This window comes from Melanerpes formicivorus, unplaced genomic scaffold, assembly GCF_026170545.1.
Source record: "Melanerpes formicivorus ecotype bairdi unplaced genomic scaffold, bMelFor1.0.p_v2 SCAF_23, whole genome shotgun sequence".
Taxonomy (NCBI): domain Eukaryota; kingdom Metazoa; phylum Chordata; class Aves; order Piciformes; family Picidae; genus Melanerpes; species Melanerpes formicivorus.
The window spans coordinates 12,297,616-12,874,331 of NW_027142375.1; the positions used below are offsets into that span (position 1 = coordinate 12,297,616).

At 39.4% G+C, this 576,716-nt stretch overlaps 3 protein-coding genes across 8 annotated transcripts; 2 read left to right on the top strand and 1 right to left on the bottom strand.

The window, feature by feature from the left end:
- Window positions 1–15,613: 15,613 nt before the first annotated feature.
- Window positions 15,614–323,495, top strand: THSD7A (thrombospondin type 1 domain containing 7A). The gene is made up of 32 exons (XM_068152522.1): window positions 15,614–15,716; window positions 15,926–16,574; window positions 55,873–56,036; window positions 68,688–68,806; window positions 107,105–107,622; window positions 186,799–187,624; window positions 206,229–206,477; window positions 208,235–208,416; window positions 214,793–214,948; window positions 218,835–219,038; window positions 241,443–241,634; window positions 250,480–250,714; window positions 254,191–254,306; window positions 258,233–258,365; window positions 261,721–261,824; window positions 271,319–271,513; window positions 274,536–274,799; window positions 290,169–290,347; window positions 293,896–293,901; window positions 294,575–294,708; window positions 296,908–297,061; window positions 297,860–298,001; window positions 298,431–298,546; window positions 303,120–303,237; window positions 304,685–304,830; window positions 305,389–305,563; window positions 308,134–308,307; window positions 311,192–311,287; window positions 314,570–314,652; window positions 314,956–315,166; window positions 318,423–318,510; window positions 320,042–323,495. Exons 5-32 carry the CDS (start codon window positions 107,463–107,465, stop codon window positions 320,124–320,126), a joined length of 4,923 nt encoding a protein of 1,640 aa, XP_068008623.1. The 5' UTR covers window positions 15,614–15,716; window positions 15,926–16,574; window positions 55,873–56,036; window positions 68,688–68,806; window positions 107,105–107,462; the 3' UTR covers window positions 320,127–323,495.
- Window positions 323,496–384,845: 61,350 nt separating this feature from the next.
- Window positions 384,846–541,508, bottom strand: PHF14 (PHD finger protein 14). 6 transcript variants are annotated; one of them, XM_068152523.1, is made up of 19 exons: window positions 541,346–541,508; window positions 540,638–540,748; window positions 530,557–531,206; window positions 525,555–525,699; window positions 519,464–519,623; window positions 513,460–513,571; window positions 511,009–511,146; window positions 508,817–508,963; window positions 504,639–504,909; window positions 503,956–504,062; window positions 501,967–502,062; window positions 500,359–500,462; window positions 499,244–499,375; window positions 486,825–486,993; window positions 480,669–480,719; window positions 480,369–480,490; window positions 446,736–446,853; window positions 423,026–423,139; window positions 384,846–385,020 (listed from the first exon to the last, which is right to left on the bottom strand). In XM_068152523.1, coding segments are annotated over exons 1-19 (2,823 nt in total). In that variant the 5' UTR covers window positions 541,347–541,508; the 3' UTR covers window positions 384,846–384,945. The 6 variants fall into 6 exon arrangements, with proteins under 6 accessions (XP_068008624.1, XP_068008625.1, XP_068008629.1 ...); XM_068152524.1 differs by lacking the exon at window positions 423,026–423,139 and having other exon boundaries at window positions 384,847–385,020; XM_068152528.1 differs by lacking the exons at window positions 384,846–385,020; window positions 423,026–423,139 and adding an exon at window positions 423,790–423,807.
- A 15,287-nt stretch (window positions 541,509–556,795) lies between these two features.
- Window positions 556,796–560,442, top strand: NDUFA4 (NDUFA4 mitochondrial complex associated). The gene is made up of 4 exons (XM_068152530.1): window positions 556,796–556,928; window positions 557,586–557,674; window positions 558,364–558,424; window positions 560,222–560,442. The coding sequence occupies exons 1-4, from the start codon at window positions 556,887–556,889 to the stop codon at window positions 560,276–560,278; spliced, it is 249 nt and encodes an 82-aa protein (XP_068008631.1). The 5' UTR covers window positions 556,796–556,886; the 3' UTR covers window positions 560,279–560,442.
- Window positions 560,443–576,716: the final 16,274 nt, after the last annotated feature.

The following is a 576,716-nucleotide window of genomic DNA, read 5'->3' on the forward strand; positions in this document are numbered from 1 at the left end:
TAGAATTGATCAGGTTTGTATCAGTAAAATGAGTGAGTCATAGCACTGCCTAAAATTATGGGAAACTCTACTTCTGTTTCCTGCTAATTAACAGAGCATCTGTCCCCTTATCTCCTTTCACAAACAAAATTTACTTTGAACAACTTGTTCCAGAGATGCACATGTTGTGTTTATTATACTTTTAAAATGACAAAATGCAACAGATGTTTTCCACTTCTGGGAGGGAAAAGTAATAAATCCATTATAATGAGGTAAAGAATCCAGTTATGGCAAAAGCTTAAGATAAATTTAAGTGGAAAGATTTTTTTGAGAGATTTAGCATCTCATAGTTCTTCAGAGTGGGAAGTTTTCTAGTTACATTTCCACCTCTCTATTCCAAAGACAAACATCTGTATTGTATCAGTTTCCAGTTTTCTCTTATTTTAGAGTAAGATTTTGCTGATGCCTACATCAGTGGTTGCCGCACATCAGTGACCCTGCTGGGTAAGTCTGTCTGTGCAGCATTCCTTCTGGGGAAGCAGCAACCTCAGCTGGCAGCTTTCTGTGTGTTTTAATAAACTATTAGTCTGCTTGTAATGCAAAGAGCAATAGAAAGCTGTAGTACCAGGCTCTGGTGGATGAAGTGCCAGTATTGCGCATTGGCAGATCCTTTTCTGTAAGCTAGATATTTCTCTCCAAACAGACAACTTAACTCTCATGTTTTGCAGAGCTTCCATTCTTTACCTTAGCTTCGTATGCATTGCACAGAGATATTTTAATATCTATGTACATAGAGTGCTCTCTGTGAAATAACTGAGATCTCTTGTGAAAGCAAATAATGAAAGTGATCAGATTAAGCTATATAAGCGTAGTCAGCAAACTTCTTTGGTAGAATATGAATTAGTCAAAGCCAAGTCAACCCACTGCCAGAGGAAGAAATAGTGAAGTTATACCTATGATAACAGCATGACCTCTTGCTTGAAATGAGCGGTCATCAGAATGAATATGGCAGGAGTTAACTCTGGGATTTGTTAAACTAATATTCCAGCACCTACGATTGGTTTGAGTAGATCTCTACACTTTCTCCTTAGTCACTAAATTAGTGGAGGTGTTCAGGAAGAGACTAGATAGGGTGCTTGGTTGCATGGTTTAGTTGATTAGATAGCGTTGGGCGATAGGTTGGACTCGATCTCAAAGGTCTATTCTATTCTATTCTATTCTATTCTATTCTATTCTATCATCTTGCCTTCCACTTGACTAAGACTAGAACAGGCTGCCCAGGGAGGGAGTTGAGTCACCACCCTTAGATGTGTTTGAAAGCCATGAAGATGCAGTGCTTGGGGCTTAGTGGTGGACTTGGTAGAGTACAGTTAATGATTGCACTTGATCTTGAAAGTCTTTTCCAATCTAAATGAGTCTATGTTTCTATGATTCTATAGGATTGATGTGAAGGAAAAAAGGTGAGCAACCTTGCCTGGTCCAGTTACACTGGGACCATGAAGGTAACAGAGCCAGTCCTTGGGCCTGATGTAAGGGTGAGGGAATTTCCAGAGAATTTTTTAAGACCCCTTGCACTGCTTATGTTATCTTCAGGTGTAAAATCCTAACAGGAATATTTGACATAGTGTAATTCCCTCCCCTCCCCACATCTCTGGAAAAGGAGAGTGACTTGGAGCTTAGAGGTCAAAGGGGAGCCACCTTTGAAAGGAACTTGCACACCACTGCAACTAGTTTTGCTGTATTCATAAGCCAGCATCTGTTCTCACAAATTGGCTAATTGTGTGTGCAAGCAGGTATTCACTAATTAGGTGCTCAATTATCCGTTTTGCTCAAACAATGGACATTTGCATGTATAAAATTAAAGGTTTTATGGACAGCTAACGCTTCCCCTGGTAATGAGCATTAGGCAGGGTCCATCTTAAAGACATCCATCAACATTTCAAGGCTTCAGGGAAGTCAAAGGGGCTGAAATTCTCTTATGAATAAGCACTGTATAGGACTGCCTAACAATTAAAGTATGTATGTAGCAATATGAATATCAGAAAGTAGCAGAACCCAATATAAATGATAATTAGGAGAAGTGACAGCTCAGCAGAAAGGAGCGATGGCATCATTAGTGCCACTAGGGGCTTTCTGAAGCATGCTCTTCACAGGACGGCTATGGAAAAGGGAAGGGGATGGGAAACCACAGCTTTTCATTAGGCCAGATAGTTCTCTGGAAAGTCAAACCATTACCAAGACAGATTGCAATAATTTTCTAATTTTCAGAAGGGCCTAAATATGACCTTTCAAAGGGTTTTCAGTTAGCCACCATAAGTGCTTTCTGAAAACAAGGCTTAAGTTTGATTCCAGAGCCTTTTACCTTTGCTCCATATTGTGTTGAGCTAATTACTCGAGTGACAAACTGAGAGCCCTGAAGGCTTTTAAAACTACATTAAAACCTAAAGCATACTGAACCATATTTTGTGGACTAGAAGATAGGATTCCAGATATTATTTAACATTTCGTTCTGCCTCTTGCATGAGAATTTTGTCTGCTTTGTAGGGATGATGTCAGTTTTATTCATGTTCATAAAACAGCTGCCTAAGGTGTGAGGTTATTATAAGAGGGGAAAAGAACTAAGAAAAAGCAACACATACATTTGAAAACTGTTGTTATTTTCTAGGTAATATCATATTCAAAATTTTGAAACCATAACTCTAGTGCCTTTTGTCGCATCAAAATTGAATGAAAGTTTTAACCTTTTTTTTTTACAATAGATATCTCTCATTTGTCTTTTCACCTTACAGTACAAAAACCATAAATTAAAAATCAATGTAGAAGTCTCTGTGTACTTGAGAGCCTGTAGGCAAGCTTCTGATCATGTCTGTCAATCTTGTCAGTAGGTCTCTTTCCAGTGGAAGAAAAATAAAAGGCTGTCACTGAAATCCCAAATGCAGCAGCTCTCAGGGGCTGAAACAATCTTTTGCTTTGATTCAATGTAACTTTCAAACAGGTGTAATTTGTTTCTGAGCAGGTGATCACTGTTCAGTTTGCAGAAAATTAGAAGCCATGAAGAAAGCAATGTTGTCATAGGGTTGGAAGGGTAAGGCCCAAAAGCCTCCTCCCTCCCCCCTGTAAATTAAAGGGAAAGAAAATTGAAGGGAAAGGGAAAAAAAACTCACAGCTGAATTAGCAAAGCAGTGGAGCTGTATATTTACAAAGCAATGTAGGATATGCAGGGGAATATATACAAATTTACAATATTTACAATAGATACAAAGATATACAACAGAGTAGCACAGAAATGAGAGTTCCCTCCTCTGCTGAGGGGGTTCCCCACCTCCGCTTCCCCCTCTCTCCCCTTTTCCCCAGAGCAGGTTAGAAAGAGAGAGAAAAGAGAAAAAAAAATTAGAAACAGTTATGTGTTAATTGGAAAGCAGTTAATACAGGCCTTTGCAGGTTTATCAGTTTCAAGCCCAAAGCCTTGGCCGAAAGCCCAGCACAGAGAGCTGCTGCTGCTCGTTGGAGGAGCAGAAGCAAGACTAAAGATAAAAGTGCCGGAGTGCCCAGGATACCCTCCTGCACTCCCAGTTCAGAAGGTGCTTCCTCCCACTCTACCAATGAAATTAGTTTAGATCCTTCTTTTCATTTACCAACTTCCATCCACCATATTCCCTTTCTTAAAGGCACAGCCTCAAACGGTCACAAATGTTTAGAATAGAATAGGATAAACCAGGTTGGAAGAGACCTTCAAGATCTTCGCGTCCAACCTATCATCCAACACCATCTAATCAACTAAACTATGAAACCAAGCACCCTCTCAAGTCTCCTTCTAAACACCTCCAATGATGGTGACTCCACCACCTCCCTGGGCAGCCCATTCCAATGGGCAATCACTCTCTCTGTGTAGAACTTCTTCCTAACCTCCAGCCTAAACCTCCCCTGGTGCAGCTTGAGACTGTGTCTGGTGCTGGTTGCCTGGGAGAAGAAACCAGCCCCCGCCTGTCTACAACCTCCCTTCAGGTAGTTGTAGAGAACAATAAGGTCTCCCCTGAGCCTCCTCTTCTCCAGGCTAAGCAACCCCAGCTCCCTCAGCCTCTCCTCATAGGGCTTGTGTTCCAAACCCCTCCCCAGCTTTGTTGCCCTTCTCTGGACACGTTCCAGCAAGTCAACATTCTTCCTGAACTGAAGGGCCCAGGTTTGTCCCAAGCCTTCTCTAACCTAGGAGTCTTGCAGCCTTTTGAGTCCAGAGGACTCAACCATTAGTGTTTAAAAAAGGACGAGTATCCAACTCTTTAATCCTTAACTCTAGTTTTGGTCTTTAGTTTTGCTTTTGAAATCAGCTAGAAAAATCCAAAACTACATCCCCCTCCCCTATCCACCTTATGCTGATTAAATAATTAGGTTTCTCAATTCAGAATTTAGCTCAAAAATGAAACTTGTGTTATTTACATATTTAAGAGTTTTAATACATATCAATCATAGAATAATAGAATCATATAATGGTCTGGGTTGGAAGTGACCTCCAAAAGTATTCGAGCCATGGCAGCAAGAAAATAATATCCTCATCAAAGTGACAGGAAGCCTTGCATTCAGTCTCAAAGATGAGAATTGGGCTGCCTAGTCTTTTTGTTTGTTTTTCAAATCCTCTTTTTGATAGTTTCCCTCAAGTAAGATAAGGCTACTGATTTCAGCTGTAGTCCTTCTGTGGTAATGGTGGCAATGAGCAGTGTGAGCAATCTGGCAGTGTAGGCCTAGAGCCTGACACGGTGGTAGGCCATGTCCAGCATGGGTGCGGAAGTGGCTAGCAGTGTAGCAGAATAGTGCTGTGCCTGCACCGTGTAACCAAAGCAGGGCACTGGTAGCTATAAACACAGAGAGTTATCTTGGAATAACAGGACGCACACGTGCATCAACAATCTCTCCTGTTATTACTAGTTTAACCAACAATCAGTAGTAGTACGGTGTGTGGTCACTCGTGAGGAACCAGCGAAGCTATGCCAGCAATGCTCTCTGAGTTTATATAAGTTGTAAAGGTTTTCTTAATACACACTTCTTCTACGCACTCCTTACTAGCCTGTCAGCTCTACTGTCCGCTCTGTACTATGCTTGCATTATAATCAAACAACACTGAAGCAATAAAGGAACAATATAGATCATATTGATCAGCTGTATTGATTTCCAATCTCCATCGTCTGTATCCTTCTAGATAGAATTATGTGTGAGAAAACCAGATAGTTATTCCTCTTTTTCCTCTCAGCTACACCTCTCCATTCACTAGATGTTGAGAGCTTATTCCCTCATTTAAAACCAACCAAACCAAAAACTCGGACTCTTGTCTGACTAAAATCTGAAATCAACTCAAACCCAGGAAATATTTTCACAGCCAGGAGAAAAAACATTCCCTAAGGTGTCAGGAGACCAAATCCGATGAACAGGCATGTATATTTATTTCCCCTGAAGGGAGTTTTAGGAGCCACAAACAGCTCTGCAACCATTTCTGCTGGGTAGTTTGTATTATGATCATCTTCTCCTGGTAATGCTTATGTCATACCAGTTTAAAGAATGTCAGTACTCTGTGTCACAGTGAAATGTCTTTGAAGACTATCACAACGAAGTATTTGCACATTCTGCATACTCAAAAATGTGCTAAGTAGTCTATATTCACTTGTCCTGGTTTGAGCTAGAACAAAACTAATTCTGTTCAGTGATTTCACTTTTCAGCTCACTCTTTTCTCAGTAACTGCACTTTCTGAAGTTAATGGCATGTTTTTGCAGGCAGTGTCTGCTCCTGGAAGTGACAGCTCGTCATGTTTAAAGTTGCTACCAAGAACTGGTATATAGAAAGGCTTTTGCTTTTGCTTCCTCTTACAGAGACTAAGGTCATTCCTAAATCTTATGTACCACACTAGGATGCTGCAAAGTAAGAGGCTGCACCTGTGGGAAGGAGTGGATAATTCAGGTGACCCTAGGCCGACCAACAAGGAATTCCATTCTATTCCATATACATCATATTTGATATGAAGATGAGGGATCAAGAGGGTCAGGCTCTCCTCTTCAATGGTCAGCATCTGTGGAGGACTTTGTTTTGTCTTTGATCCCAACCTCTGCACTCACTACTGAGTCCAGCTGCAGAATCCATCTCCTGCATCTGGTTCCTTTCTGCTGCCGAGTCCAGTCTGGGACTTCTCCAGTGCCTGTCAATGGTGACAGTGATACGATTGCAATCAGGTGGGTTGGGTTTGATATTAGTTTTGTATCTATTTGTGTATATTTAACTTTATTGTTATTATTTCTATTTGTTTAGTTTTCTAATCCATAGATTTCTCTCCCTTATTTCCTTTCTCTTCCTTCTTTGGGACGGGAGAGGAGTTGAATCTCCATCCCTGGAGGTGTTTAAAAGATGCAGAGATGTGATGCTAAGGAACATGGTTTAGCACCAGAATTGGTAGAGTTATATAATGGTTGAACTCAATGATCTTAAAGGTGTTTTCCACCTGAAAGGATACTGAGTTAATAGAAAGCATCACTCGTTTGTACAGTGGCTAGCCCAGCCCTAGTGCCTGGCACCACATTTCCTCCAGTAATCCTCCAGGGACCATTCTGTACCATGCAGAGTTCATGTTCTATCACTGATCAAGTTGGCTTAGACAATGTGACATCTCTCTGAGGTATTTGAATGCTGCTTTAGTAAAAAGTTCTGGAATTAGTATTTGTGTGTGCTAGGCAATGTTCCAGTCCAACAGAAAATTCTCATCTTTTGTAAAAAGAAATCTCATCACAGTAAAACTGATGACAAGGAGCAAGTGGAAAACTGACTGCAAAGTAATTCCTGTGTTTGACAGGCATACCATCTCTTGCCTGACTAGTGGAATGGTGATGCTTCCATTGTTTGTTTGTTTTTCTGGTGGATGAGAAGCTGGACATGAGCCAGCAGGGTGCACTTGCAGCCCAGAATGCCAATTGCATCCTGGGCTGCATCAAAAGAAGCATGGTCAGCAGCTTGAGAGAGGCGATTCTGGCACTGTACTCTGCTCTGGTGAGACCTCACCTGGAGTACTGCATCCAGCTCTGAAACCCTCAACACAGGAAGGAAATAGACCTGATGGAGCGGGTCCAGAGGTGGCCATGAAGATGTCTGGGGGGCTGGAACACCTCTGCTACGAGGACAGGCTGAATGAGCTGGGGTTGTTCAGCCTGGAGAAGAGAAGGCTCTGGGCAGACCTAATAACAGCCTTTCAGTACCTGAAGGGGGCCTACAAGAAGATTGCAGAACTGTTTCTAAAAGCCTGCAGTGATAGGACAAAGGACAATGGTTTGAAATGAGAGAAAAGCAGATTTACAGTGAATGTTAGGAACAAGTTCTTTACCATGAGGGTGGTGGAACACAGGAACAGGTTGCCCAAGGAGGTAGTTGAGGCCCCATTCCTGGAGATAGTCAAGGTCAGGCTTGACAAGGCTCTGGGCAGCCTGGTCTAGTTGAGGATGCCCCTGCTGACTGCAGGGGCATTGGAATAGATGCCCTTTAGAGGTCCCTTCCAACTCAAACCATTTCATGATTCTATGATTTTTCTGAGCCAGAATCCCAGGGAGGTGCAGCCTGCATCTGGCTAAGCAATCCAACATAGAAAAGGACATTCCATGTTTAAAACTGAAAATGGTGTTTAGATTCTAGTGCATTAAAAAATGACCATTTCTAGTGGTCATATTAAGTTTGTGTGTGTTAGTGATAGGATGACCTGGTACCTGCTTCAATTAATGAAAATTAATAAAACAAGAAACCTTTATGTTGTCACACCAAATCCTATAAATCTTTGATGTAAAAGAAATGCTACTTCTACAGTGTCTGCTTAGACATAATGCACTCGTTCTGCTTGAAAAAACTCGTTGCAGCTATGTGGCTACAAGTTGAACCAAATGAAAGCCTAGGAGATGTTTTTCTCACCAGGCTGCTTTTCTTCCCAGGGCCAAGGAGGATGATCTCACTCCATACACCTATGTAAGGGGTCCCCTGGAGAGAGAAGCTGTGCACTAGTAGGGCTGGAATGAGTGATACTTATTCTTACTATTGAATCAGTGTTTTCTTGCAACACACTTAAGGAATATAGTTTTGGATCTCCACAGGCAAATGTGGGAATGTCTCCCCAGTCTTCTTCAACCAGACTGAATTTTCAGTTCCTGAGTCAGCTATGAACCAAGACCCTTTGTACCTTTGATATGTGTCCCTTTGTAGCAGTCAAGCCTTGTTCGTTCTGCCTAAATTTAAGCTATGCTATGTGCTTGAAACAGGATTATCTACATCTTTCCTAAGGGATGATGAGAGTAATGAGCAATTAGTCCACAGTGGGCCAGCTTTTCATAAAAATTCCTTCCTTTTATGTATATTCTGCTTTTGTTAACAGAAACTGACCTTTATATTTTGAATTACCAGCTCCCTGGAGTTTCTCTAATCTCCAAACTATGGAGAAAATAAAGTAAAATTTGAAAGTAAGCTATCCTGTGTCACTTTAATTCTGGCAAGATAATATTCCTCTATTTAATAGTAAACCAAGGTTAAGAAGGCTCATTGTAATTAATAAAGGTAATAGCCAACTGGGGTTTTATATAGGCATGACAAGTATAATAATGATGTGCAACAAAGGTTCTTGTTTTCATAAATCAGCTTTTATAATGCTACAGCTGATCTGCTTTTTTTATATTGGATGGGCAGTGAATGATAAGAGGTTCAACTTTCCAGGTAAGTACTTGTGAAAGAAAAGCAGGGAGTCCAGTGCACAGCATGTTGCAGGAGCATGAAGCCCAGTCTGGAATCTTCTCTTGACGCTTCTTGTGCCTTTGGCTTAAAGCAAGGGAGAGGTGGGTTAAAATACTTGGGATGAAACAATCCATTTTCTATGTCCTGTGGAATATAGAAGACCAGGGAAATAGATGGGATTTTTAAATGAAATTAATAAAATTCCTCTAAAAGTTAAAAAACCTCTGTCAGTAATTCCTGTTTCAGAAAGAACTAGGTGCATTGCCTAAAATTACACACACACACACACACACACACACAAGAGCTTGTATGCTTTGGAAGTAATTGCTATTAGAAAACTCTACTAAGGAAAATAGAAGTATCCTTAGGTACATCTAGATTAGGAGAACTCACCAAGAAGAATAAATGGATGCCTTGCAATCTTCTGCACAGGGACTTCCATACTCCCTATACCCTACCCTACTATAAGATAGGGTAGACTTTGATCTGCCATGCTTTGTTACTAATAATTGACATTCCTATGGGTCTACAGCAACAAGCTGTGTGCCATCCTGCCCTGTTGATGGGAAAATAACCAAACCACTTTGCCATGAGTGACAGTAAAATAGCAAGATTTCCTTCAAGAGACCACGTGGGCTTATTGACATGGCCAGCACAGAGGAGCACAGATATAAATTGAAGTGGATCATTGTAACTTTATTTCCTCCTTCAGTTTCTTGAAGTGTTGGGATGGTCCCACTAACCTAATTGGTCTGAATTACATTTTCACTGCTTGGTGCACAAAGCTTTTAACAGCCATGCTTGCAGGCTTTGGGCAGAATAAGTTCACCTGAGATGCAAAATCCCTGTGTGGAATTAAAGGAAAAAAAAAGCTACTTTGGGCCTGAAAACATTTTCTTGCTTTAGTTACATAGATGTCATTCTCATCTCCCAGCAGCCATTTTTCACATGTCATCACCCTTCTGCTGTTGTGCCTGTTCCTGTGTGGTTTCAGGGTCTTCTTACACCCTTTCTCTCCAGGTGCTCTCCAATCTTTCCACCTATAAAGCTCTCCAAATTCCTTACTCTTGAGAGCTGGAATTATTTATGGCTCTGATCTTCACAGCATTGCTGGAGTTAGTGGTAGATATGAAATGCCATGATATCCCTCTTAAAACCCTATTTGAGTATCAGTTTTTTCAAAGCAAGCCTTTGTGGGATGGCAAAATTTTCCTCAATAAGCAATTTATATTGCAGTGCTTTCCAAGGATTCTGTTTTCAGGGAATACACAGAAAAAAGGATCTGGAGAGGAAAGGAATGTCCAATATCTGCCTCCATTCAAGTATCATTTTTTAACTATATTTCTAGTAGGTGAAATTCAATGGGTGTTCTAGGGAAAAAAAAACCCAACCCACACATTACTCAGCCTTTTCCAAGATGTGAATCTGTTAGGAAAATTGAACTTCCCGTTTGGAGCTTTCAGAGCTGACACAGGACAGTTTTGTTTCTGAGTCAAAAGCAGAGGTATCCCTAAACAGATGGGGAATTAAGTGGGTTTTTAAACATTTCTTCTGTTTTATGAGGAGAGGCTGAGGGAGCTGGGATTGCTTAGCTTGGCGAAGAGGAGACTCAGAGGAGACCTTATTGCTGTCTACAACTACCTGAAGGGAGGTTGTAGCCAGGTAGGGGTTAGTCTCTTCTCCCAGGCAACCAGAACAAGAGGACACAGTCTCAAGCTGCACCAGGGGAGGTTTGGGCTGGATGTTAGGAAGAAGTTCTTCACAGAAAGAGTGATTGGCCATTGGAATGTGCTGCCCAGCGAGGTGGTGGAGTCACCATCACTGAAGGTGCTTAAGAAGAGACTGGATGGGGTGCTTGGTGCCATGGTTTAGTTGACTAGATAGCATTGGATGATTGGTTGGACTCGATGATCTCAAAGGTCTCTTCCAACCTGGTTAATTCTAACAAATTCTAACAATTCCAATCAATTTATTCAATGATAACTTATCTTGAAACACACTAGAAGACAGTGGCTTGGAAAAGAGTAGGTAAGTGCTGAGTTGTGTCACAAGCATGGGCAATGTAAGTCTGTCTGCTCTTCACCACAGTTTGTGCCTTAAACCTTTCAGTGTAATCAGTGTGTAGTTGTGTGTGCTTTCCATGTCCACACGGTGCTAGTAAATTAATGTTTTCTACATAGACTGAACAGGAAGGCCAATTAGGGTCTGCTGTGCTGGTGGTTTCTTGGGTAGACTTCTGCTCACTGAAATAACTAATTAATGTCAAATAAGGCTCAGAATATGTAAAATAGTAACCACACAGTCAATTTATTGCAGCTTTGTTGAACTGAGGTGAAAGCTTCCTTATCCCACACCAATTTGTTGACTTGCTTAGCTCCTTGAATATGAACATGGTTTTTTCTTGTCAAGTCCCTAGGGAAAAAAATTTTCCCTTGTATTTTATTCGCATCATTACAAAACCTCTGGAAAGATCTCACAAGTTCTTAACAGATCTAAGAAGATATTGTCTGCTTGTTTCTTTAAATACTGTCTCCTGGAGCACTTGAACCAATTTCTTTTCAGTGCTCACCCTTGCTTTGTTCTAAAGGCCCTGAAAAAAACCCCACAGAAACCAGTTTGCAAACCCACCTTGCAAGGCTGCTAGGTTTGCCTGCAGTATGGTGGCAATTCTGCAGTATAGCAGAGTATTAGGTTTCAGATATAGCTGCCTGTTTGTTACTGGTATGAAATGGGTGTTCTTTAAAACAGGAATGTATCTATAAGGTGCTTGAGATAATATACCTTACAAGTATGCATTTTTTGATAAATTATATGTATGATATGAATGTAGAGAGGAAAAGCACATGATTCATATCATGGAAGATAAGTTAAAATACACATAGAATTAATGGGAGTACTGGTAAACAATTCACAGAATCACAGAATGAACTAGGTTGGAAATGACCTCTAGAGGACATCTAGTCCCACCACCCCATCTGTAAGCAGGGACATTCCCAACTAGATCAGGTTGCTCAGAGCCTCATCAAACCTGACTTTGGATGCCTCCAGGGATGGGGCCTCAACTACCTCCCTGGGCAACTTATTCCAGTGTCATACCATCATCATAGTACAGAACCTCTTCATAAAGTCCAATCTAAATCTACCTTGTATTCAAACCATTATCCCTCATCCTATCCCTACAGGCCTTTGTAAACAGTCCCTCTCCATTCTTGTAGGCTGCCTTCAGTTACTGGAAGGCTGCTAATAGGTCTGCCCTGAGCCTTCTCTTCTGGAGTATGAATAACCCCAGCTCCCTCAGCCTGTCTTCACAGGAGAGGTGGTCCAGCCCTCTGATCATTTTTGTGACCCTCCTCTAGACCTTCTCTATCAGGTCCATGTCCTTCTTGAGTTGAGGGCCGCAGAGTTTGGCACAGTACTCAGGTAAGGTCTCATCAGAGTTTAAGAAGGATACTGTGGCTAGAAGTTCTAGATTTTTTTTTTCTAAGATGGCAGACAAACCAGAGCTTGCATGAACAAAAGGGAAAGCAATTTCAGCCTAGGGTACCCTTTTTACCGCTTCTTTGCTTTCCCAACCTCACTCTGAGCCATTCTCCCTCACACCTTCACTTCACTGTGTATCTCAACATAGACCACATGCATAAAAATCTATACTAGCTTCAAGTATGCCCAAGAACTGAATCTCAGGCAAATGTCATTACTGTTAGTGGGAAAACCTAACATCCAGCATTGAACTTGGCTTGGAAAAACTCTCTGCTTTCTAGGTGCTGCTCATACCCTTAAAGTTACTGTATGACCAACTTGTATGGCCAAATGGGATATAAATTCACCCAAATCTTTGCTCTTTCTGACAGAAATAGAAACTCAGGAGGAAGTTTTATTTTGACCATGATGTTTAGTGTAGGTTTCAGCATGAGCACCTCTTTTAGAAGATGGATGAGTCATTTTAGCTGCCCATTTTTAATACTTTGAGTCATAGGGAAAACCCCACATAAATAACAGTTTTATTTTATAGTATTAAAATCCTTGAGATTTATTAAAAGCAATAGGACAGAGTAGTGAGTTTGTGAGGAGTTGGTGATATTTCTGAGAGGTCTGAAGAAAAGCAGGCTAAGGGGGAGAATCTCATTGCCATCGTCATCTGTGGAGGGAGTGCCTACAAGGAAGACAGAACCACACTCTTCTCGGGCACCCAGAGGAAGGATGAGCAGCAACACACACAAGCTGCAGCAAGGGAAACTTTTTAGTAAAAAAAAAAGTAAAAGAAGTAAAAAAAAGCAGTAAAAAAAGCAGTAGTCAGAGGTGCTGAGGAACTTGATCTGGCTTTGAAGTTGCACTACCTTGCGCAGGAGGTGGAACTATATCATCTCTAGAGGTCCTCCCCAGCCTAAATTATTCTGATTGTACAGAGTGATACTTCCAAGTCATAATAATGACCTGGCTCTCCACCTGAACTGTTAGTATTGTCATTGTGATTTCAAAAGTAAATGATTTAAAGATGATCTTTCCCTAGACTTTGCACCAAATTTAGGAAGGGTGATACTTGTGCCCGAGTCTGTGTCAGACACTGCAGGAATTTACTGAGGCAGGGTACAGTGGCCAGCAGGAGCAGGGAGGTCATTCTGCCCCTGTACACTGCACTGGTTAGGCTGCACCTCGAGTACTGTGTCCAGTTCTGGGCCCCTCAGTTTAGGAAGGATGTTGACTTGCTGGAACGAGTCCAGAGAAGGGCAACGAAGTTGGTGAGGGGTTTGGAACACAAGCCCTGTGAGGAAAGACTGAGGGAGCTGGGGCTGCTTAGCCTGGAGAAGAGGAGACTCAGGGGTGACCTTATCACTCTCTACAACTACCTGAAGGGAGGTTGTAGACAGGCGGATGATGGTCTCCTCTCCCAAGCAGCGAGTACCAGAACAAGAGGACACAGTCTCAGGCTGCGCCAGGGGAGGTTTAGGTTGGATGTTAGGAAGAAGTTCTACACAGAGAGAGTGATTGCCCATTGGAGTGCGCTGCCCGGGGAGGTGGTGGAGTCGCCGTCATTGGAGGTGTTCAGGAGGAGACTTGATGGGGTGCTTGGTGCCATGGGTTAGCTGTTTAGATGGGTTGGATTGGTTGATGGGTTAGACGCAATGATCTTGAAGGTCTCTTCCAACCTTGTATATTCTAAATCCTAAATTATAAATCCAAGTGCTGAAAGCAGGTTAACAGCACTTTTGATACCTTGTGCATTACTTTTCTTAAATCTAACAAAAAACAACACACATTTTCCTAAAAGAAGTCTTTAATAACAAAAATCAAGCTGGTTAAGCATGATAAACATTTAGTTTTGAATATATTTTTTAATAACTGTGGTAAACTGTGTTTTGGACTGTGGTTCCTTTTGTGTGATAGTACTGATGCTGTTACTGAATCTACAGAGCAGGTGTCCAGAAATTCTGGATGTTGCTAGAGATTGATCACGTTATTACAGGAGATGAAATCAAGCTCACAATTACTCAGTCTTAGATACTGATGCTAAGCTTATATTTAGACAAGCATTTGACATATTAATCAATGTGATATTATGAAGGCCTGATTGAAGTTGATCATACCATAACTCATTTTTTTGCTATGTGGAAAAAATAAATAAATTAGGGGATACTAATGAAAAAAAAGGTCTTTTCTCCACCAGGAATATTTAGATTGCACTGAATGTCTAATGTTCTTTTAGAAGTAGTAAGTAAAAGTGACATTGAGTCACTGCTTTCCTCAAAGTGAATGAAAATAATTACAACTTGAAAAAAAAAAAAGAATTATTTTGCTACAGCAGTTACTGCAAGTAAAGATAAATCTACTGGAGCCAGCAGGACAAACCTATTAACTCACAACTTTGCCTGTTTAATTCTGAAAGGGCATTAAAGCAATGATTGGGATACTAATGGTGTTTGCCTGGCTTTGCTTCTTATCCATGTCTGAAAGCTGATCTGCTTGGTTTCTTCTTCAGGTTTGAAGTTTGTGACATCCAGGAAGGAAAACACAGTACTTTCATTATTTAGAAAGGGAAATGTAGCGGCGCTGGGAAGCACCCTTTCATAACATGAAGTGAATATTCATCTTCCTAAGAAATGTTTCTCTTTAAGGAAACGTATGGGATTCTGTCACTGGCTGTTTAATAATTCCAGAAGTTGAGTGATTTATGCCCGAGCTGGAGAGTGCCCTGTTTGTCTGCCATCTGTCCCAGCTAATCTCTGAATTCCATCTACAAACGTGGATGACTTACAGCTTTCCTGATTAATGACATCTATCATTTTCTTCACAACACACTGCAATTAATCTCACCCTGTCCCAAGGGTCCGCTGTGGTAATAGGGTTGGGGGGGGGGGGGGGGGGGGGGGGGAAGGGGGAGGGGAGAAGCAGCCTGAAAAAGTCCTTTTGGAAGTAACAGCCTCTTCGTCTTCCCTCCCTTCCCTCCCTCCCCGCCCCCCCCCCCCCCCCCCTTTTTTTTTCTCTCCTTGTTTTTTATGTACGTATTTATTTACTTTTGACGCACAAACATACTGTCCGTCCCCCGTCCCCCCCTTTCTTTTCTTTCCTTATTATTTTTTTTCTTTACGTTTTCCCCCCCTCTCCCGTCTGCTCTTGTTCCACACTCCTGTCAGTGCAGGAGCGTCAGCTCCCTGACCCGGCTCTGGCCGTGTGCCCAAGCGCGGTGCCCCCGCTCCGCCCGCGGGGCCGCGCTGCGCAGGGGGTAAGCTCGGTCCCGAGGGTGCGGCGGGCAGGTGCCCGCTGAGAGTAAGAGGAGGAGAAGGAGAAGAGGGCAGCCGCAGCTGCATTGCGGATGGAGCCGCTGGTCATGGGGGGGAGGGCGCGGGGGGGCCGCGTGATGCCAGGGGGCGGGTAAACGCCCGCGGAAGGGAGCGTGGGCGGTGCGGGGCACCGGGCGGGCGCGGAGCCTCCGCCCCGCCGCAGCAGGGAGTTGCTGCCGCCGCGGGCCGGGCAGCGGAGTGGAGTGGAGCGGAGCGGGGAGGTGAGTGCTAGCGGGCGCGGAGGAGTGCGCGGTGCTGTCCCGGACTTCCCTCTCCACCGCTCCACGGGAGCATCAGCCCCAGGGTCTGTCTGCCCCAGGTGCGGGGTAGGCGCGCAACAGCCCCCGGCGCTGGGGTGGGAAGTTGCGGGTGGTCTCGGAGCTGGGATTATACCTGAGTCGTTCTTTTCGTTCTCTCCCGGGTCTCACAGCGGGAGTGCCCCGGGCTGCCCCGGCTCAGCCGTAAGAGGGTCAGGAATTGGCTCTGGAGTCGGTGCGGTCACTGCTTGCGGAGTTGCAAAGGCAGCCGGGCGTCCGGCTGCGAAAACCGGTCGGGATGTTTGAGCTGTTCTAGGGAATTTAACCATCCGAGAAGCGGCTCCTCAGCCCTGCTTCCACTCTTCGTGGGGCCAAAGCGAAAAACGGCGACCTGACGTCGCGTCTTTACAAAGCAAAGGCTATGCTGGGCTCGGATCAGCCGGGCTCCCCATACACAAGCCTGCGGGTCCAGACTGAAACTTTTTGTATTGTGAAAGTCAATACTTGCTGCCACTGAAAGATATAGAAAACCCCCGAAAAAACATCAGGAAGAAGCCCTCATTTGTGAGGTATTTAATTTGTGCGTGTTATAGCAGTTCGATTGTGGTGGTTCCCTTCATACACCCGCAGAAGGACAACTCTCAGCCTAGAAGTGCTCAGAGCTATTACATGGTCATGAAGCATTTTGTGACAGGACTGGTGGAGCTGATACTGAAGAAGTAGCTGAGGCGTATGAGGAGACAGAGAGGGAGTGGGAAGAGGCTTATAGCCCACACATTGAGAGTTCTGGAGCACTCAACCAAAAAGAAAGTAAAGAAAAAGGTATAGTTAACCCCCCACCCCCCCAATCCTGTAGTAAATGCTGTTGTCATAAAGGTAAAATCAAGTTGATGATGTTCTGATAACTCATCTGAACTAAGACAAAATCTGTGGTACTCTGGAAGCTGGAAAAGAAAAATGAAAGGGTCTGTCTTCTAGAGGAAGTTTTGTGTGTAGTAAACGTTATAATGTGTAACACTGAGGTTGGCCTGCTCAGTTCAGAGTTACAATTCTGATGTGGCTATGTTGAACAGTTTATAAATCAGCACTAAGTTTGAGGGAGCTGCGCTGGAGAAAGTTATTTCAACAAACTCTTGTACCTCATTAAAAATGTCCACTTTTAAAACAAATTACCCTTTAATTGTAGGACAGTATATTAAAATTATTTGCCACATATGTATAGGTCCCAGGACATTCCTTGTCCTTTAGTCCTCTTTTCCAAAGATCCTATTGAGAAAGCCTTTGTTGATGAGAGGTCTCTTGGAGGGCACCTGGAAGGCAGTGGGAGGTGAATGTTATGGAAGTTGCTTGAGAACAGCATGCTGGGCTTTGGAAGCAGGTGATTTGTCGTTTCTTTTTTTAGGTACACATTGTCCATGATGTGTTATTGTTTTGGCCTCACCATTGGATTTATTTTGGAATGATGTGGTTTGTGTTAAGGCCATTGGTATAACATTAGGTCACCTCAATATCTTGGAAACGTCTGAAATGGATGCTACTGGTTCATTTGCTAAGCCCTGTCCTGACTTGTCATTCAGCAGGACTTAGCTAAAGTTGTCAGAAGTTTCACTGGTTTTATGGCACTACTCTGCAGATGCCAGTTTTCTGGTGGCACTTGCTTTGCTTTGCTTTGCCAGTTATTTTTTTTTCTCCTTGGAATGGATTGGGACTTCATATTGTCAATGACTTGTCTTTATAAACTGAGGAATTTAGGGCATCTTTAGCAGCTATCACTTTATTCCTGGTGTTTTACAATTTGTTTTACTGGGCAGCACAACATACCAGAAATTCCAGCAGTGGTTAGGCACTTGGATCCACATTTATCTTCCCACACTGTGCATTTTACAACAAGAGGGAATAGTGGGAAGCTGACAAAGTGGCAGTGTTCTGACATAGTAATTCTGTAGGTTGTATATCATGTCAGTGCACCATATTACAGCAGTTGTACGTAGCTTATTTGTCACAGCTGGCTAGAAGAGAGGGGGAAGGGAACTAGAATTGCCTCGGGCTTTCCTCCAAATCCACATGAGAACAGCAAAGTTTTTATTTGGATCCTATTGAAACATAGGATAATTTTAGTGAGCAGTTTGTATTTGATACTAGAAATCTTGTTGGACTAACAAATTCAGCTGAAGTAACCAAATCCTACGCTTTCTATTCTCAGTAGTTCCTTTAGTTACTACTCAGTGTGAGTAGGGTGAAATGCCTTGTCATTTATCTCTCCCTGACCACTCTGAAATCTGAAGGTGCAAGTCATTGCTTTATTGCACTTAATAAATAGTTAATCAATGTATCCAAAATGTATTCAGAATGCAACCAGGAAGACAAAGCATGTTAGTATAGAGCTCCAAACTGTATTAAATTCCTTCTTATCCATGGCATAGTCTACTTCCTCCAGTTCTGTTCCATGAGAGTGAAAAGGCAGTGTGTAGATAACACAAGGATTTGTTTCTTTAAAAATACAAACAAAATTATTTATTTTCTCAGGTACTTGTGACTTCTACTTGACAGGGTTTGAAGCCAGGATTAAATGCATGCTGAAGGAGATGCAGGGAAAGATGGGCTAGAATGCTAATATGTATCAAACGTTTCAGTCTGCTACTCTGCGCTGTTCTGATCTAATTGCTCCTCTTGCTTCCAAGATGTAGAACTATTAATGAGCTAAATATATTCAGTATCTTCTTTGAGCTGTTAGCTTTATTTATCACGAGCATAGAGCACCTGTCAGAAGTGTGCCCTGTCCTCAAAACTACCATGTGCAAGGAAGATACCCAAATAGCACAAGAAGTGGGTTTGAAATGTATTTCATTTTGCAGACCATTAACAATTTTGCAGTGGAATCAATTTTGCATTTAAATCTTGCTGTCAGTAGGCCTGTTCTTTTTCATCATGTATTCTATACCTCATGGAAATTATCTGCGTATTACAGGTTGAAAATTGCAGGTAAAATATTTGAGAATCCACTTGAACTTTTGGATGGTTGACTGATGGTGTGTGGATGTGTAGCAACTTCCCTGGAAGTTGTGAATGAAAACCAAGCCTCTCTTTTCACAGTTGGCCTTTTCTCCTCTGTTGCATATTTGACAAATATGTTGATATGACAAGTTAATTTCATGGTTAATTAATTAGTGCTAAGATTCATATGTAGGTATATAATATATAAAGATCTATTCTGTGATAGAAACTTAGGAAATAAAGGAAATATTCACCTGGACTGCCAATGTAATGTGGCAGTGGAAAAGACAAAAAAACCGTCACCTTAAGATGATGTGTGAGTAGGGAGGGTTCTGAAAGATCCAATAAAACTATTGGTGTCCTCTCACAGTAACTTATGATGAGATGGAATGTTCAGATCCCTCATCTTCAAGAAGAAATAACAAATTGGACCAGGTGGTAAGAAGAGCTGTCAGGATGCTTGAATATATAGCAAGCCTGCCTTGTCAAAAAGAGATAGGAGAGATCCTGACTTGTTTCGCCAAGTGAAATGAAAGCTATGTAGGGCATGGACTCCATCTACAAAACTGGAAAGTGGTCAAGAGAAGAGAAGTAGAACCTTGTCATAAAGAATATTACTGGCACAAGACTATCTACTACCCCAATGACATTTTTTGCAGAACTTTAGGGAACATCCCCCTGTTTGAGAACATGGACTCTGAAACACCCAGTGGCAGCAGAGGGGCATGGGGAAATGCTGCAGAAGTTTTGAGATGGAGTTTGCCCAGAATGTTCCAGAAGGAATTGCATACTTAGCAGTGGTATGAACCCAGGGAAATGATTGCATTTAGCTTCTGTCAAAGCTTTAAATGTCATGCCATGCAACATGCCAATCCAGTTCCTCTTCGGGCTGTTTAAAAGGCAGCTTCAGAAACCCTTCTTTATTATTTGGCACTCGCCAGCGTTTAACCCCTCTGGAGGGACTTCTTTTCTACGTCAAGTTTAAGCTGCTTGTCTGTGCCTTAGCAGGCTAAAGCCGCATTGTGTACAGCCTGTCTCTCTGTTCTTGCTGCTTCTGCTTTTCCTTCAGCAGCCCTCTGGGCTGCCTGAAGTGGGAGATTAATCTTTCCTGCTCTCTTGTTCTTCAGCCTGTGCTTAGGATTGGCTCCAGCTCTGTATAGCCTGACACACTCTTCTAAATTCCCCCTAAAAACATCTAATATTTCAGATGACTTCCAATCATAGCCCTTTCAGAAAAGAAATATGAAAAATGGGCAATGTGGATGTTTCTAGATATTCTTCTTTCACCTTAAAACATCAAGGGCAGCAAAGAAACTGTCCACAGTCATTTATGGAGCTGAAAATTTGCTAACAACGACACAAAGTTTTGAATGAAGACAAGTTTAGAAGCGGTTTGGTCAAGAGAATAGAATAGAATAAACCAGGTTGGAAGAGACCTTCAAGATCATTGCATCCAACCTATCATCCAACACCACCCAACCAACTAAACCATGCAACCAAGCACCCTGTCAAGTCTCCTCCTGAATCAATCTTGTTCTTTTTCTCCTTCTGTTTGTTTAGCGCATAAGAAAATGTTATTGTGCTCTCATGTGGCATGCCAGCATCTTCAGCAGAACTATTCATGTTTCAGAGAATAGCACAGGCTTCTATTTAGCTCTCAGTTCTTCCTTAGAGATGTCTTTTAGATTAATCCATTAGCAGCCATTTTGGAGGATGTGCTGTACTCTTTCTGGTTGAAATCAGGATGCCAAAGTTTGGGAAACACTGCTTTGTTGCTTGGTGGAAACATGGGTACTTTGTAAGCTTTGGGATTAGTTGTCTGTCTGGGTAGAAATGAGTTTACTTCTAAAACAATTTTATTTTGTAGAAAGATGCTTGACATGGGGAATTCTAAAAGTCATAGCTTACAAATGCGGCAGGGTAAGTGACACCAGCCCTTCTCTTTCATCGTGTTGTGGCCGGGAAGGGGTTGGTCTCTTCTCCCAGGCAACCAGCATCAGAACAAGGGGACACAGTCTCAAGCTGCACCAGGGGAGGTTTAGACTCGAGGTGAGGAGGAAGTTCTTCACCGAGCGAGTCATTCGGCATTGGAACGGGTTGCCCAGGGAGGTGGTTGAGTCACCATCCCTGGAGGCATTCAAGAGGAGATTGGACGTGGCACTTGGTGCCATGGTCTAGTCATGGGGTCTGTGTTGATAGGTTGGACTAGATGATCCTCGAGGTCCTTTCTAACCTAAGTTATACTGCGATACTGTGGTGCATTAGAAGATCAGCAGTGGCTGTAGTGTTACAGAGGTAGAAGTCCAAAAGGCATCAAATGGTTGAGTTTGGAGTGTGGACATCTTTGCTCCGGCCAGTGGGAAAAGACCCAAGAGAGACATGTTGAAGCCATTATTAGGAAACTTGAATGATTTTGGGAAATACCCAAGTATGTTTATGAAATTATTTACCTCTTCTCTGACTCTGTATTTCCTCTTGATTACTATCCACTTCTTGTTTTTAGCATCTTTTCCTCCTGTTTGGTTACTAATCTCTTTATTCTGCCTACTCCTAGGTCTTAATATCTGCATCCCCAAAGTAAGGCAACAGAAAGTTTAAAGCTACATTTTAAACAAGTCTTTAGTGTTGCATTTAAGTGTCTATGGGTAACTGTCTTGTTTGTTTGGCATTTGGGTTGTGTGTTTTTGGGTGGTTTTTTAAAGTATATTATCAATGTTTTTGTATTGGTGTTTATTATGTTAAGACTTCTGGACAGACATTTCATGGAGTGTTTCGTATTACTCTTGCTTAATAAAATTTCAGCTAGATTGTAAAATTAATTTAGGGTAAGTTGCCTGAGGGAGAGAATAAACACATAATTATTGCCTCAATTTACAATATGGGGTCTTTACTCTGCAGAAAGTAAATTGTCTTACCTATCTGAAATGCAAATCATGCTATTGAAATCTACAATGTCATAGGGAGGCAGCGTTACAATTTGTAACAAGAACAAAAAAAGGCATTAAATGAACTTAACAATTTTAATTTAAAGAAATTATGAATTATATTTATTGATATTTCCCTCTTTTTTTGTGTTCCATTCCTTCCCCCCAGGTTTGAGCCTTGCTTTCCACAGAATAACAGAATTGTCACGGTTGGAGGGGACCCCTAGGATCATCTAGGTCCAACTGCCCTGCCATAGGCAGGGACACCCTCCACTTGATCAGGTTGCCCAGAGCCACATCCAACCTGACCTTAAAAACATCCAGGGATGGGGCTTCTACCACCACCCTGGGCAACCTGTTCCAGTGTCTCACCACCCTCATGGTGAAGAACTACTTCACAATATCTAATCTAAATCTACCTTCGTCTAGCTTGGATCCATTCCCCTTAGTCCTCTCACTACCCAACACCCTAAAAAGTCCATCATCAGCTTTCTTGTAGGCCCCCTTCAGATATTGGAAGGCCACAATAAGGTCTTCTCAGAGACCTTACTGTTTTGTTTGAGGAAAAAGAATAGAAGTGATGAGAACCCAGTGATGAGAACAGATGAGGCAGTAACAATTTTACCGTAACATTATCACCTGCTTTAATGCATGTATGTTTTATGGTCCTGTTTTGAATTAGGCAACATAATGCAAAAGCTAATCAGAAATCTGTCTTTTTCAAACCCGAGCATTATATAAATATGATTCTGTGTGCTGTGATTCCTGTTGTAAAAATGTGCTGGTCAAAGTCCTTTGATTGGAAAGAATTCTCCCACTTTGCTTTCAGAGAGTATTAAAAACTAAACACAGTATCTTAGACATCTCCTGGTCTTTAAGTGCTCTGTCATTGAAGGGGAGAAGTTTACTCCCTTTGACTTCTATATGTGTAAGGCTGGGTTCTGATAGTCCAGTGACTGCATAATAGAGTGGTATTCCATTTAGATGCATACAAAAAAGAGGCAGATCAAGACATTTTGAGAAATCCATTGCAGTGACTGTGATTGTGTGAATTATCAGTTGCATGTAAATCTCACTAAGGATGATGGGTAAAAATCCCAGATAGAAATGCTTGTAACAATGCACCTTTTGTGGTCTGTGTAATTAATTTAATACATGTTTTGGAGGTTGACTAATATACATATAATGACCCTTTTGTTTAGGTCAATGTAAAGTTTAATATATCTTGGAGATTAGTATTGATCAAAGTAAGGCCAAAATCAATCCTGGATTTTGAGGGTCATTACACTTGGAAATAGGATACAATATGGGAGATACTGCAAATGTTAGATTATGGAAGACATTTAGTTATGGGAAAATAATAAAACCAACAATATTGCTTAGTTGTAGTGGCTAATGGCAAAAAAAAAGTTCAACCTGATAAAAGATTGGTTATTCAAATAAGTAATGTTAAACGTCTTATCACTTTCCTTAGTTTGACAGATGACCTTCTGGAAGTCAATATTGAAGTTCCCTTTGCTTCAGTGGTGGAGGGATTTTGTCCTCCATATTTAAGGCATGAGCTGAGGGAGAGGGTTTCTTTAGAAATACAATTTTTAAATGTTAGATTTTTTTTCTGTCTTGCCTCTCTTCCTTGGATGTTTTGGTCATATTCACTCTGCACAGTTGAAGAGGTACATGTGTAGAGAAATGAAAGAGGAAATTACAATACAGTGTACCCTTTGAATACTGCATGGCAAGCGTAGTTGATTCCTCTGGAGGTGGCCTAGTGATGCTTGCTAAATAAGATACATTTGAACAGAACATTTTAGTTTATTTTTTTATATCATGATTTTTTGTTTTCTTTTGCTTGTCTCTGACCTGGGTACTCCATTTAAAAATAACTTGGTTGTAATTTTGAAGATCTTGGATGAGAGTTTTCAACAGAAGTAAATGTTCCTGGAACTGTGACTTGACTGGAGTTCTGTGTGAACTGAAGTAGCAGTACTTTAGCCAAGATTCCTCTGTGAAAGTTCTCTTACTTTCTCCTCATGTTTTTCAGAAGCTATTAAAATAAATGAAGGTTATTCTATTTATGTTCTGCACAAAAGTCATCCTCTGATAGAACTTTTTCTGCAGAGAGCACTGGATGATGTTCTCCACAATTAGTTATTATAATTCCATTGATGTTTACAATTATACTTTGGTCTGTCACCTAGTCTTATATGTTATACTCTCACAAACTGTAGTTGAGACGAATAATTATGTATTTAAATTTATGAATGGATACTTGTTTATAATCCTAATGATGTGTTTGAATGTGAATGGCAGTTTTATATATATGCACATGTATGTTGGATTCAGAGGGGCCCTGCGTAGCACTGCCTTGAAAATCAAAGCCTTGTATAAATGCAGGCTGTTGATATTGGAAGTGATCTTCAAAGCTGCTCCATTTAAAGATACTTAATTGTGAGTAATGAGCTACATCCCAGATACAGCTTTGGTTTGTATTCTCAGAGATCAAAGCACCAAGATTATACTTAGTCTATGAAAGTCGTTCTACCTGAGCACCTCTTCTTATCAATGGACTTTTATATTCACACTTGCTTATTAAACAAACCACAAAGAACTAATCTGCCTTGAGCTAAGTAATCAGCCTCAGATGCATGAGCGTTCTTCACAGCAGTCTTTTCTTCATATTATAGAGTGCCAATGCTAATGTATTTTGTAAGTGTCAAGGAGACACTTCTTTACAGTGAGGGTGATGGAGCACTGGAGGAGGCTGCAAGGAGAGATTGTGGAGTCGTCTTTGCTAGAGACTTTCAAAACCCCACTGGATTCATTCCTGTGTGGCCTGCCTGAGGTGATCCTGCTCTGGCAGGGGGATTGGACTCAATGATCTCAGGAGGTCCCTTCCAACCCCTAACATTCCATGATTCTTTAATGCAGAAAAAAAAGGTATTGTGAAAAGTGATGCAGCCACTTAATTTATTTATATAGTTTTGAAAAGCCCACTCAAAATGGGTCATGCTTGCACTGTGTGAGCTGACATTGAGAAAGTTTGGAGACGGTTTGAAACTTGACCTATATTTTTGAACTGGGGCTGCAGTAACTGGGCTGAAGGAGAGATCAAGCTTTATAGGTTGTGTTTTTTTTCTATGCATAGAAAGGTTGATATTTGGAGAGTGATTTAATCCAGTTATAACTGTGTTTGTATTAAATACACATCTGAGTTGGGGACTTTTATTTCTTCATCAGGGAGGCTCAGTTGCTAAGGGAAGTTAAATTATTATGTATACCCATATGAGAGCAGAGGAGGCTGAAATTGTGTTTAGCCAGGCACATGTCTAAAAAAGATAATATATGTCTGAAAAGCAATTCCTTATAATTTTTTAATGCTTTATTGCTTTGCAGTAATGAAATTATGTACATTTGGAGTAAATCGCTATTTTACTTCTAAAAACCCAAGATTATTATAGCACTGATAATGTCTTGGAAAGCAATGCTGCTTTGATTGGTGCCAGAGGTCTTCAACAGTGTTAGCTTGATCTCTGCTTCCAAATATAGAACCACAGAATTGTTGTAGTTGGAAAAGACCTCTAAGATGATACAGTCCAGCCACTGACCTAACACCACCATGCCTTCTTAAAGCATGTCCCAAAGTGCCATGTCTACATGATTTTTGAACACCTCCAGACAGTGACTCCACCACCTCCTTGGGCAGCCTGTTCCAGTGCCTGGTCACTCTTTCAGGAAAGAAATTTTTCCTAATATCAAACCTAAACCTCCCCTGGTGATTTGAGGTGATATCCTCTCACTCTATTGCCAGTTACTTGGGGAAAAGAGATCAGCACCTACCTCACTTCATCCTCCTTTGAGGTATTTGTAAGGAGGAATAAAATCTCCCCTCGGCCTCCTTGTCTCCAGGATTAACAATCCCAGTTCCCTCAGATGTTCCTCATAAAACTTGTTCTCCAGACCTTTCACCAGGTTTGTTGTCTTTGTCTAGACAAGCTCCATCACCTCAATGTCCTATGTTGATACGCTGCAGTTTCTCAGAGAAAAATCACAGCCAGATATTCTGCCTCTTGTGATACTGACTGTTCACCTTGGGATGCTGAAATGGTCTGCCTCTAAGCCTGAAAATTGTACACAAATTTCAATCTGTTCTGGCTTGGAAAAAAAAAGAGAAGGAATAGCATTAGTGAAAGCATGACATGGGGGACGCCTGTTTGTAGTGTGACTTGCTGTGTAGCTTTTTGTGATTTATTATCATAACTCTACTTTTCCAAAGTAGAACAGTGGCCACCAGAATACAGAAAAACTCAGTGGAAGTGTAGATGTTTGCTCTTAGTTTTTGCCAGGTTTCTTCAGCTGATCTAGGTTATTGTCTCCTTTCTGCATTTCTCCAGACCTTTCAAAATCCTCTAGTAAGTCCCAACAGCTGTTTTGCTAAAGTCTCTGCATTAAAAGGATGGCTGTGCTTTCTTTGTCCTGCAGACGAGAACCTGAAGAGATAAAAAAAGAGACTGATACTTGTAGTAATCGGATCTTTGGCACTGCAACTGACACTACTATTTTGTTGTAGTTCAGTATTAACATTTTGGTCTTGTTGCTTAACAAGCTTCCTGTGAGAAGTATAAAGTCCTCTGTAATAATAAGGAAAGTGAGTGTAAGAATCATCAACTGATACCAAGGACAATGCAAAGACTTTAATTAGATGGGATACTCTTGGACCACTATTATGTGGGTGTCAAGATGAAGGCACCAGTCTCTTTTCGCTAGTGCCCAGTGATGGGACAAGGAAGCTTATACTGGAACACAGGAGGTTCCACCTCAACATGAGGAGACAGTTCTTTAAAGTGAGGGTGATGGAGCACTGGAGCAGACTGCCCAGAGAGGTGGTGGAGTCTTCTTTTCTGGAGACCTTCAAAACCCACCTAGATGCATTCCTGTGCAGCCTGCCCTAGGTGATCCTGCTTTGGCAGGGGGGTTGGACTCGATGATCTCTGGAGGTCCCTTCCAACCCCTAACATTCTGTGATTCTGTATACTTTAGACCATTTCTGATGCATTAACAAATGTAGTTTTGTCATTCTGTGTTACAAAAGTTTAGTGATTTTTCAGATACAATTTTACCTGCCTTATGAACCTTCAGTTTGTTATTTTCGCTTCTGATTTCAGAAAGAAGGTTGTGAAGATGTGAGCCGAGCATCTTAGGTCTTTGTTATGATGGTAGCAGTTTTGGTAACCTAGCTGCTTAGTCAACTTGCAGAATCAATAAAAGCTAACATATTTTGGGAAAAGAACAGGTATTATTTTATACAGTTTTACTGCATTCAACTTTCTACTATGAATTTGTTGTATAGGAGAAGTTTTACTCAAGGGAAGCAGTGGCATTACATGCATCCTGTCTCAGTGCCACAGCTCTTTGCATATGTTCAAAGCATAACATGACATAAAAGTGCTACTGAAAAAACAAAGACCCTTTTCTATTACTTTTTGTCCTGCTTTTTAAAACAAAACAACACACACACACAAAAAGACAAGACTAACACCACTTTATGTAGTTATGTAAAAGTAAAATTGAGCTATTCAACTGCAATAATTAGAATGTTATTTTGCTTGACTTCTGTGTGGTTTTTTCCTCCATTTCCCCCCCCCCCCCCGCCCCCCTTTTTTTTTTCCTTTTCTTTTTCCCACCTTCCTTTTATAGGTTGTTCTGTGTAATCCTGGGTTTAGCCCTATAAGCAGTTTGATGATGTAATGTCATTCTGTGGACTGAACCACAGCTAAAGCCTTACAGGCCATTGCCATTCAGTGCACGTGGTGTAGGAAGAATGGCTTTGGGTAAAATTGCTTTGTAAAAATGAATTTTTGTTGGTTTTGTTTGCTTCTATCTCATGAACAAAGGAGACTCTTTCTCCCAGAAAAAAAAAAAAAAACCCAAATGGAAAAGTATGCTAATGAGTAGAAAATTCCTTCATGTACTCTAAAAGAGGGCTACAGTACCAAGAAGAACTGAGGTTCTGATTTCAGGCTTCATCAATCAAAGGATGCAATTTGGAAGAAAGTCTGCCTGAAGTCATGGCTGAAACATTTATTTAACTAGTCTTGTTGTAAAGCTTTATAGACTTCCAGAAGAAATTAATAATCCAAAAAAGACATCTGTTAGTAAATAGTTTAAATAACTGTTTTAAAGCTAATTAGTTACCTATGTAATATTTCTGAACAACAATTCTCTAATGAAAAATGACAATGAAAGGAAGACAACAATAGCAGAATAAATTACAAGTCTTCAAGATGTGAAATGCATCCTGCTACTTGCCTGCTGCCATTACTTCTCCTAACTAAGTGTAGAAACTTAAGTACTTTCAGTATTTAACACTGAGCATGGACACAAGCTTGGACACAGAAGGATGTAAATGACAGAAGGGACGAGGCTGCAGTTGAAGTTATATAGACATGTACAGTGTGACCAGTTCTTAGTGAGTAATCATTTGGGTGGTGAGTTCAGGGGACTGTTTTGTTCAATGTCCTCATTACAATTAGGTAACTTTCCTTCTTGAAGCCATTTAGAAAATGGCTTCATCACATAGTTTAAAAGGAATTCTGCTATGAAGTTTGGATAGTGATGATGCGTCTGCAAGGATACATGTGATGACATTTGGAGCTTTCAGGGTTTCCTCGGTGTTTAGAGACCTTTTACCGTGGCTTAAATCTGGATATATATTTTTCATATTGGCAGCAGAAACCTGTATGGCCCATTATGGTTTTATTTTCCTGTTTGCAGTTTCTTATTCACCAGGACTGCCATTCTGAGTCAATGAAAACAAAAACCTGTCATCTTGGCCTTAGCTGAAGTCCTCAGTTTATGCACAAACACATTTAACTGAATTGCTGAATTCAGTGGTGATATACACATTAGAATATGAAAAAAAAAATGTAGCAATGGTCATAACATTTGGGGTTGGAGTGGCTGCAGAGCTGCCAAACAGAAAGGGACCTGGGGGTACTGATTGACAGCCACCTGAACATGATCCAGCAGTGTGCCCAGGGGGTCAAGAAGGCCAATGGCATTCTGACCTGCATTAGGAATAGTGTGGCCAACAGGAGCAGGGCCCTTGTGCCCCTGTACTCAGCACTGGTTAGGCCACACCTTGAGTACTGTGTCAGTTCTGGGCCCCTCAATTTAAGAAGGACATTGAGACTCTTGACATGCCCAGAGAAGGGCAACAAGGCTGGTGAGGGATTTGGAGCACAAGCCCTATAAGGAGAGGCTGAAGGAGCTGGGATTGTTTAGCCTGAAGAAGAGGAGGTTCAGAGGAGACCTTATTGCTGTCTATAACTACCTGAATGGAGGTTGTAGACAGGTGGGAGCTGGTCTCTTCTTTCAGGCAACCAGCACCAGAACAAGAGGACACAGTCTCAAGCTGCACCAGGGGAAGTTTAGGCTTGAGGTGAGGAGAAAGTTCTTCACAGAGAGAGTTGTTAGCTGTTGGAATGGGCTGCCCGGGGAGGTGGTGGAGTCCCCATCCCTAGAGGAGTTCAAGAGGGAACTGGACGTGACACTTGGTGCCATGGTCTAGTAGTCATGAGGTCTTGGGTGATAGGTTGGACTTGATGATCTTTGAGGTCTTTTCCAACCTTGTTGATTCTATGATAACATCAGCACATTTTAGTTAGTTTGTTTTAGTTTCATGATGCTATTGTAGTAATTTCTAAATAGCTTACTGGAAATGAAAAAATTCTTCAAGGTCTTGATACATTACAAAGAAAATTCCTTCAGTTCTTCCCACCTTGAAAAAATAATTAGATGATTTTGTTGTAAATATGAAGCAGATTTTAATGTTTGCTGGTTTAGTGCTGTTCATTTGCTAGATTATTAGCAATAAATATATATGAAGATGTTAACTTAAATACATGCTATACTAAAAAGTGAAATCTAAGTAGTTTTTGCCTGTGTTGGGGAATGGAAAGGAAGTTATGAGTGCCTTTACTGGATCAGAATGAAGTTGACATTTTTTGACACTGGTAGATAATTGATTCTCAAGAAGGAACATAAGTAGAGGTAGCATAAAGTAGTCTTTCACTTGGAAGAGACTCTGCTTCTGCTGTTCAGCAGTTTGGTGTAGAGCCACAAAAATGATTAAGGGAGTAGAACATCTTCCTTATGAGGAGAGGCTGAGGGAGCTGGGGCTTTTTAGCTTGGAGAGGAGGAGACTTAAGGGGGTGACCTCATTAATGTTTATATGTAAAGGGTAAGTGCCAAGAGGATGGAGCCAGGCTCTTCTCAGTGATGCCCAAGAGGCAATTGTGAAAGTTGAGGCATAGGAAGTTCCATGGAAACACAAGGAAAAAAAATTTCCCCTGTGAGGGTGGCAGAACACTGGAACAGGCTGCCCAGGGGGCTTGTGGACTCATGTTCTCTGGAGATGTTCAAAACCCACCTGGATGTGTTCCTGTGTGGTATGGTAGAGGTGATCCTGCTCTTGCATCAGGGTTGGACTAGATGATCTTTCAAGGTCACTTCCAACCCCTAACATTGTGTGATTCTGTGTATTCCAAATCTAGATCTCTGTGTGCTCATCGTGTTCACCAATTTTTTGTTTGCTTCCTTTTTTAATCCTTGTTAGCATTTGACCTTCAGAGTATGTTGTGACAAAGAACTCTGCAAAACTGTTAAGCACCTTTGAAATAACTCTTCCTTGTGTTTGAAGAATGCCAAGAATTTTATTAAATGGCCTCAGGTTTGTGACCCTCAATTTTTCTTTCATACCCCCTTTGCTTTTATGGACCTCTCTTCTAGCCACTCTGTATGCATCTGTCTTCCATGAAGAAAAATGCTTTTCTTACAAAAGTCACTGTATAACCCCTGAGGATCCATGCTGTTATGCCCTACATCCTTTCTAGTTCTTCTGTAGCTCTGTGGTGAAGCAGAGGGAACAGCAGCCGTAATTTGAGCTACCAGGGAGCTGTGTGTTTTTATAAAGTCACATTATGATGATTCATGGTTTGCTATTGAAATCTTTCCAATTAAGCCTCCTTCCACTCTGTCCCATTGCCAAAACTAATAGATTTTAATCTACTGCTAGACATCAAGGTGGCATTTGCAGACGGCTGTCCTTGTTGACTCTAAAATGTCATCCGTATAAGATGGCATACATCCCATCTTTGTTTATATGTCATTGGGGTTGTGTGTGTGTGGGTTTTGTAATGTGTTGCTTTGAGGGCAGTGAGTTGCACCTGTAATGCAGTATTCCACACTTGTGGTTGAGAGATCTTTGTGATACTGTGACCATTCTTAATTACTAGCAGGTGTTTTTCTATTGCTTTCACTTCTGGAAGATACCTTTTCTTCTTGTAGGAGTAAAAGTGTGTGTAGAAATACCTCTATAGACAGGTTATATGTTTTAGAAGTTCTATATCCATATTATATGTTTGCAGATACATTTATACTTACATTTTAGTGAATATTGTTCCTTTGTAGATGTAACCTCTCCTCTCATTCTTGCATCATTTGTTCTGTTATATTCTTTCTCTGGTCACTACAAATATGCAATAGATACTTCTTAACAGATACTTATATTTTATTCAGCTAACATTAGTAATTTTACAGGCAACTGTGTGTATATGCACCTACACAGACATATACGAATTCACATACTCCTTCTTTGGTTTTATTGATGATCTGGATGAGGGCATTGAGTCCATCATCAGTAAATTTGCAGATGACACCAAGCTGGAGGCAGGTGTTGATCTGTTAGAGGGTAGGAGAGCTCTGCAGAGGGACCTTGACAGGCTGGACGGATGGGCAGAGTCCAAGGGCATGAGATTTAACACATCCAAGTGCCGGGTTCTACACGTTGGCCACAGCAATCCCATGCAGTACTACAGGCTAGGGTCAGAGTGACTGTAGAGTGGCCAGGCAGAAAGGGACCTGGGGGTATTGGTTGACAGTGAGCTGAACATGAGCCAGCAGTGTGCCCACAAGGACAAGAAAGCCAATGGCATCCTGGCCTGTATCAGGAATAATGTGGCCAGCAGGAGCAGGGAGGTCATTGTGCCCCTGTACTCAGCACTGGTTAGGCCACACCTTGAGTCTTGCGTCCAGTTCTGGGGCCCTCAGTTTAGGAAAGATGTTGAATTGCTGGAATGTGTCCAGAGAAGGGCAAGAAGGCTGGTGAGGGATTTGGAGCACAAGCCTTATGAGGAGAGGCTGAGGGAGCTGGGGTTACTTAGCCTGGAGAAAAGGAGGCTCAGGGCAGACCTTATTGCTCTCTACAACTACCTGAAGGGAGGTTGTAGCCAGATGGGGGTTGGTCTCTTCTCCCAGGTAACCAGCACCAGAACAAGAGGACACAGTCTCAAACTGTGCCAGGGGAGGTTTAGGCTGGATGTTAGGTAGAAATTCTTCATAGAGAGAGTGATTGCCCATTGGAATGGGCTGCCTGGGGAGGTGGTGGAGTCACCATCATTGGAGGTGTTTAGGTGGAGACTTGATGGGGTACTTGGTGCCATGTTTTAGCTGATTAGATGGTGTTGGATGATAGGTTGGACACGATGATCTCGAAGGTCTCTTCCAACCTGGTTTATTCTATTCTAAAAGCACAGACACTTAGCACTATTGCTAATTTTTCTATCTCCTATTTAATCCTTACACTGCCAGCTTTGTAAAATTGTCACAGACTTTCTGATCTAATTTCATAGCCATTCTTCTGCCTGTTAAAATTATGGCAGTGCTGAGTGAGAGTTCATTCTGGGCTCACCTAAGCTGAGATATATACCAAGATGCTTAAAAATAGCAACTGGCATCAAAAGTAGTTTTTAATAGTGCCATATCCACCTAAACTAATCTGCAGTGCAACTTCACCTGGAGAAAGGGATTTTTTTTGGGGGGGAGGATCCTGGAATACATTTATTTTTATGAAATATAAACTTTGCAGGGCTCTGGCTCTTTGGTTTTCACCTCCACTTCCGTGGTGTGGAACGGCTGTTGTTTACAAATGATTCACTGTAATTTTGGCAGGTTTTGGAGATACTTGTCTGTTAGAGAAGTTCCACAGTTGGGAAGTTAACTGAAACCCAGTTTGCACAACTCAGTGAAATTCATGTCTTCTCCAGTGCACCTGGCTCTTGTGGCTCTCTCTGCAATAGCTGTTGTGTCTTGGGAAGTTTTACTCAAAGAAAAGCCGGATGTGTTCATAGCTTCTGGAAGCAGTTCCCCCGGTACAAAAATTGCATATGGAGGTGCTGTATCGAGGTGTGTTTGAGAGAGCTGGCATGTTGTCTGCATACTATACTAATACCACTTTTTGTCATACATAGAGATATTTGGGTGCTCACTTCAGGTATTCAGAGGGCTGTACTGATACTTTGTGTGACTGTTCCTTGGTGATTATGTTTAGATGTCCATCCCCACTGAATTTATAGGCATGTTTAAAATATGGCTCTTAGCCTGTGGTGGGCAAGAATATTCCTGTTGTTTTCCTCACACTCAAGTATGATAAAAGAGCCTCTGTTTGCTGACTGAACTTCAGTAAGGAGTTAGGCTGTGTCTCAACAGCAGTCTTAAGGAATATTGGACTTTCCAAACAAACCAGAAAGGATTGAACCAATTTCTTTTGTGTCTGAGAGGCTGTGTTAACAGAATAAAAATCCAAGGAGAACAATGACCTCCTTATTTAAGTAAAGCAGAAGAGTTTAAAAAATGTGTTTGAAATCTGGATGTCACTTTTCTTTTGTAATATAATTAGATCTGAAGAGACGTGCATGAGATTGAGCCAATGTCACCTGGGCAGCCCTGCACTGCAGTGCTTCCAGCAGGAAGCTGTTGCAGAGGAGAAGTAAGGTTTGGATAGGTTTCTCTTGTGGTTTGGTTTTGTTTGTTTGGGTTTTGTTTCTTTTTGTTTATTTGGTGTGGGGCTTTGTTGTGGTTGATTGTTTTTCCTACGTGTTTGCTGGGTTTTTAACTAAAAAAATGCTCCTTAAATACCCTGTATTTGTTTGCTGTGCCCTCCTGTGTGATATTGACTGCAATTAATGTTGAACTAGGGTATATCTGCATTCCATTTTTAAAAGAATGAACTGGGAAACATTGCTTAGGCTCATTAAGTAACTGTGCTTTGTTTTCACACTGAGAAAAGTTGCTTCTTGTTAGGACATGAACCAAATGTTTGCATATTTCCTGGAATCATCCCATTTACTGGATGTGAGTGCTTTTATCTGAGTTCCAGTTCAAAGAGTGATGGCAAGACTTACTCTCAGGGCTTTTAATAACAGAAGTAGTACATGTAGGTGTTATTGTTGCTCAATTTAATCTCAGCCATCAAGATTTGTGCTTCTTGGTTTGCTGCCTGTTAATTGGCTTTTGTGTGGCCAGCACAGGATGAAAAGCTTCTCTTGTAGGCAACCAAAGTCAAAAGCTTGATGGGTCTGAGGTTAGTGCCATTTCTTACCATCAGCCTTAGAAGGAGCCAGGATTAATATTGCTTCTGTTCCTTGTGGATGCAAAATTGGTGGGGAAGGTAGAGACACGAATGGAAGTTTTTGTTGTTTCACTTGTCCTGGAATCTGATTCGTGTGAGAATATTTTTTACTTGCTGATGTTAGGAGCACCTCTCCTATGAGGACAGACTGAAGGAGTTGGGGCTGATCAGTCTGCAGAAGAGAAGGCTCCGAGGTGACCTCATTGTGGCCTTCCAGTATCTGAAGGGGGCCTACAGGAAGGCTGGGGAAGGACTTCTCAGGATCTCAGGTAGTGATAGGACTAGGGGGAATGGAATGAAGCTGGAGGTGGGGAGATTCAGACTGGATGTGAGGAGGAGGTTCTTCCCCATGAGAGTGGTGAAACCCTGGAATGGGTTGTCCAGGGAGGTGGTCGAGGCCCCGTCCCTGGAGGTGTTTAAGAGCAGGCTGGATGAGGCTCTGTCCAGCCTGATCTAGTGTGGGGTGTCCCTGCCCATGGCAGGGGGGTTGGAACTAGATGATCCTTGTGGTCCCTTCCAACCCTGACTGATACAAATTATCAAAATAATTAAGATGGAGAAATGAGAGAGACTTTGACTGTTTATCTTGTGAGAGTTAATTAAAAACTAAAGCCATGGTTAATAATTTAGTATTTATTACATTACACTGAACTGGGGTTTCAGAAAAGGAAAGATGTAGCATTTTCATTTCCAAGAGAGAAAAGGTTAAAAAAAAAAAGGAATATTTTTATTTTATGGATGGATGTTTTTCTGCAAGATGTGGTTGTTTTCCTGCATTCTATACTGTATCCACTGAAACCCTCTCGCTTTTCTGGGTACTCCTGCCTCTTTTAGATGTATAAAAGTGAAAGTGTTGCTTGAAGATACAGTGTGGCATATGCTTAAAGGTCTCTTGTAGCCCTTTGTGCATAATCATAGTATCATAGTATCAGTCAGGGTTGGAAGGGACCACAAGGATCATCTAGGTCCAACCCCCCTGCCATGGGCAGGGACACCCCACACTAGATCAGGCTGGACAGAGCCTCATCCAGCCTGGCCTTAAACACCACCAGGGACAGGGCCTCGACCACCTCCCTGGACAACCCATTCCAGGGCTTCACCACTCTCATGGTGAAGAACCTCCTCCTCACGTCCAGCCTGAATCTCCCCACCTCCAGCTTCATTCCATTCCCCCTAGTCCTATCACTACTTGAGATCCTGAGAAGTCCCTCCCCAGCCTTCCTGTAGGCCCCCTTCAGATACTGGAAGGCCACAATGAGGTCACCTTGGAGCCTTCTCTTCTCCAGGCTGAACAGCCTCAACTCCTTCAGTCTGTCCTCATAGGAGAGGTGCTCCAGCCCTCTGATCATCCTCGTGGCCCTTCTCTGGACACGCTCCAGCACCTCCACATCCCTCTTGTAATAGGGGCTCCAGAACTGGACACAGTACTCCAGGTGGGGTCTCACGAGAGCTGAGTAGAGGGGGAGAGTCACCTCCCTCGACCTGCTGGCCACACTTCTCCTGATGCAGCCCAGGATCTGATTGGCTTTGCAGGCTGCAAGTGCACGTTGAGAGCTCATGTTGAGCTTTTTGTCCACCAGCACCCCCAAGTCTCTCTCCTCAGGGCTACTTTCCAGCCAGTCACTGCCCAGCCTGTATTTGTGCCTGGAATTGCCTTCCCTTTAAGCCAACTACAAGTTGTATGCAAAATACTGAGCACTTGTTAAACTCTAGATGAGACCTGAACTACTTTCCATTAGTAGATTGTTCTTGCCACAGGTTTCTCCCTGGCTTTAATACAAAATAGGATTATAAACTGTTGAACTTTAATCCTGTTCTAGCATTTTGTTATCTCGTATGATTAGCTGACTTCAACTTAAGCAATGTGTGGCACGTTTGCCAAATTGGTTCATGCCTGGCATCTTGCAGAGGCTGGTGCATGCCACTGGTCCCCCTTCAGCCCCTTCCTGAGAAAAATGCTTCACTTTGTTGATTGTTCTTGATAATAACATCTTGATTTTAGCTTTTCTTCCCCGCCCCCCGCCCTGTTTGCCCTGTTGTTCATGACCGTACAGGAAGTTTCTGGGGGCAGTACATTACCCGTGGGCTGTGTGTCAGAAAGCTGATCTGTTCCAACGTTGTATCCCTGTTGCTGTAGGGCAGAGCTGGAAGCTGGGACAGGAACCCTCGTCAAGAGACTGTGGTGACCAGAGCTGCAGCTCTGTTAAAGCTCAGAGTCACCTGAGCAGTGTAGACACATCTCTGTCAGCTTTCACACCAGCTGAGGAAACCCCCAAGATGAATCTGGTCATTGCACACTGAAAGGTGAAAAGCAGCGGCATGTGGTCTGGCCATGCCGTCCTCCCTGCATCTGCCTGAGGTGGGGGGCCAGGACCCTTCAGGGCTGCCTGTGCCCCTCTGGCAGGCTGGAATCCTGCTGCCATTTAATTGGTATCCCACATCCCCTGGGAGCCATGGTCTGCTCCCTCACCACCTCCTCCCTCCCATGCCTGTAATCCACAGCATGTCCCTCTGCAGTGCCATGCTGCCACTGACTTGTCATGTTGGTTTTCTAGCACAGACTGTGTCCCTCTGGGGCTCCTATCAGCAATGCTGTCCTCAGGATTGTTTTTCAAGACATGGTTATCAGTTTAATTTGCTTAAAATTTGCCATAAGGAGAAACAGGCCATGAGGTCTTTCTTCCTGGGAGGAATTTGTGCCAGGCCAAGTCTGTCACAGAGCATTAGCTGCACACAGTCATGCTGTGCTGCTAAGAAAAGAGCAAGTGAGATGAACATAGTTTGAAATCAGTTTATTTCTCTTAAAATTTCATTGCCTTACTCCTATACACTATGTGTGCTATTAGGAAGACAGGATGTTTTAGGAACCAGGCTGCTCTCATCAGAACTTTAAATCCTGAAATCTCATCAGTCTGACACTTTTTTTCCCTCTGCTGTAAATAGTTCTGATGTTGCATGGAGTTACAAATTTTGATGGGGAGTAAGGAGCAAATGAACTCTAAGCTTTTGAAGAGCCTTGCCCACCATGTGGGAAACCATGGACTAGATGGTTTTAATACACCAGGATGAACTCACTGACCCTGATAGAGATATAGACTACTGCTGAGCCTTTGAAGTTGTCTTAAATGACATGATCAGTCTTCATACTTAGTGGTGGTTATACAAATATAGAGATTGAAAAAAAGCATGTTTAGAAGATCTAGATCCACTGTATGTAATGCTTTGGACTAGATTTGGCATGAGAGAAAGTTTGCATGCTTGAATTCTCTAGAGGCATTTTTTTTCCCCTTTCTGCTTTCAAAATGAGAAGCACTGACAACAGCCATGCAGTCCTTAGTTTTCCTCTGAAATCTCTGAAATTAGGTGTTCTTGCATCAGGTTTGTATCTTCATATTTGCAGCAAAGAGTTTGTGTTTTCATTCTAAAGGGCAGATACGTAGGTTTGAACTTGTCTCTTTCTGAGGCATTTTCCTCTAATACTCAATGCAGACTTAATGACAAAGCCCTGGTTTATCTGAACAGACATTCAGACCAAAAGATTAGCATAGATTACCAGTTACTGGTGTTTGATAGGAGGAAGAGTACAACAGAGTGAGTCTATAAGGCTCGGATTTTTTTTGTTTCCTTTTTCAAATCCATGATAAAATTCTTTCAATGAAGCTTTTTTTGGTGTTTTGGTTTTTTTAACCCCTCCCTAATGGAGCATGATCCTAATGGATTTTTGTTTGTTTGTTTTTTAATAACCTTATCAGTCCCTATTACTGTCTACCATAAAGACACTTCTTTATAACTGGCAAATATTATAAGTGATTAGAAATAATTGCTTTGTTTGCTTATGGTTTATGAAAGGTCAAGAGTTGCAAAAGGCTAAGACCCAAAGGGTCATTTGCTGCTTCTTAAAGCTAAAGAAAACCATCACCACCACCACCAGAACTCTATCCAGCAGTATTGCTTAGCAGTTGTTTGAAGTTCTCTTTCATTTATAATTTAATCAGTTCTTAATCCTATGCAGCCCAATGCAGTGCTACAGGCTGGGGTCAGAGTGGCTGGAGAGCAGCCAGGCAGAGAGGGACCGGGGGGTACGGGTCAATGGTAGGCTGAACATGAGCAAGCAATGTGCTGGGGGGGGGGGGGGGTGGGGAGGGGCAAGAAGGACAGTGGCATCCTGGTTTGGATCAGGAACAGTGTGGCCAGCAGGAGCGAGGAAGTCATCCTGCTCCTGTACACTGCAATGGTTAGGCCACACCATGAGTCCTGTGTCCAGCTCTGGGCTCCTCAGTTTAGGAAGGATGTTGACTTGCTGGAACGTGTCCAGAGAAGGGCAACAAAGTTGGTGAGGGGCTTGGAACACAAGCCCTATGAGGAGAGGCTGAATAGCCTGGAGAAGAGGAGGCTCAGGACAGACCTTATTGCTCTCTACAACTACCTGAAGGGAGGTTGTAGCCAGGTGGGGCCTGGTCTCTTCTCCCAGGCAACCAGCACCAGAACAAGAGGACACAGTCTCAAGCTGTGCCAGGGGAGGTTTAGGCTGGAGGTTAAGAAGAAGTTCTACACAGAGAGAGTGATTGCCCTTTGGAATGGGCTGCCCAGGGAGGTGGTGGAGTCACCATCATTGAAGGTGTTTAGGAGGAGACTTGACAGGGTGCTTGGTTGCATGGTTTAGTTGATTAGGTGGTGTTGGTTTATAGGTTGGATGTGATGATCTTGAAGGTCTCTTCCAACCTAGTTTATTCTATTCTATTCTATTGTTATCTATTTTAGGATAAGTGTTATGCATGACTTGTTTTCTTCAAAGAGAAACAAACATATTTGTTGCCACTTTTTTTCATTAAACAATCTTGTATCTCATTTTAATAATGAATCAATCTTTAAACCACAGTTATTTGTGTTAGGGATATTAGTTTTGTGGTTTGTTTTCTTTAAATATATGATTGCATGTATTGTTGACTTTCCTATGACATTCACAAGGTTAGTAGCACAATAGGTATAACTCTGTGGGCCATCTTTTTTGATTTGATTTGGTTTGTTTCTTGCACTATGGTACTTCGTCATGTCATGGACCTTACTTTTGCTGAAGCAACATTCAAGACTCAGAGAGCTCTGCTGAGTTGTTTTAATACTTTAGGATGCATGCTTTCTTCTCCTGGATATTAAAAAATATTACTTCGGACAGTTATACTTTTTTGTTTCATTAAATACAGTAAATAGAATAGAATAAATAGAATAAACCAGGTTGGAAGAGACCTTCAGGATCATTGCATCCAAGCCATCAACCAATCCAACCCACCTAAACAAATAAACCATGGCACCAAGCACCCCATCAAGTCTCCTCCTGAACACCTCCAATGATGGTGACTCCACCACCTCCCCGGGCAGCCCATTCCAATGGGCAATCACTCTCTCTGTATAGAACTTCTTCCTAACATCCAGCCTAAACCTCCCCTGGTGCAGCTTGAGGCTGTCCTCTTGTTCTGATGCTGGCTGCCTGGGAGAAGAGACCAACCTCCTCCTGTCTACAACCTCCCTTAAAACAACATAAAGAGAACTTCATTGTCGCTGTAAAACACTGATAAATCTTTCTTCTTCCATAATATACAGGACAAATAGCTTTTGAACTCTTCTCCTTTTTGTGTCTAAAAGAACATCAAAAAGTACAAAGCTTTTAACTCTGAGCTCATTGCTTGGTTACTCAGGTGTTCCTTTCCATATAAAACCACAAAATCATCAACAGATCTTGTCAATTTCTGAAAGGTGGTTTTGTGACCAGACTAGCCAAGCTAGTTTCAACCACAGCCCTAACAATTCCTGGGTTTTGTGTTCCTAATAGATTTTGTTTGTTTATTTCTTTGAAGTGTAAATTGAGCTATGATTTAATTTATCTCTCTCTCCAGTCTGTGTTAGATAGGAAGTGGAATAGGGTAAGAGCGTAACAAAGTGTTTGGGGATCTGCTCTGTGAATTCCCTTTGAGCTGATTGAAACAGACAGCTCCTGGCCCTGAAATCAACATCATTACAGAAGTGATTTTGATTGCTAAGGAATGTCACAGCAATCCAAGTGTTTCATTTGGAAAATAGATTATCTCATCTTAGTTGAGGTGAATTTCTTTTAAACACACTTTTTATTTAAGAAGACATGAGCTGTTGCAGCTTCTACACTTGTGTGTTGGAAACTGTACCCTTCTTATGCTTCTCTGTTAGTAAAGGAGCAGTTTGCATCTGGGTAGCTATAACTTGCCTAAATTCTTCAGCTCCTCATTAGCCTATGCTGCCACAATCTCATTGACCCTAGTTTCTCATCGATGTGTTGATGTCCCAAGGTCAAGATTTTAGTTGTCACACACGGACTAGCCCTCTGATGGTTAGTGCATATCTAGGAGCATCTGGAAGGCAACCAGATGGCAAGGGTTTGTTCATACTGTTGTGGGAGCTCTTACCATGGGGATATGTGGTGGGTTGAGAACTGACCCCCGACATTAAATTTGCCAATCCAGCTCAGTTGGAAGCAAATGAAAGTTGTATTTACAAGCAAAACTACAATCTACAATGGAGTGCAATGAATAGGTAGAAAATATACAGTATTTACATTTAATGAACATCACAAGGACGCCCCTGGTGAAAGACCAGGGGAAGCTAGTAGCTTCTCCCTTCCCACCCCCTCCTTTACCCTCTGTACATAAAAGGGACAAGAGACAGGGCAGAGAAGTTAATGCCAGTCACAACAAAAGTGATGCAGCTGAGGTCAAGCAGAAGCCAGTTAGTACCTCACAGCCCGAAGAAGCAAAAAGAGAGAGAAATTGTTTTCATTACTAGCTGAAGTGCGTTATCTTTTCAATGGGATTGTTTAGAACGATCATTATTTTCCTTTTTACACCCAGTAGTGATCGATTTACATTTTACCACTTTCTGTTCAAGATCTGTGGAAAAAAAAATGTAAAGGCATAGCCTAAAACTGCCACAGGATAGTATTTGTATTTCTGGATTAAAATGGAACAGCTTTGTAACCTTTCATAAAAATCATTACTGATTTAAGGGCCTGGAACACCTCTCCTATGAGGACAGGCTGAGGGAAGTGAGGTTGCTCAAGATTCTATGGTCCTGCTCTGGCACGGGCATTGGACTCAATGATCTTAGGAGGTCCCTTCCAACCCCTAACATCCTGTGATCCTGTGAGCCTGGAGGTTCCAGGGAGACCAAATAGTGCCCTTCCAGTATCAGGTGGCCTACAAGAAAGCTGCAGAGGGACTGTTTCCAAAGGCCTGGAGTGACAGGACAAGGGGCAATGGTTTGAAGTTAGAGAAGAGTAGATTTAGATTAGATGTTAAGAACAAGTTCTTTACCATGAGGGTGGTGGAACATTGGAAGAGGTTCCCCAGAGAGGTAATTGAGGCCCCATCCCTGGAGATACTCAAGGTGAGGCTTGACAGAGCTCTGGGTACCTCTAATGGAGGATGTCCCTTCTGACTGTTGGACTAGGTGTCCCTTGGAAGTCCCTTTCAACGCAAACCATGCTATGATTATTTCCAGCACCAAGTTTCATGCACTATAAATCATCTGTAGGCCACAAACCATTTAAACTTACTTACATCTTACTGATAGCATTTTAAATGCTGTAAGAGCCTATCCTTGAATTCAGATTCTACTTGCCTTGACTTCCATCTCCTGAGTAACTAACTGCATAAAATGATACCTTTTAAACAACTGAAAGCCTTTCAAGTTAGCTTAGATGTTATTATTAAATCCTTTAATATGTTCAATTTATTGTTTTGTTGCTTTAACTAAATAATTTAATCAGAGGTGTAAAAACCTGGATTGATATGAACTCTTCCAGGGATTCTCATAGTATCATTGAATCTCCCACGATTGCCAAAAAGCTGAAAGAATGAGATCCTGGTGATAAAACCTAAAGAAAACCAAATGAGCTGATACTGTAGCACTTAAATATTCAGCAAAATGGCTCTTCATAAGTTTTGAATGCCCAGCTTGTAGCCAGGACATTGAGCCCATTTCTCTTCAGACTCGCAGCTGTTAGATGCACATCACCAGCAGGACCACTGCTGTTAGCACTGCTGTTACTTCAGAAGTGGCACTACCCTGCTTTCAGTACTGTATCTCTGGATGCCACTTTTGGAATGTTTTTGTTGTTTTAATTTTAAATTTCAATTTTTTTTTTTTCTTAATACACAACTTCATCCAGGCTAAATTCTGTCAAACAGGGCTTTTCATAGTCTCATAGTTTCATAGTTTCATTCGGGGTTGGAAGGGACCACAAGGATCATCTAGTTCCAACACCCCGCACTACATCAGGCTGGACAGAGCCTCATCCAGCCTGCTCTTAAACACCCGCAGGGACAGGGACTCGACCACCTCCCTGGACAACCCATTCCAGGGTCTCACCACTCTCATGGTGAAGAACCTCCTCCTCACATCTAGCCTGAATCTCCCCACCTCCAGCTTCATTCCATTCCCCCTAGTCCTATCACTACCTGAGATCCTGAGAAGTCCTTCCCCAGCCTTCCTGTAGGCCCCCTTCAGATACTGGAAGGCCACAATGAGGTCACCTGGGAGCCTTCTCTTCTGCAGACTGAACAGCCCCAACTCCTTCAGTCTGTCCTCATAGGAGAGGTGCTCCAGCCCTCTGATCATCCTTGTGGCCCTTCTCTGGACACGCTCCAGCACCTCCACATCCCTCTTGTAATAGGGGCTCCAGAACTGGACACAGCACTCCAGGTGGGGTCTCACGAGAGCTGAGTAGAGGGGGAGGATCACCTCCCTCGACCTGCTGGCCACACTTCTCCTGATGCAGCCCAGGATCTGATTGGCTTTGTGGGCTGCAAGTGCACATTGAGAGCTCATGTTGAGCTTTTTGTCCACCAGCACCCCCAAGTCTCTCTCCTCAGGGCTACTTTCCAGCCAGTCACTGCCCAGCCTGTATTTGTGCCTGGGATTGCCTCGACCCAGATGCAGGACCCTGCACTTGCTCTTATTGAACTTCATGAGGTTGGCTTGTGCCCACCTCTGCAGCCTGTCAAGGTCCCTCTGGATGGCCTCCCTTGCCTCCAGCGTGTCTGCTGCACCACACAGCTGGGTGTCATCAGCAAACTTGCTGAGGGTGCACTCAATACTACTGTCCATGTCACCCACTCTATTACTCTCTGCCAGTAAATATTGCTATGGTTTTCTCGAAGGTCACAAAGAGAAAACAAAAAGTTTATCTAAGTTGTGAGAGGGTTTTTGTTGTTGTTGTTGGTTTTGCTTTTTTTATTTTGCTACAGTATATATTCTCTGCTCACTGTGGCTGGAGTTCAGCTATAGAAACTTTTCAAGGAAGCTTTGTTGCAGCCTTAAAATGAGTGCGAAGTGTGGAAGCTGCCCCATGATTCCTCTGTTGAAACTGTGGCATTTCTTTCTATTGACACTCAGGAGCAACATGATTTTGCAGGCCTCACATATAGCTGAAATTGGGAAGTGTAATTGGTATTCTAGTGTTTGTCAATTCCATAGACAGCATCTGGAATTTCTGTAAGATGGTGAATTGTTCTTACATAATAAATGAATTTAGAAGCTCTCACTCAGCTACCAAAAGAAAAAAAAGAAGTTAAATTTGAATCTTTTAAAAGTGGGCCACTGAAAATGAATTTAATGAGGACACGCTGGCCCAGAAAAGCTCCTGCTTGACTTTGAATATCTGGAACAAAAGTTGTCATTAGACAACAGCTGACTACAGGAGAGAACAAGTAGCAGATTTTTTTAGTTGTGGGGTTTTTTTCTTTCCTTTCTTTTTTTTTTTTTTTGTTGTTTAAACTGCTGTGTTTACTCTTTTTTGCTTACTGTATGTTGGCATATCAGTTCGAAATATAGCACAGCTACAAGAGTCTAAAACTTCATTAAAATGATGGAAAGTCAGGCAGTTGTTGAATGTAGTGCTAGCAACACTGCACTAATAAGTGTTATTAATGTGCAAGTTAATTTCTCAATTCTTTGTCCCCTCTATCCTTCCCACTTCCATTTTCCCTTTCAGTAACATCTGTTTGAAGGAGAATTATCAGATAGCATGCAAGTTCTCCTGAATTGTACTTAATCAGAAAAAGTACTGTGTCTTCCCTAGTGCCTTACCTGTCAGTGTGGGCATACATTTTGCACTATATATATATGCTATCTAACAATAAATATCATTTTTTATTCCTGTTTCAGAAGATAAACAGATCCCACCCTGACTTCCATTAGGTGTCATTCACTGGTGTGTATTAAAATCCACTGCTCTCCATGCTGTGGCCATGAAGAGTTTTTCACAAGACAAGAATATGAAATCAGGCGTGTCTAATTGAAGCAAAGTGCTCTTAGACATGCTTAGATGTCATCAAGTACATACTGTTTATCTTGGTTTGCCCTCTAAACCCAATTGTTTCATGAAGATGCACATTTCACAGTGCAAATAACTGGATAGTCAGCCAACCAATTGTCCTCGCAAATATAAGGCTTCAAGCCCTATTATAGAGATGATAATGAAAGTATCTTGTTTGTAGTTGATCAAATGTTTACTCAGCTAATTACATTTATCCAAGAGTGAGAATAAACTGTACTTTTTTCTTTTCATTACTTCTAAAATGGGACTTGCTGCTTCTCCTGCCAGCACAGGGGCTTTGGGAGAAGCTCTTATTCTCTAAAGAGATGCTCCTCTTGTAGTAAGAGCCACATGAGCTGACCACAAACTAAATCATTAGTGGCTCCCTCTTTGTAATGTCTCTTGACTAGCTAAGGCAACAAAGCTTTGGTGGTTGGATTGGGAGATGTACCAAAAAATACCCCACAACTTTTCTATGCCTTCTTGATCTGCTTGCTTCTAAGTACAGTCTTCTGCCTTACGGGCTCTGCTCAGAAGAAACTGAGCTAGTTTTAATCTCCTTCAGCACCCTGTCAAACAGGCTTCAAGAGATTGTGTATCATGTACTGGACAGCTTTCCTCAAAAGTCCTGCTTCTTTTAAATGCTAATGGTAAATGGTTGCTTTATGAATTGAGCTGCTGAAATTAATTATGAGAGATCAGAGTTAGCCTCAAAGGGCTCTTTTAACGGAGACTTTCAAGATGTTCCTATGAGTAGATTATTTTATCCTTTTAATACCATAAAATGCTTATATTCAGTCAAAACCATCTAATTAGATTTCTCCTTGTAGCCTGTTTTTTTTCTCATTTAAAAAAAAAAAAAAAAAGTATTGACTTTTATTGCAGTCTGGCCTATTTCATAGAATTTAGCTAGCCTTCAGTAGAAACAGGGCTTAACTGCGTAGAAGCCAAGCTTTGTTTCCTACTTGTGTTGATAAACTAGTAATATTTCACTAAACAGGCCTCATGAGAGGATGAGATCAAAGTGCAGAAGGAATAATCCTGTTGGGATTTAAGATTAAACATGTATAGCTTTTACACAAAGGTGGACACTGTGAATGTTTGTAATAGAGAGGCTGGGGGGAGTCTGAAAGTGTAAATGCTTGTAGCAGACCTTGCAAAGACTTACCTGCACTGCTGTATAGGTATAAGGGCACCTTATACAGATCAATCCATGCTGCCCTTGGTTTTAATTTTGTTAGGAGTGTTTATTTGTTGCAGCCTGAAAGTCACTGTCAGGTGTGGAAGTTGTGCCAGGACCCTGCCTGATCCATGCAGCCAGTGGTGCTCACAGGGTTTGCAGCCGTGGAGCTGGGCTGCTTGCTTAGGCTTGTGACACTGAGCTGCAGGCAAAGCCTCCCTGAAAACTACTGGGATGGGCACTGTTGACACTGTTAGCACTGCTTGCTTGTTTTCACACTGAAGCTGTGTTTTGGTTTGGTTGTCTTTGTTTGTTTGTTTTGTTTTGGTGTGTAGCTTTGGTCTTTTTTTTTCTTTTGGTCTGTTTGCTTTTTTCTTTTGGCCTCTGTTGTTTTGTTGTTGGTTTTTCTTTGTTTGGCCTCCTCCCCCTTACAATAACCTACTTTTTATTTGCTTTCTGTTTCAAAGGACTGAGTAGGCCTGTATTGTACAGCAGTTTTCTTTCAGTCCTTTATGAACAAATTTTTCTCCAGCTTGAGACAAAAATGCAGGTTTTAAAATTTCCTGTTATATAAGTAGTTCTTAACTACTTACATCTGTTCTTTAAATAGCATCTCTTGTGTCATTTATATTCTTCATGACTTTGAAATGACTGAAAGGTGTATTCCAACAATTCACAACTAGTCTGTCACTCAGCAGGGTTTAGTCCTTTCTGGGCTTCATATATCAGGTAGCTATTGAAGAAATCTCAGATAATAAGACTTGGATTTCCTTCATATGTAGGATCTGTGACCTAAATCAGTGTTGCTGTGATTTGTTATGTGATAGATTAATTAATTTATTGTTACAGATGCATTAACAGCTGTATTGGTTTTGTGTAATTTCTTGTTCTTGTGTACAATTTCTTGGTAATTCTTTTGTGTAATTTCTATCAAGCACAAGGCTGATGTGCAAACATTTACAGTAGTCAACTGGCTTGATTTAGAAAAGTAATTTCCAAACTCTACTATTCATAAGCCCAGAAGATCACTAATTATTTCTCTCTTTGAACCATAATGTTGCATAACAGGGCACGGATACTGAAAGTATTAAGTTTTTTTTTCTCTCTGTTGTGGTTAAACAACGACACCAGAATATTTTTCCAGATCAAGACTGTAAATTCTATACTTCATAATTGATTTGTGTTTTCAAATATCTTTGTTCAAGAGTTTAAAATAAAGGATCACGGAATGGTAGGGGTTGGAAGTGATCTCTGGAGACCATCTGGTCCAATCCCTCTGCTAAAGCAGCTTTGCCTACAAGAATGATTTGGTTATGGAAAGAACAGTTTGGTTGCAAAGAAGAAAAATGTCGTTGTGAGGTTCACATATCTTTTATGTTAATACATAGTGGCAGGAATTGGTTAGTGTGCTTCACACACAAAGCTTTGTTGTTTTTACCACTCACACAATGTGTCCAGCTCATGTGTTTCAGTTGCTGTAGATCAAATTATCCCTTGAAGTTCCCACTGCTGCTCTTGAGTGTGGCACCTTTTGTTAGTGCTTTGATCTCTGTCTTGCTGAGCGCTGTTCTGAAGAGCTGTTCGAGTTGCTCTAGATTCTGATTGCAGTGGTACTTTGCACTGGCATGTATGCCCTGAAGTTAGTGTTGTGCTTGTGGACTGGAGGCAAGATTCCACCCCCCTCCCAGCTTGTGTTCCTACATGTTTCAGAATTACAGGTACAGTCCAGTGTTTCTGTGGGCACCTGTTCTGAGTCTGGATTGAGCTATTTCTATACCTGTTCTGAGTCTGGGATTAACTATTTCTATATCTGTTCTGAATGTGGATTGAGCTATTTCTGTAAGACTATATACACTGAATACAGAACTAGAATGATTAAGATTTCCAGAGCCCAAGGCAGGAATTTGTAACCAATTTAGTGATGCTGACCAGGAGCTGAAACCTGTACAGAGACCTGGGTTATATCAGCGTAGCCTGTCTCATTTTCTTGGCACCTGCATCAGTAATACCACCAAATGATAATTATCTGTATAAACAAGCTGAGTTAAAAAAACCCAAACCATTATACACATGGTGTTCAGAACAAGAAAACAAGACTGCTAACTTGATTTTTCTGTTAGAGTAATGGCATCATTTTAATTGTTGACTAGAGTACCTTCAGCAGGGTTTTGTATTCACTGGAGCAAGAAGTGACTTAGTGATCATGCACTGTTCAGTACGTGGAGCTGGTGGGTGTTCAGGAAGTTGTCTGGTATCAGCTGACAAATACAGGATTTTCAAACTGGCAAAGCTTCTTACCTTAATGAGGAGCATTATGCACATATCACCCCCAAACCATTTTTGTAATTAAAGTTTTTATTAAATCTTTTCTGAGGTGTAGCAAAAGAAACATATTTTGATATGTCACAGAGTATTTTTTAATCTACCAGTGTGAAAGGATGTGTATAACACAACTCTATTTTGTAAGCCTTAGATGAAGTTGTTTGCTCCTGCTAGCTATTAGAGAGACTAAAGCAAAAACATACAAGAAAAAACTTTCTTGTGATCCTAATGCTTTTATACAACCAGCCTTAAGACAAGAAGGTGGATATTTGTGTTTCCTACCTAACTAAGCAGTTTACTGGCAAGTTTTAATTCCTTGTTCTATGTCTGGACTTAGTTTTATAAAACTCAAGTGGAGAGAGCAAGCAGTTCTGTGTATGGCATCAAGTTAATAGTAGTTTGTGAGTTATTGCCTTAGTAGTGTAGAGTTTTATAATCCAACCCAGATGATTGGTCATATGATAAATACACATCAGTGATGGACTGCATTTGAGTCACTGCATGTGACTCAAGAATAACTTCATAAAGATTACTGCTACTGAGGGTGTACAACTAGTTTCCAGTACGCTTTAAATAAATCACAGCCTTTCCAACTTGAAAATTGTTGTTGGCCCTGCAGGTGTGTCTGGGCCAATGATTGCTGACCTTGGGCAGTGTAGGTGGAAGCCACCTGGGGCTTGGAGGTGACACTGGAGCAAGAGGCTCCACCTAGGGGCACTGAACGAAGGCCAAGGCACTGGTGACTGCAAAAGCCATGTCATCACCTCTCATCTCTACCCAGCTGTGACTGGGTAGCCATGTCATGGCAGCCTTCCAGAATGCACAGCAGTGCTGTGTCTGAACAGCTGTGGGCTTCCTATAGTTTCACTGTGCCTGGCCACAGCCATCTCATCTGGATGTGGTCCTTGCTCTGCTCTCTGATGGCTTGTCATGTCAAAGGTGTTCTCTGACCCCTCAGTTAGAAAGCCAGAGATCTACGCAGATAAACACATTTCTGAATGGAATATATGACACTTAGCAGTGTTGCACTGTGTTTGCTTCCCTGGTTATGTCTGTGATGTAATATCCCATAAATAACATGAAGGAACTGAATTATGTAGCTGGCTTTGATATCAATTCCTTCCTTGATCAAGATAGTGGAAGGATGGTGAAATTGAGTTAAATGCAGTATATATATATAGTACCACGTGCCACTGGTACAGTAACTCAAAACATTTTGTTATTCAGTTGTCATTAGTTGCCTATCAGATGGGAAGAAGATTAACTTGGAGTCTCATGTTCAGCAGTGCCAGTGCTCTCAGTGAGTAGGTTAAACTTAGGCAGCTTTTTCTGTGAATTGTGTACATTGGCAGTGGTAGGCAGTCTGTAGAAGAAAAACAAATAAAGCATTTGGCTTTGTAAAAATGTTTTCCTATTATTTTAAAAATGACTTTGATGTTTATATGAAGATACTGTCTTCAGTAATGATTCCATTTAATAGAGAAGTAACGTAAGGATACATCATGCTGTGGGGTATTTGAAAATTGCCTCGAGTTTTCTAAGTAGCCAGAGGCATTTTGACCAGACAGGTCCAGGGCTGTAGCAAACCATGTGACAAATTCATGTCACGTTTTTTGTGACATTTTGTAAGCTTGAGTTTGCTGTTTCCCCCTGTTAGACAATCCATGTGAATAGGAGGTGCCTGTCATTTAGGAGATTACTGAGTGGCTATCTGTGAATAAAATTTGTTTTTCCACTGCCTCTGAAGTATTTGTGTGTCGTGGTATGGGGTTATAGTTTACAAGGATGACAAAACCAAATAGACATCACAATCATTCCTGTGAAATAAAAGTAGGTCAAATCCAAGCATTCTACCTTGTCATTGAAACTGGTGATTTTATTTGAGGTTTGATTTCACACAAAACTGTTGAAGTAATAGAGTAGTGTGTCTGAATCTGGGGCCCTCAGCACAAGAATGACATGCACCTGATGGCAAGGGTCCAGGAGAGGGCCACAAAAATGATCAAAGGGCTGGAGCACCTGTCTTGTGAAGACAGGCTGAGAGAGTTGGGGTTGTTCAGCCTGGAGAAGGCTCCAAGGAGACCTTACAGCAGCCTTCCAGTACCTGAAAGGAGCCTACAAGAAAGCTGGGGAGAAACTGTTTACAAGGGCATGTAGCACTAGGATGAGGGGCAATGATTTTAAACTAAGGAAAGGGTATATTTAGGTTGGATATTAGGAAGAAGTTCTTTGCTATGAAGGTGGTGGAGCCCTTGGAACAGGTTGCCCAGGGAGGTGATGGAGGCTCCATCCCTGGAGACATTCAAGGTCAGGCTTGATAGAGCTCTGATCAACCTGCTCTAGTTGAGAATGTCCCTACTTACTGCTGGGGGATTGGACTAGACGACTTCTAGAAGTCCCTTCCAACACAGTGTATCCTGTGATTCTGATGTCATCTTACAGGCATATTTATGTTAGCTAATATTTTTTTGTTGTGATCTTTATGTATGTAATTTCCACACCACCCCCACCCTCCCTCCCTGCCTCCACTATGATTTTTGGGAGCTATTCACATCACCTACTCACCTACATCTCATATTTACTTTAGCTACCATGTTTGAAATCAATAACCTAATTTTTAATGGAGTTACTCTTGGCTTGCACCCTAGAGGAGATTTACTTATATTATGTGTCTTAGCTAGGCAGTGTGAATACTCTCTGTGAGCCAAACTGATGTCTATGGATGTTCAGTCAGCTTCAGTGGACTCAGCAGGATTGCATGGGTACAGTAGAGATCAGAATTTGTTTAGAGTGCTGTATTAGCATATATTCTTTCATTGAGAATAACAGTCTCATATATTATTCACTCCTTTCATGGAACTGCAAGGATGTTTGGCATGAAAATGACCATTATGGTTTAGGGTTGGTTTTTTTTGGGTGTTTTTTTCCCCCCATGTGTGGTGAATTGTTTATAAAAGTCCGTTGTACACTGAAACAAAAAGCGCTCTCACTGGAAGAATTGGTTCTGGTGAGCATGTTAATTCTGTAACCAGAGTAAGACTGCATGCTTGTACTAATCAGTTAATTCTTGAAAAGGATTTCAGTGAAGTAATTAATCTAGGCCAAATATCTGAGCAGTACTAGGTAGCCACCATAATAGAAGCAAATTGCTATGGGCTAAATTTTGTAGAGGAAAATGGGACAGTAAGCATTTCTAAACCTTCCCTACGGAGAGGAAAAGAAGACCTTTGGCCTAAATTTACATTCTGACAAAGAGAAAATACATTTTAATTCCTTGCATTTTAAGCTAATGTTACTTTTCCAGTGGTTGGTTGGAACCCCTCTTGGAATTAGCAGTTAAGAAACTAAGAAACTGTAAAAACAGTAGATTCACTGGACATGGTAGCATTCTCCCACCCGAATGTCGAAGTACTAATGAGTCTTTCAGACTTCTATTTTTTTTTTTACTAATACTTGTTCTGTGTGGGTTTAGATGTAAATGCCTGCTTTTCTGTGCTTTTCCCATACCCCAGAGTTCCACACACCCATGCTGTTACATAGTATTTCTTGCAGAAGATCCTAATTCAAGAATGTTAAACAAAAAGTATGACTGTTGTGTAAGTAAAAAAATATTGCAAAGGTGGGCATTAAAATACGTGTGCTGAAGCCTAATTTGAAGATATGTTGTGTGAAATATTTGTGCAGCAGTTTCTCTGCTTTCTGAGAGGTAATTACCATGGCAATTTGTTTTTAGGCCACTTGCAATGCATATGTGAAGTCACTGTTGGAAGACATTTAAAAAACCCTGCTAGAACAAATGAGGCTGTGTTGAAGGAGGGAATCTGGAAGAATGATTCCAGTGTCGACGAGACCTACTTGGTATCAGATTTGTCTTTGTGCACAATGATTGTGGGATGAAAGCCTCCATGTTTTCTGGGTTTCCTGGCCAGCAATTCAATGCAAGAGAACTGAGCTGTGATGCAAGTAGTTTGATAATAATGTCTTTGTTGCAAATAGCAGCAAAACAAGACCATGGTTTGGCTGAGATGGGTGGTAGAAGCTGGAAGCTTCTTGACATTTGGGTCTTAGTTCAGGAGTGGTTTTGAAGAAATGAAATTTCTGGTTCCTGTTTAAAGCTCATTAAATGATTTTTTTTTCTGGGTCATAGTGCTTTTTGATTGAAATGGTATTTTAGGACAGCCCAAATAATTTTTAATTACATGTTTGCTTTGTGGATTTATCAAAAGCATAAATGACATCATCTGTTAGATTAGTACACTTCTTAGAGATGTCAGGAAACTGAAGAGCTAGAGGAACATCTGTTCTTGCTTTCAAGTTTATCAGGTAGACCAGTGGCTTAGACATTTTCTTTAGTAATAAGACTAATATTTATCTTCTCTTGTTCAGATGACTTGGATCTGTAGTTCTTATTGCATAGACTAGGGAGAAAAGCATTTTCTGCCTTTATTGAAGTATTCAGCAGCACAAGATACTACATTTTAAGAGGCTAGTTAATTGCAACTGGGATAGTGATTCCTGACCTTTCCTCTAGTGAATATTCAGTATCATCTTAACTGGCCAATCTCCTTGAGCATGCTTTCATATGAATCACTCTGGACCCATTGTTCCAGGGAATACAACTCTTATTGTAGCTCATAAAACACAATCTGGCATTTTGTATGGTTGATTCTGAATGTTAGTGCCAAGGTCTTAATGGATTAGAGACCTCCAGGGAGGCATTAATAATCTTGTGACAGGAATTTCCTTTGCAGAAGATAGCTCCACTTTAGGAGATGCTAGGTAGGTGCCTCAGTGTATCTAGAGCTTCTCTGCTGTCCCTTCTTTTACTGTGCATCATCTGTGTAGTAGCCAGTAAAAAGCTACATGGATTTCTGTGAGATGGCCTTCCTGTGAAGGGAACAGCTGAGAGACCTTAGGAGACCCAGTGTTGTCTTTCTAGGCTTAGTGATTCCTGTCTGGGATTTGAAGATGGAACTAGAAATATCCAGTATATTCTACATGGTACAGAGGGAAATGCCTGTGTAAATGCCATGGAGCATAATCAGATATAAAAACTTGACAGTAAGTAAGGTATGTGATGAACTCGTCATGCATAAGAACTACTTCAGGCTTTATTTATTTGAAGTAGCTAAACGTTTTTATTATTTCCAGGGATATTATATGTACCTAATTTGTCATGACAAGCTTTCTGTTTTGGTTTTTTGGACTCTCAATTAAATCAAACATTTCTTTACAAAGAAAGTGGTCAAACACTGGAATAGGCTCCTTAGAATGGCAGTTGATGCCCCAAGCTTGTCAGTGTTTGAGAGGAATTTGGACAATGGCATTAATAACATACTTTAAGTTGGTCAGGCAGTTGGACTGGATGGTTGTAGGCCTCTTCCAACTGAAACAGTCTATTGTATTCAAGCAGGGACACTTTCCGCTTGATCAGGTTGCCCAGAGCCACATCCAACCTGGCCTTAAAAAAAACACCAGGGATGGGGCTTCCACCACCTCCCTGGGCAACCTATTCCAGTGTCTCACCACCCTTATGATGAAGAACTTCTTCCTGACATCTAATCTAAATCTACCCTCCTGTAGCTTGGATCTATTCCCCCTAGTCCTATTAATACCTGACACCCTAAAAAGTCCTTTACCAGCTTTCCTCCATGGTTGCATAGAAATTGTGTATCTCAAAGAACAGTGCACCAAGGTGAATGTGTGGGGCATAAGATTTAATACACTCTGTGGTGAGTGTATATCATGTGTCCTAGCCATGCTTCAGAAGGGCTTTCCCTGTGAAGCTCAGATAATACCCAGGGTATTTCTGCCAAAGGGTTTTGTTTGGTTTGTTTGTGCTGTTTTGGTGTGCTTTTGTGTGTGTGTGGTTTCCCCCTGTCTTCCTCCCTTGTAGTAGTCAATCACAGTGACATGAGGTAAGGTTTTGCCCTTATTTATACCATTTCTAGGCTTATTTAGCTCCAGGGATTCAGTATCACTAAGGTTGGAAGAGACCTCAAAGATCATCAAGTCCAACCTGTCACCACAGACCTCATGATTAGAGTAGGGAGGACACTACTGCCCACTGCAGGCTTGAACTCACAACCTTCCCATTAAGGGTCTGATGTGCTACCAACTGAGCCACGACTGCCCCCCAAAATCATAAGACAGAGACATTAAAAGAGAAATATCCTTGCAATATCTTCCTGGGCAATTTTGCTTTTGCCAGTGAAAACATGCACGGGTGTGCAGAAGTCATTTAGCCTGAGCATTTGCACAGATTATGGGATGTAGCTTCAACAGTTGTTTCTTTTAATGGAACAATAGAACCAAATGACCCTTGATCAACAATTTTTGGTAATTGTTCTATTTTGCATATCCCACAGTAACCAGCTTCCAGATGCACATCAAACTGTTAGAGTCTGTTGTTGAGGCACATTCAAAGAGAGTTCCATATTTTACTTACTTTTGTATAAATAGAACACAACATTATATGAAGTTTAATGACTTTCAAAAATAGAATTTCTGCAAGCTCAGCTAGCATCTGGTCTAAATGTTCACTTAGAGCAGTCAATTCATTTAGCAAGTTCATATTTTGGGGCTTAATTGAAGTGAGCATATATCCTGAGAAATACGAGCTGATGTCCTACACAGGTGTAAAATAATTCTTTTAAATATCATTTTTGGGGACATTTTAGGGAAAAAAATAGTTTGTGAGCTTGTCCTTCATTAGGTTACATTAAAAAAAGTTTATTTGCTTGATTCAAAAGTGAAGCTAAATATTGTCTTTGAGCATGGAATGGACTACAGGAACAAGCATGTTATTCCCTCTTCAAACTGTGTGTGGGGGGGGAAAGTGTTTATTCTTGTCTTTCTCCACTTGGAAGGATTTTTGAACTAATAAAACCTTTTTATTTATAGATAAATTGATCTTCAGACACTGTTGGTTTTCATACAATCAATAAGGTTGGAAAAGACCTCAGAGGTCATCCAGTCCAACCTATCATCTAACACCTCATGACTAAACTATGACTTCAAGTGCCACATCCAATCCTCTTTTGAACACCTCCGGGGACCGTGACTCCACCACCTCCCTGGGCAGCCCATTCCAATGGCCAATCACTCTTTCTGTGTAGAACTTTTTCCTCACCTCGAGCCTAAAACTTCCCCTAGCGCAGCTTGAGACTGTGTCCTCTTGTTCTGTTGCTGGTTATCTGGGAGAAGAGACCAACTCCCACCTGCCTACAACTTCCTTTTAGGTAGCTGTAGAGAGCAATAAGACCTCCTGTGAGCCTCCTGTTCTCCAGGCTAAGCAACCCCAGCTCCCTCAGTCTCTCCTCATAGGGCTTGTGTTCCAAACCTCTCCCCAGCTTTGTTGCCCTTCTCCAGACACACTCCAGCAACTCAACATCTTTCCTAAACTGAGGGGCCCAGAACTGGACACAGTACTCAAGGTGTGGCCTAACCAGTGCTGAGTACAGGGGCAGAACGACTTCCCTGCTCCTGCTGGCCACACTATTCCTGATAAAGACCAGGATGCCATTGGGCTTTTTGGCCTCCCAGTTCTTCTTTTGCTAGTCTGTGCTTTGTTCCTTTGCCATAACAGGGCTCAGCACAGTAAATATTAGGCTTCTAAGAAGAGAATTCCATATAAGTGAGTTTGAAATGGCTACACAGGCAAAAACTAACAGTGGTGACAGCCCCCTGCTTTTCTCCAATTGGTAGAAAGAGGTTTTTTGGGCCTTGTTTTCTATAACCTAATAGCACAGACAAGTGTATAATTAAAGATCACTACATAAACAGAAATGCCTTCCTAAAACAATATACTCCAAAGTTTACTGCATCTTTGTCTGATAAAGGACTGATTTTTATTATTTGTGGGTTTTTTTTCTTTCTTTTTATCTCTCCAGCCAGTTTTAAGGGAAGAAAATACTGCCTGTACTGCCAACCTTGCCTCATGTAATTCTTCAGGCCATCATAACGCTAGAAGGATACATTTAGCACTACCTAGAACAAGCCTCCATTGCCTGTGTTTCTTTTCCATTGGAAGAGGACAAAGGAACAAAGATAACAGGTGGGTTTCATATACTGTACTATGGGGAGTTGCTTTGAGACTCTGATGATGAGAGGGGTAAGGAAACTTAACAAATTCTGAAAGGAACAATGATCAACAATTAAACAAAAAAAACCCAAAACCAAACAAACAAAACTTTTAAGTAAGTGGTGCCTCTTTTAAACGCAACTGCACTTAATCCCAAGCAACACAGATCTCAGATCATTGAATATATATACATGTATTTTTCAAATATCAGCTGCTGAACAAATAAGTTGAAAATGAGACCTTTATGTTCATTTTGTTGTTTTTTAGAGATGATCTCAGACAGTACTTAAGGCTTTGGGAGTTGGGGAAACAACAAGAAGGAAGCATTTTGTTTTTCAAGTATAAGAATCATTGAGGCTGGAAAAGTCTGTGTGTCAACCCAACACTACTGTGCCACTAAACCATGTCCTGAAGTGCCATGTCTACACACCTATGTTAAAAATAACATCTCTAGGGATGGGGACTCCAGCACTTCCTTCAGCAGCCTGTTCCAGTGCTTGACTGCTTTTCCAGGAAAGAAATTTTCCTGATATCCAAACTACACCCCCCACGCCCCACCCCCCGTGTGAAATTTAAGGCAATTTCCTTTTGTCCTATTGCTAGTTACTTGCAAGAAGTGACCAATGTTCACCTCGCTTTCAAGTAGTTGTAGAGAGCTATAAGGGCCTTACTGCAGAAAAACAGTGCCTGGAATTTAAAAGTAATAGTTCTGCTTTTTCTTTTCTTTTTTGTTCTTCAAGAAATTGTAGGAATTTGCTGTAAATGACAATTTCTCTGAAAGTCCTTTTGAGACTAGACTTCAGTACTTCATAGTCTAAACTCAAATGCATTTAATTGGAACTGTGCATGATAGTATTTACAGATCACTTATTTGTCTGTCTCAGTGCTGGTTGATTCTTTTTTGTCTTTCCAGTGCTATGTCCCATTACTGCTTCTGTAGTCTTAAATTTTCCTCCAGCTCCTGCTGGATTTCTGGGCACTCAGAGCTCTTGGCTATTCTTACATTGCTCAAATGTCTTCATGTAACTCATGTACTTCCATTTCCAGTCTAGCCCTTGGTCTTTTGAAGATTATTTCTTTTAATTCTTACTGTTGGATTTACATGGGAAGCCTGCATAGGCTTCTTAAATGAACTTAGTTGACCTTGACATTTCCCTGCCCACTGATATCTTCCAAGTTTTCTTTCTATCTGCATTTCTATTTATACCTCCTATCACATTTTCTTTTAGCCTGATGTTATTTCACCTTACTGGCACATTTACTTTATTTCAGTTTTAATGTTTTAAAATGCATTTTTTTTTTCCTCTGGAGATAAGTGATTGTCTCCCGCTTCCGTAGGAAAGAATAAGCCATAAAATGGTCTTGTACATCTGAAATTGGTCTTTCTCAATAGCTGCTGGAAGCTTAAAGAATGCGATTTAGCCTTTTTTTTCTTCATCACTGTTTTAAGGCTTAATGTTCCTTTGCATCTCAGTGTTCGGATGCATTGGCATTCATGGTTATCAAGTTTAGCTGGGTAGTTTAAGAAAATTCTTGTCAGGCTACAAGGGTGTATTTGGCTTATCTTGACTAATCTTAAGTCCCATTTCTCGGTGGTAGGCTGAACATGAGCCTGCAGTGTGCCCAAGCAGCCAAGAGGGCCAATGGCATCCTGGCCTGCATCAAGAACAGTGCGGCCAGCAGGAGCAGGGAGGTCATTCTCGCCCTGTATGCTGCACTGGTTAGGCCACACCTTGAGTCCCATGTCTAGTTCTGGGCCCCTCAGTTTAGGAAGGATGTTGACTTGCTGGAACGTGTCCAGAGAAGGGCAACAAAGTTGGTGAGGAGTTTGGAACACAAGCCCTATGAGGAGAGGCTGAGGGAGCTGGGGTTGCTTAGCCTGGAGAAGAGGAGACTCAGGGGTGACCTTATCACTCTCTACAACTACCTGAAGGGAGGTTGTAGACAGGCAGATGATGGTCTCTTCTCCCAGGCATCCAGTACAAGAACAAGAGGACACAGTCTCAGGCTGCACCAGGGGAGGTTTAGGCTGGATGTTAGGAAGAAGTTCTACACAGAGAGAGTGATTGCCCATTGGAATGGGCTGCCCAGGGAGGTGGTGGAGTCACCATCATTGGAGGTGTTCAGGAGGAGACTTGATGGGGTGCTTGGTGCCATGGTTTAGTTATTTAGGTGGGTTGGATTGGTTGATAGGTTGGACACGATGATCTTGAAGGTCTCTTCTGGTCTATTCTATTCTATTCTATTCTATTCTATTCTATTCTATTCTGTTCTGTTCTGTTCTGTTCTATTCTATTCTATTCTATTCTTCAGACATCATGATCTCTATCGTGTGTTCCTGCTTTCTGGTAGAGTTATCAGTATATCGAAAAAAGTTGCTACAGGCCCATCCTGCAAACTCTACAGCAGTGACACTGGGTTCCCTGAACAACCATGGGAAGCTGTAGGGATCCAACTGTAGGGAGCCATGTATCTCCTTGCCTCAGTCCTTTAAGATCAAATGGGCCATGGACTTCACTCAGTATTAGTCCTCTTATTTATTGAACCAGAAAGACTCCATTGTATCACCATAATAATTTTGTAAGGATTGCAGCCCAGAGGCCATCTCATGCTGTGCAATGATTATATGCTCTCTTTAAATCTGCTGTGTACTCTGATCGTATTTCTTTTATCTCCCTTTCATTATCAACGGTGTGACTTGAAATATTTGAAACCTCATGGACCTATCTTTACTTATTTCCTCAGATATTTAAAATAATTAGATGGGAAAGTTAACAACATTGTTAAAGCTGGTAATTTGTAAAAAAAAAAAAAATGCTGTGCTGCAATGGATATTCTTCTTTCCCTTTAACTTTTCACTTGACTAACACAATTGCCAACACAATTAGTCTTAAACATCACAAAAACATATTAGTTGATAACTCTTCAGTAGGATTAAATACTGAGTTTAGAAAACAGCAAGAAATGCAGCAGGTGAGGCTCCAGCAAAACATACCCCCATGGTTAAATCACAATGTATACTGGTCAGTCTGATTCATAAACTTACACAAGCTGGGGCATGTGGTATAGTTTGGTTGGTTGTTTTTCTTATTTTTTGATTACAATAAACTGCAATAGTTTCATCACTATCAACACCATACCTGGGCTGGAACAATCCTTATTATCAATACAGGTTGGGGGGATGAGATGGTAGAAAGCAGCCCTGCAGACAAGGACTTGGGAGTGCTAATGGGTGAGAAAGTGGACGTGAGCAGATAGTGTGTACTTGCAGCCCAGAAGGCCAATAGCATCCTGGGTTTCACCAGAAGAAGTGTGGGCAGCAGATCAAGAGAGGTGATTCTGCCATTTTGCTCTGATACGACCTCGCCTGGAGTATTGTGTCCAGGTCTGGAGCCTTCAATGCAGGAAGGTTGTTCAGCCTGGAGAAGAGAAGATTCTGGGGAGACCTAATAGCAGCCTTCCAGTACCTGAAGGAGGCCTACGAGAAGGCTGGAGAGGGACTGTTTACAAAGGCCTGCATTGATAGGGTGAGGGGCAAAGGTTTGAAATTAGAGAAGAGTAGATTTAGATCGGATGTAGGGAGTAAGTTCTGCACCATGAGGGTGCTGGAACACTGCAACAAGTTGCCCAGGGAGGTGGTTGCGGTCCCATCCCTGGAAATATTCAAAGTGAGGCCTGACAGGGCTCTGAGCAACCTGATCTACTTGATGATGTCCCTGCTTACTACAGAGGGGGTTGGACTGGATGACATTTGGAGATCCCTTCCGACCCAGACCATTTTATGATCATTGTGGAAAGCAGTAGTTACTACACATTTCTCCTGGGTGATTTATGGAACTTACTTTGGGAAGAATGGCATAAAACTAAATCTTCCCATAGTCATCCCAATAAGCAGTCTCTTTAATTCTTTATCTCCCTGGAATTTCAGTGCCATTTCCTAAAGTCCAGGCATCCTGAACCACCACTGACCTGCTGAAATGCAGAAACTAAAGCTGAGGCCAACAGTTTGACCAAATTATAATGCTGTCCATGCAAGTGTCTTCCCTGCTTGCTTGTAATTCCTGAATCTGAGTATCTGTGAATAGTTTGTTCTAGGTAATAAGAAATATTAATCTGTAAATGACCCCCTGAGATGCAAATAGAATGTGCTGAATAAATACAAATTATTATTCATTAAAATGCAAATGTGGATAGGTGCTTTAGAGACAGTTTAGGTAGTCAAAACAAATGAAATAAATGAAATGACACAACATCAGTAACTGGGCACTTAAAAGATGCGGCAGATGTATAACCATGATTGCAGGCCACAAGCATCATAAAGCTCTGTGTTTATCCTGCAGCTTTATACTGCAGACCAGCACCAATTTTTGTCTCCAATGACTATATAAAATATTCAGGTACCACAGCTCATATTTAAATTTTATTAGCTGTGTTCTAAAGGTAACTTTTTCTATGACAGTAAATTTTAGCTGTGTGCCTTGCACCCGCTTTAATGAATTCTGTAGTTAAATCCCCATATGCGGCTTTAAGAAGCCCACTCTCAGTTTAGGGAGCATGGCGAGTTGGAAGATTTTAGTTTATCACTTAATGAGCATGTGTTTTCCAAGTTTACATATGTTTTATACTTTCAGTTCAGTGCACAGGAAAAACTTCAAGCCCTCTGCACAGATATCAGTTAAATGACTAAGAAAAGGAACAAAACTTTCAGGATTATAAGGAGGGCTTGTTGAAGTAAGGACTCAGAAGGGCAATGCTGGACTTAAGATTGGTTTGTGGTGACTCTTTTGGTTTTAAAGTGTTATCCCAAAAATGGGGATTCAGCAACAAATGGACAGGGACTCTTGTGACATGGGCACAATTATAATATGGTGCTAAATTTTAAATGTCCTTTGAGGTTATAAATTTGCAGCAATCTATTAATGGCTCTATGATAAAAGAGATTACCCATGGTCTGATAACAATGAAGGTAGGAGAATGCTTCATTAAGCTGTGTCTGTGCGTATACTGCACATGTACCTAATTAATGCCAATTATGACCACATGTCAACATTTAACCCTTCATTATCTCTTTAGTTAGATCTTAAGAAGATCAAGTAACATACAAATAATTGTAGGTAGTGTGAATTTGTAATCTGTTGAATCCCTTAAATCCAGAAGAAAACGGGATCCTAATATAAATTGAGTAACGGTACCCTCTCTACTTATAACCACATCTTAAAGCCAGATGTGTTTTAAGTATTATTGAGAACATGACTTTGTGTATTTAAAATCTGATTCATTTTTTTAGTGAGTTCAAGTGACTGATTGTCGTGGCCAACAGAAGAGATTGTTTCGATCTTTCTACTTGTGGAATGTTATTGTGAAATTTAACCATGTAAGATCCTTTTATAAGTACTGTGAAATAAAATCTAGAAAGAGTGAATTCCTTTTATTTATTGTTGTTTGCCATATGAAAATGGGATGTGATTTTTTAATGTCATTAGAATTAATTAACATATATTGGGCAAATATAAATTATGGTTCGAGTCCTCAGTGATTTCCAAATTACATTCAAATTGCAATGCAATGAGTGGTATTTTACAGAGGACTGTCTCCAAGACTTTTTCCATTTGTGTCAATCCCTGAAGTATAATATGAAAGAGTCATTAGGCAAAGTCCCACAGGATTTGTTTCGCTCTTTCCCAAAGCCAGACATTCAGTGGCATCAAAACCAGATACAAAACAGACTAGATAGTGAACTGGATTGGTAATGTTGTGAGGAAATGAAAAGATATGAGAATGAAATATTTCATATCTTCATTCTGGTTAAGTGCAGCAAAGGCAGAGGAAGAGAAGAATGGCAATAAAATTCTTTGTGCAAGTGCTGAAGCAGGAGTCGGGTGATTGCCCTTTTCCTTTATGTGTGTTGACCCTTAAAATGATTGGGATGGTGATGTTTCTAAATTTTCACACTAGTGCCATTCACTGTTTGTCCTTCTGCCAGCTATGAATTTCTCCAAATAATAAAAATTCAGATCTCATTTTCATACAGGGAAGTATTTTACTCATTTTCTTTAAACAAGCAGACAAAGGGTACAGTAAATGATAGAAATGGAAAATCTCTGCATACGGGCAGGAGTGAAATAATACCACTATGAATGCTAGAAAGAAAAACCTCTTTCCCATGTGCTGAACACAGACAAAACCTCATTTCTTCTTTTGAGTTCACATCCAGGAACTGCATCAGGACTTTGCAATACTTGTAAAAGAGCATTCAATTTATATTGCCTTTTCCTCATTCACCTAACACCTTCAGTCATTTACCCTTCTCTCTGTTATTATTCCTATACTGCAGAGATATCAGTTCATCTAAACAGACTATTTCATAATGGGTTTTTACAAATTTACATCATTTTTCAATCTAATATCATTTAAAGATGCTTGGCTGTGGCAGGAGCTATATCTGTATAAAAGCCTGCTTGGGCCCAAGGAGTCACAGATCGTGTAAATAAATCCACCTTCCAGTGGCAAAGTGTTTATAGCTGTGGTGGGAATTCTGTGATTTGTTTATTTAATGTAATCTTTGTAAAATTGGTATCTTCAAGCTTGTTATTATTCTGTTCAGATGTATGGATGACTTATAAAATGTACAGTTGTAAAAGGATTCCTTCATCCTGTGTTATGGCAAAATGTGTATTTGTAGATAGGGGACTATTAGATCCAAGTAAATGTCAGAAAAGACACAATAAGGAGAGAAAACCATTCTGGGGGCAGAAGTTGATCTGCTGGAGGGTAGAGGGGCTTTGCAGAGGGACCTCGACAGGCTGGACAGATGGATGTGTTAAATCTCATGCCATTGGACCCCACCCAAGTGCCGGGTTTTGCACATTGACCACAGCAACCCCATGCAGTGCTACAGGCTGGGGTCTGAGTGGCTGGAGAGTGGTCCCAGAGAGGGACCTGGGGGTACTGGTTGATGGTAGGCTGAACATGAGCCTGCAGTGTGCCCAGGCAGCCAAGAGGGCCAATGGCATCCTGGCCTGCATCAGGAACAGTGTGGCCAGCAGGAGCAGAGAGGTCATTCTCCCCCTGTATGCTGCACTGGTTAGGCCACACCTTGAGTACTGTGTCCAGTTCTGGGCTCCTCAGTTTAGGAAGGATGTTGACTTGCTGTAATGTGCCCAGAGAAGGGCAACAAAGTTGGTGAGGTATTTGGAACACAGGCCCTATGAGGAGAGGCTGAGGGAGCTGGGATTGCTTAGCCTGGAGAGGAGGACACTCAGGGATGACCTTATTGCTCTCTACAACTACCTTAAGGGAGGTTGTAGACAGGCGGATGTTGGTCTCTTCTCCCAGGCAGCCAGCACCAGAACAAGAGGACACAGTCTCAAGCTGCGCCAGGGGAGGTTTAGGCTGGAGGTTAGGAAGAAGTTCTATACAGAAGGAGTGATTGCCCATTGGAATGGGCTGCCTGGGGAGGTGGTGGAGTCACCGTCACTGGAGGTGTTCAGGAGGAGACTTGATGGGGTGCTTGGTGCCATGGTTTAGTTGTTTAGGTGGGTTGGGTGATAGGTTGGACACGATGATCTTGAAGGTCTCTTCCAACCTGGTCTATTCTATTCTATTCTAAAAGATGCAAAGTGGATTTGGACTACTAACATATCTGAGACAATTTCAAGACAGGTCTACATACGCAAAATAAAGTGTTTACTATTTTACTTAATACTTCAATTTGGGTTTAATTGCATAATTATTCCCATGAGCTTCTAAGATCTATCATATAGAAGCTTTATGTTCTGACATTCATGCTATTTTTGTTCCTTTTTCTGTGTGCTGTTTATATTTCCAAAGGCTTGGGAGTTTCTCCCATAGTAAACCCAGATGTAATAAAAAAATTCCAAGTCGGTTACACCCATAGGAGGAAAAAGAAGAAGTGAGCTAACAAAAATGTCCTGTGTTCACTCTCTGGTGATATTTTATATTAGAAAATTGTGATTTCTTTCAGGAGGGCCTAGTTATCTGGAAATGACTTCTTGAACAGTTCAACTCCACAGAAGGTAGAGCTGCTATTACAGATCAGGATAGATATTTTAATTAGATCTATATAATTAGCTGTTGTAATTAGAATAGATGTTATCATTTAGGCCTATTTAATGGATCTCCATAGAAATTAGAGTGCAAAAATGTGCCGTTTGTAGTATTACCCATTGTGATTGAATGAGGTATTCGGAAAACAAATATTTTCTGAATTGAAGTGTACAGGGTGAAGAAAAACATCTGTATGGAAAAGAACTACCTAGTAGTGACCACTTTGTTTTTTGTTGTTTGGTTTTGTTTTGTTTTGGAAATGTGCAGCTATACCTGAAAACAATGCTGAAGCACTAATGTTCTTACTGAGTAGGAGGCTTATCAAATGATGGTTTTAAGAAAAAGAAAACAAATTGAAAACAGCCAAACTCATGGTAGTTTCACAGTCTATCAACTGTCAGCAAAATACTGTGAAGAAATGTTTTTCCAGTTTACAGGGAACTTCATACAAAACCATCACAAAGTGGGCACAACTATAACAAAGCAATGACACTTTTGCTTTATGCTGGCTGTGCCTTTTTTGCCAAGGAGTGAGAAAAATAAACCTGTGGTGAACAGGAGATCATCACATCAAGACTACTTTAAAAGAAATTTAAGGAAGATCCCTGTTTCCTGGGTTTATATTTTTTAGTTACTGAAATTAGGTCAGAAAACTGTTGTTTAGGTCCCCTTTTTAAAACATTCATTTCAGTTCATGAGCTATGTATTAGAATAGTAAACTGAGCTACTTCTGCCATTCTGATTTTAATAGTCAGGTTTCTATTTGCAAGTCAGATAACAGGACTGATATTCATGGTCCTAAGTTCTGGTTGCTGGACTGGTGTCAGATGTTTCCTTGTGCAATCTGTTGCAGAGTCTTGTGGTAAATGATATGCAATGGTAGCCCTTGAACGCAAATATATTCTTCTGAATGCTGTTTGTGGTACCACCATTTATTGGTGGAAGGTTTAGAACTAGCTTTGTTTTTTTAATAAACTCATTATGTGACAGAAGAAAGTAGAACATCTGTAAGCAACTCTGTTGCATTAAATCATTGGAGCTGCACTTAAACCATAAGGGTTGGAAGGAGCCACAGGAAGATGTCTTTCTGTTTTGCAAAGCATACTTTTTAAAACACTGCTGTCATGCAAGGCTTGATAGACCTAATTTGCCTTAGGGTTGAAGTCTGACGCATTTCAACTTTGAACTTAAGAAGGGAGAAGAATCTGAACTTTGTCTTGTTGCTCTTTATTTCACATCTGTCAAACAGAAAAAATCAACAGCTACCAAATATGAACTGTCTCTGATTCCTTAAATGTAAATTCATTTATTTTCAAATGTCAGGAACAGGCAATGCACCCTCTAGCAGGAACTATTTTGTATGTTAAGGGCTTGTCAGCATTTTGTTATAATTCTCTGTTCTTCAGGCTATAAAAATTTGCTTCAAGCTGAGAGCTGAATGTGGAATACCAGCCCCATAATAAACTTGCTTTAGCAAATTTGGATGAAACTGGCCTCACTTTAAATATTTCAGAGGTTCAACTAAAAAGAAATGTGTTGCTTTTGACCATTCTACTGGCTATATTACTCCACTTCTTTGCATGCAATCCGCTGTTTTGTGCTGCTTGTGTGAAACTCTTGGAGAGTTTTCTCTAAATGGGGGCCAAAAAAATTAACATTAATATGTGGATGAGATTTCCCTCTCTTGCCTCACTTGAATATAGAATCATTTTGATTGGAAAAGACATATAAGATCACTGAGTCCAACCATTATTTAACTCTATCAAGTTTGGCTTGAAACCATATCCCTCAGGACCACATCTCTGCACCACTATCTCCAGGGCTGGTGATCTGCATATTAGAGTTCCTAACTGCACCCACAGAGCTTGATCTAAAGTTCCCTGAATTAGAGTGAATGTGCATCATGGTTTAAACCCAGCGGGCAGCTCTGACCTGCACAACTGCTTTCTTGCTCTCCCCAGGGAGAAAGAGAATCAGAAGGGCAAAAGTTAGGAAAGTCATGGGTTGAGATAAAGACAGTTTAATAGGTAAAACAAAAGCTCTGTGCATGAGCAAAGCAAGATTAATTCACTAATCTCGACCAGCAGACAGGTGAAATGCCATTTCCAGAAAAGGAGGGCTCCATCATGCCTAACAGCTGGAGCAAATATCACTCTGGATGTCCCCCATTCCTCTCTCTGTCCCCAGCTTTTATTGCTGAGCATGATGTCACGGTACGGTCACTTGGGGACATCTGTTCTAACTCTGTCCACTCCTGGCTTTCTTGTGCACCTTCAGCCTGCTCACTGGTGGGGCAGTGTGAGAAATAGGAAAGGTCTGGATGCTGTGTGAGCACATCTCACAATAACTAAAGCATCTCACATTATCAACACTGTTTACTTCTCAGATCCAAAACATAGCCTCAGGTGAGCTGCTGTGAAGAAAATTTAACTGTCCCATCCAAAACCAGTACAATGTGTTAGTTCAAAGAAGCTTCAAACTTATTTGAACTTAGTGTAAAAGTCCAGGAAGATCAATTACCACTTTCTTGGTGTTACTGAGAGATTTATTGCTGAACCTAACTCATATTACCAATAAGGTAAAATAAAACACCAAATGCTATTTTGTTCTGCTTTGCAATAGATTTCTTTCCCCAAGTCCCCACCTTGGACATGGTGGCATGTGAATATACACACCACTGTTGCTTGCTGATAACTCATAGATTGCATCAAGGTGGAAAGGACCCTGAAAGGTCATCTTGACCAACCCCCTGAAGTGAGCTGGGACACCTCCAACTACATCAGGCTGCCCAGGGCCACATCAAGTCTGATCTTGAATGTCTTCAATGGCAGGGCCTCAACCACACCTCTGAGCAACCTCTTCCTGTGTTTCACCTCTCTTATTGTGAAGAACTTTTTCCTTTTATCTAACTTACATCTACACTGCTTCAGTTTAAAACCATTGCCCTCCTTTTGCTACAAGTCCTTCTAAACAGTCCTTCACCAGCCTTCCTGTAGCCCCCCCCAGATATTGAAATGTGGCTATAAGATCTCCCCAGAACCTTTTGTCCTTTGGTTTGAACAGCCCCAATTCTTTCAGCCTGTCTTCAGAGAAGTGCTTCAGTCTTCTGATCATCTTCATAGCCATCCTCTGGACCCACTCCAGCAAGTCCACGTCTCTCTTGTGTTGGGGACCCCCATAGCTGGACACTGACAGCTCCTTATTTTAAACTTTCCTAATGAAGAAAAAACCCCAAATGATTTTAGATTGAGTGATTTCACGTAAAATAGTCTTATCTATTACCACGAAGGTGCAAAGGACAGCTGTCTCATGTTACTGCAGCTCTTTCAAAGTAGTCAATATAAATCCATCATGTTACAGCTGAAATGTGGAGTGAAACATTTTGCACAGTAGAATCTAGATTATGTTAAAACTTATTTTCATGAAGTTTTCTGACCCTGATTTGTCTCTCTCTCTTTTTTCTTTACATAATAGTAGAAGCTAAAATAGGGTAGGAAAATCTGAAATGAGATTAGATATAATCCTACAATTTTCTCAGTGTAGGCAAACAAGGGTACAAGTAAGGAACGAGTGGTCTTTGTTGCAGTCCATCTTTTTGTATTCCATTTAGCTTGTTCTTTAGTGTCCTTCATTAGAGAGAAGAGGAAAGTTGTATTAGCAACAAGGCTGAGGATTTTCCTGAACTCCAAAAAGTGAGTTGGGACATAGAGCAAATGGAGCAGAAGAGAATGGCTGAGTTATGGATTTTGGTTGGTTTTGGTTTTTTTTCCTGTTTAGCTGGCATGTTTAACCTAGCTCAGGAAACCTGGAGGTGTGATTTTATAACTGCAGAATCATTCTACCTGTCCTTTTCATTACTTGGTGCTGTGCGTGATATATTTGGTCATGTTTGTATCAGTTGATTGCCTGGGCCAATTAATTTGTCAAAAGGTTTAGATTTCAAGATGGATGTAAAGATTTAAATTTGAATCATTTGGGACAGTAATGGCTGGCAGGTAGCATAATGCTTAAATTAAAAATCGAATAGCTTCAGATTGCAAATAAAGATCTCTTTCAGTGTATTTGGAAAAGTACAGGCAAGTCTAAGCCATGATTCAGAAGAATGTCCTCTTCAATTAGAACTTTGAGATTGATGTAAGTAATGTGATCAGATGGCATAAATGGAAAAAAAAAAGAATGGGAGGAGAAAAGGTTCAAAACAGATGCCTGGCAGCAGTTTTAACACAGAACCAAAAATGTGTGGAATGACCTTCCAGACATGATAATGCTATGGAGAGTTAAATATTGGGCTATTTGGGGAAATTAGAAATGATCTAGTGGCATGGGAAGCACAGTGGGAACCATTAAAATACACTTATTTTTGCGTGTCCTTGGATATGTAGAGATATTAATGCTGAGTTTACTATTGGTTGTGTGCAGTTTAGATATTGCAACACACTGTCCATCAGTGCTTTCTCCTTGGTGAATCACAGGGGGAACTGGCATGATTTTGTTTATTTCTTTTGGGTTTAATTTATTTAACTTTTGCCTTCTGAGTTTTTACCTACTTATTTACAGGTTTCTTCTGAACGTGCTGCATCCTGTCCTCATGGTATTACTTTAGCGGGCCGTGGAGCCACGATGATTGTGAAGTCCCTCACCAGCACTGGACCTTAAATGTTTGCTGAGGCAGAAAGGTGTGTATGGTTACTACTACTTATGACAGATGGAGGAATTCCATCTGGAGTATTAGTTTGTTTCTCTGCTGTCAGCTTTTTGATGCTTCTTACAGAAAATTTGAAATGCTCTTTTACATCAGCAGCAATTACCTTTGCTTAATTGAGACAAGATTTACAGATAGAGCTCCAGTGCTACTTGTAGGACTACTGCCGAGTCCGACAAGTAGGCTATGAAAGCAGACATGATTTGTATGTGGGTAAAATAAACTGCAGTTAGTCTAAATTAAATGCAGAGCTTCAGATTTGTATTTTCAGTCCAGTTATAAATATGTCTGAGGTAATAATAGCTAAATTGCTGTTGTGCACTTAGAGTGTCTCTCACGTCAAAAATTGATTGTAAAACTGTACAGATCATAATCAGTGACTCTATCTTTGAGTAACTTAGCTTTGACTAAAAAGTAATCATAGTCATGGGAAAATGTTTTCCTGTTCTGCAGTTTATGGGTGTATATATAGTTTGAGCATAAATCCTACAGTGATCAAAGTTGGAAAGATTAATTTCTGACCAAGGCAGAATAGATTCTTTTCTATTAAATGGTATAATTTTTAGTCAGTTTGTGATCTTTGGGGACAAAAGCAGGAGTGTGGACCCACAATTTCTACAGAATCAATAGTCTGACCAGTTTTGTATTAGTTGTGTTTCATTGACTGAAATCCTATACAAGTTGCTTTTACTTACTCAGTTCTCATTGATTTTCCTTTTCACTGTATGTGACAGATCTGACCTCACAATAACTTGGATGCTTCATAATCAGAAGGTTGGGGGAAAAAAAAATAACAAATTTGGTTTAATATAGCAACTATTGATCAAATTTCTATGAAAGGTACAATAATGAAAGGCCAAAAATCCTTTGGAAGGTGGATATGCCTGGATTGTCTCCAAGCTGCTACAGAAAAACCTTACAACCTCTCAAACATTCCTAACACTGTTTTTGTATAAAATATGCAGTGCATATGACTGTGTTGCTGTTGCATTATTGACAGTTAGTTGTCCTAACAGACAGCTGTGCTGTCATTCAGAGTACATACCAATAAATCCTGTAAAACAGGATTGCAGATAATAAGATATTTGGGTTTTATCTTAAATAAATTACAGATCTTGCATGCTGTTGCAGCTATTCTTAGACTTCACTGTTTTCCATTGCTAATTATTTTGTATTTTAGAAATAAGATATAAAAACTAAGTAAAATGCTAATGGTAATGATTGGACATGGGTAATTGAAGAAGGAATAAACCCAGAGTGTTCAGGTATTAGCATGAGAAAAGGGAGGGAAGCATAGTCATTCTGATTGTTATATTGTATAAAAATAATTGGTTAATTATCATAATTACATTCTTGTTCATAATATCAAGGTCAAATGAAATAATGGTAGCAGTAGAGGAATGTCATTGTACTGATTCTGGCAGATACTCATTGAGAAAATGAGTTTGGTAGTGTTGAAAAGAGATAGGTGAATATCAAACCCAGAGGACTTTGCTGTATTTCATATTCTGCTGGGAATTCCAAGTTCAGCCATGGACTGGGAAAGGATGGAAGGTTTCAGCTCCTCTTTTTCCTTTTCACTCCTTAAGAAGTGCTGTTTTGAAGATAATGTTACAGTGGAATATATGTATTTTTAATAGTAACTTAAAAGTTTATCTTTTTTAACAAAGGAACATTATGTTCTGGGTTAGGTGTTTGTGGTTAGAAATACTGAACAAATTGTTCTGGTTTCACCATTTTTCATTGGTCATTAATGAAGGTTATGAATGTTTTCATCATACGGGTGTTGGCTGTTTTTCTCCCTCATTCCAGAAATCATTAATAGTAAGAGGAACCATTTATTTTGGGCTGGTGGGTGGTAGAAATGAAATAGAATTAGAATGGTTTGCGTTGGAAGGGACCTCTAACCCTAGTCTAATCCTCCCCTGCAGTCAGCAGGGACATCCTTCATTAGATCAGGTTGCTCAGAGCCTTACCAAGCCTGACCTTGAATGTCTCCAGGGATGGGGCCTCAACTACCTCCCTGGGCAGCCTGTTCCAGTGTTCCACCACCGTCATGGTACAGAACTTGTTCCCAACATTTGATCTGAATTTCCTCTTCTCTAATTTCAAATCACTGCCCCTTGTCCTATCACTACAGGCCTTTGGAAACAGTTCCTCTGCAGCCTTCTTGCCAAGTACCCTTCAGGTACTTGGAATGCACTATTAGGTTTCATTGGAGCCGCCTTCTCTCCAGGCTGAGCAACCCCAGCTCCCTCAGCCTGTCCTTGTAGGAGAGGTATTCCAGCCCTCTGATCATCCCAAGCAGCCAAGAGGGCCAATGGCATCCTGGCCTGCATCAGGAACAGTGTGGCCAGCAGGAGCAGGGAGGTCATTCTGCCCCTATACGCTGCACTGGTTAGGCCACATCTTGAGTACCGTGTCCAGGTCTGGGCCCCTCAGTTTAGGAAGGATGTTGACTTGCTGGAGCGTGTCCAGAGAAGGGCAACGAAGTTGGTGAGGGGTTTGGAACACAAGCCCTATGAGGAGAGGCTGAGGGAGCTGGGGTTGCTTAGCCTGGAGAAGAGGAGACTCAGGGGTGACCTTATTGCTCTCTACAACTACCTGAAGGGAGGTTGTAGACAGATGGATGTTGGTCTGTTCTCCCAGCAGTCAGCACCAGAACAAGAGGACACAGTCTCAGGCTGCGCCAGGGGAGGTTTAGGCTGGATGTTAGGAAGAAGTTCTATACAGAAAGAATGATTGCCCATTGGAATGGGCTGCCTGGGGAGGTGGTGGAGTCATCATCATTGGAGGTGTTCAGGAGGAGACTTGACAGGATGCTTGGTGCCATGGTTTAGTTGTTTAGGTGGGTTGGATTGGTTGACGGGTTGGACGCGATGATCTTGAAGGTCTCTTCCAACCTGGTTTATTCTATTCTATCTTCATGGCCCTCCTCTGGACCCAATCCATCAGGTCCATGTCCTTCCTGTGTTGAGGGCTCCAGAGCTGGACACAATTTGGAAGATTTACACCAGTTGAACATGAGGAGTATAAAATAAGCTTGTTTTGGTTCTAAACTAAACAGATTACACTGGACAGTATTAGTGGATGCTAAAAGGCATTTTGAGTAGTCCATGCTATCAGCTCAACTTACTCATGGAGAAATATGTTAAAAGAACTACATCGAACGCCTGCTGTTGCTATTTTTCATAATCCCTGGCAATGTAGCAGCACATGAAGTATAAAGCCAAAACTATACCAGCTGAATAAGTATGAGAAACTTTTGATTGTTTTTTTATGCAAAATTCTTGTTGTGGTATTTAGAAAATATTTCTTCCCAAGTTCCCCAACAACATATTTTGCTTTCTCTAATTTTCTTCGTTCTCTAAATGTTCTTCTGTATAGGTTTGAAATGACAGTAAGGGTACAAAATTGAGCATTCAGAGCATGTGTCTTATATTACAAAAGCAATGAGTTGTTTATCTTCTCCTGAGCCTAGCTGGCTGATCTGATTTAGCTAAATACTTTGTGAAAATGTCATCTTGATGGACATAAGGAGCTTGAAAACATCATCTGAACGTTTGGCAAATGTAAATTAAAAAGAAAAAATCATAATGGAAACAAGTTTGGGTAAGAAGATGAAGTTCTGGATCATTCACTGATAGTCTGCCCTCAGCTCATCCCTTACAATGGATGGAATGCAACAAGAGAGGGCCAGCGGTGACCTGGATGCCTCTGGTGCTGCGTCGTGCTCCCAGCTCTGACTGACACAATGTCTGTGTGGGGTGGCTGCCATTGAGACCTTCTGGCTTTTTGGCCTAAGGCCATGACAGTGTGACTCCATGCTGCAGTCTTAGCCCTAAAACGATGACAGAGTGTTTGCTGAAGGTGACCTTTCTTCTGAAATTGAGTTGGATGTGTTTTACAGTGATTATAACACATAATTTTCTGATGTTCCAAAAGACTTCAGAGAATATTAGGGGTTGGAAGGGACCTTTGGAGATGATCAAGTACAATCCCCCTGCCAGAGCAGGTTCACCTAAGAGCAGGTTGCACAGGGCGGCTTTCAGGCAGGTTTGGAATGATTCCAGAGACGGAGATTCCACCACCTCTTTGGGCAGTCTGTTCCAGTGCTTCACCATGCTCAAAGTAAAGATCCTCCTTGTGTATGGCTGGAACTTCCTATGTTTCAGTTTGAGCACATTGGCTCTTGTACTGTTACTGGGCAACACTGAAAATAGCCTGGCCCCATGCTCATGATGCCCACCCTTTATATATTAATAAGCATTGGTAAGATCCCTCCTCACTCTTCTCTTCTCCAGGTTAAAAAGCCCCAAGTCCTTCAGCCTTTCTTCATAAGACAGATGTTCTAGTCCCCAAATCATCTTTGTAGCCCTTTGCTGTAGTCTTTCCAGCAGTTCCCTGTGACTTTTGAATAGGGGAGCCTATAACTGAATGTAATACTCCAGGTGTGGCTTCACCAGGGCAGAATAGAGGGTGAGGACAACCCCTCCTTGCCTTCTGGCCACACTCTTCTTTCATTGTGCTCTTCACAATGGCTCTTAGGGTATGGTTAAAATCAGATTTATGAAACTGTTTGCATGTGGTTATGCTAGATATTTGATGTTTGACACTGTGAGGGGTGTTTTGTTTTTATTCTGTGGGTGGGTAGCCTTGTATAAATGAAAGGCAATGCAATGCTTTCTCAGCTCACCCAAAGTTAAGTTTTAAAAAGGACTGAAACAGCTGGACACTTCTGGTAATACATGTGTGTCAGTGCTTCATGAAAATGTCACTTAAACAAATTTATGTTTTGAACTGTCAAAAAGAAAGCTTTTGGGTTCCAGTTGGTAATTAACCCCTACCACCCCTTCCCTGACCTCAGCTCCTCTGGCAGGGCATGTATTCTAGAGGGAGGACCTGATCTGTCTTTTCTCCTCTATAATTGCCCCTTTAATTGAAGGTATATGTCTGTAGTTGATGCAGTGGTTGTGGCTCCTATTCCAGGAAAATGGCATTACTGAATCACCTCCGCCTCAGCTAGCATTAGAACCTCAAGTTTAGAGTGAAAATGGGATTTTACTTAAAGCTTGTAGAATTTCTTTGAACGAAGAGGAAAGGGCAGCTTGGGGTTTTGTTTTTGTATTCCTTTATTTTGCTTTTGCCTTTTTTTTTTTTTTAAGTTAAGTTGTATTCATTTTTTCCTCTCAGTTTTCAAGCCTGTGGCAGTTGGTGTTGCCCTTGCAAAGATTTGAGTGGCATGACTTTTGGCAACAGGCTGCATCAATTCTCACTGCAAATATCTGTTTACTACCTGCCCAGCAGCTAGCCCTACTCTCTGGCTTCTCAGTGAAGAAAAGTGTCTTGTATCTACCCATTAATCAGTGTGATCTCTTACTGGCCTTCTCCCATCAGGCCTCTGCCATCATGCTGCTGACTTTTATTTCTGCTTCACCCCTGCCTGTCAGGCATTGTGGGACCTGGGAGCCCTATGCATTGCATTATTTTTCAGTAGCTGGAAGGAAGAATTAGATAGTGATCCATGGATGTCTCTATGAGATGCATTTAATGGATAGCCAAGCTGTCAAATATTTGAAAGTGATGTAGGAGGAATGTTTCTTGCCAGTTCTAATAAGTATCAGAAAGCTGAGATTTGCAGTAAGGGCTGAGGTTCTCAACTTGCCAGAGCAGCAGCTGCCTGCCTGCAAGAGCTCTGGAACCAGAAATGAAACTGTGGCATGGCTGTGCTTGTAAAAATGTCAGCATTTGCCTGCTGTGTTGATGACAAGTTTTAGCTTTTCTTGTAAAATGTTCCCTAATTAACCACTAGCATGTGCCTCTTCTTGGGAATTAAATGTTTAATTTTGCAGAAAGAAAGGAAGAAATCTATTCCTCAGCCAACTGGGAAGAGTTGGCAGCTGTGCCCCAACTCTTTGATATTGCTAAATCAGTTATTGAACTCAAATGGAAAGTCAGATTAAGACTTACAAACATTGCATGATAATTTCATTTCCTTCTTATTGGCGTGACATGTACGTGATGTGCAACTCCTCTGAATCTGCCCTCTATTTTATCTGGGTGTGTATAAATATGCTGCTTAGGCTGAGTCTCATCTCCTTTGTCCTTACAATTTGTCATGAGCAATGCAATTAAGCAGCTCATGAAAAGCGGTATACTAGTACAATTTGGTTTAGGACAGTGCTTTAAACACTTAGAAGAGTGTATCTTAACCATATGCTGTGGCAACAGAGAAACCCATACAGAAAAATAGAAGTATTATTAAAAGCATACAGCTACTGTAATAATACATATGCTAATCTTAGGATGTTAATTACTGTAAAATGTGACTTACTGCCTGAATTTTGGCACCCAAATGGGCATAGACCATTAGTCCATGCTGTGATATGCTTCTGATGCTTTCAAAATAGTGATTTTCATTCTGTTTGTTTTGGTTTTGATAGGTGCTTTACCTAAAAATAGAGATGATCCATGGTGATCCAGGGGCTGGAACACCTCTACTATGGGGATAGGCTGAGAGAGATGGAGTCGTTCAGCTTAGAGAAGACTCTGGGGGATACCTTAGAGCTGCTTTCCAATGCCTAAAGGGATCCTACAGGAAGGCTGGGGAGGGACTTTTCATAAGGGTGTCGAGCAACAGGACAGGGGGGAATGGTTTTAAACTGAGGGAGAGTAGGTTTAGACTGGATCTTAGGAAGAAGTTCTTCAGTATGAAGATGGTGAGACTCTGGAATAGGTTGCTCAGGGAGGTTGGAGTATATCCTCCTTGGTGATGTTCAAGGCCAGGCAGTGGCAGTCAAGTCTAGTTGCAAAGCATCCCTGCCCATGGCGGGGAGGTTGGAGTAGATGATCTCTGAAGTCCCTTCCAACATAAGTCATTCTACTGTTCTATGGGAAGACTGGAGAAGATCTCATCTGGAATAATTTTCATTAAAAGGAGGAAGGTCTTAATGGGGATGACAGAAAACCTGGTATAGGGCCCTGCCAGATACAAGAAAGTATTATAGTGAGATTTTCATGCCTAATACATTTACACAAATAGGACATTTTTGTAACAGATAAAGAAATAATAATTTGGAAATCAGAGGAATGGACAAAATGAAAACTGTTACTTGACTTCCTTTGTCTATACATATAAGATCTCAGTCTTCTAATGCATGATAGCCTGCCCCATGGGGAAAGGAGCTTCCACATGCCTAGCAGTAATGATGCAGCAACCAGCACTCTGGCATTGCCTTTTCACTAACAATAGCTCTTAATTAATAAATTGGTATTTCTCATTACTCTGTTGCTTTCTCTTTCTTGCATGCATGCTATTTGGAGGACATGCTGACACAATAAGTAACAATTATTTTTCCAGTCTTTGATGGCTGTGTTCTAAACTATCTCGACTGGGTGGAAAATAGTCTGGAAAGTTGGAAATCGTTTCTAAGGAGAGATTTTGCAGACTTATTAATGAATTAAATTAAATTTCAGGAATGTCTGGATTAGTTAATGGTGCACAACGCAGTATAATGGATTTGTAACTTGTTTCCAATATAAAAATATCAGACCAAGAAAGATTTCTGATTTATTATATTTGCAGGAGTTTCTGGGTTTTGAATGACGTTTTTGAATACAAAGTGACTCCTCAGAAATACCATAAAATGAGAAAAGCTGCAGGGCAAGTTGTGCTGCTAGTGAGTGATGATCCTTCTATCTGGCAGTTCAGTCAACTTGAATAATACAAGGTTTATGTGATTTATTAACTTACAATGCTGAAAGAGTATCTACTAATATAAATGTTTCCAATATAAAAAAAAAAAAAAAGGAATAAAGAGAACTTACTAAATGGAAAAGATAATATTGTATTTTTTTTTTCTTGGTTTTATGTTCTTCTAGCCTGCAGCTGTAGTGCAGCTGCTCTAAGTGCAAATGCAAATACCAAGTTGCTTAATGGGGTAATTAAAGACAGTGGAGGAAAGTTATGTAACAGATACTTACTAAGTGTAAAACGTACTCAAGCCATACCAAATGATTTATTAAGCTGTGTAATTGTGTCCTGAGGATGCATACCACTTCTTGAATAGTTCTTTTTCTAAAATGGGAAGTGAAAATAGAAAGGTCCTTTCTTAGTTCTGCAGATTCTGAGTTCTTTTTGTTCATTTTACTTGAATAGGTTAATTTGACATTTTCCCCCATTATTAACCCAGCTTCCCTGTATAGTTGAAAAACAATATATTGAAATCTTGGCTAGCAGCTGCATTATCAGGAAGACCATTATGGGAAACAGTTTTCAGGAAAATTGCTTTGTCTTCAAATTATATCCAGCATTGCTCTGCTCAGCTTTGTGTAGAGCATCCTGAATGTAATTGAGGACAGAATCCAAGGGCACAGTGCATTGTGTAGTTTAGGAGGGGAGACAAAAACTGCATGTTTAGCACATTCAGAAATGCATGATGAGACTTAAATTTTCAAAACTATAAGCTTTTGAAACTGGACTTTATTTGTCTTATTACTAAAACTAATATGCAAAAGCTTTCAACATGCTAGGCAATATGCTAGCAGTATAATATTTGGGTTACCCACTGGAATTGTTTTCATTTAGGAACAAAGTGTAAAACTGAAGTGCAATTAGCAGTATAAACACTCTCTCTCTCTCTCTCACACACACATACATATATATGCACTATATACATATAATATTCAATATACATTTGAAAGGAAATTTCTTGCATTCTAAAGAATAGAATCACAGAATCACAAAATTGTCGGGGTTGGAAGGGACCTCAAGGATCATCAGTTCCAGCCCCCCTGACCATGGGCGGGGACACCTCACACTAGATCAAGTTGCCCAGAGCCACATCCAGCCTGGCCTTAAAAACATCCAAGGATGTGGCTTCCACCACCTTCCTGGGCAACCTGTTCCAGTGACCTGTTCCAGTGTCTCAGCAACCTTATGGTGAAGAACTTCTTCCTGACATCTAATCTAAATCTCCCCTCTTCTAGCTTGGATCCATTCACACTAGTCCTGTCACTACCCAGCACACTAAAAGGTTGGCTTTCTGGGCTGCAAGAGTCCACTGGTGGCTCATATTGGGACCCCCAAATCCTTTTCTTCAGGGCTGCTCTCAAGTCAGTCGCTGCCCAGCCTATATTGATGCCTGGCATTGCACTAACTCAGATGCAGGACCCTACACTTGGTCTTGTTGAATCTCATGAGTTTGTCACAGGCCCACCTCTCCAGCCTGTCAAGATCCTTCTGGAGTGTACGCTGGCTTTGCTATTAGAATGTATATTGATGTGTAACATTGATGTGTTAGATTATGGTACTGGAAAATTTGAAAGGTGCACTCTGATGGCACATGACACTGTCTTTTTGCAACTCATACCATATCATTTCAGGCAGGATCCCACTTGCTTCTGTCATGAAGTATGAATGCCAGTATCAGGGACAGTCTTCTGGTTCCTGACCTCAAACATGTCTCTGAGTATTTATTTTCTGATTCTTTATCTAACATTCTAGTTCAAGAATTTATGTCCACTCCCTGCCATCATGTACCCTGATGCAGACAGTGTTGAGAGCACAGGGCATCTGCTTTGGGTCTGCCTTGCAGCAAGGAAGGTAATTGCCAGTAAGGTCCATGCTTGGCTGTTGCAATGATGCTTCTCATGCTGCCAGGATCACACCTGCTTAATTAGTCTTGCACGCAAGACATAGTGTAATTGGTGTAATAAAATCTTTGATCATTGCTCTCCAATTACTGTCTCTATTGGGAATTGCATGACTTGTGGTTCTTTAAACCTTTATTATAATTCTATGTGGGGGGGGTTGGGGGTTTTTTGTTTGTGGATTTTTTTCCTCTCTTGAGTAGGTCAAGAGGTATTTCTGTGGCGCCAGACAATCTCTACTTGCTGAATTTCAAACTCTTCCAGCTTGAGAGAATTTTGTCATAGTGCTTCTTAGGGAATTTGTAGTCAATTTTTTGCTTTTAAAATTGTAGGTGTTAGGGACCCTCCTGGGGTTTGTTGTTGTTTTTTGTTTGGTTGTCTTTTTTTGGTTGGTTGGTTTGGTTTGAACTAACTTCTTGTTATTGAGTACTCCATAAAAAGCACCGGGTCAAAACAACCTCAAAAATCATCACCTCTGTCATTACACTGAGGAATATGTCTAGCTGTAGAATAGCTGGATTAATGTAGTAATAATTAACTGAAATATGGTCTTTCAATGGAAATGTTTAATATGAAGCACAGGCATTGCTCCCATAAACCATACACTAAGGCTAAAATTTTACTTGCAAATACTTATGTATATATTTCAGAAACCATCTAAAAGCCATCTTTCTATTTTCATGAACTCTCTAATGATGTTACCGCAGTATCACTAAGGTTGGAAGAGACCTCGAGGATCATCGTGTCCAACCTATCAACACAGACCTCATGACTAGACCATGGCACCAATTGCCATGTCCAATCCCCTCTTGAACACCTCCAGGGATGGTGACTCCACCACATCCCTGGGCAGCACATTCCAATGACTAATGACTCTCTCATTGAAGAACTTTCTCCTCACCTCGAGCCTAAACTTCCCCTGGCACAGCTTGAGACTGTGACCTCTTGTTCTGGTGCTGGTTGCAAGAGAGAAGAGACCTTCCCCTTCCTGGCTACAACCACCTTTCAGGTAGTTGTAGAGAGCAATGAGGTCACCCCTGAGCCTCCTCTTGTCCAGGCTAAACAATCCCAGCTCCCTCAGCCTCTCCTCATAGGGCTTGTGTTCAAGGCCTCTCCCCAGCCTTGTTGCCCTTCTCTGGACATGTTCAAGTGTCTTGATGTCCTTCCTAAACTGAAGGGCCCAGAACTGGACACAGTAACCAATGCAGAGTACAGGGGCACAATGATTTCCCTGCTCTTACTGGCCACACTATTCCTAATGCAGGCCAGGATTCTGTTAGCCTTCTTAGCCACCTGGGCACGCTGCTGGCTCATGTTTAGGCAGCTGTCAATCAGCACCCCCCGGTTCCTCTCTGTTTGGGAGCTCTCCAGCCACTCTGACCCCAGCCTGTAGCTCTGCATGGGGTTATTGTGGCCAAAGTGCAGCACCCATCACTTGGACTTGTTGAATGCCATCCCGTTGGACTCCGCCCATCTGTCCAGTCGGTCGAGGTCCCTCTGCAGAGCCCTTCTACCCTCTAACTGACTAACATCTGCTCCTAACTTGGTGTCATCTGCAAATTTGCTGATGACTGACTCAATCCCCTCATCCAGATCATCAATGAAGATGTTAAAGAGGATGGGGCCCAGCACTGATCCCTTGGGGATGCCACTGGTGCCTGGCTGCCAGCTGGATGTGGCACCATTCACCACCACTCTCTGGGCTCAGCCCTCCAGCCAGTTCCTAACCCAGCACAGAGTGTTGCTGTCCAAGCCATGAACTGACAGCTTAGCCAGCTGTTACTCTAGGGAAAAATAGGATTGTGGCTTTCTTTCCTTCAGAGATTGTGGTTCATGATAACTTACATATACTTATAAATGTTAGTTAGAAGTATTTGAAGGTTATCTGATAAAGGTGAGTGGTATAAAAACCCAGGCTTTGATAAGAGATGTGAAGTCCTTGGTTAAATTCTAAGCAGAAACTTAGTATGCCACTTTAGCAACAGAAATACAAAGGAAAATGCATAAACTGGATTTTAAAAGAAACATGCTAGTGGTCACACTTATAATTTGGTATAATTGTGGTGTTTCAGTTGAAACATCCCTGCTTTAGGAAACACTAGTATTTTGTATTTTATATTGTAGCCTGATGTTAAGTTTCAAAATCAGTGCCCTTGTATCTTGCAGTTGCTAACTTGGTTTTTAGAGTGGCAAAAAGGGGTAGTCCTTGGGAGTAATCTGGTCTGGTTGGTAACATGGATTTATGCAGGCAAAGTGTGGTCTGATTTAACCAATGTCAAAATGATGCAGGTAGAAGAAAATGGTGCAGGCTATATGTTCAGAGAGCTCCTGCATCCTTGACTGAGAAAAGCAGATTCTAGAGAGGACTTAAGAGAGTCAGAGCAGGAAAAGTAACTCCTTGTGAGCTCCTGGAGATTAGTTCAGTCTGGGTCTGTGAAATAGTGGAGGAAAGGATAAAAGTCAGCATTTAGTAGAAAGGCTAAAAAACTTGTTATTTAGTCTGTGAAATCGATGCTGGGAAAGTTCTTTGTGATTGATGTTGATAGTTTAAAAGGGTGCAAAAGAGCAGAAGGTGTGGAAAAATGTCACGTAAGTATTGCTTGAGGAAAGCCTGCAAAAAACCTCTGTTTGTTTTATCGACAGAATTCTTAAGTATTTCTGTGTGTAAGGTGCATAAATCCCTTCAGAGAGGTAATAAATATTGGGTGAAAGAAAATAGTCTGTTAAAGTAGATGTTTCTGAAAAATGGGCACTAAAGAATGGATCATAATTAGTGGTTTGGAAATATTTGGGGGAGTTCAAGGTTTGTTAATAAGCCTGTGTAACTGGAAGGATTCATCAGAGCATTCTGTGGCTGGAAACAGTCTGTCCCTATTTTCAGTTTACTCACAGTTGAAGATAGCTGCATTTCCACAAATGAGCTTGCTCATCAGTGTTTTATTCTTATTAGCAGATTATAGAGGCTATTCTCTGCCTGCCTAGCTCTCTACATTTTTGTGTCATACTAGAAACACAGAAAAAGTTCAAGATCATCTGTGTTGGAAACTATTAGATGTTTGTGGTCCATGTTTTGCAAATATTTCTTAGTCCAAACCCAGTGTTTGTCCAGAAGGGAAGCTTGTGAAAAGCAGAAGAATAGGGAATAGACTGTTTTATGAATGAAAGTGTTAAAGGACTTCAATTGCTATATAAATAAATACAATTTTAACTTTTTGTTGTTGCAGAGGGAAGGAACATACATGGGAGAAAGCAAAGGCTTAATCTAATTTAGGTGTCTGTAGCTGAGTAAGTAACAAGGGCACCTCTTCTATATTAAAAAAAGCATTTAAAATGTTTTAGGGCAAGATTCATCTGAGATATACTTCCAAGAAGGATAAATTGTATCTTACTGACTAGATCTTTATTGACTGTAACAAAGTATAGCTGAAATGTAGCTGACAACAATGGACACTGATGAATCCTATCCAGGATATGTATTGCAGAACTCCCACAGGCAGTGCAGTGTTGCATATTTCCATCAGAATTCATGTACTTCCTGAAATAGTTGCAAGAAAATTGCATCCATTCTTTCCAAGCGTAGCAGTATGAAAGTTTAAGCACTTGATTAATGGAGAAAAAAAATAATCAAAATGCATTGTATGGTTGACTGATTTATGCTGAAAAGTGCTGTTTATCTTTGAACTCTCAGATTGGAGGTCAGAGTGGATTGTGTAACTTTTCCTTTGTTTCAGAACATTCTGTGCAGATGTGATTGAGCAGAAAGATTTCTCTCAGACAAAAGCAGAGCAGACTTCTCTAGCTGTTGTCTATCTTGAACACAGTGAATACAGGCTTGGGTACTGAGTGCCTCTAACTGGTATTTTGGAGTGAGGAGAGAAAAGTTCTGATGAGTGATTCTGACCCATTTTCTTCAACATTCTCTCTTTAGGAATGCTGAACTGCATTTCAGAAGGAAAATATCTAGTGTGTGTTCAGACTAGTCTTGCTAATAACTAAACATTCAGATCCTGAGAGGACTTTGTAATAACTCAGTAGGGTTTACAGTCCTATGGTAACAAGGTTGAAGTGGTCAACTGAAAATATTACTCAGTCAAAACAAATATGATTAACCAATACTGTGAGGTACTTAATGAGGTGTTCCACAAAACCAGTGTTGTTTCAACCACCATTTTGGTCAGATTTTCCTCACTGTTCTTTTTTCTTATTAGAAGATCTTAGTAAAAATCAGTTCTGGATTCTTACCAAAGCTCCCAACAATGAGGTATGATGGTTTTGTACAACCCAGCTTTTCTTTTGTGGATTGCACCTATTCATAGTTACTTGAGCTTGCTGGCCCCTGTACACTGCACTGGTTAGGCCACATCTTGAGTACTGTGTCCAGTTCTGGGCTCCTCAGTTTAGGAAGGATGTTGACTTGCTGGAGTGTGTCCAGAGAAGGGCAACAAAGCTGGGGAGGGGTTTGGAACACAAGCCTTATGAGGAGAGGCTGAGGGAGCTGGGGTTGCTTAGCCTGGAGAAGAGGAGACTCAGGGGTGACCTTATTGCTGTCTACAACTACCTGAAGGGGGGTTGTAGACAGGCAGAGGTTGGTCTCTTCTCCCAGGCAGCCAGTACCAAAACAAGAGGACACAGTCTCAGGCTGCACCAGGGGAGGTTCAGGCTGGAGGTCAGGAGGAAGTTTTACACAGAGAGAGTGATTGCCCATTGGAATGGGCTGCCCGGGGAGGTGGTGGAGTCACCATCGCTGGAGGTGTTCAGGAGGAGAATTGACAGGGTGCTTGATTGCATGATTTAGTTGGTTGGGTGGTGTTGGATGATGGGTTGGATGCGATGATCTTGAAGGTCTCTTCCAACCTGGTCTGGTCTGGTCTGGTCTGGTCTGGTCTATTCTATTCTATTCTATTCTATTCTATTCTATTCTATTCTATTCTATTCTATTCTATTCTATTCTATTCTATGACTGATAGCTAAGCAGTCTGCTTCACCACACCTCCTTCACATCAATTTGGAGAAAAAAAGGTCAAATTCTGATGCCTAGTGTGACTTCTTTTAAACAAGATTTATGTCTTCCTGCAGCAAACTAACTGATGCATCAGCCAAATTTGGTTTGGAAATGTTTCAGGTTCATAATCTTTCCAAATGAGATGAGGATCAAAACCTAATAGCTAATAACCATTAGGCCAAGGTGTTGCTTTATTACGGCACTGGATGCAAAGGTGTCACCCTCCAAATTGGCATCAACCCAAAAGTGGTCCCAATGTGCTTTATACACTTAAAGCTTATACATATTCATTAAATTCTGGGATATGGTTTACATATGCATGGAGTCATTTAAACAGATAGAGTCCTTTTACTTCTTGTTGATGTCAGCTTCTTAGTGTGTGAATCTTTATGTTTGGCCCTGTTGAAGTTTTCAGTCACTATTTTGCAATTCTCTCTATCTTTTTTGCAGCTCAAGGCCTCACCATTATTTATGTCTAGAAGCTAATTGCTCTTAGCTGTTGGGAAAGTTTTCTAACAGAGAGAAATTCTAACAGAAAGAAAAACACTTTGTGAATAACAAGCAGTGAATTTCCCCACTTCACAAATGTTGGGAGAACAGCTTCAAGCTTATGGTAAAAGGCTAAAAATGTCTTTTGTGCTTTTGTCTGGCTCTGCTACATTAAATGAAAGCAGTGGTTTACTCTGCTTTACAATAGAAAAAGTGATGTATATATTAAGTTGTGATGTTTATTACTCTAGGAGTTCATGTTTGGCCATTACATGCAGAAATGGCCACACTTACTTGGATGTGATAGGTGAATAATTACCAACTTAATTATGTGCATGGTTTTGTGCACTGTTATGTTTTTATAGGGTTTTCAAAATTAGGGCTAGATGGGTAGGATTACTGTCAGGGTAATATAACCCTTCACTGCCCCAATGGCATAGGTAAGGAGAGTACTGTAGAGGTGTGTAAGTAAGTGCTGTGAAGGCCTGCTTTATAAGGCCATGCACAACTGCCCTTAATATTCAACCCTGTGTTAGTGTAAGAGTAAATGGGAAGCAGAAGGTAGGTGCTAGACTAGTTCTAGAGTAACCCAGTGGGCACTTTGAATGATCTCAGAGGTCTTACCTTGGTGTGGCCAGCACTGCTCTGTTTATTTTCAAAGGGCCATACTTTTGTGGCTCCACTATTGAACAGATGTGCAATAGGCTCTAATGAAAACTCTTGGTCTCAGAAGTTACCTGGAGTGACTGAATGCTACTTATAAAAGCACTTTCTATCAGAACACAAAAATATGGTTTATTTCTGAAGAAAATAATAATATTCCAGATGTTTTATATACATTCTAAACATTATACTTCCTTTTGTGTACTGAAAATAGCTGCCTGAGAGCATATTTTGTAGATAAATACACAGTAAAGCTTGTTTCTCTTTCCCCCACAGTGTATCACAGATGGAGTAAATGGGGCTGTAACTCCCCTGGGTGTTAAAAATGCACTACCTTGGTTTGGATTCTGTGACTGCATCATTGCCTCACTGCTAAAACTGACTCAGTCTGGCATACTGGATGCAAAGCCCTGCTAGATTAGATCTTTTTATGGATTGTTAATCATCAAAACAGAGACTGTAACGTATTGCAAATATTTACTGGCCTGCAAGTGCTCTCATGCCTGCATAATCTGATAGATCGGAAAGGCAGTCATGAGCAGGTAAGATGTAGAATTAGTAACTGTAACAAGAGTTTTGACTTAATTAAAATGCTTGTCTTTCAACCTGGCAGAAATATCTCTCTGGAGTTAAAGGAAAAAAATCAGTTTTTATTCTTAAAATGATCACTTAAAATGATCAGGGAAACTGATTGACATGAATGCAAGCTTTGTCCAGAAATACTTTGTACGTGTTGAATTTCCTATTTTTAGTGTATGATGTATGTCAGAACACAGAATACAGTTGGAATTCATGCAAATCTATCTGCTTTGTACATTCACTTCCCTTTATTTTTTTCCCACAAACTAGTATGTGTGGATTGGTGAAAATTGTTTTAAAGATCCCCTGACCTTCCCTCCTTCCCTCCTTCCCTCCTTCCCTCCTTCCCTCCTTCCCTCCTTCCCTCCTTCCCTCCTTCCCTCCTTCCCTCCTTCCCTCCTTCCCTCCTTCCCTCCTTCCCTCCTTCCCTCCTCCCCTCCTTCCCTCCTTCCCTCCTTCCCTCCTTGTTTTTTCTCCTTTTTAATCGTGGTTTGGTGTTTTGCTACTCACATGAGTTGATGCAATAAAATTTAAGTAACCTCTCTCTTTTAATTCAGTGGAGGTGTTTGTTTCCTGCCAAAGGATTTGTTTTGAAAACTTGGGTCTTACTTTCTCCTCACCTAATGACAAATATATAGAGGAAGTCAAAAGTGCTAACCTTCTTGGAAAGCATATTTAACAGGAAATAGAGGCTATTTTCAAGCAGGAAAGGAAGATTTTAACTCTAACAGGATGTGGATGAACATAATTACCATAGAAACTTATTGTATAGTTAAATTTTATCAAGGAGGTATCTAAATAGAAAATAAACAAATTGTGACACATAATAAGGTGCATTTTGCTAGTGTAATGGATTGGTTGTATGAGTGTATTCTGTTATTTTGGTGGTGTATGAATCCTAATGCTAAAATGCCTTGAAACTTTCCCCTTTTTTAATGAAGTTTAACATGTCTGAAAGACTTGGGTGTTTGTTTTTGAAGTATTTAATTTAGCTAAGGGATTTTCTATGTCCAAACCCTTGAGGCACAGCCACAGAAATCCCAGTGGATAACAATCTAATGGGCAGGGATGAGCAAGACAGCAGCTGAGGGATGCCATCAAGATGAGGACAGTTCTCATTTCAACCATGTGGCTAAGTGCCCTCGCCACATGGTGTCAAGTGTGTTCTGTAACTCCATTTGAGTGGAGTGCTCTTACAGCTTAACTCCGCTGGGCCCTTTGAAAGCATACACATTTTTCTCTGACTTCATGAATTCTGAAATAATTTAATTTCCTTCATCTTTCCTTGCATGTTTATTAGACTCCCACTATGGCTAGGGTAACAGTTTGGAATCAAGCACAAAATAAAAAGATATTTTCTGGAGCTATCACTAATGCGAACTTTGTATTAAAGCAGTGTCTCCAGTGTCTCCTCTAGAGTTAAAGACAAAGCCCAGCCTCTCCACACACTGTATGTGCAGTTGTCATCTGATGGAGAGCTTCAGGATTGCTGCTGAACCATCTCATTCCCAGGCATCCTTCCACAGCCCCAGTCTTGTTTGTTATTCATCATTCTACAAGCTAAGGTAGCCCACACCTTCTGAACTGGGCCTAGTGTTATGCTTCTGCACAGTTTAAAACTTACAGTTACAAACTTATTTTTGTGGCTCTTCTGTTTTGGAATTTGCACTTTTCCTGTGCTGATTTCCTGATCCAGAGTCTGTGCCAGCTCCCACTAACATCACCACTGGGTTTATTCCAGTAATTGTTTTGAATGGAGAACACAGGAGGAGTCCTCAATTTAACTCATTTTCAACAGATTAACCATTTATTTGCTGGTCCTCTTTCTACATGCATTTTGACCTGTAGTTATGGTGTCTTTACAAGAAACACGTTTTGGCCACTACAATATTACTTAGATATTTGCAAAATAAATAAGAGAGTGTAATGGTGGCAGACATACTCTTGGAAATCTGACCTTTCAGATTTCAGTAGCTACCCATCTCTCCTACTTTGTACTTGTAGTTGGAGAGCTGTGTTTTTAATGAACTGTTTGAGCAGGTACATGTAGTCTGGAAGGTCTGGAAGCAATTTCCTTTGGAAGCATTTGCTTTTCTTTCTTTTAACCTCTGTTAATGGACTATCAGTTAAGTAGAGTTGAGTTAATAGCTAAAGGACTTGTAAATGAAATCTTCAGTAATATCTAGGGTTGGTTATTTTATTACCATTGTGGCCAGGATGTGTGAAAGTGAGGAACAAGTAAGTGAGATCTGGAGGATTTATCAGAAGAGAACTCATTATTTGGTTGTCTTCATGGGTGGAGATTTGAAAGCTGAGATGAATATTACAACTAACCCTAGAAGAAGCTTTCTGAAGTGGGAATAGTTGAACATAGAGGTTGAATGTACCTCAAATGCACCTCAAAGCGTGCTTCTTAATGTAGCAAAACTGCATTCTACCACTTCAAAGGCACATCTGGAATACGAAATTTAAGAAACTAAAGAGTTCTTTTCAGTTACTTCAAAATTCTAGTTTACATTTCACAATGCTTGTGAATTATTTAAATATAGTTCATTACAGTTTTACAATTATAGGATTGATAAGACTTTCTTTGGTACAAGTTAAAATTCCAGTACTGTGCTGCACGTACTTTAGTTTGCTTCGGTATGAATGTATGTGGATATTAATCTGTGAGATATTTCTTTCAAAATAGATCTGCTTTCTGACTGTACCTGTCTTTTGAATACCAGGTGTGTAATTTCTCATTCAGCATCTGATAATATTCTACATGTTTGGAAGCTTTCATGTAGAACTATTCTAATAGTAATGTAAGTTTTATGCGGAAACAATAAAATCTTCCTCTGTAGCTTTGAGAGGAAAATCTCTCTGAAGCATTGAGCCTATTATTGTTACTGTCTGTTGAGCTAGACAGTAATCAGCATTAAAGCTACTTCCATTATTCTTTTTAAGATAATATGTGCTCAGGAATTCTAAGACATGTTGTCCTCTTCTCTATCAATGGTATTGCTGAGTCAGAAGAAATAATAATAGCTCCCAGTTGCAAGTATAAGTGTAGTGGGCCAAATCAAGCCTCAGTATTGTTGCACTCACTTTGATTAAAAAAACCCAACCAAAACCTCAAAACACTGAACAAACAAGCAAACAAAGAGGTATGTTACAAAAGTATGTCATTAAGCAAATATTGTTATTTGGACCAAGGAAGACAAGTAGTAATTAGCTAACATTGCACTGTGGGAAACGTGATCTTAACTTTCAGTTGTCTGCTTTAATAGTTCATCCCTGGAGTGGGCATTGGATTAGCCCCATTACTATTAAAGGCTTCATCAGGCAGCCACTTGTAACATGGCTTAATGTGGGTAACTACAGAAATAAACACCTTTCTTCTTTAGGTTTCTTTTTTTCTTCCTTCTTTTCCTTTTTTATTTTTTTAGTGTTACTTAATTGTTTCAACTCTGGAAACAAGACACTTTTAAACGGGTAGGAAAACAGTAGATTGGACCAAACCTGGAGAGTGGGAAAGTGAACAATGGAGGCATGTTTTCATTAGATTAGAAATATCATTCTTTGGAACTCAAGGTGCAAATTATGCCGTGCCATAATGTTCTTTTCAAACACACAAGATAAAATTTGCATATCTAAATTGGATCAGCTTGAATGGGTTTCCCTGCTGTCTCACCCCCTCAGTTGCAGTCTCCCTGAAATGGCCTGCAGGTGGATCCAAATAGTAATTTTTAAGCCTATTTTTAAGAGCATCTCTAAAAGAATTATTGTTTTTCTTTTAGTTTTATTGATTTCTTGTGGTGAACATCAGCAAAAATACTCCTATGCCCATTTGAGTATAATCTTCACAGTAATTGGAGGTTTAAATTTAATTCTCTTTAGGCTAACTTCAAAAATAAGAATTTAAAGTGTCTCAACATAACAGTTGCTTTATAGTGTTAAAATGCCATTAGTGGGCTTGGTTGGTTGTGGGTTTTTTTTGTTTGTTTTATGTCTGTTCTGTTATTTGGTTGTTTGTTGTATTTCTGATTTTTCTTGGTGGGGGAGGGGCTTTCACTGTGTGGTTTTTGTTTGTTTGCTTGTTTTTTAATGAAGCATCTTAGAAGTATGTGTAATTTCTTAAATATAAGTGTAAAAAATATTACCATCCTAAGGGGGTCTCTTAAGAGGAGCCCCTGTAAACAATTTTGTTCTGCACTTTGGGTTTCTCTTCGGTTTTTCATAGATAAATCTACTGATATGCTACTGATTCTGACTTGTCTTTTCCTTTTCCATAAACTTCTTTCTTATCATTTCAATACTGTTTTATTATATTCATCTTGATGGAAGTATATGGATTTTTTTTTTTTCTCTCTTACAACCATTCTCTTTTTAATAGATTTTTTTTTTTTCTCAAGTATGATTTGAGTTCATTTCATCCATCTGCTTGGTTGGTTTTGTGTTCATTTGCTAGCTTGACTGCTTCTGACTTAAAATGGAGAAACAGCAAAAGAATACTTTAACTTCTGAAGACAACAGGGCTTCAGGTCAAAGATAATATTTAATTCCTGAAAAAGAAAGTAAAAAAGTTCTAAGGGGATTATTTTTATGGTGTCTCTCCATAGGTACGCTTTGTTGTATGTAAAAAATGGAGTAGCATGTTCTTAGGCCACAATGGTTTCTGGATGTGACTCAAAAAAAAATAATAAGCAAGAGATGACCTCAGGCTTATGCCAGTTCACCTGTGTTTTATTAGCTAAGCACATATTTCAACAGTGCAATCTTCCCAGGTGAGAATAAGGACTATGCTACAAAGTCCTCATGCTCTGGTTAATGAAGAGAGAAGCTGGAAAGCGTTTGAATTCGCCAGAGTTTCACCAGACCCTGTCCAAGGTGCTGAGGACTGGAATGCATCTCAACGTTGTGAGCTGTTATTGCACCAGCTGTGGTCTTCTGTAGAGTATTGCTCTTAGTTCAAGATTATATTCCGGGTGGGGTTAGTGTTTTGGACTTTTTTATTTGTTTGGGGTCTGTGGGTTTTGTTGTTTTCTATGCTTTGGGGTGCTTTTGGGTGCTTTTTGTGGTTGTTCTGTTTTCTTTTTAACTTCCCATCTGGTGTATATAGAAAGTTAAAGCATTATAGAAAAGAGAAATTTGGTGTTGTAGTTTTCTGTAGGAATAGTTAAAACTCAACATTGGCAACTGTTTATCAGTTTACCTACTGGCCTTAACTCAGACTGGTGTTTCTGACTCTTTGTCTAGAAGTTCTGAAAGTTTAGATTGAGAGTTGGGATTATCCAGCCTGTAGAAGAGAAGGCAATGGGGAGACCTTGTAGCAACTTTTCATGACCTACATGAAAGCCGGGGAGGGGCTGTTTGCAAGGCCATGTAGCACTAGGATGAGGGGCAATGGTTTTAAACTAGAGAAGAGTAAATTTGTATTGGTCTTGAAGAGAAAGCTTTTCACAACGAGGGTAGTAAAATTTGAGAACACATTGCTCAGAGAGGTAGTAGAGACCCCATCCCTGGAGACATTCAGGGTCAGGCTTGATGGGACCCTGAGAAAACTGATCTAGTTAAAGATGTCCCAGCTCACTAAAGGAGCTTTGGAGAAGATGGTCTTTGAGAGTCACTTCCAATCCAATGCATTCTATGATTCCACATACAGTTCTGGTTTATGTATTGATGGAGTGAGTTTGTCTTGTTCTTGTCAAAGTAATTTGAAATTTTATGAGAACATGTTAGGGTTGTTGCTGTATCCCATAATGATGGTACTCTTCTATCAGTCAGAAAACAGAATTATTCCTGGTTGGTATTTCTGGACGTGATATTAACATTGCATGTTTCTTTGAAAATCATAGTAACTGTTTTCTTAGATCCAAATGATATTTGAGGAGGGTGATTGACCAAGAGTCTAATGATTATGTCCAACTCATGGAACCAACTCTTACCACAGTAGAATGACATTAGTAATAGTACTTCTGCAAGAACACTTTGAAATGTCACTGGAGGAGAGTAAAGAACAAGAGCTATAGTTTTATACAGGTTTTGTTTGTTTGTTTGTTTGTTTTTGTTTTAATTGGATTGTAGGATTAATTCTTTTGCCTTAAGCTTTTAGGAAATACAGTAATGTCTAGATGTTATTTTTGTTATGAAGAACATAAAATGCCAGCACTTTGGAAGACAATTCTGACTGTGACAGGGAAAGGAGGAGCTGAACACCAGACAGTGTAGCGCTGTTGTGCTCAATTTCTTCTCCTGTCACTTGTTGATCCATGGCCTGCGCTGATGTTCATAACACAACAAAAGTGCATATTTCCAGAGGTCACATCATGGTTACTATGTTGGAACTCTGAAAATAGAGGATTAGAATGATTTTATGTGAGAGTGTCAGCTTCATTTAGATGATTCTTACATATGTTAATGTTAGCCAAACTATAGGTGTGGTGTTAGGCTTTTTAGTGGGAAGTCTTAGGCAAAGAAAATCATCATAGATTTATTGCTTTTTAATGAATTTCCATTTTATTGCCTTTCTGGCTAACCCTTAGTCTTTTAAACTGCATTTATGGTTCATAACAATGCTGAAGTGTTACAGTACAGAGACATAACACTTGTGCTAAGTGTTCTTTCTCATCTCCTTTTAGATTTGTTGAAAGTATTTGCCATCAGACAGATTGTGGATTATTAGCTCATTATGGAACTCAGGGTATGGAAACTATAATTACAAATTATATATTTGCTTTTCTGTAAGACAATGCCTCGAAAGTTTACAAATAATCTTTGTGAAAAACTGGTGTGTCTGCTTTGCAAAAAAGTTTGCCTTGCCACAGTGAAGCTAATTATTCTCAACACACACTAGCTATGTCAAATTGCAAAACAAACATCAGACTTTGTATGTTGTAGGAATTAAAACACCATCAGTTGAGTTAATGAAGAGCATACAATGAATATCATCTCATTTTTGCAATGCAGTTAAAGTGAAAGCCATTTAAAGAACTGTTGAAAAAAATTCATTATTTAGAGGGAAAACAAACTATAAAGCAAATGTTTACAATCTATTTTAATTACTTTCTGCTTAGAGGTATGCTTTAGGTTTATTTATTGTTTGATTTCAAATTCTTTCTCTTAATGGTGTAAGAATACAGTGGCTAATGGTCCATTCTGAAATCAGTTTGAATACAATCATCTGTATTCCATTGCATAAAGCCAAAGAAACTCATTTGGGATTGTTTCATTATGATATCATCTGAAGACCAGTACTTATAATTGCAGGTTAATGTAAGGATGGGAGTGTTAAAGAGAATATGAAACACAGAAGGGAATGAAAATTCTTCAGATGGGGAAAAATGAGTTCTGAATTATGTTCTGAAGACATGAATGCAATGAAAATGCCTTTCCTTATTCATGTTTTAATTGTTTTTCTTTCATATAATTTGCTTACAAAAAGAGCACTGCAAAAAATGTTTTATGTAACTGATTTCCTTTAAAATTTCCTAATGCTTGGTGAAAATAAGAAGTAACGATAAAACTAAGACTGTAACAATTATTGGCCAAAGCGAATACAGATTTTCTTTTTACATTCCTGTAAGACAGATAGGAAGATTGATTTTCCTCCAATGATCCAGGATATGTAGTTCTTTCCCTTGTCAAATTAAGAAGGACATTGAGACACTTGAATGTGTCCAGAGAAGGGCAACAAGGCTGGGGAGAGGCCTTGAGCACAAGCCCTATGAGAGGCTGAGGGAGCTGGGATTGTTTAGCCTGGAGGAGGATCAGAGGTGACCTCATTGCTCTCTACAACTACCTGAAAGTTGGTTGTAGCCAGGAAGAGGATGGTCTATTCTCTCTTGCAACCAGCACCAGAACAAGGGGACACAGTCTCAAGCTGCGCCAGGGGAAGTTTAGACTCGAGGTGAGGAGAAAGTTCTTCACTGAGAGAGTCATTAGTCATTGGAATGTGCTGCCCAGGGAGGTGGTGGAGTCACCATCCCTGGAGGTGTTCAGGAGGAGATTGGACGTGGCACTTGGTGCCATGGTCTAGTCATGAGGTCTGTGGTGACAGGTTGGACTCGATGATCTTTGAGGTCTCTTCCAACCTTAGCGATACTGTGATACTGTGCTATTGTGAAATCTATGTTATGTGCCTAGAAAATTTAGGACATGAAGTCAGAAGTCTTAACTCTAAGAGAAGCTGGGAACCTTTGGTGCACTTCGCTGGTTCCTTCAGGCCCTGACTGACTATACCCCATGAAGAGTATTTTTTTTTATTAGAGATCATTGTAGTCTACTCAATATAGTGATGCTTTATAGTAAAAAAATCTGATTCATGAGATTAGCAATCAAGCAAGTACTTTGTTGGCTGTCAGTCAACCAGTTTTGACAGAGAGAGGGGATTTGCTGTACGCATATGGTTGTTTAAAGCATTTGAGATAATGAAGGGAATCATAGAATTGTTAAGGTTGGAAGAGACCTTTGCAATCGTTGTCCACCTGCTCACCTTAAGCTTTCAATCCCACCTCTACTGCCAAACCACTGTTGCTAAACCATGCCCCTGAGTGCCACATCCACACATCTTTTAAATACTTCTAGGGAAGGTGACTCCACCACTTCCCTGAGCAGCCTGTTTCAATGCTTAACAACACCTTCTGTGAGAAAATTTTTCCTAATACCCAACCTGAACCTCCCCTGGCACAACTGGGGATCTTTTCCTCTTGTCCTGTTGCTAGGTGCACGTGAGAATAGAATGGCCTTTTCTGAATCCTGTCAGTGTAATATTTTGCTGTGGCAACTGTTTAACTTTTTAGGAGATGAATTTATTGAATTGTACCCTACTTGAGACTACCTGGGGTATAACGTGCACTCCTATTTAATAAGTTTCAGTATTTAGGGTGTATTCAAAGATGATGTAATATTTAAACCTCTAATTTAGATAAGTGCTGAGCTGCAATAAGATATGGGCAAACTTGTAAATATGTTATGCTGACTGTGTATCTGTAGGAAGAAGGAAAAACTGAAATGACCTGGAAATTTAACATGCAGTTATCCACCAAGGCCTCCAAAGCAGGTTGCTTATAATAATTTTCTAGTAGCTTTGGAAGGAGGCAGAATATATGTTTTTTGTTTTCTTCATCTTTCTTCATGCAATATGTTGAATTATTTGGTTTTGTAGTTGAGACAGAAATTATCAAAAAATAGCTAAATATTGAAAATACCTCCTGGAGTCAATATGTGTGATGGAGGCATTAGTGTTGGAGTGTAGATAGAAGTGTCTGGAGCAAGGGATGGTGTTCTGCCTACTGGTGAGAGTATTTTAGCTACATATTAGCTAAAATAGATATATTATATATATATATAAATAATAGCCATATATTATTGTAATTCTCTCTATATATAATATATATATATATAAATAGCTATATATTATAGTAATTCTCAGAAGAATTACTTTCTACTTAGGCACCAATATATCAGCCAGATACATGGATGCTGAGAGAATTTAAGCTGACAGAAATTGTTTTGATGGATTTATCACTTCTACAAAGCAAACACTATTAAAAGTGAAAAATATGCATAGCATTATGAGGAATGTCATATTTAAAATGAAATATGCATTAAAACTAAACAAATATATTAAAATTCAACAGTATGTATATTAAAAAACATTAAGATGCATGAATCACAAATTCGGGTTTTGATCCTATTGGTGAGGTTTTGATCCTATTGGTGAGGCCCTGGAATGGGTTGTCCAGGGAGGTGGTTGGGGCCCCATCCCTGGAGGTGTTTAAGACCAGGCTGGATGAGGCTCTGGCCAGCCTGATCTAGTGTGGGGTGTCCCTGCCCATGGCATGGGGGTTGCAACTAGATGATCCTTGTGGTCCCTTCCAACCCTGACTGATACTATGATACTATGATACATTTAGGAAACAGGTTCTTATGGAAAACTTGACTTCTGCTTTATACATGACATGCCTCTTGTTCCACTAGTAAAACATATTCAGCTCTTCTCCTGAACTCAGCATCATCCAAATGTTGCTGTTGTGCTCTCAGAGTCATACTTAAGGTTTGTCAGTGGTCCTCACTCTGTTTCATCTGTATAGATTAAATTTTGTTGTCTCAGGGAAACCATTCTCCACTCATCTGTCTGGCTGGCTGGTAGTAACTGAACAAAATGCTGATCTGGAGACATCTACTTTTCAAGTTTTTATGCTATTTTAGTAATAATGCCATCACTGAGAAAACTCTTTCTGCTTTTAATCTCCTCTATACTGTTTCTTCCCTCAGTGAGCAGTATATCAAAGCAGTTGTATACTCTGCAGAAAGTATAAAGATGCAATTGTCAGTTTAGACAAAAGTTAGTTTTCAATCTCATGGGAAAAAAACTTATGGAAGTACTAGAGCTGCCACAAGCAGCTAATTGGAAAGCTTTTCCTCCTAGGTATGCAGGTACACTAGTGATTGGAGAAAACTGTTCATAGGGAAGAACAATGATGCAATTGAATGAAATTTTTTCCTGTCCTAAAGGTGTCACATCACCTTAAGCCTGGTTTAATCCTCCTAGTGAAGCTCTAATTTTAATGCTAATAAGTTGGAGAAGATTTTTAAACAGCACACAGAATGTAAGTGTGTTGTGATCTGTATGCAGAAAATCCAGTTTTACGTGGTTGTGATGTCACCTATCTCTGTGCATAGATTTGCCTGCTTACTTTTTGCCACAGATATACTGTTGCAGTGAATTGTAGGAGAGGATGATACTGCAACAGGAGAGGAGGAAGGAAAGCCAGCACTCAGGACAATCACAGAATCACAGTTGGTTGGACCTCAAAGCCCATCCAGTCCAACCCTTGACCCAGCACTGAAGGGTTGAGTCTAAACCATGTCTTTCAGCACCAGGTCCACATACCACTTGAACACCCCACCACTGCCCTGGACAGACTATTCCAATGTTTGAGAACCCTTTCAGTGAAGAAGTATTTCCTAATATCCATCCTGAACCTCCTCTGGCGCAGCTTGCAACCATTTCCTCTAGTCCTGTCACTTGACACCAAGAAAAAGAGGCTGGCCCTCTCCTCACTCCAGCCTCCCTTAATACTTGTAGAAAGCAGTGAGGTCTCCCCTCAGCTTCCTCCAGACTGAACCCCATCTCCCTTACATGCTCCTCATAGGTCATGTGCTCTAAGTCCTTCATGAGCCTGGTTGCCCTTCTCTGGACATGCTCCAGAACCTCAACGTCCTTCCTATAGTGAAGGACCCAGAACTGAACACAATACTCAGTGCTGAGTACATGGGGACAATCATCTCCCTGCTCCCATTGGCCGCCGTGTTTCTAATACAAGCCAGGTTGCAATTGGCTTGCTTGGCCACCTGGGCACACTGCTGACTCATATGCAGTTGACTGTCAACCAACATTCCCAGGTGTCTCTTCAAGTTGCAGCTTTCCAACCACACATCCCCAAGTCTGTAGCTTGCCATGGGGTTGTTCCGATGCAGGTGAAGGACCTTGAACTTGGCCTTGTTATGCTTCATATAATTAGCCTTGGCCCATCAGTCTAACCTGGGGGGTTTTAACAATTCAGTATTTTGGAACTAGTTGACCATGTGGTTTAAAATGGCATCATGCTTTCCTTAATATGGGCTTAGAACTCATTAATTTTGTTGCCCTCCTTATTAAGATTTATTTTTTATAGAGTAGTTTGCTACAGAGTTGACTTCAGTGAGAGTGACCTATAATTTCCAATGGGGAGATTGATCAGTAGGAACAGATTTCCTTTCTGTCCCCCTAGTAAAAGCCACCGTGGAATCAAAGTATGGCAAATGGAACACACTTGTGAATTATTCTTGTAAAAGTAGAGAGTGAAGGATTTATTTTCAGATATTATCTTCTGTGCTGCTACTTTAATTATAACCTAAGATTCTGCAAAATATTATTAATGATACAACATAATTCTATCTTAGGTCTTGGTTAGTTAGCAAATCACAGCTGAACCTTGATCATTAATTGAATATGTTTTAAATTTCACCTCATCTTACCCCATGTCACAGTGGTGTGAGGTTCTTTAATCAGTTTCTTGAGGTGGTTCTCCTCTTGATTATTGATTTGTTGAAGTCAGCACAAACCATGCAGCTGTGCTTTTGGCCAGCTAAGTTAGGACTCTTAGGAAGTTAACAAATCATTGAAAGCTGCTTCCAGCTATATTGTGTTTGTCGCTACTACTGAGCCTATCTGTTTCTGGAAACCATTAAACATATTGGCTAAGATAAAAAGAACCCAGTGAAACGGCAACTCACTAAACAAAGCAGCCTTGTTTAATTTTCCTATTAATTTGTATTACTTAAGCAATTTGAGAATTGATAACAAATTGTTTAAATGATTTATGGCTTGAAAAAGAAGACCAACACTTTCCTCCTTGAAAATGGAAATTGGCTTGTCAGACATTGAGATGAAGGATGATCAATCAATAGGATTTTAATAAGGAGAAGGTTTAAAATTGACTGAAGGTGGCTTTTGTTTAAAGGTGATTTGGTATGTGCAAATTACTAAGCTCTCCCTGGAGAGGATTTTCAAAGACAATGATGGGCACTGATTTTGCTTTGTTTATTCCGTTCTCTTTCTGTTCCCCTTGCCAGGGATGTCAGTACTTACCTCTTCATTGTGTCTTTGAAATGTCTCCACCTGCTTTTAAGGTGCTGTGAATCATTCTACTTATTTACATTTGCAGCTATTAGTTTTGACTGTTATTTTTCTCTGGTGAGCATGCTGTGTGGATCAATTTACTTTCTGCATAAGTTCATATTAGGCATAGGGACTAGCTGTTCTCATTGGTTTTAGAAAGACAAATTACAAAAGTATATGCACACAATGCAAGAACAGAGTTGACTGGGAAGTCCTATTAGAATCCTACCTTTTGGTTTCCTGTCAAAAAATCTAAATAATGAGCTTAGTGGTAGAAAACTGGCAATTACAGTCACCTGGATTGGCTTGTTTTCTCCATTAGTGAATTCTGTATTGGACTTCCTGAAAGTGAGGTAACTAAAGTTAGATTGAAAAAGCTCCATTCTTTGTGCAGTAGGTTTACAAATTGGAGATCATGCCAAATGTGTTAAAAGAGTAAGCAGTAAATAGCACACCTACACAAATACTGGTTGTAGAATCATAGAATGGTTTGTGTTAAAAGGGACCTCTGAAGGTCATCTAGTCTAATCCCCCCTAGTTCAGGTTGCTCAGAGCTTTGTTGAGCCTGATCTTGAATATTTACCAGGATGGAACCTCAACCACCTCTCTGGGTACCCTGTTCAAGTGTTCCACCATCCTCATGGTAAAGAACTTTCTCCTAACGTCTACTCTTCTCTATTCAAGCCATTGTTTCTCATTCTATTGCTGCAGGCCTTTGGAAAGGTCCTCTCCAGCCTTCTTGCAGGTCCCTCTCAGGTACTGGAAGGTTGCTATTAGGTCTTCCTGCAGCCTTCTCTTCTCCAGGCTGAACAACCCCAGCTCCCTGAGCTTCTTGTCATAGGGGAGGTTTTCCAGCCCCCTGGTCTTCTTTGAGGCTTCCTTTCAATATTTTTTTCTCCACTTGGGTTTCTTACCCTGATTCCAATCGGTTTTCTTAGCTCTTCTTATCACTTATTCTTTCCAAAGCTTTCTCACAGCTTCATGTTCCTATCTCACTTTTGTGGCCAATCTTAGTTTTATGTTTTTTTCCTCCCCTCAGTACTCTGTAAGCAAATGCATAATGATACCTCGATTCCAGTAGATGTTCTAATTGTGTGCAGAGACTGCTTTTTAGAGGTTATAAGAGGACACATTGCTCCCAACAGGAGCACAGTTCAAGTTTCTTCCCCAGAGTGGAGTTTATCAAAAGCTTTTAAGTGAAAAAATTGCCACTTCCATGCACTCATTTTGTTCCTTGTGTATTAACACACACACACACAAACACAAAATATTATTTCTTTTCTTCACTGAAATTGTTAGGACCAGGATGGTCATAATTTTAATGTGTTTTTCATGTCTTTGGCTTTGTCTATAAAGCTACTATGAAACTGCAAATTTGGTAGTCTTAAGAAACCAAAATATAGTTGAGTCAGGGTAGTAATGCAGACCTCACTACAAGCCCTAAATATGATTAATTAGTATTTTGCTTGTGAATTTTGTGTGTGATTAGAATCATATTGTACCTACAGTCTCTGCAGGAGAAGTTTCAAATGCTTCTGAATACATGAAGAAGTTCAACATCTCTTGAGCAAGCTGGGGTATCAATGCTGATGGCTTTCCAATTAAAAACCTATGTTGTATTCTTCTATTGTACAGCAAGTTTCACCAGATTTATAGATTCATAGAATATCAGGTTGGAAGGGACCTCAAAGATCATCTAGTGCAACTTTTCAGGGTCAGAATATAGTTTAAATGAGAGGGCCCAGCACCCTGTCAAGATGGGCCTTGAAACTGTCTACACTCAGTAGCTTTTCGGTGCTATGATTTCAGTGCAGGTATTGACATGTCAGCTTTCCTGAAAGAAAGTTAGGCCCAATTAAAAATAAACAGATCTCTGAATGGATGAGAAAAGGCTGAGAGCTTGAATTCTTAGCAGGGATGTTAGTTCTTGATAGGGAACTATCACAGACCCTTTTACAGCTAGTTCTGACCTATGGAAAGGTTCTGCTTAATGTGGTTGACTGTTGAAGCCAATGTAACCAGGGCAGAAAGGACAATGTTCATTCAGAGTTTAAAACTAGAAGGTAGAATTAGCTGATCTAATCTGACCTTCTACAGTTCTTTGGGCTGCTGTGTTTCACAGAGGTATTGATCTGTTCAGCCTAGCAGCCTTTCCTTGGTTATAATCTATCTTCAAGTCAAAAACTAATATTTTTCTGACAAACAAAAATGGCAAGCGCACTGTTTCACCAGGTAGCTTGATGCGAAGTTAGATGGATTCCTTGATAAATTCATTGATTTCTTCTTGAATTCCCCTAGCTTGAATATCTTCCAACAAGCAGCTATTAATATGCCTTCTAGTGTTGCAGTAAATGTGCGTTTCTCACAAAGAATACTTGATTTTCATGGACGTTCCATACTAGGAACATTGACTGTTACTTACCAAAGGGGTATCACAAAATTGCAAAAGCCAGGTGTTAGACCAAACTGAGAGAGCTACTGGAATACAGTAGAACAGAATGAAAGAAAAGGAAAAAAAACCCAAACAGACCCAAACCAAACAAAAAACCCCAAACAAACTAAACAAAAAAATCAAACCAACAAAAGCACCCCCCCCCCCCCCAAAAACCCAAACCAGCACAACCAACCAACCAGCCCAAAAGCAAAAGGCTACATTACTTTGTTTGTTTGTGGTTTGTTTTTTTTCAACTGAAAAAATTAATCCCTGAGCAAGGAAGTAACAGCTAGAAAAACTTCTAGGCTTAAACTCAATTAAAAATAAACCAGAAAAGCACCCCCTCTACCTCCCACCCCAATATAATCTTACAAAACAAACAAACCAGCTCAGAAAAGATAATTTCTTCTAGATTTGCTAGTTTAGAATAGAATAGAATAAACCAGGTTGGAAGAGACCTTCAAGATCATCGCGTCCAACCTATAATCCAACACCACCTAATCAACTAACCCATGTAACCAAGCACCCTGTCAAGTCTCCTCCCGAACACCTCCAGTGACGGCGACTCCACCACCTCCCTGGGCAGCCCATTCCAATGGGCAATCACTCTCTCTGTGTAAAACTTCCTCCTGACCTCCAGCCTAAACTTCCCCTGGCGCAGCCTGAGACTCAATAAAAGACAAGCATTTGTAAAGTCAGAACTAGATGACTGTTTGCTGCTCATGCATTCATGCAAGTAGAATCTCTATTAATTTTCGACACCCTAACTTTCTCATGCTGCAAATATTTTCAAAGTAATCAAGAAACAGTGAAGAGTTTGTGTCCATTAGTAACATCTTCTCGTGATTATGTTCGTGTAAGATTTACTTAAATGTGCGCAGCTCACAGGCATAACTCAAGAGTTACTGATTTGCCCTCCAAACCCATCATCCAAATGAAGGGTGTACATTTAATAAACAGTGTGACCGTTTTAGGCTGTGCCTTTAAGAAAGGGACAGTTGCTGGAACACTCTGGCTGAATGTTTTGGTGTAGAATGAAAAACAAAGATAAAGTCTAAATGAATTTCCTTGGTAGATTGGTAGAATGCAACTTTTAGTGCAGTTTGAGTCTCTGTCTCAGTGTCAGTCTGTTCTGTCTTTTCAGCCTGTCTGCTTCTGGGCAACAGTTGCGGGAGCTAACCTTGAGAGATAACAGATAAGGAAAAAACTAATCCTTGCATGTGCTTTAAGCTAACAGAATTTCTTCCTTAATAATTAACCTTTTCTCTCTCTCTAACCCTTTTTGGGAAAAAAGGGAGGTAGGGGGAGAGAGGGAGTACAGGGTGGGGGAATCCTCCTCTGGCTGGAGGAGGTAGTTTTGTTCTGTATTACTTTCTTTGCTATGTATTTCTGTATATATTGTAAATATTGTATATTGTGTATATAGTCACTGCATTTCATCCTGCCTGTAAATATAGCTCATATTTCATCTTTGCTTCTCCGACTGAGTTAGCTGTGGTTTGTTTGTGGGAGAGGGAGAACTGAACTTTCTCTCACCACCACAAACAGACACTGTGACACTGAGAATGTCTGTGAAAACAGTTAACTCTGTCAAAACCACAAATAATTTTACTACTTGTCTGAAAGAGGCAGAAATTTGCTGGGATTATTTTGTTTTTTGGTGGTGTTTGTTAAGTTTGTTTTGTTTGTTTTTTGTTGTTGTTGTTTTTAAATCAGAAGTTTAAAACGAGTATATGGCATAATATTCTGTGAAAGGGTAGAAGCAAAGTCTCTTACCTTCTTACGGAAGATTAAGAGAAACCCATAAATAGGATATTATGACATGGTCGAGTGTGACACCTAGAGGCGACATGGTTAGAGTCCCTAAAGAGTAACAGCTGCAAGTTTTGCACAGCAGATTTAATTTTGAATTTAAGGAATGGAGCTGGCAGATTTTGAGCTATTCAGTATATTGATACAGATTTTTTAAGATTATTCATGTTTAGCACAGTTTTTGTGGCTTCCCTGACTACAGTCCTTAGCACTGACATGAAGAAAAATAATAGAAAAATACTGAGTAAGGCGGGGAGTGCTGAATGCTCTGCAGAAAAGCACTATGAGGAGCACAAGCCCTATGAGGAGAGGCTGAGGGAGCTGGGGTTGCTTACCTTGGAGAAGAGGAGGCTTAGGGGAGACCTTATTGCTGTCTACAACTACCTGAAGGGAGCTTGTAGACAGGCAGATGTTGGTCTCTTCTCCCAGGCAGCCAGCACCAGAACAAGAGGACACAGTCTCAGGCTGTGCCAGGGGAGGTTTAGGCTGGATGTTAGGAAGAAGTTCTATACAGAGAGAGTGATTGCCCATTGGAATGGGCTGCCCGGGGAGGTGGTGGAGTCGCTGTCATTGGAGGTGTTCAGGAGGAGACTTGATGGGGTACTTGGTGCCATGGTTTAGTTGTTTAGGTGGGTTGGATTGGTTGATGGGTTGGACATGATGATCTTGAAGGTCTCTTCCAACCTGGTCTGGTCTATTCTATTCTATTCTATTCTATTCTATTCTATTCTATTCTATTCTATTCTATTCTATTCTATTCTATTCTATTCTAGCCCCATACAGCTTATTGTATCCTAAAGTTCACAAAATCTAGTAACATTCTGGAGTGATTCAGGTCACATCTTTAAAGAATCCTTACAATACACTTGTATCTGTAGTAAAATACCTGCAGGTAAGTCAGGCTCTCAAAAAATGCAGAGCTAGATGTTTGTGGCCCATGAATTTATCTTAGAGAATAGAGATCAAGAACTTTAATGTGGATTATTTAGATCATGGATATTGCAAAACAGATGTACATGTAAGACAACCTACCACCCCTTCCTAAGTTCTCCTCTAAAAGTTAGGGGTGCAGCCATGCTATTGCATTCCATACAGGGGTTATATGTCCCACACAAGGGCATCCTAATATGGTGACTGGTCAGATCAGCAAGTTAGAAACTTAGAGCAGTTAACACAAATCTGTGGCACTGTATTCTCTAATGAGTATTGCCTGTGGTAAACTCATAACTCCAGAGCTCTTTTCAGGAGGCATTTGACTTAATCATCTTTGGCACACTTGTCATTAATATCTGAAGGAAAGAAAAAAACCCTTGGACATAAGTCAAAATGGGCAGAGTTCAGATGAGGAGGACTTTGAATTTTCTACCTGAGAAGGAAAATATTTTTCGTTTTTTAGAATTAGGATGGGTTTTATGGTGTCCTAGTGCTCACACAACTCAGAGGATACAGTTGTAGAGTTTGTAAAATGTCTTCTATAGATCTGGGAGAGTGAACTGAGACCCCTCTTAAAGATTTCTAACTTAACCAGACTGAAATTGAAGGTGGGTGGAAGACGTAGTGGACACATCACTTCACTGAATGTTGTTGATTCTAGGAATGTATGTGCCATGTGTATGTTATACTCTCCACACTCTATATGTAGAAATACAACATATACAGAATAGAAGTTAATATGCTCCTGAAACTTTTATTCATGGCACCTCATAAACAGAGAAAGATGCTTGGATGGGGCTGTCTGCTAGCAGAGGAATACCAGCTGGGTGATTCTGTTTGGCAGGCTGGTTTTCATACCCAGTGGCTAAGAAATTTATATCTTGTTCTTGTTTCTCTTTCTACTGAATACAAGGTATTGCATGTTTGTTTTGTCACCCTCTAACTGTTTAATGCTAGGAAACATGAACAAAGCAATTCCCGTATTTCATGGATAGCTCTGCCTCAGTTGCATAAAGGTCTTTGAGGCTAGTTGTATTTTTTCCCTAGAAAACAAAAAGGTGCTCACTCTTCAATCACTTATGTGAGCAGTTTACAAATTCCATGCAACTGCTGTGCCTCAAATAATTTTATCTGAATAAAAGTCTACTTAGACCCATATATTGATGCTCCAAGGTACCACAGTGACACTGTTATGTTAGTGATACCAATACTAACGATGATGATTGTTTATTCCTATGCTTTAGAGGTTTCTTCTCAGAAGTACTTAACCATATCTTTCAGAATGTCTAAACCATAAACAGCTGATAAATTATGATAATTTGGTGTGTACTTGAAGATGGGTTGCATGTGTGGGCTGGAAATAATAGCTGCACTGTTAAGTGAGAGGGAGGTCCTGAATTCATTGTAGCAAAGAGGAAGATGGTCAGAGCATGTTGGACACACTGGGGTGGAAAAGGCATTTTCCTAGAGTTTTTCCCTAGCATTTTTTTCCTTCACAGCAGCTCTCTGGGTAAGGCATGCTGCCAGCAGCTGAAGCTTGGAATCAGGATATATTTCCTCTTGTTTCCAAAGTCTAACTCCTGCAGTTAGGTTTGTGTAGGTGTCTCTGTCTACAGTCATCAGCTTACTCTTAAGTCTGTGGTTTCATTTGCCTTTCCAGTCCTAATCAATAGAACATGAGTGTATGCACTGCAGAAATCATCTAATGTTTGCCAAAACCAGCTCTTCAGGAATCCCTCCTCACCCCCATAGATTTGCATACTATGTATTCATTCCATTCTGTATCTGTGACGTGTTTCTGAGCAGTTTTAAATGCACAATAGCATCTTATATATATATATAAAAAAAAAGGATTAAATTATTCTTTCATAGTTCATTGATTTTTTGATAGAAAAAAATGGTACAACCATAAAAAGGAGTGTGAAATTATTTTAATAATTCCTATTTTACTGACATTTTAAAAGTATGTGGTCCTGTAGCTGCATAAATGTAAGAAAACATTTGAGTGTATGTCTGTGTGTGCTCACCCCCTCTCATGAGATTGCTTTGTTCTGCTGTCAAAGCCCACTTTGATTCATTGTGCCAACTACATGGATGATCTGTTCCCTGATGATGTTTCCAGATGATCTGTGTCACGTACAAAATATTTTCAGAGGCTTTCTTTATGTATTCATAAAAATTCTAGGTAGAAACCATTGCATTTAATAACTCTGAAAAGGGTGCTTTTTCTCCTGGTTACTCTATAAACTTGACTTTTACCTTGGTGCATAGCTCCTGCAAAAAGCCATCATTTTTACTCTGAATTTCTCTAAAGAGTATATAAGTTATATATGTTTTATTTTAACCTTGCAAGTCAATAAACATATTGCCACAGACTTCCTGATGATTGTAAAACTTTTTTAAGCCCATACATTCTTGGTCTTATGTTTCATAAATTATGAGGGTGGCATTAATCTTAATAGATCAAATATTCTAGTCCCTCTACATTGTACATCATACAATGTATGTGTAACTAACTTAACCCCAAATTTATCTGTGAAACTGCTATAATTCTATAAACTCAGAGCATTTTGAATGAGGGCAGGATTATGGCCAGTTCAACAAAGCAAAGACTGAGAGGTTTTCCATGGTTCCTCAAGTGAATACAGTATGATGTAGCAGAAGGGAATCAAATGTACATCCAGAAATGCTTTAGCTGAGGGTACAATTCAGGATGCTATAAATTTGTTAAGATCATGGCTTTCTATGTAACCCTTATCAACCTATAATCTCCTGATTGTTGCCTGTTTTTCAACAGCTGAGGAACAGTAATCCACACTTGCTTATCTCTCTTAATCACAGCCTCACAGTGCTAGAGCTCCCTGAGCCTTTAATTCCCTCTTAGAGGCGTAACAGAGTGGAAAGTAAACAAAGACGAATTTGCAACCTTCAACATTGCTAATTTGCTCTGATGTCAGAATATTTAAACAGGCAAGGACTTGGGAATTATTTGATCACTGCTGATTTTAATCTAATGCATGTGAAAAGGCTGAGTCTGGGAAGGTTGTGCAAAATGACAGGCGTCCCAAGAGAGGTTGACTGAAGGTTTCTTCTTTAAACAACAATAGCTCCATCATTTTCAAACTCCGAGTCCTGTGTGTTCCTACTGTGTGTTTTTGTAGCTGTTTGCATTTTTAATGAAACTTTTTGAATCAGTGTTCTTGAAAATTTCTCATTTGGTTCGCAGTTTATAGGTGTCTGAAACCTGATCTTTAGGCTTGTTACTGCATCTGTTCGCTGGGTAGTGAGTGGGAGAGATGAAGATTCCTATTTAAAAAGCTTTGTCTCTGGATTTTTGTATCATCATGACAGCCTAATGTATCCTGAATACTTTCATGTGTAAAGCTCAGTGTCTTTTTTAGAAGTGATTGATAACTTGATCTTCGAATTACTTTAAATTACACAGTTGACATTTATGCATGTATATATGTGTACATACTTGCTGGCTAGGAAAGGATCTTATCTCGTGTTGCACGTTCCGTGCACTTCATCTGCCCCAGAGGAGATGTGCTTACACATACATACATATTATCATATGCATATGTTCATCTCTACTCACAGCAGACAGCTATATGTTATGGAGATTTGATAAATATGCAAGGCAAGTTAGTGGTGTGTTTTTTTCTTCCTTTCTTCCCCCCCCCCCCCCCCCCCCCCCCCCCATTTTCTTCCATTCCCCTTCATGAGGTTTTAATTGTCTATTTAGTTCATGTGTAATCAGGTTTTGTTGTTGTTTACAAAATCGTTAATGCAGCATACCTATTATTATCAGGACAAATGTCTGATGCTCTCTTAATTAATATATATCATTCTGGTTATCTCTGTTCTGGCTGTATGACTTTTGTTTCTGAAGCATGTCTGATGATGATTTCTTTTCTTCTTAGTGTGTATCATTTGGGGTATTCCTGGGAGAGACGTGTCTGGGAAGCCAGCCTTTTACAGTCACTCTGCGTTGAGATTACAGCGCTGAGCTATTTGTGTTTCTCCTCATCCCTGTTTCTCTGTCTCTCACTCTCTCCAGCTGGTGTAAATGACTGCTCCTGCCTCCCAGAGCAAGATAACCTGCTCAGTCAGCTGGAGTCCCCTGCGGACAGCTGTCTCGCTTTTAGCTGATGGAAAACTGCAACTAAGCACTGAATGGAAGAGCGTGGAGCAGCAACCATACTAGCAGCAGCCGCTGCTGCAGCAGCAAGAGCGAGCAAGGACTCTATTGTTCCCTGGTGTTAAACAGTTTTTCCTTTTCAACTGCCATGCACAATAGTGGGAGAGAGGTTTCCAGTCCCCTTCTCCCCGTGAAAAAATTCTGAAGAGGGGAATATTTGAAGAAGGTTTCGTGGTCGTGCTGTGGGGTTTGAAGGCAGCAGCAGGCTGCTGGAGGCATGGGGTTGAGCGAGGGGAGCGCTGCTCTTTGCCGTGGTCGAGGGCTTTCCACCGTGCCAGCCCGGTGCGCGGGAGTAGTTGTGCTTCTGCTGCTGGCAACCTGGGACGCTCGGGCACAAAGTGAATTTCAAACTTCCTCGGTGTATTTGTGGAAGACCGGTAAGTCAGGATGCTGTGTTAACACAACAGCAGCCTATTTATTTTCAGTTTTCAGCAATAACCTTTTTTGTTTGCTTTGTGTATGTGCGGAGATAAAGTTAAATCTAAATTACTAATGTTTACTTACAGGATTATAGGAGGGGGAGAAAAAAAATAGGTCATCTTCTAGGATTCCACCATCCAAGCAAACATGGCAATTAAAAAATAACTCATTTGTGACTCTGGCACTGTTACTGGGATCTCTTCTGTATTTTCTGTGTTTTCTGAGGTTTTCAATTTTGTTTAGTAGCTCTGTGTTGTATGTAAATAGCAAAGGTCAGGGCATGAGTGCCTGTCCACAATAGGAAGGAACATTTGTTACAATTGGAGTCTCGAACGTAAACAGGGCTCCAAAAATATGGACTTTTCACAAGGAAAGATGTAATTCAGCATGCCTAATCTTTGTGCTCTGTGCTGACATGTAATATATTCAGTGTGGTAATTGATGGGGAGTTGGGTTTGTTAAATTTAGGTTTGTTGCACAGCATATAGGACATGTGAAAGCTAATGATGGATTAGGTGAAATAATCAAAGTGATGCCAGATCTCATAACCAAAGAGCCAAAGGCAAATAAGCTATGTGGATTCATCACCACACTAGATAGATCATTTCCTCTGCTTTGATACTAATGAGTTACGTGTCTGTTTTAAAGATTGCATAGTCAAAACAGTGTTCCAACCTTAACTTTGCATTGAAAAATCAGTGGGTAATTGTCCTGTGCCTAATAATATCTTACAGGAATTCAGAACTTTAGCAGTGATGAATATGTACATTTTAATTGTCTAATACAGTTTGAGTTCCTGTATAAGCAGTACCAATGTCTCCTTTAGGAAATTTAAAATCTGAAGCCAGGATATATTTCCCATTGGCTTTGGCAGTTGGCTTCCTTCCTTCTGTGTTACCAGGAGTAAACTAGTTTTGTTTAGAAACTGCTTTTCCATTAAAAGAAATGTAGCAGTAAGAAAGAGTGCGAATTAATCATTTGTCTGCAAAACAACTTTGCGAGGACAGTCTCTTTCCTGGATGGAGGGCCCCAGCCTTCTGCCACAGAAGCAGATCAATTTACAATTACAGTGATATCCTGAATTTTTTAAGAGGCTCCATCTATCCAGCAGCTCAGGGAGGAGATTAAAAGGAAATTCATTTAAAGAAGACGACAAGCTTTCCAATAACACTAGAAAGAGAAATCTGAAGAAGGGAAAATCCTTTGCAACTTTCACTTTTGACTGAAAGATAGGTCACACTATGACATTTGAACCATTGACAAATTCAAACTGCAGATTTCAGTTTCATTGCAGATTCTTAAGTGTTCAGCACACACTTCAAAAAAGTTCAAGTACATGCACAAGTTTATGCAAAAGCACAGGAATAGTGTAGCATTTTCATCAAGTGTGTTACATTTTCCCTGAGTTGCTAGGAATCAGTAGAATAAACACTCTAGAGTTTTATTCTGTCTCTGTTCAACAGATTGTATGTAAAAATGTTAAAATAGTAACACTGGTTGAGAGTAAGAACCACTCTAGTTCACTAACACTTACAAACATGCACTGTCAGCTTGCTATGGACTGAATCCTGCTTACTTTGCATATAGTGCATGTGCTCTGAAGTCATGTCAGTTAAACCATGGAGAAGGAAAGTGCATTGGCTTTTATTTTCTCCCCCTTTCCTCCTCCTGGGCTAAGATGGCTCTTAAGAAACTTTTGTTTAGAACAGATGTGATCTAATTAAGTTGCCTGATGAAGAGCTAGTTCTTCCTTTCAGTTTTTCTTCGGTGACCTCTCTCCTCTGTTTTGTCTGCAGTAAGGAATGGGAGAAGCATGTTCACTGTACAGTTTTTAATAGAATAACATTGGTGAGTGGATGATAACATGATGGAAAACAAGGCAGAGTGGCTGTTTTCAAACAATGAGTGGCATGATGTGTTGAATAGGGTAGTGCATCTGTATTGGGCCTCTAATTAAGTCTTTGCATTCTTTTTCTTTGCTGTTTATTGAGTTTCTTGGTCTTGTGGGAGATTCTAGAAGGTGAACTAAGAGAATCACTGGTTAGTGATCTGAAGGGGTATCTAGTGTGGGTTGAATAAAGTTCAGCTGAGATATCAGAGGGGATGATAAAACTGGGTAGTACTGAGCTTGTCCAGCTCAGATGGTGTTTTACTTTTCCTTCTGTGAAGGAAACAGGTCAGGGGAATGTGTGGCTAGGACTACATGTAGGAAATCAGCTTGATTATTTGCCTGTTGGGACCTGTTACATGCTAATTTTTTATTGAATTCAGTTTGACATCAACTTTTGTAAGTGCTGTTAATGACTTGCATGTGTCTCATTTTTATTTCTAAAGATTTGGGAAATAAAGTCTCAGATGTATGCAGTTCCGTGTCTTCTGTACTGGTTTACTGCATTGTGTGTTCTTAAGAATGTCCTTGACAGTGATCAGTAGGGATTAGGATGTTTGAGTTGTTGAGGCATTCTTTCTCCTACACAATAACAACTGTGATATCTGTTAGAGTTTCCTTATACTCTTTTGATTTAGAGATTGTATTTTGCTTTATGGGGTTAATTTATTTGTTTTGGGAATTGGACAGGAACATTCTTCTACTTCAAAGTTCAACTGTTTACTTCTAACTTACGAAAACCTTTCAGTGGTCACAACTGTTCCTGTCTATTTGGGTCACAGCACCCCCATCATAAGCTACAGACTTGGGCTTGTATGGTTGGAAAGCTGCAATTTGGAGAGGGGCCTGGGGGTATTGGTTGACAGCTGACTGAATCTGATTCAGCCGTGTGCCCAGGTGGCTAAGAAAGCCAGTGGCATCCTGGCTTGTGTTATAAACACTGTGGCTAGCAGAAACAGGGAGGTGATCCTCTCCTTGTACTCAGCACGGGTGAGGTCACACCTCAAGTACTGTTCATTTCTGGGCCACTCACTATAAGAAGGACACTGAGGTGCTGGAGCATGTCCAGAGAAGGGCAACAAGGCTGGTGAAGGGCCTGGAGCACATGACCTATGAGGAGCATCTGAGGGAGCTGGGGTTGTTCAGTCTAGAGAAGGCTGAGAGAAGACCTCATTGCTCTCTACAGCTACCTGTAGTGAGGTTGGAGCAAGGAGGGGGCAGCCGCTTCTCCTTGATGACAAGTGACAGGACTAGAGGAAATGGTTACAAGCTGCACCACTGTTCAGGCTGAAGAAATATTAGGAAATATTTATTCTCTGAAAGGGTTCTCAAATACCGGAATGGTCTGCCCAGGGCAGTGGTGGAGTCACCATGCATGGGGCATTAAAGCAGCATGTAGTCCTGGTGCTTAGGGATGTGGTTTAGTGTTGACCCTTCAGGCTTGGGTGAAAGTTGGACTGGATTATGTTTAAGGTATCTTCCAACCACATGTACTTTGTGATTCTGTGAGTACCATCCTCCTGTTTATTGCCATAAAAATTGGAGGTGTTTATAATACTCAAGTTGGAATGGGCTGCCCAGGGAGGTGGTGGAGTCACCATCACTGGAGGTGTTTAGGAAGGGACTGGATGGGGTGCTTGGTGCCATGGTTTAGTTGATTAGGTAGTGTTGGATGATAGTTTGGACTCAATGATCTCAAAGGTCTCTTCCAACCTGGTTTATTCTATTCTACTCTAAGTTGACCATTTGGGGGCCCCTTCTAATTTCCACCATCATCTGGTATGGAAGCTATCACTAAGAGTTTTCTACTTTGGCTTTGAAGTTTTGGCTTTTGTAACTTTTTCAATCTCTTGTGAGAATGAATATTTGCTGCAGCAATCACGGCATGCTTCACAGATCTTCAGTGTTTTGAATGGCATTTAGATGAACATTGTTGATCCTAGTTACTACACTTTAGGTTTCTCACCAGAACATTCCATAACATGCAGGTCTGGTGTGTGTCTCTTGTTTCAGATGGCAACTGGTACATTTTGTGTGGTAATGGGGAAAGCCATCTCATTTCTTTAGCTTAAATTAAAGCAAAGTCTCCCTCTGTGTGGAATACCTGGCTCTTCATGGCAGGGTCGTGAAACTCCCAGAGCTGAGTCATGGTATCTGTCTGCTGATCATTTGAAGTGAAGAAATATTTTTAGCAACTCACAGAAGAAAAATTGTGGTACTAGTGAGTGATGATTCACCCTCCTGATGTGAGGTGGATGCACACTGCCAAGTGCTGGACTTTGGAAGCTGAAGGAATTTTCAAATGACCTGTTTTGTCCATCAGTAATTGCCCTTCTGTGAGTCTACTAGTTTCATTTGCAATGAAGAGTTGCTTGATTCAGGTTCTACGCTTCTACAGTGAACTTCTGCGAGTTCCTGAAACACTTTGAAGATTGTACCTTAACTATTATGAAGCTTTACTGAATTGTTTTTATACACTTTTATACACACACTAACGCCTCTCCCCCCCCAAGCCTGTGTGTTCACAATTCAATTAAAAACCTGCTTGTGGTAACTTTGTTAAATGTTATTGTCCAATTTACTTTAAAAAATAAAGTGAAATTTTCATATTCAGGAGCAGTTTATAATCTTGTTTATATTGCCCACCACAGGCTAAGATTTTTGATTTACCCAAGGTTTGCAGTGAAAATTGCGAAGGATGCTGATTCCCACACAGGCTGCCATACTGTTGTTACTTTTCCAAAAGAAGACGACATGTTTTTCCTGGTCTGTCATTCCGTGATGCAGGCTATATATACACCATTTCTATGCACAACTAAGTGTAGGCACTTGCCACATCAGAACTCTTCTACTTCTTTCTAGCCTGTGCTTCATTTGTTTTCATTAAATCATCCCACACGGTGATCTGTGATGTGCTGTCAGCGTTGGATGTAATGCCTACCTACAGTTACTAATATAATTACTGAAGAGCTGCACAGAATCAGTAAGGTTCAATCACAGTGTAAAGTTGTTTCTACTGACAGTTGGAAGTAAGGCACATTACACTCTCAAAGTGTGGAAGATGCAACACTGGATTGATATCTCTGGAACAAAAAAAAGTCAGAAGAAAAAATCTGAGAGGCAGGGCTTTTGTCATCATTATCTATTGTAAAACCTATCGATCACATCTCAGTATAGATCAGTACAGCTCTGTTGAATTATTAGAGCTGTCTGCAATTATGCAATACCAAGGCTTGGTCTTCTGTATAACGATTGCAGTTGGATGTTTTCTCCTTCTTTTTAACAAAGGTACAACTCAAAATAGACTTTCTGTAGATAGCAGCCTCTTTTTTAAATGAAAAGAAGGAAATCTGTTTCCTGGAAGGGTCACTTCAGTAGCTGTATTTTTATGCTTATGATATGACTCACTATGTAAGAATTGGTCCTTGAATAATAACTTGCTTGGTGTTTGAGGCAGTGAATGGTCAGAGCAAAGGTCGTAGTATGGGTGTAGAAGGTGATGTGTATATTTGGGATAGTGGAAGCTCTGAGTGAAGTAAGTGTGCCAAGTGGTTTTCAGTTGAACCAGCAAGGTGTTGCAAGTTCTGCAGCACAAGAGCTCTCCTTAACTTCCTTCTGAGCTTTTCAGGCAGCAGCATCTCTATGTGATTTTTCCCTTGTTCCATTGCCTGGGGAATAGGACTGTACAAGAGCCTCTTACATCATCTGAAGAGCCTATAAACAAATACTTTAGCTATTTCAAGATGTTACTGTGGGGCCTTGTAACCAAAACATCGTCTTCATTGCTTGATATGAACCTGAGTCTCAACCCCTGATTTTTAAACTCTTGGTTTTCCACTTAACACATGAAGTAGAGCAAACACAACTTCTCTACCATCACATCCTTGTCACATTTCCCAATTTTTATGTGTTCCAAGGGCCAAATCTGTTTCTAAAAGAGTTTGGTGCCACAAGCGGAAGTGGGGAGACAAAGGTTTAACACTTAGTCTAACATTCCTCTTTTAACACCTTTGGTGGCTAACAAACATAAAATCACTGAACAAATATTTTATTTTCCCTATATATGCCTGTAGGACTGTCTTTATTTTCACAGGACTATGTGGTCCTGTCTCATATTAATGCCTGAGGAGGGCAGAAGTCCTTCTTAGTACTGACAGTCCAGCAGGCATTTCAAAATGTGCCTAAACACAGGCTGACAGGAGTGGTCATGGGGGAAGGAGAGAGGAAAGTAACCAGCTCTCTGATTAAAACACCTTTCAAGGGTTCTGGCAGCTTGTTTGTTGAAGCTGTTCCATCGTATAGCAGAAAATTCCCTATTTGTTTCAGGGTTTGAAAAAAATAAATGAAAAAGAAAAGAATAGAATTTTGGCAGTAATCACAACTTGAGAGTGGAGCCAGATAAGCCTGTGTCAGTAAGCAGAGAACTCCCGATTGAAAAGAGATTATGAAGAAATGATCTGAAGAGGCGGATTAGATGTGGAGACCTAGGGAAAATGCTAAATGAGAAAAGATGTTTTAACTTGGGGCCTGACTGTCAGGAAGGGAATTCACACGTGATGATGAAAGAGGACAAGGAGGACCTTTTCAAAGGAAAATAGAGCTCTAGGTGTGGTGTGGTGAGCTTGAGCTGCTACCTCTTTTAGGAGGGAGAAAGAGAAGTCAAGATTTTTAAATTGCCAGCGTAAAAGGTTTTTTTTGGCATCCATCTTTATGATTCTCAAGTCTTCAGTTACAGAATAGGATAAAAGGAATGTTAATAAAAGCTGCATTTCATCAGCTTTTCAAAGAATAAAAATTATTCATGCAAATATACTAAAGATGCTTTATAGCATCTTTTTAGCTGACTGATTTTAAATATAAATGATCCTCCAGGACTGAACATCTTTAAGTGTTGGTTATGTACACACTACATAAAGTCATATTAATCAAAGTTGGAATTTATCACTTCTATTGCATTCTGTAGTGTGCATCTAAGCAACCACACTGTTTTGTTTTCTGTCTCCCAGTTAAATGTGACTTTTATATAGCCAAATGAGTCTTGCCCATCTGCAACCTGAATAAGGAAATATTCATTTTCATTAGGCATATTCATCACTCTTGCTCTTTGCCCTCATTTATAAAATACCCCTTCAGATTTTCTTTTTTACTCTACAGAAATTGTGCAAGGCAAGTTTAAGTCTTTGATTTTAATACAAAAGGTTTTTAATGCAGCCTGGCAACAAAACATTTGGCAGAGATGCAGGAAATGGTTACTTCAAGGAAATTATTTATAAATGTGTTTTAGTAATCTGTCCTTATTTAATCAAATTAGAGTAAATATTGAAATGTTTGGAGAAAAAATTTGTGCTGCTGAAGTTTTGGGCTTTTTTTCCTCCTGCAGTTATTTTGCCATGTCTGAAACAGGAAAAGAGGAAGCAAGTGTGGCTGATAGAATCATAGAATCAATAAGGTTGGAAAAGACCTCGAAGATCATCAAGTCCAACCTGTCACCCTAGACCTCATGGCTACTAAAACCATGGCACCAAGTGCCACGTCCAATCCCCTCTTGAACACCTCCAGGGACAGTGACTCTACCACCTCCCTGGGCAGTCCATTCCAATGCCTAATACCTCTCTCTGTGAAGAACTTTCTCCTCACCTTGAGTCTAAACTTCTGATGCCGAATTTTATTACTCTATGTGGTTTGTGCTCCCTTCCATTGCTTCACATTCTCGAAAGCTATCTGTTTTGGGGCTTCACTTCCCCTATAAGCTTCTAGTTAGTATAACCAAGTAATATACTCTGGGCTAACGGTTGACTTCATTTGCATGACAGCACTTTGAAGCTGTCAGAAAAGTGGAAAATGTACTTGTGGCTGAGAATGTCTGGATTGTTTTTAGCAAGTGCCCTGGCGTGCTTATGCTGAGTGGATCAGCTGAATCCTTCAGCTTATAGGGATGCTGAAGGAAGAGGGGATCTCAAAAGTTATGGGATGTTTTATTCTGTAGGCTGACTGATCCAGCTGTGGATTGATTCAGTTCATTAAAATCTTATAGACAAGGATTTAACTTTACAGTGCTCAACTCCACTTGATGTTGCTGCTTTCTTTTATCTTGCTCATCTGTTCAGAGGTCAGCAATGTGTGTCTCTTACCATAATAAGTCTGGACTTAATAGAAAGCCCAATTCCCATAATAGAAAGGCCAGTATCCTCAAAAACAAGTAGTAATCGATTTTTTGGGGATAAAATTAACCATGGCAAAAACTACATTGCACATTAAACTACTTATTGTAGCTGAGAAAGTAATTTCTGGGCTTTAGAACAGTCCTTATATTTATTGTGGCTATTGAAGGCACTGTCCTGCATTCCCAACTTTTCTGGTATATGGCTGTCTTTTCTTGCATTCTTCCGTGTTCTGTCTTCTTTCCACAAAGAAGTCTTCTCAATGTAATGGGGCTGGGAGATCAATTTCTGGATGTATATCCAGTCAAAATATCTTTATTATTTTCCCAGCTTCCCTAGTCTAAGAGAAAAAGTGGTAGATTGCTTAGCTGGATAAAGGTATGGTCACACAGACCATCAGAAGTTGAAAGTCTAGTTGTTTTGTGTAGAGCCTTAGAGGAGGCAATGGACTGGCAGAGCCTACAGTTGGAGACAGCAGTAGCATTGACTTATGTTCATTGATTTATTATTTCCTTTTATGTCAATTTCTGTCTAGTGAGGCAGAAAAAATAATATGGAGTTACTAAAATAATTGAAAAATTGGATGAAAGAAACATATCCAGAAACTCTGAAAAACATTATTTGTTAGAAGTTTTACTACATTATCACAATTACAATAATTGTATTGGACATTAAATCTCAGACATAGAATGTCTTAGGTTGAAAGACACTTCAGAGATCATCTACTCCAACTTCCCCACCATGAGCAGGGATGCGTCATAATTAGAGTTGGCTGCTCGAGGTCTTATCCAACCTGGCCTTGAGCACCCACAGGGAGGAGGCATCCACAATCTCCCTGGGCAACCTATTGCAGAATCTCACCAGCCATGTACTACAGAACTTTTCTATGATCCAGTCTAAACCTACTGTCCCTCAGGTTAAAACCATCCCCCCTTGTCCTGTTGCTAGACACCCTTATGAAAAGTCCCTCTGAAGGCATCCTGTAGGATCCCTTCAGGTATTGGAAGGCTGCTATATCGTTTTCCCTGGGGTTGAGTCTTCTCTAGGCTGAACAACCCCAGCTCCCTCAACTTGTCCTCATAGCAGAGGTGTTTCAGCCCTTGGATCATTTTTGTGGCGTTCCTCTAGATGCACTCCAGCATCTCTGTGCCCTTCTTATGATGGGGACACCAGAAGTGGAGGCAGTATTCAAGGTGGGGGGTGTCACCACCAGTCAAAACAAAGTTGATGTAAGAGGTTTTGCTGCCACTAGCAGAAATCAATCTCCCCCAAAAATCCCATTATTTGCCACTTCCATGTGAATGCTGCACAGTCTTATACCAGTGTCTGGGATTTCACAGAAAACCCACCAGACATCTACTGTAGCAATCGGCACATTCCCAGCATCAATTAGCACCATGCATTTTGGTGTGGCTGGCATTCCCGAAAGTTGTCAGTAGATCACAGTAGCTGTTGTTTTTGGATTCACTTTCTGTATTTTATGAGTGTCACCAAGATTGTTTTGGTGGGTTCACGTCTGTGGAATAAAGAAGGAAAATCATAGAATCACAGAACGCACCGGGTTGGAAGTAACTCTGGAAGGTCATCTAGTCCAACCCCCCTGCTCAGTTATTTGTTGCTGGTGTGTTTGAATGGCTAGAGAGGAGTGGCAACAGATACAGCCATTGCTGACTGGCCAAAGTGGAGGTATCTTGTGCTGGAAACACAGGAAGCTTTTGAACATCCCAATACTGAGCAAGGGTTTTCCATATAGGTATTTTGAGATAGAGGGAGAGAGAGAAAAATAACTGGTCCATGCAGACTGTGTTGCATAAAGTGAGTCTGAGGATATTAATTGTTGGAAATGGTTTCTGATAATGTGATGACATCTGCTAATCCAATGAGAAATTTCTTAATGAGAGTTGTTACTACTTTCTACCTCCTGTATTATGCAAAATGAAATGTTTATATTAGTGAGCAATAATATAACTCTCCTTATGAGTGCTGGGGAATAGCTGTTTTACCACTAAGCCATTAGAGAAATAAAGAATAGAACAGAGATTGTTTCATAATGACTTGTGTACGTACAGTACCTAGCACAACTGAATTCTCTTCGGTTGTTGGTGTTCCTGTGCACCACAGCTTTATACAAAGTCACATAATTAAGACTTATTACAGATGCTGCTTACAAAGATATGGAAATATTAATGTAAAAGGTTAGTCAAATAATTTCAAGGGCCAAAAATAGTTTAAATTGTTGGTATTAAGATGCCATACTGGAGGATAATAGAGGAGAAAATTGTTTTCATAGGAAGAGAGTGTTCTCTAAAAAATTGGGAGTGGGGTTGTGTTCCATAATGTAGGGTTGGGAGAAAATGGCTTCAGTAGTAAAAGAAAGGCTTTTGAATGTTATTTAGCATTTCCACATTCACAGGTTTGACAGTCATCCCTTCTTCTCTTTGCACATAGCAAAATTCTGGTTTTGAATTTGAGATCAATATACTTGATTATCCTAAAAAAATCACTTGTGTGATGCAAAGTTTTGTTTTATGAAATCCTACTCGTAATTGAGTGTTCATTGTGATGAGTTTTGTCCTATTTTATTCTTCTTTCTGATTTCATAGAATCAATAAGGTTGGAAGAGACCTCAAAGATCATCAAGTCCAACCTGTCACCTAAGACGTCATGACTACTAAACCACAGCACCAAGTGCCATGTCCAATCCCCTCTTGAACACCTCCAGGGATGGTGACTCCACCACCATTCCAATGTCTAACAACTGTCTAGGTGAAGAACTTTCTCCTCACATCGAGCCTAAACTTCCCCTGGTGCAGCTTGAGACTGTGTCCTCTTGTTGTGGTTGTATGGGAGAAGAGACCAACCCCTTCCTGGCTACAACCTCCCTTCAGGTAGTTGTAGATAGCCATAAGGTCTGCCCTGAGCCTCCTCTTCTCCAGGCTAAACAATCCCAGCTCCTTCAGCCTCTCCTCATAGCGCTTGTGCTCAAGGCCTCTCACCAGCCTTGTTGCCCTTCTCTGGACACGTTCAAGAGTCTCAATGTCCTTCTTAAATTGAGGGGCCCAGAACTGGACACAGTACTCAAGGTGTGGCCTAACCAGTGCTGAGTACAGGGGCACAATGACTTCCCTGCTACTGTTGGCCACACTTTTCTTGATGCAGACCCAGATGCCATTGGCCTTTTTGGCCACCTGGGCACACTGCTTGCTCATGTTCAGACAGCTGTCAACCAGATCCAGGTCGCTCTCTGTTTGGCAGCTCTCCAGTCACTCCAACCCCAGCCTGTAGTGCTACATGGGGTTGTTGTGGCCAAAGTGCAGCACCCAGCACTTGGACTCATTTAATGACATCATGCTGGACTCTGCCCATCTGTCCAGCCAGTCAAGGTCCCTCTGGAGAGCCCTTCTACCCTCTAACAGATCAACATCTGCTCCTAACTTAGTGTCATCTGCAAATTTACTGATGACTGACTCAATCCCCTCATCCAGATCATCAATAAAAATATTGAACAGGACGGGGCCCAGCACTGATCCCTGGGGGATTTTTGGTCAAAATAATGCCTATATTAGGGAAAGAGGTGAAGGAAGAGGATTAAAAGCCGTCACAGTAACGGTAAGACAGGTACGTCTTGCAATAGCGGAAAAAATAAGCTATTGTTCTTGAGCCCAGTCTCAGCAGTGCAAGTGGTTTGCGGTGGTAACATTGGGAATCTGTTTCCTCTTCTATAAAGTGGCATTTATATGAATGTAGTTTCATGCAGCTCTCTGTACAATACCAAAACAGATGAAACTTTGAGATTTGTGATTTTGGGTATTGGTGCAACACAGTTCCCAAGAAACTAAGGCTTTAACACATTTGTAGCACTTGCCGTATGCAAGCAAACCTGGCTGTAATAGAAGAGGTTAGGATATTTGGGAAACAGGAAAAAGGAAATTAAGGTGAGTGGAGTATACAATCATGAAAAGCATGAGGCAAGCAACCAGGAGCTATTTTCTATTGAATATTTACAATAGATTATGAAGTTGCTTCCTTCTTTGAGCCTCCTGAGTGTTTCAGATGTTTTATTGGCAGAAATAAAATTCTTAACTAATGTGAGTTTTCTAATCAATCTGTCTGAAAAGTGTTCTTGTACAGCATTTCCAGCAATACACATACCTCTGTGTTCATGGTTGCCTGTGTATTCTATATGTGATGGTCTTAAACTACTACTGAACAATGTTGTACAGTTCTAATGATACTCCCTTAAAAGACACATAGCAGCAGGTTACTGACATCTCAGTGCTTGACTGAAACAATGGCACAGCTTGTATTTGTGGTAACATCTAAGAACAGAAGTGTATTTTTTTTATATATATATATATATATAAAGTGTATTTATATATATATATAAAAAGTGTATTTTTTTATATATATATATATATGCACACACACACCACTAAGTTTAAGAAATTCCAGTTTCAATGCCTCTGCTTGGCTTGCAGTTTCTAAGAGTCATACTTTGAAGGCTGTCATTGTAAACACTTTTATTTTTTTGTAACCTTAAATACAACTCACAGTCAGCTTGAATTTTTGAACAGCAGCGCTGGAAAGACCAACTGATTCATGTAAGATGTGCATGGTGCCATGCAGGAGATAATGAAAGGAAGAGCGAAGTGATAAAGTGACTGAGCATGCAAGGAATATTTGTAGTCTTTAACTTGACGTAGATTAATGGCTTGTGGCTCTCCATATTTCAACTTGATGCATGAATGTCAACACCTTGGGAATTGTTTGGGTGCCTGAACCATAAAGCCAGAAAATTCAGGTTATCTTCTGTGTACTGTACTTCATGTCTTTGTAGGGAGATGCAGGAGAAGTCTGTAGGCTGTGCTGCATGAAAGTGAGTTGTCTGAAGCTCTGTGAAATGCATACCGTGATAGATTTCTACAAGTGACTTACATATTTGCTACTGACTAAATGTTTCATTTTTCCTGCAGTGCTTAATATGCTTTAAAAGCTTTATGGAATAAATCAAGGTGATGAGTATATGTGCTGATTATAATTGAGTCTTAGTTCTTTAGTCACAGTACAGACTGGAGTTATTTTATCAGATGAACTACCAGTTACATGTGATGGAAGTAAATCTAAATTTATGATTTTTGTTATATGGGTATAAGACAACTTGGGTTTTGAGGTAGGATAAGAAAGACAAAGATGGTGCCAACTCTGCAAGAATTTCATTTTATTGCTCTGAGGATGTTAGCTAGTAATCCCTTGCCTTCAAAATACTGCGTTTTCGAGGCTACATGCTTCATAGCTTCTCCTGAACAGTGTGCTGCTTAGGTTCCCTTAGCGCAGAAGGAATAGTCTCCACAGATCAAGGTCCAAACCCAGGAACTAAAATTTAGAGGTAAATATTTTACCTTTTGGATGCAGAAGTAGATTTTCCACATCTGGTGTGTTTTTCTGAAACCTTAACTGTAAAGGCACAGAACTAATTAGAAGTGAAGTAACTAAAATTCATTGCTCAATAGAGTAGAGTAGAATAGAATTGAATTAACCAGGTTGGAAGAGACCTTTGAGATCATCGAGTCCAACCTATCATCCAATGCTATTTAATCAACTAAACCATGGCACCAAGCACCCCATCCAGTCTCTTCTTAAGCACCTCCAGTGATGGTGACTCCACCACCTCGCTGGGCAGCCCATTCCAATGGCCAATCACTCTTTCTGTGAAGAACTTCTTCCTAACATCCAGCCCAAACCTCCCCTGGTGCAGCTTGAGATGGTGTCCTCTTGTTCTGGTGCTGGTTGCCTGAGAGAAGAGACTAACCCCTACCTGGCTACAACCTCCCTTCAGGTAGTTGTAGACAGCACTAAGGTTTCCCCTGAGCCTCCGCTTCTCCAGGCTAAGCAACCCCAGCTCCCTCAGCCTCTCCTCATAAGACTTGTGCTCCAAACCCCTCACCAGCTTTGTTGCCCTTCTCTGGACATGTTCCAGCAACTCAACCTATTTCCTAAACTGAGTGGCACAATTAGTAACCTTGCTGTTACAGTAAACAAAAGGCAGTCTTCAATGTATGCTCATACCTTTCTAAATACATCATTTTCTCAGCAAGTAAAACAGTGGATCCATATTATTATTATTATAGTATTCAGTCTGTATATAATCCCCTGAGAGCGTTGAGTATCACTCCTAGGGACAGGAATTCATTAACAAAATATAGCTTTAAGGAGAACTTGAGATGAAGAAAAGGGTCAAGTTAATTAAAGATAAAATATTAAAAGGAAGAGGAAAAAAAGAGTTTTCAGTCTTGTGATGCCTGTGTTAGTTGCTAATACCATTCAGTGTTGGAATCTCTTTTCAATTTAAGAAAGATATTCATCACCTTTTAGGTAAACACTGCCAGAGAGCGTTTTTTTTTGGAAAGCAAAGCCAATATATATTAAGAAGCCATAAAACAGACACTCTGCTTTCTGTGTAATGATTCAGATAAAAAGTTGTAACAAATGAATGTATCATAATTGAAAGTATTTAAGGAGCAACAAGTTATCGTTAGCTAGGACTTACTAAATCTTCAGAATGTTAACAAAGTAGTTTAACTGAGAGTGAAAACAAATTGGTGAATATCACGTTTGGAAAAAGAAACCCCACAACTTGAAAGTAAAATTTGGAGTGTAGAACATCAAAGATAGCATGGTAATTAAAAAAATAAACAATCACCTTTGTGTTCTATCACATCACATGGGTCTGGAGCTGACGGAGAGAGAGTTCAGCTAATTTGCTGCAGTTGGTTATAAACAAGGAGTCCATTTGAAGTAGTAGTGTTACTTTTTGTCTTGAAGTTTTAAAGCAAAGATGAAGAAGGTTCCCTGAAGATAGAAACTCATTAAGAAAGCCAAGGGCTTTTTGGAGAATATGCTCTATTCAGGGTGGTTTTTTGTTCCCCGTTTTGTATGTTTCAGAGCGTGCTGCAGCTTCTAATGAAAAAATAATGCAGTTCATTAATCTAGAGGAAAAACTTCTGAAAGTAGCTACGTTCTCAGAGTATTCTGGGAATTAGTTTGAACATAATTGGTTGGATGTCAATATTAAAAAGCACTCTAATGAAAAAGGAAATGCTCAAACTATGATAGTTTGCTGCTTCTGATGAAAAATCTAATGAGGCCAAATAATTATCCCTTCTCCTTTCTTCTCAATCTGCTCTGTCTTTCCTAAACTCTACATTTATTGTAAATATTTTAAGGGGTAGGATTTCTATCACTGTAATTGAAAGCCTACGCTGTTGTCTGTGTCACAGTATTTTTATAGCTGCTTTGCCTTTTTCTGTTACCCTTTTTCACTTCATGACTAGATTACTCAAGGAGAGTATTTGTCAGTTGTCATGCCCCTCAGCTATCACTTATCTGAACTGTGCTTAGTGAACTCTAATCTTTCTTGATAAATCAACCTATTAGTGTTGTGCCAAGCAGCACAGTATCTGCCATTTACATAATGCTTATTCTAGTGGGTTTAATGTGCTTTTTATCTTCTAACTTCCAGTTCAGAATAACAGAATCACAGAATTATTGAGGCTGAAACAGACCTCTGAGATCATCAAATCCAGCCTATGACCTAACACCACATGGATTAGACCATGTCACTAAGTGCCACATCCGAACTTTCCTTAAATATCTCCAGGGACAGCGACTCCACCATCTCCCTGGGCAGTCCATTCCAGTGTCTAATTACCCTTTCCATGAGGAAATGCTTCCTAACATCCAACCTAAACCTCCCCTGGCACAGCTTCAGGCCATGCCCTCTCATCTAGTCACATATTGCCTGGAGAAGAGCCCTACCCCCACTTTACTACAACTTCCCTTCAGGTAGTTGTAGAGTGTGAGAATAGAATAGAATAGAATCACATCCCCCCTGAGTCTCCTCTTCTTCAGGCTAACCAACCCCAGCTCCCTCAGCCTTTCCTTGTAAGACTTTCCCTCCAGTCCCTTCACCAGTCTTGTCGCTCTCTGAACCGCCTACATTGCCCAAATACATCTACTTTACAGATAACGAGTTGACTGGTCATTACTTACTAAATAAGTTATGAAGGACAATGGGATGGCATTCAACAAGTCCAAGTGCTGGGTGCTGCACTTTGGTCACGGCAACCCCATGCAGAGCTACAGGCTGGGGTCAGAGTGGCTGGTGAGCTCCCAAACAGAGAGGGACCTAGGGGTGCTGATTGACAGCCGCCTAAACATGAGACAGCAGTGTGCCCAGGTGGTCAAAAAGGCTAACAGCATCCTGGCCTGCATCAAGAATAGTGTGGCCACCAGGAGCAGGGAAGTCATTCTGTCCCTGTACTCTGCATTGGTTAGGCCACACCTTGAGTACTGTGTCCAGTTCTGGGCCCCTCAGTTTAGGAAGGACATCGAGATACTTGAGCATGTCCAGAGAAGGGCAACAAGGCTGGTGAGAGGCCTTGAGCACAAGCCCTATGAGGAGAGGCTGAGGGAGCTGGGATTGTTTAGTTTGGAGAAGAGGAGGCTCAGGGGTGACCTCATTGCTCTCTACAACTACCTGAAAAGTGGTTGTAACTAGGAAGGGGTTGGTCTCTTCTCCCAGGCAACCAGCACCAGAACAAGGGGACACAGTCTCAAGCTGCACCAGGGGAAGTTTAGACTCGAGGTGAGGAGGAAGTTCTTCACTGAGAGAGTCATTCATCATTGGAATGGGCTGCCCAGAGAGATGGTGGAGTCCCCATCCCTGGAAGTGTTCAGGAGGAGGTTGGACGTGGCACTTGGTGCCATGGTCTAGTCATGGGTCTGTGGTGACAGGTTGGACTCGATGATCTTTGAGGTCTCTTCCAACCTTAGGGATACTGTGATGCTGTGAACTGGAAGCTGGGATTTTATTGGTGGGGAACCCGTTTTAAGAACAACAAAAAGAAACCCACCAAAGAAATGAAACCACAGGGTGAAAAGCCACAGACCCACATTGTTCAAGAGCAGGGCCTTTTCGGCTGATAACTAAATTGTCACAGAGTGATATAGTATCAGTTTTTCAGGGTGCATGCTGGTTTATTAAGTGTTTTGAATTCCAGGTGGAATACAGATGAGAAATGGAATACTCAGACTGGTTGTTTAAAATGCAGCATATGTTTGTGTGTTGTGGGTTTGTTGTTTGGTTTTGTGTTTTTTTTAAATACAGAAGTTTTAATGGATTTTCAAACCTATCACCTGGGATTTTTTTTTTTGGTAGAAATGATAGTTTTTAGGTCTCTGTCCCAGTTTCTCATATGACTTGTGTTAACTTTTCCGTATCCTACCCTATTTCTGTCTCAATGGGCTAATGCATGCAGGATGAGATGTTTGTCCTGATGACCTGTCCAATAACAGCTCAGTTTCCTGGAGAAGAAAGATGTGCTCTTGCTGCCATTGACCCCTATCTGTGATAAGAAGTAGTGGTTCACCTTTGTGTGATATTGTATTAATGTACTTCCAAAGAGTTTTATTTATCTCATGCTGTCAACATCTACCAATTTTTATCCAAGATAAATTGGAATTAGAAGACAAAGCCACCCATTGTGGTTTATTTTGCTGATGGTATTCTAAATCTGTATGTTACAAACCCTGAATTCCGTCACACTGTCACACCACAACGGTGATGCAAAGCTTGATTTTAACATTCAGCTGCACTCCATAGAGACATTTGATACTTCAGAAGACATTTGCTGCTGTTTCTTCAGAGCCTGTGGTCTCAGAGATGACCTGAAATGCCAGACCAGGAAATTCATAAAGCTGTCAGTGGTTTGCTGTGCTTTAATTCCCAGGCTATGAGCCACCTTGTCACATGTAGTGTTCATGATATCATCAGACATATGACATTAAGATATCACACCTTTTTCCACACTTCATGAAAAGGTGAGAAGCTTTTAGTATAAGCTTAAAAAGCATAATATGAGCCTCTTAACAGGAATTTTTAGGTTTTTTTTTTCCTAATCCCATTTAATCTAATATTCCTGTGAGCTTTCCCTTCTTATCATGGAGTATACCTGAATCTCTTAGGCAGTGTGTTTAGTGCAAATACATTCTCTCAGTATATAATAACAGTGAATTTTTGTGGGTTTTTTCAGCTGAGAAAATAAAACTTCTGGGTCCAAACTTATGCAGTTAGCTCCAGTGATTTCAATGTCATGACTCAATGTAACACTTCAACGAGTGCTCTACATCAGGTCTGGAACATAAGAATCATAAGCAGTATTTTACCTTACCATAATTTGCATGTATTTAGAAAGAAGATACTTTTAATTATTTTTAACATATATGTGTGTGTGTGTATATATTGTGTGTGTGTATTTTAACTAGAAACTAAAAGCTTCCAATAAAAATACATATAAATGCAGCTTCATGGGTTTTGGATCAAAAGGGGGAAATATCACAGAGAAGTTCCTACATAAGTATTTTTACCATTTTCATTTATATTTTTTGCTAAAATATAATCTTTCTTCTGTAATATGTGCTTTGTAGTATCACTTTCATCTTAAAAAAATTAAGCTTTGTGCACTGAGATATCCTTTGATATATCATAGGTTCATAGATTCATAAAATGGTTTAGGTTGGAAGAGACCTTAAAGATCTACTTTTAAGCACCCTGGCATGGGCAGGGCCCCTTCCACTAGACCAGGTTGCCCAAGGCTTCATCCCACCCGGTCTTGAACACAGCCAGGGAGGGGGGCATTCATGATCTCCCTGGGCAACCTGCTCCAGTCTCATTACCCTTACTGTAAAGAACTTCTTCCTAATATCCAGTCTAAATCTTCCCTCCTCAAGCTTCAATCCATTACCTCTTGTCCTATCACTGCAAGCCCTTGTAAAAAGTCTCTTCCTGGTTTTCTTGTAGCCCCCTTCAGGTACTGGAAGGATGCGATATGGTCTCCCTGGAGCCTTCTTTTCTGCATGCTGACCAGCCCCAACTCTCTCAGCCTGTCCCTGTAGGGGAGGTTCACCACTCCTCTGATCATCTTCATGGCCTACTGTCGTAGTTTGGGCTGGGTGCCCTCTGCTACAGGGGTGTTTCCTGTGTCCAGAAGTCCAGCCCAGTGGGTGGACACAGGAAATGAGGTTGTTTCCTACCATGATCCCTTGCATCACTATAAGTTTCACTGTTTTCTATTTAAACCTTCCATCACTTTTGCAATCTGTTTGTCTGAGTCATTATTTCTGCGCGTGGTGGGGAGGGGGTTTGCCCCAACCCATTACACCTACCTCTGCACCTGTTGCAGCAGTTCAATGTCCCTTTTGTGCTAAGGGCACCAAAACTGGATGTAGTACTCCAAGTGGAGTCTCACAACAGCAGAGTAGAGGGGAAGAATCACCTCCCTCATTCTGCTGGGCACATGATTGCCTTCTGGCTGCAAGTGGTGATTGCCAGCTCATGTTCAGTTTTTCATCAACTGACACCCCCAAGCCCTTCTCCTCGAGACTGTTCTTGATTAACTCCTTGCCCAGCCTATATTTGTGCCTGGGATTGCCCCAACTCAGGTGTAGGACCTTGCATTTGGCCTTGTTGAATATTATGAGGTTATCTTGGACCCACCTCTCAAGCCTGTCCGACTAAACTTTAATACAGGTCACAGTGATGGGGTTTTTCCCATCATGGAAGTATCCTGAAACTTTTATTCCTTCTTGTGTCATTGGAATTACATCCAACTGTGCCAGTGGCTTGTAGAGCATAAACTTTAATTTTCTTTTCAGTTGAAAGGAATTAGTCTTAGATGCCTTCATTGATACAATGTAAGTTCAAACAAAATGTCCAGTGCTGATTGTCTGCTGCTTAACTAGCCATAGTAGAGCCTACTTCCCAATAAAAAACACTGCAGGGGAAAAAAAAGGCAACAGAAGAAAAAGCCAACAAAAACGTAGAAGATGTGTCTTGATCTTAATTCCTTTTTCAGAAGCTTCTTAGCTATTAGGTAGATCAGTCTTTATGCTTAAGGAATAACACCTAATGCCTTGAATGAAAAGGAATTAGAAAACAGAAGATGAAATTGAGTGAGAGGGCACTTTGCTTTCTCTTGTTTTGGAAGAATTAGTAGGAATCCTTCAGAAACGTGAGTTCTGGTTGGAATTGATTCTGAGAATAGTGCCAGTGTAGTTTTAACAAGCAGGCTTGGTAAATATACAGATATATGAGGTTTGGATTAATGTAGGTTGTTTTGGCATCCTTTAATTTTTCAGTTGTAATGAAGAATATGTTGGGCTGACAGTTGTGAAAGTGTTAATATTTTTAATTGAGTAATTAATTTTTAGTTCTTGTAGTTACTGTTCATTTGGAGCTGATGGTTCAATATCTTGTTTAGGAGCTCTGCATTATGTCCCCAACCCATTTCTGTGTAATTTTTGCCTCTGCCAAGACCGTTGTCTTCTACAGAATTGAAGTAATGAAAACTGCTACTCGCTTACGTAGTTTGTGCCACCTCCAAGGTCCTTTGGTTAAGTGAAAAAAAAATATTAATTTTCAGTGCAGTACAGACAAAAGGAATTTACTCTTTGTCATAGCAAAGAAATCTCTGAGAGGTAAACTTTTCAAGGATATTTTCTGTCATTCTCTAATCTGGTAGGTGAGCACCCTTGGCCTAGCTTTTGGCAATGATTGTGTGTTGTAAACAAGCTTTTCATTCTTATTCCACTCCCAGTGTGTTTAAAAATAGCTATTCCCAAGAAAAAAATTGACTGAGAATATATATGTATTTTAAAACCAAACCAAACTTTACTTTGTGGTAACCTCTTGAGAGGGAGAAGCAATTCAGTAGTATTCCAGGCTTCTGCTTTTATCTGCCCTGAAAATAGTGCATCAATCTTAAATGCTGGTAATGATGCAGAAATTGTTCCTAGCAGCGTAAAAGTAATGCCTGTTTTAATTTTGAAGGTCATACATGTTCAGTGATGAATCAATCAAATGATTGTTGATGAATTGGTATTCAAGTGATTTTGGGTTGGTTTAAGTAATTTTGGTTAGTCTTTGTTTTTGTAGAATTTTCAGATGCTTTTAACTTTCCAATTTAGTATTCTTACATAGCTTTTCAGTACAAGAGGCTAAAAAAATCTTTCTAGAATAAACTTTATTTAGAATAAACCAAACCAGGTTGGAAGAGACCTTCAAGATCATCACGTCCAACCCATCAACCAATCCAACCCACCTAAACAACTAAACCATGGCACCAAGCACCCCATCAAGTCTCCTCCTGAACACCTCCAGTGACAGCGACTCCACCACCTCCCTGGGCAGCTCATTCCAATGGGCAATCACTCTCTCTGTATAGAACTTCTTCCTAATATCCAACCTGAACCTCCCCTGGTGCAGCCTGAGACTGTGTCCTCTTGTTCTGGTACTGGCTGCCTGGGAGAAGAGACCATCATCCGCCTGTCTACAACCTCCCTTCAGGTAGTTGTAGAGAGTGATAAGGTCATCCCTGAGTCTCCTCTTCTCCAGGCTAAGCAACCCCAGGGATGGAGGGTTGAGCAAAATGTGAAATGAGTATATGACCATTCTTCCAGTTCTAAGGCTCCCTGCAGTTTCAATGCCACCCATCTAGTCATGGCCCCTGAGAAAACATTTCAGTAGTGTGTTTGGGATTTTTTTTGTAATCTGAAAGCTGGATAAGACATTATGGAATCAATAATTATTGTTAGGCTGTTGCAGTTAAGAATATAAACATCTATTTCATTATTACTGAAGTTCTTTTTAGAGCAGATTTCACCAACTTAGCCTGGTGCTTCTGTGTTTTAAAATAGACTAGAATATTCTTAAATAGCTTGTGGTGATCAAATAAAGTAGCCTCTTGGAAATTCCCGTATCGTTATAGTGATGCTAAAGAATTACATACTGTAGTTTTCATTGCTGAAAGATCTTTGCTTTCTGTTTCTCACTGTCAGGGTCTTTGACATCCTGACAGATTACTGCAATTTAGCAGATGGCCTTAGACTCACTCTTTAATCCGTGTACTCAAACTTAAGGTTTGGGGTTTATCTCTTTCATTCTTAGCAATGGACTAAGAGTGGGTCTTAGCTATGGACTGAGTGGGACAGACAAATTCACCCCAGGTAGTGAAGTTGCTGTGTGGAATGCTCTTTGGAGCAGTAAACATTGCTGTGAAATACAGCTGCCACCACTGCCATTTTGGGTTTTTGTGCTTCAGTTTTAATGTCATTTTAAATTGCATTTATTCAAACAGAGAATTTTATTGTGCCTGTTAGGAAAGCCCTGTACAACTCTCAAGGGAAGTACAAGTAATTTCTAGTTAACTTTTTGTAAAACAAGGTGAGCACCTGAGAACAAAAAAGGAAGTGGAAGTCTTGTCTTTAATTCAAGTATTCTAATCTGGAGAATCTTTCATGGGTGTTTTCAACTTGCTTACCTATTGTGTAGTATTTTTATTGTTTGTAGATAACCTTTAATGAACATGTGAAACAAATCATCTAAAAATGCATCATAGAAAGAAGTTGACAGGGTCACAAAATTATGTTTTGAAAAAACGTTTCTGTGCTAAGTCCTTAACTGGAGCTGACTTTTGGCTTTTTTCTTTTCTAGAAGTATTTGAGTTAAAGCTGTCAATACAATGTTTGGTTATAAGTGAAACCCACAGTACTATTAATACTGCTTTACCAGCAGGTTGTTTGCATACAGAATGTCCTCTTTGTGTCAGAGTAAGAGTCTTCTGCTGTTAATTCAGTGGATTCAGTGACAGGCTGTTAGAACTGCATCTCAGAAGGTACAGATTAAATTGTGGCATCTATAAATACATATCTCTGTCAACCAGAGCTAGCTTCTTCTTTTCAAGTGTAGAGTAACCTTCCTTCCTGCCAGCTTTTAAAAAGTTTGCATTTTGTACTCCATTATAAATAAAGTTTCTAGGTAACGAAAATATTTTGCTGATCAAATCTGTATCTTGCTTAGGATTTCCTTTTCCAGTTCCTATGCTTTCAGGTATAAGCCTTAATTTCATCATCATAGATTCTGAGTGTGAATTGGAAGGGAGACAAAGAGTCAATCATGTTCTTAGTTTTGTAAGAACTGAAGTAATCCATCTTTCCTGAAAGCTTCTGCTGCTGTTTATTTCCCAGAGGAGGATGATGGCTGGATGCTCCTGCTTGGAAGTCTAACTTCTTTACTCACTCCTGATGTTTGAGCAACTGAAGGGAAAATAAACCAAACAACTAATTAATCACTCTAGAAATCATCTTAAATGTAAAGTACAGAGTTTACATGAGCCTTTCTTTCTTTTATTTTAGGTAGCCTTCCCTAGGCAATGTTTTATTAATGGTAAATAATCGCCTTAAATGTGACAATGAAATGACAGAGCTATAATATCATTGACGAGAGGTCATGCTACAAGTTAAATAATTTAGAGCAAAGTGGACTAATTGTTAGTGATGGAGTGGACTAATTATTAGTAATGGTTTGGTTTCAATTCCCTTTTTCTTTCCCTTAAGTATGGTGTTTTGGATATTCAGTGTTTTGAACTGCATCGGAAAAATAGGCCATATGGTATTTCTTGTCTTCCCCGATTGCATGTAACACCAGCTGTTACTCTGCAGATTCCTGAGTAGGCAGTACAGATTTCATCTGCAAGCGCTCGGGCATTCACATTCAGATTTGTTTTCAACATGGAATGTCTGAAAATTAGATTATGATTTATTTGCATAAATGAAAGGGATCTAAGTATGGACAATGTTTAGAAGTAAGTGTCATTTTGGTTAGCAGTTTGAAACTATGTGCAAAATAAAAGCACAGCACGGTATGGCTTTTAAAATAATGCATGGACTCTGTTTTCTTTCTTTTTAATTTCAAAGCTGCACATGTAGAAGTAATTAATAGTATTTCTTTTTCTAAATTGCAAATAACTGTGTAGTCACTTTACATGTATCATGTAAGCCTTGTAATATAGCTACACTGCATAAACACTTCATACTTGAACTCTTAATAATTGTGGAGATTTTTAGTTATTGATCTGTTTTTATTTTATTAAAATCATGAACAATATGAACACTTGGTTATAAGAGCTTAAAGTCTTTCTTTAATGTTTAGGAGCATAGTGGTTCAAAATAATCAGAGTTCTTTTCTGTGCCACAGGTGGCATAGTATTCATATTTATTTATTTAATGTTTCCAGTAAATATTTCTTTGCTATTGGATTTTGCCCACTGTGAAAGCAAAGTCAACAGAACTGACTCTGGAGCATTTTGGAAGGCAGAGTATTCCCAGAATGACTGTAAGGGCACCCAAAATTGTGTGCTGCAAGGATTGAAGTCCAGGGTTCAAAGAGTTTATATTCTTAAACTGTAGCATGTAGGAAGGTGTTGTCAGTACTGTGGAAAAGACTTTGCTGTATGGTGTCAGCTTATTAGTGTCTTTCTATTCCTCCTCCTCCTCCTTTCCCCCCAAACTGGGTGGTGAGAACCTTTGTTCCTTCCAAGTGCTTGTGCCAGGGCCTTTGCTATTCCTGCCTTACAGGGACACATTTTTTCCCTAGCTGCGCTGTGCTCACCACAGGATAGGTGGACAGTGTCTAACATTGATAGCCATTCTAGTTGGATGGGTTATTGATGAAATTCCTGTTCAGATCTGATGACAATTTAATACAGTACATGATAACTGAAGTGAGTGACCTTTGCTGCAATTGATGTTGGCCTTTCTCCCTGTTAAGTGACCACTCAATTTATCTAACTTACAGGAAATACTGTGATTGCTGAATAAACTGTGCTGGGCAAAGATATCCACCATTCATTCTGAAAAGGTTGAGTGGGCACTAGTAATCAGCAAAGGTCAAAGAGCCTGATTTAAGATTGTTTAAATCTAGTGCTCTTTTTCAGGGATGAAAGTACATGATGTAACCAAGTGTTTAACTCTGGTGTCACTGAATCTGGTGGAGGAAAAGCAGTATTCTGGAATACTGTTTGAAGAGTATCAGTTAGGCTGTCAGTTTGTGAGTGACAGACAGAACACAATAAACATTTTAGTCTTGTCTTCAGTTTTCAAAGATGTGTAATTACGTGGTTTTAAAATAAAGTTGTGGGAGACCCTTAGTATACATGTAATTAATATTCCATAAAGCCAGAGACAAAAGCTTATCTTTAGGGAAAATTTGTAGCTATTGATCAGTTAAAATGTGATATTTAGATTAATTTATACAGGCTGTTTTCCTAAGAGTTTCTGCTTTTGCAGAACTTAATCACATTAAAACAGGGATAACTACTTCTGAAGCACAAAACGATCAAAGAGAAATGAAGAGCAATCGATCTGTGTGCTTTCCTTCAACACATATTGATTTAATCCATAAAGATTATTTTTTCTTTGATTATTCTGAATCTTGAAGAGCTTTAGCAGATGATGAACGCAGTGGTTTTGTTCTCTCCTGTTGACCCAATAGCACTGGTATGTTACTTGTGATGGGTGCATACAGAGTGCACAAGATTTTACTGTTTGCTTGGACTCTTGTATAGAACTTGGGGGGTTTGTGCCATGTCTGGTACTCCGTTGTTGGTTTTCCTTGTTTCTTTGTTTTTTCTTTTCTTAAATATATATTTTTTTTCTTTATTTAGATTATTTTGTGGTGGGTTATTTTCTGCCTTTGTTTGTTTGCATGGGTTTGTTTTACGTTTGTTTGCTTGTTTTTAAATTTAGGTTAGGTCCTAGCCATGGCTATTATGATTTGTGGTGGATAAGCACAGTGATGCTAAAGTTTAAATGGATGCAAGCATTCTCTCAGAGTTGTATATAGGACCCAGTCAGTCTTAACTTGGGAATACTCACAATTCTTCACTCTAAGCACCCAAGTTAACTGGCTGCTTCTCTTAGAAGTTAACGTGTTTGAATAGTAACCAGGGATGTTGAATTACTTCAAATCATTGAGGTAATCTAATAAGCATTTATTTATTTATTTAACTTAATTGTAAAAAGTTCAGTGTGTGTTCCTTGTGTCATTGATGCTCTGTTGCAGAGAAGCTCTATACTTACTTACTTCTGAGATTCAAGTCTCCTTTGGATTGTCCTGAATTGACCTGTATGAAACACCCCGGAGGTAGAGAAACAGCCACCTCGATTTCTCATTCTTACCATGGTCAATGATCAGACTTACATAAACTGAGGACACTTCAGTCTGTGTTTTAGCATGTTTTACTTTTACCTTATTATGTGTGACTATAGTCATAATTTCAGTGTATATGCACATCTTAGTATGTGTGTATATATTTATTTAGCCCATGCATAGTATGGAAGTTTCATTACAAACTTGTTAACAGCTAGGTTAAAGAGAGTGTGTAGACAGCCTAGTTGTTAATTAGTCCCCATCAGCAAAATTATTAGCACAGTAGGTCAGAATGACTCCTGCCAAATGAAAGCTTCAATAATCAGTGCTGTATCTGGGTCAGAGACCAATCCAGTCATAAATACTGTGATTGCCTGGGCCTGGAGGGTGCAGTGGCACCATGAAACTGGTGGTGTAGAATTGCTCCACTATCAGTGATGAAAGTGTATGTTGAACATGGCAGTTTTCTTCAAGCTTTGCTGGTGCTGTGGAATATTGCCTGCTGTCAATAATTATGTTCAAGCACGAGGCAGAAGCTTGCATAATGAGCGGTCGCCACAGGAGATGAATTGGGATTTTTTTTCTTTCTTTCCTTTAGAGTATTGTGCTATTAAGGATCCTATCACATGAAACAGTTGAATTAAAATGCTGGAAATAGCTCTCAGGTTAACTAAACTGAATTTGTTCATAGATTCTTGTTCATGCTTAGTTCTCCTCCTCCTCTACTCTGCCTTGGTGAGGCTGCATCTCAAATACTGTGTCCAGTTCTGGGCCTCCCAGTTCAAGAATGACCTCAGGGAACTGCTTGAAAGAGTCCAGCGCAGAGCCATGAAAATGATTAGGGGAGTGGAACGTCTTCCTTACAAGGAAAGACTGAGGGAGCTGGAGCTCTTTAGCTTGGAGAAGAGGAGTCTAAGGGTTGACCTTATTCATGTTTATAAATACATAAAGGGTGAGTGCCAAGAGGGTGGAGCCAGGCTCTGCTCGGTGGTGCCCAATGACAGGACAAAGGGCAATGGGTGGAAGTTGAGGTACAGGAAGTGCCATAAACATGAGGAAATTTTTTTTTCCCCTGTGAGGGCGACAGAACACTGGAATAGGCTGCCCAGGGTGGTTGTGGATTCTTCTCAGGAGATATTCAAAACCCCCCTGGATGTGTTCCTGTGTGATCTGGTATAGGTGATCCTGCTCTATCAGTGGGGTTGGACTGAATGATCTTTCAATGTCCCTTCCACTCCCTAACATTCAGTGATTCTGTGAAAAGAATCTATTATGTCACATAAGTATATATCTTTATGTTCTAAGCCTGTGCAATTGTCTTGAATGTTTGTGTTTTGCAAAGAAATTTTACAAGACTGAGAAGCAGTCCTACTAATTTGTCTTTTAAATGGCTGTTTATGCAATTCACCTACAAGTAAAAGGACAGATGTCAAATGGGACTAGGAGCAGTTGATATCTTAGAGAGTGGATCAAGAGGTTTCTCGCTTTGTAAAGGGCAGCTGTAGTATTGCTCCATGTGGGAAGAGCTACTTCTGCCAACAGGCCCCTCAGATGTGTCTGAAGAATATCTTAGCTCAGCTCTAAAGCAGAACCACTGTCATGCAAAATACATCTTGTATCTCAAGGCTGTTTTCTTCCTGAATGTTCTGTATGTACTCACAGGAGAACAGTTATGCGTTTTCTGTAGTAACATGAAACAGAAAGATATGGTTCCCTTTCCTGTAGGGAAAGAAATTGTGAGCCAAGTTACATCCTAGAAAACATTGTTGATAGTAGTTTTGTGGAAAGCAAAAGCCTGTTAGGTGCAGGTAGGTAATTGAAGCAAATAGTTCCCTGTTGAAAATGTATTAATTTATTTCTTCTTAAATGTACTGTTTTCTACCTATTTATTTACAAACAAGACAATGTTTTCCCAATGATTAAAATAATAATATGAAAGTATTTATGGAAATACACTTCCTATGAACCTCTTTGCCTGTCTTCTGTTTATTACAGCAGACCAGATACATTAAAGATGATGCCACTTCCAAATGTTTTTGCTTGCTCCTCTAGGCTGAGACACTAATGCCTCTGTATGAGTACAACATCATTGCTTTGATTTGAAAACAATTCAGATAGAACTTCTCTTTGCCCTTTCTGCAGCACTAGCCAGTGGTTTCTGATGGAGTTGGGGTTTCCAGTTTCAATTCATAAGCAATATCTTTTTATAACTCTTAAAAAGTCACATTAAAATTAATGAAAAAATAATAATTGCTTTGGTGCTTTTTCCAATGACAGTGCTATAATCTCAAGTTTTGCTCCAAGACCATGTTTATGGGTTTTAAAAATGAAGAGAAAGAAACAATGATTGTGCATTATTGGTTTTTACCCAGTTATCCAAATCTCTTAAATTAGATGGGTTTGGGTCTGTGTTTTGTTTTGTTTTTTTGCTTCCAATGTATAATCCTAACATTCTTAGGGACTTTTTTCTTCCTCATTTATTTGCTGTAGTCTTGCAGTGGTATTAGCAGCACTTAAGGTAACATTAGCAGCATCTAAATTAGAATGGTTTTAGTTCGGACTTTGTTTCCTCTGTTGCTGTATATACATTTGGTATGGAATGTAGGAATGTATTGTTTGGGAGGCTTCATCACCTAGTCCTAAGATCTTGTGAAGAACTTCCTCCTCACCTCGAGTCTAAACCTCCCCTGGCGCAGCTTGAGACTGTGTCCCCTTGTTCTGGTGCTGGTTGCCTGGGAGAAGAGGCCAACCCCTTCCTGGCTACAACCACCCTTCAGGTAGTTGTAGAGGGCAATGAGGTAACCCCTGAGCCTCCTCTTCTCCAGGCTAAACAATCCCAGCTCCCTCAGCCTCTCCTCATAGGGCTTGTGCTCAAGGCCTCTCACCAGCCTTGTTGCCCTTCTCTGGACACGCTCAAGTGTTTCGATGTCCTTCTTAAACTGAGGGGCCCAGAACTGGACACAGTACTCAAGGTGCGGCCTAACCAAAGCAGAGTACAGGGGCACTATGACCTCCCTGCTCCTGCTGGCCACACTATTCCTAATGCAGGCCAGGATGCCATTGGCCCTCCTGGCCACCTGGGCACACTGCTGACTCATATTCAGGTGGCTGTCGATCAGCACACCCAGGTCCCTCTCTGCCTGGGAGCTCTCCAGCCACTCCAACCCCAGCCTATAGCTCTGCATGGGATTGCCGTAGCCAAAGTGCAGCACTCGGCACTTGGACTTGTTGAATGCCATCCCATTGGACTCTGTCCATCTGTCCAGTCAGTCGAGGTCCCTCTGCAGAGCCTTTCTACCCTCTAACTGACTAACATCTGCCCCTAACTTGGTGTCATCTGCAAACTTGCTGATGACTGACTCTACCCCTTCATCCAGATCATCGATGAATATGTTGAAGAGGACAGGGCCCAGCACTGATCCCTGGGGGACACCACTGACAACACATCATTTATCCTGTTAGTCTGAATGTTGGCTTGTGTCACCCATCACTCTTGCATTGTCTTGAACAGATAGGATTGCTTGCTGTTGTCAAACCTTTCTCTATAACACTTGGTAATGGGCTGTCTTATCAGACTGCGGTGGAAGCTCAGCTGGTATGGCTTTTTTGTTTTATGAAGTTCAGTATTTTAATTTCTAGCTCATTAAAAATATATTGTGATGGTGATTCTGACATTTGCAATCTTCTGAACATGCAATTTGAAGAAGAGAAGTCATAGCACTGTAGAAAATGAAACCAGAAAGGACATTTAGTTCAGCCCTGGCTTAAACCTGTGTTAGTAGAGGGTTTTGTGGTATGCATGGGAAATCTGACAGTATGTTAAAGATCTTGCTGTTAAAATGGCTTTTTTGAGGTTGTTTTATAGTGTTTTCAGTTCCTAATGTCTAAGCATTTCCAGAAAGCTAATTAAATGAATTATTTTTGTTGTTCCCTGTGGACACTTTTATTGCTTTCTTTTATGAAACAAACTGTTTCCTCTGTGAAGTCTGTTTTTCCATATTTATTTATTAAAAACAAAGCAAAGCAACCAAAACCTAAAGATACACTTCTCTTTTGTTGGTCTTTACAGTAGATTTTTTCTAAAGCCCTTCCTATTCTTACTCTTTTCCTTCTGCCCAATAACTGTAGTAAAAAAAAAGGTCCTAGATCAGTTTTATATGCACAAGCAACTTCATACCTGTTTCTAAAGGTAGTTGATAAAGTAACTGTCCAGAAAGTCAAGGAAATAATTCTGAAGCATTTCAGAACAAAACAATTATGGTGGTTTGAGATACTGAAAGTAGACCCAAGAAATACTCAGTCCCCCCTCTAAGAAAATCTTTGCCAAGCAAAATTAAGTAATGTCTTAATTTTATTCTCTTTAATGAAAACATTCCATCAGCTTCCTTTGTAGGCTTGACAAACTTGTTGCAATTAGACTATTTCTGGTACTGATCATTTTTTGGTCCTTCTAGGTAAAAACTCTCAGCAGTTTAACAAAAGTTGTGGTTTTGGCTGCCTGAGCTAAAATCTTGTCTCTGTTTGCATTCTGTGTTCTCTTAAAAATGTAATATGGAGTAAAAATGACCAGAGACAATGGCAGTGAGAAAACAATACCAAGCATAGCATTCCTGATTGCTTAAGATGAAACCAAAGCCAGTTCAAGTCACAGTGTCAAGAGCTGGCTTTAGTGTCAGCCCTGACCATAAACCTTACTTGCTCCCATCCCAACTCAAGCATGTTTTGAGTTTATACTTCCTGTAACTGCCTCTCAAAACAAACAAAACCCAGAAAAGATATAACAGACAAAACCAAACACTTGTCTTTTCTGCTTCATCCTGATTCCTACTTGTGTGGCAAAAGATGAAAACAAGCTAAGATAACAGAATTTTAGGAAGCTATTAGTGTGCCTTCTCGTCTGAACTAAGTCTTGTGCGCAATGCCATGTAACAGGAAAAGATGATCTTTTGTTACTGCAGACAACTGACTCCAATAAAGCTCAAAAGTGTGAAAAACAAAACTGGACTGGGGAGGGAGACCAACACATGCTCTGGATATTGCTGTTGGCAAGGAGAGAAGGAGGAGGAGGGCATGTGCAGAAAAGAGAAACCATTCTTCTTGCTTGCTTTTAGGAGATAAGCATTTTCACTTTGTAATCCACCTTCTGTGCAATGCCCAGAAATCCTAACAAAAAAAATAATATTTGGGTGGGATGGGTAGGGGTATGGATTGTAGAAAATTACAGTTAGGATGGCTATGAAGGGCTTCTCCTTTGTTTACCACTATTTGCAGACAAAAAACTTGTCAGGAGAAGTTTTACAAATCTGATTAGTTTTGAGTGAAAAACTTGAAAGATATATGAAAAGGTTTAAGAGGGAAACGATGCCACATGCTATACTTTGAGGAATTAATTATTTCCACTTCATTAGAAAAGTAGGCAATGTACTACATCTCCGTTCATCACTGCATGTTAAACCTCCAAAATAACTCCTAAAACAGTTAGCATCATAGTTGATTACTAAGTGTGTACATCAGTACTATAAAAATATTGGTCAGCTTTCATAGCAATTTTCAGTACAGAAGTACAGCTTTACTGCTGTTTGAAGTCACAGTCCATGTGATTGCTTTTAACAGTAATATGAAGCATGAAATTGCATAACCCTGTAGAAATTATAAAATTAAAAAACATGGAATATACTTACTAGAACAGGTTGGACAGCTGACCAAGGAAAAATTCTGTCCTATCAGGAAGTTGCATTCTCTGGAGTATATGTTTTCAGTAGTGTGTTTTAATGTGAGCATGAATGAACATGAATGAATGCGATCATGCTGTTGTTGTAGATGGCCACTCAGTAAGTAAAAATTGTTAATTATTTTTCAGTGGTTGACTGTGGAAGGAGGAATTCCACCTTGAATGAATTGTTTCCTTTTGCAGTCCAATCTCCTTCTACTTAGATGTGAAGGTGATAAATCACTGACAGAAACAGCAGCAGGGATCCTTATTAACAACAGCCTGAATCAGCTCTCTGCAGTCACTCCAAGTGCAAATGACACAGTAGAAGTGTTGTAGGTTTTTTTGTTGTGTTCCCCATCCCCTCCCCTTTTTGTTTAATCTGAATCATGCCTTTTTTGTTTGTTTGTTTTTATTCTTTTTCTTTTTTCCCATCTAAGAAATTTGCCTGGGTTGAAAGGAGCCTCCCGTTGCCAGATTTAAGTTGTTTGGTTTGGTTTTGGGAGGGGTATGGATGTAGCCATGTCATACATTGATGGGTTGGACACAATGATCTTGAAGGTCTCTTCCAACCTGGTTGTTTTATTATTATTATTAATTATTATTCACACACAACTGTGGATAGATATAGTGGAAATGGGAAGCTGAGACAGTGATTCTGGTGTGAGAATTAATTGCTGTTGAACTTTTACATAATGAAGGTCTAGTTGAGAGGTGTCCCTGCCTATGATAGGGGGTGGTTGGAGAAGATGGTCTTTAAGGTCCCTTCCAACCTAGGCCATTTGATGATTCTATGGAATTCATGGCCTGGCCTTTGTCTGTAGTTAGAAAGAAAAAGTGGGTTACTTACATTTTAGGTTGCTACTTTGAGAGACTTCTATTTCTTAAGAACAATACCTGTAAGCCTGGCGTGATATTAGAGGATGTTTGAAGTCCATCTGCATTATTAGTGTTTCAGTGTGGAACGGGATTGCAATATGTTTTTTTTACACTGAATTATGCATTGCTCTCCATTTACCATGCTTGCCTTGACACTTTAAAGCAGTATGCACAAATAAAGGTGTAATTTGGGTGAAACTAAACAGCGTGATGCCCTTTGGGAGTGCACTTGGTTTCCCTGCTACTCCAGACTGGAATTTACTCCACGGATCATGCTAGTCCTTGAAAAAAGGGATTGCTGTTGCTACTTTGACATTACTTTTTTTTTGGGAACCTCAATTCCATCCTGGCAGTGTACAAGTAGTCTGCATAGGACTTGAGTGAGTGACTGTAGAGTTCTCCATTTTCTGAGATGTTCCTTGACACTTCTTTCAAAGATGTGCATGCCTACTATATAGCAATCGTAAAAGGTACGGTTGTGCTTACTGGGGAACACTTTCTTCTTAAGTAATTGAGTTGATCGCTTGACTTTGCTGTATGACTTTTCATCTGTGATTGCAAAAGGATGCCACCAAGGTTTGCAGACTTCTTATTTTCCTCCTTTCCTGTGTGAAACTCAAATGTAGCTTACTAACCACAAGGGAAGGTTATTTCTTTTACACATTTTATTTTAGCTGCCTCTTGGAATTAATTTGTTACAGATCACTGTAATTAAGATGAGAAAAGAACCGGTCTTTCTAATAACCCACTTTCCTCACTAAACCATATGTACTTTTAGTTGACCTGAAAGTGTATGCAAATTAGGGCAGCTCTGGGAAACAGTTTTTAATTGCTGAAAACTGTTAATAGAAATCACAAAGTGGTTTGGGGTTGTAGGTTTTAGGTAGAGAATCTAATCTTGTAATTTCTGTAGTATAGGATACTAAAGTGAAGACTGTACAAATGAAAACACTAATTTGTATTTAAATGGTTTTTAGTAAAGAAAACCCTGCAGGCACAGAATGTTGTTAATCACCTCAGGATGCCCAAGTGAGCTAGAAAGGGTGGGTAACACACTGAATAGCCCTCAGTCTTCTGAAAGTATCTGTGGGTTGAAATAGTGATTGAGTGTGTTGAGCGCTGTTCCTTGTTTGTTGTCATCTGCAGATGCAGTGAGTATGAACAGTTTGAGCCCCAGCATCAACCCCTGGGGTACTGTGCTTGGTTACTGAACATTTGCTACAACTTGGGCAACTGTTTACCAGTCTTTCAGTCCAGCCAGTTTTCAAACCAGTGTGCAGTCTGTCCATGCCTCATCTTATTGATGAGAATGCTGTGGGAGTCAGCATCAAAAGCCTTCTCAGGGAAGTGGTGGAGTCACAATCCCTGGAGGTGTTAAAAAAAGGTAAATGTGTAAACATTGTTTAGTTGGAATGGTAGTGTTGGCTTGATGATCTTAGAGGTCCTTTCCAAACTGAATGATTCTATGATTCTTGAAGTAAAAATACATCGCATTGCTTTCTCCTGATGTGCAGGAATGATCTTCCCATTGTTCTCCTCTAGTTTTGTAGATCGTAGGCAGTGGCCTTGAAGGCACAGCATCCTGCTATCACCAGCCGCACCTAAATCCTCTATGGGTTTTCCTATGCCTGGTTTATTTAAGTAGTTTCTAGCTTGTTGCTCTCCATTGTTGTCTATCACATTTCTTGCCAAACCTTGCTGCTATGATTTGTGAAGATTGAGGCAAAACAGTTGAACCGTGACCATATCATCATTCACTAACCACCCCACATCCCACCTATGTTTTCTTTGAACCTCCCTTTACTGCTAACAATACAGTTACATGAATGTGTTTTAGAGATGTTATATGCACAACCTAGAGATTTGGGGGACACAGCTGTTGCAGCAAGTCTAGAGGAGGCTCATAAAGATGATCCAAGGGCTGGAACACCTCTGCTGTGAGGACAGGCTGTGGGAGCTGGGGTTCATCAGTCTGGAGAAAAGAAGGCTTCAGGGGAACCTTATAGCTGCCTTCCAATACCTGAAGGGATCCTACAGGAAGGCTAGAGGGGGACTTTTAACAAGGATGTCTAGCAACAGGGTAAGAGGGAATAGTCTGAAGCTGAGAGAAAGTTCAGACTGGATTTTAGGAAGAAGTTCTGCAGTATGAGGGTGGTGATACTCTGTAACAGGTTTCCCGAGGAGGTTGTGGATGCCTCCTCCCTGTGGGTGTTCAAGGCCCCACTGGATGAAGCACTGAGCAGCTAAGTCTGGTTGAGAGGCATCCCTGCCCATGGTGGGGTGGTTGGAGTAGATGATCTCTAAGGTCCCTTCTAACTTTGGCTATTCTATGGTTCTATGCAAATCTTGCTTTGGTACTTTCTGAATGTTTTCCAGAATGTTTGCAGTATTTTCTGCCATGATATTTAGCAGCTGTGTCCAGCACTCAACACTTTGACTTGAATATAGGGTAATATTTAACTTGCGCACCTCCTATGAAAGGTAGATTAATATTTCTTATGCTTTATCCTTCCTCTTGTCATTCCAATCTTCTTTTTGAATTCCATACCAATCTCATATTGTCTTTCTACAAAAGGAAATGCTTCCTTGGTGGGCATTGCTTTTTGTTGTGGACAGTAATATAGTAATTTCATTTAAATTGAGTGACAGCTACATAATTATGGATTGTGGTTGGTTTGGTTTTTTTTTTGTGTGTGTGTGTTTTTTTTTTCTTCTTTTCTTTTTCTTTTTTTTTTTTTGTAAAGTCCATGAAAATGGATGAGCAAGGAGAAGAATGGAGTTCCTCAGATTCTGACCAATGATAGCAGCATCCTTTATTGGTATAATCAATGGACTCAAAGGTTTTCTATGCATGTGTAAGTCAGAGTAATAAGCCAATTTTTAAAGTTCCATTTAATTTTATCATTGTGTTTATTTGAACTACGGAAGAGTGAAAACCAAGCTTTCAGGCAGTTTTTAGTGATTTAGCAGTAGCTGCACTTGACTTATACTGCTGCTACTCCAAAAAAAAGGTTGCACTAGAATCCAAACAGAATGATTTATGTGAGCCTTTCTCTATAAATATGTTAGTGAAGATTGTATCCTCCAGTATAAAATGAGAATAGGTAACTGATTAAGTCTGAAGGAGAAACTAAGATTTAAATGACAATTTAAATTCAATGGTGTTCTCTTCTATTTGTTTTCTATTTCTGTTACATTACAGAAAATCAGCTTCTGGTGAAAAAAAAAAAGTGGGAGTTGACCATGTAAGATTTACCTTTTTTAGGTTTAGATGAGTAACTTCCTATCAAATATCCCTGACTATATCTCATAACTGTCCAACCAGTAGACAAGGCTGCTCTAACATGAAGGAATTGCCTGGTGATCTTGGAGGAACATGTTACTTTGCAGCTTATTCCTCCAAACACTGGGATATTCCACTTTTTCATTTCAGGTGCTGCAAAAGCAATACTGAAAAGGGGCCCAGCACCTGCCAAGTACCTGTTCTACTTGAGGTGAAGTGCAGCAGTACTTTGCTAGAGGGAAGGCTTCATACAGGGATTGCGATTTGGTCCATGTAAAATTATGGTATCTGGGAATGGACTACATGGTTTTTCTTGATATTAATCAGTGCTTCTGTAGAAGAAACTCTTCAAGACTCTTGGAAAGAGTGCACTTTATTCCAGCCAGGTTTGCTTATGCACTCCCTTATAGACTTTCTGTCATGCTAATTGCTAGAGAAGTGTCATTTTTTATATTTGTGATCTTTGAGTTAGCATCACAAGTGGAAAACACTTTGAAAAGTTAAGTGATTGTTTAAGCATCTGTCATGCTGCATGAATGAATGTTCTGGCCATGTGATACTGCTTGATGTGGTTACATCATAACAAAGGAAAAAGGCCAGCCTTTTCAGGGCTCAGATTTTCTAGGCTGATGTCATTCAAAGTGAATTGTGATTGGTTTATGAAAGATTGGTTGGATCCAGGGCCTATAGGAAAAAAAAAAGGTTTTGCTAAAATAGTATCAGTGCTAACAAAAGGGAATGCTATGAATGAAAGGCAATGCACCTAGTTCAGCTATGTATATTTAAATAGTATCACTATCAATTTTATTAATCCCTTGTGGTATCAAGAATTCTTTTCTCTTGAACCTTAAATTTTATTTATAACCAGCACTGAGACAATTCTATGAGGTCGATTTTTTGAATATCATCATAGTCGATGCCAATTTGAGACAATTTGGAGCAAAAGGATGGAAAGGGGAATCATTAACACACATACACAGAAATCAATCTATAGTATCTGTTTGCCAGCTGACCTCAGGCCAAAATAGATTGCAGATCATAAGTAGTCAAAAGGGAAATTCAGTGTCATTATGAAGTGCTTCAATGTATCTTCTATTATGTGAGTAATGAACCTTTAATTTTGGATTAGCATGTTTACAGTATCAGCTTGATGTTTGATTCATAATTATATATGGCTTTGATAGGCAGAGATGGTTTGGAGGGAGAAGCAACCACAAAATGTTCACTGGGAGTGTAAATATTATTGTAGTTCCAGATACAGAGGAACAGAAAGGGTTTTTCAAGACTGGATAGTTAATCAAAACCCAGCATTTATAAAAAGGGTTGTTTTTTTTTCAACCCTCTGGTGGAAATTATTCCCTGTAGTACATGAACTTGTAATGTAAATTCTCATTTTGCCTGGTTCACCTACCTAGCAAGAGATTTCAGCAATGTGTAAAAGAATGTTACGCTCTACAATTTATTAAGAAATGATCAGTGAAGTTGATGAATGATTTTTAATAAGGCATTTACAGGAACTGTATCTTAAGCTTTATAGTTCAGCATGGACTTTGGAATACTGCAAATTATGAAACTAATGTTTAAGTGTGAAGTTTTTCCTCATACTAACTGCTTCTGTTTGTGGTAATCGTTCATCTGTTTTGCTTTGGAGGTCTTTCATTTTGCTTTGATGTCTCAGCATTTTAAAATATGATAAAATACTATGGATGGTGAGACAAAAAGCAAGTTCTTAGTCCTGTGGCTTATTAGTGTCCCAATGGTCAGAATTTTATTTTTTTTTCTTCTGTAAATAGAAATCACATTTTTGAACATTTTAATACCCTGGAATAGAATGGAATAGAATAAACCAGGTTGGAAGAGACCTTCAAGATCATTGTGTCCAACCTATTATCCAACACCACCTAATCAGATAAACCATGCAGCCAAGCACCCTGTCAAGTCTCCTCCTGAACACCTCCAATGATGGTGACTCCACCACCTCCCTGGGCAGCCCATTCCAATGGGCAATCACTCTCTCTGTAGAATTTCTTCCTACCCTCCAGCCTAAACCTCACCTGTCACAGCTTGAGAGTGTGTCCTCTTGTTCTGGTGCTGATTGCCTGGGAGAAGAGACCAACCTCTGCCTGTCTACAAGCTCCCTTCAGGTAGTTGTAGAGAGTAATAAGGTCTGTCCTGAGTCTCCTCTTCTCCAGGCTAAGCAACCCCAGCTCCCTCAGTCTCTCCTCATAGGGCTTGTGTTCCAAGTCCCTCACCAACAGATCAGTGGTACCCAGTAATAGGACAAGGATCAATGGGTACAGGCTAGAACACAGGAGGTTCTACCTAGAGATGAGGAGAAACTTCTTCATGGTGAAGCACTGGAACCGGCTGCCCAGAGAGGAGGTGGAGTCTCCCTCTCTGGAGACTTTCAAAACCTGCTTGGATGTGCTCCTGTGCAGCCTGCCCTAGGTGATCCTGCTTTAGCAGGGGGTTTGGACTGGATGATCTCTGGAGAGCACTTCGAACTTGTAATATTCTGTGATTCTAAAGAATGTGTTTTGGTATAACTAATAGAAATCCTTCCTTGTTTTGGGGTGTGTATCTGCTTCCCTTGTTCCCCCTCCTAACGTTTTTAAAAAAGAGCTTTAAATAAATAGGAACTCCAGCTGTAGATAATGTGTTGTCCTCTTGTGACATCTAACTTCTCAGAGAGGATTTGTGCTTCCTGGTTATGTGGACGTGATGTAGGAGACTGATAATAGTAACAATTTGAAAAGTCATTAATATAGAATGGAAAATTTTAATCTCCCTTCTCTTTATTTTTATATACAGTTAACCCTATCTACATTTATCACTTTTTGACCATTTTAGACTTTCCTTAAAGAAATAGATTTCACCTTCAGTTTTCTCCATTCTGTTAACAATTTTGTATTCAAAAACCCCTGAACAACTGTTCACATGCCTGGCCTTACAGACAATTGGAAATGAGCTACTTGAAACACAAGAGCTGTGATGCTTTACCTTCATGTCTTGGACATATTTTAACATTAATAATAACATTTACTTTCTTTGTTGCTTTTTCATAGATTCATAGAATGGTTTAGGTTGGAAGGCACCTTAAAGGTCATCCAGTTCCAACTCTCCTGCCATAAGCAGGGACACCTTCCAGCAGACCAGGTTGCTCAAGGCCTCATCCATCCTGGCCTTGAACACCTCCCTGGGCAACTTGTTCCAGTGTCTCACCACCCTTACTGTAAAGAATTTCTTCCTAATATCCAGTCTAAATCTACACTCCTAAATCTTAAAGCTGTACTCTCTCATTCTCTCACTACAACCCTTTGCAAAAAATTCCCTTCCCAGCTTTCCTGTAGTTCCCCTTCAGTTACTGGAAGGCTGCTCTAAGAGCTCTCTTTAGTGCATTGCACTTAACAAAATAAAAGATGGAAAACAAAAAAAAAAAAAAAAAAAAAAGAAAAAGTGAATTGCTGTTGTAGTACAGAAAATAACCCAAACCAACCAACCAACCAAAACAGACAGGAAAATATGAAGACAAGCTCACCTTTGCAGGGTTGCATTCTCACTGAACAAGTAACCATATCTTGACTGGAATAATTCATTCCACCATGCACTGCATTTCATCCAGACAAAACTGTAAAGTCTATGTCTTCTTAGAGAAATGCCCAGGAGGCTCTCCATAGGCTTCAAGTAAATTGATGTAATAAGCAGCCAAATACTTTGCGAGAGAGAAAGCAAACTAAGCATTTTTTCCTGCAAATATGAAAGTTGTCATGCTATAATACCAGCACCTTGGTTTTGCATATAGCTGCTTCTAAATCCATCAGTTAGAGCTCACAGTGAGGGTCAATAGAAACAGGTACCTCCCACTCATTCCCAGTTGTCCCTACGTAACAGGTATGGGGCAGTCACACTATGACAAAGACAGAAACGCTCCCAAGGAGCTAATGAAGGTAAGGCAGACACTAAAAAACAGGTATCAGGATCTGGTTGGGAAGCAGTAGCCAAATGAAGGCACAGATGATGAGCAGTCTACACCAGAATCATGTGCACACTCAGAAAGCAGCCCTGTGGAAAAGGACTTGGGGGTTCTGGTGGAGGAGAAGCTGAACAGGAACCAGTAGTCTGCACTTCACCCAGAAGGCAAATGGCATCCTCAGCTTCATCGAAAGAAGCATGGCCAGCAGATAAAGAGAGGTGATTTCTTCCACTTCATTCTGGAGCTGGACCTGGTGTACCGTGTCCAGCTCTGTAGCCCTCAAAACAGGAAGGACATGGACCTGATGGTGCAAGTCCAGAGGAGGGCCATGAAAATTATCAGGGGGCTGGAAGACCTCTCCTATGAGGACAGGCTGAAGGAACTGGGGTTGTTCAGCCTGGAGAAGAGAAGACTCTGGGCAGACATAATAGCAGTCTTGTAGTACCTGAAAGGGGCCTACAAGAAGGCTGGAGAGAGACTACTTACAAAGACCTGCAGTGATGGGGTGAGGGGCAATGCCTTGAAATCGGAGAAGAGTGGATTTAGATTGGATGTTAGGAACAAGTTCTGCACCATGAGGGTGGTGGACTGCTGGAACAGGTTGCCCAGAGAGGTAGTTGAGGCCCCATTCCTGGAGATATTCAAGGTCAGGCTCTTGACAAGGCTCTGAGCAACCTGATCTAAGTAGGAATGCCCTTGTTGACTGCTGTGGGTTTGGACTGGATGGCTTTCAGAGGTCCCTTCCAACCCAAACCATTCTATGATCTATCTGGATATTGTGTACATAGGAAGGCTAATATGGGAATAGATTTGGGTCAGGCTCAAGGAAAAAGTGGGTTGGAAGGAGTAAGAGAGTTTGCAGTTCAGATCAGGATGCTGTACTTGATAAAAGCTCTGAGGAGGAAGAGTGGATGGGGAGGCTGGGTGCTGTGCAGGTCCAGACTTTAAGCATGTGCAACAGCATGGATACAGGTAACCAGGATTATAGATAGGGCAGGAATGTGTCCACAATTTTAACAAAAGAATGAAAGTATTTATTTTCTACAAGTACATGTTGATGTTAAGGCCCAAGTGCACAGACTTCATTATATTCTATCTGTATTTAATAATTATTATCTGGTCTTTACAGAAAAGCAAAAAAACCCAAACCAAACCAACAAAAAAACACAACCAACAACAAACCCCCAACCAAACCAAAACCCTCACAAAACCCACACCAAAACAAACAAACCCAAACAACCTTTTCCACTGGTTGTTACTGTAGTTACCACACTTATTTCTCCATCCTTTTAAAATGATCTTTCTGTGAATAAAAGTTTGTTTACAAGAATTTAAAACCACTGGAACAGCATGGCTGTATGTCCTTTACCCCTGAAGAAAAAAAGACTTGTGAATTGTCTTATTAGTCCCTCATTGAATGATTGCAGCAGTCGCTTGACCTTGAGAGAAATGGGACCCTTCTGGTGTTCTCCAGAGGCTGGTGTTATTAGTGTTGGCTGACCTCGGGGAACTGAGTGACCTCCATTTCACCTTCCAATCTCCCAACACGAAAACAAAGCAGTATTTTGCAACATAATGTGAATAAAAGACAAAGGATGGTTGTTTTTATATATAGGGGAAAAGTGAAAGAGACTGCTGTGGCTTTGATTAAAAACCACAACGCAGTATAAATCCATCTTGTAAGAAAGAGAAAGAATAGACCTGAATACACACTTTGACACTCAATTTCAAATTTAAGGTTTTCATTTGGAGAGCAATGGGCTTAAACCTCACTGTATATGCTACAGTTATTGCTGGGTTCCAGGAGGAGGATGGTGTACGTTGTCTTGAATCATCTTTCCCATTCCATTCATGATAGTGCATTCTGTGCATCAACCACATACATGCTCTTAAGTATTCACTTTCTTAAATTGGTAGATAATTTGTGTTTTGGTTTTGAAAAGGGGTGAAGTTGACTTGAAATGTTAGGCCACTGTTATAAAATCCACTAGTGATTCCACCAATGTTTCAGGGGAAAAATGTGGCTGTTTACCTGTTGCTGTTTTCAGCTTATGGAAAATAAGGCAATTGATGGATTCTTTACCTAGTAGTTATTGATAGAACCTTGAAGTCTTCCAAGGTAAAAAGAAAGAACAATCTCAAGCATGTTCCTTTTTTTGGTTTAGTCTTTTTTTCCACAGAAGTTTCTTGTGTGCTTACTTATGTGCATGCTTGTATGTGTGCAGTGCAGTGCCGCATAATCATGGCATGATAGGATCTAATTATGGCTGCAAAAATCATAGAATGATTTGAGTTGAAATCAACCTTAAAGATCCTCTGGTTCCAATCCTCTTTGCACTAGACCAGGTTGCTCAAAGCCTCAGCCAGTCTGGCCTGTAAAATTTCCAGGGAGGGAACATCTACAGCCTTTTTGGGCAACCTGTTGCAGTGGCTCACCACTCTCATAGTGGAGAATTTCTTGCTTTTATCTAAACTGAATCTATCCTCTTTCAGTTTAAAACCATTATCCCTTGTCTTATCGGCACACATTGTTGTAAAAAGTCCCTCTCCATCTTTCTTGTGGGCCTCCTTTAAGTACTGGAAGGATGCTGTAAGAACCTTCTCCGGGGTGAACAACCCCAGTTCTCTCATCCTGTCCTCATGGGTGAGGTGCTCCAGCCCCTTGATCATCTTTGTGGGTCTTCACTAAGGTTTCATAAGAGTGGAGCAGAATGAGAGAATCACCTCTGTTGACCTGCTGGTCACACTTCTCTTGATGCCGTCCAGGAGTCAATTGATTTTTGGACTGCAAGTGCACGTTGCTGGCTCATGTTCAGTTTTGCATCCACTAATACACCCAAATCCTTCTCCTCAGGGCTGCTTTTGATCCATTCATTGCCCTGCCTGTATTTGTGCTTGGGATTGCCTTGACCTGGGTGCAGGACCCTGTGCTTGGCCTTGTTGAACTTCATAAGGTTATCATAGGTATTTGTGAGTAATTGGACCCATCTTGTCAGTAACAAAGTCTGCCTTCCCCCCTCACCCCACCCCCCCATCCCCATGGATTTTTATTGCATCATTTTTCAATAATTAAGGTTTAGGTCACTGACTTCAAGCTGAGCTTAGTTGGCAGCTGTGCCAGTTCTCTACAAAAGTCTCTAGTAAAGAAGAAAGAAGAGTAATTGCTGAACATACCAATCCTGGTCTCTTTTTGCAATACCTATGAGTTTGGCAGGACTCCAGAACTTGTTCAAGACTCCATGAATTGGATTTTTGAGAAATGCTGTGAGCTGACAAATGCTTACCAGGTCTGCTTGTGTACAACTTGGAAGTGTTGTGAAATAGCACATCTGACAGAGTGCCTCGCCACTATATTTTCTCAAAGAAGAAGAAAATGCAACCTTTCCCCCTCATTAGTCTAGCTGAAGACCTAAGTAGTTGGATACTGAAGTCCAGTGGTGGGCTACAGCTGTATGGGAGGTGCTTTTGAACAGGCACCTGAGTTTCAGACAAAGAGTGGATTAGCACATGCCAAATCTGCTGATATTGGAAAAAAAATAATTTGATCCTACCAGAGGAAAAGATTGAGTTACATGGTTAGATACAAGTGTCACTTTAGGTAAGCTGGCCTTCTCTCACAGAGGAGGAGAGGCCATGAAAGGTAAGCAAATCGATTTGGGAGGCAAGTGTATGCCATGGATAATCCACTTCTGAAGGGAGCTACCTTTGTGTCCTCTGCTTTACCTGACAGTGAGATCTGAAGCCTGTATTCCTCCTTTCTGACATGCTCTGGGAATGGTTCTAACTCTGAATTTCCATAGAGCTGTATATGTTCATTGAAACAGATTTCTTGCTGTGAAATAAATGATGTGTTGCAGCATAATATATCATAAATACCTTCCTGCTTAGAGACATGGATTTTTGATATGTACAGCCTGAAAGCTCTGATACTTGTTTACATGTGTGCCAAGATATTCTGGTAATTTTAATCGTCTATGTATGCTGCTTGTCTATTTCTGTTTTCCCTTAAATCACACAAGCAACTTAAAACTGCCTTTCCTTTCAGGGGTCAGTGCCTGTATTGTTTAGAGTTCAGTGAGACCAGAATGTCAGAATATTAAAGCCAGAGGCATTTTCAGATTGGAATGGATTCAGCTAATCAAATAACACTGCTGACTTTTCTGACACTGAAAAATTATGATATATTGTAGTACAAATTGGACCTTGGCTCAGTGCTGAATAGCACCCATAACTGACCTTGGATCGTCTATTTTTTGTAGGAGTGTGCGAGGAGCAAGAACATATTTAAGAGCAGCTCTATATCGGAGATTTGGATTGTTTACTGCAGGTGGGGTGTAGGAGGGAAACAATTATATAAGAGTTGTGATCCTTAAAGTATATACTTTATATATTTTTTCCATTAATAACCACTGCTTTCTGTTTCTTGTAATTTAACCATTTGCTTTTATAATTTTAACCCTGTCGCACAGATTTAACTCGGAGCAAATCCAAGTTGCATCATGATTCAGTTGTGAGCTACTTCATAGCTGAAGCTATGATTGCACAATAGTAATTAAAAAGTAGTTATACAGACATTTCATACATGCATTTCTTGTGTCCAAGCTGCGTGTATGTCCAGATGAAGAAAGTCCTTTGTCATCAAGAAGATGGCAACTTCATGGAAATGCTGTCTGATCAGACAGGTTAGAACTGCTAAATATATAGGAGATGGAGAGAGGTGATTCTGCCACTTTACTCTAGTAAGACCTCACATGGAGTACTGTGTCCAGGAAGGACATGGACCTGATGGAGCAGGTCCAGAGAGTGGCCACAAAGGTGATAAGGGGGCTGGAACACCTCTGCTACAAGGACAGGCTGAGGGAGCTAGGATTGTTCAGCCTGGAGAAGAGAAGGCTTCAGGAAGACAGAATAGCAGCCTTTCCAGTAGCTGAAGGAGTCCCACAAGAAGGCTGGAGAGAGACTGCTTACAAAGGCCTGCAGTGATAGGATGAGGGGCAATGGTTTGAAATTAGCAAAGAGTAGGTCTAGGTTGCAGGTTAGGAACAAGTTCTTTACCATGAGGGTGATGGAACACTGGAAGAGGTTGCCCAGAGAGGCAGCTGAGGCCCCATTCCTGGAGCTATTCAGTGTCAGGCTCTTGACAAGGCTATGAGCAACCTGATCTAGTGGGGGATGTCTGCAGGGGGTTTGGACTAGACAAACCTTTGGACATCCCTTCCAACCCAAACCGTTCTATGATTCGGTATTTTTACTTGTAACCCATGTAAGTGGACATATTTCTGCAATAAACTGTAATGGTTTTGCCTATTATTTGTTGTTATAAATTCATGGTTTCTGTCTCACCAATCCAAAAGTGATCCTTTAGGTCAGAAGACTCTATATAGAGTCAACTAACATCCTGTGAGAACTTTGGAAGCATTGTGACCATGTTGGGGCAAGAGCTTGGGTTATTGTCAGGTGGTTTATTTTAGACTAAGTAGAAATCTTAACTCCATATTTTATCAACTTGCAGAGTAGCAATGAGACTGTTTAACCTTTTCCTTAAGAATGACATGCACACAAGTAGAATGAGGTCCCAAATTGTATGTCCTACTTACTATCTGGTAACTTGCAATGTCAAACCTGTGGTTCTCTTTTCAGAATAAGAACAATGAAACAGTATTCAAGTAGCAGAGTAACACTGACCCACACAGGATCACTACGGTTGGAATGATCACTATGGTTCAAGATCATCACGTCAAACCATTATCTACTTTACAAGAGCCACTACTAAACTATATCTTTAAGCATCATATCCAGATACCTTTCAAATACATTCAGGGATGGCAATTCAACTACTTGCCTTGGCAGCTTGTTACAGTCTTTAATAACCCCTTCAGAATAGAATGTTTTCCTGATGCTTAACCTAAACCTTCTGTGGCATAACTTGATGCCGAGCACCGATGTATTGGTTTATTTGTGCATCCACATGATTACCATGAACTTTCAGTCTAATTATCTTATTAATATTAGGAATAAGACCTCTGAGCAAGACTGAAACTTAGTTTTTGGCTCTACATAAAGTAAATGAGAATTTCTGTGCAGCAGAGAGCTGAAGGATGGTGGTACCCCAAGAATAGGAAGAGTTACTGGATAATTTTGAGACCTGAAAGCCTTTAAGGTGATCATGCTAATGATTTTGTGATCTCTTGTTAACAGACTTTTTGACTGGCAAAGGCTAATATTAAGTAGTATCCTTTTAGCGCAGTCTTTGCGATAGCTGCACATGAAATGCCTGTAAGTGATGTGAAACTTGGGAGTAAGGTTTACAGCCTTGTGGACATTTAGAAAGTAATGTATTTTAAAACAGGGGGAGAAAATATTCAAAGAGAAGCACTAGTGTTGAATTAATGTTGTGTAAGGTTTTTGTTTTCCAAATGCCTATTTCAATTTGGAGAAATGGCCTCAGCACAATCCCAATGTTTTCAACGGGAGATCAAAGACAGTGAGTAGTGAGAAGTAAAAGTGCTGATGTGCTGAAAGCTGCAGCAGGATCCTTCGGGTGTTTGGGCCTCTGGTACTGGTGTATATATTTTAAATGAACCAAAAATAATTATTTCATAGCTGAAGGATGTGCTTAGTTCTGCAAGCTATCCAGACGCTGTGAGGTGTATGAGTACAAGATTTTGAAGAAGAGATCCAGCTGTGCTTGGGGGGAAAAAAAAAAATAAGGAAAAAAAAATTTACATACGCCATTTGGGACTCTTAATAAATGAGTCATTCTTTTCTGAAAGTCATATTTGATGTGATGCTTGTTCTGCAGCTGAGCTGTGTGCTGTACAAAGACAATTGTCTGCCTAGAAAGCTGAAATAGAACTGAAGAAATAAATAATTCATTGACCCAAGGCTGTGATTGAAATGGGAAGTTGTAGAGCCCGTGCATCTGAGGTCCCTGACAGTGCATGTGTGCATGAGCATGGAAATGCCTTATGTGTTGGCTAGTAGTAAAATTACATGTCCTATTTTACTGTTGAGTCTGGAACTGCATTCTACAGAAGCGCATAGTTCAGATGAAAATGGTGGTCTCCAGCCTTCCTTGCTGCAAGCCAGCTGCTTGTTACTGGCAGTCCCACTGGCCTGCTCTACACCTTGTACATTTGTGTGGCACTTAGATGATGTAATGGCTACTTCACAGCTGTGTCAGCCCACTGTGTAATCTGGGGTGATTTCTAGAAGATCTTGAGTATGCAATCTGAACTGGAGACTGGTGGTGTGGGATTTTTTTGTTTGATTGGGTTTTTGTTTGTTTGTTTTGTCAAATAATTTGGTGATGATGTTGTTTTGTTGTTTTATTTTAAAATTTAATTCCCAGTCTTATTTATCTTCTGGAACCAAATTGCTTTTCTAAAGGCTCGGAGTTGGCTGTTTTGCATTGACACAGAACTGAGTGCCAAAGCGTCCTCATTCTGGTTTCTCTATAGTGAAATGAGGTGAATAATCTGGCAAATGGGATAGAGGTGTTAAAGTTCTCGAATTTCTAGGAGGAGTTGTGAGAGGAACAAAGGCTCAGGTCTGGAAGAAGTTCTGTAGGCTCTGAGAAAGCTCAGACAGATTTTTCATACACCCAGGGGACAGTGCTTTCTCTCTTGATGTGGGTGGCTCCAGTCTCCAACCAAAGAGAGAGTCTGAAGATCCAGGGCTTAGTGTAGAGAATGGTTTAGAGAAATTATAGATCAGAGACAAAGACAAGTGTTTAAGGGTTGACATGTTTCTTTGGATTTCTGTCTCCTGTCTTAAGTATTAATTATAGCTGCATGTGGGCATGTGTGTGTGCTTAAGCTGCTACCTAAACTGGAAATCTGAATCATAAGACAAAAATATCCCCTATATGGTTCTCCTTCTGTGATGGCATAGCATCCATTTTTTCTGTGTGGTAAATGAATATCCAAAATGCAGTCTGACTTAGGTGACACAAATGTAATCACATTTCAAAGGAAATATATGGCTTATATAATAGATTTCACCAACCCTGTAAGTATATGACTTGTATGTATTGAGACAAGGGCACAATTGGATCCTTAATGGAAGCTGCAGATATCACAGAACATTAGAGGTTCTCCAGATATCAGCAAGTCCAACATCTCTGCCAAAGCAGGATCACCTAGGATGGGAAGCATTTAAGAGCATTATCACTGTACAAAATTATGCCCAAACCAATAAAGCAGAATCTAGAACTATGATCACTGTCATTTAGACTCTGAAATGTCCAATTGATAGAGTCTAGAGATATTTTACTTGCCTGCAAGGCAGGCATACTCTGTGCAAAAAAACCCAAGAAGGCAAATTTAAAGGTAGCTCTGTGTCAGACAGAAAACAAAACAAACAAACAAACCCCAACAAAAACCCAACCAACCAACCAAAAAAGATTTCCCTGACCTTGCTGGGGAAAAATTTGGGGCTTGTAACCAATAAAGTAAATTAAAGTTTACAGTGCACACTAGAAAGTGAATGAAGGCCTCTAAAGATTATAATGCAACTGTAAAAATACAGGAGAGAGAGAGAGAAGGATCTTCTCTTACTGCATGATTTCAAATTGTTCCATCAAGAACTGTATCTTCCTGATTTTCATAGCAATGACAAGAAGCAGCTCTGATAGCAGCATATAAGTCAAAGGACACAGTTAGGAATGGCTGTGTACTGCAAGTGGTGCAGTCTCTGTGGTAGATGGCCTCCTGTTTTCAAAGGGTTCATAGGTTCAGGAATTTTAGGACTGAACTGCTGGCTATTTCATTTAGAAAATCCTCGTTGCTTCTGTCAGACAAGATGACAATCTGGAAATCTTCAGGGCAACCTCATGATATTCTTCCCTTTGGTTTGCCCTGAAAGTTTTACTCAATCTAGAGCAGCAGGATTTGGTCTCAAGTTATTAGGAACAGATAGCAGTTCTTTGTTCCTAACCCAGTCCTGAAATACAGCAGCCTTTGAAAGTATGCTAAAAATGTGTATTTGCATCCTTTCTGTGCATGCTCCCTCATATGATCCATTTTTCTTTCCCAGTTGGTACAGAAACTTAATTTGAATAAAGTAATAGGTAAGGAAGGCTAGGAGAGGTACTGCCAGCCCTCTCTAATACATCAGCAGACTTAAAAAGCCTGCAGCTGGAATCAGCCTTGATCTGGTTGTTGATATATCTACTGTATTTGGGTCACAGTATGTCCACAATGAAGTCAAATAGGAAGATGATAGTGATAAGAGGAAGACTAATCGCTTACCTAATACAATTGAAAAGATGGCTTATGCACAAGCCATTGGTTTGCTGCCCTTTGATAAATGCATGTACCTTATTTTTTTTTTTTTCCTATTTTCTTTTTTTATCCCAGGCTTAATCTGCTAATGGTCTTCACAGAAGGTGATTACTTTTTAGCCTGGTGCAGATGTGATTGGACCTGTGTTGCAACTACAGTGAGGGAAGCCTTTGGGATAGAGTCAGGTTGTCAAATCAAAATGCAACAGTCGTCTTCTGGAGTGTCTTTTTTGGTAATAGAAGCTGTCTGGTTTACAGACATTCACCACAGCCTTTTGTGCAGATCCAGTAGCAGTGCTGGAGCTCTGAGACATCGTTTAATATAAAATAGCATGAGTGCTGATGGTGAGCTCAGATGACTTTTTTTGTTGTTAGAGCAAATGCATACACGCTTTCTGAACAGAAGGTTGCCACGTGCACAGCTTGAGTAATCACAAAACTACTGCTTATGTCAAAGCTGCACAAACATTGTTATACAATGTATGACAAATTCTCTTGCTTGCCTTTCTTTCCCCCAAATGCAGCATTTTAATATATGTAATGTGCTTTTTTTTCCTCACTTTTTTACTAGTGCTTGTATACCACTGCAGATTTGCATTTTGATTGCCACACAAGTTACAGAGAGTTGTTGTCAAGGATTTAAAGTGGGGATCTCAAAAAGCCAACAGTTGATGCAAGCAACAATGTTTTGTGAATACAGAAATGCCAAAAGAGAATGTGATGTGTAAAGGAGCATCTCTGCAGATGGCTCTTCCTTTATTTAGCCTCCTGGGTATTATGTACTGATACTGTTTCTGGTTTTGAACTAAATAAGTAGGTCACTGGAAGATCTTAAAAATTGTTGTATGACTAGTGATTTCAATTTTTGTTTTGCCAGTGCAAAATCAGTAACTCATAAAGGTCTTAATAATAAAAACTTACATAGCACAGCTACAGTATTTTAAAATCTGATCAGATATCAAATCTGATACTAAGGTTGATTTCACTGTCAATCTTACGATGCTTGGGGCAAAAAAAAGGAAGAAAAAAGTTAATAGAATTAACTGTGGCAACTGCAAAAGAATATAATGCTTGATACTTTGTCCATTCAAGGAAGGAAGACATCTAAAAAATTCATATACATTGAATACTTTCTGAGTGCGTTGGTGGAATTCTCTTTCATTACTGCCAAATTTAGGAACACAGCTGGAGAGACATAATGATAGGAATCTGGCTTGTAAGTTCCATATAGTCATTGAAAATGTGACATGAAAATGGTTGCTAAAATGCTGCTATTTTGTGTGGCAGTGTTGCTACATTCATCGGGCCCTTTCTACATATAGGAAACCAAGAGGAGCCATTCAATTTCTAAGGTTTGGTGCATATAAAACATGTACCTATGAGCATCAAGGAGCTGTTCAGCCTGCCTTGCAGGAAGAGCTTAAATGAGGTTGCTTTATTTACTCGGAATGTGAAAATGGAAAGGGAATGTGTTTCACTTTATGCTCCAACACATCTCAAAAGAAATAAAATTAGAACAATTTATGCAAAAAAAAAGAGAGCTAATAGTACATGAACAGAGAGATTCAAGAAGGCAATGTGTATATATAAAATATGGCCACAAACAGACATGGAGAGGAAGATATGGAAAGGACTTTCTAGTTTTCATACCACTAGGAGCAGTGAGGGTAAAAGGCCTAATTATTTTATTATTTCTTTAAACCATAAATTTCAAAGTTTTTTTTACACAAATGAAAGATTTATGTAAGAGAATATGTGAGGCACTTACCTTAACCAGCATAGATTTGTATTTTCTGCATTTGTGCATCCCTGTTTTAGAAGGGCATTGCCAAAAAGAAAAGACTAAAGGTAGAAAGACAGAAAATTGTATCTATATTGCAGTGCTGTCCAAACTGCTCTGTAAAAGAAAAATAAATCTACTTGTACTATTTCCCTGTCTTGGGTGCACAGACCTGTAGAAGACAGGATTACAATTGCAAATTACACAGTTGAGACATGTTCTGTGCTTTGGGCCAATCTTCATTTTTTGTGGTTTCTTTGGGGGTTTTTGTGTTTTATTTATTTATTTTGGTTTGCCTTGGTTTTCTTGTTGTTCACTTCATGCTGCATGTGCAGCTTTCTGATCTATTATAGCATCTGAGCTGTGAGGCCATTGCACCCATGTGTTTGCAACCTGTGCATTGTAGAGAGAGCTGATTTGATTCCTAAACAGGAAGAAGCAAAACATATTGCTAAAATGATGGCACAAATAAGCTTGTTTTCAGCTTTTTTTTTCTCCCTTACCTTGTCACAGAATGAAAAAAAATAATTATTGTGGCAGTCAAGCATATCTGCCCCTATCTAGAAGCCTCAAATTGTCATTTAAATGCTGTGGGTTTTTTTTATGTTTTATGAATCATGGGGGGATTAGCAGGTAAGAGAGCCTCTCAGCTTCTAACAGTGTTTTGAGACAGAAATTGTTTTGCCTGCTAGATCTTTTGTTGCTGCCATGCTGATTGCTGCCATACCCACTCAGGCATGACCAGAATCCCAATATGCCTATCAGCAGCACTCTTTCCAAACAACTGTATTTGACTCTGCTTACATCTTCCATATAGGCTAAGCCATGGAACCAGATAGAAGTCACTTTTCATATGTAGCAGCACTTACTGTGCTCTCTTGTGTACCTCTCTCTTTCCCCTTATGCAAAGGCTGTGGCTGCTCGTTTACCATGTTGCTCCTTGAAGAACTATTGACCCTCTAGAGAGGCTCTGAACATCAGAAAATCACTGCCCAGCTTATCAAATGAGGCAGCTCTTTCTGAAAGGCAGATTACATGAGGAATTATGAAGAATATTGAAAATAGGGATTCAGTGCATTTGTCACAGAGAGTTCTCTGGCATAGGGAGTTCTCTGGCACGTTTCCTCTTCTCTGCTCCTTTCTGTAATCTCATCCGCTCAGCAACTTCAGCCATCATCCGTCACAGCTGTATGGAGTGATGCCTCTCACTTTTGACTCTGCTTTGCCTCTGTCCCTCTCACTGGCTTTTTCATTTCCATCCTGATTTTTCAGAACAACTTAAGCTCATCCATTCCCTGGCATGCTAAACCTTGCCCTCCCTGTCTCCTCTACAAGGTTTCTCATCCCTTACTTAATTCCAGTATTTGTATCAGCATTGCCATACCCATTTTCCCAGTATCATGTCGTTGTTGAGCTGTGTTTAAACTCATTGAATTGCATAGAATCGTAGTGACAGGAATTACATTTTACACAGAAATTTTAAGTCTGTTACCCTTTAAGAAGATGATACAGCTGGCATCCCAGCTGAAGTGCTTTGACAGCCATTTTGTTGCTAGACAGGTATGACCTGGTTGCCATTACTGAAATTTAGTGGGATGAATCTCATGACTAGAGTGTGGCTATTGATGGTTTCAGGCTTGTGGTGTGTTGAAAATTCCTCCAAACATTAAATTGCCAGACCAGCCCAGTTGGAAGCAAATGAAGCTGTATTTACAAGCAAGACTACAATCTACAATGAAATGCAATGAATATGTACAGAATATACAGTATTACAATATTTACAGGTATTTACAATTTAGAAACAGCACAAGAACCTCCCATGGCCAAAACCCAGGGGAGCTAATAGCTTTCCCTTCACACCCCAGGACACAAAGGAACAGGAGAAAGAACAGAGAATTGGATTTTAGTACTTAGCCAAAACAAAGAACACAACTAAGGTCAGCAAAGCCAGCCAGAAGCAAGTTAGTGTCTCCCAGAGCTAGGAAGTTGAAAAATAGAAAGATAGTATATACAACCCTACTTTATTGATAGTGTGTCCAATGGGATTGTTTAGAACTTACCATTATTTTCCTTTTTACACCCAATGGTGATTTATTTACACTCTACCACTTTCTGTTCAAGATCTGTGGAAAATTTTAAAGGTAGAGCCTAAAACTACCGCAAGGCTGTTCAGAAGGGTCAGGCAAGGGAGGAAGGGCAGAGGCTTTGTCTTCTACGTAAAGCAATGGATAGAATGTGAGCACCTGAACAATAGCCACAAGCATGTTAAGGCTTAAGGGTAAGAATTAGAGACTGAAGCAACAAAGGGAATGTTGTGGTTGGTATCTACTGCAAGCCACTCAATTAAGAGGACTCTGCCAATGAAGTCTTTCTACTTCAGCTGCAGGAAGCTTCATGCTAAAGGATTTTGTCTGCTGGAGGGCTTCAAAACTCTATCATCTACTGGAAGAGTAGTGTGGTGAGCTCTAAGCAATCCAGGAGACTCCTGGAATTCTTTGGGGATCTTAAGCCAAGTAATAGACAGTTCTGCTAGAAGTGATGCAATGCTGGACCTGATGGTCACCAATACAAGAGCTAATTGGTGCTGCAACATTTTTGTGCAGTCCTCACTGGCAGCCTCTCTCCTGACACCTCCCAGGTGTACCGACTGCAAGACAGGAAGCAGGGGACAAAAGTCCCTCCCACTGTAAGAGAAGATCAAGTTGATGACCACCTGAGAAACTTGAACACATCTGTGCGACCCGACAAGATGCATGCCAGAGACCTGAGGGAACAGGCTGATATACTTGCCAAGCCATTCTTCCGTGATATTTGGGAAGTGCTGGCAGTCAGGTGAAGTCCCTGGTGACTGGGAAAAGGGAAACATTGCACCCATTTTTTTAAAATAGTAGAAAGGAGGACTCTGGAAACTGCTGAGATGTCATCCTCACTTCTGTGCCATGGAAATTTGATGAGATCCTTCTGGGAACTATACTAAGGCAGATGGATGACAGGGAGGTGATTTGAGACATCCAGCATGCCTTCACCAAGGGCAAGTCCTGCCTGACCAACATAGTAGCCTTCTATGACGGAATGACTGCATCAATGAACAAGGAAAAGGTAGTGGATGTCATCTATCTGGACATCTGTAAAGTCTTTGGCATGGTCCCACACAGCATCCTTCTCTCTAAATTCACGAGATGCATATTTGATGGGTGGACTCTTAATGGATAAGGAATTGGTTGGATGCTCACATCCAGAGGTTATGGGTAAATGGCTTGATATCTTGATGGTGATCAGTGACAAGTGATGTCCCCAAAATATTTGTTAGTGTCAAGAAATAGGTCAACTTCTGTAGGATTGTTTTTGATCCACAGCATTTCTATTCAAAGAAGTGTTATCATGAATATCTTCTATCATGATATTTCTTTATGAATCTCATGGTACATTTTACTTCAGTTGAGGAGCTCTAAAAATCTTAGATTTGCATTTTATCTTCAAGGTTTTATAACAGGTATAAAATATCAGATAAAAAAGCCAGACCTGTTTCTCAATGTTTTTAGAGTTTCTGCACTACACATTGTAAAAAGTTTTTGTGTAATTAGACTTAAATAATGCTGGAAACAAATCAACAGATATACTTAGATTATCCTCTAAGTTCTTCTTATGCAGATTAAACATAAAGCTTTCTTTATGGATCATAGAAACTACTAATTAAGTTATACAGTAATAACTTGAGAAATCTCTTCTGTTGCCCCAACAGTCTCAGACTGTTGCCAATTACCATCCAATTAGTTCCTGATTTACTGTCAAAACAAGTCCATGAAATACTTCTTTTTAATACAGCTAAAATTTTTTTTGATGGTATAAATTTCACTGGGGCTTGTTTGAAGCTTCTTTCCCTTTCAGAAATCAAATATAACTATTAATAATTTCTTAATTAAGGAAAACTATTAAAATTCACAGACACTGCAAAGCAACAACTGAAAAAAATACAAACTTAAAGATGAATGTGCTTTTTCACTCTAAAAAAAAAACCTTCTTCAAGTGCAGGGTCCTGCCTCTGGGTTGGAACAATCCTCACTATCAATACAGGCTGGGGGATAAAGTGATAGTAAGCAGCCCTGTGGAAAAGAAATTGGGAGTTCTGGTGGATGAGAAGCTGGGCATGAGCCAACAATGTGCACTTGCAGCCCAGAAGGGAAATGCCATCCTGGGCTGCATCGAAAGAAGTGTGATGGAGAGAAGTAATTCTGCCATTTTACTCTGCTCTGCTGAGATCTCACTTAAGTACTGCGTCCAGCTCTGGGGCCCTCAACACAGGAAGGGACATGGACCTGGTGGAGCAGGTCCAAAAGAGGACAATGAAGATGATCAGGGGGCTGGAACATCAGGCCTGTGAGGACAGGCTGAGGGAGCTGGGGTTGTTCAGCCTGAAGAGAGGGCTCCAGGGAGATAGAATAGCAGCCTTCCGATACCTGAAGGAGGCCTACAAGAAGGCTGGAGAGGGACTGCTTACAAAGGCCTGCAGTGATTGGACAAGGGGCAGTGGTTTGAAATTAGCAAAGAGTAGATTTAGGTTGTATGTTAAGAGCAAGTTCTTTATCATGAGGGTGATGGAACACTAGAAAAGGTTGCCCAGAGAGGCAGCTGAGGCTCCATTCCTGGAGCTACTCAGTGTCAGGCTCTTGACAAGGCTATGAGCAACCTGATTTAGTGGGGGATGTCCTGCTCACTGCCGTGGGGTTGGACTAGGTGACCTTTGGAGGTCCCTTCCAACCCAAACCATTTATGATTCTTCAGATGTAATAGTCTGCCATTTTTTTCCCCTATTTATTCATTCTGTTTAGAGATCAATTTAGTAGCCATTTTCTTCTATTTATAAATTTGATGTTTCCAAGTTCACTTACTCAGGGGGGAAAAAAAAAAGAAACATTCAGTGAATGAAATAACATCCTTACATAGAAAGTGGCACAGAAAAATGGCTGGCTGGCATTTACAGATATCTTTATTCATGCTGAGATCATAAAAGATCAAATGCTGTTAGAGGCTTGCAAAGAAGTCTGGTGAATAATCATTATTCTGAGAAGGGGAATGTGCATCAATGTAATCCTTTAAAATAATCTCCAAAATAACTCTAATCCCTAAAATAACTTTTTGAATTTGTAGAAGGATAAAATAAATAAATAAATAAATAAATATTATTAGGTGAAATGCTTATAATACAAAATCAGAGTAGACAAAATAATTTCAAGCTGTGGGTGTAATACAATTTTGATTCTTAAATGAACTTTGGGCAAAAAATAAATAGTTGCTGTGAAAAGTGACAAAATAAAAGCTATATAATGGTGTTAAGGCATTAAGGCATTTTGTAGGAATAGGAGCACATATGTAATCTAAAGTGGCATTGTAAATACAGGGTTTTGTTTGTTTGTTTGCAAAAATTAAATAGAGATTTTCCTTTTCATAGCAAGCAGTGAATTCCCTGGAATTCAGAAGGACCATTTTGGGAAACAGCATAAAGAATCCATTGTAGATTAGGAAGTAGCTGCAGGAGTAAACCTATATAAAAATTATGAGCGGTTGTTGGCGTTTTTTGCCTTCCTGGAGCCAATAAAGAATATTCTGCTGTGTATTCTAAGTTTTCTCTTAAAATGTAATAACTATTGAACATGAAAGAGGCAGCAACAGGCATTCATAAAATGACAGTACTACCCAAACAGGAAAGTTTTGATGATATTTTTTCAGGTAAGGTGGGCAAAGACGCATTAGTGCATCACATTCGCTCGATGGCATATGACAGGAACTTAGTGCTGATGCTGCAAAGTGAATCTCAGTCAGTTTGCACTCGCACTCTAGTTTCATGCATGGTATTTCACAACAGGAACTGACTAATATGATAACCTCACACTAAGGTGCAGTCCCAGCCTTGAAATAAAAGGTGTAGTGTGCTGAGCTCCCAAAGGGTGCAGCCAATTAGCACATTCTCTAATGGGATCTTGCTGTCATGGGATCAGAGTGTGATTTCCCTCAAACTGAAAAATATTCAGACTCCTTAAAGGTTTGGTTCTTGAGAGCTGCTTTATATTTTCTGCGTAGGGCACAATTAAGCAACATGCCTGACATGTTATGGAGTCTTAAGATACTGATTCTAGGTAAAGCTGTGCGTGTTTTAGTTTTATATTTATTGATTAGAATGGTAAAGGAATAGAAAATTACTCCACTGTTTAGATCTGAGGGATTTTTACCTTCCTCCTTCACCATTTTTGTTCTTTTGTCCCCTCCCTTGTAATTAATAAAGGCTGTGAACCCATTTTGTATATCTAATGCTGAAATTAAACCAATTTTTATGATATAACCCCTTGGTAGCATATCTAGGTTCCCCTAATCCATCATGTAATTCTTGATTTTTCTTCTAATTGTTTTTTTTTTTGATAGGTGCACACATGTAAATGTTTGGGGTTTTTTTGGTTGGTTGGTTGTGGGTTTTCACGTTTGTTTTTTGTTTGTTTGTTTGGTGGGGGGGGGTTTGTTGTTGTTTTTCAAAGTACCCTGGAAATGTCACCTGTTTCTACATGAAAGACTTTAAATCTAGTTCTACATAATAATGAAGCAAGCTGTTCTTCTACAAGCATTTACCTTGCTTGTGATTTACTGAAATATACAGAACTAGAGGAGAAGGAAACCTACAGTAGTTTCCCTTTGAACCAATAACACATTATAGGTAGTTTTCTCTACATAAGCAACCCCTTTCCCTCAGAAGCAACACCTTCTTGATGAGCACATCTTTTTATGGTTTTCCACCTCACAGTTCTGTAAGAGTAATTTTTTATCAGTTACCCATGTGAAGTGTGGTGGCTTTTGCTACGCTTGTGGGCTGCCTGGATTTTATGAAAGCATACATGATAATTTGGGGACAGATGGGAAAATTTTATCAGCATGGCTTTTTATACAAGAGAGCAGTCATAGAAAAAGCAAAGGGCAGTCTAGCACAGTATCCTTCATGTGGTCATGTCTGTTTCTGGATGCCTGGGGAAGAGTATGAAATGAGGACAATCACACAGTGATACCACCTCTAAATATTATCCCCGCCTCCAGCAAATTGTGTCTTTCGAAGCCAATGGTAATCCCTTTCTGTGTAATAGCTACTGTTAATTTTTTTTCTTCCATAATCATGTCCTACTGCTTTTTGAACATCATAACCTCCAGCAAGATGTTCTCGGGCTGTTCTTACATGTTGTGTGAGCAAGCTCCTTTTGTTGGTTTGGTTTTAATTGTAATTCAGTTCTACTTTTGTTTGAAACCCCTCCTTCATTTATCACAAAAGATGGCAAATAGTCACTGGTTATTAACAAGTTCATGAAAGACAAGGGTAGCCTAAATCTCAGCATCATGGATGCCCATCATCTTAGTCATATTCATGTTTGTAAATGCTGAGTATGACCCCTGGGATAGCTATCCAGCACCTCAGATCTATGCGGTTACTCACAAAAAACCCCAATGCAACTATGAGATCATTACAAATATATCCATGCTTTTGAAGTCCCCTGCTTTAGGCAATATTAGCTGCTTTGAAATGGTAGATGTTTATAGAATGATGAAGTTGTTGAGGTGAAGATCCTAATGGATTTCGCAGAAGTGGGTAATTATACAGATAAGGAGGCCCAACACAGCCTATGGTCTTACACAATTGAATAGAATTGATGAGTTGCAAGGGACCTACAGTGATCATCTAGTCCAACAGCTTGACCACTTCAGGGCTAAGTAGAAATTAAAGGGAATGTGGTAGTAGCTCAGCTAGTAATCCAGTTTTTCACAGGAAATGGAGCTTAGGAACTGTAGCATCCCAACAGTGACAGTTTAAGTACGTAGATCATCTCTTGTTCTCAAGTTGCTTGTTTGAGTTTGGTTTTGGTTTGGTTTTGGTTTTCCACCTTCCTTCCACTCTTGCAGTGGTGCTGGAGGATTTCCCTAGGTCATGTTCCTGACCTTGGCATGATTGTTGGAGCAGTTCTAAAATAACAAGGGAGCATGCAATTCTCTTCATGCCTCTAAAAGAGGACATCAGGAGAGCATGCAGGGAAGCCTCTATCCAAAGGTGCTGCTTAGCCATGGGTTGTGACCATCCAGTCCTCTGTTACTTCCTTTAGGGGCTCAGCTTGTCTGAATCATATAAGCTCAGACTTCACTTCTGGAGCATTTTGTGCTAATTTCAGCACTAATGTGATACGGTAAGTTTGAGTGATAAGCTTCCTAAGCGCTAACTTCTCTAGTGGATAGGGGCTGGAGCCAGACTTTTAATCTGCAATTGAAAGCATCACATAATATCCAAAAGGATCTGAAATGTGGAGGGGAAGACTGCCTGTTTCGCTTTGGACTGGAGGCTGAAGGGAGCTTTTTCAGTTCAAGAATTGTAATAAAAGGATGACTGTTGAAAAGAGGCTTGTTAGGGATGTAAAAGGGTGAATAATAAAAAAATAAACAACAAACCATGACTAATGATTCTGTATTAATGACAGGAGCATGACCTCTCTGAGATGATACGTTTTGAAGCTTGTTTTCTGGATAGTGGTTGGGAGAAGAGTGTGCATCTTTGAGATGCATCTCAGTGCCCTTGACAGCCTCTTGTAACTCAAGGATCCAAAGCTTGTACACGTACGAGACTTTCTGTCACTGGAGAGCAGCTCATGTTGACTTGTGTTTGCTGCCTTGAGCATAAATATGTCTCTAAAGATAAGTCTGTTGAAAGGTATCACCTCTCTCTTTGCAGAATCCTCAGCAAAGCCTTCAGTTGCTCTCTTGCCAAGTCTTTTATGATTATTAGCCTGTCATAGTATGCCTCAGTAGGAAAAGTAAAGCGGGCACTGAAGCAGCTGGTATTTTGATAGGGTTAGGTGGTATAACAATGTGTGTGGAGGAGTCAAGGGCTTGATCATCATTTTTCATCTTGGACAGTCCCAAGAAATGCTCTTGTGAACAAAGTGTGAATGTTGTTGGGGTATTTAAGACAGAGGTACTCTTATTGGCTTGGGATTGACCTAAAAAACCAGGATTGACCTACCCATTTTGTCCACCTCTTCCAGAAACTGCTGGGAAATTAACTAGTGCCTAGTGTGCTGCAAGCATGTAATTTCAGGTCAAGAAAACACTCCCTGTGTGAGTATTAATCATCCATCAAAATATACGGAGCAAAGCAAGCTCGACTGTAAAATTGTTATTGGTGCTGGAAGCCCTACTGGGGCAGGGGTGAGAGGCCTTAGCCTGATTTCTTTATGCATCAGTCTAGCAGAGAGGAATGAGAGTAAGAATTTCTGATGGCAATGTATGAGTGCTCCCACGAAGCTTTGATGGTTGCAAGTAATGGTTTGCAACAGTGGTCTTGTGCTAATGGAGTTCTTTTGAGTAAATGAACTCGTTAACTATCTAAACACGCCATTATATAAAAAGAAACATCTTTTTCAGTCTTTTTCTCAGTATGTATGGTGGAATCTTTTACTGTATTATCTCTCCTTTGAAAGTAGCTCTGACAAGCAGTTTTGAAGGGCCTATGGATATCCCATGAACCAAAAATGCACTGAGGTGGAATGAAACAGTCCTTGATTTTGTGACTGATTCTGTGTGTTGAAATAAGTTTCAGGGACTCTGTTGAAGTAGAAGTAATTAATACTTAGTTCCTTGCAGAATATGGCCTTGTTAGTGTAAAACTCTGCCTTTTTCCATTGCTTCTACTCACTACTTGTGGGAGAATGGAAAAACACCTTGTGTTTTGCAGGACTAAGTTGTCATTTCGGGGCAAGTGCTTTGCTCCCTATCTATGCTGGTCTCAAGCTGCAATCTCAGAGTTAGTTTTCACATACTGTAGTCCCAATTGCTGTATTTTCCACTTTTCTTAACAATAATTCCCTGTGATGTTTGTTGTGTTTACAGTTAGTAACCTGTGTGGTCTGTATGTGCTAACAGCCTCAGCAATGGGTAGAGTAACAGCAGAAGATATTAAGGATCACTGGATCGAAGTAGGCTGCATGTATTGAACAAGTGGTTACCACAAAAAGGCAGAAATAACCTTTCTCCATTATTACTGTCATATGTATGATAAAAATCAACTCTTTAACTTCCAAAATGGGATATATATATATATATTTTTTTTTTTTTTTAATATATATTTTTATATATTTGTCCTTCATATTGAAATATTAACATAAGGCCTCAGTGAGGACTGAGTTGCTTGGTAGATTTCTTTTAAACCATGCAGTACACAGCTGGATATGCTTTTTGCCATTTGGTAGAAGAACATACAGCTGAATAAGAGGGGGGGAAAAAAAAGCAACCCAATTCTCTTATTTTTCATCTTGAAATTTCCAGGGTTATGCAAGGTGATGCTAGGTCAGTCTTTTTATTCTGCCCAAGTGTTTCTTGCAAACAAAACCCGGGACATGAGTCTGATGGTCGTTGCAGCACAACACAAATGTGGCCATTGTCTGCTAGAGAAACGGCTTTTACCGGTTTATTGCTTTAAAAGCTTGTTTCAGAGAAACAAAGAAAAGCCGAAGGAGGCACCATTTTATTTCAAACAACCTCAGGTGATTTCTGTTATCTAAAGAAAATGTCAGGTTCTTTTCTGTAAAATCTCTTGCATTTCTATTCAGACTTTTTCTTGATGTTGTATTTAGTCAAATTCCCGTTGACTGTAAAGTGTTTGAAGTGAAACATGCAATTAACATGGAATTTGCTCAGATAAGTGTTCTGTTTCTTACAAAGAAATTATGAAAGCCTCTGGTATCATTCCTAGTAATAGAGGAAGGTCTGTTAGCATCTGGATTAGTGACTGAAACCAAGGTCTTAAAGGCCACCAAGGGAGTAGTAGAATCACTGTCTGAGCTTCCATTGTTGGATTTTAGCTATTAGTGCTTGAATTATTGAAAAAGGAAAGCTCTAAAATAGCTGGGTTTTTTTTTCCAAATCTCTCACTGTAGTGTGTGCATTTTGTCTGCTTGTTTAAAAATGGGAACATACCTTCAATAGAAGCTGTTGCTTTAAATGCATTTAATTCAAATTTCTTAATCAGTATAAATATATTTGGCTATTTCATAAAATAGTGCTTTCTGCCACTTTAATTGTGATTTGTAAGCAGAATGTAGTGTATTTTAGTTTCCTTTGGAAGGCATAAAACCCCAAACATTCCCAATAACATATTTCAATCATTTTTTTGTGTTATATTTTACTCTGTTAACATGTAACAGATTGATTTGGTAATAGCTCTTTACTACGAGGCTGGTGAGGCACTGGAACGGGTTGCCCAGAGAAGTTGTAGACACATCATCCTTGGAAGTGTTTAAGATCAGGCTGGATAAGCCTTTGAGCAACCTGGTCTCTAGTGGGAGGTGTCCTTGTCCATGACAGAGGTGTTAGAGCTAGATGATATTTAAAGTCCCTTCCAACTCAAGCTATTCTGTGATTCTATGTGAGTGCTCCAAATGAAATTATGCTGGCAAAATGCTTCCTAGTCCTTCCATTATCTTCACTTTTATTTTTAGTTAATATCTGATTTAATTCAGGGGTTTCAGCTGTTGTCTAATGTTAATGTGTGGTCAGGTGCTGTGGCCTGAGCAGTAATGGTTTCTGACAACATTTTACAAACCAAAGCTTTGTCAAGGCAGTATTGCAGTATGTTAGAGGTTGGAAGGGACCTCAAGAGTTCATAGGGTCCAACCCTGCCAAAACAGGATCACTTAGGGTATTCTGCACAGGCATGCATTCAGGTAGGTTTTGAAAGTCTCCAGAGAAGGAAACTCCACAACCTCCCTGGGCAGCGTATTGCCGTGCTTTGTCACCCTCACTGTAAGGAAGTTTCTCCTCATGTTGAGGTGAAATTTTCTATGTTCAAGCTTGAACTTGTTGTTCCTTGTCTTATTACTGTGCACAACCAAAAAGAGCTTAGCCCACTTCACTTGACACACAGCCCTCAGATATTTATATACATTGATGAGATCCCCTCTCAGTCTTCCCTTCTCAAGACTAAATAGCCCCAGGGCTCTCAGTCTCTCTTCATAGGGGAGGTGCTCAAGTCCCCTAATCATCCTTGTGGCTCTCCCTTGGATTCTCTCTAGCAGTTCGCTCTCTTTCTTGAACTGGGGAGCTCAAAACTGGATGCAGTATTCCAGGTGTGGTCTCAGCAGGGCAGAGTAGAGGGGTAGAACTTCCCTAGACCTGCTGGACACAGTAGGAATGACGAGCAGCATCATGCCCTTATGGTGACTCATTTAATCACACACACAGGGTCACAAGTGATGCCATAGCCCTGGCTAAGTGCCAGGGACACTTGGCATCTGAGTCATCTGGCAGCAGCAATCAGTTGTGCAAATGCCTTTTGCATATGGCTAAGAGTTGGGCTGCCATCTTGGCTCCAACAATGGCAATGTAACTGGAGAAAATTCTACCTTATGTCAATAACATTGGCAGCATCCTGCCTACACTGGCCATGTTGGGCAGGGGCAGGGTGTCAGCATCCTGTCTACACTCCTAATGCTGGTCAAGAGCAGGGTGTCTGGAGACAGGGTGGCAAGTGTAAAAAAAGATGTACTTGTGTGAATGTCTTTAGGTGCCCTGCAACAAAACGTTTCACTAAGGTGTGGATTGTGCAATTACTGTCTGATTGGGAAATGATTTCAGGTTCTCAGTCAACTGAGGCAAGATAATTTAAGGTTTTGAGACAGCTGAAGACTCCCACTTGCACTATCAGCTGCGGAAGGAGCTAAAGCAGGGGCATTTTGTATGTGAAATTCACTATTTTGAGTCTTTGTCCTTTTCTGATTGACTGTTTCAAACCTTTCTTCCTGTCTTCTTTAGTCACTGTACCTCAACTTCAGTGACACTTGACGTTTCTCTGCATTTTTCCATTTTCTCTCTGTTTGACATAAACCTTCCCTGGGAAATCCAGCATCAAAAACAACTGACAAAAAAATTAATCCAACTAACATGCTTGCAGTCATCATCTTGTTACATGTGTACTACACGTACATCGACTGAGCATGAGCTTGCTTGTGAACTTTGGGGTAGCACCTGGACACCACTACTCAGAAGCTGCACAATATCTAACCCAGTAAGGACAGATGTGTTTGGTCCTTAGACCAACAAAATGAATATGAGTGAAAGAGTGCATCTTGCAGAAAAGCCTCTAGTTCCAAACACAAGACTTCCAGGGGCAGAATGCTGTCTTCCTGGTTATTTGTTTGAATGGCTGAAAAAAGAAGTCTCACTTCTGATTTCAGTTCCTTTATTCTATCATACCCACCCCTGATAACATTTACATGGTCCTGTGCTATTCTAGGGAAATTCTGATCAACTTACATGAAGTAAGGTTTCTTACCACTATAATCTTCCTTCTCTGGGGTGGCTTTATTTGCTTTAAAAATCAGAACTGGAAGGAAAATGCAGAGTTTAGTAATTAAACAGAGCACAGTGATTTGCATATAGTAAGGAGATGCATGTGGGTGGTAGTATATTTTATTCTCTTTGCTACACAGCTGACTTCTGTTTCTTTCAGTGGTGCCATACTGGGTTGAGCTTTCATTTGCTTACATTAACCTGCTGTTGAACAAATAACTGTGCCCTTGTTAAAGTGTGGGGTTCTCCAGAAGACTGTAATTGTTTTTCATTCCAAATAAAGGAAGCATCTTAAATAATATTATGATAAAGGAGGAAAAAAAAAAACCCACAAACCAAAAAACAAGAGGAAATAAGGGGAATAAGGTGGGGGAGGGGGGGGGAGGGAGGAGGGAAAGGCAACAGTATTGCTGCTTCAATAATGAGGTCAAAATATGTAAGATGAATTTAGGGTTCTGCACTTGATTTATAGTTAGTTTGTTATGCTTTTATATGAGAGAACTTGTTGGTATCCAACCATGAATTTTGTATTTTAAGAGGGAGCAAGAGCTTCTCCAATTCTCCAATGAAACTGGAATTGGGTCAAATGTTACCTTATGATGGAGATGTAGACCAAATGCATGTGTGTCCTTTCTTGGCGAATATTTGCTCTTCCTTAGTGCATCTGAAGAGAGTGAGAGAGGTTTTATGACTGCTAATGTAGCCTGGACAAATAATTATGTCTTACACATTCTCCAGAAAAATAAACAGTGACCACAAAAACTACAGTAAATGTCCTTTGAGACACTGAAATTCCCATAACAGACTTTCTTCCTTTCTGATTCTAGCAAACATTTTCATGTTGATGAATTAAAAAAAAAATAAATATATATATATATTAAAAAAAGACTTTTCAGTCACTCTTACCCCTCTGTAAAGAGTGTCCTTGGAACAAAATGACCTTTCTGTCTTTCAGAGCCTTTTGAAGAGTTTTCAGCATAATTCAGGCTGATAAGGATCTTTGCATCGCCTACTTGGCAAGAGGGCGAGTGTTTCTTTGTTGAACACTAACCTTCTCTACTCATTATCTCTGGTGAGGGCTGTTTTAATTGAAGTCATCCCTTCTGAAAGATATCTCCAACCTAGTTCATTATTGATTTTGAAAGATCTGACTTGTTAAAATTTCCTTGCCAAAGAGTTAACCTTCTTACCCAAAGGTGAATTCAAATAGCAAATGACATTTCTAATTTTCTAAGTGATGTAGTCAAAGGAGCTGTGCTGAGGTAGTGTGATGTTAGCTCAGCCTTTTAAAAGGATAAGATTTGTTATTTAGCTTGATGATCCTTCAGGGGCTGTACATTAGATCTTCACTCAGATGCAGCTGCTTTCTGGAATAGCTTTTAATGGAATATTACAAAAGCACACACTCAGATTTGTGTTTCTTCTGGAAGTTCTGTTGTAAAGTTACACCCAAGAATTCAGTTCTTATCAATGATTAGTTAAATAGGCTAGGCAGACATTTAATTCACCTGACATCACAGGATCATTTGAACAGTTTTGATGAACTGGGCTCTGCAGACATTTTTTTCCAAATATATTTTTCCTATTTCTAGCTGCAGTGGCTTCTTAAGTACTCAGTGTCCTAACCTTTCTGATAGTGCAATTGTAAATGGTCACAGGTCTGTTCAGATACATAGAACCCTCCCAATACTTATTTTCTCTTTTAAATCATGCTTGCACATGGACCGTTCCTTCTCACCATACAGTAAGTGAGCATCATCTCTGTCCAGTAGTTTGAAGTGGTAGGAAGAAGTAGTTCAATGAATATATGTATGTAGGTGCACATTGTTCAGCAAAGCTTAAACATGGAGATTTAATGCTTGTGGTAATTGATAAAAAGTATATCATAAAGTCTTCTCAATGTATAATTTTGAATCTTTTCTGCCATTTTGTATCTGTCATATTTCTTTTGCTATTCATGTGGAGTTAATAGTCATAAAAATAGTTAGGAGTTCATTTCCAGTGTAGGGAACATTTAATGAAGTGTGGATACATGTCACACATTTGAAGTTCATGGGAATTATCTGTTAGCTATTTTTTTTTTCAATACTATACATAGTTTTCATAATAAATTGTTCTTCCTGTCAGTTTCCTGATGCAGAATCTCTGATGTGGAATTAAATAGCCATTTCTAGAAAAGTACAGGCTTTATACTGAATTCTGTAATTCATGAATCCAAACTCTTAGCAGACATCATTTTCCTACTCTTTGCTTCATGGATATATCTTCTGATAAATACATAAAGTCATTTGGGCTTTATGAAGTTTTTTCAGCTTTGGCATAGTGAGGTTTGGGAAACTGAGATTTCTGGGAAATATGTAACCAAATACTTCCTTTTTGTTTTTTGTAGTTGATAGTGGTATGTGTGTGCCTCAGACTCACAGAATGGATGAGGTTGGAAGGGAGCACTGGAGGTTACCTTGTTCAACTTCCCTGCTCAAGCAGAGCCACCTAGAACCAGTTGCCCAGGATTCTATGCATGTAGTTTTTGGGTATCTCCAAGGATGGAGACTCTGTATTGTCTCTGGGCAGCATGTTCCAGTGCTCAGTCACTGCCACAAAAAAAAACCCTGTTTCCTGATGCTAAGCAGGAACCTCCTGTGTTTGTTTAGTGTCCATTGCCTCTGGTCCTGGCACTGGGCACCGCTGGTTCCATCCTCTTTGCACCCTCCCTTCAGATATTTGTACAGATGAGATTGCCCCTGAGCCTTCTCTTCCCTTCTGTATGTAGATTAGATATGATATTCTGTCTGTATTGCTTTGTGTTCAGATTTTGTGGAAATTTAAATATTGCCAAGTTATACCTTGGAGGTTGACAAAATGATCCTTGAATTTCTGCTGACAGGGAGAATTTGGTGATAGTCAAGATTTAAATCATTGTTTGTAAAATATAATAGATGGCTTTAAATGTCCTGAAGTAATGCGAATTCTACTTTAGCATTCTTGTGCCTTTCACAGAAGTATGCTTGGTAGAAGAAATACTACCCTGTTTATTGTCTTTACTGGCTGGGCATTTAGAATTGTGGCTGGATTTCTGAAAGAGCAGAAACCAAAGGTTTGTTTCCTTCTTCCCTTTGCTTGTTTTAAAAGAAGCTAAAACGGACACCTTTCTCTGTCTTAACTATGTTTTATTCTGAACTCTCAATTTCTCTTTCCTGTAAAGGTTTGGGTTTTCTTTTTATCTACACAGTCATTCTGTCAGACCTACATGTTATTTGGATTTCTTTCATTGAATTTGTCTTTTTTCTTTTTCCTGTCTTTTCTTTTGGTATCTTTTCCTCCCCTCAGTATAATCATATCTGATTATGATTAATATTCTGCCATGTTTTCCTTTCCGGAGGCTGATCACAATATTTCATAATATCAGAGGTTTACTTTTAGTTTTTTTTTTTCCTTTTTGAAGGCTGAATGTTGACCTGTTCAGGGAGTAGAAAGGAGTCCCCATCCCTGGAGGTGTACAAGAGGGGATTGGATGTGGCACTTGGTGCCGTGGTTTAGTCATGAGGTCTGTGGTGACAGGTTGGACTTGATGATCTTTGAGGTCTCTTCCAACTTTGGTGATTCTGTGAAATCTGTCTTCTTTGAGGACAGGCAAATAGTAGTGACATAAAATTATTCTGGAGGAGTATTCAATGACATTCCTCACTGCTCAACTTTGACACTTTAGCACAGTTTCCAAAGAAGCAGCAGCAAATTAATAGATAAAAAACAAGCACACAAAAATTAATTTCTTGTGTTTGCCTTTCTGGATGGGAACATGCAGTTTGCCCTGACAAAATTTTCCTCAGCCTCATAGCTTTGAATGTTTGAAGCCTGTTAGCCATTGGAATGGGCTGGCCAGGGAGATGGTAGAGTCAACATCCCTGGAGGTGTTCAAGAGGGGATTGGATGTGGCACTTGGTGCAGTGGTCTGGTAGTCATGAGGTCTTGGGTGACAGGTTGGACTTGATGATCTTTGAGGTCTTTTCCAACCTTATTGAGTCTATGACTCTATTCTAAGTCCTCTGATGCCTTCTTCATCTCTCAGCTTCTCTTAACTGGGAGGCTTGCCCTAAAGTAACTATCAAGTAAATCCTTCAAAATCTACAGGAGTTCTAAGATGATACTAAACAAACCCCAAATTTGCCCACTATTTAGAAGATCTGTCAAGATAAAAGAGGTGTTGTCTCCTAGCAATATCTACTGAAAGACTCAGCTGTTACTTCTTACAAAATGACCTCTGTGAAGTAACTTTAGAAATCAAAGTCAGTGCCAACAATGGAAAGGTAAGTGGGTTGTATGCTTGAAAGGAAGAATCATAGAATTGTCAGGGCTGGAAGGGACCTCTGATTCCAACCTCCCTGCCCTAGGCAGAGGTCAGATGCTGTATTTCTGTCTCTGTTTCTTTGAGGAATGAGGGGAATTTTAAGAAATTCAGATATGAGAGTGTGCTTGTGGTGCCCTCCCTAAAATACTTGTATACGTCTGAATTTTTACAGTACTGATTTATGGCACTTTTAAAATGACATCTTGGGTTCTTGTACTAGATCAATGTGATAATACCAGATCAAGTTCATGTATTTTTAAGCAGAAGTCCCTGCTGTGATTAATGGGGAGTCCTGTTTAAAAGCCAGTTATGATATGATCTGAGATACCGAAATGACTGCCTACATTAATAATTCATAGAAGTTATTACTTTTTTCTAAAGCAACAATTGAAAAAAAAAACCCAAACCTATTCGCACAGAAGAGTTTGTTGGATCTATTGCTAACTTAAAAAAAAAAAAGACAAACCCACTAATTTTAATACAATTGTGCAGCATATTTGCCAGATGGAAATAACAGTCAGTGTTTGGAATTAATTATTTATCTCAGTTGTTTCTGGAACTAAAATGATTGATTACAGAGTGCTCATATGAAGACATTACTTACTTTGTACACATTGCAGTGACAGGTTTCATATGGTCCTGACAAGACTTCTTCAAAACTAATAGAGATTTATCTGTGTCTGCTAAACACCAGCACCTGTATTTTGAGTACATCCACATGGCGTGGTTGGCTTTCCTTACCGTTGTTGTAAGCACTGCGTCTGTATAAATGAAAGGACCACAATTTTAGGAGAATGTTTCCATTTAAAAATTGCAAATGGGTTTCAAAGGAATTTGGCAAACTGCAGATGATAATCAATAATAAATGAACAGAGGATGTGCTTGGGAGAATGTATCTCAGCAAGACATAAAGTCTTGGTGCACTTCAAAAGATTTGTGACTGTGTTGTTATTTCAGCCCAACACATAGGCAATTTAAATAATGAAATATTAAAAGGTGAATAAAAGTTAAATGTATAAAATTGACCCTTAATGTAATGTTCTGCACTTAGACTATGTAATTTTATGAAACTTTTTTTGCTTTGGTGAATTAGAAGAAACCCGAAAGAATGACAAGTCCAGACCATTATCATTCATTAAGCTCAGGTCTCCTGTTTAATTTTATTCTGTTAGTGACACAGAAAGCAGCTATAAAGGATCCAGAGAGATGAGAAACTTTCTTATTTGGTCCCTGAATATCTCTATTACTGCTCTTGTGGCCAAGGAGGCAGAGGGCAGGCACAGATAAGAAGTATGCATGCTGCACTCAATGAATAAGATTTCTGTCAAGGGTAAGAATATTGTCTGGGCTTCTTGCCACCTTTCAACTTAACTGAGATTTAGGGCACAACTCAAGGTAAAGTCATTGAAAGAGCTGTGTGTTTCCAGAGAGAACACGTATTCTTGCTGCTATTTACTTCTTGCACACTGTTTTTCATTGATACATCTAAATGGGCTTTAAAAATTCATATTGTTGTGTAAGGAAACAGAAATAGTGTAGGGAGGTCATCCTGCAGGCTAGCAGTAGGGCTAAGAGTACTACCTAAATCCCTTTCTTCATGCATCTAAATTACAGTGTTTTCATATAATGAACTTTCTACTATATTGTCTGATGTACACGGAGAAGAGAAGTCTCTGGGGAGACCCTTATAGTGGCCTTCCAGCACCTAAAAGGGGCCTACCAGAAAGCTGAGGAGGGACTTTTTACAAGGTCACATGGTAACAGGACAAAGGGCAATGTTTTTGAACTAGAGCAGGGTAGATTTAGATTGGATATTAGGAAGAAGGTCTTTACTGTGAGGGTGGTGGAACATTGGAACAGGGAGGTGGTGGAGGTAAGGCTCCATCCTTGGAGACATTCAAGGTCAGGCTCTGAGCAACCTGATCTAGTTGGGGGTGTCCTTGCTTATTGCAGGGGGGCTGGACTAGGCAACCTTTAAAGGTCCCTTCCAACACAATGCATTCTGTGATTCTATGATTATATCTTGCAGGGAGTCTGACCCTTTAAGAAAGTCAGTGTGCAAAGATAGTACATCTAATTTCTGATGTCTGTTTCTAGTCATCTGGTCATAAAGCTGTAGCCAGTCTCCAAAAAGCTGTAGCAGTGAATTTCTTGGTATCTTAGTGAAGGAGATTTTTGACTTGTTTGCCCTTGGCTAATGTAAGCAGAGACTGGGATTACAAACCGCTGGGCTGGCACAAACCTGATGGCCTGTGTTGACGGATGTACCCTGTGGTTGCGGCATCCTCACAACTAGCACTTCTGGCCATCAGCACCACAGCAGGAGACTTACGATGAACAAGGGGAAGAAATAAAAAGGCAGAAAATGAGACAGGAGCAGACAAATGAAAGCACTCACTTGGTCTTGATGCTAATTGAAATGGATTTTTTTGGTTGTTTTATGTTTTTAATATATCTGTCTGCACATACTGAAGGAAATCACGTTTAACAAACTGAATTGCAAAAATATTCATGATTTAAAATTTCTTTAATGTGTTTCAATATGGCTGATTACCATAAGATTGCACAAGACTGCACAGAAAATAGCTTCTCTAATGGTATGAAGAAATGGGTGCTGCAGCATGTGTTGATGCCCACGTGTCATTATAAGGGCTAGCAGTGTTCTTTCAACTGATCTAATTAAGGTTCACTCTGATAAACAGTAAAGGGACAAGCATCAGTTATTTGAATTAGCACAAAAACCTGCATTTCCATTTATAGAAACTGAGGATAATGATATCAATGAGATTTTCAGGTTAAGTGTTCTTTTAGTGGTGTTTCTGGGTTGAGATTTGTAAGTTGAATGCCGAATGCCAGTGGGAAGAAGGCAGTGAATGTTGGGTCGAAGTCAAGGAGAAAACTTCATCCTAATCTACACAAACCAAATCTTCCTCTGTTTTAGGCAGTGGATCTTGGATTAGTTATCTCAATAATGTATCTCTTAAAATCAGATTCTGACACGGAAAGAGCTGTAAAAATTACAGGGACACAGATAAGAATAATTTATGATAATGATAATGTTGATCATATTGTTTCATTGTAAAATGTTAATTACAGTTAGCATAATAGTTGGAGGTAACTGGCTGCTGTGGTGTCTCAGCTGGAAATGGTGGGAAGCAGGAAAGGTACTAGGGAAGGCATCATATAAGCTTACCTACTCCTAATCATAGAGTTACATTTCATAATCATAGAATTTCATTACACACAATTAACAATCATAGAATTGTTAGGGTTGGAAAGGACCTCAAGGATCATCTAGTTCCAACCTGCAGCCCAGTATGTGACCTTCTCAAACCTTGATTATTTTTTGCTGTGGAAGGTGGGTACTGGGGTAGGTAGGTCTTTGGTCTGACTCAGTATGGCTGTCTCACACAGGAGATGCAGAGCAACTTCCAACTGCTAGTAATTAGAAAAAAACAAAACAAAACCACAAAACCAACCAAACAAAACCCCCCAGATGCGTGGGAGAGATGCTAGCAAAGCCTTTCATCCAACTTGCAAAGCCTGCAGGAGTACTTGCTATGTATGGGACTCATTTTGTCAGAGGGAAGTTATCTGGCTTTTCAGGCAGCAATGTCAGGAGAAGAGTGTAAGGAACACCTTAATATGGTTTGACACCACCCCTGATGAAACTAAGAAATGTTCATGAGCCAGCTCTATATGTAAACAGATTGTGGGCTAGAGGAAACTGTACTCAGTATTTTATAATATCAGAAGCATTTATTACAACATATCTAGAAGCTCAAAGCAATGTAATTGCTTTGTAGAATAGAGAAGCTCTATTTCTCTTTAAAGCATGCTGCTTCAATTAAGCATTCCTTTTGTGTATTCATCCAATATTCATTTTGGCTGCTACTGCTATGCTGTGTATAGGAAAAATTAATAGTTAGAGAAACTCATGCTAGAAAAGTAAGATTTGGAGAAAGAACTGGGTTTTTCTGAGAATTAGCTGATGTCTATAATAAGCTTAAAAGAAAAGGTTTCATGACAAGTCAAAACCAGGAAATTCAGCACTGTGAGCTCTCTGCCTTTCATGTTTGTCTTATGTGCTAGCATGTACTTCAGGTATGTATGTTGCACCACTACTGGAGGCTCACAGCAGCGCCCACGTAGGTAATGATTTTCAGGGTGTTATGTTAGTGTATGTTCAAATTACTTTGGGAAGAAATGTGGTGTGAAAAGTGAGAGATCTGATGCAGTTTATTTACAAATTTGAATCTGTACAACCAGAGCAACAGCATAAATATTAAACAGTGGCAAATATAAGGAGGTGGTTGCGTTTTCTTCTCTTCTGTGTGTGTGTGTGTGTTGAATTAGGTTTTCAGAGCTGTCAGAGACACGAAGAACTAGCATTATATTAAATAAAGGAGAAAATCTGAGACAATTTTTCCTTTGTGTATTGTTTATGTGCTATAGAAATACTTTTCTTTTTGTGCTATAGAACTATTTTTTACCTGATGCTTATGAAATAAACAGTGTTTATAAAGAAAACTAAATAGCTGTTATAATCATCATAAGGCTAAGGCAGAAAAAGCACAAAGCAGACAAAAAATTTCCCTCTGCCAACTGAAATGTGGTGTTAAAAGTACCATGAATTGTGGCACAGGAGGCCACTTCATTAGCACTGGGAAAGCATGTTATATTCAATTTTTAGTTTTTCTTATGGAGTACACAACCTTATTTTATATAGATGAACTGATTTTCTAGCGTAAAGAAAGGAGCACTTGCTGGAGGAAAATAAGTAACATTGGAATCCAGTAATTTGTGCGGTTCCAGCGTGAAAATGTTCATTTAGGGAAACACTGAGTAAGTGTTATGCTCTTTGTGATGCTAATGTCAGAATTTAAACTAGTATGGTTACTCTTGGGTTTACTTTGTGTGTTACAGTCCTGATTTTAAGAGAAATTAAGCAGGAAGCATGGACAATGTTAATTATCATGCCATTAGTAGTATCAGGAACATGTGTGAGTGTATTTTCCCAGCTGATATTAATAGAGGAAAAATAAAAAGGCCCGCACTTATAAAATGCCCTAATAATTATGTGCACAGTTAGGATGATTTCCAAGTGCCTGATTTTTAATACTTTCAAATTTGCCTTTCTCTTCATCCCACTGTTTGAAAAGATGCCCTGGAAAGTTGGGGAAACCCTGTGAAATTTCTAGATTAGATTTATCTACATCACTTGGTTTTTTTTAATGTTAATGTCTCTATTTCCTTGTTAATTTGAGAAATGTGAATACCTTTTCTTCAGATTCTGAAACAATTTGAACTGCAACATGGCTTACACAGTCTCACTTATACAATCAGGAAAGAAATAAAAAACAATGACCTATAAGTCAAATCACTTGTAAGTGTATTTGATTCTCCATTATATTCCTCTGAATCACAAATGTTACAATTTATTATGTTGAGAATCCTTTCCTTTTTTATCTTTCTTCCATATCCTGAATCCATTTTCTTTGATGCAGACGCTGCCTTGCATGTTCTTTTCAACCTCTGAAAGAGAGGAGGCGAGAAAGACAAAAGCATTAAATAGAAATGACAGTCAAGGTGATCCATAGCACTCCTGGAGGGGAGAGTCTGCTGGCAAACAGAGCAGGCAGCAAGTCATACAGCACCCAGGGAGTCCTGCCATCGGTGGGAAGGAGACAAAAATAAAGGTTTTGTCTATCAATGGTCTTGGTACTCCCAACAGTATAAATTACAGAATTTCTCTCTCCAGTGTAGCCAGCTTGTCATGTGGGCAGCATCTGTATTGAAAAGAGGGGGGGGGGGGGGGGGGGGGTATCAATAATTTAGCTAGAATTACAGCATTTTGCTGTATTATTTCTTCCCAGTGTAAAAGGCAATGTGTCTGTATTGGTGAGACTTGGTTTCTCGTTTAGACTTTTGCACTTAGCTACTGCCTATGATGAAAATACTGTTTTGGGGCAGCAGTTGTTTCACCTTGGCCAACATAATTGTGTAAAGCAAAAACAGATAATATAGATATACTGCAGATCTAAAATATATGGATAGATATATAGTTACAGGTGTGCTTATCATATTTTAATTAAGCCAAGCAGATCTGCAAGTAATTTTGGCAGCAGCTTTGAGGCTATTAGATTCTTGGTGACCTGCTCTTACCCTGCTCCTTGACTGGCTCTGCTATCAGGAGCTGCAGTTTGCTTTCACTGTCACCTCCCAAGCCCTTCAAAGATTTTTTCATCTGTGTCTTTTTGACCTTCTTCCGGATTTACTACCTAGGCTTGAACTATATCTTGTAATACTGGTGTCCTTCTGACTCTCAGCCTTGTATCACCCAGTTAACCTTTATGGCCTTTACCACAACCTTCTAATAATACAAAGAAATTTGAGGTCTCTGCTATTGGGTTAGCTTGTTTCTGAACTTAGGAAAAGTAGATTTCTGCTAATCAGTCTCTCAATAGTCTCTTTAAACACAATCCTCTCAAAATACTGAAAACTAAGCTGCTCATTGTCTAGTGCAGTCCAAGTCTCTGTCTGGCATTAAACTGTTAATGCTACTTACAGGCACCAAACTGGTGGCAGAAAATGGGGCCAAAGCAGTTCTCATTGAAAGTACTGCAAAATGCAGGTGATATCAGTAGTGCAGCCCTCGTTTATTGAAAATGGGAGTAATGTCTTGCCTGATGTTGCAACACATTGGGGATAGTCAGGGGTCTTCCCCCCCTGCCCCCCCCTTTTTTTGGTATTTGTATGTGGAGAAAAGCTCAAGGGATTTGCACGTAGCCTTATTTGCCCTGGATCAAAGTTCAAAATAAGTTTGTTCTTCTTCAAATAGTGATCATTTTAATACTTGAAATCCTGGGGGGGAAAAAAAAAGGTTAATCTTCAAGAAGCTTAGAGGGAATCTTAATATTGTATTTTACAGTAATCTCTTTGGAAGACAAAGAATTACAAATGACATTTTAAACTCACTAAGACTTCAGTGACAACTCAACAACAAAAAGGAAGCAAGCTTCTTACTTATTTTTGTTACTGGCATTTGTAATACACTGATTGAAAAAAGAGCAGATAGATGATGGTATTTTCATAAAGCAAATACATCTCACTACAGGTAAACTGGGACTTGTTCATCTAAATGTGTTTAAACCAAAATCCTAAGGAAAAACTACTTTGCAATCACAGCAGCAGCTTGGTTTGAGTGCTCATGCATCCCATTGCCCAGGCATAACTGGATCAGCACGCAGCAGGGAGAGCAGTGTCTGCACAAAGACTGCTTTAGTGGGAAAGAGGGAACCTAAAGAATATTCACATAAAGAGCGAATTAAAACATTACACAAGGCCTTGATTAAGTTCAACAGCTTTCCTGAAGACTTTCTGTTGTTTTTACTAGTGCTCAAGATCAGCTTGAGCATTTTTGAAAGAGCAGCCCCTATCTCCTGCAGCCTTTACATGGTGGTGGTGGGTGAAACTTTCTACATTGCATCCCGATGATCTTTTTCATTGCCAGATTATGTATCTATGCCACACTAGTGTTTGAGAGGTTAATTGTGTCCCAAAATTTCCCATTTACAAATATTGTGGTAAATGTACAGCCCACAATCATAATATAATATTTAAAAAAAATATATTAAAAAATCCTTGAGCAGCAGGCAAGGAAATATTCTTGATGCATTTTCTTCATTCTGTGGCAAAGAGAAAAAAAATGACAGTGGATTGGGAGTACTTTGGGGTGCATTCCTTCCATGTTATTTGGACAAACTCACAAAGCATTTTCACGCAGTTCAGAGATTTCCTGCTTTTCTGTGATTGTTTTCAAATAAGAACCATGTTGGCCCTGATGCTTGCAATGTGTTTGGAGTCTCTTTAGTTAGCAGTGAATTATCATAGGCTCTTTGTAAAATTGATAGAGATACCTGTAATAGCAACTGTGGAGGAGCTTCTTTCTCTTTTTGTGAAATCCATCTAAAGAATGTATGGCAACAATGTTCCACAGCAAGTGTATCACAGTATCAGTATCACTTAGGTTGGAAAGGACCTCGAGGATCATCGAGTCCAACCTATCAACACAGACCCCATGACTAGACCATGGCACCAAGTGCCATGTCCAATCTCCTCTTGAACGCCTCCAGGGTCAATGACTCAACCACCTCCCTGGGCAACCCGTTCCAATGACGAATGACTCGCTCGGTGAAGAACTTCCTCCTCACCTCGAGTCTAAACCTCCCCTGGCGCAGCTTGAGACTGTGGTTGAGGTTAACAAAAGTGACCTGTGATCCTAAAGAAAATGGGATAACTTGATTGAAGATTTCAAAGCAGTGTGCAGCTGAAAACTGATGGCAATGTTGATAAGGGTCGATGCCAGAAATTGTTTTCAAAAGAAAAGTGGAAGGATTAGGTGTTTGGTTTTTGGTGGGTTTTTTGTTGTTTTGGTTGTTTTGTTGTTTTCTTCCCTTTCCCTCCCTTTCTTCCCTTTTCCTCCCTTTCTTCCCTTTTCCTCCCTTTCTTCCCTTTCCCTCCCTTTCTTCCCTTTCCCTCCCTCCCTTCCCTTTCCCTCCCTCCCTTCCCTTTCCCTCCCTCCCTTCCCTTTCCCTCCCTCCCTCCCTTCCCTTTCCCTCCCTCCCTCCCTTCCCTTTCCCTCCCTCCCTCCCTTCCCTTTCCCTCCCTCCCTTCCCTTTCCCTCCCTCCCTTCCCTTTCCCTCCCTCCCTTCCCTTTCCCTCCCTTTCTTCCCTTTCCCTCCCTTTCTTCCCTTTCCCTCCCTTTCTTCCCTTTCCCTCCCTTTCTTCCCTTTCCCTCCCTCCCTATTTTCCCATTTTTCTATTTTTCCCTGTATCTTCTGTAAGCCCAAAGGGAAATGTGGCTACCTGGGGAGAATGGTGCCAGTTACACATTTTTGTTCCCGATTGTTACATTTGTTGAAGTAGTTGGCAGAGCAAATCAATTTCTGGCAGCTGGCACTGCAATAGAGTATTAATTCTTAGGATTTTGCAGCTTTCAACAAAATCTTCAGCCACAGTGTCCACTGAAAAAAAAAACCAAAAAGAGGTGATGAGTAGCAGAGGCTAAGTGTAAAGGCTGTCATCAGCCTGTTCCTGAAATGCTAATGAATTTTGTGTTGGATGAAGAACTGAAAATTTGTGTTGAAGTCCATGATTGCTTTAAAGCTCATGGGAATCAGCAGTGAGATGTGCTTTCATACTCCTTTCAGTAATTTGTTAAGAAAGTGTTGTAAATAGTTTGTACCTGCCACAGTCCATTTACCTTACGTTTGTGCTGTACCAGAGCTATTCTGCTAACCTGCTTTGGAAATCTCCAACAACTTCAGTCACGCAAATAGTCTTGTTAATGAGGTCATTCAGATGAATGAGGAGTGCATGTTCTGACGCAAATTTCTTCATGGAACATGGGCAGTCTACAGTCAGAGAAATTGTCCTCTGTGTGACCAGCTGTCTGCCGAGAGGCATCTTTTCTCTGAGAAATGGTTACAGGGTTTTTTCTGAACTGCTTGTTCTTTTCATCTTTTCATCTTATATTACTATTAAATTAGTGCACAGTGTGTGGGAGGAAAGGTCTTAAAAAGCGTGAAAAATACAGTTTTTCTACCCTCTCATTTGTGGATTTTGTGAGTTGAAATGGGTGACTGTTACGTGTTTTGATGATGGAAAGAGTGACCATGTCAGCTTTCAAGGACAGAGGGGTTTATTGGTTTTGTTGATGCTAATTATACCAACATGTTGAATATTTACCATAAACCTTAGAGATTTCAAAAAGCAGTAACTTCTGTTCTTTGGAGAATTACCAGCTGGTATGTCTCTGTCTGCAGGAACTTATTCCATATAACCATTTCACAGATATTGTGGATTTCACTCTGTAACTCACTTGAAGTTTTTATTTTAGTTATGATAAAGGAAAGAAATGTTCTGCCTGAAATTACCTCTGCTTTTCAAAATGCAATATATTGCTCTCACTATTTAGCACAATATGACCGGAAGAGAATGTGATATCAATTGGCATCAGGGTGTAAAGAATAGTGCAGAAGGAATGCAAAGCACAAAACAGTTCAGGAAAAAGAGTTCATGCAGGTGGGAAGATTAAATTCATGCCTTAGAAGGGAGGAATTTGGTTCCTATCTTTCTAGTCCAAACAATGTGATGAATTAGTGATTGCTCACTTCTTAGTTCTCTAGTGGGATCACTTGCTGTGCATGTTCTTGAAATTGGATATTCAGTTTGTGGAGAGCAAAAAATGAATTGTCTGTGAAATCACAAAAGTAGGAGATGAAGAATAATCAAGTTCAAGTTTCACCAGGAATGAAATTCTTAGAGCTGTAGGAAATACAAAACTGGTTCTGTGATCCTGGTTTTGCACCACAGTAGAGAAACAATTAAGTGTGCAATTTTAGCATATTCTCTTGTTTTCCAGGTCCGTGGGGGAGATGCATGGGAGATGAATGTGGTCCAGGTGGTATCCAGACACGAGCAGTGTGGTGTGCCCATGTGGAGGGCTGGACCACGCTGCCCACGAACTGCAAGCAGCCAGAGCGGCCAGACAACCAGCAGAGCTGTTTTCGGGTGTGTGACTGGCACAAAGAGCTGTACGACTGGCAGATTGGCAGCTGGAACCAGTGCCGGCCCGTCCTCTCCCGCAGCCATGAGAAGCCCCTGGAGTGCCTCAGAGGGGAGGAAGGGATCCAGACAAGGGACATCACCTGTATCCAGAAATCCAATGGGGTGCCAGCTGAGGATGTTATCTGTGAGTACTTTGAGCCGAAACCCCGCCAGGAGCAGGCGTGCCTCATCCCATGCCGGCAGGACTGCATTGTAGCCGAATTCTCCCCCTGGTCAGAGTGCTCCAAGACCTGTGGCAATGGGCTTCAGCATCGAACTCGGCATGTTGTGGCTCCACCGCAGTTTGGTGGTTCTGCTTGTCCTAATCTCACTGAGTTTCAGATCTGCCAGTCTAGCCCATGTACTGCTGAAGAAAGCCTGTATAGCCTCAACGTGGGACCCTGGAGTGCATGCTCAGTGCCCCATTCCAGACAAATAAGGCAAGCAAGAAAACGAGGGAAAAACAAAGACAAGGACAGAGAAAAGGCAGTTCGGGATCCTGAGGCTCGTGAGTTAATTAAGAAGAAGAGGAATCGAAACAGACAGAATAGGCAGGAGAACAAATATTGGGACATACAAATTGGGTACCAAACCAGGGAGGTCACATGCACGCACAGAAATGGGAAAACCACTGCTCTGAGGTAACCACTCTTTATTAAGTTTCACGTCTCTATTTTTCCACTGTTTAAAGCATGCATAGGTTCACACTGGTATTCTTTCACACAAGCCTGGATCTTAAGGTGGGCACATGCTGTTTCCAGTATGAACATGCCTTGTCAGGCTTAAGCTATTTCTATGACATGAAGCATGCAAAGTGTGATTGTACCAAGCATCACTTGAATGTGCACTGTTAAACTAGGCTAACTCCCTAGCCTCTGTTTGTCTAAATGGGAGATAGACGCTTGAAGATATTTGTCAAATGTCTGCTTTGTTTCTGTGTGTTCAGACAGGTTTTTGCTCTCAAACAAGCCATGCATGTTTGTAAGAGGTGATGTTACTGCTTTTAAGGCTCTAGGCACAAAAGCTAAGGGAGCTGAGCTGGCTCAGACTCACAATAAAAGTAGAAAATAGAGAGGAAGATGTAGCATGAGGAGGCAATATATTTTTTTTTTTTTCAGTATCTGTGTGTTGAAATACAAAAGCATGAAATGTTCGTCCTTCCTGATTCCTCTGGCAAAATTCTTGAAAGGGACACTGAAACCTCTGTTTCTTCCACATATTTCCTCTTTCTCTTTCTTAACTGTGTCTTTATGCTATTTTTTTCTGAGATTTATTTATTTATTTACTGTTTTGCTTCCAAGTGTTTTGCCAGTCACAGATGTTTCAGTGACTGGTTTTTATAGACTTCTGGGTACATTTCTGCAACTGTATTATCTTTCACTTGTTTGTTTTACCTGGTCATAGTATCATAGTATCATTCAGGGTTGGAAGGGACCACAAGGATCATCTAGTTCCAACCCTCCTGCCATGGGCAGGGACACCCCACACTAGATCAGGCTGGCCAGAGCCTCATCCAGCCTGGGCTTAAACACCCCCAGGGATGGGGCCTCGACCACCTCCCTGGACAACCCATTCCAGGGCTTCACCACTCTCATGGTGAAGAACCTCCTCCTCACATCCAGCCTGAATCTCCCCACCTCCAGCTTCATTCCATTCCCCCTAGTCCTATCACTACCTGAGATCCTGAGAAGTCCTTCCCCAGCCTTCCTGTAGGCCCCCTTCAGATACTGGAAGGCCACAATTAGGTCACCTCGGAGCCTTCTCTTCTGCAGACTGAACAGCCCCAACTCCTTCAGTCTGCCCTCATAGGAGAGGTGCTCCAGCCCTCTGATCATCCTTGTGGCCCTTCTCTGGACACGTTCCAGCACCTCCACATCCCTCTTGTAATAGGGACTCCCCTTGCTTCCTCATTCCTTTTTTTTTTCCTTTCTGTCCCCCAGAATGTTTTTGTCCGACTCAAAATTCTTCTCTCCATCTAGTCTACTTTTTTCTGTCTTTGATGTGTTTTTTTTGGCTATTTCCTTCCCTCTAGTTCAATGCATGATTAATCAGTTCTACTTCAAGTGTGAAATGACTAAGATACCTTGCTGAATGAGGCTGCTAGGTTAGTGTTTATGAACTTTTTTTAGGGTATTTTAGTTTGGAGTTTGTGTTGTGCCAGTTAAACACTCTGCCACAGAATTTGTAATTGCTTCAAGCTTTCCTCTCAGAATTCACATATTATAGTTTTCAAGTGTAGTAAATATTTTTCAAGTGTATTTCTTTCCAAGAGAGGATCCAGCAATCCACTTGGAAAATTATGAGAGGCTCTTGGCTTAAGGGAAGACCTGAACTAGGCGTGTTTATTTGGAAGGAGGGGCATATGACTGAATAAGTGAAGTGTTGATGAGTGTATAAAAATCCATCACAAGGAAGGAGGGAACAAGCTATTCTCTATATTTTGTGGATATATAGGGAACTATTTCTTAATTGAAAGGATTCTCAAACATTGGAGTGGTATACCCAGGGCAGTGGTGGAGTCACCATCTTTGGGGGTGTTCAAACAGTGTGTGGACCTGGTGCTTAGGAACATGGTTTAGTGTTGACCCTTCAGTGTTGGGTTGCAGGTTGGGCTGGATGATCTTCCAACCAGATACATTCTGTGAAAAGCAGTAATGTGCTAATCACAGCAGGTGCTATGTGAGGATAGATTTCTTGATACTGGCAGTACAGAAGCTCTGGAAAAGATTGTCTGATGAATGAGTGTGTGGTACCTCCATCTTTGAAGGTTTATAACAATAGGTAAGAAATGTAGGTATCAGTAGTGGTGAACCTTGATTAACTCTGGGTTGAGGAAGAGCAGTTGAGTGCATAGTTTTTTTGCAGTCTCTTCTACCTCTTGTTTTCTACAGGTGGGTTTTTGTTTTGTTTTTTTACCCACAATTGGATGAATGTCTGCACAAGATACCTCAAAATCCATTTGCCTGGGCAGTCCCAGGTCTTGGCTGCAGCACTAGCTCAGTGCTAGTGTAAGAAGAGGTTGCCTTTACCACTTGCATTTCCAGACCTCCGTCTTGCAGCCCACACTGTACCTAGCCCAGGAACTTCATTATCCTTTGAGTACAGGGAATAATTTATTAAACATACAAGTTGCTAGCAGATAACAGCTGCTCTATTTGAAGTCCCCAGGTTTTTGTAAGGTTAAACAAATAATTTGGAACTACCATATTTAAAAAATAAATGTAATGAGTCAGGAGGATCAGGTTCTGATAAATTGTAAAAGAAAGTAAAAGTGGAAGCCAATGGCACCCTTTCCTCAATCATCTTTAAACTCACTCTTGAATTCAGTCAGATCTGTAATGATGTCTTAATTTCAGATACCTCAGCACGTTATAACATATATGTGTATTTCAGGCTATAGGAGGGAAATGGATGAAACCCCCTTGCCTGAAGCAGTGAAACAGTAGATATTCAGACTAGATATTTGGAGGAAATTCTTTATAGTAACAGTGGTGAGACACTGGAACAGGTTGCCCAGGAAGGTTGTGGATGGCCCCTTCCTGATGCTGCTCAAGACCACGTTGGGTGAGGCCTTGAGCAACCTGGTCTAGTGGAAGTTGTCCCTGCCCATGGCAGGGGGGGTTGGAACTTAGAGATCCCTTCCAACCAGAACCATTCTACAAATCAATGAATCTATGAAGTAAAAGGAATCTACCTGGTTGTGATTTCAGATACTTTGGTTTCCCCCTTTAAAAATCAATGCAGGACTAAAGGTTAGAGAAAGAATCAACCACAGTACAGGTGACTAAGAGGCACTTATATTTAAAAAGACAAGAAAAAAGATTAAATTTGAAACATTCAAAAACTGGAAGCATAAAATAAATCAAAGCTGCAGCAAACAGGCTCTGTAGAGGCATTTTCTTCCCCTGGGTGTCTTTCTTTACCAATGGTGCTGCAGGTGTCATCAGGGACTGCTCTTACTGTGTGATACTTCTTCCAGCCCTGCAGACAAGGGAAGAGTCCCTTCACCAGGTCTCCTGTAGGGGTGGCTGGGCATCTTGGCTCATCTGTTTGTGTTCCTCTGAGACACTGTGTAAAACAGGCAACAGCTCTGTTGGGGCTGAGAGGTCAGCAGTGGCAGCCACCTCCATCCTCTCCCGTGCTTCAGAACAGTCCCTGGTGGGGTGCAGGAAGATTTGCTGCTCTTCCCTATGCAGCACAGTGGCCAGTTGGAGGTAACAGCACCAAACTGGCAATGCCACAGGACACACTGACAGGCCCTTGTGACATCCCCAGCCTGGCTGATGATATGTCAGGGAACAAAGGCTGCCAGGAAATGCTGCATGTCGCCAATGGGCTTCCACAAGCAGATGAGCACAGTGACACCAGCCATAGGCATGGCCCTGGACATGGGCCCAAGTCTTGGAACAGGCTGCCCGGAGCAACCCTGGTGAGGCTTAGAGTCCATGTAGATGTGGTGCTGAGAGACGTGGTTTGGTGGTGACCTGGCAGTGTTGGATTGACAGTTGGACTCAATCTTAAAGATCTTTTGCAGCCTGAATGATTCCATGATTAAAATATTTATAGGGTGGGTCTCAGGAAGATGGGGCCAATCTCTTTTCACTGGTGGCCAGTGACGGGACAAGGGTCAAGAGATACAAACTAGAACAGGAAGTTCTGCCTCAACATGAGGAAAAACAGAGCACTGGAATAGGCTGCCAGAGAGATTGTCAAGTCTCCTTCTCTGGAGACTTTTGGAAGCTGTCTGGATGTGTTTCTGTGTGGCCTGCCCTAGGAGAGCCTGCTTTGGCAGGCTGGTTGTACTCGATGACCTCCAGAGGTCTCTCCCAACCCCTACCATTCTGTGATTCTGTGAATGCTGGAGCCATCCTTTACAGGGAAGGAAAAGGTACAAATGATGTGGTGGATATTTTGATGTCTCATGGATACAATTTTGTGTTATAAATGCACAAAGGATTTCTAACAGCCTTCCTTTCAAGTTTAACACAGAATATCTTTTTTTTCCAGTACAGAAAACAAGAAAATTTGGTTAAATGACTCATGAGAAATTCCTGCAGTGATATTCTAGCTTTTAGAGACCTACCTGTGTATGTCACATGTATATCCATTTGTTTCCTTTATGCTGCACTCTTCACTACGTGGTCACGTGCTTTATTTTATGATTGGCATTCCAGAATCTCAGACAACAGAATTCTTTTTCTGCTCAGGTTGTCCATGCAGCCAGTTCACATGATTTTATAATCTCCATCATGCAGTAACCGTGTTACTAAATAATACAGACAAGTAAGGTGCTTGGAAAACCTGCCATGTTCATGCAAAATGCTCTTCAGCCTGAATAGTCCGTTTTCAGGGGGTTTTGACTTTAGCAATCAGAAACAATCAGCCCCCTGGCAGCATGACTGAAAGAAGAAAAACCCTCAGGCAAGTAATATTTTTTTGCAGAGGTAGCAAAATTGGTATAGTATAAAAAGGGTTTCAAAAAAACAAGTTTCAGAAGGATGCTCCAGAGAAAATGGCTCTCTAATGCTGTCAGCAAAAATTCAAAGAGGCAAATTCTCTTGACACATCAGCACACCAGGCATGGTAAAGAGAAGTGAAACAAGAAAATCAAAGTGTAATTTATACGCCTTATTGCCAAGTGAACAATACATAGTCTCTCATGAAGGATGAAATATTGGATTTTGAATTGCTCATTCTGCAATAAAGTACATGTTACATGATCTGTCTTGCTTTGTTTCCCTTAGTCTGAAATTCTGGTGCCCTGAAAATATTTTAAAAATAGGAATGTTGGAGAAGAAAGAATTTAATAACTAAAGGTGCCATATAAAATGACTGCTCTGGAGAGTTAAGAAAACCTGGACAGTGCTGCTGTCAGTGTAGAAGACAATACTGATCTTCTGAAATGTTTCCTCTTTTATTTTTTGGTGAAAGTAGAGCTTGCCTGAGGTCCTACAGAGAGCTGCTAGACAGCAAATTGTCAATGCAGAGAAACACAAGATACATGTAAAAATTAATTTGGAGTTACACATTTGCTTACGCTGTTGCTAGTTATCACAGTATCACAGATTGGAAAGGACCTCGAGGATCATCGAGTCCAACCTATCCTCTTGAACGCCTCCAGGGTCGATGACTCAACCACCTCCCTGGGCAACCCGTTCCAATGACGAATGACTCGCTCGGTGAAGAATTTCCTCCTCACCTCGAGTCTAAACCTCCCCTGGCGCAGCTTGAGACTGTGTCCCCTTGTTCTGGTGCTGGTTGCCTGGGAGAAGAGGCCAACCCCTTCCTGGCTACAACCACCCTTCAGGTAGTTGTAGAGGGCAATGAGGTCACCCCTGAGCCTCCTCTTCTCCAGGCTAAACAATCCCAGCTCCCTCAGCCTCTCCTCATAGGGCTTGTGCTCAAGGCCTCTCACCAGCCTTGTTGCCCTTCTCTGGACACATTCAAGTGTTTCGATGTCCTTCTTAAACTGAGGGGCCCAGAACTGGACACAGTACTCAAGGTGCAGCCTAACCAAAGCAGAGTACAGGGGCACAATGACCTCCCTGCTCCTGCTGGCCACACTATTCCTAATGCAGGCCAGGATGCCATTGGCCCTCCTGGCCACCTGGGCACACTGCTGGCTAATGACTGTGCCTCATGTTAAGCATATAATTAACTATTATAATATATACTCTGCTTTTGTTTTCTTCTGCTTTGCTGAATTGTTACCATTGGGTCTCAAACATTTCTTCATAACTGTCCTCTAAGCAGACTTTGGGGGAAAAGTTCAGCAAACATCTTTTGGTCATTTTGGTACAAATCTAGGCAAATAAAACCCACCTTTGTTTTAGCGCATACAACCATTTTGTTGAAATGCTTTGTTGAGAGCCCACTGGTCTGGGGCACAGACATTTATCACTGTGAGAACATGGAACATAATGAGAGTATCTTCCTAGCCTGTATGTTTCTGCACTTCAGCAAAGATTTTGAAATTCACTGACAAAGTGCATCAAAATCCCCTGTAGCAATTGATCCACAGGCGTTGGGGACAGCCTGCAACTGCCAAGAATCATTGAACTCAAATGGGTGCAAATGGGGCTGTAGTTAAAGCAGTTCTTCAAGGAGATAACTGCCTATTAAATACACAGAATTAAAAAAAAAAATACCATGCATTTCTGCACTATTTCCTTTCTCCATCATTTGGATATGGACTTTTAAATATCTTGCTTAAGCTGGGACCAGAACAGCCCTGTCTGAATGGGAGCAGAGATGGAGAAGACCAAGCAGGGAGCTGTCCCCACCAGCACTGGCTGCAGTGACCAGAACTGGTTAATATTCTCTTGGCAGCACCTCTAGAGCAGGAACCTGGGAGCTGGGATTGTTTAGCCTGGAAAAGAGGAGGCTCAAGGGTGACTTCATTGTCCTCTACAACTACCTGAAAGGTGATTGTAGCCAGGAAGGGGTTGGTCTCTTCTCCCAGGCAACCAGCACCAGAACAAGGGGACACAGTCTCAAGCTGCACCAGGGGAAGTTTAGGCTCAAGGTGAAGAGAAAGTTCTTCAACGAGAGAGTCATTCATCATTGGAATGGGCTACCCGGGGGGGTGGTGGAGTCACCGTCCCTTAAGGTGTTCAAGAGGAGATTGGACGTGGCACTTGGTGCCGTGGTCTAGTCATGAGGTCTGTGGTGACAGGTTGGACTCGATGATCTTTGAGGTCTCTTCCAACCTTTGTGATACTGTGACCTGTTTTGGAAGCTGAACATGAGTGATGATTTGAAGTGAAAATCCAAGAAACAGCAATAACATTTTGGATTGAAGAAATGTTGATCTGTTCCTGAGCATAATGTTTTAGCCCCTTTACATATTTGATTGTGTGATCATTTTTCATTTGTGTCACCTCTGTCCTTCCTATGAAGCAATTGTTATTTCTTTTCATCCTTCTCACTGATTCTGTGCATTCATACAGTACCTAGCAAACTATGTCTACAACTTGTAATGAATTAAACTCTCTTGGAAATTTCCATAATGAACTCTCTGCAGCACTTTACTGACTTTCAACTTTGGGAGGGTGCTAGCTTTTATTTATTTCAGTATTACAGTTGAGACATGAGAGATGGCAGTTGGGCCAAAATTACTGAATTGTCTTGCTGATTATGGACTTCCAGTTTGAAGGTATATGATGCCTCCTTTCTGAGCTCACTTCACACAGACATGTATCTGCTTAAAGCACAGCCAGTGTATTCAGTACTGGCCACAAGCTCAATAACCAGAGCCACAGAATTAGAGAAGGGCCAGCTTGAGTATTTAGACTGATAAGCAAGTGATACTCAGGGTGTACTAGCAGGGAAAAGAAGAAAAAAAAAAAAAAAAAAAAAGAAGAAAAAAGAAGAATAAAAAAGAAGGGGGAAAAAAAAGGAAGAATCTGCTCCTCTAGGATGGTGGTTTAACTTTCATTTTTCTAGGTCCTGAAACCTCCCAGTCGAGTCCAAGTGCACACCTTGCAAATCACACAGCAAGTGTCACCAATGACTTTATGGACTCTCACTCTTCTTTTAAAATATAGACTGTGTGAAGGAGGAAGATTAAAAGAACCCAGTATAAGCCTTTTTCTTTCTTTATGCCATTGTTTTGGAGAAGCAGACAAGTCACTCTGAGGTATATGCTGTCAAGACAGCAGAGGGATTTGGACAGCTCTGTTGGGCCCTGTAATATATTGCTTGCTTGAGTAAGTCTTAAAAGATTCTTTGTATTTCTCTGAGCTGCAGCATGAGGCAACAGGCAGAAAGGATGGTGCATATGAAGGTGGCAGTGACTAAGGTGGATTTAGCTTCAAGGAGACAGGCTGTAGAATGGTGAGGGAATAACAGTGCAGAGAGGTTATAGAGTTGAAGGAGCATAGCAACGTTTAGCCTGTTCACTGAGGACCAGATGGAAGCGTGCATGTCTACAGGCATTTTATTGTCAGTGCAAAGGCAGCTCTGCTGCTGTTTTTGTAGAGGAAGCCTCCAAACTCTCCATATCATAAGGGTTTAGAATCCATAAGTGTTTCACTAACAGAACACCTTAAATCTCACATATCTGGGTGAGGAGTTACATGCAGTCATCTTGGTAAACTAACTTAGAATCACTTAGAGTGTGTGCTGTTCATCAATAGAGAGGAACGTTATTTTGTAAGAAAACCTCCTGATAACTGAAAGCTGCAGGGTAATTGTCAGGTGCATCGGGATAATTAATATATAGAGTATTATTAGAGCAACAGGATGCAAATATATTGCTCTCCTACCATTTTCCTTTGTGCTTTTAGAATTTCCATGAATTTAAGTCAGGAGCTTCCTGATTTTGGTGGAGAGAGTAGTTTCTGTGGATGCGCATAATATTATTCACTGGGTGTTCCTTTCTATTGTAAGTACCTGCTCCATCATCTTACAGAGGCTGCTGTTTTGACAGTGGCTTGTCAGTATTGCTATACATTTGACATACCATGCCAAAATCTAGATTTAAGATGGAAATGTACACGCTGTGCTGAATAATTGAAACAGCAGCAATGAACCATTTCTTTCTCCGCACCATATTTTAACTCTTTTCATATAGTGAACAGTTGTTCTGTCATTTAGATGTATGACATTCATATATTTCTGTCAAAGCATTGAGATTGGATATCTTTCTAGAATGTATTTCTTTTTATTCAAATATGTGCAATTGGTTCTTCCTTAGCAAAATATAATAGCTTGTAATGAGGGTTGAGCTACATGTTCTGATAATCTCTCATGGCCATAAATCCTATGAATTAATTCTGTGTTGAATGAATGCTAACTTGAATTTCTAGCCTTTAGTAAGAGATTAAGACACACAGTGGTAAATGGAATTAGTCACTGAGATCCTTAACAAAGATACCTCTACACTGTACATCTGTGCCTCATGGTTAGAGAATTTGTTTCAATGAACCTAAATAAATACAAGCCAAGCAATATTTTTCTAGATCATTTTATGTCTTTGTATTAGGATCATGTCACAGTCTGTAGTCTCATAAGGAACAAACAAGAATGCAATACCTTTTTAGAGTTTTTTTTCTATTATGGACTGCTAAGCCTAGTCTGAGACACAGAGCATGTTTTCACAGAGTGGTGCAAGCTGGAAGGGACCTCTGGAAATCATTGAGTCCAACCCCCGTGCCAAGGCAGGCTGACCTAGAGAAGGTCCCACAGAAACATGCTCAGGTGGGTTTTGAATGTCTTCTGTGATGAAGATTCCACCACCTCTCTGGGCAGCCTGTTCGGGGGTGCTGCCACCCTTAAATTAAAGAAGTTCCTCCTCATATTTAGATGAAACTTCTTATGTTCAAGTTTGTGTCTGTTACCTCTTGTCCTGTCACAGAGTGTGGCTGAAAAAAAGGCTGACCCCACGCCCCTGACACCTATCTTTTAAGTATTTATAAGCATTTATGAGATCCCCTCTCAGCTGTCTCTTGTCTTGTCAGAGAATTGGGTCTTTTTTGTCTGGACCAGAGACTTTTGGTGGTCTCACTGAAAATTAAATGTCCAGCCTCCCTTCTAGTACTAACCTCCCTTTTCCAAGTGTTGGCAGTTGAAATGGAACCAGTGATGTGAAAACTAAGCATCAATACAGGGAACAAATCCACAATAATACCTATAATGGCTAAACCACAACTGATATTAGTAATTTTCAACTATATTCTTGTTTTGGTTGTTTGGTTTATTTACTTATTTATTTTAACTGTAATATTGTGCATTTTTATTCATGACATTTTGCATTGTGTTTATTTTTTCTTCACCGATAACTCGATGAAATTTGTCAGTTACAGTCCAAGTAAATGCTGATTAATGTTATCTAGCAAATATTCACAGTGAAAAAAGGGAAATAGCCCTAAAAAGCTTTAATAAGCATCTATTTGGACTATTGTCAAATAATTTGCTCTACCGATTTTAAAACTATTTATAGCCTGAGATGAGCATACCTGTCACTCTATCATTGGACTGTGAAAAGTAGTGTCTCTCCCTGAACACTTCTGCTTTGTTGTCTCCTCTCAGTTGCACCCTGTGATAGGACGAGCACAGCACAGGAGGTTCCACCTCAACATGAGGAGGAACTTCTTCACTGTGAGGGTCACAAAGCACTGCAACAGGTTCCCCAGAAAGGTTGTGGAGTCTCCTTCTCTGCAGACTTTCAAGACCCATCTGGATGCATTCCTGTGTGACCTGCTATTGTCTCCCGAGGTCCCTTCCAACCCATAACATCCTGTGATCCTGTGTCTTCTTAAATAATCATAGTACAGGCAACAGCCCCACAACAGCTGGTGCTGCCACTTGTTTGAGTATAGTAGAACTTGTTGCTTTCCCTGTTTTAGGCAATGTATTTTTTTCTGCACACAGCAAATGTAATCTGTTTTCTCCTGTGATCTGGAAAGCCTCAGTGGTTTGGGTTTTTTAGCTGTTCATCTTTGTTAGCAGAACTAAAGTTATGAAAGGATCATGGGAAAGTAGTCTTGCAAAAGGCAATTAGGTGGACAGTAGTTGAATTGTAAATGAATACAAGCTGCCCCATTGTTTGTGTGATTATAACAGCCCATTGAACTGTGAGGTACTAACAGTTTCTCAGAACAATGCATGACATGACCAACACTGAACAGTGCAGCTGTAGGGAAGATGAGTCAGGACTGTGTCATGAGGGATGCTCATTGCATTTGCCACTAGAAAAGCATACAGACACTGTATTTTCACTGACTTCTTCAAAGAAACAAGTGTGTCCCAACCATACTCTGAAACTCTCAAGGACAAATTGCATTTTATATACGTAGAGTAATTCATGGGGGTTATCCAAACTCTCGATTTAAATCACCATTCTCCTATTCCTCCTGTCTAGTACTTGCTCATTAAACAGAATTTTGTTTGAATTTAATTTTATTTATGAGAAAGTAAACTATTTTCTTTATACCAAAAAGGTTATCACAATCACTTTCAAAATGCAGCTATGCCTTTCATCCAAGAATGGCATAGAGTTCTTTTTACTGTTTTACTTTAGAGGTTAATGCATCCAAAAGGCTATGAACTCAGAGGACAACACTGCACAGAAGGTAAATAGCTTGTTTTAAGACGTTGAGGCATGGGGCTTGATTCTTGTCTATGTATGTTAAGTCTGAAGTCCCTATTACTCCTACAAAGCATCCTGTAAGGCTCAATGTTGGTTAGATAAAGAACAAGGAGGAGACCCTACACGTGCAATATTAACATCCAGATTTGGTCCCAAATTGCACAAGGGATAAATAATCAGCATGAACATTATTGGGCTTCCTTAAGCTTCTTGACCAGTAGAGTGATCATTCAAGGTTGCCATAGAAAATTGCACACATGGATACATGTATTTCAAAGGTTGATTTGACCTTCTGACTGACCAGATCATTTTGGCAGGACTCATCTCTTAGAGGGTGTGAGGATCTACTCTGTGGGACTGTCCATGGGTACTCGGATTTCCCAGCAGTGTAAGCCTAATTTTTCTGGTATGCAATGTTAAAGAATGGTGTGGTACATGTTTAACCCCTTCACTGTGAGGTTATACTTCTTAAAAACAGACATGGTCCTTGGAAATGTTTTAGCAATCTAGTGAGATTTAAGCAGTCTTGAAGCAATCTATTAAGAAAAGTGAAAGTTGCTTGTACTTAAATTCTGTTTGAATTTCTTTGTTGTTTTAAGGATTCTTTGGGAGCTGGTGCAATATTCATTCATGGTTGTAGGATGTATTGCAAGGACACTGTTTGTCCAGCTCAGTAGTATATTTTGCTGGAGGATTTTAGTTGTTGGGTTTTTTTAAATCATAAATCTACTTTCTTATTCTTTTCCAAAAGCTTACTCTAGCTTTAGTTTACCTTTCAGTCAAAAATGCAGTCTGTTACAAGCCTCTTTCTGTCTATTGGTGTTTGTGTGTAATTTTGGTTTTCAAGTGCTAAACTAACATCTGGTTTTGGTGTTCTCTAAGCAATTTGTCACTGCTCCAAGTCCATCTGCAGACAAGTTTGTTTGGTCAAATGGGCTCATATGTCAATAACTTTCATCTTGTGGCTGGTGAGAAAGATTGAAAACCATTTTGATAATGATTCAATGATGTAATGTCTCATGAGACCAGAAAGAATTCAAGAGATGCTGTTATGGTTCCTGATGATACAGCTGCTGGTGGGAGATACTTGATAGTGTGCAGGACATTCAAGGCCAGGAATTTATTAAACAATTCTGCTCTGAGCAAGCTTACTTTGTTGGTTTTTCATCCACCAGATAGTGTGCTTTTCTTCCTTAGAATCTATATGAAACAGCTTAAAAACCTATTAAATTCTGAATTTCTATAGCATGTTGATTGTGATTTTGTCTGGAACCTTCAGAAGCAGCTCCCTTTTTCTGCTGAAATGCTGAGTGTCCTCATATCATACTCAGTATGGGTTTCTTCCAGACAGTTGGCAGTTTTTGATTGTATCTTCTTCACTCCTCTCAAGATTTTGATTAATTCTGACAGGCTTGGGTGTTCAAAACATAATTGTATTGTGTTGCTGGGATTTTGCTTTGGAGTATAAGCGGAGCTTATATTTTCTGCTGAAAATGGAGCAGCCATCTTCAAAAGTGCTGGGGCTGACCCTGTAACCCTTCCTGATTGTGAAGGGCATGTCATATCTAGACCCTGGGATGTTATGTAGTATGAGAGACACCAGGGGAAGAAGAACATAATTTCTCCTATTTATTTATTTATTTTTTGTTAGTGTGGTATCTGACAATCTAGATAATCATTGAGTGTCTTAATAATGCCTGATGTGCTGAACTCTCCTGAGGATATGGAGATCTGAGAGTATCTGCTTTCCACACCAGGGCTGAGGCTGGCTGTGCCAGATCTGCCTAGGCAGATCCGAAAGCATGCTTACAGGGAACTCTAGAGCAGCAGGAGCAACAATCCTGAGGACCTAATCCACTGATCCACTCTTGAAAGAACACAGTTTTTAATTTGTATACAAAACTTCACTTAAGTCCTTTTCATATTGACAAACACCTAGACACAAGAGTTAATGAGAGACTGTTTACAGGACCAGGAGCAATGGTTTCAAACTAGAAAAGAGTAGATTTAGATTGGATGTTAAGAGTAAGTTCTTTACCATGAAGGTGGTGGAATACTGGAACATGTTGCCCAGGGAGATGGTTCAGGCCCCATCCCTGGACATATTCAAGGTGAGGCTCAACAGGGCTCTGGGCAACCTGATCTGGATGAGGATGTCCCTGCTTACTGCAGAGGGGGTTGGACTTGCTGACCTTTGGACCTAGATGGCCTTCCAACCCAAACTGTTCTATGATTCTCTGATAACACATGGCTTTTGTTTCCCTTAATTGCCAAAACTTTATGTTGGCATCAGTCTCCCTCCTAAACTGCAGTCGTGTTATTCATGTCAGAACAATGGAAATATCTGTATGCAATCAAAAGGGAAATCAGCTAAAGAAAAATAATATATTTCTGAATTTCAGAAGAAAATATACAGTGAAGGAAAATAAAGAATAGCAGCTGTGGAAATTTCATTAAGGAAAACCAAAGCTGAGCGTTGATAACAGTGAAAGAATAGAGAAAATATGGTAAAATGGTGTAGACAAAATTACTAAATAGACTATTTGGCTTGCATTGGGTTTGTCAGATGGGCTCTATTACATTGTAGGTAAAACCAATAAATAGCAGTTCTTGCTAAACATCAGTACTGGGTAAATTAATTAAATTTCTTGTAAAGGACATGTGCTCCACTGTACAATTTTAGATTTAAATTGCAAACCTCACACTGGACCTCTGTTGCATTTGAACACAAACAGCACTAAACTGATCTTCAGAAGGATGTCTTCTTAATATTTTGGATATATGGACTCAAATATCCGTTAGCTTAGAGGTTGTCCAGACATAGTAATGTGCAGATATTTTGGGAATGTCCTCAGAATGAATCTTGAACCATCCCCCAATCCAGACTGCTTTTACATTCCAAAGTTGCACATATAATAGAAAGAATCTGTAATTGCAGGATATAACTGTGTTCAAATAAAGTAAGACTAAGTGAAAGAGAATTCTTGAACCTACAAGGAGACAGATGAGGAGTGAGCTTACAGAAGTCTTTAAGTTCATAAAGGTTATAAAGAAGATGGATTAAAATATGGCTCTGCAACCCCTGAAGCCAGAAAATGAATTTAACAGAGAAATTTAAAACAAAAGTAGCTATCTACTGTTATCAGTGAGTAAAAAAGATGTGCAATTACTGTTTCCGAGATAATGTAGATGCCAAAGCCTTATCTGAGTTCAGAAACTCTTTACACTAATTCATGGATGAAAGCTCTTTTTCAGTGCAAAAGTGCAGCTTGTGTTCAGGAAGTCTTTAAGCCACACTTCACAGGAAAATGGGAGAGTGTGTTGGGACATCATAGCTGAATACTTGCCATCTTTCCAATTTTCCCCTCCATTTGCTACTGCCATGGCAGGCACCAAACTGCTTGGATTATTAGAACCACTCAAACGTTCTCATGCTGCTGTTTGTCTCTTCTCATTAACTCTTCTGTCTAGGTCTTGGTCTAATATGGTATGGGGGAAGCATTGGCAAAACCAGAACATCTTGTAGTTGCATGAGTAAGTTATAGCTCATGGAGTAAAATAAGTTCTATTGCACTGCTTAAAATCTATTTATTTTTCTTACTTATTCTGCATAACTTAGATGTAAATCCTATGATTATGCACTACCATCCATTTGGCTTTATGCATTGCTTTATGTATTGAAAAACAAAAATTAAAGAATAAAACAAGAATTTTTTTTCATAGTCAAGCTTATAGTGGAAGAAATTCCACGGGTCTCTTCCATGATTTTCTACTTCTACACAACTTAAAAGACAAATTTTGAGTCTGAGATTACAGATACTGTAATAGATTGTTGGCATATAAATCAAGTTGTTCTTGTTTTGAAAAACTGAAAAAGTATGATTAACTCTCTCATAGAAATTTATCATACCTCAGAAAGAATTGTTTTACCTCTTCACTAGAATTTTATCAGACATTTAAATGTCTATCTTCCAATAAAGAGATGGCTTTCAACTGCTCAGCTTGCTCATTCATGCACAGGTTCTATGGTGCAATTTGCTCCAGGCTTATGCCTCATGCTTCTTTCTCTACATGTCCATACCCTTAATTATCCCATAAATTACTTTGAAATCCCTGAGGAGAACCTTCCTATCCAAAGTGATATTTAGTTTTTATTTATTGCTGTAAGAGCAAAACTGAGGCTATGAAACGTGAGGAGACACAAATTCCTGACCACACATCTCCAAAAGAGGTTGAACAGCAATTATGTTTTGCACTTTGCCCTTTGAACCATCTCTGCATTTTTCTTTAGTTCATGTATTCATTCAGAGTCTTTGAGGTCAGGAATAGGTTTGATAATGGCTTAAAAGGGCTCATTTATCCCCTGTGATGTTTAATTTTGCTTGGGATTGCCTTCATTTTTTTCCACTGTTATCCATGTGTTTATGTACTTTAAGCTTTGGTTTCCCAGTGTATCTGTCTACTGTCTGAAATGGTACTTTCTCAAACCACAGCCTGGCTTCAGACTATATAATGCCCTCTTCCCTGTCACATGACACACTCTTACAACACTGTCCTTTGAATATATTCACTGGATTGAGACTAAGGTCCTTCAGACTTTACATGTTACCCTTATGCTACCTTTTCTTGTATGCAGTCTTTGCTGTTGATTTATAACAGCATTTCACTGCAGCTCATGCACTTTTCTTTGATCATCCCCAGCAATTATCTGGACAGAATTGTGTGGGTCGATGGTGAGAGCTCATTTGTGCACTCCTTGTGCTTTTGGAATGGCTAACTTTGCACATACAGTGTATGCTTGGATGTTACTGAATGGAGATTTTTTTGATGCAGAACTTATAATGGTTTGGGTGGTATCATGAAATGTCAATTATCTGTTTTTAGCTTCTGTTCTGTTACCTGCCTATTTGCTTTTTCTCCTGTGAGAAGATTCATCCAGCTTTGGGTAACTAAATGAGATGTATAAATCCATCAGAAACTGTAGAACGATGTACACAAAATTAACTTTGCTTTAAATTTGTGGAGATCAATCTGTAACATACTCCTCAGTGAAGGTTATTTTTTTGTTGTTTATTAAACAAGCAAACAAAAAACCTCTCCTGAGACCGAATATTAGTCTTTCTCATATAATGCTTTTCCCAAGTAAGTTTTGAAGCAGATGCAAAGCCCATGGACTATTACACATCACTAATTGATCTCTTGACTCCACAGCTACTTTGTGGTGGCAATTTTGTTCATGTTCCCTAGTAATAGATGTCTATAATTAAATTGAGCCCCAGTCATAATATGAGTGAAGAAGTTAGTTTTGACTGCTCTCAAAAGAGTCACATTGGAAAGGTGATGATGTGTCATCTGTGTTCAGAAGGATTAACAAAGGACTACTGCCCATGTTACAATCCTTAAGGAATAGAACATTTCTTCAGTCATTAAAATGTGTGTCTGTGGGATAAATAAGTCTATATTTTATCAAAGCTACAGAAATTGCTGCATTGAATTTGACAGTCCTATGCCAGATGGGGCTACATGAAAGTGAAAAAAGTCCATTATTAAAGAACAGCTTATCAAAAGCTTTGAGTGTCTTTCACCCCAAACAAAGTGTAGTTTCTGTCCTTAAGCAGAATAAATGTTGTCTGTCATGTGTTAGAGTTTCTACCCCCACACTACCTTTCACGTATTAAGAATGTAAGAAATCCCCTACTAAGTAATCCCCTATGGTCTGTCAAGCCCAGCAGTGTCACCATTCTATTGTCTCCAGCAGGGGTAAAGGGAGATGCTATTTAAAGACCAGATACATGAGGCCTGGCTCCCTTTTGCAGTCCATTTCCCCTTTGTATTTCTCCAGCATCCAAAGTCAATGTATTAGGCATGGTGGCTGAGATATCACTGTCTAGTCATTTTAGTATCCATATAGAGACCTATTCCCTACAAATTTGTCCAAACTGTTTCTGAACCTCCTGACACAGTTTCCACAATCCAGATCCGTCAGCAAGATGTTGAATTGCTCTTCCTCTTCTGTCATCAAGTATCCCTATTTCTAGTATTACCAATTTTTTTTACTAGCAGCTCAACACAAGGTTGGATGTATGGGTAGGGCAAAATTTGATACAGCAATGAAACTGTTATAAATACTTGTAATTCTGTATTGTTTTGTATTTTCCTCAAAACAACCTTTATCATGTTGCTTATAGGGCTAGTACTGAAGAGAGCATTTCATTGTGCCATCTGCAGTGCCATTAAATCTTTTTCCTGCCTGTTTAACTGTTTCAGAAGCCTGAATTTTATTCCAAACCAGACATGATACATATATTTATGTTGTAATTATATTTAAAATGTCAAAGTTATGATCACCTCACTTGTAGTTTAGCTTTTCTGTTGCTCTTTTTCCTTTTGTGAATCAAACTTCAAAATAGAAATGTTAATTTCTACTTAGCAATTTAAAGGTGCAGAAGCATTTAGAGGGAGAAAACCTTGCTGAAAACCTATGTAATGTGTTAATGAAGCAATCAGATGGTGAATGGAAATTAAATGATGGTCTTCAAGAGGAGCAGGAAATTAAGGCTATGGATTCACTGCAGTGAGGAACACTCTTTTAAGGGAGAGATCATTTTTCTTTTAGACCGTAAGGCATCACTTTTTCAGTATGTTTGCTGTTAACAAAGCAAATTATTAGTGACCAGGTATCAATATATTCGACTTTGTGTTTTTGAACAATTTGTAGTTTGGAAATGAGGAGAAAATGCCATTGAGCACTTGGTTCTCTTTAAAAGCATTGGGTATCTGTCTTTGCTATTGATCTTTCACTTTCTTTTTGCACTAAGAAAAATAGTTGACTGTACCTAGAAATAAAACATAAGCAGGGAAAGCTGTAGTTCCTTTTTTGTACTGATATGTATGTATAAAGATTAATGTATTATTATTTTTTTTTGACCACAGATACCCAATGACCAGTACTGGTCATTTCTAACTATAGCAAGTCTAAGGTATTTGACTTGAGTCACTCTAACCAAAAGCCATTTTGCCTGACTTTTTTGGGATCAAATATGTGTGCACTGGAACTTAACAGCTTGACAAATATTTACTGACTTTGTAGGTTGCCATGGACATTGCTTTTCTGTCGCTGATGTGCTAAAAATTGTAATGCTTTCTTTTTCCAGCTTCTGCAAGCAAGAGAGATTGCCCATTACATTCCAGTCCTGTGTGATCACAAAGGAGTGCCAGGTGTCAGAGTGGTCAGAATGGACCCCCTGCTCTAAAACCTGCTTTGACATGACAACCCCTAAAGGGAATCGTACCAGATCAAGGACCATAAAACAGCTCCCTATAGGCAGTGAAAGTGAATGCCCACAATTAGAAGAAACAGAGCAGTGTGTTACTCAAGGAGATGGTGTGGCACCCTGCATTACGTAAGTTGGTTCATTTCAGTTCTCCCTGTACTAAAATTGGTTGGAGACTTGATGGGGTGCTTGGTGCCACGGTTTAGTTGTTTAGGTGGGTTGGATTGGTTGGTGGGTTGGATGCGATGATCTTGAAGGTCTCTTCCAACCTGTTCTGTTCTGTTCTATTCTGTTCTATTCTATTCTATTCTAGCATACAGGGTTGGTGATGTAATGTCAACTGAATCATTATTAAGGAAATCATAGGTTTGATTTTTATTTTATTTTTATTCTTTGCTTATTCTTGCACTTGAAGCCATAGTTTAGTTGTCATGAGGTGTTAGGTGTTAGGTTGGGCTTGATGATCTCTGAGGTCTTTTCCATCCTGGTTGATTCTATGATTCTTGAAAGCCTGAACTCTGCAAATTTCTGCTACATATAGTGAATTCACTTCCTTCTCTACATAAAGGAAAAAATAACAAATAGATACTTTCTCATTAGTGTTAACTTTTCAAAGAGAACCTTTGTGCATTTGAAGGCTCAGTCAAGACCATAATAAATTAACTGTATTAATTTCTTGGTAATCTTTTTTCCTACATAACATTTCTGCCAGATTCATTGTTTTCTCAAGTACTTGTCTATTTGCAGACAAAATGCTGACATAAGAGGTGCTAAATATTTACTCAGCAGCCAGATGTTTTTACTGAGATTGATATTTGGTGCAATGAAGGCAGGACTGGGCCTTCAAATAGAAAGTAGGAAAAGCCAACAGTGACACTTAATAAATCAATGCTGTTTAAAGTTTAGGAGAACTGACAGCACTTTATAATTCAAGAAATTGTAGTAATCCGTATCAGCTAATCAAGTTTAATATTGAAGTCCCAACTGTTCTTTTTCTTTAACAAACTGAGAAGAGGGTCTGGGAAAATGTCTTCTGATGTTGGGTAGACCTTTTTCACTTAATTGTTGAAATGTCATCTGTTCCCTTCTTCAGCCACATTAGGAAGCAGTTCATTCGATTTTGCCTTAAGTACTTGTTGAGTAGAGAATCCTGTGGCATTTCTTGTGGTTTATGATCCCGACTGGGGTTTAGCTGGGAGTCATAGATTTCACTGATTAGAAAGTCATAGCTTTTTTTTTTTTTTGCATCATTCATCACTACCCAGCAGGGATACTTCAGTACTGTAGAGCCATCTTCTTGACAGTGAAAAAGGAACTTACTGAAATAACTTTCTAAAGTAATAATAATATAATTATAGTTTTGTCTTGGTAGTTAAGAGAAATGTCCATCTCTTCTCAAAGGTGTATCTTGTGGGTTGATTTTTGAGGGATTGAGTTGTTGTGGGTTTTTTCCTTCTCCTTTTCTCCTCTTATATGTCTCACTTTTTTCCTTCTGCACATTTTGTTGATATTTTGACTGTGGTTCATTTCAATTTTCTAGCTGTAAACAAACGCCAAGAGTTAGAATCTTGAAAGTAAACTTATCTGAACATAGACTGTATGTCTCTGTATATCAAGGTTTTCTTTCTTCCTCTAAAATATTTATATGTGCAGTATATTTCAGGAATTGAAAGGGAAAAAAATCTTCTAAAAAAGTAATGATTTCAAAACTGAAGGAATAGAGGAAAGATTTCAAGCCACATAAAATACTAGACTTAATGCATCTTTGTGTACAACACATTGTGGTGCTCAGGCCTGTTAAGAAAATTAATAAAGATTTCTCAACTTGATGGTGTGTAAAATGGCTTCCTGATTTCTAAAGACTCAATTAACCAAATTTGATCCAGGTATGGTTGGCGGACCACAGAGTGGACAGAATGCCGTGTCGATCCTCTCCTTAGCCAACAGGACAAGAGGCGAGGAAATCAGACGGCGCTGTGTGGAGGTGGCATTCAAACCCGGGAGACCTACTGTGTACAAGCTAATGAAAATCTCCTCTCCTACTTAAATACTCTTAAAGAAAAAGAAGGTAAATTGAATTAGTGTGAAATTAGAGCACTTCAGCATTACAGAGCTCTTTGACAGACATTGTTGTCTATCATGATTGCCTTCTTACCTTGCAGGTTACTTTCTAGTTCAGATGAAATTACTTAGTTGGAGTAGAAGAAATTTCATTCTCTAGCCTGCAGATATTGCTTCTTAGTAACAAATTACTCTTTCATATTATCTTAGTATCAAAAATACTGTCTTAAGTGAAGAGTGTCTTTCAGTAAGAAAGAATCATGAGAAGGTGGGTCAGAAAACTTGGATTCTGTTCCTTCCTCTGCTGTACATTTCCTGTGTATTTCAGCTGGGTGATGAAGCTGTGCAGTTTGATATCCAGATGGATATCTATTCTAACATGTAAGCTCAGTATAAAAATATGTAAAAATATAAATAGATTTAATTCTCAGGGAATTGTTGGGGGAGCTTGTTGGTTTTTGTTTCCTTATTGTCTTGATTTGGTCAAGTTCTGAAGTAATTTTTAGGACTTCAAACTAGTATAATTTCATGTGTTTGTTTCCCTAACGGAAAGAGAAAAGAGATTATTCCTCGTCACTGTTACAGCTAGTACAGCTTCTTAAAAAAAGAGAGAACAGCTTAGGACACAAAATCTGTAATTCCTTTGGTAATTTACCAATTTGTTCTTGCTTTAAGAAGAACACTGGAGTATTCTCTCTTCCATCTATTTCTGCATACTAATGCAGCACTAGAGATTTAGAAGGTAGTGAATTAAGCTAAATGCGTTTAACTTGTTAATTAAATTTTATCCTCTTCTAAAGCTGTTTCATACAAACAGGCATTATTAATAATAAATAAATAAATAAATACAGCCACTTAATTCAGGAAAATCAACATCATTACACAAGTTGTGTGTAACACAACATTTAGACTTGAGCTGACCAAACCACAGGCTAGTGACTTTTCTGCTGTGGGGTAAAGGCACTCTTGAACTTGCCAGAACGTGCCATAGTGGTAAAGTTTGTGGAGAATATTAATGCCAGCATCCATTTCAGTGGGACTGCTGGGATCAGTAGGGTGTGACTTGTGTGCTCCATGGGCCCCACATCTGTATTTCTTAAAGAAGCAGCTTTCAAGCCTCTTTGTTTAATGCAAATCAGCTTCCGCCCAAGGGCTTTTAGTAAATCGCCTCTGCAGAACAAAGTTTAGATGCCCCTGCCTTAGAGTAAAGGAGTAAAACCTCCCAGCTAAGGAGAGATAACAATAAAATCAGTGGCAGCTTACTGTTCAGAATGATGATTAGGATTTTGGTAGGCTGTGAAGTCTCGCTGGCTTAGGCGGGTGTGAAATCTGCCCTTATCAGCCTGTGACAGGAATACGCAGAGCCCATCAGGAGGTAATCTCTGCAGGCCCCAGAAAGCTGATTAAAATGTAACTAGTCTTTGAATGCATAAACATGAGAACAGTTTTTCAAGAGCTCAAACTAGGGGTGAAGTGGGTCTTACTTGAAAAAGGAGCTCTGGGGTGCTTCCATATTAGGAGACAGATTTTCAGAAGAGCTGCTTCTCCACTCATCTCTTTCTCTCCCCTCCCATATTGGATTCAGTGTGGGCAAGAGCTGCTTTCCAGGCCCTCCTAGGAATAAGCAAATGAGTGCCTCTAAAAACACCACCATTTGAAAACAATGAGCAATTTGAGAAGGAGGAACAGCTAGAGGAGACACATACCATTTTTAGCTGTAGGGAAATGCCTTCATTTCAGTCTAGCTTTCTGTTGGTTGTAGTGAATGCTGTCTTGGTAAGGCTGCTTTAAAGACCTCCATTCACATATACTCATGGTGGCATTTCCCTGTTATTTCAGAAAGTCAGTCACAGAGCAAGTCGAAGGCTAGTGCTGCACCTCTGCTATCCATCACTTTTGAAATAACAGGTAGGTAAATTAAAGCCTCCAAGCTGGCCTTTCAATCAAAAGTGTGCAAAGGAGGCAACATCCCTTCTGGGGGAACTGTGTTGTCTGTACGTGTATAATTACCATGCTTATATAGCTCTAAAATAATTTAAGAGATTTATGCATTCTCAGGAAATTTCAGATCAGTTTGAAAGTGAAGATAATGAAGCTCATGAGCCAGCAAGGATTCTAGGGCAGTCCCCTGATCCACTCCTGAAACATTTTAGCAAGTGACTGATTTTCCTCTCAGTTCTGAGCACTGGAAATTGCTTTATTGCACTCATCACAGCTGCTATTTCCAGTCCCTTTTGTAGTTTTTAAACTACAGATTTAAGGCTCCAGCAGGAATTTGAACTTTTACTACTTAGCTGAACCAGAATCCTTCATGGCATTCAGGTCTACATTATCTCCCACTAGAATTCATAAATTTAGATTTGATGTAGATGAGGGACTATTTGGTGCAGTAATTATGCAGCTGACAATCAAGATTCCTGGAGGCCACTCTTATTCTGCCATTTACTTGCCACTGACTTAAATTGTTTCATCTCTATTCACCTATTTAACTGGTTTAGCCATTACATTTCTCTCACTGTAAGTCTATAGGGCAGATTGTGTCATCTTTTTCCAAGTACCTATACAACTCAGTGTGGAATGAGGATGGGAGGAAAGTTCCTTTTTGAACATAAATTGTTCTAGATCTGCAAACACACAAAGGAGCAGCTTACATGCATGGAGTTGTGCAGTTGCTTTAGAGGATCATGCCCTAAACTATCTGATGCCTTCTGATAACAGCATTCAGCATTGTAGAAAATGAGGGAATAACATGTATTCACAGAGTCACAGAAACATTCAGGTTAGAAAAGACCCTTGGGATCACCAACCATTAACTCTGCTCTACAAGGTGCACCCCTAAAACATATCCCCAAGCAGCACATCCAAACGACCTTTAAACACATACAGGGTTGGTGACTCAACCACCTCCCTAGGCAGCCCCTTCCAGTGCCTGACTACTCTTTCCCCTAATGTCCAGTCTAAACCTACCCAGTTGCAGCTTGAGGCTGTTCCTTCTTGTTCCATCACTACCTGTGAGAAGTGACCAGCATCAGCCTCATCACAACATCCTCTCTTGGTATTCTTTTATTGGTGGTCATAATGTGTTCTAAGCTTGGGTTTTACTTCTTTTCAGTGAGAACGCTTTAATTGCAGAAATGTCCTTCTGCTGTTTGCTGTGAAACCAGTTCATCATGACCAGAAGGAAGACCACAAAACTGTGTATCTTATACTGATGTAGCCACATGCACATTCACCGTCCTTGCCAGCCTGGTTGTTACTGGGTGCTAGTCTGTTGAGGGCTCCTGGAGAAGAATGGGGAGGTTGAACCTTTGATAAATGTAGCAAATACTTAAGAAGAGAGCATTGCTTGTTCTTTTCAATTGTTTTTAACATGCAGTCTTGTATGAAGGTATTTTAAAGGGTGTAAAATATAGTCAGCTAAAGTTTTCTAATGCAGTAGATGATTTGAGGAGAGGGAGACTGTCAATTTAGGTTTTAGGTCACTATTTTAAATCTGGGTCTGATTTTGTACTTAGATTGAAAAAGGAAGAGAGATTATCAAAATGCTTTCACTTTTATTTCCATTTTTGGCCAAAAGTTTTGTCAAATTCCACAGAGAGCTTGTAGTATTACACACAATCTAATCGGCATTTGGCATCGCTGCTAAAGAATAAAGAGCAATCTTTATTGCTGCCACAAGAGACTGAAAGGACAGAGATAAGACATGGTTTTAAATGATAAATTTCTGTATCCAACATCATCTTTTCACAAAGACACTTTGCTAAATAATAAGCAACAAAAGTTGAGCTCATTCATATTTTTTTGATGCTGAAAGAAATCCATTTATATTGACGGGAGCAAGATGTTCACAAGATAGCCAAGCAAGTCTAAGTTGTCTTATTGCCATCTCAAAGAAAGGACCTTGGTGAAGTACATCCTGAGTGCTCAATGATGAAAACATTTTTTAAATAATATGGAATACAACTTGTCTCTCTTCCTGTTGAATTGTCTTGTTTTCAAAGCAATATGGTAGCAGATGTTTGTACATCACTTAAGTTCTATGAACAGCATTCCAAAAAACGTTTTGACATTTTGAGAGATTTATTGATACCACTTACCTGTCCCCAAAGCACTTCTTCCCCTACACTCTGAGTGATGGAAAATGCAGATACTTTCAGAAAGTTTTCATGATGGTTTTGTTTAAACATTTGTTGCTGACAAGACCGAGAATTCGAACTGGACAGATAGTTTAAAAAAATTGAAATAGTATTCCTGTTCCTTAAGTCATCCACTTTAAAACCAAACACAGTCACAGTCCCTCATATTTTAGAATTTCAGGGCTGTCACAAATTTAACTTGAAACCAAATGGACTGCAGTGGTAGCACACTAGTACCTTTTACTGGCAGACTTAAAAATCTGGATGAGATATGGAACATAATAGAATGACAGATGCAAAAATGTGCTATTTAAAGCTTCCTGATGAAAGGCCTTTGTTGTTTTTCTGAATAACATTCCATGAAAATAGTGTGATGCTAAAGTGCTTTATCCTGATGCAGGCTGGGGATGAATCACAGCATTTCTCAGAATGCTTTCTCTGTTCCCTGAAGCAAGGCGGTTGTCTCAGGGGTGTAATTGACCCTTAATTGTAACTGTCTCACTTGGGCAATTCCTCGATTAAATCAAGGTTAAGAAAGTGCAGTTAGCAATTACTTCCTGTTTTTCTTTTATTATTAGAAACTGTTCAATCTACAATTCAATTACAGGTAAATTATGTTTATGTCCATGTTCTATACAAGATGTGCGTATTGTGTTGATTATCATGCACATTAGGTGTCCATGTCAAACTTTTTTGTAAAACTCAGTGTTCTCTCATAAAATTTAATTCCAACATAGCATTATGCAAATGGAGGAATACTAGTTCTTGTATTATTTTGTGTTAAGAGATTGGTGTGCAGGCGGCAGTACTGTTGAAGGACTTATCTGCCATCTTCATGCTTTCATTATATTAAACAACACAGCGTAAAACAGTGCCCAAGGAGGCAACATAGGAAACCAGAACAGGGTGATGATTTTTTTTATTCCCTTTACCCCTTAAAAAGTGAAAAATGAGTGCTTTTTATGTAACTGGAAAGATTATCTACTTAGCCTGAGTGGAAAGACACATATGTATCCTCAAATGAGGCCATATATTAAAAACCTAATGTTTACTTTAACATTACAGCTATGGTTATTGATCTCATCTTTCAGAAGGACATTTTGTCTTATTCTGAGCTTACTTCAAAATATGGTTCATCAGAGAGCTCTTTCCATCAAAAGAGATTATTTGTAGTGTTGGCAGAAGATTAATAAGGTATCCTTCCTGTGAAAAAATGCTGAGGGAGTAGGATGAGATTGTTTTAAGGAATTGCATATTTCTTCAATCAACCAAAGCAAATGAATATGGCAGACTTCATTTTGCCTTCTAGCAGTTATACTCTGCTTAATGTAATATTTTGATGAGTCCTATATTATTAACGAGTACTAAAATCTTCCATGTAATGAAAAAAAGTATAATTTTCTTTTAGAGTTCTCTGCCTTACTTCTGGCACCATACAGAGTTCTCTTACTATTTGTGTGACTTGGGAATTCAAAAGAGTGAAATATCAAAGGAACCAGATGACTTTGGCATATTCCAGGGCTTATTGATCGTTGAGAAATAGAGGAATCTGCCTTCACATGTTTCTTTGTAGATTTATAATAGCTTAATGAAAAAAAAAATCAATTGTCTTGTGCAAAGTTTTAATAATTCTAAATCACTCTATATTATATGCAAACCATGTATTTGCCTAAAACAAAGCCTTCCTTGAAATAGAGCTGCTACTGCACAAATCTTACTGCTGAGTATGCACTTGAAGGTCTTTAGAGTAAAGGAAAAAGACAAAATGTGGTCATATTTTTATCTGTTTCAAGTTATAGCTTAAAAATAATCTTTTAAGTATTAATTAACCAGGCTTTTGAAGTTACAGTATCATATAAGAGCAAAGGGATTTGTGCAGCTCTTTGTTCAGTTTCTTAAGCGAAGGCATGCTCACTAAGACAGCAGGACATCAATTTGCACAGAGTGCAGTGTGAACAACTGTTGTTGTAACATAATCTATCCATTAAATGAAAAGATGAGGTCCTAGAGGGTGCTACAATATCAGTGGTCCTCCTGACTCCATGTAATTGGATTTGGCTCTGTTCATGCAGAGAGTAAACTGACTTCTGTTTCATTTCTCCAAGAGGCACTTTTCTGTCACTTCATCATTAAGAGTGAAATGATGAGATAGCAGCAGCCTTTCTGAATGAAGAATGGTTCTGTCCACTTAGAGCTGGGAATTCGGACCAGTGACATGTGAGAAATGTGTTGACTTTGTTTTGACAGCCTCGAGGCCAGTGGACCGTAATCTGTGTACAGGACCTCTACCAAGCACCTCCCAGTTGTGCCATATCCCCTGCCCTACAGAGTGTGAGACCTCAGCATGGTCAGCGTGGGGACCATGCACCTATGAAAGCTGTGATGACCCTCAGGCCAAGAAGGGTATGTAAAAATGCAGCAAGACCTCTTAATGGTGGTTACTTCATATTCCTAAATTACTAGGCATCTTTGTCTATGCAAGCATACTAAATTTTGTACCAAGAAGGGTGTATCTGGTGCTTCTGAGCATGACTATAACCTGTTCAGGGGGGATAGGCCAGGAGCAGAGGTAGTGCAATAGCCCTGTATGTTAGGAAGTGTTACAAGTTCTAGACCTTAATGATGGTGATGGAAAGGACTGAGGTATTTAAGGGCTTCACTGTCTCAGTCTTCAAAGGCAAGACCAATTGTTCTGTGGCTACCCAGGCCCCTGACCTGGACAACAGAAATGGAAAGAAGCATGAAACCTGCATAATCCAAGGGGAAATAGCATCCTGCTACACCATGCAGAAGTCTATGGGGCTGTGTGGGATCCACTTAAGGGTATTGAGAGAGTTGATGGAAGTGCATCTGATCCACTTTCAATCATTTACCAGCAGTCCTGGCTAACTGGGGAGGTCCCAGTTGACTGGAGATCAACAAATGTGGCACCCATCTACAAGAAAGGCTGGAAGGAGAATCCAGGAAGCTGCAGACATGTCAGTGTGATCTCAGTACCAGGGAAGGTTAAGGAGAAGATCATCCTGATTGCCATCACACAGCATATATAGAACAACCAGTCAGTCAGGCAAAGTCAGCGTGGATTTATGGATGGCAGGTCCTGCTTGACTAACCTGATATTCTACAACAAGGTGACCCACTTAGCAGACAAGGGAAAGGCCATGGATGTTGTTTATCTGGACTATAGTAAAGCCCTTCACACCATTTCCCATAGCATTCTCTTGGAGAAACTGTCTGCTCATGGCATGGACAGGCACACTCTCCACTAGGTAAAGAACTGGCTGGATGGCCAGGACCAATGAATGGTGGTGAATGGAGTTCAATATGATTGATGGCCAATCACAAGTATTCTCCAGGGCTCAGTAGTTGAGCTCATTTTGTTTGATATCTTTATTAATGATCATCACAACAGGGGAAATGAGTGCACTCTCAGCAAATTTGCATACAACAGCAAGTTGGGCAGGAGTGTTCACCTGCTTGAGGGTAGGAAGGCTCTTCAGTGGGATCTGCCTGAAGGCTGAATTGATGAACTGAGACCAGTTTGATGTCATTCAGCAAGGCTAAGCATTGAGTCCTGCACTTAGGTCACAACAACCTCATGCAATGCTGACAGTTTTGTTCAAGAGTGGTTGGAAAGATGCCCGTTGGAAAAGGATCTGGGGCTATTTGTTGACAGCCAGCTGAATGTGAGCCAGCAGTGTGCCCAGGTGGCCAAGAAGGCAAATATCATCCTGGCTTGCATCTGAAGTAGTGTGGCCAGCAGAAGTAGGCAAGGTGGCAACTGAAATACTGGAGAATAGGAGGCACAAGGTGAGACGCCCTCTCTCTCTACCTGAAAGGTTGTAGCAAGGTGGATGTCGGTCTCTTCTCTCAAGCAACAAGTGATAGGATGAGAAGAAATGTCCTCAGGTTGTGGCAGGAGAGGTTTAGTTTGGATATAAGGAATAATTATTCACAGAAAGGACTGTCAAGTGTTGGAAAAAGCTTCTCAGAGAAGAGGTTGAGCCACCATCCCTGAAGAGGTACTTAAAAGACATGTACATGTAACACTAAGGGAGGTGGTTTAGTCATAGACATTGCACTACTGGGTTACTGGTTACTGGCCTTTTCCAACCTAAATGTTGAAATGTGATTTTAAAAAGAAGGTCTTTGAATTAAGACTATATTAAGCACAAAAGCTGGCAAAAACGTAGATTGTTTACTAAGCTCTCAGTGTCAATTTGGATTATTATAGGCAAATTCCAGTTTCAAGCCTTTCTCTCAAACTGAAAGGTAAGCAGTTTGTATATGTGCTGGAATCACAATTTTGGAACCATTTCGCAAGGAGAGAAGCAGCCTTCTAGGTGCATAGTGTCTAAGCCACTCGAAGACTCATAGCTGAGTAATAGTAGATTATGAAGCATGCTTTGCAAAGAGCTGAGACCATTTGCTGTTAATAAGTGACACTAGTTGACTGGTGACATATGTGCTGGTTTCAATTTTCACATATTTTACAGTTTATTCCTATGCACAACAGACTGTAGTAACCTGACATCAAAACAGGAAAGGAAGAATAGAGTGACAGAGACCTCATGTAAGAAATCTGCAGGTTTCTGGCTGCAGATGATAAAAACTGGCCTAGTCATTGCTGCAACCTAATTAGCTGACAAAGGTTGAGATTACAGACTTAGTCTCTGATTGAAAACACTCATAAGAAAGGGGAGCCACGTATGTCTGCTTGAGCAACTGTAATTACCACATTAGCTTCCTCCTGGTATACTGCTAGCTACACTTCAGTCTGGGCATCAATAATGCAAGTATTACAACGCTGTCTCATGGTAATGTGACCCAACTGTGATCAATTCAAGAAGGAAAAAATAGTTCAGTGTGTAATCCTATTGGATTGAGTCTGCTCTGATTACAGCTGTCAAATAATCTATTTCTGCTGCTATCCCATCACTGAAAGGTTGTGCTACATTTTTAGGGGCGATGTTTAGATTCGTGAAACTGATTTGGACAATTGCCTGATGGAAGTGTCTTAGGATGTGCTTTATACAAGTCTTTATTCTAGCACGCAATGAGCAAGGATCTTCTTATAACTGCCAACGTTTTCCTCTTCTCTAGAAATTCTTCTGTTTTATTTTCTAATTGCATTGATGATTCTGAGAGAGGGATGTGAAATTTGTACAGTCCCAGGTTTAGCAGCAATTCCCTGTGTGTTTCAGGAATGGTCCTTTACAGTGGATCGATTGCCTCCTTTGTTGCAATTTTGTGGCAGGCTCAGTAAACCATTTGGACATTATTTGGCTGACTACTTCAATTTAGAAAACAAACACCTAAATATACATGGAAGTGCATTTTTAAATTAATGTCTGTTGTAATTGAATTGAGGTGTTCTTCAAACAAAGAATCAATCCTTACTCATAGATATTTCAAAATTCTACCCTGTTTAGTTTGTGTCCTCATACAAATTAAAGAGTTATGTGTAGCATTTTATATATATAAAAAAATCTCTGGATATTACTAACCTGCCTGAACACTGAGATAAAAGAGACTCTAAAGAGATGTAAAAAGAAACAAACCTTTGCCAAAGTGAAAAGTATTTTGATCAGATATATCAGAAGTGGTGAACATGTGAAACTATTTCCTGAATCCATTCAGTTTATTTAGATTTTTCTGATTTAATCTGTCTTTCTCAACATGCCATCCAGAAAGTGAGGGAAAAAGCTTCTCTTAGTGTCTGATGACACTCTAAAGGCCCGTCACTTTCTGTAATTCTAAATGATTGTAGGTAGTCTTAAGAAAACTTGTAAATGCTTGCAAGGGAATATTGTGATTTTAATTACTGAAAAATTACTCAGAGGACTTGGATTTATTTTCTTGCCTTGCCTTTTCTTGAGGTGTAGTTTGGCATTTTAATATTTTGGGGGGAGGAGAATGTTTATAAACTGTTGCAAGATACATGAGAAGAAAGCAAGTAAGATGTCTGAGAAATGGCAACCTAGCAATTTAATCCAGATCTGGCAAGAGTGATGTACAGGAAATTACTCCTGCAGTAGGTATGACCAGGATAAACAGGGGTTTTAGGCAAAGCATACTGAATAAGCTCAATTTTTTTGATGCTCTTGCTAAGTTTCACTTCTCTCTCTGCCTTAATGAGTTTGATACCCAGTTATCTAAAATGCAGTGTGCACTGTCTGTAGTATATATTACAAAGAGCTGCTCACTCAGGTGTAGGTAGATAAAAATCTCTTCACTTTGCGTTTTTGATTGATGAGTCTGCCTTTTCCTATTTTCATGGCTGTTTCAGGCTTTAAACTAAGGAAACGGCGCATCACCAATGAGCCTACAGGAGGAACAGGGAACTGCCCTCACCTTCTAGAAGCCATCCCGTGTGAGGAGCCCTCCTGCTATGACTGGAGAATCACAGGGCTGGAGGAGTGCATTCCTGACAACGAGAAGCCATGTGGCCCCGGTACACAGGTTCCTATTGTCGTCTGTGTCAACAGTGATGGTAAGATGCTTTTTACCTCAGCCCACACCAAACGTAGTCCAGAAGCATGGCAGTGTCTCTCAGTTTGTAAGGCCAAGCTGTCTGGAATAGAGAGAAATGGCCTTTCATATTGGTTAGGAAGAATGGGCTCTCTACTTGCTCTAGAGTGAAGCTCCTTCACCTACACACTGTAGATTTTCAAAGGTCCCTGAAGAAACTTTGAGAATCTCAAAGGAAACATAAACCAGCTATTTTTCAGTAGGTCAGACTCATGCCTGCAGTGACTTGACTGAACTCCCTGATGTAATCCTTCTAACAAAACTGATCCTCTGAGTCCAGAACCAAATAAAGTGTGAGTAAAGTAAGACATGTTGCAGTAAGTATAGCTGGAAGAAAAATATTAATAATATGTTTATTAAAAAGCATGGCTTGGTGTTGGTTTCACAGTCTTGCCCATTATTATTCAATTATCCTCTGTGAGAGATAAGAGATTTTGCATGACAGTCATAAAAGCCAATTTGGAAAGCTGCTTACAAAATACTTTAATCTATGGAAGACTCATGAATTACTGTTGTGAGAATATTCCTTATTTGTTCATAGTAATACAGTCTAGAGCAATATATAAACTAAAATAACTGTACTGATTACAGTGCAGTTATGGTAAAAAATAACAGTTCTAAAGGATGTAAAGGATTAAGAAAGGATTGATGATCTCTTAACAGTTGCACAAACTAATTTGTAATTAAATTGATCAGAAGCAATAAGAACTGATTATAGAGAGATTTAAATCTTGAGCTTTCATTCTCAGGAATTTGGGTCATAACTGAATTTTGGGGCTTAACTTTAAAACCTTGGAGTATAAGCTTCATTTCCCTGCATACACCTAAGAGAACTGGTATCCATTTTTACAGCTCAGAAACAGATTAGCATAGAATTACAATATTGAATCTAGTACATTTGATGTCCTCACCTCAAAATATTTCCCTTCACACTGTTACAATTTCTTGTCAGCAATATGAAACCATTTGACATTTTGTTTATACACATATTTGGATGAAAAGTGGCCTTTCCCTCAAAAATATAAATGCTTCCTAAATAATCCTGAATTAGTTTTTTTCTTTGCAATAGTAAAAAAAAGTTGTTGCATTTTCTTTTCTTTTACTAGATTTTGACTAGTTTGGCTTACCTTTATTTTTGAGAAGTGCTATTTTCTTGCATATCTAACTTCTGATTAGCCTAATTTCTTACTGAATTGTAATACATACATTTAAATTGATTATAATTCATGTAACCTTAATATATTTGGAACATACAGCCAAGCTACTGAACTTTGAGATATCTTTTATGCCGGTGGTATTTTCAATTGTTCTATTTCAGTCTCAGAGGATTTGCTGTTCACCCTGCCTGGGCTTTGATTTTGGCCAAATTTGATTTGGAGCACCTGTGATTAACTTGTTTACTTCCAGTACTAATCTTTGTCTTTCTGAATTATATATTGCTGTAATTATATGGCATTATACATGGCCTCTATCAGCAATCTGTCCCAGAAGGAGTGAGAAGTTGAGCTTTGGCCGTGTGCCTGTCAGTCTTTAGGATTAAGAGTTGTGGGCACAGCTTCAAAGAAAGGAGAAAACAAATTGAAGTTATGGTTTGTTTTGCACAGATCCAGTCACTCACAAAGATAGGTGTTCAATATCTTTGGACAGAGTGCAAAACCAGTGGAAAATAATGTAATGGATTATCACAGCTCTTCCTTTTCTTGGTAAATGATTTTCTGTGATCTTTGCCAGTAATACTAAGTGGGTTTTGCTTAGATGAGAAAGCAAGTGGTTTTTGCTTAGATGCTTTTGCTGAGAAAGAGTAGCATGATATAGTAGAAGGAAACAATGTATGAAGTAAGGACCCACCAACCTCTGTAGTCCCTTCTCTTCAAGCTAATTCTGCTCAAGCATCTCCTTGCTTTGCCATGCACAGCACCAACCCACTGAAAATCTTGCAGGCAACTCGTAAATGTTCCTCTAAGCACACACTTCCACTTCTTCCCAGGTAGCTCCCATCTAGTGCTCTGGCATCTTACCCTGGCAGATGATACCCCTGGTATCCTTCACCTAACACTTGTGGGTATCCAGATTCTGCTTTGCAAAATCTGGGAGAGCAGCACCATGCAGTCAGGTAGGATTTGTATCAAGCCCCACAGCAAAAAGGTAGTTTGCAATAAAGTAAATTTTAGAGAATGTTCCTCTTCCATTGTCTAAACTTGGTTTAAATTAATCATCATATGAAATTGTGTTAATCAGTGTTCTTTGAGTACTTCTTGGGAGAAGACTGCATTGGCTACCAGTTAAAGGCTGAGGTTCTATTAGCAGGATGCAAAAGGTCTGTAATTATCATGTGTTGCTATAATTTTGATCTAAATGTCTCATAGGGAATTTTGTTCAGTTTTACAGGTAAAAATGACTGCAAAGAGAAACTGTGGACAGCATTAATTGCCTGAGTTTGCTGTGTTACTTAAAGTGAACTAAGCTTAACAATACTGTCTTCAGTCTCTGAAGAACATTCTGAGGTTGTTTTTGTTCCTATAAATTAATTAGCCATTACTAAATCAGTGCCTGGATAGAAGAAGTTGGATCAAAGCAACTTAACTATGTTAAAATAAAAAATGTATTTTTCCCTTGGCTTCTGCTTTATAAAATGAAAGAGGTCAACTTTGTAATTCTTGGAACAAGCACTGTACTGTAAATGTACAGCTTCAACATAAGAGAAACACAATAGTAATGATTTTTTTCTCCTTCTATGGACTGTTGCATTATTTTATATGTTTAAAGCATAATTACTTGTCCCGAGTAAGTCCCAAGTGTTTTACTTCAGAATTAGAATCAAGTAGCAGTGTCTGTGAGATTGTTTTATGTAATTAGAGTGAGCTTCCCTCTTCAATTTGGTGTAAAGATATGAGTCATTACAGCCTTCGAGACAATAGCAAACAATAGATTATCCTCCCATGTTGTTGCTGGAGGCCTATGATTGTCATTCTCTTTCAACAGTGGATTGCTGTAATCAGAATTTTCATTCAGGCTGAAAAAAATATGACAGTCAGTACCCCAGCTTGTCATTGCAGAGGCTACAATGAACTTTGATGCGTTTTATTATATAAATGGAACTTGAGCCTTTTGCTGTTCAAGTAACCTTTCCAGAATAAATATTCTTAGTCAGTCTTCCAGGAAATTTCACAAAGGAACTGCTCTGGAAAAACAAAACAAACAATTTCTTTAGGTTATGGAAATGCTGAGACTAGACAGAAAGTGATCAGCACTCCTCCATCATAATCATTATTTTAAGAATTAGAGACCTGTGGATAATGTTCTGTGGCACATATTAACTTTTGCCAATGACAGAATGACTTTGTAAACAAAATATATTGTTATTCATATATATATATGTAACATACTAAAGGGAAACTTGCATGCATGACCACACAGAGGTATTTACACATGATTTAAACACTTTAATGCAGTTCAGAAGAGTGATTTTACGACAGCTGAGTTTGCTTTATTACTTTCTATGTAGAATCTATGAAGAATGCACATTCAAAACTGTTTATGTAGTATTTGAAGGCTCAGTCTATAGTAGCAAAGCTGGCCACTTCTCCACCCTGTAATGGATACACTAATGCTTCTCATATGTAAATAGGACAAAATAATTTCTAACATAAAAAATCTGCAAAGTTAACTACTGCTGAAAATGCCTGCAAAATGCTGATTTGTTTGTTATGGGGTTTGGGGCTTTTATATTTGTGCTGAACTCTCAACTCTCTATCAGAAGTACTGACAGTGGTTGTGGCATCTGCAGCATGTTTCTGACCCTCAGACAGTAGGCTGAAATTGCCCATTTTGTAGGAATGTGTAAATAATAAATTGATTTACAGCCTTTGTAATATACCAGGCTTTGTACCACTGTATGTGTTATTCTGGATAAAAGAGATCTCACTTTGAAGGGCAAATTTCTTCCAGACCTTGTTCAAGCACACTAGTTGTTGGGTTACAGTTAGCTCCACAGGGGAAAGGAAAGGACCCATTGCCACATCCTGCCTTACAGTTGTGAGATGACTCCCCGTAGAAGAGGGAGCCATGGCAACAGCAAAGGTCTCCATGTCTATGCAAATTCCTGCAACTCTTTGAAGTAGCAAAATTATTCCTCAAGTTGTCTATGGAAAGATGTTTGCATAGACAACTTGCTACGAGTTCTCTTCTGGTACCTGAATGTATACAGGTGACATATATCTTCCTCATGGTCTAGTCATGGGGTCTGTGTTTATAGGTTGGACTTGATGATCCTTGAGGTCTCTTCCAACCTTAGTTATACTGTGACACTATGAAACCACCAGTGAAATCAGTATATCCTGATGTAAAGTGGTGGCCTGTATCCTGATTGCAATACTGGGGACAAAATGACGGTGTCGGTAGTTAATTAAAAGTTATAGAAGGTAAACGAGTCTGGTTTGTTAATTAAAAGATGTAGACCTTTCAAACTGCTTAGTATGGTGGCACTCTGCTATCCAAAATGGAAGAGTACGTTTTCTTCAGCTGTTTATTCTCAGCTAGTGTGACTACCTGAAGACAGTTATGTGATAATCTTTTAGGATTTAGTTGCTTTTCCTGCTTTTCCTTAGACTTGGAAATAATTATTTCTCAAATGCTTCTTGCATTCTTTTTATTGAATTTTACCTTGCAGTAAAGCTTGTAAAATTCCTTTGTGTCATTTACATTTTCTTCTATAGTATTTAGTTTCTTAATTTTTTTGCTTGTAGCTATATATCGTCTTAAGCAGCATTTAATTAAATATATAGAAAAAACTTCAGGGAAAAAAATGAAGATCAGCTCATGCAACCATTTTTCACTTTAAATATTTTGGCTGGTTTAAACATTGTTCTTTCTATATATTTATGGTTTGAATCAAATATGTGCAAAATTAGTAGCTGCTGGACTTCATTAATTTTCATAATGGGAAACAGTAAGAGAATCAATGGAGGCTTTATAGGTGTGCCCAGGTATAAAGAGTTGATTTATTCTGCCCTTTGTTGTTTGCCTATGTGCTTTGAACCACCAGACTGGTTGGATTTTATGATTATTTAGAAAGAAAATACCTAATTTGTGTCACTTTATGACTCAGTTCTTTAAAAAGAATGAAAAGCCAGATTCAAATTCAAATTACACTGAATTTTTGAGTTAATGCTGTAAGAGAACCCAGATCAAAATCTGGCTAATGCTCAGCAGTCAATTAGTAGAGAAATACAGTAGCTAATGACAGTTTCTTTCAGCACATACTGCCTTACACTTACAGGAACTTGGTTATATGGGCATTAGTCATCATTTCCCAATATTAATTTCCCAGCTAATGTCATTACAGAATTGATTTGAACTGTTTTTTTTCTGCCTGACAGCTTTTTGGCTGACTATCTGAGGAATTAAATCAAATAGAAGATACATTGTTTTTTTCTTCACTGTAAACACATAGTACATGAAATTTATAATCCAGACCTTTCCCTTAATTTGTCTGGTTACATAAAAACTGTTGAATATGATTATTAGATGTTTGTTTTATGTCAGAATTCATTACTGAGGGTAAAATACAATCAGTCTAAAGGACCATAAAATTTATACTCTCAGGACATTATGTTTCAGAGTGTTGGATTTTTAAGACATTTCTTTTTAACAAGATTTGCTTTATTTAGTGTAAAGGAATATAAGGAAAATTGAGTGCACACCAATGTTTAGATGATCCTATTTCAGTTCTCAGGAAGTTTGATGATGGATAATTCTTCTGTCAATAAAAGGTCACATTTAATATGTCATAGCAATGTCTTCTTGTCTCTGATCTTGACATTAGGAAAATTGACATATCCCTATTGAGTTACATCTAAGAATGGATCCTTTTAGCATTTATATTACATGAAGTGATTTCAGTATATGGGATGACTTAAGTACTGGGATGACTTAAGTACTGGGATGACTTAAGTACTTCACTTGCTTCGTCAATGTTTTTAATAGTTGGCCTAAAATGTGAGATGATGATTTCAATTAAAGGGATAAGTAAATAAAGCCAGAGTTTTGTCTGCATAGCACACTATTCAGTTAACATTCACGACAGTGCAATAGATCCTTCTTTCCAGTTTATCATATTTTCTTGAACACAGAGTTGCACTTGTTATGGACAATGCCTACAGAGACATTGATGCTGGCAAAGAGTATAGAATTGTGGAGTGCTAGGGGTTGAAAGGGGCCTCCAGAGATCATTGAGTACAACCCCACTGCAAAGCAGGACCACTTAGGGCAGGCCACACAGGAATGCATCCTGGTGGGACTTGAAGGTCCCTGGAGAAGGAGACTCCACAACTTCTCTGGGCAGCCTGCTCAAGTGCTCCGTCACTCTCACAGGAAAAAATATTTTTTCTCATGTTGAAATGGAATTTCCTGTGATTGAGTTTACGTGCATTGCCCCTCATCCTATCACTGGGTATCACTGAAAAGCAATCGGCTTCATCCTCCTGACAGATACATTTGTAGACATTGGCAAGGTCCCCTCTCAGTGTTCTCTTCTCCAGACTAAACAGCACCAGGTCTTTCCTCACAGGACAGATGCTTCAGTCCCTTAATAATCCTCATAGTTCTCTGTTGAGCTCTCTCCAGCAGTTCCCTGTTGCTCTTGAGCTGGGAAGCCCAGAACTGTATACAGTATTCCAGATGAGGTCTAACAAGGCCTGAGTAGAGGGGAGGAGAATCTCCCTTGACCTGCTGACTACATTCTTAATGCAACCGAGTACATTACTGACCTTCTCGGCCACCAGGGCACATTTCTGTCCCATGGATAACTTAATATCAACCAGGACTCCAAGATCTTTCTCTGTGGAGCTACTCTCCATCAGGACATCCTGTACTGGTGTGTGGTATTATTCCTCTCCAGGTGCAGGACTCTACACTTATCCTTGCTGAACTTCATTAAGCTAATCTTTGCCCAGCTGTCTAGTCTGTCCAAGTCCTACTGAATGGCAGCACAGCCTTCCAGGCTCTATATTAAAGTTAAAAATAGGTGGGCTAACTTAATTACCAAAATCTTTATCTTGTGTCATAGATCATAATCTGACTGTCCAGTCAGATGAGTTTGATGGGTTATGGCATACTTACTTCTAATGTACTCTTAACATCTTTACAGAGAAACTGTACTTGTGTACATAAAACTTATTTAACATCTAGAAGTAGGAAGTGGGAAGCACAAATATTTTGCAAATATGTCACAGAGGGTGCAGTTGTATGCTGTGTATGGTGAACATTCTTAGTAACCTGCTCTTGGTTTTGATGGCAACACAAGATGGAAAAGTAGATTGTTTCAAGAACTGCTTGTCATAGCAGTGGGTAAATTGGAATGGACAATTATGATGCCTAAGTTTTGATTTACATGGCAGCCTGCAAAGCAGGAACACAGCCTGATTAGAATCCAAACTTCAGCACAGCAAGAATACAGCGAGGGATAATTGTAGAGAGATTTCACAGAATCACAGAATACCAGGTTGGGAAGGACCCCAAGGATCATCTGGTTCAACCTTTCTAGATTCATAGATTAATAGAATATTAGATTGGAAGGGACTTCAAAGATCATCTAGTCCAACCTTTCAGGGTAAGAATATAGTTTAAATGAGATGGCCAAGTTGGGCTTTGAAACTTTCTCATGTAGGGGAATCCACTACTTTGGGGAGATGATTCCAATGTCAAAACAGTTGGGTTTTGGAAGGTCAATTTAATGCTTTACATTATCTCCATTTATTATTTCAAACTATGCTGTTGTGAAACAAACAAAGAGGTTTATGTCCTTAAAGGTGGATTATAAAAGTGGATTTATAAACCCAGTATTGATTGTTTTTCTTTTTCTTTTTGGATTTGTGTTTCATGTATTAATTCTCTAGAAAAGACTCAGAAAACACCTCAGATATTTTCACAAGACATCCTCAGCAAAGATAACGGTACATTTAATAATTTTATATTTAATAATAGTGTTACATAGTTATAAATTAAACACTACTTTCTTGGAAGATGATATTACACAGTACTAACCATTATGATAATATTTGAAGTCAGTATCCTCTCATTAGATTTGATAGTTGTCCACTTTTCATCTGAGAAGATAAAAAGTTGCATAGGCCTCTTGATGTTTTCTGACAACCTGCATGCTAATGGTAAATCTTCTTAATAAATGTTATCCAGCTACAAAGCTGCATGTTGATAAATGGTAATGATTAAAACATCTTCATTAGCCCATCACGTTGAGCCAGAATAAATAGGAATTTTATTCTCAGTACTTCCAGCCTTAAGCAGCTCATTGTCTGACCTTTCTTTCAGATCGTAATTTGTGTTGAGGACTGATTAACGTAAAACCACTCTTATCTGCCAAGAGGTATTTGATATTCCAGTGGCAACTTAAAGAGCCTTAAAATAATCTGTGTCATTTTGCAATTCTTGTAACTCCTGTGCACAAGCATGTTCTCCATTGAATATTTAAGAAACTTCAAACTAGGAGTAGAACATAATCATACTCAATGATTATTCCAAATCAGAGAAAACACTGAAGGTCCCATTCTCTCCATGGTTCCCAGTGATCTGCTCCAGATTTTGAGGTGCAGGTTACTTTTGGCAGTTCCAGCTACACAGTCACAAACCCACTGCAGAGGGAAAGGAATAGATTTGTATTCAGGATTTGGTAAAAAGAGGTGAATGAAGGGAAGAGGGAGAAACTTGTACTGATTAAACAATGAGGTTAAGAGATGGTGAAAGGTAGGATTTGACTCTAGTTCTCTCCAGGATAGTTTACTGAAAGGAGATAGAAACGCAAAGGAAGTTGTAAAATGTTTTGCTGTGGCAGGGATTAGGAAGACAATCTAGGGAGGCATTCATTCTGGTGACAGTCAGCTCCAGATAGAATTTGACAAGCAGCTGGAGAGAACTTTGCAGAGCCAGGGAAAAGGGACAGTGAGGTGCTGACTGGGTTTAAAGTCTGAATAAAATAAAGCTGGATATGAAGCAAGAGAAGGAAACTTGTCACTTCTAGAGCTGGAATGCAGTGCCTTAGAGCCTTCTCTTGGTTTTGTTCTGGGAGATCACTTGGCAGAGTGTTCACAGTCAGTGTAATTTCCGTGGCTGAAGTACTGTTTCTCATTTTGTTTTAGTATTAAACTAGAAAATTGGAAAGAAGCATTGAATCAAAATTAAATATTTTAGGTTGCAAAGCCAAGCCCTCGATTAGGAAATTAAGGTTGTTTGGTCTTTATGTGAATGTATCAGATGGAAGTCTTTAATTATTTAATTGGGCCTACATGACATTTTCCCCACAGAACCTGCTACTTATTTGTGAAACAGATATATCTCCTTTGGGGATTAATTGAGCATTTTGTAGTAATGAATGCTTTGTCTTTGAGACAACAATCTCATTCTTTTGGGTTTAATTTTGCTCCTCTTTTGTTCATCATCAGCAAAATATAAATAATACTGACCTGTCACATCTTGAGTGTTCTGAGAATAAATATATTAGTGGGTGTCTGATAGCCATGAAAGACTATCCTAGAAAAAATTGCCAATTCTGTTTTAATAGCACTTTTAATTAATATGTAGTAAATAAAACATAAACTCATGCCTTGAACAAAGAGAATGAGACTAAAAATACCAAATAGCTACTCATTAAGGAGTTTCCAATCTGTGAGCTAAAGAAGGAAGGGACCCAGTGGAAAAATAGTAAGCATGTGATTATGCAATTAAGAAACTGCATAATACAAAGGCAACTTGAACTCTGGAATTTAATGCAATTTTGTTTCTTCACATAATGTTGAGGGTAATTTATGGGTTAGCTATGTAAATCTTGCCCTAGGAATTAGCAGATATTTGGGTTTAATTTTGAAGACATCCTGTATTGGTACTGATATTATTTTATAAATAGCAAATTGCTGCATTAGTGTTTTACAGAGGGAAAACTACTGAATAGAAACTACAGCATATTTCTTACTCTGAATGCCTTAGAATTATTTTTTTTTTTTCCTTTTAATTATCATTTTTAAGGGGGGTGGGGAAGAAGAATTGCTGGCTAGAAGCATCTTAAATCTTGTGGGAAGCATCTAGAAAACAAATGGTGTCCTTCCTAGTAGAGAAAATGAGCTTTATTTCCAGGGAACAGCTGATTTCTCTGAGTAGGCTGAATTTTGCAGCAAAATCTGTCAGTTTCTGTAACTTTAGGACATTAGGCTGTAAAACTTTCTAACAAAGTAGAACAGTTGTAATGTGTCAATACTTCAGATGTGTCCCTGCTACTTTTGGTTTTGTTGTGTGACAGTGTTACTGTATTTCCTTAATTTAGCATAGATTTATAAGATGTAATGGTGTTTATCTCTGGTTGCTATCCAAAGAGCTCTTTCTCTATTTACTGAGAGGCCAGGAGAAAGGAAAAGTCAAAAGGGTGGGTTCATTTCAGCCTTCTGGAGGGAGGAATCAGTTGTGAGAATGTTTCCAAAAGACAAGATTAATTCACAGTCTGAGCTCCCTAAAGGCATGCTGTGCTTTCCACTTGTAATGATGAGAAGATATTCATTGCAAGATGGATAAAAGGATGTTCTCCAAAGACTGTATTTTATCTGCCAGTAGTAGGACGTGGACAGAAGCCTCCATGAAATTAATTATAAGCCCATTTCTCAGAAATGTGTAAACATGACAGTGGCAGTGATCTCTTTTACACCTCTTGGGTCCTGTGTTTTAACTGTGATTGAATTGAGCTGTCAGATTACATACAGAGTGACAACTCTTTACTAGGTTCAGCTGGATGAATAATGCAAAGAAAATACTATATAAAATTTTCTTATTCTCTTAAAACCCCTTTGGAGTTGCAAGTATATTTGTGTGGCAAGAGGTATTGTAGATCTCTATGAACATAGAGTTGTAAACTTGCTTCAAGTTCACTGTAGAGTAGTGAAATGCTAGATAACTGGGAAATTCATCTCATATTCTGTCAGCTGAATGCATTTAGACATTCTCTTTAGCTGTGGGTTATGATCTTGTGCTAGAGAGAGGAATAGCATTAAAATGTTGGTGGCCAAGTTCTGGGAAGATCTTTGGTGATGACACTGCATTGCTGAAGTATATAGGAATCCATTTATGATGCAACTTTGTGAATTTCTAAGCTTAAATTTATAAAGTTATCCTCCAGAACTGATATTTATGCAGCAAATAAGAAGCCTGAAGTTCATGGAAGTTGTGAGCGTTCGTCATTTCTTGAAAACCAGGCCATTAAAAGTAGCTGTTTAAAATATGCAGATTAGTACCTTAGTGTAGGGAATTGCCGCAAAGATTGACTGTTGTGAGCACTGTCATTATCCTGATGTTACTGGAGCTGTCATTTTGTTTTCACGCTGCTGTTTTTGTAGGCTTACCTATTATTTCTTTTTTGTTCTTATTTCTTATTCTTATTTCTATTCCTAACATATGCCCCTGAATGTTAATCTAGTTCAGATCAGGATATCAGAATTGTTGTTTCTAACCATACTGGTTTGAAATCCTTGACATTCTAGTGCCCTTCCTGGACTTGCTCTCCACTTAGTTTTGAGCTTATTGGAGGGGGGAGAGAAATGCCTAGCATTTACAATAAAATGTCTGTGAAACCTTTTTAAAGGCTGCAGCACACTACTTGTCATATCTGATAATTGAAAACATAGTGTTCAAATGCTCAGTGATTAATAAAATGTCTTGTTTTCTAATTAAACAAAAAGACATATTGCAGTAGTGAAATAGATACAAGTTGCATTTTCAAATCCATGTTTTCAATCCTTCTCTTACCAATGTTTGAATTAAAACTTCCAAGATTTCTAAAGTCTGCCAAAGGAATTTTTTTTTCACTGTTAAACACAATAGTTTCTGTTACATTTTACAAACAAATGGAGATGGTATTCTTTTATTTTATATTTAAAGTTGTGCTTTTATATCGTTTCATCACTACAATTGTGGCTTGATTGAAAAAAAGTCCACAAAAGCTGATCTCAGAATCAGCTGTAGCTTTTTAAGGTGAGTTAGTGCTTTTGCCAAATGTGCTTAGAAATAGTGTGAATTTTCAAGTGATCTCATCCCCCAGATTCTCATTGTGTTTTGTTTCCTTATAGCTCTGTCAGCACTTTTCCCCTCCCTTCCCCATTCTGTTTAAAATGGCCTATTGGTCTGACATATTGATCCCACTTGGTCCCATGACTGATATTGATTTTGTTCTCAATGGGACTGTAGCCTATCATCAAACTTACTTTTTTCTTTCATATCAAGATAATGTTTGATTGGCTTATTTGACATTAGAAGGCAACTGTGCTTGGTTATGATCAATACACTTGTATTCTCTGTTCCTTATCATTCTCAGTAAGACTACATTAGCAAATGAACCATGAAAATGCTTCAACTACCTGTCAAGCAGTAGGAGAGTCTTACTCCTATTGTTAGGCAATGTGTAGGTAGTCTAATGGGTTTTTCATTAGAAATATTGGACTACTGTTGTAGTGGTGTGATGCTTTAGCCCACATGCACCAACAATATAGCACAGCTAACCCAGTCGGAGAAGTGAAACTGTCACAACTGTGGACTGCTTATGGCATAAAGTTAAAATATAGAGGATTTTCAGATAAAGGTATATCATGTCTCAGTTTTTGTTTACTTTGTCTTGTCTGTATGGAGACACTTAAGAAAGTTGATGAAAATTAACTGCAAAAATATTTTTAGTTTGGCTATACTAAACATATATGTGGCTGGAGAGCTCCCAAACAGAGAGGGACCTGGGGGTGCTGATTGACAGCCACCTGAATATGAGCCAACAGTGTGCCCAGGTGGCCAGGAGGGCCAATGGCATCCTGGCCTGCATTAGGAATAGTGTGGCCAGCAGGAGCAGGGAGGTCATAGTGCCCCTGTACTCTGCTTTGGTTAGGCCGCACCTTGAGTACTGTGTCCAGTTCTGGGCCCCTCAGTTTAAGAAGGACATCAAAACACTTGAGCGTGTCCAGAGAAGGGCAACAAGGCTGGTGAGAGGCCTTGAGCACAAGCCCTATGAGGAGAGGCTGAGGGAGCTGGGATTGTTTAGCCTGGAGAAGAGGAGGCTCAGGGGTGACCTCATTGCCCTCTACAACTACCTGAAAGGTGGTTGTAGCCAGGAAGGGGTTGGTCTCTTCTCCCAGGCAACCAGCACCAGAACAAGGGGACACAGTCTCAAGCTGCGCCAGGGGAGGTTTAGACTCGAGGTGAGGAGAAAGTTCTTCACCGAGCGAGTCATTCGTCATTGGAACGGGTTGCCCAGGGAGGTGGTTGAGTCATCGACCCTGGAGGCATTCAAGAGGAGGTTGGACGTGGCACTTGGTGCCATGTTCTAGTCATGGGGTCTGTGTTGATAGGTTGGACTCGATGATCCTCGAGGTCTCTTCCAACCTAGGTGATACTGTAATCCTCTTATTCAGAATTAAGGTGGCCTCAATTCTATTTGTTAAGCATTTTGTCTTTCATTCTGAATAAGGATAACCATACACAGTGCTAATACAGTTTAACTAATCTCCTTCAAGGTCCCATTTTAATTAATTTGGACGAATTCTTCAGTATTCCTATTTATATCAGTCTTTTCAAGTGGTACTCGCATTAATAGTTCAGATACAGCCTCTTTCATGCTGGTGGGTATTCAGTGGCATTAGAAGTAGTGGAAATAGAGAGGACATATCACGTGCAAAAAGAGTTTTCCATTAGTCTTTGATGTCTAACACAAGGTTTGCAGTCAGTAACTAAGAGTGTTGTGTCAGAGACAAAAAGGCTGTCACGTTTTTTAAGCCATAGTTAGTGTTGTAAGACACCCTCCGTGTTCCTCTCTGTGTACTGAAGGAACTGACTGCATGTGTGTGTGTGTATATATATATTTATTATTTTTTTTAGTAAACTGGGAGGTTCACAGGTAACCAAACAATCTCTGTATGCTTGGGGGAACTGTTAGTGTGGGTGCCATTGCCACTACCGCTTACAAAATTAAGCAAATAAATGCAGGCAGAATAGGAAAACCTTTTTCCTTGTTTTTCTGGATGAAATCTATGCAATTTAGATTTTCAGCCTGAGCAAATCTAGCTAAGAATATTGGAAAATAAGAGAGAGGATAAAGGAACAAGAGATAAAGTTTGGAAGTGGATACCCCAAAATGTTCTTGTTAAGATGACAAAGAGTTTTCTTTCGCAGTCCTCATTCTTACCAAGTGAAGAGCTCAAACAATATATAACGAGTTTGAAATTCAATGTGGAGGGAAGATTGCTGGTTTATTTATTTTTTCCCCCAGATGCATACTTCAGGTAACTGTATATTTCTAAGGTAACAAAGTTATGGAATATTACTTTTTCATTCTGTTGCTTAATCTGGCTTTCCTGCATATGTGACAGATGACACTGATTTTACATCAAAAAATACTATTCAGATAAAGTTATACTATTCTATTCCTTTCCCTGCTATTATTTGCTGCTGTCAAATTTAGACTGTATTACATGACTGTAATCCTGATGGATGAGTCTAATATAAATGGAGGAACATATGTTGTTGCATTACTAAACATAAAAATGGGATTACTGGAGGCATTAATATTGTACCTGAAGGTGTGAGTTCATTATTTTTAACCAGTTCCATCCAAAGATGTTTCCATTGGAAGCAAATTTAGAAAGAAATATACATCTTTAAAATGTTCTTAATTTTTGTTTCAGAGTTATCCCTTTACTGCTGTCCTTATTTCAAAGTAAGGAGTGTTATTTGGGTAACTGTTGTGTATGTGGTGCAAAACCTTACCTTTACCTGATGCATTAAGGAATACTGAGCTGGATTTCTTAGGAGTGACTCAGTTTTCTTGCAATGTGTGACTGAAGCTTTGGATGAGCTTAAGGACAGGAAAGACATTTAGGAATTGTCCTGCCTGTGTAATAGAATGCCTTTCACATCTAGCTTTCCTATAAACCACTTGCATGGGGTTACCTGCTTCTGCATTCTTTTTACATCGCTGCTAATATGCTGTGTTGTGGGGAAGGTTAGCAAGGGCATGCTACTGTTTATGCTATAGCTGAGGCGTATCATTATCATTTAGTGACTTAGTTGCATGGAATGAGCTGAAGCACTCGTACTATTGTTGGAATTAAATTTCTACATGAATTTGGGAGGTTTTGAAGCCACTGTCTTTCCTCCTTCACCAAAGCTTATTTTCCCGTAAAGTTAACCTAGGCTTCCAAGGGCTGGAGAATCTCTACTATGAGGATAGACTGTGGGATCTGGGATTGTTCAGCCTAGAGAAGAATCCAGGAGGACCTAACAACTGCCTTCTAATACCTGACAGGATGCTACAGGAAGACTGGAGAGGGACTTTTCTTAAGTGTGTCTAGCAATAGGACAAGAGGGGGTGGTTTTAAGCTGAGGGAGAGTAGGTTTAGAGTGGATCTGAGAAAGAAGTTCTTCAGTACGACAGAGGTGAGACTGCAATAGGTTGCCCAGGGAGACTGTGGATTCCTCCTCCCTGGGAGTGTTTAAGGTGAGGTTGGATGAGGCCTTGAGGAACTAAGTCTAGCTGAGAGGCATCCCTGCTCATGGCAGGGAGATTGGAGTATATGGTCTCTAAGGTCTCTTCCAACCTAAGCCATTCTGTGACTGTATGAATACATGAGGAATACATTGCACATAGACATCAACAAGAAGTTATTTCTTGTAAAATATGGCAGTTTGTCTCATAAAGGCATAGAAAATCATGGGTTTTTTTTCCTAGTGTGTTAATGTGCTGTTTTGATTTCAGGAGAAGTGGATTTGGTGGGTTTCTAAACTCCAGCTCTTTTCTTTTCTTTATTGTAATAGTTCCTGCCATCTTTTATTGCAGGTGATGGCTTAAAAAAACACAACACAAAACAGCAACAAAACAACAACAACAAAATCCCAACAAAACCAAATTTTAAAATTTGGGCTTATAATTTAAAGGGATTTGTATGTTCCACTATTTGCATAGTGAAGGAGGAGCAGTCAGTGGCCTTTTTTAGATGTCGTTGGTATAACAGAATCACAGTTTCTGTGTGCAGTTATGGTAAATATGTAAATATTAAGACATAGGGGCTTGTACTGAGTAGTTTCTTGGTTTTAAATAATTCTAGCCATGTTTATGAGATTCATGATGGGTTTTTTTGAGTACGTGGCCAGGGTCATGTTTCTTTTAGTAAGGAACAGACTGTATAATGCTACTTGAAATGGTGCGTTAAGACCAAATCAGTAAATTTTCACAGATGAATCACCAAATGAAACAGCTTCCAATCCTACCATGTTTTCATATCGTTAAACTATTAGACCAACTTTCTTTCATTTTTGCATAATGAACAGATGTGAGAAACTAGTGTGTTTGTCTTCATTGAAATCAGCGCCGTTTCTGCTTACGCTTCTGAGAAGAAAATTACTTCACGAATATTAACCATCAACTAATTAAGATGTACTTAATTAAATGCAAATGCTACTTAGCAAAAGCAATTGAGAGAAAGGCATATGATTAGGGAATTAGCAACTGATTTAACACATGGAGCTGCTAGCCAGGCACCTAAGCAATAGAAAGTAATACAGAAACTTCACTTGATAAAAATAATACCAGGGGAAAATACCCCATTTTCCCTATTGTGTTTGTTGGAAAACTTTGGAATCAATGAAGCACGATATATTCAGACTATAAATTGTAGGTTAATGTTGCTTTCTATTCAATAAATAGAGAGGTTAAGAATTACTGAAAATATTGAAAATTTATCAATCAAGCTCATGCTGAGAGATTTTTTTTTTTTGACAGCTGGTTATTCAGGATCTAGAACAGAGAAAAGTTACGTAGGAAGTAACACAGTGTTGCTACTGTTTTCCAGGATGCTTCCACTTTACTAAATTAAAGCTTACGTTGACAGCCTTTGTCTTTGGAACAGATATGAATAAACACTGTCAAGATGTTATGAAGGCTGCTAGGATTAATAAAACATTTAAAGTTTCCTAATGTCTGTCAAAGTATGTGTTATATAAAGTACTGAACTGATTCAAGGGCAAAAATTTGTCTATTAGATCGAGTTGCACACTGCCTTTTTTTCCCCTCCAAATACCTGAGATTGTAGGGCTACACAGGGTGGTAAATGGTGAACTGCATGTAAATATTATTGTTTTCATTTCCTGTAGCTTATTTGATTGGATTTTCAGACATTAGCTTCTAAGTTCTCCCTGCTGAAAAATCTGGGTCAGCCTTTCACAGTTGTGTATGCATTTTAATTAGAGATGTGTGCTATGAGAAAGACAGCTCTCCTCAGAGTTCCTCTTGTAGAAGGGAAAAAGCGCAAGCAAACAACAAAACAAATAGAACTGCAAAAAAATTTCAGTCATGATATAAGACTGAATTTCCAATCAGCAGTTCTGATAAAGTCAAAGCAAGATATGGAGCTTTGAGAAAAACAGATCACAAGTGCCTCACTATGCAAAAGGACGGAAGTTCACAGATTCATACAATAGTTTAGGTTGGAATAGTCCCCAAAGATCATCCAGTTCCAACCCCACTGCCATAGTCAGGGATACCTTCCACTAGGCCAGGTCAGGGTCTCATCCAACCTGGCCTTGAACACCTCCAGGGAGGGGGCATTCATGACCTCCCTAGCAACCTGTTTCTCACCACCCTCACTGTAAAGAATTTCCCCTCCTCAAGCTTAAAGCCATTTCCTCTTGTTCTAGTACTACAAGCCCTTGTAAAAAGTCTTTTCCTGGCTTTCTTGTGGGTCCCTTTCAGGTACTGGAAGGCCACATTAAAGTCTCATGGAGCCTTCTTTTTTCCAGCTTGAACAGCCCCAACTCTCTCAGCTTGTCTCTATAAGGGAAGTGCTTCAGCCCTCTGATCAAATTTGTGGCCCTCCTTTGGACCTGCTCCAGCAGTTCTGTCTCTCTGTTGCCCAGGGAGTTGGTGGAGTCATGATCCCTGAAGGTGTTCAAGAAACATGTTGACATAGGACACTATTTAATGGCCATGGTTGTGTTAGGTTGATAGACTCGATGACCTTAGAGGTCTTTCCCAACCCAAACAATTCTTTAGTTCCATATGAGAAGCAGGACTGGTCACACACCACAGATCTGGTTTTACTAAGTTTTGCATATAGACAGACATATTTGGTTCTTGATGAGCAGAGGACACACAGCAGCCTTAGTTCCTCAGCCAATCTAAGGAGGTCATTCAGTATATTTGAAGACTTGGGAGGGAGTCAACATAAGGACTCCTCCTCATGAGTGAGGAATGTATGTGGGAAACTGCATGGGGTTCAAGATAAGAAAGAGTCCTGTTGGCTGTTTCAAACTTTACGACCCATACACCAGGCACTACCATGCTTTATTGCTGATTATTTTTCTGCACAGGGAAGGTAGCAAACAGTAAATGGCAACCAGCACAGCTCACAGATTTGAACATCCTGTGAACTAACTGCATTTTTTCCCCCTGCAGCCTCTAAGCTTAGAGGCATTACTGAAGGCAATTGAATAGTTACAAAGCCTTCTTCACCCCCTAGCACTGAGTGCTTTCAAATCTGAGCTGTGGTGTTCCTTATCAAGAATTTCAGGTCCCCAGCAGTTATCCAAGGGATGACTTATTATGTGCCTCCTTTTCAGCTTTACTGTGAAGGCAAGAAAACTGGTAAGAGAGGCATTAGCTGAGAAATACATCTATTTATATTCAAATAGATGCCTATAACTGGTATAGTCATCCAGATACAGCACAGTATATACACAAATGTGTGTAAACAGTACTTCCTGATCATTCAGTGCTGTGTACTGTCAGTCTTTTCCTTAATTTTGTATTTTTTTCCTTCTCATTTTAAATGTACAGGTTTAAAAACACTTGACTGACATTCTGTAGTTCCCTCTCGTCTGTGCTTCTTATAAGCAGACTATCATATGTGGCTACCAGGAGCCACAAAAAGAAGGTATTCACATAACTGAGCCGTTGTTTGTTTCTTGGAGTTGCAGATTTGAACACATTTGACTAAGCAGTACAGGGTCTGGAGCCTGAGTTTTAGCATCTAGGCTCAGTGGCTGTTGTTAATTCTTTTATGAATGTTAAAATACCACTGCATGATTTGTTTTACTACTGTGTGATATTCCTGTCCTTTAGTGATTACATAGGAATTTAACAAGTCATTTTCAATATTAATGTTCCAAGAACTGTCTTGATTTGATCCCATTTATTGTAAATTTATTGCCCATTTTTGGCTTAGTTCATGTGAGGTTATAGTTCAGCCTTTCAGAGGCTATAGCTACTTTCCAGGTACAGAGCTGAGATCAGGGCCATTGCCTTATTGCATAGGACTCCAGCAGCATTATTATTTTACACTGATTTTCTTTTCCCCAAGTTGTTCTCTATGCCTCATTGAATCTTGCAGTGATTTTACTGTTCATTTTAAGGCTTTAAAAAGATTTTTCCCTCTGTTAAGTACTTGCCTTTCCATTTACTACAGGTCAGAATTTGACAGCACTTCTTTACTGTGCACTGAAGCATGCATCATATTAAAAGATGCACAATAAGCACCAGGCTTTCCTTGCCATGTCTCTGTAGTGATACCAGCTCCAGGAATACTTCCCATTGGAAACATCTTAAAGCGTTTTACAAGAAACTTAAATATCAGACACATTTTACAGATGAGTAAACAAAAACACAAAGGAATGACATGATTCAACTGTATTAAACACAGCACATAGGTCTCCGTGGCATAGCACAACCTTTAGCGTCCTGAACCAAATTTTCACGGACACTACAGCTGCTTTGTGAATATAATAAAACAAGAATGTTTGTAATATGTAGAAATTTGTCTAGTCAGTAAGGGTTTGGGATTTTTTGGTTGAGTGGTTTAGGAGTTTTTTTGTGGTTGGTTGGTTGGATGTTTCAAAGCAATTCAATAGTTCAGTAGTTGCTCTGGTGTATGCACATATACTAGAAGGTCTTCATGCCAAGAAGGAGGTTTTTAAGTAGTGACTTGCTTTGCTGGTTGATTGTCTAGCTGAATCCAGCATAACAGTTCAAGAAAGAGATGTGGATTTGAAAGGCTGTCTCCTTGGCACTCTTTGCTGATGATACAAATCTGTAGAACCCAGCAAAGGTTTAAACAGGTTTTGACATTTTATATCCTTGAAATGAAAATCTCTTTTGCCTTCTGACATTTCTACCTACAATCACTCCTATTACTGTAATCTGGAGAATTTAACCCAAAATGTACAATGCGGACTATTGAAAGATTCCAGATTTTACTGAACAAATCAACTGATAAATAGTGAAGTGTTTTCCTGATGGAAATGTTATATTCTGTTTTTATCTTCTTGCCTTTTACTTTTTGTCTTTCTGTGGCTTATAGGAAACAGCTTCCAATCCTAAAGCCAGGGAACTTTGAGCTGTGTATTTGGAGTTCTGTCTTCAACTCTTGTACAACATAAACATAAGCCTATAAATTTCAAATGAAATGTTAGACTACACATGACAAACTGTTTCCAATGGGACTTTTCCTGCTAGCTTCAGTCTTAACATTGGCATTGTTCCCAGCATATGGCTGAGTGGTTCCTGGTAGTTGACTACACTATGCCCTTTAAAGAGGAAGGCAACAAAGGTCAAGTTGTTCATAAAATCATTAGTGAAATGTCAGAAACAATTTAGTCTAAATAAAATATTTCCCTGACGATCCGAAGTACCCATTATAAAACATTCCTTCCAACTGCCTGTTTAGAATTCATCAGATAAGAACTGGGCAGTTGACAAAGAGAATTTTTTCTCGGTAAAATCAGAGAGAATGAATTTGTTTGTTTGAAATGTAGACTCTGACAAACTAATTTAACACAATTTTCATTGTGAGCCCAAAGTTAGCTTGAAATGTGTAAAAGTCTCTCAGCATGCCATTGAGTTTTACCTGGTGATGAAACAATATGAGAGTAAAGTTCACTCCTTTTCTAGTTTTTATTTTATTCTTTGGAAAATAAGTTTGCAGTCTGCTCCTCCGTCCTGTCCTTCAACCCAAACATGTTTTTGTTCTGAGGAAGGAGGCAGGAATCCCTTCTGCACTGGCTGGTGTCAGGGTGTGATGACCTGTGGTACAAGAGAAGGAGCAATTGATGCAAATACTAAGTCCAGTGAGGGAAGTAGAACTTGATGTGAGAGATCTATGAATCCTTTGGCAGGGCTTAAATTTGTATTTTTAATATGAAAAAAATACAGCTATTGAGACTGAATTGATCTCAAAGGTCTTTATAATTCAGATGACTATGACTATTTTAAAAGCATGAGCTGCATGACTTACCTTGGTTTGCAGAGCCAAGGCAGATTGATGTTTGCAGCTCTGTTATACCTAAAGATTCTGTATGAATAAAATATTTGACACTGGTTAAGGGGATATATTATTGCATGGATGGCCCTCATCTTTTCCTCTTTTTATAAAGTATCTGGTCATTAATTTTTCTGGGACTCATGGTATGTCACTAGTACTAAAGTACCTTCTTTGAGGGACTCAGTTTATCAGAGCTTATTTGAGCACTTCTCAGACTCTGTAAACTTTGAATAACAGAAGTGAAGTTTCTGTCTAAATTAGTTCCTGGTGCTTTATGTTACAAGCACATTTTGTAATCATATGATTACTGTTTTAAATTCTGTGTGATAAGAATGCTGTAATTCTAAAATAGAAAATCCAAATCTCTTCCTCCTGGATCTTTTTATTATAATGAAATGAAATACAGATGTTTGTATACATACTATTATAATGAAATTAAGTACACTGATATGACACATTACAAATGCACAGACCTTTTTATACTTCCATGACACACAGAGTGATGTGGTACTGGATTCCTAAAAAATTAAGACCTTTCAAACCAAACAAGACACTGATCTCAGCTTAACTGTGTATTTTGGTACACAGCTGCATCTGAAAGGATGAACTGTGGATTAGAAAACTGACTAAGCTTGAAGTTAGGATACGTTTCCCCTTCTCTCACCAATGTGGATGAAGACTAGATGGTTACTGTACATACATTTCTATGCACATAGTTTTCCATAGATGTATTGTGTACTATTCGTGTTAAGATTTTCTATGGCATCAAATACATATTAACAAAATAAAAGCCTCAAGACCACCCAGGCTGGCATTCACTTCAGCAGAATATCAAATTAAAGTAGGTTTAAGCATGTTCTTCTAGAAGCAAGACAGAGGAGACAAGTCATTTTAATAAAAAAATCTATTTACCTTGTTTATACAGAAGAACAGAATCTAATTTATTTGTGTGCCCATCTGGACTAGATTGCTCATTTTAAGTTAATTTAACAAATGATAGACTGCTACTGGCCTTTTTTTTTCCCCAGGAGAAGAGGTTGACAGACAGCTGTGCAGAGATGCTATCTACCCAATCCCTGTTGTCTGCGAAGCTCCATGCCCAAAGGACTGTGTGCTCAGCATGTGGTCTGCATGGTCCTCCTGCTCGCACACCTGCTCCGGCAAAACCACAGAAGGGAAGCAGATGCGTGCCCGCTCCATTCTGGCCTATGCAGGTGAAGGTAAGGTCGCATTCTCTAGCAGACTCTCATTTGATTGTGAATTCTCCACTGGTTTGTAAAGTCAAAGTAATTTCTTGATCGACAGAAACAAATTATTAGGTGGAGTTCTGGTTTTTAAATACAGAAAAAACTATTTTATTGCTTATCTGACTCATCCTATCTAAAATTGTTTTGAAGAGGTGATTTTCTTTTGGTTATGTCAGTTAATGTTGCTTTTTTTCATTCTGCATTATTTTGCCTTGAATATGATTCTCTCATTTTCTGTTAAAATTAAAGCAAATAATTCATACTATGAAGACCTCTATGAAAGATATTTATAGAGGATTGTTAGTAACCCTAATTTGGGTCCAGTTTGGAAGGATGTAAGCATGAATAGTGTAAAGATGAGGGGTTTAATGGGTTCAAATGCTAAGAAGTGGCTTCTGTAGTTTCTTAACTCAAGCTGGTAACTAATTTTACCACGCTAACATTTTTGTTCATAGTAAGACTATGGGTTTACCCTGCAAATCCTCACAGGATCACAGAATGGTAGGGATTGAAAGGGACCTCTGGTGGTCATCTAGTCCAACCCTCCTGCTAAAACAGCTTTGCCTTACACTTTGAAGATCTTCTGTGTTTTCTATAACTGGATTCACTTTGGTCTTAACTATTTTGAGGGGTAATTGAGCAAGTGTATGCTATATGTAACATGGTTCTGAAATGGCTATGTCAGGGGTGCCAGGGTCCAACCGGTAAAACGATGCAGTGTTGGGAACAAGGAGATATAACCACCAAGGAGTATGTAGAAAACTGACAGTAAAGCTGTATGCATCCAGTATAAAAGGATTATTTAACGTTTTAAAATGTTAAGCATTTTATTACTTCAAGTTAAGATGAAATTAACTAGAAAGTGAAAGCTGCAATGTATGGAAGCAGTGAAACAGAGTATGTGTTTTGAGAAGTGGAAAAAGAAAGGGGCAGAGTTCATTGTATACCAAAACAGTTCTCTGTTTGCAAACACACTGAACTTCATTGGTAAAACTATCCTGTGTACTTGGCAGAATTTGTGTAATTATGGAAAAAAAATAAATGTAGCAGAACAGGCACCATCAACATTTGCTCTGAAAAAATAAACAGCAACCTTCACTAGAAGACAGGCAATCAGAGCTATAGTCATTTTAGTAGGTGATCCAAGTAATAAATTACTTAGATGGATCTATGTAACAAAGTAGAAATACTCATAAAATAAGGGACAAAATTTGGTTTATGTTGTTACTTATATTTTAGTGTGTCAAACTGACTTATTTTGAGGGAAACACAGCTACATTTTCATATGATAATTGAAATAAACATGTAACCATGTACTTCTTTCTTTTCCATGTAGGTTAAGATAATAGACTATTTTTATATGCTTATGCAGTTTTATTGGAGACAGAAATTTAACATCCTGACAAGCATGCCCAAGAAGTGAAAACCTAAATCACTCCAGAATATTATTCTGCTGTCTTCTGTTTCTTTTTTTAAAGTACTCATTTTATTATGACTTTGATGCATAACACAGCTGAAGATAGTTTACAAGGCTGCAGATGGAGCAAAGCAGTTAAGCATAGACTGGATTTTATGTATGTGAATTTTATTTATGTCTGTAGAGCAATGATCAGAACCAACTCTGAGTAATCACAAAGACTGACAGCTCTTAAACCACACAGATAATAGTGGAGAGATCCCTAAACTACTCTGAGAAAGCTAATTTCATTACCTAGGTGTTGTAGTGTTTCAGCTTTGCTTGAATCCTGGCCTCTTTACCACTGTGCTTTTAAGGATCCAAGCTTCTATGTCCACCTGTCTTATAACAATTTACTCACACCTTGGTCAGCTATCTTCAATACTCTGTACCTTTGACTACAAACTCCAGAGAGTAAAAGTTTATAAAGCACCTCCAAGGCTTAGCATATTGTTACAACACTGGCTGGAAGGTATTTTTCACCTTTGCTTGTGTTGTATTTAAAATCAGTTTGGCTGTTATTTTTCATGCTTTGCTGAAATGAGAGTTATGATCATCTTTCTCCTCATATCTCTCTTATGCCTTTTAGTAATTTGCTGCATGACAAGTAACTGAATGGCTTTTCACCTAGAGAAGTGAGTGACAGAGACCAATGTTAGTCCCAAAATATAAAGCACTGATGGTGTAGTTGGTGCTGGGAGGTCATTTTATGTTCTGATGGCACAGAGTATATTCCCATATCGGAATGTCTGTATTCTGCTGATAAAAAAAATGAAACTCCACTTGAAGCTTTTTTGGAAACATGCAGTTCTCAGTGCTATTCAGAGTTTATTAAAGATGCTTATTAGTGTTGATGAAAATTCCATAAACATAATATATAACTTAAAAAGCCAAGTCTCATAAATGTAAGAGAAATAATCCCTTTTACACATTAAAACTGAGTTCTGAAAAAAACCCTCTCAGTTCTGCTCAGGTGAGCTATCCCACAGGTGCTCCCATTTTGGAGTTTTGTACTTTTCCTGAACTGTTGGGTTTAGAGACTGTTGGGTAAGACATTTCATAGTAATTCCTGTGTAATATAGCCACGGTGTTTGAGAGTTTTTATTCAGAACGCAATAGGACAAATGTATGTAAATATGCACAATTCCTATGATATCAGAATGGATATTAATTAATGAAAAAACTATGCAAGTGTGTTGCCAATTTGTGAATAAGGTTAGATTTGACTTCTAAGATAACATAAGAAGCCCAGGTTTGCCCCTGTGAGTTGATCACATGCATTCTTCTCCTAGTCATGAAGAATTCAATCTACAAGCCTGGGAAGATCCAGGCTTTGCAGACATTACATACACAAAGAATGCTGCAGTCTCCAAAGGCATCTGAAGTGCTTACTTCTTGGTTATTGGGATGCCTACACATGAACATCCCATTGAAATTTTTTAGGGCTTGTAATCGTCTATGAAACAAGTTCTTCTGTCTGCTTCTTGGATGACTTCTTGTTGAAGTATTGTCCGTGATTGTTCAGTTTCTCTCTTCTTTGAAATAAGAAATGCTATATCCTGTAATTTTCTTTGTTAATGTTGGCAGATGACTGACTGGCCATGATAGAAATATGTCACTTCACACTTAAGATCTTATTCTTCTTTCTTCCCAGCTATCTGAGCTGCTGAATCGGTTTGAAGAAACCATCAAGTTAGCATAATTATCCACCAGGAAACATCCACAGTATGATCAGTTTTCATGAATGACTTAGAATAGGAATAATTCAGCAGTATTGCAATAATTCCTTGGTGACAAAGATAACTTTACTGGAAAAAATGAAGCCATTACTAAATTACCGTAGTGACTGAGTTTTCTGATGAGCTCTGGATTATTACTGCCTCTCTAGCAACACAGTGACATCTGACCATGGTCATTACCTCATTCAGAACAAAACCTTTTCCATGTGGTCAAACTATGTGCTGCAGAGCCTCAAGCACAGTGTGGTCATACACATCTGGGTTGGACTTATTTGCTTGCATTCAGTGGAGAGAGAGAGAAGTCTCTTTCCTTAAGATAAAGAGTTTCTGTGTTTTGTGAGATGACTCCTTGTGGAAGCTGGTGCCACAGTAACCATTTCTGATGTCTTTTCTGAGATCATTGTCCTCAGCTTGAAGGCTTGAAAGGTGAAGCAGTTTATAAATTTGCCTGTCTGTGAGCCTGCCTATGGTGGTAACTCGTTTGTGTCACTGTCAAATGCATCTTCATGGTACAGTAAGAAATTTAGGAAAGTCACTGTCTCAAAATATAAAATGACAGCAAAGGACATTATGATGTTATCTGATACATCATATGGTTGTTCTGCATAAATCTAAGAAAGGCCTCATACACAGCTTAGCCTGTCTCTTGTTTGTAAGGTTTGCCTGTTTCATATTTTTCTGGTTAGGGTGTCCTGCTTAACAATAAATTTTATATAATTAATAATGAGCACCAAGACTACATTACAGAGGTCAAGGCTTGAGAGTAAAAAGTACTAAATGAGTCTTACTTTTTTACTAAAGAGTAGATATGCAAATGGATTCTTTATTGATTATGCAGTGTCATTGATTGATGCTGCCAAATCAGTGTCATAGACCATACTTTCCAAGTTTTTTCAGTAGTAAGTGACTGATACTGATTTTGGAAAAGTAAAGGTTGGAAAAAAAAAAACAAAACCAAAATTCAAATATAAAAAGGAAAATAATCTGATTAAAAGGCTTACTAAAATGAGAATGGAAGGTGATTTTATTTAAAAGACTCTCTTTTGGCAGGGATGCCTATGCATGGTACTGTCTCACTGTGCCTATTGTATGCTCATATATTAGCAAACTTAAATGCCAGTTTAATTTACTATGACCTCATATATCACAGATTATTACACATCAGCTAACTTAGTGCAGAATATCAGTTGTCCATTTCATCAGGTATTCTGTTTGACAGGAGCCCATAGCTCATACTTCTCGTATATCTGCAAGATTGATTTACTGAACATAAAAGGAGTACATGGATCTAAAGCGTTTCTTCTCCACTCTAGGTACATCATGGTCAATATGCTTTAGAATTTCAGTTAAAATACCAGTGCACTTTCATAGTTGAAAAAAGAGGAGTTATACTTAGGGCTTTTAAATGTATTTACTCTTCTTATAGTTGTTGGGTGTGTTTGGTTTTAGTTTTTGTTTTTCTGATTTCAAATAGCAGTGCTGGTAATTGCATCTGAAATCATGTACCTGAATTAGGATCAGTTTTGGAGAGGACAAGGATTTTCATTATTTTTAAGTGATTTCATCTGAAACAGGGTTTAAAAAAAAGTCCTACTTACTTCTAGCACTGGGGAAGCAGAATTTTCAGACTAGACTTGCAAAGGCTCTGACATCTCTGTGTGGAGGTGAACCGAGGGAGAGGACATTACTGTACTTCCCCTTTTGCTCAGGAGCCCTTCAGTTCAGATTCATGCCTGTAAAGTGGCATCTGGGAATCAAATCCTATCTGTGAGAGGATGTGAGGACAGACTTCTTGTCTCCCATGGGTGCATGCTAATTTGTGGCCTGTTCTATATTATAGGGCAGAACTGCTTGATTGGTATAACTGATACACACCAGCTGTGGAAGCATACTGAACTGACACAGGAGATCTGTACCAACAGGGCAGTCTTTGTCTGTGTGTACTTACCATCTCTGTACTTGGGTAGCACAGGTGCCTTGAGGAGAGCCCACCTTATTCCTATGGCAAAGAAGGAATCACTAACGCCTAACTCTAGATTTCAGATGCACCTATGTTGCATCTCTTTTCTCAAATTTTAAAATTATTCCAGCTTTTTGGAAATGCATGGATAAAATCAGATACATTTGTGAAATGAGTGACATCAAAATGATTAATTAAAGTGATCCTAAATGTTTGTAAAAGCGTTAAGCATTTTGAAATTCAGAAGTTAGAAAGTGTCACAAAAACAGAGACCTACAAAATAGCCTGGAGAGGAGGAGACTCAGGGGTGACCTTATTGCTCTCTACAACTACCTGAAGGGAGATTGTAGACAGGCAGAGGTTGGTCTCTTCTCCCAGGCAGCCAGTACCAGAACAAGAGGACACAGTCTCAAGCTGCACCAGGGGGGGTTTAGGTTGGATGTTAGGAAGAAGTTCTATACAGAGAGCGTGATTGCCCATTGGAATGGGCTGCCCAGGGATGTGGTGGAGTCCCCATCGTTGGAGGTGTTCAGGAGGAGACTTGCTGGGGTGCTTGGTGCCATGGTTTAGTTGTTTAGGTGAGTTGGATTGGTTGATGGGTTGGACGCGATGATCTTGAAGGTCTCTTCCGGTCTGGTCCATTCCATTCCATTCCATTCCATTCCATTCCATTCCACTCTAGTCCATTCCATTCCATTCCATTCCATTCCATTCCATTCCATTCCATTCCATTCCATTCCATTCCATTCCATTCCATTCCATTCCATTCCATTCTCTAATCTAATCTTTGAATACCCTAGACTGAGATGTCTTACCCATCCCCAGCTCCAAATCAGACTGAAAAGCAACCTAAGTGTGTAACAATTCTGTTGAAGCACTCATATCTCTGCTATTGTATGAGTAATATGCAAGACCCTCTGTAAGGCTAGCCTTTCATTTCCAAGAGTGCTTTGCTTAAGGATCTAAACCCATGGAGAAATGCTTCAGCTCCAACTGTTTGTTGCACTTTGAAATTATTTTAGTACTACCAAGCAGTTATTTACAGTCGTCTGAACATGTATGATATGAAATGCATTTAGTATTGTATAGCCTTTTTCATATATTCTGATGGAAATAAATGTCTTTTATTTTTTTCTGTGATACTCATGCATATTTCTGTCAAAGCTGTCTTCCTTTGGTAAAATGCCCTTAAAGTAGAGCAGCACTGATGTTGTTAACCCTATGCAGTTATTGTAAAGGGCAACTCTAAACTGCCAGTTTTCCAGTCCCTTCTGCTTTTTCTGTATCTGTTTTAATTTGAGGAAGCACAAGGGGATGCTGGTTTCCTGCAGAGAATGGCACTCTGATTTATAAATAAATAGCATGGGGATTTATTATTTTATATTTTATTTTTATTATTATGAAGGCTTGGCACTAGAGTTGCTTTATATCTCAGTAATGTTATTTCCACACTTTGTTAATTCCTTATATAGTTTTTTACCTACTGGTTAAATGTGAACAGAACTGGATTCCTGCTGAGCTGCAGATATTCATGCCCCAATGTTTTTCATTGACAAGTCAATGTCAGTCTCATTTTTTCCCTAAATATACATTCTCCCATAGCTGTCAAAACTGAATCAAAGTTGTCACTTTATTCTCAGATGCCTTAGGAGCTGGTGGCTATGGGATCTGTTCCTGAGGAAACATTACTTCATACACACACCCCTTTTATTTATGAATTTGCTTAAATATTTCCCTTGTGTTTCTTCTTCAGCTAACATCAGGCAGAAATTAAATTTGTAACCTTTCTTATCTATTCTAAATTCTCCTTTTTTAACCCTTACGGTGGGGAAACAAGTGTAATCTCCTCATGTGGATCAATTCAAATAATTAGTGACTTTACTAACTTTGATTCTTGTATTCTTTTTCAAAATACAATCACTTCCCTAATTTCCTTGCATATATTCTTATCTGCTGCTGTTAGCTGGAAGATTTTTTTAATTTCCTGAAAGAAGCTCCTTGAATAACTTTAAAAAAAACCTTATTAAATAACCATAATTTTGCTTTAACATTTGGCATTTTATTTCCTCTTTTTTAAGGAAAATATATGGGACATTTTGTGTTGATGGTTTGCATATCGATATACATTCTAAGCAGATCTGATGGATATGAGTTGCATCCATTGTGTGCCATAAAGTTTGATTCCAGTCATTGTTTAATTACCTGTCTTTGGCATGACATCTCAGTTAAAGTGATGTTTACTGAGCTTTGGTTGCATCAGTATTTTTGGCCCAAAGTCAGCAGTTAGAAATCTCTCACTGGAAATAATCTGAGAGTTTGGGGTTTGTTCTGTGGTTTCATTGGAATGGCCCTTTCCTCATGTTTGCTGCAGATCCAGGCATCCCACAAGAACAACTTGAGTTATTTTCGCCCTTGTGACACTTAAGTTACATGTGTTGGGAGTATTTGAATTATCTATTGTTTCTTTGATTGCATTTAGTTGTTTGTTTAATTTCTCTCAACAATAAGTGCTTAAAGCCTCTCCCTCCTGCATGTCTGTAGAGCAGACCCTCGAGTTCAGTGTTGAGATTTAAAGGCTAATATGCTTGGTGTGAGCAGGCATTTCTCTTTTTAGAGAAAAGTTATATGGCTTATCTGTAGTAACTAATATAAGGCTCTTCAGTTACCTTTCTTGCTGTTCTTGTTTTTTTAGGAAAGACTAAAATGTTACTTAGGTTTTCCCTGGCTTTGCATCAGTTGGAGAAAGGAGTCCTTTTGTTCCTGTGGAGGCCATAAACATTTGAATTATTTCTTAAGCCTATATTCTGTATGTCTGATAACCCCACAGAGCTAGTAGACATTCTAGAGAGACATGCACCAGAGGTCTAGCAGACACATCTCTCTAGGGCAAGACATGTTGTAGCCTATGGGCATGCCTGGCAGGAAGGACATGACTGGTGTACGACTGGGAGACCAGATTAGCTTTGAAGTGCTTGAATATAAGAAAAAGAAGATACTCTCTGTAACTGGACACAACAAAGATGGCATTATCTGAGCTTTTCTTCACAATTATTGACACTTGAATGAATTTTAATCTTAACCTGCAACAGCCTTTGTTATCTCAGTCTGGACCTAAATTGCCAGCTGTGCCATCCTTTTTGGTAATTATGTAACATGGATAAATATCCGCTGGGAGCGAGGACAAGAGCTCCAAAATATCTTTTTAATTGATCTGAGAATTAGACATAAACAATGGTCTCTAAACATGTATAACTAAAATATTTAACCATTTCTTCTGCCTGGAGCCTTCATATGTCCTTAAGTGATCTGTTGCAGCAGCCCCTTTTAGAGAACCCCAAAATAAAAATACTGTAAATTGCTCCAAGCACATTAGTGTTTTAAAGAAGGTGTGATTATTATAGGATTTTGCCCACATTTACATTTACTGTCCATGTGCAGCCTGTTCTGTGTGGTCTCTTGACTGCAGTTTGACAAAGTCAATATTTGGTGTATATAACAAGGAGGAAAAAGGAACAGCATTTCTCTAATGTTATCAAAGCGATCATATGTAATTAAGATTTCCAAGTGGTGGGTTTTGGATTTGCCTTTATTTTTCCTTTCTTTTTAATCAAACACTTTATTTCCTTCCACTGCATGAACTTTTGCCCTGCTTTATTGTTCCAGGAGGAATACAGTGCCCAAACAGTAGTGCGCTCCAGGAAACGCGCAGCTGTAATGAACACTCTTGCACTGTGTATCACTGGCAGACTGGCCCATGGGGACAGTGCATAGAGGACACGTCTGTTTCTGCTTTCAACTCCTCTGCCAGCTGGAATGGGGAGGCCACCTGTTCCATGGGGATGCAGACGAGAAAGGTCATCTGTGTGAGAGTCAACGTGGGACAAGTGGGCCCAAAAAAGTAATGATCTTAAAAAATATCTTCATGCCGTAATTAGCTTTGGATTTTGCTGCTTTATATTTATATCACAAATGGCTGCACACAAAACCCGAAGAAACAAAACCTCTCCTTCCTCATGTTCTCATGAGAGAAGAAGCCATCTTTTAAAAATACAAAACTGAAGCTGCAGGAGGACTGTATAATACCTTTCTCACTATTGATTTTTATGGATTATATTTACAGTGGTGATTCTGCTGATGGCTGACTGACTACTAAATCAAATTGGCTCCTTGCCATCATCAAGTTGAGTCAAGATAAAAATCTTAGGGGTATGTGTGTGATGTGCAAGTGCATCACCATCTCCAAGATCCTTGCAGTGCAGTTCCATGCAAAAATACTGCTTTGTGTCTAAACACATGTGTGACCATTGTAAGTGCCTCTTCTCAGAAGCAGTCCAAGGAGGTGAAGCATGGTGCAGTTTTGAAACATTGGTTTGATAACCTTTGTGAGCTTTTTTGTTTTTATTTCCTACATACATGGTTTTTTTAAGAGATCCCTTTGGCCCAATGATATAATGTTACAATTTAATATATGACCAGGGTTAAACACAGATTAGCTGCTAGTAAAATGCATTTGATAATATCTTCATACAGTTTGGCAGCCTGCAAATATATCCCACTCAGGACAGATTCAAAGCTGGAAGAGCTGAGCTGATAGCAAAGGTCATTTAGAAAGTTCATGAGGCAGCTATTCTCACACTAAATACTTGTGTGATGCCTGCCATTTGATACTTTACTCAGCAGTAGACTTATTCTTAATTTACTTTAAATGGAAATACGGAGAATAATACCAGCACATTCAGTAGTCTAAATTGTTGTGCATCTGCATTAAGCTGCCATTCCATTCAGTCATGATACCATTATATCACTTATTTGGTACTCATTTAACATTAAAACAAACCAACCCCCACAAAAAAAACCCCAACAAAACCACACAACAACAAAACCCAACCAAACAAAAAAACCCATAATGATTTCTCTTCCTTTCAAAATCTGTTAATGTCTCTGCCTTTGACCTTAAATTTTTGGGAGGAGGACTGTTTATTGTGTCATAAATTAATCCTGTGACATGAGAGGGAAAAAAAGCCTTTGTTGATCCTTCAAATTGTGACATTAAAATCACTGAATCGTTTTTAAATACCCAGACATTTAACATGAAAATGTAAATAGGAAACCTTGTTTTAAACTCTCCTTAATAAAAAGGATTACTGTGGCATGATACAATCAATATTATTGGTCTTATCTACCTCACAAGTTACAGACTGCAGCTTGTATCTTCTCTGCTTAATTTGACCTTGAGTAAGGACTACAAAAAAAATCAATACTTCACTTTAAGCAACATACTCTAAATACAAACAATATAAAAGATAGAAATGAGGTCCTAATTGAACTAATTGCCTTGCTCAAGGATCTGAAGAGGAATTACGTGTTCAGTGTTCCTGAAAGATGAAGTTCTCAGTGAAATACTGAATGTGTACAATTCAGCCTTTTTTTCTGCCTATTGTTTCTTTTGTTCTTTAAGGAAAAAAAACCATCAGTAAGCTAAATTTCAATAATTTTCAGAAGCATTTTTAATTTTAACCTTAGAGAAATTTTTGACAAGATAATTTGTGGCAGATGTTTTTTTTTTCTGATAAGTGTAGTTGGCTCTTTTATGAATCACATAGAAACAAGGCACAATTTAACTTAAAATTTTAGAGAGCATTCAGAGAGGTGACGGAGATTTATGTTGCTACAGCTGTATTTCATGGTCTTTCACATTGGTGTTTTAGGGGAGAAAAGAGAAGGGGTAGAGATGTCATTATAAGAAGGCACTAAAAAGTTGGTGCTGGTTCATAGTAATGGATCATTCTCTTGAGAAGCTTATGTGCATTCACAGGAAAAAGTAGAGATAACAGAGCAAGGAGACTGATGAAGAGTTTGGATGGCACATCATACAAAGAGTAGCTGAGGGAGCTGGGTTTGTTTAGTCTGGAGAAGGGAAGCCTGTGGGGAGATTTTATTGCACTCCACAACTACCTGAAAGGAAGTTGAAATGGGGCTGGTGTTGGTCTATTCTTGCAAGTAATAGAGATAGGACGAGAGGAAGTGCATTTAAGTTGTGCCAGAGGAGGTTTAGAGTGAACATTAGGAAAAACTTCTTTGCTGAGAGAGTGGTGAGGCATTGGAACAGGCTGCCCAGGGAGGTAGTAGGGTTGCCACCCCTGGAGGTGTTCAAGAAGCTGTAGATGTGGAGCTTCAGGATATGGCTTAGTGGTCATGGTAGTTGGGTTGCGGTTGTATTCAATGATGTTAAAACCCTTTTCCAGCCTTAGTGCTTCTGTGATTCTATGATGGAGTTAATGATCTAGGAAGTGTTATTACCAAAGAATATGTTCTGTAAAACTGCAACTGAGCTTTCTTTTCATTTCCTCCTGCTTCCTCTCCCACACTGCACAGGCATAGTTCTCCACTGACCATGTCTTCTCGGTAGTTCATCTTAGACTTGCCTATGTTCCCCTTCATCCTGGCAAGAATGATGCCTTATGCAAACCAAGCTTCCCCAGCTGCTGCAATCTAAATATAAAATTGGCCTCTCATCTACCTGGTCCCAGATGCCCAGCAGCCACAAGAGGCAAAGCTAGTCATAATAATGTTTTTCTGTAATGAGCCAAAAGCTGCAAAATATGGAAGTGATCTTTTTCTTCTCTCTGACAGTCCAATGTATGCTTCTAGGGCAATAGTAATTTAGAATTTATTTTAAAGATTTGCAATACTTCTGCAAGAGTTACTGTATCATTCTGAAAACAAGTATTGCAGCATAGAGAGTTGCTTGTCTGTTCTTGATGAAAAAACGGGAACACAGAATGGGCAAAATGACCTGGGTTAATAAGTCCCATATGTGGCAGTCCAATAATCCTTTTTATATGCTGATCAAGCCTCTCTCTAAAACAAGCAAGGTTTTCTGTCTCTTCTGAAAGTCTTCCCCAGTCAGACTCATTGATCTGGCAGTTTCAAACCCTTTTCTGGTTTCTCTCATAATTGTGGCCTGGGTTAATTGTGTTACTTAGTTTAAATATGCTTCATTCTGGAGTTTATGCTTCTGTTCAATCTATAAAGAGCTAAAAATGTATTTGCTAAGCTAAACTAGATAGCTTCTCTTTATAGTCATTTGGAAGCATGGAAATAACACTCAAAAGGCAGAGTTTGGAATGGTGAGTGAGGAATGATAATTTTATTTAAGTTAAATCCCCAGGTGCAGGATGCATTGGGCTTGGCTTGCTTTCACCAGATATATTTAAATGCTAATAGTTTTTTATTTTTATGGTCCATCCTGGTGAATTCTGGGCAACTAGCACTCCCTCGTGTGCCTGCAGGCATTCAGTACCCCTTGTGATTCACCACTTCACTGCAGAATATTTATTTGATAATGAGTCTTTTTATTGTATTTTTTTTCAGATGCCCTGAGAGCCTCAGACCAGAAACTGTGAGACCTTGTTTGCTTCCCTGTAGGAAGGACTGTATCGTGACTCCGTTCAGTGACTGGACATTGTGTCCTTCTTCATGTCAAGAAGGTAATTTTAGTCATTGTGTGACAGATTTGAAGAGAAAAAAGGAGTTGGACTAGCAGTCACTTTTGGCAGAATGTTTATACACATCACTTTCTGACAGAGGGCATATAATAGCTGGTGCAGCAGCTGTAGGGAGGACATAAGTGAGTTTGCTGCAAAGAATTTATTTGTGCACATTTTCTATATGCATCTGTTTGGGTTTTTTTCCAGTTTTGGCCTGCTTTTGTGTTACACTTTGTACCTTGTGATCAACTAGTCATGAAGTTAACACACATCCCTTAGAGTGACATCAAAACAGATATTTGTAGAATTGTAGCATTTGGACTGTTGGGTTGGAAGATGGTCAGATTTGGTCTTTGGAAGTACACATGCTGCTTGCTCATCAGAAAAACCTGAGGCTTTTTATACCAGAGGTTAGCAGCAGCATAGAGAAAAAGGCGTGGGCATCCTGGTGAGACAGAATGATGACCAGGAGCCAGCAATGTGCCTTTGTGGCCAAAAAGGCAAATGGCATTCTGGGGTGTACTAGAAGGGGTGTGGTGAGTAGGTTGAGAGAGATTCTCCTCTTCTCCTGCTCTGCCCTGGTGAGTCTGCATCTGGAATATTGTGTCCAGTTCTTGGCTCTCAGTTCAAGAAGGGCCTCAGGGAACTGCTTGAAAGATTCCAGCACAGAGCCACAAAGGAGTGCAACATCTCCCTTGTGAGGAAAGTCTGAGGGAGCTGGGCCTTTTTAGCTTGGAGAAGACTGAGGGGTGACCTCATTAATCTTTATAAATATGTGAAGGGTGAGTGTTGGGAGGACAGAGTCAGGCTCTTCTCAGTGATATCCAATGACAGGACAACAGGTGCACAGAAAGTTCCACATGAACATAAGAAAAAAACCTTTTCACCATGAGGGTGAAACCTGGAATGGGCTATCCGGAGAGGTTGTGGAATCTCCTTCACTGGAGTCATTCAAAACCCACCCGGATGTGTTTCTGAAGGACCTGCTCTAGATGGTCCTGCTCTGGCAGCGGGGTGGGACTTAATGATCTTTCAAAGTCTCTTCCAACCCCTAACATTCTGTGATTGTGTGGGAGGGAGATAGAGAGATAGATAGAAGGATAGATAGGTATGTCTGCCTATGTAATTTTGGCTAGTTTCTTCTACTCCAAGGAAAACTGAAGGAAAGTTAGTAAAAATCATCATAATTTAAGTTGACATTAATGGTCTGATTTAAACATACATTCCAGTATTTTTTACCTACACTTGGCAAAGCTCTTAAAAACAGTGCAGATCTCCTCTGAATTTTTTACTATATTGAAATCCTACATGAAGTGATGAATGGCTTAATATCGCCCCCATTTTTATGCCTTATCTCTTTTTTCTTTCTTTTAAGCTTAACAGGAGGTGTTTGTCTAATATGTACTATTACAGACAGACTCTATAATACCCCATATTCCACAGGGTGCTAATCCCTGTGTGGGAGGTAGTGATTGCTCACAGCTACCATATTATTAAAATATAAGATACTGTTACATCAAATATACATGCTTCCAGTGCCATAGCCAATTCTTCATGCTGTATAAAAGACACAAGTACAAAGGCATTTTTGCAGTAATTCCTATTAATGCTTTGTGTACTCTAACAAATAATAATCATATAAAAAGTTAGCAAGATTAAATTCATAACCATTGAAAAACAAGAGAATTAAGACCATTGAATCTGGATCTGTGAAGTACGTCTTATTAACTATTGTGTTATTTTGAAGCAGTATTAATCTTTCTGACATATTTCTGTTGGGGCAGATCATCTTGGACAAAAAATACCATCCTTTTCTGTTCTTATTTCTGAGGGTTTTAAGAAAGTTCTTGGTGCAATGAGTATGTCTTCATGAATATTTACTACAAGCTAGCATGTAGGCTTCTGTAAAACAGTGTATTTGTGAACCAACACAGGCATTTTGTCAATTCAGTGAGTCAAGCTCCTTTTGTACCACACAAAAAATTTTTATCTCATAGGGTTTACCCATTTGTGTCAGCAAGCTGGTCGGCAGCTTTGCTAGGCTGCACGTCTGTCTTGCCCCTTGTGCCAGCTCCTGGCATCTCCTTCAGCTGATTGACTCGGGAGTGGAGGGTTTCCTCTGTGCTGAAAAGTGGCCAGGTGGTGGAGAGCGACCGCCGGTATTCTCCTACCACTTGCTCCTAATTACAATTGCTTGGCTGTTCTCCAGCACACTTCTGTGTTCAGACAAGCTGCATCTGCTGCAATAACCCACCCAAAGCTGATATTGGCCCAGTCAGCCAAATGTCTGTGCTATGACTATCTGAGGAAAAAAAAAAACCAAAAGAATGAAAGCACCCCAGACCAAATCCCAAAATTTCTACCAAATAATCATAGAATATTTTGAATTGTAAGGGACCTTTAAAAATCAGCTAGTTTAACCCACCTGCAGTGACCAGAAACGTCTTTAACTAGATCAGATTGCTCAAAGCCCTGTCCACCTTAACCCTGAATGTTTCTGGATTTAGGCTTTCTACCACTTTTCTGGGCAACTTGTGCCAGTGTTTTGTAAAACTCTAATTGTAAAACATTTATTCCTTACCTCCTCTTATTTAGTTTAAAACTATTACCCCTTGTTCTATCACAACAGGTCCTGCTGAAAAGATTGTCCCTGTCTTTCTTATATGCCCCCTTTAAGTATTGAAAGGCTGAATTGAGGTCTTCCTGGAGCCTTCTTTTCTCTATGCTGAACAACCTCAACTCTTTCAGTCTTTCCTCATAAAAGAGTTCTTTGAGGACTCTGGTCATTTTCACATCCCTCCTCAGGACCTGTCAAACAGGCTTACATCTTCTGTCCAGAGATGGACACAGTACTTCAATGATGTATCACTGGAGTGAGGGCAGAATCACTTCTCTTGACCTGCTGGCGACAATTCTTTTGATTCAGTCCAGGAAGCCATGGCCTTCTGGGCTTTGAGCACACATTTCTAGCTCATGTCCAGATGTTCACCCACCAGTACCCCCAATATGACACAATATTTGTGTGTTGGGTATTGCTGTGGAACTAATACAGATTTATGGCTTTTCTGCCTGAAGGACTGACTGAAATAAACATTTCTGCAGGAACTGTTTACTATTTATTATTTATAATTAATAGCTACAGTTGAAAACTGTAAACTAATTCCAGAGTGGAATTTCTGTTTCTGGTTTTACATGCAAATAATTAGAGCAATCTTACCCTTTGAAAAGTGTAGCAGCAAACTGAGGAGGTTTAATTTTTCATTTTACTTGAATTGTATATTCATTTGTTTAGCATTGCTGCTACTCCATTCTGTTTAGTTCTGGTTCTTGGCTTTTAGCTGAAGTTAAAGTGTTTTATCTATGTGTCAATTTTGCTGGGACAAATTGCTGCAAGCCATTAGCAGTTTTGAGGACAACTGACCTGGTGAGTATCCCACACCATAAACATTCTACTCAGTCTAAAGGGGGAAGTTTCCTAAGGAGAAGAGAGCCTCCTGCATGGGCTCCTGCTCTTACTTGGGTTCCTCCTAACTCTGTTCCTCTTCCTTCTCCTGCTCTTGAGGATTGCTTTCGTGTTTAGTGTGACTGCTGTACCTTTTTTGGGCTGAGAATAACTCTATTTACTTCATATTGCCATTGATACCTGTTTTGTTGTTTTATTAAATCTGTTTTCATTTCAACCCTCAAATCTCCTCACACTTTCCTGATGAGGAGTGGTCACCAAGTGACAGAGCAACTGCTGTATCTTAACCCCAGATACAGACTAAACCTAGACAATCTATTATGCTTAATTTTCTGCTTATGGACAAAATAAGATGTCAATATTATAGTGATCAATTCAAATACCTGTTATGTTAAGTCTCATATTTACCCTAATCACTGTCTCCTGTAGTAGCAGGAGAAACAAGCTCTTCTACTGTTTGCAGGAGGTGTCACAGTAAAGAAGCAGTCCCGTCACCGAGTCATCATACAACTCCCTGCCAACGGTGGTCGAGAGTGCCCAGACTCTTTGTTTGAGGAAAAGGAATGTGAAGCTTCTCCTGTCTGCTATAGCTACAGGTAGTGTTAATCAACTAAGGACAGCTTGGACATGAATTTTCAACTTGTACTCCCTCTAAAGCTTGTTGAATTCCATTTTGTAACAGGAGGTGTGTTTCTACTACGTACTACAGCAAAATCAGGGTTTCAGAATAGATATGTAGACTCTGGGCCCAGAGTAAATCACTGGTTCTGTTCCACTTCCTTTGCAGGAACATTGCAACAACTAAGAATTACTTTTCAGGATGAATCTTTCCTAGCAACTTGTTTGGCATTCTATACAGTTAAAAATGTCTTCCTCGTAAAAATTATCCAAAGTACTGAAATGCAGCCTCATCTGTTTAGGAGAGCTGGGTTGTGCTGCCCCACTATGCACTGTATCCTTCATCTTTCCATCACTGTCAGCCCACAGTTGATATATCCCCAGATATCCAAAACTGTTCTGTCAGTGGAAATCTGCATGTAACTGCTGAAGAAAAGTTCGGGGCAGTTTGCTGATATCAATCTGAGTGGTGTGGGAAGGTCTAGATGTCCAACAAGATCTGATTGTTGGTGCATAGAAAGCTTGGAAAATTTGGATGCATTTCTATTTATTTGACAAAACAAGAAAAAAAAGGGGGGTTCTGATGTGTAATAAATATCAAACATACTTATTGGAAGCCAGTGTGGTTTTTCTCCACCTGCTAATTCCCATGAAACTACTCTTTGCTTCAGAGGTACAAGTAGAATTTAATCTTGTTTTACCAAAACTATTAAGAATAGATTAAAGAAATCTGTTCCTTTCATCATCTAGCAAGAATGATCATTGCAAATTGATTAGGAAATCAGACTGTATGCAGCTGAAATCTATGAAAGGCTGTGAAAGAGCATTGGGAAGCTACCAAAATCATACTCTGAACATCAGAGAAATATATCTTGGGAACTTTTTCTAGTCTATACCAGAGTCAGAGTTATATCTCTCAAAATGCTGCCTGCTTCTCATCTCTTTATTATCTTCAGTATTGAATTTTAGCTGAGCTAGTGCATGCTAATGTTCTGAGCACAAGAAGGAAGAGATGTTAAGGAGTAGCAGATGAGTTTATTTACATTTCATGACACAAACTAATGCTGAACACATTTTCTGGATATTTCCTGTAGCATCTTTCTGACCTGCACACATGCTGCAGTAGATGGACTCCTGCATTCACCTTGGCTCATGCCTTAGCTCAGATACTGGCCTGCAGAGGCAGGTTGCAATGACATTTGAGGTGCAAAACCATCTAGATGATTATAAACATGAAAGCAGCTGATGGTTTGAAGCATGGATGTGCTCCTTCCACTCTGAGTAATTCAAACAATAGTACAATTTAAGCAATACAATGTTGCATTTGTTATCAAAGCTTTTTCTGCAAGTTCTTTTTGTCTGTGTTTTATGTTATAATATGGCTCCATATTTACAGTGTGTTGGATCTCTTAGCTCCACGTTTGCAAGGTGCTGCCGTTCAGCTATCTAAGACCCCAGGTGCTCTGGAATTGCCTAAGGCACCCTTGCAGTCATTTCAACCTGCTGTCCCACTACTTTGCTGTAGCTGGGGTTCTTAATTGTGTCTGATTCCTCCTTTTGGAATCATATTTTGAAGATGAAGCTTAGCAAAGGCATTTGTTGCAAAAACTTTACCCCTGTAATCATATAATTTGAAGTCTGAGAAAACAAAGCAGAGAGGGACCTGGGGGTACTCGTCGATGGTGGGCTGAACATGAGCCTGCAGTGTGCCCAGGCAGCCAAGAGGGCCAATGGCATCCTGGCCTGTATCAGGAACAGTGTGGCCAGCAGGAGCGGGGGGGTCATTTTGCCCCTGTACACTGCACTGGTTAGGCCACACCTTGAGTCCTGTGTCCAGTTCTGGGCCCCTCAGTATAGGAAGGATGTTGACTTGCTGGAACGTGTCCAGAGAAGGGCAACAAAGTTGGTGAGGTTTGGAACACAAGCTCTATGAGGAGAGACTGAGGGAGCTGGGCTTACTTAGCCTGGAGAAGAGGAGGCTCAGGAGAGACCTTATTGATGTCTACAACTACCTGAAGGGATGTTGGTCTCTTCTCCCAGGCAGCCAGCACCAGAACAAGAGGACACAGTCTCAAGCTGTGCCAGGGGAGGTTTAGGCTGGAGGTTAGGAAGAAATTCTACACAGAGAGAGTGATTGCCCATTGGAATGGGCTGCCCAAGGAGGGGGATGGAGTCACTATCATTGGAGGTGTTTAGGAGGAGACTTGATAGGGTGCTTGGTTGCATGGTTTAGTTGGTTAGATGGTGTTGGATGATAGGTTGGACGCAATGATCTTGAATGATCTTCCAACCTAGTCTGGTCTGGTCCTATTCTATTCTATTCTGTTCTGTTCTGTTCTGTTCTGTTCTTTTCTAATCACTAAGACTTTATTCATCTGACCTCATCTTTATAACTCCAAGACCTTTTTGTGCTTCAAGCAAAGCAGAATTGCTCCATTTGTTGTGTTTCAAGGCATGCCTAAGGGAGGAGGGAAAGAAAAGACCTAGTGGAGGAGAAAGATATGTGCTAACACTCTCTATATATGACAATATTAACTGCCAAAAGATGCTCCCAATACTGCATGAAGCAGAAATCAACCCTAGAGTCTTCACTCTGGAATGTATTTGGGAATCTTCAACACATTTTTGCTTCACTGGGATAGGTGGAAAAACAGAAATAAAAGTGGAAAGAAGGAAAAGTGAGAAAGAAAGGAGGTATATTATAACATGCAGGTATTTAAGCTCATCCTTATTAGTGTGTCTGGCTCATAAGAGCTGTGAGCATCCCCTTGCTAAATCCACTCTTCAAATTTTAATATACCCTTTTGTTGACTGGTGAAGTATTCTGAGCATGCTCAGATATAAATCCATAGCAAAAGATATTTTATGCTAAGTGGCTGTTCAAGTAATAACTTTGTTATCTTTTGCATAGTATTCTTTTTTGACATTTCTTTGTCACATCATCTGTTAGTGTGTTAATGCTTTCTGTTAACGTTTAATCCTCATATTGTGGTTTGTATTCACTGTTCATTTGTTAGCTAATGTTAATGTACCTTTGTACTTTGAAACTCCTGAAAACAGTTTGATTTCTCTTTCCTCCTTCACCTCCTCCTTCCTACCCTGTATTCTTAATAGCTGAATCCTAAAATGAGCAAAAAAAATATATATTAAAGGAAAAAGGGAAAAGTTCACATTATTGTTACTGTTAGCTGTGATTTCTCTGTGGCCAGTTAGTAACAATAAACAACAGCTTCTGATGTTTTCTAGTACTGTCCAGCACTAGTACTGCCTCAGTTTTGATGTCTGCAAGCTTAGATGGATTGTTTGAAGCTGACTTCTTCCTCCTCATTTCAGGTGGAAGACCCACAAGTGGCGCAGATGCCAGCTGGTACCATGGTATGTGCGCCAAGACAGTCCAGGAGCACATGAGACCTGTGGGCCTGGGCTGCAAGCAAGAGGTTAGACCATTTGTTTCTGTCATTTATCCTTCAGAAACCCATAGCTGCACTAGTGTGGGAAATGCCTAACATTTATTTATTATAGCCTAACATGAATTTTATCTATATTTCTGCGCACTAGCACTGAGTGCTAGCATGGTATGGTGCATCCTAACCAGTGTTTGGCGAATGTTTTATTCATAACATGTAATTGATGACTTTCTTTTTCAACATAGATATCACAGTAGTCACTGACTGTATCATTGTTAGTTTATATCATCATCCCTAACTGCAGCACGTTTGCAGAGGTGATTGTGGGAAGTAATTTCAAAAAGAAGAAAACAGAAAGGGATGGGTGACTTGACATGTTTGTTTTTGTGAAAAAGTTTGTGGAAATTCACCTGCAAAAATGTTAAAGTTTTGACATGGTGAGGATATGAAGATGTGTTTGTGGGTATAGCTGTTAGACTGAATATAAGATTTTGCTCCCCCTATGTATTTGTTTGAAAATTTGAGATTAGAGAGCCCTACAACAACTTTGAGCTGGAAAGATTCTCTGAAGGTCCCTTGGTCTGAACTTCCAACACAAAGCAAGGCCAATTTCAAAGTCAGATTACAGGCAGAATAGAGCAATTTGCTCAAGGTCATGTCTCAACATATTTGAAATATCACCTGGTGTGGACATCCTACCTATAGCCTTGCTGGGCATTTGTTCCAGTGTCTGTCCAGTCTAGCACTACATTTTATTTTCCTATTATCTAATCTGCAATTTCTCTTGCTACAATTTGTGACTGTGGCCCTTTACCCTTTCACTGTGTACCTCTGAGAACACTATGCTCTCTCTTCTCTATACCCTCCAATTAGGAAGTTGTAGAGAGCAATAAGAGCATGAGAGATGCAGGACTTTGCATTTACACTGTTAAAGTTCAGTGCCAGCCAATTACTCCAGGCTGTCAAAGTCCTCTGAATGGCAACCCTGAGCTCCAGGTAGGTATTGACTGCTCCTCTCAAAATGGTTTTGTCGCCAAATGTGCTGAGGATGCTTTCTGTACAGGTTGCTAAAGATGCTAAACAGAATTGGCCTTGGAACTAACCACTGAGGTGTAGCACTCAACCAGCTGCTGGTTCGACTGCAAAACCACTGATCCTTTGAACTCAGTGATCCAGACATTTCCCCACCATTTCCATTTAACAGCAAGTAATTTTTGCATTTAAATTCAGCTTTACCACCACCTGTCTTTACAGAGAATTTTATGATTTTAACAGAATTGTGTATGTGTGACTATTAAGTATTGTTAGAAGTTGGATTTAGGTGCATTAAATGAATTCAGTATGAAAAGAACTGCAGTTCCTACTTACTGTGTTACAGTAATTGAATTGCTTTGAGCTACTAGTCAACCCTGAATTCCAGGAAGGATTTGTCTTTCCTTTTTTGCCTCTTCTGAGTGCTAGCTTCTGTCTGTTAAAATAATATTGCCTCAGCAGATTGTGGAATTTCTGAGCAAGGACACTACAAACTGCAGAAGTGACATGCTCAGGTCATTAACTTCGTTGCAGTATTAGAGAAGGTTATGGTATACTTTAAAAAGTCATAGAGTAAATCTTAAGCTAGTAACTCCTGCCACTTACTCAGAAAGTGATGCAGGAGATCAATTTAGGGCTTACTGCAAAATGAAACCTGAAGGTATTGCCTGCTAACACAAAAGACTTCTAACTGTGGTAATTCTTTCAAAGGTCTATCACTAATGCAATCCATTTCTAGCAGCTCTGGAGGATACATTCAGATTACACACTGAGAAAATAGGATTTCTGTCTGTCATAGTACGAGTTTGGGTAGTACAAAGTGGTGTCTTCTGTACTTATGTGGTAGTAGCTGAATCTCTTGACTTTGCCTCAAAGTCAGTTAATAAAGAAGCAGCTAACTGCAAATGGGGATTTATTGTTCTTGTGTCACAAGAGTTTCTTTTTAACTGTAATCATGTGTGGTGTACGAGTTTCTTTTTAACTGTAATCATGTGTGGTGTACACACATGCAGAGTAATACATGATTTTGGAATTGTTAGCCATATAAATTTTAAGCCCAGTAGAACAACTGGCAGAATTTCCCTCTGGTACTACACAGAGTTTGATCTTGTAAAGGATGATGTATTGAAGCAGTAGTCTCGTTCCTGCAAGCAGATGTAATGTAAGTAGCTCTCCAGTATAATGTGGTCAAGTGGTAGGATGAGCAATTGTTAATTAAGGACCCTGGAAGCAGCTAAACCTGTTGCGATTGGGTGGTTTGGGTAGAATTCTGTAAATGTTTCTGAGATCAGCTGTTAAAAAGGGAAGAATTTTCATTTGTCCCGCATTTTATTAAGCCTATCTGATGTACAAATTTTGTTCTAGAGTTCACAGATTACATTATTGCACAACTGAAGATTATTTTGTGCCTCAATCCATGTGTCAAAACACCAATCTAAATATTGTCTAGCCTGTTGTGGTGTGAAAGCTACAGGCATTTTAAATATTAATTAAAAAACCCAAACAAACAGAGCCTTGTTTTTCCCCCAGCATTTTTCCACTGATGTAAATTATCTAAATTAACATAAAATATATTTTAAAACAAAGGTGTATTATGTATCATGTCTTCATGTTTTAATACCTGACAATGTGTTGAATATCCTCTACTTTTGTGTTTAGCAATGTAAACTAACTTGGAAAAAAGTAATTCTGCAATTCTGGAGATTATTGGTTGAAGTTTTATTTCCTTTGCACCTCATAAAATTGCATTTTGGACACGGGTAGTGTGTTTTATTTGTATAATATAATTTATCTTCAAAGTCTGCCATGAAAATAGCCCTGTGTGAACTTTGAGTGATGAGCATTATTTTGTTTGGTCCCCTGCACAAGAATTGATTTCATGCAAGATGCTCACTGAAGGGAGGCTGACCTGAAAGCTGCCATCTGCCTGACAGATCTCTGCCCTGGACAGTATTAGAAGAGTTTCAATACTTTCTGAAGGAAGACTTTGGAAGAGGTTTTGTCACCTCTCCTTGCAAACTCTTTGTTACCTAATCCATACTTGGCTTCTCATAAATAAAATTTCTGCAGATTATGGAAAACTTTGCATGATAATATGGAATTTTAAAATCTGCACCATGAATAATTTATTCAAAGATTATATTGTGATGTGGATACAGAATAGAGTGAGATACTACTGTCCAAGTCTTTTTAAATACTCCCAAATAGGGAAATGATAAACACTGAAATATGAAATCTGTTTGGTGTAGCGTTGTGACACTGCATTTATAATGTGATAAAGGCGTAGAGATATTTTAAGCTGAACATTTTGCTGGTCATTTCTGTATAAGCATTTACCATACTGCAAATAATTGTAGACATAGCAACATTTCTTTTTCAGTTGAAAGAGCTCTCTCTCAAATCTCTGATGCTCATAAATGTGGAAATCACACATTCATTTGTGTGTTTGTGGTGATTTACTTTTGATGACAAAGTGAAACAATAATCTTATAGAAGTAATCTCAGCCTTTTGGTTTCCTGTGGATTGTCCTTTCATTTTGTCTTGATACTCAGCAGAGCAAGTAATTGCATTTGTGTCTGTGGGAGCAGTTCTCAGTTCCTCTTTCTCAGTGCAAGGGGATATTGCCATTGCTATTAGTTTGTCCTATTTCTGATCTGATTGCCTACGCATAAACGCTGTCACACATATTAGCAAATGTGTTAAGAACAGGAATGTACACTAGGGAAAAGGCACATCTGACTGTGCATTCATTAGCAGTTTATTTTGAACAGAATACTGTTCATATTTCACTTAGAGAGTTAAATCTGAAGGAAAAAATAGAAGTTAGAATCATAGACTCATAGAATGGTTTGGGTTGGGAGGGACACCCAATGGTCATCTAGTAATCACTAAAAGTAACTGGTTTGGTGTCTGATCCCAAGAGTCTCTGAGTAGCAAGAGCATATACAATTCTTGCTTAATATCAAAACTTTATTATTTACATTTCCATCCTTCAGCTACTTTATGGCATCGGTTTTCCTTGGCAGAAGAGATCCTTGGGTGAATCATAGTGCTGAAAATTGTTAAAAATTGTTAAAGACAGCTCTGTTTCTATCTGTCTTGCATAACGAAGGTTTTGCTACAAATCATGTCAGTTTAAATGAACATCTCACAAAATTAGAACTTGGGCCAATGCAGAGGGAAGAGAATAAAAAGGAACGAGGCAGATAGTCATGGCAATTGCATTGAATTTCTATGATGAATGAAAATTTGCAGGGGTGTTACAGGTGAAATGTCTTTCAACAGTGGATGAGCACAGCAGGAATGTATTGTAGAACTGCATTAATTTAAGAATTCTGACTATCTTTTGTTCAAACTCCTCAAGAGAGGATATATGGATGGAGCTTCCTTTTCACTCTACCAAACAAGAACAGGAAATGATGAGAAAAGCCAAATTGCACTACAACACTTTTTATGCAGTGTTTATTTTCATAAGGTGTTTCTGAATTAACAAGAGTGAATTGACCAGATGTCACGATGAGTCACCTGAAACCTAGGAGGGACAGGCACAGAGTGTTGGCAAATACAAAATATAGGGTGGGGGAAAGGTTAAAAACTGGCAGAGGGGAAATGCTTCATTGAGCCAGGTTACAAGTATTTGATTTGAGGTTTTGGGCTATAAAACTCACTGCGAGAGGAGCCTCCTCGAGCTAGGGTGTGCTGAGAGATGCTGCTTTGCTTTTTTTGAAGGCTGACATTATTTTTATTTGCATGCACACATACACACCACCCCCCCTTCAGAGCAGTGGTCTGATTGGTGAGATAGATGAATGTATGATGTTTGAAATTGTGAACACCTCAGGCAGGTATGTGCTACATCTTAAAAATCTGTGTGGAGAAACCTCAGATCCAGTGACTTCTGAAGGAGCTTAGAAATGCAGTTCAAATCCCTTTTGAATTCTAGGAAACTTACTAAAGATGCTTGTTTTGCCAGTAGCTTCTGCAGATTGAACTAAGGCTTGTTGGACTGCATCCCAACACTACTGAAGAGGATGTGTAGCAGATGAGAAGCTTGAGTGCTCAGACTGCAATAGCCTAATCACATCATGATGTGTATGGATGGATGCACATAGTAAGGGCTATCCCAGTGACCGAAAAGAGATTTGCTAAAGGATGCACAGCCTGCAGTCCTTGCCACCATAAATCTTCCTCAGTTTTGTAGGAGGAATGGTATGAAAACTGTGAAATCTGTCGGCATATTCTGTAACAACAAAAGGAAGGTTATTTGTAAAATCTAAGCAGAAGCTTAAGTCGCCTGCCTGTCAGAGAAAGTATCTCAATGTTGCTGGGAACTGGCCATTATTAAGGAGCTGACCCCAGGCTCTCACTATTCTTCATTTGCAGGGTGCATATAGAGTTATTTGAAAGACAGCAAAATGAGGGAATGTCAGGAAGCTTCCCAGCATGGCTGTGAGCACACTTAAGGAAGCTTTGCAGTATTGTTTGAGCTGCAGGGAGGCTTGGAGGCAGAACCAGTGGTCAAAAGCCCTTCCCTCTTGCTGTGGCTAAGCAGGGACAGAAGCGTCTCCCTGGGCATCATTTATGGGGGTGGGGGTATATGCTCATGTGAAGACTTCATTCCCTTATTTAAAGCACAAGAAAAGAGGCATGGAACTATAAACTACTATTTTAACATCAATGAGACTGAATGGATTAGACTTGTAAAGCAAAGGACATACTACATGTTGATTTATAAAATAAGTTTTTTGGTTTAGGGGTCACTGAATCTTACAGCTCTGTGAAATCTCAGGGATTTTGTAAAAATCCACACATGCAACACTTGTTAAAATACAGTCTTAGTGTTTTGTTATGCTGACAACAAATACATCAGCCTGTAGTCCCCTGTAGCTTGGTGGAAACAATGCTATCAGATAAAGTTTTAATTACATCAAAGTCCCTTGCCTAGAAAATATAACTGTCTTTATTTCAAACCTGTTTTCTGGGAGATAATAATCATTAAATACCAAAACAATTTTGTAAGTGAATGGTTCCTATGTTAAATTTGATTTTTCTGTTAGCTCTACTCCTGTTTTATGTTTTCACTTAACAATTACTTGGGCTTACTTCAGTAGTAAAACAACCATGCTCTTTCCACTTACTGCTAATGTCTGTAATAAATATAATGTAGTTGTATAGCCAAAATGATTAGTCTGGCACTGCATGGCTTTATAGTAGTTACAGACACTTCTCTGTACAGTGAATTAATCATCGATCTCAGTGACTTTTACAGAATACAGTTAAGGAATCATGAGTTTGATCAGAGAGGTGGAGAATGTGTTTGCCCAACTAAGGTTGTGAGTGGAAAAAATAACTCCACTAACAGTAACAGTATTTCAGTTGTCAATTAAGACATTTACCTAGCCAAAATAATATAGTAATTGAATGTATACAGTTGTCTAAATCCCTGCCTTAAAGAATGGAAAAATGCCCACTCTTCAACAGTCACAAGGCATATAAACATTTCAAACTAATACTTGAATCTGTAGAATAACAATAAGGAAATGGAATATAGAGCAAATCATCCAGGTGTTTTCAACTAGAAGTAACATGAATAGTTATGGACAGGTACTTTGAAAATTAAAATTATACTAACTGATTTAGTATGCCAAGCTGTCTTTTAATTTGTGTTGTTATTAAGATGAAATATTTAGGTCTTAAGAATGAAGGGTTTTCCTGCTTTGATTGCTACAGTACAACTGATAATTAATCTGTAAAAAACCCCAAAGTGTTAATCCTCAAATGAGCTTCTCATCTGTGTCTGCTTGATGCAAATCAGGTGCACTGAGTCTGCAAATATGTACCATAGAGTGAATATCTGCCCATGGTGTGATATTGTATTGAAGCAATATGAGGGATTAAATTTAATAAAGACTCAGAAAAAGAAGGAAGAAGGGAAGGAAGGAAAGAAGCAAGGAATGAAGGAAGGAGGGAAAGAAGGGAGGAAGGAAAGGAAGGAGATTAGTTCTTCAATGGGTAACCTTTCTGGCCTAATCAAAGGACTAGATTGAAAGGCAGTACCTAAAATGGGTATTAAGCTTTTGAAGAAGGTTATGAAAAGTTACTGGGCTAATCAGTGGACCATCTTTTAGCCCCTGGCTAGGTACAGTTTTCTTTGCTAAAAACAGTGCTATATAAGTCCCTGGGAACTCAGTGAGATAATGCAATTAGTTGTGCTGATGCATACACATGCCAAGGTCGAATTCAAGACAGAGGATTTAAGTTTGACCCCTGTGAATTTCCACAGGGTAGAACTAGCCCAAACTGTGTTTTTACCTCAGGGAAGCCACTGTATTTTATTAGCAGAGAAGAGCATCTTACAAGAATCCACACCCATATCCTAAACTAGTATTGTAAGATACTGGTTTGAGTTGTGGGTTTCCAAAATAATTCTCAGAATTTTGGAACTCCTACAGTAGGTACAGTTAAAGTGTCCTTAAAATAGTTGCATGGATTTTCCATTTTTGCATATTTGAATCACTACAATTGTATCTGAAGAAAAGAAAAGGGCTTCTTCATGTAAAGTGCACCAATAGTAAAAGGATTTGACAGAATAATTGTTTTAGACAATGTACAGCTGGTCAGTCCCCCCAGTAAGCACAACTTAATGCAGTACTGAGCCTATTACAAATGGTGCTGGCAGCCCTGCTTCAAAGGGCAGTCAAGGATCAGGGAAGATGTTTGCTTAGCATCTCTGGAAGAACAAAGCCCCCTCCCTTTCACAGTGTTTTACCACAGATGTGTGGCAAAAACAATTCACTTGAGACCTTCAGGTGTGTTTTAGTAGGTGCAAAGGCTTGAAATGGATCATGTGGGTCATCAAGCTCAGCTTCCTACATCATGAAGTAGAAATATAGTTTAGAACTGGCAGACAATAAGCTTGCTTTTCAGAAATCATAGGTCAGTAAACCATTGCAATTACCTTACAGCAATCTAAAAAAACCCTAAACCAAACACAAAAACAAACAACACTTTCCTCAACTGTCCTTCCTTTTTCCACCAAGAGGAAATATCCAGCTTTCCATTCGATTTTGAAGCTTTTCATTGAAACCTCATTTTCTCCAGCAGTTGAACTTGATTATGCCATAATAGTTGCTTGGTAAAATCTGATATTTTTTCTCTATTTGCATACCAATACCTGTCAATACAATTGTAGTGCTATGCTTAAACTGTGGAGTGTAATACAAAACATTGTGTTCCCTCTATGTATAGAGGATGAGATATTGTGTTTGGATTCAATGCTTCTGCAACAATTGGTGACCCGAATTAACTTTCAGAGTCATTAGGAAATACTGCATCTACTGCATGTTGTCAGATGTCAGGAAGGAAAAATAAGTCTGTTGTGTAAAGAAGCAGCTAGATGTTCCCCATCTTGTTACTGTGTAGTAAGTTTTATGGGGTTTGGGGCAAGCAAATAAAGTTACATCCACTGAGATTTAGATTAGTATAATTCACAGAATCATATAATCACATGGTTTAGAGAGGACCTCTAGAGGTCATATATTTCAACCCCCCCTGCAGAGAGCAGAGACATCTTCAACTATATCAGGTCGCCCAGAGCCCCATTGAGTCTCACCTTGAATATCTCCAGGGACGGCGCCTCAACCATCTCTCCAGGCAACCTTTTCCAGTGCTCAACCACCCTCATTGGAAAGAACTTTTTCCTAACACCCAACATAAATCTACTACTCTTCTCTAATTTAATCATCCATGGTTAAAAAAAAAAATTCATGAGAAACAAAAATATTGCTTTGTTAAAGACTTTATTGAACCAGCTCTGTTTTTGTAAATCCTTATGTGCCAACTGCTTCTTTTTGTGCCACTTGGAGTTTTCTTCAGAAACTTTTCATATTTATTTTCTTACAAGAAGTTTTTATTCAGGACATAGCTACCCTGATATAAAAAGTTGTACTTCTGTTGGCTTATGCTCCACCCCAACAAGCATGCTTTGTCCTTCAACCCCTTTCCAAGACTAAAAATTGCTGAAGAACACCAAGCAACAATGCTGTTGAGTGGTTAAGTGATATCCAGAACTAAAATATGTTTCTGAATTTTATGTCTTTTATTTTTTCTAAAATATGCTTTCTTGATAAAATTTTATAGCCTATAAACTATTCAAATGCTTTAAATGGCATTGCAGGAATAAAATGGTAATATGTGACATTGTCCAACAGGTATGGATAACATAGTGCAACCTTTTTAACATTCACAGTTGTCTGTAAGGTTATTTTTTCCCCTCCTGGTAAGTCCTGATCAATAGTGATTTAAGCAGAATCTGACTAAAGTCAGAAATGTCAAATGTATTCATTTAAAGTTCAACTGCTTGCAAGTGTTAGGTTGTTGCATTCTGGTCTTTCAATGTGGTTTTGTGGTAGAATGCTGTAGACTTAGTAAATTGAATAGAGACATTCATGAAAAAAAGGTTGAATTAAATTTCCTCCCTTTTTGCTTCCAGCAATTACTTGTCGCAGACAAGACGGAGGACAGGCTGACATCAGTGAGTGCCTTAAATACTCTGGCCCGTTACCATCCTTAACACAGACATGCCAGATTCCCTGCCAAGATGATTGTCAGTTTACGAACTGGTCAAAGTTTTCTTCCTGTAATGGAGACTGTGGAGGAGTCAGGACAAGAAAGCGCACTCTAGTTGGTAAGAGTAGCCAGCGAAAATGGTTCTGTCATTTTATGCATATTTTATTTATTTTTCCTACTGTTTTGATTTAGATCTGTGTTGTTCAGAGGTTCCCTTATGATAAGCAAGCAATGTTTGTCATCATGGCAGAAAGCAAACCCAACGTCACAGTATACTCTTAGTGAAGCGAAAAAATAACCCCTCAGGAGAACAAACTCCTGCCATGTATCTCAGAGTCCTGATCATGGGGAAGTGGCTGACAGAGAGAGCACAGGAGACCAGTATTTCTTTGGCTGAGAGATGGGAAATCACAGGAAACCAGAGCTTCTTTGAAATGGAGCACACAGTAAACTAGATCATTTCTTTTCCTGACAGGCAAATCAGCATTTCATGTAGTTGCAGGGAGGTGAAAAATGAAAAGCAGCATAATTAACTAACAATCTGATCCAGTACAATGACATAAAATAAAAGATCTTTACCTGCATTTTTGAGCCCTGTGTTCCCTTTTCACCAGAAGAGGCACAAATGTTTGGCTTTTTAAAAAGTTTTCAGAGTGTGATTGGCTTAATGGTGTAAAAAGCCAAAGACCATGGGGTCTTCAGGATAGGATATGGGTAGTGTGAGGCACACAGAGAAGTCCTGGGTTAAAAAATCTTTTCAGATCTCTCCTAAATTACTTTCTTTCCCAAGTAAGGTTAAACAAGTTTAATTCTACTAATACAAAATACTAGGTTTGGAAAACTGGACACGGACCCTATAAACTGTATTTCCTTACTTTATGTGCATTTCTCAGCTATGTTTAAGGAGAAGGTCTGCAATTTGTTTTGTTTCCTCAGCAACCATTTTTCTGCACTCAAGCTGTGTCGTGCCAGTATTGTCTAACCATACTGAATTCTCTCCAGATTGAGTTGGGTCTGCTTTCATTGGTTTTAGTTTGGTTTTGTGTTGGTTTCTGTTTTCTTTCACACTTAACTGTGGTTGAGAAAAGAAAAAAATCATGTTGAAATTTCCCTGAAGCTTTCAATAGAAAACCTTTTAACAGAAAATCTGGTGAAAGTAGATTTTATTTTATTTATTTTATTGGTATGCACAACAATCAACAACCATCTCTGCTTAACAGCATCGGTTGGTAATCCACTCTATTTCTTGTCTTTTCTACACTAGAATTTTCTTCCTTCTTGTATAGTGTTTTGGTGCATTTAAAATTGCTATGGCAGCTGAGTGCTTTTCAGTCTCTTGCTGTAGATTATAATTTTGAGCCTTAAGCTTTGATTTACCTCTTCTGAACTTGTTAGCTGCAGTCTCAAATGTGATATTTATGATTAAGCAAGTCCATTCCCTGGCTGAATGTTTGCTCTCCAAGCCCTGTGTGTTCCCTCTTTTTTCATTGCCTTCATCCAGCAGCTCAGATCACCACATAAGGCAATACATTGCTTAATTTTCTGCCATATTTCCCGACACAACTAAGAATACTCTTGCTTTGTGTCCCTTGAAACCTCCTGAGGTTTTACTTAATAGAAGAAAAAAGTTTTTTCCAATTATATCCAACCTCTTGACACAAAGTTTTCTTTGTTCCATGTGATGGAAATTCTTCTACTTTTGATTTTTTTTTCCCTACAACTTCTTTTTAATCTGTTGGGTTGCTTTATTTTTACTTTTTTTTTCCTGCATGAAACAAAGAGGTAAAAAATAGGCTCTGCTTCTGAATTATAACTGAAACCTCAAGAGTGAGACTTGGCCTCTGTCACAGCTTTATTTGCCAATTAGTCTGTATTGTCTGTGGCAGAGGAAAGCTAGATAAGGGGGGTGCCCATTAGCAGCCTTAGAAAGAATGTGATAGAATCCAAACCTCATCATCCCCCTGCTCCATCCCACTGTAAATCTGAAGATGTGTGGACAATGCATAATTCATGATCTTCCAGAAGGCTCACTGTGCCTGTCTTACCACTCCACTCAACTTTATGCCAGCTTTGCTTCCACAAGGGGAAAAAAAGCCCTGACTAACAATTTTTGGTTTGAAATTACTTTAAAAACGAAGGAAGAAAGACAGGTTCTTATACCATACTATTAACACTTTGAGATCCTTCCCTGTCCTGAGTTAAGTTGCCCTTTCAAACTTGCACAGGCTGTGCTATGTGCTGTGGTGTATTCTTTGTGGCAGTGTGTTACCCAGCCTAACATGTGAAGCTACCTTGGAGTGAAGCCATAATTATTTATGGTGAAAATGAGGTGAAGTGTATTTTTAGTATGAAATTATGTTGTCAAAAGAAAGCTAAACTTTTGTTCAGATACCTTTTTTCTATTCCAAATGAAGGCAGTAATAATACAAACACTAAGGGTGCTGCAAAGTTGCGTTCAGTGCCTTGTTTTTAATGACAAGGAAACTCCTGCAGAATGTTAATTTACAGTGGTACCGAGAGCAAAAAAAACCAACAAAGGCATTTTTAAAGCTACTTTTGCAAAAGGTTCTACAGTCTATAGGATCTGGCTAGGAGGGAAAGGAGAACCAAGCAAACTTTACCAAAGAGAAAATTAAAAATAGGTTTAATGGGATGTGAAAGCCAAGTGAATGGCTGTGCTCCAGTTGGGAAGGGAAAACAAGAAGAGATTTGAAACGGAACAAATTCACAGAAGGAGCTTATTCTATTAGAGGGGAAGGAGGGTTGTTACTAACAGATGTACTGTAAAAGGTGATGAAATTAAATGATTTTGACATTTTGAAAGAAGGAACCACTGTGTCAGAGATGCATGTCACTTCCTGCTGCATTTCCATCCGCTTGAGAAAATTTTATCCAGAGTCAGTTAATTTATAATAATCCGAACTCTACTCTCCAAGCACTTTTATCCAAAGTAAAGATGTTGCCTTTGTGCAAGTTGTAGGCATCCATTACTTGAGAAATTCAAGCAATTAGCCTAAACTAGTAACTGGTTTTAGGCACACGAATTTGGTTGCAAGCCCTTGTTATGAAAGTGTAAATGAAATTGTTGGGAAGATGTAAACTAATGCAAACTTTCTAAACCAATTGTTACTTCTTTCTAGGAAAAAGTAAGAAAAGAGATAAATGCAAAAATTCCCAGGTGTATCCTCTGATTGAGAACCAGTTTTGTCCGTGCGACAAATACAGCGCTCAGCCTGTGGGAAATTGGTCAGACTGTATTTTACCAGAGGGTAAGCTGGAGGTACTGCTGGGAATGAAGGTACAAGGAGATGTCAAGGAATGTGGGCAAGGCTATCGCTACCAGGCCATGGCGTGCTATGACCAAAACAACCGACTTGTGGAAACCTCACGGTGCAACAGTCACGGTATTTAGAAACCTCTCTTCTTTTCATGTTCACTTACTTGCTTTGTTTTGTTTGAGATTAATATGCATGCAGGTAGAATTAGTATATTAATATTTGTTGCTTGCTTAGGCTGCATTTTATCCCAAGATACCTTCACAACCAGCACACATTTTTTGCCGATTTACAAAACAGTAAACTTAATTTTCACTGATTACTACAGTGCAATATTTAAAACTAAAATCATGATAAATTACTAACTAGGTATTTCCATAACAGAATGTAAAATCTTATTGCTTCTCCTGATAACTGTACCTGCACATTTGAGAATAAAGCCATTTAGAAGGGTCATATCCTCAAAAGGTAAACAGGGACAGCACAGGACTATTTTGGAAAGGCTGAAATTATTTCCTCAGATTCTTTAGATAGCTTTAATCTCCTTAAATAGCTTTATCTTGACCATTTACTCTTTAGCACCTTAGCAGGCGTGCCTTGGCCTGAGTTCAACAGCACACAACACTTTCTCTGTGTGATTCTGTGACGGGTAAAACCAGGATGTTTAAAGACTTTATGTTCTTCGTGTACACATTGTTTTAAGAGTGACCAGTGTTCCTTCCCAAAATAGATATAACATCTGTAGTGTTAGGATTAAAACTGTCACTTTCTGATTTTCAGTGAGGCAGAAATGTGCTAATTTACATTACTGGAGCTTTTGTGTTCATGTGTTTTCCTCCTTTCAGTGCAAAATTGTATCTGAGCTATTGGTATGAAAAGCTGGATGTTAGTCTCAGTGCCATTAAAAGGTCAATGTAAGTTTAATTCGTGTATGTATTCAACTTTCCAATGTTAAATTAAGATAGCAGAAATTGCATTTATTTACTTGAATAGAAGTAGAATAGCTAATCAAAGAAATTGAATTACTTGAGGAGATTTTAATTAGCACTATTAATTCCTGTTTATAGCTGTGATAAATGAGAAACTTAATGTATCAAACCAAGCTGTAGAATCTCTCTGTGATATGATGGAGAAGTTAGCATTCAGCTTAATGCCTCAAAGCAAAGCTGGAAGATGATTCCCATTTTCTCCCATGTTTATTTTTATTCTGAGTCATCTTTCACTGTGGTTAACTCATGCTGAAAGATAAGTGTGTATGAATACATCTGAATGACAAAGTCTAACTCCTAAACTCATGGGACAGGAAATCTCTCTGCTCTAAGAATGTTCTTTAACTCTATTCACAGCTGTTTGCTCTGGGTTGAAGGCCACAAAATTTTTTTCCTTCTTTTGTGTAGGCTATAGAGTACATGCTACATTTGCTTAGCTTAAGATCCCTTGCCATCTTTGTAGCACCAAGAGATGAAGCTACCTCTAACAACCAGCAGTTGTGTGAGCACAGATCTGTCTGGGCTGGGTAGTTGTCCTGAGGGAATTAGAAAGCTCCACAGAAAGATAGTAGGGAATGTGGAAAAAAAGAGTCATGAAACAATCTGAATTGTTCAGAAGACGCTGTTATAAAATACAGAACTGAAACCTTTTCCTATGTGACCCTATGTTTAGAAATTAGCATTCTTTTGGCATTAAGTCCAGAGTGACCTTTGGAAAGTGGAAAATGGTGAAAAAGCTTGCGTCCATGGGAAGCTAGAAGGACTGATGGCCTACTGCCAGTCAGTTTTCATTGACTTGAAGAATGAAGACTGTTGGGTTTTGTGTCAGCATCCAAGGAAAGACACAAAAGAAGCCGTGTGTGCCAAGAACAAATTGTAGGTGTTGCATGTGGCAGGTGATGTACTGCTTGCAGCAAGAGATCAAAACTCCCTGTAGAATGAGCATGCATGTAGCTGCTTTCATGCTGTGGCAGTGCACACTGAAGTGCAATCCCAATGCAAGAATCAGGGAGATAAGAAAGAGGAATAAAAAATGGGACAAAATTATTCTTGACCACTTTTGTTTAGACTGTTATAACTCTTCATGATAGCATGCTATTAGCACCAGTAGGCTCCATAGACAGCCTTCCCAAAACGCAATATAGCACTGCTCTGTTTCCTTTTTTTTCCTTCCTACAGCTTATTCCCATTTTTCTTACAGGCAATTTGAAGTCTCTTTTATCTCGCTTTGTAAACTGAAAGTGTTTGTGAGTCATAACAACATTTATTGTAGGTTGGGAAGTCTGAACCCTTTTATTTCTGTGGTTGTTTTGAATTCTCTCTGTCTAGATCAGTTTATTAAGGTGTCTGGTTCTTTGAATTTTTAATATTTTTGGTCGAATTCATTACCTGGTTTTGATAGTGAAGCATAAGGCATCTGTGTGTGTTTTCTGATCAGTTCTGTTTGAGGGAGAGTACCTTTGTCGTGGTCCACAATATAGTGTGTGAATAGATGAAGCTTGGAACTGCTGTTGAGCTAATCCTGCAGTCCTTGCAGATCCTAAAAGTATTTGACAGGAATTTGAGGTGTACAGGGAATGAATTATCTAATCTGACTTTAGTGGTAAGGAATTAATCTGATGCTAAGAAATACGGTCATAATTTTAGAGCTATGATAGTTTCCTTTCTAATAGGTCTGGTAGAGAAAAAATCTATTATTGATGGGTATAAATGCACATATCATTGTCCACCTGTACTCAGCACTGGTTAGGCCATACCTTGAGTCCTGTGTCCAGTTCTGGGCCCTTCAGTTTAGGAAAGATGTGGAGTTGCTGGAAAATGTCCAGAGAAGGGCAAAAAAGCTGGGCAGGGGTTTGGAGCACAAGCCCTATGAGGAGGGGCTGAGGGAGCTGGGGTTGTTTAGCCTGGAGAAGAGGAGGCTCAGGGAAGACTTTATTGCTGTCTGCAACTACCTGAAGGGAGGCTGTAGCCAGGAGGGGTTGGTCTCCTCTCCCAGGCAACCAGCACCAGAACAAGAGGACACCGTCTAAAGCTGTGCCAAGGGAGGTTGAGTCTGGATGTTAGGAAGAAGTTCTTCACAGAAAGAGTGATTTGCCATTGGAATGTGCTGCCCAGGGAGGTGGTGGAGTCACCATCACTGAAGGTGTTTAGGAAGAGACTGGATGGGGTGCTTGGTGCCATGGTTTAGTTGATTGGATAGTGTTGGATGATAGGTTGGACTCAATCTCAAACATCTCTTCCAACCTGTTTAATTCTGTTCTGTGTTTCTATTCTATTCTATTCTATTCTATTCTATTCTATTCTATTCTATTCTATTCTATTCTGTTCTGTTCTGTTCTGTTCTGTTCTATTCTATTCTGTTCTGTTCTATTCTATTTTGTTCTATTCTACTCTACTCTACTCTACTCTACAGATTACTTCTTAAATCTTACCTGATTTATTGTCTATTCAGCATTTTTCCAGACTTAACATACTTTTGCAGATACAGAGGGGCTAGAACAAATGGTATAGATGTTTTAGTCTCATTTCAGTATGTGGCTGTTGCCTTTTCTGAGTATCTGTTTTATATTTATGGATTATGTTCTGATTATTTGTTTCATTTTACTCAACATGTACAAACTGCTGTTTTGCCAGTTAAATCTTGTTTTATATCTTGCCAGTATTTATTTCTTGTTATTTTCATGCCCTTGGTGTATGACAGTTCTTGAGTTTGGCATCATCTCTACATTTCAGTGTGCTGCTTGTTATTTTTTTTCCTTTTTCTTTAAGAACAAGCATTAAACTTGTATTATGCTGAATCAACAAGGGACTTCTATGGTATCACAATAGTTATCCCCCTGCTAGCAAATAAAAATGCCTTGTAGCTTCCCATCAATCTGCTTTTAGTTTTCAAGCTAAAATAGACAGGATTCATAATTCAATCCTGCTTGAGTTATTTTGGTAAATTCTAACAGAATTATTTCCCTATGGGAGTGATAGCACTGAATTTTTCACTAATTTTGTAACTGATCCAGAGAAGAGCAGTTGGGGTTGTCTGCTATGTCATCTGTTTTATTCAGAAATCTATTCCACTGTTAATTCCTGTGATTCTGTTTTTTCTTCTCCAAGTAAAATATGTGATCACAGCTTTTATGGGATATGATTTGCTGAACTGGCTTGGACTATGAGAGAAATCAAAAACATTAACAACCCCAAGCAATGCTACAGGCTTGGGGAAGTGTGGCTGGAAAGCTGTCTAGCAGAAAGAGACTTGGGAGTTCTAGTTGACAAGTACTGAATATAAGCCAGCAGTGTGCCCAGGTGACCAAGAAAGGCAACGGCATCCTGGCTTGTGTTAGAATAGAATAGAATAGACCAGACCAGACCAGACCAGGTTGGAAGAGACCTTTGAGATCATTGAGTCCAACCTATCATCCAATACGATCTAATCAACTAAACCATGGCACCAAACACCCCATCCAGTCTCTTCCTAAACACCTCCAGTGATGGTGACTCCACCACCTCCCTGGGCAGCACATTCCAATGGCCAGTCACTGTGAAGAACTTCTTCCTAACATCCAGCCTAAACCTCCTTTGGCACAGTTTCCTCCTGTGTGTGTCCTCCTGTTCTGGTACTGGTTGCCTGAGAGAAGAGACCAACCCCCACGTGGCTACAACCTCCCTTCACGTAGTTGTAGACAGCAATAAGGTCTCCCCTGAGCCTCCTCTTCTCCAGGCTAAGCAACCCCAGCTCCCTCAGCCTCTTCTCATAGGGCTTGTGCTCCAAACCCCTCTCCAGCCTTTTTGCCCTTCTCTGGACATTTTATAGCAACTGAACATCTTTCCTAAACTGAAGGGCCCAGAACTGGATACAGGACTCAAGGTGTGGCCTAACCAGTGCTGAGTACAGGGGCACAATGACCACTCTGCTCCTGCTGGCCACACTATTCCTGATACAGGCCAGGGTGCCATTTGCCTTCTTGGCCACCTGGGCACACTGCTGGCTCATGTTCGTCCTACTATCAACCAGCACCTCCAGGTCCCTTTCTGCCTGGCTGCTCTCCAGCCACTCTGACCCCAGCCTGTAGCAGTGCATGGGGTTGTTGCAGCCAATGTTTAGAACCTGTAGATGTGTTAAATCTCATGCCCTTGGACTCTGCCCATCTGTCCAGCCTGTCAAAGTCCCTCTGCAGAGCTCTCTGACCCTCTAACAGATCAACACCTGCCCCCAGCTTGGTGTCATCTGCAGACTTACTGATGATGGACTCAATCCCCTCATCCTGATCATCAGTGAAGATATTGAACAGGATGGGGCCCAGCACTGATCCCTGGGGGACACCACTAGTGACTGGCTGCCAGCTGCATGTTAGAAATGCTGTGGCCAGCAGGAGTAGGGAGGTGACTGTCCTCCTGTACTCAGCTCTGGAGAGTCCACACCTTGAGTGAGTATTGTGTTCAGTTTTGGGCACCCCAGTTCAAGGGAGATGTAGAGATCCTGGAGCAAGTGCAAAGGAGGGCAGCGAAGCTGGTGAAGAGCCTGGGGAATAAATCTGATGAAGAACAACTGAAGGAGCTGGGGCTGTTTAGTGTAAAAAAAGAGGAGGCTGAGGGGACACCTCATCACTCTCTACACCTACCTAAAAGGACATTGTGGAGATACTGATGCTGGTCACTTTTCACCGGTAATTAGCGATAGAACAAGAGTGAATCTCCTCAAGCAGCGACTGGGTAGGTTTAGATTGGACACTGGGGGGAAAAATTTCCTGGAAAGAGTGGTCAGGCATTGGAATGGGCTGCCCAGAGAGGTTGTTGAGTTACCAGCCCTGGATATGTTTATATGTCATTTGTATGTGGTGCTTGGGGATTTGATTTAGGGATGAACCTTGTAGAGTAGGACTAATGGTTGAACTTGATGATCCCAAGGGTCTTTTCCAACCTGAATTATTCTGTGATTATTTAAGGGAAGACGTTTCCTCTGCAGCATCCAACTTTTAGTTGAACTTTTGCTATCTCCTGCTACTATGAAATCATGAGGTGGGAAATAGGGATAATTGTACTTCTTCACCTGTGACAAGGTTCTCTAAATCTGACATAGGGACAAACAACACCCACATTGATGTTATGAATATATCATGGGATATGTTGTGTGATGTACTAAAACACCACACTCAAATGGAGAGACTATCTAAAGGTTTATTTAAATAACGCCATATAAATTTATGAGACCATGAATAGGTCAGCATTGCAAGTCATGATGTTTTGAGTGGGAGGAATCAGGACATAGATCTGCTCTGCAGTGCATTTTATTTTGCAAACTGTTGTGTGCTCATGATCACAATTCAGCTGATTTTCTCAGATAAGGTAAACAGGAGCACAAGAATACTTCAGAGCTCTTTTAACTGCTTGGCTCATCTCATTTTCAAAAGATTTGCGAAGAGTTAGCAGTTCACAGACAACAAGGAGCTAAAGGAAGGGTGTAACACAAGTAGATCCATAAGAGGATTCTTGCAGTAATCTTTGACATTTTGTGTGCAGTTGTAAAGTCCTAAGTATGAACAAGCTTCCCAGTAAGACAAGAGTGGCTGTATTAAATAAAATAGAAAGAAAAATCACAATTTTTAAGAACAGAAAAGGCAAAATGCAGTTAAAAAAATCTGATGTTATTGCTAGGTGAGAACAGTGGAGAAGCAGAGGATAGAGTCCTAAATATGGTCCTGAACTAATAACTTTCCATAGCCTGACAGGTGCTTCAAAAGAAATGCCAAACAAGCAGCTGAACATAGAACTAGGGTTCAGCTGCAGAGGAACAAGGTGGTTTTGTTTTCTTTTTTTCTTTGCTTTTTCCAGTATTTATATATATATATACACACCCCTATTGTGAATATATATGTATATAATATGTATATTCAAGCTAATAGTTTAATTTCTCACTTCAAAATATCTTGTTTAAAATTTGTGCTAAATTTCTTGATTAAAAGAGTTGGAACCATTCAGCAGCCATTGGAAATAGTCTGCCACTGGTATCTTCCAGCCATACCAGTCTGCAGTCTTTCAGTCTGCAGAAGAGAAGGCTCCGAGGTGACCTAATTGTGGCCTTCCAGTATCTGAAGGGGACCTACAGGAAGGCTGGGGAGGGACTTCTCAGGATCTCAGGTAGTGATAGGACTAGGGGGAATGGAATGAAGCTGGAGGCAGGGAGATTCAGGCTAGATGTGAGGAGGAGGTTCTTCACCATGAGAGTGGCCAAGCCCTGGAATGGGTTGTCCAGGGAGGTGGTCGAGGCCCTGTCCCTGGAGGTGTTTAAGATCAGGCTGGACGAGGCTCTGGCCAGCCTGATCTAGTGTGGGGTGTCCCTGCCCATGGCAGGGGGGTTAGAACTAGATGATCCTTGCAGTCCCTTCCAACCCTGAATGATACTATGATACTATGATACTCTGATACCAGTTCTGCAGTGTGTGGGTGGGAGCTAACAGCTGCCAGTTTGAAGCAGATGTGATAATATCAGCTGAAAGTGCTAACTGAGCTGTTGTTTGCCAGTTTTCCTTAATGGAAGACACATAAATTGTCCTTTCTCTTGTTCTTCCTTTGTTTCAGTACTGCATAGGTAGTTTTACTGGAGAAATACAAAAATGTGTAGTTCGTTTGATAGTTGAGTGTGAATGTTTTGGTTGTATTATTATTTTTTGTCCCATCAGAAAAGCAGCAGTTGTTTTTCATAGCTATATTCCTGTCATCATTATCATACTGGATCTCTGTGGATAATGACATGTGTCTGCCAACAATCTGTTCCCATGTGTGTGTGAAAAAAAATTGGGAGTCTCTTCATGGACCCTTTAAACCACACCTTGGCATTTTCATGACAAAAAAAAAAGTAAAATTCATAAGCAGGCCACTGCCCTGTTTATGAACTACACAATTTATGCTTCAAAATTTAATTTTCCTCCATCAAATAGCAGTTATGAATCATGACCCACATAAGCTGAGCTGTTGCTGTGTTTGTGTGCGTGTAGTGAAGGCAAACCTAGTAGCATGGCAGACAGATGCAGCATTTTTATATAGGTCGTATTACCCTTCTTAATTCATGTCAGTTTACTGTTAAGACCTTAGGCACACTCAGCCAGTCCAGGATAGTTTGTCTGCTGCCTTATTAGTGTGAGATTATTTCCCCCTTTAGCATTAATTAAATGAGATGCATTGATTTGTGCTGACTCTACAAAGCCCTCCATGGCTACAAGGCTTATGGCAGGGGATTAGAGAGGAGTATCTGTGTATCAGTGAATACTTTTACAACAGCTGCTAGGAGTATCAATGTGAAGTGAGGAATTTGATATTTAATTGCTCATGTGTGTGATAATAAAATCTCATCTGTTAGAGCCCACTGAGTCCAAGGTGTCGGTTAGAACTCACTGTATCCACTTGTATTTAAAAACCTTTTTTCACTTTCAATGTTCTAACCTGAAGCAATGCAAATTTACCAACAAAAAATAGCAAAGAGAGTGTTAAAATTTAATTGAGACTGTCTGTTGAGTGTTTAGTCTAAAATAAATATACTTCCCATAGGATATTCTATTCTAGCATGGTAGTAGGCTTAGGTTGTCCAATTGTTATTAGGATACTTTGCTGTTTTATAGCTGGTATTATTTGTAAGTTTGGGGGGGGGTGTTTATATATATATATATATACACACACATACAAAATGCATATTTATCTGGATGTGTGTGCCCTAGGAATATGCTGCCTTTGTCCTGTGCCAGAAATACTATCTTAGGCCTCTGCATTACAGTGCCACCATGTCTGCCCTGTCAACAGGACATCATTTATGGAGCAGTCAGCCATCAACCCAAAGACCTGTGGTTAGTTCACCAGAAACAGAACTGCTGATGCAGAAGATAGTTAGGCATTAACAATTGCTCTCAGGTTTTAAGGCTTTGAAGGGTAATCCTGAGAATAAGGAAAAGAAAAGGGGAGGGGAGGGGAGGGGAGAGGAGAGGAGAGGAGAGGAGAGGAGAGGAGAGGAGAGGAGAGGAGAGGAGAGGAGAGGAGAGGAGAGGAGAGGAGAGGAGAGGAGAGGAGAGGAGAGGAGAGGAGAGGAGAGGAGAGGAGAGGAGAGGAGAGGAGAGGAGAGGAGAGGAGAGGAGAGGAGAGGAGAGGAGAGGAGAGGAGAGGAGAGGAGAGGTCTTACGAAGTTCAATCTTTCTTTCCATAGCTAGGCAGATATATGGATTATGTTTCAGTGGAATGCAAATAATTTAATATTTGTTTGTCCTGGAAAATGGGATCCAAGACTTTTATATTTTCTTGACAAAAATAATGAATCATTGTCAAAGAACATAAACCATTCTGACATTGCAGTTTTTTTCTTGGAGATGTAGCATGGCATTTTAGTCATGAAAGCAAGAGCGTAACTCTGTCAGTGCTAAGGACAAAAGAGTTCATGTAAACACATTCTAAGATGTTCTTTATGTCTGAACCCTTGAACTCAAGCTCAGTCTGTTCTTACACATTGCACATTAAATTTGTGAGGAAAAATCTTGTATCTGCCTACTTGAGCTGCTTTGTCACTAGGCAAGGTGTGAGTCTGTTAAAGTCCTCCATTATAAATTATCCATCATAACTGTTAATGACTTTGTTCTAGGCATCCAGATTTTATAGCCTATTAGAAATGGAATAGCAAGCCTTTCCCTTTTAATAATGAGCTCAATTCCTACTCCCAGTGCTTCAAAGCCATTTGTTAAATTGTGGTTCAGTAATAAATCTTTAATGATACAATAACAATGTTCCTGCTTATAGTAGACAACTTCTCATTTCACAGCCTTGTGAAGTTCAGCTAATAGGAGCTGAAATAATTGAGAAACTGCTGCACTGGAAAGGAATAGGCCTTAAGAGATGGGCAACTTTTCCCAATACTCTTCCAAACTGTGCAGGGCCAGTGCTTCATCCCAGAGTACCCCAAGGATCATCTCTCCAACATCCCTCAGGTGCTGTGGGGAGAGGGAAGAGATGTGGAAAATGTGCAGTGAAAGACTTTATTCAAGAGGATAAACAGCAGGCTAATTATAAACTGCAGATGTCCAGAGAACGTACCTTCAGCTTGTACAGAGTTGGTCTAGTGCTTCACTGAATCTCCCTCACCATCACGCTCTTTTCCTCAGCTCTTCTCCACAGTGGCTTCACTGGTCTCATTTTTCCTTCTCTCTGCACTTGATGTGTTTCTACCTTGGTAATTTCTGGCTTGTTCTTTAGACATCGAGGTTCTGGCATGAAATTGGCTGCAATTATATTACACAACCTGTCTGTGTGGTATAATTGTGTGATATTCCACTATACAGGCAACTACACTCCCACATATGAGAGGACTTTACACTGTTTAACACAAGGGGCACCCCTTCAGGGATGATTAGATTAGAGACTGAAATTTGAAAAATGGTTTATTCATGTCCTTTTCGTATCAGAAACTATGTAGCTGCATCACCAGTCCCGTTTGCAGGTAATGTTTCTGATTTCTGTGTTTCTAGGTTTTCAATGTTTTTGTTTTTTTTTTCTATTTTACTTGCTGATTTTGTTACAAACACAAGAACTTGAAATTAAAAAAAAACAACCCACAAAAGCCAACGACAAAACAAGACAAAGTAAAACTCCAAAACTTCTCAGTGTTCTTGAATCTCTGCTTTCTTTGATTTGAGAAGTGATTTCTATGAACTTCCAGAGATTTAGTCATCCTAAAAGATATGTTGACATCATGCACACAGAAAGGCATCTGAGGTGATTACATGCTTCAGAGAATCTTCTCAAAAGTACCACTGGATGGGTAGCAAATAGATTGGGACAAATAATTTGCAACAAGTAATTTTGTGGGTTTTGGTTTTTTAATTCAGTCTTCTTTCTTGGCTAGAGATCTTTGTGCATGCAATTTGAAGTCTGCTTCTGCCTGAGTTCTAAGGGAGTCCAGTGGAACAGTTAAATGCTAAATTGTCTGTTGAGCAAAATAGTGAGGCACTTGAGAGGAGAATAAGTCAATATGACTGTGCCAAAAGCTTTTTTTACATCAACTATAACAGGGACATTCTAATTCTAACACTCATTAACTACAGAATGCAAATCAAAGGCTGCAATCTTTTTATTTCTTCCTTTTGTCCTCTATTTTCATTTGTGAGAACATTCATCATTACATTTCACTGTTTAGTCTACCAGAGTGGGCTCTTGAGAGTGTTGCATTCTGCTTCACTAAGATAGTACTTTTGGTAGGATATTTATTTCTTTTCACCTCTTTGTTTTCTATCCCTGTGCAGTATGTCTTCGCAATTCCTTTGAGTCTATGTTCTGAGCGATTTATTTTTCTCTTCCCTCTCCCTGTCTTTTCTTACCCTTTCCTCTCTCCCCCCTCAGTGCCTCTTTTGTCTTGTATCCCTTCTGTTGTTTTGACTTCTGACTCTTTGCCATGAAAAGTAACTTCACTTGTTTATTTTCTTTTCCTTTTGCTTGGAGAAAGCTTGGAAGCTGTGCAAGTCCTCTCTTGATCCCATTATTCTGTTCATGTCCCTGATCTATTTTTTTTAATCCAATTATCTTGGTATATAAATGGTTAGGCTTTTTAAATGGTTATCTTACATGATAGTAAGTGTTTTTCTCTTCACTCTTCAAAAATGTTTCATATCTTCTGAAGCTCCAAGCCCTCCTACCTTGTAAAGCTTCTTTTTATGCCTATTGTGACTGACTCCATACTCATTCTTTTCTTCATGCTTCTTTTCCATTCTTCTTGGCTCAACTGGTTAATTTTCCACATGCAGACTTTCAGACATGATGCCAGTTTTTTTCAGGAAATAGAGGAAGAGGAGAGCAACACAGGCCAAATATCCTAGAGTGAACATAAGAAAGAGCTATATGGTGAGCAGAAGCTCCCCCATGAAGCTTGTAGGATTAATGATCCAGTGTAAGATTGTAGTTCAATATTTTTTAATTATAAAGTGAGTGGGAAATGTCATCTGGCTCACTGCATCCTCTCCAAAATGTGTTGGCATATAAGCAAGCTTGTAGTTTTCCACCTTACAACTCTTCCTAAGACACTATACCTGTAATATGATGTTGTTCTGGCTTGATTGCATTCTATGCTAAATGAGTTTTAGTGGCTGACTTCAATGTATATATGTCACAGATAATGTGAACAGAGGTTGCTGTAGTGCTATGGTTTCATTTGGTATTTTATGGAATCACTTAACTATAGTTCAGTGTAATTAAAATGTTACTCAGTGCTTGCATGAAGTATAATGTAATTGATATCACGTCTTGTCTGCAAGATTGTAATAGTATTTTTAAACTTCTCGGAAAACATTCTCATTATCTCAAAAAAAAAAAGTCTTAATTATCCTCATTTGGATGAGCTGAAGGAAAATAAAGCAAAACAGTTTCTAATTTGTCAATCATTTTAGTTTATTATGTCCCACTCAAGCTTCTTTTAGTATAGTATCTAGTATTCTCGTGCTACAGTTATCCAAGTCCCAAAATATTATGACATCCTGGAGATCTTTTTCTATGACTGGGGCAGATTGGGAAGATCCCATTGAGATTAATTCAGGCACATTTAAAATAGCTCAGAGGTTTATGGAAGTCCTCAAAATAAAGTCTTCCTGAAGCAGCCTGTACTGTTTACCTACTTAAGGATGCACAGTATATTTAAACCAGCCTGAATTTGTTTCCTCTAGACATTAATTTCAGAGGCAAAAAAATTTAACAAATGTTAAGTGGCATAATTGTGTTATATGAGAAAAGTTTCCCCAGGAAAAACATAACCAAGATGTTATACTGAAAGTTAAAAGCAGCATTTCATAATCTTGAGTAAATTCATAGAGCAGTAAAATCTTCACTTAGTTCTATCAGACAACAAATGTCACTAAAAACTTACTTTTTGGAAGGAATTCTGTCTTCTTTGTTATCATCCATTTTCATTCAGTAGTTTCTTGATTGTATGAGTATATGGCTCTGTATAGCACCTGAGAGGGCTTGTTCACAGCTCAGTGCTAGTGAAGATGCAGAGTTTGATATTTATGCAAAGTTCCCTTTAGGATGGGGCTCTGAGATAGGGTGCATCTGATTTCTAGGACTCATTTGGAGATGTCAGGTAAAGTGAAATGTAATCAATTTTGTATTTACTACTATAGGACTATCTATGCCACCACTTCTGGTAGACAGTGATATGATCTTCAAAAAATACATTTTGTCTAACATAGTGTACCTTTCATACAGTATCACTGAACTGATCAATCAAATGGTGAGACACATTTAATAAACATGCTTGTAATTCAAGCTAATAAGGTTCTACCAACAGTAGTTTCACAGTGCTCAGATTCAGGATGTGCTCTGTATATTTGTTTAACTGTTTAGCACTTACAAACGGAGGAAAGTTTTATAGGTTAAAATCACCACCTGAATTTGAACATGAACTATTCAGAATCATAGAATGGCTTAAGCTGGAAGGGACTATAGAGATCACCTACTCCAACCTGCCCACCGTGGCTAGGGACACCTCTCAACTAGACTCAGCTGCTAAAGGCCTCATCCAACCTGGCCTTGAACACCCACAGGGAGGAGGCATCCACAGCCTCCCTGGGCAACCTATTGCAGAGTCTCACCACCCTCATACTGAAGAAATTCTTCCCAAGATTATATCTAACCCTGCTCTCCCTCAGCTTCAAACCATTCCCTCTTGTCGTATTGCTAGACACCCTTATGAAATCCTTCTTCAGCCTTCCTGTAGGTTCCCTTCAGGTATTGGAAGGCAGCTATAATGTCCCCCCGGAGTCTTCTCTTCTCCAGGCTGAACAACCCCAGCTCCCTCAGCCTATCCTCACAGCAGAAGTGCTCCAGCCCTTGGATCATCTTTGTGGCCCTCCTCTGGACTCAATCCAACAGCAATGTGTCCTCCTTATGATGGGGACAACAGAACTAGATGCAATATTAGAGGTGGGGGTCTCACAATAGCAGACTAAAGGGCAGAACCCCCTCTCCTGCCCTGCTGGCCACACTCCTTGATGCAGCCTAGGATATGATTTGCCATCTGGGCTGCATGAGCACACTGCTGGCTCATGGTAAGCTTCTCATCAATACACCCAAGTCTCTTTCTTCAGAGCTACTCTCAGCCCACTCTGTGCCCAGCACAGATTTGTGCCTGGAATTGACACAACCCAATTTGTGCATGGGATTGGCCCAACCCAGACACAGGACCTTATTACTACATTTGGGTTGTATTTTAAAACAAAAAAACTCTTTTGTTCTTTGTCTAAAACAAATCAATAGAAGAAATTAGAAACAGACTTGAAATCTTTTAAGTGTATTGATTATTTACACAACTTGTGATTGTTTGATATTGGTTGATTTTAGAATAGACAGAGTAATTTTACTTAGAAATATGAATTAAACAAAGTGCTAACATCAGCTCTGATGAAAATGATAATTACTTTCAAACTAAAAAAAAAAACCAAAACCAACCCTCAATACATGAGAAACATTTGAAACCATACCTAGAAAACTTTTTCCAATCATTTGAGAATGACCTTACCCAAATATGTGCTAATTCTGCAATCATGTTCATCAAATATTTTAATGCACTTTTAAGTGCCCCAAGTTTTCTTTAAAGTGAACATTTGCTGACAGTAAATCTGTTGCAGGTCTGACACGGGAAAGGGGATATAGGAGTTCATACAGGTCTAGGGTATAATTGTAGTGAAAATGCAGCACAGGCCAGCCTTTTATTTGAGGTTTTATAGCTTCCGCTGTAAATATTGGCATAAATGACACATATTGTAGAGCTATGGCATATGTTGCTTTTGAAAGAAAGACATTATCACTTACTCAGTGAATTGAGGCTTCATGCTACTCCCTGCAGACCATGTCATACCCCTTGCCAACCTCTCAGGACCAATGATGTCTCCAAACCAAACATCTGCTTTTCCATTCAGTGCAATTATTCAGTGTGCTACTGGGGGCAGATGGTTGTTAATCGGTAGATCATTAATGTGGCAGGCCACTCTCTCTTGCTAGCCTTAGAAAGGTCACAAGGTGTTAAGTTGCCTCGCTCCAGGCTGGTAAAATGCATATATTTCGATTCACATGGATTTTTGATGTATAACTGCAATTGAATTAGTTGATACAATTATGGAGGAGCTTTTAATTAAACCCTTTTCCCTTAAAAAGATAAAATACTGGGGGTTTTGCAGTCTTAAGCGTGATGCAACCAAGAGGTGGTTAGTGTCAATTACATTGTAGCTGTCAGAAAGTTTGAATGCTGAAATCTGGTGAGGGTGAATTCTAATCAGATAACAGTGAGGATGCTCAGCTGCTCTCTAACACAGTCTCCAGCTATATGTGTCAATTTGTTTCAGAATTTAATTTAGCCCTAATGATGAAGAAATCTCTCTATTCACACAGTCCTGTCAAGTCAGCCTTTGGATGATCTAAATGAAGTAGACGAGAGCTTCAGGGAGAAGTGGCAGAATGATCTGCTGAAGAGATTTCACTTTCTTTTCCATTCACACAGGTTATATTGAGGAAGCCTGTATAATTCCATGTCCCTCAGACTGCAAGCTGAGTGAGTGGTCCAACTGGTCTCGCTGTAGTAAATCCTGTGGGAGTGGAGTAAAGGTTCGGTCAAAATGGCTCCGTGAAAAACCCTACAATGGTGGAAGACCCTGTCCAAAGCTAGATCATGTCAATCAGGTAATTTGATTTCTACTTACATTATTGATACAGCTTTTTCCATCCCTCAGATAATGCTTTTAGCTGTATTGTTTGTTGATGCTGAGAAACTACATAACATAAGTGACAGATGTTGGTAGGAGGAGGAGTCTGTGTTGGCTTAGATTTGCTCAGTCAGCAAAGGGTTTTCCTTCATTAATTCTGCATTTGCAAGATCTTAGCCTGTTAACTGAGCTCCAGATTGGAGACAGAAAAACATTCTTACATGCAGATTGTGAAGGCCACATTTCTGAAGATCTCTTACAATGGATAAAATGTCTCATTACAGATGCTCAAACTGGTAAGATTCTTAGTGTCATTCCCCAACTATTTTAGATCAAAAAGCAAATTAAAACTTCTCATAACACACAGTATCAGCCAAGCATCCTTTAGTGTGTTTCAGTCAAGCTGGAGCTTGATCTTCCAGGTACACTTACCCTGGCACTGCAATTCCAGTGAGGAATACACCTCTGAAGTCCGTCTCCTGGATGGGTTGGAAACAATGATCTCAAAGGTCTCTTCCAACCTGGTCTGGTCCATTCCATTCCATTCCATTCCATTCCATTCCATTCCATTCCATTCCATTCCATTCCATTCCATTCCATTCCATTCCATTCTCCTTAGTTGTCCCATTAACCACATATCTTTTCCAGTACAGGGCAGCCTGGCTGCCCAGTCTAGATCCTCTTCAAGTGAAAGTAAGCCACAAAATATGATCCAAGATCACACTGGGAGTGCTTTGACCACTAATGAGCATTTAGTTTAGCACTACTCCAAGTCAAACCTCTGAATCTTGTTTGCTCCTATTTGCTTAAAAAGTTTTAGAGAGAAAAACATTCCTTGTCAATTAAGTTATGCTCTTAAGAGTTGATTTATATTCATATTACTGTTGAATTTAATTTAGTCTGCAGAGGCATGTTAAACAGCCACACTGCCTTCTCTGTAAATATTCAAAGATTGAAATTATTTAATATTTTTTTTTGCTGTCAGTTTACATTTACATTTGGATGTACTTAATGTTATCCTATTGGCATTTCACTAGCACAGAGTGAAATGACTTGTCGATCTAATTTTCTACTTTAGGGAATGTAATTAGTTCTAATTTAGAAAACAGCAAGTGTTAAACAGCAGCTAATAAACTAAGTTTGTGACTACTTTAGCAATATGCAACAAAAAAATAAGAATGAAGGTTGCTGGATTTGGGTCAGCATGTAAATATGCTTTAAATTGGGAGAAATGTGTTTCAATAGGAGAAAATTACAGTCTCTGCAGAAGGCTTTTTCCTTTTTTAATATGCATGTGGTAAGTAATAAGCTGCTATTTTTCTGCATCAAAGGTGATTTTGCTGGAGAGCTGTTAGCCACTTGCATGCGACGCTATTGCCCTCTACTGGTACTTCGACTTGAGTTTGATTTGTTGCAGTGGTACACGTGTGCTTGCCAAATTATAATAATAGATGATTCGAGATGTAATTATTGTGAAAATAAAACTGAAATATAGTGCTTCCACGTGAAGGCTGCTCTACAGATAAGATGGGAATGGTGCAGTAAACAGAGGCTGTTTCTTTCAGTTTGAAACAGGTTCAGTGTCAATTCAGAAACGTTCAGGGAATGCATGTGCATTCAGTTTTGAGTTATTTACTCTAAATGTGATGCACCATTCATTCATCTGGAAAATTACTGTCTCCTCAAAATATGGATTTCAATTATAGAATTAAACTTGGTTTAAGTACGTATTTACAACTTATGCCAAGAAGCATGTTATATGAATGCATAAAGCATAATGGTTAGAGTGGGACTTTGGTGCCCACATGTGGGAAGATGATGTGGAAAGGAGCTACACTGTAAATTGAGATCTGTGAGTTGCAAACTCTGAGGAAAAACTGCAAGGTGTTGTCTAGCCCATGGGTGAAAAGATGGGAGGCAGTCTGCTGGCATGTACACAAAAGGCTATTGCAAAAAAAGGAGGAAATAATAATATTTTTGATAGGCATAATGGATAGGATGTAAGGCAGTAGGCTTGGACTGCTGCAAGCAGATTTTTTGTTAAGGCTTTGGAAAACTTTATAGTGGTAAGGCTGGTGAAACACTGAAATAAAGTGCTCCGTATGTTTGTCAAGTTTTAAGAGCAATTTTCTCTCAGGGCTGATGTGTGTGACTGTACTTTGGAGGGGGACTGTCTCACTGAGCATCTTTCCTCCTGTACCACACATGCCAGGGTGACTCCCAAACCACAGTTCTGCTGAATGAAGCTTACTAGGACTCACTTCTCTAGGAAGAGACTGTTAGAGAAAATTACATTCTTCTCTTCATTGGCTCCAGGTGTTATTTGCCCTGTTACACCACCCAACTGCTTTGGCCTGCAGTCATAGCTATGAAAATGCCAGCAGAATCAGAACACCACTAAACACATGCAGTGCAATATAGCGCTCTCCTTTGTCTTTCTTGCAAGATATTCAATATTTATGCTTCTGGAAAAAGCTGTTGAATATGTGGGGTTTATGTAATTCTCATTATGCCAACCAGGGTGAGACATACAGAGACATCTCCCTAAATTAAGGCTTCTGTATTCTCATTTTGGAAATCATGGACATGAATAAACAAAGTAACACTTTCTATGTGACTACAAATTGTAGTCCAGCACCTTCCTGAGCATGCAATTACACCATCCATCTTTAGACCTGAGTTAATGCTTACATGCTCTAAATAGGGCTCAAATACGCTAGCCGTGGTGGTCTTCTGATCAGCTGCACAGTGATGTATCATGCTGTGTATGCAGGTTCAAGGCACTGGAGTTTTTGTGACTGGTGGTATTTTGTTAACTGATAAGCTACCAAACCTTCAGCACTCCTTTTCTACTGAACCAGTGTTGCTGAAAAGAAACCAAGGACTTTTTTAAGACAATGTCTTAGATTGTGTAGAAATATTAGTCGTCCTGCCTTGATACCCAGAATGATATGTGAAGTTAGCTCATACAAGAGAATTTTGAAGCAATGTGCTTGAAGTAATTGGTACATAATTAAGATACTCTCTGAAAGACTTAGGAACTTTGGAAGGATGAGGACTGCCAGTTCCTTTTATTCCTCTGAATCAATTGCACATTAAGTGCAGAAAATTGTTGATTAATGAAGAAGTCCTGTATACTCCAAAACTGCTGAAGAATTTCTTTTTTTGGAAACTGGATTCCCTACTATGTGAAGAGCTGGTGCTCATAATAGGCAAAAAGGGAAAACAGTTTTATCCTATCTTAGGGACTATGAAAGAAACTAGCTAATTGATGATCTCTTCTCATCAGCTGTGATTTATAAACATTTCTTCTCTACCAAGGGCAACTTTCTTACAAAAATTACTTGTGAAAGCAAGGGAGAGCCAAGAGCTAAATATTGGATAACTTTTGTTTGGCAGAAGTCATAGAATATTGCTTGTAATAAAAGCCAAATAAATGTCATTTAAATACCAATCCTTCACCCTAATTATTCTTTCTCTTTCTCTTTGTTTTTGCTTTGGGCTTCATGAAAATGCTTTCTTCAGGCTCAGGTAAGAGTTTCTAAAATACACATAGAACTTTCATATGTGCTTTGTGCTCGTACTCCAATATTTATGTGTGTCTGCTCCCTTTTTTTTCTAATGTATGTTTGGGAAAAAATATGGAACCTTGTATAAATTATGAGATAATATTTCAAATTTATATTAAAATCTAAACATAATACTAACGCTGCTACACAAATACATTAGAATGACTTCAAGCATCCACAATGAAAAGTGAAGTAAACCAGTTTATATTGGCATGCTTTACCTTCAGTTCACCCTCCTTTAGATATACAAAAACCCTCCAACTAACAACAGTAGGATGGAATAATAGAGATGTGAAGGATAGAACTAACGTTTTAGCAGAATTTTAGCAGCATTTTCCTAGAAGGTATGCTCTAGGAATAACCTAATTACAGCTTTTATGTTAGTTGTGTTGGTGTTATCAGTGGAGATATCATTGTATGGCCTCAGTGGCAGATTGAAACCAGAGAACTGGTCATTAGATGTATTTTCTTCTGACTTTTTGCTATTTCTGTAGTTTTCTGTCGACTATTTTATTTGTATTATTGCTACAGCCTCTAAATCATTGTTTACATTTGTTATTGTTCCCTTTATGATCACTGCTGCATGTTCATCTTATTTGTGTGCAACAAAAACTGACACACAATGGGGATTCCAGGTATATGAGGTAGTTCCCTGCCACAGTGACTGCAGCCAGTACATATGGGTTACTGAGCCCTGGAGTGTCTGCAAGGTGACCAATGTGGACTTGAAAGAGAATTGTGGAGAAGGTGTTCAGACAAGAAAAGTCAGGTAAGCCAGTATTGCTCCTCCTTCACTTTAGGGAATATTCACTTTCAGGCATGGCTGTGTTTAATTTGATGTAGTTCTGTGTAATGTAGAGTGTTAATTCAAGCCAGAGTATTCTGGACTAGAGCCCTGCCTGAAGTACGTCAGAATAGCTTAAGTGAGTGCATTTTGGCTCTGTCTATGGATATGGACTTTGATTCCTAGTTCATATAGTAATGTATACTCTACTCATATTACTGCAACACTGTAATGTATGATAATAGTGCTTTTCTGAATGGTGAAATGGTCCTCTTTCTACATGAAACTATGACTAAAAAACCCTTTTTAAGTATATATATTTGGGAACGGTAGTTACACTTATTGCAGGAAAAAGTGGCAAAAATGAATGAAGTGAAATAGAAAAATGCAGAAATCTTCTATTGTTTATTGAACCTGATCTTGACAATTTGTATACTTGCTCATAGAGCTCTGATCAAAGGTTAATTAAAGCTACCCTCACATGGTGTGGTACTGCAGCACGTAAAGCAATACATGGAGTTTGGGTTGGCTGGGGTTTATTTGTTCTGATGGCTAGCCACAAAGCAACACATAATTTGAGATTATAAATCTGAATAATCAAGCATAATGTGAATTCAGTTTGAAGGTCTAAAATGAGAGCTGGCACACTTACAGGATTTTGTTTGCAGTAGCACTGTTTCCTCAGTGTAAACAGTTACTTTAAGAAGGCCAAAGTCTTAATATTCGCTTGACTGTAGAATCATAGAATGTCTTAGGTTCTAAGGGACCTTAGATATCATCTGCTCCAGCTTCCCTGCCATGGGCAGGTATGCTTCTCAACTAGACTTGGCTCCTCAAGGCCTCATCCAACCCCAGAGGGGAGGCATCCACAGCCTCCTTACGCAACCTGTTCCAGGCTCTCATCACCCCTGTACTGAAGAACTTCTTCCTAAGATCCAGTCTAAACCTACTCTCCCTCAGCTTCAAACCATTCCCTCTTGTCCTGTTGCTAGACACCTTTATGAAAAGTCCCTCTCCAGCCTTCCTGTAGTATCCCTTCAGGTGTTGGAAGGCAGCTATAAGGTATCACCGGAGGCTTCTCTAGGCTAACCAACCCCAGCTCCATTAGTCTATCCTCATAGCAGAGGTGTTCATAGCTACAAAGTCTATGCATAACTGTTCTCACACAGTAGCATCTAAACAAATTCCTGTAAGAATACTCTTAGAATTACTCCAATGTGGAAAATCTAAATTCTTCAGTCTTTACTTTGAAAAACAGACTTCACCACTACCATGAAAACTAGAGGAAGGTAGCTAGCCCACCTAACTTTTCACTTTCTGTAACACAATACCATTAAGACACTAATTCCGCAAAGCTCATACATGCTCTTTCTGTCTCTCTTGTGTTTACGTGAGAACAGAGAATGTTTCAAAAAATAGTTTAGTCACAAAATGTTAAAAAAAATAAAAAATAAATAATCTCTAATGTGATGCAGTGGAAGAAACTGAGTATTTCTCTGTGTGTGAAATTCATAACAGCTTTTGTCTTGCAGTTCTGGAAAACCAACACAAGGCTTTTTATTTCCGTGATCCTAGACATATACTAGTTGCTTTTCTGATGACAGGTGGAAGAGATAATTTGACAATAGATGCTTCAGCATTGGAAATACTATAGAATGAAGACTGGCATTTTTAGCTTTACAAAACTAAGCATATTAATTCCTCATCTTAACCTCCATCTGCTAATTTAATATATAATAATTGAAAGCATTTGTGTAAATTAGGGATTAATACTAAGAATATAAAATTTAAAAAGGTTTAAGAGTTCTAGATGTAAAATTTACAGTGGCAGCATGCACAAACCAATGTCTAAACTGTAGATGTTTTGCATTATTCTGGCAAGGAGGTAAGCTGTTGTCAAGTAACTTACCTGCCCAGAAGCTCTCAACAAATCTCACAGGTAAGGCCCAACTATTATTAAATTCTATGCAATTCTTTATATGGCTGCCATCTGCAAAACCAAGGATTATTTTTGGCTCTTCATCTTTTCTTTGCTATTCATAGATCAGTTCTTAGCTCTGTTACTTCAGTTACTTCATGATTGTTATGTGCTGATAAATTGTTGAATGCTTCAGAGTACTGTGGAGTGATGTTGCTGTACAAAATCCATGGCAAATGCAATTTACGTGTGGTTCTTTTTTCCAGGTGCATGCTAAACAGTGTGGATGGTCCTTCTGACACTGTGGAGGACTATTTGTGTGATCCTGAAGAGATGCCACTTGGTGCTAGAAAATGCACATTGCCGTGCCCTGAGGACTGTGTTATGTCTGAATGGGGATCATGGTCTCGATGTTCTTTGGTAAGAAATACACTGAAGTGTAACATTTGTTGGTTTAAGAGGGTGCTTAAAAATATACCCATGACATACTGTGCAGAGATACTGAACTGAGCAGTGATGATGTGTAAGTGTCTGGTTTTATTGTCATCATTTGGGTCATTAACAGTTGGTTGCAAATTAAGTGTGCCACTATTTTTCATTAAGTGAAATTGTTCCAAAACGAAATATTATGTCCCCGGTGGTTCTTCTTCATTGTGGTTGAATAGCTTGGGCAATGGCTCGTGACTCTAGCTGTGAGCCTTCCCACAGCGGTGCAGTCACTGTACTAAAAATGTCACTGTCCTGATATGAACAAAATCTGTACATCAAGACAGAGCATAGAAAGCAAAATTTGGGTCACCTCTACCCTTCCTGCCAGTAATTTCAAGAATGAATGTCAAAACCACCAGAGGAGATACGGAAAATTGTTTCAGGACCTCCGAGTGTTCAGCCTGTGGTACACTTTAGCATTTAGAAAGTGAGTGTCTCAATATCCAGTTTGGAGGCGAACTAGTTTCAAAGTACTAGTGCTGAAATATGAACTAATTGGGAAACTACTGAGGTATTCCCAGGTTAGAGGATATTTCACCTTGGGTGGAAGCAAGATGGAAGAGCAGACTAAATTCTCTCTGAAATAACAAGGAAATGGTTTCTCTTACAAAAAGGCATGAGCCTGTTATTTCACATTTGAGTTTTGTAATGGGTTACTTGAAAGATTGTTATAATTAAGAGATACCTGAGTGCCAAGATATCAAAGCTGTTTCCAATCTCCCTTCCAAGCCATGCAATGGCAGTAGTGTCCGCGAAAGATCAGCTGAGTCTTTGAGACAACCAGATGAAGGAAAGTCTTGTCCTGCTACCACCGAGACAGAAGTCTGCACTTTGAACAAAAACTGCTTCCACTATGACTACAATGTGACAGGTATTTGTGGTGTAGGGATCAGTGACAGCCTGCCACTGTGGCTGACTTCCATTCAATTTACAGTTTTTTCAGTTTTCTTATCCAGAGGGAGTTGTGGATCTTGTACAGAAAACCGATTCAGGCTACTTGATCCAGATAAAATATTACTGGAGGCTTTGTAACTTGAGTGAGGTGTGCAATCTATAACTCCAAGGAATGTATTTTTCCAATAATTTTGTGATTTGCTTAAAATCCATGCAGATGAAACCAGGAAGGCATCGTGGCACTGACTACTTGCAATAGAAGTTGCTGTTTCCAATATTGCCTAGCAGCTGGGCTTTGTGAGCCGTTGCTTGTGATGATTATTTTAGGCCATCAGAATTAGAATTGGGTAGGAGACTGGGTCATTATGAGTTTTATCTAGGTGTCTGATGAATTCATTTTTTGCAGACTGGAGCACATGCCAGCTCAGTGAGAAGGCTGTCTGCGGTAATGGTATCAAAACACGGATGCTCGATTGCGTTCGCAGCGATGGCAAATCGGTTGACCTGAAGTACTGTGAAGAGGTGAGTGGGTGTCTGTGAGTAAGCTCCCTTCTAATGGTACTAATTAATGCTGAGCCAACTGAGCTCTGCAGCGTCTAACTCATCATCACCAGATGTTTTGCAACACTATTCATGGATTGTTAAGTACTTCTGAAATGAACTGTGCCATCAACAGTGATTTTGAGACAATTTCCTTCAGTTACTTTTAAGTGCCTCCATGAACGTATGCTAATTATTATGTCCTGAAGGAAATTACTTAGAAACAATAATTAATAAAGCAGAATAAAGGTAATAAATCTTCATCAGAACACTAATCATCATTTTAATTTGATACATTTTCTGCGTGGGGCCTTGGACAGCTGCCAGTATCAATCATTTACTCAGTGCATTGGAAAACACTTCCCACGTGTCACTCTGCAGCTGGGCTGAATGCTAACTTCGTGTATCCAGCTGTGCAATGCAAAAGATACCCAAGCAAGTGTGCATGAATGCAACGTTAGATAGAAATTTATAGAGAGAAGTAGCTAGCAGGCAGGAGCCCTTCAGTTTTGAAAGAACCATTTTGCAAAAGTTCAAGCTCACTTCAAATTTGACAGCACTGCTTTTCTGACATTCTGTATGTTGGTCTTAATGTTTTCAATTGCAGGGAGATAGTAATGTGAAGGAAAATGGGAAGAGAGGGCAAATGCAAAATTAAGGGCAATCTTCCATGTCTTTCTGGTTTCCCTTATCACACTGACATTAGAAAAAAATAACTTGCAATGAAGGACTAAGGTGGAGTAACCTTCACAGCAGCTTTGGTACCAACACCTTTTTCTGTTGGACTTTCTTGGCTTAGAAGCTGCTCTTTAGGATTTGCCTATAGAAGAGAGCCTCATCAGAAGTGGAATAAGTAAGGAAATTGATCATGTACTTTGGACTATAGTTTTGCAATGGTACATCTGACCTGATTAGAGTTCTCAAACTCCCTCAGACATCCTGGATTCCTGAATTTGTAAGTTCTTAACAAAGGCAGGAAGTTTCAGCTGAGGTGGGTCCCCTACTTCTGTCCCAAAATCATCCTTCACTCATAGCTCCTGGGTTTATAATTAAACCTATTAATTTGATCATTTATGTCTCAGGAAAAAAATCAAGATCTGGCTACCTACCAGCAAGTTTCTGTGAAATTAACAGGGGAATGCATTGATGCATTCTGTTAATATTTTAATGCATTAGGACAACAACAAGAAATATTGACTCTTGGGCTGTTTGTAAGAGACTGCAACATTGATTGATATGCATACCACAACATGACAAAAAAAATATCCATTCACATGAATATTTCAACAGGAAAATGTATCCTTTATTAGATTTAAGGGGGAATATATTTCTTTTCCCATAAACCCAAGAAATTATTCCTGTTATTAACTAAGTATTTGAGCAACAGAACATGATGACATTTTACACTGAAATTTCATTGCAGTAAACCTCAGGAGCCTCCTGAGTTAAAAAATTAAAGTTTATTACTCAGAGAAATAATTAGGGTTACAAGATAGTATCTCAAAAGCTACTTGCTATAAATGACTGCCCAACAGACATCTCTGCAGTGAGGTCATGGCATTATCAGCAACCACTGTGATAGTCTTATTTGCCCTTTTGATTTACTAGACCATGTTAGGAACGTGGAGATACAGAGAGAGCTTTCCTCTAGAAAGCTCTGATCCACTCTAGTTATACTGTTAAGACTATTTGTTGAATTATGGATGTGTAAGAAGTGGTACAATAAGGTCAGAGGCTGATCCAATAACTGTGAAGAGTAAAACCTGTTAGCCTGATTAACATAAAAGCTGAGCCGTTCAGACCTTACCAGACCCTTCACTCTGAAGATGTGACTTTCCAGGTCATAAGAGGAGAATATTGAAGAAACTATCAAAATAGCAAAACTGTGCACTTCTTGCTAATCTAATCACAGGTGTTCCTTCAGAGTGGTTGGTTTAGGTTTTTTTTTTATTGTTTGTTGTTTTTGGGTTTTTTTGCTATGTTTTTGCATTGCAAGGGCACTACAACAAGATTAAGTGAAGTTCAAATTAAGGCTCATGTGGGTAGAACAGCTGCTGATATGAGAAAGATGAAATAACTTTGTAATGATTGAGGTAATAGAATTTCCCCTGGGCTATCATAAAACTTTATAGTAGATGTATGAATAAAACAAAATTTTTTTGGGATGAGTTTATGTGTAGGTACTTTACAGAAATGTGGTTCTTACTATCATATGCATATATAGCTAAATCTATCCTGATCCCTATGAAATAAAGACACCTGACTGAGGTGTCAGCTCCTATACAATATGTGATTCAAGAAACTAATGAAAGCCATATGTAAAAAAAATAATTCTTCATACTGTCTTTTTTGGGCATCACTGTCCACAGATAAGAACATCAACATAGTTAAATATTAACAGCCCCTGTGTCCGGGTTTTCTAATATGTCTGTATGAACTTGTGTTTGTTTCAGTCAATGAGCTCAAGAAGCTACCCAGTCATCCTGATTACTGCCAGGATAAATCAATTCCTAGAGCTTATTTCCTAGTCCTTGTTATGTTGACAGAGTTCCCTGCAAACTCTCAAGACACAGTAATACTGCATTGCTTGGTCTCTAACTCTGTAAAATTAGCACATCACAAGAACTTGGCTCATCTTTTGCTTGAGTGTTTTAAAATCAAATCAGCTAAAGCAGGCTGGTCCTGGTCATATTCATATTTATGGGGTTGTTTTGATTCATTTACCATTGATTAAAGATCAGCAAAGCCCAGAAACCAGCAGTTTAGTCTGCATTAGAAAGCAAACTTTTCTCTTTTATTGGCAAATAGTCTGCTTGTCAGATTACATGATTAGCCTCCAGCAGAGGTTAATCTGCAAACATTCCTATAAACAAATACAGATACATTTTGTGGATCACAGGGTTTACAGAGCATGCTGCTCTGCCAGCCTGCTGTCCCTGGCATGTGCGGCTGGGATAACCCCTCCACTACTTGCCATTCTTTAATCAGAAACCACAACTCATCCCGAACAGGCTCTTTCAGGTAAGAGAGCCATTGAACAAACTTCCAAACATTTCCTAAAATCCTTAAAGTAAATTGTGGTTCATCAGTTCATGGAAGGATAGGGATGTGGGAAAGGAGTATGTGATTAATATCAAATTGCAGCCTGCCAATCATTTCCCCCATCTATTTCAGCAGCACCTCAGTATCTAAGACATGCCAATGGCAAACTACTGTCAGTAATCTGGCCTGCAGCTTTCTCTTCTTCACCTCTAATATCTCTCTTGAGCTTTTCCTTCTCTAGCTGCCAAAGTCTAGCTGAGAAGGCCAGTCTTGAAAGAGAGCAGTTGTGTTTCTATAATTGGCAGGAATCAATTCAGTAGGCTTTAAAGTCTTTGCTTAGAAGATTTTACCCAAATATAGACATCAGAGATGGTTCTCTAGTCTCTTAGTTATCCAAATTCCAGATTATCCAAAGGTTTCAGGTGTTGCTTGTGTGCAATAGCTGGAGAAATAAGGTTATGCTGTACCACAGAGAAAAGCCAGGAACTTGTTCTTTAATGCATAAAACAAAGGTCTCAAACCTCATTTGTCTCAGTAAGTGGTATTGCACATTTAAGACTTGGTGAGTCTATCAGGGTGAGACATTTCCAGTACTTGTAGTTTATTTATGAAGGACACATTAATGTTGTGCCTAATTATTGCTTTAAGCTTGTATTTAGTAGGAAATAGTGGATTTAGTTCCTCTTTAAAGTCTTAACTGCTGGGTTTATTGTCATTAACTTTTCCAGACATTAAAATGAATAGGTTTTAAAATGTCTCCTTTGCCTTTTTTATTTACCAAAAATATATCTACAACATTCTGGGATTCTGAAAGGCCTCAATGATGACCAAGACCCATCATTGAGACCCAGTGAGCAGGAGTCTTTTATGCTGGGAAACTGAAGATCTGCTCATGCTGGCAGGATTGATTTTCTTTCATGTTTTGTAACACATACACTATAACTGACCCACCCTTTTAACTCATTTTGAAGCTGTGCAGGCTGCAGGGATTATTGTCTTGCTAATACTTTGCCAATGCTTAAATTCCATCTTGCCTTGTACACTCTCATGTGTGTTAATGAGTTTATCTCTTTTTCTTCCTTGGATGAGAAAAACCTGGAGCATGGGCGTTTATAAGGACATGGAAATGGTTTTACAGAGTCAGACCATAGGCCCACGTAGCCACTGCACTGTCTCTAATCGTGACCATAGAATTCTCCCTTCCCTTGTTTGAGGACCTCCATTTATAGGCTCTAATTTAGTTTAAAATTTGATAGAAATGAGATTTAAGCATGTATTTAAAAAGCAGAATATGCGATAGGACTGTCTTGATCTAGTTGAGGATGTCCCAGCTTACTGGGACTAGATGACCTTTGGAGATCCCTTCCAACCCAGACCATTCTGTGATGTGAGATTTTTAAATGTTCTAATTGCTCTACTTTGCTTGTCTCAGACTCACCATGTCCAAATGCATGCCTTGCAGCAGTGACACAAACCACGTGTTGCATGCTGACCATTAAATGTTTTCTTTTAGCTTGGTTTGGAGAAGACATGGCAAATGAATACGTCCTGTGTGGTGGAATGTCCTGTGAACTGCCAGCTCTCTGACTGGTCCCCTTGGTCTGAGTGCTCTCAAGCATGTGGCCTTACAGGTCAGTGTTCACCTTTGGCATATTTCAAAAGCTGGAAATTTTTAACACTTATTTCATTTTTAAGCAAAGACTGAGCTTTTAAAATTTACTTCAATTTTCCTACTAGGCAAGAAGTTGGAAGTAACTGCTGCTTCTGAATAAGTATTAAACCCAGTGCTCACAAAGCTGAACTGCTTTTGTGCACCCATGCAAATACTCATAAAGTTGAGGAAAAATTGTTTGTAAGAATTATGCTTGTTGGTTTGGGTTTTTTTTTGTGTCTCCATTCGTTTCAATAACATTTTTTTTTCTGCTGTGACATCTCAGCTGGAACAGTTGTAAATCAAGAATGATGGAGTCTCCACTTGGCAAACATCCCTCTATCTAGCTGCAGTGAACACAGCTGTCTAGGAGACTGATATAGTTCTGCACCTGCATTGTGGCTTGTGTAGCTTGCCATCAGCAGAACATTCATGTCATGATCATTAGGATCTTAAATTCCAGATGCATCAGATTGAAATATGGAATTAAAGATGAAGTGGTTTGGCCAGCTAACACCAGGTGTTATGTGGGTAAATCAGTGTAGTGTGTCGGTTCATTATAATCCTTGGCATCCAAGCTTAAATACATATCTTTCTTATTTCAGACTTCATTCATACATTAGTTTAGATATAGATTAAAACACCACAGCTGTGTTGGTTTTCTGGAAACCTTAGCAAGTTACCAACTCTACGGCAGCCACTTTATCACTACTTCTGGCACACAAAAAACTCTTCAGTTATAGAATGAAGATGAAAGACGCAAGAATTGCCAAAGGGATAAAAATATCTTTCTGTTTGTATTTATAGGAATATTAGAAATAAAATCTGTATCTCAGTGATGCTGGGCAGTATGTTACTCGTGGTTGAAGTTGAATAAGCCGTTTGTATTTTAATTTTCTTTGGGAATGAGTGAAGAATCCTCCATCTCCTGCAAAATCTGCATGTCGTTATCCAGACAGACTGAGGGAAAGTTGCAAGCTGTTGGTTACTAGCGTTAATCATGGAGAGATGATTTCGTGTTAGGGAAGAACAGAATGTTTGCCTCTTGTAGCAGCAAACTGCAGATGAGGAGCTGGAATCTTCGCTGAGTTGCCACAGACATATTGTCACATTCAGAAAACATTTTCTCCCAGGCTTCTAAACTAGGAAATTGCTACTTTTGTTTGCTATTTCAGGAGCAATCTGAAATCCTCATCATATATCCTCCTGCACTTCTTGCAGTACAAACAAATAATAAAGTGTCAGACTTAGAAAATATAAATCCACGTAACAGACAAGAGCCAGCACATCTAATTTAAAATACAATATCTCAGATGTGGAAAAAAGGACTTTATTCAAACACAACACTTTTAACCAAAAGAGAACCGTCTTGAGGAACAAGTCAGTGTAACTATTTTGGTTCTTGTTATATTGCTTCTTATTTACAGGAAAAATGATCAGAAGAAGGACCATAAATCAGCCATTTCAGGGTGATGGGAGGCCTTGTCCATCTCAGATGGAGCAATTCAAACCCTGTCCAGTAAAGCCTTGTTACCGATGGCAACACAGTGCATGGTCTGCATGTAAAGTAGAGGTAAAAATCCATATGGATCTCTGAGGTTCTGGATCTTGTCTATCTAGGTATATTTGTGATATGCACAGATACCTGCTTCATAACACCATAAAGAATTTGCTTCCACCTCTTTTATCCAAACCCTAAACATTTATTCTTAGAGCTCCTATTCCTCAAAAGATACAGCAATGTCCTACAGATGTTCAAAGTATAATTGCAAAATTTGGTACCTGAGTAGCATCTTTGTTGATATTTGTATTCCTTCCATTGTGAAAGAATATCTGTGGGAAAAGTTTGGCATCCTAGAGAAGATCTCCCCTGGAGATACTGCCATGGTTGAAATTCACAGGCTTCAGTAGCTCCATATTTTAAGAAACAGTGGTAGCAGCCAGCAGAATTTTGGGGTTTATCGTTTGTTTGAGAAGTAAAGAACAGGGCCATTTTCTTTTCTTCTTTTCCTTCCTGGAATAAATAAGTAGTTAAGCAAAAGCATAGTGGGAGACAGAGTGACTTGTAGCTCAGATCGTGTATTTTGGCACTTTCCTTTGTGAAACATCCATCTATGTCCTCCTTCCCCAGGATGCTCAGTGTGGAGAGGGAACACGAGTGAGGAATATTTCATGTGTGGTTTTTGACGGATCCACTGAAGATGTTGGCAAAGTGGTAGATGAGGAGTTCTGTGGAGAAATAGAGCCGATTATAGATGGTAATAAGAAGATAATACTTGAGGAAACCTGCACTGTCCCTTGTCCAGGTAACAAAGCCATTCAGATAAGTTGCATTTTAAGGCAGGTGGGGTATCATTGCAGTTATCAGTGCCTAGCCACATGTCATAAAATCTTTTCCATGTGCTTCTCTGATTGGATTCATCCCTCAAATGAACACCAGAGTTACTTTCCAGTAGTGGCTTCACCACAATAATTAGTTAGAAAAAAAAAAATACCAGGTCTTAAATTTTATAATAGGCATGTCTCAGTTCTGGATTGTAACTAGTAAGTATACATTTTTTTCACAAAATCTTTCAAAGTAAACTTGTATTTAACGCTATTAGAATGTGTGGGGTTTAGTGTTTAGATCACCTAATAGCTTTAGTAATACTTTAAACAGTGGCTAGCACTTGATGGTGTTTATTAGGTGTCTAAGGAAGCTAGTGAGTCTTATGTTTTTTGCTTAGAGAACCTATTCCAAATGAAGTTAATATTTTTATGTCTAAAAAACTGTGAGTGTTTCTAGGTATTTAACAAAGCGGATGTGGCATGCACTATCATTGTCCTTGTAGACTGCCTCCAAAGGAGTTGTTATAAATGATCAGGTCCATGACCCTCATACTGAGAAGGATCAAGAGCCTATTACAGCTGTCTAATTTCCAGTAAAACCCCTCCAGTTAATTTCAAATGCTTACTTGTAGAATTTGAAGTATATTGCTGTCCAGTAGAGTCATTGGTGATGTATCTTTAGAAGAAGTGATTAACTCCTTCAGCTCTAATGTAGCCATTATTCAATACCATAATCTGGTTTTGTTCTCTTGCAACTCCACTTTCCCAGATATTTTCTTTTTTTTCCAGTGCATTACAGAATCACAGAATGTTAAGGGCTGGAAGGGACATCAAAAGATCATTCAGTCTAACCCCCCTGCAAAGCAGCATCACCTATACCAGATCACACAGGAACACATCCAGGAGGGTTTTGAATATCTCCAAAGGAGACTGCACAACCCTCTAGGCAGCCTGTGCCAGTGTTCTGCCACCCTCACAGGGAAAAAAATTTTCCTCATGTTTCCATGGAACTTCCTATGCCTCAACTTCTGCCCATTGCCTGTTGTGCTGTCACTGGGCATCACCAAGCAGAGCCTGGCTTCATCCTCTTGGCACTCACCCTTTACATATTTATAAACATTAATGAGGTCACCCCTTAGTCTCCTCCAAACTAAAGAGCCCCAGCTCCCTCAGTCTGTCCTTGTAAGGAAGGTGTTCCACTCCCTTAATCATCTTTGTGGCTCTGCACTGGACTCTTTCAAGCAGTTCCCTGAGGTTCTTCTTGAACTGAGGGGCCCAGAACTGGACACAATATTGCAGATGCAGGCTCACCAGGGCAGAGTAGAGGGGGAGGAGAAAATCTCTTGACCTAGTAACCTCAGCCCTTCTAATACACCCCAGAATGGAATTGGTCTTCTCACTCACAAGAGCACATTTCTGGTTTCTACCACTGCTTTATGCACAGCATTCCAGTTGAAGGATTTTCACATATTTTTACTTAATAAATAAAAAGAGGAAGACTAAAAAACCTTATTTACTGCTTCTTCCTGCTTGTTTTTAAAATTTTGCTGAGCAAGAACCTGTTCTTCCACAAACTCAGGTTTAGCCAGCAAGAATGACTGCCCTGTAGGGATGTGCTAATGATACGCTCCAGCTAATGTTTCCAAAAGTCACTACTTGTTTTTCTATTATGTATAAATCAGTTCTTCAATTATTCATTTCTTCACATGCTTTCCTAACATTGGCAAAGAAAATTCCTTCATTAATCAGGCATCTGGTCAACACAGCACTGATTATATCTGTCATCAGTGTAATGCAAGGTAGCATGAATTTTTAATAGCTCTTCCACTGAAATAATGAGAACTAAGAGGTTTATTTATGAGACTATACACAGTCTAGTCCCATTTTCAACTGCAGTTCTAAGAAAATAGTCTCTTTGTGTTGTTCCTCAGATCTTCCTTAAATGTTGTCTAGCTGATCATGCTAATTAGGGTCATTAAAATAATTATATTTTTCAATTTTACACTACAACATTATACAAATCTCTCTTAATCCTAACAAGAGATAGCCAGAAAGGACATTTTAATCACCTTCCCATTTCCCTTTCTTGCAAAGAATGTTCCAGCAGTTACTTCTACACTTTGTTTAGAGAAAATCTACAACAATTCATCTTTTCAAAACTAGACAATGTTCTCCGTTTATGACATCAAAGAAGAATTGTGAACAAGATGTAAGAATTTAGTGTAAAGCATAGAGTGCACAATACCATACAATTTACAAAAGCCCTGACATTGGTTGGACTGCTATCAGAAATTCAGAAAGATAATGATTTTGTGCGAGTGATGCATGTACAATCTTTTTACTACTATTTTCTATTTCACAGATACTCAGTGAGTGTCAAAATATTAACTTCTCTTAAGTATAAATGTCATTTTAGAAGCAAAATGAAAGGAAGTCTGAAGAGGAAGAATTAAGAAACCAAATTTGGACTTCTTTTGTGAGACATGTTCAGTGTGAAAACCTCTTCGCATGTGGTGATCATTCATCTTATCAAATTGCTATTTAACAGGGGACTGTTACTTGAGAGAGTGGTCAGAGTGGAGCCTTTGCCAGCTAACCTGTGTTAATGGTGAGGATCTCGGCTTTGGAGGGATACAAGTCCGATCTCGGGCAGTGATCATTCAGGAATTAGAAAATCAACATCTCTGTCCAGAACAGGCTTTGGAAACAAGATCATGCAATGGTAAGCACCTGTGACCGGTTGAGGCTGTCCCCTTAAGAAAGGGAATATGGTGGTCGGAAGTTGGTAAACGAAAAGAAGGATCTAAACTTATTTCATTGGTAGATTGGGAGGAAGCACCTTCTGAACTGGGAGTGCAGGAGGGTATCCTGGGCATTCCAGCACTCTATCTTCAGTCTTGCTTCCCCCTCCCTCGGAAGCAGCAGCTCTCTCTGTTCTGGGCTTTCGGCCAAGGCTTGACCTTTAAAACTGATAAACTGCAAGGCCTGTATTAACTGCTTTCCAATTAACACATAACTGCTTCTAACTTTTTTTTTCCTCTTTCTCTCTCTTTCTAACCCGCTCTGGGGAAAGGGGGAGAGAGGGGGAAGTGGAGGTGGGGAACCCCCTCAGCAGAGGGGGGAACTCTCATTTCTGTGCTACTTTGTTGTATATTTCTGTATATACTGTAAATATTGTAAATCTTGTATATATATTTCCCTGTGTTTCCCTGCTTTGTAAATATACAGCTCTCATTGCTTTGCTAATTCAGCTGTGAGTTTTTTTTTCCTTTCCCTTCAATTTTTCCTTCCCTTTACTTTACAGGGGGGAGGGAGGAGGCTTTTTGGCCCTACCCTTCCAACCCTACGACAGCACCAAAAAAATACATAGAACTACTTCCTATAAGAAAAAAATACAGAACAACAGTCTTTTTATTTTCTTTCTGCTAATGGTATTAAATTTAGGCAAATACATTTCAATAAACATAGGAAAGCACTTAGATTTTTGTATTCCAGATATCAGCTGTACACAAAAATCTTTCAAATGCTGTCATGTGTTACCACTTTAAATGCAGTCTTTGGAGAACTGATGGTCTTTCTTAATTAATTTTATTTTTATGATATGGGATATAACAGTTTCCTTATCTGCTTGATAACATTAACAAAAAGCAATCTTTACATTTTGATACACAAGTAAACCTGTGTTTTTGCCTGCCTTTTGTATTGTTGTTAGTCACATGACAATAACACTCACAAGTCTGAGTCATGCTTAGTGCTGGTACTGGACAAAGTATCTAAGAAAAATAATTTCCTGTACAAGCATTTCGGGTTCAGTGCCCCCAGACAGGAAAGGAGTCTGAGAGTGGTAAGCTGGAGTCAGGGGTGAAACCAGCAGCCCAGCTGAAGTGCATGTACACTAATGCACACAGTATGGGTAACAAACAAGAGGAGCTGGAAGCCTTGTTACAGCAGGAAAGTTATGATGTAGTTGCCATCACAGAAATGTGGTGGGATGACTTACATGGCTGGAGCACTGTAATTGGTGGCTACAGGCTCTTCAGGAACGACAGGCAAGGGAGAAGGCGTGAAGGAGTAGCCCTGTACATCAGGGAGGCTCTAGATGCCATGGAACTAGAGATTAAGGATGATCAAGTTGAGTGCCTGTGGGTGAGAATTAGCAGATGACACCAAACTGGGGGCAGGTGTTGATCTGTTAGAGGGTCCAAGAGCTCTGCAGAGGGACCTTGACAGGCTGGACGGGTGGGCAGAGTCCAAGGGCATGAGATTTAACACATCTACAGGTTCTAAACATTGGCCACAACAACCCCGTGCAGTGCTACAGGCTGACATCAGTGGGGCTGGAGAGCAGCCAGGCAGAAAGGGACCTGGGGGTATGGGTTGGTAGTAGGCTGAACATGAGCCAGCAGTGTGCCCAGGTGGCCAAGAAGGCAAATGGCACCCTGGCCTGTATCAGGAATAGTGTGGCCAGCAGGAGCAGGGAAGTCATTGTGCCCCTGTACTCAGCACTGGTTAGGCCACACCTTGAGTCCTGTATCCAGTTCTAGGCCCCTCAGTTTAGGAAAGATGTTGAGTTGCGGGAACGTGTCCAGAGAATGGCAACAAAGCTGGCAAGGGGTTTGGAGCACAAGCCCTGTGAGGAGCAGCTGAGGGAGCTGTGGGAGAAGAGGAGGCTCAGAGGAGACCTTATTGCTGTCTACAACTACCTGAAGGGAGGTTGTAGCTAGGTGGTGGTTGGTCTCTTCTCCCAGGCAACCAGCACCAGAACAAGAGGACACAGTCTCAAGCTGTGCTGAGGGAGGTTGAGGCTGGATGTTAGGAAGAAGTTCTTCACAGAAAGAGTGATTTGCCATTGGAATGGGCTGCCCAGGGAGGTGGTGGAGTCATCATCACTGGAGATGTTTAGGAAGAGACTGGATGGATTGCTTGGTGCCATGGTTTAGTTGATTAGATGGTGTTGGATGATAGGTTGTACTTGATGATCTCGAAGGTATTTTCCAACCTGGTAAATTCTTCCCTTTCCCCTTTCCCCTTTCCCCTTTCCCCTTTCCCCTTTCCCCTTTTCCCTTCCCTTCCCTTCCCCCAGTGTGATCAGGCAAAAATGAGTTTTATATACATAAGGGAGCTAAGATGAAGGACTTCATCATTTATCCCAGGCCATATGGTTGATACACAGTAATGTGAACATTCAGCCCAGGTCACTTCAAGCACTGGAGCACTGGATGAAGCTCAGTGTTACCAGGAAATGAACCTGACTCCTAACTGAATTTTGCACAACAGATGGGCTACAGCCATTATGAGGTTATTGGAAACAGCTGTTTTGTCTATTAACAACGTTAGCTCACTCCACAAGCAGTGTGCACAGCCATTATAGTTAGCATCCAGGACACATCTGTTCTATTCTATATATATCCAGTAAGTGCAGGAGACCGTGGGGCCTCCATGTGTGCAGTGTACCCTTCTATGTTGTTGGATGAAGGAGGAAGGGGCCTACTTAGCCATAAAAGCCATTAAACATGAGTATGGTCTGCTGATGAGTGTGGCTGCTGCTAGTGGTAACATTAAATCTCGTTATCAGATTTCTTGAAAAATGAATGTTCTCTGTGTAGATGGCCAGTGCTATGAATACAAGTGGATGGCTAGCCCGTGGAAAGGATCTTCTCGAACCGTGTGGTGCCAAAGGTCAGATGGTTTAAATGTCACAGGTAACTACTACTCTTTTTATATACACACAAAAGCCTGCAAAACAGATGGATAAAGTCTTTTTCAAACAAATGAATTTGATGTATGAATCCATGTGCTGTTGTCTTGAATCATCATGGTTTTGCATCTTAAAAATGACATTTCTTTCTTTCTGCAGAATTATACAGCCTGTAATGCTTTTAGTAAATATCAATATTATCTTTTGTACTGGACCAGGGATGTTTAAATTGTTTGTTTGGCTTGGTTTTTGGGGGGTTTTGGGTTGGTTTGTTGGTTTTTTTGTGTGTGTTTTTGTTGTTGTTGTTGTTTGGGTTTGGTTGTTTGTTGTTGGGCTTTTTTTGCCATAGACATCTTTACACTTCCAAATGTAGGCTTTCAGATTTCTACTCCAACAACAAGTAGAACTTTTATGTATTAAAATTCATTTCAGTGACTGTACAGAAGCAGAAAAAGATGCAAAGTACCATGAATTAAGAATGACTGAGGTCTCCAAATTTGTGAAAATCGCTATGCTCTGGTAAGACCTCACCTGGAATACTGCATCCAGCTCTGAGGCCCTCAACATAGGAATGACATTGACCCAATGGAGCGGGTGCAGAAGAGGGCCACGAAGATAATTGGGGGCTGTCCTCTGTTGCAAGGACAGGCTGAGGGACCTGGGGTTGTTCAGCCTGGAGAAGCAAATACTCTGAGCATACCTAATAGCATCCTTCCAGTACCTGGAGGGGGTCTACAAAAAGGCTGGAGAGGGACTGTTTACAGTGGCCTGTAGGGATAGGAAAAGGGACAATAATTTGAAATTAGAGAGGAGTAGATTTAGATTGGATGTTAGGAACAAGTTCTTTACCATGAGGGTGGTGGAACACTGGAACAGTTTGCCCAGGGAGATAGTTGAGGCCCCACCCCTGGAGATATATTCAAGGCAAGGCTTCACAAGGCTGTGAGCAACCTGATCTAGTTGGGGATGTCCCTGCTGACTGCAGGGGAGTTGGACTAGGTGGTCTTTTGAGGTCACTTCCAACCAAAACCATTCTATGATTCTGTGATTCATATGAATTAATTTATAAGAATTAGGGATTCATTTATGAGAAGAGTTAAGCATTTGTCATTTACATATCTTTTTATTCCAGCCCAAGCAATAGCAAAACAATCCCAGATATTATAAACACATCGTCAATGCCAGCCACTCTCAGGTCAAAACAATGCTTTTTGATGATGGAGTCTGTTGTAACAGCAGAAATAAAATATCTGTACCATTTTCACAAGGGTTTGATTTGCTGAGTAACCCACAGTCTCTTTTGCAAGTGTCACCTTGTTCTGTAAGAACATTAAAATGCATAATCTTCACAACAAATGCAGCGGGGCCTTATTTATGGACCTTGATTGCTTCCTGCCCAGCTAAGGTGCTTGTATGTTAAGTAAAACTCCAAGTAAGAATTCTTATTAAGATTAATATATGACATTATCCACTAAAGGTCCTGCAGGATTTCAGAATAAATAGTATTCTGACAATTATGGCTCCAAGATGTTAAAATCAGAATATATTAATAAATCAGAGTAAACCACATAAAAATAATGGATTGTTTTGGTGGGACTGAATACAGCCGTGTGATAAATTCCAGGAAAGTCAAGTGTACAAATGTGTTGTTGGCAGATTTTTCACGATGGGACTTCCCAGGCAGTCTAAAATCAAACCTACACTGTACCTCTTTTTTGAAAGCTGTGGTAACTTTCTGATTTGAAATGAAGACTTGTGGAAAATTCCAGACAACATAATTATCAGCTTCTATGCAATGCAAAGCTACATTTTCCTATGTCCCTGAGAGTTTTTCATCAAAGCTCTTAAATATAATGTTCTGCCTGAAGTCTGCACTTGCAAGCCAAACTAGAATTTGCATCTGAATGTTTATTTGAAAGTGATTTGTGTAAAGCACAGTATTTAGGAGCTCAAACTGATAGATGCACATACACAATTGGTTTAAGTAGAGGATACTTAATTTAATCTAGAACAAACCCATGTATTTGTCTCTAACATAGTGTATTTTCATTTGGACATTATCAATGTTTTGTTCTGAGTCCTGGCGGTGTTCTAAGGTCTTTATTTATGTACTTACTTGCATTATACTATTGTGCTGAATAGGTCTTTTCTACTTGAAGGTGTTGTTTCCCATGGGCGATGAGGCAACTCTTTCCTTCTGCAGCTTCCTTGGATGACTGATATTGTTTTACATAGATTCCCACAGGCATGTGATTTGTATGCTAGGATGTACATTTTTTTCGTTCTGGGGGGTGGGGAAAACTTATGGCAAGCAGCAGGGTTTTCTTTGTTATTCATTGACCATCCTATTAACACTTGGACTTACATAACCACATCTAACTGCATCTGCTATGGTCTTGACCAACCTCAGTTATCAGGATTTCATCATCATATCACACCAGAATAAAAATGTTATTAATGCTGGAGATGCAAGATAAGCATCATCCTATAGCAGTATAAATTCTAAACTGTGTGATGCGTATCCCTCTTCTGTAAGCTGAAAGGTAACCAGGTAAATTCAAACTGATTCTAAATGTATTTTAAAGTCCTTCTGGCTGAAATGATAGTGAAAGCCTGATTGTGTGTACTGGTCCATAACAATAACTACATAAAGCTGGAGAAGAGAGAACTAGGAGTGTATAAAAAAGAAAAAAGATGGGAACCCACCGTACCTTCAGAATACCCTTTGCAGATAATACTTTCCTCCCAAAAGTCTTAGGCTTGCATGAAGCTTGGCCTTATAAGACAAAAAGCTGGAGTGTGCATAAAAATGATCATTGAGGAGCAGCATAAAACAAGTATCCATGTATAAACTGGATGAGTAGTTTGGTTTCAGTTTAACAGGCAAAGAAACATATAAATCAACGTGAAGTTTTATTTTCTCTGTGGCCACAGTAAGTCTAAAGAAGGGACACACATCCAAAATCTCTTCCCTCAAGCCTAACAAAACACTTAAACTGCTTTTTTGGAGCAGTCCACCAAAAAAACAAAGGCTAAACCAAAAAGTTCACTTGCCAATTATTAGTTCTCTAAAATGCACATGAATGCAAATGTATGTGCTGTATTCTTACTCTACCTGTAAGACAACACCTGATACTAGTTATCCTTCACCTCAGAGAAAGAGGGCTCTTAAATTAAAATTAGCAATAAAATTGTAATCCATGACATCCTGCAGCGAGTAATGACATCAGTGACTTCATCAGTGGTGAGGTATTACCGTGTCAAAATCTGATTTTCTGTCCTACAGGGGGCTGCTTAGTGATGCGCCAACCTGATGCTGACAGGTCATGTAACCCACCGTGCAGTCAACCCCACGCTTACTGCAGTGAGGTATGGGCAAAAACCACCCCCGTGAGTTACAAAGATTATGCCAACAGAAAGTATTTTCAGAGATTTTGCTAGCCATTCTTTCGTTAAAATCACCCTCAGACCTTTTTCTACTTTTCAATTAAATATTTCATAATTTCCATTGATACATGGTACAAACTTGCATAAAAATAAATGAAGAGGTACGTTCAAGGCTAGCACTCATCAAAACAGTCTTCTTTTCTGGTCATCCATGTTGTTATGCTTTATAGCTCACAGAAAACTGAGTTTTCCTGCTACACAGTATAAAACACTTGTTCCCTACAGACTAGAACGTGCAGTTGTGAAGATGGATACACAGAAGTTATGTCCTCTGATGGCACACTCGAACAGTGCACTGTCATCCCAGTGGTGGTGATGCCCACCATGGAGGACAAAAAAGCAGATGTGAAAACCAGTCGAGCTGTCAACCCTACTCAGCCCTCCAGTAACCCGTCAGGACGAGGAAGGACCTGGTTTCTACAGCCTTTTGGGCCAGGTGAAGTCATGCAATGAGCAGTTCATAGTGCAAAGTACTGCTGCAGGGTCTGGCGTTTACAGTTTTGTGGTGCTAAGGAAGAAAAGAAAACCCTTTGAGTGTTCCTTTAAGAAGACAGGCAGCTACCCTGCCTGAAAAGAAAGGAAAAAACATAAGCAAAGCCCTAGCCTTCTTAGCTACTCCATCAATGTATTTAATGAAATCTTGCAGTACAGAAGATTTCCTTTAAATCCCTTCTATCTGTTAAAATTCAGCAAAGCAATTTGAAGTGTGGCTTTGGAAGGGAGTTGGCTGCAAAGGTGTAAGCCAGGATGTTAGATTTGGCTGTGTTGACAGAGCAAAAAGGTAGCACTGAAGACTGTAGACGGTAAGAGCTGCTTAAAATTTGCAGCCATAGCATAAATTGCAGGAAAATAATCAGTGTAGATATGCTAATGCTTTTCTGCCATATCCATATTTAAACTAACGCTGGACAAGAGCTAACCATATTATTGATATTTAGTCTCCACAGGCAATATTTGCTTTTATGATGGACCATAATCTTTACAGCTAGGCAAGGACTTATGTGCAAGAGTGGCAAGAAATACAATGCAGTTATCCCATCAAAAATACTTCTAAGAAGTCCATCATGTAATCAGATTTCAGGAAATATTTCTAGTACCATTAAGCACAGAGATAAATATAACTATAATTGACAAGGCGCTTCCACAGAAAGGGCTATGATGTTGGTCCAAAATGTTAATTACATGAAGACAGCAATTGGTTAACTTAAGTGTCTTTTAAATCACGTAGAGCTAAGTATTCTAACACACTTGTGTCTTAGGGTGTTCATTTCTTTCTAAAACTTTTATGAGTGTTCTCAATCTGAGATTTGAAACCAGTATCTTGACATGCATAATCCATAAAAAAGATGCAAATTGAGAACTGTAGCAATATTTCTAAGCAGATAAAATCATGTTCAGGTTAGAAATACTTATGTTAGAGCTCTTTAGTCCTCCTAGTACTTACTGTTATCTGTATTGTGATATTTGATACCTGCAATAAAATGGTCTTTATTCCAATTAGTTAAAACTTTAATCCACAATAAAAATAATAATAATTTTAAAAGATAATTAAGCTTTCCTGGTTTCCTTTTAAAAATAGCACCTGACTATAAATCTTTTACTCATCTAGCTAAGGCCACCAGAAAATGCCAGAGGGTGTGTTGTAGCAGCCAGAGGGCCTTCAATAACCAGATATCAGACACTTTCAACTGTTCAGGAACATGGAGCTCAGTCATGGGTTTGGAGCAAGGAAGCAGTTGAAAAAAATCCATGAAAATTCACTAGTTTCCCATAGCTCAGCTCAAATGGAAACAACAATATTCAGTAAAGTAATACTTAATCCAGTGAAGGTATGAGCAAATGTGGATAGAAGTGAACATTCTGCATTTCAGATGAGCTTCAGGCTTGATTGGTTTAAACCCAGTATTGTGTATCTAATGGGAAGGTTTTGATTATTCCCTTCCTCACAGTTTCTAAGTCGAGATTTAAAACAGTCCTTTCACTAGCCAGCAAATTACATTGCAGTCCAGAAAGCAGAGTATTAGAACTGTTCTCCTCAAGTGTCTATGCTAATGTATGATGAGTTTGAAACGCCAGTGCCCCCAATTTCCTTGTATGCTTGGAAAGCCTCTGTCCAGGGAAAATTCAGAAAGCCTGAGTTAGACGCCTGTAGTTGCACAATACGAATGACCTCATTAACAGACTTCCCTGCTTTGACAAAGTGAATAAATCCCTATGCAGGGCAAAGCCAGTCCTTTTTTCAAGGAGATAATACTATTTTAAAGAAAACAATCCCAGAACAACCCCAAATCTCTTGCATTTACCAGTGGAAGGAAGCCAAGGAGAGAAGCAGCTAACCTGTTGAGCAGTACTGAAGTCATAATTCCTCTCATTCATATTATCACATCACCGGATATGTCAGGTTAAATCTACTGTTTGATCCATCTTTAACACATCAGTTATTTCAGATATATCTGTTAAAATTGTTCATTAGGTTGATTAATGTAATGAAGCTAAAATGTTTTGTATTTTTATGTTAATTAGCCTTGAACAAGTTGTCCACATGACTGCAAGATTTTGCAGTATTAGAGGACAGAAAGTCTGAACTAAACTGCATAGCAATAGAGAGGCCTACTGGGAACAAAGTAATTTTTTGCTCCTTTTATTTTTTCCCCCCTGTTATTACATGGTAGAAACATCAACTGAATTGCTAACGCTTTTTGTTCTACAGAGGTATCAGGAAGCAATAATTATTTGATCAGGAAAAAAAATCATCTGTGCTTGCTTACACTGAGCATGTACATTTCCCCTTGGAAATTAAATAATTCAGCATTTTTAATGGAATTTTCCTGGTCAGGGAAGTGCAAGAAAGTTAGCTAACCTCCTGTAAAAGAATGTTTTAATAAATGATTTAGAAATTTGCAAAAGAAATTTAAAGTAGTGAGTCAGACAGTGTGGACTGACCTTGGATTGTGACATGCTCATTTGAAGTTCAGAGCAAAACCCCACTGACAGGGGAGAAGTGAGTACATCTAGGATCAGGACAAGCAGGAGAAGTAGGACGTAAACCTTGGCCTGCAGGGATATCATATCCAAAATTCAAGCTGCACGAGCTGCATAGATTCCTTATTAACAACAGGCAGTTCTATTTATGAGCACAGTGTCTTTTTGGAGGTATTTTTTCTTGTGCTGTGGGAGGAATTTTTTTTTGATACAAGCAAAACTTGTACTTGGTGGGGGAAAAATTTGAAAACTAATTACTTTATGCAGTAATGAAAGTTGTGTAAAGATATTTAAAGTTGTGCTGATGGTATTAAAAATGATAAAATTAAATAGCAACAATAATGAAAGTAACAGGCAGATTGATTTACCAGAGCTAACAGCACAAATGAGTCCTGGGCTAGCATGCTGCCCTGCAATCATGCTGAAGGATTGCCCTCTACCAGCAGGCTCAAGGCTGGTTGAGCTTCTGGAGGGTCTCACTTGCTGCCTGTCCCCCATATCTCAGCTTCATTTGGGTTATCCAGACTTCAGCTGAAAACCAGAACACAAGTACACAAGGTTGTTTAATCACATTTACTCTTATTAAGATGAAAATTAATTGCTAGTTAATACGTTTATTTTGGATTATAGAAGTATTTCTCTACTATATCAGAACTAATAATTCAACAAGACTAACTCAAACACTACTGACTAACATTCATTCCTTTTAGATGGGAGGCTGAAGACCTGGGTTTATGGTGTAGCTGCTGGTGCATTTGTTTTACTCATCTTTATTGTTTCTATGATCTATCTAGCCTGGTGAGTTCTTTAATTATTTACAAACAAGCAGTCCCACACAGACCATAATGCAAGCTTTTTCATATGCCACTGTAGAAACTGCAGGCACTTCTGGGAACTGCAGTGTGTAATTTTCCATGTCCTTTTGTCCAAGCTCAGGTTAGTGGACTGTGGTTATAGTCTAGATAATAGATAAACACATGCTGTCCTGAGGTTAGAAGAACTTCTTGCAAATATGGGGTAGCTTAGTATCTAGTTCATTATTCCTCAATTGTCTCTTAAGAATGTACTGTGTCCAGGATTATTTCATTACCAAAACACAGAGAAATAGCAAGAAGGAAATGTAGTAATCAGGCAAGTCAGATGTGGTATGTGGCAGGATATAGAGACCCATAACCAAAAACAGTCTGGAAACTTTCTCATGTTTTTCATATCTGAATTAATATTTTGTTGAAAAATCTTGGTGCATGTGGTCCTCTTGAAGTTTCCTAGGTCCTCTTAGAAATTTCTGGTCCAAATGACTGTACAGGTAGAAGGTGAGGAAAGTGTGGTCATACGCATTAGGCTGCTGGCTGTGCTACGGCAGTAGGTATCTGTAGGGCTTCTGCATTTGTTTGGGTTTTAGTAAACCTTCTCCAAAATCTCACTTATGTCTAATTAAGGGGAGGGAGGGTGGGGGGGGGAAGGGGAAGGCAAAACTTTTATTTTTTGAGGAAAAGAAAATCCATCAGCATACAAATCCACTGCAGATTCTTCAGAGTGGAATCTGTGGCCACTGCAAGCCACTGTAACAACTGGTCTAGTAAAGGCATAGATTTTGGCAGCCTAAGTGGCATAGCTAGGACTTTGGACAAGACTGAGGATGCACAGGCCAGATTTAAGGAAATGCTTATATTACACTCAAACAAGAGGGCAAGTACTAAAGCATGGATAAACCTGCATTTTCCCTTGGCTTGGTAACTTTTTTAGAACTATATCAAATGGATTAAAAATTTTAGTGGATTAAAATCTAATTCAAGGCAAGACAGGGAACAATTATAGCAAACAACCCTATCCTTGCTGCTTATGACTGGTTAGATAATAACATCTAGAATTAACTGTAGTCATCCTAGCAAGTATAATGAGATCAAACTAATCAAAAGATGGAACTTCCCTGTGGAAATCCTTGATGTGTCAAGACAGGTTAAGATTTGAGTCATATAATTTAAAAAAAGCTGATTGCAACTTTGATCCATGACCAAATACTGCACTGCAGGCTCTGGGTTCTTCTGAGAACTGACTGATTTTGCTGGACTACCTGCCAAGGATTTGATCAAGTCACAGCATTGTAACAGCCTGGTTCTCAACCAACAACTGGGCTTTGATTTAGACATTGCTTTGGGTTGAACATCTTCTCATTACTGATCCAAATGAAAGTTTTAGCCTTCTAGCTTTTACAAATGAACAAACAAATGCATTACCTTAGAACACTCACCTTTTGTTTTAGGCTGAAATCCATCTTTGCCATGTTTCTAGTTTCTTGTTGTGTTTACAAATTATCTTATTGTTTCAGCAAAAAGCCAAAGAAGCCCCAGAGAAGGCAGAACAACCGCCTGAAACCCTTAACCTTGGCTTACGATGGAGATGCAGATATGTAAAGTATAACTTCTCATGGTGACAAATGGAATCTCAATTAATGGACTGAAATCAGAAGGTATCCAAAGCCACAGGGATTTTCTATGGAGTGGATTAAGTGTTTTGACTTTTCTCTTTTTTTGTAACTGCACCGTAGATAAAGAAGGATGGATTTCATAATGCCTACGGATACTCAAGGTATTATTGCTTTACTTTAGACCATCAGCACTGAGAAATCTGGCAGAAACACATTAATAGACACTGCAGGTGGAGATTTGTGGTCTTTCCTCAAGCTTGGAAACTCTAAGAACCACTTCTGTCTCCAGAATACTGTAGCTGACATAGCATTAACAGTTGGAAGCCCCTGCAACATTAACCAAGTATAATCAGTACGCATGAAGAGTTTGTACCAAGCTATGACTCTTTATATCCAAGCATAACATATACTCAGCTGAACCATATGTATTACTCTCTCAGATTATGTACTCGTTACAGAGCATTTTAGTGCTTAGTACAGTATTACTTTTTAACTGGGATTAACCCACTGAGCAAGTTCAGCAGTTTGCCAGTTGATGATAACTTGTGTTAACCTGCATTTCAGAGGGCAATGACTCACTTGCAAAATTCTGTCCTGTTACCACTCCAAAGTATAAAGACCTCATATGTACATCCAGAAAGGAGGCGTTCCAAGATTCAGTATTTTCTAGCTGTTGCTGTCTGGAAAAAGAATACCCATTGTAAATGTTACAAATATGTTTCTACTTTCTCTTACTCAAACGGTTGCCTGCATCTTTTTTGCTACATGTAAGGCAAATTTTTGCACTATATTAGTGCAGCATGATATGCACTTATCTAGTATTGCCATAGAAACTGCCTCTTTTCAGAAAGGATGATGATGATGATGTATCTTGTGCAAGGAGTGTTGGATAAAGAGGTCTTGAATCCTGAAGAGAGCAGCGTTCAGTTGGGACTGCAGCTGGATGAAATGGGCTAAGGACGTGTACTGCAGACACCGTTCCTCGTCACCGTGGCCATTTGTAGTCTGTACCATGGCAGTAATACAAGTGTCTAGTTTCTTGCCCCATCTACCTATACTGGTATAGATTGTCCTGCTGGTTTCTAATTGTACTTCGAAGGCTGTTTATGACTAGATTTTTTATATTTGTTAACTTTGTTAGAAAAAAAAAAGACAAGAAAAAGAGAAGTGGTTGCCCTGTAATCTTGAGTGACATACATGCTTTCTGCAAAGTTCAAATACAAGAAAAGGATTCTTCTTTTTTTTTTTTTTTTTCTTCTTTTTCCCTTCCAATATTGCTGATGGTGCAATAATCAGAGCCCTTTTGTCTTTTCTAATTAGGATAATTGGATAGATTAATTATTCAGTTAGACTCGAGTGTACTGGCAAGTAAACAGTAAGATCAATAGTTCTGCCATCTTAATACTCATGACTTTTTTACAAACTCTGGCAGTATGAAAACTCACTGTTAACCTCTTCCATACTCATGGCTTTTCAGTGTTATGCTTCTGATAGGAAGCTCATTGATTTGCCACTGTATCTCCATGCCTGTTACTGATGTGATTCATGACCTGAGAAGGGTTATTCTCATCAAACGGCTTCTATGTGTAGCCTGAACATATAAGTGACTGTGCCACTATTAAGCAATACAAAACTTTATCAGATAACCTCTCAAAAATAAATTCTAAGATAAAGTTAGATATTAGGTTCTCAGGTCTTTTTTATAACCTAAACCATTTCTGCCTACTCATCACAATAGTTTCTCAAGAAGCACCAGTTTTTGAACACTGAATTAAGCTGTAGCCTTGCAAACTTTGGCCCAGATCCACTGAAACTGATCACAAGACTCTGGTGGACATCAATGGGTAACATCAGTCTTTTAAAAATACCTACTTTTGTTCCATGTAGAATAATTCTTGGAACCTATGTGCATTTTGTGTAATGTTCAAGAGACATTGTGATCCTGCTTTAACTTTGCTAAGTTTTATGAACAGTCTGGTGTTACTGCATCAAGAAAATTATCTTATTCCCACTGTCTAAGTATTCCCTGAAATGGGAATGATGAGCAGAGGGGAACATTAGTAACGATCTTTTGTACAGGTTTAATTTCTCATTTCATACCTTGATCTGGCTGCAGCTGGTGAAGAGCCACGGCCCTCTGCCACAGGAGTGGTTCATTCATGTGCAATTTGCAGGACTGAGGGCTTCAGGCTCACACTTTGTAAAGATCCACGAGGAAAAACAAACCAACCAACCTTGATGAATTTAATTCTGTATTCTTGAATAGAAAACAAGAAAAAACTAGCTGATTCCTATTTTGTCAGACATACAAAAAGCAACATGGAAAAGTTATAAAGAATGATAACTGTCATGTGGAGATATAAAGCTTAATCACAGTTTCTGTACTTTTAGAACTCTCTGTTGTCAAATAGTGTTGGGCCAATAGGCAATTGAGGGAACAGGGTTTCTTACACTGGTAATGGTCATCTTTATTCATTATATTGGCTGGTCTTAGCAGGAGCTGTTGCCTAGTTTCCTGCCTTGAGGATTTTTAAGTCCTAAATCGTAAGAATTTAATAACTTGAAGTTAAAAGGTTTGTCATCTCTTTATTCTCACTATATAAAATGGACAAATGAAGAAAGAAATAGGAGGGCCTTTTAAAGTACGGTTGGCCTTTGCAATCCACACAAGTGTTTTAGTGTGTGTTACATTTTTATATCTGGTCAGTGACTTTTGCTGGTGCACATCTGCATCATACTAGTGCTGCATTTGAAAACCTAGAGTCATTTTTTTTAATTTATTTTTTATTTTTATGAGCAAAGTGCACAGAAATTTGAAGCCAAAATGGCTTCCCTAATTATCAAGGAAAAAAATAAATACTAGGCTATAAAGAGGGCTGAAACTTTATGTAAAGTTAAAATGTTGCAAGGGTCATTAAGCCCTTTAGCACTGAAATAAAATCATAGGTGAATTATCCGTAAAGAATGAAAAGCGATTTGCTTTATAAAATCAGAGTGCTTCTACAAATCCAGTGCCTAAAGCAGCCACTACCATAGATTGTTAGTTTGTGAAAGTAATGTTTCCAGTGATCAAATAAAACATGCAGAAAATAGCAAAAGTAGATATTCTCCTGTCGATGTGGTGGTTTGTGTTTTCCTTTTTAAACCTGTAGTTTCTAGATTACTGTGTCTGCTTTGAGTCCTGGAGCAGTTCCTTTTCAAAACTTTGATGCATCTGCACAAGTTTATTTATATGTGGTATAAAGCACCCATTTTGAAACCCCTTTCCTTCTGCCAAAATATAAAGAAGTTTGTTTTCCAATACTGCAACCTGGAGAGACCAATTAAAACAAAAAAAAAACCTCTTGTGTATAAATCACTGTAAAATATACCTTGAATGAAATGGAAATCTGTCTTTTTACCTTCATGTAAATTGTGCTCACCCAAAGTTAAGACTTTATTTTGCCTAACTTAATTTACTTGAATATTTATTTTGTAGAACAAGGAGGCAGCTGTCTGAGGAATGTTTACCTTTTTGGTTTTTTTTTTTTCTTGAGTTGATATTAATTTGTAAATTGTGTAATGCATTTTTATTTTTTAAATTATGTACATTTCCCTTTTTTTTAATGCACAAAATGTTTACGTACAACTACTGCAAATTTGTGTATATTGTCACTAAGCTTTATTCGGTTAATACAGATGACATGAAAATGTAACAAGTCTTACATTTTCATCTGGGGTTATTTTTACATAACTGATGTATTGCTGACAATAAATATAAACTCAAAATCATTTCGTGGCATCTTTGCTTTTTCCTTTCCTTTTCTTTATAATAGATGTGGTATTATGTGCTGAGAGAATGGAATGGAATGGAATGGAATGGAATGGAATGGAATGGAATGGAATGGAATGGAATGGAATGGAATAGAATAGAATAGAATAGAATAGAATAGAATAGAATAGAATAGAATAGAATAGAATAGAATAGAATAGAATAGAATAGAATAGAATAGAATAGAATAGAATAGAATAGAATAGAATAATAAACCAGCTTGGAAGAGACCTTCAAGATCATCACGTCCAACCCATCAACCAATCCAACCCACCTAAACAACTAAACCATGGCACCAAGCACCCCACCAAGTCTCCTCCTGAACACCTCCAATGATGGTGACTCCACCACCTCCCCAGGCAGCCCATTCCAAGTAACAGTAAAAGCCAGAGCCCTATAATATGACAACCTTTTAAATAGTGCTAATTTCTTTCAGAAAAAGAGAAACACATTCTTGTTAAAAAGTAGTATTTCTCCTCAAGAGGAATGAAAAATACTTTCTGATATGATGGTCACTGTGAAAGGCTGTTGCCACAGTTTTTGTTGACACAGATGTTTACAATGAATATTTAATTGATAAATAGCCGATAAATGCAATGAATCATTTATGTTTTTAATAAATCATTTAAGTTAAATGTCAGTTTACCTTTTAATTACCATTTTTAGTTCAGAAAAACAACACTCCATTTGTGGACAATAAGGGCGTGGATCAATATCTCAACAGAAGACATCTGTTCACACAGTGAAAATGAATCTGTGCCTGGCCCTATACAAGAAGGAGCAGAAAGCAAAACCTCCCCCCTCCAAAAAAAATCCACCAAACATGCCCAATATAATCAATAAAGGTGTCATTTCCATTCCAGTTGTTGAATAAACATTACTAAATTCACTTTATTTTTTTTTTCCAGGAATCATTTTGTTCTTGGTTACCTGAGAAAAAAATGACTTTACACTTTTTTTCCCCATAACTGTTCCTGTTCTGTCTCTGTGCTCTCCAAAACTTGATTTTTTTCACATCCATTTCTGTAATATATTTACACACCAGTTCATGGGAGGAGGGGGGTCCAATTATGGTAGCTATTACCTCCCCAGTAACCCTTCCAGGCTAACCCTTGAAAGGTTTAAAGCCTATTTTGAGAGGACACAACTTTGATTATAGAATCATTACAGGATTTTCAGAATCCTTCCTACCTGTTTCCTCCTGCTGGAATCCACAGTAAAATAACAAAAATGTTGGACTTGTCTCCCCACCTGCAATTTAATAGAGGAAGTTTTTAGATCATAGCATGGTTTGGCTTGGAAGGAACCTTTAGAGGTCATCTAGTCCAACCCCCTTGCAGTACACAGTGACATCTTTATAAAGTTGCTCACAGCCCCATGCAACCTGACTGTGCTGTCAGGCATGGAGCTTCTACCACCTCTCTTGGTAACCTGTTCCACTGTCTCATCACTCTCACACATTCTTAGTGTAGGGTTTGGAAGCAAGTCTTAGCAACCCTTTCTTACCTGTGAATGTCAGATTTACATCTCATGTGATTTAACTCTCAACTTTTTAGTTCTTCCCAGTGCTGCTCGTTGAGACACATATATGGAAATAATATCAATATATGAGCCCATGACCAGCATTTAATTAATAGTTCTGTGAATGCATATTCACAGCAGCTGGCTGTCCAGTACACTCAGATTAGTGTTAATGTGCCTAATGACATCCTACAAAAACCTCTCCCAAACTGAATCCAAACTTTTCTTTTTTTTTTTTCACAACTTGTAGCACAGAAAAATAACAAAAGAAGTTATCACAGAAAAACAAAGGGTGACATCCTGTGTCTTGTTTTTATGTTCCTATCTTGATTCCCTTAACTTTCTTCCTCTGCTCCCATTCTGTCTTGATGCTTGAAACAAATGCCAGATTTCATCCTTACCTTGAACGTTTCTGATTTGCTGTCATAGCCTTAATTCACTTTCATGTGTTGTCTCACTCTTAAGATCATAGACAACAATAGTTACTAGTTGACACCTTACAGGTATTTGAAGATGTGCTTTTGAAAGCAAAATATACATACCTCAAGTCTGAATGTTGAGGCTGAAATAATTTGTTTCCTTTCTTCAGGCAAGCAAAACTTGAAGATACCTAATTCTACATATTTCAGATTCAATCAAACATTCTATTGCTTTACATTGCTTTCCCTTATTACACACATTTGGTGTTACTTTTCACTGTAAAATCTTAGTAAAGACTGTGTACAATTATAGCAGAACAGAGAACTCCTTCTTTGGAAAGCTGACTCTCATATGACAATAAGAAAGCATTAAAAGAAGTTGGAATCTTCAAGATCTGTTATTTTCCCAAGAATTCTGGGATGAAAACTTGGTGGAGCAGATTGAAAATTATCTCTGTCAAATCTCTGAAGAGAAAATCCCCACAAAAGTCAGCCAAAAGCTCCTAATCCCATGAGCAGCTCCATGTTGCTATAAACACATATAAATTTAAACATCAAGAGCTATCACTTCTAGGAGCAGACACTGCCTGCAAAAACTTGCCATTACCTTCAGAAAAAGCAGTTAACTGAGAAGAGACTGAGATGAAAACTAAACAACACTGCTCTGTTGTAGCTCAAACCAGGGCTGATGTGTAGTATCATACATGCAGTAACAGAGCCAAGTTCAGGTGAATAATCCATACTTAAGTCAGGACAGGAATCTCCACATGTGTCTATTTCAGCTTTGGCTCTCATTTTTAATTGTGATATTCTGCAAAATGAAGGAAATTTTCATCACTTAATTTAATGTGAACCACTGAAATATAGACTAAAGTGCACATATACATACCAGAGACTAGAGCCCCCACATACCCAAGCCTCTCCTCTGCTCTTTCCCAACCAGGGGTTTGAACCCATGCAACCCCCATCTCCATGGTGGCCATGAAGGCCTTTGTTACCTTCCCTCACTCACTGCTTCTGCAAGGATCAGTTCTTTCTGGAGTCATGCCTCAAACACACTCTATTAGGCACTGATTGGCTTCTTAGCCCCCAAAACTAACTACCAGTTACTAATTCTGGTCCCCCAAAACATAAACTATCAGTTATTAATGCTGGCCACATGACCTACTAATAAAGAACCAATGTCCTGAACAAAGCTTGACTCCCAGAATCATCTGACAAACTGTTGGGGAAATAAAGCTTCACTGGCTCAGTGTTGCCTGTTATTTTAAGGGTTATTCTGGTATCTACCTCACTGCTCTGCTTCTTCAGTCTCCAAGAATAAAGAATTCTGTAGCTCCATTTTCGGCGTGGAAATTGGTGACACCAGGTTTCACTCAGCTGAGGAAAGAAAAAAAATAATTAGCTGGCAGTCTTGTGACTGCCTGAAGATGGATTTAATGAACTGCAGCAAAAGCTTTCTGCAACATTAGAACAGCAGCTGGAGCTAAATCCTACATTTCTGCTTTAAATAGCCTTCACTTACTAGTTGATGAGAAAAACATTAGTAGCAATCATTTGTTCAGTTTTACAGAAATCTAAAAGGAAGCTTTGTAGCCCAAGTGAGAAGTTAATTGTCAATCTCAAAGTGGCTTTTCAAGCCTGTAGCAGAATTACAGTGCTAAAGAAGCTGGGACAGAAGTCTAATGGTCCCCAAATTATAAATGGGCCTTTTCAGAAAGGCAAAACATTATTCACATTAAAAATTGCTATACCCTGTCTCTGGTAAGGCATTCTCTTTGAAACGAGGTGGTTGTGCAGATGACAAGACTGCCATCTGCCACCTTAGATCAATGAAATGGCAGTACAATGACTTTTTTGAGAATACTTCATACTTTTCTTATCAAAAATACTTACTGCCACATATCAAAAATTGTCTTTAGGTAAAACAATTTCATAGAGATCATAAAGCTTTCTGTTCTCAATCCCTTCATCTTCCAGCCTGCATTGATGCTGAGGATTGCTCTAACATAGGTGTAGGACCTTACACTTGGCTTTGTTGAACCTTATGAGGATCACAGAGGCCCACTTCTTGAGCTTGTCCAGGTGCATCTCATAAATATAAATAATTTACACTGTTAAAAGCTTTTTAAGTCCATGTTTCATCCTGGAAAGTCTTCTGAAGCAGCTAAAGCACATCCTAATAAGAGCAACAACAAAGGAAAACAGGTTGGAATAGCAGGAAGGATAGCAGGAATGATGCCAGCTGTCTGCATTGGTTTTTTTTCTTTTGTTTATCTTCTGATAGCACAACCATAGTTTTACATAGACAGCAGTAATAGGCAGTTATTCTATGCAGAATAGTGTTTGTGACTCAAAGATGATGATGTGATCCAGGGAGAGATGGGCCTGGTACAGCAGCAGAGCCCTTGAACAGTGAAGACATGATGCAGCGAAGCAGTAGGAAGGGGCACAGCCTGGCACTGGACACCCCATGGCTAAGGTCACCCATGTTCAGTTAAAGAAATGCAGGTTAGGAGCTGGACAGGACTGGGTTTAGGGGTAACGAAGAAAACAAAGAAATAGTATCTATTATACATAAAAGACACCATATACAGTACATTTGAGTGTAGCATGGAACTGCAGATCAATGAAGATGGAGAAAAGATGTTAAAGGGTATTGGCAGACATTTAAAAATTACCACAGGTTGATCACAGAATGAGGAAGAAGAAACCATCAACGTGAGCATCATATCTGTGACAGTAGAGCCCAGATGCTGACAATTCACCATAGCAGCTCACAACTGCCACCAGCATGAAACCGTTAAGCTCAGCATCTGTCAGAACAGTGGAGATGTGAGCCTGATGTTGGGAGAAGAAGTAGACCATAGGATGTGTGTCTCTGTGTGTGTAACACTTAACTGCAATATTATTCTCTTTTAAACAATTAGATTTGGATTAATTTTGGTTAGACTGTTTTGCATGCAGTTATACTAACAATAACTTTTAGCTTTACTTATGTAAAAGAAAGATGAGCTTCCTCTGTGCCCACAGGCATGATTTTAAGTAAGACAGCTCTGCAGTAGCAGAGAGAATGCTGGGGCAGATGAGTGAGGAAAAAGGATAGATGATTTTTTGTTATATGAATATTGAAGCAGTAATCCTCTCCTTAGTATACCAAAGTCTAAAAAATAAAAATAAAATAAAGAAAACTTTGAAAGCTAGACACACTCTGACTTTAAATCTGGCTTTAAATAGAGTGGCATCCCCCAGGGATCAGTGCTGGGCCCCGTCCTCTTTAACATCTTCATTGATGATCTGGATGAGGGTGTCGAGTCAGTCATCAGCAAGTTTGCAGATCACACCAAGTTAGGAGCAGATGGTAGTCAGTTAGAGGGTAGAAAGGCTCTGCAGAGGGACCTCGACCGACTGGACAGATGGGCAGAGTCCAATGGGATGTCATTCAACAAGTCCAAGTGCTGAGTGCTGCACTTTGGCTACGGCAATCCCGTGCAGAGCTACAGGCTGGGGTCGGAGTGGCTGGAGAGCTCCCAAACAGAGAGGGACCTGGGGGTGCTGATTGACAGCCACCTGAATATGAGCCTGCAGTGTGCCCAGGTGGCCAAGAGGGCCAATGGCATCCTGGCCTGCATTAGGAATAGTGTGGCCAGCAGGAGCAGGGAGGTCATAGTGCCCCTGTACTCTGCTTTGGTTAGGCCGCACCTTGAGTACTGTGTCCAGTTCTGGGCCCCTCAGTTTAAGAAGGACATCGAGACACTTGAATGTGTCCAGAGAAGGGCAACAAGGCTGGTGAGAGGCCTTGAGCACAATCCTTATGAGGAGAGGCTGAGGGAGCTGGGATTGTTTAGCCTGGAGAAGAGGAGGCTCAGGGGTGACCTCATTGCCCTCTACAACTACCTGAAGGGAAGGGGTTGGCCTCTTCTCCCAGGCAACCAGCACCAGAACAAGGGGACACAGTCTCAAGCTGTGCCAGGGGAGGTTTAGACTCGAGGTGAGGAGGAAGTTCTTCACCGAGCGAGTCATTCGTCATTGGAATGGGCTGCCCAGGGAGGTGGTTGAGTCGTCATCCCTGGAGGTGTTCAAAAGGAGATTGGACGTGGCACTTGGTGCCATGGTCTAGTTATGGAGTCTGTGTTGATAGGTTGGACTCAATGATCCTCGAGGTCCTTTCCAACCTAAGTTATACTGTGATACTGTGAGTAATGTGTAGAAATTAAAGCAAAGGTTGTCATTACTTAAGGGCATATCTTGCTATTTTTAATGGCGAAATTCACACTTGTTTTGTTGGATCTTTTAATTCACAACCAAACCAAAAATCCTGAATTTACCAATGTAAATGTGATGACAGAAAAAGAAAAAGTAATAATACATAAGGTAGGAAATATTTAAAGGACTTACTACCATAATCAAGTTTTTTGTCTCTGTCACAATGGCAAATGATGTGTCACAGGGGTAACTAGCTGAACTAATTTTGTCTGCCTAATATATCAGTGAGCTAAAATACTGTTCAGTAAGGACACAGATCTTGCTGATGCTAAAATAATAAATAAATGTGACTGAGCAGACAAGGTAAGGAGCCTATGGGTTAGTTACTGAAAGTAGTAAAATTATGAGCAAGTGGGGGAGGGGGGAAATGCCTGGAGTCAACTAAAAAGTAGCTAAGATTAACTGCAAAACACTGCAAGATAGCATTTGGGGACAAAAAAGAGCAAGGGAAAATATGTTATAAAGCAATGAGCCACAGCAAAATCTCTTATGATCAAAGGCATAAAGCATGTGCTGTGAGGCTTCTCTCCCTCAGGAACATAGTACAATTATTTCAAACTAGCTTACATTTGTGATAGCAAATAGCCAAACAGCAACTTTGACTATAACTCACCAAAGAACTGGTGAAGATAGTGACTCACATGCACAAGTAGGCCAGGCGGAACTTCTGGTGACTAGAAAAATATTAAAAATGGTGATATAAAACCAATTAGTTAATCAAAGACGAGGGAAGAAAACACACACACACCCTGCCCTTACTGCAGCTAGTAAGCTGAGTGGAAAAATAATAAAGTAAAAAGGGAAAAATAAACTTTCCCCTATTTTAAAAGCCAAAAAGTATTTCAATGAAGACTTTCTGTCAACTTATCTGTATTTGGTATATCGTGCACATAACCAATTGCTAGGTTCACTCTGACCAAAGAGGTCAACCTCAAACAAAAGCATATTTAATGACTACTTGTAAAATGGACCTAAACCACAGTGAAGACACTGCTCAAGGGCATTAACTTATCACTCTCAGATTTTTATGTGTCACAATTAAATAATATTGTGAAATGGCTGCATCCAACCACTGAAAATTTTGGACTTTGCTTTTACAAGATTTACTTACTGAGAGTTAAATGCTGTCCAAGTTGTCATCTCCACATCAGTATATCAAATTAAACTGACTTTTCAAATGAGCTTCTAATCTGTTGGCTGAAAGATTTGGGGGGGAAAGGCATGATCTTGCCACATAGTATTTCCCTTGTTGCCAGTTTGCATCCAAGCAATTTTACCTCATGACATTTACTGCCATGTTAGATGACTTCATAGAGCTTATTTGAATTCGCTTCACTTTTCTGGCATTAGAGCAGGCTATTCACACACTGTACACTGGTTTTATTGCAAGCATATGTTTCTGGGATGGAGAAGCTGATGCACTAAAAAGTATGCTAACAGATTCAGCCAGCATACTGTCAATTTTCCAGTTGTAGAATCTCATCTTCATATAAGAGGGTGATGTAAATTTTTGTAGTCTTCATTATAGGAGCATACAACCCTATCAGGATGGCTTTTCTGGCAAAACAAATATCTAATTCACGATATTTCAACAGAAAATGCTGAGGAGCTGTTTCTTCTCCACAGAAAAGCATCATAATGCTACAAGATGAAAAAAAAAATGCTGGATTTGGTTTCACCTTCATACCATCTATAACCATGGCCTGTGTGGCTTCCCCAAACCCTCTTTAATTCTAGGGATTCTCTTGTGTTGGACCCCTTGGCAAGGTAAACAGTACCTTGAAGAACAATAAAGTCTGTAGCTACAGAAGAGGCCCACTAAGTCTTGGATCTCAAAACAATTTCCCTGCAGTCTGGTAAGAACAGGGTAAAGAGACAGTACTTGAGCACCAAGACCTATACAGGCATACAGTGGTATGGAGCAGAATTGTGTGAGCCTACAGGAAATAAACTACAACCACAACACTGGAGTAATTTATAAGCTATTGCATCAGTAGGAAAAGGGTAAAAATTTAGGGGAAAGCTGTTTTACTTATTTGCAAAGCAGAGGGCCAGAGCAGCAACACAAATATGCTGAAAGCATGTAATAAATGGCAAGTGTCTCAAAGGATGGAAAAGATGCTACATTCACTGCATCAAGGATGAAAAGATCCTGACTGTTCAGCCTGAATCCTGCTAAACTAGCAGAGAAGACATTTATGTAACCATAGAAGCTTTACAAAACTTTCTAGCACTAAACTCATTAATTATGGAAGATTATTTTTTTCTGTTTCATAAATAAAAGTTAGAAAAAATTGTTGCTCAGCTACCTGGCAAATCACTAAAGCTACCACAGCAACGCCAGGTTGAGACCACCTTAAATGATTCAGGAGGATAGATGATATGAGAAAGGAAGCAGCAGAAAATTGACTTCTTCATGGTATCTGCTTTGGTCTTACAGCTTGCACTAGAAATTCCAGCAAATACTGCACTATGAAAAGCAGAGAGCTGCAACAGCATTATGGGATTGTGCAGCAAGGAAAGACACCCAGGCAGAAAGCTTGGTCCGGAGAACTCTCAAGGTTGCATGTTTTTCTTGGTTGTTCAAGGAGAAACAATGAAAAGCAGGAAGAAATGAGAGTGTTCACAAAACACGGACAGACTGGTGCAAAGAACCACAACCATCTCCTCCCAGAGGCAATACTAGAGAATTTCAGATTCATCAGTTGTGACTGCAACACAAAGTCTGCTGAGAATACCATGGTACCCTGACAACTGCTTCATGTAAAAGGCAACAAATGAAGCATTTATTTCAATTACAAGGGGATAAATAGAAAAATCACGGCGATAGAAGCTCTGCTGTGGCTGATTTCATTAGCACCATTAATAGTCGTTTTTAAAATACTTGTTTAGCAAGTGAGCCACACCCTCCTTGGCATGTCCATATGGTGACACATACTGTTAATGTCCTTGCTCTCCTCCTCACCCTTGGGGAAAATTTGTCCTTACATTCACACACCACCTCCTAAATGAAGTGGCCATGGAGTGAATCTAAAGGACAGCTCACCCTGTGGCAGTCAGAACTTTCCCAGGCCGTGCCTTCATGGAGGTACAGCCCAGCTATTACAAAGCAGCATCCTCAGAGCTTGTCTGGGCACTGAGGAGTTTTTTGGTGGTGACAGTTAAAGCAGAGAGAATGGTGAAATGCAACTCTGTTAATGTAAATGTCCCATGCTGGTTGTTTTCAGAGTTGATGAAGACACCCTAGTCACGGTTCATCATTACCAGAGGTGGACCCACAAGGGCTCCAGAGGATGATGTTATTGACTTGGGTAATCTGAGGAATGCATCTACACTTCCAGATGTCACTGTGATACTTAAAAGCCTACAAAATAGAGAAAGTCTGTGAATATCATCTTTGACATCCTAGACATATTCTAAAGGACTGATTAACATTTTGACTATAGCATATTTATACCTCAATGTGTTTTTTCAAGTATACAATGTATGGAATTGCTCAGTGTCCTTGTAACCAGTTCAGTAAATTCAGGTACCCCTGGTTTTTTGACTGCTGTGAGGGTAATAAGCCCAGTTATTAAAATCCCATTTTGTGGACTCTCTCTCTCTTGCCTTAGAAAAAGAACAAAGACTCAACAGTTTCAAACATTTTTCCCTTTTCCCTTAAAGCTCCCTGTAGTCTGAGGTAAAAGCAATTTAATAAAGCCTCCTTCTGATGTTTACAGCTCTAAAAAGAAAGAGAAACTTCAGAAAACTTTACCAGAACACTAAGACAAATTGGGGGCATACTTTTTTCCTACCACTTCCGTGATGTCTTCCAGACACTTTTACATGTCATCAAACCAATTAGCCCAAACAAGACCTATCAGTGAACAAACTGAACCAGAATGACTTCATCATTTAACAGGAATAGCACCTTTTCAAACACAACCATTCAACTGTCATTTCTTTGAACCAAAGTGGAACATCAAAGATGTTAGATTAAGAGCAAAGAACTGTAACTGCTGAAAAAAACCCTGACAATCCAAGAAAAGAGATTAATCAAATAGAGGTGCAAATTAAATCAATCAAGCTCTAGCAGAGATTTTAGTACAAACATTAGTCTTTGCACATCAAAATATGAAGAGTGAAAAACTTCACAGAATTTTCCAAGTGTTAATTACTACAAACTCTGGACTCCTGAAGAATTTGCTTAGAGTTTAAAGCTGATCTCTTTGCATATGTATGTCTTAGAACACTGGAATAAGACCAAAGAGGAAGAACAAACTGCTTTATCAGAAGCCTTTCTACGTACATAAGACGTTTTCAGTCTGTGTATGTCCAACATCCATTTCTAGGAGACCATGTATGTAAACAATATTACTAATACCACTAATAAATGATAAAGGGATATACAAGCAGCTGCAAACAGGGTACTAGGTACCTAATCACAGTAGCACTGAGCCAAGACATACTCCTAGGACCAAAACCTTAGACAGCTTTTGAGTTTGTATTGCCTGAACTAGGATATGTGAAAGCCAGTGGATTCTCAAAGGCACTTACTTTCATAGAACTCAGATGGTATCTCTCAGAAATGAAAACACAATCACCACCAAGAAAAGTAACAATTCTTTCTATTATGAAAGAACAACTTTCTGTTATGAAAGAGCAGCACAAGTTAGAGTGATCACAGAATCACAGTGTTGGGGAGTAGAAGGGACCTCTGGAGATCATCATGTCCAACTCTCCTGCCAAAGCAGGATCAACTAGGTCAGGCCACACAGGAACACAGGCCACACAGGGAGGTTTTGAAAGTCTCCAGAGGAGATTCCACAACCTCTCTGGGCAGCCTGTTCCAGTGCTCTGTCACACTCACCATAAAGACATGCATCCTCCTGTTGAGGTGGAACTTGCTGTGTTCTGGCTTATACCCAGTATTCCTTGTCCTATCACTGGGTACCACTGAAAAGAGACTGGCACCTTCATCTTGATGCATTCAAAAGCTTCACATGTACCAAGTTAACATGAAGAACACAGAACAACCTCCCCTGGGACAAGCAGTGAGATCTATGAAGTGGTCATTGTGCTGTCCTGGGAGGACGAATTTTGGGTCTCGAGGCTAGACCTAGGGAAGCTAATATGGACCTGCAACAAAAAAAAAAAACAAACACATACAGGACATACTTTGATATTTAGAAAATTAACTCCTGCCCTGTTTTTACATATGGAATCCACAATTATTAAAATCATTGCCAGGGCTTTTGTTACCCTTTCTTTATGCCAGTGTTCCTGCAACAGCACAGCAGCTATTTCCAATTCCTTCCTCAGCGACAGACAGGCATGAGAGCTCCTGTACTGAACACACTGATAATGTGCAAGGCACACATTTGGATGAAAACTGCACAAATGAATTGTCTATCCTGTCCTCTGCCTCTTTCTGTTGTCCATGTGATTCCCACTTCATAACAGTGCTTTCAAAGGATTTCTCTGGGGAGAACACTAGAATTAGATTACATCTCTTTTTGATTGACTACAAAGCAGCTGTCAAACAAGCAAAGTGTCTCCAACGGCCCTCAGAAGCAATAGTAAATAGCTGCTGAGATAAACATTGCCAAGCTGGCTAGGCCTAGCAGTGCTGGTGCTGAAAGTTGCAGTGGACTTAAGTGGGAGGAGAGAAAAGTATCTAGCAGCAAATAATAAAAAGAACATACAAAATTCGTAAGACTCTAGCCAGTGAGAACTTATGTGTTTTGAGAAGTAAAAAAAACCACAACAAAACAAAAAAAGGTAATGTAATGCAAATAGTTCGCATTTGGTTATCAGAGGGCCTCCATCCCTGAAAAATATTGAGGCTTCTGTTATGAAAACACCATGGCTGCATCCAAAAAAAGCCCTACTCTGTATTTGTTACTAAGTCTGGGTGATGAATAATTTGGATGAGACAAAATGGTCTCTTAATTGTTTTCCTGGCAAGAGACCCCTCCAGTCTGACCTGACCTCCCCACCTAGCCACATTATCTGGGTTTTTACAATTGCGGGCTTCTGCTGGAGGTCTACCAAGAACAGGACAGTGCCTTGCTCTCGCTCTCTGGGGAACTATCCCCTTACTGATACAGGGATGATGCTATAGTAAGATGACAGCCCTACAGCGCTAACTATGGAAGGCAGGATGCGGGCGGCGGGGGAAGCCAGTGTGGGGGCAAGGAGGGGAAGCCAGTGTGGGGGCAAGGAGGGGAAGCCAGTGTGGGGGCAAGGAGGGGAAGCCAGTGTGGGGGCAAGGAGGGGAAGCCAGTGTGGGGGCAAGGAGGGGAAGCCAGTGTGGGGGCAAGGAGGGGAAGCCAGTGTGGGAGCAAGGAGGGGAGAGAAATGTAGCAAGGTACCAGCCAGCAGCTTCTTAATGACAGTGCTAGCGTCTGCAAAATGAAACAGAATTCAACCGTAAGCAAATCTTGCGTTTCTTTATACTGTCAGCTTCTTGTCCAGTGTACATCACTGCAAACTACGCACAGCGTTAGCCTCCGAGATCCACGAGGTGGCACTCTGGCCACAGCACTCAGCCTCAGCCTGCTCCTTACCAGCAGAAGGGGCAAACTGGGCTTTCTGCTCGTTCTATTGCACTGTGCAAACCTGAACACAGCAAATCAACGGTTTCTTCGAAAATAAACATATAGTCAGATTTTGGGAGAGAAATATCCTGTAAGTTCTGCCAAGATGTTTTGGTGGGGTTTGTGATTTTGTTTTTTTCCATGGTTTGTTTGGGATTTTGTTGTTGCTGTTTTTTGTTTTTTGTTGTTGTTGTTTGGTTGGTTTTTTTTGTTTTGGGTTTTTATTTTGGTGGCAAATGCAGAAATAAAATCTGGAGGCTTAGAAGCATGGATTAGTGCACTGAGAAAGTCCCATAAGAAACAAAAAAATCCCTCTTTTTTGTTCCTCCTTTCATTTATATGTCCTTGAATATAGCGTTGCCCCATCCACTGTAGTACATCTGGCAAACCACTGCTCTACCAAGGTTTTCTCCAGCTTTAGCTGCCACTGCCCTCACCCTTTGTGCTCTTAATTGCTGCTTCAACACCCCTAGAAATGTTGGAATGTAAATCAGACCTCCTTCTGAAATGAGATGAGCACAAATAGTAAAAGTCTAGTGAACACACAACAACCTCAAAGAAAGGCTACAGGACTGTGAATAAACTTTTAAGAGGAGATGGATGTAAAGTCATAAGATAGAAGGAAACAAGTCAATTTTTCTGAAGAGATGGTACAAAGCACAGCACAATTCAGGCTAGCAATGAAGAGCAGGCACAAACATGTGCACTAATGAGGAGTTTCTGCAAACAAATGGACTAAAGGAATAAGGACCAGCAGTTTAACAAACTTACCAAACATTTTTGGAAAACTGAATTGGAAAGACAAGAGTGAATCCCAATTTAAAAGACCAGTCTTGTAAAGGGAGGAGATTTCTTGCAGCAACTGAGGTCTGCAGAGATTTTGTCACTCTTGCTCCTGACAGAAGCTCAGCAAAGAGGATGAGCTGTGTAGGAAGGCAGCTTGGGCACAGCCATTTGCTATACACATAACAATAAACCTTCAAAGCAAGGGCCTTAGTTTCCATCAAACATCATAGCTGGCTTTTTCTCCTAGGAGTGGTACACACAGACAATGACTCTATTACATCCTGCATGTGGATACTTTTCCCTCTTTGGATGAATTGTCAGCATAGTTTTATTGGAAAATCAGGGTGGCCAGTGCCGTTCTCTGGCTTATCCCAACAGTCCCCAGACTTCAGCCAAGTCAATACAGTTCTGAGAATTAATGGACTAGAGGTTTTTTAGCCCAATTTGTACAACGTGCACCAGTTTCTCCTCCCTACTTCTTGTCTGAAAAGCTAACAGTACAACTGCTACCTATGGAAGTCAGCATTTTGCCCACCCCCAAGTAGGCAATAGAGAATACGTGCAGTTGCTTTTCTGTATTACTATCCCTTTCCACTACTTGCTTAACTAGCGATGGGCTTTGCTTAATTATTTCATAAGGTGCTGTGGTAGTGTGAAGGTTTAATCCTCCCACCACATAAAGCACAGCTAACTCAGTTGGAGAAGTGAATGAAAAAGCTGTATTTTACAAGCAGAGTGATGGATTAAATTAGACCATAATTATGAATGCCAACAATGCTATTTGCTGTCTTCATTAGGTAATTATCAGATTATCTTTACCTGTCATAAAGGGCTGAGCTTTCAAACATTCTGTTAAAACCAATAAAAAAGAAAAAGTCATGTTAAAAAGAAAACACACACACATAAATAACCACCAACCAACACCACCCAACTTATAAACCTCTTAAGCATGATTTTAATATTTCTGTATGCATCCTTAAATATGCTTTCAGAAAAGGCATGGGCTGCAGTATAGCCATCTTAATCCTGCTTCTAGAAAAGCTGATCATAGCCATAACTCTGCCATGGTTCTTATTTAGGTAGCATGAATTCTGATACTACTTCTACCTTTGAGATTTCTCTGGGTGAATGTATTTCTAGACAAAGCAAGAGAGACCTTTTTCACATCATGTGTACACCTTGTATTACCTTATTCTCCCCTCCCCAAACCCCTCCCCTTATATACAGTCTTTTTTTTTTTTTTCCTGCTCCCCTCCCCCCCCCCCCCCCCCCCCCTTTTTTTTTTTTCTTTTCCTCCCCTTCCCTTTAAAAGCCCTTGAAATGTTGCTGGGAAAGGCTGAAAAGCCATCTAAAAAGGAATGAACAGTCATTCTGGTAAAAACATGTAACTCCTCTACGCTGTTAAACCACCTGGAGCTCCAAGGACAAAGAAGCTGTTCTGATGGTCGGCTTGTCAGCTCCTAATCCACCCTGTGAACAAATAGCACTTGAGGAAACTACTTCTTTGGCACTGGCTTAGCATCTCTCTAAAGAGAAGACATAATAGAATATTGTAGAAACACCCTCTCCCAATCTCTCCTGAAATATTGTACACTCAAAACCTACTTGCTTTTCCTTTGTACCTCTCACTGTTTCACAGGACTCACAAAAGCATGATGATTATGATTTGATTCTTTAGACTCCCTCTTTCCACTGGAGAATATCCTGTCTGCAAGCAAGAGAACATAAGGCTTGGCTTCATGGAGGAGCTGGTTTGCAGGGAGCTAGAGACTGCACTTATAGCACACTAACAACCACAGTAATTTGTCATAGAAGCATATTTTGCACTGAAGATCTCTCTAGCACCTTTCTTACTCCCCTTTGAAAATGGGCTGTACTCCTCCAAGGGTTGGAGTGCTCCAAAGGTCTCATTCCTACCTCACTTTCCTGAACAGGGCTTACGTAGCAATAGCAAATGAAAACTGCCTCTCTGGTTTAATGATGGTGGTGCTCTTACATAACTTACCCTCAAAATCGTTTGCACTCACAGGGCTAAGTACTCACACTAAGGAGAATTGTTTTCTCAGCAGAGGTGGTAGCAAGGATTTATATCAGGGGAATGAAGTGTTTCTCTCCAGTTGAGCATTTTGTTGTGTATGTGTTACATCAGTGAACTCAAGTAGCCTTTTGAGAAACAGATCAAGTTCTATGTGTGCAGTAGAGCCAGAAGGGGGAAATTTACTCTCTAGCCTGTATGTTCTTTTAAGATGCTTGGTGGATAAAATATGCTGTAAAATACATAAGAAATAGGGCATGTTCAGGCACTAATAGAAGTAATATATATTTCCCAGGCAATTAAAGAAAAAAATTGCTCTCATTCACTCATAAATAATTTTTTTTGACAGCATCCAACAGAAGGACACAGTCTCAAATGCTTGTCTTCTAATGGAAATAGATGGCAAGCTAGAGAGGTGCCCTAACGACAGAGCAAGTGCCACACCCCCAAACACACATTTTCTTAGGAAAGCAGAGAATCTTACCTAGAGGATGTCCTTAGGATACCAGAATCCAAAGTTGTCCTGCTTGAAGAGCTCATTGCTTCTCAGCTCCATGAGGATGGCTCTGCAACTGGACCCCCTCTGTTGTTTGACTGGACAGTGCTGTGTTCTGCAATGTGGATTACTCTAAAAATTTCAATCAGCTCTATTTCATGATACACAAGGAAATTTGGACAACACACCCCCTTTACACAAACATCATTAAGATAAATACTCAATTTTTTTTCCCCCTTGTTCCTTTTGAGGTTTTGGGGCTTCTTTTTAATCACTTCTTTTCTCACTGAGGCTAATTAAAAGTGTGAACAATCAACTTACAGATGCATTTTAGTGTCACCTAAAGAGAAGAAAAGGCAATTCTCCAACAGTAATACATGCATGGCTTTTTTTGTAAAACAGCACAAATCTAGTTCCAAAATCTGCACACAAAGTTATCTCAACAAGTGAGGCTGACCACCAAAATGAAAAATCCAATAAAGGCAGTTAATAGGCAAGAGTAGCATTTATGTCAGAGAGTTTGGAAAACACACAGACACACACCCAAAAAAACCCCAAACAAACAAAGAAACAAACAAACCCACAAAACAAACAAAACCCACCACCCCAAACAAAAACTAAGAAAAAAAAACCAGCCCAAAATCTGCTACTTCAGATGCACTAAATCTTTCTTGGTAATCAGTGCAACACAATTGAAACAGAAAGCCAGACACCTTTAGCCAGAGAGAGCTGGTAACTACCATGCAAGTTCCACAAGAGAGCAGCAGATGCTTGTCTTTGAGAAAGAAACGTCATGGATATGCTCTTTTCCCATCCTTTTCCCTCCTCCATGATTATTATTCCGTTGAAAAATGTAATGAATGCAAAGGTGCCCAGGCACTTGGGGGGCGACCACGACACATACTCTTATCTGACTCCAAGCTGACAAAATAGAAGGCGTCATGTAAAATACATGAGAATCACAGGACGTAGTTGGAAGGGCCCACCAGAGATCATTTAGTCTAATTCCATCCCCCTACCCCCGCTGCCAAAGCAGGATCACCTAGGGCAAATCACGTAGGAACGCATCCAGGTGGGTTTTGAAAGTCCCGATGCTCTCTGGAGGTCTCTTCCAACCCCTAGAGCAAAAGGGATTTTAAACCCCTTGGACATCAGAGTTGATTTCTGAAAAATAAAACCCCCAAATATTACAAATATTTTTAGGTGCATACTTTTCACACTTCCATAAGCCCTGTCATTCAGGCAAGAACTTTCGTGGTCTGTACATAGTCACAACCTTTTCAACAACAGAACTGCAGGGTAAGTTCAGATGAGTCACTCTGGAAAACAAGGGAACAGAATTTGTCCATGCTGATGCAGAAAATAAGCCCCACACCTTAATACTTGCAATAGCATTAAGAACAACCAAATAAATATATCTCTCTTTCTTTAGGTTAAAAACTTCCATTAAAGCCCCCTCGCTGCATGGAGAAGTTTGTGTCTAACGCAGACACTGGCTCATCCTGCTGAAGGGGCCATGGCAAGCATTCAGCTGAAATTCTTTTGATTTCTCCTGAAGCAGCCAAAATGACTGACCGCTCCCATTAGCATTTCTTGCTAATGAGCTGCTGTGCTGAAGGCTGTTTTTTACCACTAGCACATTCTGTGGAAGATGGGCCCCATTCAACAGAGATTTAGAAAGATGCTGGGGGGCTGAAAGAACAGGAAAAAACATCAGGCAAATATTTAACGACTAGCGGTGCCTGGCCGAACAGGCTTCATTTCGAAAGTGATTTAGAAAAGAGTTCGCTATCACGGATGTCAATTAACATCAAATCAGTTATAAAACATCTGCAGATGGCATAAAGGTTCTTCCTTCACTTCAGTGCTTTTGGAAATCACAGTATTTCTCATTACCCGGGCACAATGCTTGCACTCCTTTCCCTCCTGCCCCTGCATCTGCAGAGACAAACCTGTTATATATGTCTTTCAGATTCTCTCTTTGATACCCCTCTCCAGATTGATGAAAAGAAATGTTAAGGGGGAATCATACAGGAAACAAAACAGGGCTTTCAGATTCTTTCCTTAAAAGCAACAGAGGAATTGTGCTACAAGAGGTGGGTCATCAATAAAGCAGCAGCCATCTGGACAGCTGTTTGACCAGCTTTTTGTCTTTCTGAGGCTAAGTCTCAGAGCCTCAGAGACAACCCCATCAAATAAACGTGGCAAGATTGATACTCCAGCACAAAGTCTGTCACATACAATCTTTTCAAAGAAGTCAATCATGCAAACAACTGCAATTTGCATTTTGTAGTCTAAAGATGGCATTTAACTGTGCCAGGTAGCCATATAAATGGACAGATAAATACCCTTTACATATGGCGTTGTTTTCTTGCTGTATGCTAAACAGTTTGTACTTGAGACTCCCTAGATGCTGGAACTGCATCAGTCTAGGATCACTAATGTAATCTGAAGGATTCATGAGAGTTCTCAGCTCTGTGGGTGATTAGGCCAAAGGAGTCTACCAAAAATAAGCAGCAGGAAAAGACTCCAACATTTACCAGTTGTGGCCTTCGGATAGCATTCAGCCAGAAATTTAGATTATGTTTTTTCCTTCACAATAGCAGGATATTAAAAACAACAATCATAGGAATATAGCAAAGATTCATGTAATCCCTCTACCCGTTCATTAAATCAACTGAAAGATGCAAAATTCAGGTAAAATAATAGGCTCCCAGATATTTCTTTTCCTCTTCAGTTATGCCTTGTAACTGTGGATTTCTAAATATCTGTTCAAGATGTTTCATCAGTTTTACCAGCAACGTTTAGATGTCCCTCTGTGCTAGAATAACTTACCTGCAAATACAATCCACTGCTTCTAGAGATTTTATGGTTGGTGGGGTTTTCTGCTCTTTGCTATCCTTCCTTTTACTGAAAAAAAAAAACCCTAAGCAAAACCAAAACTAAGCAAACAAAAACCCCAAACCAAACCAAAACAAAAAACCCCCAAACCCCACCAAAAACCCAAACCAAACAACAACAACAGCAACAACAAGAGCTCCGTGAGAAATTCCAAGGAATGTTATATTATATAATATGTTATATTATGGGTTTCACCCATAATGGGTTTCACCCATAATATAGTACATTTAATATAATACAGTAGTAGTTTATTTCACCTCACTATTATTTGTTACAGGCTGCAAGCATTTGCAAAAGAAGTGATGCAAGAGAACTTTGATACTTAGGAGATATATTGGGCTGGTAGGCAGACACTCCACTCTTTTCAGGACAATCTATGAGCTAGCTAGAGTATTGTAGGATAGCTCTGTGTGCTTGACACTTATGAAATTGCATTTTAGGTAATGATACACTTCCCACCTGCCTACTATCTATTTTCTAATCAATTCCAATCTGCTTCCCAGGACAGTAAACCAGTTTATTTCTGTTTAACACATACCTTTCTGGTTAATGACTACTTCTTTTGTTGCACATAACAGGCTGAATGTATATTAGTAGCCATACTTTAATTGTGGGTTTTTTTCTGGGTTGTTTTTTTTTTTCCCTCTAAAAAAGTTTACATCTTCACCACTCAGATTATTATCATATTGTATGGAAAAAAATTATGAAACCCTAGGGTGATGAAAAGAAGTGGCACAATTAATTATCCTCTTGACCATACACATAGAATCACAGAATTGTCAGGGTTGGAAAGGACCTCAAGAATCATCTAGTTCCAGTCCCCTGCCATGGGCAGGGATACCTTCCACTAGATCAGGTTGTCCAGAACCACATCCAGCCTGGTCTTAAAAACATTCAGGGATGGGGCTTCTACCACCTCTTTGGGCAACTTGTTCCAGCATCTCACCACTCTCATGGGGAAGAGCTCCTTCCTAACATCTAATCTAAGTTTCCACTGCCCAACACCCTAAAACATCACTCCCCAGCTTCCCTGTATGCCCCCTTCAGATACTGGAAGGTCACAATAAGGTCTCCTCAGAGCCTTCTCTTCCCCAAATCAAAAACCCCAACTCTCTCAGCCTGTCCTTATAGGAGATGTGCTCCAGCCCTCTGATCATCCTTGTGTCCCTTTTTTTGGACATGTTCCAGCACATCCAGATCTTTCTTGCAAGAGGGACTCCAGGACTGGACACAGTACTCCAGATGGGGTCTCATGAGGGCAGTGTAGAGGGCACACATTCACAAACACAGTTTTCAAGGCTGCATATAAAATTTACTAGTTTCAACTTACCCTGAGATTCAAACAGTAGCTTTTCAAATAATGGAAATATTGCTACTTGATATAAGAGAGATGCTCCAAAATTTTCCAAGCAGATGTCAGCTAAGTCATTTCTTTTTGTGGTACTTTTGAAGGATAAGAATTTGAGGACACTGATTTTGCTGCCTCTGTATTTTAGTAGCTTTTTTCCAGATGAGATGAAAGAGATGTGCCACACTGTGTAACAAAGCATGGCACATTCTCAGGCTTGGACAGAGATGACGTGGCATATTTTACTTACTGTTCATGTATCATTTGCTTTATTTTGAGAAACTGTCCTTTCCCTTGGTACAGCATAGCTATGTTATATGAACTGTAAAAGGAAACTTCAGTTATTGTTCAAATACACTTGACATCTTACTAAGTGGGGAATGCTATCTCTCTCTCAGATGTTTTGGCTTCTGAAGGTTAAGATCCTGGGGATTCTGCCAGAAGGCAGATGCTGGGCTGGCAGACGGCATATCCTTTCAGTCATGGGGGTGTTGTCCTTCACTTCTGAAAGAAAATTCTCTCGAATAGTTGTACAACAACCTCTTTTAACTTGCTTTTTTCTATTGAAAAAAATCTAGTAGTCCTGTGAGAGGCCACCGGTTCCCTTGGGATTCATTCCCACTCCACTTTTCCCACAGACATTCATGATCTTATGGCCATCATCTACTCTAACTTTTGTTCTTCTTTTTTTTTTGTGAGGAAAAGCCACGACTGTAAGCTTGGTTCTCACTTCATTCCTCTGACAGAGAAAGCATTCTTCCATTTGATCTAATTGGTTACTAGTTTATGTGTTTCCTTACCTCCCATGACACTTTCCTGATCCATATATCTAGCCTCTAATCCTAGCCAAAGGCAAACAAGGGTTACTCTGTCTGAAACTGGATTAGCAACAGAGCTCTGAGCTTAGTTTATCAGGAGAGGCTGCCTAACAGCTCTTCTCAGTTTCTCTGTCCTTTTTTTTTTTTTCTTGTGCATAACATGAGAACAAGATGTGTGACCTGCACTGAAAGAATTAGAAAGGACAATATAACTCAAAAATCATGGTGCTGCATAAAAACAAAACTATATGAATAAGCTTTATATATATATATATATAAAGATCAGGAAAAGACTTGTTTTTCCTCTGGTGGTCTAATTTTGATAACTCTTTTCAATCTTACAAGGGGCAATGGTTTGAAATTAGAGAAGAGAAGAGTAGGTTGGATGTTAAGAATGAGTTCTTTACCATGAGAGTAGTGGAACACTGGAATGGTTTGCCTGGGGAGGTAGCTGAGGCCCCATACCCAGAGATATTCAAGGTCAGGCTTGATGAGGCTTTGAGCAACCTGATCAAATGGAGGATGTTCATGCTGACTGCAGGGGAGTTGGACTAAATGACTTTTGGAGGTCACTTCCACCCCAAACCGTTCTATGATTCTGAGTCTGTTAGGATCCTGGAGGCAGGGGACTACTGCAAGGTACAGGGAAGACTACCTCAAGCCAGGGAAACACAGGTTTCTCATTGAAATCTCACCTCATTTGCTTTACCAGGACATTTCTTCACCACCATAATGTTATATTGAAGGGAAGGAAAACTATTTCACAGCAAATGACTTGTAGCTGGAGTTATTTCTGCTTGCAAAAATGTGCATTTTTAAAGTGGATTCTTTCCAAGTATCCCATTGCATCCACCATTTGAGTGCAACGACTCCTGTCCTCTGCAGCTAGACTTCTTGTTAGTGTGGCAAGTTGCCTGAGAGCAATTTCTGTCTCTTCCCCACTATCTGCTCTCGCCTCACCGATTTCTGCTCAAAGCAATGGAACTATATCAGCTGTTAAAGACAGATGTTCAAATAAATACCTAACCAGTTACACAATTGAATTTGAACTATAAGCAAGCATCATTTTCACCTTGTTCTTCAGAAACAAGAAGAAAAACATTTTCAAAATGAAAATGAGATTGCATAACCATATGCACTCTCATTCTCCAAAAAGTAATTATTGAAGTGCTTGGCTCTAGCAATTTAAAACCTCCTGCTGTAAAAAGCAGGTATAGAAAAAAAAAGTATAAAGAGGAAGACAGCCCTCTTCTTTTTAAGGACTGCTTGAAGCAAGGACTGACTACAGAAGCCTGCATTCCTGGATGAATCTCAAGTCACCTTAGCTGTGAGGGTGCACCACCCTGATGCCAATTTGGCTACCACTGGTATAATTTGTATCCTCCACAGATGCCAATGATGAGGGACTAAGTTCTTGAGAGAAAGAGCACATAGGTTCCAAAGAAATAAAACCTTTCCTGAGAGGTTCAAGACTAAAAGAAGCTTATATCTACAGTAAGAGTGATTTCTGCATCTTAAAATAAATCTGGAAATCAGAACTTCCTTTGTTAAACAAGGCCTTTGTAAAACCAAATTCTTATAAATAATACAATTGGAAACTGAGTTTATAGACCATCAGACTCTCTCAGATGGTATTATTATCATCTGTCAACACAAAGGAGAACACTGTTCAATGTTTCAAGAGTTTGTAGACACTTATTTCACAATCCACCAAAGACAGCAGCGTATTATCTTTACTTACGGGGCAGAAGAATGGGGTAAACACCAACTAAATGTCTTGCTATGGGAGACAGAAGATTGTGCATAAGGTCTAAGAAAAGATGATAGCTTTCCTACTGCCTCAGAGATTCTTTCTTTCATAAGGCCATTTACCCCTCTCCATGTTGCATCCTTTTTTTAGAAAGTTTAATTACCATCTTTTGGCAATCATTATATTGAGTAAATTAAAATGAAAATAGATTTTAATTAATTTTTTTTCAAAGTAAAAATAAAATTAGTAAGAACCAAAACCTGAAAACACAGGAAAGAATGAGTAGCTTGCATTTTGTCATACCTCAGAAGAGAAAGAATATAAAGGAGCAAAGAAATGCTTCATGTTATTTTACATTTTAGTAAGTATACTTTTATCCGACTTACCTTCCAAACACAAAGCTTAAACACTTGAGATATCCCTGCTGATTTTCACAGGACAGTAAGAATTGCAGCCAAAGGCCCTCTTTCAAGTCTGTGTTTTGGCTCATGTGTTGGATAGTTTCTGTTGTTTGTGAATAATAAATGAAGTGGATAGCACAACAAAAATGAGCCTTCCTTTGGAAGCATTGTACGCTATACCTTCTTTCAGAGGAAAAATAGTTTTCCTTTTTGTAAACTTGGTAAAACAAAGAACTGCAGTTATCATTTCTCCCTAACCCCACACAACTTAAGGCTGTTTGCTTTACCTTTTCACATTTGATCATGGTAAATATTTTAAGGAAAAACAGCTTCTTATTTTACAAGATCCATTTTCAAGTCAAGCAACCAGCACATCCTGCTGTAGTCACGATGAAGATGGCTATGTACAAGTGGTTTTAAAATTGTTGATGAGGTACAATCATTGATAAAGTGAAGATAAAATTTTCAATAAAGTGAAGATAAAGGAATGACAATGACTTCCCAGTTTTCTTGAAAAAGCACCACTATAAGTTGTCAAGGCAGTATATCTCTGCCTAATATATGGTAGGGTGGTAGGAAAAAGGTAAAAAGCAAGCCAGATGTTGCAGTCAAGGTTGGATGAGGGATGTAAGAACATGTGAGAATACATACACAGATATATTCATATTCAAAATCTACATAGAATGCATATTTATACTGTAATATATTAATGTTATGTATACTTAAAATATTACATTATCTTTTATGTAACAAAATCTTCTTAATATTTTAAATGGAAGCATAAACTAAAGAATCTGAGTTGAAAAGCACCACAAAAACCTAATTATAACTGATGTTCTATACCATATTTAAATGAGGGAGCAAGCAGTCCTACAAAAAGGGAAAAAATCCAAATTGTGGAATAAAGAGTTGGCTTCTTGTCTGAGTAGCTGTGTGACAGAGCTGGGAAGTCACCTGTAAATACCCAGTTGATCTGGCTCCAAGTCTGAGCCACCAAGCACATTCATGTCTTGAAATGACAGTGTGGATGTGAAATGCAATTCATCAATATTGTCTATTTTTTTGGATAAGAAACAGGAATTCAAGCTAGTATAAAGCAGAGAAAGTGTGCAGGGGAACAAGCCCTGGGGACATTCAGAAGTTAAGCAACTGAACAGCTGTGACTGTGTTTTCTGTTTGCCTTTGTAACCTTCTCTTTCCAAACTTATTATTTCCAAACTTAGTCTGTAGACCTATAAAACTAATTTTTGCCTTGCAGCTAAGTCTGTGTGGTGTTGGAGACAGTGAGGATAAGCCTGAAACCTTGCAATATTTCCTACAGATTGAGTGCTTGAAGCTATCCAGGAAGGAATTTGGACATGTCTGAGAGCTTCTGAAGGACTTTTGTAAACAATAGAATATTTTTAACCCAGAACATAGTGGATATTGTATAAGCAAGATATTTAATATATAAAAATAGGTTTTCACAGTCAGGAACCCTAACCAGCCCTCAATTACCATGAGATGAATACAGGAACACAGAAGCTACCAAGTGTGTAGCAAGTCCACAGAGTACTGCCACAGATGATTGGAAGAGGAAAAATATATAACAAAAGTATATAACAAATGTATATAACAAAAATCTCACAGCATGTTAACAACAAAACTGGGAAGCATATCTTGGTTCCCTCCACTTGTGATTCCTAGGCTCTTGAAACAGGCCATAGGATAGACATTGAATTGCATGTTATGGCAAGGCTGACAAATTATTGAGTCTCTACACCTTTTGTGACAGGTTGTTCTGACAGAAAACAATTAACCATGTACACAGAACCAGAACTTGCATTAATAATGATATTTTATTTAGCTCATCTTGATAATTTGAAGCCAGAACAGAGAATTCTGCAAAGGATAACGTGTGAGCACATGTGTTTGTGGTTCTTCAGAGAGAAAATATGCAAAAATGGGGAAAAGGCTATGTATGTCTACAAAAAACAAACCAAAACCAACACAACCCCAAACAACAACAACAACAAAAACCCAAACCAAAATACAGAGAGATTTGCTGAATAATGCTTCCATTACACAGGAAAGAAAACAAAAGCAAAATAAATCTCCTTAATGACAAATATCCAGTGAATTAAATTACTTCCAGTAAAGGAAGTAAACAGTATAAATTCCTGGACAACATAGAACAAAAAGACTTCTAGAATAAATGAAGAAAAAGTACTTGGTGAACTAGAGCATCCTAAATGTTAAGACATTTTTAGATGGACATTTCCAGAAGAGTGCTAGGAAAGATGTTAAAAGTATGGTATTCAAATAACATTATATGAACCTGCATGTGAAATTAACTCTGGAACAAAAATGCAGACAAGACTGGCAGTTGCTTACAAAAATGTAATATTTCTTGGATATTTATGAACTTGTAGAACTTGCTCACAAAAAGATGCAAAATTGAAAGGAATTCATAAGCTGTCCCACGTTTAAAATTGTTTAGAAAGTGGAGCTTATTTTAGTGCAGTTGTCTACTTATGCCTTTAAAAGCAGGTGGCCACTAAATATCCTAAAAGATATCAGGAGTTGTGATTACACAAGTCTAATGGACAGGGTGAGACGAGCAGCAAACACAGGCAGAAATAAATGTACAACTCACCAAACATTAGAGAATACTTTCAACCACAAACACACCAAGCCCAAAATAGCATTTTTGCAATTCTGGAGATTTATGATTAAAATCCATATCTAAGAGGAACATATCCTTTTATTAAGGGCTGATTAGACACTGTGAAAGATAGAACAACCTCCACTTCCAATGACTCCATCCATTGGGAGTAGTGTCTTAAGCATTTAGTGTAACATCGGTTGTCTTATGTTACCTTTTGCTGGCTATTTTCACTTTCCATACTGTGCTGCAGCTCCCCAAGTTCAAAAGGGTTGGAGAGTGACCATGCTTAACCTGGCCTAATAGTTAAAAGCTGGAGATATCATGCTGGTGAGCCAGTAAAGAATTTGAACCTAGATATTCCACTTCAGGTCTAAAAAATTTGCTCCAAACTGACAATTCTAGCAAAAGCAACATGAAAACATCCCAAACCTTCCAAGTGATAGACTGCTACACATAAAGCTAAAGGCTGTCATCATCATATTACTTCTTATTTTCACTGTCATTAGTGATCGTGGTACCAGGCAAAAAAGAACCACCTGAATTTGAGTACAAGAGCTGAGTGCAGCAGTTACTCTTTGAAATAGGTCTAAAGTAAAGAGGCAAGGCTGTTCATGGGCAGAGGAGTTCTCTGATGGGTTTCTTTAAAGAACATGAAGAGGAGCCTACCTTATTAAACAATGATAAAGTGGACATTGTAAGTAAGAACCCACCAAAAGCCTTCCTGAATTCAAGTCTAGGTTTCATAGAGACAAGCAGGAATTCAGATACCCCCTCTCCTCACCTTGCAATGTCTCTTGCTTGGTAATTGCAGGATGGCAGTTCCCATTCCTAATCCATCTCACCCATGCAGCTTGGTTTGGTTTCTTTTCCAGGGGCAGGTACCAACCTGTTATGCACCCAAATAATGTGCATTCATTTATTCTACTACATCTAGGGCTTCTCTCAATCTATATTGTACATCCTTGTTGCTAAAGTAGGTCCTCACAATTATGGGATGAGAAAAGGCTGTTACTGGTTAAAAGGCACTGATTTGCTAATGAAGTCTAAGACAGGTTCAGCTGAGGCAAATTTATGGGTGAATTGGTACCCTCATTATTTTCCTTGATGGTGCAAAACTTTGACTGTCATGCAAGAAGTCTGAAATATCAAATAAATTTATTGACATGAAAACTTAAAATGTAAGGGTCAAGTAATCAGGAAGATTCAAACTGTAGTGTATCTTGTGCATGAACATGAAATATCCTGTTGTTTAGTTTTGTTTTTTTTCATCTTAAAAGAGCTATTATTAGAAATGCAGCTCTTTGTGGGTAAGTGTGGCAGATGGTGCATGGAAGTGAGTGGTGAGCAATTTACAGTAAACAAATTCTTTATCTCTGACGGGTCATGGGGAGAACTAACACGGTCCCCAATTCAGTAAGGGGAAAATAGTGGCGTTCAAATGTACTGATCATGATGAGACACATTTATAAAGAAAAAACAAAGCCAATACCAAGTCTTTAGATTATCATCTGAGAAACACTTTTTCTGCCGAAATTTTAAGGACATGCCTTCTGGGGCTGACAGCATGAGGCAATTTGTAAAGGTGCTCCAGTGTGCTCAGCATCTACTCTTGAGAGAGATGTTACAGGCTCAGCACCACTGAGATGGTAAAATTTAGTCCAGGTGTTTACTGGCACACCACAGCTCTTGTTAGTGACAGTTATACATGGGCTATTTAGGTACAAATAAGAATTTAGAACTAATTTAACCACGTGTCTTACAAGACAAAAGCCACTGTGTATCTGGGAATATTCAGCAGATTTTCCTCACCTTTGAGGAGTCTGTAATCTGTCTCAGAAGCACATGAGTTCCTGTTTGGATAAAGCAACCCTAACTAAAGGAATGAGAAGGATTTTTCATACACAATATACTCATAATAAATTTAGTTCTGCCCTTACTAGCTGCTGCTATTAGTGGCAGAACAATAGTTTCCAAACATATTTTCCACACTTTTAAAATTTGGGCTCAAACAGCAATCTCTGCCTAGCATCACCAGTTAAAGGTGGAATAAACAAATGCCTTCTTATGTAGACGATGAGCTAGCCAGGTTACAGCTAGTCTATACCGCCCCTCCCTCCCATTAGACCTAAATTAATGTTGCATGGAAATTAATTAATTAATCAACATCTGGTTAGATGTAGTATGTCTGAGAACTGTTTTACTCTGAATGAAATTGGTAATGAAGCCACTTAACTTCCCTGCAATTCCATTTATTGAACTGAAAATACAAATTACTGCATTTTTCACACACAGTGAAAAACTAGCAAATCCTGTTTTCCTTATCTCAGCACCAAAACCCTACCAGATCACAGCCTCCACCAGAAGCCTCTGTCCACCCCTGCTTCTTCAGTAATTCCTTCCAAAACCCCAAGATGTCACAGGCATGTGGGAATGCACTTTAACATAGATGTTTCTTCCCAAAAATATTTAATCTCCATATTTTCTATTCTACTGTTTATTTTTCTAAGCTTAACTGACTCATATTCTCTAATTTCATGGATTCTATGAATCTGTGACTTTATAGCTTATAAACAGTCATGGACTACAGCAAAAGCCTCTGCAGATCTTCCTGTAATTACTGTTGCTTGTAACATGTAAGTAGCATTTGCCTGTGGAGTTAGAAAAGATCGAGAGGTTGGAGAAGATTTCCTGAGAACAATGACTTGCAAAAATACATAGCAATAAATCTGTTTATAGAAAAGAAAATAAAGCTCTGAACGCATTACTTCTCAGTTTCTTATCTCATGCACTTTTTAAAGCCTCAAATCTGCCTTTGCCTGGCACTACAAGAACCATTAAAGCGTTCACAGAACCCAGTCAGTCATTTCCCCAGGGAAATTGCTGTGTCTATCGCTAGCATCAAGACTAACAAAATTACTTCTCTTCCATCCCCACCACCTTCAACAATGAAAAGATAACAATGGGATTTCAATAAATAAATGCTCTCAACTAGTATCTGAAATCCAAACACAGAAAGAAATATCATCATCACCCATTTTCACAATGTCAAATAATAAGAGAAAGGAGAATTCAGCTACAGGGTTGAAAAAAAGGTTGTTGTTTTTTAAATCCTTTTCTTGTCCAAATACAATGCTATAAAATCATTGGTAAAGCAACTGTCTATATTAGGGGGTTTTGAATCTGTGTTTGCTACGCCATTTCGGCCTGAGCAATCACTCATCTGTGTGGTCTTATTCTTTAACATAAATAAACACAGGGTTTACATTTCTAACTCTCTTTGAGACAGTGGGTTCTGAGAACTTCAACATCAGTGGCTGTGGAATATTACTGTGATTTAAAACTATTGCGTCTTGTCCTATCACTGCAGGCCGCCTCTGTGATGGAGTAGGACTGTTTGCAAAGGCCTGTAGTGATAGGACAAGGGGCAATGGTTTGAAATTAGAGAAGAGTAGATTTAGGTAGGATGGTAGGAACACCGTCTTTACCATGAGGGTGATGGAACACTGGAACAGGTTGCCCAGAGAGGTAGTTGAGGCTCCATCCCTGGAAATATTCAAGGTCAGGCACAACAAGTCTCTGGGCAACCTGCTCTAGCTGGGGACGTCCCTGGTCACTACAGGGAGATTGGACTAAATGACCTTTGGGAGTTCCTCTCAACTAAAACCAAAATTTAATCTAAGAGCTGTAATGACTAAAATGTTATTTAATATGAGGTTTCTATGTACTTTAACTACTGTAATTCAGGACAAAACCACTGAACTGTATTGCAAGAATGAAAGTAGGGTAGTTCCACTAACCTGTAGTTCAGGAATATGAATTTCAAGCTTTCCTCTCTCTTATTCCCATTTTTTTGTTTGTTTGTTTTTAAAAGTATTATGAGTTAAACATGTCAGTCAATTTTTTGGGGGCACATTAGCTATGAATCTCTCACTTCCCCCTTAATGAATGATCAAGGCTGTTTTGAAATATTCCAAGTTGGCTTCCTCAGAAATTGCAGTATCCAAGTTGCTTCTTAAAAACGTTGATTATGACACTCTTCCATTTTATATTATGGTAATACAATTAAAAGTTTCAAATGAGTTATTTACTAACTATAAAACCATTTTAATCAGTTTGAAATCCTGGCTTTTCTGGTTTGGAGAGGATGATCATAACCCCCCATAAGTAAAACTCTTAAAATCAATTCCTGATCATTTCTTTCCAGTTAGGTATTGTAGTTCAGTATGCAAATCATTTCTGCTTCTCTCTCTCTCACACACACATAGTCATACAAATATTTCTGCCTCTTTCTCAACAGCCAGTGCCCCATGTTATAAGAAGAAAGGAGGAAATTTGAATTAACTTGTTATCAGAAACTATCAGATGAACATATTAGTATTATTTATAATTGCTGCATTGTTGCCTAAGGAGCCAGTTGCCAAGGGAATCATTAAACCCACTGATTTCAACTTTTAAGGAAACCTCTTTCATTTTATCCACAAAGCAGAAAAAAGGCTAAACTAGGCAGAACAAATAGAACTTCTCTGAGATGTCTGATAGAAAATTCCCCAGGATGGAAGCTTTGAATGGGTACAATAAATCTTGATTTTAGAGTTTTACCTCAAGGGAAGCAGGGCAATGGGTTTGAGCAACCATCTTGCAAACAACACATCCATAACAGAGTATGAACAATGAACAGAGACATTGTATACTAATGGTTCAGGATGAATAATGAAATAATTGTCAGTGTAAATGTGCTAATTCAGTCCTGATCTATATATGGCCAGAAAAATAAAGCAGAGCATAGCATCATCCTTTAACAGCCTTCTTAGACTCTTGCCTATGCATCTTCTTAGACTCGTCTATACACCTTCTGTGCTGCCCTCTCTACACTCCCTGTGTGCTACTTCTTTGATTGAGTTACTTTCTACATATTATTTACATATATATAATATAAATATTATATTTATACATATTTAGTTACTTTCTACATATTTGATTTAGTTACTTTCTGAAGACTTTCCTAAGGCACACAAATACTGGCCTACAACAAGATTAATTTCTTTTAGTGTATTAAGAGGCAACACAACAGAGAGTACCTTCCAAAACTAACCTTCTGTTACAATAGCAGTACTATCTGATATGACTTTCAGTCATGCTTTTATGTTCATCCTCCATGACACGACTAAATACTTTCCTCAGTTCCACTTCTCACCCTGAGAAGACACTATTGAGTCAGGATTATATAGCAAACTCCCTGAGCCTGACCTATTCCACTGACCAATTCCATTTATTTAGTGAAGGCACTCTATTTTGAAATACAGGCCCATTAGTACTAGCCATGAGTAAATGGTTTCAATGTTCAGCCTACTATGCAGCTAAATCCTGTCAGCTACCGACTCCAAAGCACCAGCTGTTTTAGAAATGGTAAAAGACAAAGCAGAAAGAAAAAAAGAAACAAACAAAACCCGAGGAGATAATCAGCAGTTTGAAGATTGCTGTGGAGAGTGAACCCAAGGATCAATGCATCCAAAACCAGAAACAAGCAAGGGAAAGCAATCTTTTTTTGTTCCTCATAACATTTCTTCTGTTTTCAGCATTCCTGCCTGAGTTTCTGCCCTGTCTCTTGTTCCAGTCTCTGGTTGTCCTCCACTTCAGATAATCTCTCCTGCTTCAAAACTGGAGATTCTAACATAAAGAGCTTTCCCTTATTTTGGGAGTGAGTTTTTAAAAGCAGATCAAATTTTATTCTAAATCTTAGATTAAAATATTCCAGTTCTGACAATACTGTGACCTGTTGCAGCCCTTCCCAAGGGAATGTTTCACCTTGTATCATTAGATTTCTACATTCTAATATGGGAGCAGGCTCTGGATCTCTACATCAAAACAGCTAAATTTTTGCAAAAAAATTACACCCACTTCCTTCATCTCATGGCTACATGTGATGAGTTGAGGCTTAGTTCCAATACTGGTTCTACCAGCAAATAATTTCTGTACCATAAAGTCTGGAAACTTGCAGTTTTAGCAGCAAACATGCAAAATCCACCACAAATATATTTTCTTTAACTCATGTACACCTTTGAGTGACTAGTACTACTTAGTAACTAGTAATTACTTATTTAGTGTTGAAAGAGTGGATTTACCGACCTGTAAGTACATCATATTTTAATTGTAGCAGAAAATTACCATTCAAACAGAGAAAACTTAAGAAGTTTGCAAGTGAAACCTTTCCTCATCCAGTTTTTAATTATTAAGAATCTCTAAAGATATTATTCAATAATTTCATTTTGGTACAACTGTTGCAGTCAAGAGTGAGAGCATGTAAAAGCATATTACTGAAGCCAGATGAATGCCATGCCATAAATATCCTGTCTTGTTCTTTAACAAATCTAAAGTTCAGAAGGTGACTATAAAAGCATTTGGACTTATGGTAGGTATTTTTAAATTATGACAAATTAATGATTTATATTTTTTTTTTTACCTAAAGAATTATTTTAACTCCAAGTGCTAAAGAGGTTATGGAAGAAAAAAGGGACATTTTGCTTGGACAGAATACCAACATGCAGTATCCACATGGGAGAAAAAAGGATAAAGGTATGCCTGACAGAAAACTTCAATAATTTCACCAAAAAAACCTTGTTAGTTAGCAAAAGTCAATGGAACAAACATTGGTATCCTTTGTCCTTTTGTAAATTACCATAGTGTTAAAGATTCATATATTTGCCTTCTTATCTTTTTCATTATATCGGCATCTCCAAAACGTAATGCAAAATCTTTGTTCCGTATTATGAAGCATTAAGCAATAAAAGGATTGAAAACTTCTCTATTCTCCATTCTATCATTAACATAAAGAACATTTGCACCAAAAGCTAAGTTCATACTAGTCCTGAGATGGATCATAACAGAGCAAGTGTGCTGAGCCATGAATAAAAAGTGTCTATAAAGACTACAGGTAACGTGTTAGCAGAAAATGATTTCTGAAACCTTCAGGAGTCTGAAGACTTCCTGAGATCAATTTTACTGTGTCCTAGTTTGGACTTACATGATGCAAAAATCTTTGTTATTGCTCTGAGATGGCCTCAGCAGTTTGCAACATTTAGAAGCTTTCCAGTCTTTAGCTGTGAAAGATTTATGGCAAATTTTGTCCTTGCTAGCTGAAGAATATCCTTCTCTGTGTATGCTGAGCTTTCTTGCTTCTTATCTACTCAAATTTCCCTTTTTTGCAAATTTTTGAAGCTGAAACATGATTAAGAGAAGACAGTTCAAATCCTTTGTAAAGACAAATGTTAAATACTTCTCACTGTTCTCAGAATATTCTCTCTATTAGCACAGTTATGATCTCTGATAGCTCAAAGCCAGATGTTTCGCAGTTGGATGGGGGTGGCCACAAAGCAGACTTTTATGTGCTTAATTAATCTCAAACAGGAAATTTCTGGATCTTGATAGATGGTGAAAGAATTATTTCAGCAAAATTATTATAACAATTCAATCTATTAAAAAATGTCTCTTTAATATATGCTTCCTCTATAACATTTTATTTTATTTTTATTGAACTGTTCCTCTGCTTTCTGTAGCATCCCACTGCAGGACCAAAGCAACATCCTGGCTTGAATAAGGAATAGTGTGGCCAGCAGGAGTAGGGAAGGGATCATGCCCATGTACTCAGAAGTGGTGAGGCCACACCTCAAACACTCTGTTCAGTTTTGGGTTCCTTACTACAAGAAGGATATGGAGGTGCTGGGGTGGGTCCAAAGAAGGGCAATGAAGCTGCTAAAGGATATGGAGAACAAGTCTTGTGAGAAGCAGCTGAGGGAACTGGGGCTGTTTATCCTTGATAAAAGAAGCCTGAGGGGAGACCTTATCACTCTTTACAACTACATGAGAGGAGGTTGTAGTGTGGTGAATGCTGGTCTCTTCTCCCAAGTAACAAGAAACAGCAAGAGGAAAGAGCCCCAGGTTTCACTAAGGGAGATTTATATTGGATATTAAAAGAAACTTCTTCACATAAAGGGTTGTCGAGCATTGCAAATGGCTGCCCAGGAAAGTGGAGGAGCCACCATCCCTGGACATATTTGCAAAGCAGGTAGATATTGCACTCAGTGTTGGACTTGGCAGTCCTGACAGTTGGACTTCATGATCTTACATTTATTTTCCAACCAAAATTATTCTATGATTCCATGCTAAAGATGCATTCAATTAAGTGAACTTGTGAGTGTCTTGTATGAAAGAGACCCTCAACTGCAACCAAAACTAATTAGACATACATATTTCAGCAAAAATGAAAACTCACCTGCCTCTTGAAATGTACTATTTACTGTTTTTTTCAAAGTAGCTTCAGTAGAGGCTGTTAAAGTAGAGGTTATAACTCATGAGTTCTGGCCCTTTGTGTGAAGCATGCTATAAACACAGAAAAAAAAAAACTTTAAAAAAAATAAAAACCTGACACTATCTGCCAGATCACAGTACTTGATTTGAACAACACAATGAGTAATTTAAACCTACATATTCAGACTGTTCTGCACGTGCCAAGTTCAAGAAGAAGAGATGTTAACAAACCAAGATCTGCAAGTAACTTAATCTAAAATGTGTCTTTTAAGCAGTGAGTGCATTAAAAAGCAACTCAAGGCATTGTGTGCACATGCTGTCCTGCATTTTGGGCTCTGAAGCTGCATAAACTCTTTTAATGCCTCCTGACAGCATGGTGATCTACCTGGCAAACACATTCCTGGGCTGCTTATCCTGTCAGTAGAACTGAAGAGGAGACAGTCTTTCTGCTCCACCTGTCAGCTTCCAATTTGTTGTAAAGTGAGAAATCCGCCTGCTGAATTTGGGTAAATGATTGTAGAAACACTGCTCCGCAGCACCCAGGATGGGGCAGGAACAGCTGACAGCACAGCTTTGGCTGGTAAGTTCCTATGTTTTGTGCTGTTGAGAAGTCTCTGATGACGTACTGAGTAAGAGAAATGTCTGACTCTTTTCCTGGAGAGTCATTGCACTCAACCAAAATGCACATGTAGAAATTCCTGTTGCTGAGGCTTGTCACTGTTGTGCTCCTTCCGCATCTGCTAATTCTTTGTAATGTCTCTGAAACAGCACAAATGGCACAGTTCATCAAAACATAGCAGGCACTGTAAAAACAAACATGTAGAAAACCAAAACCCAAACCAACTCTAGAGCTCCGTTACAGTGACCTAAAAAGCCTCCTACTATGTAGTTCTTGCATTAAGCTATAACTTTGCAAAAATCATTCCTGCTGAGTTATAATGTCCTTATTTTTTTATTATGATTTTTTAAATCACTCACATGTCAGGAAAAAAACACCACAGGATGTGAATGTTTGAACATTATGAGAATGAATTCATAAGCCAACTCTGTCTGCCAGAGTGTTGCTAAATGCTGCAGGGAGTGAGAGACTCTGTGTGTGGTCAGCCAAAACTGTTCTATGAAAGAAAATAACAATAAGAAAACCACCCAAACAAACAAACAAACAAAAAAAGACCAAAAACCAAACCAAACCAAAAAAACTCAGGGAAATGAGGGAGAGAAAAGATTTCTGACATCTATTTAAAGATCATGCAGCTACATATGTACAGTTCTGGGCCACTCAGTTTGGGAAAGATGTTGAGTTGCTGGAAAACATCCAGAGAAGGGCAACAAGGCTGGTGAGGAGTTTGGAGCACAAGTCCGATGAGGAGAGGCTAGGGGAGCTGGGGTTGCTTAGCCTGGAAATAGTTTCTCAAAAGTATTAGTCACTTCTTATACACATTCTTACAGTAAAGGCCTTAGCATTAATGCAACACATCATCTCATGTAAAATCCTGATCTTACTTGCAGTGACCATAAAAAGCATTTCATTCTCTGTTCTGAAACTTTTTTGAAGTGACACTTGCTCTTGACTTCTCATTAATTTGTCATTTCCTTACCTTTGCTCTTGACTTCTTATTAATTTGTCATCTCCTTACCCTCTCCCAAACACAGCAGTACAAGAATAAGTAGACTTTTAAATCAATCTTATACAATTAACAATAAATTCAGGGGTGAAACTGAGACTAGATTAAAACAACATCCTGGAGATTGAAACAGAACTAATGAATTGGCAAAAGTCCAATGTAAATGCCCATAAGATCAATTTAGAGGACACTGGTATGTGCACAGTAAGATTTATAATGCCTGCAATGTGCTGTGGCATAATTAATAAAGCATGGCTGGGGTAAAAATAAAAAAAAATAGTCAAAGAAGAGCCACTCCATTCCAATTAGTTTGGAAATATACTGTGTAATATGCTGGAATTGTAAGAGCCCATATCCAAGCACAAATATGACAAAAAGAAGGTGAGAACAAACTTCACACTGTACCTCATTGAAATTTTTATTAGACAAACCCAGTTCTAAATGTTTCCATTCTGTCTTTAAAGAGTCTCATTTACAGCTTTTTGGGTTCTCTTTCTCCTAATGCCTATTCTTACCTGTTTATAGACCTCCTTTTTCCATAAAACCAAAATTGCTTATTGATGTTTTGACCAGCTGTGTCACCGAACTCCATTAGACATCGTCTTCCATGGTACCACACTTGTTACAAACACAGTAATGTTCCAAGTGTTACCAAATGCCACTCAGTTGTAAGTCAGCCCTTTAGCTAGTGACAGTCCCATTTTCTGAAAACTTCAGAGCAGAAGCAGGGAAAGAAACATAACACTGCCATTAGACAATTTTTTTTCCTTAAAATGAATGAAACTAAACCCACAAATTAACTGTGGTGTGAGTGTGCCATCTCACAGACTTTCTAAATAAAGAAAGAAAACTCGGGTCATGGTCACAGAGAGGTAGCAGGGAAGATCAGTGCTTTGAGCCTAACACCAGACTTACAAATTGAAGGCCCCGCTGCTGTGATACGGTCTGCTGTGCTTGTGCTGCACAGGGTTTGTTGCAGATTATGTCAAAGCTACTATATTTTATAGACATTCTCACTCTGGTTTGTTGCCTGCAGAGAAAAAGATTAATCTTTCTTTTCTAGACTCCTGCTTTTCTTGAAGGAACAGGTAGTACAGGCTGCCTCAGCCAAAAGAAGAAAATCCTGTTCTCAGGCCTCTCAATATTTCTATGCTTGAGTTGCACTGTTAACCCATTTCACAGCGGTTTTGGGCTGTTCATTTGCAGCGTGCTGCTTAAGCCTGTACCTCTTCCTACCTCCCCCCTGCAAGTTATAATCATTACAGGCATACAGCATCCATCATAAGGCTTCTCTTTCACAGGACCTTACACTCAGAGACACCGTGGTAAAAAACACCTAAATGCAATCTAATGCTTTGTGCTTGGTTCCATTGTATTATTTTACCAGGCTCCACCACACAAGCACGCCATGTGGTCTTTCAGCATATGTGACCTTGCACCTCTACTAAGTTTTAAAACTCCCTTATGCTGTGTAGACACTGATAGAAAACAAAACAACAATTACTGAACACTTGTCACACTCATCTGAAAGCAATTTTCAGAGCAAGAAAACGCAGCCCAGTGATTTGCCCTAGAAGAGGTACACTGAAGGAGGCACCTACTCCTCTTTAAATTCATTGCACAGTCAGACTCATCACCCTGCACCACCATCAAGAGGTTGTCAAGTATAGCAGTTTGTTAAATTCACCGTCCCACTCCACCACACTGCTCCAATTTTCACCCATCAATTCAGTGACAAGTCAGAGTACAAGTATCTCTATCATTGAAATAACCACAGGTATCTCTATTATCAAAATAACCACCACTAGCTTCTACAAGCTCCATGCTGGGACTCCACAAAAATTATCTGGGATGGTGCCTGGACTAGACCGCATGAATTTGATTTTATGCAACCCGCTACTGTAAAATGGGCCAGAATGACTACAAGCAATTGAGATTCTGCATTATTAAAGTTAATGGTAATCTTGGACTGTTTTGGGAGTTCTTTTCAAATTTGTCTGTTTGATAGAATCATAGAATCATACATGGTTTGGGTTGGAAGGGAATTCCAAAGGTCACCTCGTACAACCTTACTGCAGTGAGCAGGGACATCCTCCTCTAGATCAGGTTTCTCAGGGCCCTGTCAAGCCTGACCTTGGATATCTCCAGGGATGGGCCTCAACTACCTCACTGGGCAACCTGTTCCAGTTCTCCAGCACCCTCATAGTAAAGAACATCTTTCTAAAGCCCAATCTAAATCTACTCTTCTCTAATTTTAAACCATTGTCCTTTGTCCTGTCACTACAGGCTTTTGGAGCCAGACCCTCTGCAGCCTTCTTGTACGCCCCCTTCAAGTAGTGGAAGGTTGCTATTAGGTCTCCCTAAAGCCTTCTCCAGGCTGAACAACTCCAGTTCCCTCAGCCTGTCCTCATAGCAGAGATGTTCCAGCCCCCTGATCATTTTTGTGGCCTTCCTCTGGACACGCTCCATCAGGTCCATGTCTTTCTGGTGTTGAGGGTACCGGAGCTGGATGTGGTTCTCCAGGTGAGGTCTTACCAGAGCAGAGAAAAGTGGCAGAATCACCTCTCTCCATCTGGTGGCAACACTTCCTTTGATGTAGCCTAGGATGCAACTTGCTTTCTGTGCTGCAAGTGCACATTGTTGGCTCATGTCCAGCTTCTCATCCACCAGAACTCCCAAACGCTTTTCTGCAGTGCTGCTTTCTATCATCTCATCCCTCAACCTGTATTGAGGATTGTTCCTGATCAGGTGCAGAACCCTGCACTTGGTCTTGTTGAACCTCATGAGGTTCACCTGTGCCCACCTCTCCAGCCTGTCCAGGTCCTTCTGAATATCTATTTTATTGACATCACCATATTAATTCTAATCACAATTTCATATATTACATTATTACTTTCTAAGACAAACTTTCCACTTTTGATTTTTCTAATGTCCACTAACATAAATTTTTAGTATATATTACTTGTGATCAAGTATTCAGAGCATTTTTTGTGTAGGCTCAGGCTGAGGGCCTGAGCAGAACTACTTATTCAGACCATTTTGCACTAAGGACAGAGACAAGGTCATTGAAGCAGAATAAACTAATCCAAGAACTCAGAAATGAGAGCAAAACGCTTGTGATGACCTTTCACTTTATGCAATAATTTATCTAAAACAAATGTTCCTTTAATTTGCTTTATAATGGTAATCACAGGAAATGATTGGCCAGCACTCAGAGGTTTATCTGAAGTAATTAAACATTTTCTAACCCAGAATTTCTTTTCCCATTGATGAGACTTGAAGTTCAGTTCGTTTCAGCTGGAAATGCAGTTCTAGAAGGTCAAAAAATAAACTTGTGCCACTTCTTTCACCTTCTATTAAAGATGTATCAAACTACCCATGAACATTCATACTGTATATCATTGAACATGAATGGGCTCAATGGCCTGTACAGAACAAGGGTATTGAGCAACCTATTAGACATGCTGACAAAAATACAATATTTGGGTCATACTGTACAACATAAAAATAATTACTTCAAAGTTACACTAAAAGATACAGCTTACTTAAAACTACAGACAACTTTTCTACTTCATAAGTTATTTTTCTAATAGAGAGGAGTAAGTATATTTGTGCTGGCTTACTGTGACTGTTTAAATGCAGTCTTGAAGTCTGTTTGATAGCATTGTATTGTCACAAGTTGTATTTAGAATCTAAAAATAAGAGTGCACACAACAAGCACTATTTGGCCTTGGTTTGCTTTATTTTGCCTTTTTCTTTCCTACTCAACCTCCAGTAGAACCTTTAAAAAAAACCCAAACAATTATTTGCAGATTAATTAGCAATCTGATATCAGCAAAGCAAATAGTTTTCTCATCATTTATGATGGAAATGTCATCATGGTAAAGATTACAAAAAAGAAGCAAATAAATCTTCTCTGTTATAATCAGGTTCAGATAAGGTTTAGGGTATGAAAAGTCCTCACTAAACAAGAATTTTGCATTTAAGAAACTCTTTAATGTCAAAAATATCTCAACTTTACCAATTTGACTCATAAAGGACATACCTGAATGAATGAAAGCAAACCAGGAAATCTCATTAAATGTTGCCAGCAGCTTCAAATCATTATGAATTTTCCAATACAGCATCTGATAATTACATTAGTTTTCCAATAATGTAGTCAAATGTCTCTCATTACAACTAATTGAGAAAGTACAACAGATTACCCAGTCTCACTGTTTTATGAAAAGAAAATCATGTTTGGTCAACTCTGCTAACAGCTGAACACATTAACATGCACCAAAAGTTATAAAGATAGAATCATAGAATTTTTTAATTTGGAAAAGGCCTCTAAGGTCATTGAGTCCAACCTTTGACATAGCACTGCCAAGTCCACCACTAAACTATATCCCTAAGCACCACATCTACATCCTAGGAGTCTGGCCAGCAGGTCAACAGAGGTGTTTCTTCCCCTTTACTCTGCCCTTGTGAGACCACACCTTGAATAATGCGTCCAGTTCTGGTGCCTCCATCATAAGGACACAGAGCTGTTGGAGTGAGTTCAGAGGAGGGCTAGAAAGATAATTGATAGGCTGGAAGACCTCTGCCATAAGGATAGGCCAAGGGAGCTGGGGTTGTTCAGCCTAGAGAATACTCCAGTGGGAGTTTTATAACCGTCTTCCAATACCCAAAGGGAGCCTACAGGAAGGCTGCAGAGGGACTTTTCATTAGGATATCTAGCAATAGGGCAAGAGGGAATGGTTTTAAGCTGAGAGAGAGTAGCTATAGACTGGATCTTAAGAAGAAGTTCTGCAGCACAAGGGTGGTGAGACTCTGGAATAGGTTTCCCAGGGAGGTTGTGGATGTCTCCTCCCTGAAGTTGTTCAAGGCTAGGCTGGATAAGGCCTTGAGCAGCCAAGTCTAGTTGAGAGGGATCCCTGTCCATGATGGGGAGGTTGGAGAAGATGATCTCTAAGGTCCCTTCCAACCTAGGCCATTCTATTATTCTATGGCACATCTCTTGAATACCCCCATGGACTCGATGATCCTCAAGGTCTCTTCCAACCTTGGCAATACTGTGATATCTCCAGGGATGGTGACTCCACAATCTCTGCATGTCAACACTAACCTTTCTACCAGTCAGAATTCCTTTATCAGATACTTTCTCCTATGCAAACTTCCAAAATTTACCTGTAGAAAGTTGTGTGAGGCTTTATATTCACAGTCATTCTTTGATTACAATCATATGTATTTTTAGTCACCAAGTCTCAATAAGTTGCTAATTTTCTCTGTGTCAAACTGAAAAGCTTTCCTGGTACTCCTGAGACCTAATCTGTTCTGACTTTCAGGGTCATAGTTCTGGGGCACAGGCCCATTAGCTTTATATGAGGGTTTCTTGGATAAAACCTGCAGGCAAAAGGACAGGACATAACTGGAGCTACACAGCTCTTACTACTGGCTGTAAGGTGTACACTGGAGGAAATTCAGATGAAACTTGTAGAGTTGGCAGTCAGGCTGGTTCCCCCCCAACACAACAATAAAATCCATATTATTATTATTATTGTTGTTGTTGTTGTTGCAGTTATCCAGTTAAGTAGAGCAACATATAGCAGAGCCCCCTATAGGCTAAGCACATCAGGCACTGATGTGGTAAGACAGGCAGAGCACAGAGAGCCTACTGCCAGTTTGGCAGAATTACTTTTCAAGCCTGGGCAAAGGACATCTCTCACTGTCTGCAGTGTGAAATCACCTCAGAACCATGAAGCCTACTTGAAGGCATAAACTAAATGGTCATTTAGTTCTGAACTCCTGTATAGTCCTTGGTAGCTTACTTATTCTAAAACAAAAAACAAAAACAAAAAACACACACACTCAAAAACATCACACACACAAAAAAAGCAAAAGCTGAGGTAATGAAAGAAAATTTCTTTTTTAACATGTCCTTTATAAGTCTTCACTCAGTGGTTCCAAACTCATAATTGCTTAAAACAGGATGAAAGAGGGAAGATGCAACTCTGAGATTCAATCATTCATGATAGCATTTGGAGTCACAAGCATGACACCAAAAGCCTGCAACCAGAAACAGCATGCAATTACTGCTCTAGATCTGTTTTTGACACCACCTCCTATACATCACCCATGTGCTTCACAGACTTCAGGGCTAGAGGCCATGAGAAGCATATGCTTTCTATTGCTTTACATACTTGTGCCTACCAACTAGAGACCAGTGTGGTGACTGCACTCAGCTATTTAGTAGTGAAGTCGCTCCCTTTGAGTCCTGGGCATCAAATGGCATCCATGGTTCAATGCCCCAGTAGAGCTCTTCTGTCCTTGTTCAAAGAAGAAAGTAGAGATGATGAATTAAAAAAAAAACCCATAATAAAAATAATTAGGTGGACATCTCTGTGCAGCTAAGTCTGAATATATATCAGTATTTCAAAGTCTTGGTAAAAAAAACCCTAGAAACTTTGCCTTTGCATTTGAAACAGGTTCCTGCCTAATAAGCACAAGGGATATCTATAGTAATATCAATAACAATAATAATAATGTTGATAAAGGAGACAGCTCTGTAATGAATATGATAATGATTAATCATTTGTCAGAACTTTCAAATGGCCATTCCAGCACTGCAGATATGTCAGCATTGATTTTTTTTTTTCATTTTTTTTTAAAACTTACAGCTTTTAAAATATTTATGGCTTAAATCAGCAGCAGACACAAAATATGCATGGAAAACAGCACAGGGGAAGTTGTGGCACACTTGAAAGGTGCTGCATGGAGAGTTACAATTATTGAAGGAGTGGCAAGACATGAAAATATCACAAGAAAGAGCACTCTAGAGGAGCCGAAAAAAGAAGAATTGCAAAAGATATAAAAGGATTAATTCCAAATACAAATCAAGCATTGCTTTTTTCTACATACCCTCAATTTCTGCACTGATACCATTTTTCCTTATTAGTAAATAGGCTACCCAAAGCAACAGATTTATTTAGGAAGATGGGCAATGGGAATGGATAAGAGAGCACTGCAATGATCCAATATATTATAGCTGTGTCATGTCTCCCTATTCAGGAACCATTACAAGCTATCCTGGCTCCTTCCATGCAAACACTACTTGGTTAACGTCAAGTACCAATTTATCACTCAGCAATAATCTTTCCCCTCAGAAACTTAAACTGGGAAATGGCTTTCAGTGACTGGCAGGATAGGTTATTCAAAGTCCTTCTTTTCTCTCTGCTTCCAACATAAATTTTTTTGCAAAAACCTTGGGAGAAAATGGTCATTATTTAAAGGTCAGTTTGAAGAAAATTAATGCATCTAGTTAAGAGTCCTGAAAACCATCTAAACCAATCCTGAGCAGAAAAGATGGACTGTTGGAGCCAAGGATGGAACACATGAAGATGCACTGCTGAATATAAAAACTTCCTGGGTCCCTCAGTGACCATATTAAATAATTGAAGCCATTTCAGCCCTTCAAAGGACCAAAACCAGCATTCAGAATGACTGTGCATGCTTGTGTGCACGCATGTGCACATCTACATTTCTGGGAGAGGAATAGAGCTTGAAATCATAAAATTGAGATTAATTTATTTTGCTCTCATTTAATTTGGCATTTTTCTAAGTGGGGCAGACAGCGTCGCAGGTGTAGAACAGGACCTGCAATCCATAAAATTTCAGCTAATTCAAAAGAAAAACCTAAATTCTCCTTATCATGAAAACAGCAGCGATTTAAACGTTGGCAAACAAAATTATTTATCAACAGCTGCACGGCTTCACAGAATGCAACCCAATTCAACGCTAGTCGCAAAGAAACCATATTCCTTTCTTTAATGCAAAGATGGGAATGAAAATGAGTACTGTACTGACTGATAAAGGGGAGCTATTGCTTTCCAATAAGGTAAATGGCACAAGCCTGATCCCTGAGTAATTTGGCATAAAAGTGGTTTTCCTGGTAACATGAAAAGGACATTGTGTGTGGAGTCTCTTCCCATCGATTCATTCCTTCTTTTCAGGCTCCGGTGCTGCTGGAACAGATTGTCAGCTCTAGCGCAAACCCAAGTGACATCCGATTCACCCACTGGCAGCCATTCAAGCCTATCTGGGCAAGCAGGCCTCTGTGAACTGGGAACTTCAGGTTTTGTCTACAGCTTTTATCAGCAGTTTTCATGCTGCTGAAATGATCTTGGCAGGGCTGCTTACAGTAATCCCTCACCTCTTTGTGCAACCGCTGTTTGCAAACATAGCTCTCCTAACTTCTAGGTGTGTTATCTCAAGAGACTTCAGCCTGGAAAGGCTGTGCAAATGATCGGTTAAATTGGGCTCCTCAGACAATTCAGATGATGTGCAAAATCAATGCCCTGTAAAAACTAATATAGTTTTTTTTAAATGCAATTAAGTTAACTAGCTGCATATTTAACCTTAGCATTTAGATCCTCCTGGAGTGTGAAGCCTGCAAGTGGTAAAGTACCCCAAACATCACCAAAATACATTTCCTCTGGATCCTAGTCGTGTCCTTGGGCTCCAACAGCCACTTTGGGGGTTCAATAATGAAACAAAACCCAATGTGTTAAATTCATATTAAGTAAGATGAGCCATATGCTTAAACATCCATGGTGTCCTGGCTGACAGGCTGTGGAATAATAGAACAATTGGATGTATATATGAAGGGAGGAATTTAATTTATCTGTACCTACCATCATACCCAGGAGCTGGATAGAAAAGACACCAAGTGAAACAAATTGAGTTAACAGTGTGCCTCAAAATATCTATGAGTGAATGTCTTGCAAGCCTGAGGGAAGAAAAGGAACTAATCCATACCTATATATAATCATCAGCATATGGTACAGTGCTTTGTATCATAATTAGATATTATCCAATGAAAGTTTGCAAGAATAAAGCAAATTAAGACCCAAACCAGGAACTCTGGGGAGTCCTGAAAATAATTGAGAGTGAAAGCACAATCTATTTTAGGCATTTATTAAAGCATTTATCCATTTGATACATAACCATCAGTTCTTCAAAGCCAGTCTGAAACACTTAGACAACTAAGATATAAACAAGCTAAAAAAGTACCCAACATATTCAAAACTACAAAGCTTGGATGAGAAATATTGCCAAGGGTCAGTGCAATGTTAGAAGAAGAGGGAAGTTTTGATATGACTACACTGAAAGACACCTGTGCTCGACACACATTAAAAAATAACTTCACAATTCAATAGTTTGTATGCAAGATGACCAGAGTCCAAGAATAAAACCTATTTCTAAATGATTCCTATAGCTGTTCCTGAAATGATACATTAACCTTCTTTCCATCACATTAGTAGTGAAAGAGCTGAAAGATAAAATATACAGTAAGTCCAGCATTCAAAGCAGAAAAACTCTCCTTGAATATAACCCTTAAACCCATTAATATTGTGTGTCATTTAAAGATCAGTGAAACATGCAAAGAGGTGATGGCAATGTTCTAGTGAGAGGAGGAATTGAGTAGTAAGATTCTATTTGTTTTTTCAATAAGGAATAATTTATTGCCAAGATTAAGCAATGGACAGAAAATAGATTTATTTTTTTTTATAACCTGCCAGTACAATTCTCATAATCATTCAAACATAGACTTACAGATTTACAGACTGCATTGGGTTGGAAGGGACCCTCAAAGGTCATCTCGTCCAAACCCCCTGAAGTGAGCCGACACACTTCCAACCACATCAGGCTGCCTAGGGCTACATTGAGTTTGATCTTGAATGTCTCCAGGAACAGGGCCTCAACCACATCCCTGGGCAGCCTGTTTCAGTATTTTACCCATTTCATTGTAAAGAACTGCTGGAATGGGTCCAGAGAAGGCCCACAAAGATGATAAGAGGGCTGGAGCACCTCTCCTATGAAGATGGCCCTCATTGCCTTCTACAACTACCTGAGGGGTGGTTGTGGCCAGGAAGGGGTTGGTCTCTTCTCCCAGGCAGCCAGCACCAGAACAAGGGGACACAATCTCAAGCTGTGCCAGGGGAGGTTCAGACTCGAGGTGAGGAGGAAGTTCTTCACCGAGCGAGTCATTCGTCATTGGAACGGGTTGCCCAGGGAGGTGGTTGAGTCACCATCCCTGGAGGCGTTCAAGAGGAGATTGGACGTGGCACTTGGTGCCATGGTCTAGTCATGGGGTCTGTGTTGATAGGTTGGACTTGATGATCCTCGAGGTCCTTTCCAACCTAAGTTATACTGTGATACTGTGATATGGGCTCAAAGAAAAAAAGGCTCTGGGGATGCCTTATACCTGCATTCCAGTATCTGAAGGGGACCTACGGGAAGGTTGGGGAAGGGCTGTCTAGAGGGGCTTGAAGTGACAAGACAAGAGGCAATGGTTTTAAACTGGAACAGGGTAGATTTGGGTTAGGCATAAGGGGGAAGTTCTTTATGATGAGAGTGGTGAAATATTGGAATAGGCTGCCCAGGAGACATCCAAGGTCAGGCTTTATGGGGCCCTGAACAATTTAATCTAGTTGGAGGTGTCCCTGCTCACTGCAGAAGTGTTGGACAGGATGACCTTTGAGGGTCCTTTCCAACACAATGCAATCTGTAAATTTGTGAGTCTATGTTTGAATAAAGACCTTTGAGGGTTGCTTCCAACCCAAAGCTCTGTGATTCTGTGTGTATACTTAAAGGAAAGTTACGTAAAGATGACTACCCACCATGGCTGAGTGGTGTACCTCCTCACCATATCAATAGCATTCTTCAGCAGTCACATAGAGTGCTTCTGTATTACGATGAGAGTCCTTAGATGATGGATCAATTATGCAAGTAAGCTCACTAAATCCCTTCATCCTGACTTACTAGTCCCTTCAGCATGGAATCAAACACTTCTTTTTGCTACAATAGCAACCTGCATGCTATTTTCCTTTATAAAAAAATACATTCTTATCCAAAGACTTCTTCTACTTACTTATAGTAGTCATTTAAACTATGAATTCAGCAGTCCAGTCTTGTCTTGACTCTAGATAGGTTGACTTAAAGTGTGCCTCCTGCCTGAAAGCAGAACGTGCTGATATCTTTCATCTGCAAATACAGATATTTTTTTAATGTGTCTGCTCTCTTCTTATCATACCTAATCTCCTGATATAATAATGATATGAATAAAAGAAAATACTCTGTGATTTTTAAGAATAGGATTTAGTAAAAAAGAACTTGGTCTGTAAGGCACAATCACAGATATAATATAATATAATATAATATAATATAATATAATATAATATAATATAATATAATATAATATAATATAATATAATATAATATAATATAATATAATATAATATAATATAATATAATATAATATATCCCTGTTATGCAAATAAATTAATCTTTTACATTAAACACATTATCTCATTAAAACACCCTCTGAAATGAATCATTAATTATCCTCACAGCTTAAATTCATGCATGTGGGAAACTTGCTTGGGTTTATTATATGTTGGTGACAAATTGCTGTGCTACACATTCAGTTAAAAGCATATATTTTAATCAATTTTCAAGACCTGGCTACATACTACAAATATGTATGTATGTATTCTGTGATTCTATGTGTGTCAATAATGTGGCTTTTCCTGCTATTTCATTAAGAAACACCTCAGAAATAAGCAAACAAAAGGGCATCACTAGAATGTGTCCATTCTGTTTAATCTCAGGTTTATCTTGTGTATATGTGTACATATATCTGGAGTATTGTGTCCAGCGCTGGTGCCCTCAACACAAGAAGGACATGGAACTGATGGAGCAGGTCCAGAGGAGGGACGCAAAAATTATCAGGGGGCTGGAGCGCCTCTGCTGTGAGGAAAGGCTGCGGGAGCTGAGGTTGTTCAGCCTGGAGAAGAGAAGGCTCAGGGGAGACCTAATACTGGCCTCCTGGTACCTGAAAGGGGCTACAAGAAGGCTGCAGAGGGACTGTTTACAAAGGCCTGCAGTGACAGGATGAGGGACAATGGTTTGAAATTAGGGAAAAATAGATTTAGATTGGATGCTAGGAAAAACTTCTTCACCATGAGGGTAGTGGACCGCTGGAACAGGTTGCCCAGGGAGGTAGTTGAGCCCCAGGTCGGTAGTCAAGTTCAGGCTCAACAGGGCTCTGAGCAACCTGATCTAGTGGAGGATGTCCCTGCTGACTGTAGGAAGTTGGACTGGACAACCTTTGGAGTCATCCAACCTTCCTGTGGACCTTCCAACCCAAACCATTCTATGATTCTATGAATCTCTATTTACAGGGCAACAGGCGTTATGACAGTGTGGACTATCATTTGCCAACTTATAGTGGAAAATGTCCTTTATTTGAGCTTTCCATTACAGTCAAGCTCTCTACCAGAAATGTAGGTCTGATGAGCTAAATAGTGACAGTATAGAAATCAAAATATTTTGTTGTAAGACAAAAAAAATAAGTCTGTGATGAATTTTCTCACATGGAAATGAAAATTCTTTTGTGCAGTGACTGGCACAACTTAGAAAAGATTACTGTTAAAAAAATAGAGGCTTCAAGGAATTGTTCAGCTGAAAACTTTAAAGATAAAGCAGAATTAATTAAGGGACACACATTGTTTCCCCAACACCCTAAGCAAGAAAGTTTCTACTTTTTATTTTATTTTATTTTTTTCTCTGGCACTCTGAATTAATATTCTAAATAAACTGGACATTTGCAATACCTGGCAAACAATCTGATGTAATTTCTCATTACAGCAGTCCTATTATTCTATAGCATGCCTAGGAACAGCCATAATAAAAATATGCAAATTTGCCAGAAAGTCAGTGCATTTTGCCCTTAGTCATATGCAGCACTTTGCTTACTGTGTATAATTAGCATATAAAAATAAATTGGTGTCAGGGTTCTTATTCACGTGCTTTGCTATAAATATAAGTTAAATCAACAGGTTGAATTAGGTTTTAGACAGGAAAACAAATAAAAGCACTAATCTTTAAATGCAGAAGAATCATTCTGCAGCCATTCACATCAGAAAAAGTGCTTTGCAGGTTCCATAAAGGACATCCAAATAATTTCCTTGAATTAGCGAAGTTAAGTTGATAAACAGCAAGAGTTTGGAAATTCTTTCTATGCCAAATAGAAATAATTGTAATTTGATTAGAGTTTTGTCATAGTACAACTTCAGTCTATGACACAAATGCAATTTGACCACGTTCTAAAATACTTTAATAGGAATACTCACTTGGTAGGATGGCATGAAGCATGCTAATTGTTCTCATTATTAGAAGACTACATTATGATCTCTATAAAAGCAGAAGGCTAAGACTTCTTAAGCTCCTATACCCCCAGGAAGAAAACTGTATTAATAAACAAAGGTTTTTCAGAGTGGAAATGAAAAATCCATCTCCTACTATAAATTAAATCACTCTGTAACACAGTTTTAAACAAAACAGTACTTCTGGTGGCATTCAGTCAAGTTAAAATCAAGCAGATGGCAACATGGACACATGCGTGTGTGTGTTTCTATGTGTGCAGGGCCATGTGTGCACACACTATTGTAGATCAGAGGAAATGATTCATCTTAATTATTTGCAGACACTTCTCAGCATTGCAAACCACTTCCAGTTTAGCAAGAATGAAAGCAAGGTTCATTTTTGCTTCAGAGGAGTCCAGCTCAGAAAAAGCTTTGCAGATTTGGGTTCAGTAGCATGAGCAAAACAGTGTCACTATCACTGTATTGACCTAAAGAAAAGGTGAATACAGAGTTTATAACTATACAAGGCTTCTTGACTAGATCTGTAGTCATAGTTTATTTCCTCAAATATGTAAAATGTTTAGGGAAAGAATACAGCCTCTGCTGAAGCGGTCAATACTCTAAGCAATGTTACTTGAGAACACTAAGCTAACGGCAGCTGAAAAGTGTTGCCCACAACTGTCAGCTCAGTGTTCTTCTGGGTGATGAGGAAATCAGTATGTCAGTTCAAAGGAACTAGTGCCTTCTGCCAGGATCCAGGAGAGGAGGCAGAGACAGCAGAGGAGACTTCAGTGATGCCCTACACCAGGCCCTGGCTTAAGGTGACTGTAGTACAAATGTTATGCTACTGACACACTAGCAGGACCTGCATGTGGTCTCAGACACTGCTAATGTGCCAGGATCAGTTACACTTGTTAAGGTAGGGAATGTCACCCATGGAGATGATATTTACGTAACAGAAGAGCTGAATGGCAGAGAGAGAGAAGGGCAGGATGCCTGGTTTTAATGATGGTGTTCAGAGAAGGGCAATGAAGTTGTTGAGGGGCTTGGAACACAAGCCCTATGAGGAGAGGCTGAGGGACCTAGGGCTGCTTAGCCTGGAGAAGAGGAGACTCAGGGGTGACCTTATTGCTCTCTACAACTACCTGAAGGGGGGTTGTAGACAGGCAGAGGTTGGTCTCTTCTCCCAGGCAGCCAGCACCAGAACAAGGGGACACAGTCTCAGGCTGCGCCAGGGGAGGTTCAGGCTGGAGGTCAGGAGGAAGTTTTACACAGAGAGAGTGATTGCCCATTGGAATGGACTGCCCGGAGAGGTGGTGGAGTCGCCGTCACTGAAGGTGTTCAGGAGGAGACTCGACAGGGTGCTTGGTTGCATGGGTTAGTTGATTAGGTGGTGTTGGATGGTAGGTTGGACATGATGATCTTGAAGGTCTCTTCCAACCTGGTTTATTCTATTCTACACAAGCCACAGCTCCTCAGAACCCTTCTACCATGGGGATGTACTTACAATGTCATAGCAAATCAGGGTTTTTTTTTTTTTTGTTGTTTTTTTTTTTTTTTACCTGAGTATAGAATAATTTCATAAGGCAAAACAACACAGCTTGTATGATTGTATGTGATATGAATGGCTCTGCTGCTTGCCATGCTAGCATAGGTTAACTCCAAAGAGTTCTTGCCAGCTTTGATCGTTTCCCTCTTTTTTTATCACACCAGCTTTCTTGACATCAGATTGTCTGCTGTACTTTACTTCACCCACAAATCTCTTTTCTCCCAAATTCACTGATTCCATTACCTGTGCCCACATAACTTACCTTGCCTTGGCAGAAGAGAAAGAACGTATGGCCTCCTCTTCATGAAGTAATCAATACTGCTTCAAAGATAAGACAGCCAGCAAAGGCTTGTAAATAAGTGCCACTTCTGTCTTCAACAGCCCTCCATAGGTGACATTTGCAATGCTTTTAATCTCAATTGACCTGACCCAAGGGAAAGATGACAAAAGCACCTGCTGATTCAGAGCTCCTGAGGTTACTGTTTCACCCGAGAATCACCATCTTGTGTCACATTGCTTTTCTTTTATAAATACTCAACCCTGGGGCTTTACAAAGATGTTATGTCCACCATGGACGAACTCTCTAATGAATGATCATCAAATGATGAACACATCTTTGTTTAAGGATGTACTCTAAAGCAGTATGTACTCTAAAGCAGTAACATTGTAGATTATACTCTGGGGTGATTGTATTTCTAACAGAGCATTTGGCTAATGTAGATGTAATGAAACACTGACAGCAGCTTCTACAGAATCACAAAACAGAGACAGCTACTAGAACAGCTCTGCAACCACCATTTTCTATGGGGACATTCTGTCAGCAGGGTGAGGCAGGCAGACCCTTACAGAGCAAAAGTTTACATCCATCCTTTTGAAGAAAGAGTGAGCAAGAGAAACAAGAGAAATGCTAGAGTGAATGATACCTAACAGATTAAAACACTGATTTAAAACATTATTTTCTATCTATAATTCTTCCCCCCCCCCCCCCCTTATTTAAAAGATGTTTCATCTATGGTTAGACATAAAGAGATGCAAAAATATTTGTCTTTATGCAAGTAAACCAACAAAAGCATACAAGAAAAATATAACTTTATCTGTGTTCCCTTGTAAACAGGTCATAAATTGAAAAATATTAATTCTTTCCAAGGAATATCTAGGAGACTGCCACCATTTTTCAAAAATACCATGTATGTACTGTCTTGCAAGTTTAAACTTGTGTGGATTGTGATGAATTCCAGAGGTCTGTCACCTTCTAAAGATATCAAACTGCTGGTCAGTAGAGCAGGACTTGTGTACAAAGGAATGAAGAAAAGTTCCTGAAGCTTCTTTGCCATCATCAGACCTTAGTGACATTTAATTGTGTCAGCTTCAGCTTCACAAGCACCACTTAGGTCTGAATATGTTTGAGTAGTTTAAAATTTAAGGAGAGGAAATAAGAAAAACAAACAAGCAAACAATTGAAAACCATTTCCAAGCCCAGACCTCAGTTCTGTTTCCATTGTCATGTATTTCTGAAGAGACAGACAGTAAAACAATAGGCCAAAATTGCTGATGCACTCTGAAAGGGAGTACAAAAATCTGCAATTTGAGCAGTTGCACCATGAGTCTTACTTCAGAAGGCAGTGTCAGTGTGAGCCCCAGGAGCTTACTTGGACCATTGATCTCTAAGGCCTGCAAGAGTGCAGCCTGCCATCTTCCCACAGGCTGAAGGGGAATGGCATGCTCCTTTCTGTCCTCCCTCACTGACCTCAGTATCCTCATGCTTGTCTCTCATTTTCCTCTTCTCTCCCAAAACAAAGGGACTTGTCCTCTTAAATACATTATCACAGAGGAGCTGACTAGCTAAGCTTTGGCCAGAGGTGAGTCCAGCTTTGAAGCTGGTAGGAGCTTCTTGAAGCTTCTTTCAGGAGTCATGGCAGTAGCCCCATTCCCTGATAACAAAACTGGACCAAACACAAACTCAGCACAAGAGAATAAAGAATGGGGAGGGAGAAGGTTGGATCTTTTTGTTTTAAGAATCTTAGTCATAACATTTTTAAATAACATGTCAAACATAGTGAATGATAAGCCTTGGTATTAAGAATTTAATATGCCACTTGATCTTATTCTAACAGTTAAAACATTAAAAATAAAATACAAAAATTAAAAGATGTATGTCTTAGCTTGGCCATTTCTCTAAGGTCACTGTTGTCACTGTTTCATCAAAATCCTCTAGGGCCTGTGCAATTTCCTTTTCACAAATATTTTACAGCTAATTATGAACGTTTCTAAAGCTTTGTAAAGTACTTCCACCAAACTACCAGCAGAACAAACCCATAGGCTTGAGCAAAACCTTCACTAGGAGCGAAACCTTCACTTGTTGAAACTCAGGATGGAATGAAGACTGCTTTATTCTCCTTCATTTCTACAGTTCCTAAATATTGGTGATGAGGTATTACTATAATTCACATAAAATCCAAACAATAATGGCAAGTAGTTATAATAATAAGGGCTCATTCTGAATGAAGCAATAGAGGGAACAGGTCACGAACTTGCATGCAAGTCAATAATTAGGCACTTTATTTAATTGTAATAAATGTTTAGGTTTAAAATAATCTAAACCTTCTACCTCAGACTAACTGCTCAAACAAGAATATAAAATTAATTAATTAATTATGCTGGGAAAATGACATAGCAATTAATCATTTCAACAAACTAGTTATTTTCATTGGTACAGGGGTTACATCTTCAGTCTTATCTCAGGCCCTAAGCTGGCTTTTGCCCTACTGTAAAATTCCCTCTGAAGATTAACAAGCCTCGGACAATACAAAGGTGGGAGATTAATTCAACCTTGGTGTCCTTTCAGAAAACATTTGGAACTGCCATTTTTCTGGTAAGAGAACCTAAATCAAGTGAGCCTTCATGACTTCAGTGGTGGCAGCACGCCCAGACAAGAGGAAATCTTTCAAAAAGGACATCCCCAGGTCACAGGGCAGAAGCAGGGTGGTTGGTTATAAATTTGTATTTAAATTGATAACAGAGAGAAACAAATAGGCCAAGAACAAGAGCTTTGTGTATTTTTCCTTCTTTAGTGCGATACTTTTACTTGAGACGCCAAGCAGTTTAGGGGACTAATGGGAAGATTTAGATAAGCATGCTACTTTGCAATTAAAGAATGATCACTGAATTTCTTTTCAGAGATAAAGCATCTCATAACACTCCAGCTGATTCAATATTTGAAGGAGGGGTTGATATCTGAAGATCTAGATGAAAAATAAATAAAAATCAAATGATTATTCAAATACTGAAGAAAAAAGTTTATTTCATAACACATCTTTCATAGCAAGATATTAAAAGATTCAGTGTTGAGTAATAAAAGATTCAAATACTGGTAACTGAAACAATGATCCTTAAAACAAATACTAACTAATTGTATTTCAGCAATTTAAACAAAAACATCCCAAAGCTTTTCTTGTGGGTAACACAGTTTAGGTTCTAACTTTTATATATCACATCTCTTCAGCAACTAATTAGTGTTACTTATACCACAAGGGTTTTATGCACTTGCTGAACACTGTCTCATATAGCCTTTGAAACCTTCACAACTCATATGATAATTAAAGATTGAACCTTTCTCTATATTTTTTGTTGATTTGTTTCCAGGTCACTGGAATTGGCTGGTTTTGTCTCAATTTATTTCACAGCCCCAACTTGTAGACTAGCCAGAACTAGTTATTATCTCCCATCTATAGGAATGAAAGCTCTGACACCCACCTGGGAAAAACTTTTCAAATCCCAGTAATGAGTACTGTGTCTATGAGCCACAAGTTACCAGATTTGTTATATTGGTACTTCCCCAAACGTTTTCTCTCCATTTCAAGAATGAGACTGTTTCTCCCAAACTCTATCACCTGTTCAGCTGCATAGCTGAATAAAAACTGATTTCTCTTGGTATCTCTCAGTGCAAATTTCATTTGGTACAAATGGTAACATTCACTATAAAACCTGGCGGCAACTTTAAGCTGTAAAAGGAGAGATTTTATTCTCCCAACAGAAACTAGCAGAAGTATGTAGCAGAGTAGTGACATTAATTGCTTTCAGCAGTAATTCCTTCTTTGTGTGACTTCTAATTGCTGATGCCTTGCAAGAGCACTGTAGGCTGCCTGGCTTTATCTGAAAGAATATAGGCAGTGAACAAGCTATGGGCTTGTTCTGATAGACTTTTCTTCTACCATAAGATGGCAAACACAATACATAAACTTTCAATAATATACTAAAATTTACAGTTATTAGATCAATACGTATATGATGTTCATTAATGTCCTTACTGCATGAACCAGAAAAGAAACAAAAAAGTCTCACTGTACCATTATCTGCTACTGCATTCATTGTGTGTTATTATTTCATCATTGCAGCTATTTCAAAACAACATGACTTGGCAAGACAAGAAACAAAACCAAAACAACAACAACAACAAAACATGGAAAAAAAATGGATCAGGCATAAAATGACTGTATTTTTGGTTAAAGTGCAGAACAATAGCACAATATAGGTATGGTAGAGCTCTTTTTTAAATTCAGCTGTTTAATATGCTGTAGGTATAAATGAAACACTTAAACCAAGCATCAAAACTGAACCTTTCAGATGTTAATGTGATGATAGCTGTGTTATTATGAGCCTAATGATATCTAGTGCACACAAGAATACATAGGTGTCATGCTGAGAAACCAATGATCTGGCTCTCATTCTGACTGCAGGCAAAGAATATCTCATCAAGGCTATAAATTTCATGAGTCTGTTCCCAAATTTAAAACCCTTAAGGAAATGGTTTTCATGGTTCAACAGTTTTAAAGGGTTGCTCTTACTTGGCTTTGTAACAAGGAAATTAATAGTTCTTCCAAAACAAATCAGAATTATGCCATAGCTGCATGCATTTTCATGCTGTTGCCTTCAGCATTTTACTTCCTTTGCCAGATAACATCACTGCAGAATCCACATTGAATTCACCGTGGGGAAACATTTATTACCTGCTATGATTTCGCACTATAGCCTTAGATAGGTGATAGAAATCGTTTACTCATTTCTATGTAAAAATTGTTTTCTTTAGGTCATGTGAAATAGAGTCAGTTTCTAATCAACCTTCACTTTTCACAGAGTAAAACCTATCCAGCCTAATGTCAGGGAGAGTTAGTTTCTCTAGCGTGATGCAGAGCAGCCAACCAAGAGGTAGACAGCTTATGGGACTGCAATAACGAAGAAGCACTGAAGTGATCTACTTCTGTCAGGATGGTTTCTTCCCTGGAAAAAATTCTGACCATGCAAATATGGAAGTGTCTGAAAGAAACAGCCACGTTTAAATAATTTTCTTAGTTTAAAGGCATAAAAATGCTTTCTAATGAGCAGAAAATGAATTTTGTGCTAGGATTAGCTGTTGTATGTCACATTTCACACATATATGCACTGTGACTCGTGCTGTTTGGGATTAAAAAAAAGAAAAGAAAAGGAAAAGCATAAATGAGCACCAAATGTCCAGCATAGCAATACATTTGAATATATCAATAACAAAATACTCTGAATTCTCTTTTTAACCAGCAAGAAGGTACACATATGCTGGGATTAAAATACTGAGATATATCCTGTGTGTGCAGAATACTTATGAATGCACAGAATTTTGCATCCAACTATTTCAATGCCTGTAGAGCTATAAACAGGAGATAACAGCATTTGTGTTTTGGCTTGTGCCAATCATTTGGAGCCTTGTCTTTAATATGAGAATGTAGTGTTCAGAGTAAGGATCCTTGTGTGACCAAACTCCCCCAAATAAACAGGTAATGTACTAATGGAATTAATCTAATAGCAAACTATTGTACCTATATTTATGCTGTATCTATGATATAACATAAACCATATTCTCATAAATCATAAATGTTCCTCTGCGGGTGATTGACAAGAATTTCCACCTCTCGGATTGCTGACACCCATCATGAGGCAGCTTAACATTCAGATGTCATTTTCTAAGAACAAAAATTATAGTAATAGACAAATTTGCTCTTCTCTGTGGATGAAGTCTGCAATAGAAAACACAGTGGTGGAGTCCACAAAATCCACAAAATTCTCTTCCACTGGGGAGAAAGAGCAAACATGGAGGACTGAACATAAACCAACAGTAATCCATCATAAACTGCACAAAAAGCAGCAAATTTGCTTTAATATAAGGAAAAAGACAGTTTCTCCTCAAGCATGGAAAACACAATTATCTTTTAAGTCACCCCAAAATAGCTATCACTGATGCATACCAGAAAACTGCAATTCCCAACCAGAATGGGAAACAAACAGTTCTCCATCTAGCCTTTCAGAGCAGCAAGTGACTCCTACTATCACATAACTGCATGAAAGGAGAGAGAATAAAATGAAAAGGATATTGGCTGCTCAGGCACATGTACAGAGGGGTGTCTGTGTATGACAACCTCCAAGGAATGTACTGCCCCATTAAAATGTCTGTAATCAGCCAAATTAAAGCTGTCAAAACTTTTTCTCATCCCACCTCTAAGTTAGTGTTTGAGCATCTTTAGATAGGATTTGAGCTTCACCCTACAGGAAGGCTACTCGCAGCATACAAACTGGCTTGTGTTTGGCTGCAGCATGGACATATCTCTAATAAAAGCCACAATGTTCTGCGTTAGGCTTTCAACTTAGTTCTGGTGAAGAGAAACAGGAGTATCATGTCATGGTCATGTGGGAACATGTAGTAGTCACTCTGGAACATGATTTAATGGTCATGGTGGTGTTAGGCTGACAGTTGGCCTCACTCTTTTCTAACCAAAACAATTCCATGACTATTGCAGCCATGAATTTTGCCCCGTGTGTCCAGTAAAAAAAACAAATGCCCACCCCCAAAAAATACCCCAACTGCACCCAACCACCTCATACTGGCAGTCTGAAAACTCAAAACCCAATCTAATGCAGCCATAAGTTTTAATTATATCAGAATCAAGATTAAGGAAATGAAATCACCCACTTAAGTTAAAAAAAAAACACCCAAGAGTCTGTTTAGTAAAACACACTCACAAAGAAGTAAGAACAAAACAAAGTTTCCTCCATTTTTCTGGAAGGGATGAAGATCAGGAGTGCATTTTGTTTCTTTAGCTTTTATCTCACTTCATCCCAAACCCAGCTGATTATCACAGTATCACAGTATCACAGTATCACTTAGGTTGGAAAGGACCTCCAGGATCATCGAGTCCAACCTGACACCGCAGACCCCATGACTAGACCATGGCACTTAGTGCCACGTCCAATCTCCCCTTGAACGCCTCCAGGGTCGATGACTCAACCACCTCCCTGGGCAACCCATTCCAATGCCGAATGACTCGCTCGGTGAAGAACTTCCTCCTCACCTCGAGTCTGAACCTCCCCTGGCGCAGCTTGAGACTGTGTCCCCTTGTTCTGGTGCTGGTTGCCTGGGAGAAGAGGCCAACTCCCTCCTGGCTACAACCACCCTTCAGGTAGTTGTAGAGGGCAATAAGGTCACCCCTGAGCCTCCTCTTCTCCAGGCTAAACAATCCCAGCTCCCTCAGCCTCTCCTCATTATAATTTTGCAGTAAAAGTTTCTGAATTGGGGTATTTGAATTTTGAATTAATTAACTCAAAGGGACAGGGTTTTTATTGATCAACCCTGAGTATAGATTTCTGGTGATACAGGTTGGATTTCTGAAAAAGGAATTGCCTAAAACTATGGTTTATGTAATTATGTTTTCATGTTAAATTTTTAAGAATTAAAGGAAGATGCAGAAATAATCCTTTTCAGCTCATCAGCACTATGCATCAAATGGAAGCTTCTACATCTCTCAGTGTCTCAACCATTTTTCTCACTCAGGTGTTCAAGAGCCAAGTAATACGTTTCCATACAAAACCTGAACATCAAATAACACCTTTCCCATCTTATGCACTTGCACAGTCCCAGGCTGTCACAGAGCTTAGACTCACAGCAAAAGGACAAACCTGCTGCCACAGATAGAATAGAAATAGATTATTTTGCATAAATTAGATCCTATCTGCTCACTTTGGATAGGGTCAATTGTGCAGATAAATCTAAACACCAAGTGCACAGGGGATGAGAGCGGGCAGGGAGGCCAAGACGTAGCCATAATCTATCCCTGTTAATAGAATCATAAAGGTTGGAAAAGATCTCTATGATCATAGAGTCCAATTGCCAATCCAACACCACCATGCCCACTAATAAACCATATCCCAAAGTGCCATGTAAACGGGATTTTTTAACACCTCCAGGGACAGTGACTCCACCACCTTCTTGGGCAGCCTGTTCCAAGGCCTGAACCACTCTTTCAGTTTAGAAATTTTTCCTAATATGTAATCTAAACCTCTCTTGGTGCAATTTGAGGCTGCTTCCTCTCATCCTATGACTAGTCACTAAGGAGAAGAGACTAATCTTCACCTCACTACACCCTCCTTCCAGAGAGTTGTAGAGTGAGGCGGTCTCCCCTCAGCCTCCTTTTCTCCATACTAAACAATCCTAGTTTTCTCAGTCGCTGCTCATAACCTTACCTTTGTCTAAGTCCTGTGAGAAACACCATTCTCCTGTAAGTTGCTTGTTCTGTTCAAAATTTGGAGGCATTTCAGCCTTTAATAATGGCAACCCTGCCCCTTCTGATCTGGATGAATACTAACTTTGAGAACTGACCCAGGCATTCTGGGCTAGCTGGGGAAAAAAAAAATAGAAGGAAAAACCTTCACTTCATTCTCATCTCTACAGTGATCCTACAAATCACTATGCACTGATAGGTCCATAAAGAGGTGCATGGTAAATCTGAGCCTCTGCATTTCCTAAATCTGTCTCTTCCACTGCAGTGAAGTCAAAATCATATTCCCCCTCCTTTCTGAGATGGCTATAGTGGTTGAGCTGCACCAAATGGACCAATGCTGAATTTATTTTACATGCTAATTTACATGATAGCTGCATTCGTTAAAATGAGATCTAGTGTTATTAAACTCCTGTAGAGTAATTGTGATTGAAATTTGTCCACGAGCTGCACACATTTGAACCCCATGAACCAGAAAAGAATTTATAAAAGATACTGCTTGAGCACAGGCATGTTGTTTTTAAAATATCTGAAACTATAAATTATACAGACAGGGAAAAAATGGAGGACAAATACTATTTACAATCTGATTTAACACTCAATACAGAAAAACAGTAAAAATAAAGAAAAGTGGAAAAAGAGGTAAACTTTTCCAGATGAAGACAATTCATTTCACTCAAGGGACTTCTGTGTGTTGCTCTAATCCTAAAACAGGATCAGTAAGATTTTTGGTATCTTCATTGCAGTCTGTGAAACTATCCAGCTATAAATCTCCAGGCCAGAAAAGCAGGGGCAGAACTGGAAATTAAAATGATGAGCATAGGAATAGAAGTTTTTTCTTTAGATTTTCACTACTCACTTAAAGGTCTAATGAGACAGCAAGAAATTATTTGATTCTATTAGAATGGAAAGATTGGTATAAAGGAATCATACCCGGGCAGGCTGTCCTAATCAAGACAAAAGCTTGACATTCATTAACAGAGAATAATCACCTGAAGGTGGAAAAGCTTACACAGAAGAAAATTACAATGTAATGGGTTGTCCAGGGAGGTGGTCGAGGCCCCATCCCTGGGGGTGTTTAAGAGCAGGCTGGATGAGGCTCTGTCCAGCCTGATCTAGTGTAGGGTGTCCCTGCCCATGGCAGGGGGGTTGGAACTAGATGATCTGTGTGGTCCCTTCCAACCCTGAATGAAACTATGAAACTATGTAACATGAAACAAATTATAAATCACATGAGAAACAAACATGTCCAACTAATTACTTGTGAAAACCTACTGTACATACTGGAAAATCCTAGCCTGCACCCAGTCCTCAGCAGCATTCATTTTAATCGCTGATCAGAAAAAAAATCTGAGAACTCATTTAGTGGAACACAATTATCTAACTTTTAAAAATCAAAGTTCATGCTGAGAAATACCAAAATATGTCTGAGTTATAACTATCCTTTAAGGATAACATTCTTTTGTAGAGGGGGGAGAAAAAAATAAGACTGACCTGCTTGCTTAGTAAATGCTATTAGTGATGAATAGCCCATCAGCTTTCTAAACCGTGTTCAAAAAGCTATTTTGAAAGTTACTGGTACGGCGCTCAGTTCTGATAATTCAGCTTTTAACGCAATCAAGAATATCACCAGGAGCTACTTAATTAATTCCCCAGTGCAGCATGATTTTAATTTTCAATGACTTTATTGAGAACTTTTTCCTTTTTTTGTTAATTTTACAATGAGAAACTATAATCACTGTTACAGAACTTCCAAACATTTCAAACAAGGCAGCGATTGCCTATTTTTTGGATTTTTTCTGTTCCAAATTCAGCTCCTGAGATGGATTTTCTGCCTCAGCTCCATTTTCATCTTCCTGTAAAAGAAAAGGAAAACCTGAATGTTAATCAACTTACTGAAGAAGTACACTTTTTGTACTTATGCATATGCATAGAATTCTGTACAGACTTTCACCACCTTTTTGCCTAATAAGCACAGAAATAAGCAAAAAAAAAAGGTCATTTATTCAAGCATTTGTTTTTGCTCAAGAGTTGAAATAAAGATTCTAAGAAATTTAAGCATGACTAATCACCTACATTTACAGAAGAAGAATAATTTAATGAGTAAGTATTTCACTGACCGGTTTACTGGATGGTTACCTGAAGAAATTACCATACCATACATGGATGGCAAGACATTCAGAAGCCTGCAGCAGTGTTGCACACCTTTCTTTTGTTCTTGACCAGAGGTTTCCACTAAATTACTTTCAAATGCAAGAACTTTCATCACTGTGCTAAAAATTACTTTTGAAAAGCATCTGCCATTGAAAAATGTTTCATTTTTTTGAGACCAGATACGTTTACTTCACCATTTGATAAAAGACAATAAATTTAACTTCAGAGACACTTTATGTGCTGCAGCATCGTATTTTTGTCCCATCTAGCATATTTTCTTGACAGGTCTGCCAATTTTCCAATTACTTGTACCACCATATGTTATCTGAAGTTCAGTCAGGTCTAAAATAGGAAACATGAGCATGTCAGGCAGCAGCATGCTTACAATATTCTACAGCTTCAACTCCAAGAGTAGGGCTCATAATTCTCTACAGGTTCCTCTGGATTTCACTGAAAAAATGAGGTGACATCATAATGTCCGTTTCCATAGGAATGGATACTATTTCGTATCCAATTCAAAATCATGACCCCCAAAGTATAAATCATGGAAGACTGAGAAAAAGTTGCCTTTATAAGGCAACTTGCAACCCATTGCATTATGAACAATTCTCACCACGCATTTAAAGAACAGTCAGTTTCCCTGCCTGTTTTAATCCAATATACAGAGAAATGTCCTCAAAAACACAAAAGAGAACAAAGGAACAGAAATTCTGGAATAAAGAAGTGTCCTGGTTGCTGTAACACTACTCATCACAAGTCAACAACTGAGAGAAAGGAAATGTCAGAGATTTAATTGGGACCCCGGAATCCAAGGTTCAGTTTCACTGCTTTAAAAGAGCACCTTCATTCTTCACAGAATCACAGAACATAAGGGCATGGAAGGGACCTTGAAAGGTTATCCAGTCCAAACCCCATGCCATAGCAGGATAACCTAGAGTCACACAGGAACATGTCCAGGTGGGTTTGGAATATCTCCTGAGAAGGAGATTCCACAGCCTCTCTGGGCAGCCTGCCCCAGTGTTTTGTCACTCTCACAGTGAAAAAGTTTTTCCTTCTTTTTTTTTTTTTTTTTTGGTCTTCCTTTCACCATCAAAGGGTATTTTGAAAAGACAATTGTAATAAAGGTTTAGAGACAAAACATACATAGGAGGATGATGTGAGCACCGCAAAATAGAAGAACAGTGGTAAATCTCATTAAAAGAAATACGGTCACGTATTATGTTATACTATGCTAAAATAAAATTGAGAAGCTGGTTGTTCTATTTGAGAAACATATACGCCAAACCACTCTGCTTCTAAATCCTCCCCACTTCTGGGGATAGAATCCCAGACATACTGAGGCTAGAATAGACCTCTGAGATCAAGTCCAGCTTATGACCTAACACCACCACCCAGACTAGACCATGTCATTAAGGGGCACATCCAATCTTTCCTTAACACCTCCAGGGACAGTGACTCCACCACCTCCCTGGGCAGTCCATTCCAGCATCTAATTAAGCTTTCCACAAGGAATTGTCATTATTCCACATAGGACATCTTAATTTTGTAGGGGCACATTTACTCCATCTCCACTACCCAAGAACAGAAACTCACTTTTCATTTTAAAACAGAAACCTAACCGCAGTGTCTCTGAATATGGGGGACTGCTGCACAAAGCACAGAGCAATGATGGTTGATCTTTCTCACAGTACGAATTATCAAGGGAAAAAACTTTTTTTTTTGGTCAGATATGTCTTCAGCCAGATCAATTCCCAGACCCGTGCGCTGTCACAAGAACAATAGGGCAAGCACAAAAGAGATGGGAGAAATGATGGGTGTGGGACACTGTATCACAGTATCATAGAATGTATCACAGTATCACAGAATCATAGAATGATCTGGGTTGGAAGGAAACTCCAAAGGTCATCCAGTTCAATCCCCTCTGCAGTAATCAGGGATGTCCTCCACTAGATCAGAGTGCCCAGAGCCCTGTCAAGCCTGACCTTGAATATCTCTAGGGATGAGGCAAGGCCTCAACTGCCTCCCTGGGCAACCTGTTACAGTGTTCCTAACATCAAACTAAATCTACTCTTTTCTAGTTTGAAGCCATTGTGCTTTGTCCTATCACTACAGGCTTTTAGAAACAATCCTCCTTCAGCCGTCTTGTAGGCCCCCTTCAGGTACTGGAAGGCCACTATTGGGTCTCCCCGGAGCCTTCTCTTCTCCGGGCTGAACAACTCCCACTCACTCAGCCTGTCCTCATAGCAGAGCTGTTCCAAGCCCCTGATAATTTTCACAGTCCTCCTCTGGACCTGCTCCATCAGGTCCATGTCATTCCTATATTGAAGGCACCAGACGTGGATGCAGTACTCCAGGTGAGATGTCACCAGAGCAAAGTGGCAGAATCACCTCTCTTGATCTGCTGCCCATGCCTCTTTTGTTGCAGCCCAGGATACCACTGGCCTCCTGGGCTGCAAGAGTGTACTGTGTACTCATGTCCATCTTCTTGTCCATCAGCACCCCCAAGACCTATTCTGCAGGACTGCTTTCTATCACCTCATGCCCCAGCCTGTATTGATAGAGCCACCAGTTCTGGCATTATTGCAGATTTCTGGCAGAAAATAAGTGACCACAGCGGTCTGAAAATTGTGAACTGATGACCAATTACTAATGACTGAAAATTATCAGAAAACTCTGAAGAATTAGGTGTGCAATACGACTGCCAGAACACTTGGCAAAGGTTTGAATGGACGATTTAGAGCATACAAATTCAGTGTATTTCAGGATGTGAAGACTATTCTTTCAGTTTGCTGACAATGCAAAATTCCTGTGAAATATTGTATTTTTTTTCTTTTTTAACAGCCCAAGAGACATCCCAATGATTGCACTCAGAATACTGAATTGGTTGGAATTTCTAATGCCATTAATAATGTTTGAATTTTCAGCTAAAGAGCCTATATAGCTTAATGATCAAGAAATTATGCCAGACTGCAAATTAAACATATTTAATATATTTGTTTTACTAATTACCACCTATCATTATCATCATCATAATGCTTTTAATTCTGATGGATGGCAAACCTTTTGTTTTCATGTTATCTGCTAAAAACCAGTCCATGATGGCAGAGTGTAAAGTTGCTATTTCAAGTGGCCACACAGCAGATGAAATACTGCATTCCAGTTTATTTCACCGAAATTCAATTCACATTATTTCTATTCATGCCTCACATCTCTATTTTATATTACTCTTTATTTTGCTTCCACGTGCTTATGACTCCAGCACCTGTCCTAAAATTCCTGAAACAGAGAATAAATATTTTGGTGTTAAAATGGTCACTGGTCAAAGTGGGGTTTGCTAGCAAATGCCAGAAATGCAATTTCTCTTAGTATCTCTTCTGACTGCAGACAACCATAGACTCAAACATTACGCAATGAATTTGGAACAGGCCTGAAAGATGCCTCAGCACACATCTGGTGACTTTTAAGAGTAACAAAATGAAATACTCAAGACCATATTACACCTCTTCCTGAAAAAGTGCAACAAATCCTAACTGTAGAAGGCATGTGACACTGTTTTATATGTAGAATACATCACAACCCAATTAACTGTGCGAAGAAATGCATAGATTTGTGGATTATACCACACCTGCAATCTCTAAAGTTGCATTACAAAGGTATATTCAATCACATATGTGCTATGCAAACTGTATCTAAACTTAATATACAGTATCATGTGAATGAATATCTGAATCATAACCACATATGCAAAACACAAGGATACCTTACTATAAAGAGGAATGACTAAAGGGGCCTCCATGCTATCACATAATATAGAAATACCATCTCAAAATGACTCAGGACCAAATTCAGATACTATTAGTTTTCACAGTATCTCAATATGACTATTGAACTAAGCTCCAGTCATGGTGTCCAGCTGGTACTTCATCTGCCTCACAAATTCTAGCTAGAAAACCACCAGTAGGTGAAAAGACTTGCAACACTCTTCCAAAATACATCAGCAACAAGGGACTTCAGAAACTAGGAGAGCTTTTCTTTGTGTATGTTGAAGTCTAGCTTTCCAATGCCATATGCCAAGTTTGGAGGAAAATGAGCTTTGAGTAAAACCTGGGAATTACATCAGGCTGTTAAATAGGCAAAAGGGGAGTAAACAGCACTAATATTGAAGCATTACTTTTATTCCAAAGCCTAGGCTAGCTTTTTCAAATGTATTGCTGACAATCCTTAAAATGAAGAATGATGTAAAAATACAGAATACAACTGAAAGTTTTTTTTACCAACTGATATAAGGAACAAATATAAATTTCTTGTACAGATGACAGTTTTCTGTCAGAGTAGCTATGCAGTGATAAGGCAGCTGTTTGTTTCCCAAGAAAAGGAGACCCTTGCTACATGGATCATTTTCATGGTGACAGCCTTGACAAGTTTGGCATTTGCTTCATGAAGTATTCTGAAGCAGACATAAGAAAATGCCCCCTCTGGGACCTATGGCAAGCTGACAGTTGTACATTTTCAGTGCATGTCTCCGTTAATTTTTACTGTCAAAGCCTCCACCCCCCAGATTCCTACAATTAAATCTCTGCTGCTCTGGTCTGTTACAACATGGAGGCTATAACTAAACATTATAATGTAAGTAAACATGACATCAGTTAAGTGGACACAGCTCTCCATCCCATTTTGTTCAGGAAGAGCAACATTTAGCTGCTGGTTTCCTTCACCAAAGCAGTACAAGGCATCGTGCTCTAGGTGGCAATGCAAGACCAGGAGATCTATTTTTGTACTAGAGTTCCTCTCAAGAAGCTACAAGCAGCTGTGTGTTTATCACAAACTCTTTCTTTTAACTTGTGCTGGTACAAGAACTGTCTTTTTGAAATGTTTGTCAGTGTTCTGTATTTTCTCTTTCCTTGTTTCTAATTCTGATTATACAGATGAATTCCAATGCAAGAGCCCTCACCATCAAATTTTATTTAATGCTTAGTACAGAAGTGGAATTTCATGCCAAATTTCAAATCTTCCATCTGTTTCTCTCCTTTTAGGAGGCAACCACTCCACTGAGTGGCCCTTTTGGCTGACTGCCACTACAGTTGGGACGCTCTTCAGGGCAGGTGCCTCTCCTTGAAGAAAGTAGAGGAAAATGTTTCCTTGTTGACAATCTGAGTCTTTAAAGGTTTTGGTTTATGAACTTCAGAATGGATCTATAAATGCTCATATATCACGGACCTGAAACATCAACTAAGAAAAAGATGAAAAGCAACTTTTAAACAGGATTGTACTGTGCCTAGATGGGATGTTTCTCCTAAATATCCACTCTGGTCTCAGAGTCCACACGTGCATTAATTTTCAACCCTTTGAGTCTGACACCATCCTAATTAAGATTTGTTTTTTCCTAAGGGGAATTGTCCTGCAATTAAAACACTTAAATTTTTGTACATATGAACATATATATGGAAACTACCAGTAGTGTTTTCTACTTCTTATGAATGATACATTAAAATAGAAAGCTCTACTTCATAAATACTCATCATACTGTTATGAGATAGCCTACACATGCATATTCTAATCAAACAAAGATGATTTCATGTATTCATTACTATACTCCCACACTACACATTTACTAAATTACAAGATGCAAAACTTCATGTTTGTAATCTTGATACTAAGGCATCAAATGGCTTCTTACACTAACCACAAGAGAACAGAAAGGTGCTCAGGCCAACAATAAGGAATGAGTAGCTCTTATAAACAATTTCATTTCTAAGTACTGTTTAATAAAAACAAACAAACAAAAAATGAAACAAATAAGAGGCTAATTTTTAACTCCTAAATTGTTAGGCTAGTTACTAAATTATATCTTCATTTTTTACATGTTTTAACTGTTTTCACAAATAAGTTTGGCTACAGACAGCCTTTTATCTGAACATTCTTTGTTTCCAAAATGCTTAACAACATTAAATAGAAAAGCAGGCCCAACTGAGTGATGGCAAAATGCTTCTTTAAGCTACAATCAAGGCATGCTGCCTACAGTCAAAGGCAGCTGAAAGACATCACTCTGAACATCACTGAAGTGCATGTTTTTGGTGGAAAAAGACAGCACTGCCACATGAAAGGAACACATTTATCTCAATAACAGAGGAAATCTAGACCCTAATGAAAATGTTTTAGGAAAAAATGAATGCATTGCATGCTTCTGATCAAAATTAATTAGAGTTTTAATGTTTTACATTCGCAGCATAATTCTTTAAATGGTGCATTTATTTCATAGTAATAAACACTCGGTTCATTAAGTAAAGTTCAAAATCTGTGTTACTCGCTACATTTAACAACCTTTGGCCCTCTTCCTCAGTATTTCTTGATTCAGGTTTCCAAAGCATTGAATAAGCAATTGAGGAATACAATTAAATCTCATGACTCTGCATATTTAGGATCCTTATTTCATCTAAGGCAAAGAGCAATTAATCTACCATTCTATACCGAATCCCAACTTTATCGAGCCATGGTGGATACTAAATGAACTTACAGAAAATGCTTAATTAAATTACTATAAGAAGTATACCCAAAGTTTTTTTCTTATGACAAAAGAAAATGCACATTAAGTCAGAAAGAGCCTACTGCAGTGTTATAAATTTAATAACTAGGGAATTCCTGAAAATATTGCTAGAATCTGACAACTAACAATTTGGAAAGCTTCCCCCCTCCCCTTTATATTTCATCAGAACATTTCACTTAAGTACAGCTGACGAGTAGAAAATCCTTGGAGTTGATGAGCAGAAAATTCTTTAAAAATAATTAGTGAGTTTAACAAGACAACAGAGTTGATAAAGAGATACCCAATTTAGTGAAATGACAAAATTGGGGAAGAACTCCCCTTATTATAATTAGTTGGAATGCAGGAAGGGGCAGAGGGACCTTGAAGAAAGGAAGATCAAACAGGAACTGGGATTTTCTGTGAAATAGTTCTGTCATTCTTAGATAGATAACCTTTGTACAGATAGGAAGAACCAGAACTTTTTGTGAAATATCAACATACCTCTGTCATTTTAGATAGAAAACTTTTTGCATGTAAGCATGCACTGAAACCTCTGTTGGTACACAGGCTTTGGGAAAGATCCCCCTGTGTCCAGCACTGTAATAAAAGCATAATACAAGAAACTTACTGAGTTTCTTGTCCTTCTCTAAACCATTTTGGTGAGGAAGGCAGGAGAACTCTATTTGTCTGCAGGACCTGCTGAGGAACAGGACCTCTCAGGGTGCCCCTGAGATATTCTCAAGGAGAGCTCCCCTACTCATCAGATCATCACAGGGTCAGACAAGACTGTTGGCAAAGAGAAGGTATGCTTTTATTAAAGGGGTAACTCCATAAGCCATGAGGGGATGCCCTACGTGGGAGAGAGGCATTTATTGCCACACCTAGGTAAAAGAGCTCTTGGGTCAGTACCAGGGGGATTCCGAAGGGAACTGTAAGCATTGTTTACACTTCAAGTGTGTGGGACTAAGGGGGTCCCAAAGGGAATCATAAGCATTATTTATATTTTAAGTGTGTATGGGGCCAGGGTGTTTCCTAAAGAACTAAAAATGTTAGAAACATTATTTATGTTTTGAATGTGTGGGTGAGTGTGGGTGCGACTGAGACATAGAAAAATCTACAGAGTGAGTGGGAGTTCTGATCTGTGGTTCCATTTCTCTGTGAAGAGCATGGCCAGAGACAGACAAAGCAGTAACTGTGAATGGGAGTGTGGCCAATAATTGCATATTTAGGACTGGTCATTATTGTTGTAATTGTATTTGTTATGTGATCTGTGTATTGTTAAAAAAGGTGGTACCGCGTTGTATTGTGTAAAATGTGAGGGGGACAAAGTAGTGAGATCCCAAGACATACCCCACTTGGTTGTATGCTTGCCCACTGAGAGGAAATTTGAGGCCCTCCAGGAGGATCAACAAACCAAAAGACTCTAATTAAAATTCTGTACCCAATGGTGGCCATTATATAAATTAGACAGTGGAGAAAGAAGAATGGCCTGTAAATGGAAGTCTGGAGTATGACACTTTATTGTAATTGATGCCGCTTTTAAGAAGAGAAAAAAAATGGGATGAGTCAATATATGCTGATATGTTTTTCTATCTTTGAGAACATCCTGAGCTTCAAAGGGACTGTGGTATTAGAGCTCCCTCAGATCCAATGGTTTTGGCCATTGAAAAGGAAAACAAGGCCAAGAACAATAAGCACACACACTTGAAAAGGTGGTGTTCTGCATGCAGCATAGGGCAGAAATGTCTTAAACTTTAGGAACCAAAAGACCTGCCTGAATTTTAGCACTCTGCAGGAAAATTGCAAGCGGTAATGACAGCAGGTCCAGGAAGTAATGTAGAAAGTTCTGGGAGCAGCAGTAATTCTGATAGTGGTACTGGAGTCAGTTCCACAACCCATGCTCTGGGAAGCCCAGTGGCAAGAAGGACCCAAGGATAACAAGCGACTGCCCTGGCTCCCCAGATACCCATTCAGGCCCCTCTGTGACAAGTGGTAGGGCCAGAGGGTGACCCAATCTGGATTAAGGTGCCCTTTACAAACCAGGATTTGGATAGCTGGAGAGAAAAGGCTAGAAGTTAGCATAATGACCTTACAGTGACAGCTACTCATTCTCAATTCATGATCAGGCAGCATAATCCAGAGTGGGATGATATCCAGTTATTATTAGAACAAATGACTGAAACAAAGAAACAGTTAATTGAAAAACATGGATTGGAACTGGCAATAGAAAGAATTAAAACCCAAGGAGGGGGAGCAAATGTAGGGGATGTATTTCCACTCCAAAATCCAGGATGGAATACAAACAATGCCCTGCAAAGAACTAGACTGGAAGAATACCAGGAATTTGTGGCCAGGGGAATGGGAAAAGCCATTCCAAAAGCAATCAAGTGGTCTGTGTTATACTCAGTCAGACAAGGGCCTGGTGAACCACCCTCAGAATTCCTAGATAAACTGAGGGAAGTCATGAGGAAAAACACCTCTCTTGACCCTGGATCAGAAGTAGCTACACAACAACTGGTATCACTATTCATTGGGCAATCTGCCAGCGAAATCAGAAAAGTTGCAAAAGTTGTGAGCCCTGCGGGAAGGGATTTGGAGGCACTTTTGGATGTAGCATGGAGGGTATTCTCTAATAGGGAAGAAGAGAACAGGAGAAAAGGAAAGAAGATGTTGGCAGCAGCACTACAGGAAAGCAGGGAGACTAAAGGGCCTGCTAGGGCATGGTTGGAAAAGGATCAATATACAATCTGTAAAAAGAAGGGACGCTGGAAAAGAGAATGTCCAGAAAGGAAAAACAGGATACAGGCACAACTGGAAGAGGATGATTAGGAAGGACCAGAGGAGACTACAAATACCCTAGCAGACACTCTTGTTATAATGAAGCTAGAGGAAAAGGAAAATAAATTGGAATTCCTAGTTGACACGGGAGTGACCTTTTCAGTCTTAAATCAAGCACTGTTACCTTTGGATGAGAGCTATGTTTCTGTGGTAGGGGCTACAGGTCAAACTGAGAAGGCGTCTTTTTTTAAACCTACTGTGAATATAAAAATGGTAAAACCTGGGGCTTACACAAGTTTTTATATATGCCAAGCACCCCAAAGTCATTAATAGGAAGAGAGCTGAAATAAAATTTAATAAGAGGAAGGTAGAATTTAGAGTAAGGGAGAAACAGTTAATTGAGGTCTTAAGTCTTGCATTAATGTGCCCTCAACAAGAGAAAAACAAAATAAGAGAAAGCATAAAAGATCAAATATATCCTGGGGTTTGGGACACCGAGCAGCCTGGAAAGACCAGAAACGCCCTACCTGTGATAATAGACCTTAAGCCCGGAGCTCAGCCAGTTAGGTAGAAACAGTATCCCTTAAGGAAAGAAGATAGGGAAGGAGTTTTGCCTATTGTTGGAAAATTCCTAAAGTATGGGCTGCTAACAGAGTGTGAATCAGCTTATAACACCCCAATTTTACCTGTAAGGAAACCAGCTGGAAGGTATCGGTTAGTGCAGTACCTAAGGGCCATAAATAGAACAACAAAGGATATTCATCCAGTGGTGGAAACCCCATATACCCTCTTCACCCAATTAAGAACAGAATTGGGATGGTTTACTGACTTGGATCTAAAGGATGCCTTTATCTGCTTACCCCTGGCCCCTGAGAGCCAGCCATTGTTTGCCTTTGAATGGAAGAACCCAGAAACTAACTGAAAATGTCAATTAACTTGGACAGTCTTGCCCCAAGGATTTAAGAGCAGCCCTACTATCTTTGGAAACCAACTTGCAAACTAATTAGAAAAGCGGGACAAGCCAGAAGGCAACAGAGTTCTGCTACAGTATGTAGATGACATCCTGCTGGCCACCCAGACCAGAGCAGAATGTGAAAGATGCACTGTGAGTATGTTGAATTTTCTGGGACTTAATTGGTACCAAATTTCCCCACAGAAGGCCCAAATGGTACAGCAGGCCATATGTTCTATTCTACTTCCAAACACAGTAAAGACACTCCAAAACTTCTTGGGAATGACAGGGTGGTGCCAGTTGTGGATTTATAATTATGGCCTGTTTGCTAAACCCCTCTATGAATTATTGAAAGAGACTGATAAGGACTTGCAATGAATGGAATGGAGAAGCTGAAGAAGCTTTCCATACCTTAAAGGAGGAATTGATGAGGGCACCAGCACTAGGCCTACCTGATGTCACTAAACCCTTTTTATTGTGTTCCCATGAAAGCCAAGGGATAGCACTCGGAGTCCTAGCACAAACCTTAGGACCCTACTGAAGAGCAGCAGCACACCTCTCTAAACAACTGGATGAGGTAAGCAAGGGTTGGCCAAGATGCCTAAGGGCTGTGCAGCAGTTGCAATTAACATTCAAGAGTCTTGCAAATTCACAATGGGACAGACGATCACAGTCCTAGTATCATATACTGTCTCTGCTGTTCTAGAAGCCAAGGGGGGACACTGGTTGTCTCCACAACAATTTCTCAAATAGTATCATAGTAGAACAGGATGGTGTAGAAATCAAAGTTACTAAAGTTGTCAATCCAGCCTCTTTCCTCCAGGGAGGTGATGAAGAACCAGTTATCCACAACTGTTTGGAAACAATTGAGTCCACTTACTCCAGCAGACCTGACCTGAAGGAAGAACCCCTGGAAATGGCAGACCATAACTGACACAGCAATGGAAGCATTTTCTGACTTAAACAGTTGTTGGTAGGAATTGTAATGATTATCATATTAATAGTATTAATATTAGTTTTGATTAAGATAGTTATGTGTACTGGAAAAAGTGGTGTGGAATCATACCAGAAGTATAAAAGTTATAAAATTAGGCATATCTGGAAACAGGAAATTATTTTAAGAAAACATATTATAGGAATATACTAGTGGATGTAGGAAAGGGGGGAATTGATAAGTAGAAAATCCTTGGAGTTGATGAGCAGAAAATTCTTTAAAAATAATTAGTGAGTTTAACAAGACAACAGAGTTGATAGGGAAATGGCCTTGGAAGAGATCCCCTTTTCCAGCGCTGTAATAAAAGCATAACACAAGAAACTTACTGAGTTTCTTGTCCTTCTCTAAATCACAGCCATGAACTCAGGCTCAAGGCATAAAAGATGAATCTTTCAATGGAGCTAATGTGATGACAAGTAAGTCACTTGTTTCCCAATATGTAATGTAAGTAAATAAGGCTTTATATTTGCTGTCATACTGTGTTTCTGTATTTAGTCACAGCCCACAAGGTTGCAAACAAAATTGGTAGAAATGGATGAAGCTGTAGAAGGAGATGAAGGATGGACTATAACTGAAAATAGAACGTGTGCTACTGATAAATGAGAGACAGAAGAGGCTTTTGTCCTTTTAAAACACAACAACCCACCATTTCTTTCAGGAGGTCCCCCAAAACACATGCTGACATTTAAATCCAAAATATAGCAACAGTAACTAGGTACATGTTTCAATGGTTCCAACATTCACTAAATAAAAACAACAAAAGAACATTCTAGGCTAGGACCAAATCCACATCTTCGTGTTAACAACCAAGGTGCAAGCTGTCATGGAAGACCTGCAGGATTCCTACTGCTACCACTCATTTAATCTAAATTAACACTGGCACTGCAGAGGTACCCACAAGTAAGCATCATTCCTCTACAAGCTGCATAAACATACTTTTAATTTGACACTATAATCCAAACAAGACAAAAAATCCATGGCTTTAGAAATGGGAATTCAGTTGCTTTGATGGCAAAGGAAGGCTTGTAGATTTGTTTGGGTTTGTATGTTCACTTTATATTTGAAGACAGCATTTACTCTTCTGATTCAGTAACGACACCTAACAGTCCTGTTTCACACAATGTACCAACCCAGCTGTATTTGAAGCATCAAGGCTATATTGGCAATAAACAGATAGTCAACTTTGAGTCAAAATTGTAACATTTAATATATCAAGACTTCAACAGATGCAAGCTGAACAGTATCTAAATTAAAACATGAACATATTAGGTTTAACAGGAGAAAGAATTCTCTTTGATCTCCACTTGTTTTTGCATTTCCAAGCCAAATATTTCTAAAAGCAAATATTATTTAATTCAGTGGGATATAATAAGGGATGTTTTGGCAGTTTGTCATGCTAGTGATATTGCTTCACTGCATTTTTTAATGTCAGAACCTGATGAAATTCTTTCAATTGGAAGTACAGCAATGTCCAACCATTTAAGGTAATGCTATCATAGAAATGAATTTTGCAAAAAACCTGCCCTGTAAAAGCAGCAGCTGCCTCTAAGCTCACTCTGATATCCTTCCCAAACTTTTTTTCCCTCAATCAATATTTATACACTTTGTTAAAAATCACTAAGTAAATAAATAATTGTCTTTCAGAAACTTAGAATCAGGTGAACTGACAGACCTCAGCTTGGTGCAGGTAGCCACCCCAAAAAGGGTTCCTTACCCCTTTTCGTCTATGGTCCATTTCTTTCTGATAAATTTACAAGTTACTGTTTCACTGTACTATATCAAAGTAATCTTTTGGCTTGTCAACAAGTTGCTTCCCATCTCTGCCTGCCCTCCAACAAATCACACGTAACTTTGTTAGAGGAACAAGAGAAAAAAATATTTTGGTGTGACAAATGTACTGAAAAGTTATATTCTAGAAAATTCCCCAAGCTAGGGATATTTGGATATAACTAATTAGCGGATTATATATTTGTGGTAGAAGAGCTCATTAAGGAGCTCACATTATAAATGATTATTTACCTGCATTTGCCTTAAAACCCTGAAATGACTTAATACCGTTGGTTGAAACTCCTTTTGAAGTTCATTAAACTCCACTCCTCAGAAGACTACTCAATCTGAAGGGTTTTTTGTCTCCCACTACATGATACCACAGCTTTTCCAAGAGATAACATTCTTTACAACTGTTAAGGGCCACAACTTGCAAACACCTATACATGCATTGTTGCATTCAAGTCATCTGATTGCTGAACTGCGCAGTTCTGTTTCCCGGTGTTACGTATGAAGTATTGAATACTGAATTGAAGTAGTCCCTGTATCAAGTATGGCAAATAAATTATGGGTATTTAAGAAGAATATCAGGCTATTTTCAACGGGCTGGTTTTGCCTCATTTCCTAGTGCTGCTAGTTAGCTGTCTCCAGAGCTTCTGCCCAGCAGAACCTCATGTAGGGTTAGCAGTGGTCCCACAGCGATGCTTGGTAGTTGCTGCTCTCTGCTCTTGTACAAATAGCTGTTCCCATAACTGTCAGTATTACCTAACAATATTGAGCAAAAGCTTATATATTTGTTCCTTTTACTGAGCTGCAATCTATCTGTATGTTTTTATTCATCAGATTTTCTCTTACACATACAGGAGCTCCAGGAATTTGATATCGTAAGTCTAAGAGTTAAAAGCCAGTGACTGACATTTGATGATTTGATCAAATGTCTTCTTTATTCACAAAACAAAGTAAAAAAAAAAAAAAAGATTATGTAAAAAAAAAAAAAGTCATGGTTTCCTGTGGCAAATGCTGCCTGGTATTTGATACAAATAATTTTGCCTGCTCCGATCTTGAGGTACCTTTGTCAAGGGTTAAGGCTGTCCCAGTCACTATATGAGTGTTTAATGCCCTCTATTAACACCTGTTCCTTAAAAAGGGAAAGAGAAAGGGAACGTGGGAGAGAGGCTTATGAACTGGAAAAGAAAACAAAAGCTACTTTAATAAACATAACATTAATAAAACAAAATATATACAAAACCAATATTGAATGTAACCCTCCTGGCTGGACACCCACTGGACTCAGTGGCAGATGGGAATCAAGTTCAGGAGATGAATTCTGGAATTGGATTCAAGAAATCATGGATTGGGATGGAAGGCATAATGGACAGAGTCCTCCTTGGACACTGGCCAATGAAGAAGAGGCTTGAAGCTTTGTGGTCCCTCAGCTTTATACTGAATTTGATGTTTATGCAATGGAATTCCTTGTTTGTTGGTCCTTGTCTGCTTTTCCCCATAGGTGTGCCCTTTTACTCTGCACCACCCATGCAGCACAGATTTAGCAGTGACCTTGGTCTGCACACCAATCCTTGCTACTAACTAGAAACAGCAAGTACTATCCCTGCTAGAAGCAGACACTGTCTGCAAAAACACACCATTAACTTCAGAAAGGGCAGTTACTAGGAAGAGACTGAGCTGAACAGTGAAATCATTGAACATTTTGTTCTAGCTCAAACCAGGACAACGTTAAACAATGCAGCACATCAAGAACTGCAGAAATCACTAACACTACTATTTAGATCAGCATTTAAATTTCAAAACAAATGGGCAACTATAAAAATTCATCTGCTAATGTAATTTTAAAATATTAAGAATAAGACTATGAAGAAAACACAGAAAATGCTCTCTTTTGGCAGACAAAAAAAAAATCCAGGATCTTACTTCTCCTGTGTTAATTGATGCATCCCTTTGCCTGTCAGTACTCTCCTTAACATCAGTGACAGTGACTAGCATTAATCATTCATGACTTGAAGTGAACTGATGCATTTTCAATCCATCCAAATTCAGGGAAACCTTTCAGGACATAAGTTCTTCAACAAAACTCCAACCTTAGTGATACTGAATACAAAAATACCAAAAAAAAAAATGGTTAGCTGTTTCTTCCCCTGTCCACTCAACCTCCACACCCAGAACAATGCTTTTTAAGGCCTAGATATAGAAAAGTCTCTACTTCCTTCCAAGATTTTGCTGTTCAATTTGATAAATGGTAACTGTGACCGTTTGAGGCTGTGCCTTTAAGAAAGGGACAGTGCTGGGACACTCTGGCTGAATATTCTGTAAACAAAGACAGGTCTAAACAAATTTCATTGGTAGATTGGTAGAACGCAGCTTTAAGTTTTAGTGCAGCTGGAATTTTTCTCAGTTCGTTCGTTCCTTTCCCTCTCCCTTCCAGCTTGCCTGCTTCTGGGCACCTAGCCAGAGTGAACTTGGATGAGATAAGCACTAATCCTGCATAAGGCCTACTAAAATCATTTTTCCTTAATAACTGCCTTTTTCTCTCTCTAACCCTTTTTGGGAAAAAAGGGAGGTAGGGGAGAGAGTGGGCTACAAGGGGGGGGGGGGGGGCGGAGGAACCCTCCTCTGTCCGAAGAAGGGAATTTCATTCCTGTATTCTTTTTTTTTTTCCCCCCTTGCTGTATATTTCTGTATATATATTGTAAATACTGTATATATTGTGTATATGGCAATCCCATGCAGAGCTACAGGCTGGGGTCGGAGTGGCTGGAGAGCTCCCAAACAGAGAGGGACCTGGGGGTGCTGATCGACAGCCACCTGAATATGAGCCAGCAGTGTGCCCAGGTGGCCAGGAGGGCCAATGGCATCCTGGCCTGCATTGGGAATAGTGTGGCCAGCAGGAGCAGGGAGGTCATTGTGCCCCTCTACTCTGCTTTGGTTAGGCCACACCTTGAGTACTGTGTCCAGTTCTGGGCCCCTCAGTTTAAGAAGGACATCGAGACACTTGAACGTGTCCAGAGAAGGGCAACAAGGCTGGGGAGAGGCCTTGAGCACAAGCCCTATGAGGAGAGGCTGAGGGAGCTGGGATTGTTTAGCCTGGAGAAGAGGAGGCTCAGGGGTGACCTCATTGCCCTCTACAACTACCTGAAAGGTGGTTGTAGCCAGGAAGGGGTTGGTCTCTTCTCCCAGGCAACCAGCACCAGAACAAGGGGACACGGTCTTAAGCTGTGCCAGGGGAGGTTTAGACTCAAGGTGAGGAGGAAGTTCTTCACCGAGCGAGTCATTCGTCATTGGAATGGGTTGCCCAGGGAGGTGGTTGAGTCATCGACCCTGGAGGCGTTCAAGAGGAGATTGGATGTGGCACTTGGTGCCATGGTCTAGTCATGGGGTCTGTGTTGATAGGTTGGACTCGATGATCCTCGAGGTCCTTTCCAACCTAAGTGATACTGTGATACTATGATATACAACCTGCATTTTCACATTGCTTGTAAATATAGCATCCCTTTCGCTTCTCCGACTGAGTTAGCTGTGGTTTGTTTTTTTCTCTTTGTGGGGGAGGGAAAGCTAGGCCTTCTCTCTCAACCCACCACAGGTACATATCAATAAAACATTTACCTATCACATTAATTAATAATCCAAATCTTGGCTAAGTCATACCTTGCCACATACTCTACAAACACATCTGGAAAGTCTGATCTTGCAGAACCTTAAATCAGTTATGAAAGAAATAAAATGAAAGAAGGGCAAGAAGTAAAACCTCATGAAAGGTAAGTGGGTCAGGACAATAAGCACATACCTCAATTACATTGTTGTGCCAAGTGTGGCTAATAAATGAAGAATGATTAAAAAGTCCATCATCAAAATGTAGGTAAACTTATTTCATACAGAAATATTATATAATTATTTATAAAGCAAACATACTGCTTATACAGGACAGACAAACATTCAGACAGTTATTGCAGATGTCTTATCAAAATCGTACTGAGCCTCAAGGACTCAGCCTGCAGAAGTGTACTTTAAGGAAGGGAACAAATCTGAGGTCAAGGTGAGAATTCCTCATATGGTGTTCAGAGAAAGCTGAGAAAACCTCTGGACAATGAGTTGGAAAACGTCACTGAAGAAGAGGAAGAAATGGAGGAATGGTACGCACCAGGATTTATGATGTAGGGGAGGGTCACTAACAGAAACCAGGATAAAGCTAATGCATGCATCCACAGTAAAGCAAGGTCTGAAACTCAGATGAGGAATTTCTCAGCTAAAATCTCTGACATTTCTCCCCTACCATAATACATATTTGGCCTGGAGGTCGTGGTAAGTGAACTGGTGGTTACATTAAAGAGCTTACCCATAAAATGTGAATAATACTTTCAATGTCAGGCCGGAGCTCTATGCATGAAAAGATTTACACAAGTGCTAAGTGCTGTCATTGTTATTACATTCAGAAAGTACAGAAGACTTTAAAAGCATTAACTTTTCTAGTGCAGAACATCACCTGTTCTTTCTGAAACCAGCAAAGACGACATAAAATGAAAGCAGTTATTGCAAGAAATTGTCTGGTTTTAAATTCTGATGCATATTTTTTTGTCTCTGGGAAAAGCAAACAACCATCAATAGCAGGAATTTTATGACGCACGACATGGTATAATATGCAGTAAGCTATAAAGCATATGAAAAAGGGTTCTACTTTATCTAAACTTGTTTTTTATTTAGAATAAACCAAACCAGGTTGGAAGAGACCTTCAAGATCATCGCGTCCAACCCATCAACCAATCCAACCCACCTAAACAACTAACCCATGGAACCAAGTACCCCATCAAGTCTCCTCCTGAAAACCTCTAATGACGGCAACTCCACCACCTCCTTGGGCAGCCCTTTCCAATGGGCAATCACTCTGTATAGAACTTCTTCCTAACATCCAACCTGAACCTCTTAATTGCAAAGATGCTTTGAGAGGAATCTGAAGGCAATGTATAAAATAGGTGTCTGGCTTGGAAGGATGAAAACAGAATGGAGTCAGTTTTTAAAACATAATGAAACAAGAAAGTAACTACTGAGTCAGCACTAGTACACCAGCCAGAGGGATCAACTATACTGTTATTCCTCTTTTTCAGAAGGACAAGTACCTGCTCCCAAGGAAGACCACACCCTACAAGCATTTGAGTGGTCATCAGTCTCCTCTCTGCGATAGCTGCAGTGGTCAGCTTGAGTTAGATCAGCTTTTTCTGTGAACATACTTTTCATAGAATGACAGAATGCCCTGGATTGGGAGGCACCTTTCAATGTCATCTAGTCCAACCCACCTGCAGTAAACAGGCACTAGATCAGGTTGCTCAGATTCCCATCAAGCCTGACCTTGAATGTTTGGCAGGGATTGGGCCCCAACCACTTCCCTGTGTAACCTGTTCCAATGTTCCACCAGCAACATATTCCAGTGTTCCATGACCCTCATAATAAAGAACTTCTTCCTAATGTCCAATCTAAAAGTCTACCCTTCTCTAGGTTACAACCGTTGTCTCTTGTCCTAGTGCTATATGCTCTTGTAAACAGACTCTCCCCCTTCAGGTAGTGGAAGGCTGCTACAAGGTCACATTGGAGCCTTCCCTTGGCTGAACAGCCCCAACTCTCCCAGCCTGTCTTCATAGGAGAGCTGCTCCATTTCTCTGATCATTTTTGTGTCCCTCCTCTGAACCCTCTCCATCAGGTCCAAGTCCTTCTTGTGTTGAGGGCTCCAGAGTTGGACACAGTACTCCAGAGCAGAGCGGCAGAAACAGCTCTCTCAATCTGTCTTACATCATGCAAGGGTGATTGTTAAAGTTGTGGCCCAGAATTACATCTTTGAGTGCACAACTTTTGTATGTTTAGTTTCTGGTGTTGGCTTTTTAAAATGTATTGTTTATGTCCTGCCTTGTGCTTACAATTCAAAATTTGCTGTTTACTCAATGGATGTTGGAAGCTTCACACATGACATTCCCTTCATCCAGAAACAGCAATAATTCATTTGCCCTAGTAACACAACATTTTCGGATACAGCGAGCACTGCCTCTACATAAAAATCAGTATTTCCTCCCTGAAAATGTCATTCATTGACAAAAATTAAGGGCAAAATTTTCTTTGATATATATATTTACAACTTCAATTACAGGAGGACAGCCCAATGGGTTAAAATACTCACTCTGAACAGAGCTGTCACTAATACAGTATTTACAAAGTGATTTCTGCATGAACGGGATTGTTCCAGGCTGAAAGCGACATTTTTAATACCATAAACAAACAAGAGATGAATGCTCAAAATGAGCTGTTTAACAGGGGTTTATGTACCCCCTGTGTATTGTATTTGGAAATGAAGCCCTTAAACTCAGAGGCAGAGGGATTCTCTGTGGATTAGGAGAAACACCCGCAGCCCTTTCAGCAGAATCCTTTTGTAGACAATTTGGCACTAACACTCTGTTTGCTTCAGCAAATGACATCACACTTTGTCCTTTTAATCCAATTTCTACCTTAATATAGACTAAAGTGTAGTGAAAACACTGAAAGAGGATACCTGGAAATGAATTGTGTTCAAAACCTAATCCAGGTGGTAATCCAATCCCACACAGTCAGATCTCCATTAACCAGGAAGTTTAACCCACAGCCAGCTTCATACAAACCAGCATTCAGCACTAGCTATGACCGGATATAATTATTACACATCAAGACATGACTCAACAAGGCAGATAAGAGGCTAGATCTTGACAAAGAGAGGAGCAACAGGCACTCTACTGAAAGCCACATTAATTGATTTTAACACTTATCCCAACTTGAATAGCTCAGATTTGTAGGTTATTACAGCATAAGGTGCTTTGCTGGTGCAGTTCCAAAGTGTATAAGCTACCCCATTCAGCAAGAGCTTCCTCATTACGAGGTATTATCTCCTTGTTATCCATATTTCAAACAGCAGCCCCACACACAGCAGACAGGAGCTCATTCAGAAAACCCCTTCTCATATTTTACTGCCACAGAAAACAGAGATTTCCTAGTCAACGAATATTACTACTTCTGTTTTTTCTTTCTTGGATTGATTAACCACTGGAAGCAACTTGGGCAATATCCTGAGAACAAGAGGCCAGCAGCTTGCCATCCATGTGTGCTGGCAAAGAACAGCCAGGACTCCAGCATCACTGCATGTCTCCCTTGCAGAAGCTCTGAGTCCACTGATGACTCAAAGGCTGCTTGTGGACATGATGTCAGGCTGCCTATCTGCACAGTGAGATTCACCAGGTATTTAAAGGAAAAATAAACCCTCAATAATCTTTAAAGAGCCTAAACATGATGAAAACATACTACCATCACAACATTCAGCACCACATACTTTTTATCCTAGATAAACTACTAGCTGTTCATAGAGGTCTCTGTCTTTAACTCATGCCTTGAGCAGAAGCAGGAGAAGGAAAATTGTCCCTACCCAAAAGAAAAGCAGATTTCAGTAAACTAATAGATTACAGTCCCCTGACTCAGAATCTGCCAAAAAGCACAAAGCAAGTGAAGCAAGTGCCAGAGCTCACTGGCAGCTCACTCTAACAACCTCTAGTAGCTAACTGCAGTGCTCCTAGTTCCTGTCACAGTGGGAAAACGTGACAAATATCAGCCAAGGGTAAGTAACTCAAGTTAGTTCTCAAACTTGGGGATCCATGCTAAGTTCTTAACTGGCTACTGCTAGCATTTGTGAAGCAAGCATTTTCTTAATGTAGGCTCTTTTGCATAGTCAAACTTGACATATCTCCACAGGAGTGCGAATTCTTCCTTAATAATTTCTAAAATCTCTCACAAAATCTAAAGATTTTGTTTACAGAGGATATTTCAAAGTTAAGCTGGTAGAAAAGCATGAAGGAAGGAAGAAGAAGAATCAAGAAAAAGGAAAATACTTTTCCCAGTAATATTCTTTCCAATGTGATTTGAGAAGAGATTGGCCCCCTCCACTTGATACCCACTCCTCAGATATTTATACACATTGATGAGATCCCCTCTCAGTCTTCTCAAGACTAAACAGCCCCAGGTCTCTCAGTCTCTCTTCACAGGGGAGAAGTTCAAGTCCCCTACTCATCCTTGTGGCTCTCCAATCTTCAGTGATCCCTGTCTCAAACTGGGGAGCCCAAAACTAGGCATAATACTCCAGGTGTGGTCTCCTACACAAAAGCATGTGATAGCTGAACATGAGTGGTTAATTTACAACAGGTATGACCTCATACTTCACTATAAACCTGTCCTCATATTGTACCTGTCTTATACTGAAACAAAAATAGTTATTTTGAAGGGAAGTGCAATGGGCTGTTGTGAATTCCAAGTTCTTAGTGCAAGCTACTGAAAGCTCTAGGTAGTTCTCCAGAAGCAGATCCATACAGATGCAGAAAGATTGATCTTTTTGAATGAAACACTGAGTTTTATTGATTCTGAATTGTGTGTTGTCTGCCTAGTCAATGTTTATTTTCCATATAAAATGTCTTCATTTTGAGTAGAACTACACTGAGAGAAAAGCTTTTACAATCTCACTTAGGATAGTGAGTGGAAAATGGAATGGTTCATTTGAGTTCTTGCCTTTGTTACTATTAATTTATGCAGATTCTTCAAAAGGCAGGAAGAGTCAGTGAATCTGCAGGCCAAGATCAAACCTAAGTGGTTGTCTACTGTCCTGAAAATAACACTCTTTCCAAAGTGATGCTCATTATAAATTGGGCACATAGAATTTAGAGATACAAATGCAATCAATGTCATTGCTTCTCTCTCATACGCAGTGGAACCTACCAGTTAAACGAGGTTCTCATCCCACGTGTAGACAGCTATTTTGGTTGAAGCACTGTTATTTTGAGGCCTCTTGACCAAAATCTAGCATACATAAACAGCATAATCTTTAAAAAGACATAAAAGCCTAAACAAAATGTGAAGAGAGCTAATAATTTCTATGTGGCTTGATACAGAACCACTGTTAATTTCAATGACCATGACTCATTCATCTATCCTGTGTTGGAGATCTCTGAAAGGTAGACGATTTGCTTATGCAAGATACACTTCGTGGACAGTAGAAGGAATACCCAGAACATAACTCTCCACCCTTATCTACCACACTGATGTTAGGATGGGAAAGTGCAACCATTTCCTGTAGAACATATGGCAAAGGCAGGTGGCAAGCAAATGAAGACAACTTTGAAACTTTGTTTCTGCAGATTGCCTACCCAAGAGTAATTCCACTAAATAACCACAAAAGATTCAGAGTCTGGAGATATTGGAAATTTCTGTACATATTTACAGAAAGACTTAAAATTGAAATTGCCAGTTTCTTTCAAGCAACTGCTCATGCAGTATTAAACAAGTTTTGTTGCCTTATCATAGTAATTAGTTTTGGTTCACATTAATGACATTCTTATCATGTCTAAGATGCTAACGCAATTTGACAACAGCAAATACCGTAAGATCATTTAGCTTATTCATGTCACTAGCAGGGACCTTCCCAATGTAAAAATTACTTCCAAAATGGACTGCTTCTGTGTTTTTGTCATGGAAAGGAAGGCTCCAATCTCACATTGTCCTTTAATATCCAATTTTTAAAAAGAAACTAATTACCAAGTTCCAGGCAGCAGTTCTAAACCACGATGTTAGGTGTACCCCATAAGATTATATTTACATACATTTCCAGTTAGATACATGACCTTCCCAAATCTTTCAGCTTGTTTCAATGTCACTGTGATGTCATACCAATCAATGCTTAAAGTTAAATTTATTTCAGGGGGAAAAAAAACCTCTTGGCACTCAAAGTAAAATTCTCATATCCATCAGAAACACCATGACTTCAGTTCAGCTTTCTACTCGTTTGCAAATAGCTGGTCTGCTTGTAACAGATGCTTTTGGTCTTTCAAGAATGAGAACACAAATGTCTCTTCAGTGTAAGAGACTTGGAGAGCACCTCTCAGAAGACACAGACTCTCCAGCTGCAGCTGGAATTATGAAGCATGTGGCTGTAAGTGTGCGACGTGCTGCTACTGCTGCAGCAGCTCAGGGCACAAGAAAGAAAGAAAAAAAGCACAAAAACTTAACCACTCGCCCTCAAATGGGAAGCAGGTACATTTCTCCCCTTGTTATAGAAATATATATGACCCTTGACAGCACTTCAAATCAAATGGCTGTAAAAAGGGACAGCTATAAATTCTGCAAAGCAGGTGCAGGGTTTCATCACACACAACTTTTCTCTTGTGCTATTATTCCATTACAAATGGTACCAACACTGTGGTGCATCTTCTTGTTAAAGGAACTGGAAGCATATAAAATGTGTTAAGATGTTGAGCTATGGCATTTGTGTATAAAATGCTTCATGAGAAATATTTTGCATTCTAATTATATTCTTATTAACCCAATTACTTTGCTATGTATATATTTGAATATAATAATACACTGTGATATGCATGCATCTCATCTGTTATACTTACTGCTAAGGCTAATTTTAACTAAATAAAGAGTTCATTCAAATATACTCACTGCAGGTAGATTTCATGGTGGTTTTTTTGCAAAAGATATTACTCCTGTACAAAATAGTAAAGTGCTACATATCTTTTAAGCTTTCCAGCATATCTTAAGCTTTCCAGAACAATGGAATGTGCTGCCCAGGGAGGTGGTGGAGTCACTATCCCTGGATGGGTTCAAGAGGGGATTGGACGTGGCACTCGGTGCCATCGTCTAGTCATGAGGTCTGTGGTGACAGGTTGGACTTGATGATCTTTGAGGTCTCTTCCAACCTTGGTGATACTGTGAAAATCTGTACCATTATACTGATACTAAATAAGCATCATAATTGCTAATGTGTTCTAAACAAAATAGCTGCAGAATTAGTATGTAGCTTACCACAAGCTTGGTCTAACTTTCACTTGACCTTCACTTTTTGTTAAAAAAACCCAAAAACCAAAATAGCTGCAGAATTAGTATGAAGTTTACCACAAGCTTGGTCTAACTTTCACTTGACCTTCACTTTTTATTTAAAAAAAAATAAAAAGGCTTTCTTATTCATATATACATTTCTGTTGAAGATGGGGTTAAACTTGTCAGAAGCATTTTAATAAAATACTGAAGATCTCCTTTAATTTATGGCAGATATATTTTCAAGAAGGAAAATGCTGATATTATCTTGGTTATAAGCTCGCTGCTGAAATGATTTAGATATTATTTTCCTTTCACACAGTATCAGTATAAAGCTTTTCTTTGCAGGCAATGAATTATAGTTGACACTTCAAGCCTATTCTATCAGTATCTTCTAGTTCAGACGAATGAGAAAACATAAATATTTATTCTATATATACAGAAGAGACAGAGGACTCTGATAAAAATGATCCATTATGGAATGATGAATAATTGTTACACGTGTCACACTTAGAATAGCAAAGGGCAAAAAAAAAAATTGCCACTTTTTAATATGAGGATTTGAGGTTATTGTGTAAATAAAAATGCTGTCAATTTATCACATTGAGCTGATAAGTGTTTAAGCCCAGTGATTTCTGATGACATTCACTTCACAACTACATGGATGGTGAAGCTGCTTGATACAGGTCCTTGGTCTGATTTGATAAAGTCTATTAAAGCTCTGCTTTAACAGTGGAAAAAATATTTATGCAAACAGCCCTTCATTTTCCCAGTTTATATGTGGAATAATTCTCTAGCTTAGGTTTACCAATTAGTAAGACCAGGAATCCATTTATTCCTTTAAGTGATCCATTCACTGTCTTTTAACCTGTTTCTATTACTACCTTAAATTTCTCTATTATGCAGGCTATTATAACTTGCTGAATAATAAGCTCTATAGGGGGAAAAAAAGTGACAATTACAAATGTTTGAAACAGTATTTTCAGTCTTATTATCAGTCTTTCCTTTTAAAAAAAGAAAATATCTCCTATGAAGTATAAACCCTAGCCAAAATGCAGTAAACAGAACAAATACAATTTGACCTTTCATTCAAAATGCCTGGTTTTATACTAGAAGTGGAGGGATATAATTTTTCCCCCCATTAATATTCAATGCTTTTAACCATACAGCCCTGACTGTAAAATTGAAATGTATTCACCATACAAAATATGGAGTTAAAAATAAATAAACAAACTGGCAAGCTCTTAGGTAAACTTACCATGAGAAAAGTATAAAATATAATTGCACAGAGTTATTTTCTAATTTGTGTTATGGGTGCTTCATGGACTGTAACATAAGGATTCCTTGCTTATTAAATGCAAATTAAAATGCATATTGATTTAAATGAAAACAAACTAGCGTTAATTCAGTAAACAAAAATCAGGAAGTTCTAAAGTTAAAATACTCTGTGAAAAATGGCAAAGCCAAAGTGCCACAGCTGTGTTAGACAGTGAACTATAAAAAGCAGCTCTCAGATGCTAACTTAGCAGAAAACAAAACCCTGAAACCACACCACATATACAACACTGCATGTGAAAAGTGTTAATATTTGACACTATTTCTTGGCTTAATCAGTCCACCTGGACACTGGCAGGTTAACTCTTGGCATAAGGTTACAATAAATGTTTATCTAGCTCAGTTTTGGTCACCTTCAATGGCCACAGGCAGACACCCAAGGAAGACTGCAAGATGAAGGCAAGAGCAAATCAAATTATACCTATTAGTTTCCCAAATTAAATATAAGGAAATTTCATCTGAAAGACTTAATATCATAGGAGGAACTTAGAAAACACAGACTTTATCTTGCAGGGTGTCACACCTATGGTGAAGGAGAAAGTTTTTTCTACTTGATCTGTCTTATAGGAACAGGAGTTGGAATTGGCTTTTGGTACATTTTTAATGTGCTTCCCCTGTTGTAGTAGCTTGATGCCTCTGCAGATATTGGAAGCTTTCTTCAGTAACACCATGACTTCAAAATTAGGTTATTTTTATTCTGCTGCTTATCAGGCTAAAATATGAGTGATGGTGATTTTGGATTATCTACAGGTTCTGAATGGCAGTGCATCATTTTTGCCTCTATCTGTATTTCAAATATCATCCTTGAAACTACAAAGAGGTTGTTAAAACAAGCAACATTTTGCAGAAACAAACATTTCAAATTTTGCACAGCACTCACACACACAAATTATATTCTATGGGTGACTCCAGTTTTAAGTGCTGACTTACTGAGATCTTTTTGCTAGAGCTAACTATACAGACTGTCACAAAATTAGAATAACCACCTCAAAAGAAGAAGTGAATGTTCTCTTTCTTCATGCTTCCTACTTTTTCATGTCTTGCCTTCCATTTTGAGTACTACTCTTCCCAGATTCAGAGCTACATTAGAACAAATATGTCCTTATTGGCTTTGTGTTTAATTTTCTACACTTCTCCAAGAAGATATTGTCTCATGGTAGGACTTTGTTTTCCTAAACTACACATATTTATCTTTGTAATACCCATCCTGTGTGAATTATATATTGGATAAACTGAGTATCTAGAGAGAGAGTGCTTATATGCAAAGTAGTCCATTGAAAACTTGGAGAAAAACGGAGTCAAGTGCAATCAAAGGTTTGGAAAACACATTAAAGTGGAAGACTAGAAGCTCACAGTCCACAAAGGCTTATATACAGGGAAAACTGAAAACAAATGAGCCTCTGATCTAGCTGGTGAAGATAGAAGCTGGACTAAGACAAATCCAGACTACAAATCAAACTAATATTTACCACTGAGGGTCAGCACTTGAAGCAAACTATTATTTAGGGCCTTGGGTTCACTCTGCATAATTTGAAAAGTTTATAATGAACACAGATATCTTATTTGCAAAAATACGCCTTTATCCACAGCAAATTTAGAAGAGAAGCACTATGGCATATACCACATAATAAATTAGAGTATCAAATAACAATCTCCCCTGGCCTTCTAATCTATGAACCTTTGAGAACAAAACCTGGCTACTAATAAAATTGAAGGTATCACTAATATTTAACACATTAAACAAGCCCAACAATTAGCCAAACACACAGGGAACAATTCTATTGTCATTCTCTTGCACGGATTTAAAGCAACTTTCTACACTGACTGCTCAACTTGCAATTTCAGTCGTAAATCTACCCCAAAGCAGAACCTCCTACTTAAATTTATGCTACATTTGGAGAGAAGGTAACTCAGATTAGAGTCCTAGATTTGAACATGGTTCCCTAGACCTTGTTGCAGCCATACCAAGAACAACAGAATTCCAGCAAGCGAGGTGTAGACACGTACTAATACTCTAAAAAGATTTCTTCTGATAAGGATCACACAAAAATTCACCAGGACACAAGCAGGCATAACACTTTCTGAGTATTTCAATGCCTGCCTTTCTTGATTCAGAATCACAGTCTAAATTTTGTGCAATTACTCACCTATCTGGAAATCTTACAAGTAGTAATTGATCCTAATGCGCAGAAAGAAGAGAAGGATTTTCATTAGTTAAAACATTAAGCAGTAGCTCTTCAGCCACGCTCCAGAAGAACCCAAAAAGGCTAAACTGAGGGGAAGGCTGCAAAATGCTGCAAGACCTTCTTGATCTATAAGAACCACCTGAAAGGAGGTTGTAGTCAGGTGATTATCTCTTCTCTTTAGTAGCAAGTGATACAACAAGAGGAAATGGCCTCAGGTTACACTGGGGGAGGTTTAGGTTTGATACTAGAAGAGACTTCTTCACTAAAAGGGTTCTCACAACACTGGCACAGGCTGCCCAGGGAGGTGGTTGCATCCCTGGAAGTGTTTCAAAGATGCAGAGATGTGGTGCTGAGGAACATGGTTTATCACCAGATTTGGTAGAGTTAGATAATGGTTGGACTCAATCTTAAAGGTCTTTTCCAACTGAAACCATTCTGTGAAGATGAGGAAGAAGTGCTCCTTTTGAGTGGCTAAATAATGAAAAAGAAAGGGAGACGAAAAAAAAAAAGAAAAAAAAACAACCAAACACCAACAAGAGAAGAGCCAGAGATACTAATAGGCATTTTGAGGTTTAGTTTAAGTTAATTCCTGTGGACCACTGAAATCACCATACAGTCTGTCAGTCCAGGCCCATTTAACTGCTGGCTGCCACTGAAGAGGGAGGTCATTCTCCATGGCCATGCATTACCATCCAACTCATGGATGTCATCTTATGATCTGCCAGATCAGCCCACAGACCCAGCTCACTCATATTCTGGTCTAGCAAGACCAGCAGGTAGGCTGAGGGTACAAGACCAACTTTTCAGCAGCAGTGTGAATCTGGGCAATTAAAACTTTTTGAGGACTTGCTTTGCTGGCCACTGACCTGCAGAGCATCTCCTGGCCACTGTCTTAGCCAGCAGTGAAGTACATTGCCCTAGGTTAAACCCTTCTGTGGTTGCCCTGAAAAGCAGAATAATACAGAATACAGAATACTGAAATACAGAATAATACCAAAACAGCCCAGAGAGGGCACAAAAGTACCCTTACTGACAGAAGGTCTGATAATTTCCTGTGCAGACTTCAATCAGTTTAAACAAGAATCTCATCAAAGATACTGCTCCCCATCACAGTCTAAGTCTCTCTGAATTTAATTGTATTTTCAGTAACATTTTTGCAGCTTCTAAAGAAAACAAATCCCACAGCTATAGCACAAAATATGTATTAAAGGTCATATAGAGGCTTTGGGAGACTAAGATAGCTGAGCAGCCACTCTTAAAAACATAAAATAAAATTAATTATAGGAAACATAAGGACTTAGCAGGTCAGTGAGGGCTATGTGTGATAATCTACTTCACAGTCTTCTGAAAATACAAATTTGCCATGAACATCAATTTAGTCTTAATTTACTGTTAATTAGGCTAGAATAATGTATGCATGACTATCACAGAAATACACAGTCATATCGAAAAGACCTATTCTAATGCATAACACACCACAGATACTGCTGTGTGAAAATATTTCAGTACTATGAACTTTGGAATATCTAAATATTCTGCTTCACTGTGTGAGAAATTTAGAGAAACAAAATTTGATGAAGCAGCATTGCCACACTTTTGGGATTGCACTGCAGTTCAGAGATAACCCTGAAATAAATGGGCAGGGAAAAATCTATATAACCTACGTTATTAATGACTACTGACTGACCTCTGCTTATCTTCACTACCTTAAAGATGACATTGAAATTTTCAAGTTGGCTCAAGCTTCATTATCAGAAATCTAGACTATAATAACTTAAAAGGGTTTGGATATTTTCAGCCTGTCATATTAGAACAAACCAGAAAACTACTGACATGATATATCACCTGGAAAAAGGATCATTGCTTTGCTCACACAGGGCAATGTGAAGTCTAATATTTACACTGCATACAATGACCAGAGAAAGTATTTGCTTAATTTTTCATTCAGCTATAACAGATAAGAAGGTAATGAATCCCTCCAAAAAGAATGAAAAAAAGAACATTAAGAGTGTGTCCATAACACATTGAAGAAAGGAGTTATGTTTATATTCCTCTGCTGTATATCACATGTGCTGCACAGCAGATGACAATAGCTTACATGACACTGTATCATACCAGGGCAGGAATCACAGAATGGTAGGGGTTGGAAGGGACTGCTGAAGATCATCTAGTCCAAGCCCCCAGGCAGAGCAGTTATGCCTAAAGCAGGCTGTACAGGACAGTATCCAGATGGGTTTTGAATGACTCCAGAGATGGAGACTCCACCACCTCTCTGGGAAGTCTGTTCCAGTGCTCTACCACTCTCAAAGAACAGAAGTTCCTCCTTTTGTTTAGATGGGACTTCCTATGTTCGTGTCCTGTCACTAAGCACCACTGAAAAATGACTAGCCCCATCCTCCTGACACCCACCCTCTAAGTATTTATAAGCATTGATATGATCCCCCCTCAGTCTCCTCCAGGCTAAAAATCCCCAAATCTCTCAGCCTTTCTTCCAAACAGAGGTGTTTTAGTCCCCTAACATCTTCATAGTCTTTCCCTGGACTCTCTCCTGAACTGGGGAGTGCAGAACTGGATACAGTACTCCAGATGAGGCCTCAACCAGGGCAGCATAGAAGGGGAGGACATCGTCCCTTGACCTGCTGGCCATCTCTTCTTGACACACCCCAGGATGCCTCAAAACAATTCAGTAATACATAACCAGACAGTGCACACAGGTACACTTAAGTCCACTGACATTAGTACCGCTATCAAAACATAAAGCAGATGGGAAATGGCCTTCAACTTGTACAATTTGTTGCTCTTTTCCCACCTAAAACTTGCTTAATTCTACATTTTCATTCTATTTTCCACTCTCCTCCTTCAGCCACCCTTTCAAATTTTTATGATTTTTAAGTGTGTCATTAAAGCTGAAATCAAAGCTGTCGTGTCTTCTGAGAACATAGCTGTCTGTTTAGCACTCTGTAACACCTTAAACAGGCCAAATATAACAAGATGTTCGTTTCAAATTGAATTAAAAAAAAAAAATAAATAGAAGTTTTAAACTTTTTTTTGTGGACAGCATGTTAAAGAAAAATACTGTTTATATGCAGTAGCTGTAATTTGATTGCTTCTTCTGGTTCTATCCATTTTAAGGAATGTATCAAATTTTGGGGTTTCCAAACAAAAAAAAGAATCTGGTATCACTGTTATGCTCTGGTTTTTTTTAAACTACATCTCCAGGCTAAGCAGCCCCAGCTCCCTCAGCCTCTCCTCAGAGGGGTTTGGAACACAAGCCCTATGAGGAGAGGCTGAGGGAGCTGGGGCTGCTTAGCCTGGAGAAGAGGAGACTCAGGGGTGACCTTATCACTCTCTACAACTACCTGAAGGGAGGTTGTAGACAGGCTGATGATGGTCTCTTCTCCCAGGCACCCAGTACCAGAACAAGAGGACACAGTCTCAGGCTGCGCCAGGGGAGGTTCAGGTTGGATGTTAGGAAGAAGTTCTATACAGAAAGAGTGATTGCCCATTGGAATGGGTTGCCCGGGGAGGTGGTGGAGTCGCCGTCATTGAAGGTGTTCAGAAGGAGACTTGACGGGGTGCTTGGTGCCATGGGTTAGCTGTTTGGGTGGGTTGGATTGGTTGATGAGTTGGACACGATGATCTTGAAGGTCTCTTCCAACCTGGTTTGGTTTATTCTAATAAAGGTTTATTCTAATAAAGGTTTTTATTCTAAAATTTTGTTTTATTTCAATTATTTTTTTACCTTTGAAGGTAATGAAATTACGACTTCCTTTGAAGGAGTGAAATTCCACCTCATCTGCCTTCAGAATACGAATACAAATTTGAATGGAAGTGATTTTAAATGCTACCGGCTTTCTGTTTTCAATGCTGCTTGTTTTTTTTTCTTTTTCCAGAGAATGTAACCACAGATTGATGACCCTTTTATGTGATCTGGAAAATGCCAAAGAATAATAATACCGCAGGGAAAATTATGTTTTCGCTTGAGTTAAAATACTCATTTTTACAACAGAAAGCCCACATGAAATCCTAAAAATCACAGATAACTCCATCCAGAAAATCTATATATCAGGGGAAGAGAAGAAAATACATTAATAGAGAATTAATAATTGTTCAGAGAAATTAATTTCAAACTAAAGCCATGGTAAAATTAATGAATCTCACAGGTTAATAAACTGCTCACTGGGTTGCATTTATTGTGGCACATTTGTGCACGTTTCGCCATTTCTCTCTGATTTGTAATTAATCATGGCTACTTGGAATTGATGATCTCCAGGGCACACATCAGAACCTATCAAGATTGATGAACGTGCCCCAGATGCTGGAGTCATGCAGGAGGTCTGTCCATGCACAGGATCCGTGCTGCAACCCTGAACATTCTCCTGCTGTGAATTTGTAGGCACTGCTGACAACAGAGATGTAGCTGACAGAGGAAATTCCGGGAGCATCTCCTCTCCCCTCCATCACTGCATGGGAGTCACAATCTTAGCTGACGTGTGTGTCTGTGCTTTTGACTGGGTACTGCTTGCTGCCCTGTGCTGTCTTTCAAACCCTTCCCCCTCTTCTCTCCCCCAAAGGAAAGTCTGATACCAGATCATAACACTTAGCTAACTGGTCAGTAGTGTCAATTTCTGAATTCAATTATCTGGGTATTGGGAAAAAAAATAATCCAACAACTGCCAGTTATTTTCTAAATTTCTAGCACACTTTTTTTATTGCTTTCAGAAATATGGCTGGATTTCAGGCAATAAGAAAGAATACTGCAGGGATTCTTAGCTTTTGACAGTTTTAATTGCCTCTGCTTTGGTTATTACACAACAGATATTTTCGTCATCTAAATACAATGTAGCTTTGTAAAACCCTTTAAAATATGATTTCAAGCCAATGAATGCCATTTTCTATTTGCCTTTAATTTTCTCTCAATAGTAAGTTCATCAGAGTGTAACAATTAATTAACTTAATTAAGCTAACTTAATTATGTTCTTTCATAGGTCAATATGTAGAGCTACTCAGATTAATAGCAGAGCTTGTAAAGTTAATCTTCTTGTATAATGCAAATGATGCCAAGTCATGTATTAAATACCTTCCTAAGTAACAGATGATATAGGACTGAAGGTACTTTAAAGAAGGGCAGAGACTGTGAAAAGGTTAAATACAGAAAAAATGACTTGGATTTGTGAAAATTTTAAACAGACCTAATTCATTTTTTAAATTAATAATGCTCTCCTAAGAGAAGCCCTCATTCCATAAGGCCATGGACAGCTTAAATATACATAAATAAATGTTGACTTCAAAAGCAGAACTGCACAACAGCATTTCCCAGCCATCTCACAACCTTTGTGTTTTGCTATTAAGAAGATTACATAAAACAGTCATGTGAAGAGATTAGATGGAAAATGTGAATTCCTAACTCCAGAGCATTTCCATGCTTGCTCAATTTCCCAGTTTATTTTACAGAGGAATCACTTCAGTAGTCAAAGGTATTATGTTCTCTTCTCCATTATTAATTCACCTTTAACGCAGACTCTAAGGCTTTTTAGACATGTGGCTTAGCACTTTTATGACAAAATATTAATGGCAGCAACAGTAATCATAAGAATTATTTGTTGAAGCATAAAAAGCAAAATCAAAACTCCTGAGTGCCAAAGCATCTGAATAGGTGACTCAACTTTTTTAAAATCATTTTTAACGATAAATTTTTAATGATAAATCTGATGGCTAGAACCCAACAGGCAGCGGGATTATGGGCCAAATCACCAAATTCCAGCCATTTCTGATTTATCCTCAGAAAAAAAAAAAAAAGCCTGCTGGGTCCATTCAGCATGGAACTTTCCAATTACTTTCTGAGCAGGAAAGCACTTCAGAAGCTAAACCAAAAAACCCCGTAGTGCTCAAGAGTAAACATGCAGTCCAACCCATTCTATGTGGGTAACTGTATTTTTCTTTTTCAATTAGTGTGCCAGGAAGAACCACATTTTTATAGCAAGAACAGAAGAACAGTCTAATACAATTCTTCTGTTAAATGATTTCAAGCTAGCAGCTACACTGAAGGGTACTACCTGAAGGGGGGTTGTAAACAGGCAGAGGTTGGTCTCTTCTCCCAGGCAGCCAGCACCAGAACAAGAGGACACAGTCTCAGGCTGCACCAGGGGAAGTTCAGGCTGGAGGTCAGGAGGAAGTTTTACACAGAGAGAGTGATTGCCCATTGGAATGGGCTGCCCGGGGAGGTGGTGGAATCGCCATCACTGGAGGTGTTCAGGAGGAGACTTGACAGGGTGCTTGGTTGCATGGGTTAGTTGATTAGGTGGTGTTGGATGATAGGTTGGACGCGATGATCTTGAAGGTTTCTTCCAACCTGGCTGGAACCTGGTTTATTCTATTCTATTCTATTCTACACTGAACAGAGGGAAAATATTGTTATGTCCACAAAGTTTAGAAAGGAATGCACAGCCTTTTCACAAGCACAAGCATAAAAGCTTTGCTTTTATATGTAGATATGCAAATGTATATTCTCTCTAATATTTTGTGTTCTCTAAGAGTTCAAATCTAGTAATGGAAAATCTAGCTATTTAACATTTCAAGTTTGGCCATGGAACTAGTTTTTATTCAGTTCTTTCAGAACATGCGATGTACTTTGTTTAAATAGCAAACACACCACAGTGTAATAAAATAGCATAAGGATGGATTGTACACTGCTGCTGAAGCCTATGACTTCAGGCTTTGAAAAAAAAGTTGGTTTTCTTCATACTAACTTGGAGAGGCCATGGGACTTTTTAGGTCCAGAGATCAAGGAAGGAAGGTAACTCCAGAACCAAAAGCTAGTATCAGCTGCCTGTTGTGTTTACAAAAATTAAGGAATATTCCCTTTGCTTGTATATGAAAACATGCAGATGTCTCCCCCCAGATTTCCAAGAATAAAACAATGATTTTAACACCAAATTCTATAATCCTTTTTAAGCTGCTTGTGCCATACTTAGTATGACTAACTGCAGAGGACTTAAGCATGGGACACATCTTCTCCTATAAAACAAAACTGTACCTCAGCTGTGCTTTACTAATGGAAAAAAGCCTGAGCTCTACTCAGATAAGCTGCAAACACTGAATGTCTGATAGTTCATAAACAGATTAATGTGTACCTATCTTAATCTTTCTTTAGGTGGGAATCACAATGCTTTGCACAGCTTTTTTAGCTTTCATACGGCACTCAGAAAGCGCCATGGATACATAGATTCATAGAATGGTTTAGGTTGGAAGGCACCTTAAAGATCATTTAGTTCCAAACCCCCTCCCACTAGACCAGGTCTCTCAAAGCTTCATCCCAACCGGCCTTGAACATCTCTATGGAAGGGGCATTCACAACCTCCCTGGGCAACCTGTTCCAGTGTCCCACCATCCTCATTGTAAAGAAATTCTTCCTAACATGCAATCTAAATCTACTCTTCTCAAGCTTAAAGCCGTTCCGTCTCATCCTATCACAACAAGCCCTTGTAAAAAGTCACTTCTTGGCTTTCTTGTAGGCCCACTCCAAGTACTGGAAGGCCACTCTGAGGTCTCTCCACAGCCTTCTTTTCCCCAGGCTGAACAGCCCCAGCTCTCTCAGCCTGTCCCCACAGGGAGGTGCTCCAGCCCTCTGATCATCTTCATGGTCCTCCTCTGCACCCCCTCCAGCAGTTTGTGTTCATAAGCTACCATCTTGCCCTTCATGTTTTACCCTAAAATGCTCCAAAACATATATATATATATATATATATATATACACACACACACACATATATATATATACACACATACACACACACACACACACACATGCTTTTTTCTTTATTGCAGGGGAAACTAGGTAATTGGTTGTTGGGTTAAATATCTTTTTTCCCCATGAGAGAGAATGACACAGCATTTAATCTTTATCTGTACCATTCTGGCAATGCAACCATTTATAAAGAACAGCTCTGTTAGCCTGTAGGCTTACACTATTAAAACATGATTAACTGATTGCCACAGGATCAGTAAAGAACAGTAATACATGTAACTCATGTATTTCTATTTTACTTCTAATTAAAGGAGATGGTATGTCTCTTCTGAGACTCAGGTTTAAGGGAACTGTCAAAACAAGTCTCTTCTTGCTTAGATAACCAACCACTGACATCATTATTCCCCATACATTAAAATGCTGCCTATGAGAAATGGTATCAAAATACAGCTCACCTATCTGGCACTTTAGGCAACACATGAAAAAGAGAAAGTAAAACTGCTTTAACAACAAACTCACCAGCACTGGTGGGCTACATTCAAATGATACCTAAATTACTACACAAATAATGCATCAGTTAGCAGCTATATATATATATTTCAAATATATATATATATGTATGTATGTATTCCAAATATTAACTCACTAAGCAGATACTGAAAGAATATAAAGGAGTGTTGTACCAGGAGACTTCAAATAAAATTACAAATAAAAAAGTTAATCTCTGCAAGCCCTTTTTTCTGTTATTAAAGACCTGTTTTTTCGGGTGTAACTCACAAATGTTTATTTACCATGCTGACTTATCCATATGTCACTTAGCTGGGTTGTTTCATGGTGGGTTCTGAATTTGGATATTCAGTATACTGGTGCTCCCCTCTCAAGGTTCTCTGCAAATCCAACCACAAAACTCTTCCTGATTCACACCTCTCTGTTTTTATATGAACTGCAGTAAATACGATTGGAGAAAGTTCCCTTATGAAATACATGTAGTAACTTATGACCCCACACTCAGTAAAGCATAAACTATTATTGAGATATCCAGCAAAATGCAGAAGTTATTTCAGTTCTCTGAAGTTTCCTTTTCCCCTCTACTTGGTTTTATTCCACAAAGGCAGATACTCTACACCATTTTCCTCACAGTCACCTTTCACTAAATATGTTTCATTCCTTTGTCTGCAGCACTTTTCCCTCTACTTTTATTTTTAAATATCATCTGTGGTCTCAATTTTAATTTCTCCAATGGAGTGAGATAAGCTGGCAAAGGTGAGATTTAAGAGGTGGAACTCATGGTCCTCTATAGACTAGAGGTCTTGCTGTTGTTGCTCCTCAAGAATACACACAGAAGCATTGCTAGAAGATTGTGTTACTCTGTCCTTAGGACTGCTTAGATGTGATAACCTGACCTAGAATATGTGGTGATACCTCAAAATAAGTGAAGTAACTATTTGGTCTTAATCTAGAAGACTGATCTTAAGAATTCTCCTGGCCCCGTGTTGCAGACTTCTCTCTTCTTCAGACAAAGTGACAAGACTACCAGAGGCAAGGAGAAACTCAAGAAGGTGTTTGGTAATTACTGTGTAAAGACTGCACTAAAGAACTAATAAGCATCTCTCTGTTTCCAGTGGCTGGTACTTTGCACTCTCCTTTACTGGGAAAATTAGTGTCAAAAGAAATCTTGAGAAAAAAATAGGAAAGACTAGTCTTAGTCTTTCCTGATACTTGGAATATCTTTAATAATAACAACAACTAACCTGTTTGAAGAAGTCAAAATCTATAATGCTAAGGCTTCTGCAAATTAAGGACTTCCCTCTCACAGGAAGAGTTAATTTAAGGATAATAATAGTTCTTGGAAAGGGTTATTGGCTCCACAGAATGATGTTTTAAGTCTGAATTCTGCAGATAACCTCTCCTCCAGCTATGGTGTACTGTGACAAGTATCCACTGCAAGGACAGAAAAAACCCAAGTCATTGGCTACATTATGGAACTATTTTATAAGCCAGCACCTTTTCTCCTAACTACAGGGATTATGCCCTGGTGGTCATACTACATCATTAGCATCTAGTGCAACTTTTTTTAAAACAAGGGCACCAAAAAAGAAAAAACAAAGTGAAGGTCTTTACTTTGCACAACCCAGCAGCTAGCTGTATTTTAGTTTAGTGAAGGATGGCAATGCTTTTCATCTACCTGTATATCTATGCACAGATTTGACTTCTAACTCGTGTCACAAAGTTCAATTTGCCAGAATCTAATGGGACTCCTGTTTCTGTATTGGTGTGAAAAGTAGGAACAAGAAAAAATATTTTCCCAATCACTAAGAAGTGGTATTAAAACAATAGCAGATGAAAGATATTTAGCTTATACGTAGTGCTGATAAGGCCCTGAGATTTACCTTGGTCTTGCATGTTGCAGGTATGAAAGGATAAGCCTTTTAGCTTTAAAAAGTCTCTGCTATGAGTAAAACATTACTAGGCATGAAAAAACAGAGGCCAATGTGTAACTCCCAACAATTAGTCTTGGAAAAGAATAGACACAGAATGTCCTACCTCTTCTGGACGTTTCTGTGCCACCGATACCAGCTCTTCAGAGCTACTTCTTGAGGTAGAGGGTACCACATTACCTGGGGCCTCTGAGACCACCTCATTTGACGGCTCGGAGTCCTGAGGGCAACAGAGACAAATAGACCCCTCAGCAGCGTGTTGATGTGGCACGCCAAGAAAATGAGACTTTTCAGAGGAACTGTGCTCTAAGCACAAAGAGAGAAATGAAAAAATACTTGAGGTCTCAAACTCTGCTGGTTTGCTATGGGCAACCTCTATCCCAGGGGCAAAGTATATTTTCTGTTAAAATGGTAATACTTTCTTCACAAGAGAATTATAAGAATTATTAAATGCTACACAGCATTTCAGAATTCCAAAGTTCTGAAGAATCATGCTGGTCTTGCTCATACCTACCCCTGTTCCTGAACTGCAAGGAAGGGAATAGTACCTTCCATCCCCTTACTCAAGGCAGAGGGTTTTGCAAAACAGCTGGGACCATGCTAGGATAACACACATCCCCCTACCCCTCCACCCAAATGTATTTTACTAATCTCTGCAAACCAATGTAGCACACAACCCATTACAGTCATTAGAGTTGGCTATGAGCAACTTTAACACTACACTAAGATAAATAAAATTGAAGTTCTTAAGTAGTTTGCATGCTATTTTCCACATTACTTTGGTTTGGCAATGCAACACCGCTAAATCAGTCAAAAGGAAAAAAAAACTTTAATACCTTCTCTGCTGTCCACAGTGGTTTTGATAGCTGCATAGATTGAGATATTTTACTACAGAGGAAAAGAAATAATCCATGAATCGGTACTATCCCTATCATGCTTGCTGTAATGCTCATTACAGAAGATATCTTAGATGTCATCACTTAGCAAGCAGAGTATATGCTGTTGATGTATCACTTTCTCTCTACAGTCATTAATTGCAAGGAAATCAAGACTATACTTCTGGAAACTGCAAGCTGCAAAGCTCATTATTAAGTTTTTCACCATCACAACCCCCAAAAAGTAAATTAAAATGTCATAATGCTAATATTCAGCATTTGCAGTTTAGCCCAAAGGAAAAAGGGGAAAAGCATGGTGGTCCAACAACCATTACTGAATCACATGTAAGACTAGGAATTGTATGAGAATTTAAACAGAGAGAGAGTTGCTGAAGCATAGAAAGTTGGACAAGTTTCTTTGGGCCTGGATGGGGAATACTCTAATATCTCTATTTCATACATCTTTTCAGGTGAAACCCTTTAAAACAGATTCTGAAATTAAATATTTCAAATAAAGCTTTTATTGCCTTCGTCATTGCATGACCTCCCTGTGACTTAGGAAAAAAAAAACCCAACCAAACAAACATATTCTGGCCCATTTTGTGGCTTACCAAAATAGATGTAAGGTTGGTGTGTGAAAGACATTTTAGAAAAATCAGCTTTCAGTGAAGAGTAAAGAATACCATCAATTAACCTATTAATGAGGAAGCCAAACTGCCATTGCACTAAACTGTTTCACGGGCTCAGTGGAAGAGGAAAAGCTGGCTAAACACAGTGAACTATAAGGAGAAATATCTCTAGCATTCTGATTATAAAAGTGATTTTCCTCTACCCAGGGTACAAAAGCCCTTATGTTCTGTATGTCATCAAAATAAACTTGGCATGGTCTTCAACCTGACAGCTCACTATTTTCCCCAGCAGATCTGGACTTGCACAGGCAAACATCCTCTCTTAGAGCCCTCCTCAGTTTGATTCCCAGCAAAGTATGATGACTCTTCTCGCTGACCCAATTAGGCATGAACTGACTCTCAGCACTGAAAAGAACAATTTTGTTTTCTCCTTGAGAACTGGGAAGCTAAATCACCACCATGCAATTTATCAGCTCAATACGCTTTCAGAAGCGCTTCTGCACTACTTACAAAACCAAAAGTAACAACCACATCTACTGGAAGAAAATGATGCACTTGTCTGAATTCTTTGGTTCAGCGATTTCTCTCCTTGAATTTCATGTGTGAACAAACTTTTTTGTTGTTGTTGTAATGTTGCTATTACCTGTGGCCAGATAATGGTGGCAATATTTTTTATAACTTAAATTTTTTGAAAGTAAAAACCCGATGGTTTTCCAAAATTGTCTGAGCAGCTGCAATTTCATAAATGCACATCCCTGCTTCATTCTTCCTGCCTCAAGAAGGCCAGGACATCAAAGACTCTCTTTCCCCATCCAGTCTCAAATATCTTCTTTCCAAGTAGCTTGGTCATCCTTGTCAATAGTTTTCTCAAGAATCATCTAGCTAATATAAAACTTCTATTTTTAAGGAGGCGGCTGGAAATCAAATTCATTTTATTATTCAGAAATGAAGCAGAGAAAATGTGTTTCCTTTTCCAATTACACTGGTTTTATTATCTCTTTTCACACTGCTGTCACTTCTTAGGAAAACTGTATAGAGCCTGAGCATATGTAAGAAAGGCAGTCTATGTTGCTCTGAAGTACAGCTTTCAGAAATAAAAATACTCATTACGTGGACCGAGATCCTTTCATGAAAGGTACAACAATAAAAATGCTGCAAGGTGCAAGTCAGAATTTTCACAAAGCTTCATCTCAGAATCACAGAATATATTTGGTTGGAAGAGACCTCAAAGACCATCCAATCCAATCCTTGACCCAGCACTGAAGGGTCAACACTAAACCACGTCCCCAAGCACCAGGTCCATGTGCCTCTTGAACAACTCCAGGATAGTGACTCCACCACTGCCCTGGGCAGCATTTGAGAACCCTTTCAGTGAAGAAATATTTCCTAATATCCAGCCTAAACCTCCCCTGGTGCAACATGTAACACAGGAATTCTTTATCAAAATATAAATGTACCATAAACAAATTAATTCAGAATGCTGAATAATCACATTTTCCTTGTAAAATGCTGTTTTTTATCAAGGCTTCTCAGAAAATAATATTTCTTGGGCTTATGAGACCTTGATTTGAAACATGAAACGTAGACATGTTCATGCAATACAGATAACCCTGCCTTGAACTCTGTCTCCTTCCATATGACCTAAATGTTCATGCAGTTTAAGATGCCATGACCACAGTTCTGCCAAAACAAGAAGTCACTTGAATTACACATTGACATAAATTCGTAACACATTGGATATTCTAGTCCTGGGATGAAACTTGCTTGCTAGTCTTGCCACCAGTTACAATGTTCTTGTCAGCAGACACAGAAGTGTAGCTGGTTAAATTCTGAGTCTTGGGCCTCCAGTAATTAATATTTTTTTTTGATTCAGGTCAGCCGAGATCAAGAGTGACTGGTAGGAGGTGAGAAATCAAAGGTGCATCCAACTGTAGCAGCTCCCTCAAAGCATTCAGTTCTTTTCTCCCCTTCATTTGGCATATTTGCTATTTGCATCTACTGTAATAGAAGCAAAAAGTGCAATTTTAGTTTTGTTCTTTTCTGTGCAGAAGTATCACTGATACAGTATGCTGAAACATCAACAGTGCCTACAGACCAGATGCGGACATAATGTGTGAGCTACATAAAAGTGATAGATTTTCAAGGGCAATATCAACATTTTATGCTCTGCTGATGCTGTGGCTTGAGGATTTGACTATTTTTAATTTTTAAAATCCAAACCATTCAATGCAAGATCAGTACACAGTATACAGATATGTATTGTACATGTAAATATGATACAGATGTGTAGGTACAGAGAGGCATATTCATAGGGAGTGTTCACAGTAAACATTATGGTAACCAAATACTGTAATAGTTTACCAATCCATGTTGCTGTCAGCACAGATGTTGACCCATACAAAACAGAAACTCTGTACAGCTTCTGACTTTGAAGAAAATGGGAGAACTGAGATATATATATCACAGTATCACAGTATCACTTAGGTTGGAAAGGACCTTGAGGATCATCGAGTCCAACCTATCAACACAGACCCCATGACTAGACCATGGCACCAAGTGCCATGTCCAGTCTCCTCTTGAACGCCTCCAGGGTTGATGACTCAACCCTGGCAACCTGTTCCAGTGACGAATGACTCGCTCGGTGAAGAATTTCCTCCTCACCTCGAGTCTAAACCTCCCCTGGCGCAGCTTGAGACTGTGTCCCCTTGTTCTGGTGCTGGTTGCCTGGGAGAAGAGGCCAACCCCTTCCTGGGTACAACCACCTTTCAGGTAGTTGTAGAGGGCAATGAGGTCACCCCTGAGCCTCCTCTTCTCCAGGCCAAACAATCCCAGCTCCCTCAGCCTCTCCTCATAGGGCTTGTGTTCAAGGCCTCTCCCCAGCCTTGTTGCCCTTCTCTGGACATGCTCAAGTGTTTCGATGTCCTTCTTAAACTGAGGGGCCCAGAACTGGACACAGTACTCAAGGTGCGGCCAGCAGGAGCAGAGTACAGGGGCACTATGACCTCCCTGCTCCTGCTGGCCACACTATTCCTAATGCAGGCCAGGATGCTATTGGCCCTCTTGGCCACTTGGGCACACTGTTGGCTCATATTCAGGTGGCTGTCGATCAGTACCCCCAGGTCCCTCTCTGTTTGGGAGCTCTCCAGCCACTCCGACCCCAGCCTATAGCTCTGCATGGGGTTGCCGTAGCCAAAGTGCAGCACTCGGCACTTGGACTTGTTGAATGCCATCCCTATATATATATATATATATTAAATGTATTGATAAAATACTTTGCTAAAAAGCTTTAAAAGTTGAATTTGAAACAGGATGAGGGGGAAATAGTGTCTTACAATTGTATGTAAAACTCACCAAGCATCCACTCCTTTTTTCCACCATTGCTACTTTAAAACAAAACAAAACTAAAAAAGAAATTTAAATTAATCAACCCACAAACCCTTAATAGATGATTTCAAGCTGGCAGGTTTGAATATATTATGTTAACTCTGCATCAGTTTTCATCTATCATCCTTTACCTGGGTCCAGTTGAAAATTACGCAAGCCATAAATTAGCTTTAAACAAGTTTTGAATCAGCCTGGAACTAGTTTTCAAATTAAAGAGCCGTCACTATATTACATGGTACTGTCATTTTATTACCCCAATCAATTCCGTGTGGCCTGAGGAAGAAAGAAAATGGATGCTGTCTTCATTTGCAAAGGGTTTATCTCTCACACCAGGCTCTGAAAACATGACTGCAGTAATGAATTGGAAACCAAAGTTACTAACAAAGACTTTAGCAGTAGCAGAGTAGAAATATTTTTTGTCCCTCTTCAGACTTACAAAAGGAGGGGGAAAAAAGGAGGAAAAAAAAACCAACCAAAAAAAAAAAAGCCCTTTCCCTTTCTGAAAATTGAAGCCAGCTTCTTAAGGCTGAAGGACTGTGGGAAGAAATTAGCACATTTCTATTTAAGTGCTAAAGTGCTTGTAGCCTCTGAGAGTACAATTTTCAGTGCTGCACAGGAAAAGCCTTCCTGGGTCAGAATGAAGGTGCCTCTCTAGTCCAGAAAATGTCGCACCTCCTCATCACTCCTACCTGTCCTTACTCTCCCCTACACCCCAAATGCATGCTTTGAAACCATTCATGAAATCTCTGCCAGAATTTGGTATAATCTAGTGAAGAGAAGCTGTCTCCTAGTTCTCTACACTTCACAGGTGGACAAAGCAAATCTCCAAAGTGGAGTTTATCTCTATCTACTTATGTGTGAGATCAATCACTGCCATCCCTAGAATTTACACTGCATCAGTTAATAAGGTAAGAACGCAGCCTTTACACTTTTAAGTCACGCTCCACAGCAGTAAAATTTCCCTCCTTCTTTCTATTCTGCCTTTGTCATTCTCTGCATGCTGATTTTATTTAACATCTGACAATCTCCAGTCTTCCTCTGCCCTCTCCCAAGAAAGAAAAATACAAATGCAACCTTTAATGCACGTGTGCTGACTTCCTGCACTGCCAGACCCAGAGCCAACTCTGTTGTTCTGCCCTTGGCTATTTTTTGTCTCTCTTGAGAAGGGGACAACAGCTTCTATGTTTATACACTGTTAACACAACAGGGTCTCATTCTCAGCTGACTCTGAAACCACCTCGGTTCAAGCAATAAACGACAGAACAGAACTCTAAAACCTCTGCCTGCTTTTAAAAAGAGAAACAAAAACCTTTGATCAAATTCTGTATTTTCCAAACATAGAAACTCACATTCTTTAGCCTCACACTATTTTTCTTTCGAACACAATGTGAATGTGAAGGAACTAATAAAGTTACAAAAAGTTTCCAATAAATACCCATCTGTTTCAATTTATTATTCCTCTATCACTCAGCAAGCTACAACATTGACAAAGCAACTTGCATCTTTGAAATCCACCTACCTGTACAAGTGTCAAACGGTGAATTCCCACTTTTACAGGTGTTTTAAAATAAGGATGCTACTATTGATAGTATTTTACTCAAAGTGTTTGAACAAAGCATGAAAGGAAACAGGGTCATGGGTTTGGGTTTTTTTTTTCAAATGGAAAAATTAATACTTTACCTACATTACATTTAAAGCTAGAAAAAGCACTCAAAACAATGGTTTTCATATTTATTCTTTCAACTATATCGCATGCAAATAAAACCAGCAAACAGCACAACATTTTGCCAATTGAAGGCATTCTCATTCACTGACCTCTGAAACTTTCCCCTTTCTAACTCACCTATTTGTTACACTTCCGTCACTCAGTGTACTAATCCTACCTCACACGGGACTGAATTCTCCACCTTTCAAAACAAACTCTCCTAGATCATTGCATTTCCTTTTTCACTTTCTCATCATTCATAATTCCCCAACATTCAAAAGCTGTTCTTTTAACTACCTTTTTCAATAGCTGCTTTCTATGACCCCAGAATTCTCTGAAATGTATTCAATATCAACTCTTAAAACACTATAATAGAAATATTAGGATACAAAAACTCGAATCAAATTTCACAATACATCTTCACCACACTCATCTCATATGCACAACGCAAAGGAGCACAAGTTTCCTGTTACTATCACGGATTAAAGCCATTGATCACACAAGTATAATGTGGCCCCAAATACTAGCAAAAATTTTTGCATGAACATGATCACCAGAAATTTTTAGGATTACTTCAATAAAGGGGAGAAGTGTCAGCATCTATCTGTTTTGTGCTAAATCTCTTATGTCTTGTATAATTTGGTAATTATCTGGTGCACCAGTGCAAAAGATTTTATATGAATATAAAAATACTTCTCAGGATATTCATTATAGTGGCCAGACCGCGTACTATGCTATTACCACTGCCTACAAGTAACTCAATGCTATTCCCTTTTCTTGTACATGCAGCTTTCTTGGGTTAGAAGGGACCTCCAAAGGTCATCTAGTTTGACCCCCCTGCCATGAGCAAGGACATCCTCAACTAGATCAGGTTGTCCAGAGCCCTGTCAAACCCGCCCTTGAACATCTCCAGGGATGGGGCCTCCATCACCTCTCTGGGCAACCTATTCCAGTGCTCAATGACCCTCATTGTAAAGAACTTCTTCCTATATATTGTTTTTCTATTTTTTTTCTTATTATGAATTAGGTTACAGGCACATGCTACAAAGGTATTTTTTTCCTGATTTTATATTTTACTGAGTTTTAGAAGCTATTTATATTTAGAAGTTATAGTTAGTTCTGAGAGCTCTTTAAGAAAATACACAGAAAATTTACTACTGCTGGATCAAGATGTTTTACCCGGCTTATGCCCATTTTGTACAGCTCTAATGTCTCTGAATCATTTTTCCCCCTCTGTCTAAAAAAAAAAACTCTAAAAAAACTCTAAAAAAAACTTAGGCAAACAACTTAAAAGTTACAGAATAAATTCTCAAACACATCACTAGCATTGTGGCGTTTACTCTGTAGGTGTGTTGCACGGCACTGCAATTGTTGACTTGGACCTATTTACAGAGCGATGCAGGCACTTTACATCTATCATTTAAACCAAGATCTTCTAAACAACAAATGTACAAAGCCACAAATGTACAAAGCTATAGTAGTTGAGGAAGGCAGTGCTGCAGAACAATTGCTCCAGTACTAAGGCTACATTTGGGGTTGCAGTTATTTCCTTAAGCAATGTCTTTTCCCTTCAGAAGTGATTGGGGCAGACCACAGCAAACCATTTTCACAGTCTCTCTAAAACACAGAATCACAGAATCATTAAGGTTGGAAAAGACTTCTATGATCATCAAGTCCAACCATCAACCCAACACCCCCATGCCCTCTACACCATGCCCCAAAGTGCCGCACTGACTTTTTTTTTTCACAACCTTCAGAGATGGTGACTCTACCACCTACCTGGGCAACGTGTTCCAATGCCTGACCATTCTTCTCAGGAACAAAATCTTTCCTAATATCCAATTTAAATATCCCCTGGTGCAACTTGAGGCTGTTTCCTCTCGATACTGGGGAGAAGAAGCTGACCCTCACCTCACTGCAACCTCAGCTGAGGTCTCCCCTCAGCCTCCTATTCTTCAGACTAAACAACCTCAGTTCCCCCAGATGCTCCTCACAAGATTTTTTCTCTAGACCCTTCACCACCTTCATTGCCCTTCACTGGACATGCTCCAGGACCTCAATGTCCTTCTTGTATTAAGTGGCCCAAACCTGAACCCAAGGCATGGCCTCACCAGCATTGAGTACAGGGGTACCATCATTATCCTACTCCTGCTAGACACACTATTCCTGATCCAGGCTAGGACATCATTTGCCTTCTTGGCCACCTGAGCACACTGCTGGCTCACAGTCAGACAGCTGTCAACCAGCACCACCAGGTCCTTTTCTGCAAGGCGTCTTTCCAGCCACTCTGCCCCAAGCCTGGAGCATTGCATGGGGTTGTTGTGACCCAAGTGCAGCACACAGTATGTGGCCTTGTTAAATAGTTTTACCTCATCTGTATTTCTGCTCTAATAGTAGTTAAATTGGCCCAAACTTTTCATGTTCTTGGACTGGTGAGGCAGTGTCAGCTTGGGAGTAAGGTACAGCAGCAAACTTACTTGACTTCTCAGGGTCAAGCTGCAGATTCGCACAATTTATGGTCGAAGTAGTTTCCTTTCCTACACTTCAGTAGCTTGGGAAAAAGCACACACAAAATTTACTCACAGTACATGGCTAACACTTAACTTGAACTAGAAGATTGAGCACTTCAGAAGATCTCTGCTCCAAAAAGCAGCTGCTTTATTCTAACAAAAATAGAATGTAGCTCAGAAAAGGCTTTCTTTCAAGCACACGATCGTCAGATATTGTGCATCAGCATGCAGAGTGTGTCTGTCAGATGTTGGAACAAAGCTTTAAATTGTACCATCTAACTTAATTCTCAAGACAGGGTCAGCACATTCATAAAGTGTGTTTTTTTTTTCTTTCTTTCTTTTTTTTTTTCTTCCCTTTGAGAAGTCCTTTAAGCAATATTTATTTAGCTCCTTACATCTTCATCAGCATTGATTCTTGCTTTTCAGCTCCTTGAAGTCCAGATTTTCCCAACATCATGCAAAACAGAGATATTAAAATGTGTGATCACCAAAAGCATCATAAAATTGTTGAAGGCTACTTATTAAATCAAGACTCATTTTCATTTCTCCTCACTTGCAGAATGCTTTTTCCAGTAACAAGATGAAATAAAGGGATGGCACAGTACATAATTTTTTGCAGTCTGATTTTACTTTGCAAGTTTTATAGGTCCCTACACTTTCCTTTTCTGTCTGTACTTCAGAGTTTTCCTATAAACACACTACCCTGTTCTGGAGGAAGGCTCTCTGTGTGTACTCTACATTCTTCTTTCCACTTTGCCACAGCCCCATTTCTTGATGCACCCCATTCTCCCCATAAGGGTTTCTGTGTTGGTTTTTTCCAAGTGGAATTTTCTCATTCTTATGAATGCACGTGTCCTCACATTTTCCCTTCTATGCCAAGGGTGATTCTTGCAGTAATATTATTTTTACCCACCCTAATTTTTTTTCCTCTATCTTTTTAAGAAGTACCATCATTTCCAACTGATAAAGCAGGAAAAAAAAACCCACTAATTCAAAGCTATAGAAATATTTTCATTAAAAATTAATCCATTTATTCTAAAGCTTTCTATAAAACTGTGTCTTACACCCTCCTTTTCAGATCTACCTAACACCTTAATGTGCCTAATTAAATGTGTCTTGGACATCCTTTAAGGAGCTTCAAACAAAGGTTAGAAACACTATTTTGTCAGTGTCCCTGAAGTAATTAATGAGAATTTCCATCCAATTTTATACTACTAAATAGATACATTAATATCAATATATTAAGAAATAAATATTGTTAATATAAAGAGGCCAGCTAAAACATAGGGATATTTTCATTATGTCATACTGAGCTAAACTGACAATGGGCTGCTTACTAAGAAGGGAATGACCACGCCAGTTGACACAATTTAAGATGCAACATTAATCAGTCATCTTTTGCTGAATCCACAGCATCCGAAAGGTCACAACTAGTGCTGCTGCATTAAAGTATCCTCAAAAAGGCTTGGAAATTCTTCACTCTTCATGAATTAAGAGCACTCTAAATGATACATGGAATGATGAGGCTAAATGCACTCAAAATGTTGACCTTGCTGTCTTCTTGTAGGAGGCACGAATATTTTGCTTGTGTTGTGGTTTGTTTTTTTTTTTTAATGAAAGATTACATCTACCAGAGAAAATCTGTGGTAGAAAACACACATCAAGCCCTTACTCTCACATATAGTTGCTTAGTAACATTGTAAACTAGATTCTTCATTGAAAAGCATATGCATAAAGTGCTTGTACAAACACACAAATTATAACAGTTAGCACCTAGCAGTACCTACCCACCTGTTAATTTTTAGGCTTTCAAGCTTGAGAATGCTGATATATGAATTCCACAACTCCTCTTACCAAAATAAGCATGAAATCACTTTTGTAGTCAATGAAACTAAACCACAAGTCTAGCTGTGACACAGCAAATGTAAGAGTGGTTTTTATAGTCACTTCATGCCAGTTAGTACTGTGGTGCCACGGGAACAATTCTGTAGAGCAAGTCAGTCGGTGTTGAGGATCAGCCAGATGAGCTACACATTTCCAATATGTGACTACTTTGGTCACAGAGACAGCATGCCTGTTACCAGTCAGAATACATCCTCAGCTTTAGTGTCCCTTGATGCCTATTACCAGTCAGAACACATCCTCAGCTTTAGTGTTCCTTGACAGGAACCTGGTTTGCCTTCTTGAGACTACTCCATTATGTGAACCAAAGGGTAGCAGTAGGTGACAACTGGGTGATTCCTTTCAAACATGCATTCCTGATCTTAAACAAAATGTTGAGATAAACACACAGTAAGATACCTCAGATTAAGATCCATGAAAATGAGTGTAGCAGAACATTGATCCATTTAAGTTGATCAACAGGAAGTAGACAAAATAACAAGGTATTTTAAATACCAGTTTTATTTAGAATTCAGTAGTATTACCCTGCATTATCCACAGTTCCCTTACTCAGCTTGAGATTTACTACACTGAAAGTTCTCCAAAGTCTATGAACTAACTCTCCCCCATTCTTCAACTGTAAAAGCAAACAAACAAACCTCCAAAACCCAGACACACTCACTGCCTTACTTTTAGACAATAGTTTGATTACCATCCAAAATGAATTGGTGAACATATTCAAGCATCATAGGAAAAATCCAAAAGTCCTGGTTCACTCCCCTCTTTTTCTTTTTTCTTTCTTTATAGGGTTCAAAATCACATTTCAAAATCTCAAGGGATTGCACAAGTCATCTTACTAGTCTTTAGCTGAAACAGTAGCTTTGCATGGGAGACTGAAACACCAGGTAAAAGGATTCACATTACCACAGTATATTAGAGGCTGGAAGGGACCTTAAGAGATCATCAGGTCCAACCCTCTGCCAAAGCAGGATCACTTAGGGTAGTGTGCACAGGAATGTATCCAGGTGGGTTTTGGTACCTGAGAAAGGCTACAAATTGTCTGCTGAATATTTTACTATTCTATAGCTTGGAGCCTTTCAGCCTCTGTCCTGAACCCAGAAAGCACATGGGTCATTCCTGTGAGATAAATAAATAATTAATAAATCACATCTCCCAAATCTCCAACTACTTTTATTTTCTCACAGTCATCTTTTAAAAGTAAGATTCTTGAAACTGTCCTTACATGAATAGAATCATAACAACCTTCAAAGGGTTGCAATTAAAAAAAACAACCCAAGAAATATGTAGAATATAATTTCCCTCTGAAGTTCCTCTGCCTTCTGCAACACTTTCAATCTATGAGAAGCAGTGGAGGTATTAGGCACTAGAAGAAAACGGTAGGACAAGCTGCATATTCATTTATTACACAATGTATGTGCAAATACCAGTACCTGATGTGTAATCCTGATTTACTGCAAAGGATGTGTTATACATTTAATATTCATTATGTCATTGACTGTGACAGTCTGCTGACACCCTTCTATTTCCAAAAATAAACATGTGAAGTGATTAACCCACTCCAAGCACACTTGTGTGTACCTTCCACAAATACTGAGATATCTTGCCGTTTCCCTTTTGACACATCTTTTCTTTGGCTATTTATACCACATCTAAAAGGATGCCATCTGCCCTTCAGTCTTCATAAGATTAGTGGCTAGAAGAAATTTTCCAAGGCTTTCCATACATGAGTTTTTTTGGTACTGTTTGACACAGCTGAAATACACTGAAGACCTTCTGAACATGCCCAGAGGTGTTTCAAGCCACTGAACCAGGTAATCATTTCCAACGGTTACCAAAGACACATGTACTATAAAACCTAAGATAAACTTAATTGCTCCCAGAATTGAACAATGCACTATACATTTTAAGGGTTTTGTAAAAAAATAATATCTTTTAAAAAGCCACCTTAAAATTCCACGTAACATTTGTGTTGTTGCTTGGTGGAGCTGACTGTAACGCTCTCACAGTTATATTCCCACACAAGGTATTTGCTGAGGCAGTTTTTACGAAGAGGGAACTTTTCTGCTACAGAATGCTAAAATCCCAGCGATGAGACACTCCTTTGCACAGAAAGTGGCTGACACAGCACAAATCAGCAACACCCAGCTATCTTCTGCAAAATGTGATTAAATGTGGCTGGCACTAAGAGAATCTCTGTTTGAGAACGGTGACTAAACTTCACTACCCCTATCTAACATGACGGCAAAAAGCAAATCCTCTCTCTGCTACAAGTCATTACTTGCTTAGCACTTCACAAAATGGCACTTTCTTGGTTTCTTGTTCTTTCTCTCCCCTGGTTCCATATGATTAGATTTTGCCTGGGTAGCATTAGTAAATTATACTGATGACTGCCACATGACTTGAAGCACCATATATGGCTGAATTTTTTGAAAGGCTTTAAAACAAAATCAACCATGAGAGTAAACGTGAGCAGGTAATTAGGCAGCTATGATGATGTGTTCAGATCTTATCCAGACACTAACAATTAAAGATCTAATTCTTCCATCATACAGAATATAATTACAGGTGGTGTGCTAAGATATTTGCAGAATAATAAATTTGGACTAGAGAGGAATTAAGATACATAATTCTTCTTTAATTACATGCCTTCCAATTCTATATAAAACAGAAGGCAAGAACTCTATTTCTCAGTAAAGAAATTATCTTGGTAAAAACAGAACACTACTTTGCAAAATTAGAGTGGAATGGGATGCCACCAGACTGTAGATATACCTTTGTACCTCTGAGGATTCCCTCTATGTTATTGCATGGCACACACCTTTTGCTTTTTCAAAAGTCTTCAGTTCTTTATGAATATCCAAATTAGAGGGTTAAGCACAATGGATATGGTTTTTAATACTGCCCCCTCCTGGCAGCCTATATAATATAACCCACAAATTTAACCACAGCTCAAAAGGTTAAAAAATTCAAGTCAGTGACAAGCCTTTCATTCACACGTCTCTTTTTTTGGATGCCCTCAAAAATCAACATGTGTTCTATTAATTAAGTAAACAACAATCGAATTTTCCAATAGGGTTGTTAATAGATCATAGTCAGTTATAATTTATTGGAAAATTTGTTTATGACTCCACTCAGCATGAAGCCCCTAATTAGCAATACTCAAAAGGCTCGTTATTTTAGAAACTCTAGAACTTGGAAGGCAACCGAGTTGATGAAGTAGATTTGAATGTGTATCAGTAATGTAAGCTATGATGCTTTGGTAGGTATAGTTCGGTGACTTTCAGACATGTAAATCTTCCTTTTGTGACTTCACTTAGGAGAAACCTAAAACAGAGAAAACTTGGATTACAACTACCATCTCCATGTCGTTTACATTTCAATACAATCAGAGGGCTGAAGCACCTCTCCTGTGAGGACAGACTGAGAGAGCTGGGGTTGTTTAGTTTGGAGAAGGCTCCAAGGAGACCTTATTGTGGCCTTCCAGTATCTGAAGGGAAACTACAAGAAAGCTAGTGAGGGACTTTTAGGGTGTCAGGCAGTGATGGGACTAGGGGGAATGGATCCAAGCTAGAGGAGGGGAGATTTAGATTAGATGTCAGGAAGAAGTTTGTCATAAAGGTAGTGAAACTCTGGAAAGGGTTGCCCAAAGGGGTGGTGGAAGCCCCATCCCTGGATGTTTTTAAGGCCAGGCTGGACATGGCTCTGAGCAACCTGATCTAGTGGAAAGCGTCACTGCCCATGGCAGGCAGGCTGCAATTAGATGATCCTTGAGGTCCCTTGCAACCCTGACAATACTGTGAACCTTCCACATATGAAATTCACTGTCACAATGCTGTTCAATATTATAAATATCTAGAAATTGATTTTCAAAATCAAGAAAGAGAGAGAAAGCCTCTAGTTCTTTAAGGAGTAAGCATTTCCCTTGTCCCTCCCAGACACCACTCCTCTTTCAGCTTTCTCACATCCTTAGTGTATCTACAGCTGCATACCAAAGAGGAGGTATAAAACCTTCCTGTTGCAGGGTAGTCCTTAGGGCTGAAGAAAATGCTCTCCATTTTCATTCCCTCCCAATGTGTTAGCACAAACCCAGGTTTAGTGTCTTTACTTCACACATGACGTGAGCTGCTTTTCAGATTTTTCCCAATTGCAGACACGTCCCAGCAGAGCCTCTTTGCCATTCAGTGCTACAGTAGTAGGCTGTGTAGGCTGTAAATTCATTTTGTCATGGCTTAGGAAATGTAAGTCATAATTCAGCAGAAGAGCTATTTTCTAGACAAAGTGCATTCTTAAGCAGATTTTGTTAGAAACATGATCTAAAGAAGGAGTAGGGTGGTGTTTCCAACAGCTGCCCGTGAAGAGGTTTTGCTTTCTTAACCACTATCTTACAACAGGTAACAGTTATTCTAAACATCTGAACTTGGGGGTTAGACATTTAAATACTACATTATTTATATTCAGATGAGATGCATTAGAAATTAACAAGCATTATGCCATGACTGGGATTTACATTTTTTTCAGTCTACTGACTAGGTACCTCTTTAAATGCTCCAATGGAAATTAGACATGGGTGTGTAGTTTAAAAACAGTGATAGTAAGTGAGCGACACTTCTTCTAATGCCAGCCATCCTTCTTTGTTTTTTTACTTCAATCCCATATATTTAGTCTCAAAAAAGCAAAACTCTGGACAACTTATGAAAAGCAGGACTACCTCACAAATCATTAAATTTGTGGGTCACCCAAAAAGCCTCTTGAAAAAATAATTTGCCTCATTTAAATGTACAGTAAGATGCATGTGTATAATGACAGCAGAATGAATCACACTTCACAGTAGTATTCAAAACCCTTTTTCCTCTCCTTTTGTCAAGCACTACAGAAGCACTACAGAAGACCTTAAGTGTCCAGCACTACAGAAGACCTTAAATGATACTACTGCTTCCCTATTAAGAAAAAGAATTTCTATCAATGTGCAAAGTTTCAGCTTTGGAAAAAAAATTCTGTGCTATTGGGTTGTTTATGAAAAGAAGTGAATGAAGTTAAGCAGCAAGTGATTTCTTGAATGAAAAAAACAACAGGGGGAAGGAGAAAATGAACCTTGGGGAAAAAAAAATAGTTTCTGGAGCAAGTACCGTTAAAATGGCTTTTTTTTTGGACAGAAACAGTCACTTTAAACTGCTGTGCATAGTTGAAATCTTCATTCTCTAAGAATACACCACTGGGAAAACAGATTCTTATCAGGTTTATTAAAACTGCTGTTTTCTGACAAAGCTTACTTCAAGAAAAAGTCTTTGCATTCCAGTTCACACTCCTAATTGGTACTTTATTTCTTAAACATTTTAATTAATACTCTTTGATCTATCCTAGTGTTATTCTTCAAAATCAGAAACCTGCTTTTGAATTTGGAACAACAACCTCATTAAGAAGAAGACGACCCCTGTATTCCAGTTTCTTTAACCTTCTGGCTGGTTAAGCTTCCAGCCAGTTAAAAAGAGACTTGTTCAGATGACATTATGGGAAAAACAATGCTGCACTGTATTGTCCATTTTTTCCTATGTTTTTTGATCATAGAATCTTAGAAAGGCTTTTGTTGGAAGGGACCTTAGAGATCATCTACTCCACCTCCCTGCCACAGGCAGGGATGCCGCTGAACTACACTCGGCCTGTCAGGGCCTCATCCAACCTGGCCTTGAGCAGCCCCACAGAGGAGGCATCCACAACCTCCCTAGGCAACTTATTTCAGTGTCTCACCACCCTCGAACTGAAGAAGTTCTTCCTATGATCCAGTCTAAACCTACTCTCCCTCAGCTTAAATTCATTCCCTCTTGTCCTGCTGCTGGACACCTTTATGAAAAATTCCCTCTCCAGCCTTCCTGTAGGACCCCTTCAAGTATTGCAAGGCAGTTAGCTGCACCAAAGAAGAAGTACAAGCACTCTGTAAGCCCATGCTCAGGGTCTATCTGCCAGTAACATGGGTGTTGGTAGAACTGACTTTCATGTGGAGAAGAACTAAAATACCTAATCCAAGCATCTATTCCAGAAATATTTTAGAATACTTTACCTTGTTTTTCATTAAACCCTAAGCTTCCCACCTACACTATGGGAATCTTCTGCCAGCTATGTGTATGTGATCATTTGGATTAATTTGGGGATTTAATACCAACTAACTTTACGCTATCTGCTATTTGTAAATCAAGTCCCATCTTAAGTTAATTTCAAGGCTGATTATTTTTGGAACGTTTTATGGTATGAATTATTCATTACATAGATGCATTATACCTGTTTGCCAGAAAATAACAGAGGCTGTTCCAACTTATTTCTTTAAACATGACACCTGGGGAGCAAATACTACAACACAGCTGGCACTATTTCAGCCAACTGATAAGAAATACCGTACACTGCAATTTCATGCTTTGGTTTTTTACCATCTTGATAGTGAAACTAATTTCTCTGCCAAGGTTTGGCATTCCTGAAATTCTTAAAACAGGGCATAAGTGGTGTAAGGACTTGGGTCAAGCCTTCACACAGCCTTAGAGCTTTGGACAATTTTCTGTTGTTCAGTTTTAAGGAAATCATTTCAGTGCCAATGCTGACTGCCCCTCACAAACCTAGGAAGGCAAGAATGATTTCAAAATAGCACATTTTCCAGTTGCTATATAAAACCCACCTTTGTTCTGTGTCACACAAGTAACTAAAGTCCTAATTTGATTTATGTAGTATCAAGACCTCTCCTCAGCCAACAGGCCAAAAAAATGATCAATGGGCTGGAACACCTCTGCTACAACAACAGGCTGAGGGAGCTGCGATTGTTCAGCCTGGAGAAGAGAAGGCTCCAAGGAGACCTAATAGTAGCCTTCCAGTATCTGAAGGGGGCTACAAGAAGGTTGGGAAGGGACTCTTTACAAAGGCCTGCAGTGACAGGACAAGAGGCAATGGTTTGAAATTCAAGAAGAGTAGATTTATATTGGATGCTAGGAACAGGATCTTTACCATGAGGGTGGTGGAACACTGCAACAGATTGCCCAGGGAGGTAGATGAGGCCCCATTCCTGGAGATATTCAAGGTCAGGCTCAACAGGGCTCTGGGCAACCTGATCTAATGGAGGATGTCCCTGCTCACTGCAGGGGCATTGGACCAGATGACCTTTGTAAGTCCCTTCCAACCCAAACCATTCCATGATTCTATATGAATACACATATAAATGTTTAACTCCATCATTCTTGATGACCACATAATAGAATAGATCATAATACCCATACCCAGTAAAAGTGTAAAAAGATTCTACCCTTACAAATGCAGTCACTGAATTATACTACATACTCTGTTATTCTGTAAACCTCTTTGATATACTAACTTGAGGCTGAAAAATGTTGCATAAAAATTGAACTTTCTTTCCCCATTGCATTATGTTCTGCCTGTATCAGCAAGCAGATTTACTAGCTGTATTCTTTGAACTTTCTTTCCCCATTGCATTATGTTCTGCCTGTATCAGCAAGCAGATTTACTAGGTGTATTCTTTTATTTTTCAGCTGCAATGCTGTTTGCCATGATGGTGGCAGCACATTTGCTTGTATGTTTTGTCCTCAAAAGAAGTTTCTCTGATGCAACAGTCTCTTGTGAAGTAAGCTGACTAAATTAGAATCACAGCTTCTTTACACTCTGTCACCATGTGCACAACAAACAAGGTTGAATTAATATAAAAGACCTTGAAGGACTGACTTATTTATTCATTTTTTGAAAGATGTTATTTTAAATCTAATTACTTAAAATCACATTGTACTGGGTGATAAAAACACATAATATATAAAACATATATAAGACATCATGTCTGATGACACATTACGGTGTGGCAACCTCATATACCATATTCAAATAGTGGGGTTTTTTGTATATATAAAAATATTTTGGCTTTATATGTATATATAAAAAGATTTTCCAAACCTTTAGTAAATGCTCAGATAGCCTGTCCATGCAATGCTGATTCAATCATCTTCAGTGTGTACTCAAGTAAGGAGAATCCCACCTAAACTACAACCCCTGCTAATCTGAACTAGCTGTCTTGACTCACTCCTACAGTCAGTGCACAGGAAAAAGCAGCTCCAGAGAGCAACTCATGAAAATCTAAGGAACATGCCTAAAATAAGGGAGCAGTATTGACATTTAGCAAAACAGAAGCAAAGACATCATCAGAGCAAGAATTACAATTTCTTTTAAATTAGTTACTCCTTTTGCAGTAGCCCAGCCTGCATCAGTATGGAGATGTGGTACTTTCAAAACACAGGTTTACACTGTCACCTGCTGCAGCTCAAATGATTCAGCACTTTTGCCTGTTGGGCCAAACGATCCAAGCTGGGCAACAGTTAAATAAGGAGAAAATTTACTAAATGGTCTAGCACTTACAGGAGCTCTGGGGTGAGATAAAGGGAAAACTCAATTTTCTGGTTACAACTCAGCTACCTCAAACATAAGGGTAGCTTCTTTTTTTCCTTTGTTTCTGAAATCATTGCCTTAGTTTCCATGTCTTACCAAGAGAGCACCTTCTCCAAATGCTCAACCCAAATCCATCCCATTTAGTGACCATCAACAGCTAAAGCAGAGAAGGCAGAGGTCCTATAGAAAAACAGTAATATCACAGCATGAAGTAACTCAAGGCTGCAAATTCACATAGCCACACAAAGCGCTGCACAGCCTCTTAATTTTGGTATTTCCTAAGTTTTGAGAGCTTCAGTTCAGGATTCTTTGGTTTCCTTGCTTATTTTTTTAGCACACTTGTATGAGGAAATGCTCCCCGAGTTTGAACAAATGGGCATAATGAAAAAGGTTACATTCCATAAACCACAATGAGGTTATCACCTGCACAAATCACGAGCAGATGAGAAACTTCTACCCTTCTCATAGCTCTTAACCACCAACTTTTTACTAGAATAAAAATCCATGGACTACTGGAATTAAATTGATTTTTTTTTTCTCTTTTTCTATAACCAAATTAAGAGATGTTAAGATAAATGTTCTAATTTTGAAGTTACTTTAAGTTTAAAATAGTACTTCAAACATTCTATCCAATATCTTAGTATCACAGTGTCCAATGCCATTGCCTTATTCACTATGTGAAAGTGAACTATAGCCCCAAAAACATGCTTCTACTTGGCTAATAAGTAAAATCATCCACGACTGCTTTCCAACACAAAAGGTGTACGAAATGGTATTACATGCCAGGGTTGGTGTGTCATACATCTGTAGTTCCAGAAAACATTTCCTGAGGGGTTTAGATGAGAATTCTATGCATACATACTGACAATTTATTTCCACTGGAAAAAAACAAAAGAAAAAGAAAAAAAGCAATACAGTACAAAGATGAAATAAAAGCAAACTAAACAGAAGCCTAGAGACAAGGCAGCTGATCTTGCAGCACTCAAATAATGACCTGACATGCACACTCTGCAGTGCTTTGCAAAACAGATTGTACGCAGAGATGAGCAGATGCAAAGCTAACTAACACAGTCAATGTGACCACCATGATAGATGTGGAAAATGCTTTGGTCCTTTGCAACACTTTCAAATTGAAGGAAATATTTTGAACAGCACTTTTTAAATGGAAGGCAAAAGAAAGGAATCCACATCTAATGATAATGAGACCTTATAATGAGACCCTTAATTGCACATAATGAGGGAATGGTCAGGCCACATTTATTCCTACTGAATATTACCACATCTTAATATCGAATATTTTGGTCTATGCTTTATTTTTTACTAAATTCAATTAAAAAGAGTTTCTGTATTAATCCTGAATATCACTATTTCAAACTACCAGGAAACGTATGGTTTGGAGTGGTTTGGCAGTCCTGAGAGCACACTGTAATCCTTTTGCAGGGTAGATGGATAATGTTAGAGAAAAGGAGTGCTTACAGGTTCACTTCAGCTTTCATGAGATGTAACAAAATCTACAATGTTTTTGAGATGAGAGAGCTTGTCAGACCTTAGTAGCGAGCATCACCCATTCCACAAAAGTGACAGCAAGTATTACCAGCAGAGAAGCTGTTGCCCTCATGCCCTACAGCAAAGTCCCTGTCTGTCTATTATTTGACAGGCAGGGTAATATGGGAATATGTTATGCTGGTGGAAAAACTGACACGATTGCTGGAGAGTCCTGTGACCAAGAAGAGCAAACTGCAAGTAGGATGTCCAACATTTGTGATAGATAACAATTTAAAGCATGTGTATATTACTGTTGAATTATATCCCTTGTACTGCTGACATCTGCAAATGCTTAGCAACATCTGAAAATAAAATCACATTCTTTGTTGTCAGCAGTATGCAACTTTTCCTGAACATCTGAAACTGAAATTCATAATTAGAAATAAAAACTAACTAAACCATTACATGCTGTGCATTAGAATCTCTCTTCTCACCAAAAGAGTGCAATTTACCTACCAGCTGTTTTCAAGATCTACTACTGTTACAGATGATAGTACTGGGAAATTTTGGAATGCATACTACAGTGAATTACATTGGGTCAAAAGAAATGAACAAAGCTGAAGGAATGAAAACTAAACAATAGACTCCTTGGTCAAAGCTGGAAATTCAATCCCATTTTGCTGCTATAATCCATACGAGAAACTTCACTGTGACACACCACAAATTGGATTTAGTGACTGACTGAGAGATTGAAATTGCTGGTAGCTCGGGTTTGCAATTCATCCACAGGTCAGGCAGAGTGCAGCAAACAGCACAACTTTGTCTATGGTTTTCCTCTTCTGAGCTCTAAGCACACGTTTGAGAGACTTCCCCCACTAGTGAGGGGTAGAAGATGCTGTATCGTATCAGCTTCTCCTGGCTCTGAAAAGCTGCACAAAATCACAGACATGTAACACAGAATCCTAAAGCCATACAGATTATTGAACTGGAAAATGGTACAAAGTACAGAAACAAAGTCCTAATCCTTTTAAAAACACACCCACACTGAGGCTGCAAGGAGTTTAACTCAATGCCATGGCGTTTGAATTTGTTAGGCAGCACAGAAAACCAAAACCAAGCTACAAAAAAAATTACTTTGTGTTTTAAAACACAGAGAGCAATGTAGCTTTCTTTAGAGCAATTTCTCCGCGCAGCCCTGTGGAAAAGCTATGGGAAAGTGACTACACGAAGCCACAAGGAGTCCCCATAAGACAATTTTTCAGTGTCTTTCACATTCATTACATTTTCACTCAAACACAATTCAAACTGCCTGTGCTGGAAAGTGCAAAAGACTTTATTTAAATGCGCTCATTAAAAATCTCTATGAATGAGAAAATTAGACACGATAACAAGCATTTTTTTTTTTCCATGTGTCATAATCACTAAGGTAACACAAAATATAGCATCACTCTAACGAGAAGTTTTGTTTACTCTTCAGAACATTGTATTTTTCAACACGTACCTTTAAACTAATACACACTCTGCACTAAGTGAAGTGAATCATACTTCATTTACATGATAAAGTATATTTCAAATTTTATCTGGTACACTGTGTGCTAATCTCCTGCAAAACACATTTAGAAATTACAAAACCCTGGGGTTTTTTTTCTTTTCTGTTTACTCAGAAGCAGCCAAGAAAACAGGAGACCGAAGATTTTAACTAACGTTATCAAGAACCCCTTTTAGTTTAAGCTAGTGACAGGAATTCAATAACCATTTTAATTCACTCTTGGAATGTCTGTTGCATGAAAGTGGTATTCAGGAAAGATTGCTTGATGTCCAAACTGTAGTGGACAGTTAATTTCCGATGTCTGTCTTCGTATCTCCTTACAGAACAATTTGATTAACTCCCCGGGGTGAAACTGAACACCGTATTTTTCCAGTTGGAAAGGGACACCAGCAAGCCAACAAATTAAATCTCTGACATCCTGTATTTTCCAGTCTTAAGAGTAACACCACGTAGGAGTTTAAGTATCCATGTATGCCAACAGGTAACTCAGGACAGCATCTCTGCATAGCAGCATCCCCACGAATCCAAATACTGAGTCACTTCCTCACTAGTTAAAGATTTGTGTGAAATACAAGGACAGTGATGTAACAGCCAACAAAATGTTAAAACACTTTCCAGAATACTCTGTTATTTTAACATTCAGGTAGAGGATGCATTTATAAATCCAGTTTCCAAAATCAACTGGAAAGTGTCTCTTCAGAGGTTATGGTGAGGACAGAAAAGAATGCCAGTACTAAAGAAGCTCCTGTGCAGGCAAAGAATCAAAACCTTTATTTTTCAAAAAGTCAGTACTACAGAAGCACACTAATAGTGTCAATATTATTAAAGAGAGTTAATTCACGTCAAAAACTTAGCTCTAGGTTTACAATGTTATATCTGATCAAGGCATACCAATCAATATAAAGTATTAATAACCTTCATACGCTTTTTCAGTGGAAAAACAAAAAACAAACAGGTTTAGTAACTCAAATAATCCTCATTGATATAGAAAAGCATGCATTTTCTATCTCTGTCCTTAGAGGTTTAAATGTTGTACCACTCCTGAAATACTTTCACTTGTCAATGACAATATCAATCCTGATATAGTACCCAGACCCACTCCTTTCTCAGACAGAATTAACGTGAGAAAAAAAAGCATTTAACTGGGATCGCAAAATTCTCTTTATTGATTATTTCCAGTTTTATACATTCTGGTTTTTACCTGCTTTACAGAGATTCTGAAATCATGATTTTACGACCTGCTGTTATTTCAGAGCACATCTATGTAGAGCATTTCAACAAAAACTTCAGATGCTAAGCAAGACTGCTAAAACCAGAATGCTTGGAACTATTTCACAGCATGATTTAACTTACTTTGGAGGATGTAGAGTCACATTCCTGACAAATCCATCCATAGCCAGTCTGTTTAGGAGACTTTTTCAAGGGAGGGTCTAGACAGCCAAAATGGTAGCAAAGCCTGCATTCATCACATCTGCAACACAAAACCAAAACAGGCATTTATATATAAAATGGTCCTTCTATGCTATTTTAGATTGAGCTTCCCTACAGTTCTTAGCACAAGACTGACTGACTCATGATGATGATACGGCAAATCCATTTTCTACAAGGGATATTCTCAAACACAATCACTTCAGGTAGGTTCTGCCTAATTAGGATGATGCAGGCACTCACACATCACCTTTGTCATCATCTTACACAAATGACATTTCAGAGACTTGCCAATTAAAGAAAAAAAATGTATCATCAGATGAATGTTTTATAAACTTCAATGCCATTCATTGCCATTTGTTTTCAGGAACTTGTGGGGTTTTTATAGGCAGCGACAATATTGAGTTTTCATAGTTTAAAGACACCATTTTACACATTTACCTTTTTCAAGGCAAATTCTGAAGTATTTTCTCACGCACTCAACAATTCAAGTATAATTTACAGCTACAAATTGGATTTTTTACAGTAGGACTTTGTGGTTGATGAACGGATGCAGAAATATTTTTGCATTTGCTTTCAATTTTCTGGAAAGAGGCATTAATTTAAAATAGAGTTCACTGTGATCTTGCACTTATACACCCACACAACAATTTAAAAGTTATTTTTTAATACACCTTTCATTAGCATTTTATGCTATGTATGGTCTGTATAAAAAGCTCAAAACATACAGCATTGCTATTGTTCTCTTCCTCTTAATGCACCAGCACTGAAGAACTGCTACAGTTTATCAAGTGCTTCAGGAAAGGATTTTTAAATCAGTACAATTACATACTCAAAAATTTTTAAAGCAAATAATAAAGATTTTCATATACTCTGCTAAACTTCATTTTAGTATCATAGTATCAGTATTTTCATTGTATATCCCCTTCTATAATTTCTATGGAAAAGAAAGCTTTTTTCAAGTTTCCTTTAAAATATCATCTTCATTAAATGCCCTTAAACTCTGAATTACAGGCAGTATTAAGATCCAAAAATAGGAAAGAGAGTAAATGTTTAAAATAAAATTTTCTAAGAAATCTCCTCCACTTCCTTTCCCAGCTTCACTGGCCACTCATTTTCTCCTCTACAAAACACGCAAAGACAAAAATCTCCCAAACCGCAGTAATAGCATGGCACAGGCATCATCAGATCAAAGACAGAGGGATATAATTTATCAGCAGAATGTACAGTGCATCACAGAACAAGGATTCAACTAACAGAACACACTGCTCTATTAACAGGAGAAAATGTTCATGTGACTTTTCTCTGAGGATTAGTCTTCAAATAAAAAGAAGTAACCATTTTCTGACTATGAAGATCTAACCTAAGTAAACATTTCTGTCCTGGCTGTGAAGGCTGTGCTTGCCAGAGAAGCCTTCTGTTCTTAGCAGTTACATGTAAGGTATGAGCACAGGCAGAAGTATTGCATGTATTATGCTCCACTAAGTAGAAATTAAAAGCAATAATTTACCTATGTACAGTATGACTTCTGTTTGGTATTTTTAAGAACAGGTTATACCACAATACAATCTATATCCTTAGGACTGTTGAGTAATAATTGAATACCAGGTCAAGTAAAACACTTAATAAAAAGGAAACCACTCCCAATTTTCAAAGACAGAAGAGTTCTAACATCGAAATATATGAATTACAATCAGGAATATATGCAGTACTATCTCTTGTGAAAGTCATATTGAAATAGAAAGATAAGAGAGTGGGAGATGTCACGGGTCACACTCCTCCACCCCAACAGCATGTGTGACCTTCAGCAAAGATTAAGCCTCCTTTGAGCCCCAGTGTTCTGATCTGTAAAGGAATATATTTTTACTAACCTATTATTGTATCTAGAATCATATTCATGTAAGTGCTTGCACTTGAGCACTGCTTATCAGAACTCTTGTCTTGAAATCTGTTTGGGATCCTGTAACACCAAAGAAAGCATCACACTATTTCTGACTGATTCAGTGTGTTTTCAGAGATTAATCCTAAAATCTCTATCTGACTTCAAAAAGTATTAATTTAGATTTTTCCTGAAGTGATGGCCTATAAACACAAGTGTTTTTACATTTAAAAGTGCACCTCTTCTTCTTACATCTTTTCCAGTTTGTGTCTAGAATGTGGCATTTCCTGACTGCAGCTTCAGCTGCATTTCAGAAGCACATTAGCAAGAGAGAGTTAGCAAAGCTGTGTGGAAAAAAACCCAGAGCATTATGAAATTAAATACAGATCTGGAAGTGCCATGTTAAAGCTGAAAACATTCTTACTATTTATTGTCATTAAATTTTGTTACATGAAAGCTGTTTTGTTTGGCTAAAGAAAAATTGCATTTTCCTAGAACGAGTTAAAAATATCTCTGTGAAAGTTTTCAGATGCTAATGGCTTCTATCTGCATCTGCACAGCTGAGAAAATGCAAATAACAAAAGCATATTTTCATGTGTCAAAACATAAAAAGCTGGCTGGTGATAAAAATGAAACTACACCAAATATTTTTAAACACTCCCTTCATACTGCTTTTTATTGAGATACAAATTCTGTACTGTGAAATGCAAATTCCCTGATGCAGAAGCAGCCACAGCATGATGCTGAGAAAATGGATGAATAGACACTGCACCTTGGTTAAAGACGATGCCCCAGCTGTCTGGCAATCCTCCTCTGCTGATGCTGACTTGGGACACTATGTGAAGCTTATACACATCACGGTACCGAAAACAAAACTGGCATTCCTAATTTCCAATTCCAATGGAAAACCTTACACCTAGGTTGAAATGGCACTAGTAAAATGAGATTAAGCCCCCACACATAGACTATTTATTAGTGTTCTTTTGTCTAGCAAACTAAAACGATTGGGAAAGTCCACTGTCAGATTCAGAAAATAAGAAAGCAACACAAAAGAAGGATTTCTCTTGACTTAATTAGGGAATGAAATTGTTGGGTCACTAAAGGTGTCCTGCTGACAGTTTTGCAGCTCTTCAGTAAATGCACTCAGATCAATCACAGCAGGGACATGTACAGAGCAAAGGAGACACACAGCACTGTCATTTACAAATATCCACTTCCATCCTGAAGATGGCTTAATAGTACAAGTTAAATTACTGAGCTGGAGGTGGGGAAGGAGAAGGGAAAGAAACCATTTTCTCCATTTCAGAGGTTTAGTTAAAGTTTTTACCCTTGTGGAGTCAAGGTCACACCTTCAAAACAGTCAAACTAGCACATATTTTATTTTGCTTATTTTATCTTATATGTCATATTTGTGGATAACTTGTTCTGTGGTGAAGCACACGATTTACAAATGCACTTATGTCCACAGCATCTTCAGTGGCCTGCCCACCATCTGTACTGAATACTTTGTGAAACTAAAAGCCGAGCTCCACACAAAGACAAGCCAAGCTAACCTCCTAAATTACCTCTAACTGACAGGTAATTGCTTACTATCAAATGTTTTAACAAGCCCGAAATTACTTTATGCATCAAAATTAGAAACCGCTGTGTTCCTCATTCCAGCAATTAATGAGGATAGATAGATGTCCACTAAGCACTGAGAAAACGAGGAGTGAAGAAGAAAGGTGAATTCTAAAAGAGAGTTAGCTTAATGCATTTTAAAAACAGTAAGGAAAAGACAAACTTTTCACTTATAAAAGTATAGAATGCAGGTCAGCTGCATCTTCACAGCAAGAAAGCTTGATGAGGCATTTCCATCCCTGAAGTAAGTCTTTGTTCTTTAATAAAGTGATCTCCATCTGCTCATGCCCTTGGATTGTTTTTATTAGGTTGTGGGTTTTTTTGCAGTACAGCTGGCTGTGCTTGAGCCCTACATAACTCTGCATTTTCCTGCTCACAATTAACTAATTACACTCTAATCAATAGTGTAGGTACTGATTTTACAATGTAAATGAGATAAGATAATGGCTGGGGTCAATCTCATTTTATTTACAAAGCCCAGCACACACATCCAATTTCATTACATTACATCTACCTGCAGAGGAGGGAGTCTTATCAGTTGGCCTGCAGGAGTCTTCCTGTGAGCACCTGGGGAAAAAGACCTCTCTGCTTTTACAGAGCAACAACAAATGCAAAACTTGCTCAGTGCTGGCACATTTATAAGTCACTGGTTAATATCATGGAAAACCACAAAGAGCTGATTCAGCTAGAGTGAAGAAACCTCTTTTGCATTCACAAGACAGCATCACTCAACTGTAGCTGTAAAAGTAATTACCTACATGTCCCTGAAACACAACATTAATAAGCTAATCTTTAAATACAACTTTCCAAATATGCTTCAGAGACTACAGAAAAATCTGCCACTTATGTACAGATCATTGAGCATCCTCTGCAGCACCATGCCAAAAGGTACCATGTTGGACGAAACACAAAAGTGCAAAATATATAAACTGCTCCCTATTCATCACAATGTCTTAAGAAGATTACCTTTAATGGAAAAAAAAAACACCAAGATATAAAGCTCTGATACACACTGATAAATTATCATCACCATTAAAATCAGCAAACTTCTTATGTAAGCCTTTCTCTGGCCAACTTAGAATAATTTAGAACAAAACTAGAACTAATCTAATGCAGATTTTTTAAACTCTCAGAGATGTGCAGTGGGATGGATGCCCCCCACTAGCTGCAGGGGGGATGAACATAAAGGCTAGAATATTCTAGCACCTGCGTGGATTTAACTATTGCATCTTTCCTGGTAGGCTTGGTCTGACCTCATTTTTGACTAAAGGCTCTTACCACCTGAGGAGCAGATGTTTGTTCTCAGGCACTGATCTCTCTTCCCTTTAATCCCTCAATGTCCAAGTGCTGGGACACTCTGAAACTGCAACCAGCTGGAGAGATGCACGGGGAGTCATTTTAAATTGCAGCATTTTAAATTGGGTTCAGATGAACAGCTTAAAACCAGCTATGACACTTTAAGAAACCATCATACTTTTGTTTCTTGTTAATGGCTGTATTAAGCATTCCAATTAAGCATTCCCCAAAAAACGAGAGTGAGCTGATGTAGCTCAAGTGAATTCAAAGCATAGAAGCAGGACTGAATTTAGACTGGAGCAGGTGAGGAATGCTCCTGTGCCAAAATAATTGCAACAACCACAAAAAATATAAATTCTGGGTGTCAGGAAGAAATACTATGGCATGGGTTATAGTAGCAACTCTTACATGTAATGACAAAGGCAGCACTTTCCTGTGCCTTTGTTTAGGTAGCAAAATTAATTAAAGATCTAATGGTGAAATAACAGCATAGTCATATATTCAGTGTACTGCTGTCAATAAGTACTTGTATTCTACTTATTAAGGGAGAACCCAGAAGAATAGCTCTTTTTCATTATGGAATATGTAGAAAACAATCTCCTTTCTAGCTTTCTCTTCTGACATCTCGTGAAACAAAGTGAAGACAAGTGAAGATACGTTTTGACACACTACACTAAAACTCTTCTAATACAGCCCCATGGATTCCAACAGAAATTGTTTACATTTTGCTGTGATATGTCACAGGCCAAGCACAAACAAGAAGTGATGTAAACACTGTACTTAGACTCTTTAATAGGGTCTAGATCTTTAGCAGCTCTTTTGTTTCTAGCCAGAATACTGCCAAACTAAAAAAACATATTAAATATAAGATGGAAAATGCTGGCATTCTTCTTCCTGATTTCTGCATTTGTTATGTGCATGAATGAGGCATAACATCTAAAAATGGATGCTCAAGTCATCTTGCAGCCTTTGTTCCAAGTAACAGTTTAAGTAACTATTAGCACCAGGATAATTTAAGTCTTCTCACATAGGCCAGCCATGCTTTAATGACTTCTCCACCAGGAGGTGTGAGAGATCCTAGCACTAAAACTCTTAGGTGACTGTACAGGCACACAACACTGGATATAAACCAGGACAGAGCACAGTTATAGAGCCTCCTCAAACAGAGCTACTCACTATCCTGAAAGGCTCTCATCTCCAGAGATGCTAAAAATTCAATCACATGTCACTCTACAGGAACTGAATCTAATTTCAGGGTTAGATCCAACTTTGCAGTCAATCCTGCTTTGAGTGGGTGGCTGGAACAAATGTCCTCCAGATGCTCTTTCCAATCTACTCCTTTCTGGATTCTACTATTTCCATAATTTTGATTTAAGTAAGTTAAATACTCTTTCTGAGAAGGATAATTTTTAATGGTATTATACAAAGTTATTAAAAGCCACATTCAAAATTATATTACACCAGGTACAAGGCATATAAAAAGAAGTCCCTGGCTTCCACAGCTGATAATGTTAGATGGGACAATACACTATTATTCTTTTCTGTTAAGCCTGGAAGGGTGGCATGGCTATTGCTGAAAGGTGAGAGAATAAATCAGATGCAGGAAGATTATTAAGTTCTGGGTTTTATATCTACCTACCACTGATGGCAACCATCTATGGGCAAGATGGACATATGGCCTGATAGAGCAGGATGAGCTCACTGATCTCCAGCTAACAGGAGTTTCACAGTAAAATACCTCTACAATTTTGGACGTGGGAATCATACAATCTCTAACTCAAATTTCTGCCCAAACTCAAGGGCATTAATATAATGACTGCTCTTTTCTCTTTGGTGTACTATAATCCCATGGAAAAAGCTTCACTCACTCAAGGAATCTATGCTATACTTTTCAACATGTTACATGAAATAATTGTATTTATTCATTTATTTTAAATCCTGTGCTTAGCACTAGTTATAACACACAACAGCATGAATTTCCATGGCTTTGACCACTAGGAAGTTCTGCTTTGGCAAACTGTAAATGACACACTCTACCTATAAATTCAAAAGCAGAAAAACATTGATGTAGTTTCCATTCCTCACCCCTACAGATGTTTATCATCGAGGAACCTAAACATCAAGTACTTCATGTTAACAGAACTGACAAATGGTGTCAATCAATTATAAATGAGCACAAGAAAATAAACATTAATCTGGCAGACATTTCTGTAGCTAGGTTTATTATGCTAAACCCAAACCTGCCACCTCTCCTACTTGATTTAACTCCTGCTTTTTAATACTAAAACTAACAACCAAACCTCCAAATCCAAAAGCCTACCACTGGTGATTTATACACAAGGAAGAATTTTATTGGCTATTGTTATATGATGTTCCTATGTAATGTTTGTTTTTTTATCTGAATAGTCCCCAAGTCATCTATTTTAAGAAATTTAGTTTGCATGTACCCAATGAATTGTAAACAATGCTATAAAGAAATTTTATTTACTATACCTGCATGAACAGCTTTCCTCCAGCAAGAAATGTTCACCTCTCTCCTTCTCCTTCTTTGCCCACCCCCAACTACAAAACCCAGTCTGACAAATTATTTTGCAAAAAATCATTAAGGAGAATATATTAACACTATGTCAAATGTGTTTCCTTTTGTTAATATTACACAGCCACCGTATAGAACTTCTATTTACAGTATTTTACATTTCTCTGAAGACAATGCCTCCCATGCATTAAGAAAATGCTACAGAAATTACAGCACCCCAAAAAGCCCAAAATTTATTCTTTCTTGGGAAAACCAGAAAATTCTGAGAGACTAAGGATAACCACCTTGATAAACTGAAGAGTTTAAGATTCAAGAAAACTATGCATTAGACTTTCTAAAGTAGACCCTAGTCATAATACATGATTACATCCATAGTGGCATTCCCAGGTATTCAGACTAATGACCATACTGAACGGCATACTGGTTCTGAACTACTAGAGTTGTCCATCACCATTTTGAATACTGCCACCAAACTTCTTTCAAAAGGTGAAATACCAAGTGTAACCATCTGCTTTCCACAAAAAGAAAGGCAAGTGACACAACGACCCATACAAATGAGAGAGAGAGAGAGAGAACTAAACTAATTAATGCCAAAACAAAGAGTCAAGCAAGGCGCAGAATCCTACAAAGCAGCTGTGCTGGGGAAGAAACATATAAAATACAGCAGGAAATCACCTGAAGATATCAAGCATGCCCAGGGTGTATCGACAATATTCAAACAAATTTTAAACACAGTTGTCTGTCCTCAAAATCCTCCAACAGCAGAGACTACTCAGCCTTCCTAACAAACTTCTCTAATGCAGCCATTCTAGTTATACGAAGAAAACTTTCTATTGCCTAACCAAAATCATCTTGCTAAAATTCAACTTATTTTTAGACTGATTGGATTTGAAGAACAACTTCCCCCCCCCCCCCCTTTGCAGAAATTTCTCTCTTCATCTTCTTCGTATTAATTTAGGCTGTTTGAAGACAGATTCCCCAGACTTCTCTACACGAAAGAAATTCAGCAATTTGAAGCTTTTTTTATTCATTGATGCCCCCCCCGCCTCGTAGTCCTCTTACTCATCTCAGCCTACTTTGGACTTTCTCTGCATATTTCTTGCCAAAGTGTACAGAATATGCCAGCTGAGGCTTTTCCAAGAGTGAGATACCACTAGTCTTCTGAATATTCAGGACTACTTTCATGTGTTAAATGCAGCACCTCTCTTTGTACACCTCAGGTATTATCAGTTTAATTTATGACCAGTCTGTGTTCCGGATTCCTCCACACCATCTTTTTTGAAGATGTTATCTTCTAACTAGTTACCTCCTTGTACCACAATCATATACTAAACACTGATTTGACTTTTCCTTTACTGCACTGGATTGATTTCTTAACATTATAGTTTTGTTTTTATTTGTTATTCTAACACTGTGGTCTCTCACATCACATTGGTGTCACCTCCAAACGTAAGCAAACGCTTTATTCTAGCACCTAATACACTAAAACAAAAATCAACAAAATAAAACTGAATCCAGGAAGGTCCTGAGTGGAACCCAGTGGGTCATTTAACAGTGAGTCCATGGTAACTTGTCTACTTTTCTAATCAGCTACATATAGTATAGCAGCTTAATTAGCAGAATACCTCGCTAACTTATTTAGCAGAATGTCACACACAGAAGTATTTTTAAAGTCTTATTAAAGCCAGGACATGGTGCATTTATCATTCTCTCCTATTTAAAATACCTTGACTGTGTTACTTCAGTAACTGAACATAAATCACAGTAAACATCACTTTCTTTTTTTCCCCTCTGAACTCAGCATGATGCACAGGCAAACCGTTTCCCCCCCTCCCCCCTTTTATTAGTACAATGTTTGGATATAACTTTATACTTCTGGAATTCTGGACAAATCAATAAACTTTGCTTTTTCTTCTTAAACACATTCATGGCTTCTTAATGAGCAAAGTCCTGCCTGAATGTCTATTTCCTACTGGAAATTTATTCTTCAAGTGCCTTTGTGTGCCTTGCCAATACAGAACGGTAAGTATCTTTGGTATTTCAGACAAAAAATCTTACTCTGTTATCATCCCACCCCCTTTTTAAAACAAAACAACGTGTTAGACATCAGGTTAATTTTATTTAAGATAATATCCAAACATGAAATGCCCTGGTACGATATGACTTGTAGATAAGTATACACAAATTTGTATATTTATCCTATTACTTATTACAGCATTTATTTCCTTTCTCAAATTTAAAAAATAGTTTCAAATGGAAATGTGCCTTGAAAGATGACAAAAACTACCGTACCTCAAGAAATTCAAAGATTATATGTCATCAAGTTACAAGTGTGATTGTATTTGAGCAGAGTTTTTCCAAGCAAGTTCAAGATGAAAACGATGAAGATGTCAACACATTGCTACTGTAGATTTAAGAACTGGATCAGTACCATTTGTAGATCAAAACACTATGTCTGCATCTACCGGGATATATATGGACGAAGACGAAGATCTCAGCTGTCACGCTGTGTGATCACTTCTTCACTCCTTCCCCAACTTACATTAACAATTACACGTCTGTATAGAGAAGAGATAAGCTTGTCCTGAACACTGCCAGAGAAGTAAGTCAAGTGAAACAAGTATCTGGAGATACTCAAACTTTTCTTTTCCTCAAAAATTCTTCAGAAAGCAATATAGATAGAGTTCTAGTTGCTCGGGTGTCTGAAGTCAAGAGCAATTAGTTCATACTAATTAAGCGTAAAATCAATTTTTCCGTGGCAAATCTATTCCTTCAGTATAGTAAGTTTCAAGTGTTTCACAGTTCTCGTTATCACTGAACATTGGTTTGGTTTTGTTTTATCAAGGAAACAATCCTTTTTTTACAATAAAGTCTCTGTACAACACGGTGCTCTATATAGGAATTATTAAAGTGGATATAAGCAGAGCAGCAGGCGGATGGCAAACCGTTGCTTATTTCATTCAGTATCACCAGAGAGGAATGAATAATATTTAAGTCCCACAGGCTTCTGTCACTCTTCAGTGAATCCAAGCATTGCATAACATCATTTGCCATTCGAAGCACAGGGGGAAAAAAGACATTACTTAATAGGACAATTCTGACAAGACATTTATCCAGGGATTTTTCAACAATGCACATACGAAATGGTCCTGATTAGTGCAAAAAGGAAAAAAAAAAGGCAGGCAAATTAACTACCTTGTCAGTCCAAGAAACAAACCAATCAATTACATTCTATCCAAGCCTGACAAGCAAACTCAACTTTTTGTCATAATAAGCTTATAGTAGAGACAAGGTAGCTGTTCTCCTTTACTTTAGGTACTCTATTGAGAGCTTTATCCACATTTAAAAATCATATTATAAAAGGCTTCCACGATTGCCTCCGAGGATGAGTTGTGGCAGAGTTGTGTCTCATGAAGGGTATCTACACAGTAAAGTGATAAGAAAAAAATATTAACATTGAAAGATCATAGCAGCTCTGCTCTGTCTTATGAAACATTTAACATTACACTAAATTCAAGCAATGTGTATGCCCAGATCCAAACAGTTTAAGACACTCATACTAAACTTCTAAGAGTCTCTATGTGTCAAAACATTAGACTAAGTATAGCATCCTTTTAACTTTTTCTCAATACAGCTCAAAGACAGTCCACCATAAGACAGAGAAGGTATTTTTTTTCTTTTGTTTTTAATCATAAAAGCAACAATTTAATACAAAGAGGCTCGATTGTGAAGCCAGCATTTTCCTTAGGTTTGAAACCCAATGAAATGCACCTATGGGATTGACTAATTGACAAGCACAAATAATATGGGTACTGTGTACCTTAAAATGCTTGTTTTATAGAATAGCACTTGAAGGAAAATATGTCTTAGGATTTTGGAAGCATCAAGTAAGGCAGGGTTTCTTTCATAATGCACTGTTAACAATTCAGTACACAGAAAGATTTAGTCACTTCTGAAACAATGACTTTGGGGCAATAACTCAAAAGTCTTCACAGCTTTTCTTTCCTACTTGTACTTCCTGGCTTTTGACACTCTCATGACTTTTCAAGGATGCTTTAAAAAGATACATTTTAGAGTGCTGGTTCTCTATGTTCAGCAGACTCTTTAAAATAACTTAAAATACAGCAAATTAATGTCACTATGAAAGGAAAAAAAAAATCATGTCTTGAAGCTGTGCTGGCATATCAAATAGAAATCAATTTTCAAGGGAAGACCTATTTAAAGTCTCCATTGGACTTTTTATATTTTTTTTTGGGTATCTACTTTGGAAGGTATTAAAGTAGAATTGTAAATAAAAATGAACTCTAAGATGTTGTCACACTTTAATGAAAAAAAAAAACAACTAAACAAAACAGTCTGATGAACAGAAGCCATAGTGTCACTTTGTGTCCTAACAACAGCTCTTCGAAAGGGTGATGTTCATTTTGAGTGTAAGGGTTTTGAGTCCAAGAATTAGATGGACAGCAATAAAGCAGCACACGTAAATTCAGTTCTCATTTCATCTCTTACTCAGGACATGATTAGACTTTTAAATCAGGTGTCCTGAACTGCAAAAATACAGTCCAGTTTTGAAATTGTAAAGAAAACTGAAGAAAAGCTGAGGTGCTAAACAGAAGTACTTTTAACAGTCACTACAATCCTCTTCCCTTGGCAAGTGCAACTGCTTTTAATCTGATCACCTTGGAGTGGGTGAGGTTGACACAAGTGCACATTCAAGTGCAGAAACATGAAAGGTAGCATCAACAAACAATTTGAGATAAGCTCAAAATCCTTCTGCCACCTCTGTCACCAGCAGTATAAGTAGCTGCAACGGTACCATCAGAGTCAGGTCATCAGAATGTGACAGGCTATGGATGCCCTGCCTGGGCTAGTAAGGTTTGGACATGAATACAATGATCCATACCTTTCATGCAAGGTTTCATTTCTGTTTCTCAAAAGGAGTGTGCATAGATACATATGATTGTGTGTGTGTGTATATATATATATATATGTACTATATAATTAACTCAGATAACAATAGATTTCTAAATTATGTTAATATAAATTTTTGATTGAAACATATGCTTTTATTTGGGAAATAAACTTTGCAGCTGAATTAATAAAAGAGTAAGTTACATTTTAACAGTAAGTTCACAAATCAAAGGAATAAAGGACAGAAAAGGTTCCCAGAAGAAACTATAGAGCAGAGCCAAGATCCTAATTAAGATCCTAATTTTTTTGTAGTACTCAAGCAAGGTAGGGCTGCAAAAAGGCAGGCACCAAGTAGGAAACGTAAGTTAACCTATACCTGCTCTAGTGAGTCCTTTATTTCTTTGTATTAACAACCTATCTCAACATTTTAAAGAATGTTATATTTACTGATAAAGTTAATTTACTTTTTAAACAGTTGGATTTTTTTTCATTTCTACTTTTTAAGAAATTTGACTTAACATAATTTATTTTTACATGATCTAGGGTTGTCTACATCCCTCTCATCTCCAAAGTACTATTTAGTTAAGGAATCACTACTACCTTTGATTAAACAGAGCTCTAACCAGCAACAGATTGGTAAGACAGAGCTTGTAATCATACATTCATTTCTTAACTCATTAGTGATTATGGATAACTGCTCACTGAAAATTGTTCCTGGGACCTCCCACAGAGATGACATTCCTCCTGTTCTAGTCTCTGAGTCTCTGTGCTTTTCTCTCATTCCTACATACCATTTCCCAGCTCTCCCTCATCCAGAGAACTCCTCCATTTCTATACATCCACTCTAATTTCTACTGTCTGCAGCACCCAGAGCAGCCTGGGATGTCCAAACTTGCATTTCTAAGCCTTAGCTGGGAAATGTGAGTGAAACTGAACAGCTTTCTTTTCTGACAATTATATGGAACAAATATCATTTGGAAAAAAAGCATCACAGGTAACACCATTAGAGATGCTTTCAACAGGGAGGTTCTCAATTGCATATAGAAGGGTTGTTCTCTCTCAATTCTCCATTCCAGGACAAAAATAATTCTGAAGGCATATTCCTTCATGTTTGGGTACAAAGGGAAAGAAGCATGTCAATCTCTTTCACTGGTCTCCTTGGGGAGGCAGTAACCTGCTTCCCCAGTAATACAGGGAGTCTATGCATGTGCAAATTCCCTTTTCACAGGAATTTACTGCACAACAATCTCCACAGATTATTGCAATAATATCTACTGGAATTGCCAAAGGACTTCTTCATTTATGTAGTGGTTACTGAAAAGTACCAATTCCAGGCAAACATAATGCTGAAGTAAGTAGTTTCAATCCTTTTATTTTTTAGCTATTTCAACATTTGCTTTTGTTTCATCAGGTTAAATCTCTCTTCTCAAAACAGCTGCTTTTGGCTGCTAACTGTCATAGAATAGAATAGACCAGACCAGGTTGAAAGAGACCTTCAAGATCATCGTGTCCAACCTGTTTGCAACCGTAACGTAAACTCAGTTTATCTTCAAAGGTCTGCAGGTAGGAAGCTGCTTCAGTGCACATTACCAATTACCAGGTAAGTCTGTCAAGTCTAAAAATGTATTTGGGGAAGACTTTAATGAGCTAAGAGGGTAATCAAAGAGAGGAAAACTGAGCTATTTAATTATTGAAGTGGTGCTGACAAAGACCAGTTTTAGAAAGCAAGGAATCCTATCTGCCATAATCACCAAACCATCTGAAGTTGACATAAGCAATATGCATTTTCAAAATGCAGGCTGTTCAAGATACACCTCCTAATCCCAGGAATTAATGTGTACCCACAGCTCCATCAAACAGATGAGAGTTACAGAGCTCTTTAGCAGAGAGAATCAGACCCCCGAAACACCTGGTAATTACCTCAGCTCATCAGTACTGATCAAGCTATAAATAGTAATAAATGCTTCCTGAATGGCTACTTGCTGAGTAGCCTGTAAAAAAAAGTTATCTGCAGGACAAAACATAGCAGCATCTGAGGTACCACAGGAACAGAAAGGCTCTACTTCATTTTAATAAAGGGCACACTCATGGAGAAACAGCAACATTAAGAGCTTGTCACTGCACAAACATATTGACTGAGGTAAACAAATAAGACTAGCAGTGGTTTTGATTTTTACAGAACGCTGTTCTCCAAGTACTCCTGTGCCCACTTCAAAATAAGAACACATTTTCAAACTGTTTCAAAGCCTAGAAGAGGTGACATATCCTATACAAAAGATTAATATTGGTATCACCTACGTGAAATGATTCCCTTCATTCTGCACTGTCTTTGTGAGTACAAGCTGCTGAGAATCCATGAAGTATAACTTCATTCAATACACTCAATACTCTGCATGAAACCTACCTTTCTCTTTTAAGAGACTGCATTTACAGACCTTGTCACAACAAGGTCCTTGATGTTATCGAAGCAATTTCAAGATACTTTAATCATTGGCAAAACTCAGTAACTTGACATGAGAAATTTGGGCCAGGAAGATTTCAGTAACTTGAAAGGAAGGTTATTGAGTGATGTAATTTCATTTGGATGTGACTGAATCCAATTGATCTGGTTTTTGCAATGCGTATCTTCCCTCTGCAGCTGTCTCTATCTGATTCAAGGTGCAAGGACTGAGTATCCCTTTCCACTTCAAGCAAAAATCTTCCTTCCTCCTGCTATCATTTTGAATGAGCACACAACAGAGCATTTTCAAGTTTAATCTCTGTGCTCACTGCAAAAAAAATACAAATATACTCAGCTGAATGCCAACCCCTGAATTCAACCAAATTTTGTGACTGCTAGCACATTTATTATGTAGTTAGAAAAACAGGTCATAAACCACAATTTTTATCATCATTGTTATTCTGGGGCTTACATGACACAAGGTCATGACAGTACAAAACTAATTAGCAATCTCAACCTCACAAAATCACGTAGTCTTCACTGTAACAAACTGTAGTTATTTTGAGTGCTTAGATGCATTCAAAAGGTACCCAATGAATATAATTTGTGAACATGGCTGTGTATGAAATGCAAGGCTGGTTTACAACAATTTTAACAGTAGGAACTTCACAATTAAAGTGACTTTTACATGGTATAAATCTTAAAGAAAAAAAATATTGTGGTATAGATGGGGAGTTAACAAAGCATTGAGAAGTCAGAGAATGGTTTGGTTGGAAGGGACTTTAAAGATCACAAGTGAGCCACTCTCCATGGCTCCAGCTCATGTAGATTGCTGCCCTGCTAAACACTGGACTCCTTGTTTTCATTGCATTGGAATTAAGGGGAACACTGACACACAGACTCCAAGTGATCTACATGTATGAGTATATTCTTTAACAAACAGATTTTCTGAAGAATTCAGTTTTTCAACTTGAGTCCCTTTGTTCCTGAGTCAGGAAATTATCTTTTTCAGATACACAGGCAACTGAGTATTGACAAATAAAGTAATTGCCATTACATGGTAATGAAACCATAGCTGAATTAGGATGTGGCAATTGATGCTGCCAACAATAGGTAACTGGGAGGTCTCCTTTTTTAAGATTGCAAACTAGAATTTCATGAAAGGTCTCTGAGTTTAATGAATAAACGACTAGTAATTGGAATACAAATTCTAAACATTAGCCCTAACTCCTGCCTAAGAAAAGGTGTTGCTGCAAAAAGATGCCTTTCATGGAGATTCAAAAAGGAAACTAAGCCCTCAGTTTAAATATAAAAAATATTTTAATGACTGAAGCTGCTTTTCACCCTCCTCTTCAAATGACTAAAAGTCATCTTCCTTAATGTGCTGCAATGCAGGACAAATGGATGAGAAGCCGGATATGAGCAGACAGTGTATGCTTGTAGCCCACAAGGACAATGGCACCCTAGGCTGCATCAAAAGCAACCTGGCCAGCAGATGAAGTGAGGTGATTCTGTCACTTTGCTCTGGTGAGAACTCACCTGGAGTACTGTGTCCAGCTCTGCATCCCTCAACACATGATGGACATGGACCTGATGGATTGGGTCAAGAGGAGGGCAACAAAGATGACCAGGGGGCTGCAGCACCTCTGCTATGACGACAGGCTGACAGAGCTGGGGTTGTTCAGCCTGGAGAAGCCTCTAGGGAGACCTAATAGCAGCAGCCTTCCATTACCTGAAGGTGGCCTACAAGGAGGATGGAGAGACCCTTTACATAGGCCTGTAGTGACAGGACGAGGGGCAATGATTTGAAATTCGAGTGGATTTCGATTGAATGTTAGGAACAAGATCTTTACCATGAGGGTAGTGGAACACTGCAACAGGTTGCCCAGTGAGGTGGTTGAGGCCCCAACCCTGGAGGTATTCACGGGCAGGTTTGACAGAGGTCTGGGCAACCTGACCTAGTTGAGGATGCCACTGCTTATGGCAGAGGGGGTTGGACTAGATGACCTTTGGAGGTCCCTTCCAACCCAGACCATTCTATCAATGGAATGTTAGTACAAAAAGCCACGTGTAGCCAGGTGGTAAAGTCAGAAAGATAAAATACTACTAAAACTGCTCCCAGAGAGTGGAGCTTAGCAGCTCAATGCACCATCTCCAGTGTAATGCCTTTAGCACATGCTTAGTTTTTCTCAATTTCTCTGCTGTCCTTGTTTTGAAAAGGAACAGATGGGAAGTCATATAAATGCATATCTATCCTGACAGCAAAGTTAAACATTCTGTTCAGTTATTTTACCCAACAAGATGGACTTAACATACAAAAATGTCAAAGCAAAAAAAGCAAAAGGCAGTATCAACACAGAAATAAAAAAAGCTATTTTATCAAGAGAAATACACAACAATTTAAGGGCAGAAACTGTAATTTTTTAATAATGCAAAACCAAGACTTCTTAAATACCTGAAATGTCATTTCCAAAATACTTCTGATCCCCTAAATAATTATGATTTGAAATGTAACACTTTGCCTTACAAGAAAGGCATCTGGTACTTCCTGATACAGATCAAGGCTTATTCCCAGCTCTTTCTGCTTTTACTTTGTGAAGGTGAAATGAAGTGAATTTAGAAATTGGGAAAACATTTTCACTGCAGAATTAAGTTAGACTTTACTCAGCCAGCCTGAGTCTTAGGCTGTGTGTGCACACAAAACATGTTTGACCAATTAAACATGACTACCTGGGTTAAAGACCAAAAAAACCCTGTGAGCTTTCCTTTGGCAAGCTAACATCAAAAATGGAGCTAAAGCCCAATGGCCAGTCCTTCAGTGCTCTCCCAACATTTTGTATTGCAGAAGGTGATATGAGTCCTGCTGTAATTAATTTTTTTTTCATCTATACACTTCAAAGTTTTAAATGCTGTGAAGTATCTATAGTGGCAGGAACATTTCAGGCTGCTCTGATGCAGCATGCAGCCCAGATACACTCATTGAAACATTTGCTGAGAAACAACCCCACCATGGGTGGATAAGAAGCTGCACAGGAGCCAACAGCATATACTTGCAGCCCAGAAGGCCAACGGCATCCTAGGCTGCATCCAAAGAAGTGGGACCAGCAGACTGAAAGAGAATCTGCCACTTTGCTCTAGTGAGACCTCACCTGGAGTACTGTGTCCAGCTCTGGTGCCCTCAACACAAGAAGGACTTGGACCTGATGGAGCAGGTCTAGTGGGCCATGAAAATGATCAGGGGCCTGGAACACCTCTGCTATGAAGACAGGCTGAGGGAGCTGGGGTTGTTCAGCCTGGAGAAGATTCTGGGGAGACCTAATAGCAACTTTCCACTACATGAAGGGGGCCTACAAGAAGGTTGCAGAGATACAATACAATAAATTGGATTATAAGATTGACTTGATATTAAAAAAATCCTGAATAAAGGAGTCATTTTTAACTAAAAAATGATCTTAAAGTATATTTTGTCCATGTCAGTATATTAAAAAAGTCTAAAATAATTTGTTATTATTATTAGTATTGTTATTTTTTAACAGAAAAGGAGATGATGTAGTTTTTATGGGCTGGCTCTTTATCACTGGAAATAGATCAGTTCTGAAAAGAAAATCTAAATTTCACTCCAATGTCTAAAATTTTGGCACTCAACAGTCATCAGCATGCTCTAAAGGAGTTGCAAAGTCTGCATGGTTTTCATGCTGCTGTTAATGACAACGCAGGAGAAAGCAGCTAAGTCATTAGCTATTAATTGTTTAGTATCTGTGGAGCATTTAGAACCTACTGTGTGACTTCTATACATTAAAGTCTAAGCATGACTACTATCAGAGCTCCACAAAAGCAGCCATATTAGGAATTCTGTTTTCCCACTCATTTGCTTTATAAAGCACATGTCAAATAGTAAATGTGAGCTGTCCCACTGTAGGTAAAAGCTTCCTTTAAGTCTGTTAGCCTGATCAGTCTAAAATACAGATTCAGGACTAACAGATGGGTATTTTTCTTTCTTTTTAAGTAATTTCTTCTTCAAGACATTTACATGGATTTTTCTTCCCCTAACTCCCACTCCTAGAGATCCTAAAACTGTAACAGCTCTCTTCTGAGCTGCTGAGGTCTCTACAGCACCACATGGAACCTCTTTACCAAGCTGCTGTGTATCACAACCCAGGTCAAAATCTGTGATGCACTTGCTGTTATAACTGAGAAATGCAGAAATCAATTAAGATTAGGTTTTATTTATAGTGCAGATTGAGATGATTGATGGCACTACTGAAACTTATTGGAACACTGAGTGGAGAACAAAGGGAGGTGTAAGTAGAGTCTTATCACTGCTACAGTTTAAATACTACAAGAGAATTTACTACTACTTGATAACAAAGGGTACAAAAAGCGCTATCAGGGCTTTGGAAGAGGAAACTCCAGCTTGTCAAAGGAACTGCTAGGCAGAATCTTTCAGGTGGATGTCATAAAAGAGAAGATTATAGTGAAAGAGATGATTTTTGAAAACAAAATCTCCTCAGAGCTCTAAGAGAAACATCATTCCACTGTATAGGAGATGAGGAAATCCAGTAGAAATCTGGTTAAGCAAGATGCTTCCTACTGAACTAAATATGCAAGATGAGTGGTGGTAAAATTCAGAAGACAAAAGCCCAGATGGATCCAAAGAGAAACAGAAAGCAGTTGTACAGGAAGGCAGGTCAGAAAAAATATGGATTGGATTTCAATTGATATAATGTAGAATGGGCTGGGGTGATTAAAGTCTTTGTGCTCAATGCTTCAGTCTGCATAGTGAAAACTTGCTCACAGACTTCCATGCCTACCGCTGTGACATGGGGAAAAAACTTCTTTCATGCTGTTGGCGGTCAAGTCAGAGTCTGCTCCATTTCAATATATTCCAATCCACTGGGATTATCCATGTCTAGGAGGAGTAAGAAAATCGGTTTCCTGCCCTCTTATAGACAGCATCTGACTATTAACACACGAATACTAGATTTTTAAGTGGTGTCCAAGTCTGATTGATAATCAGTCTTGTTGTGCACAGATAGCAACATACTGTGCCCCTGATAGCATCCTTAAATTCAATAGTATTTGTCACAACAAAGGCCCTTTTCTTTGATTGATATGAAACTTTGTATTATACTGAAACCATGACACTATAAACATTCCACCAAATAAAAGCCAGAGAAAGCTATAAGGGCAAGCTTTATACCTGTGAACATATGTAAAGCGTATTTGTAGCCATCAAAATAAACAAACAAACAAACAACAAAACCCAGAAACAGCAATAAAGATAAAATAATTATAATTAAAAAAACAAACCAAAAAAATCCACAAACAAGAAACACCAAAAGATAGAAAACTAGTATTATTAATGTACATTTTACAACTCCACAATAAAAGCCTCCACATATTAAATATTTTAAGTAAAAGATTCCCAGATGCTTTCACAAAACAAAATATAAAGTAAATTGGAAAGGAAAAGGACACAAAAGACATTCAGCCATCCCTGTATTTTAACACTAAACCTTTTGTTTGCTTGTTTTTTTTCCAGAGACCAGAAATTTTTGCAAACTGATTGACAGATGCAGAAAGGCTAGAAAGATGTGCTTCAAAATGTATCTGATTAAGTTATAAGGGAAACATTTCATATTTCATTATAATTTCACAGTTCATTTTTCATTTTAAAATCTTTCTGAACCAAAAATGAGAGGTCTCTAAATAGGAAAGGACTAAGAACAGGATAAATCTCAAATACACAAAGCCCAAGATATGGTTTTCTTTCAAACCAGTTCCAGAGTCTGCAATATTTAGCATGCAATGGAGACACAAAACCCCTCAAATATAAGGACCAAGAGAAGCTGAAGCACTATTTTCCCCAGAGCTCTGGTGCCCAAGACAGAAGGAATTCTTTTATCTGTTTGAACAATGGAAATGCTACATCCATCTTATGAAATACCAAAATGAAAAATAACACGAAAACCATTCCCATTTCTGGGGCGATCAGAGAACATAAAAATACACTCAAGCTACTGAAAGTGGCAACTGTAGCAATATTTAACTGGAAACAGAGCTTTTTCTCTTTTCCACATAATCTGTTAAATATATTCACTAAGCTCATTGTCAGTTGACAAATTCTGCTTAAGGTGACATGAGTTACATTTTGAACCTTATCACTTTAACTTTAACCCACAAGCTTCACATGAATATTTCGACAAGTATTTATCAAAGAAAATGTACTTCAAAAATGTATAATATGTATTTATCAGTGAAAATACTGGGCTGCTTAATTACTGAATTTTATCAGTCTTCATTACTAAGGAAATTAATTAACACCTCATACATGTGACTGAATATAAAAGTGAAGGGAGCACGGCAATTTTTCTCAGAAGCATCTCCTGGAACAGTGAGGCTAGTTTGAAATGAAATACAAAGGTACTTTCAACACTGGAATGAGACAATATGATGTTTAAGTAGAACTAAGTACATACAGCATTAACTGAAGTTTCAAATGGAAAATGTCAGGTCTTTAAAATATCTCTCATGTTTTCTATGGAAAGCAGGGCCAAACAAAGAAAGTAAAATATATTTAGGTACCGAATATTATACACTTCAAACTTGATCTACATTTCCCTTCCCATAAAGTACTATAAACACCCAACAATCAAATCATAGAGTCGTTGAATGGTTTGGGTTGGAAGGGAACTCCAAAGGCCATCTAGTCCAACCCCCCTACAATAAGCAGCAACATCCCTCACTAGATAGAATAGAATAGAATAAACCAGGTTGGAAGAGACCTTCAAGATCATCGCGTCCAACCTATCACCCAACACCACCTAATCAACTAACCCATGTAACCAAGCACCCTGTCAAGTCTCCTCCTGAACACCTCTAGTGATGGCGACTCCACCACCTCCCCGGGCAAGTCCATTCCAATTGGCAATCACTCTGTGTAAAACTTCCTCCTGACCTCCAGCCTGAACTTCCCCTGGATCAGGTTGCTCAGAGACTTGTCTAGCCTGACTTTAGTCTAAAGACATGTTGCAGATGTGACCAACTAGCCAAGAGCACTGCTTTTTTACACAGCATTTTCATGTGCGTTCAGATGACCTGCAACATTTAAAATGCATAGCAAAATAACAGCCTTGTCCTTAGACAAAACTCTCTTAGATAATGTGCCAGGGGTTTGCATGAGATACGCTAGGCAGAATAGGAGGCACGATGACTACTGGGTGAGGAGAAGACTCATCATCAAAAGGACGTTGACAGAATGAGTGTTAGTGTAAAAGTTAGTGTATAACCCACAGCACAGGCTAGTGATTTATTTTTAAGGTGTCATTTTCTTTCAGAGAATAATCAGGAGGAAATGACAGTCAAGAGGAACATAGCAATGTGTTAACCTGTCCTATCACTTACACTGATCACTTCAAATACAAGTGTGCACATAGAGATATGATGTGAGCTACCATCTACAAGGTGAAAACAAGGCCACAACGGGTTTGGTATAGCTTAGAAACAAATGGCTAACTGGCACCTATGGTTCAGATTAAGTCTTCAAGGAAGTAGGAACTGTATCAGAAAAAAAACTTTACCATTAGTATCCTGTCACTCTACAGAAATACAGTGTATTCCCAATTCTCTTTGGAATGAAGGGAAGGATTTTAAGTCTCAGCATCTGTTAAAACAGTGGTGTACCCCCACTACCCACCAAAGGATAACTTAAAGCCTGACAATCTTTCTGGCCTCATGTTCTCCATCCCTCAAGAAAAGGTCATCACCCCTCCAATGTCGATGCAGATCTGCTCTTCTGGCACTTCTAACACCCCACTCCTTCTTCCTAGCTACAAGGAAGTGTGGTGTTTTAATATCATTATTATCTATTATTTTCTGGCCTTGAATGGAATTGGCGAACAGCCCTTCACACTTGTGTTTTGGGAGCTTTTTGTCTCTCTCTCAGGCCACTGGTAAAGTAGGCGATACAGCTGTTTTAATGCAATTTAACAGGTGCCCACTTAAAGCTGTGGCTAGATGGGATGCTCTTTTAAAGCATTGAATTTGGAAGAGCATTTGGAAAAAACAGTTTTAAAGGAGAGCAGAGGATGGGCTTGAACTGTGGATGTCTAAACTTAACTTACATAATGGAGCCCTCCACTAACACACATAACTTTCAGTGGAAAATTGTACGTATTGGCATTGGTGTTCCTCAACACTGCCTAATGAAGTAACCTTTTAAAATACAACTATGCATCATTTTCCCCAAATACAGATTTTAATGAGCCAAACTACTGATGTATTTTTTCATCCTCATGTCCTTAATGACTCTACCTACACTGACTACAGGAAGAAGTTTCTTTTACCAAATTTTGCCTGTTACACACCACAGACAAACTGATTTTTTAATATGATTTACTTTTACAGACAATAAAGATGCCTTTTTCCTTCCAGTCAGCACTGGTGAAACCTCATCTGGAGCACTGTGTCAAATTCTGGGCTTGTACAGATCATGGAGTGAGTTCAGCAAAGGGAGCACAAATATATATCATACACACAGATGATGAGAGGGCTGAGATTATTTAGTTTGGAGAAGGCTCAGTGGGTATCTTCTCACTGGGTATAAATACTTAACAAAAGGAGAAAACAAGAGCAGACTTCTTAGTGGCACCCAGTGAATGGACAAGAGGGCAACAGGCAAAAACTAAAACAAAGGAAAAGAGGGAAAAAACAACAGAAAAAAGCTGCCCCCAGAGGTTGCAGAGATTCCATCCTTGGAGACGCTGAAAACTCAACTAGACACTGACCTCAGTGACACGCTCTATCTGACCTTGTTTTGAGTAAAAGGAATGGACCAGCTCTAGAGATCTCTTCCAATATCAACTATTCAGTGATTCTGCTTTCAAAAACATCAGAAACGGTTAAGACAAGGCTTTCAGAATTGATGAAAATAAGTCCTGCAGTTTACTTACTATTCTTCAATGTGGAAAATTAAGATTACCACTAGAGTTTTAAAAGCCTGTTGGTTTTCTTCTCTCTTCTTAACAGCAAGTGTTATTAAAAGAACTGGCAATAGCTACTAGCTGAGGACAAGCTGGTGTTATGTAAATTTAAACAATTTTTCACTGACTGGGTACAAAGCAACAGTTTAGAGATTTTTTTTTTTTTTATTTTCATCTGCTATGCATTTTAAAGTATGAAGTTACTGATTTGCCACTTTTTACATACCAGTACTTGCACAGTACCTCCAAAACCTAGAAAAAAACTTCAATTAAATATTACTAGATTGATTCACATCAGACAACTTGAGTACTAAAACTAGCACTACTGATTTTATTAATGCAAACCTGAAATCTTTAAAGACATTACATTTGCTGTCAAACCCCAGCATTTTAAGTGGTTTTTTCCTCAAGTGCTTAACATCACTCCTTTAGACTTGGATATTGGCAGTTACAGTCCTCATCAAGCAAGTCAAGTCTAAAAGTTGCTCTCTTTTCCTGTAATGTATTACAAAGCGGTCTTCAATAATGAAGCAATAGTGAGGCAAACCTCTTTGTAAACAATGTTGCTAGCAACTCCCATCCATTATTCTGTCTGAACATCTTCAAAAAACAACTCTTCCTCCTTTTCACTGCTGATTTTTTTGGTCACAGTTTTCACTATCCTCAAATAACTTCATCTTTCTTCCTGTCAATTTCTGCATTAAATGGTAATGGAAAATACAAACAGGAAGTTATGTACCCAGCAGTTTCTGGACTGGATTCCTTCCAGCCCTCATGTCAAATTTCAGATCTTCTGAAATCTACTGTGCTGAGATGGACAGAATTTGAAAGCTGATTTCTCCTCTATGCATTACTCATTCACATTCCTCCCTGCCTGCTTACCCCTTTCTTTTGTCTCATTTTCTTTTCTGTTTCCCGGAACCTCCTTCTTGAGTAGCATTTCCATAATTTCACCTGTTTCTCAGAACACTTTATGATGTATAATGTAAATAAAAACATAACTTAAATATCACAATTGTCTCAAAAAGGAGTTGGTGTTCTTGAAATTTGTTGTGGACTTGCACAGATGCCTGTCAGTTGAACCAGTTATGCATCCTGTTGCATCTACTTAATATGTAGTTTAATATATATTTATAATAAACCACACTTCACTTCCAGAAAATTCTACGCATCTCCTCATACAGTCTGAGTTTCTCTACACAGCCAATTCAGAAAAGCATACAGACTTCATTACCTCAAGAATATCCCTACAAAGGAAACAACAATCGAATTCACAATTTGAATGGACCTCACAATTTCATACAGTTTATAAAGATTTATTTTCCTTTTAATTGCCTTTCCCCCAGCATAAACTGTTAAGTCTGCACTCCCCCTTAGTTGTGCTAATCAGCACGCTCTCTGTTAGATGCAAAAAGGCAGGCAGTATTCTCATACATTCCTTCTGATGTTTTATTCACCTGGATTGTTGAGTAGAGCTGGGAATACTTAAATAAGCAGTCCGAATCACCAGGTCCACTTTGAGGGCTGGGAAGGCTTAATACAGGCATACTTCTAGAACAGAAGATTTAACTTGTGTCCTCTGTTTCCCTAGGTAGCAACATCAGCACCAGGCATAATTTGTTTCTGACTTCAGTAACATGTACACTTTAGAAAGCTCTTTAAATTTATGAGTTTTGTAAACCCAAGGATAAACCTTGGCTGCAGTTTACACTGAAGTGTGCACTTTTATTCAGACAATATTTTCTTACCAAATTATAATCAAGTTTCTGGTATGCAATTTTCGCGCTGCTATTGCTAGCTGTTATTGCTGTATTAAATTGTTAGCAAACAGCTAAAGGCTGCCAAAACAATTTCATGACATCTATTTCATTTTTAATAGCCTTTTGTAAGAAGTAGCTCTGAAATTATTGTTTACATATTATGGTCAAATAAATGTCAACAAATTGTATCATTTAGTTTATTGCCATTAGGGGTTTTACAATTATTTTAGCCTTTATTAGAACATTATTTTAGAGAATTTACTAAGTTAACAATCAGTCTGCTATCACTGATTTATACTTGTATTTACTTCCACCTACTCAGGCTAAAACTGAGCGATACTTAATACTTCTAAGCATCAGCAGCACGTTTTCCTTCAGCTACCGCTACCATTTCAGCTTCCTCTTAATAAGACAAACAACTCATCAAAACTGTTTTAGCATATGTGGGATGCAGAAGCTTTCACAAAGTCCTGAAGGTGCTAGCAGATGCCACAGGTTTTCATAAGATACATCCTACCGTAAACCACAATTTTACACATTAGCTTTCAAGAAAAATAGGGAGTGAGTTCTCTCTGTTCACTTCTGATCTAGTTCAGGATGTCCTTGCTCACTGCAAGGGAGTTGGACTAGGTGACCTTTAGAGGTCCCTTCCAATCTGGGTGATTCTATGATTCTAGCTACAAATATTTAAATTACATATTTAATTTTGGCTTTAGATTTAAACTGAATAAACTGGGGTTCTGTGCCCAGAACCTGAGATTATTTTGACTTTTTCAATGCCAGCATGCCTTCTTGACCAACCAATAAAGAATGTGACAACAAGCATATTCCAACATACATATATATTCTCACAAGAAACTGTACAAATCTGTTTATATCCAGTTACTCCAACCCAAAATATTTTATTCATATTTAGATGCTCCCTCAGGGAAACAAAGATTTACAGTAACAGCAACTGTGGGTAGAAGGAGGATAAAATAAATAAGGTGTCAAGGAAATGTCAGACACCCTTAAGAAAACAAAGGCAAAACCTATGCTATTCATAGATAAAATTGTATACTGTGCTAGAAACAAGCCAGGTTTTTCATCAGTTCTGAAACAGGAAATCAAAAGATGCCAAAGGATACATAGAATAAACCAGGTTGGAAGAGACCTTCAAGTTCATTGCATCCAACCCATCAACCAATCCAACCCACCTAAACAACTAACCCATGGCACCAAGCACCCCATCAAGTCTCCTCCTGAACACCTCCAATGATGGCGACTCTACCACCTCGCTGGGCAGCCCATTCCAATGGGCAATCACTCTCTCTGTATAGAACTTCTTCCTAACATCCAAACTAAACCTCCCCTGGCACAGCCTGAGGCTGTGTCCTCTTGTTCTGGTACTGGCTGCCTGGGAGAAGAGACCAACATCGCCTGTCTACATGCACCAACCACACTTTAGACAAGTAATTTTTCTGTCCAAGTATTCAAACACATCATTACTTTAGATGCAGACAAGCTCCTGTACATCAATGGGTAGCAGCTTCGTGTTTTCCCTCTCCATAAAAATTTATCCTTTTCCAAGTGACAAGTGCTGACCTTTCAGTGTACTATATCTGCTCATGCTTTGCTCCCTGCTACAATCATTTCTAGTAATGTAACATCAAAAATGACAAGCAGAAATGTGTGCTGCATGTGCTGTGCTGTCTAGCTGATGAGCAAAATCTCTGTGATTGCTAATTAGAAAGGATGCTTGCTAAATTATCATACTTGATATGCTATTACTGCAAAGCAACAACATAAATTAACCTTACAGAACAAGGTGTTCAATATTGATGTTGAAGATCCCTGTGTTTTCCTACCCCTAAACCCACTACAATCCAACGTCAGAAAGAATGTGTACCTAGAATGGCTTTGTTTTTCACTTTAAAAGAAAGCAACCATTTCTGTATTGCAATTCAAATGCTTGGCCACCCTTCCTCTACTTCCCTAACCTAACTTTTGTGGTTTTTTCGTAAGAAAAGGGAAAGTCAGCAAAACAAAGTATCTCCATTAAATCATTTGGCAGCAGTTTTGTGTCAGAAATGTAATGGAAAATGTGCACATCATGGGAAAGGTTACTGTTCTTCCAGAACATCTTTTCACTTGGTTCAGGGCTCAGCCCTCTACATAACTGTGCAGGCACTACTGACGGTTGCTCTCCCTGGGCTTAATCTGGCAGTAGAAGGATTATGGCATTTTCAGGGAAGCACAGTGCAGTGATTTTGGTGGTTATCCAGCTGAATGTGATGCTATGATTTAGAGTAATTACTCTGTTTATGTGCAATGGTCAAAGTCAGTTACTAGACCACACATTCCAGTGTCAGCTGATTCTTTACTGTGTACTTCCCTAACATGGCATCACATCAAACCTCAGAGTCAGAATTACAGGGATTTATTGTTCCTGTTCCACAACTGTAAGTACACATGCAATGCAATAGTATTACCATACTGAAAATTCATTTATGTTTGGCTTTTGCATTGTTGCAACCAGTAACGTGAAAAAGGCAACAGACCCACATTCGTCTCTGCCAAAAGCAAATGTATATGAAGTTTTGCACCCAAAGCTCAGGCCTCCAGTTATCAAAACCCCACACAGATTAGCTAACAACAGAGCAAAGTCTTGTAGAAGTACTGGGCAGCAGTAACAAAAGTGAGGAAAAAATACAAGTGTAATGCTTAAGAGTCACTATTTTGTATATTAAGATTTCTTACCCAAATAGTCCATAATTTACCATGATGGTTCTGTGGACAGATACCTAATTCAGAAAACCAACTGCAAACATGCTCACTTGACACTAACTGTAAGGTGTCAAAACTGATGCTGCAACACAGTATTTAAATGGTTATTGCCTCCTGCTGTGGTCTTCTATCACATCATTTTAAGACCTGAACATGAACATTCTCAGGTTCTTAATTTTGTAAGCATACGTTTCAGCTACATGGCTTCCATAGCAGCCATTCAGCTTAATGATGCAGAACAACTGAACTGATTAAGAATTTGGCATTTGTTTTCTAAGCATCCTACACTATGAAATGCTCTGATGTGATAACCTTACTGCACTGAAAATGACTGAAACAGTTTGGCCAGAATGATGGAATACCTTGACACATTTAAACGACAACTGAATTATTTGATGTAATTTTGCTGTTTTAAGAAAAGAATGCCCACAAAAATAAGAAGCGACTGACCCCATCGAGACATTTTTGCAGCCATAACCTGTTAATGGTAACCAGTCTGGGAAATAATTTGTTATCACAGAATGGGCTGGATTGGAAAGGACTACCTAGTTTCAACAATCCTTCTATGAGTAGGAACACCTCCTGCTAAACCAGGTTGCTCAAAGCCCCATCTAACACGGCTTTGAACACTTCCAGGGCATGTCATCAGCCTCTTCCCTGCTGTCACAGGTAATGTGATTTCACATTCTTTGTACTTCATTTCATTACAGAAATTTTATTCTTTTGAAGAAGTATCTCGCTCAGTGACCACTTTATCTAAAGAACTCATTTATTATTTATAGCAAATATAATTAGCAAATATAATTAGCACATCCTCAAAATTCTATATTTCTATTTTATAAATTCTTCTGAATCCTAGAAGTTACAGAAGACAAAAAAAAAAACATTTAAAGGACTGAAGCATGTATTTCCTAAGACAATTAAAAAAACCCCATATAAATCCTGAAATGCATAGCTGCTTTGGGAACAGATGACAACTAAATGCACTACCAAGCTATAAAGTACAAATCCGTAATTGCAGCATGGATATGATCGAGCAGCTGAAGGACACTGACCAACAAAAAGGTAAAATTCTATTTGTTAGTTAAAAAACACACAAAAAACCCCAAAGTAACCCTTTAGAAAGGATGGATTGAAATTCTTATTTACAAGTTACATATTTCTGAAGTTTATGAGACTTGTACAGAAGCTTTTTTGGATCAGCAGACTTTAAATATCAACACTATGAGCTTCTGAGGAGTTCATAAAATTCTACTGTTCACAGATGTTCTACACATTAAAACCCAGCATACAAGAGCTTGGTCTACAACCATAAAAAGATTTAATGCTGAACTGTAACGAGGTTTGACTGACAGATGACTAAATGGTTCAGGAAACAATGTAAAGAAAAACATTTGGAGGATGCAAGCATTGCTCCCCCAAGCACCTTAATTACCTAGTAAGAGGAACACTAAAATAAACCTTGCCACAGACAGCAATAATGTTTCAACTGGATTTTACAACTTTCGTAACACTGAAAAGACAGACACATGATTTTTTTTTCCCCCCTCTGTTCTAGATACTTTGAAAAAAAAATTACACTTTTTCACATGCTTTATTTTTTAACAGGAAATGTCATTAAATACCAATTAAAAAAAAAAAAAAAGAAATTAAGAAATTAAAACTATCCTACCTTATCCTATCTTTTCTTTTGCTCTTGATCAGAAAGCACAGGTAGGCAAAATAACCTGCTATGCTTTTCCTCTCTTTCTCAAAATACAGACAATGCTGAACACAAAAATAATATTAGATGGTCCCATGCCTATTTCCCAGCTTGGCTTTCCCAACTGTCATAATGCAGACTTGAATGGTAACAAAGCTTTTAAGCACAGCAACACCTCAGAAATTTCAGGTCTGGGTCACTCCTACACAGAACACCTCTAAGTTGTTTCAAGATGATACGGTATCTAAAAAATCAAACCTGAGATGGAACATAAAACCAGGATTCAAAGACCTGAGCTTCTATTCTTTAGATGGCTTAAATTTCAGGGAGAGCTGGCCTAAATTTCTGTCAGAGCCAACCAGCAAAACAGAGATAAAAATAATTTGGCCATCGATTCAGATCCTGCTGTCTGATTTAGGGAAAATAACAGTCAAATATAGTAGAGAAATTCTTTGCATACCAGGTAAATAGACCGGTTCCCAGTGAACAGAAAATTCAAGTGTCTGATACAGACCTTCTGCTGAACAACTTCAAATGTTCCAGGCTACCATGTTTAGGTATCTGGGTAGCCCAAATCCAAACTGTTTTAGACAAGCCCTGAATGACTGTTACATGAGTTTTTCTATCAGATCTCTGACTATCTTTCTAGTACATCACGGGAAAGCCTCAATGTCTACATTTTTTTCTAGATGTCTAGCACATGAATTGACTGAAAGTCTGTGGCACTTTACAGTAAAATTCAATGCAACATAGGTAATTCAGTTTGAATAAAAGTCCTCTGACAGGCATTTGCCATTTTATTTATTATCCTGCTATCTAGCACAAAAATAAATACTTTTTAAAGGGCAATAAAATTAGGTAAATGACAGGAAAAATGATCTAACAGGTAGTTAACATGCAGAATAAATCTCTAAATGATATAGCCAAAATAAACTACACAACTAGATGTTTTCGTTCATTGAAGTAGTTCATTCCAATAACACAATGCATTTGTAATCCTCTGGAAAACAGAAGATTGTGTCAAGTTGTGGATGAATTAACTAGCATTTTCCTTGTGATTAATCTCTACATTAGCAGCCTTAAACTTCTAAAGCTACTGTAAATCATACACAGCTTTCAATTACTATGATTGAGTGCTAATTTGTTGCAGTGCATTTAACGTAATTAATATTTAATCTGCTTGTTCAGCTTGTGCAAAGCTTCAAAACTAGCAGCTAACAGGCAAAGAAGAGATCCTTAACCTGAAGGCTTGTATGCCCCTCTGCATGGAAAGGCAGACACAAGCATGAACCTATACACGACAAACGTAATTCATGAAAAACGGTGGGAAACAAGTTTCAGAAAGGAAATTTCCAGAGGACTCAGAAGAGTCTGTCTAGAACCCACTTTCTGTCAAAACCAGAACTAAAGTAGATCACTTTGTGCAGCTAAGCAATCAATCCTTCATACAGTACAATCTGTTATCTTAAATTTGATACATATATTTTTAGCACCAGAATTGCAGTTGTGTATTTCTTTAAAGTTATTCAGTTATGGTATGATTTGATGATGCATCAATTTTGCTCAAGAATTCTTTTCTTTACTAAATATGACACTGCAAATGTTCCCCTTTCTCTCCCTTCTTATACCTCACCTTTCCCTTTTAATCCTGCCTTATACAGTGTGACTGCATGTGCCGAACAGGGCAGTTGCTTGAAACATGAGACAGTGTAACTGGGAAAAAGAAATACTCGCACATTTAGCTTATATGCTAGCAAATGTTTGCATTAAAAATAAATACATACATGCATAATAATTTGCTTTGCAGCTCTGTATGCTTTTTGAATACTTTATAAGCAGCATTCAAACCTGTGTTTTCAAAATCTCTATATTGTTTCAAACACATGACTTAAGACTATTTTACCCTCTCTGTAATGCTGAAGTAATAATTATGCTTCAGTTCCGGCAAATCAAACAAAATGGAAAATTCTAAGTGGCAATAAAGTATAAATGTTCAACAGACAGAATTACAAAGGAAGATACTATGAGCTTGCTCTGAAAGTGGGATGAAGAAATCCAGTGCCTTTGCAGAGATTTCTTTAACCTGATCAAATAGGATTTTGCTCCATACATAAATGATACTCAGATTTTCACAGAGAACTTGTTGAGTTTTAGCATGTAGCATGCTTATTTTTGGCACATCTAAAGTAGCATTAAAATCTTCCAGTGTAGTGAACAAGACATAGCACTAATTTTCTATTGTAACTACTTTTTATTGTAACTTAAATAGCTAGGTCTTCACAGCTTTTTCTCGGCTTATACTTTCTGTCTTCCATGTATTATTTAAGACTGCTAAAAAAAGACTGAAGAAGAAAACAAATTCACTGCTTTTTTCACAGTAAAGCAAAGTATGTGCTCCTCCCAGGATTCCTTCCCACAACAAATTGGTCTTCTTGTATCTCTTATTCCTCACAGAAAGCCTTTTTATCTTCTTGTGGGCAGTTAAAAACTGAATGCCACCAGTTCTCAGCAGTATAACTGTATCAGCAACCACCGCAATATCCCACCTCTACTTCACAGTCTGGTACTAAGCAGGAGCTAGGAGTACCTAGCAGTAGTAGTTTGTCTATGTATGAAAGTCACACCCTGAGTTCAATTTGGAAATAAAAACACAATCTGGCAAACAACCCTTAAAACTTATCAACTTAAACTTACATTAAATCAAAAGCTGTAATTGATGCTAAAATCAACTATTCCGAGTACAATACATGTACCTGTGAAATTGCATGTGTCAAATATTCTGACCTTCCTCATAACTCTGATTCCCTGAAATAAATTAAAAGATGCACTTTGGAAAAATTATTCCAGTCAAAAACATCAACTATTTCTGAGCTTAAGAGGAGATCTTGTCCAGAAACACCTAGTTTTAGTATATAGGCCCTAAATTCAACACTACTTTCTATCTGAACTTACTATGAGATCATGTTAGCGAAGGCTCAGTACATTCAGCTAAAATCCACTTTCTAGTTACTAAGCTTCATTCTTCATTCAAGAATTGTAACCAGATTTTACAGCTTTGCAAAGGGGCCACAATGTCTGCTATAAAGTCAAGATCAGCTCAAGTTGTGGTCAACCGTAGCTATTCAATGGCAGCTGCTCTACCTTTTTGATTAGATTTCTGCAGCTATTAAAACACTATTCAGGAGATATCTTTTTCCACTTATTCCCGATAAGAAAGATGATTATTAAACCTTTTCATGATCTTCATTAATGGAGATTTAAAACCCATAAATTCCTCATAACCTACACTTCTGGTCATCAAATTGTTAACAATAATAAATTATTTACATTTAGGATGACACTGTAACTTTAATATCATTAAATTGCTGGTTTGTTTATTTCACTAGCCTGTTCTAAACACTGGCAATTCACTCTGATATGAGTAAGTTAAATCTCTTATGTTAGAAAAATGGGTTATCTTGCTAATTTAGGTCTTAATCCATAGTGTAAATGCATTTGGCAGGTCAATAAGTGACTCAAGTAAATATTTCTGATCTCATGTTTCCCTTAAAATAAGCTTTTGTTTGTTTGGGTCTTTTTAAAAGCACATTTTCTCCATTACAATCACCATGACAAAGTGATAAAGGCGGAATATTAATGCTTCATAAGGTTAGAATCTCAAACCTACCTGACTAGATTCTCATTGTCTCCAGTCCCTTTGCAGGTAGCACATTCAGTCCTTAAATCCTCAGACTTGGGCTTCTTTTGTAGAACAGACTGTCGCTGTCTTCTTTCTCTGGGAATCCGTTCCTGTCATAGCAGAAGGCAAAAGAAAGGAATGGGGGAAAGGAGGGAAGGAAAGCAATTATTTTCAGCTATAGTACTGAAAGTAACACTTTAGCCCAAAAAAAATTAATTTTTTTTTTTGGTGTGTGCTACTGTTAAAAATATAAAATTACAAAGAAAAAACAAAACACTAAATTCCAACCTCAGGTTTTTCTTCTTCGGGCACAAAGCTTCGTTTTCGTCCTCTAGTTCTCTAGAATATAAAATATATTTAACATTTAATATTAGGCAACAGAATATTTCTTGCTATTATCTAGCAGTCAAAACAACAGAAACATACTGTAAAAAATAATTTGAAGCATTAACTACAGAATTACTGCAAGACAAGTACAGTAGTTCAAGAGGAGATTGGATGTGGCACTTGGTGCCATGGTCTAGTCATGGGGTCTGTGTTGATAGGTTGGACTCGATGATCCTCGAGGTCCTTTCCAACCTAAGTTATACTGTGATACTGTAATTGAGCTTCAGATTCTGGATAGAAGTCTACAGAACTAGGCAAAAAGTAACTAAAAGATGTTTGTTGACCTGAATGTGTGGAGTGCTACTTTTAAAAAGACTGCTTCCAGAATTAATAATGTCTTACAGATTTTGCACAAATTCTCCATCAGTGAAATGCATAATCTGAGAATTGATATGAACAGCTTATTAAATTCCTTGAGCACTTAGAAGTTCTCTACTTGTAAGTCAAGGGATGGCATTAAAAAATAAGAACATTGAAAAACATCACCAGAAGAGAAATAGAAAATAATTCTTATAGCTTTTGAGGAATAAGCAAGAATTAAAGCTTTCAAATTGAAATTTAATATAATGGGTATGTGGCTGATGCTCATAAAGCTGTAGCATATGACAGGTACACAACAGCAATATAAAAAGCAGACATTATTTCAGTATTGCAGTTGGCCAAAAAATCTGCATATCAATGTGGCACAAAAAGGATTTCCATGGAGTGTAACAGTAAACATCAAAGGTTTACAAGCAGCTGTCAATAAATACATGATACAAGTCCAATTTCAGTCACTATGTTTCTGTCTCTGAAATAGCATTGTACAACTTCCATGTGTTAAGTAACTGCTACAAACTGACCATATTACAGTCTCTCCTTCTCCTTTAACATGGACAGAAAACTACAAGGGATACAAAGGAAATGAAAAACATCAGAGACTATTCCACAATGTCTGATAAGTCTACTGAAATAAATAGATGTTAAAATGCTTGTTATTCTGGAAGGAAATCATCATAGTCATTTATCATATGATAAAAAATTACTCACTGCTTTATGATTTCTTAAAACTTCTTTAGAGGCAGCCAGTGCTCAACTCAGTAAAAGGGAAAAACAGGCAATTATTCAGACTGTATATTAGGAAGAAATTCTTTACAGTGAAGGTGGTGAGACACTGGAACAGGTTGCCCAAGAAGTTGTGGATCCCTCCTCCCTAGAGCTATTCAAGGCTACGTTGGATGAAGCGATGAGCAACCTGGTCTAGTAGAAGGTGTCCCTGTCCATGGCATGGGGGGTGGAACAAGATGATGTTTAAAGATTCTTTCCAACCCAAACCATTCTAAGATTCTGATTACATGCCTCTTTAGAATACTTTAATTACCACTGAGATTCTTTTTCCTATGTCCCTATATGCAATTTATAAAATATAAACCTTATCTATTTCATACATTATCAATATTATTGTATATTTACTAATACAGCATTAACTGAGGTGTTCTGCCTTCCAGAAGCCACACAGTGTATAACTGAGTGTCCAAATCTAGAAGAAACTATTTATTATAGGCAGTTTTATTTATCAGTGCATTATTAAAGGTATTAACGTAACAGGGAATACAGATCAACTACAAGTTACACAACCAAAGGTCACTGTAAATTAAAACTAGACAAAACCAAATCTGATCAGACATCAGCACATTAACTGCCAATTTTACTGCTTTCAACCTCTGGCATCAATCCTGAAGCCACTTTAAAAACTTCCACAATGTTATGCCATGTAGTCCCTGCTGAATGCAGCTGTGCAAAGATTAACATTGAGCAAGTGCAAAGGTGGATGTCAAATATGCAGTGCCATGGTCCTCATTCTTCATGTTTAAGCACAATAATGCATGTTTTGTACAGCCAGAGTAACGCCATCTTGGTAACTGTTATCTATATTTGCAAATTACCTATCAATCTAATTATTTTTTACCCTAAGATTAAAAGTTAATAACTATATTTTGAAGAAGTGATGAATCATATTTAAACTTCAGCGAAATGGAAATACAGGATTTATAAATAAATTAGTCACCTTTGACCATAAAATGCTGCTTTTCATCTGTCTGCTACATAATGTGTGATGCATATCACAAGGAATGCCACACTGAATTATAGTCACGTTATGCTTCCATTGGATTTCTAAGCTTTCAAAGATACTTGAATGTTTGACAACTGCTACAAAATAAACATTAAAATCAAAATCTTTGACATATATGTTTGTAGGATTTTTAATATGCTTCCAAAGAATTTTACACTAATGTTTTTCCAAACTGGCTTCTTCTACACTTCGACATATTTGCAATGCCAGCTTCTGCTTACAATCACTATACTACTGGCGGCATTCACAGCAGAAAATAACATCCAATTTGCAACTGAAAACTGAGTATTTTGTGATTTACGATAGCCTTCCAGCAACCCAACATTTCTAATTTTACAGGTTTTCACTGAAATTACCTTGCAGGTTCACAGAAAACAATCAGATAAACCTAGATTTCTTTCTCCAGCCTTTTTCCTTGCCTCAGAGTAATGTGGTTGCAGTTTAAAATGCTTTGAATAATTTCTGCCCATTAGTGGGTTCAGGATCAGAACATCAGGGATTATGAAAATGAACTATTAGAGCTGCAGGTACTTGTCATAAATAATTTAAAATTTAAGATTTCTTGTAAAGGAAAAGCCTCCAGGAGCAGTGTTATTTTATATATGTCCTCTGGTAAATACAACTGAGATAAACATGCTCATGTTCAGAACATACTTGCAAAGAGAGATGTTAACCCAGTATGAGATGCACACAAAGGCAGAGATTTTTTTTATTCCTAAAGTATCTCTCTCACAAAAAGGAGTCAGTTTTGTGTAACTTGTCCCTGCACATCCAAAGTTCTCAGATAGCTAAGTTGAAAGCAAACAATCCTGTTATCAGCACCCAGGCAAAATCCCCATTAATGCCAGTGCTGTCCCAGCAGGGTTTTTTTTTTTCATTGCAACAGGCAGGTATCTACCATTTGGAATGGACAACTCAGTCCAGAACAACACACAGGTAGATCTAGATTAGACAAATGCAATCCATACATGGCAACTGCTACAGGATGACTCCTTAAAACAGGAATAAACCCAAAGTTCAAAGAATGCAATGTGGTTTAAAATATGTATCTATATCCTTTCCCATCTATATAGAAGTAAAAGACTCATTCCAAATGTTGTTATTTAGTGGTCTGGCTGCATGGCATCCTAACATCTGTACCTGAACAACTCTGGAATTCATTCAGTGTGCACTCATACAAGAGGTAAGGGTGCTATGTACTCAGATACTTCCCTGCTATTAATGACGATTCCAGCCACTGAACTTTAGATCCCAAAGCATCAATGGAATTACCATGCAGACACATTCTGGTTACTACACTGGCAATCTAATATTTCTGATAAAAATTAATTATAAACCTTTACCTAATCCTGTACGAGGTTCACTATCCCAGAAAATTAGACTAACTTAAGTCCAGGTCATAATCATGACACACAAAGTACATACAACCTTTTCACTTCATAACCCATCACAAACAGGACCCTTAAATAGCAGTAACAGTAACAGCAGATGCCAAGCCCAGCCAAACTAGTCAAATTTGACTTCCTAATATTATACCATCACATTGCTTTTCCTCCCCTTCTCTAGAGACTTCTTACTGGAACATGTGCCTTACAAATATCTGAGGGCTGGGTGTCATGAAGGAAGGGACAGCCTCTTTGCGCTTATGCCCTACAACAGGACAAGGGGCAATGGATGTAACCTACAGCACAGGAAGTTCCACCTCAGTGTGAGGCAGAACTTCTTTACTGTAATGGTCACAGAGCATTGGAACAGGCTCCCCAGAGTGGTTGTGGAGTCTCCTTCTCTGTGACCTGCACAAGATTTTATGGTCCTGCTCTGACAGGGGGGTTAGACTTGAAGAGCTACAGAGGACCCTTCCAACCCCTAACATCCTGTGATCCTGTACTTCTCTACTACATTCAAACCACATTTCAAACAATATCCCCAAGTCCTTCTTATATTCCCCAACTAAAGTGAGGACATATTAGGACAAGTTCCAAACTACACATGTTCTACCCTGGACAACAAGAGACCAAACACGATGGATATCCAATCTCATAACTATGAGAACGCTACGGAAACATTACAAACAACGAGGTCATGGCAAGGAGTCATTTCATTACTACAGAACAAAAGATGTCTTTGATCTGAAATATAAGCAGAGCAGAACACTCTCACAAAACAGAACTGGGAAAACTTCCACTACTACCTACCACTGCAAAATCAAGACCATGGAAACTATAGATTTTCAAAAGTCTGAGACAAAAAAAACAACACACAGGTTGCAGTTGCAATGACAATGTGACCATCCTCTGTTCAACACAAACTCTGACCATTTGCTAAGGCAGTAGTTTTTCATCCTTGATGTCACCCAATCCTCAGTAAGAGTACAATGCTATAAACATCTTTTGCCAATGAGAAAGTTAGTGAGCCAGCTGCACAAAAAAATCACTTTGACTTCCTTTGCTTCATTAGAAGGCAGGAAAAAAAAACTAATGGTAACAAACAGGCACAAAATTGTTTAAAATGAAGGTAGGGACAGGTATATAGACACCAGATGGCACACTCACTCAATACAGACTTGAAGTGACTACCTTAAATGCTACCTTTCACTACTATTCAAAATATCTCTCTGAAATAACAATTTGATTTTCTGCAAAGCTTTCAGTAATACAAAAGGAACTGACAGATGAAAAGAAATAGCAGTAAATAGAAGTATGCTTATAAGGAGGAATGCATCAAGCATGAAGTTTAATTACATAGAATTACAATTTTCCCCTTTTTTTTTATTCCATTCTCCTGGAAACTTATTTTTAAACAGTTGGGCTTGATGATTTTTGAAGTCTTTTCCCATATAACAATTCTATGATTTATTTTCTAGAAAAGCAAATATTTTGCCACATTCCTGCTGTCATGGTATACTATCACTGAATCTGGCTGTTAACGTGAGCACACTGTTTCTAAGACTTAAACATGTAACAGAGTTTGAAACCTCAGACTGTCTTCTCTTCTTTTTAATTTCCTCCAAAGCAAACAGGTTTGGAGTACTGAAACAGAAGAGAGAGGACAAAAAGGCCAGAAAAGGTCAGTTTGCAGATGCTGCTAAACTGGAAAACTGATCTTAAATGCACTTAATTGTAAGAAGTGATACTTATGCTAGTCAACTTTACTTACAGAGATAATGGAATTTACTTCAGAGCCATCAGACATCGCTCCATGTAGCAATGAAGAGGCTTGGCAGTTATTACACAGGCCTCAGGAAAAAACAATCTTGCATTCCTATGAATTTCTTTACAATACCTTATATCATACCTTATATGTTTATTAACATATACCTTATATGTTTATTACTACTATATGTTTATTACTACTATGAATGTCTTTCCTGCAACACATTCAGGTTTTTTTTCAGTTCCACAATCATGAATCCCCAACCCTTACTACCACTGCAATAGGTATAAAAACTGGGAGAAGAAATAAATAAAAAGGGAGAAGAGATGCAAAGGGTTCAGTAAGCAGGAACACGAGATAATTCTTCTTTCTGTGTGAACAGCATAAGAGTCAGTTCAACCTACACAGACAGTTATAAGAACCTTTCTGTTCTTACAGATAGTGAAGGGAACTTCATCTCAAAAGAAAGGAAAAAAAAAGTAATAAAAGTTTCTCCCCTACAGAGAGGTTCTCAGCTGTAAAGGCAATGTTTCAGGGCAAACTGAATTTTCTCTTATTCTGCAATGTGTAACCCAGGTAAAAGGAAAAACTTGTTCAGTAACATGTTTCCCAGACTTTTTACTTCAGCAAAGCTTTAACACCAGTAATAAAGCATTAAACAGCAGAAAGGGAATCAATAACAGACTACGAATCCATTTGAAAACCTGTAATTCAAAATGTTCAAAACAGGCCATTTTAAACTAAATTCCTATGAACATGAACTGCATCATGACAACTGAACTATCATTTACCGTGTTTCTGATTGGAATTTTCTTCGGTTCCGGTGGCACATCCTGAGGAACAAATTTAACTGGTTCCTTAATCTGCCTCCTTGATCTTTTGGTCCCATCTGGTAAGGTTTCCATGGCAATATCAGCCTCCATGTCACTGCTACCTGCCTGGTCACACTCTGAACATTGCCTGCAAGGCAGAATATTTTCTATTAAAACTGCAGTCAAAAAGGCATTTAAAACTCAAAAGTCAAGAAAGCAAATGGATACCTGAAAGAACCTCTTAAACACATGGGAATTTAAATTCCTAAGCAAAAAATGAACAAGATTTCTTACGGTTGGGTTTTTCCCCCCCGTCATTAAACTTCTGAAAACCGAAGAAGTAGTATTTAATCCTCAAGAAAGATGCACCCTATTTCAACATTTGCACCCTACCACATCCCCATTATTTTTAATGCTGTCCCACTGATCAGTAATCCTGTAATCAGTAACTGTTGCTGCAGTTCAACCTTTACAATGACACACTGCTGGATTCACTCTGATGAGAACACTGTTTAGTGGCAAGGATCTAGAAGACATGTCAGTTATGGAAATTAGTGTTATGCATTTTATTAAGAGAGTGTGTTTTAAATCTGAAAACATAATAGTTTGGAGACACAGATACAGAAGCTGGAGATGTACATTAAAAAACTTGGAACACTGAGTTGAAAGAAATGTCTATGGAGTTTCTGAAAAAGTGCAAAATCACAATCAGAACCTTGCTAAGAAAATGCTATTAGCAACCAGATCAGCAGAGCACTTTAGAGCCCTACTTGAATATAAATAAATAAAATATTTTAGCTTTAATATTATTGAAGAAGAGAGGAAAAATCTCCATCAGATGAGGTACTGCATGCAAGGTTTAGAAATTCCTTTTTTGATGACCAAGCTTGCTCTGAAACAAGTAGTCCAAGTGTCACAGCAAGCAAAATTTGAAAAAATTAAATCTACAAAAAGAAAGCAGCAGAATCACAGTATGAATAGCGGGGATGTGTTCAAAGGGTGGTGTGAATGGCAGAACAAAGCTTCACAAATACACCAAAGGTGAGGGGGAAAAAGGAAAATTATGAACATGAACTTAGAAGCAACCTCTTCATTTACTGGAATAGCCTCTGCTATCACAGACAACCAGATCTTAGCAACCCTATTATAAAGCAGTCAAGCCCCAGCTATAAAGTAGTTTGGTTGCTGGCTCCCATAGGGCCCACAGAAAAGCTATTACAGACACACATTCCTCTGACTTGGAAACAATCTTCTAACTTTCAGCTCCTATTATGGCTTATTTCAATGGGGTTCTTGAATTTAAGGAACTCTTTTTCCATTCTGCTGTTCATTCCAAATACATTCACAAAAAACAACCATACGACTCTACTTCCTTTTGGCTGCACTCAACATCATCCTTATTTCATGTCACCTCTTCAAGGACAATTGGTAAATAGAGAACCCACCAGAATGGGTCACCTTTCCAACTATTTCAAATTAGCAAGCACTACCATGCACCCCATGCAAATTAACAGGAGAAAGGGTGCCAAATATTCAACTTCTGTACACATACATTGTTTTCTTTTTAGTCTGGACTTGCCTAATCTGGACTCAGAGAAAAATGAGTGGTAGGCAGTAATACGTCTATTACTGAAAACTACTAGAAATGCTTGATCCATTAAGAATTCTCAGTGATGATTTGAAACCTTTTAGTCATAAAATCTTTGATTAATTGCTAACAACCTGCAGCAGAAAGAAAACTGCATGATGTGGTTGTTTTTAATTTGACTTGATACAAGAACCAGGGGTAGCTTCCCAATCTCACAAACCAAACAGATCTTCTCAGCTCAAAAGGCAAGAACACTTAAGCGAGAAGGAACACACACTACTAAATTTCACAATGCATTACTGGTACAAGCTATTACCGTTTTGTGTAAGTGCATGATGCAAATGTTACTGCATTGCCTGGTGACATGACAATTTTTGAGCACAGGCAGCTTGAAGAAACTTGTGAGCCTACAGGCGGGGCTTTATTTCAGGGCTTTAGTAAACCCCAAATACCAAAGTGTGCTTTCCACTGATGAAGTTTTAGAACCTGATAGCATGAGGCCTTGAAGAGAGAAATTCACAAAGTGAAAAAGTGAACATCTACATTAGACCAGCTTGCTCAAGGCCTTGCTTGTCAATGCAAAGCAGGTTGGATGATCTTCAAGGTCCCTTCCAACCTAAACCACCACTCTTAGGAAGAGAAGACCAGGAGGAAGGGAGAGTTTGGAGACAGAGTTGGGTTTAGTGAAGTGGCAATGAAAACAAAGATGACTTTGCTACTTCCCCCAAAATTTAGTTGAAATGATGAAATTATTATGATGATTCTTTATGCTGCAGCTTTACACATCAAAAAAATCTAAATGTGCATTAATTGAGGGGCCTGGCAGATGGAAACTTGTGAAATATGGTGGCAAAACCTGGAGAAACACTGAACACCATATGAAGCAAAGGTCATGAAGCTAAGAAACTGAAAAATTCCACATATTTAAATAGAAGCATTTTACACTGTGTGGCCGGTTGACGTTGCCCCCTTAAGAAAGGGAACATGGTGGACGGAAGTTGGTAAACGGAAGGAATAGTCTAAACTAATTTCATTGGACGAGTGGGAGGAAGCACTTCTGAGCTGGGACTATACTGGACATTTCCAGCACTTCTCAGTCAGTCTTGCTTCCGCCTCTTCTTCAGGCAACAGCTTTCTGTCCTGGGCTTTCTGCCAAGGCTTCGGCCTTGAGGCCGATAAGATACCAGGCCTGTATATTAACTCTTTTCCAATTAACACAAAACTGCTTTTAACTTCTTTCTTTCTCTCTCTTCCTATCCCACTCTGGGGAAAGGGGGGAGAGAGGGGAGAGCGGAGGTGGGGGACCCCTCTCTGCCGAGGGGGGGGGCACTCTCATTTCTGTGTTACTCTGTTGTATATCTTTGTATATATTGTAGATATTGTAAATTTGTAAATAATCCCCTGCAAACCCTACATCGCTTTGTAAATATAGCTCCACTGCTTTGCTAATTCAGCTTGCGAGTTTTTTTTTCCTTTCCCTTCAATTTTTTTTCCCTTTTACTTTACAAAGGGGGAAGGGAGGAGGCTTCTCAGCCTTACCCCTTCCATCCCACCACATTTTTTTTTATTGGCGTACCCAACGTGCGGCAGATAATTAGTTCAATTTATTATTTGATTGATTTAGTGTTTTCTAGCTGAATTAGCAAACATGAAGATATTGTGGTTTGTGGAGCGATTATTCTTTTCAATTTTTGGGGCTCTGATTTACAGGTATTGTTTGGGTTTGATTCTGGATTACCTGGGTAAATATTTGGTGCGGACAATTTATATGTGGGTTATGTATAGAGTTAAATTATGGTATGGAAAATGTATTAATTTATTATGGCCAGTGAGATACAGGAATGTTACCTCCACCACTCTCCCAATTGAGATAAAGAGTTTTAAGATTCCGCCTGAGGAGACAGTAACTTTAGGTGATGCCTGGGATCCAAAAGTGATTTATTTGATGTGTATAAATCTGTTGCTGGTGATGGTAATTGCATATTTACTGTTCTCTCTGCGGCGAGAGAGAAAGATATCCAGAGCTTGTTTTGTTATTAAAACTAGATCAAAAAGGAAACGCCGTGGCTCTCGATCAGTCCCAGAGTCATCTAGTGATGAGGACTGTGGAGAACCCGTGTCAGTTAAAAAGAAGGCTAAAAAGTTAATTGGTAAGGCAGCTCTAAATGACTTTGCTGATTCTAGCAAGCAGCCAAGGGCATCGGCTGGTATCAACATGGCACCTACTCCTTCTCCCACTCCTTCTCCTTCTTCTTCTTCTCCATTGGCCAGCAATGGAGCAACGTCACTTCCACCCACTCCCTCAGTGGGACCGGAAGTCACTGCCCCAGCAGCTGATTTATCTCAGGACCTGTCAGCTTCCATTAAGGTGGCTGTAAATGCAAACACAGCTCCAGTCAAGATGGCTCCTTTAAAGACTAGAGCTGGAAAGGGCAAAGATGGAGAAGAAGAGGAGGAGACTGATCCTGGTGAGGGGCCCTCTACTCTAAAAGATCCTGCTCAGGAGGAAGAGAAGGTTTGTTTTAAAGATCTAGCTAACCTAGTGAGATCAAAGCAGGATAGAGATGAAGCTAGGAAAGCAGCTGGCAAAGGTGGTTCTCAGCTTAAAGAGATCCTTAGGAGAATGACAGCAGGATTTTACGGGCAAAGAATTCAGGGAGATGAAGATGAAGATGATATTACGGACTGTTCGTCACCACGGGAGGAATTGAGAAATGTCCGTAAAGATTTCACCAGGGCAGATAAGGAGCCAGTTCTAGCTTGGCTTAGTAGGTGTTATGATACAGGTGCTTCAGCTCTAACAGTTGGAGACAAGTCAGCAGCTCAATTAGGAACTCTCTCAAGGGACAATGGAATAGATAGACATCTAGGCGAAGCTCTCGGTAAGGTTAATCTGTGGATACGCCTTTTAATAGCGGTTGCCCTGAGATACCCTTCCCGAGATGATCTTCCCTGGAATCCTAAACCCTGGACTACCATAGATGAGGGAATTAAGCGCTTGAGAGAATTTGCTGTTAGAGAGCTACTCTATGGTGAACATGAAACTCTGAATCCTGATGACATTCCTGTGGGTATTGGTCTTGCTAAAAAGATCATCAAACTTGCTCCTTCTAATTATGCAAACATTCTGGCAAGCAGAATTGTGTCAAGAAGTTATGGTGGAGCTTCTCCCACGGTTGGCCAATTTAGTGATCAAATGAGACAATTGGAGGATAGCATGACACGTGGTTCTTTGGTTTCGGCCATTAAAACTATGTCTGGTGATATACAGAATTGCATAAGAGAGTTAAAAGATGAATTTAGAAATTCCATATCCCAATTGGCACAGAAGGATAATTTCAATTCTTCCTCCAGGTGGGTACAAGTTTCATCTGTGAGGAATACACGTCCTCCAAGGAGGGCATTCCAAAACAGGACATTCCAAAACAGGTCATTCCAAAACAGACCACCAAGGCAATCACGTAGAACTATTTGGATAACTCTGCGTGATCAGTTTGGTGAGAACATGAACCGCTGGGATGGCCAACCAACTTCTAATCTTTTCAGGAGACTGAGGGAATTGCAAAGTGGCAGAACCCGAGGTAGCAATACCAGAAGGGTAGCTGTTACTTCCACAGTTCCCCAGAACGACTCTTATGGCTCCAACAGTGGCTCCAGTTATAACATGCAAAGTTATAACCCTGCACAATATGTGCAATGCACATGTGCGCATGTTCCCCATAACTAGGGGTGCCCTGCCTCCCGCCAGGGGGAGGAGAGGGATAACAGAGATAATAGAATCTATTGGGATGTGTACATCCAGTGGCCTGGCACTTCACAATTTCGGAAGTACAGGGCCTTGGTTGACACAGGAGCTCAGTGCACCATAATACCATCAAATTATCAGGGATCAGAGTCTATAACTATTCTGGGAGTCACTGGTGGATCTCAAGAGTTAAGTAAGGTAGAGGTTAATATAAGTTTAACTGGTAAACAATGGAAGAAGCATACAGTTGTGACCGGACCTGACGCACCTTGTATTTTGGGAATTGATTTTCTGAGAGAAGGGCGTTTCAAGGACCCTAGAGGTTACAAATGGGCTTTTGGAGTAGCTTCAATAGAAATTGATGGACAAAAATTGAAGCTGTCTGCCAGACCTGAACTTTCTGATGAATCTGCAGTTGTGGGACAACATAAGATAGAGGACATTAAATTGCCGGTTGCTTCTCAGACTGTGCATCACAGACAGTACAGAACCAACCGTGACTCTTTGTTGCCCATTCAGAATCTGATTCGTCAGTTGGAAAGTCAGAAAGTCGTCAGCAAAACTCATTCACCTTTCAACAGTCCAGTGTGGCCTGTGCGGAAGCAGAATGGAGACTGGCGTCTGACAGTAGACTACCGAGCCCTAAATGAAGTAACACCACCTATGAGTGCAGCAGTACCAGACATGATGGAACTGCAGTATGAGCTGGAATCCAAAGAGGCCAAATGGTATGCTACCATAGACATTGCTAATGCATTTTTCTCTATTCCCATAGCAGAGGAATGCAGGCCTCAGTTTGCTTTCACCTGGAGAGGAATCCAGTACACTTTCAACAGGCTACCAATGGGCTGGATCCACAGCTCAAGCATCTGTCATGCAGTGATCCACGATGCTCTGGAGAAAGGCGGTGCGCCAGAACACATCCAGTTCATCGATGATATCATCGTCTGGGGTAAAACTGCTGAGGAAGTCTTCGAGAAAGGTAACAAAATCATTGACATTCTTCTGAATGCATGTTTTGCCATCAAGCGAGACAAGGTGAAAGGACCTACCACAGAGATTCAGTTTCTGGGAGTGCGATGGCAGGATGGACGCCGACACATTCCAGTGGATGTGGTAAATAGAGTCTCTACCATGGCAAGTCCCACAAACAAACAAGAGACCCTACGTTTCTTGGGGATAGTGGGATTTTGGAGACTGCACATTCCTGGATACAGTCAGATTGTGAAACCTCTGTATGATGTGACTCGAAAGAGAAACCATTTCCACTGGGGACCTGAACAACAAGCAGCCTTTGACCAGATAAAGCAAGAGGTAATTCAAGCAATGGGTCTGGGACCTGTCCGAGATGGTCCAGACATTAAGAACATTTTGTACACGGCTGCAAGTGACAATGGTCCAACCTGGTGCTTGTGGCAAAAAGCTCCAGGTGAGACACGTGGACGACCTCTTGGTTTCTGGAGTCGAGGTTACAGAGGTTCAGAGGCTAATTATACTCCAACAGAGAAAGAAATTTTAGCTGCCTATGAAGGAGTAAAAGCATCTTCTGAAGTGATTGGAACTGAATCACAACTTCTTCTAGCTCCCAGATTACCAGTTTTGAATTGGATGTTCAAAGGCAAAGGATCCACACCACATCATGCCACAGACTCAACATGGTCCAAGTGGATGGCTCTGATAACACAGAGAGCTCGAATGGGAAATCTTGAAAGACCTGGTCTAGTGGAGGTGATCTCAAGTTGGCCTGAAGGTATCAACTGTGCCAAACCTCCAGAGGAGAAAGTAACTCGTGCTGAGGAAGCTCCTCCTTACAATGACCTTTCTGATGATGAAAAGAAATATGCTTTGTTCACAGACGGTTCCTGTCATCTTGTTGGAAACAAGCGAAGGTGGAAGTCTGCAGTGTGGAGTCCAACACGCCGAGTTGCAGAGGCGAAAGATGGAGAAGGAGAATCCAGTCAGTTCGCAGAGGTAAAAGCTGTCCAGCTAGCTCTCGACGTGGCTGAACGTGAGAGATGGCCAAAGCTTTATCTCTACACCGACTCATGGATGGTAGCCAATGCTCTATGGGGTTGGCTAAAGAAGTGGAAGAAGAGTGGTTGGCAGAGGAAAGGAAAACCCATTTGGGCAGCCAACCTATGGCAGGACATTGCTGATCGAATCGAGAGAATTCCAGTGAAAGTGAGACACATCGATGCTCACATTCCTAAGAGCAAAGCTACTGAGGAACAGCAACACAACCATCAGGCAGATCTAGCTGCAAGAGTTTCTCAAGTAGACATGGACTCTAATCTTGATCTCGACTGGAAACACCGAGGTGAGATATTCTTAGCTCGGTGGGCTCACGATTCGTCAGGACATCAAGGCAGAGATGCAACATACCAATGGGCTCGTGACAGATCCATAGACATTTCCATGGATGCTATCACGCAAGTCATCCATGACTGTGACATTTGTGCTGCTATTAAGCAGGCAAAACGACTTAAGCCCTTGTGGTATGGTGACAGATGGTCCAAGTACAAGTATGGTGAAGCTTGGCAGATTGACTACATCACTCTACCACGTTCTCGTTCTGGTAAGCAATACGTGCTTACTATGGTAGAGGCAAACACTGGATGGTTGGAAACTTATCCAGTTCCACATGCAACTGCACGCAACACCATTCTCGGTCTGGAGAGACAGATCCTGTGGAGACACGGAACTCCAGAGAGGATTGAGTCAGACAACGGAACTCATTTCAAGAACAACCTTGTAAAGAACTGGGCAAAAGAGCACGGTATTGAGTGGATATTCCACATTCCCTACTATGCACCAGCTTCAGGGAAGATTGAACGCTACAATGGTTTGTTGAAGACCACTCTCAAAGCCATGGGAGGTGGATCTTTGAAAAACTGGGAAAAACATTTAGCACAAGCAACCTGGCTGGTAAATAGTAGAGGTTCAGTGAACCGAGCTGGACCTGCACATTCAGATTTGCTACGGAAAGTAGAAGGTGATAGAGTTCCTGTTGTTAGAGAAAAGAATCTGTTAGGTAAAACTGTTTGGGTATTTTCACCCTCAGGAGAGGCTAAGCCTGTCCGAGGGGTGGTTTCAGCTGAAGGTCCGGGTCACACTTATTGGGTGATGCAAGAGAATGGTGAAATTCAGTGTATTCCACAAAGAAATCTAACTTTAGCTGAAAGAGGTTAATTTCAAACTGTTGTATAGCTACATCGCGTCCAGAGGAAGAGTCAACAAGGAATCTACGGTGCACGAACCCTGAGATCCCTGAGAGCCCTGAGTCAACTAAGAGACCCTGAGAATCCCTGTTTCCCTTTTCTTCGCTTCGTCGGCGAAGAAATGAACTGTTTTCCATTTTTCTCATTTTCTGATTTTCTTGGACTTTTGAATCATCTACATCTGAGCATAGCCGGAATGGACTATGAACTTTACTCACGAACTGTAAATATCGTTTTGGATTGGATGGACAAGATGAACGGCCAATGAAATTGTTTAGAAGGGGTGGACTGTGGCCGGTTGACGTTGCCCCCTTAAGAAAGGGAACATGGTGGACGGAAGTTGGTAAACGGAAGGAATAGTCTAAACTAATTTCATTGGACGAGTGGGAGGAAGCACTTCTGAGCTGGGACTATACTGGACATTTCCAGCACTTCTCAGTCAGTCTTGCTTCCGCCTCTTCTTCAGGCAACAGCTTTCTGTCCTGGGCTTTCTGCCAAGGCTTCGGCCTTGAGGCCGATAAGATACCAGGCCTGTATATTAACTCTTTTCCAATTAACACAAAACTGCTTTTAACTTCTTTCTTTCTCTCTCTTCCTATCCCACTCTGGGGAAAGGGGGGAGAGAGGGGAGAGCGGAGGTGGGGGACCCCTCTCTGCCGAGGGGGGGGCACTCTCATTTCTGTGTTACTCTGTTGTATATCTTTGTATATATTGTAGATATTGTAAATTTGTAAATAATCCCCTGCAAACCCTACATCGCTTTGTAAATATAGCTCCACTGCTTTGCTAATTCAGCTTGCGAGTTTTTTTTTCCTTTCCCTTCAATTTTTTTTCCCTTTTACTTTACAAAGGGGGAAGGGAGGAGGCTTCTCAGCCTTACCCCTTCCATCCCACCACACACTGTGATTAGAACTGCTTGTCTACTTTGTAAGCACCACATCAAACCAGAAAAAAACTAATGCTTTCATGTTTTATTATGTAAAATAGTTGTTATGCTCTTCCTTTCAAAATAAATCCATCTGAAATGAGGACAGGCTTTGAACTTACTACGTTACAAACAATTTCTTTCTATAATATTCAAGATGCACAAATTTTACCTTGGAGAAAATTGTCAGTGCTCTGAACTGGGGAAATTTTTAAGTATTAAGTGCATGAACCCAGTTTCTAATAAGCTTTGAAACACTGTTCCTCACCAGAGCTTACAGTTTCTCTTATAGTTTCACTAAGAGTAAAATCATTACCTCCTTTAAATATTTAGAAGCATTGAGATAACTAGTAATAATTTGTGCAAACAAATTAGGTTTTTAAATATTAAAAAAGATATTCTTTTTTTCTGACCTTCACATGTAACAGTGTATTTCATTAATTTCAAAGTCCCTTTTTGTATAGTGAAATTGAAATTTCTAGTAAATGCTATACACGAAATGGGCAAAAAAAGAAAACTATTAACTAAGCTACAAAGCATTACACACACAAGCTGAATCATTTGGCATCCTCAAACATAGTTTAAAATATGAAGCATATAGGGGAGAAAAAAAATCATACTAAGCTCCTCATGCTTAAATAGGTATGTATTGATTAAGTATATGACTATTCACCAAACCTTTTGCAAAGGCTCATATTAGTAATGATGAGTAAAGGATTAGTAATGGTAATAGACTGCAAAGTCAAAATTAAGAAACCCTTATTTTAACTGTTACCTGCTTACTATTTTAAAAGAGGATTCTATTCAACATTTTCATAGCACTTTCAATAACTCTTCCAACCTGCCTAACATTTCAAGGAAATTCCCACTGTATCTCATTTTCTTATCTTTTTGCTAAGTTTCCATTATATCCTATACAAATACCTGAAAGGTACATGGCCCCTGTATAAAAAAAATTAAAAATAATATTGCATTTTTCTTCTTAACTTAATCAAAAGATTATTTTTTTTATTCAAAACAGCAGGGGGGGGGAAACCTGCTGAACTCAAATTTAGATTAAAAGTCCATTCTATAGGGTCTCTACTGATCCTGAAAAGAATAAAGGCATGTTCAGTGATGAAAAGAATCCAATCAGTACAGCTCAATTTCTCTGCTATAATCTCACACTTCAGAATATGCCTTAGCTAATTAGAAGTAAAAGCTAAGTTTGTGATCTGAGATGTAATTGAAGCATGACATTCACAATAAAGGTAAGTTAGAGCTTTGAAATTAAATTTTACTACCTAACCTGACCTATTCTGCCTTTAATGCCTACAGGGAGCTGTAGTGTTACATCTTTTAGACTGATGGCTTTTAGTGAGCCTTTTCAACTTGGTTTAAAAGCAGAGCAAAAATTAAGAACCTCCTGTGCCAATGCAGAAGAAGAAAATGTTTCCATGTAACAAATACTTCGTAAATTTGACCAAAGAGCTCAAAATGTCTTTGAAATACTGGAAAGTCCAAAATCACAGACTACATTAAATAATTAAAGGAAAATTAGGTTCAGAAAAATATTAGTAATGGTGAAAACCTTTCCAGGATCTTCAGCTATTAAAGGAAAACTCTATTAATTTACTAAGTAAATTTACTGGGCAAAATCCAGGTTTTGTCCTGTTAAAGATACAAAAAACCAAAACCAAAACCAAACACCAAAAAAAACCCACCACCAAAATCATGGACAAGACCTGTCAATTCATGTACTGGTTATCTTGTTCTGCAGACAATCATCAAAACAACCCAAAGAAGATAACTTAAGTAAATGTTCTCTGGAAGTTGTTAAAAAATAAAATCAAAACATTGAGGCAAATTTTTCTTGATTGCAATAGTGTTACTGTATTTTTAGAAGGAATTCTTCTACTATTTTGATTCAGTACCTTATTAACGTTCAGACAAGGGGACAATGCTTCCTGCAGATGCTGTACACTAACTTCTTGCCAGACAAAAACTGCTTCTAACACATTTCAGAGTTAAGAAACATGCAGAATGTTAACATAACACAGCAGCAAACTGATTTTATGACAGTTGGTAAATCAGCACCTTTACCACACTATCAGTTCTCTATTGTACCTCTTATCTTTCTTTGTGCTTCAGCAGCACTAAAAGCTAGATGTGAGGAGGAGGTTCTTCACCATGAGAGTGGTGAAACCCTGGAATGGGTTGTCCAGGGAGGTGGTCGAGGCCCCGTCCCTGGGGGTGTTTAAGGCCAGGCTGGATGAGGCTCTGGCCAGCCTGATCTAGTGTGGGGTGTCCCTACCCGTTGCAGGGGGGTTGGAACTAGATGATCCTTGTGGTCCCTTCCAACCCTGAATGAAACTATGAAACTATAAAAGAATTTTAATTCATGGAAATGCAACTGCAGTAACTATAGTTATGCATATGCTGCTGCCATTGTAGATTTGAGTTGTGAGACAGAAATGTATCCAACTGATTGATAGGTTGGACACGATGATCTTGAAGGTCTCTTCCAACCTGGTTTATTCTATTCTATTCTAGATTTCCCATATTGCAATGAACTCATCTACTAGTTACAAGTTTGAGTATTTACAACTGTTTTCCTAAAGATCCAGACAGAGAGCTGCATATTAGTGTCCTGAAGGCAGCCTATAGTTGCCTACCATTATTATATAGCATCATTAATAATCACAACTGGCCTCGAAAACTAAGAAAATTGAAGCTATAATATACTCATATGCAGTGACTAGTAATAAGAAAAATCTGTACAACTTTTGGGTTTTTTACCCTTGAAAAATCACTGCTAATAAAAATAAATAAAAACTCAGTTCAGACTGCATTACAGCAATGTCTAAACCACTTGGCACTGGCAGGTCTGTTTGTGTTTAAGTACAGAAATAGCAGAAGACAACACACCAATTGCATTCTTACCAGTAACTGTTTTTGGTCTTCCTTGGCATCCTTGTAAGAGGTGGATCCAGGCAACCAAGATGATAATGGAGTTTACAAGTATCACACAGTAGCAGTAAGTGTTGATCATGGTTCTTCTTGCAAATTCCACAGCTTTTAAAGCAGACAGCATAAAATCATTGTAATTACAATTGAAATCATAAAAATTTAATGATACATCCCAGCACGTTCCCCAGTTTCAACACAAACACGTTGCAATGTCAATTTGAATGCATCACTTTAGCACATAATTACTTCTTAAGCTTCTACCTATTTACAGTAAAGTATAAAAGGGACCTAATATAGTTAACAATAAAATGGTTTTCAGTCTGATATTTTTAGGACTTCTAACTAGCAGGTAATCACTCACACTTCAACAAAATGTACCAGTGCAAGGGGAAAAACACTACCTGTGCCATCCGAATGATTAAGTAGAAAACATATGCTGCTATTATCAATCTTAATCAAATGGTTAGTTTAATACTGCAGGCACAATGAAATACACCTGTGCTGCCATTACATTGGGCAATGTAGCAACTCATAAGAAATTACATTTCCTTTAATTATTAGTAGTATCATTTTCACAGAATCACAGAATGGTAGAGGTTGGAAGGGATCTCTAGAGATCATCCAAGTCAAACCCTCTGTCAACGCCAAGTTCACCTACAAAAGGAACATGTCCAGGCAGGTTTTGAATGTCTCCAGGGATGGAGACTCCACCACCTCTGTGGGCATCCTCTTCCAGTGCTCCATCACCCTTAAATTAAGTAAGTTCCTCCTCATGTTTAGACAGAATTCCTGTGTTCAATTTCATGCCCATTACCCCTTGTCCTGTCACTAAGCATCACTGAAAAAAGACTGATTCCTGTTGTCCTTGTCAAATCAGAAAAAAACCCCAACACCTCAACCTTGCTGATGTGAGCTGAGATGAAGAACTGACTGCTGTTCAAGTCAGGCTTCAGAAGTAAGTGAAATACACCACCAACTCCAAAGCATTTTGTTAATCAAAACTGAAGCAAACAATTTTCTCCTAACACTTTTGTGAAACTGTAACTCACTCGATGTTGTGTCTAATCAATCAAGGCTTTATTACTTGCCTATAAAGTACAGCTGGAAGTGCAGATGTCTTTTGTGTTCCTCCTTCCTTCTTACTTGGTTTCCTTTCCTTAGGAGCACGTAAAATTGCTGGGATGTTCAATTTCTGTTGGGTTTGAACAAAGACAATACACGAGTCTTGAGACTTTTAAGGAACACGACTGCAATCTCAATGCATGAAGAATAAGACTCAAATTTTCAGTGTGAAATTGCTTAGCTAGGTATTTTTCAGACAGAAGCAACTACATATGTTTATCTCACTATGATTTTGTAAAATAAAATCACATTATATTCCTGCTTTCAAGTCGATAAATAACAACCACATAGAAATGCTAGCCTTTAAATTTTTCCTTCAGGCTCTAAACAGAGGCATAGACAAGGATGCCTTTTTCTAGGCAGCTTAAAGAAGCAAAGGCAAATTCACAAAATTGACAGAATACTGAAGCAGTTTATTTTCCCCAACATCCTCACTACACTGGTGCTTGATAGGTTAATTAGAAAAATTATCTTATTGGACCAAGTCCTCCACAAAGCAGACGAGATTCTCTTTGGGGTTCTACTAATCTGCAGTATGCTAGCTTCTCAGACAGCAACCATCTATCAAAGTCATTTCTGAGCAGCCCCATGGGTCTGCATCTGTTCAACCAACTGGAAAAAAAATTGTCATGCAAGCTGTGTAAATGAATTCTACTAAAGTACTACTTCTTTTTTATTTTTTATTTAGTATCATTTTCACCAGAAAATACATTTGGGAACATTTTCTGGAAGTCATCTTAAAAAGAAGGGGGAAAAATAATCTTGATTCACGACAGAAGACAAGTAGAAAAGACAGGTGGACAAATAAAACTGCACTAACTAGCCTACTTTGAGAATATTTCTGCATAAAGAAAGGATAAGCTTCAGTTTCTGAATAGCAGCACAAACTCAGCAGTACGCAAGGGCAGGGCAAAACTGTGACTTAAAGTACTCCTTAATATCTTAACTGGAAATAATTTCAGTCTATAACACCCAAAATGCCCACTGTGATTTATAGCTTTGACATAAAATATGTAACAAAACACTGCAAGAATCTACACTTCTCTGTTTTCCCCATCAGTATCAATGAGAACAAAGATAATTGCTGGCAATAGGATGTAATCCAAATCTTCTCCTCTCCTACATATTTATATTCATTTAACCAAAATATTTGGCTCTGTCCACTTAAAACCCATCACATACATACTGCAGTTTTAAAGACTTACACCTTGAAGAGTTACCATATCATCTGAAGCCTACCAAGTAACTAAAGACATCATGGGGATAAAAATGGTAGGATTAACTCATGCTTCATGTGATGATTCATCACAAATTACAGGTCAATCAGTTACACCAAATGAAAGAATCTTACAAACAAGATCGCTGCTACAACAAAATTAAGCTGCAGGTTCCCAGTAGGTGGTTTGCAGAAGTCAAGGTATTTCAATCAAGATAGAATATCCCCAGAGTAAAGTCTGAGCAAATCAATTTATTTGCCTGTAGAAGTCACAAAGAGAAACAAAAAAGCCCATTCTTGGAAAACTAGGTCTGCCTATGAACTACAAAGACGAGATAAAAGAAAACCAAAAACTAACCTGTCCAATGATTCTGCCCAGAAGAGCCCAAATGCCTTGCCCTTCATTTCGCAGTTTTCCATTCATGTTTTGTAGCTCTTCCAAGGACTCACACAGCTGAAAAGGTTAAAGGAGATTTTTGAAGAAAAGAAGAAAAACAAAACCACAATGGAACTCGTGTCAATATAACTCAGACCAGTGCAATCATTCAGCAATTTAATAGAAATAAGATGGAAAAAGTAGGTAAACAGGTTCAGAAAGAACACACAAGCAAAACAAGAGATTGCATCAAGGGCAAAGAAAGAGCTATGGATGGCATTTGGACTTCTGTAAGGCTTTTGACACAGTCCCCCAATAGAACTTCTGTGCTTGCAGACAAATAGAGTTTTAATTCGTCTGCATCAAAAGCAGTGTGGCTAGCAGGTTGAGGGAGGTAATTTTGCCCCTCTACTCTGGTGAGACTTCATCTGGAGCACTGTGTCCAGCTCTGACAGGCACAAAACTGTTAGAAGGGGTGCAGAGGAGGGCAAAAAAATGATCATAGATGGAAGAGCTCTCATATGAGAAAGGCTGACAGAGTTGGGGCTATTCAGCATGAAGAAGAGAAACATCCAGGCAGACGTTATAATGGCCTTTCAGTACTTAAAGGGGCTTGTAAGAGAGATGGGGACAATCTTTTTATAGCAGGACCTATTGCAACTGGACAAGAGGTGATGGATTCAAACTAAAAGAGAGTAGATTTAGGCTAGCTATAAGGAAGACATTTTCTACAATGGGGGTAGTTGAAAAGATTGGTGGTAGAAGCCCCATCCCTGGAAACATTCAAGGTCAGGTTGGATGAGAATCTGAGCAACCTGATCTAGTTCAGGATGTCCCTGATAACTGCAGGGTGGCTGGACTAGATGACCTTTAAAGATCCCTTCCAATACAAAACATTCTATGATTCAATGAAAACAAAACACAACAAACAGACATCAATCAAACTGTGCTGTCTCAAAATCTCAAACAAAGTGCACATGAAAAACAAAACAAAAAAAGAAAGGCCTGGAGCCATAATTCAGTCATGAAAGAGACATGTCTGTCCATGTGCAATTTGATACTGGAGATCCTAGTGGGGTCAGTTAGCGCTTAATAAATGACACTGTAGAAGCTGATTCTCCATGTGTAGGGAGGACAGACCACAGAATGTTTTAAAAAGAAGAAATCTCTTTTTAAGAATTAAAGAAAGAATAGTTTGTATCTTTCTTTCCAAGTCACAGTATCACAGTATAACTTAGGTTGGAAGGGACCTCGAGGATCATCGAGTCCAACCTATCAACACAGACCCCATGACTAGACCATGGCATCAAGTGCCACATCCAGTATCCTCTTGAACGCCTCCAGGGATGATGACTCAACCACCTCCCTGGGCAACCCGTTCCAATGCCGAATGACTCGCTCGGTGAAGAATTTCCTCCTCACCTCGAGTCCAAACCTCCCCTAGCGCAACTCGAGACTGTGTCCCCTTGTTCTGGTGCTGGTTGCCTGGGAGAAGAGACCAACCCCTTCCTGGCCACAACCACCCCTCAGGTAGTTGTAGAGGGCAATGAGGTCACCCCTGAGCCTCCTCTTCTCCAGGCCAAACAATCCCAGCTCCCTCAGCCTCTCCCCACAGGGCTTGTGCTCAAGGCCTCTCACCAGCCCTGTTGCCCTTCTCTGGACACGTTCAAGTGTTTCGATGTCCTTCTTAAACTGAGGGGCCCAGAACTGGACACAGTACTGAAGGTACGGCCTAACCAGAGCAGAGTACAGGGGCACAATGACCTCCCTGCTCCTGCTGGCCACACTATTCCTAATGCAGGCCAGGATGCCATTGGCCCTCCTGGCCACCTGGGCACACTGCTGGCTCATATTCAGGTGGCTGTCGATCAGCACACCCAGGTCCCTCTCTGTTTCTGAGTGGGCAAAATGCTATCAAAGTTAACAGCAGCAACACTAAACCAGTACAAAGTTTTAGTACTTTTCCTTCACCTTGTTATATTCCACGTGAAGCTTTTCTTGCTCATTTTCCAATTTATCCTTTATATTCTTCTGTTCAGCCATATTCTCCTGGATTTGAATCATACGCATATTCCTCTCTATTTAAAAGAAAATGGCATTATTTCTTATCCCTGGATATATTTTCAAGTTTTATGCACTGAATAAAAAGCAGCAGTGAAAAGCATAAAATCGTAATGACACACAAACACAAAACTATAGTACACAGATTTATTACATAGAGCAAAATGAACAGTCATAACATTTATGTTTTGCTGCATAAATACTAGAGCTATTTAAATAATAAGCTCCAATCAGCCATCCACTAAAGAGTCCCAAAGTCATATTATTCCACGTAGAAATGGAGGAAAATGTTAAGAGAAAAAAAATTATACCCAAAGGTACATAAGCTTCTACTCCCTTCTTGGCAAAACAGTTTAGCCTCCTGTTTATATTTGACAGATTTTCCTCTTTTCATAAATACCTCTTATTAAAAATCATTTTCTGTGTAGATACCAAGCAGTAACATACCTGACATAAAAAGAAGTCATAATTCACGTGTATTTATTAATAACAATGAAATACAAGTAAAATAAAAAAGCCAATAAATTAGAACAGTACAAGTGCAGCACAGTGATCATTTTTCACTATGAGAAATATGCAATTTTCATCCTTACCAAGGTAGTAATTCACAAAATCAGCAGTGAGAGCTGGCTGTTTATGTTTTCGTCTCCCATCAACACTGGAACTGGTATCTGAAGTATCCACTGGGAAAATGTCTGTACTGATTCCCATTAACTCAGCCTTGCGCATGAGCTTACGTATGGCTGAAGCACTGCTAGTAAGTGGTCGCGGTAGCTTCTCCCTGGGAACCCAGGCCTGAGGTCTGGTGGTACGGGCCAGCTCTGCCTTGGCACGATACTGCTGTAGCCTAGCATTGATTCGAGCCTGCAATAAAGAATTCTCTAAATTAAAACCAGAAGGGAACCAATTCAAAAAACCAAACAAAAAGTGGGTTTGAGTTACATCCTTTTGGAATGTGTCCACGTGTTATTGTCATTTAAAAAGCCACACGATCTAATCAATGCCATTTTCCAGAAGAGACTCACAACAATGACCCAAGGGCTGAAGCACCTCTGCTATGGGGATAGGCTGAGAGAACTGGGGTTGTTCAGGCTGGAGAAGACTCTGGGGGGGTACCTTAGAGCTGCTTTACAATAAGTGAAGGGAACTTACAGGAAGGCTGGAGAGGGACTTTTCATAAGGGTGTCTAGTGATAGGAGAAGCAGGAATGGCTGTAATCTGAGAGAGAGGACATTTAGACCAAATCTTAGGAAGTTTTCAGTACAAGGGTGGTGAGACTCTGCAAGAGATTGCCCAGAGAGGTTGTGGATGCCTCCTCCCTGGAGGTGTTCAAGGCCAGGTTGGATGAAGCCCTGAGTAACAAAGTCTGGTTGAGAGGCATCCCTGCCCATGGCAGGGAGGTTGGAGTATACAATCTCTAGGGTCCCTTCCAATCTAAGCCATTCTATGATTCATTCCAGAACTCAAGAAATACCCACTGATACAGATGTTTGGTTTTACTTCAAAATGCATAGAGAGAAAACACCCTTTCATAAGGTTTTTGAGCTATGCACAGGTTTCTTGATGAGATTTCCGTGCCAATTACAGCAGCACAAATGATTGCTGGCTTTCAGACAGTTCCTTCTAATAATGATAATTTGATGGGACTGTGAAAACTCTCTCCTGGGAAAAGCTTTGGCTGATCTACCAAAAGCACATTTAGATACACTTTAAACTGCTGTCTATGTGAGCAATAAAAGTTGAGGACAAGCATTTTTGCTGTATTTGACATCCTCTCACAGGAACTCTCTCAGTGCCAGATCTCTTTATAAATGTTAACCTAGCTGCTTATAATGTGCCAAAACCACAATTCAAACAGAAATTAAGTAGGGGAGAGAAGCTCACAACGTATATTGTTGATGACATCTGTATACTTGTGACCATCTGGGATATCAACCCCAGAAGATCAAGTTGTTACTGACAGTTAGAAAACTGTCTTGTGGTAACTACATGGATTGGCATTTCTGGCAGAAAATGACACCAACATACAAACCTTCAGAGGCAAAACTCCATCTGACTATCAGTTAGAAGTTGTTTATTTGCCTGCAGAAAGAAGAAACTAAACTAATCCAACTGCCCCACCATATGGTTATGAGACACTCCTGAGACTAAAGCAAAAGAGTGTGCATACACGCAAGCAACATCTCTGATTACAAAGAGAATCATTGAAAGAAATACTACAGACAATTTCATGTGTTACCTTACAAGGGCTTGAACATTAATGGCCAAGAAACAAGTCAATTGTGGCTTGCAGGCCAGCTCTGCCCACAAGGGCTTTTTCTTGGATCCATGCAGCAAGCAACACATTCACCTCCACTGGAAGGATCATGGATGGTTTATAGCTTCCTCAGCTAAGACACTTCTTTACTGATTACATACTCAGTTGTGAAATCTTTGGTATCATTTGCCATACAGCTGTACACCCAGATTGAAAGTATTAATGTCTAAATAGAACTCCAAACTCAAGCTACTTGGATTTAAGCAATTTTCAAGAATATGCTTTACTTAAGGAATGTACTCAAAGATGTGAGAAAAGTAGTTCAGTGTAGAACATCTCCCAACAACCATTAACAGTCCTAGACAGTTTTTTTGGACCACATTGACTCAATTATTACTGTAGTACCAAATACCCATTTTTCATCCTTCAAAAGTGTGCCTCTTAAATCCATGTTCACAATATCAATAAATTACTTGTACAACTACACATTTATGCAGGTTAGTTTGATTTTTGTAAACGTTATTTAAGCCTACAAACTCCCCTGGATCTAATATGTGCATATACATACACACACTACATGTATATATAAACTTAATCTTTTATTCCAGACTAAGCTGTCTCAAGACTTATTTCCCAGACAAAATCCTAATTTAACAAAGATGATTGAATCTATTGGTGAGGTTTTAACTTTCTCATGCAGACAACATATGGTAAGGTATGAATTTATATGTGCTTCATGTCAATACCCCAGCCAGACATTTCTGGTATGTATTTAATTGATTAGGTGGGTTGGATTGGTTGATAGGTTGCACGCAATGATCTTGAAGGTCTCTTCCAACCTGGTCTGGTCTATTCTGTTCTATAGTTCTGCATTTCTGAAAATGCACAGAAACCACTTGAAGACAATTGCTTCAAATAATTCCATTACAAATGGACATGGTAATGTATTTTTCAACCATGCAACCTGTTTCATCCACGTAGACTCAGGCACATAGGCAGTCCTAATGCAAACTCATACATCAGAGCCATAACAGCGAAATAATCAGGCTTACAAAATGTGTGCAAGTTATTAAAATTGTATCACTGTCACTATGACCATGTCAAGTAACTCCACCTGCAGTTTTCAGCATTTAATCTTTCAGTTTCCAAATATTTAATCCTAATAATTAAGACTAAGGTGAAAGAGATGGAAGAGGGAAATTCTGGGAACTTAGTAGCATTAGCAGCACCATATAACTAATGCCTGAAAAGAGAGCTAACAAGCCCTGATGGACACAAACTGATTTTGCACAAGCAACACTTACCATTATGTTGGGAAGAATTCATATTGTTGTGTTTTCTCCACTATAAAGGCATATTTTCAGACTTAATTGAGAACTGAGTGTATTCAGCAAGAACTATGTAACCAATCTTAAATCAAGCTTCATGAAACTCCACACCCTACATGAACATTTTGTTGTAAATTCTTCTACAATAGTGTTTTGACCATATTCATTCTTGACTGCACAGGTCCTTTTAAATTAAGATTCTTTTCTCCTATTCAAAGACCTTTGAAGAACTAGAAAGGTATGGCTTTTAAAAAGAGAAAGCGTGATGAAACGAAGATTCACACTACAATTCTCTGTTCAAAGGAAAAGTAGCAGCAATTTCTCTCCCACACAGTTTTTCATTATTTAAAGGGTCTGCTACTTTTTACAACAAACCAGGCAGGATTTATTCAAATAAAAAGCTGCCTTTCTACACAGGTAGTACAGACAATAAAGTATCTCAAAATACACTAATTCCCTCAAAAGGGTTGAAATCTTTAAAGCAACAAGACATCAGTTGAGCTTATGCTCAACTGATTAATAGTAATTAATTAACAGTAATTAATAGTTTTACATGGATCTGCCATGAACTAGGGACACAGATGTTGCCTAAGATGTTCAGATAACTCCAACTCAGCAGCACAGAGTCAGTTTTTCCATGTACATTTTTTTTTTCCTAGGAAAACTTTACTATGAAAGAGTCCAGCACATAGACATATAGAACTCTCCTTAGGTCTACAAAAGTGACAAACAACCTAACAAAAAAACTTCAGGCAAGATAAACTCTTCTGCCAAGTTCAAGATATGAAAAAGAGGAAAAAGTGGATTTATACTGAACTGGGATGTAGCAACATGGTTAATGTCATGTCTGGCTGTCTTTTTTTGTTAAGAATCTTGAAGAAAATGTTAAACAAAATTATGAATGATACTGAAAATGTAATTACTGACTTCTTGCCATGAAACCAAACAAAGGAAGATTTTTTAATTCAGACAAATACAGATATCCCTACTTGCCAATTAGTTTATTAAGAATTGTTCTTAGAGACCAAAACATACAACTACTTCAACACTTTGTTAAACAAGCATGCACTACCAACACATTTCATATTTTATTTCCTATTATAATATAAATTTCCCATCCTCTTCACTGCTGTCTCATGTAACATGGATGATTAATACAGACACATTTGTGTCACAAATACAATACCTGAGCTTCTGGAGAGAGCTGTTTCTCTCTTTCCTGCAAGGACATTTTACAGTAAGATTGTAATGCCAAGTAGTTCTTCCGCTTCCATTTTCTGTCTAACCTGTCCGCATGCTGTTTACAATAAGCAAAAAAAGGGTCAGCTATATCCTGTTGCAGAAAAAACAAAGGGAAAAGGAACAAGAAATTAAAGTAAGATACAGAAGGCCAAAAGGCTCTGAGCAGCACAAACACTCTGGTAATCAGCTCACGTGTTCTAATAGCCATGTTTTGATAAACGAGGATGTCTGTTTCTAAATCAATTTTGTTACGTTGATGTCATTTATCATACAAAGTGGTTCTTTTTCCACTGTCTTCATTGCATGACCCTAAATGTTTCTAAATGCATTAACTGTTTAACTCTCCAATTTCTGCACTGTTTTCTCATTCCTAAAAAAAAAACAGTGGTGAAACTCATAAATACAAATCCCTTTAACACATAATATGTAATGTTAACCTCCTTTTGTTTCTCTGTGTCTTTTGCATTACATCCTCCAAGGGACTAACAGTTTTGTATAATAAAGGCAATATATTTGGTTTTCTTAACTGGTTTTCCAAATGGTTTTGGTGGGTAATACTCAATGTGATTTATCTTCTCCTATATGATTTTGGTTTTTACAGTTTTCACCCTTTGCTCCATCAGATATGCACGTTATCGTGGCTGGAAGTTTATAGCAACTTTTAGCATTTGCAAACCTTGTAAGCAGAATACAAATAACTGAGTCATAGGGAGATGTGGTTTGAAAAGTGTATTTCACTGCCAGGATAATTTCAAAAGTGTAGAACCATCATCATAAATCTCCAGACTACGATGAAAAACTTAAAGCCGTCTTCCTTCATAAGGTAATAAAAATAGTAATAAATAATTTTCCTATCAATTTTTCCTTTACTCTGCCTGTAAAACACAGACTAATAAAATGTAGGCAGACTTTCCTTACAAAGATGTTTTATTTTGACTTAGATTTTCAGAGTGTGTGAGAACATTCTTCTAGAAATTAGCAGCACTCTACAATTAGACTGTGATTAGGCATTGATTAAAAATATTTTGGCTACGGAAAGCTCTTAAAATTTTAAGGTGGAAAGCCAAGTAAATGCATATGCCTAGAACAAATTCACACAGAGCATTTGAAGGATCAACATTACACATAATTTATCAGAGACAACAACAAGGGAATTGTATTATCTTCCTACTTATCAGTCTCAGAGAAGAAAGTATTTTGTGATTCTTTTAAGAATCACTCAGTGGCCTACTATTTTCAGAAACCAAAGTGTCAATGCCAATATTGCATCTAATACTTGTTTTTGTGTTATTTATGCTACTTACTAAGGCAATGCTACACACCCACCTGACAGGCTAAATCCATGTGATACCTATCAGGATGCAATTCGGTAAATTAAAAGTACTTTTACCATAAAAATCAATTAGGAAGCAGAAGTTTCAAATCTAAAGTGCTTTAATCATATTACAAGGATAAAACTGGTAAGAACAGATATTAAAAAGTTAGCAGTATGTTATAAATGTTTGTCTTCCATTCTGATTTCTAAGATCAGAGGAATGTTGTGGGTGCCTCCTCCCTGAGAGTGTTTAAGGTCAGGTTGGATGAGGCTTCGAGCAGCTAAGTCTAGTTGAGAGGTGTCTCTGCCCATGGCAGAGGTTGGGAGTAGATGATCTCTAAGGTGCCTTTCAACCTAAGTCATTCTATGATTAATGTTAACACAAAGATGTCATATAGCTGAACTTCAATTTGAAGACAATACTGCAAAACATTCATGAAAAAATTACATTAGAAATGTAGATAATTTATCAAGATGGTTCTGTTTGGTATGAAACAGAGATTACTATACTACATAAACAGCTAGATAAGTATGTCAGCCTAGGTTGAAATTCAAGAATTAGATTTAATGCATATATTGACTGTCAGTCTGTTAAGTGAAATCCTGTGTTTATCTGTTTGTCCAGGCCATTTCAAAAGGTGCTTAGAGTTGGACAATTTGGTGAACAAAGACCCTCTCTGGACAGTCCCTTTGCTCAACCTATGATATGCTACTGATTTACAAAAGCTTTGCTCAGCATCAGTGAGCAACAAAGACACAATTTCAGGTAGCCTTCACAAGCTTTCAATACAACTCTTTTATTCAATCCTTCCCACAGCTACCTCTTCTGCTGCTGCTTCTGAGAGGAGGCCTTCCTTCTGAGCGCAGGTCACATGGAAATAAGCTCTGCACATCCCAGCATCGCAACTAATGCACACCCCAGTTCTGGCAAAACGAGGATCTTCACAAAAACTGCATTCCTTTATGAAAAAGAGTGGAAAACATCACTGTTAAATATTTCAGGTGCCTAATATTTGATAAATTGCTTCTTATACATAAAAACTAAACATGTAGTTTTACTCCTGTGTGGTACAGGAACCAAGCACGCTGCTGACAGTTGACATTAGACTTCACCCCTTCCCAACCTGTACCATTGATCTCATTTGCAACAAGCAAAGGAAAGGCTTTTAAACAACCTAAACAGCATGTTCAATGAATTTTTATATGAACTTCCATGTCTTGTATTCCCTTCTAGAGCAACAACTAAACGCCACTCAAGCAATTCACGCATAACTAATTATAAGCATGGTATCACAAACACCACTACTGCTCAGCAAATGTTCAAACTGTTCAACAAGCTCAGAGGATAAACAGCAACAACAAAAAGAGCAGCACTCTAGATGACTGAAAGCCATAGATAATTACATAGATGCCCTTTGATAAGCAATGACTGAGGAGTAAATGTGACAATGCAGAAATAAATACTCAAGAGCTGTAAATATCAGTAAAGGCGGCCGTAATTCACTTAATTACTGCACTATGGCTTCAGCTACATGCATTCTAGGCACAGTTTTTTTTTCCAGGACAGCAATCTGACATCCCCTAATGTGACCTGGGGATAAAAACACCTTCATTTTCAGCCAGATCAACTGCTCAGTCTGTTTCACCACAAATTCATACCCAAAAACTGTGCCTGCAAACAAGAGTGATGAGCACCTAAGGAGGAACAAGCAAATGGGAACACAGGCTGCTTAAGCAGTGCTGCTATCCAGTACATAAAGACAATCTTAGAGGTCTTTTCCAACTGTAACAATTCTATAATCTGAAATTGTACAAGTGTGCATTTTTTAATCTTTCACACACTGAATACAGAGTAAAGTTGTGTATCACCTGCAGAAAATGTCTCCATGCGGACAAGTTAACGACAGAAAGGAATGGTAAAGAGAACTCAAAAATCTCAAAATACTGCATAAAAAACACTTGAAGGACACCCTTTATAACCAACATGCAACAGGTGAGAAATTAAGTGTGGGGGCAGGAAAAGTTACACTGCTTTTGCAGAGGAAAATTTAGCTGAGTAAGTTGCACCTTCCACACTTGATACAGTAAACAGCATTTGTTTCAAGTTCTGCAAGAGTAATGAGTCCTCATTGGTGCCAGTCACTTTCACCTTACAGTAAGAGAATACCTCCAAAATTCTTAGCCCTAATCCTACACATTACCTGTGTTAATTAAAATAAATAAATAAACAAACAAATCTATATACATTGCAACAACAGAGTGCAAGGTTTGGGGAGCTTGCTCTAACTTATTTTTTTATACAAACATTTCTAAACAATGCCAAATGCCTCAGCAAACCCAAGAAGAACATGCTGCTGATACAGGTATGTTATACACAGGCAATCCAAAGTGCTTTAATTTATTTTATACATTATATGGGGTGTAACAGAACTATATATTTGCATTTAATATTCAACCTGACATCTCAGAACTGACTATGTACAAATGACTCATTAGAGCAGAAGTACAACCACCTTCCTCCACATTAGCCTGATAGGGCTTCTCTACAGTGTCTCCATTAGCTATATAAAGAGTACTTAGCAAATCAGCAGGTCCTTTAGTGATGGTTTTCTGTTTGTGCATAGAATCATAGAATCAATAAGGTTGGAAAAGACCTCAAAGATCATCAAGTCCAACCTGTCACCCAAGACCTCATGACTACTAAACCATGACCAGTCCTGATCTGGACACAAAACATGTACATGTAAACCCATTTTAATTTTAATGCCATTTTTCTGTTCATGTTGAGGGCCACATGCTATTGTGTGTGGGTTTTTTTTTAAAACTGCTTTGCAGCAAACTTTTTATATGAATTCTAGCTCATAATCACATAGACTCTAAAGCAATTGTTAGTGAATGCACATGAATGTACACCAGTCACCTTCTTAATCAACCTAACCTTCCGTTTCTCCTTTTTTCATCCCACAAATCCACTTCCATATTTTGGCAATCTGCCATTAACTGACTTTAAAAGAAACTAATTAGCACCTGTGTAAAAAAATATGGGAAATAAGGGGGAAAACAGTAACAGAGATTATGGAAAGCTGTGGTAATGAAAACAAATAAGGGAAGGAAGAGCAAGTGTCTAACAACCATGAACAAAGTTCCACCTCATTTTTAGCCCTGAACGTCATTGCAATTGCTATGAAATCATTTAGTTGGGAAAATGTTACTCTATTACATGTAAAAATGTAAACTGAAGCTGTTGGCAGGTAAATCTCTTCTTAGCTTACCTTGGCACCGTACTTGGAGTAATTCATTTCTGTCAGCGTTACTGGCCGCAATTTGTCAATATCTCCAAATGCCACTCCCGGAACATAGAGAGCACAAACGATATGGACCCACCTAAAACAGCAGGTAAAATTAGGTTACTGCTATCAAAATTTTCATCATACACTGTACTCACCATCTCCTGACTGCTTCCTACAAAAGCAACGCAGGCAACAAGATATTCCTGCAGGGGATGAATGGAGCATCTGGTACCACCTCTTCCCTTCCACAATGTATCCACAACTGGAAGCAGTTTGGCCTAAATCATTACCTTTATGAAATAATCTTCTATAAAAATGTGTACATAAATGTGTATTTTTTAAATTATGCATTCACTAAGAAAAATACCTCATTTAAATGAGTGTATTTACATATTTTTTTCAAAAGCCATCAATTTTTTCTTCTTTTAAATCAAAATACCACATGCAGAATGAGACCTGTAACCACAAGATAAAGAAACTGCACATTAAAAAACCATCTCAATTCCATGGGGCTTCTTTTTCACACTCTTCCACTGAATTAAGGTGAACAAAGTTTGTGTAAACAACTGCCAAGTATCTCCACAATTACTGTTGTAAAAAATAAAATTAAAAATCCAAGTTTCTGCTTGAAGATTTTTGATATTAAGTTTTAATACAGCCTCCTAAGTGTACCCTCTACAGTTCAATATAAAGATACACATCTTCTACAAGCAGCTGCTTCTCAATTTAATTTGCACAGTTTCTTCATGCTCCACTGGTGTATTAAATGCTGCTGCACTCTGTAGGAGTTTATCTATGATAAATCCAACAGCTGGGCTGCTTGCTTCATATTGACCTTCTCAAAATGTTTTAGTACATGTCACCCAAGTATTACAGCATTACAGATTTAAACTGCCATTTCAGTGTGATTGGCACACAAGTGCCTCATTTCTTTAACGACCTATACGCGAACTCAGACCTCAATATATTAAAAAACATACACAAGTCAGTCAAGTTCACAGCTGAGGCAATTTCAGCTGCTTTTAATACCAGTTCTAAGTATTCTCCTGCTCATTTGTTTAGCTGCACATGTTTTAGAAGCTTGTAATTAAAACAAATTGGGTAATCAAAGAAGAATAATCTTCCTTGTTACTTTACTATCCATTTAGCTTGGAGCAATGATGACAGATGTTGATTAAGGAAGAAGGGAAACTCCATACCGAAACAAGGATGGAATTCATATTCTTGGATAATAGCATTTTGAGAAATAAAATTTCATAAATTCAAATTTATGCTTGTGAAAATGAGAGGCTAATGTGAAAAGGCATCTGCTAAGAAATTCAGCACTTCATTATTCTAATGATTCACCTTTCAGGTAGGAACAGAGAAATTACTCCAACTTGCTCATGAAGAGAAACAGAATAGGTTTGGGTTGCATAATTTTCAGCACTGATGCACATAGAGAATTTATTTGTAAAAGGTAGTAAAGGAATGGAGAGCAATGCTAAGGTAAAGGATTCTGTTATTCAGTAGTCTCCTTCTGCTAGCATTTCAAGAAAAGAATTGAATTGGGCTGTAGTTTACTAAGTACAATGAAAATATAACGGACATAGTCTGCTTCAAGACCCTGCCCTTAGCCTGTAATGCCCAATTATCGTTGGGATTTCAAGCTTGTATGTAAATGATAGAAAGAGCGAGCATATAGGATTTTCACATCACTTAGTATTTGGGTTTTTTACTACATGAGTTCAACATAGTTCAACATATCCAGAGAAAGGCAACAAGGCTCAGGAAGGGCCTGCAGCACATGACCTACAAGGAATGTCTGATGGAATTGGGGTTGTTCAGTCTGGAGGAGGCTAAGGGGAGACCTCATTGCTCCATACAACTACCTGAAGGGAAGTTGGATCAAGGAGCAGACCATCCTCAGCTCCTTGATGGCAAGTGACAGGACTAGAGGAAATGGTTCCAAGCTGCATCAGGGGAGGTTCAGGCTGGATATTAGGAAATACTTCTTCACAGAGAAGATTCTCAAATATTGCAATGTTCTGCCCAGGGCTGTGGTGGGGTCACCACCCTTGGGGGTGCTTAAGTGGCATGTGGACCTGGCACTTAGGGACATGGTTTAGTGTTGACCCTTCAGTGCTGGGTCAAAGGTTGGACTGAATGATCTCTGAGGTCTCTTCCAACCAGATGTATTCTGTGATAAGCTCTATCCATCTGGGAGAATAAATGTATACTTATTCATGATGCTTATATCACATTCTCTAACAGGTAAAAATACCATAATGACAGTAACAAGTTGCGTTAATGCTCACAATCACCAAAGCAGGCATGTGCCTCTGCACAGAGAACCAGTGTCATGCAGAAAACACTTGCACATTAACCAAAAGCAAACCACCATTTCACAAGAAGAAATGTAAGCAGTTTTGAAAACATTCACTGCAGCTTCTATCACAGTTATGTGAGAAATGACATATCTATGGTGCTTAAACTGCCTTGCAGAACACAGGAATAAAGAGGCTGAAATAAAATTTGCCAGGTGGTATTGGTTCTCACATTTCCTAACTTAGACAATTTACTTCAGTCTTTAAAAACATATTTTCCATTTAGTAGCATTGCTATTAAACCAGAAAACAGAACTGAAAAATATGATGTGGAACAGCTTTATAAGGGAGACACAGAGACACTGCTAAACCAAGGGCAGATCAGAAACTGAGGATCTGAACCTCAGAAGTATTTTAAAAGAAGCACAACTGCTTCTGTGAGTTTACAACTATTCACTTTAAGTTCTGACTCACTTGTGCAACAATTTTTTTTCTTGAAATAGACAGTAATTCTTCTACTTTGTCTCCTGTTTATAAGATGCATATGGAAGACATGAAAGGAAAACAAAAAAATCTTTTACATGCTGAATGTCTATCTTCAAAATGCATCTCAGCTATAAATTGCAACGTTCAGCTCAATGCATGTTCTGTGGAGAAAGGAAGATGCCTCCAGAGGTTATTTCTAGCGTCAGCATATAATGGTCAAAGTTCGGTGTTATGAATACCATAGAATCATAGAATCAATAAGGTTGGAAAAGACCTCAAAGATCATCAAGTCCAACCTGTCACCCAAGACCTCATGACTACTAAACCATGACCAGTTCTGATCTGGACACAAAACATGTACATGTAAACCCATCTTAATTTTAACGCCATTTTTCTGTTCATGTTGAGGGCCACATGCTGTTGTGTGGGGTTTTTTTAATACAGCTTTGCAGGCAAACTTTTTATATGAATTCTAGCTCATAATTACATAGACTCTAAAGCAATTGTTAGTGAATGCACATGAACGTACACCAGTCACTTTCATAATCAACCTAACCTTCCGTTTCTCCTTTTTTCATCCCACAAATCCACTCCCATATTTTGGCAATCTGCCATTAACTGACTTTAAAAGAAACTAATTAGCACCTGTGTAAAAAAATAAGGGAAATAAGGGGGAAAACAGTGACAGAGATTATGGAGAGCAGTGGTAATGAAAACAAACAGGGAAGGAAGAGCAAGGGTATAGCAACCATGAACAAAGTTCCACCTCATTTTTAGCCCTGAACGTCCATCACCATGTTTTAACTCCCAACCCAAACTGTTTTTGTTACCAGGAAGAAATGCAAACTAAGGGAGAAATGCAAGGGAATGTGCAATTTAATCCACAAAACTTGTGACATTTTAATGCTGTATTTACTTTTCTGAAGACAGATAACAAAGCAGGTCAAAAAAACCTTTCCAAAACTTCATACTCAAACTCAGCTGTGTTGAGCTTTTAATGGTGGCAAGACCAGGCAGTATTATCAGCAGTAAACTGTGTAAGACCAACATTTTTTAAAAATTAAAAAACCAATAAAAATACAGAAAACACCAGAGAACTGGGTTGGAAAAAAGGCAGATATAGATTAAACTTTAACTTCCTTTTAACTTACTTTCTAGGATTTCATGCAAGTCCAACTAGGGAACTCTTCACAATGAATGAAAGATTAAGAAAGCTTCTTTTTTCATCTGAGCAGACTCACCAACTAATTATTGCCATTAACATGATCAATGAAAAGCTTATGATAGGCTTATAAAAGCTCTGTATATTACCACACCCCTGAAATTTACATTACTATATAATGTATGGAAAGAAAACTCCATTGTCATGGTCTAAAAATTGGTAACACTGGGCTTAAATCACACATCACTGATAACTCTGATCTTGATCATAGTACATTAGTTACCATTAATATCTACATCTTAATTTATTTTCTAAATGTGACAAGAATGAAAGACTTCAAGTGAGAATTAATTTGGTTACTGTCAAATTAGACCTGAACTCCATCCTAGAAAGCCCATCTCTGGCTGAAATCATCTGAAGTGAAGCATGCTGTCAAAAATGAAGACTGTAATTCAAAACAATCATAACACAGTAGGTCTGTCTAAATATCTTCAGCACAAATTCAGATTGGATGCTAAGAAAAAAAATTCTTCACCATGAGGGTGGTGAGACACTGGAACAGGTTGCCCAAAGAGGTGATGGGGACCCCATCCGTGACGGTTTTTATGGCCAGGCTGGATGGAGCTCTGAGCAACCTGATCCAGTGTGAAGTGCTCCTGCCCATGGGAGCAGGGCTGGAACTGGATGATCTTTTGAGGTCCCTTCCAAACCTGACAATTCTGTGATAATTTTCTTCTATTTTCCATTACCTGACATTAACACCACTCAATCACTGTCTCTCCTAAAAAAGCAGCAGAGTTGTCTCACTTCCATCATACATGAAAGTCAGTTGACTTGAGTAGTCTATGCAAAGCTGCAGTGGTGTTACCTTGCCTGAAGCCAAATGCTACAAGAAAGGATAAAGTCCACTTTTCCTTTCTTGAAAGCACATCTTTCCTAATGGCCAAATGCTTCTCCTAATTCAGCAAGACAAGAAGCCTGAAAGGTATTTCCCCTTCTGCTGCAGACTTCTTCATTCCTTTTTGTGACTTTATTGACTGCAGAAGAGCTCTTTAGTTTTGCTACTCTTCAGGATTATCCATGAAAGAAGCACAATACTAACAAGGCATAAATGCAGCTTTCTGGCAGCTGATTAAGTTGAACTAGCAGAACACATGCTCAAATTTTACAACACCTGATAGCAGATACTAAATACTAACTACAAGCTCAGTCACCATTAGAGAACCATTGTCACCAGCCACACCAGTTGTCCTCTCCAGAACATAATACTACTATGACTCAGTTACACTCAAGGGATTCAAATCCTGCTGTTTTTGACTCCAACCCCCAAGCTTGAGCAAACCCAAATCAACCACACAATTTTTCCCGAAGTTTCAGGTCCCCAGACCACGCTGTTGATAGTCACTGGTTCAGTGATATATCTTTCAAGCCATTATCCTTGCAGATATCTGAATACAAAGCAAGAGTTTACAGGATATTAACTTCCTCCATGCAGGAAACTTTTCTGTTCAAATATAAAGTGCGTTCTTGATGCAAATGAAAGACAAAAAGAGAGGTTTATTTTTAATGACTCCCATGACCTTCACCAGCATATTTTTTAAGACAGAAGGATCATGTAAGTAGTTTAATTGAACAAAAAAATTATATTCTAATGTATCCAGTAAGACATCTCTACACACTAACAATAAATGGTGATTTTGAAGCAAAGGACTTCTTAGTCCCTGAGTAAAGGCTGATCTTTCTTTCACCGAGGCGCATCTTTTGCTTACAGATGAGTAAATTTTCATGCTTTAATTTACCTTAAGACAACATATTCCTAGTATTATAATGGCCATGAAGATAATGAGGAGCACACCAACAAAATTAGGTGACTGACTACCCCAAGAGCATCCAACTCAACAGTGAGGTGGGAAAGAGGATATCAGCAAAGTGTAATTTATGATAACATCTCTCTAGCAACAGACTAGGGCAAACCCCAATCTTTTAAATGTAAGATGACATCAGATTCAAAACATTGCTTCTTCACTCTTACCTGCCTGCATCAGTCTCCTTGAAGATCCCATCCTGGTTAGGGCATAATTCACAACTCGGTGTGACACCACATTTGCACGCATCACAAAACCAAGGTTCAGTGGAATTTTCTGAAGCTGAGCTCATGATAGAATCACTCTCTCCATCAACACCGTAACAACCTACACACGGGAAAATACGAAGAGAAGTATAAGACAACTGTAGAAATAAGACAGTTATGATTTCAGCAGGAAATGTACACACATACAGAGGAATGACACTAAGAATCCCAAGAAAGCTTACAGTATGTTTGCAAATACTATCTTCAATACTAAAGTAACATTTTAATGAGATTCTGATTCTAGGTAGAGATTTATATTTTGTGACTGTTTCAGATTACAACTGCAAAACAAGGAGAAAAAGGCCATTTTAGTTTATTCTTTAAGCAGTTTTCCCAAACTATCCATTATGAATGAAAGAAATCCATACACAAAGGACCAAACAGTGAGAACACCTCAAAGCATTTTTTCAAATAAAGAAATAAATTTCAAGTTAAATGAAAGAATCTATGCAATTTGTAGCCATCTGCAGGCTTCTCTTGGATATTCCTATCTTTCTCCTCCTCCCTTATTTTGGGGAGGAGTTGAACTGGGTTTTTTTGAGAGGTTGCCAGGAATACACAGGCAACAACCTTAACTCCCTTTTTCCACTTTGCATTCAGCATCCAAATCAACTAAAATAGAATATACACATGAAATAAAAAACATGATTTGCATACTTCAGAGGTTGTAGGATTGAGTTTAAAAGACCTTCTATAGTTTCAAAATCAAAAGTACAGTTTGCAGAGCACAGACTGACAGTTTTGAGAGACCACATTGGTGACTCATGAAGCCTATTAATTCTTCTTAGGCACTCTCATTTTCAACTTGTTTTAAATTAAGGCTAGACTCAATGAGTTTCTCTAGTCTTCGTTATATCCACTGTGTTCTTTATGATTGTTAAGGCATCTCTGCTTGTTTAATCACCTCAAATTTAGGAAAACAGTATTTTTAAAGTGATTTCAAAGATGGTATTGTCTGCACAAAAGTAGTATTGTAAGGAAATGCATATAATAATATAGTAAGATAAAATAAACAAAATAAGGAAAACTTTGAAGTTTATCACCACAAAACTATTTCTGCATATGCCACACTTTGAACATTTCTTTGCTAATCACTAAGAGAAAAAAAAACCCAAAACATGATTTCACTGTCAACACTTAGAACACAGTAGAGACTTCCTAAAAGATTAAATGCAGCCATTGAGTTTTGCAATTAAATTACAACATGATTTGTTACTTTGGTTCATTACCCACTGACTGTAATAAAACAGCGACAGTGCTCAAACTCCCCTTGTGACAGAAACAGAGGTCTGCATAATAGTCTAAAACTACCTTCAGGAAATAAGCAATAACACTGTAGGAATCATTTAAAAAAATATAGTCTTCCATTACAGAATGAGGCTCATCAATAAGAATTGAAATCAGAAGCCAGATTGTTTCTATTCATTATAAAAATATTCGAGAATCACCAGATGAGTAAATACACAGAAGTGCATCCACAGAGAAGTTTTGTCAGGTATAGAAAGATCTTTTAGGTCATACATAAGGTAACTCTCTTTTCTTTATGATGTGGTATTAGCTTTAAGTAGCATCCTAGTAGGAAATTTTTTAAGTTCTAATAACACAATCTTGAATACATGCCAGTACCATCTCTTGGGGCAACCTGGCAGCAGATTTCACCACCCTCATTGTAAAAATTTTCTTCCTTACATGCAGTCTAACTCCACCTTCTTATAATTTAAAATCATTACCCCTTGTTCTGTTGCAACACACCCTACAGAAAGCCTACAGAAGTAAACCAGGTTGGAAGAGACCTTCAAGATCATTGCATTCAACTGGCCTTCCAACACCATCTCATCAGCTAAACCAAGCACCCCATCAAGTCTCCTCCTAAACACCTCCAAAGATGGTGACTCCACCACCTCCTCGGGCAGCACATTCCAATGGGTGATCACTCTCTCCCTTCAAATAGGATTGTCCCCATCTTTCTTACAGGCTCCTTTAAGTACTGAAAGGCCATAAAAGGGTCTCCCTGGAGACCCTTCTTTTCTTCAAGCTGAACAACCTAAGTCTATCACAGCCTTTCCTCATAGCAGGGGTGCTCCAGCCCTCTGAGCATTTTTGTGGCACTCCTCTGGATCCACCCCAACAGACTCATGTCCTTCTTGTGCTGAGGAGTCCAGAGCTGGACATAGTACTCCAGGTGAGGTTTTACCACAGCAGATTAGAGGAGGAATAGCACCTCCTTTGACCTGCTGGCTACACTTCCTATGAAGTGGACCAGTTAAAACTCTTAGAACATTTACTGTTCCACAAACAGCATCTCCTACCATTAGAGCCAAGTTGTGTATTGATGTGTATGTTATTGAACACAGAAAACAAACTTTTTTATTCCCTGTTTTTAAAGACATTGTAATCTGTCAATTGCATTTTGGGGTTTTTTATGTGACTGTCATTAAAACAAAACTGCAAGCACATATAAATTTCAGACCAGTTGTTCTAATGGTAGCATTTTAATCACTGAGGAAAATAAGGAGACCCAATTCTTGCCTTAGCTTCATCTGTTCCTTCATTTCTCTGGTAGGGTAATTTTTTGCCAAAGAGAACATCTGCATACACTAAATACATCTACACACATTCTGGAACGTGGCCTTATTATAAAGATCATGAAACTGGATCATGAAAATGGTAACTTAAAGGTAAATTGTTGGTTTTCAAATATTAAATGCTGAGATCACAACATTCAAAATGTGTTATGTTCAACCCTTAATTAAACCAACACTTTATAATCAAGACATTAGTCAATTCAAGGATCGTAAATTCAGAACAGTATTTTTATATAGTAAATGGAGAATACTAAAGAACAAAGAACATGATCTCACAAAATCAATTTTCAGACCAGAAAGCAACAGACTAGGGTAAGTGACAAAATGAAAATGCAAAAATTATCTACTATGCTCTTCAGCAAATGGCAACTACCCTAACTGCTTTTAGCAAGAGGAATTTTATTCCTCGACACACATCACAGTTAAGTCAGAAACAAATAGAGGGGATGCAAAAAGGGGGAAAAAAATCTGGAGAAAATGTAGAACTTCTCTCATTTCATTCACAAAGAGTAACTCAAGGGCAGTAGCTGGCAAGTGAACTACCTTCAGTTATGGCACATGCTGTGACATGCACCAGACATTTTATTCAGACACGTTGCAATCAATATGTCAAAAATCCTGACACCGCAGTTAGAGGTGTCCTGCTATTAGATCTCACCACAAAAGCATTTATCCACAATGACAGATTAGTGCCTAAAGAAGATTTTTAGAAAAGGAAGTATGAATTCTACCCACCTGGAAGCAAACAAATTCAGGGACAAAGTTTTGTGTGTTTTTGTTTCCCCTAAAAAATGAAATATTTGTCTTGTTTGGGGCTTTTTTTTTGAGGAAGTTGCAGGGGGGAAGGTTAATGTGTGAAATGAGAACATTTTTTTAACTGATGGACATATTAATTACAGGCTGTTTGACATACAAGATGAACATAAAGTATAAAAGTGGGTATTAAAATCGTAGGCTAGTCATTTTTAGAGGCAATTACAGATTTCTATCATTTTGATCTAGTCATTTGCTCTGCAAATGTATAGATTTTTGGACAGGTCTGCACAGCAAAGATAGCTTTTGGGTAAGTGATGCAGGCCATGCAGGTGATATGGACATCACAGAGTAAACAGTTGCATTGGAAAGGAAATTTCATTTCTAAGAATCTCAAAACTTGCCAATAAGTCAAGTAAAAACGTTCAGAAGGGGTCCATGGGTCTAGGTCTGAATGAGAAACCTTCTCCAATTCTTGGCCATGTTCCGCATGAGCACTTGCAGAATGCATTCCAGATGACTTGTAGCATCACAGAATCATTTCAATTGGAAAAGATCTTTAAGATCATCAAGTCCAACCAGCAACACAACACCACAATGCCCACTAAACCATGACCCCAAGTGGCATGTCTACATGTTTCTGAACACCTCCAGAGATGGTGACTCCCTGGACAGCCTATTCCAATGCCTGACACGCTTTCAGTAAAAACACTTTTCCTAATATCCAACCTAACCCTCGCCTGGTGCAGCCTGAGACCATTTCCTCTCATCCTATTACTAGTTCTTAGAGAAAAGAAACCAGCCTCCACCTCAAGTGTGTTGTAGAGAGCAATGAGGTCTCCCCTTGGCCTTCTCTTCTCCACAATAAACAACCACTGTTCCCACAATCGCTCCTCCCCAGACTGTTCAGCAGACTGTTCACCAGCTTTGTTGCCCTTTTCTGGACACACTCCAGCAAAGACAGTCAAAGAGAAGATAAATCCAAAGAAGAGTTATCATCCTTCTTTTCCCCTGAAAGTCCACACCAGTTAACACAAGCAAACAATCTTCTTGATGAACACAATCTTGTCAATTAACACCAGTGAGCAAATCAAAAAGAACACCAAGCAGGACTCAACGGGCAGCTGCTGCACCAGGTGCTCAAGAGTAGAAGGCACTAGTGCCAGGTACACAGGTGTGCAAGCAATGGAGCCATATGCACAGCAATATACACCTAGAGCAAGAGCTCCCTTCATGGAAGGAAGGGAGCCCTGATGTACAGAAGTAGGCTTGACTCAAGAATGGCCACCATACAAAAGCCTTTTTAAGACAGAAACTTCCACATCAGCACAGCACAAAGTCACAAGCCAAGGGTTCAAGACCCCATCCTGTGAAGCAGTTTAACAGTCAACAAGGAGAGAGTATATAAGGTCTATAGGGAAAGAACAATCAGATCACCAATATCATCATTATTTGGTTTCCTGGGCTGGACACCAGTAGGGTGTGAAAAGAGTGCATTTCCTTCCAAACAAGTATCTACAGTGCTATAGAAAAGTAGAGAAAACACATCAATTTATACTACAACTTGAAACTGCATACAAAAACCATACAGTATTCCAACAGTATTCCAGCAGCTTTGTTTGAATATTTTAGGATAACAAGCACCTTGAGCCTAAGAGTCTTGGGAAAATATATCTGCTAAGTATCAAAATCAGCTCACAGACACAGGCATATTCTTCACAACTTCAGGCAAACACAGGTAAACATCACTGCATGGATTTCTATCCCATTCATAAATAGGAACCTCTTCTGTGCTAGAAATTGCACTTTCTGAAAAACTCAAAAGCTCAGACATTAGAACAAATTTCCTGACACAGCATGGTGTCTGAAGACACAGCAATCTACCTACTATAGGCAACTTGAAAAAATAAGAACAAATTCTGGAATTCCAACATGTTTACAAACCAGACTGACTTATTACTGGAACACATTTTTCAAACTACAAAGCAGCTGTGTGTAAGAGTACAAAGGACTCTTAGCAACATAGCCAATGTCCATACAGTTATACAATACAGTTCTTAATGCCCGTGATACTAAGAATACATCTTGCCTCTATAAACATTAACAAAATCATTCTCAAGGTTGAAAGCAATGTTTATATGATTAGACAGTAACTTTTTCTTCACCTGCTTCTCACTTTATTTATTGAAATCACCCAAGTTGAATGATTAGGCCAACAGGAACAAAAAGTAATTGTTGCGTTGCATTTTGGTTTTGACTGCAACTTCTTTATGATTGCTTTTCCTGTTAGAAGGCCTCCTTTTCTCAGGATCTTAAATCCCAGTTCATGCAGTCAAATTCATATACTGAAATCAGTAAGACAAAACACATTTAATAGAATATTCTAAAGCCCTGAAAATACAATGCACAACTCCAGTATTTACAGGCTATGATTCACTACATTGGTATCTATAGACCAGAATTGCTTATACTTGCTTTACTAAAATAGAGGATGTATGTTTTGCCATTAAAAAGAATCCAAGTAGTGTTACAAAAAGTTACCTGCTAGAGTTCAAAGGTTTCAGGAGGTTTTTTTTTGAAGAAAGCAAGTCAAAATAGAATTAAAAGCAAAGCATGTGCTTTCCTCCCAAAATGAGAAAGAAGGGTTGCATTACCTTCATGCACTGTTATTCCACAGTTGTCACACTGGATTATTTCATCAGCATCTTCACTGTTATCTCCAAGACAAACGCAACAAATCAAAATATGGTCCATTTTCTGGGAACTCCAATTTTGAGACTTCTCAAGGATCAATGAGTCCTAATATTGAGAAATGAAGACACATGGATTATGCTAGGAACTTCCATTTTTATTTAAAACAAACAAAAGATCTGTGATGTGCTCAATTTTTGAATAACAAAACAGAAAAAAGATGGGCAATTATTTTCACAAGACTAAAACTTTCTTTGTGGTCAGAACGTTCAAACACTTCATGCACAAATATAAGAGCTGGGAGAAAGGATGGATCTCAATATGCATCTACAGGAGAAAGGATGGATCTCAATATGCATCTACAGGAGAAAGGATGGATCTCAATATGCATCTACAGGAGAAAGGATGGATCTCAATATGCATCTACAGGTCTGTTAAGATTAAAAGGCCAGAGAAGGGTCTTATTTCCTCAGATAGAAACATATGTCTGTAACATATTTATATTCCACAAAGAGAAACAAACATATATTCCTTAAACAACATTTAACAGTTAAAAGGAAAACACTAAGGCCAAATGTGACCTTCAAATGTCCCAGTATTTGGAACATTGTTAAAATCTGCACCTTGCAAAAAAAAGAAACCAAACACACCACTCACATGGATCTAGAAAATCTGAAAATACAAACAAGCCTGCCAACTTTTCACTTGCATAAACTATAACAAATTACCAACTCAGTTCGACTTTGTTGTAACACAAATTTCTGTGTCTCTAAGTAAAAAACATATTATTTATTAAAATTATAACAACTTATTTTCATCTGATTTCACACAGGAGTAAGAATTTGCAGAACAAACACATTGCCCTGCTTTGGCAGCTTTCTTTAAGTGGATTGTGAACTACACCACTTAGAGAAATTCTCTATTAAAGGCTACATTCTTTAAGGAAACACAGAAAATTGTTTTACAAACCAAATCAGGGTATATGTAAGTTTATTTACTTTTTAATTACTTCTTTTCATAAAATCCATTTAGGCTTTGCATTGTGAGGAAAAAAAAAAATCACTGTCTCTTCTACTAATATTCACAGCTTCCATACAATTTCTTTTCTCTTTTACTAAAGGCAAGCCTTGAGCTTGAACTACATTCGTTGGTGGTATGAAGGTATAGAGGCAAGTGTGAAATTTGGGACACCACTGAAAAATAACCGCAATATAAAGAAATGGGAGATTAGAGGCTGAGACTTCAAGCCTAAATGGTAACCCTTCAAAAATAACAGAATATTCCAAAAATATTCTAAAAAAAAAAAACATCAAAGTGGAAGATGCCCTCTCAAAATATGGGGTTTCCCCCCCACCCCCATTTTCTCATTCTAACCTCCCACTTACAACTTAAAACACAGCATCAATATTGTGCCTGTGCAGCCTAAGCAGGTGAGAAGTATCATGAATGCTACCTGAAGTTGGTTTTCATCCTCAAGGATCTTAAATTCTCACACTAATCTAGGCAGTTATTCATGAGAGCCTCTTGATCTGATACAGTTAAATCTCCACACCAAATTTACAGTGAATCATTAACAAAGTCTCTTTGTGTTTGACATTTATGTGCGCAGCTATTTGGAGGGCAAAGGGAGAACTGCTGCTTGAATTTAATGCAAGATAAAGACGTAAAATAATCTTACCACCTAAAGCTGGATTCAAATAGTTTATCTCAAGTAGCAGAGGTGGCTTGTTGCAACATTTTTGACCTAGGAAAGGTCAAACACATACTTGTAGCAGGTAAGTAAGGCTTCTGGGTCTCCCAGGCATTTTCTCTTAACAGTATAAGGAAACAACCTATAAAACCCCCTAATCTCTCATCCAGAAGTAAAACTCTAACATTATAAAACCATTCCCACAGTCATGCTTGCTTACAGGACTGCAATTAATTGTGAAAAAGGCAAGATTCTCCTCTACAGACTTCAGATTTACGGAGCATTTCTTCCAACATCCTCTTCTTAGGAGAAAGTTCCAAAGCATTTTAAGGAAAGCAAGAAACTTGCCCTTTTTTTTTTCCCTTCAAAAATACTGTGGCCCATCATTACTCAAAATACCCACTCTTGGCTTACCATTCATATTACAGATAGGAAAATGGCAATAGATGCTCTAACTTTGGCAGAATCGCTGTACTGTGCCACATCCTTCTCAGATGTATCTGAGATTTACAGAAATCAGCTTTTTCTGACAGTACCTTTGACTTAAACTGTTACTTGGCTCCACTAATGGAAGTCTAAAAGAAATTTGCAATCTCTACTGCTACAGAAGCCTCAGATCTGGTAATTTACAAAAAAGAAGAGGGAAAAAAAGGCAAAACAACAAAGAAAGCCAAACTACTACTTTAAATTAAACAAACAGAACTGCACTGTGCAAACAACACTGAAGTAGCACCAGGTGTTTAGGCAGGAGAGGACATATACAAACATGGGGGTGGGGGGGAAGTAAAAAGGAAAAAAGCAATAATGGAAGGACATTCAAATTTGGATCTAGTTTACATTACATGAAGAGAGCCAGCAGGTCAAACAGACTAGCAGAATTAATTTTCTGTACAGAACAGACTAGCAGAATTAATTTTCTCTGCAGACATGGAGAGGGAGCGATCTGGAACGTATGCTGCTCTCCCCTGTTTCATCCATGTAAACACCTGGAAGACCCCATCCCAAAAGCTGAATCCACATCTAAAGAATGGGAACTTTCATGCAGAGATGAAACTGCTGCCATCTCCTGACCAAGTCCTGCTCCCTTTTCAAGTAGGAGAAAAGGATTTCAGCTAAATCACTATGTCATTCCCATTTCTGTGTGTTAATGAACAAGTGAGCATTTCAAGCAATATGCCTATATAAATCTGTTCAAGCAATATGCCTATATAAATCTTTTAGAGGAATTAAACAAAAATTAATAAATAAAATAACCCCCCTACTGAGAACAGAAGAATCCCATAAAGTGGTTAGCAATTATAAAAACAGAAAAGTGCTATTTATCTACTAATGATGCTTGACCCTAGAGAAGAAAGCCAAGTTTGTATTCTGTGCTTAAAACAGTAGAAAAGCAGTTAGGATTTCCTTACAGCACAAGGTAAAATACTGTATCTGCAGACCTCAAAATATTTTTCTAAAGTATAGAAAAACAAAATAGAATTTTACACATAAATAAAATCTAAACAACTTGCTGTCAACACCCTCCTCCAACACCCATCCTAAAAATGTAAGGAAAGGAAGAATGCATATTAAGGACACTATCTTATGTTCAGAGTTAATTACCTGAACATTCTTTCTTTTATTTAATTATGCATTCAGACAGCTGATTTTCTAAGAACTTACCTTCTGCAGTGTAATGAGATTTTGCAAAATTTGTCTGCTAGACAGAATACTATTTTCTTTCCTACCATTTTATGACATTATAGTAGTGGAGAGTACACGGTTATAATACAGTTAAGTATCAATCTAAATATTAGTCTATAATCCAGTCTACTGATACTCACTGCTGCAAGACTTAGTAAGATAAACAGTACTTTGCTTTACATGCAGTGAAGATAAATTATCAGTTACAAAATTACTATCTGAACTTCAAATTTTCAGAGTTTGATTTTAGCTTTTGATCAGTGTCCTAAATCCAAGGCCTGATGTGCATGCATATTAAGATTCTTCACAGAAGATACATGAGAGACAGCTCTGAGTTTCTGAAATAAGATTATTGGTTTTTTTGTTTGAGTAAATGGAAATTATGGACATAATCAAGGTTATATTCCTAAGTGTGTAGACTTGCATCTCCATTCCAATATGGGAAACAACTCTGAAACAAAACTGCCTATGTCTGTTTGAAGTTCTGATCATTAGTATTGGTACAGCACTTTCAGCTCCTAAGCCAAAAAATATGGGTAGCACGACTAGAATTACAGAGCTAGGCAATGAAAGATGACTATGCAAAAAAATAACTAAAAAAACAAACAAAAAAAAAACCCAAAACAGAATTATGCCTCTTTTTTTCCCAAACACAATTACTAGCAAGTAAAACAGTACAGCTCATCTGCAATCATATAGATATAACACAAACCAAAGTACCCAATTCTTCCAGATACTGTCTAGCTCCTTGTCATTTTACACACTAAAATAAAATTTAAATGGAAGAGTAGAACTTTAGTGCCATACCACTATTACTTATCAAATGTTATGTTGACATTGCAAGTGTTTGCTGAAAACTGAATGTAGTTTGCTACCACAGGACATGAAGTCAACCATTCTGGCAACCTAACACCTTTTCCGCAGGCACAACCTTCAAGGCAAGTCTACTTGTGCAGAGGAAAAAAGGTTGCATTATTAAACATTTAGAGAATTTTCACATTCTGCAATCAGAAGATATTTAACATAATAAAAATAGTTCCCAAATGCTTTTTAGTACTGTAAGAAACTACCTCATTTGTGAGCATTGTAAGCAAGCCTGACATCAATTACCATGATTGTCATGGTTTAAAGCCCAGTGTGTTTATTTCTTTACTTAGAATTCTTCTATCTGAGAACTTAGTGTTCAGACTTTGATGTTTGTCTCAAAGAAGGGGTAGGATAAATAATACTCTGTCATTCAGCTATTTTATGAATATGTCACAGATGTTTTAACACTTAAAACATCACAGATATTCAACATATATGCTCAAATGTAAGTCTTGCATACTGGACCTCCTTTGCTTTAGAAACAATCCAATCCCTCTTAAAGTCAAGAGAAGCCAATCTATTGACTTTAATGGCATTAGATTAGACAGACTGTCCAAGCAAGGGTATTTAATATGTAGGGCCTATTTAGCACAGTTTTGTTGCTTTGTTTAATCCTGCAAACAGAATTCCAGCCAATCAGTTTAACTTTTCAAATTAACAGAATAGATACTAGGGAGTAGCTTCCATTTGTCAAGAGATAGATTATAGAAAGGTGGTTTCACTACCTCATTACTCTTGCTTTGTGAAAGAGCCAGGCTATCATTTGTCAATTCCTCATCATCTGCATTATTCCTGTTAAGAACTTTACTCTTCTTCTTCTTGGATCCTCCATCACTAGCGGTGCTGCTGTTATCTTCTTCATTACCTTCCTCATCATTGTCATCCTCATCACTCCCGCTTCCATCATCTTCATCATCCTCGTTATCTCCATCACTCCCCTCTTTTCGCAGTGCATTTTTACCTTTTTTTTTCTCAGCAGTAGGCCTCCAGTCATTGTCATCTTCGCTGTCATAGTCATCCATGTCATTTAGCCCTTCCATCGATACAAAATCCAGCAAAGGTCGGTTCCTGCGCAAATTCCATTTTTTTGGTTCACTTGTCTGCTCATCAGCCACTGCGTCAGGTTCAGCTGCTTTCTCCTTCTCTTTCTTCTTTTTTGGCTTTTCTTCTTCATCTTCTTGCTCTTTCTTTTCAGTTTTAATTACCTCTTTGTCTGCTGTCGGTACCTCTTCTTCAGTGGAACTTTTTGGCTGTTGCTCCTCTACTTTCTCTTCTGTCGGTTCCTCCTCCAAGATATTTTCTTCTGATTCAGTACAGGAACCTTCACCACTGTCCTTTGATGCATCTTCACTCCCATGACCACTTCCTTCAGAATCTGTTGAGCATATGAAAATTTAAAAAAAGTTCCGACACAAATGTACCCCAAAAAAATAAAATCTGTTGAAGCAAGTTGCTAAACAAAAGAATGATGCATGTTCCTCCCTCATCAGGTATTCCACCTATTTTTCAGCTGGTGTCCAAATACTGCTATTTCGAGTGGTATGCTGAGAATCTGTTAAACATGAGTGCATAAGATGGTAAAAAAAAGATGGCAGAATTTCTTAAATGAACATTTAAATGTTCCTTTGAACTGCAGCTCATTAACAAAAAGCAGTAGCACAGAATAATTTCCGTGTGAAGTCACATCTTAAAGAAAGAGCATTCCAGTTTTTAAGTTCTGGAGGTGTTTTCTAAAGAAATCTTCAAAATAAAACACCTAACCAACAGAAGAGGTTTAAAATTACAAATTGAAGAGTTTATGCAACAAGTACTAACAATAGTATGGATAATGCTACACCTTCAGTTTTAGTACACAATTATTTTCCTGATTTAGGGGAGCTCTTTTAATTTCCAATGTTATTACACGTATTGATCCCGCATAAGTTATGCCTCAGTCAGTGTTGCACCTTCACAACCATCCTTAAATTCTAACCTTATACCATATGGTATTGTATCATATCTTATCTTCTATCACATGGTATTGTTCTGTATGTAGTCACTACTTCCATCAATTAACAATACAAAAAAATCCAGGTTTGTATTTAAAATAAAAAACACAAAAATAAGGCATCTGTACTATGAACTACAGGTGAATAATACTGGGAAATAAAGTTAACTAGTTAAAATTTTACAGACATCATCCATCTCTCCTATCTCTCATCCTATACTCACCTACTACTTTCCATTTATAGTATTAGTTTTAATGATGAAAAACTAAAATAAAAAAAAAATAGTTTTTTCTTAATTAGCAAGAAAAAAAGGAGTTGCTTCATCCAGTGCAAGATCAATTAGGCAATGGTTCAGTTTCAGTTTGTTGAGAGCCACCACCAAGTTCTTGGTAAAGAAGAAGCATGTTGATGCTCAAAGGTCTCTTTCAACCAAAGCAATTCTATGAGTCTATGGCTACAATTTTTTCAAAAATCCTTAACTGCTTTAGTTACCACATGAAACACCCCACCACTCAGTATCACCTCACACACAACCTGTGCACACCCATACCTTTATAAAGCCAAATAAACTCAGCAGTGGGGTCAGCACGCTACACACTTCACCTGGCATTTATTACCACCCTACAGAACAATGTCTGCGGCTGGCTAGTAACTCAGTTGTTACCATGATAGAATCTGGAAGTACTTGAAGGAGACTGATTTGATTTTGTTTTGGTTGACAGTCACACAATCAGCAGTATTACTAGTGATCAGGACATTCATGTGATCAGCTCCTTACAAGCTGCTAATAGAAGGTGAAAGTTCCCTGCAAATATTCTAACCTTTAGAGAGGCAGACAAAAAAAAAAAGAGAATGGAGTCACACCAGGTATTGTGCAGTCTTTTAAGTGAAAGGCTGCGCAAAAATGGAGAAGCTCTTTGGAAGGGATAGGCAGGGAAGGAGAGGTGTTACAGAGGCACTCTATGTTAGGGAGTGTCTTGATTGCGTAGAACTCGACAACTGTAATGGTAAGGTCGCATGCTTATGGACAGCAATTAGGGAAAGGCCAACAAGGCAGATATTCTGTTACAGACCACCCGGTCAGGGTGAGGGGGTTTATGAGGTATTTCACCAGCAACTGGAAAAAGTCTCCAAATCACCAGCCTTTGTTCTCACAGGGGACTTCAATTTACCAGATGTCTGCTGGAAATACAACACAGAAGAAAAGAAACAATCTAAGAGGGTCCTGAAGTGTGCAGAAGAGAACTTCCCGACACATTGTAGGTGCCTCATTAGACCTACTGTTTACAAACAGGGCAGGACTTTTGGGTGATGTGGTGGTCAGAGGCTATCTTGGGCTTAGTGATTACAGAATGACAGAATTCTCACTCCTTGATAAAGAAAGACCAGGGGGTGGGTGTGTGGGTGTGTGTCAGTAAAACTGCTGCCACAGACTTCCAGAGGGCAGAATTTGGACTGTTCAGGATACTGGCTAAGAGTGTGCCTTGGGAGACAATCCTGAAGGACAAAGGGGTCCAGGAAAGCTGGACATTCTTCAAAAAGGAAGCCTTAGAAGCACAGGGTAAGTTGTCCCCATGTGTCATAAAACGAACCATCAGTGAAGACAACCAGCCTGGATGGACAGGGAGCACCTGCAGGGGTGCAGGAAAAAATGGCCAGAGGGCTGAAAACTCTCCTGTGAAGAAAGACCGAGTTGGGATTGTTCAGCCTTGTGAAGAGAAGGCTCCAGGGAGATCTTATTGCAGCCTTTCAACACACAATGGGGCCTTATCCCAGAATCACAGATTGGTGGGGGCTGGAAGGGACTTCTGGAGTCATTTAGTTCAACACCCCCACTAAAGCAGGGGCACACCAATAAGGCTTCACAGCAACACATCCAAATGGGGTTTAAAATTCTCCACAACTTCTGCACTTCTCTGGGCAGCCTGTTCCAGGGAGGGTTTGGGTAGAACTTCTTATGTTCCAGTTTGTGCCCCGTGTCCTTTATCCTATCACTGGGTGACACTGAAAAGAGACTGGCTCCATCCTCTTGACATCCACCCTTCACATATTTTTAAGCACTGATAAAAGAGACTTTTCTTCAAAGCATGTAGTGACAAGAACAGTGGAATCATTTCTAACCTGGAGGAGGGTATGGTCTACACTGAAAGTAAGGAAGAATTTTTTTTTTTACAGTGAGGCTGGTAAGACACTGGGACAAGTTGCCCAGAGACGCTATGGATGCTCCATCCCCAGAATTATTCAACGTAAGACTGTATGGGGCTTTGAGCAATCAGATTCAGTAAAAGATGTTCCTTACCACAGCAGGGAGTTAGCATAGATGTTCTTTAAAGGCCCCTTCCAACCCAAACCAGGTTATCATCTTTGCCAGCTCTCACAAACACTTCAAAGTAACCCCTAAAGCTAGACTCTCATACTAGACATTACAGATTAAATGCCATCTACGTCTAAAAAGCAGAATGTAGTTTTGTATCTCACTTCACAGGTTCTGAGTGCTAATGTGCACTACCTGTCTCATTGTAAATAAGGTAGTATAGAGTTTTCTGATTTAAGGGGATTTTTAAGATACCTTATATTATTTTACTTTGTTTTACTTTCCTGTCATAACTCCACAACAGTAATTTCTTTGGATACATTAACTGTGCTCTTTGATTTCTAATCATGCTTAGAATTCTTGAGAATTTACTCTTTCACTTCATTTTGGAGGGGAATTTTAGTCCAGCTATAGTTTAACCTCTAACATCATTACTACAGCACTACAAATACCCTGCAGCTGTTTTATGCCTTGCAAACAGCATAAAGCAGAGAACATGTAAATATTAGTTGCATTCACTTCTCTCCAGCCAATGCTTGTTTTTTTCTTATTTTTTGCACATTACACTTTTTACTCTTTCTGCCTGCATGTACACACCAAATACCTATAGTAAGGAATATTCCTCTTTTATCTGAATGCATCCACTGTGCTAGGTGCTTCTGTAGAAAGAGCTATTCTGTGATAACAGCTATTTTTGCAGGTGTTCCTCTGTCAGACGCACCTTCAGTTAGGAAGGGGCTGTAGTATACAATTTTCTTCTTGAAAGAAATTCTTAAAGAATAGCTCTTTCAACTTGGCAACCATGTCATGTCATTCCCTATGGGAGAAAAGTCAAGCTACTCTCAGTGCAAGATGAGGCCAGATATTCCATCAAATAGCGAAGTACATAGAGTTACACTGAGAACAAATATGAGAGATAACAGTTGTGAGAATGGCACAATTTATTTCTGTACACCTTGTGCACCTTTAGCTCTGTGGAGTGTAACAGCAGGTGGCAGTCAAATCCAAGAAGGATAATTCGGAGAGGAATTCTCAGGGACAGAACACTGGGCTCAAGAATTAGCATCAAAAATTGTAATGAAGATAAACAAGTGACTGTCACTCTCCATGCACATCAGCTTTGGAGTCTTGTATAACACATACTATGCACAAGACCTCAGGGGAAAGCTAGTGAAATCACTAAAGCAGTTGAAATTCTCTCAGGCTTTTGCAGGAGTATTTTACAACACCCTGTGAATATATTTTATTACTGTAAGACCATCCCTGTATACAGAGAGTAAGTGCTACACTGTGTAAGTAGACAGCTCCCCACTCACAGAAGACAGGCTGATTCTTCAAAACAGTATTTAGCTTAACAAGCAGCCCTCTAAAAGGGAGCTTTGTTGCCTGTTTTAAAGTGAAATCTGAAGGATAAAACTAGTGAAACACTTTGAGCTCACCTCTTCCACTAACAAAGCCTAACCAACGCCGGATAGCAGAAGAGAAGCATCTGGAATAATTTTGGAAAGAGGAAAATAAATGAAGCTTGTTTGATAAGTGGTTTCCTCACTTCTACACTAGCAGTAATTGTATCAGCATTTCAGTAGACACCTACTCAAATTACAAAAGCACTCAGAACTAAAGGCTGACAGTTTTCACTTGAGACATCAGGAACTGCCTTATTTACAATACTATAACCCAGATGGCAATGGATACTCTATCTCATGAATCTTCTTCATGTTTCCCACTTTCTAATGTTACCAAACTTTACTTTTTTAGGATGAAGTGCTGCATACTCCATGATTTCCCTCCGCAAAGCTACAGTCCTGAGTAATGCATAAAATTGGATTTCAATATAAATTATTGAATTGTGAGCTGGCATATTTATTATTTAAGAAACACCTAAGACTTACACATATTGTACAAGGGAAGTGACATCTGGGAGACAGTTGAACGTGTGTCTGGGACACAACATGCTGAGTCTAAACCCCTGTAGTACTGTATTAAGCATATGCCCAAATAACACTTGAAACATCCCATCTTCAGTGATCATGTCTAGACTCTCAGAGGCTGCAAACAGACCATCCCACCAAGCTAGAGTTAGTAAAGCAGGGAAGAACCTTCACCAGTTGGTAAGTGATACAGAAGAGACGGACATATACACACAAAAAACGAGATGCAAGAGAAAGTCAAGTAAGAATAGTAAAGTAGGAGACCATAAAAATACTGTTCAAGACCAATTGAACAAGCAGAATAACACTGTACCAATAAGCCAGGGTTCCGTAACTGACAGACTAGAAAGACAAGGCACAAAGTCTCACATTTGGAGGAGGAGGGGAAAAAAAAAAATACCTCATCCCATCACTAAATCCATCCTGCCCAGACACACTGGAATCAAAGCCTAGATTTCTGTTACATTATTTCTCTAGTGTCAGTAAATACATGGAAGAACAGAAATCTCAATGTTTTCAAAGACGATGCAAGTTCAAAATACTTGTCAGTCACTCCAAAGTGTTACTTCAAGTGCTAGGCATCTATAGGAATAAAAGAGATCACTTGGGATGAAGACAACCCAAGAGAACATAATGCCCACGGTTTTCCTTTTCTCGATGAGAAAGAGCCCTCTGGGATTCCAGTATGAGGGGCTACACATTACAGTTCCAAAGCCAAGCCTTGAAGTTACTGTAATAATTAAGATTGTGCAGTTAAATGATAATTTACTAATGAGTGGCTGTTCCATTTTTTCTTTTACCATCACTGTCTACTGAAAAAGCCTACAACTCTTCTGATGCTTATCAAGTTTTAGTCTTAAAAACAAATCTACTAATTTCTTCATCAACATTTCAGTACACTATTTTGTATCACTACACTACTTTGGTGCTTCACAAACATTTCTTTATATTACAATATCCTGTACAGAAAAGCGAAAGTGGAATCTCCATTGTGCTGAGAGGAAATGAATTACAGAAAGATAAAGGTATTTGCAACTTTTTATTTCTAGATAGTCACAGGTTTTTTCAGAATACCTGATATATGCATTTATATAGGTCATCACATATTTTAAACAAAACTCCTACTGCCTTCAATTGCAGTAATAGTACATAATAGTTATGCAAGACGGGCTCCACACTCAGTACCAAAAACCCAAATGGATACAAATGCCTCTGAAAATGAGTCTACAAGACATGTACCAGAAGTAGTGACAGAATCCAGTTCTTTAAGGCAGTGTTCAGCTACACTCCTCTAAGCTACACTGAGATAGAGAGACAGCCCTTAAATTCACACATCATTTTTGTTCAGGGACCACACTACATTTCTCTGCATCATTTCAGTATATAAGCTGACAAAACTGACCAACTTCACCAGTGAAAAGAGAAGAAAATTGGTAAACCCTTGCTTTGGAATTGTGATGGGAATTACTCTACAACTATGCACCAAAACTTCATTTGGGTATATTACAGTATTGTCATTTTGTCACATATTTACACCCTCTGATTCCAGAAGGGCAGGGGTTTTGACTGATCCCACATTAAGATTACATACAACATTCTTAATAAAGGAGTACATTTTCCAATATGTTTATAAAAGACCAGAAAACTACAGTACTTTAAAACATGGCATTACTAATTTCTATCACATAGAAACAGAAAAGCCATGAAAATACTACTTCACTCAATATTAACAAAACAAAAAGCCCACAGGCCAGAAAATTATTTACATTAAGTAAGTTTACACAAATGTAACAGTTCTAAAATCAGTCTCCCTACAGAAATGCCAGAATGGTGAGGTATTTAAACTGGAAAAAAGCAGTAATAGCCTGTTGATGTGACTCAAATCCAAAAGAAAATAAATTTGCTGTGCTGTAAGTGAAGGCCATATCTCCTACGGATTTCTTTTGGTGGAAATGGAGGTCAGGTGGTTAGAAATTTTATCTGTACTGAAAAAAAAAATGTACCAAAGCATCAAGATTCTGAATACAAACATTCAAAAATGTTGATTCCTTCCTAGAAGTACTTAACATCAACTTTTCAAATCCTTACTGCATCTCATATTCCCAGAAATCTGACAGAGCAACGAGCATGTGTAAAAGCTTAACTGTTCAGGGCTCAGTCCTCCTGGACTTGCACAATCCTGTCTACAAGCACGTATCACTTGACATCCTAGAGCTCATACATATGGATGCAACATTGTGAGCAGGAAGTAAACAATTTTAGCATTCTTTTAATTCAGTATTCAAAAGGTCCTTTCACTTCTGACTTCCAAAGTTTTTGTTGTAAACATATATATATATATATATATTTATTTGGTTCACAAATGCACATTGCAGAGCTAAAAAGGCAACAGTCCTGATGGTGTTGTAGAAATATTCATCATGCTTTGTGAAAAGCAGAAAATACTGTTTTCTACCAGCAACAATCCAGAATTTGTCTAGTAGGGTTGCTTGCATGCATACACACACATTCTTCATGTAGATATACATATAAAACTTTGAAGTTAGCAATTTTACTTATGTGTGTGCGTAAAAAAGTCACTTTGTTTCAGCAGTTCCAAATCTAAAGAGACTAGATACAAACAAATTTTAGGCTATGTTGTTACAGTTCCAGTTTAAATCACAGCACAGATGTTCTGTTTCAAATGTCCCGCAACTATTACACGTAACACATGTTCCTTTTTACTTTCAATTTAAGAGGCTATATGTTTAATAACTTCCTATTTGCCAACTTCTCCAAAAGCCCACAGGTTTCTCCTTGCACACTGAAAATCGTTGAATAATATGCAAAATGTCAGTCTGCTGCGGTTTCAGTGTTTTCATTAAAGTTTAAACTTCATTGAACAGACCATTAATTCTTCCTACAAGTGATATAGATTCTGAAATGTTAAAAACAAGGCTGTATGAGATATATGAACACAAACCAGTAATTAGTAAAACTTTTTAAGTAGAACTTTATGAGGCTTTTTCTCACATGCTTGTTTCAATTCAGTGCTGCTTTTTCAAGGGAGGATCCATCTAATTTCCTCAAAATGAAACCAAGATTGAAATACTCTCAATGCTAGACACTGACCCCTCACCCTGTCTACATATGACATCCTAAAAGTCAAAGAAGATTAGTAATCACAAATTAATCCCCTGCATTTAGACACAATTGAGACAGAAAACTTTATTATTGATGATTGTCTTTTAATCAAGTAATATATTGATCCGAATTATGTATCCATTCCCCCATACTCCATTACCAGTTCTCCTCTTCCTTTAATTCCTGCCTACACTGCCATTCCAGAATAGGGAATAGCAAACTAAAAATAATTCCCTTTTATGACAAATTGTCTTTAAAAATGGTAGTGCCCTTACTCAAAAAGAAATGATTAAAAACCCCCAAAATAAGGGTTTAAAAGTAAATAAAACAACCCTCGCAAAAAATCTTAGCATGAAATTGGCAAGATGACATCAGTTATACTCTCTTAAGTCAATTGCAGCCTGCTTCCACTAGATGAAACATGGCTAAGCTTGGGGGGGAAAAAATGATCCCAGAAGCATTAGGGCTTATCTTAAAACTAGCAGTGGAGCAATTGCTATTAAGCACTTTTAAGTTCATTAATAAGGAGGAATCTGCCAGATGTGGGGATTATTTTTGCACAACACATTCACATGAAAACATAGATCAGTGTTTCCAGGGCAGAAATACGAAGCAAAGTCATTTAACAAGCTGTCATAACACTTCCCTTACATCTTACACATCCTGCACCTCTGCTTATTCCCCTGCGCATATGCCACAGAATACCCAATGTGCAACTGATTCACAAACATGGTCCTGCCCCTCCTTTCCCTTCCCATCCTTCCAATGTACTTTATTAATTTTATTTTAGCATCTTGCTTACTTGCAGTTTCTGTGGGTGTTTACTGCAGACACAGGAATCTGCACACATAGGAAAGACTGCAGAACAAAACCACTCAGAGGCAAAGGCTTCCTTCTAGTATGAAATGCATACACCCTTCTGCACAGCCATCTGTATGGACACCTTGTCTATTGTTAAAAAAACACTAAAAACCTGAACAGATCATCTTTCCGCTTAAGGCTTTCACTCACCAAGTGTAACTAACCTTGAGAAACAGGCAAGTTCTTAAGTTGACAACCAACTATTATGCTGACTGATTCAAACCAAAACAGTTTTAGAACATTATTACAATATTAAATGTAGTGAAGACTTCAAAAATTACCTCTACAATGAAGAAATAAAAAGCAATAAAATAAGACAGTCAGCACAGGAGCTACTCAAACGCTTCTGCCAAAACATACTGAGGTTTCTCTTGATAAAAAATTTAAGTATTGTATAGATATTTTGCTTAATCAGCTGTTTCTTATCTACAGTATAAGAATTTCCAGTTATCCAACTGAGTAACTGAACTTCAAGTGGCTCCAAGTCCCAGCAGTTCACTAACAGCTTTCTGTCTCCCTATATTAAATGAACAACCATAAATCAAAAATGAGATAATTCTGAACCAAGGAGATGAGGAAGCATATTTACCTGACGCATCTCCAACTTTAAAATCACTGTCATCAGAGCTATCATAATCTAAAGCTTCCAGCAGCGAAGCTGCTAAAGGCTTCACTTGTCTCCTCTTCGAACTGCGGTCCACTGCAGGAAAAAAAAACATGGTACGGTTACTAGGTGGCACAATGAGAATTCGGCATGGTTAAAGATACTTAAATTAAAAGGAGGAATGGCCATGACAGCAGGAGCGGTCTCCGCCACACCGCCGGAGCAGATCCAGAAGGCACGGGGGTCCCAGAGTCATCCATGCCCACAAATGATGGAGGGGAGAATGGGAGGTTTACCCACAGCTAACCAGGATGGAGCCGCCTGCCCGGCGGAGCAGCCGTGCTCCCTTCAGGTGTAGGAAGGCAGCACAGCACCGCACCGAGCGAGGCTCCCGGGCTGCTCGCAGCTCCCGGCACCGGCAGAAACCCAGGGGAAGGAGGTGGGGGAGGAAAGCTGGGCGGGTTTGCCAGAGGCTCCCCGAGCCACGAGCACCACCTAAGACAGCGATTCGGCGTGATCCACCAGCGCCAGAGGCGAGGGGCACGGGGAAAGGGAAGGGAAAAGGGCAGCCGGGACCACGAAGCGCCCGAGGGATAACGATGAACCCTCATGGGGAAGGGTGCGAGGGCGTTCGGCGGGCATCCCGCCATCTCCCCGGGCCAGGGGCGGGAAAAACCGCTGAGGACCACTTACTAAAGCCTGCGCAGGTGAGCGGCGGACGGGCAGAGGCCCTCAGGTGTAGCGCCGCGGAACCCCGGGCCCCTTCCCCAGACAATGGGCACGGCGGCGACCCGGATGCAGACCCGCGCCCGCCCGCCCGCGGCGGCCGGTCCCGCTGCCGCGCCTGCGCACCTATCCTCCGCCCGCCCCGCCGCGCATGCGCATAGCGGGAGCGCCTGCACCGCCCGACGTGGAGCCGAGGTGGCGGCAGTGCCCATCCTCCGCCCGGCGCTGGTCGTCACTCTTTTGGATGCGGCGGGGAGTAGGGCTCGGAGTGACTTGGCTAGCACTCGGATCTCCCGTAGGGAGGGACACGGGTAGTCCCAGGAGTCCGAAGCACTTAACACAAAAGTTCCAGTGTGGACCCATTCATTCTCGGGGAGGGGGCGTGTTCAGGGTCTCATTTATTCGGAAAAAACAGTCAAAAATCAGTCTGCTCCCCTCTATGGAAATGAAGCAAAACTGCTTTAATTTAGCCTCTGTTCTCAGAACCAAGTTGGTTGTGGTATTGTCAAGCTCGTTCTATAGGTCCCTGAAGGGGAACTGGAGCCAGGTTGGTGTTGGTCTCTTCTCCCTAGTAATAAGCTATAGAACCAGTGGAAATGGCCTCGAGTTGCAGCAAGGGATGCTTAGGTTGGATATTAGAAGAAACTTCACTGAAAAGATTCTCAAACACGAACAGACTCCCTAGGGAGGTGGTTGAATCTCCATCCCTGGAGGTGTTCAGAAGATGCAGAGATGTCATTCTGAGGGACTTAATTAGATAATGGTTGGACTCAATGATCTGAAAGGTCTTTTCCAACCAAAACAATTACATAGTGCTAGGATTCCTGCAAGCCCTCACATTTGGAAAATCAAAGGAAAAAAAATATCCAGGCATTTTGTTTGACCACATCACCCAAATCCAGGAGCTAAGCAGAAAGCCTAATGGTGAAGGGTGGGCAGCAAAGGAGAGCAATGCAGGGCCACTGCCTTTTCACAGTCCTAACACCTCAGTCGTGAGGGGCACCTCCAGCCCCTGCAAGCACCCAGTGATGCCAGGCCTTTGCATAAAATAACCCACTGCACAAAACCTTCATGGGATGTTTAAAAGGACTGAGGGACTCAGATGGGTTTGGGTGTTTTTCTTCCTCAAACTTGTTTTCATAATTAGAAGGATGACTTCTAAAGAAGGGATGGTCTGGCATAGTGGTATGCCTTCAAGAGCCTGAGAATCAAGAATAGTGCTGAACATAAAAGCTTGCTAAGAATTGTAAGAGCAATATTGAAGATATGTGTTTAATGATGGACAAGTGCAATTAGGATCAAATCAGTTCTACAGTGAAGCATGGAAGAAACAACGTATGTCATGAATAGGGTATATGCCAAGAGCCAGCACTACATTCAGCACAGCTATCCATGTATCACCCATGCGGGCTTTCCTGAGCCAAAACTTCTCTTGGCATTGCAGGTAGTGTGTTATGGGTATACTAGTCATCTTTTTCAAAAATTAGTTGGTGTATGATGTAGTTATGTATCTGAAATACTTTCAGTAATAGCTTTCTGTGTTTCAGATGTTGAATATATTTGAAGGGTAGAAAATTCCAAAGAAAAATGTGAATTCTATGTTCATTCTGTGCTTGAATTTCCTAATTTTCACAGTTAATGTGTTCACACTGGCACCTCCCATTTCCTCCACCAATTTTTGGCTCCATAGAGTAGCCTGACTGCATAATGCTTTCACTACCCAAATATGCTCCTGGCTTATGCAGTCTAGTGTTCCTTTAAAACTCTGACCATCCTTCTGTTCCAATAGGAGTTGCATGTCTTAGCTTTTCACACCTCAAAGGGTTTTTGCCCTTTAACTGGCATCCTTATCCTACTTTCACTCCGCACACAACTTCAGTCTTAACAGGACCAGTAGCAGGGCTCAGATCCCTTGATTTAGACTCTGCAGATCCATGCTGATGCAGGCAGTAACAAGTTCTGTGGAAGCCTATGCCAGACAAGGGACAAGCCCCTGATTGTGTCCCATACATGGTGATTGGCAGGACAACTCAAATCACACATAAGGGGAAGGAAAAGGAAACAGAACCAACCCCAGATTTAGCTTTATGTAGAAGAGCAAATGGTGGGACACAGACATCTTGAAGATGGAGAGTTTTCTGCATTTAACACAAATAAGGGGAGGGGACCACCCTGCAGAGCAGTGGAGGGGCTAGGGAATCCTTTCAACATGAAAATCAAAGCAGATATATGGACTGGCTTTCACTTCAGCCTTTTGGGGCAGCCTGCTATGCTAGGATTATTGCATTTTCTGCTTATACAGTTCTGGCGAGAAGTTAATTAATGGCTGCCCTTGCTCTTCGTCAGCACCTCCCACTGATGAACCACTCCTCCTCTTTTTTTTTTTTTCCCTGCTCCAGAGGGATAGTCACACTTATTTCTGCAAAGAGCATGCATGCATTCTTTGTTATCTTCTGTAGTCAGCTTGTATACTTCCCCCAATTCTGCATCAGAAAAACTTCACATCAATAAAAGGAATACAAAATTTATTCTGGTTCCCTAAACTTCTGAGCACTGCAAACATAGACTCTACCAACAAATCCTATAAGTTTAATAATTAAAAGTAAATAACATATACAGCATCAAAATTAACTAGAGCTACCAATTTATCTTTTGATCACCATTCTTTGGCAATCTCCAGCTATTAAAACATGTTAAAAGAGAAGTCTCTCTGGGTAGATGCTAGCCTCCTTTAGTAGAGTTAGACTGTTTCAAGTAAAGGGAGAAGGGAGAATTCTTGCTCCAACTGAAAGAAACCTTCAGAGAGAATGTTTGATTCCATATTCTGGAAGGCCACTGCCTATCTCAGCATATAATCAAGGATGTTGAAACCTTCAGTTGCCTTTTTGGTTGAAAAAATGAGGTATTACTGGCACACTGCCGAGAGCTGAGCACTTCACTGTTCCATCAAATCAATTGTAAACATTGTCAGGTTAGCACCTTTAAGTACTACCCTCATACACCTAGAAAAATTATCTTAAAATGTCATTTTTAGAGCAAAATTATGAAAAGCTGGAATATGAAAATGTCCTGGTGGCTGCATTACTAACTTACCTAAAAAACTGCCTAGAAATATTTCAGAATATCAGGTCATGTCAAGCACATCACATCTTTCAATTATCTCAGCATTCCAGTGGTTCTTTTCAGACCAAGCCTTCAGTGCACAGCCTGTTGCAAGAGCACATGCATGAATCTCCATTTCAGTGCTGCTCTTCAGCTGCTGAAGAAAGGTAAAATAATATCTTCTGACTGCAATTTAGCCATTAAAAAAAAATTAAAAAAGGAATCTTTGCTGGGGTTCTCTAAAGATCATTGTAGAAGGAATAACAAAATAGCAAGTCAGCAGAGAATACAGTCACACTCATGCCAATGGTATCCTGGCCTGCATCAGGAACAGTGTGGCCAGCAGGAGCAGGAAGGTCATTCTGCCCCTGTACACTGCACTGGTTAGGCCACACCTCGAGTACTGTGTCCAGTTCTGGGCCCCTCAGTTTAGGAAGGATGTTGACTTGCTGGAACGAGTCCAGAGAAGAGCAACAAAGTTGGTGAGGGGTTTGGAACACAAGCCCTATGAGGAGAGACTGAGGGAGCTGGGGTTGCTCAGCCTGGAGAAGAGGAGACTCAGGGGTGACCTTATCACTCTCTACAACTACCTGAAGGGAGGTTGTAGACAGGCGGATGATGGTCTCTTCTCCCAGGCAGCCAGCACCAGAACAAGAGGACATAGTCTCAGGCTGCGCCAGGGGAGGTTCAGGTTGGATATTAGGAAGAAGTTCTATACAGAAAGAGTGATTGCCCATTGGAATGGGCTGCCTAGGGAGGTGGTGGAGTCGCCGTCATTGGAGGTGTTCAGGAGGAGACTTGACGAGGTGCTTGGTGCCATGGGTTAGCTGTTTGGGTGGGTTGGATTGGTTGATGGGTTGGACGCGATAATCTTGAAGGTCTCTTCCAACCTGGTTTGGTTTATTCTAAATAAAGGTTTATTCTAAACTTAAAAATATCATTCTGAGTTTAATGGAAGTGTTGTTTTCAAAGAAAGAAATGGAATAACACAACTTTTCCTCACCTAGGGAATAAACTCAAAGTATATTTTTAATTCATCCATCAACTGTGTATAGACAAATAAAAGTATGAAATCTTGTTGTTTGGTTTTTTGGTTTGGTTTTTTTTTTGCCTGTCAGTGAGCAGACAATTAAAGCCATGACCCTACCTGTCTGAATCCAAACAGCAAACTCTTTTTTTGTCCATCAAAACACCACTATCTGTAGTAGGGAGACTGACCTCCTCAAATATCTTTCTGAAGAGCTTTCACTCTTTAACTGTGCCATTACAGCAAGCACTTTACTCAGTGATCTTTGCTCTTTTGTCTAGTACTACATGGTAAAATAGAAAAAGACAGAATCGGATGTCCTTGCTGTTTCAAACTACAAAGGGAGGAAATTCAGTATCAGTAGCCTCAGAAGAGTAAGACTTTGAAATAATAAACTGCAGACTGCTGCAAGGTCTAACACAGCCAAATGCTGCCAGGGAATGTTCCCAGCAGATATTAAGATATTTCTTTCACTCTTTAGCCTATGTGTTGCTGTAGTCCATTAATTGTGGGTTGTTGATTTGGGTTTCTGTTTTTTTTGTTTCATTTATTTCATGATACATGTTGTAAAAGAGTGTTGTAATAGACCTTCAATAGCAGAGCTTTCTGAAGAAACAGATAAAGATTGCAAAGATTGAGAAATATTAGAATTAGGGCTATCTATATCTTTAGTTCTGTGTGAATTGTCATGCTGAGTAATCTGTGTCGTTTTTGGGATTAGGCATAGATGGGCTCTACTCACTCTCTTACTTACGGACACAGGATGCAGGTGTTAGACCCAAGGATTAGGAAAGATGGATTGATGTATTTCTGTTGCAGTCAGTTCCTATGTAAGGTACCTGTGTTCATATGGATGCTCACAGGTGGCAGACTCCTGACTTCCATGCCCTCTCTTCCCCATTCTGTTAAAGTTCCAGTCCTACCACTCTCTAACCAAACATTTTAACTTTAGAAAAACATGTCATTTTTTAGAATTTTCTCCGTTCAAACCTGACAGAGATAAAAGAAATCTTCCCACCTTTACCCTTACTCTATATGCCTACACCTCCTTTTCAGCCACTGTGAGACCTTTCCCTGTCATTCATGCCCATACAGTGGACATCATGCTCAACTTAGACCTTGCTGCAGATCCTGCAACTGAAGTCATGTCTGAAAGATTCAATGCAAAAAACACCCAAGCTGCAGGTTTCTTATCTGCCATGTCAGCTACAGTTCTTGTCTGGGCTCATCTGCCTAGGTCTGCCATAATTTAATTTACATCACTATTCCTTCCTCTGGTTTTAAAATATGCAATTCTAATGTTGCCATATCTACTGTAATGATTCATCTCAGTTTCTACCATCTTCCTTTTCCATTTTTATCCCTCCAGTGAATTCACCTCTGCTGCATTAGGCATAAATTTCTCGGGTTTGATTTCAATCCTTTCACAGATTGCTCTTTCTTTCATCTGTACAGATGACATTTGTCAAATTTGTATTGTATTGTATTAAATTGTATTGTATTAAATACAGTATTGTTCTCTGTTACATTTACAGACAAACTTGTGGGGGTTTTGTTGATTTGGGTTTGTTTTGTGTTTTTTTTTCTCAGACATCCTTCATACTTAAAATGTGTTCCATGTAATACCTGCAAATTCAGTTCACTCTTCCTCTCAAAATACTCTTCCACCACAATGCTCCCAAAAAGTGTTGTAAGATCCAGTGTCTCTGATGTTGCCTCACTTGTGCTTCTCTGCTAGAGCCCTTTTTGGTTTTCTTCTGCACTTGCATTTCTAATCCATTTGGGGCAGACTTAGTATTTCCATTTTGTATTGGTTTTCTATTATTCAGTTCAGGTGTAGCAGAATTTCGAGTCATGATTAAAGCTCCTAAACATAAAAGCTATAGAAAGAATATTAATAATTTTTATCATGTGACTTTCAGATAGTGAGATCATCAAATAACTAAGCCACAGTCTTTTTGTTTGTCAAGTACATAGAATTTGGGCCACTGTATAAAGAAATAAGAATACTTAATAAAGAATTATGAAAGTATTAAACTACAGAGGTGTTTTACTGATTCAGCTTAAGAGTCTATCTAGCCTAAGTGGACTGTCAAAGAAAAGCAGGAATAGAGCAAGTATATATGACGCTATCTCCTGATTTCCCAATTTCCATTTATTTTCAGCTTTGAGAATTTCTTGATTCTGATCTGGTTTGTCCATTTAATAGCCCTCAAAGAATCCATCTTCTAGGAATCCGTCTTCTAAGAATCTTTCTTCTAAGAACTTGTCCATTCTCACTTACAACCCATGTAAAGTCATTTATTATCACAACAGTATTTGGCATGGAATCCCAGAAATCTACTACCTTAGACATGAAAGCAACCTTATTTTGTGTGGTTTGAACCTGGCTCCCACTGTCTTCTGCTATACATCCCAAGTAATCTCTTTCCTAGGCTGAAGAATCCCAGATGACGCAGTCACTTCTGATAGCGTGACTCAGACTTCTATTTCTCCAATGATCCTTCTTTTCCTCCCATGAGTGTTTTCCCGTCTGTATACACAGCCTTTCTGTAATGAGAGGACAGCACTGAGATGCAAATAGTGCCTTTATTCACTTGAACAATAATGCTTTCTTGTTTGTTCTTTAATCCTTTCTAGTAATTTTTCAAAATTTTCCTGGTGCACCACAATCAGTTACCCCTTCCCAGCAATTCTTAGGTGCTTATGCAGACTCCCCAAGCGGGTTTGCCACCCAATAGCTACTATGCTAGCCTGCAAGCCTCACAGGATCGCAAACCTACCCATCTTTACAGGCAGTGACAGATTCTCCCACCAATACAACCTATTTCCTTCCTTACTATTGGAGAAAGAATTTATGTGCAATGAAAGTAAGGAATATCATGCCATTCTTTTTTAATAATCAAGACTTATTCTCACTTAACAAGATATGAAAAATGTGAGCACAAGCCAGTGATTCCCACTGATTTCAGTGGGCTCTGGCACAGGTTTTTAATGATGCTGGCTAATACACTTTTTCCAGATGCAGTCCTTCATCCATCAAACCATTCTGTTGTTCTGAAAAAATCCAGGATGTAAAGAACATCTGCCACAATGAACATAAAAAGCACAGACCTGCTGTTACCAATGGGAAGGATTCTAAGGGCTTTGATTTTTAATTTTTTTTTAAAAGTTAATTAATTTTACAAGAATAATTACTTTGAACATCAGTGCCAATGACCCTTCTCACACAAAGCTTTTCCAATACAATCTTGGTTTGGTCTCACTGAGGACAAAAGATGCTTCAGCTATAGGGACAAAAATCTTTGTGAATTGCTGCACAATAAATTATACTGAAGGAGTTGCTATAGCTTCCTTTTAAATTCTATTTAGTTATTATCTGTAAATGAAAGAAGCTAAGCTGGCCTGGTTTGGGTTTGTATGAAAAATTATAATGAAATAATAAACCCAGTAAGCAATAAAGAAAGGAAATAACTGCTTTTAATGTTCTCTGTTAAATGTAATTGTGACATTTAGGAATGAATTTGCTTCTTTTTCTAATATTATTTCATGGATTAGCACAATATGCAGCAAAGACATGGAAGATGTGTTTCATCATCAAAGATTTTATAGAGGCTAATTTACCTTTTTTTCTTTAATCTGGTTTTGCCAAATTGCACATTTTTTTCTTGAAAAACAGTATTTTAAGAATTTGAAATTATTTATTGCAGAAGGAAAAGCATTGAGTTATAGTAGGGCTCCACTTCATCAAAGCATCTTTATATCTTAAAAAAGAAAAGCAATTGCCAAGACATGTCTTTGTTAAGGTAACCTGCTGGCAGCATATGGCAAAAAGTACTGGCACCTTGCCTGGAAAGTGCAGCAAGAACTGATAGATCTGATCTCATTCTGTGGCTGGGGAGAAAATAGACTTCAGTAAAGGCCAATCTTATGGCCTGTGACCATCTATTGCTTGGCAAGAAACAAAGTTCCTGAAAACAGACAAGGGAAGGTGAACTGATTTGGCAAGTCAAGGATAGACATTTTACATTCCTAAGTGATGGCAGAGCCCCCAGAACTGTCCCTGTCAGGGCTGGACCTTTAGAAGTCTCTGTGTAATTTGTTTCATTGGTTTATATAATGTTTTATGTGATACTGTAAAATAAATATTCCAGAGTATAAATGCTTAAGAAATAATAGTGCAAATGTAGTATTTTACAGGTCAGTCTCAATGTAAGCGTTGAGAACTGGGATGAAATCCTGCAGCTGCAGGCATTTTGAAAAAGCAGATTTTCTTCCATACTGTCATACTGCTGAGCCAGATATTTAGAGTCATGACATAGTCCATGTGAAAAGATAAACACTGACTTTAAAAAATGTATCTATTATTTCTACATTATTCAAAAGCTAGCTTGGCAGTACTCAGTTCTGGAGGATTTAGTGGTAGTGGGTAGGGAAGGAATCTACTGTAATTGTGATGGTTCATAAACCAGAGATCCTCAAGAGACTTGAACATCTCCAATTCCATTCCAGCAATGAGCTGGAATTGATCCAGAGAAAACTTTTTGGTTTGTCTCTTTTGCACAGCCCTATGTGAACTGGCGTTGGCCAAGAGTAGCCAAGGGCAAAGGACAGATAAAACTGTCTCTCTGAGCAGCACTTTTGGCTTACTCTGAATTAAAATGACTGTATAACCTTGGTCCTAGTGATTCACTGCATCCTTTACTGTTCCATGTAATAAAACCATACCTCTCCGTGTTCTCATTATTTATTTGTATTCTGTGACACAAACTGACTCTAAAGAAAAAAGATTTGAGGAATCCACAGTGCAGAGTCTTTTCTGTCATCCCTCAAATGACTCTTCTGTCTCTTCCAGATTCCTCAGTCATGAAAGAGGATACCAGCAAACTGATTTAAAAGAGCAATGATCTTGAAAATCATGCTTCCTCCCCTCCCAGATCAAATGGGGCAGTGGAGAAGAAGAAACAGGCAGTAAAAGTTTTCACTGTCCCGATTTGTTTCCTTGGAAGATGCCATGTGGACTACTTCATTTATAACTCACTTCACTGGAATTTTCTGATTTTCAATCACATTATTTTCAGCTTGGCAATTTTTGACCAGATCATTTTACCCTACACTACCCTATACTGAATTAAAGTTTGCTATGGCAGATTGTTATTTTAAAGACTTACTTATTTTCCTTTAAACTAAATTTTTGTTTTAATTAGCAGCGATTCTGCTGTGGCGAGGTTGTGTCAAATGTTACCTCCTATGAGACAGACTTTTTGTCATGAGTATTATTTTTCAGAGCTCCAGCATTTTAAATTATGCTTGCAGAAAATACCAATTTAAAAATTTTATTCATTTCATCCACATCCATTCTGCATTCCATGGAGAAAAGACAAAAGCACTGGGTGCCTAAACGCTTTAGGAGTACTACATGTGTTTGTTATGACAGCTCTTTCACAGGGGTTTCTGTTCTGCTTATGTCATCATACCTAGAGATGGCAGCCTGAAGGAAGTGTTTCTTAAGGGCAAGACCCAGATGAACAGAGACAGCATCAGTGGAGTAAAATCTCCAAGTATACAAGCATGTAAGTTAGTCATTCAAATAGATTAGTGAAAGACAGCAGTTAACTTCTTTGGACCAAGGATGTTCTGAAATAAGCAGGCAAAGAGAACATTCTGTTGTCTTTAATCTGATTCCTTGTGCCACGTAAGATGAAACAGCATTTCACCAAAAAAAGGGAAAGCGTTTTACAAATTGTCTTTGCAATTAAATTTCATAGTTTCATAGTTTCATAGTTTCATTCAGGGTTGGAAGGGACCACAAGGATCATCTAGTTCCAACCCCCCTGCCATGGGCAGGGACACCCCACACTAGATCAGCCTGGACAGAGCCTCATCCAGCCTGCTCTTAAACACCCCCAGGGACGGGGCCTCGACCACCTCCCTGGACAACCCATTCCAGGGTTTCACCACTCTCATGGTGAAGAACCTCCTCCTCACATCCAGCCTGAATCTCCCCACCTCCAGCTTCATTCCATTCCCCCTAGTCCTATCACTACCTGATATCCTGAGAAGTCCTTCCCCTGCCTTCCTGTAGGCCCCCTTCAGATACTGGAAGGCGACAATTAGGTCACCTCGGAGCCTTCTCTTCTGCAGACTGTACAGCCCCAACTCCTTCAGTCTGTCCTCATAGGAGAGGTGCTCCAGCCCTCTGATCATCCTCGTGGCCCTTCTCTGGACACGTTCCAGCACCTCCACATCCCTCTTGTAATAGGGGCTCCAGAACTGGACACAGTACTCCAGGTGGGGTCTCACCAGGGCTGAGTAGAGGGGGAGGATCACCTCCCTCGACCTGCTAGCCACACTTCTCCTGATGCAGCCCAGGATCTGATTGGCTTTGCGGGCTGCAAGTGCACACTGAGAGCTCATGTTGAGCTTTTTGTCCACCAGCACCCCCAAGTCTCTCTCCTCAGGGCTATCCTCCAGCCAGTCACTGCCTAGCCTGTATTTGTGCCTGGGATTGCCTCGACCCAGATGCAGGACCCTGCACTTGCTCTTATTGAACTTCATGAGGTTGGCCTGTGCCCACCTCTCCAGCCTGTCAAGGTCCCTCTGGATGGCCTCCCTTCCCTCCAGCGTGTCTGCTGCACCACACAGCTTGGTGTCATCAGCAAACTTGCTGAGGGTGCACTCAATGCCACTGTCCATGTCCCCCACAAAGATGTTGAATAAGATAGGTCCCAGGACTGATCCCTGAGGGACTCCACTTGTCACTGGCCTCCACTGGGACATGGAGCCATTGACAGCCACTCTTTGGGTGCGGCCATCAAGCCAGTTCCTTATCCATCTAGTGGTCCACCAATCAAACCCATGTGTCACCAGTTTGGAGACCAGGATGTGGTGCGGGACAGTGTCGAAGGCTTTGCTCAGGTCCAGGTAAACGACATCAGTTGCTCGCCCCTCATCTATTAATTTTGTCACCTGCTCATAGAAGGCCACCAGGTTGGTCAGGCAGGATTTGCCCTTGGCAAAGCCATGCTGACTGTTCCCAATCACCTCTTCACTATTCTTTTGAGCGAGTAGTGACTCCAGGAGGATCTGTTCCATGATCTTTCCAGGCACAGAGGTGAGACTGACTGGCCTGTAGTTGCTCTTATGTTCTGCCTGTTCTTAATTTTTTTGATACCTTAGATACAAGAAAAGACATCAAAATATGCTGTAGCTTTCTTCTTCACATAATTTTCACTTCAGTCTAGCCTCACTCAGCTGTTCAAATAAAAGAAGAAATTCCTGCTCAGAAGTCATATTACATGTATATATTTCATGCAATCACACAATGTGAATCTTAGATATGCTGTATACGTCCTTCAAAGGAGAAGGATGGGCTTAGCCACAAATCAAAACCTGTTCTTATCCTTCTCTCATAAACCTAATAATACAATATTCTACCTTTCATTGAAACTGTATTTACAGAAAAGATTATGTGAGAATACTACTTCTTGATACATGGTACATCACACAATTTTTGAGTTAAAACAAGTAAGCACAACTCAAGAGTATCCAAAACAATTACTTTCATGCACTTTTTGATAAAGCTTTTGTGATTAATTAAAGAGTTCAGGGAATAGAAACAAAACACTCACTTTTGTACAAATCTAGATAAATTAATACACAGACAAAAGATGTCATTTCTCAACATTTGTGGCAGATTAGTTAAGAGTACAATGCAGTACTTCAATCTGCACCCAGGCTGAAACATGGTCTATCTCATTTCTGTGAAGTAGAATAAGTACAGGAAATTTAGTGGCCAATACCCAGAAAGGGGGCAAAGTGGGACTGGATTTTATATTCTACAAGAAATTATCTGCATAAAGTACTAATGATTAAGTGAATGTGGTAATTTGAGATACTATAATTGATGATCTTTGAGATCTCTTCCAACCTTGGTCATTCGGTGATTCTGTAAAAAGGCAATGGCTTGCCTATCCAGCATTTGCTTCATTACAACAACCTGGCACTATGCCCTTATGTGCAGATTTTCTTTCTCTACATTCTAATTCAGGAGACAAAGTCAGGAAAAGGTTTAAACCACTGCCAAAGAATCAGTAATTTATCCTCAGTTATAAATTCCACTGTGTGCAGAATCAGGCGGCTGACAAAACCGATCAGTCCTTGCAGCATCTACATCATAGCCCTTGTAGGAAGAACCTGAACCCCAAGACTAATCTTTTTGCACAGTGGGAACCATGTGAGGATACCAAGAAAAATATATTATTAGATGTATTAGATGTTCTGTACAAGCTGCTCAGGTCTTACCAGGATACTGCAGGTATTTTAGGTTTTCTCTGAAGGGTAATGAAAACATGAGGTTTAGCCAGTAACACTTTCTGAAATGCAAGTGAAGTCTGTCCTTGTGCATCAGCTTGTATCTCCAGAGATTTTGGCAAGGGCCATGAACAACATCCTGAAAGAGGGATTTATTCTATCTCTTCTTTAGATTGCTTCTTGAAGCCACCTGTATCTTTCTACCCATTTCAGAAAGGAAACTTGCTTAAACTAACCCCCTAACTTCTGCATTCCTGAAGTTGTGTGAGATGTATTGCCCCTACAGAACTGCCATTCACTGAAATACAATCCAAACATGCTCCACATTCATGCTTTTCAGATGGCTCTGTGTTACCTAACAGGGTCAGCATCTGCAAGATAATTCAGACTCCTAAAGCAATCAATAGTAGTTCTGTCACCTGGTAACAGCAGCTGTATTGACGTGTCCCTTCTCACTGGGATGCATAAAACATAGTGGATTTCTAAACTACCTGCAAAACATTCTTGTGCAATTTCTACTCAGTAAACCTTTCTACTTTGCAAAAATAAACCTTCCTCTAAAAACTACATCAGAAATGAGAAGAAAATAATGTTTTCTCTGGAAAGTGCATGAATGACATGCTCACTTCCAAAACCTGCTCATATCCGTCTTGTTCATAAATCACCAGAATACATCTTTACCTTTTCGATAAAGAAAACTAGAGCATACAACTCATGTTAGAAGACAGATGAGATTCTCTCCTGCCTAGGTTTGTGGAAAATATCTTGATCAGAATTATGTCTCATCCTGTCCTCTAAAGGCTCCATCACTATCTTAAATGAGAACAAATTTTGGCTTAAGATTTGGGAGCCTTATTATTTTCTGTAAATCGTATTTCCATTAATATACTAATATTCTCCATTAAAGGGAAAAAAAAAACAACAACAGAGAAAAATAAATTAGAACACAGAATCTATTTATACTTCTCTGTGTAATCCTTTGTTGGCTCAGCTTGAGCAGATAATACTTTAGAGAGGCAAAAACCCTTTTAGAGCTTAAGACTGGCCACTTCTGTGAAAGACAGCAAAAATGCTTTTATAAATATATGACAAAAGGAAGGGCAAGGACAATCTCCACTCCTTAGTGGACATGGAGGGGAATATTGTAACTAAAGATGAGGAAAAGGCAGAGGTACTTAACACATTCTTTGCCTCAATTTTTACTAGCAAGATAGAATAGGTTGTCTTCCCAGCAGCTGCCCTCCTGAGCTGGCAGATGGAGTCAGGGAGTAGTTTCCCTGTAATCCAGGAGGAAGCAGTTAGAGACCTAGCTCAGCCACTTGGATCCCCACAAGTCCACGGGATCGGATGGGATCCATCCTAAGGTGCCGAGAGAGCTGGCAGATGAACTGGCCAAGCCGCTCTCCATTGTTTACCACCAGTCTTGGCTCACTGGAGAGGTCCCAGATGAGTGGGAGCTGGCCAACATGATGCCCATCCACAAAAAGGCCGGAAGAAGGAACAGTACAAGTTTCTGAGCATAGTCAACTGCAAGCATGTTTTGCTTGTCCGTGGTTGTATGTTAGCCAGATTGAACTGGCTCTGGCAAAATAAAAAAAGGTTGCATTATGGAAGAATAAGCAAGTAATATGATAGGTTTTTTTTTTCCTGACATTATGAAAGGGACAATTTTAGACAACTCTTGCAAATAAGCAGAATCCAGTCTGTGGTACCACTAAGTGCAATAAAAAAACATTTGCTCCAATGCATTTATTCTTTGCCATTGCTTTTTAATTCAAAATTTTACTTTGCTACACGTCCACAGAAGCCACTTGCACTCATGTGAAGTTATTCTGCTTCTAGGAAAGGGCCTCTTAGACTAATAGCATGCTGATCTTCAACCTAAAAATCAATTTAACCATTAGATGCAAACTTTCCCTTTGAGTTAGTGAAATAAATCATACATCAAATCGGCTGGTGTTCCTACCCAAAGGTAGGCACCAGGCTCCCAATTCTGTAGGTGATGACATACAGCAATGAAGACAAAACTCCTAGGGCAGCACTTGCACTCAATATTATGTAGTACTTGGTCCTGCTGCTTGTAATTACCTGGCACGAAAAATGAATCCAGCCCAACCTTGCTCAAAATACATACTTTGTCATTACAAACCTCACCACCAAAGGTAGCTTTTCACTATGATTCTATGTTACATTTCAAAACCAAAGTTCCCTCTTAATGCTGCGTATATGCCCAACTTTTATCACCCTAATTGTAGCAAAAAAATTGGAAGCTTTATGTCACTCTTTTTCTCTTTTGCAGGACAACTAAACTGTCGTCTCAACTTTATGCCACCCGCTGAGGTTTTAGCCCGGGTGCCTGCAGACACACCTGTACAGCGAGGTTTGCCTCCTAGCCTCCTAGAGAAGACAAAGGCGGCGGTAGGCCTGTGCCCCGACACGCCGCCGCACACCTCCAGAACTGTGCCATTGCCACCGAGCAGCCAACAGGCGCCTTTCGGGAAGGGGGAAGGCTGCGGCGGCTTCTGGCCCCTGCTTGCGTGGCGGAGGCTCGACGGCAGTACGAGACAAGGAGCAGCCCTCAGCAACTGCCTGTTGGAGAGCCCTCAAGCTGCGCCAAGCTGCTCCATGTCCGCACGCTCTGCCCGCCGCACCACCCCCTACCCTCAGCGCTGGCTGTGCCCGCGCGGCTCTCAGCGGCGGGCGGGGCGAGGCAGCGTTGGTGCTTTTCGGCTGCCCGCCTCGGAGCGGGTTAGGGGTGCCCCCGCAGGTGCCTGCTCTGCGAGCCGGTGCTGCCAGCTAACCGCCCGGGGGCCGTGCTGCCGCCGGAGCTGCGAAGCCCCAGGAGCTCCGTGGTGGCGGCACGGGACACCGCGGCGTGGCGCCGGGTCGGGTTGCCGCGGCGGAAGGCGGACAGGCAAACGCCGGAGCTGCTACATCCGGGCTGCGGCGGCGGCGGGCACCTGCCAGGCAGGGGGCCTCGGTGACATTGGGCCTTGGCAGCTGAACGGGGAGGACGGCTCCGGAGCCTTGTAGAGAGTGAAACCTTCGGCTGTGCCCGCTGCAGCCATGTTTCGCGTTATACTCACCCACGCCAAGAAACACCCCAGCGTGAGTACCCGGCGGCAGTGCTCTGTCTGCAGGGGCACCTCGGCTTCAGCGGCCGCCGCCCTCTCCCTGCGCTCTCCCCTGCTGGCAGTCGTAGTCCCCGGCCCCGCTGGTCGCCCCGCTGGTCGCCCCACTCCTCGGTCTTCCGTCTCCTTTCCCTTTGGATGGGAAAGGGGCCCACCTTCCCCTCGGGTGCGCCGGGGCTGACGGCATGTGGGCAGATCAGGGCTGGTCGCCGAGACATGGTCAGGTCCCCTTTCTCCTCTAGTACCTGTGTGCCTTTTCTCATGCTGCAGCAGCAAGGCTCAAGGTAGCTCTACATTCTTTCTCATCTCTTTTCTTACACCCCCTCGCTCCCACTGTTATTATTAGTGGTACAGATGGTGTGGGCTCTCTTAGGCAGTGGAAGGACTCATGCTTGTTGGGCTGTTAAGCATGTAGCAGTATTGTTTTTATGTCTGTCTCTTCCTAGCGGCTTAGTAGCTCTCTGACGCCAGGAGTGTCCAGTAACACGAGGAGATTATGTCAGGGCTTTAGAGGACAGTGTGTTATGGTTCAGTGTGTAAGCTTGTTCTTTAGGTTGTCACTGTTTTTGTCCAAAATTCATGTAATAACGCCATTTTCCTATATTGTGGTATGATATTTTCGTTATTGTTGTAGTTGATCCCTCTATTTGTGATCATTGGATCTGGAGGCATTGGTGCAGGCCTATATCTCATGCGCTTGGCAATGTTCAACCCTGATGTCTGGTATGTATAAAATCATTCACAGTGCATATGTTAAAGGAAACTTCACTGCCTTGATCTTTATGTTTCTGGAATCCTTTAGCGTCATGCTCCAATAGTACCAGCATTAATTGTGTGGATGTTTCCTTGATTTGGAGATTTGTTTCTTTACTGCATGATACTTAGAGACTGCTGATAGAATAGGATAGAATAAACCAGGTTGGAAGAGACCTTCAAGATCATCGTGTCCAACCCATTAACCAATCCAACCCACCTAAACAACTAAACCATGGCACCAAGCACCCCATCAAGTCTCCTCCTGAACACCTCCAGTGATGGTGACTCCACCACCTCCCCGGGCAGCCCATTCCAATGGGCAATCACTCTCTCTGTATAGAACTTCTTCCTAACATCCAACCTAGACCTCCCCTGGTGCAGCCTGAGACTGTGTCCTCTGGTGCTGGTTGCCTGGGAGAAGAGACCAACATCTGCTTGTCTACAACCTCCCTTCAGGTAGTTGTAGAGAGCAATAAGGTCACCCCTGAGTCTCCTCTCCAGGCTAAAATGATGGAGGACTGTGTCATTTTCTGTGGAAAAGTACTTGGTTGAGTGATTGTCCATGGTCTGATAACCATAAAACGCACACAGATTTTATTTATTTTGAAGGTACTGTCGTTATCTTAAGTTCTCATATCTTGTGTTTCTCTCAATAGCTGGGACAAGAAAAACAATCCAGAACCTTGGCAGAAATTGGCTCCCAGTGACCAGTACAAGGTAAAATGAAAAATACAGATTTTTAAGAAATATAATCTCAAATGGGGAGCCTGCTGCTTTAGGGCATTTGAAAGAGTGATGGGTTACCTCTGCTGTGCAACAGCTCTGTTTCTAGAACACAAGAGAGGCATGAGCTTAAGATTTAAAATACTGCTAGAGTTGCTTGATACTGGGGTGAAAAGAGACAATACAGAAGTAGTCACATGTATTATATTCAAAGAAAAAGAAATTACCTGTGGGGGTAAGACTACCTCATAATAGAAATGAACTATGTGGAGGACAAAACCTCACTTGAGCTCTGAACTACAGAAACTGTTGGCTTTGCTCATGAGAAGCAAAGCACGACAATGTCAGTGTTTAACATAAACAGTGGTCAGTTCCACAGCTTGCTTGAAAGTTGTCTGTAAGTAATGATGCTACAGAAGTGTTCTTTGAGCAAAATTCCAGTTACTTCATTAATAAAAAAGCCTGAAAATGTGTGTAAAACGTTTGGTAGTTTACAGAAATCAGATGTATGAAGTGATGCTTTATTTATTCTTGTTAAGAATATATTAAAATTACTTTCAAACAACCAAAAAAAGCAAGCCTGTTGCATTCTCAAAGCTAATGCCTGTTTAATACCATGTCTTCTTATTGTAATCATTGAAATAAGCCTAACCCCCCCACACACCAAAACAAAATACTTCGCATTTCCCTTGAAGGTCCAAGGAAGAATATCATACTGTGTTTTCTTTGCTGCTTCTGGAATGTTGCTGTTTCTTAAGCATCTAAAAGAGACAAATTCAACATAGTGCGCAGCACAAATTCTTCCAGAGTGCATGCCTTGTGTAGCATTCCCCTTCTGTCTTAGCATGAAAACACAAGCTCAGGCTTTACCATATTTGGGTGTGTGTATCATTGGGGATTCTTCTTTTGCCAGCTCTGCACTGTGGGAAATGGAAAGGCAGATACTCTAAAATGGGGATGACTTTAATGAAAAACTCTTGATACCAGAAGTTTCAGCCTCTGAGGGAATCATTTTTCTTTTTTATACTTCTCTTTGTAATATCAGCTTCCTCAGTGTTCCTAAGGAGAGGAGTTGAAGACCTGACTCCTGAAGACTCCTCTGTGTAGGAGTCACACAGAAAGATGTAGTCTGAATGTGTTGTAGGCTGCTTTGTTTCCTCTGAGGAAGTTAAAAAATAAAAGTAAAACTTGGGCATAAGTAAAAGTAATCAAGCTAATAGCTATTTTTTATTTTAGTCTTAAAGGAAAACAATAGCATCTCATGCTTGCTGTCATGTCAGGTTGGGATGCCAAAATAGCTTTTAGTCTGTTAGTTCATTGTTGTCCGTGACTATTTGGGCTGTTAAGAATTGCTCATAACAGGATCCAGCTTTATTAATACAAACTGTGTGAAAGGCTCTATTGTTATTTTCCTTCCTTTTTGTTCCCATGTGACAATAGCTGTTCACCTATGCCAGGCTTTCTGCCACTTGGCAAGCTTGGGTGTTGGCCTTTGGTATACAGAAGCACGTGGATTTGGGGGAGAAAAAGGATAAACTCAGCAGTACTACTCTGGGGTTTAAAGAGAAGACGTCATGGGTTTTTCTCTAGTTGTAGACATGACCATGGCAGACCTTCTAATACTGTATGTAGGGTGGAGATAATAGAAAGCTAGTGCCCTTATATTTATTTGTTACTCTCTAATGTACAGACAAGCTTATTTCAGTTTTTTGATGAGTTCAAAGTTTTTAGTAAATTTAATGAAAAATTAATATTCAGGCTTCTTACTAATTTTTTCCCTCCCTCTCCTAGTTCTACTCAGTTAATGTAGACTACAGCAAATTTAAAAAGGATCGTCCTGACTTCTGAACACCACACTCATCTCCCTAAGCTGCACAGAAGGTCTTCCGGAAGCCGTCCGTACAATTGTCATGCTTACTCATCCAGGAAATAATCCAACTTGCCTCACGCTGCACTTGGGCATGTGTTTGGAAGTGTTTTGATGAGGCTTAATAAACGTTTGAAACTTGGAAGTGTCTGTTCTTTAGTTTTGCAAAATGAGAATATCCTCCTGTAAAGTTTGTTGTATCACAGTCAAAAAGTAAGCTAAAGACAAATCATGTTTCCTCGACAAGGAAGCGAAGTTGTCTTGACCGATTTTACAGCTAGAAAAATAATTGCTTATTCATGCAGTATTCCAGCCTACAAGGACTTGAAAGCTTGTATTTATGTGTGTGTATATATATTTTCTTATTGCCCCTGAATTTCTCATTTTAAGAAATTTTGATAGCAGACAAGTCCATGCTATCAAGTCCTGGTCCAGCAGGAAGGCAACAGACATTACCGTATGTTGTTGGAGGGAATCAAAAAATCCACATAAACCCCAGAAAAGACCAAGCCCTCTGCAAAAGTCTTGATTTCTTTCTCTCATATTATTTTTTTTTAAGTCATAAGCAGTTTGTTAATAAGGCTGTGTACAACTTAAGGAAGTATGTAATATAAAATTAGAATAGAAGAGAATAAACCAGGTTGGAAGAGATCGTTGTGTCTAACCCATCAACCAATCCAACCCACCTAAACAGCTAAACCATGGCACCAAGCACCCCATCAAGTCTCCTCCTAAAGACCTAAATTGTAGGAGCATACTGAAGATTTTTGCAGTTTTAAGGAAGTGCACAATAAGCAGAACAGAATACAGGATTTGGGAAATGCTTCCATTTTTGCATAAGGACAGAAATAGCAAAGGCAAATTTTCGTACTTCAGTACTTAACCAAGGTTTGCTGAACCCTCACACCTGTAGAGATTTTAGGCCACAATACTTGCTATCTGTCTTAAATTATTCTTTAAGCAGAAATTAAGTGCTGAAAGCTTCACCTCTTGAACACAGAATCACTGAAATTCACCAGCTGTGTTTTTAGCATGACAGTTTGTGCTCTTCAAAACCCTAAAAGAAACTTTTCACAATTTTGGATATTTTATGCTTGAGGGTTGAGTAATCTACTAGTTCATTTCTGGCCTCTTCAAACTATTTTCTCAGTAGTTTGGGGATACTTATATTTTCTGATTGGTTGATGTGTTTGGTTTTTTTTAACATTAAAATACGCTTTCTGAGATCCTTATCCCTTTTTGTGTTATTACATAAATTTGGTTTATTTGTAAAATTCCAGTCTTGAAGATCTTCAGTTCCTCCTTTCCTTTTTCTACCCTCAGTTTTCCTTAGGGACAGAAGAACCATTTATTTCATGTAAAACAAAAACATGTGCTTGGTCCTAGCATATAGCTGCTTTGTAGTGGTCCATCAGTATCCAGTTCATTTCTTTGCATTTTTTTTAGTACACTGTTTCTGAAAGAGAACAGCTTCCACATCTTGGAAATATTCTACCTCCATTAAAATATTCCACATATCCTATAAAGCTTCTTTAAAGCCATCTTCTACCTCTTTCTTCCATTAAGTTGAAGATGGTATTCCATGGAGAAGTATGAAGAAACAATTGTAGTTTGGATTTTTAGGATCCTAGCTTCACCTTTGTAGAATCGCAGAATGTTAGGGGTTGGGAGGGACCTTGAGAGATAATCTAGTCCAAGCCCTCTGCCAGAGCAGGATCACCTACAGCAGGTCACACAGGAACACATCCAGGGGGTTTTGAATGGACTTGGTGATCCTGAGAGTCTTTTCCAACCTGAATGTTTCTGTGATTCTGTCTCCAGTGAAGGAGATCCCACAACCTCTGTGGGCATCCTGCTCCAGGGCTCTGCCACACTCACAGTGAAAATGTTTTTCCTTATGTTCACATGGAACCTCCTCTGCTCCAGCTTGCATCCATTGCTCCTTGTCCTATCGTTGAACAACACTGAGCAGAGTCTGGTTCTGTCCTTCCAACACTCACCCTTCACATCTTTATAAGCATGAATGAGGTCACCCCCTCAGTATCCTCCAAGCTAGAGCCCCAGCTCCCTCAGCCTTTCCTCATGAGGGAGATGTTCCACTTCCTCCATCATCTTTTGTGGCTCTGCGCTGCACTCTTTTAAGCAGTTCCCTGAGGTCCTTCTGGAATTGAGGGCCCCAGAACTGAACACAATATTCCAGATGCAGCCTCACCAGGGCAGAGTAGAGGCGGAGGAAAACCTCTTGACCTACTAGCTACACTCCTAACGCACTCCAGGATGCCATTGGACTTCTTGGCCACAAGGGCAAATTAGTGCCTCATGGTCATTCTGTTGTCCACCAGAATTCCCAAGTTCTTTTCCCTAGAACTGCTCTCCAGTGGATCAGCCCTCAGCCTATTACCGCTTCATGAGGGTGTTCCTTCCCAGATGCAGGACTCTACACTTGTCCTTGTTGTTTTTCATTAGATTTCTCCCTGCCCAACACGGCAGCCTGTCCTTTAGGATTCTAGTTAACTTTTGGCTATTAACTGTTATGAAACAACTAAATCTCATCACTAATAAGTACCTCATGGCATGTAATTTTGGTTGAGCAGGTGTCATTTGTTATCTGAAAGAGACTGAAGGTTGTTATCTAGTAACAACCTTCCAGTACCTGAAGGGGGCCTACCAAAAACATGGAGAGGGACCGTTTACAATTGCCTGTAGCGACAGGGTGAGCGGCAACAGCTTCAAACCAGAGAAGAGTTGATTTAGCTGGATGTCAGAAACAAGTTCTTTACCATGAGAGTAGTGGAACACTGGAAAAGGTTGCCCGGGGAGGTAGTTAAGGCCCCATCTCTGGAGATATTTGAGGTCAGGCTTGACAGGGCTCTGGACAACCTGATCTAGTTGAGAATTCCCCTTCCTACTGCAGAGGGGTATGGACTAGATGACCTTCCAACCCAAACCATTCTATGATTCTATGATTTTATATTCTGCTGCCTTATGTTTTTGATGGATACAGCTGCTATGTTCCAGATTTTTGGGAATATTCAGTGAAGGCCTGACACACGTGTTTTGCTAATGAGCCACCTGCAGAAGACTTGTCTGTTATTCTTACAATAAAGCATTGTGCCTGCCACTGTCATATTTCTGTTAATGCAGTTATTTTGAACCTCCTTATCAGTGATCCTGATACACAGCAGGGTGATCAAATCTGAAATTAATTCTGCTCACATATACTTCATGTAGCACATTGTAATGTGTTTCCTTTGGCTGTATTTTTAGTATAGCCAGTGAGAAGGATTTGTGTTATTTGCCTGCAGTAAGGGAAGCTCCTCGTGTCTATATAATATCTAACTACCTCTAAGAAATTAGGAGGGCATGCTGATATTAAAAGAACAATTTAAATTTTGCATAGGACCTCTAGCTAAATGTCATCAGAAGAAATACATTTCAGATGTGTTTTCAAGCTCTGCTTTACCTTTCAAGGTAGTTTGGTGTGTAACTATTGAATGACCTTTAAAACTAATCAAATGTATGTTTAATGCTGATTGGACTGTAATGCTTTGTCAAAGAGAAAGGTTGAAAAGTTATTACAGGAATTTTTTTAAAAAGTATTTAGAACAAACAGAACCTGGGTTATTGAAAAAATTAGATATGTGGAAGTGCAGACAAAGTTCTTGTTTCTACTCATTGGCCAGCCTTACCGTGAAAGCAACTGTATGAGCTGGAAAACCCTTTATCCAGGACAAAGTGTAGCAGAGCAAGTCTATGAAAACTCAAAAAAAATAGGAGTTCACTTCTGTCATTGCCATGGTAGTTTTTCAATATTCATAGGAAAACTTGCTCTTCAGCCCCCTTTTTTGAAATCCAGAAGTTGATTGACTTCATGCTTCATGAACCATCCACTTTTCCTTAGAAGTGGTCTTGGCATCAATATTTAGTGATGAGAAGTTCTATGAAGTTCAAATCATTTCATCTCCCTCTCTGATCTCTAAGCTTCTTAAGAGAGTCTCTGGATGGCACGTTTCCCAAATGTGTGTCAATTCTGTTGCCATCTGTCTTGGATGAACTTTGAGTGTTTTTCAACTATTTCCAAATATCCATGATTGGTAAGACTTAACACTTTGTTAGTGTGAATTCCATCCACCAGTACAGCACAAGAAAATACATCCCCCTTCCCTTCTTGAAAAGCAAATTTTATTACTGAGTGTAACATTTATCTAGAGCAGAAAAATACCCTATTTTTTTCCCCTTTGCTCCCATTTTAAAAGCTTCATTCAAATAAAACTAAAAAAGTAATTTTTAGACTTTCTAAGCTCATGTTATTCTCAGAGTTACAAGCTGAAGAAGTCTATAAGACCACTTGACTTGCTAAATTTTCTCCATTTTCAGTCAGAATCAATGTTACTTTAGGTAATGTGAAATATGAACTGAATACGCAGAACAATGCATTTAGACTTCTGATCATTTGCTGTCAGCATTCACCTGACATTCATTTGCTACTAGAACTGATACATGCCATGTAGAACTCCTGCATGAGGCAGCAAGGTCTGAAGTTAATCAGAAAATAGTTTATTAACACATGGCAACATTTATATTACAAAGGAGAATAGAGATTCTGCTGGAAATATTCATGGCTATTGGCAATACTTTATAACTTAGACACCTCAAATAATATTTCTGGGCTCATTAATTTGAATTACTTCGGGAAAAAAAATAATGCACTACGCCATTTATTGTTCATCACTATAATGCAAAGACAACTTTTTTTAGTATTGCTGCACAAGACATAACCCAATAGACAAATTTATGGACTTTTTTTTTTTCCCCCCACATTGGAAGCAAACTAACTATGAACATGAAATGTTTTCTAATTTTAGTTTCCCTACTGCAGGCAAATGAAACAAACTGCTGAGAAGGTAATGAAAACAGATTACTTAATGGTGAAAAATCTGAGTGCCATTCTTTCCCTACCAGTGGTGCCACTGCTGGAATTTAATGGGGTGGCACCAGTGTGCCTGAATGAAGATGTTGGTTCTAGCTGTTTAAAAATAGGGTTGAGTCTAATAAGATTTCCTCAGTCTTTTGTTTGTTGGGGTTTTGTTTGATAGTTTGTTTGTTTTGTCGGTTTGGGGTTTTGTTTGTTGGTTGGGGTTTTTTGTTTTGTTTTCATTTTTTTCTGCTGGACTGAGAGCAGAAAAAGAGCAGAACTCATATCAGCAGGAAGAAAATAGAATTTCAACTCAAATTTCCTACTCTAGTACCACTTACTTCTCATAATAATATATAGGATTTTGATGCAGTGTTCAGGGGAAAATTTGCTTCAGATGTTCTTATCTTCATGATGTGTTAAATATATTTAACTTCCTAGCATTTTGGGAGCTTAGGGGAAAACAACTCATCCCTGCAATACAGACTGTGCTTGAAATGATCAGGGACCACTGCAGTAGTTTTCCACATGTGCAAATCATATCTCTCCCTTCCCTTTATGAAAGCCCAGGCAAGTTCTGAAATTACTTGAGGAGGGGAGGAAAGGAGCAATATACATGTGACAGAATAGGCAGATGGAGATGCATTTGTTTTTCACCAATTACAACAAGTTCTTGGGTTTAGTGCACAAACTTTCTCTGTTTATGTCTATCAATTTCTGCATGTATTGGACAAATGCAAAAGTTGTTCATTACACAGACTGTGACAGCTTGGCCTGTCAGGATTCAGTGAAAATTAGACTGAGAGTAAAAAACAAAAGCATGATGTTCCAGTGGGTTTAAATTATTGCTCAAAATAAAAAAAAAAGCAGAATAGCTGCAGAAGAAGGTCTGGTTCACCCTGTTTGGAATTTAGACTATTAATGACAAGTTTGTATTAGTTCAGTGGGGTGAAATAAAAACAAGTTGATGATCAATTTTGACAATAAAATTCTTTATTTCTACAGAGCATCATAATGTCATTCTTTAAAGATTAACTTCTAAAATATTCAGATCATGTAAAATGTATACATGAATCACATCTGAGCAGTATCTATTTTAATTTCATATGCTTTTTCTTAATGATTTCAGTGTCAGCAACTCTTCATACTAGTTCAAGATCATAATACTGCAAGCAGTTTTGGGCTCCCCAGTTCAGGAAGGGCAGGGATCTACTTCAGAGAGTCCAATGGAGGGCTACAAGGGTAATTAAGGGACTGGAGCACTGCCTTTCGAGGAAAAGCTGAGAGACCTGGGGCTGTTTATTCTGGAGCAGAGAAGACTGACAGGGGATCTAATAAGTGTCTATAAATATCTGAGGACTGGGTGTCAAGAAGGAAGGGACAGCCTCTGCTCATGTGTGCTCTGTGATAGGACAAGGGGCAATGGATGTACACTACAGCACAGGAATTTCCACCTCAGCATGAAGAACTTCTTTACTGTAAGGGTTACAGAGTACTGGAATAGGCTCCCCAGAGAGTTTGTGGAGTCTCCTTCTCTGGAGACTTTCAAGACCTGTCTGGATGCATTCCTGTGTGACACGTTCTAGATTCTATGGTCCTGCTCTGTCAGGGGGGGTGGACTTGAAGATTTCCAGAGGTCCCTTCTAATCCCTAGCATCCTGTCATCCTGTGATCCTGTGATATTTTATATTTCACTCTACATTTCTGTATCTGAATAAAACTTTGTTTTACATCTTCAAACAGGAAAAGAATTTTAGAAGATATTCCATCTCAAATCTAACTTTACTTATGAAAATTTAACATATGGATGGATGGACAAGTAGTGCAAAACCACCATCCAAAATGTTCTTTATTAATCCCTGACAGAGGTGAATAAGGTCAAGAGTTGACTAATGGCCGAGAACAGCTGGGTATTTAAAGGTGATCTAGACTGCCATACAATATTTACATGGTTGAGGATAGAAAAAGATGATTTAAACCTTACCTGTTTCCCATATCAAATCAAGTCTTTCACAGTTGGTCTGTTATCTGGAGTAAAGATTAGTTGAGTTTTTACAAATTCGACAGTTTAATAATGTGAGCTTGAACTGATAATTAATGGAGGCCAAGGGGGAAAATTAAACTAGAATCCTTAAATTTAGAGTATTCTGCCAAAGAAATATTTCCACCATAGAGTACATCACGCAGAGGTCAGACCGGTCGATAAGATTTGTATCATTCATAGCAATAGACTTCCTCATCCTGAAGCTTAGGTGCTTGCCCCAGCAGTGAAATGAGTCTTGTAGCTGCAGTCACTGACTTGTGGAGCTTAAATAATATGCTTCAGAAGCAGTGGAGCTCTTCTGGATGAAGCTTAATATTGCGTTATCTACCTGTGTGCACATCAAACACAAACAGTCCAGTACTGCAGCTGAAATTCTACTTGGATGTAGTTTTCTGTTTGTGCTCAGCCATTAGAGAGAGCTTTTATGGGAAAGAAGAATGAGCTTTTTGAGAGCCCAGAAAAAGAGATTTGTTACATCCAAAGTAAGGAGAATGGAGAGACAGAAACAAGTGGCCTACTCACTCAGGCATAGGAAAGCAGAGGATGTAAAATGTGCAGTGGAAGTGTAATGAATTCCTCTGTTACAAATTATTGTCACAGGGAAATGTTTTTATACATGAATTTTGACACAGAAAATTGGATGGATTTTTTGTTTGTTTGTATGTTGCATTTATTGAAAATGAAAAGAGCTCGATGACAGCAGCGTATAAATGTGTATGGATATGTTGCCTGAGGTCTCCATTTTTCTTGTCTTCAGTCTTTATTCTCTCATCCTTTTCTTCAGCTAGATATCCAGGGTTTCTGCTTACTAGCCTGATAAATCCTCCCCACTCATGTATCTTCTGCTTGTCAGGAGCTTTTCTTCTGTTAGGCTATGCTATTTCCTGACATGGTAGACTCACAGGCCACTTTTGTGTTAAAAGGAAACAGCACCTTTTTCTATCAACATCTCATTACAGCTGTGACACCAGCTTTCTGAGTAAGCAAGAAAGTTAAGTGATCCAAGTAAAACTTTGTAGAATTTGCAGTAGAAAACTACCTTGATACAAAAATACCCCCAAACACTCTGAGGTTCATTGGGGGAAACCTCACCTGTCTGAAAAGAATGAGATCAAAGTTCCCCTTTAGGACTAGATTTTCAGTTGGGTAGAAATGGTTCATAAGAGCACCATCTAGGGTGGCAGAGAATACTTTTAGAGTTGCTTTGTATATTTACTATTTTGTATATGCATACAAATGCATTTAACTTTAGCAAGGCTGGGTTTTACATACATGCTGGACTCAACAAACATTAATTCTGTGGAATGCATGCTGTTTTGAGTTTTAGTTCTCTTTCCTAAGCCAAATAAATATTGAGGGTTTTTTTTTTAAGCAATCTTGACTATGTTCATTTTCTTAGGACTAATTAGGATATGCAACTTCCAACAGAGAAGAAAAATTAGATTTCTGGTGAGAGGTGTGCTAGGATGTTCAGGCTGACACTGTCAGTGAAAGGACTGTACAATTAGTTTTCAAGTATGCCCTGTGCCTTAAGCAAACTTATTCAGCAAAATGTTGTGCTCTGAAGCAGTACAATTTTGGGCAAACAAGCGTATTTTTTCACTCCAGTAGCAGTCTTAACCACACGAGCACAGCACACTGCATCTAGCAGAGCTATCTGACCCTGCTGTAAGGCCACAACTGTTGGTCTCCACACCTGCTTGTGAAGAGCTGCCTTAATTTTTGCTGTGCAGCACTGCCCTCTGCCTTGTAAATTTATATAGTTTAGAGCACACAATGATTTTAAAGGGCAAGACTGAAGGATTTAGACTGTTTCTATGATGGTTTTGTGCTTGTAAGAAAAAAGAGCCATGAGAATTCTTGGCTTTGTGCTTGCACACTGCAAAATGAAGAAAGGATGAAGAATGCACATTGTAAATAAGTGATTTTTGTACAGTTGTGAGTGTAAAATGCTTTGTACTGAAGTGTGCACATATCACAGAATCAGAGAATGTTAAGGATTGGAAGGGATCACAGGAGATTATCTACTCCAAGCCCCCTGCCAAAGCAGGGTCACTTAGGGCAGGCCGCACAGGAATGCATTCAGGCAGGTTTTGAGAACCTTCAGAGGCCTCTCCACAACCTCTCTGGACAGCCTGGTCCAGTGCTCCATCACCCTCACAATAAAGATTTTCCTTATGTTGAAGCAGAAAGTCCTGTCTTCCAGTTCATATCCATTAGCCTCATCCTATCACAGGGCATGGTGATCAGAGACTGCCCCCCTTCTCCTGATACCCACTCTTAGGGTATTTGTAAGCATTGATCAGATCTGCACTCAACCTTCTCCACATAGCACACAAGATATATTTAGCATACATGCATGAAATATCTTCTTCTCTTTGCACTTCAAGCCATATTTTAGATATTACTCTGGTGACACACATGGCATATGCTCTTCTCCATGACCATGATATGTCCTTTTGCAGCTGAATCTATATAAGGATGTCAGTTCATAAGGGAGAGGCAGTCATGTTGGGCAAGCAGAAGGCCGGATTTCTAGGGCTGAGCTCTATGTCCCCAGGGCTGGAAGGGGGCCACTGAACAGTGCCAACCCTCCCAGCCCTTCCAGCTGCACTTACATCTGTGCATCATTAGAGCAGCAGAGGCTACTGCAGTCACCCGGTGGCTGCTTATGAACAACTCTTTTACCATTTTACTGCCTGGAAAGGAGAATTTATTTTCTCTCCACTAGTTTCCTATGTGTGTGAAGTGCTATGGTAGTTAATAGGCTCATACTCCATATCAGGCAATAAGCCTATTTCTTAGCATGTTCTAATATTCCGTGTTGGTATTCCAGCATGCTTGAAAAGCAGACCTTGCTGGTGTTATGTCCCTATTCTGGCAGAAAGTTAATGATTTTCTAAGTAAAAGAGGACTTTTCAACACTCTTTTAAGTATGGCATTACTATTGTTGAAATATCTTCCATCTTCTGCCCTGAGAAATGATGTATTTCCCACAAAATTTGGGGGTGTGGTTGTACTGTATTACAAATGGCAGAGCTTTATTGTGAAATCCTGGTTTCTTTCACTTCATATTTACTCTGAACACTTAATGCAGGCATAAGCTTTGTTTAATCTGTCAAATTTATAAGGAGATTTTACTTAACAGTAAAAAGGCATCTATTTGGGTATTTAGGAGTTTAACAAGTGTAACAAACCCAAGCATCATCCTATTAAGTGCATTTGTATGACTTATTGTTGCTCTCATTTAAAACTGAAAGGGCTTTTATTGTGGCTAAAAATTCAGGGTAAAATCTTGGACGCAACTGAATGCAATGAGAATTTATTGTTGATTTAAATGGAGCCAAGATTTCTTTTGGAGTTATTTAAAAGTCATTAGTGGAAGCTTTTGCAAACCGAACTAGTGTTTGCTTATTCCTTGTGTTTTCAGTGGAGGAACGTATTTATGAAACATGCATGAGATGTGTGGCTCTTGGCACGAAGTGTCTTGGCTGCTTTTTTTGCTGCAAAGCATTTCATCCTTGGCAAAAATAAAAGGAACAAGCTTTAAACAGATTAATAGTTTATCTTATTCAGTGATCATCTTGCTTTAGGATAGAGTTTAAACCATCAGAATCTTTTTCTTGATCTTACTCAGAAAGCATTGACTGAGAAGGGGGAAAACTGCATTTAGTTCAGATGTGCTATCACTGAAATGGATGGGTGTGGGTGTTACTGTGATTTACTTTGTGTGTGCTATTCTAGGGTAGGTAGGTTGCCCTATTTTTGTTAATGAGTATATATATAATATCTATATAGCTATACCTGTGATTCACATTGTGATTGCTTTTGAATATAATAAAATATTCAGAAGGAGGATTTTGAAATACTACTTATCATTATCTATTTTTTTATTGGTTGCTTGTTTGTTTGGGGTTTTTTTTGTTTGTTTTGGTTGGTTGGTTTGGGTTTTTTGGTTTTGTATTCAGGGATAATGCCTGCTAAATAAACAGTAACACATGCAGTCTAGATGGAGATGTCCAGCTGTGAGAACCTCTGTTTTAAATTATTTTTTTGGTAAGTATATTTTTTTTTAATAGCCTTGTGGTCCTAGAGATCAAAGAGTTAGAGAATGCATCATTTTTGTCAGCTGCTAAATTCTCTTGAATTTCCCTCCTTATTATGTTGTGTACTGTTCAGGTTTAGAAATCCTACACTCCCCCAGCAGCTATAAATCTTTATCCTTGTGTATATTGTAATCTGATTAAACATTGGCACTGTGGTAGCTCTAGGATCCAGTGCATGTTCCAAGTACTAGACTGGCCTTTCTCAATGATTGTGCAGGCTGAATAAATAAGATAGGAAGGAGTCAGAGAAGGGGTACATGTTAATCTATATTTACAAAAATAAAAGTAATGCTTTTGTACAACAGTACATAACCCTGCTTTTATTGAATGGATTGCTTCACTTTCATTTACGTTCATTTATTGGGCCTGCCATATGGCTGCACTTTTTCTTAACAGCCACTGATAGTATCTCCTTTTCTGTGCCAGTGTCCTAGCCCTTGAAGTTGTTTAACCCTGGGAAAAAAAAAAAAAAAGAGAGAGAAGATCAAACTTGTAATCCACTGCAGCAACAGTCTACCAGGCTCAATCAGATTTCTTGTTAATCTCCTTGACAAGCATGAGTGTAGCTTCCTCTGCCCGAAGAAGAGCTTAGAGTTCACCAAATCTCTGGTTCCCTGCATAGCTGGTTATAATTCTCACTTTTTGAACTCTGAAAGCTGAAAACGTCAAGTTGGTCCAATTTATTTTTAACACTGGAACTGATAAACATTTGTAGAATTGCCTCAACCGTAAACTCAGCAATGTGGCCACACTGGACATAAAAAGAGTAGGAAAGATACATTCAATTGATTTATATATAGAACAGCATGGCCAAGGGAAGGACAAAAAAGAGGAGGAACCAATAAGTATTATAATGCTTTGTACTCAATTTTAAGAACCTTCAGAATTACCAGACAACTAAAATCTAAACAATAGGGTTTCTAGACCAGCAGAGGAATTATAGTAAGAAAAAAGATGCTATGTAAGAAACTGAGAGCAATTTCACTTGAAGGTTTGGCTCACAACAAATCCCACACAGTACTAAGTCATGTCTGACACGTCATATTCACCATGCCCTGTACATACATATCTCCATAGGACTCACATGTCCTATAGGTTAGTCCTGATGCAAGGTAAGTGTAGATGTCTGTAGAATCATTCAGGTATGACCCCTGCTTCCATTTTTCTGATTCTGTGAAGCATAATCAATTACAAGGCAGGGATGGCTCATTTAATTTCTTTATGTATCCATTAACACACAGAGTGGCCATTTCTCTGAAAATACTGAAGAGAATGGAAGAAAACATGGACATATCTGGGAAGATGTCACTATCTGTTTAACTGAAACCAAACCATATCATTCAAGAACAAAAAGTTTGAGTGTAGTTAGAATTTCTGTCTCCCTGTCCCATTAAGTGGGATTCCTTCGTGGTGGTAATGTAAATGAGGGTACTCAAAGTTGAATACTTTGTAAAATGCATTTAAAGGATTGACCTAATAAAATGGAAGGTCAAATGAGAGCAGGCATTTTGTTAGCAGACTGTGTCTGACCGTGTAGCCATTATCCCATATGAAGGGCTACATGAATATCTACCCCCAAAATTCTTAGAGGCTCACGTCTCCTGTGTGTTATTATTTACTATGCCAAGCAAGCCCTTCTGTGAGGGAAAAGAAAACTGTTTTGTGTAGCTCAGCACAAAATGTTCAGGCAGTAGCAAGAACTTCCATTGTTACATTATAGAGCAAAGAGAATAGGATTGCAGGAAAATAAAACAACACCGTACTTGAACATGAGATTGTATAAAAGTCTTGCTAAGAAAAAGACTTGAAATGTGTCTTGTAGCATCTGTACCATCTACTGGGTATAAGTTGGAGCAGCTAATAAATTGTGGGAAAAGATGAGAACCATTTGTCAAGGGCTCATCAGAACTAGGGAGTTTTTTATTTTTCCATTAACATTATGTGTCTTAATCAAGGTTTGTAAAACCAAAGTCACTGTAAGAAATCCCAACACTTGGTAATTGCATACAGATAGTCTTTGCCCTTACACACTGTTAGAGGAGGGAACTAGGAGGAATATTGTAGGATAAGAAGTGCTGCAGGACAGGAGTTGGCAGGTCTCATTGACAGGGCTTTAAACTAGATTTGAAGGGGGAAGGGACTGAAACCAGTCCCCCCAGACAGGAGTCTGAAGGTGGTAGGCTGGAGTCAGGGGTGAAACCAGCAGCCCAGCTGAAGTGCATGTACACTAATGCACACAGTATTGATAACAAAAAAGAGGAGCGGGAAGCCTTGTTACAGCAGGAAAGTTATGATGTAGTTGCCATCACAGAAATGTGGTAGGATGACTCACATGACTGGAGCACTGTAATTGATGGCTACAGTCTCTTCAGGGGAGACAGGCGAGGGAGAAGGGGTGGAGGGGTGGCCCTGTACATCAGGAAAGCTCTAGACACCATGGAACTAGAGACTAAGGATGATCAAGTTGAGTGCCTGTGGGTGAGCATTACAAGGAAGGCCAACAAAGCTGACATCCTGGATGGAGTCTGTTGTAGACCACCCAACCAGGATGAAGAGGTTGATGAATTATTTTATAGGCAGGTAGAAGCTGTCTCAAGATCACCAGATCTTGTTCTTATGGGCAATTTTAACCTGCTTAGTATCTGCTGGCAACTTAACACAGCAGAGGGGAGGCAGTCTAGAAGGTTCTTAGAGTGTATGGAGGACAGCTTCTTATCCCAGCTGCTACATGAGCCTACCAGGGGTAAGGCTTTGCTTGACCTTCTTTTTACAAGCAGAGAAGAACTGGTGGGGGATGTGGTGGTTGGAGGCTGCCTGGAGTCCAGGGACCATGAGAGAATTGAATTTCAATATGCAGTCAAGCTAAGAGGGGCAGCAAGAAAACCTCCACTCTGGACTTCCGGAGGGCAGACTTCACATTACTTAAGAAACTAACTCAGAAGGTACCTTGGGAAACAGCCCTTAAAAACAAAGGAGTCCAGGAGGGCTGGACCTACTTAAAGAAAGAATTCTTGAAGGCGCAGGAACAGACGGTGCCAATGTGACAGAATGGGTAATGAACTTCTGAGGAAATTAAGGGAAAAAAAGAGGGTGTATCATCTTTGGAAGGAAGGAGAGGTTACCCATGAAATGTTTAAGCATGTTGCTAGGTCATATAGGAAAAAAATTAGAGGCAAAAGCCCATTTAGAGCTTAGACTGGCCTCTGTTGTGAAGGACAACAAAAAATGGAGAAGAGGAGACTCAGAGCAGACCTTATTGCTGTCTACAACTACCTGAAGAGAGGTTGTAGCCAGGAGGGGGTTGGTCTCTTCTCCCAGGCAACCAGCACCAGAACAGGAGGACACAGTCTCAAGCTGCGCCAGGGGAGGTTTAGTCTGGATGTTAGGAAGAAGCTCTTCACAGAAAGAGTGATTGGCCACTGGAATGGGCTGCCCAGGGTGGTGGTGGAGTCACCATCACTGGAGGTGTTTTGGAAGAGACTGGATGGGGTGCTTGGTGCCATGGTTTATTTGATTAGATAGTGTTGGATGATAGGTTGGACTTGATGATCTCAAAGGTTCTTTTCCAACCTGGTTAATTCTATTCTATTCTATTCTATTCTATTCTATTCTGTTCTGTTCTGTTCTGTTCTGTTCCTATTCTACTTGGCCAGACTCAAGGGCTTGCTCTCCATCTCTGTTGCTGTCAAGGTGAGGAATGAAAAAATGCATATTTTTTTTTCAGTGACTTTTTGTGTTAGAAATGGGAAAACTGAAAGCTCCTTGGTGAGTTTTACACTTTTAAGCAAAACCCTAAGGAATTATATACTGAATTTTAATTAAGCAGTGCTCTTAGGTACACTTCTTCCTGATAAACTTAAGAACATTGGTTCAAAGGAATATAAAAAAAATAGTTTGGAAAATTTCTTTAGGTATTTTGAAGGACTCCTTTTTCTACCATGCCTATGAAAAAACAGGAACGAAGATAACCTCTGCACACAAGCTTACAAAACTGCTAGAAATGTGCTGGTTTATATGTGAATCAACACAAAATATTTAGATACTAAAATCAAGTGTTTGCTGTTGGTTTTTTAAATTTATTTTTATTTTTTTTTATATCAGTTGCACTGGAATCTAACCAATGATTGTAAGTCAATTTATTAAGGAAAAGAATGGTCTTGGTTCTTTTTATTTTCTAGCACTTATTGATATTTATTATTTGACTGAGTATAGTGTGACCAGTACCTGCCTGGATTATTATTTTTGTTCATATATTAGCGTCATTCAGTTCACTGTATGCTTATGTAGTCTGGTGTGGCTCAGTAAAAGATTATTTGGTTTAAAGTAGTCAAACTTACTGATCTACTAAATAACTCCAGGAACAGTGGAATCAGTGAGAGGAATTATCTTTCTCCATCTCCTTTCTCATATTAGGAACAGCATTTATGAAGAGGGCAAATACATTCGATTAACTTTCACTTTAGAATGCTATCATGGTAGAAAATGTTTATAGCTAGATTGCTGTTAGGAAATATGTGTGTACGACATTTGGGATCCTGGATAAGTACAGGTAGCTGAGGTTTGAGTGAGCCTCTGTCCTAGAAATGGATAGAGTTAGCAACATATAAAGGGAGAGAAAGTCCTTAAAACAAGTTGCTACCTACCTAACAGGAAATATTATTTTTTTAACATTTTCTAGATAAGGTACTTGGATTAACACAACACCTTTTCCTTCTGCATCTTGGTTTTGTCTCAGTACAATTTCTTTTCCCTGCCAACCGCAGCAAATACTGACACTGCCCAGATACACTCAGAGCTTCCTTTTGTTAAGCCTAACATGGATCCAGAGGAATCGATGTGTTGTTAAGGGTCAGAGTAAAAAGCTCAGAGATGCTGTAAAGCTCTGCAAGGCTCCTGTAGCACAGTTTATAACCAAGCGGGAGCAGGCACATCCTGCTGCGAATGAGCAACCTAAAAACAAGTTGAAGAGTGACTTAGGGTGTCTAGTGGTCTCCATCAACTTAGTGCACAACCAAAAGGACTGTGATATTTACTAATTTTAAGCAGATTTGATTAGCTCAGATTAGCTAACCTGCAATGAACCATGGAGAAATTTTACTGAGAGATCAAAGCTAGCATGGAAATCTGTAGTGATGCTGCTATTTGCACTTAACTTCCCACCCAACTCAAGCATAGTTTGTCATCAGCACAATTCCACCAGTGCATTTAGTGTAGGTTTGACCTGTCCTCAGAATATTATGAATAACCACATAATTAGGCCAAGATGGCCAACTTTGAACTTCAAAATATAAACTTATTTTTTAATAAAATACAGCATTTCTGTTATTGTGAGCTAAATGCTTAGAAATTGCTTT

Bases quoted from the DNA above. Each gene is read 5' to 3' on its own strand.
- THSD7A (XM_068152522.1), top strand. From the start codon at position 107,463: ATGGGGTTGAGCGAGGGGAGCGCTGCTCTTTGCCGTGGTCGAGGGCTT. The intron at 206,478-208,234 runs GTAAGTTGGTTC...AATTTGATCCAG, and splicing joins GGTGTGGCACCCTGCATTAC to GTATGGTTGGCGGACCACAG. The intron at 304,831-305,388 runs GTAAAAATCCAT...CTCCTTCCCCAG, and splicing joins GGTCTGCATGTAAAGTAGAG to GATGCTCAGTGTGGAGAGGG.
- PHF14 (XM_068152523.1), bottom strand. The intron at 500,463-501,966 runs GTTAGTTTTTGG...CAAACCCAACAG, and splicing joins TGGGCAGAATCATTGGACAG to AAATTGAACATCCCAGCAAT. The intron at 385,021-423,025 runs GTAGGACATTCT...TTTCTTTTACAG, and splicing joins CACAGAAACGTCCAGAAGAG to GAAGATGAAAATGGAGCTGA.
- NDUFA4 (XM_068152530.1), top strand. From the start codon at position 556,887: ATGTTTCGCGTTATACTCACCCACGCCAAGAAACACCCCAGC. The intron at 556,929-557,585 runs GTGAGTACCCGG...TTATTGTTGTAG, and splicing joins ACGCCAAGAAACACCCCAGC to TTGATCCCTCTATTTGTGAT. The intron at 557,675-558,363 runs GTATGTATAAAA...TTCTCTCAATAG, and splicing joins ATGTTCAACCCTGATGTCTG to CTGGGACAAGAAAAACAATC.